Genomic DNA, 543,090 nt, shown 5'->3' with positions numbered 1-543,090 from the left:
TAGAGGATATGATCTGGTTGGAAGCTGGAAGGAAGAGTTGATCATAGGATTGGAAGGGAGGAGGGGGTGCTGGGAAGGGAGTCCAGGAATGGGAATGGAAGTTATTTGAAATTGGAGAACTCAGTATCGAGTCCTCCAGGCTGTAGGCTGTCCAGGCAGAACATGAGATGTTGTTCCACCAATTTGCAGTCTGATTTGCTGTGGCAGTTTAGGAGGTCAAGGATGGTCATGTTGGAAAGGGAGTGGGAAGGGGAATTAAATGGGCGGTGACTAGGAGGTCAAGTAGGCTCCTGTGGGCCCAGCTGAGATGCTCAGCGAAATGTGCCCTGAGTGTACGTTTGGTCTCCCGATGTAGAGAAGACCGCATTGGGAGCACGGACAACTGTTTGGGAGCCCTTTTGCAGTTGCATGGGAAGGTACCAACCCTCTGCCTTCTGCAAGGACCATTCCCTTCACCAATCCTTGATTTGCACCACTCTCCCGACCAACCCCTCCCCCTAATTCCCAAGATACCTTCCTCTGCAACTGTAAAAGATGCAAAACCCGTCGGCACACCACTCACCTCACCTCTGTCCAAGGCCCCAAACGATCCTTCCAGGTGAGACAGAGGTTCACCTCCAACCTAGTTTACTGTATCTGGTGGTCCGGATGTGGTAATTTCACTGAGCATCTCAGCTGGGCTCGTAGGGGGCTGACCTGCCAGTCAACACCATTTTAATTCCTCTTCCCACTCTCTTTCCAACATGACCATCCCTGAAATTAGGCTGGGGTGGAATTGTCTGTGGCTCCTCCTGGTGTTTAGATCATAAGGGTTGTTTCAAAGGTGAATTACATGATGCAGAACAGAAACAGAACATTCAACACAACCGAGCAATATACTCATTGTTTGTATGTTACAATAGCTTCCTGTCACTCCATCTGGTATAACCTTAGTCCTTAAACTGATATGTAGCTATTGTAATCAATCTATTCAGATATGGTTATGACATAAATCCAGGGCAGGTGGATCTGGAACCCTGACCCAAAAATACCATTGCACCACAAGACCCCATTCAAAGCCAGGTCATTGACAGATGAGAGCTCAAAAATATAATTACTAGATGAGCAGAATACACCACCTAAAATGGTACTAGATCTTATGGACTAGGAAGATCCCAGGTTGGGTACTTTAGTCATCTTCTGACTAATAGTAGTGACTCCACATGACAGTAAGGAATAGACCTCAGGATAGGGAGTCATCAGCATTGATTCCCACAGACGATTGCAATCCACTGATACTAGTTGTGAGAACATGATTGGTGTATAGGCTTGGGAGTTGGATGCAATCACCCTATGTTCAATTGGCCCATTGACTCTTATTGTCTAGACTTATGCAGGGCTATTTTGAGGAGGTGATGGATAGAAGGTGATGTCTCCAGTGGCAAATACCAGCAATAAGACTGGAGAGTAAATTGTTTATATAAAGGAGAGAAGATCAGAAAGTAGCCTAGATCATTCTTGGCTTCTTCTAGCAATTTCCATGTTCAATACATCAATTCATTAAGCAAAACAAAAAAAAGAGCTTGCATTTAAATATCATTTCTTGTGATTCAGGATGTCCCAATATGCTTTACTGAAGTATTTTTGAAGTGTAGTCACTGGTATATTGTGATTAGGAACCCAGAACGGGAGTGCACAACCTTACATTTAGATGTAGGCCATTTAGAAGTGAAATTGGAAGTGACCTTATCAACCTGTGAAGAGGAGGGAAGAAAATAAGAAAAACTTAGATAAATGTTTGCAAAGTGATTAAAGTGTACAATGTGGAGCAATCTTTAAATTCAAATCTGACCTCCCAAGGTTGCCAGTGTCTTCCAGCAACTTTCCTCCAATTTCAAAAATTCTCCAGGCTGTCCCAAATGGGATAGAGTTCAGAAAAATTTCCATTTGAGTCTAAAATGCCTGGAAGGCTAAACTGTCCTGACGTATTCTGCAATCATTACTGGCGCTAATAACATTGGCATTACACTTTCTATTGAATATTACGTGTTTCAGTCAAGCATTTTTGATATTAGATTTTATTTCTGTTTACGAGGAATAGGGTTACTAAAGTAAAATTGTTTCAATTTATCTCTCCTGTGCTGAGAAAGAGGATTTTACATTTCTGATATCATGTCTAAGAATTAGGTAAATTGAGATGTTTTTTTTTGTACTTATGTAGCCATTCATTTGTGTTTTCATTTAAAGAAGCAGAAATCCTCTACTCGACTCATTTTTTTGTTTTGAGGAACTGAGATGAAGAATTCAAGAAACTTTGTGGTTAAATACAAGAAGCAGTTGATGTGGTTATAAACTTACATATTGAGGGAGGAGAGAAGAAGGAAGTCAGCACCATGGGATGTCATAGCTATTATAGAAACATGCCTGAGGGAGGGGCAGGACTAGCAGCTCAATGTTCCAGAATTTAAATGCTACAGGAAGGACAGAAACGGAGGCAAGAGAGAGGAGATGTGGCATTTTTGATTTAAAACAAAAATTGCTGTACTTAGTGAGAGGATATTGTTGGGGGATCATCCAGTGAAGCTATATGGTGGCATTGAGAAATAAGAAGGGGATGGTCACCTTGATGGGATTGAACCATTGCCCCTCCCCCCTCCAATAGTCAGCGGGAAATTGAAGAGTAAATAAGTAAAGAGATCTCAGATGTGTGTAAAAATAATAAAGTCGTAATAGTGGGGATTCCAATTTTCCAAACATAGATTGGGACTGCCATATTGTTAAAGGCTTGAATGGGGAGGAACTTGTTAAATGTGTTCAAGAATATTTTCTTTATCAATGTGTAGATATACCTCTTGGAGAAGGAGCAAATCTCGACCTTCTCCTGGATAATAAGGCAGGACAAGTGACTGAAGTGTTAATAAGTGATTCATTTTGGGACCAGTGATCATAATTCTACTAGTTTTAAAATAGTTATGGCAAAGGATAGGCCTTGCTTACAAGTTAAAGTTCTGTAAAGGCCTACCCCGTTAATTACTAAACCAGGCAGTGGCAGGCCCCCCCAGAAAACAGATAATAAAGACAAGGGCAAGAAATGAGAATCTGTGAATAAACATTGCCTGCCATAAATCCAGGGTTAAAATAGGTGCTGGCAGGTGGGACTAGATTGGGTTGGGATATCTGGTCGGCATGGACGAGTTGGACCGAAGGGTCTGTTTCCATGCTGTACATCTCTATGACTCTATGACTCTAAAATAGGAAGACGATCATTCATATTGGCCACCATGTATTAATGTTGCCTGTTTGGTTTGGGAAGTGCCTAGTTTCAGAATGTTACTAGGAAAGATCTAGGATGTGGCCTGTAAGCCTTTCTTCTCCCAAGCTTTTGATTATTAAACAAGTTATAAATTACATGAAAGAATTGAACTCCCAAAATAAAAAATAATTAGTTGCTTTCATTGAATAAAAATCCATTACTCTATAATCAAAACTAGATGGCTGTGTTTCAGTCTAACAACACTGCCATTCAATTTGGAAATTTGAAGCAACAACTTGTCTTTATACAGCACCTTTGATGTTAAAAAAATCCAAAAGTACTGCACATTACTTTTAATTGAACCAACATCATTATATATAAGGAGATATTAGACTAGAAGATCAATGGTTTGGTTCAGAGGTACGTTTTAAGGAGCATCTTTGAATTAGAAAAGAGATGAAGATGTGAAGTAAAGTGTTTAGGGCTCAAGCAATTGGAACAATTAAAATCAGAATAGCTCATAGAAGGGCAGATTTGGAGGAGTGAAGATATCTCAGAAGGTTGAGAGGTTTTTTAAAAATTCATTCATGGGTCGTGGGCGTTGCTGGCTGGCTGGCCAGTATTTATTACGTGTCCCCATTCCATATACTGTATGTTGATCCACAATTTCCTTAGGGAGGGAATTCCAGGATTTTGACCCAGTGACAGTGAAGGAATGATGATATATTTCCAAGTCAGGATGATGAGAGACTTGGAGGGGAACTTGAAGGTGATGGTGTTCCCATGTGTCTGCTGTATTTGACCTTCTAGAGAGAAGTGGTCCTGGGTTTGGAGGGTTCTATTTGAGGTGTTTTGGTAAATTTCTGCAGTGCATCTTGAAGATAGTACACACTGCTGCTACTAAGTGTCAGTGGCGGAGGTAATGGATGCTTATGCATATGGTTCCAAACATGTGGATTGATTTGTCCTGAATGGTGTCAAGCTTCTTGAGTATTGTTGGAGCTGTACCCATCCAGACAAGTGGGAAGTGTTCCATCATACTCCTCATTTGTGGCTTATAGGTAGTGGACAGGCTCTGGGGAGTCAAGAGGTGAGTTACTTGCTGCAGTATTCCTAGCCTCTAACCTGCTCTTGTAGCCACTGAATTTCTGTGGCAAGTCCAGTTGAGCTTCTGGTCAATGGTAACCTCCAGGATGTTGGTTGTGGGGGATTCAGTGATGGTAACACCATTGAATGTCAAGGGGCACTGGTTAGATTGTCTCTTATTGGAGTTGGCCATTGCTTGGCATTTGTGTGGCACAAACACTATTTGCCACTTGTCAGACCCAGCTGGAGCAGGTTACAGAGGTTCAGGCTCTGATGTGGATGTTGGTCAAGTCGTTAGACAACTTCAAGGGGTCAAGAGAAGTGACAGTGAAGTAAAGCTGGGTGTCAAAAGTGTGGATGCGAAAATTTACACTATTTTTTAATGTTGTCACCAGGGGGCAGCATGTCAATAAGAAATGGAAGGTAGCCAAGGTAAATTTTTAGATAACACTGAGATAACAAACTGGGTGCAAAAAAATACTGGAGATCAGAACGGGTCAGGCAGCATCCATGGAGAGAAAGCAAGCTGACATTTTGAGTCTAGATGAATTTGCTCCCACATTGGGGTAACAATGTGGGAGTGGAGAGAGCAGCATTTCTGGCAATTATCTGGCTGGTAGCTAAGAATGGAATCAAGAAGGAACATTTCCAACTGTTTGAAAATGCAAGTCGTTGGTGTGGTGTCAAATGCTATAGCTAAGTTTAAGAAGCTTAGGAAAGATAATTTGTCATGACATTTGTGACTTTAGTAAGAGCTCTTTGAATACTGTGTTGGGGCCAAACCACCGAAAATTATTCAAAAGTAGAAATTGCCAGAGAAACCCAGCAGATCTGGCAGTATTTGTGGAGAGAACCAGAGTCGAGTTTTAAGATCCTTCTTTAGAACATAATTTTATTAATTAATGGGATGTGGGCTTTCTTGGCTAAGCCATCGTTTATTGCCTACCTTCAATTGCTGTTATGAGTCTGATGGATTGCTGCCTTTTTGATCAACTGCAGTCTTTAGCTGTTGGAAGACAATCCCAGGATTTTGACCAAGTCACAGTGAAAGAACAGTGGTATATTTCCAATTCAGAATGGTGTGTAGCTTGGAATGGAATTTGCAGGTGGTAGTGTTCTCATGCATCTGCTACTATTGTCCTTCTAGAACATAGTGGTCATGCGTTTGGAAGATTCTGCTCAAGAAGACTCAGTGAGTTTCTGCAATACATCTTGTAGATGATACACGCTACTATTGATGTGCATTGTGGGTGGAGGAACTGAATGTTGAAGGCGGCGATGGGGTGAAAATCAAGTTAGCTGCTTTGGCCTGAGTGGCTTGGAGCTTCTTGAGCACAACTGGTGCTACACCACCCAGACAAGTGGAGAGTATTCCATCACACTTTTGACTTGTGTCTTGAAGGTGGTGGACAAACTTTAGGGAGTCAGAAGGGAATTTGCTTGCCTGTGAATTTGCAGCCACAGTGGCTGGTCAGTTCAATTTCCAATCAATGGTAATCCTAAGGATGTTATAGTTGTGATTCAGCAATGATAATGCCATTGAATATCATGGAGTGATGGTTAGATTCTCTCCTTTTGGAGCTGGTCATTGCCTGGCATTTGCAAGGTGCAAATGTAACTTGCCACTTATCATCCCACATTTGACATTAAGGTCCAGACAGCCAGTTCGGCAGCTGTTCAGTAGGTAGCCTATGTATTCAACTTTCCTGAGTAGCTATTTACTTAACTTCATGGGAATGTTTCTAATTCTCCATTCAAATGGAGACGCTCAGAGGGTTCCAGTTGTCGAGTAATTGTCAAGCAGAATGTTCAGTTTCCCAGGCAATTCCATTGCAGGCTACTCCAATGGCGGTTTGACAATTGAATCCAAAATTGGCTCAGTGGCTGGAGGCAAAAGGTACTGGTCGAAGGGTGGATTATTGTGACTGGAAGTCTGCGTCTGGTGGCATACCACAGGGTTTGAAGCTGGATCCTTACAGTCTATTGTGTAATTATTGATCGAGGCATGAATGAAGAAATGATCAGTAGGTCTGCAGGTGGCACAAAACCTGGTGCTATGGTAAATAGATTAGATTAGGATACCTACAATGTAGGAACAGGCCCTTTGGCCCAACAAATCCACACTGACCCTCCGAAGAGCAACCCGCCCAGACCCATTCCCCCTGACTAATGCACCTAACACTATGGGCAATTTACCATGGCCAATTCACCTGACCTGCACATTTTTGGACTGTGGGAGGAAACCCACGCAGACACAGGGAGAATGTGCAAACTCCACACAGACAGTTACCCGAGGCAGGATTTGAACCCGGATCCTTGGCACTGTGAGTCAGCAGTGCTGATCACTGAGTCACCGTGCCACCCTAAATAAAGCCACTACTCATGGAATACATAGACTAATCCCAGCTCAGGAAGAACACATATATATCCCAGCCCTAGGTCTCCATGAAAGGTTTTTATTTATATATTAACCTGCTTTTCCTAATCAACCTGTTCAGAAATATTATTATACACCTCTTGTGGGACTTGAACCAAGGTCTCAGTTCAAGAGCAGGGACACTACCACTTAGTGAGAAGCAAAGTTTTCGACTACTGGATGATAGAATTCTAAAGAAGAATCATATCAAACCGAAACGTTAACACTTTTTCCCTTTCCACAGATGCTGCCAGACCTGCCGGATTTCTCCAGGATTTTCTGTGTTTGTTTGTGATAAATAGTGCATACCGCTGCTACTGATGATCAAAGATGGAGGAAGTCAGTGGGCGTAGTGCCTAACAAGCAGGCAATTTTGTCCCAGAGTGTGTTAAGCTTCTTGAATGTTGTTAGAGCTGCACTTATCCATGTAAGTGAGGAGTATTCTGTCACACTTCTGACTTCTGTTTGGAGCTAGTGGAGAGGTTTGGGGGAGTCAACAGGTGACTTAATCACTGCAAGGCTCTTAGTCTCTGACCTGCTTTTGTAGCTATATTTATGTGGCTAGTCCTTTTCCATTGCTGGTTAATGGTAGCACCAGGATGTTGTTAGTGAAGGATTCAGTAGTGGCACTGCCATTGAATGTCAGAGGGTCATGGTTAGTTTCTATCTTGCCAGAGATAGTCACAGTCTATCACTTGCCATTTGTTTGCACAAATCTAGGTAATGTCCATATTTTGCTGGTTTGGACATTGGCTGCTTCAGTATCCAAAGAGTTGCAAGTGCTACTGATCTTTGTGCAATTGTCAGTGACTTCTGATGTTACGATGGAAGGAAGGTCATTAATCAAACAGCTGAAGCTGATTGGGCCTAGGATATGACCCTGAGGGGCTCCTGCAAATTATCCTGGAGCTGAGATGACTAACCTCCAATAACTACAACCATCAACTTCATTTGAGCCAGGTATGAAGATGATATTAATACCAGTCTGTTGTTGTTGTTGCAGGCTTGTTCCTGGCTTAAAGATTACTCTTTCCATGGTGAATGTGTTGTAAAATGTAAAATCAATGTTAGGAGCTGTGATGGCTTCTAAGTTGGACACTTGCAAGTTGTTTTCACATGTGACCTCAGTTAAGAGAACAAGCTTTGTGTGAAAGAGAGATTTCTGTTCCTATTTCTGTAATTGCAACACTTGCAGATTGCCTTGACTCTTTCAGCAGTCTATGGTTGCTTTCTGAAAGCATTTCTCTTTGGGCCTTCTTTGATTGAGATTTGATTTGATTTGATTTATTGTTGTCACATGCAGCTAAGAACAGTGAAATGTTTTGTTTTGCGAGCGGTACAGGCAGATCATAGCAAACAAGGACATACAAATCATAGGGTGCTTAGATAGAATGAGGCATACAAGGTTATGGCTGCATAGGAGGTGCACAAAGCAAGATCAATATTGTTTGAAATTAGAGAGGTCCATTCAGCAGTCAAATAACAGCAAGAAGGAAGCTGTTCTTGAATCTGTGTGTGTTCAAGCTTCTACATCTTCTGCCTGATGGAAGAGAGCATTACTGGGGTGGGGGAGTCTTTGATGATTAGATTAGATTCCCTACAGTGCGGAGACAGGCCCTTCAGCCTAACAAGTCCACACCGACCCTCCAAAGAGTAAACCACCCAAACCCATTCCCCTACTAATGCACCTATCACCATGGGCAATTTAGCATGGCCAATTCACCTAACCTGCACATCTTTGGACTGTGGGAGGAAACCGGAGAATCCAGAGGAAACACATGCAGACAGGGGAAAATGTGCAAACTCCACACAGACAGTCACCCAAGGCTGGAATTGAACCTGGGTCCCTGATGCTGCAAGGCAGCAGTGCTAACCACTGAGCCACCGTGCCGCCCCAAATGTTGGCAGCTTTTTGTGGAAATGAAAAGTGTAAATGGAATGCATAAATGGGAGATTGGTTTACGTGATGGTTTGGGCTGTGCACACAACTTTCTGCAGTTTCTTACAGTCCTGGGCAGAGCAGTTGGCGAACCAAGCCATTATGTGCTTGGACAGATGGTTTCAATGGTGCATCTGTAAAAGTTGCTGAGGGTTATTATGGACATGCCGAATTTCCTAAGCTGCCTGACGAAGAAGAGGCGTTGTTGTCCCTTCTTGACCATCACATTTATATGGGAGGTTCAGGACAGATGGTTGGTTATTGTCATTCCTAGGAACTTGACACTCTCGACCCTTCCCACCTCAGCTCTGTTGATGTAGTTAGGGGCATGTCCTCTTCCTTTCTTCCAGAAGTCAATGATCAGATTTTTTTTGTTTTGCTAAGTATACTCTCTCTGTTGAATCCCCGGGTTTTAATTGATACCTATAGATACATCAGAGGTCAACTATGTTAACTTTGAATCATTATTCAATGTCAGTAATGCTGATATTCCCTGCGTGAAGCCCTGTTTGATTCAGAAGCTTTAATTTCTCACACTTGTAATAGACCATTGGTTTGTCCAGCAGTTAACTGAATTCTAAATGACTCCCTTTTATAATTGATGTTGAGATGTAATGCCAGTCTGCTTCCTCTTTGGTTAACAGTAAATTATAAAGTACAATCATATGACATACAGGAGGCCTCTATTAAATTGCTGTGTCCATTTTAAAAAGGTCAGATCAACCTTCTTTTAACATATCTAATACTGTAACTACAAGGCAGCACTTGCAGCAGTACAATGCCTCATTATTAGTGGTTTTTTTCAGTATATGCCTCTTGGCATCACTGAATAATGGCAGCAAACGAACTGGAATGTTCTTGGTATTGACTATCTTAACTAAAGCTGAGTTTGGTCATTCTAAATAAGTTAATGGTTAAGTTCAGTGGACTAAGAGTCTCATTGCAAGGTTGGGAACTCGATAAAACACCACCTGTATGGTTGACGTGAAAATTAATCTTTAATTGTGAATGCCATGAGGCACCTTAGAGTACCACATACTGCAAAGAAAAAAATGATTTGTTTTGCATTTCATGTAATTTCAACTTTGAATTGATTATGCTAGGTACTTCCATAGATTTTATGAGTAGAATTTTTTTTGGAAACAAGTACATGTAATTGTCAACGTATGAAGAGATAAAATATGGGAAGAGGCAATTCGGTGCTTCATGTCCATGCCAGCTCATTTAAACAGTAATCCAATTAGGCCCTGTCCCTTGTTCTTTCTGCAGAGCATTTTCCTTTTTGAGTATTTACTCAAAAAAGAAGTACGTATTCTGCTTCCAATGTTCTTTCAGGCTCTGTATTCTAGATCATAACAAGCCCATAGTGTTAGGTAAGGGGTAAATGTAGGGGTATGGGTGGGTTGCGCTTCGGCGGGGCGGTGTGGACTTTGTTGGGCCGAAGGGCCTGTTTCCACACTGTAAGTAATCTAATCTAATCTAATATAACTCACTGCTTGGATAAAACTGTCCTATAACCTTGCATCTGATTCTTTAGCCAATGAGCTGATATGTTTGTTTTCTGACACTTCTGCCAATAGAAATCAAATTCCCTTATTTACTTTATCAAAAGCTTTCATAATTTGTAAGTGTTCCATTAACCTTATGTCTGAGGAGAACAAACCTCATTCTCCTGGGAGAACTCAAAAGCTCCAATGCAATTATCCTACCCTGGACCAAGTCATATGCATGTCCATTACCCTTACTCTTGCCAATCTACTATGTCCTTTCAGTCTTGGAAATCCTCAAATTTAAACAATTCCCCCTTGGGAGTAAATTTCACCTGCCACCAGAGCATTAATATAAGTGGATTGGACACCTATTGGTTAAAATTTTCTTTTTGTTTCTATTTGAGCTTATCTCCACCTAAATCAGTAACCTCCAACAGGGCTACAACCATATCCCTTACCCATCAAAACAAAACCTCTTCATCCGACTAACTCTGGCTTCCTCCACATTTCTCCTCACCCCCAATCCCACTGGTGATTCCCTCCTATCAACTATTAGGAGTGACCCTTTCGGCCCCTTTATATAGAAGCACTGAAATAGCCTCCCCAAATTCTTTTTTCCTCTTCTCCTCCTTTTCCTCTTTTAAAACCCTATGTGAAACCCAGGCTCTTTGATCTTCTGACTGCCTCTCCTCTTCCTTCTTCCTCTCCTCTGCTGTGTTTAAAATTGCACCTCAATGAAGTGTATTACACAAGATAACTGCATCCAAGAAGGTCATCAGAAAGCATGCTCATGTTAGAATAGGAAAAGATGGGCTGTGGTTCAAGGTGGGTGGGGAGTTAAGTGGGTCCTGGAGGCTGAGAAGCAGAATGGTGGAGGTCAGGGAATTATGAACACTAGCTAATGCATGGTCATTTGGATAAGCCAGCCCCAGAGGAGGTTTGCATTCTGTTGTCCTAATTACTACATTTTTCACTGCTAGAGTCTATAACCAAGCACATTAATAATGGGTATGACAGTAATCTGACCAGCGGGGATTGTGTTTTAGCTTTGCATGCTAATGCTAGCCTATGAACTCTGATATTACTGTGGCAGATTATTGATATGTTTTTGGAATGTTGGTTTTATCCCTTCAATATCAAACAGTTTGTTATAATATGGATGATATATAAACTGTCATTAGCTCTATTTCATAAAGTAACAAAATAATAGGAGTAGGCCATTCAGCACAAAATGCCTGTGCCATATTTCTGTTAGAACTAATTGTTTTGTCGTACTATCCTACTCCTCCATCATAACACTGGAATTTTTCCCCTTTCAAGTACATATCTAATTGCCATTTGAAAGTTATTGTTGAACATGTTTTCAGCACATTGACAGGCCATGTGTTTCACATCATTAAAAACCCAGAAGACATAAAATCCTGAATTTACCCCTCTGCTGTTTTGTGGTCTTGAGTATTTTTATTGGTTGAAAATTGTATTTGCCTCAACCTCAATTCCAGTTTTCATCTCATAATTTTACAGTGATTAAAAACCTCTTCATTTTTCCCATTTGGTTCACTGCCTTAGGCTGATCATGGTGTCACAAATGTCAGCTCATGTCTGATATCTCACAAATCTTCCCAGTTGCTGACCAATCCACTGGCCATTTGCTAGATGGAGATAAGCCGTGATTTTTCACCTCTCTCTTACCCCATTATTTCACTCATGGGCCATTAGGAAGAGATGCACATCCTCTGGTTAATAAAGACTCACATTGCTTTCTGGAAATGTCTAAGTGGGAGCTGATTGTATGTGAGGCTGCTCCTTCTAACAGAGATAAGACAAGACTAAGACTGTGGGCGGCATGGTGGCACAGTGGTTAGCACTGCTGCACTCACAGTGCCAGAGACCCGGGTTCAATTCCCGCCTCAGGCGACTGACTGTGTGGAGTTTGCACATTCTCCCTGTGTCTGTGTGGGTTTCCTCCGGGTGCTCCGGTTTCCTCCCACAGTCCAAAGATGTGCAGGTCAGGTGAATTGGCCATTCTAAATTGCCCGTATTGTTAGGTAAGGGGTAGATGTAGGGGTATGGGTGGGTTGCGCTTTGGCGGGGCGGTGTGGACTTGTTGTGGACAGTGTTTCCACACTGTAAGTAATCTAATCCCAAAAGCTAATAAAAACTGAAGATGAATAAAAGCAATTAGCACCTGAAAGTGAAAAGGTAGGTGACCATTTTATCAGTAATGCTTATGTCCTTACTGTCTCTTTCAGATGCTGATCGATCTGTCTATTATTGGCATTTTCTGTTTTTATTTCTGATTTCCAGTATTTGAAGATTTTATATGAACAATTAATTTTAATATTAGTTTCAATCAATAGTCACCATATATAATGGCAAATTGAAATATTGTCTTAAGTGCAACTTTTTAAAAGGTTGGTGATTTATGTGCTGATGGTGATTCAACCTCACTCTTCTACACCCCTATGTTTCTTCTTATCACACCAAAGCACCTCTAGTGGAAATCAGTGTCCTAAACCATTCTGCTGCTCGCATGTTCCAGGTCAGCACAGCTATAATAGGTAATATGCTGAGCACACATCACCAAACAAATCACAATAGCAATGGTCATTGGGAGCCTCAGTTTCCTTCCCACACTCACTGGATAGCAATCACTGTTCGGCATGGTTCATCTGCCCAATTTCATCAGACTTGCGTATTTAGGGAAGAGCAATGGACATTAATGGCTCATCAAATCAATAGATTATTTCTGATCATTGCCATTGACACTTGCTCCTGCCCACTAAGACACTTTATTTCAATTGATGCTACCTGCTAAAGATCAATAACTGAGGCCTCCAGAATGCGTGTCAAAGTGAAGGTGCTTAAATGATTGGAGAGAGGGCCATAAGGTACTGGGTGCTACTCACTCCTTCTGGATCACAGGTTCTATTGACTGGTTGCATGTCAGGTCAACAATGGGACCAAACTATAAACTGGCATTGGAGGCTAGAGTTAACTCCACATGGCAATATTAACTGGATTAGGCTAAAGAAGACAGAGGACTGAGTCAGGTATACAAGGAGACTGCAGATGGCCTAAGATGGCAATGCTAGTGTGAAATGTAGATTGAGAACAAAATGACCAGAGGAAGTGATACCACAAATTCTCAGAGGTAAGAACTTAAAGGATATAAGCAAATTACTGCTTAAAGGATATAATGCTTATAATAAACTAGAGCTAGACAGAAACTTAGGAGTTAGTGGATTCTTAAACGTTAAACTTAAATTCCATCAATACACAAAAAAAGTCTGCCTCAAAAGCATAGCCATGTTCTCTGTCAATTATTTACCAATGAATCATACAATTGTTTTCAGTCATTCTCAGTACCCTAAGGCAGGCTCTTCACTGGACAGTGTTAATGCACTTTGCCAAGTTCACATTCAGTCACCTTCGAGGCATACCTCCTGTCAGGCAGTTATTCTTTTCTGTGTTTCAAGTCATCATTAAACATGCTTTACAGTCTGTTGCACTCCTTTGCATCTGGGACTCTCCATTGATCATGCCAATTTTCTTACTGGTTTTTGTTCTGGAGAGATTCTGAGACAATGAACAGGCTCAGAATGTTTTTTTTTGACTGGTAAATTTCATTGCCATATTTGAGACTGAGCTTTTCCAAGACTGCATTAATTTAAGAATATCAGTTATGAAGTACTATCATAAGCTTGAAAACTATTCTGTTTCTTTCTGGATATCTTTGGGCTGTCATAAATTTTGGATACAACAATCTCGATTAACTCAGCAGAGAATTTGTTTCAGTTACTGACTGAGAGGATGAGGAAGAGAAGTTTGCACATGCTGTTACACAAATTTAAAGAAACTAGATTGTTGATGAATAAGATATTAGCATCACTTAGCAAACTGCTATAATCAGAACAATATATTGTGCTCTTCAGAGAATACCACATGGAGCATTAAAGAGAAGAGTAAGGGTAAAAGATTCAGATTGTGACAGGTGGCCTTCTCCTCTCTGAAAAACACATAAGAGAGACTTTGGGTTAACTCAGTTAACTTTTAAGATTAAGAGGTACAATTGAGAAAAATTATTCATTTTGACAAAACGGATTCATGTACCTGGGTGACACACGGTTCAAAATGGAAGAGTGAGAGTCAAGAAAACAAACATTTTCTTTAAAGGTAATAAAATTGTGAAAACACTCATTGAGAAAATCCAATAAAATGTGAAGCATGGATCAGATTCTGCAAGCATTCCTATACACATCATAAGAAGTGTATTGATTAACTGGAAGAGTGACATGGTGGCTCAGTGGTAAGCACTGCTGTCTCACAGCACCAGGAACCCGGATTCGATTCCAGCCTTGTATAACTGTGTTTGGAGATTTCACATTCTCTCTGTGTCGGCGTAGGTTTCCTCCCATAGTGCATACATGTGCAGGTTAGATGTATTGGGCATGGGAAATGGGTTATAGGGTAGGAGGGTGGGTTGCTCCTTGGAGAGTTGATCCTACACTGTAGGGATACTATGAGAGAAGTAATAAAAAGGTGAAAAAAACATTGGTGCTTGAGAGACCAATTACAGTATATGGCTCAAATAAGAGTTCTATATGGGAATGCACAGAGTGTAGGGAATACATTAAATGAGCTGCAGGTACAAATTCAAATTGGAGATTATGATATAGTAGTCATTACTGAGACATGGCGTCAGGATTAGGAACTAAATATACCAGGTTATAAGGTTTGCAGGATGGACAGGGAAAGTGGCAGATGAGGTGGAATAAACTTACAGATTAGAAACAAAATTGCTTCGATGTTAAGGGAGGATATAATGAGGGGAATACATTCAGTGGAGACCATGTGGATGAACTGAGGAATAATAAAGTGTCTAAAACTGTAATAGATGTTGTGTATGGACCCCCTAGTAGCAGCTCTGAAGTGCTAGATTGTATAAATGCAGAAAATAAGCAAGTGTTCCAAAGGCAGAATTGTATTAATGGAGGATTTTACTTAAATATAGATTGGGATAGGCAGACAAGCATCCAGGGGGTAGTGAATTTCTGCAGAGTATCAGGGATAGTTTCCTGCAGCAATATGTCTTGGATGTAACAAGGGGCCAAGCAATATTGGATTTAGTAATGAGTTATGAGCTGGATTTAATCAGTAACCTAATTGTGCATGAACATTCATCAAATAGTGATTGTAACATAATGGAATTCAATGTAAAATTTGAGAGCGAAAAGCATGAATCAGTTTCTAAAGTTTTAGATTTTGGTAAAGCCAATTTTAATGAGATGAGACAGAGACTGTTCACAGTAAACTGGGAAAATCTGCTAATGGGTAAAACAACTGAAGGACAGTGGAGGATGTTAAAGAAACATTTAACACAATACAAAACCAGTTAAATCCCTGAGAGGGAAAAGCTCCATTTCACAGAGAAAAAAACAACCATGGACAATTAAAGAGATAAGGGAAGGCATAATACTAACACAGGGCTTATTAAAATGCAAAATTCAGCACAAATCCTGCTGAATACCAAAGATACAAAGACCAGCAAAGGGCTCCAAAGTACCTTAGGGATTATGAAAGGAAATTTACCAGGGACATCAAAACTAATAAGAAAAAAAGTTACATAAAGGGGGAAAAGGCGCAATATTGGCCCACTAAAGTCTAGAAAAGGGAATATTGTCAATGACTATAGGGAAATGGCACATATGTTGAATAATTACTTTGCCTCAGTATTTACAGTAGAACAAGATGATAGTTTGCCTGAAGTCCTGAGGAAATTAATAGTAGGAACAGGGACTGAATAAAATTAAGTGAGTAAAACATTGATAATGAGGAAATTAATGGAATTAAAGAGAGACAAATCCCTGGGACCTTGCACTTTTTATCCAAGGATGTTAAAGTAAGAAGGAAAGCACATTATGGATGCCCTAACTATAATCTTTCAAAGTCCTTCATATTCAAGAGTCATCCCTCTGAATTGGAAAATTGCACGTGTCAGTCCACTTTTTAAGAAATGTGAAAGAAGCTCCAGGGAATTACAGATTGTTAGCCTAACATCTGTGGTGGGGAACTTACTGAATCTATAAGCAAGGATGGCGTAATTGAATTCATTGAAAATTTTCAATTAATCAGGGAAAGGCTGCATGGATTCATGATAGGTAGGTCATGCCTGACAAATCTTATTGAAGAGATGGCAAATGTAGTGCTTATAGATGTTGTTTATATGGATTTCCAGAAGGCATCAATCCACATAAGAGACAGTAACTAAGGTAGAATCTCACTGAATTCAGGGCAAATTACTGACATGGCTGGGAAATTGGTTGAGTGATAGGTGACAGAAAGCAGAGATAATGGATAGGTACTCATACTGACAGGACGTGACAAGTGGTATCCCGTAAGGATCTGTGTTAGGGCCTCAATTATTCACATTATTTATTAATGACTTAGGTAAAGGCATTGATAGCCATATATCCAAATTTGCTGATGACATACTGTTTATAGCATTGTATACAGTGTAAATGATAGCATAAAATTACAAAGGAATCTCAATAGATTAAGTGAATGGACAATTGTGGCAGATAGTGTTCAATGTAAGCAATTAGGAGGTTATCCATTTGGACTGAGAAAAGATAGATCAGGGTATTTTCTAGATGGTATGAAGTTAAGTACAGTATATGTCCCAAGAGACTTGGGAGTTCAGTGCATAGATTTTTAAAACGTCACAAACAGGTGCAGGAAATAATCAACAAAGCTATTGGAGTGCCAAACTCTATGTCTATAGGACTGGAGTACAAGGATGTAAAGGTTTTGCTGCACAGTGATACAAAACCCTGGTGAGACCCCATTTAGAGTACTGTCAGCAGGTCATAGCACCACACCTTAGCAAGGATATGTTGACTTTGGAGGGAGTACATGATGCCTGGGCTTCAGGGATTAAGTTATGAGGACAGATTATACAAATTAGTCCTGTTTTCTCTTGAATTGGGAATGTTAAGGGGTGATCTGATCAAGTCTTCATGGTATTACGAGAAAATGACTGGGTAGATAAAGAGAAATTATTTCTGTGGTTGGGGATTCTAGAGCTGAGAATTAGGGCACAGTCACAGTCTGAGAATTAGGGCACAGTCACAGTCTGAGAATTAGGGCACAGTCACAGTCTGAGAATTAGGGCATAACCATTCAGGAAAGATATTAGGATGGACTTCAACACACAAAGGGTGTAGACTTTTGGAACTCTCTTCCACAAATGGCAGTGGATGCAGGTTCAGTTGTTAATTTTAAATCTGAGCCAGCTAAACTTTTGTTAAGTAAAGGTATTAAGGAATATGGGCCAAAGGCAGGGAAATGGAATTAGGCCACTTATCAGCCGCAATCTCATTGAATAGTGGAACAGGCTCCAGGGGCTGAATGGCCTACTCCTGTTCCTATGTTCTATGGAAAAGTTGCTGATGGACATGTTGAGAGGATAGTTGGGTGGAGTAAAGATCTGTTGCCTTGGGTGAGTATGAATTATTAATTGAAATTCCTTGGACTTTAGGTGCCAATCAATGTATTTTGGTGGATGTTTGCTTCTTCTCTCTGGTGTATGCCAGAATGGCAGTAAAGGCACCACAATTGGTAAAACTGCTGCTGAGGTAAGAATGGAGGAAAAAGTAAAGATTGCTTGTGCTGCTGATACCGGTTAAGGATCTCCCAATGCTGATCTGGACTTACATCACCATGCTTTCATTGTCGTTGGTGTATCCTGGATCATCATTACTGAAAACAAAATAGCAAAGGTTCAAGGAGGAAGGCTAACCAGCCTTGGGACAACTGAAGTGTGATAATTCAGGAAGCCTGACTGGAAAGGGACAACATTCATTGTTGATCACCAAAATAGAGCCTCTACTTATGGCTAATATATTGGTTAGTCCCAGTCTCGAATCGACAGTTCTGCAGATCCATCCCTGTGTCTGGTATTTTTTTGCATATATCCAGAAGTGCTCTTACTGAACCATTTTCCCACCACCAAATCATTGTAACTTTTTTTCTGCTTTTAACAGTCAACTGCCATCAGTAAATCACCCCTGTTGCCAATTGGATACTTAGCTTGCAAAGCCCATTATGGGCAATGCAAGCCATCAAAAGTGTGGCAGAGTGGGGAGGAGCTAAGTCAAAATGGAGTTAGAGGGGGAAATAAAGCACTGAATCCCCTACAATGCCCACCTCTCCCTATGCATCTGCTTTATGATATTTTCTAATCAACCTGTTTAGAGATGTTATTACACACCTCTGGAGCAGGAGGGACTTGAATCCATGCCTCCTGGCTCAAATTCTGCCAGAGAGTTTGGAATCCATTTAAATTATTCCTTGTTTAAATTTGGAAAAGAAGAACCTTATTGTACATACCAATGTATGATAAATAATAACAAACTCTCAAAACATGCGATAGATATTAAACTATCAATAACAGTTTATAGAAGGGTACATGAATTCTGCCACAAAAGAAGGAACTTTCATTTATATTGTGTACTATTGAGGCATCCCAAAGCATTCCACATGCAGTGGATTGGCTGGAAATGCAGTTGCTGTTAACATGTAGAAAAATGTGGCAGCCATTCTGTGTAAAGCCCAATCCCACCAAAATGAATGAGAGGAATAATTAGTTAATCTGTCTTTGGTAGTATTGGTTGATGGACATTTGTCGACCACTTCATTTCTGAAAGGGCTAACACCTGAAACATTGACTCTCCTGCTCCCCAGATGCTGCCTGACCTGCTGTGCTTTTTCCAGCACCATGCATTTTGATTCTTGACTGTCCAGCATCTGCAGTCCTCACTTTCTCCCACTTCAGCGGAAAGAACATTCTTGACATGGGATTTTTCACATTCTACTGAACCACTGAAAAAGAAATAGGATCTTGGCTGAGACACACCAGCAAGTGTACAGATAAATCATTCAAATAGAGAGACTGTATTAATATCTGAGAGATGAGAGCAGACTGCAACACTAGCTGAATTGAACATTCATATGTTCTGATTGTAAATCGGTTTGTGACAATGAGCATGAAGTTTGCCAATCAGCTTCAACAAGTTCAATTTTTAATAAGTGACAAAATGACACCTCTGTCAATACTGTTTTTCAGTTGTCAGCACAGCTCAAGACGGTAGAATTGTTGTCTGTAAATTCAAGAACCATTCACCATTCAATTCACTTCAGATGATATTAGGAAATGACCCTGTGCTTGAATAGACAAGGGCCATGGACCCTGACCACACTGCAGCTTCTATGCATTGAATACGTGGGCAATTCCAGTACAACTACAACACTGGTACCAGCCAGCATGATCAAATGGCAAAGCAGATTTGATGGACTGAATGGCCTAATTCTGCTCTTACAGCTTATGGTCTTATGGTACTTAACTGACAATGTGGGAAATTGTCTTGGTTGGCACGCTGCACAGAAGACAGGGTGGTGATTGGTTGGATTGGAATTGCCCTATCCGTCTGCTCTCAATCAGAAGCAAAATGATGGAAGGTCTCACCAAAAGTGCTACCAAGCAGCAGTTAAGTGATCAATTACAGGGTACCTGCTCATTGATGCTTTGTGATCTCCTACAGCCATGTCGTTCCAGACCACAGCAAATTTTTGTTCCAAACATGGATGTAAGTGCTGAATTCAGGAGGCGAGGTGAGCATGACTGACTTAATACCAAGGCAGCAGTCGACTAAGTGGCATCAAGAGAAGCCAGAAAAATCTTAGAAGTTAATGGGAATTGGGGGTGCTGTCCACTTGATTGAATCACATGTAACACTAAAGAAGGTGATTATGGCTGTTGGAAGCAAACTGTGTCAGATTGCCGAAATTCCTCAAGCAAGGATTTTAAACGCAATAATCCTCAACTCCTTTATTGATGAGCTTCCCTCTATCTTTGGTTAAAAGTAGAAACAAGTGGCTGATGATCCCACAATGATTCATGCCTTGTTAACTTCTTAGATATCAAAGTAGTTTAAATCCACAGGGAGCTAGAACTAGAGTCATAACGTCATTTGGCATGGGAACAGATCCTTTGGTCTGATTCGTCCATGCTCACCAGACATCCAATATGACCTAGTCCTATTTGCTGGTTAGTATTTAGGCTTGGACTGATAAAGGGTAAGTAACATCTCAGCAACAGTAAACCCAGATAATGACTGTTTCAATTTAACCATTCTCTTCATATTCAACAGCATTACCATTACTGAATTGCCATCATCGTTAACTTGGGGAGTTACCATTGATCAGAAACATAACTGACTAGCCACAATTAGACAATGGCTACAATAGCATGTCAGAACTCAGGAGTTCTTTTGAGAGTAACTTGTCTCCTCATTCATGTCTACCATCTATAAGACATAGTTGAGAACGTAATGGAATATTTTCCATTTGACTGGATGAGTGCAGCTCTGGGTGGCACTGTGGCTCAGTGGTTAGCACTGCTGCTTCACAGTGCCAGGGACCTGTGTTCAATTCCTGCCTCAGGTGACTGTCTGTGTGGAGTTTGCACATTCTCCCTGTGTCTGCGTGGGTGTCCTATGGGTGCTCTGGTTTCCTCCCATAATCCAAAGATGTGCAGGTTAGGTGCATTGGCCATGCTAAATTGCCCATAGAGTTCAGGGATGTGTAGATTAGGGGCATTAGCCAGGGGAAAACGTAGAGTAATAGGGTGGGGAAATAGGTTTGGGTGGGGTACTCTTCAGACGGTGGGTGTGGCTTTGTTAGGCTGAAGGGCCTGTTTCCACACTGTAGGGATTTTAATACTCAAGAAGCTCAACATATCCAGGATAAGACAGCCTGTCTAACTGGCACCACTTTGACCACCACAAACAGTCACTCCCTCCACCACTGAGGCATAATGTGAGCATACAGAGTTCACTGAAGCAACTTATCAAGACCTCTTTGATAGTACCTTCCAAATCCATAATCTCAACAGCTGGAAACAGAAGGGTCGCTGAAGACATTGGGGAACATTACTGCAGGTAAGCTGCTTCTCCAAGTCACTCACAGTCCTGGCTTGAAACCAATCTCTGTTCCTTCACTGTGCCTGGGACAAATTCTTGGAAACTGCCCCTAATAGCAGTGTGGGTGTACCTTTACAGATGGACTGCAGCAGTTCAAGAAGGTGTCCCTCCACCAGCTTCTGAAAGGCAATTAGGAAAGGCTAACAAATGTTGGCCTAGCAAGTGACGCTCAAATCTCATAAACAAATAAAACAATGTGTACAAGTGTACCCTAAGCCTAGCTGACACTCCAAGGGAATGCTATGTTATTTGAGGTGCTGTCCTTCTGATGTCATTTTAAACAGTGAGTCCCATTTGATTTTCCAGTGGTTTAAAAGCTGTGTTAATTGAAGAAGAATGGGAAATTCTCCTGGTATCCCTCAATCATGATCAATAAAAATTATCTTCTGGTTATTTCTGCTTTCACTGTGGTGTGATTTTTCTGTGCACTTGACTCTGAGATGTAATGAGACAATCTATCACTAAGTGTGTCCCTTTTTCCTTATATTTCATAAGCGCATTTATAAAATAACAATACCGTTTGTATAACCAAGTCAAAGGTGAAATGTGGAGGTGTTTTTATTAATGGATGCACAATCTTAAAGGTTAGTGGAGACAGACTCAATAGTAACTTTCAAAAGGAAATTGAATAAATACCTGAAAAGGAAAGAAGTTTCTGGGTTATCATAAAGGAGTGGGGGATTCCGACTACTAGGATAGTTCTTTGTGCTTTTTTTGTGCAGCAAGGCAAGTTTCTTACTAGACAGCAGTGAGTTGCCGATTAAGGGGGAATATTACTTGTTAAACACTTGTTGATGGCCCAGTTCACCTCATCGACATTCAGCCTCCTAGCTTACCAAATTCACCAAACAAGCTGGAAGATAGGAAAACTTTCCACGGAGACCAAAGAGTATATCTGGCAGATTCAGCACGTTACGGCTCTGAGTGACCTGCTGTGGCCTTCAACGAATCACAGCCCAGGGCACAATCCATGAGCAGCAATTTCTTTCATAGGTACTGGCCTGCAGCTTCTTAAGACCCCTCACAACCATTCTTGTACTGATGCACTATCAGTGCACTCTGGAAACACTGCTTTGTGTTACAGGACACACTGGCAACTAACATTGACAAGCTGCAGGAGGACCACTTTGTGCATAAGGACAGGCACACAGCTCATGGATTAAACTAGGCTGCATCTCAGGACTGCTTGCATTGCTCTTTTAGTGCTTGCTCACTGAGTGCTTACCAGCATGCCCTGCAGCATGCATGCCCTGTCTTGCCTTGAATTACTAGTTCAGTTACACAACTTGCTTTGCTGCTCAGCAGTCCTGAGTCAGGTATGTGCACAACATGCTACATGGCAATGTGTCATGCCAAGCTGCACTATGTGTTAGCAGCTTATGTGGCAAACACCCTACAATGCATCAAATAGGCAGCCTTTTCTCAAGGTTGGTCATTGCTGTGGGAATCAGCCTTAGACTTCAGCACTGAGGTCTCCTTCAACCTTTGGTGGTGGCTGCACAAATAAAGCACAAAAGCTGGAGCAAGATACTCCCAACATTGAGATGGGCTCCGCCAGACTTCTCGTCTGATTCTTTGGTTGAGGGTATAATTGTCATGACAGTGATGGGGCAGCAGGACCCAAAGAGGAGATATGGTAGAGCATGGCTAGAAAGGAATTAATGTGGGGGTCAGTGAGGGGGGAGCAGGAGTGTCATCCAGAGTCAGGAGCAGGAAGTTGTGGGGGAGAGGGGGAAGTGCTGGTGGGAGTGGTGTATCATGCAGCAGACACGGTCACCTAACAGTCTAGGGGCTGGGTGGGAAAGATAGACATGTATAGGGACATGTAGACGTGTTGGATGAAGACTTGGGCAAGTGTGAAGCTTATGGGGACATAGAGGTGACTCGACCTCTGAGGGAGGGGGTTGCAGCAACTACTGATCATAGAGTTTTTAAAGATAAAAAAAATTGGTCACAGGCCAAGCACTGTTTGGAAGACAGCTGCCTACTCCCTGCCCATCCTATAGTATTGGCCCTCCCTGTGTGTTGCATTTCCCTGGCACAGCTACTGCTGATACCCTTGCATACAGAACAGTAAAGTTGTTGAACAAAGAGCACCAATGGTGTTACCATGAGCCATTGTCATGTATACACATTGTTCTCCTTGCTTTCAGATTGCACAGTAAGCTCTCATTGCAGATTTCCATCCATTGAGCTTTGCCTGTGACCATGAATTGATGCTGGATGGTGTGACTATGTGTTTTAGAATGACACAGAAAGACTAACCACCGCAAGTACAATTAATGCATAAACATATTCTGTTAGCATGTACAAGTTATTGTTGCCCACACCACCAAAGTACCCTCACTAGATTTTCTGCTTTCTCTCCCTTGCCACTGTGTCTTTGTGTACCCCCATTCCCACAGTGGGAGTGGAGGTAGCCTGGTCAGCAGTGAAGCCAGTTGGCCCAGGAGGTTTTTTGGGGTGACTGTGAGGGAGCTTTTTTCTGGACGGGCCAGGCATGCCACTGGTATGCTTACAGATGCAGGTTGACCTACCTGCAAGATACGCCTGACGTTGAGATAGGCCCTGCCAGACTTCACGTCTGATCTCATCAGAATCTTGTCTGATTCTGTCACGCATCTCTCCAGAGCCCACATCTCTCAGACACCCCTACAAGATTATGTCCCAGGTCTTTAACATTTTAAAATGTGCCATGGGAAAATTATTAAACAAATTTTCACAGTGAAATGCAAATGGCAGGTATTAGAGAATTAATCAAAACATTGGACAAAGAACCAGAGAGGCTAAAGACTTCCAGAGCATTGGCCCAGGCAGTTGAAGGAATGACTGCCAATGATCAACTGATGTAAATTGGGTGTGCAAAAGTCTGGAATTTGAGATTCCAAGTTAATGTACAAGACTTCATTTTAGCTAGAAATTCAGCAGAAGAATCCCTGTGCTTCCTTAAATAATGCAATGTCTCTTTCCTTACAGTTGATCCTGATATGCTTTAATTTTCAGACATCTAACTTCTTGCCAATAGGGAGATTCTGAAAATGGACTTGAAAGCATCTGGGAAGGGTTCTGTTGTTTGAAAACACCATCTATAATGGATTGCAAAGGCAAGACAATATTGTTTTGTTCTAAAGGTTGCTTCTGGGAGATGGGCAACCCAGAATGATGGTGACATAACCGTTAAAGGAGAAGGAATTGCAATATGACTGATAGTTTGGAGTCAGGCAGAGGCAGCTCTTTAACAGCAGCCATCATTCATTTTGAGATGATTCAGAAAATCATTTTTCTTTTAAACTTTGCAAATGTAGAATTGTAACACAAATGTGGAGAACAATTTAACTAACAAAGGGGAGAAAAAAAATCAAGACCATGAGCAAAATCTTTTCCACTTTGCAGAGGATGTTTTGGAAGTGGATTTAAAATTTTAAAATTTGCAAATTAATCTTCAATATGTTACTACTTCAATGTGTATTTGCCAAAGATTGCCTCTAAATGGTAGCAGCTATCTGTTGAGTAATCATTGAAGGTTAATTATCTCTACTTCGAGCCTAGCTGAAAAATGGAGCCTAGATTTTCCTGCTCTATTGTCCTGGTGAAGGTGGAGATTAGCAGTAACTGGAAGGTGATGTCCTGTGGCAGACTGGGCAGTTTTCAATCTGCCATTTTGTTTGCCCATTATTGAACACTATGAACACAGAGGTCGCAGCCATGGCTATGACCATTCCCTTGAATGTTTTCCCTTCCATACTGATGGCAAAAAAAACATTCTCAGACATCTTTATTGTTGAATCTGCAGCAGATTTCTGAGGATGCCTCCATCTTATACTTAGTTCTGTTCTCCTGCCTGCCCGAGGAGTGGACATCTCACCTGTTATGGCTGCAACTTCTCCAGGGCTTCAGGCTCTCTGTCTGGGTCTCCTGCCTCACGAAACAGCGCATTATCCTTTACTGGATGGCAAACACAAGGCAATCTGTAAGATTCCCCAAGGTTAGTACACCTATGACTGTTTTGGGGTTGCTATTCAGAAATGATAAAGACCCCTGAATTTTTTCAAAAGAGGTAAGGCTTCCCCTCATTTGATCCAAAATCCATTGCATTCAGCAGCAGACAGGGACCCAGCAGAAGGAATATATGTATAAGTAACTAGACTCTAAAGAAAAGGAAAATCTGCATTTATGTAATGCCTTTCAATACCTCAGAATGTTCCAAAGTGTTTTGCAACCAAATAGGTGTGGTCAGTGTTGTAGTGTAGAAAACATGACTGCAACTTTCTCACAGCAATGTGAGAATTATGAGGTAATCTTTGGTATTGACTGAAGAGGAAATAGTGATTAGTATTCCAGGGAGCACTTCTCCGCTTGTCTTAGACAGTCCCAAAACATTATTTATGTGCATCTGAGAGGACTTACATGGCCATGGTATCATCTGAAGGAGGGCACCTCTGACAGTACAGAACTCTGTTGGTCCTGCAGTAAAATGTCCAGCTGCATTGTCTGCTCAGGCCTTCAGACACATGAAATAAATGTCAGTTAGCTAAAGCCCACTAGGATAGAGCTGACAAATATTTTCCTATTCAATCTGTTCAGAGATGTTATGACATATCAATGGAGCAGATGGGACATGGGGTCAACGCTCCTGGTCCACTACCACTGTGCCACAAGAGCTCTACTAATGGAGGCTAATGTTTACACATATTCAACAAAGTCTGGATGTCACACTTGAGATGAGTAATTGAGAAGACCATCTAAACCCTGCGAGCCCAAGCTCAACTGATTGGTTGAGGTCTCCACATCATTTGTCCAAAATCACTGAAATCTGAACACATGGTTGATGGAGCAGTTTAGGATTGGCAGATAAGGGTGGGGTGCAAGGGAGCAATTGTAGTTATGGATTACAACAGCATTTAAAGGGCTGCACTTTGAAGAAGAAATTTGCTTTCTCTATTTCACCATCACAAGCTCAGTGATGGTGGAGGAGCATCTGCAGAAACTGGCACACACTTAAAAAATAAGAAAAATCTTTGATTTATAGTCTCAAGACATTAGAAAACACATGATTTTGTGGAAATTCACAAGTTAAAATGTCTACGCAGCTGACATTTGATTAAAATAAGAATATGAAATCTTGAAATCTGGGATAGTTATCCTCATAAAGCAGTGAAAGTTAGGCAGAGACTTAATAGCATTGCAAAATTGTGGGCTGCATTTCTTTACAGAGTAAATGAGGAGAAACTGTTTCCACTGCCAGTGAGGTAGTTACACAGAGGATCTAGATTGAACAGAATTGGCAAAAGAAGCGGAGGAAGATGATGAGAAGTTCTTGAACAAAATGAATTGTTATGATCTGGAAGGATCAGGCAGATCCAAGCAGAATCTGAAAGGTTGGTGGAGGCAAATTCAACAGCAATGTTAAAATAAAACTGTATAAGCTTGAAAAGGAAAAAGAAGTGGCAGGGCTCTACAGAAAATGAGGGAGTAGAACCAATTAGATAGTTTTCAAATGTATTAAGCTGAATGGCCTATTTTGTTGTGATGCGGTTCTATGGAGTGAGAATACGTGGAATGAAAGCACAAAATGTATGTTCAATGACTGGGGCATTCACCTCACCTCTAAAAATATTTGACTTTTTGGGCTGGTTGTCACAGCAACTGCTCCCACATTGGGAAGAGTTTCAAGGAGAACCCTGGTCCACCTACAGACTTGGCTTTTGCCCCTATTCTACCTGGGGCAGGGAGGCATGTTTAGGATGAGTCAATGAGGGAGTGTGTCATCATTGGTGGTGCAATCTTTTAAACAAGCTGTTACAGTGAGGCCCAGTCTGTCAGCAGAAGTGGACATAAAACACCACATAGCACTATTTTGAAGAAAAGCAGGAAATTTCTGAGTAATATTTATCTCTAAACCAGCATTACTGAAAAAGCAGATAATCCTTCGATTCATGTCATGTACACAAATTTTCTTCTATCCATCCTTGTTGCTTCAGTGACACTGTCTTTTGTTTAAGGGGTGTGATCTTCACTATGCTTCTTGAAAATAATACCACTGGCTCTTTACTAAAGAAACACAGCAATAAATATGTAAACATAAAAGTCTAATTCTAAATGAAAACAACAGTTTGAATATTGAGTCAGCATTCAGCAGTCAGTATGTGTTCAGCATCAGATGAAAGCTAGCAATGAGTCATGAAGTCAGACGAAAATAACAAGAAACTTGCAGAATTGTGCTGGTCTCTCTGTTTGTGAAGATAACACGGGCAAAAGCAGCACTCAGCACTTCTATGTCACATATTTAATAGAGCATCCTGCAGCGAATTGTGGAGATATTTTCTTGCTGATAGTGAAAATTCATTGAGGACCTTAATAAACTAACATCTCCACATCAGGAGACACTGAAGTAAATGGATAGAATATGGTTCTACATTATTTTCTATGTTCTATTACAATTCTAGTGATTTAGGGGGAATTTGTTCACCCTGATGTAAATTTATTCTGAATCCTTACATGCAGTTTGTATATCTGCACTTCATATCTCTTTGCTCATCAATCAATAGAATTTCATATTCATAATTTGACCATGTGATTGTGCACATGGATACACTTGTTCATAAACAGTAAGTAAATATGTAATTTACTTCTAGAGGAAAATAATTACAAATTAGACAATATTTCTTTAACTTGTATATGGGATTGGCTAGATCACACCTGGTTAATTACACACAGTTCTGGTTCCCATATTAGAGAAAGGATTTCAAGGCACTGGAAAAAGTAAAAGTAAGATTTACAAAAACTATACCAAAGACTAAAGGCCGTAAGATACAGGAGCAGAACTTGGCCATTCAACCCATCACTTCTGCTCTGCCATTCAATCATGGCTGATATGTTTCTCAACACCATTCTCCTACCTTCTCCCCATAATCCTTGATTCCTTAAAAGCCGAGAACCTATGTATCTCTGTTTTAAATACACTCAATGACTTGGCCTTCACAGCCATCTGTGGCAATGAGTTCCATTGATTAACCATCCACTGGCTGAGGAAATTCCTCCTCACCTCAGTTCTGAAGTGTTGTCTTTTCACTCTGAGCCTGTGGTTTCAGATCCTAGTCTCTCCTACGAGTGGAAATGTCTTCACCACATTCACTTTATCCAGGCCTCTCAGTATTACGAAAATTTCAATCAGATCCCCCTTCAACCTTCTGAACACCATTGAGAACAAACCCAGAGTTCTCAACCGCACCTCATATGACAAGCTCTTCATCCCCATATCATTCTTGTAAACCTCCTCTGGACCTGCTCCAGTGCCAGCACGTTCTTCCTTAGATACAGGCTCCAAAACAGCTTACAGTATTCCAAATGCAGTCTGAGCAGAGCCTTATACAGCCTCAGCAATATATCTTTGCTCTTGTATTCTAGCCGTCTTGATGAATGCTAACATTGTATTTGCCTTCCAATTTTCAAATGAATCTGCATATTAGCCTTAAAAGAATCCTGAATTAGGACTCCAATGGCCCTTTGTGCTTAAGATTTCCAAAGCTTTTCCCCATTTAGAAAATAGTCTTTGGCTTTTTCCTTCTTATCAAAGTGTATAACCTCACAATTTCCCATATTGTATTCCATCTGCCATTTTTTGACTGCTCTCCTAGCCTGTCCAAAACTTTCTGCAGCCTTCTGCATACTACAATTGAGAAATTGTAGCTATCAGTAAAGATTGAACAAACTTGATGTCTCTCTTTTTCTGAAAAAGTGAAAGCTGAGGGGTGACCTGATAGACGAAGGAATTTAAAAGTGAAGATGTAGTGAAGACCTTTCTATTTACAACAAGTTCAAAACTAAAGCCCTTCAACATAAGATAGGCACTAATAATCCAAAATGAATTTGAGAGAAACTTCAATATAAAAAAGGAAAAATTCATATTTTATGAGCACAAGACATCTGAAAGTGCCTAACAGCCATTGAAATACTTTTGAAATCAGTTATAATGTAGAAAATGCAGCAGCCAGTTTGCACAAAGAATTAAATAATGGCCAGATATTCTACTTGTTTTATATTGATTGAGGAATTAATTTTAGCCAGGACAGCTGAAATGGCTTCCTTCTTTGTTTCTACCTGGGATGGCAGGCCTGACATTTGAAGAACAATTATATCAGTTAGAACTGGGGTTCAGAAAAATGAGATGGGATTTCATAGAAACCTATAAAATTCCAGCAAGACTAAACAGGTAAACTCAGGAAGGATGTTCCCAATGACAAGGAATGCAGAAACAGGGATCACAGTAAAAGGATATGGAGTAGGCCATTTAGATAAGGAGAAATTTCTTCACCTAGAGAGTGGTGAGCCTGTGGAATTCTCCGCTACCAAAAGTGGTTGAGGCCAAAACATTGAATATTTTCAAGAAGGTGAAAGATGTAGTTCTTATGCTAAAGAGATGAAAGGATAAAGGAGAAATACAGGAATAGGGTATTGAGTTGGATGATCAGCAATCGCCATATTGAATGGTTTCAAATGGCCAAATAGCCCACTCCTGCTCTTATTTTCTAAGTATTTATACTTTGATGTTTCAAACTATGGTGTGGGATTTTTAGTATCCACCTGAAAAGGCAGAAGGAGCCATTGTTTAACATTGGATCCAAAGACACCTCTAGCAGTGCAAACTGGAGTAGTGTTAGTTATTGACCTTAATGTTGAAGTTCTGGTGTGGGTTATGAAGCTAGAGAGTGGCTGATTTAAATTCAGGAGTATCATTTATGTAGCAGCAGGTTATTCAGAACATAATCATTGACAGGATTATACAGTTTGAGCAAATGATAGAGACACAATGATCTTTTAGCCGAGTCAGTGCAGATTGTGCAACATGGAAAACAGAGAACAGGAACTGCAGTTTATGTCAATCCATCATTTGCCTTGCCCCCTGTTCTATCTCTGTAACCTCACAAGTTCTGTTTCTTTCCAACATCTTTGCTTTAATCCAATTCTGGACACTTGCTGATCCCTATTTCATTTCTCTATCATTGGTAGACATGTCCTTCAGCTGTCTAGGCCGTAGCCATTGGAATGCTCTCCCTAAAACCTTTATATTTCTCTATCTCTCTCTTCTCCTGCAAGGTCTTGTAGAAATGCAAGTTTTGTTATTGTTCAGTGTCTCCTTTTCTCTCTGGGTAGCTTCTACTATATGGGTTTGGCAGCCCATTTCTGCTGTGGATGAATTAAAAAATGCATTAACTGAATGCACTCCAAAGAAGTCTACTTATATTTAATGGCCAAAGTGTCAGCAATGCAGTTACTACATAATCGACTGCCATCCGCTACCAAGCTAGCCCTTTCCTGCCAAGTAAGTCTTACAGCTTGCATTGCACTTTGCTGAGAATTGTTATTTTAATACGGATCAAGTCTTGCTGATGACTAGAATGCGAGGTCAGTTAGATAATATTAATGAAGGAAGAAAAAGTTTGCATATATCTCACACTAATCATGATTGGTTGATCATTTCTTTTTTAGTGATGTGGGTTTCAGAATTAATATTGGCCAAGACTCCATGAAGAATTTGCCAACCTTCCAAACAAGATCAGTGAATCATTTACATCCACCTTGGAGGTTAAACAGATTTTGTTTTAATGTCTGATCTGTAAGAGGGTTGTAGGGTAGAATAGCAATGTACTAATTGAGAAGTATGAAAACATAAACCGATAGCTACAAAAACAGGTTGTCATAATAGCCATATAAACAATGAAGCATCTGGCATTACAAAGGTGGCCATTGGCATCACAATGAATGCTGAAAAGTAGGTTTTGACTTTGGCTGTGAGGAATACACCATCAAGCATTTTTAACCAATTCAGAAAATGTTTCAGTGTTTGGGAATCTAGCCTGTAAACAAAGCTATATTTTGGAGGCACGTAATTGGGATTTTGCTAGGCTTCACAGAGGGTTCTGACTTGCCAAATTGTAGCTGTCCAGATGACAGCCCTCCAGAGATGCTCAGGGTGTTGTTACCAACTGGTTGCTTATATAAAAAGGGATGTGTAGCCTTTGGAAAATTCAGTGATATGGTGTCAATGTTAAACAGTCTGTAAAGATCCTGCCAACTGAAGCCTGGCGGAAGAGCATTACCCTTGCATTGTTTACGTATGCCTGACACATAGAACCCAATAAATTCCCAGTGGCTCCCTCAGATGGCTTTGTGAACATAATTATGTTGTTTTCAGCCAAGGTCTTAACCTAATTGGATGACAGAAGCAATGACACTTGTATTCCCTTGAGCATAGAAATTGAGAGCAATCTATTTGAGGTGTTTAAGATGATTAAAGGTGTGATAGATAGAGAGATAACATTATCTCTGGCGTTGGAAGTGTAGAACAGCAGGGCCTTATAATTAGAGTTCAGACATTGAGGGGTGATAGCAGGAAGCATTTTGTCATATGAAAAGTATTGGAATTTGGAACTCTTTCCCTCAAAAAGAGTTGGAGGCCAGGGTGACGTCAATTGAACGTTGATATCTGAGATTGATAGGTTTTTATTGAATTACCATGTTAAGTAAGGATCACAGAATCAATACCAGTAGATGGAAATTAGATATGGATCAGGCATAGTCTAATTAGTTGATTGGACGGACCCAAGGTGCTGAAAGAATCCTATCTTCCAAAAAGGAAGCATGTTTCATATTGATTGCAAACTTGTTCTTTTTAGCTTTGTAATGCTGACTCTATGTTCAGGAATGTAATGTGTTGCTATCTTTATTAAGCCATTATGGTTGCGTCTACAGCTATTGAATATTACATGCTACTACAGAAGGATTCACAACACAATAGTACAAGAGGAGGAGTGCAATCGGCCTCTTGGGAAATCCTCTTTTCCTTCATCCCACCATTAGCAGTTGTCCCTTCAGATATTTAATTGGTTAGGTGTGGAATTCCCTCCATAAATCTTTCTTACCCACTTAACACTCTTTATCAAAAATGGTTCTTAAAATTACCTCCTTTACTAAACTGAAACTTGTCATAAGCAGTAACCTGATATCTCCTCACAGAAGCACAGATAATTCTGCCCATCGCATTTGTGGGAGTTAAAAGAAGACTTAAACAGAATGATAGGGGAGTTAATAATGTATTGGTGATGTCTGTGAACCAGCAATCCAAAACCTTAAGTTAATATTCTGGGGACATGGGATTGAATCCCACTATAACAGATGATGAAATTTGAATGCAATCACATTTGGAACAAACAGCTGGCCTACTGATGCTATGTAACCATTGTCAATTGTTGTAAAAACCCAACTGGTTGACTAACCCCCTTTTAAGGATTGAATTCTGCCATCTTTACCTGGTCTGGTCTACATGTGACTCCTGGGCTATCTGGGTAATTCTTGATGGCCATTAAATTCTGCCCTAACCAGCAATACCCAAATCCATGAAAAAATAAAAATAAATCCACTTTTCAAGCCTTATTCCTGGTTTCCATTTTTGCTTGGTAATGTCACAGTAGTAGTAAAATATGGACAATCAATTTTCATCTTCCAATATCTGACGATAATACCTGAGATCTTTCACGGACTAAAATAGTTTTAATGAAGAGAAAAGTATTAAGTGGCCACATTGGTCACCTGACCAGTTTGAACCAAGTTCTTAAATTCAATGTGAAATAAACAAGACAGTTTGAATTTCGACTAATACTTTATCCAAAGGCATTGAAACTCAGTCAGGCATGAAAAAATCTTTGTCTCCTTTTTTTTTTGATTTACACTTCTCAGTAAGTTAGGCATAGTGAAATGAAAATGTCTGCACAGATTATTCAGTTTGAGAATAACAGTGACATGAGACACAGGAATGCACAAGTGAATCATATTTCAGATGAAAACTTCCAGGCAAATGAGAAAATAATCACAGATTGGTAACACTAAGTGTTGATAGATCCTCTTCCTCACCCTGCTTTCTTCTCAGCATCTCAGAAACCAGCAGGGGTGATAGAACAAATCGTGAAAACATCTGAGAATCACTGAGAACTCCAAAATTGTACAAATTCCACAACTGTTAAATATACAAGACATTCACAAACAGGCTTAACAATTACAACTTAAGGACTTCTTAAAAACTTTTTAAATTGCATATTCTTTGTCTTCAATTTCATTAGCCACTGTCCCCTGTCAAAATAATTTCTCTGTGTGTGTGTGAGTCCATGTCTATGTGTCTGTCTCTGTGTGTGGGCAAGTGACACTATGTTTAATTATTTTTCTTAGGATCTGTAATTCATAAATTTCATTTTCTCCCACTGAAAGATATAGCTGGAGAAAGAAATAAAAATATTCTTTGTAACTGATTGAGGGAGTTAATAAGAGGTGACCTAATTCACTCCAGCTTATTTGGTCATAACAATAATACTGTTGTGAAATGCTTTGGGAAGTTTTACTCCATTATAGGTGCTATACTATATAAATGCAAGCAGTTGAGTTGAGGACTCTAACATTTTCTTGTTCATCTGTTTATTACTGTGAGACACAGCAGTCCTGAAGTTTAATATAAAGCTTGGCTCTGAAGTCATCAAAATGCCTACAACAGTATTGACCACCTGTTCAGACCAGTTAGGGTCTTCAATCGGATAACGAATGAGTTCATTACTGGAGTTATTTCGATTTCTGCAAGGGTGCATTTTTTGTTGAAATGAATTGGGATAATGCGAGTGCATAGTTAGAAGCCAAAGGAAATATTTTGCATCTTCTTTCCCAGTTTTGCTTGGCTTGTTTCAGCAACACTGGATTCAACGTGCACAGACGAAAATGTGTTTACCAACTTGGCTTTGCTCTTGCCACAAAAGTGGCTGTGTTTTATCCAAACTGAACTGCATCCTCAAAACATTTAGATAAATTTGGTGCCATGCAAAGCCAGAGTCCATATCATCATCTGTTCAGGAAAGGATGAAGTTAATTATATAAAAATGCTGCCGATGCTAGATTTGAAATCAGCCTCTGTTGCTGATCAAACTCTTCTGCTAAAATATAAATATTCTATAAGTCAAACATGGTTTTGAATCTTCCATTGGAGAAGCTCTCTGGCTTAGTTGAGGTGGTGCCAGAGCCCAATTCTAGTAGTCTACAACCCAAATTCTAGTAGTCTACAACCCCTTTTCTTTGGGGTTGGGATGGTTGGTGTGGGAGTTGGGACAAGTTGTTGTTTGCACAACTGTGGTTAACAGAGATAATAGCAAATTGAAATATACAGCTGCCTTCAAACAGATCCAATTGTTCTTGTGGTATTTACACTTTTTAAAAGAAGGTTTACCGCTGCCAGAGTTATTTGGAGAAGTAGGGTACTCTTTTGGAGAGGTAAAGTACATTTTTTGTTTAGCCCAGGTATCCCTTTCATAAGGTAAGAGACATTGGGAGAGGTAAGATGCCCTTTGGATGAGGTCAAGAGATGTTTAGAAGGGGTGAAGTGCCTTTTGAAATTGCTAAAGTACACATAAATGTGGTCTTTAAATTTTTGACAAAGAAAGTCAACATTGGATTAAAAAAAGGTTGTTACTTCATTGTGTTTGTTGACAAATGGGTTTTAGAATTATGGCATTTATGCTGCATGATTGATTTCACAATCTACCATTAACACAATGGTGTGCCTGTCAGTTCACACTTTGATTGACAGCTTGAAGTGTTCATTGGGTCTTTGAAGTGAGACTATGAATATAAGTACTGTTTTCATAAGGGATTAACAAGTAGAAGGAAATTAAGTATACAGGGTATCCTAATCTATGAATGTCGAACTCATGAATACATGTACTTACAATTATGATTCCATAAAGGGGTGTAATTTAAAATATCTGACATATGAAAATTTCCTGTACATATAAGCAGCTGCTTTATAATGTCCTGTACTGTGTTCTGGCTTGTGTACAAATTGACTTGCAAACATAATCAGGAACATTTGCAACATGGGAACTACCTGTAGAGGATTTTTTTTTAAATGAGATCTTACTAAACTAGTGAACTTATGAACTAGTGTTTATAGCTTTATTTTAATTAATCTTAGTGTTGATCCTGAAGTCTGTCCAGGGTAAATACCGGTGCATTGGCACAGTAGGTGTAAAGGTCACAGGTGGGGAGACATGTGGTAGCATGAGTTAGTATTAAGTTGGAATAGGGCCTGCAAAGCACCACAGTGATTGGGTAATGCAATATAGATTGGTATGGTGGGTGTTAGGGGCCATGGAGTGTTGCTGGGGGCATTAGATGATATTCATTGAGATGATTGGGGTATGGGGAGTGTATTAGATGGCGAGAGATGTGAGGAGTAAGAAGCAGAGGGCTGTTTTTATCTTCAATTTTAAATAGCTGTGATGAAGTCCCAGATTGATGAGGCAAGCCTTTCCCTAAGTTCACCCTCTGCATTCAGCTGACCTTGTGCCTGCCTTGGAAATCTTTCCTGAAGTAGTCAATCCAATTCCAATTAACAGCTCCCTCCACTAGAACCAAAATTAGACTAGACGGAGTATTTTTTCCCAAGATGGGTTTGCACAGCCAGGTACGTTTCTAACTTGGGAGCTCAAATGCAGATTATAATATTTAGATTGAGGCCAGGTTAATCAAGGGGAACCCTTTCTCGCCTATAAAGATGCACAACTGCATTTGCCTTTGTGAGTAAGTGAAAGGGTTTCAGGATGAACATTTGCATGGTTAGTTTTGGAACAGCTTTGCTTGTGGTTAGTCAGACAATTTATTTATCAGGATGGGCATGTCACTATCACATTTTTAAAAATAAGTTGGTTTCAGGATGTGGGCATCACTGGCAATGCTGACATTTATTGTTAACCCTAATTGCCCTGAGAGGTTGAGTGGTTAGTTGCCATCTTGAACCCCTGTAGTGTATGTTTGATATTTTGGATGTAGCAACTTTGGCAGGTGGCAGGTGTATGGCAAAAGTGTTACTGTGGAGACTACAGTCACATAAAAGCCTTGGGTAGGTAGAGATGGAAGGTTTCCCTTACTAAAGTACATCAGTGAACCAGTTAGATTCCACAGTCCCACAGCTTCACAGTCACTTTTACTGACACTGAATTCATATCTTCAAGTTTTTCCTAAACTGAATTCAAATTCTCAGCCATCGCAAATTGGCTGGTGTTTATCCTTGTATTATAAAAGTGATTGTGCTTCACAAAGTACTCCATTGGTTGTGAAGCACTATGGCTTGCCCTAAGATTGTGAAAGCTGCTATGTAAATGCAAGTATTTTATTGCATCAAAGGATTTATTTTCTAGTATCAAATTGTCTTTAGGTGAAGATCACAAAAATGCCAAGATGCAGTGTGTTTGAGCAATGGAAACATGATGAATGGAACTTAGTTTAATGCTTGGATGAACACTGTGTACTTAAGAATAGACTTGCATCAGAAATGAAAGCAATGAATGAAACTTGATTTGATATATTTAAGCATTTCATCCTGAGCTCATCCGTGAGCTGCACTGTCCTGGGAAAGAAAGACATTTGACATATTTTTCAATAAAAGTCAGATGATTTAGTAAACCTGATACTTTCTGCTGCAGCTGTTACATTCCATATCTCTATTGAATTTCTAAATATATGGAAGAATCTTAACCAAGCTGGAAATCTATTTGTTTCATACTTGAACCAGAAGAAATGATGCACTAATTTCCAGTGATATTCAAATTAGCTGTTTCTTTTTTACATTCCAACAGTGAGTACTCTCCTAAAATATCGAACTGTCTGAATTAGTTTAATGGCCTCACTTAACCTAATTGCTCTGTAAAGTTCTGAGATTGTGGAGGTCCTTCCTTCCTTCCTTCCTTCCTTTCTCTCTTTCTCTCTTTCCTTCCTTCCTCTCTTTCTCTCTTTCCTTCTCCCTTTCTTTCTCTCTTTCTGTCTTGAATATTGCTGTACACACATGCATGCAAGAGCGTTCTACCACATTCCTTACCTGGCCATGTGGATGCGAGTTTTAGGGCATCACTCACAAACATTTCCAAAACTCTGACTTATTAATGTAGACACAGTATTTGTGTGTTGGTTCCAATCCTTTTCTAGTCAAGGATGGCTTCCAGGATGTTAATGGTGAAGGGTTCACAATCATAATTCTGACAAATGTTGGGGAGGTGCTAAGAATTTCCTTCTGGGATTGTCATTCATTGCCACTTATTAGCCCAAGCCTGAATGTTGTCCAGGCTCTGCTGTATGTAGGTAACTTCGTTATCTCAGGAGTGACAAATGAGACTAAAAACTATACAATTAGTGAACATTCCAATCTCTGACTTCATGGAGGGAAGGTAATTGACAAAACAGATGAAAATGGTTGAATTTTGTGCACTGTCCTGAGGATCTCCTTCATTGACATCCTGGAGCTGAGATGATTAGCTTCTAACCATCTTTCTTCAGAGATAATCCTTTGATTATCATTGACTTCAATTTCACTTGGGGTCCTTAAGATCAGAAGAACATAAGGCATAGGAGCAGAAGCAGGCCTCGATGTCACATTCAGTCAGTCTTGATGGCAAGGGCAGTCATTTCACCTCACTTCCTGGATTCAGTTCTTTTATCAACATTTGGAAAAAGACTGTAATAATGTTTGAAACAGAGCAACCTCGGGAGAACCTAAACTGAGGAATGGTAAGCACATTATGATATAGCACTGTCAATGACACATTCCATCAGTTTTGGAGTGTGATTCAGAGTAAAGTGATGAGGTAGAATGGTATGTTGCTTCCCTGGTGCCAGGATCAAGGATGTCTCAGAGAGGGTGCAGAATGTTCTCATGGGGGAGAGGGGCCAGCAAGAGGTCATTGTCCACATTGGAACCAACAACATAGGAAGGGAAAAGTTTGAGATTCTGAAGGGAGATTACAGAGAGCTAGGCAGAAATTTAAAAAGGAGGTCCTCGAGAGTAGTAATATCTGGATTACTCCTGGTGCTATGAGCTAGTGAGGGCAGGAATGGGAGAATAGAGCAGATGAATCTATCTGGATTCATACACCAGCTGAGGAGCTGGTGTATGGGGGAAGGATTCAGATTTTTGGATCATTGGAATCTCTTTTGGGGTAGATGTGACCTGTATAAGAAGGACGGATTGCACCTAAAGTGGAAGGGGAATAATATACTGGCAGGGAGATTTGCTAGAGCTGCTTGGGAGGATTTAAACTAGTAAGGGGGGGGGAGTGGGACCCAGGGAGATAGTGAGGAAAGCAATTAATCTGAGACTGGTACAGTTGAGAACAGAAGCGAGTCAAACATTTAGGGCAGGAAGGGACAAGATAGGACTAATAAATTAAACTGCATTTATTTCAATGCAAGGGGCCTAACAGGGAAGGCAGATGAACTCAGGGCATGGTTAGAAACATGGGACTGGGATATCATAGCAATTACAGAAACATGGCTCAGGGATGGGCAGAACTGGCAGCTTAATGTTCCAGGATACAAATGCTACAGGAAGGATAGAAAGGGAGGCAAGAGAGAAGGGGATGGCATTTTTGATAAGGGATAGCATTGCAGCTGTGCTGAGGGAGGATATTCCTGGAAATACATCCAGGGAAGTTATTTGGGGGGAACTGAGAATTAAGAAAGCGATGATACACTTACTGAGATTGTAGATTGTATTATAGACCCCCTAATAGTCAGAGGGAAATTGAGAAACAAACTTGTAAGGAGATCTCAGCGGAGGAATGGGATTGTGGGAGACACAGCAGTTTAGATCAGTAATTGGCTTGCTGAAAGAAAACAGAGGGTTGTAGTTGATAGAACACATTCATCTTAGTGTCCAGTTACTAGCGGCGTACCGCAAGGGTCGGTGTTGGGTCCACTGCTGTTCGTCATTTTTATAAATGACCTGGACGAAGGCTTAGAAGGATGGGTTAGTAAATTTGCGGATGACACTAAGGTTGGTGGAGTTGTGGATAGTGACAAAGGATGTAGTAGGTTGCAGAGAGACATAGATAGGATGCAGAGCTGGGCTGAGAGGTGGCAAATGGAGTTTAATGTGGACAAGTGTGAGGTAATACACTTTGGACGGAGTAATCGGAATGCAAAGTACTGGGCTAATGGTAAGATTCTTGGGAGTGCAGATGAGCAGAGAGATCTTGGTGTCCATGTACACAGATCCCTGAAAGTGCCACCCAGATTGACAGGGTTGTTAAAAAGGCATACAGTGTTTTGGCCTTTATTAATAGAGGGATTGAGTTCCGGAACCTGGAGGTTATGCTGCAGCTGTACAAAGCTCTGGTACACTTGGAGTATTGTGTACAGTTCTGGTCACCGCATTATAAGAAGGATATGGAATCTTTGGAAAGGGTGCAGAGGAGATTTACTAGGATGTTGCCTGGTATGGAAGGAATGTCTTACGAGGAAAGACTGAGGGCCTTGAGGCTGTTCTCGTCAGAGAGAAGAAGGTTGAGAGGTGACTTAATAGAGACATACAAGATAATCAGAGGGTTAGATTGGGTGGACAGGGAGAGCCTTTTTCCAAGTATGGGAATGGCAAACACGAGGGGACACAAGTTTAAAGTGAGGGAGATAGGTATAAGACAGATGTCAGAGGTAGTTTCTTTACTCAGAGAGTAGTAAGGGTATGGAATGCTCTGCCTGCAATAATAGTAGATTCGCCAAGTTTAAGTGCATTTAAGTCGTCATTGGATAGGCATATGGACATACATGGAATAGTGTAGGTGGGATGGGCTTCAGATTAGTATGACAGGGCGGTGCAACATCGAGGGCCGAAGGGCCTGTACTGCGCTGTAATGTTCTATGTTCTATGTTAAACCTGACATTGAAGGAGAGCAGTGAACAATCTGTAAGAAAAATAGGGTGGTTATGGTAGGGGATTTTAACTTTCCAAACATCGACTGCGACTGCCATTTTGTTAAGGGTTTAGATGGGGAGGAATTTGTTAAGTGTGTACAAGACAATTTTCTGATTCAGTGTATGGAAGTACCTACTAGAGAAGGTTTAAAACTTGACTTACTCTTGGGAAATAAGGCAGGGCAGGTGACTGAGGTGTCAGTGGGGGAGCACTTTGGGGCCAGCGACCATAAATCTAATAGATTCAAAATAATGATGGAAAAGGATAGACCAGATCTAAAAGTTGAAGTTCTAAATCGGAGAAAGGCCAATTTTGACAGTATTAGGCAAGAACGTTCAAAAGCTGATTGGGGGCAGATGTTTGCAGGTAAAGGGACGGCTGGAGAATGGGAAGCCTTCAGAAATGAGATAACGAGAATCCAGAGAAAGTATGTTCCTGTTAGGGTGAAAGGAAAGACTGGTAGGTATAGGGAATGCTGGATGACTAAAGAAATTGAGGGTTTGGTTAAGAAAAAGAAGGAAACATATGTAAGATATAGATAGGATAGATTGAGTGAATCCTTAGAAGAGTATAAAGGAAGTGGAAGTATCCTTAAGAGGGAAATCATAAGGGCAAAAAGGGGACATGAGGTAGTTTTGGCAAATAGAATTAAGGAGAATCCAAAGAGTTTTACAAATACATTAAGGACAAAAGGGTAACTAGGGTGAGAATAGGGCCCCTCAAAGATCAGCAAGGCGGCCTTTGTGTGGAGCCGCAGAAAATGGGGGAGATACTAGATGAGTATTTTGCATCAGTATTTACTGTGGAAAAGGATATGGAAGATATAGACTGTGGGGAAATAGATGGTGACATCTTGCAAAATGTCCAGATTACAGAGGAGGAAGTGCTGGATGTCTTGAAACGCATAAAAGTGGATAAATCCCAAGGACCTGATCAGGTGTACCCTAGAACTCTGTGGGAAGCTAAAGAAGTGACTGCTGGGCCTCTTGCTGAGATATTTGTATCATCGATAGTCACAGGTGAGGTACTGAAAGACTGGAGGTTGGCTAACATGGTGCCACTGTTTAAGAAGGGTAGTAAGGACAAGCCAGGGAAGTATAGATCAGTGAGCCTGATGTCAGTGGTGGGCAAGTTGTTGGAGGGAATTCTGAGGGACAGGATGCACATGTATTTGGAAAAGCAAGGGCTGATTAGGGATAGTCAACATGGCTTTGTGCGAGGGAAATCATGTCTCACAAACTTGATTGAGTTTTTTGAGGAAGTAACAAAGAGGATTGATGAGGGCAGAGCAGTAGATGTGATCTATATGGACTTCAGTAAGGCGTTCGACAAGGTTCCCCATGGGAGACTGAATAGCAAGGTTAGATCTCATGGAATATAGGGAGAACTAGCTATTTGGATACAGAACTGGCTCAAAGATAGAAGACAGAGGGTGGTGGTGGAGGGTTGTTTTTCAGACTGGAGGCCTGTGACCAGTGGAGTGCCACAAGGATCGGTGCTGGCTCCTCTACTTTTTGTCATTTACATAAATGATTTGGATGCGAGCATAAGAGGTACAGTTAGTAAGTTTGCAGATGACACCAAAATTGGAGGTGTAGTGGACAGTGAAGAGGATTACCTCAGATTACAACAGAATCTTGACAAGATGGGCCAATTGGCTGAGAAGTGGCAGATGGAGTTTAATTCAGATAAATGCAAGGTGCTACATTTTGGGAAAGCAAATCTTAGCAGGACTTATACACTTAATGGTAAGGTCCTAGGGAGTGTATCTGAACAAAGAGACCTTGGAGTGCAGGTTCATAACTCCTTGAAAGTGGAATCGCAGGTAGATAGATAGTGAAGAAGGCATTTGGTATGCTTTCCTTTATTGGTCAGAGTATTGAGTGCAGGAGTTGGGAGGTCATGTTGCAGCCATACAGGACATTGGTTAGGCCACTGTTGGAATATTGCGTGCAATCCTGGTCTCAAGATGTCGCAAAAGTTGAAAGGGTTCAGAAAAGATTTACAAGGATGTTGCCAGGTTTGGAGGATTTGATCTATAGGGAGAGGCTGAACAGGCTGGAGCTGTTTTTCATGAAGCATCGGAGGATGAGGAGTGACCTTATAGAGGTTTACAAAATTATGAGGGGCATGGATAGGGTATATAGGCAAAGTCTTTTACTTGGGGTCGGTGAGTCCAGAACTAGAGGGGAGTTCAGAACTTTAGGGTGAGAGGGGAAAGATATGAAAGAGACCGAAGGGGCAACTTTATCACACAGAGGGTGGTACGTGTGGAATGAGCTGCCAAAGGAAGTGGTGGAGGCTGATATAATTGCAACATTTAAGAGGCATTTGGATGGGTATATGAATAGCAAGAGTTTGGAGGGATATGGGCTGGGTGCTGGCATGTGGGACTCGGATGGGTTGGGATATCTGGTCAGCATTGACGGGTTGGACCGAAGGGTCTGTTTCCATGCTGTACATCTCTATGATTCTATGACTATGACTCTAGTGATGATGGCTGGAATGGATATGTACTCCTTCATGTGGATCAAACATACTTGAACAATTTTCCACCTTGTTGCATAGATTTCCATGTATTATCTGTACTGAAACAGCTTGGCAAGAGGCAGAATCTGGAACACAAGTCTTTAATACTGCAGTCAGGATATTGTTCAGGTCCATTGGCTTTGATGTATCCAGTGAGATCAGCTATTTTATTGATATCATATGGAATAAATTAAACTGGATGAAGACTGGCTTCTGTGATGATGGACTCATTGGAGGATGGCTGACATTCTAGTACGACCCTCATATTATTCTGTATGATATGTGCCCCTTCATGTTACAATGTGTATTCCTCGTCACCAGTGTAACTCAGATACTTTCAGCAGTATTCATGTGACCTCTACAGCATAGTCTGTGGTCTTTGTATTCTGGGGAAGACATCTATATTCTAGTATGACTCCAATTTTCCTTTGTGTCCTGTTTTCATATGTTATGACATGTATAAATAAACATTAAGTTTAAAATAAATATTGACATTCTTTTTTTCTGAGCTCATTCTGTTTTTGCAGCTGTACTTCACCATTTAGAACTATCAACTTGTATCTTATTGCCACATCTCCGTGGTTTTAATTGTTGAAAAATGAATTTATTACCAATAAATAAATTTTAAGGAATAAATTAACAAGGATGAGCCATTCGCCATTACGACCTCCATCTAACTCTTATTTGTATTCCTGTTAAATACCTCACTTTCTCCAAGGTATTAATTATCCCTCATGAGAAGCTAATCTCATAGAATTATTTACAGTAAACAAGAAGGCCATTCATCTCATCGAGTCTGTGCATACTCTCTGTAGTATAATCCAGTCAGTCCCACTCCCCTGATTTATCACAGTAGCCCTGCAAGTTTATTTCCTTCAAGTTTCTATCTAACTACCTATTGCCCTCTTCAGTAGCCTTTCTTGGTGATTTGTTTCATAACTTGCCTGCCTTAAGTTCTGAATTTGTACTTTGTATTTGACTCCTGGAATTTGAACAGCTTAAACATAGTAAATAATTTACTCTTGTTAATAGTATATTAATAGCTGAAAACTATTTGTGTTTGTGATATAATGTGCTTTATCCCACAAGTGCAGCAGGTTGAATCACCACTCCGCAGATCTGTAGATTGGGGGTTATCTGTCTTAACCCCTTACCTTCCAGAGACTCTGATTCCCTTCAGCTTCTGTGGAGTCCTTAGGAAAAAGAGCTACAGTACGTCTCCATAGTGAGACAATAGTGAATACACACACTGCTGGTTCGACAAGCCCATTTTTTCTGACAGGGGAGAATTTAGCTACAAGACCAGTGTCAATTCTCTTTACAGTACCATTAGCAAATAGTGGAAGGCTGTTCTATCATCAATTCCATTGTATTGAATATCTTTAAGCAACATATTCTTTCTCAAAGCCTCAAGAGGGAAAGCGATAACCTGTACTTAACAAAGCAATTAGGTATATTTGAATCTGATTATCGCTAGACTATTAATTCAGAAATCCAGATAAAATTCTGAGGACCTGTGTTTGAATCCCGCCATGGCAGATATTGGGAGTTGAATTCAATAATAGTCTGGAAATAAGAGTTTAATGATGACCATGAAATCTGGTTCACTAATGACCTTTAGGGAAGGAAGGCTATCATCATTAATGGGTTTGGCCTACTTGTGTCTCGAGACCCACAGCAAGGTGGTTGACTCTTGACTGCCCTCTGGGAAATTAGGGATGGGCAATAAATGCTGGCCCAGCCAGTGAATGCCCTCATCCTGTGAGTGAAACTGCAGGTATGTTGGGACAGAAAGGAAAATTAGGTTAGTTGTATGCCTCTTTTCAAAAATTTATGTAGGCACAAAGATCCAAGTAAATTATTTCTAGGCTTTAAGATTCTGTAGGTCTAAACTTCTAAAATACAAGCTTGACGGCACTTAATAAGCATCCCTTGATTATTTTCATCCTCTATCCTAATAATCCAAATCCTTTGTGATTTCGTGATTTGAAAGAAAGGAGAAACAAGTAAAGGTAACTTACCCTCGAGCAATTTGAGACAATCTGTGCTCAGCTGAGCTCCTTGTATCTATAAATCGGAAAAAAGGAACTCTGCCCAGGAAGCATTGCTAATTAGAATAATTTCACAAACAGTTAGTTTGTTTCTCTTTTCCACCCTTGGCAATTGCAGTCACTTTGCAGCATGAACAGATTTGAGCAATTCTCTCCATTACTAGCTTAATCACAGTTTAAAATGAGATGAAAATGAATGAAAATGATTGTTTGCGTGGCTCTCTCCAATTGCAGTTGGACGTATTGTCTGTAATCCCAGATTCTCTCTCAGTTTTCCTTGTTCAAACTACTGTCCGGGGAATTTAATTCTAAAGTTGTGCATTTTAATGGAGACATAACATTTCATTAATATGTGTACTGCTGTCGAAACATTTTTCACAGTGACAAATAGGGATCCCAATTAAAGGAATGATCTTGCATTTATACAACATCTTTCACAATCTCAGGATATCCTAAAGTCTTTTATAAGCAGTTAAGAATATTTGAATCTGTGTAGCCATGTAGTATAAGTAATGCAGCAGCCAATCTGCAGGAACAAATGCTCATACAACAGCCATGAAATGGGCAACAAGATAATCTGGTGTAGTGATTTTGTTTGGAGGCTAAATATTTGACAGGACACCAGAGGGGATGCACAGACTGTTCAAATAATGCTGTGTGATCTTTGATATCCATGTAAGACAGACAGAGTCTCAGTTCAGAGTGTTTTGCTGGAAAAGCATAGCAGGTCAGACAGCATCCGAGGAGCAGGCTGGAGCCCTTCATCAGGAATGAGACTGGGAGCCTCGGGGGTGGAGAGATAATTGGGAGGGGGGTGGGGCCGGGGAGAAGGTAGCTGAGAGTGTAATAGGTGGATGGAGGTGGGGGTAAAGGTGATAGGTCAGAAAGGAGGGTGGAGCAGATAGGTGGGAAGGAAGATTGGCAGGTCGGACAGGTCATGCGGGCGGTGCTGAGCTGGAAGGTTGGAACTGGGATAAGGTGGGGGGAAGGGAAATGAGGAAACTGGTGAAGTCCACATTGATGCCCTGGAGTTGAAGAGTTCCAAGGCAGAAGATGAGGCATTCTTCCTTCAAGTGCTGGGTGGTGAGGGAGTGGCAATGGACGAGGCCCAAGACCTGCATGTCCTTGGCAGAGTGGGAGGGGGAGCTGAAATGTTTGGCCATGGGGTGGTGGGATTGATTGGTGCAGGTGTCCCGGAGACGTTCTCTAAAGCGCTCTGCGAGAAGGTGTCCAATCTCCCCAATGTAGAGGAGACCGCATCGGGGGCAAAAGATACAATAAATGACATGTGTGGAAGTGCAGGTGAAACTTTGATGGATATGGAAGGCTCTTTTGGGGCCTTGGACGGAACTAAGGGGGGAGGTGTGGCCGCAGGTTTTGCAATTCCTGCAGTGGCAGGGGAAGGTGCGGGAGGGGAGGATGGGTTGTTAGGGGGCGTGGACCTGAGCAGGTAGTTGCAGAGGAAACGGTCTTTGCGGAAAGCAGATAGAGGTGGGGAGGGAAATATATCCTTGGTGCTGAGGACAAGCAGGTCCTTGGCCTCCTCCATCTCCACTCCCTCACCACCCGACTCCTGCAGGATGAAAGCCTTATCTTCCACCTTGGGACCCTTCAACCCCAGGGCATCAATGTGGACTTCACCAGTTCCTCATTTTCCCTCCCCCGACCTTACCCCAGTTCCAACCTGCCAGCTTAGCACTGCCCTCATGACTTGTCAAACCTATCAATCTTCCTTCCCACCTATCTGCCCCACCCTCCCCTCTGACCTATCACCTTTACCCCCACCTCCATCCATCTATTGCACTCCCAGCTACCTTCTCCCTAGCCCCACCCCCCTCCATTTATCTCTCCACCCCCAAGGCTCCCAGCCTCATTCCTGGTGAAGGGCTCCAACCCGAAACATTGATTTTCCTGCTCCTCAGATGCTGCCTGACCTGCTGTGCTTTTACAGCACCACACTCCCAACTCTGATCTCCAGCATCTGCAGACCTCACCATCTCCTAGGAATCTCAGTTCACCCTTTTGTCCAACTGTCTATATTCATTATTCTAACCATAACACAACAATGTATTTTCTACAAATTCCATTTCCGTGCATTTCATGGTATCAAGGAATCATTCAGCACAGAGGATGACATTAGAACTTAGTGTGTGTGAACTTCTTGTTGAAGGAGTTACCCATTTAGAGCATTCTGCTGCTGTGTAATCATAATCCTGCAAATCCTCTTTGCTCAGTTTGGAAAATTGGTCTTAGATGGTATCTCCTAACACAATATCACGGTCATTGATTATTCACTGCTCACTGTCCCTGTCAATGAATATTCAAACTCAATATTCCTCTTCATGGATTTGAGACTCAAAGCTTATCACAGAATCCCTACAGTGCAGATAGAGGTTGTTTGGCCCACTGAGTCTACTGCAATTTCCAAACAGCATCCCCCAGACCCATTCCTCACTCCCACTCCCTATCCCATATCCCCATATTTATTATGGCTAATCCACCTAGCCTACACATCCCTGGACATTACAGTACAGTTTAGTATTGCTAATCCACCTAACCTGCACATCTTTGGACCCTCTCCAATTCACCAGTGGAAGTGAAGTCACCAATTTAAATGTGTCTAAGTGAATCTCGGTTGTCAATCTGTTGGATGGGAGTTGCAATGCTGATTTATGGAGGTAAGTGCTGCCAACTTTCAAACCACACTAAGTCAAAGAACTCAGGAGAGGTCAGGCTAATGGGATCTCATAGGGTGCAGTACAAATCAGAGTCAGTTTTCAAATTGGTTTTGCCACAAAATCTGTTGAATAAATTTACTTCCACATCCGAACGAGGAATATGTGCAACTCCATTTTAGGAAGGCTGGTAACAAGAGGAAGGCGATTAGTTCAATATGTCAGATACAATTGCAATGTAGACTGTAGGTGAAAATCCATCAGCTTAGTGTGAATTAACTCAAGTGCAAGCACAATATTCATAGCTCTTGAGAAGATTGGCAAAGCCAGCAAGTTTGGCTATCAAATTATTTTGTGTTTGACTTTATCAGCAGTTTTAATAGGATGGTGTTTGTAGGTTAACATTCCAGCAAACAAGCGCATAGTGTTTGAGAAAGATGACACTGAGTTCATGACTAACTGAAATTGATAAGCGAGCACAGGCATGATGAATGAAGTGATTTTTGTCTAAGCTAGGTATTTAGGATGGAAGTTTCTTTTTCATAAAAAGATGCCCAAACCTGAAAACAATACTCCTGTAATTTTATGCTGTGTTCATTAGTGTCAAATGCGCAGACTAAACTGATTTATACAGAAACTATTGTGACATTAACGTTTGGCAGAATCAAACATGTTCAATGAGTTCCTTATCTTATCCCAGTGCCTGTGGGAACTGGTAAGATTAAGAATATGGAGGTGGGGAGAGGAATGAAAGTTAGAGATATTGTCCCTGATGAAAAAAGAACGACTTCTGGGAGATGTGGGGGGAGGATAGATGTTTGCAATGGAATAAACAATCTTTCAGCTAAACGCCATTACATTGGAGTTTGCAGAAATATTTGAGTTGATTATTATTTTAGATTATTAGTTGGACGTACAATGTTTTTTTGGATAGGCGCATGATTGAGAAGATCATGTGACTTGGGACTGATGATTTTCAAAACTCTCACCTGAGGAACTTTCCTTGCCTCATGTTTGGATCTGTTGTAGATTGATTGATATGAGGTTGATTGATAACAATCGGTCAACAATTCCATTACTATTCTGTCATGTACCGTCAGGATGATAGAAGGCCAACTAGGATGAGGTGGACCTTGGTCTTTATTCGTCCAACAATTCTTATTTTCTGACTGATGGCATTTAACACTGGCCTTAAACATCTTTAAACTTAAAGGGCAGATATAAATAAGAAGCAAATGGCAACATACTTTAGAGGAAGAAAGAATAGGTAGAAGGAGTCACTGAGAGATCCTATTTTGGCTCTGTCAGGCTACTTTCTCGGCTGGAAGTATTGTTCAATGTATAACATTTCAGTTTTCAGAACAGCATAGGAGAAATAAAATCCATACCGACAGAGTTTTAATAAAGAAAGTAAGTTGGAAGGTTGGAATGATGTAGGGCATCTATAATTCATAGACGTAGATTTATGCCTTGCACCAAATGAGATTCATGTTGAAATATGTGTGTTGTATGATTATGAATTACGTTCCAAACCTCTCTGGATCAGATTATCATCCCTCTGTCAGGGAGGGGAGGTAAAAAGTTTGCGTGTGATTGATAATCATTTGCTTTGCTATCAGTTTTTGTCTCAGTCCTGTTACATTTGAACAGTGAGAGAAAAACGTTTCAAAGGAATGCTTATAACTAATTCAACACTGTGCATTACAACGAAAGCTTCCTTTCCCATTTATCAATAAAATGATCACGTTCCTACAGTTATGCTATGGATTTATGCCAGTCTATGGAAATATTTGTGTTTCTTATTCCAAATGTGTCATTTTACAATAAATACAAATCTATAAATAACCAACTGCAGCAAAGCTGTTGTCAGAACAAGAGTTTGCAGGGTTTTTGATTTTCACATATCATTTATTACACAGTTACAGACCACTCAGTCCAACTGGTCTATGCTGGCATTTATGCTTTACAATAAAATTCCTCCCTCCTTACATCAATCCCTGCATTATCATCATCTTCTCGTCATGCCTGTCTTGTATACTTACTCAGATTCTCCGTAAATGCATCCAAGCCAATCATTTTAACTACTCCATACGGTAACAATTTCCACAGTCTCACCACCCTATTGGTAAATAACTTCTCCTGAGTCTCCTATTAGATTTTAGTGACTATCATAAATTTATAATCCTTAGTTATGGCATCACCCTTGATTAGAAACATCTTCTCTATGTCTAAAATTTCCATCGTTTTAAAGTTCTTTAATGAACTTATCTTTCTGCCTCTTATTGTGGGGCAGCATGCTGGCTCAGTGGTTAACACTGCTCCCTCACAATGCCAGGGACACAGGATTGATTCCAGCCTTGGGCGACTATCTGTGTAGAGTTTGCACATTCTCCCTGTGTCTGTGTGGGTTTCCTCCTTCTTGTTTCCTTCTGCAGTTCAAAGATGTGTAGGTTAGGTGGATTGGCCATCTAAATTGCCTGCAGTGTCCATGGATGCAGGTTAGATGGATTAACCAGACGGTAGGGGGATGGATCTGGGTGGAATGCATTTCAGAGGAATGGTGTGGATTTGATTGACCAAATGGCCTGTTTCCATACTGTAGGGACTTGATGATTCCCCACCAGAGAACAGAGTCCTAGCCTTTTGCTACTCTATTCTTTTACAGGATGTTAACATCACTGGTAAGACCAACATTTATTGTCCATCCCTAATTGCCCTTGTACTGAATTGCTTGCTAGATCATTGCACAGGGTAGTTAAGAGTTAACCACATAGCTCTTGTCTTGAGTGACATGTAGCCAAATTGGGTAGAAATGGCAGATTTCCTTCTGAAAAAGGTGTTAGCGAACCAGATGAGTTATTTATCGATAGAACTCTAAACTCAACTCACTGCTCTGGTAAAATTGAAGCCCACATCTCAGAAGCATCAACCTAGGTCTTTGAGTTGCCAGGCCAGTGACATTGCTACCACACCACCATTGCACTTTTCTGATTTGCTAGTTCATTAGAATTGGTTCAGGCATCATTCTTGTAAATTTGTTCTGCACCTTCTTTAGTGCTTTTGACTGTTCTCTGCTTTCTACTTTCCATGAACTGTTGGTCATCCAGAATCACTATTCGTGCATTTATCTGCGCTCAAGTAACTGTGGCTTCTTAAGCATCCCTAATTTTAATTCTCCATTATTGGTAACAGGTCTTCAGTTGCTGAGCTCCTAAGCTCTGAGATTTCCTATTTTTGTGAAGTCGGATAGAGTAATTGTAGATTGGAAGGCAGGAAGTTAGAATTTGGTATTTGTAAGATTGTAGAATGGAGGTAAGACATTGCATGTCCCTTTAAAAGATGGAGCTTTCTTCTATGCTTAGAGTTTTAAAACGCAAGTACAAAGAGAGCCTGAACTAAAACATTTGTATCAAAAGGCTGTACACATAGCAGGCCAAGTAGCAGTTTTTACCAAGACAACATATTTTTGAATTTAGCCAGTCAATTTGATCTAGGCATTTAGATACCAAAAGCCTACTAAATTTAAATCTGATGGCTTTGATACCATGGGACCAATCCTATTGTAGGAAATATTTATGTATCATCAAGAAAGGGGCAGTTGGACACAGACCTCAGAGCTAATTGCCATTCACCAGAGCTAATGGCCCCCATCTCTCTCAAGTGAGGTCGGCTCTCATGGTCATCTATGTATAAATGAAAGCACCATCTAAATAATATTGATACCAACAACAGAGGAGGCGCAGAACATTCTGATGGACAAGTAACCAGGCTGTAATTTTGAGAGACTAAATTCTGTTTTTTTTTGTATATGAGAGGTCTGTATACTTATTGGAACAGCATACCATGATAATCTTGTTTTATTTAGGAATAGTTATTAGTTAAAAGAGATTTATTCAGTTTGTTAATAGCTTAGTTAATTTGTCAACTGTTAGAGTTAGATAAATAAATTGTTACTTGTTGATTTTAAAGTAAGTGTCAGGGATTTATTTTATTTAACCACTGGAAGTTGCTGAAAAGCAGGTTACACCACTTTTCACACACTTCTTACAGGTGGCATGGTGTCTCAGTGGTTCACACTGCTCCCTCATAGTGCCAGGGACCTGGATTTGATTCCCGCCTTGGGTGACTGTCTGTGTGGAGTTTGCACATTCTCCCCGTGTCTGTGTGGGTTTCCTTCGGGGGTTCCAGTTTCCCACAATCCAAAGATGTGCAGGTCAGGTGAATTGACCATGCTAAATTGCCCATAGTGTTTGGTGCATTAATCAAGGGTAAATGTAGGTTAGTGGAATGGGTCTGGTTGGGCTATTCTTCAGAGAGGGTTGGTGTAGACTTGTTGGGCTGAAGGGCCTGTTTCCATACTATAAGCAATCTAATCTAAATTATAAGGTGAAGTGCTCCTCTTTGGGTGTTTCAGTTTTAGTTCTCAGAAGGGGGTTAAAACTCCATTTTATAACACTATATAACCCCCTCCACTTCTCTATCTTTCCTTTTCTTGTTAAAATCTATTTCTCTAACCAACCTTTTGGTCACCTGCTCTAATATTTAATCTGGTGACTCTGTTGCATATTTTGCTTTCAAAGGACTCTGTGTGATAAATGGATGCACACCTAGTGATGAATGAGGAACCAGGATACAGAGCTTTTATTTACAGTATTGTTTTCTCATTAATGGTGCCTTACAGATCATCTCACTGTAAATCTCAGGGTCCCAGTTTGTTGCTTTATGTGCTCAAAGATGTTCAATTAAAATGCATTATCTGTTTGTTCCAATCAAGTAACTGACTTCACCATCATATTAGGAAACACTTTGGGACATTTTATAATCTAAAGGATATAGAAATACAAGTTATTGTTATTATTGGAGACAAGGATTTATTTATATAGGTGTTGGTTGCCCTCCAGTGCGTCACTAAAATACCCATTTCCCTTACAAGCACAACTGATCCTAATTCTATTGTTATTCAAAGTCTGTGGCCAAACTTCCCCAGCTGGTATCACTGGATTGTGATCAGCTGCAGGAATATTAACCCTTTCCATTCAACTTTGATATGATCAGCGCACACAAAGCAAGCCAGAAAACTGGTTTGGCTCCTTCATGGGCCTGAATTCTTGAACCAGGTTAAGAGCATAGAGTCAGGCAAATTCCCAATTCAGGAGAAATTGCTCCTGATGTTCTAAATTTGAGTTCTAGGTGGTGAGGATGTGTTGACAGAAACCAGGCCCATGCCCTGGAAACATGGGAGGCAGCGATAGGCTTTGCCAGGCTGTAGAGACAGACTTTCTGAAAGCCCCACCTCAATGCTCTGGGATTTCATCCCAGTATAAAATAAACTGTAAAGCATAGGTAGCCCACCGGTCCTCATCCCTCATATCTCTTTAGCTCCATACTCACACTATGCCTAATACTTGTCAACCTATGCCACCTTTTGCCTTCTATACAAAACATACATTCTTCCACAGGACTGAAAATGTGTTGCTGGAAAAGCGCAGCATGTCAGGCAGCATCCAAGGAACAGGAGAATCGACGTTTCGGGCAACAAGCCCTTCTTCAGGAATGAGGAAAGTGTGTCCAGCAGGCTAAGATAAAAGGTAGGGAGGAGGGACTTGGGGGAGGGGCGTTGGAAATGCGATAGGTGGAGGGAGGTCAAGGTGAGGGTGATAGGCCGGAGTGGGGTGGGGGCGGAGAGGTCAGGAAGAAGATCGCAGGTTAGGAAGGCGGTGCTGAGTTCGAGGGATTTGACTGAGACAAGGTGGGGGGAGGGGAAATGAGGAAACTGGAGAAATCTGAGTTCATCCCTTGTGGTTGGAGGGTTCCCAGGCAGAAGATTAGGCGCTCTTCCTCCAACCGTCGTGTTGCCATGGTCTGGCGATGGAGGAGTCCAAGGACCTGCATGTTTTTGGTGGAGTAGGAGGGGGAGTTGAAGTGTTGGGCTACGGGGTGGTTGGGTTGGTTGGTCCGGGTGTCCCAGAGGTGTTCTCTGAAACGTTCCGCAAGTAGGCGGCCTGTCTCCCCAATATAGAGGACACCACATCGGGTGCAGCGGATGCAATAAATGATGTGTGTGGAGGTGCAGGTGAATTTGTGGCGGATATGGAAGTGTCCTTTGGGGCCTTGGAGGGAAGTAAGGGGGGAGGTGTGGGTGCAAGTTTTGCATTTCTTGCGGTTGCAGGGGAAGGTGCTGGGAGTGGAGGTTGGGTTGGTGGTGGGTGTGGACCTGACGAGGGAGTCACGGAGGGAGTGGTCTTTTCGGAGCACTGATAGGGGAGGGAAGGGAAATATATCCCTGGTGGTGGGGTCCATTTGGAAGTGGCGGAAATGACGGTGGATGATACGCTGGACATGGAGGTTGGTGGGGTGGTAGGTGAGGACCAGTGGGGTTCTGTCCTGGTGGCGGTTGGAGAGGCAGGGCTCAAGGGCGGAGGAGCGGGAAGTGGAAGAAATGCGGTGGAGGGCATCATCGACTATGTCTGGGGGGAAATTGCGGTTCTTGAAGAAGGAGGCCATCTGGGTGGTACAGTTTTGGAACTGGTCCTCCTGGGAGCAGATGCAGCGGAGACAAAGGAATTGGGAATATGGGATGGCATTTTTACAGGGGGCAGGGTGCGAGGAGGTGTGGTCTAGGTAGCTGTGGGAGTCGGTCGGTTTATAGTAAATATCCGTGTCGATTCGGTCACCCAGGATGGAAATGGAAAGGTCTAGGAAGGGGAGGGAGGAGTCTGAGACGGTCCAGGTGAATTTGAGGTCGGGGTGGAAAGTGTTGGTAAAGTGGATTAACTGTTCAACCTCCTCATGGGAGCATGAGGCAGCGCTGATACAGTCATCGATGTAGTGGAGGAAAAGGTGGGGGGTGGTGCCAGTGTAGCTGCGGAAGATGGACTGTTCCACATATCCTACGAAGAGGCAGGCATAGCTGGGGCCCATGCGGGTGCCCATGGCTACAATCATCCATCCCAAAGTCATCTCCCACCCTGCATACCAATCTACACCCCTCCACCAACTCCCATGGCTGTTTCTAGCCCCTAAGCCAACTTACTGCTGACCCATGCCCCTTCACCCAATACCTATTGCCCTTACCCCACTGCGATAATAATAATTTATGTAATCAGTCATGCAGTACAATCCCTATAATGATAGCTCTCAGGCTTGTGTCAACAAAGTAAAAGAGCAATTTGATTTTTCTTACAAACTGAAGACTGTCTTTATTGAATTAGGTGATTTAAATGTCTTGACACTTTGACAGTTCCAATGAGATTTAAACATTTTAACAACTTGACAGCACTGACAAATCTAACCACTTTTCCTGCACATTCATCTCTATTTTTAGCAATTCCGAGAGGGATCTGACCTCTCTCAAAAATACCACTAGAACTGTTCAAAATGGTTCATTCCCTCTCTAAAAGATATCCTACATCTCCAAATAATACTAACAGCTTTAAACTTTCTCCTGAAATGTGTCCAACGAAAATGTTGTATCCCTCTAGTGAAAAGTGCAATGGCCTCAGTTTGCCATGGATGTGCAAATTATAACTCACCAAGCTTCCCTTAGCTTCCAATGCAAATGATGGCTACTGAGTTTGGGGTGGGACTTTTGGAATTGAGCACAACTGACATCTTAGTTAAGCTGGAAAACCTTAGCATCATTGTGAAGACTCGGACATGACCTTTCTTAAACCTATGCGTTGCATTTTTAACTACTTGAAAGCATGCTGTATCCACATACCTTTTGTTAGCAGAGTTAAAAATCACACTACACCAAGTTATAGTCCAACAGATTTAACTGAAAGCACTAGCTTTTCCAGCGCTGCTCCTTCATCAGGTGGTTGTGGAGTACACAATTGTAAGACACAGAATTTATAGCAAACGTTTACAGTGTGATGTAACTGAAATTGTACGTTGAAAAATACCTTGATTGTTTGTTAGGTTTCTCATCTGTTAGAATGACCATGTTAGTTTCACTTCTTTCATATGTAAATCACCAAATGGTTTTTAAAAGTTACATTCTCAAGTGTCAGCCCAGATAATGTATTGAAGGTGTTAGCCCCCAGGTGTGCTACAGTCTGTGCCATAATGTTTAGGCTGATTCTAATCTAAAAAATGAATTAACAGAATCTTGCATGTATTCATGCAGTTTTTGAACAAAATACAACATAATTCTGCAAGTACAAATTAACCCCACAAATGTATATGTGTATGGTGCATGTGGGTTTGTTTGTGTGTGTGTGTGGGGGGGGGGGGGGGGGGGGGGTGGTGGGAGGCGGTGGGAGGCGACAGGGAGTTCTAAGTAGCTGTGAGAGAGAGTGTATATGTGTGTGTATGTGTGTGAGTGTAAAAGGGTCTAAGTCTGTGAGAGGGTGCATGTGGGAGTGGGTGTGTGTGTGTCTGTAGGAGTGTGTGTGTGTGTGTGTGTGTGTGTATAGGAATACGTGTGTGTGTGTGTGTGTGTTTGTATGTAGGAGTGTCTGTGTGTGTATAGTGCAATGGGGTTACCTGTAGTGTGACGTGAACCCAAGGTCACAGTTGAGGCCATCCCTATGGGTTCCGAACTTACCTATCAGAGTCTGCTCAGCCAATTTCACTGCTGCCTTTCCGAAGTCTGCCTTAGGGGATGGCCACCTGAAGATCTGAGGTTGAATGTCCCAGACCGGTAAAGTCTTCTCCAACTGGGAGGGAATACTCCTATCTGTTGATTGTTGTGCGGTGCCCATTCATCCGTTGCCATAGCCTCTGCTCGGTTTCACCAATGTACCATGCCTCAGGGCAACCTTGCCTGCAACTTAAGAGGTAGACAACGTTTGGCTGAGTCTCATGAGTACCTGCCACATACACGAAGGGAAGTGTCCCCACGCATATTGGTGGTAACCATGTCCACACTCTGACACGTCTTGCAGCGCCTACTATGATGGGATTGTATGAAGTGGTCCTGAAAGCTGGGCAGTTTGCTACAAACAATGATCTGTTTAAGGTTGGTGGTTGTTTAAAGGCGAGCAGTGGAGGTGTGGGGAAGTTCTTGGCAAGGTGCTCATCCTCATTGATAATGTGTTGCAGGCTGTGAAGAACATAGCATAGTTTTTCGGCTCTTGGGAGGTACTGGACAACGAAGGGTACCCTGTCGGTTGCAGCATGTGTCTGTCTCCTGAGGAGACCATTTTGGTTCCTTGCTGTGGTACATTGGAACTGGGTTGAGCATCGTACCCTGTTCTTATGAGGGCATCACTGAGTACTTCCAGGTGCCCGTCACATTCCTCCTCATCTGATCAGATCCTGTGTATGCATAGGGCTTGTCCATAGGGGATGACTATTTTAATATGTTTTGGGTGGAAGCTGGAGAAGTGTAGCATTGTGATGTTATCTGTGGGTTTGAGATAGAGTGAGGTGCTGAGGTGCCCATTCAGTTAGCAGAAGCATTCCTCTCTATCTAATCCTATAAATGTCCAGAAATGCTTCTGTTTTCTAGTGATGACTCTTTTTTTTCAGCGTGTGTAATGTCATGATGGATCAGACACTAATATTGAAGCCACACATTATACAAGAATCAGGAATAATTTTATTTGTATATTATTGAACATTAGAGTATTAAAATTCACATGTCTTTTAAGCACTTCCCAAACCTGATCTTCTACCACCAGCAAAAGCAGGATAGCATGCACATGGAAATATCGTAAAATTTCCCTTCCAGTTACACACCATCATGACCCTGAAAGGTAATGAGAGATAGGCAATCAAGCTAGCAGCACACATTCCAATAGAGAATAAAGAAAAATAATTCTGCTTCAGCTATCATTAATTCCTGTCCTGATTTCTTGTTTTACTTTCAGTATTTTCAATCCTAATTTTAATTTTGCTCCCATGTAACCCAATCCATCTTTTCAATGTGTTTTGACACCTTAACATGATGTGCTCTTCCTAGCTGGAATTTGCTGGTAAACATCCAGGAGAAAAAACACTGGCTGGTCTCTTGATGCCATCCGCCCTGCATCTTATTGATGCATTGATGCCATTTGCAAACCCTCCAATCACTGTCCTTCTGATGACAGCTACATGCTTGAGGTTTGGATGTAGACGTCTTTTAGATGTGAAACAAATTGGAATGAGACCACAAATATCTGAGATCCAAACCAAACAAACTTACAGCATAAAACAAACTTTTGGAATTTAGTTAACCTTTAGAGCAGAACAAACCTTTGGACCAACACATTTTATTTTGCAATTTAGAATAGATTAGCTTACATTTGAGGTATAAACCCGTCTGGATAACCTTTCAGAAGATAGGATATATCAGAGCAGACGAAAAAAGGATTAAAAGTCAGTCTCCATGGATGGTTCATAATAATTAATAATATATTGATACGATTATGATTGTATCAATTACACTGCTCTGGCAATGTGGGCAGTGCTGATCGTAGTGCCTATACCATCTGTTCTTTTCCAAGTGAAATTGTCTTTTGTGTTAATGCGAGGTTCCTGCATGCCCTGTAATGTTCTTTGTCTGTTCTGTAACTAATGTAGTTACTCAACTGGTAGTATAAATGGAGGGATAAGTTATTGCTTCATTTGAAAACTAAGTATTTTTGATGCTCCACACACTCTCAAAATTTACATTGTCTATGCTATTATATCAGGTCTATGGATTTTACTCTTCCCACAATATAACAGCTATAACAAGGCAAAATCAGAATATTATCTCAATAAAATTGGGTTGAGGATAAATCATTTTAGAAGAGGGTAAAACAGAAACAATGGAATGCCTTGTAAAAGAATTCACGGTAAGTCAAAGAATGCATTATGTTTTGCAAGAACAGTAACTGGTCACTCAGTTTAAAACAGCATGTCCATTTTACTTATGTGTGCATGTCTTGAGTTTGAATGCATGCTAATTATTGTTATATACACCCTGAGTTCGATGGGTCGAATAGACTCTTAACTTTCCTTCTCTTCTTTTGAACAATGCAATGAAACATTTTAAGGTGAGTTACAGACAGAACAATTTGCTAAATGCTGACATTATTGCATTGCGTGGATGGATAACCAATGGGTATCTGTATGGAATGAATTGAAGGCATTGGAGAGGCAGAATGATCTTGGTGTACAGATTTTAAAAAAACTAGATAAAGAAACAATGTGAGTAGCTAATGTGACTGAAATTCCAATAATTGCTATTGAATTTAGAGGATATAGAATAAAATCACAAGAAGGTATTATGAAACTCGCATAAAAACATCAGTAGAAGGAACTTTTTATTCACTTATTGATTTAATATGGATCTGCTCCACTCATCAATGGTAGAGATTGTAGGGCTATGAGGAAAGAGATTGGGGTTGGACTAATTGGATAGGTTTGTAAAAAAGCCAACAGAGGCATCATGGATAAAATGGCCACCATTTGTGCTGTGAAATTCATCATTCTGAACTTCTCAAAAGGACCTGGATATTTGCTTGAAGAAAAGGAATATTGAAAGGTATCGGGAGCAAACAATGAGAAACTGGAAAAACATCTGTGCAGATTAATTATATTTGTGCCCTGTGGCTATGTCAAAAGATTACACAAATTTATGTGGCAAACTATCCAACCCCATTATGCGCAAGAGAAATCTGATTGATCAAAAAAGTGAGTAAATTGACCAGACTGTCAGAATAACCTTGGTGCGAGTGTCAAGGACTTGGATTTAACAAAACTCGGAGCAGAACAAGAAAAATAGTATGCTTTGTAAAACATTAATCAAGATGCAATGAATTGCCGATATGGAAGAATCATTCATAGTCCCATAGGATAGATGGCCAAGAATCTCAATATACCAGACAATTTGTGATGACCTCCCCTTCAGATCAAAAATCTCTTAGTCTTAGTTTGTTTCTGTATTTTACTGGGATAATTCCTTTTTTCCAATATGTCTCTGATCATATAGTATCACTGTCAGAGATGGATTAAAGTAGTGAATTAGAGGGCTACACTTTCACTGTTAGAAAATCACACAACTTTCCAAATCTATATGCCTCATTATGTGTTAAAGACTATATCTCACTTGGTCTCCTGGTTGCACGATTATTTCCAAAAAATGTCAAAACTGTGACTGCCTTATTTACTGCAAATTTCTTTTTCTGTTAAAATATAAGTAAGCCATTTTTCAGTGGGTGGCATCCTTACTTCTGAGTCAGATGGCCACGGGTTCAAAGCTCAATTCTGAGATTTAAGCACATGAAATTCAAAAACTGCACTCTTGTAGTTTGAGGTGTTGTCTTTTGACTGTCCTCACGAATACCTGTTCAAAGAAGAACAGGAGAGTCCTCTGTCCTGGCTGACATTTATGTCACATCCGGATTATCTGATCACTGCTGCATTGTGCGTTGAGAGGGATTGCTGTGTGCGAATTGGCTGCTGTGATTCTGACATTATGGCAGAGGACACTCTTTGAAAAGGACTTCATTCATTTTAAGGTATGTTGGGATGCCCTGATTTTCTGAAAGGTGTAATTTAAATACAGGTCATTATTTCAGTGTTGGCAATTGAAGCCAGAGGAAAGAAAATTTGTTGGTAATGTTAACTCATATATAACTGCCCTCTTTGATGCCCTTCTTATATATAAGAGAGACAAAATTGCTTTCCAGTGCTGTGCCTTTCTAACAATCACGTCACTGGCACAATATTTGAACCAGAAATACATATACATTAGATAGTGTAAGCCAGGAACTCGCCTTCAGATTGCTGTAGTGTACAGCTTGCTGATAGATAATCTTAGTTTGATGGTAGTGAGGTAAGTTGCCCTCTTTCAGAAGCCAACTAGCATGAACTCCCTACCCCTTTAACTTTTCCTTCTCCTTTAGAAGATGCCTTAAAGGCTACCTCTTTTTATATCTAATATCTCTCTAATAACCTAATATCTCTTCAGTTGTTTTGGTGCTAACTTTTGCTAATACTCCTATGAATTTCCTTGGGACAGTTTGAATGTAAGAACATTGTATGTGCTACCACATAAAGTAATTGTGCCAAATGACACATATTCATTAAAGGGGAAGCTAGATAAACTCATGAAAGGAAGAAATTATTTTCTTTTCTCTTTAGGGTCTGAGAGGTAAGAGGAGATGAGCAGGTATGAAGAAATCTTTCGAGAAGATGTTATACTCTTATGCACCATTTCCTGGCTGTCAATTCATTTACATGTGTAATATTCCATTCATGCCTTTTGATTTGATTTTGGTCAAGTCCATTGCTGTTAATACTTTTTGTCGAATTCCACTGTTTTATTGAATGAATCAGTGTTCAGAGCCATCCATTTACACTTCCTTAAAAGCTGGTATTAAAATTCAATGTTGAAAAGCTTTCAAATTGAAAGAAATGCTTGATTTCCTTTTACTCAGATCCCCCACCACACTCAAACTTATGAAGTAATCTATAACTTAATCATTCGCCGGTTATTATGCCAGTTACTAAAATTTCACTGGGGAGGAATGCTTATCAAGTTGTAGAGTCATGCAACATAGAAACAGTTCCTTTGGCCCACCATATCAATGTGAACCAACAAAACATACACCTCAGAAATAATGGAGAACACAGGGTTTAGTGAGGAGGAACCAAAGCAAATTTGTATGGATAGAGAAATGATATTGGAGAAAGTGATGGGACTGAAGGCTGATAAATCCTCAAGGATTGGTGTTCTACTTCACAGAGTACTTAAGGAAGTGAATGTAGAAATACTGGATGTTTTTGTGGTCATCTTTCAAAATTCTTTAAATTCTGGAACAGTTCCTCCAGATTGAAGGGTGGCTGATGTAACCCCACTATTTAAAAAGGGAGACAGAGAGAGAAAACAGAGAATTATAGACCAGTGAGTCTGACATTGGTAGTGGGTAAGGTGTTAGAGTCCACTATCAAACTTTTATAGCAGAGCAGTTAGAAAACAGTGGTAGACTCAGACACAGTTATCATGGATTTACAAAACGGAAATAATGCTTGACAAATCTTCTGGAATTCTTTGATGAATGTAACTCATAGAGTTAGTGGGAAGGTAGTAGGTGTGGTTTATTTGGACTTTCAGAAGACTTTGGACAAAATCCCAAATAAGAGATTAATGTGTAAAATTAAAGCACCTGGGATTGGGGATAATGTATTGAATTGGAAAGAAAATTGGTTAGCTGACGGGAAACATAGAATAGGAATTTTTATGAATGGCAGGCATTAACTAGTGGGGTACTGCAGGGATCAGTACTAGGACCTCAGCTATTTACAATATGTTGCTGAGTTAAATGAGGGAACTAAATGTAATATCTCAAAATGTGCAGATGACACAAATCTGGGTGTGAGGGTGAGCTGTAAAGCAGGTGCAGAGATGTTACAGTGTGATTTAAACAAGCTGAGTCAGTGGACAAATGAATGACACAGGTTATCCACTTTGGTAGCAAAAATAGGAAGGCAGATTATTGTTTGAATAGCTGTAAATTGAGAGCAGAAATGTTGAACGAGGCCTGTATGTCCTCGTGCACCAGTCACTGAAAGTAAGTGCGCAGGTACAACAGAAGGTAAAGAAGGCAAACATTATATTAGCTTTCATAGCAAGAAGATTTGAGTACAGGAGGAAGGATGTCTTGCTGCAATTTTACTAGGTGTTAGTGAGACCACATCTGGTTGTATTGCGTGCAGTTGGTCCCCTTATCTGAGGAAAGATGTTCTTGCTAGAGAGGGAGTGCAGCGAAGGTTTACCCAATTCATTCCTGGGTTGACAGGACTGATGTACGAAGAGAGTTTGAATGAGTTAGGATTGTATTCACTGGAGTTTAGAAGAATGTGGGGGGGGATCTCATAGAAATTTATAAAATTCTAACAGGACGTGATAGGTTAAATGCAGGTAGAATTTTCCTGATGGTGGGGGAGTCCAGAACCCGAGGTCATAATTTAAGGTTAAGGAATAAATGTTTTATGACCAAGATGAGGAGAAATGTCTTTACCCAGAGAGTGATGAGTATGTGGTATTTATTACTACAGAAAGTGATTGAGGCTAAAACATTAGTTTTTTTCAAGAAGGAGGTAGGTATAGTTCTTGGGGCTGAAGGGATTAAGGGATATTGGGAAGGGAGGAATTAGGGCATTGAGCTCAATGATCAGCCATGATCAGAATGAATGGTGGAGCAGACTTGAGAGGTTGGACAGCCTATTCCTGCTTCTATTTCTATGTAAATTACAAAATCACCATTACCAATATTAAAAATCACATAACACCAAGTTATAGCCCAACAAGTTTACTTGGAGGTACTAGCTTTCGGAGCGCTGCTCCTTCAATAGCTACCTGACGAAGGAGCAGTGCTCTAAAAGCCAGTACTTCCAAATAAACCTGTTGGACTATAACCTGGTGTTGTGTGATTTTTAGCTTTGTCCACCCCAGTCCAACACTGACACCTCCACATCATCATTAGCAATGGCATTCTAACACAATTTTTAATAGTTCTGAGAGGAATCCTCTGTATCTATTCTGTGCTGAAGGGTTTAGTGTTAAAACATTCATTTGGGAAATTTTACTTGATGACTTACTGTTGGGCATTTTCTGACTTACAATATGACAATAGTGATCCATAACCGATATTATCCCAAAGGTTAACCCATTCTATAAAACTGCTTCATTATATTTTCCAGGTGACATATTTCCCAGGTTGAATCTGTTGAGAAAGCTTCAGAAGATTAGTGGACACTGATTCTGCTCTTTAGATTATCACCATGATGATCCATGAACATCCTGACTCATAGGAACATAGAAATAGGAGTAGGCCATTCAGCCCCTTCAGCTTGTTCCACCATTCAATGACATCGTGGCTGATGTGTGGCCAACTCCAAAAAAACATTAATACTCCTTAATACATTTGTTCAACAAAAAATGATCAATTTCAGATTTAAAATAAACAAGTAATCCAGCATCCATTACTGTTTGTAGAAGAGAGTTCCAAACAGTTACCACTTTTTGTAAGTGGAAGTTCCTAGGCTCGAGAAAAAAATTAGAAAAAAGACATTCAAAATAGGAGCTGAAGAAGGCCATTCAGCTCTTCAAGCCTGTTCCGCCATTCATTATAATCATAGCTGATCATAGAAGACACTCAAAACTCCAAATAACTTACGCTAAGTGTCTTGGAACATTAAAGACAACTAATTTGACATTTAATACACAAGCTTCAAGATGATAGGTGTAAAGCTGATTTATTGAATTATTGACATCTTGTTGATACAGCAGACTTGAAGATTGCCTTCAAGATGTAAAAACCTCACAGTAATCCCCGAGAATACCTTTGGTCTTTGATGTCATTCATTTTCACCTCATCAGCACCAGTGAATGATATTTGTTCCTTGCAGGTCAGTAATACACTTGACCCGTTACAGAGGTCATTAAAAAAGAACTGCTTTTTTACAATACTCACACTGCTCAAATTGACCCCAAACAATTGTGAGAAACTTTTAGCACTGTGTCAATTAATTTCTTCAAGAGCTAACCAAATATCTGATTGGGAATTAAGATTGAAGGTTATAAAGGTAATTGGAGACGAGGATGATGGAATATCTGATAGAACCTAATGGTTCCTGAGCTTCTGTGCCATTATAAAACAATCAGTCAAAGCTGAATAATGAAAGAAATAAGCTTGGGTAGACAATCTGAAGTTTCATTTAATTATCTTGGCAAGGAAAGGAATTTAGTGAAACTTAGCGAATGGAGTTGGATCCATTACTAAGTGGTTTCTGCATGTGCCATTGAAGAAACTGATTAAAATGCTAAATAGACATTTTCAACAATCACATCTTAAGTTATCATATTTTTCCATTTCCAAAAATCCACACTAAATACTTCGAGAATCACTGAGAAAATCATCTTCCCCCCCCCTTAAAAATCAGGTGAGAAGATATTGTTGGTGAATGAGACACTGGATTTATTTCTTGGCGAGAAGTTCTTATTTAAATCTGTTCTCGGAACTGGTCACTTGGTGCCAGAAGCTGAGATTATCTAAAATTGTGTCTAAATCATCATCAGAAAGATCCCAGTGAGCTGCAAGCATCTATCAAGCATTCTGAGGCAATGAACCAGTTTCCCCTGGTATTTTGGACTATACTTACCACCAGGTAGGTCCTGAGATGGAAAATGAATCAAAATGTGGAGACGAAGGGCCTAGCAACAATCCTCATTTGTAGGTCCTAGGAGGGGAGATGAATAATGAGGATAGAGATGTGACCTGGGAGTGGATTGCAGTCGAAGCATTTCTCCTTCTCATGGCTCCAAAGTAAGTCCAGTTATGTTAAAGCAAATAGAAAGGTTTCCGATCTGAAGGCAGCCTTCCTCAAAGAAGAGTAGAGCATAAGACCATAAGACATAGGAGCGGAAGTAAGGCCATTCGGCCCATCGAGTCCACTCTACCATTCAATCATGGCTGATGGGCATTTCAACTCCACTTACCCACATTCTCCCCGTAGCCCTTAATTCCTTGTGACATCAAGAATTTATCAATTTCTGCCTTGAAGACATTTCGCTTCCTGGCCTCCACTGCACTCTGCGGCAATGAATTCCACAGGCCCACCACTCTCTGGCTGAAAAAATGTCTCTGCATTTCTGTTCTGAATTTGCCCCCTCTAATTCTAAGGCTGTGTCCACGGGTCCTAGTCTCCTCGCCTAACGGAAGCAATTTCCTAGCGTCCACCCTCTCCAAGCCATGTATTATCTTGTAAGTTTCTATTAGATCTCCCCCTAATCTTCTAAACTCCAATGATTACAATCCCAGGATCCTCATCATCCGTGTGAATCTCCGCTGGACACGCTCCAGTGCCAGTATGTCCTTCCTGAGGGGTTGGGACCAAAACTGGACACAGTACTCCAAATGGGGCCTAACCAGAGCTTTATAAAGTCTCAGTAGCACAATGGTGCTTTTATATTCTAACCCTCTTGAGATAATTGACAACATTGCATTTGCTTTCTTAATCACGGACTCAACCTGCATGTTTACCTTTAGAGAATTCTCAACTAGCACTCCCAGATCCCTCTGTACTTTGGCTTTACGAATTTTCTCACCGTTTAGAAAGTAGTCCATGCTTGTATTCTTTTTTCCAAAGTGCAAGACCTCGCATTTGCTCTCATTGAATTCCATCAGCCATTTCCTGGACCACTCTTCCAAACTGTCTAGATCCTTCTGCAGCCTTCCCACTTCCTCAGTGCTACCTGCCTGTCCAGCTAACTTTGTATCATTGGCAAACTTCACTAGAATGCCCCCAGTCCCTTCATCCAGATCATTAATATATAACGTGAACAGCTGCGGCCCCAACACTGAACCCTGTGGGACACCGCTTGTCACCGGCTGCCATTCCGAAAAGGAACCTTTTATCCCAACTCTCTGCCTTCTGTCAGACAGTCAATCCTCAATCCATACCAGTAGCTCACCTTGAACTCCATGGGCCCTCACCTTGCTCAGCAGCCTCCCGTGTGGCACCTTATCAAAGGCCTTTTGGAAGTCTAGATAGACCACATCCACTGGGTTTCCCCAGTCTAATCTACTTGTCACCTCTTCAAAGAACTCCAACAGGTTTGTCAGGCACGACCTCCCCTTACTAAATCCATGTTGACTTGTTCTAATCCAAACCTGCTCTTGCAAGAATTTAGAAACCTCATCCTTAATGATGGATTCTAGAATTTTACCAACAATCGAGGTTAGGCTAATTGGCCTATAATTTTCCATCTTTTGCCTTGATCCTTTCTTGAACAAGGGGGTTACAACAGCAATCTTCCAATCATCCAGGACTTTCCCTGACTCCAGTGACTTTTGAAAGATCTCAACCAACACTTCTGCTATTTCCTCCCTCAGAACTCTAGGATGTAGCCCATCGGGGCCAGGAGATTTATCAATTTTAAGACCTTTTAGCTTTTCTAGCACTTTCTTTTTTGTAATGGCAACCATACTCAACTCAGCTCCCTGACTCCCTTTAATTGTTGGGATATTATTCATGTCTTCCACTGTGAAGACTGATGCAAAGTACTTATTAAGTTCTCCTGCTATTTCCTTATCTCCCATCACTAGGCTTCCAGCATCAGTTTGAAGTGGCCCAATGTCTACTCTTGCCTGTTGTTTGTTTCTTATGTATTGAAAGAAAAGTTAACTATCATTTCTAATATTACTGGCTAGCCTACCTTCATATTTGATCCTCTCCTTCCTTATTTCTCTGTTTGTTTTTGTAGCCTTCCCAATCTTCTGATTTCCCAGTGCTCTTGGCCACTTTATAGGATTTCTTTGATAGATTTCCTGACTTCCTTTGTCAGCCATGGCTGTCTAATCCCTCCCGGATAATCTTTCTCTTCTTGGGGAATGAACCTCTGTACAGTGTCCTCAATTTTACCCACAAACTCCTGCCATTTTTGCTCTACTGTCTTCCCCACTAGGCTCTGCTTCCAGTCTATTTTCATCAGTTCCTCTCTCATGCCCTTGTAATTACCTTTATTTAACTGTAACACCATTACATCCAATTTTGCCTTCTCGCTTTCAAACTGCAGACTGAACTCTACCATATTATGATCGCTGCTTCCTAAGTGTTCCCTTACTTTAAGATTTTTTATAAAGTCTAGTTCATTACATAGCACTAGGTCTAGAATAGCCTGCTCCCTTGTGGGCTCCATGACAAGCTGTTCCAAAAAGCCATCCTGGAAGCATTCCATGAATTCCCTTTCTTTGGATCCACTGGCAACATTATTTACCCAGTCCACCTGCATATTGAAGTCTCCCATGATCACCGTGACCTTGCCTTTCTGACATGCCTTCTCTATTTCCCGGTACATGTTGCGCCCCTGGTCCTGACCACTGTTAGGAGGTCTGTACATAACTCCCACTATGGTTTTTTTGCCTTTGTGGTTCCTCAATTCCACCCACACAGACTCCACATCATCCAACGCTATGTCATTCAGTGCCATAGATTTAATTTTGTTCTTAACTAACAAGGCAACCCCGCCCCCTCTGCCCACCTCCCTGTCTTTTTGATAAGTTGAAAACCCTTGGATATTTAACTGCCAGTCCTGACCCCCCTGTAACCATGTCTCTGTGATGCCTACCACATCATAATCATTCACGATGATCTGAGGCCAAGAGCACTGGGAAATCAGAAGATTGGGAAGGCTACAAAAACAAACAGAGGATAACAAAGAGAGAAATAAGGAAGGAGAAGATCAAATATGAAGGTAGGCTAGCCAGTAATATTAGAAATGATAGTAAAAGTTTCTTTCAATACATAAGAAACAAACGACAGGCAAGTTCTCCTCAGTGTCCTGGTCAGCAATTAATCATGCAAACCCTTTATAAATCACTGGTAAGCTGTCATCTGATATATTGTAGCAAATGTCAAGGACAAAATCAAGGCCTGCAGAGCGCCAGAGGTACCAGGGTGGTACCAGGATAAGAAATCCCATTTACAGGAAATTTTGGAGAAATGAGACTTGTTCTTTTAGTAACAGAGAAGGCTTAGGGGACACCAAATAGAGTTACTGAAAATTTTAACATGTTATAATAGAGCATGTTAGTAGGAAATGTTTCTTGCAAGGAATCAAGAGCCAAAGAACATATATAAATAACTGACAAAATAGAGGTGGGAGTGAGAGGAAATTTTTTTACACAGAGATTATTAAGGTCTGGTACACCTCTGAAAGGATGTTGCGATCAGATTCTGTATGAACACTCTGAAGTTAATTGGACATGTATTTGAAGAGACCTAATTTTCATGGGTTTAGTGAAATAGCTGGGGTGTTGCACTGATTACCTCTTCGAAACAATGGACTGATTGGCTTCTGACAGCTTGTAAGATTCTATGCGTGTAATCTTATAAAGCCCTGAAAGATCCCATGATTCATCATGATGAAACTGGGAGCATTACATGCAAACTTAATGAGTCCTATATGTCAGGAGCAACTAGTTACATTTTTCAGAAGGGTTCTGGATGTTGAGACAAGATTCACACTAAGGAGAAGTGAGGTGCCTATTACTGGGAATAATTGCTCATTATCACCTCATTAACATTGAACCTCACCTTATTATTATAAAAACATAAGAAATTGGAGGAGTAGGCCTGTCAGTCCCTCAAGCCTGTCCAGCCGTTTTCAAAGACAATGGCTGATTTGCCCGAGGCAACAGCACCTCACTTGTGTCAGCTTTTCATTGTCCTCAACTCTTCAATATTTCTCTTCAAATACTTTCAGTAATCTCCACAATTATCAGGAGTGAAGAACTCCAAATATTCACTGCCCTCTGAGAGAAGAAATTCCTTTGCCTCTCAATTTTAATTGATTGTTCCCTTATTTTGTAACTATGCCCCCTAGTTTGAGACTGCCCAACTGCTGGAAATATCTTCTCAAAATCTAGCCTGTCATGCTCCCTAAAAATCTTGTGTGTTTCATTCAGGTCACCCCTCATTCTCCTAAATGCGAAGGGATAAAGTGGTTAAGTGGTATAGAAGAAGCGCTGGTAAGATGGATGTGGGGAAACAGGGTAAGTTTTGTTGAAGTATTAGAGGAAAGCACCGTGAAAGCGAAAAAGCTGCACAAGAAAGTGCAACCCGATTAAGGGTTGGTTGAGAAGAAAGTTTCAGATCTCTTTAAAGAATTTATTTGCATGGATAAGTTTTACTCACATAGGCTAGGAGAAGTAGGTAAAGAAATTAAGATTATAAGAAACATGGGAGCAAGTCAATCTTTGATGAGGAGATCTGTAATTCAGAATTGGTCACTGGAAAACCTCAAGCAGTGATGAAATTAGCACCATTAAGACTCATTTCTGCATTTGAGGAATCCTTTACAAGAGTCTTAATTGATTGTATAGGACCCCTACCTAAAACAGAAAGTTGGAATTAATATGTGTTGACCATAATGAATGTGTTTACTATATTTCAAGAGGCCATTCTATTACATAGTATCACAACTAAAAGCATTGAGGAAAAGTTACTCAAATGTTTTATTGGACACGGGCTACCCACAGCAATACAATCAGATCAAGTTATTCAAGGGAGTAATGGATGCTCAAAGACAATATAATTGAAGTGAGTTGCAGTGAATGTAGCCCACCGATGTAATGGTGCCAAAACCAGATGTTACCCTACAATTATATGCAGGATATCGTAAATGCAGTTACAAAATCTAATTTATATGCTATTCCACATTTGGAAGACCATATTGAGAAAGTGGAACAAGCAACTTATATATCAAAGTTGGACTTACCCAGATGATATCGGCAGATAATTTTATCTGAAACAGCAAAGGAAATTTCGGCTTTCGTGACACCAAATGGACTGTACTAGTTTGGAGTTATGCCATTTCATACAAAACATGTGCCAGCCACATTTCAAAGACCAATCAAGAAAGTCATTTCAAGATTACCCAATCATATGTGGTACATTGAAGGTCTGGTAATTTTCAGTCACACATGGATGGAACATTTGGAGCATGTATTAGAATTGTTTGATCAACTTCAGGAGGCAGGCTTGGTGGTAAACCTGGCTAAGGACTGAGCTCGCAATAGCCCAAGTCACAATTCTGGGTCATGTTATTGGATATGGCCAAATGGCCCCACGGGATGTGAAAATGAAGGTCACTGGGGAATTTCCCATATCATCGACGAAGAGGGAAGTACTATGATTCCTGGAACGGAGTGTTTTTTATTCAGAAGTTCATACTGAATTTTAGCAGGTGCTCCACTGATTGACTTACTGAAAAAGTTCAGAAACTTTTGCTGACTGGAGGAATATCAGAAGACATTTGACAGTCTGAAGGCTGTGTTGACCACTGTTCCAGTGTTAGTCACACTTAATTATGCAAGGCCATTGGCTATCAATGCAAGTAAGTCCTTTTCTTGTGAAGAAACGTTGAGATAGAGGTGCGGAGCACCTGCTCAAAGCTGATAAAGTAAACAGCTTGTGAAACTTTGTTTTTTCTAAAATTTGGGAACAATAGAAGTAACCTGAATGGGTAGGGTCAAGCTCCCACAGAACCAGGATGTTTACTTTTAGCTTTCTGTGTAGCTGTGCTCTTGAAGCTGGATGTGGAAGCTCTTATTCCTCTCTCTGTAACAACTAAAAGCTGAGGTTCTCTTCCTGCTGCTAGAATTGCATGCAAGACTATCCATTTTACAGAATTTGCCTTTAAAACAGTGTTCCTTGCTCTTGCAATTGTTGCATTTGGTTTCTAGGAATTCAAAAGGAATGATTAGTTAGGTCTTCAGATTTAAGTCTTAATCCAAAGAATTCCGAAAGAACACATAAACATTGTGGAACTGCTGACACTTTTCAGAGTCTGGTTTGCAGTGTTGTTGCATCGTCGCATTGTGGATTCTGTATCCATAGGTACATAACCTCTGTCCTTGAGCAGCACGAAGATCATAGTAGTTGGAAAGATTTTAATCCTGTCATCTCCTGTAGGCAGTTGTTTACAATTCCCCTAGGTAGCTTCTCATAAGGAGCGTGTTTAATTGAATACCTTGTGTAGATTGAATTCTATTTGTTCTCATGAGGCAGGCCCATATGGCACAGAACACTTTTACTCTTTATGAAATGTAATGCTTTGATTAATAACCTACCACTTATAAAACCCTGGTGCTCAGCAATTCACAGACAGACAAATCAGACCCACTGGGTTTCCTTTTTAAAAAGCAAATACATGAAATGAAACTTATTTTAAGTCATGTTGACACCAGAATAAAACAGAGAATGATGTGGAAAAGATAAAATATATTGGAGTCAGCAGGAACATTCTAGAACTAGGCACCAGGAATCATTCGATGACATTTTGCCACTTATTTTTGCAATTGAGAGACAAAACAATTCTCATGTGATCTCTATCAACCTGAGTAACTTGGTTTTAGAAGAAATATATGATGTCCTTGTTGAACAATAGTTGTTGATTCTTCTTTATCCTTCCTTTTCCCTTCTGAACATTACAGTCCCTCAGAAATGGAAGTAATGCTAAATTAAAATACAGTGAATAAAAGAAAGAATCCTGATGTGATATTTAAGCAAAAAGTTAAAAAATGGTGCAGATAATGTTTTTTTAGACAGGGTATTAAGGGTTATGAAGTCAAGGTAAGTAGATTGAGTTACAATACAAATCAGCTTTGACATATTTATGTGGTGGATCAGGGTCCAGGGGTTAATTGGCCTGTTGCAGGTTCCTTTGCTTCTGTAGATGTTATGGAATGTGGAGAAAAGGCAGGCAGCTAGGATTTTAAAAATCTGCTCTAAATTTTTCGGTTTCGAGCTTCATGCTAAGGTTTGGATTATTCCCAAACTGTGCTCCAATCCAGTCCTGAACTGGTCAGAGTTTTAAGGCTCCGTTAGTGGTTACCCCACTCAAATGGGCTGGGATACTACTCTGATTTTAAACACATTAACAAGATTGACCCTGGAAAATGTCGAGCCAATTGGTTGTGAGCCTGTCTGTATAAATGCAAGTCTTTCTTTTGAAACTGCAGAAGAGATTCTGTCAATGTTTATCAAAGGGGGGAGGTTATGAACAGTGGCTCTCTCTGCCTCCTTCATGAAAGAGATGATTGTGCAGGACTGCCTAGCACAATAAATAGCCAGAGGGGAAATTCTTCCCCGCATCATTCAACATGGAATACCACACAGGCATAACTCATGGCTGGCATCAACACAAAGTCAAGGTGGGTCCTCATTTTCTGATTTGACATTGGCTACACCAACGCATTCCTCAAATAAACCCTGTGAGAGAGGGAAGTCTTGGGCCATTGGGTAGGAATGTTCACTACAGTCATTTTGCTTGTTACACCCCTGTCATTGTTCCCATGTGACAGACCTGATGGACAAGCTGATTTTTTTCTTACCTATTACATTTATAGGTGTTGCTGGAAAAGCGCAGCAGGTCAGGCAACATCCAAGGAGCAGGAGAATCGACGTTTCGCGCATGAGCCCTTCTTCAGACTCATGCCCGAAACATCGATTCTCCTGTTCCTTGGATGCTGCCTGACCTGCTGCGCTTTTCTAGCAACACATTTTCAGCTCTGATCTCCAGCATCTGCAGTCCTCACTTCCTCCTATTACACTTATATGTCTGATATTGCATCTTTGAAGTAAATATTAGTCTGGTTTCTTTATCTTTCTTGGCCACAGATGTTCAATAGAAGAAAGAAAAACTACCATTTATGTTCTAAAAACGAAAAGTGCTGCAGAAATTCAGCAGGTCTGGCAGCATCGGGAAAGAGAGAAACAGAGTTAATCTTTCAAGTCCAGTGACCCTTCATCAGAATGGTCAACATTACCTGGACACTTTGGCCACCAAACATTATGGAGCTGAAGTTTACAACCATATTTCTCTCTCCACGGATGCTGCTAGATTTCTGTCTGTTTACAGAATGTACTGATAAAAGGTTACTGAGCTTGAAACAACTCTGTTTCCTGCGAAATGTCTTCAACACTTTCCGTTTTTGTTTCAGATCTCCAGCATCCATGGTTCTTTTTTTTTAGCATTTATATTATATCTTTCACAATTTCAGGATATCCCAAAATATTGTCCAACCAATGAAGAACTCCTTCATTACTCCTTCACACAGCAAGCTCCCAGCATCAGTAATGTGGTAATGACTAAAATGTTTCCATTCTGCTGAAAAAGGACACATTTTATTGAAGCTTTTGTTTTTCACTCATCAGGGTATTCAGAGGAATACTGATGTTAAGGATTAAACACTAAAATGTCATGAGAATTTTTGTGTGATATTAGGTATGTAGGCTCTATGTCTCAAAGAGTTTTGGATTGTATTGAGCACGTCCCTTCAATCATTGCTCAAGCAGCCCATACTTGCAAAACTCAAAACACAGCATCCATCATTAAAAGTGATCCTGTGGTTGGAAGATCTTTACTAAATAATCTTGTTAGGTAACTCGTATTTCCATGCTAACTGATCGAAGGACATCATTTTGTCTCTCTCAAATAAATTGCCCGTACAAGGCACACCCCTCGCTGCCCAATATTTGAATCTATCATCTGCGGTTGAAAACCCGGCACACGCACTAAAGGTATAAAAGAAGATGTTTTGCCAATATTGCTTTCCCTCTGTCAAATTGCCCTCCATGCTTTAACAGTATTGATAACTATTGGGTTATGGAAATATTCCCTAACTGTCCTCATTTTGTCCAAAAACAGCAAGCTTGTAAGGGGCGCCCTGCCTGGGAGGCTTCAATATCTAACCATATTGAAAGAGGGTTCCCTCAAGTCCAATCACTCACGGAGGATAGAAGCGAGATTAGTTGGTAGCTTTTAATGTCTGGAAGGTCCACTCCCCCCAATCTGTGAGGCAGTTGCAGTTTAGCTAATTTAATGAGGGACCGCTCATGATGCCAAATAAAGGAGCTGAACCAGCTGTTCAGTCTCCTAAATATTTGCTTATTGAAAATCAGGGGGAGCATCCATCTAGGGTATAACAAATAGGGGAGAATATTCATCTTGATAAGAGCTATCCGACTCAACCACAAGAACGGAAGCACCTCCCATCTTTGAAGGTCTTATTTGATTTTGTCAAATAATTGATCAAAATTGGCTTTGAACAGCCGATCCAGAAATGGAGTAATGAATATACCCAACTACACAAAACCCCCCTGTGACCACCTAAATGGGAATCAATATTCGCCCTCAAGACCTTTCGTAAGACCACCTTTAGGCATAGCCTCTGATTTAGCAAAATTAATCTTGTACCCCAAAAAGATGCCAAATGAGCAGATGCATCGTATCAGGCGAGACACTAAAACTGCTGGATTTGATTTTAAAAATTAGGACATCATCCACATGCAACAAAATCTTATGTAATTTTGACCCCACTTCTGGAGCTGATATATTGGGAGCCTGACAATAGGTGGATGGAGGTGGGGATGAAGGTGATAGGTCGGAGAGGAGAGTGGAGCGAATAAGTGGGAAGGAAGACTGGCAGGTAGGACACGTCACGAGGATGGTGCTGAGCTTGCAGGTTGGAACTGGTGTACGGTGGGGGAGGGGAAATGAGGAAACTGGAGAAGTCCACATTGATACCCTGAGGTTGATGTGTTCCGAGGCAGAAGATGAGGCGTTCTTCCTCCAGGCGACGGGTGGTGATGGAGTGGCGGTGAAGGAGGCCCAGGACCTCCATGTCCTCAGCAGAGTGGGAGGGGGAGTTGAAATGTTCGGCCACAGGGCACTGGGACTGGTGGGAGGGCTGTTCCAGAGATGTTCCCTAAAGCGTTCTCCGAGAATGGCGTCCAGTCTCCTCAATGTAAAGGAGACCGCATTGGGAGCAATGGGTACATTAAGTGATATTTGTGGAAGTGCAGGTGAAACTTTCATGGATGTGGAAGGCTCCTTAGGGGCATTGGATAGAGGTGAGGGGGAGGTTTGGGTGCAGGTTTTGCAATTCCTACAGTGGCCAGGAGGGGAAGGTAGGATGCCACCTGACCTGTTGTGCTTGTCCAGCACCACTCTAATCTTGACTCTGTATGAAACACAATCCTCCGGGACCTTCCCTTTTTAAGAATAAATGAAATATTGGCCTCTCTCAGAGATAGCGGGAAACAATCACGGCTGTATGAGTCATTGACCATGTTGAACATCGGCCTGACAACATGCTTATAGAATTTGCTGAGAAGTCCATCAGGACCAGGCGCCTTTCCATTCTGAAGCTGCCTCACAGCTTCCTGCACCTCTTGCTCTGATAAGGGTGCATTGAGAAAGGACTCTTGTTCGGGGTTCTTGCCTGGGAGCTCCAGATCCTGAAAAAAAGATTCCATTTTGGCCCTTCCTCCTCTCAACCCTCAGATTGATATAACTTAAAGTAAAATCTTTGGAATGCCACATTAATCTTTTTGGAGTCACATGTTAAGTTTCCAGATCCTTCCCTAATCACCATAATGGCTTGTGGGGCACACCTTTCCCTGGTGAGATATGCTAAGTATTTGCCTGGTCTGTCACCACGCTCATATAACCTATGCTTTGCAAAGGTAAGCTCCTTCTTTGCCATTTGCGTGAGCACAGAATTCAATGCAGACCACAACGCCATGATCCTCTGTAACTTGACCAATGCGGCCTTCTTGGCTGCCTTCAATCGTGCTTCGAGAAGATGTTGCTGCTCACCCTTCTGCCACTTCCTACTGGCAGAGTAGGAAATAACTAACCCCCTGGCATAGGCTTTGGCAGTTTTCCAAATGACAGATAGACTATTACCGAGCTTGAGTTAATGTTTTGGAATGCCTGAACTTCCTTAGAGAAATACTCCACAAGCTTGTTATACTTAAGGATAAAGGGATCCATTCGCCAGTGCCTCGAACCCCTGTAACATCCTTAATCTTAACCAACAGGTACACTGGAGCATGACCAGAGATGGTAATATTACCAATTGCACAAGATACCACCAAATCCAGGGTTGCCACAGGGTCAGTCAAAAATCAGTCCTGGTGTGACATCTGTGCGGATTGGGAAAAAAATGTAAAATCCCTGTCTGTAGGGAGACGCCTCCAGATGTCTAGCAACCCTAACTCCACACACAGATCCACTAGTTGTTTAGTTGGTGCAGGGGGTTTTGAGGGGCCTTTGGGCAACCTGTCTACTATGGGATCCATGAGGCAGTTAAAATCTCTTCCTATAATATATGCCGGGACTTGAGATTGATCAATTTAAAAAATGCATTGACCAAATATTTGAGGGGATGAGCTGGAGGGCAATAAACATTTTAAACACCATACTCTTCCCCAGTTATCAAGGCTTTAAGAATTACAAACATCCCGTGTGTGCCTTTAACACACTCTAGTAACTTAAATAGGAGATTCTTCCTAACCAATTTAACCACTCGCCTACTCCTTTTATTAAATGATGAAAAGTAAGCCCGATCAAAGCAATTCTGCTGTAGTTTTAAATGCTCCCTATCATCCAACTGTGTTTCCTGTAACAAAGCAATATCTACCTTCTTCTTTCTAAGACTCGAAAGTACCTTCTTCCTCTTAATTGGTGAGTGACTTCCCTTGATATTTCAGGTATACCATTTAATCAAATCATTAGCCATGACCTTCTGCAGTGTCATTCAAATTCCAGAGAGGAGGAACTTGAACCACAAATCACTGACCTTTAATGTACATGATCCATCAAACATAAAAACTACATAAACTAAAACCACTACATTTAACAATTCTACAAAACTATCAAAGATTAAAAACAACAAAAAACAAAAAACAAGCCAACATATAAAGCGTCAATGGCACTGAACAGGTGTCCTCACCCCCTGCCCAAAGGGGTAACTACCCACCTCAAACTGGCCGTAAGTAGGCATCTAGCCATCCCAACCATTTTCCCTCTTCCTAGCTAGAGCCACACCACAAGCACAAGCAGGAAAGAAAGTAAATGTACCATAAAATGGCAATATGAGTAAAGAAAAGAAAAAACATTTTTTAAAGGAAATAAGGGGGTAAATACCCACCCATCCTTTACTAGAATTTAACTTAGTAATTGAAAGTACATATCTCAACTACAACAAAACATAGTTTAAACCAAATTATTACCAGTACAAAGAATAGGATAAGAAAGCTCTAACTGGACTTCCTCTGTTTTCTTTAGAAACAACAAACATATACCCAAACAATACTACTATTTGTACATACTATTGTTCAGATGAGGTTAGTTTGTCTACAAAGTCTCTTGCCTTCTCTGACATGTCAAAGAGATGTATGGATCCATCTCAGGTAAACCGAAGCACCTCAGAGAGTACTGAATCCCAAGCTCCTTCAGTCTTCTCTTGACATCTTTATAAGATTTTCTTTTCTGGATCACCACCACTGAGAAGTCCTAGAAGAACATAATCTTAGAGCCCTCATAAGTTAGGGCCTTCCCCTGGATTCTGGAAGGTTGCACAATTCTCTCCTTATCTCTAGAGAGTTGAAACTGCACCAGGAGAGGATGAGGACACTGACCCAAACCTAACCTCTGAGCCATGACCCAATGTGCCCTCTCGATCTTCAAGCCTCTCATGCCAGCCTCCAAGTTAAGGAATTTTGGCAGCCAGTACTCAATAAATTCCACAGGCCGCTCACCTTCCTTCCCTTCAGGCAGACCAATGATCCGAATATTGATTGAACTCAATATTGAGTCTGGAAGGCTGCAGGACCCCAAAGTGGAAAATGAGGTGCTGTTCTTCCAGCTCCTGCTGAGCTTTGCTGGAGCACTGCAGCAAGTTGAGACAGAGATACTGGTCAGGGAATAGGGTGGGGTGTTAGAGTGACAGGCAGCTAGAAGCTCAGAATCTCTTTTGCAGACAGAACACAGATGCTCTGCAAAGTGGTCATCCAGTCTACGCTTTGTTTCCCGAATGTAGAGGAGACAATAATGTGAGCAGCGAATGCAGTCGTCTAAATAGTGTGATTTTGTTTTATTCATTCATGGGATGAAAGTGTCACTTGCTGAGTCAGCATTTATCGCCCATCCCTAAGATAAGAGTCAACTACATTGCTGTGTTTCTGGAGTCACGTGTAGGTCAGACCAGGTAAGGAGGTGCCGGTAAAGTGTTGCTTCACCTGCAAGGTATGTTTGGGCTCTTGGATACTGAGGAGGGAGGAGATAAGTGGTCAGGTGTTAACCTGCAGCAGTTGCTGGGAAGATGCTGTAGGGCTGTGTTGGGAGTGAAGGAAAAGTGGACCAGGGTGTCCAAAAGGGAATGGTCTGCTGGTGGGATGATTGGCAAGGACAATGGAAACTTTATGACTGTTGCGGGTGGGAAGAGAGGGGGTGAGGGCATGAGTGCAGGAGATGGGTTGGACCCAGTTGAGACCCCTTTTGATAATGGTGGTGGGGAATCCTTGGTTGAGGAAGAAGGTGAACATGTCGAAGTCTCTCTTGATGAAGTTGGCCTCATCAGAATGTGTCTGATGGAGACAGAGGAACTGGGAGAATGGAATGGAGTCTTTACAGGAAGCAGGGAGCAAGAATGAATAGTCCAAATTGCTTTGGGAGTCAATAGGTTTATTGTGGATATTATCCCTAGAAATACAAACAGAGATGTCGGGGAAAGGGAAGGAGGAGTCAGAGATAGCCCAGGTGAGAGTGAGAGTGGTGTAAAAATTGGAAGGACAATTGATTAACTTTTCCAATTCTAGATAAGGAAAGAAATCAACACTGGTGATATTGATTTATCGGAGAAAGAGCGATGGGAATCAAGAATATTCCATGGACCCCACAGAGACACAGATATAACTGGAGCCCATGTGCATGGCCATCCCTCTGACCTGAAGGAAATGTGAGGAGTTAAAAAAGAAGTTGTTGAGGGTGAGGATGAGGGTGAGGATGAGGAGGAGCCACGTAGAGGAAGGTGATGGTGGGTGGGGATGTTGTAGGCCTTTTCTCCAGGAAGAAGCAGAAAGCCCTGAGACCATCCTAATGGCGGATAGATGTGTAAAGGGATTGCACGTCCACAGGAAAGAGGAGGTGGCTGGAGCCTGCAAACTGGAAATTCCAAAACTGGAGTAGGGCATCAGAGGATTTGTCGATGGGACTGGACTAAGGGAGAAAACTTCAAATGAAGGTAGGAAGATATGAGTTCTGTGGGCGTAGGAGCAGGCAGAAACAATGGGTCACAGAGTCATAGAGATGTACAGCATGGGGACAGACCCTTCAGTCCAACCCACCCGTGCCGAACAGATATCCCAACCCAACCTAGTCCCACCTGCCAGCACCCAGCCCATATCCCTCCAAACCCTTCTATTCATATACCCATCCAAATGCCTCTTAAATGTTGCAATTGTACCAGCTTCCACCAGTTCCTCCGGCAGCTCATTCCATACTTGTACCAAACTCTGCGTGAAAAAGCTGCCGCTTAGGTCCCTTTTATATCTTTCCCCTCTCATCCTAAACCTATGCCCTCTAGTTCTGGACTCCCCAACCCCAGGGAAAAGACTTTGCCTATTTATCCTATCCATGCCCATCATAATTTTGTAAACCTCTATAAGGTCACCCTCAGCCTCCGATGCTCCAGGGAAAACAGCCCCAGCCTGTTCAGCCTCTCCCTATAGCTCAAATCCTCCAACCCTGGCAACCTCTTGTAAATCTTTTCTGAACCCTTTCAAGTTTCACAACATCTTTCCGATAGGAAGGAGAACAGAATTGCATGCAATATTCCAACAGTGGTCTAACCAATGTCCTGTACAGCTGCAACATGACCTCCCAACTCCTGTTCTCATTACTCTGACCAATAAAGGAAAGCATACCAAATGCCTTCTTCATTATTCTATCTACCTGCGACTCCACTTTCAAGGAGCTATGAACCTGCAGTCCAAGGTCTCTTTGTTCAGCAACACTTCCTAGGACCTTACCATTAAGTGTATAAGTCCTGCTAAGATTTGCTTTCCCAAAATGCAGCACCTCACATTTATCTGAATCAAACTCCATCTGCCACTTCTGAGCCCATTACCCATGTGGTCAAGATCCTGTTGTAATCTGAGGTAATCCTCTTTGCTGTCCACTACAACTCCAATTTTGGTGTCATCTGCAAACTTACTAACTGTACCTCTTATGCTCGCATCCAAATCATTTATGTAAATGACAAAATGTAGAGGACCCAGCACCGATCCTTGTGGCACTCCACTGGTCACAGGCCTCCAGTCTGAAAAACAACCCTCCACCACCACCATTGAGCCAGTTCTGTATCCAAATGGCTAGTTCTCCCAATATTCCATGAGGTCTAACCTTGCTAATCAGTCTCCCATGGGGAACCTTGTCGAACGCCTTACTGAAGTCCATATAAATTACATCTACTGCTCTGCCCTCATCAATCCTCTTTGTTACTTATTCAAAAAACTCAATCAAATTTGTGAGATGTGATTTCCCATGCACAAAGCCATGTTGACTATCCCTAATCGGTCCTTGCCTTTCCAAATATATGTACATCCTGTCCCTCAGGATTCCCACCAACAACTTGCCCACTACCAAGGTCAGGCTCACCAGTTTTTAGTTCCCTGGCTTCTCCTTACCACCCTTCTTAAACAATGGCACAAAGTTTGCTAACCTGTAGTCTTCCGGCGCCTCACCTGTGTCTATCAATGATGCAAATATCTCAGCAAGAGGCCCAGCAATCAATTCTCTAGCTTCCCACAGAGTTCTAGGGTACACTTGATCGGGTCCTGGGGATTTATCCTCCTTTACCCATTTCAAGACTTCCAGCACTTCCTCTCCTGTAATCTGGACATTTTTCAAGATGTCACCATCTATTTCCCTACAGTCTATATCTTCCATATCCTTTTCCACACTAAGTACTAATGCAAAATACTCATTTAGTATCTCCCCCATTTTCTGCGGCTCCACACAAAGGCCGCCTTGCTGATCTTTGAGGGGCCCTATTCTCTCCCTAGTTACCCTTTTGTCCTTAATGTAGTTGTAAAACCCCTTTGGATTCTCCTTAATTCTATTTGTCAAAGCTATCTCATGTCCCCGTTTTACCCTCCTAATTTCCCTCTTAAGTATACTCCCACTTCCTTTACACTCTTCTAAGGATTCACTCGATCTATCCTGTCTATACCTGACATATGCTTCCTTATTTTTCTTAACCAAACCCTCAATTTCTTTAGTCATCCTGCATTCCCTATACCTACCAGCTTTTCCTTTCACCCTGACAGGAATATACTTTTTCTGGATTCTCTTTATTTCATTTCTGAAGGCTTCCCATTTTCCAGCCATCCCTTTACCTGCGAACATCTGCCTCCAATCAGCGTTTGAAATTTCTAAACTAATACCATCAAAATTGGCCATTCTCCAGTTTAGAACTTCAACTTTTAGATCTGGTCTATCCTTTTCCATCAATATTTTAAATCTAATAGAATTATGGTCACTGGCCCCAAAGTGCTCCCCCACTGACACCTCAGTCACCTGCCCTGCCTTATTTCCCAAGAGTAGGTCAAGGTTTGCACCTTCTCTATTCGGTATATCCACATCCTGAATCATAAAATTGTCTTGTATGCACTTACCAAATTCCTCTCCATCTAAATCTTTAACACTATGGCAGTCCAAGTCTATGTTTGGAAAGTTAAAATCCCCTACCATAACCACCCTATTATTCTTACAGATAACTGAGATCCCCTGATAAGTTTGTTTTTCAATTTCCCTCTGACTATTCGGGGGCTCTATAATACAATCCCAATAAGGTGATCATCCCTTTCTTATTTCTCAGTTCCATCCAAATAACTTCCCTGGATGTAGTTCCAGGAATATCGTCCCTCAGCACAGCTGTAATGCTATCCCTTATCAAAAATGCCACTCCCCCTACTCTCTTGCCTCCCTTTCTATCCTTCCTGTAGCATTTGTATCCTGGAACATTAATCTGCCAGTCCTGCCCATCCCTGAGCCATGTTTCTGTAATTGCTATATATCCCAGTCCCATGTTCCTAACCATGCCCTGAGTTCAACTGCCTTCCCTGTTAGGCCACTTGCATTGAAATAAATGCAGTTTAATTTATTAGTCCTACCTTGTCCCTGCCTGCCCTGACTGTTTGACTCGCTTCTGTTCTCAACTGTACCCATCTCAGATTGATCTCTTTCCTCACTATCTCCCTGGGTCTCCTTCCACCACCACCCCCCTCCCCTTGCTAGTTTAAATCCTCCCGAGCAGTTCTTGCAAATTTCCCTGCCAGTACATTAGTCCCCTTCCAATTTAGGTGCAATCTGTCCTTCTTGTCCAGATCACTTCTACCCCAAAAGAGATTCCAATGATCCAAAAAAGTGAATCCTTCTCCCATACACCAGCTCCTCAGCCATGCATTTGTCTACCCTATTCTCCTATTCCTGCCCTCACTAGCTCGTAGAACTGGCAGTAATCCAGATATTATACCTTTGAGGACCTCCTTTCTAAATTTCTGCCTAACTCTCTGTAATCTCCCATCAGAATCTCAACCTTTTCCCTTCCTATATTGTTGGTTCCAATGTGGACAATGACCTCTTGCTGGCCCGACTCCCCCATGAGAACTTTCTTCACCCTCTCTGAGACATCCTTGATCCTGGCACCAGGGAAGCAACATACCATTCTGCTTTTTCTCTGCTGGCCACAGAAACGTCTGTCTGTACCTCGGACTACAGAATCCCCTAACACAATTGATCTCTTGGAAGCCGATGAACCCCATGTTGCAGTAGAGCCAGTCTCAATACCAGAAACTTGGCTGTTCGTGCTACGTTCCCATGAGATTCCATCACCCCCTACATTTTACAAAACAGCATACCTGTTTGAAATGGGTATATCCACAAAAGACTCCTGCCCTAGGTACCTACATCCCTTACCTTTCCTGGAGTTAACCAGGACTATATCTGAGACTTATGTGACTGTATCTGAGACTTTCTCCCCCTTCCTATAACTGCCATCCATCACATACTGTTGTTGTTGCAAATTCCTCATCGCTTCTATCTGTCTCTCCAACCGATCCATTCGATCTGATAAGATTCGCATCCAACAGCATTTATGGCAGATATAATCCGCAGTAATCTTTAAACTCTCTTTAAACTCCCACATCTGACAAGAAGTACATATCACTGTACTAAAGGCCATTTTTGCTCCTTCACAATCTACAGACCCAGAAAATAACACCATCTTATTCTTCTATAAAACACTGCCCCAAGTTAAATTAATAGTTATGGCTTATATTTTAAGTTTAATCAAGAGACATATCTCCAAAAACATATAATCAAGAAAGAACCCACTCTACTCACTACTGCAGCCTTTCTATTGGACACACTTCAAACAACAATTAACTTATCTGATTCTGTGTTGTGAACTTTATCCAAACAGGTTCCTCCAAGATTAGTTGTGAAATTCACTGTTTGTTAATTTTCCCAGATGCACACTGATATCCAGTGATACATGAATTCAAAACAGCAAAGGCAGTAACTGTGCAAGTTCTCTCTCTCTCTCTCTCTCTCTATCTCCTGCACTGTCCTCACATGTGTTTCCTTTGTCTGTTCTTTTCCCTACCAAGGGAATCCTGTTTGTGAATTTTCGGGAGGCGGTAGAAGTGAACTGCGTGTGGCTGGGGAAGGGGGAGATCACCAGATGAAATAGCATCAGTGACCATAGCTGATACAATGACCTAAAGTTCCATGGATGAGCTCATGGTCCACGGGGAGATAGGAGGAGGTATCTGAGAGCTGGCGCTCAGCCTCTACAATGTAGAGGTAAGTACGCCATACTACAACATGCTTCCTGTAAATATTCCATTCCATTCTCCCAGTTCCTCCGTCTTCATTGCACTTTGTCCAATGAGGCCAGCTTGGGATAGGATAACTAGACAAAGTCTTTTCCCTGGGGTGGGGAGTCCAGAACTAGAGGGCATAGGTTTAGGGTGAGAGGGGAAAGATATAAAAGAGACCTAAGGGGCAACTTTTTCACACAGAGGGTGGTACGTGTATGGAATGAGCTGCCAGAGGAAGTGATGGAGTCTAGTACAATTGCAACATTTAAAAGGCATCTGGATGGGTTTATGAATAGGAAATGTTTGGAGGGATATGGGCTGGGTGTTGGCTGGTGGAACTAGATTGGGTTGGGATATCTGGTCGGCATGGATGAGTTGGACCGAAGGGTCTGTTTCCATGCTGTACATCTCTATGACTCTTTGACTCTAAGGGAGTCTCTGAAATGTCCACCTTCTTCCTTAAACAAGGATACCCCAACACCATTGTTGACAGAGCTCTCATCCGGGTCCGACCCAACTCCCACACTTCTGCCCTCACCCCCTCTCTTCCCTACTGCAACTGCAATAGGGTTTCATTTGTCCTTACCTACCCCAGCATCCACATCCAGAAGATCATCAGTTCGCATTTCTGCCACCTCCATGAGTTGCCACAATAGACACATATTCCTCTCCCCTCTCTTGCCCACCTTTTGCAGGGACTGTTCCCTCCTGAACTCCCCAGTCCACTCTTCCTTCACTCCCATCACACCCAATACAGCCCCATGGCATCTTCCCCTGCAAACGCCACAAGTGTAGCACTTGCCTATTTACCTCCTCCTTCCTCAGTATCCAAGGGCCCAAACATACCTTCCAGGTGAAACAGCACTTTACCCACACGTCACACAATCAAGTCTACTGCATTCACTGCTTAAAATGTGGTCTCCTCTACATTGGGAAAATGAAGCGCAGACTGGATGACCACTTTGCAGAACACCTATGTTCTGTCTACAAAAAAGACTGAGCTAGCTGCCTGCCACTTTAACACACTATCCTGTTCCCTGGCCAACATCTCTCTCTCAGGCTTGCTGCAGTGCTCCAGCATAGCTCAGTGCAAGCTGGAGGAACAGCACCTCATTTTCTGCTTGAGAACACTGCAGACCTCCAGACTCAATATTGAATTCAATAATTTTTGAACCTGAGTTCTCCCATGCCCACACACCAGGCCTTGTATCACATAGGAGAAAGTGAGGACTGCAGATACTAGAGATCAGAGCTGAAAAATGTGTTGCTGGGAAAGCGCAGCAGGTCAGGCAGCATCCAAGGAGCAGGAGAATCGACGTTTCGGGCATGAACCCTTCTTCAGGAAGACTTATTCCTGAAGAAGGGCTTATGCACGAAACGTCGATTCTCCTGCTCCTTGGATGCTGCCTGACCTGCTGCGCTTTTCCAGCAACACATTTTTCAGCTTGTATCACATAGTCTGTCATCACACACTATGTACTGTTAGCCATTAACAGTCTCCATTTACAGCTATTCATTTTCCTAGCCAGATCATTATCTACTCCTTACTGCTCTTCCCTCTCTTTGGGCTCTATCCCCACCCATTGTTTACTCCTTACTCCTTCCTCAATGACAGCTTACTAGCTACCATCAGTTCTGAGTAAGGGTCACCTTACCTGAAATGTCAACCCTGATTTCTCTTCACAGATGCTGCCAAAACTGAGCTTTTCCAGCAACTTCTATTTTTGTTTCTGATTCACAGCATCCGCTGTTCTTTTGGTTTTTATTAAGGGACGGATTATCTGGTCATTAGTACATTGTGGGCATGAAGACCAGACAATACTTGGAAGGATGATTACTTCAGGGACTGGATTAGTGGTGCTGGAAGAGCACAGCAGTTCAGGCAGCATCCAACGAGCAGCGAAATCAACGTTTCGGGCAAAAGCCCTTCATCAAGAATAAAGGCAGTGAGCCTGAAGCATGGAGAGATAAGCTAGAGGAGGATGGGGGTGGGGAGAGAGTAGCATAGAGTACAATGGGTGAGTGGGGGAGGAGATGAAGGTGATAGGTCAAGGAGGAGAGGGTGGAGTGGATAGGTGGAAAAGAAGGTAGGCAGGTCGGACAAGTCAAGGAGACAGTAACTGAGCTAGAAGTTTGAAACTAGGATGAGGTGGGGGAAGGGGAAATGAGGAAGCTGTTGAAGTCCACATTGATGCCCTGGGGTTGAAGTGTTCCGAGGCGGAAGATGAGGCGTTCTTCCTCCAGGCGTCTGGTGGTGAGGGAGCGGCGGTGAAGGAGGCCCAGGACCTCCATGTCCTCGGCAGAGTGGGAGGGGGAGTTGAAATGTTGGGCCACGGGGCGGTTTGGTTGATTGGTGCGGGTGTCTCGGAGATGTTCCCTAAAGCGCTCTGCTAGGAGGCACCCAGTCTCCCCAATGTAGAGGAGACCACATCGGGAGCAACGGATACAATAAATGATATTAGTGGATGTGCAGGTGAAACTTTGATGGATGTGGAAGGCTCCTTTAGGGCCTTGGATAGAGGTGAGGGAGGAGGTGTGGGCACAGGTTTTACAGTTCCTGCGGTGGCAGGGGAAAGTGCCAGAATGGGAGGGTGGGTCGTAGGGGGGTGTGGACCTGACCAGGTAGTCACGGAGGGAACGGTCTTTGCGGAAGGCGGAAAGGGGTGGGGAGGGAAATATATTCCTGGTGGTGGGGTCTTTTTGGAGGTGGCGGAAATGTCGGTGGATGATTTGGTTGATGCGAAGGTTTGTAGGGTGGAAGGTGAGCACCAGGGGCGTTCTGTCCTTGTTACGGTTGGAGGGGTGGGGTCTGAGGGCAGAGGTGCGGGATGTGGACGAGATGCGTTGGAGGGCATTTTTAACCACGTGGGAAGGGAAATTGCGGTCTCTAAAGAAGGAGGCCATCTGGTGTGTCCTATGGTGGAACTGGTCCTCCTGGGAGCAGATACGACGGAGGCGGAGAAATTGGGAATACGGGATGTCATTTTTGCAAGAGATAGGGTGGGAAGAGGTGTAATCCAGGTAGCTATGGGAGTCAGTGGGTTTGTAAAAAATGTCAGTGTCAAGTCGGTCGTCACTAATGGAGATGGAGAGGTCCAGGAAGGGGAGCGAGGTGTCAGAGATAGTCCAGGTAAATTTAAGGTCAGGGTGGAATGTGTTGGTGAAGTTGATGAATTGCTCAACCTCCTCGCGGGAGCACGAGGTGGCGCCAATGCAGTCATCAATGTAGCGGAGGAAGAGGTGGGGAGTGGTGCCGGTGTAATTACGGAAGATCAACTGTTCTACATAGCCAACAAAGAGACAGGCATAGCTGGGGCCCATACATGTGCCCATGGCTACGCCTTTGGTCTGGAGGAAGTGGGAGGATTCAAAGGAGAAATTGTTAAGGGTGAGGACCAGTTCGGCCAAACGAATGAGAGTGTCAGTGGAATGGTACTGTTTTTACCTTGATTACTTCAGGGACCTATTTTGATTGAAATTTTGAGGCATGGTTTTTAATATTGTCCACAGCTCCCATTCTGCCATGCAGATTCCCAGGATTGATCACAAATATCTAGGTTGATATTCCCAGTGCATTGCCAAGGAAGTGCTGCACTGTTGGAGGTGTTTTCTTTTGGATGAGGAAGTAAAACTGAGGCCTAAATGCTTCCTCAGGTGGATCTATATAATCTTGCAATATTACTTCAAAGAACAACTTCCAACCAATAATATTTCCTCAATCAACAACATTTTAATCAACAAAGCATCTTAATGAATTGTTTGGTTACACAGAACTTAAGTGATTGCTGAAAAAAGACAATATGCTAATGTGGGGACATGGTCTGTGCCAATTTTCCTATCCAAGAAGATTACTCACTCATTGATCAATTGATATTGAGATACCAAGGGATATGGGAATAATGTAGGAAGGTGTAGCCAAGATAGAAGTTCAGCCATGGTCTTCAATAACGATAGATTAAACTCAATGGATTGAATAGCCAACTGCTACTCTTACTTCGTTCTTATGTCCTTCCATCTGCAAACTGGTTGACACATTTCCTATGACACTTCGAAAAAGTTTCATCAGTTGTTTAGAACATCTTAGGACAATGATAGGCACTATTTAAATGCATTTATTATCTCACTATAAATAGTGATAGAAAACATGCCCACACACAGATGTTTTGTCACAAACAGGATCCCAGTTGTTAAATGTTCACAGTGGCTTTGTGGTTGGGAGTTTCTAGCTTCATTTGGTATTAGATGAATCAGACACAGATTTGTGAGATTTTTACTGTAATCACAGAGAGTTTCAACATCTTAAATCCTGCTTTGTTGTGTGGGGAGCAAGGCATTCAGACTGGAGAAAAAGAAAGAGGCTTGTATTTATATATCACCTTTCATAGCCGCTGGACATCTGCAAGCACCTTTCAACGAATGAAGTACTTTTGAAATGTAAACATTGTAGTGTGTAGGGAACATGACTGCAATCTCCCACTTATAGAAATGTGATAAAGATGTGATAATTGGTTTAAGTAATGCTGGTTAAAAGATAAACATTATCCAGAACACCAGGGACAACTCTCCAGCTGATCTTTGAACATGCCATAGTGGTTCAGTGGCTAACACTGCTGTGCCAGGGGCCTTGGTTCAATTCTACTCTTGGGCAACTGTTTGTGTGGAGTTTGCATAATCTCCCTGTGTCTGCTGTGGGTTTCGTCTGGGTGATCCAGATTCCTCTCACAATACAAAGATGTGCAAGTTAGGCTGTGTTAAATTGCTATGGGAAATACAGGGATAAGGTGGGTCTGGGTGGGATGCTCTTTGGTGGGTCAGTGTGAATTTGGGCTGAATGGCCTTGTTTCACACTGTAGGGATTCAATGATCCATCTAACAGGCCCTTGGCATAATGTTTCATTTGAAAGATGAGATCTCTGACAATGTAGCACTTCCTCTGTACTGCACAGTTATTTTGTCCTGCAACCTTGAGTCCACAAATGGCTGATTCAAGGCACGAGTGCCACTAACTGAGCTACAGCTGGCACAGTTTTTCAAAGTGAAATTAGAAGAGCAGACAAAGGGAAAGAGGAAATGAGAGGAGAGGATCGGAAAGAAAGCAAGATAAGATAGATAATGAAGGAAAGTTAGAGCAGATCAGTTTTAAAAAAAAGGCTGTGAAAAGAAAGCAGGAGGAAGGTGACAGATGCGTAAGAAATAGGAGAGACAGAAAGAAGAAATGTAGTGAATTTGTGAAAGAGGCAGCAAGGGAACAAGAAGGCAGAGAGATGGATGGAGAAGGGCACAAACATGCACCAAAGTAAAGGACAGACCTCTTGGGATGGGGGTTGCCTGGAGATGAAGACAGCAAGAGAAGGATGCTGGCTTAAAGCAGGATCCAACTATCTCCTCAATCCCAGATCCCTCCATCAGGCATTGAGTGCCTTCAAATGAGGAATTCCACCTTCCCTAACCTTTCCTGGAACCTGGAAAAAATCTTAACAGTGTTTACTTTACCCTCTTGCCATGTGGATGAGAGTTCTAGCTAAATGCCAGCGCAGGGACAGAGGAGCCCCATAAATGGGCAATCATTGTACAATGAACTGCCTGAATTGGTGTTGGGGCAGCTGAGAAGGTAATGAGGTCCCCACCCACTCCTCTCAAACCCAATTCAATGCTCTTCCTGCCACAAAATTGCTTTGGAGAATGATGCTAAATTCTAGCTAGACAGAGAAAGTGAAGGAAACACAAGAACAAGGTAGTTAAAAATCCAATATCTCCCAGCACAGAAATAGCTTGGCAGCATAGAGAGGCCAATCAAAACCCCAATAAAGCAGCACAATTCAGCTTCTCATAAAACTGTCCCTCTCACTACACAGCTCTTCCATCACAAGGCACTAAGGAAGAGCAGCAGTTCACGAATTCCTATCATGTGATATCAAAACTCAGGTCAGAAGATGTAGCTATGATGGATGTTCAGGTCTCTATAGCAAAAGCACCAGCAAAATAACTCAAAATGAAAAGAATTAGAATCAGGAGATGAAAAAATTGTTAAACGTGTCAAATGAAAGTTAGAAAACATTTTGTTCAAACTTTACAGTGCTCTGGTCAATACAAACCCTGCCCGGGATCGGCATGCAGATCCACCTCTAGAGGCATGAACATAAAATCACAGCTAATGCACCAATACAATACCAAGGGCATGCTGTACTGTCAGAGGTGCCCTCTTTCAAATGAGTTCTTAAACTGACTGCATGTCTGCCTTCTCAGGTCAATGTAATAGATTGCATGACATGTCAAAGAAAAACAGAGGAATTCACTTTGATGTCCTGAATGAGATTACTCCCCACAATCTTAAAACATGTTTTCTGACAGTTATCACATAACTGTTTGTGGAATCTTTCTATTCTCAAATGAACCACCCCATTTTCTCCTTATCAACATTTCACAAAAGTGATCAATTTGCTGCCAAGGTGATCCCTGAGAAGATTAAAGTTGCTCTGTAATTGTGTGTCTTTCCTTTTCTCTTCAGAATTGTTAAGATGTTGCCATTGGTTTACAAATTCCTTTCTATTTTGGTTCTTTCCCTGGGGAGTGCTGTATTGTGGAAATGCAGTTTTTGATCTAAAATTGTGCTTTTGCTCAATGGATATTAGTAATATATCATTGTATAATTCAAAGCCAAGCTACAAGCATTCTTTACTTAACCAAGACTACCAATTATTTGGATGTTTATTTGCTGTTTACTTCATCTTATCATACATAGACACCATAGACAACATACTATATTTGCCTACAAACCAACAAACTCAAGAGGTAAAGCCGCATATGTTAATTGCTCTTTGAAAATCTCTGGGTGTGTGCTTATGGTGCTATGTAAATGTAATTTATTTTATTTCAGTTAAAAATGATGGAGTTAACTTTCCTAAAGCTGCAGAGGTGAACGGATGATGTGTGCAAAACCAACTGCTACCCAGTTGAAGTATAAATATTGACAGTGATGACCCTGCAAGAATAGTAAGAAAGAAGGAAAAATGGGAGAATACTCAAAAAAGAAATGGGAAGAAGGACAAGCAAGATAGAGAGTAAAGGGTCGAAAGTGAGAGAGGCAGACAGACAGAGAGTGGGGAAGGCAGGCAGTGTCAAAGAGAGATAAAAAAAAGGAAACAGAGAAAATGGGAAGTTAGAGGAAGAATAAGAGGATAGAAAGACAAATAGAAAGGATAAGAAATGTGAAGAGAGAGAGAGAAAACTCTTAAAGATGAGACTGAAAGGAAAACAGTGAATGAAGCTGAGAGAAAGTGTGTAAGAGGAGTATATGGTGAAAGTAAGGAACAGGGAGAATGGTGGGATTGAGGAAGAGAGAAGTAGATAAAGTGAGAATGAGAGATGAAATGTGTAAGAGGAAGACATAGATGTTGAGCTAGCAAATGTTAAGCAGATGATTAGGATTAATTGATGAATTATTGACTAGTCAGGTATAGAGGGGGAACAGGTGGGACTGCCATATTGTAGGAACTGCAATATTGAGTAGTTCATAATTTCTATCCACAAAGATAGGTGTCATAATTTTTATCTCTCTGAAATGGTTTGGATCTAAATTGACATTGTTAGAAGTGGACCAATGTCTAAAGGTGAACATTAGAAGCTGAAAACTATTTTAAGACTGAAGATTATAACTGAAACTGCTTTAGAGAACAATGACTGAAGCCAAGAGCAAAGTGTTAGGATATGATTCTTATTGAAGCTAACCTTTACAAACAGTGGAATAATGAAATGGAGATATGGACTTGGGTTTCATTATTACCAAGAAGAAAATTAGGAATGGCCTTCGTATTGTCACTTCCTACAAGGAGCAAGGTCAGATATTGAGTATTCTCAGGGCTAGAGGATCCATAACTGGATACTAAGGAAGTTTAGAAATTCTATTAAAATTCATGGATAAAATGTATATGAAAGATGACCTGTTAGATGCATTTGCAGTATGATCAGACTTTGATACATTTAGAATGTGGAATGGCTATTCCATAGAAGAATGTATAAATGAATTTAACAAATTATATACAAGATTGCAAAAACAAATTCTACTTAATTACACCTAACTCAGTACTTGCCTTTAAACTGTTGGACTGTGCTAATCTGTCAGCTATGGTAGACAGGAGATTTGAGCTAGTGGGAGAGGTTGAATAGGTTGGGGTTGTTTTCCCTGGTGTATTAGAGGTTGAGGGGTGACCTTATAGAGGTTTATAAACTTATGAGGGGCATGGATAGGATAAATAGACAAAGTCTTTTCCCTGAGGTGGGGGAGTCCAGAACTAGAAGCATAAGTTTAGGGTGAGAGGGGGAAAGGGCAACTTTTTCACGCAGAGAGTGGTACGTGTATGGAATGAGCTGCCAGAGGGAGTGGTGGAGGCTGGTACAATTAGAAACCTTAAAAATATTCTGTGAAAATATTCATTCCTAGTAGCCTTGTTGGCTCAAATGGGACATTCAAAAATAAGGTGGATTTAATTGTCATAGTCATGTGAAACATTCCAGTTACAGGCAGAAAGTATCATTACCAAAAGGAAATCATAACTAATAGGAGTGAAGGCAGAGATATGTTTAGCAATTAAAACAAGTGGAATTGAGAACTTAACTGAAGACTGAACCCAGGAATTCCCAGTGTATGATCAACAGGTGTTTTACATGTTTCTTGGAATGAATATTCCTAAATTAAGCAATAATATGAAAGATTTGGAAGGAGAAGTGGTGATACTACTTACAAGAAGCTTCAGTTAATCATGATTTGTCTTAGTCACAGACTAATAGACAGTGAATATGCCTCCACTGAAAGTGGATTGAACTGGTTAAAATGTTAGAGTCCAAAAGTGTGGTGCTGGAAAAGTATAGCCGGTCAGGCAGCATCCAAGGAGCAGGAGAGTTGACATTTTGAGCATAAGCTTTTCATCAGGAACTAAATATCAACTCTTCTGCTCCTTCTCGGATGCTGCCTGACCGGCTGTGCTTTTCCAGCGCCATGTTTTGACTGATTTCCAGCATCTGCAGTCCTCACTTTCTCCTGGTTAAAATGTCAGCTGGATTATTTAAATAATAAAGACTGAAGTAAGGTTAAGAAATTTGAGAGTTCTTTCTGTTTCCAGTTTGTGGTGTCAACTTGCTGAAATAACTACAGAGTGGTAATTTCCTGTAAAATACCTGAGGTAAACTAACTTATCAGCACAGATATAATGTCACAGGTAAGTGAAATACCTTGCTGTTGAGCAGGCTGCCTATGAAAAAGGCTCCAGTGAACCTGCATATAGGACATGGAGGGTAATTGCTTTTGGGAAGTCAATAGATTTACAGTTTATATAAATCAGGAATTATTATTATCCTTTAACAAGACCTGGCTCCTCTAATTAAAATATTTAGCAGGTCTAATTGACATCAAGAGATAGGAGTTTAAAGGCAAAATGGTTAATCAGCTTAAAACTACATCAGCAATTTGCCTAACCATCTGCTCATAGGTTAAACATTCAACTGAAGTCCTCAGAAGTACAATGAATATACTGAGGTTGCAGAAGAGATTGCTGACAAATGTGATGTCAGTACAAGTATGGGAGGATACCTTCAGGAGCCTATAGCCTATTAGAAAGAGACCATAATTAAGTTGTAAAGGTCTGAGACAAGTGAGAAAAGAAACATTTTAGGGGCAAAAAATTACAAATAGATTTAGTCAGTCTACAATAATAGATAGAAAAGGGTAACAGTTGGCAAGATAATGGCTGAATTTAACTGTCATTAACAGCAGGGTGGGGGCAAAATTTACCAATGTAGAAGTTAGGTTTATTTGAAAATATGAACATTGTGGTAATGAACAGGACAGCAAGAGTTCCCTTTATTAATGGAGTATATGAACCTAATGGACCAACTCAGGTGTAAGATGCAATCAGCCCTGGCATGGTTAGTCCCCAAGGTTATTTGACAGTGATTATATACTTACAGTATATGAGCAAGTTATAGAAAGTAATGATGCACCACACATCTTCCATACACATATGTTGGACAGTTGTGAGGACCAGATTATGACAAATGAAAGGCTGATGGAATTTGAATAGTTACACATAGCTGCAGGACAAGACTATTTTCCCCAAGAGGACAATGACTTGAAAGTTGGCACCAAAGTAATGTAAATGCCAAAGGTGCCAGTGAATGGAGAAATGCCACCATCATAAGGAGAGCAGGGAAAGCCACTGGTAAATACAAACATTAGCTAAACATGCAAGAAGAAGTTAAAAAAAGGTAAGATCCATGGATTTACAACATAATGTAAAGATGTGCCAGAAAGCACTGTAAAAGATCTGAAAGCGGACCTGGAAGTCAACATGACCCAAGGAAAACTCACAATCTTGCAAAAGGCATTCTGATGTGAGGGGTAGATCTTGTAATGGTGGTGGTGATAAAAGGTAATGGCAGTGGTGGTAGTTGTAGCAGAATTAGGAGGACTAGTAGAGGTTGTAGATTGACCAAAACAAAGAGTATGGAAATCATTGGGAATAATACTCTGAAGTCCTTATGGTCAACAAGATTCAGTGCTTACAAACAAAGTAGAAGATTAATTGATAAAGGATCTCAAACAAAAAGAGTTGGAGAACTGAAAATAATTTGATGAATATGCTAAGCACCAGATAGAGGAGCATTAGCCTTACCATTCGGGTGGGTAGGTACAGAAAATATGCTCCTTAATAGGTTGTGTAAGGCTAAATCTAGACTAGTTGCTCAGGCTTTTGAAGAGATACTTAATGATCATGATGGAAAAGTGATCTTGAAGACTTTCTTAGTTGTTTCCACAACATGTTCCTCTGCATGTAAGTCAGTTGACAAAAAGAATGCACTTTTCTTGCAAAAAAATATTCAGAGCGGAACATTTTTGAAATCTGCTGAAGTAGCAATTTATATGGAAGAGAAACTATGGAAATGAAACAATTAAAATGATGCAGCAGGTTTGGAATTTCCGTTAGGTCCATCTTGTTGACAATTAGTTGCATTTAGCTTAAGCAGACTCAGCAAAGCTCTTCTGATTTCACAGATAGAAACTGGCAGGTATCTTTATGATGTACGTTAATGAACTTTTACAGAGAGGTTCTATAGAATTTAGAGTGATGTGAAACAGATAATATAGAAAGGGAACTTAAAATCGGAAGTCAAACTTCAGGGCCTTTGAATATATAGAGTTGAACATTAAATAGAATAAATGTGGAGAGACTTCGAAACAACAGTCTAACTTAGAAAGTGTTAATAACATTCCAAAAACTCAGGCCAGGTCTTTGCAGAAAGATGATTTTCTGTGTAAGAAGAAACAGACAAGAGAAGAAGTTTGATGGGACATTAAATTGATTGTGCATTGAGCTAGAACTGATGCCAGTTGTAATGTATTGGAACCAAATAGTATGATGAAAATGGTATGATGAAACATGCTACTATTGATGTCTTGAGATTAAATAAAATGCTAAAGAAATTATATTCAGAGAAACACACACTCAAGTTTTCAGGCTTGGATGATCCAGAAGCTATGAATCTTGTCCTTTCCTTATAGTGATGTTTCATATGCCAATCTTCCAGATGGCTATTTTGAGTACAACAGGATTTATCATATCCTTTGTGAAGAAAGAATAATAACTGTTCTTTGGTTTGGGAGTCAAGAAAATTAAAAAGATAGATAAAAGTATCTTAGCTAATGGAACATCATCACAAGTACAGCCTTTGGATAAAAGGATGTACTTCTACAGTACTTTAAAGGAAATCTTACTCAAGGGGCAACCTGAGAAAAGGATTCCCATGGAATGTTATGTGGGTAACCATTCTCTTTGGGGCAGTATGCACTCAATAAACCATGTCATTGAGAAAAGGTTGAGGATTGACTTTGTTAGCACAAAGAACATGGTGGAAAGAAAAGAGATTTGCAAAATGAAGTGGGTTGATGAAAATCACTGGTTATCTGACTATTTCACAGCAATACTGCTTGCTACAAGAAATTACTGGACATCCTTGAAGAGGTACATCTGGTGGCACATGAAATTTATAAACTAAAATATGAAATATCTATACTTGTTGGGTCACTTTGTGACTAAATCTGATAAGATTTTTCTTTATTCAAAGAAGGGGAAATATGAAAAAAAATGACATTTGTTACTGTTTTGACATTATTATAAGTAAGATATTGAATGTGGAAAATAATCATTTTACTTTCTATTAGTTTTGGTCAAGGATTGTTTGTGTGCCTTTGAAAGTCTTTTATTTGAGTGTGTGCATATACACGCAGGAATTAAGATGATTCTTGTAATGCCGTGGTAGTGTTCCTACCTCTGAACCAGAAGATCTGGGATAAAGTTCACCTGCTCCAGAGTTGTGCTATAAAACATCAAGAACAGATTGGTGAATAATATCTATTAAATAATTAATAAACTTCATCCACAAAGTTTTTGAATGCCTGTCTGACTTGAATCAGAATTAACAACTGGGAGATCAAAAAGGGTTTTTCCTTATGCTGTGTGTTGCTTTACCTAGACTCATTGATAGCTATCAACAGAAACACCTGAATTACTGCTGCAACTTCCTGTCAATGAGTGGTGAGACTTGCTGTGAGTTTTCTGTCGCCCAGGTCTGATGCTATCACAATGAAGATAGAAATAGTACTGGGGTGGCTTATTGCTGTGATACACAAACTGTGGCAGGAGTATTCTCAATGCAGCTAGAAGGAGTGTGTCATGATGATAATATTTGCTGAAACTGAATAAATCAGGTGGAAGCTGAAATGCTTTTGCCATTGGGAGTCACCTGAATTTCACCTGAATTTCCTGGATGTCCATCAAATGGAGGAGTTTTGAAAAGCCTGGAGATTAGCAGAGACTTTAGTACATCTTCAAAAAACGGTGTCACATTTGTTGCACTTTCAATTGTGCAATTTTAAAGATTTGATATTTACATGAAAAAGTCATTTTTCCCTGGAATATTACAATACATATGACTCGTTACTCTGTCCACTTGAGGTTACTAGGGGGATTTTAATGCTTCCATCATGGAAATGAGTTCCCTTACTTAGACAGTGTGTTGACAGTTTGCCCACTTTAGGACTGCACCTGAAAAGATGCAGTGTTCAAAGCATTTACAAGCCATGCTGTGGGTCTTGTGGAGCAGTGGTAGTGTCTCTATCTCTGAACTGGTGGCCTGGATAGAAAATATCTTCATACGACATGCTGTTGCAGCATTAGTTTTTATGTGATTCATTTCCAAAGAAATAACTATGTGAATGCTGTACATCTAATGGACTGCATTGGAAAACAAGTCGAAGATAAAAGAATGAACATTGGGGATTGAGACTATATTATGCTTCAATATCTGTAATGGAAGCTTAAGTAATGTTAACTGAGCCAAGCTGGCAATGTAAGTCAAACTGAAATATTCTTAAAATACCTTAGAACAGAGCAGAGTTTTAACCTGACTATAATTTGTTGCTGAATTGCAAGTTCACTCAGCCCATAATAATGGCAGGATGAAAAAGCATTAGCAACAAACTATAGTTGCTTCTCAGCTTGAATGTAAAATTTATGTTTATAGGAGAACAGGATTTCAAGATTGCAAATTTTTATTCCTGACTGGATCGGTGATTAGCACTGCAGCTTCAGATTGCAGGGACCCAGGTTCAATTCCAGCCTTGGGAGAAGTCTGTGTGGAGTTCGCACGTTCTCCCCGTGTCTGCGTGGGTTTCCTCGAGGTGCTCCGGTTTCCTCCCGCAGTCCAAAGATGGGCAGAATTAGGTAGATTGGCAGAACTAAATTGCCCAAAGTAGCCAGGAATGTGCAAGCTATGTAGATTAGCTAAAAGAAATGCAGGATTACAGGATAGGGTAGGAGGCCTGAGTCTGTGTGGGATACTGTTCAGACAGTCAATGTGAACTTGATTGGCCGAATGGCCTGCTTCCACACTGTGGGAATCCTATGATAGTGGATGCCAAAAATAGTAGAACATTGCGATCTTTGAGAAAATTTGTAGCACAGGTTGTGGTTCAGGATGTAAGTTTGCTTGCTGAGCTGTAAGACTTGTTCTCAGACGTTTTGTCACCATGCTAGGTAACATCATCAATGAGCCTCCGATAAAGCACTGGTGCTCTGTCCTGTTTGCTATTTAAGTGTCTTGGTCTGTTGTGGTGGTCGATTGTTTTTGCTGGGAGGTTGGTAAATTGGGTCCAAATCAATATGTTTATTAATGGAGTTCCGCTTTGAATGCAAGATCTGTAGGAATTCCAGTGCGTGTCTTTGTTTAGCCTGTCCCAGGATGGATGTATTGTCCCAGTCGAACTGGTGTCCCTCATTGTCTATGTGTAAGGATACTAGTGCTAGTTAGTCGTGTCTTTTAGTGGCTAGTTGGTGCTTGTGTATCCTGGTAGCTAGTTTCCTGCCCATCTGTCCAATGTAATGTTTGTTGCAGTTCTTGCAGGGTATTTTGTATATGACATTTGTTCTGATGGTTGTTGGTACGGGGTCCTTTAAATTCATCAGGAGCTGTTTCAGTGTGGTGGTAGGTTTGTGGGCTACCATGATGCCAAGGGGCCGGAGTAGTCTGGTTGTCATCTCCGAGATGACTTAAATGTATGGCAGGGTGGCTAGAGTTTCTGGGCATGTTGTGTCTTCTTGTTTGCTGTGCATATTTTGCTGCCCCAGTTCCTATATAACAACAGTAGCTCCACTTCAAAGGTACGTCACCAGCATTCTTTGTTTGCCTCAAGTTCTTTATTGGTTGTAGCATGTTTGGAATGTCATAAAATGTGCATTATAAACACATCTTAGTCTGAAAGTAATTAAACTATCTTGTACACATAAAGTGACAGTCAGCTCTGTGTTGTATCCCTTATATGCTAAGAAGACCTTTACATTTGACATATACACATTTTAACTTTCATGGAACTCTTGCAAAAATAGATTTTTCTCCAGAATGTTTTAATTATGATTATTAAAATAAGGAATGGCTGAGCTCCTGAACATTCTACCAACATCCTGAGAGATTGCTTTGGAAATACAGCTCCAGTGTCTGGTGTAAACCACTCAAGCATTGATTTAATTGCTTTCAAATGTTTTCCACAACCCAGAGATTGTGTTACAGCCTTGTGACTCCTTCCCAGCTATCTGGTCTTCCATCTAGAAAACATTTATTGGAATGTTGAGTGATCATTTTATGATTTACATACTGTTATCTCCCTGGACTTCATTTCATCTCTACCACTGTATCGATTGGCCAATAGACTTTGTCTCCATCACAAGGTAGAATTACAATGTCACAGTTAAGCAGGTTCAAGCTGTTGGCTGAGTATCTAACGTTTTTTGTTTCACCTTGTTCAAATCTATTCCTCCCTGTGTACTACAACATGCTTTTCCTACAGCCCCCAACTGATTTTCATAACACAGGCCCTGCCCACATCCCATCAACCCTAGCAAACATCTCCACCACCACTCTCTACTCCCTTTCTGATATTGGAAGCTGGATCAAACAGTACAGAATAAGGCCATTTGGTGCATCACACATTTGCCATGTATTCTACTGATGTTTTCACTGAAGATTAAGGACATCTATAAAGTTGTCCCTGATCTTTAATTGGGGCATGAAAATGTTTAGATTCATAGAAATATATAGCGCCCAGATTTGGACCTCTAGCCTATGCTGGCTCTTCAAACGTGTTCTATAATTAATCTTACTGCTTCCATCTGATTAAGCAGATCTTTTCTTTCTTAAATATTTATTCAATCTCCTCTTTAATTGTTACAATTGAATCTGCTCCACCAAATGTTCCAGGCAGTGTTTTCTAGATTATGGTGATTAACATTATCTTCTTTATGCCTTTCTCCGGCTCTTTTGACAAATATCTTTAATACATGACCTCTGGTTATATAGTTCCAAATAATGCCAAGTTACTTGTGCAGCCTGACCCTGATGGATATTCTTTATCTATGAGCAAAGAGAGAGTTGATCACTGGTGTACTGGGGGAAATGCAGAGTTAATCCCTTCTCCCACTTACTATTCGGAGGACATGGAGCCAGGGATGAGTGTTGGAGGAGAGGAGGTGCTGAGTTTCAAGCTCTACATTTCCAACAAGTTAAGCTTGTACAGCATTCTGTTAAATATCAGCAGGGTAAGTAAAACACAATCAATACAAGAGTAAAAGTGTATGGAACTTAAACAGTTTGAGACCTGGAGGTAGGGAAAGAAAAGGAGGTAAAATCAATGCTCAACCTGCCACTAATCAAACATTAACACATGTATTATTAAATACACCACCTCTGGAGAAGTCAATATTGTGTCTAACTTACTCCATAAAAGTCAGAAGCCTGTCTTCAGGGTGCAGTGATGATGATTCCCTTTTTATTTATTCAGCGTGTTTAGCAGTGTTGTTAAATTCATAGCTACCCAATGTTCTCTGTCTCTGTTCAGCTGTGCTGGCAGCTGTGATGTATGGTCTTTATCTCTCCATCTCCTCCTGTGAGGGACCTCTCATATTTCAACTTAGTTCTGGCTGTTTCTAAAAGGATTGAGCAAGTGAATGCAGAACAAGACCAGAAGTCCTAGGGTTTTGTGAAGGGTTAGGACGAACATTAAGAAAGACCATAACTTACATTTATATAACACTTATTTATTTCAGTAAATCTGCATTGTCCTACGCAGGAGAATGAACAAACAAATAATTAACATTGTGTCATATGATTTTATTAGGAGTGGTGAGCAAAAGTTTGGTTAAAGAGTTCAATTTTGAGGAACACCTTTTAAATAAAAAAGTATGGTCAAGAGGCAGTCAAGTTTAGAGAGGGAACTTCAGGGAGTAAGGGTTAGGCAGAAAACCACCCATCCTCTCCACCATAAACATCACTTACATGCACCTTGGTAGTGTCAGTCATCTTGACCACTGCCTCAGTCACCCTGCCATTGAAACACTCTTCCATTTCATTGTCTCCAGACTTGGATGTTCTTCTGAGCACTTTCCCATTGCCTATACACTCTAAACCTCTATCCATCCAAAGTCCTTCCTCATGTATGCCGCATCCTTTTATCTGTTCTCATTAGTGATTGCTGACTAGTGTTAGATTCTACACCCCAAATGCCTCAAATTTGTTTATTCTTTCCATTTTATCATTCCATATACAAGTTGTCCAGTGCCCAATTCCTCAGGATCAGTGAGTACAATAAAATGTCTGCCAAGTATGTCTTATTTTCTTCCAAACCTACATCCCAATTGGCGGTACATCACTATGACTATGACTCTATGACAATAACAATCCTCCAGGTCTTATATTATCAGCAGTTCTTTGGCTCAGTCCAACCTTTTGCCAGGAGCCTGTAAAGGCCTCCCTGTGAAAATGGAAGTGCCACAGGATCTGCTTTTTGTCCAGGGCACATATTTCCTTTCATTCCAGACTTTGTGAATCATTAGAAGTCTCAACCTCATCAAGTAGAAGGAGTCCTTATGCTTCACTTACCAGATCAATGATCAAGGAATGAGAACTCTCAGATAAGAAAGGAACTGGTTGCTTAGAGAGGAAACTCCTGGTCAAGAATACCTGGGAGAGAGGATCAATCCCAAGGTGAGGATTCCTTGACAAAATCAAAAGTGTGGTGCTGGAAAGGCACAGCCAATCAGGCAGCATCCCAGTAGCAGGAGAATGGATGTTTCCGGCATAAGCCCTTCATTCCTGATTTGGGCTGTGTGTTTCCTATGGCCTACTTGGTGAGTGTGACTGGTAAATGGCATAGCTTAAACATTGAGTACATCAAGGTGAGTGACACCGTTAGCACTGTGTTTCCCATTCCACTGTATAGAAGGCATTTGCCCCATTTTATAGCTAAATGTGGAACTCTTGAGATTTCGGAGGAAAACTACTGGAGACATTAACTAGAGACTGAGTAAGTGAAAGTCATTGCAGTTCTCTGCACTGGGAATCAGCCTGGCTATGCTGGGTAAACTCCACTGTGACATTTGAAACCTCTAGTCAGATTAGTAGAATCTATCTGTCAGGGATACAAGTTTAGAATTCATATCTGGACATTGTTGTTAATTCTTGGCCCTTATGAAGCTATCCATGGTATCACATAATATTTAATATTATTGATTTGAAAGGGGCAGTGAATTGAAAGCTCTTGATCTGTTATTTTGGTGAGATTGAAGGGTTGTATGAAAGAGATCTTCATCATTCTGTGACTGCAAACATTTTGCAGCTGAAGCAGAAAGAATCAGGTGTGACATTGAAAAACACAATATAAATGGATGAGTCTGAGTGACAGTTTAATCTGTTTCTCCTTGTTCGCTGGATCCAACAATATGGACCACCATCTGAAAGGAACTTGTTCATGGATAGGTTCTCTAACCCTCTGAGGTTCAAGCTGAGGCACTGTTAAAATGAATAAACCAGAGACTGATATGATGCTGAATGTTAGACCTTGAGAGTTGCAATTCCCAAAAGACAGCCAATGTCAAGGGGCACTATTCTAATTCTGATCGCTGATTTTAAATGTTAACCTCTGACCCGTGTATGCCTTTTTTTGGTATGCCCCTTTAAATGTCCTTTGGTTGAGAATCCCTGAACTGTCAGGCAAAAAAACTTCTCTGGGTTAATTTTTGTTTTGCTGAATTTCAAAGTGAGGAGCAGGGGCATGTTAAAATCTAACAGGCACTATACCTACAGCCTACTCATCTGCCATTGCACCAGCTGCAATTTTGCTAGTAGCAGCGGCAGGGTGGATGGGTTGCGACTTCACACAGCCTGCTTGCGCTCAGGAAAATTGAAGCCCTTAAGTGGGGAATTAATATACACTTGAACACCTCAGCAGGCTGGGATTAACCAATGATGGGAGAAGCTCTTTGCCAAAGTATCAAGCTCAGCAGCTTTCCCTGCATTCTAATACCAGCAATGACCATCACTCCTGGTAGCATTACCAATACTGGAAAGCTGTCAATCTTAATTGGTCAGCAGCTGTCTGAGTTGGGACCTTCCTATTGTTCGAGGTGAAAGTTCCACCTCAAATCAATTAGCAGCCTACTGTCAGGAAAGTTCAGCAGGACTGCTGTGCACTGTTGAAATCAGCTAGTGGCAAGGAAGATTGATGAAGGCAGAGCAGTGGACAATGCCTATATGGACTTTAGGAGGGTGTTCAACAGGTTTCCACATGGTAAAGTGGTTAGAGAGTAAAGTAGTCTTTTCTACCATATACAACTGATACAGTAAAAATAAGACAGCGTTCCTCCAGTACTGAGGGTGCTACCTGGAAAGCACAAACTACACAGTCGTACATAGCATAAAGCGCATAAAAGTGCAAAACACATACATTACAGTGTAAAAGAAGAATGATGGATAATTGACATTTTTCTAGCAGCAATACGAAAGAATTTCTGATTGGAAAGTGTCTGATTATAGTGTGTTAAGGAGCCTGATGGCTTAGGGGAAGAAACTGTTGCACAAGGTTAACAAGGTTATATCAATGGAATCCAGGGACAGTGAGCTATTTGGATACAAAATTGGCTTGAAGGGAGGAGACAGAGTGGTGCTGGAGGGTTCTTTGCTAGACTGGAGGCCTGTAACCAGTCGTGTGCTACAAGGTTCAGTGCTGAGTCCACTGCTTTTTCATTTATATAAAGACGTTGGATGTGAATACAAGAGGAATGGTTCGTAAGTTTGCAGATCACACCAAAATTACAGGTGTAGTGGACAGTGAAGAAAGTTACTTCAGAGTACAATGGGACCTTGATCAAATTGGCCGAGGAGTGGCAGATATAGTTTAATTTAGATAAATGTGAGGTGTTGCATTTTGGTAAGGCAAATCAGGGCAGGACCTATACAGTTAAAAGATCCTGTCCTGGGGCATGTTGCCAAATAAAGAGACCTTGGTTTATAGGTTCATTGGTCGTTGAAGGTGGAGTCACAGGTAGCCAGGGTAGTAAAGAAAGCTTGCCTTTATTGGTCAAGGCATTGATTACAAGAGTTGGGAGGTCATGTTGCAGCTGTACAGGAGATTGGTTAGGTTCTGGAATAATGCATTCAATTCTGCTATAGGAAAGATATTGTTAAACTTAAAAGGGTTCAGAAAAGATTGACAAGGAAGTTGCCGGGATTGAAGGATTTGAGCTATAATGGAAGGCTAAATAAACTGGGGCTATTTTCCTTGGAGCGTTGGAGGTTGAGGGGTGACCTTATAGAGGTTTATAACATCGTGAGGAGCATGACTATCACAGAGTGAATAATCAAAGTCTTTCTCCCAGGGTTGGCGGGGTCCAGAATTAGAGGGCATAGGTTTAAGGCGACAGGGCAAAGATTTAAAAAGGATCGAAGGGATAGCTTTTTCATGCCGAGGGTAGTGCATGTAATGAATGGGCTGCCAGAGGAAGTGGTGGAGGCTGGTACAATTACAACATTTAAAAGGCATTGGGATAAGTACATGAATAGGAAGGGTTTAAAGGGATATCAACCAAATGCTGGCAAATGAGACTGGATTAATTTAGAGTATTTAGTAGGCATAGATGAGTTGGACTGAAGGGTCTGTTTCCATGCTGTACAACTCTATGACTCAAGTAAAGTGTACCATATCGGAATTATCATTATTTAAATAGTTGGGGGTTTCCTGAGGTGACTAAGCATTTTGTGGTAGTAACTCATTTTTTTTCTTCTATTGTTACTGAATGTCGTATCTCTTAATTCAATAGTGTATCAAAAATGACACAGTGGATTGCATGCTTGTCTCTGATTCAAAATTATGGATTAATTCCTACTTGAAGAAGTAAGGATCATGGACCTTGGTACTTCAGTAGAATACTGAGAGAGAGCTGCTTTATTGTGTGTGCTGATTTTCTGATGTTATGTCAAACCAAACTTATCGTCTCATGAATGTGGAAGATCCCATCGCACTGTTTTAAAGAAGAGCAGGGAAGTTCTCCCTGGTGTCATGGTCTGCATTTGTTCATCTGCTGGCATCACCTTAACAAATATCTTTCTGTCAAGAAGCTTGGATATCCTTATATTTACATGTTGTTAGTCAAATATTGGTCAGTATATGTAATAGTTCCACATCATTGGTCTGCCTTATTAGGGTTACACTTTGCAACAAGCCAATTTTCCAGCTGTTACAAGATTCACCGTTATCGTCTCACTGTTGCAAGTGACTACAATTGACTCTAATCATACAACTTATATGTAACTTTCTTCCAATTCCTGCATTTTCCTGGAGAAATTGCCCTAACTTCATCAGGAGAAGTTACTGCAGTTTCAGTCATGGGTTTGGCTTGTTGTAGTTTGACTATATGCTTTGTAAATATATTCTATACACTGTGTTTGCTGTTTAAACAGATTCTAATGAGCAAATGGATTTTACATATTACCCTACCATAAGTCAATGATTGTCTAACTCATTTGTTGACATAATGATATCAATAGACACGCTGATACTGTTGATACTGAATGTATCTTATTGATAGAATCTTTCAGATGCTGGAATAAAAGCAGTTGCATATATTCCTACATGGACTTGTTTATTTTGATATTGTATCATACCCTTCCCCAGGACTCCAATTCTCTCAGATTATATTTTTGATCACCTGCTGGAGTTAAAGAGGAATTTTCCAGAGGTTCTTCTCTTTTATTGGCTGTGGGTTTTCTTTTGTCACTCCCTTCTTTGCTTCTCTTGGAAGATTACATGCTGTGAGGCTGGAGGAGTGGGAATAGAAACTGTCTAGTAATGGTTCTCTAGATATCCTGAAGATAGTTCAGGTTTGGTGATAGAGCTACTCATTTGTGTCCATTACTTTCATAAGTTCACATATTATTTGAGATGCAGTAAATTTAACATTTATTCAGCAAAGTTTAAATTATAGGATCATAGGACTTTGGAGCAATATTGGGCCATTTAGCCATTTGAAACTACTGTGCTTTCAATAAAAATCACCTGGTGTCCCTTGCTTGTCAATAATCTATCTCACTCAACACTGAACAAATTTAATGGCACAGCCTTTACTACTTTCTGGGGAAAATGCTTCCATGGCCTAGCAATCTTCTAAGAAAAGTAATTGTCCTCACTCTGTCTTCAAATGGAAACCTTTTATTTTTAAACCGTCCCTTTGTTCTAGTGCCGTTCACAAAAGAAAATATCCTCTCAATATCTCATTCTTTAAGCCCAGCCTGGTTAATTTTTCCTTTATAGAGTAGGCTTCTCATCACAAGAATGGGCATCCTTTTAAAAACAATACATGTCTGTAGTGCCTTTCGTAACATCAAGATACCCCAAACACTTTAGACCTAATTAAATGCTTAGTAGCGTGGGCACTATTGTCATGTAGAAAACAGGTCAGCCAAACTGTGGACAGCAAACTCCCTGAAACAGCATCAATGTAATAAACAGCCAGAAGGATGTCACCTGAATGATATATTGTCCCCGAGCTTCGGGCCGATCATCCCCGTTCTGTTTGGAAGTAGTGACAATAAGATATGTTTTGTCCATCTGAGAGGGCACATAGATTAAGATCCTCTGATTTAGGAAGCTGAGTGGATTGTTCTCAACACTCAGCACTATTGTCGCTGTCATCAAATCAGGATTATAAGAGGTAGGGACACATTCTGTGGCAGTGAGCAGTAATAGAATCTTCAGTAATTAATTAAACAAATTGTAAATCAGTAAGCTAATGGAAAAAGAGCCACTTTCCCAGGATATGTGTATGCAGTCACTTGTAAGCATGTAATAGTAAACAGATAATAGGAACTCTCCTTTCAATAGGATTCCGGTGGGAATTAAATAAATTCAACTAATGAGTTTGAAAAAAATGTTTGCTTTGATGTACAGATCTGCATCTGCTCAAATCTCAACCTTTGACTGCACAGATTGCTGTTGGTGTGCAGTTAGAGCACAATTTAAAAGTGCATTTTTAAAATTTCTCATACTGACCATTTCATTTGATTAAAAGTACGGATACATTTCCAGATTCTTTCAATCGGTATTTCTTAATTTATTTGGCCTGGTCTCCTCTGTTTTCCAACTTTGCCTGTGGCCTGCACAATGAGTCTCAATCATTTAGCCTCCATGCCTGCTAAGTAGTAAATGGAAAGCCAAAACCTTGTGTTGATTGGTCTCCTTGTATTCTATTTATTTTTGGCTCTTCTATTTCCCCATTTCATCTCTACAACACCGCAAATCCCAGTGGTGCAGACCATAGCCCTGCAATGGGAGCACTTTGCCATTTAATATCAAAAGAAGTACACAGACAAAATATGTGACAGCACCTCTCACCCAAGAAAGGACGAGGGCACCTGAAAGGACAAGGGCAGCAGGCAACTCCTCCAAAAACAGCAACACCCCCAGTTTCCCACCAGGTTACACACTCCATCCTGACTTCGATACATATTTCCATTCCTTTATTGTCTCTCAGATAAAGTCCTGGAATTCCTTACCCAACAAAGACTGTGGGACTTCCTCTCCACACGTTACTGTAGCCGTTCAAAAAGGAAGCCCAGCACCACTTTCTCAAGAGACTGAGGGGATATCAGCACTATCCACTACCAAGGAAGGACTTTTATTTTTAAAATATTAATGCTTAACTTAGAAAAGCAATGGGCAAGATGTGCCCATTTTTCGTTATGTTCAAACAAAACTTACATATTCTTTGGGCTGAGAATATTTTAGCGAGTTCATAGCAACACTCTGTGCATTTATTAGGGTTATTAGTCCATTTAAAATTATGTAAATTAATGCAAAGTGGTGACATTCTGATATATTAATTCAGTGTGTGCTTACATAAAGCAGCTGGTGTGAGTCCTCCAAGCACAACTTCAACACTTGAAAAATGCTTGGCCCCTATCAGTTGTGACTCTGCGGATAGCAATCCAGTAGGGTGCTGAGGTGCTTTATTTTTGAAGGAAAAGATAAACTGAGGTCTTAACCTGCTTTCTCAGGTGAATGTGAAAGATCCTGTGGCATTGTTTTTAAGAACAAGGGCATTGTCCTGGCCGGTTGTTGCCTCTAACTCAACACACTGAAACAAATTATCTGATTAGTTATTTTATTACTGTTTGTGGGAGTTTGCTGTATGTAATTTAACTGGTACATTCCCTATAATAATATGGTGACTAATGTAATGTAACAAACTTGACAGTCAAGTTGCTTGTAACAATATCCCACATAAAAACTTACTGTCTTAAGGTTATATGCGAAATACTGCAGATACTACAAATCTGAAATAAAAACATTAACATTCTGGACACATACAGCTCGTTGAGAAATATTTATGGGGAAAGAACCAGAGTGAATGTTTCAGGTCTTCAGCTTTCAAATTGCAAGTTCCTTGTATTTCTCAGCAGTCACCAACATTTTAAGCTTTTATTTCATCTGTTTCAATTGCAAAGGAGTTTTTTTTTACTTTAGATATGGATCAAGTTCAATCGAGTTTCTCTTGAAGTTGTTCTCTCTGACAGTCCATAATTGCATTGAAGTCCATTTCTAGCTGTCAAGAGCAGTTAGCACAATTGACCAGATAGCTATACAGACTGACCATAGGTTCAATTTCTGCACTGCCTGTGGTAGTTCTGGAAACGTATCTCCTTGCCTTCCCTCATGCTTGATGTAGAATGATATATTCCGAGCTATGTAACTAATTGTCTCTATGGCCCTTCATGGTTTGTGGGTAATTACAAAGACTGTTGTATCATACTGATCTAAATCTAAGCAGTACTGTGGACAGTAAGATGATGACTGAGAACAGAATTTTTTGTAAATGTCTGTAATTTTTAATGTTCTGTCTACAAATATCCCAGTAAATCTTGCTTCATTGTTCAAATATGACTGCTGCAGAACAGAATACTGATTAAGACGACTTAAAACATAGGTGTTAAGTTGTGAGGATAGATTACTTAAACATGTCACGATCCTCATTAACATGGAAGAGTGAGGGATGATCTCATCTAAGGTATTTAAGATGCTAAACAAATTGACTAGAATTAGATGAAAAAGAAAGGAAGTAGAGCAGGCCGTTCAGCCCATCGAGCTTGTTCTGCCATTCAATAAGATCATGGCTGAGATGATTATGGCTTCAATATTTTTGAATACATTTTCTATTGTGAGACCAAAAACATATAGGAACATACTTTCAAAATTAGAGCTAACATGTTCTGGAATGAAAACAGTAAGAGATAGTAGAAGTGTTAAATTCAATTCCCAAAAGATGAAAGAAATATGGACAAGCTGGTCTTGTTTTCACTAGAGTTTAGAGCTGTGGAAATATGACAGTGAAGTGCTCATGACTCTAATCCAGCCAAAGTACACTTTGAGGTGTTAGTGTCTGTGCTGGTGGAGGCTCTAGGCAGCAGCCTTGATGGTGCATGCTCCGAGACACCAGTGCTCTTCCTCAGGAATGAGTGATTTTTGCTGTCCTCTCGACCAGAGAGACCATGGTAATGCCACTGATGCCTGCACAGAGACAAACTGTCACTCAGAAGGAATAGCTTTAGTGGTATATTGATAATATATTCACAGTGGGGCTAATAGGAGGGAGCGCAGCAATGGACAATGCTTCCTACTTGATTGCTGAGACATGGATGTTTCTATATCTCCTGGTTTTCACTGTTGAGTGCCAAGATCCTCTCCTTACAGGGAGCAAGGGACACAGTGTTAGGCACTCCACTATCCATTTTGACTCTTTGGAACCTACTGTGAGCCAGTTTTTTTCTGTAATGAAATAAGGGAGGGATTGAGTGAGATGAAAGTGGATGGCACAAATGTTCATGCTGTTACAGGTGAGGTGTCCCAAGTGAGTGAGCAACTAGTACAGAGACTGAGCGGTGTTAGTAATTTGGGGAAGGTTGAGGTTGGTAAAAAATGAGTAAGGGAAGATGCCGCATGTGATAATGAAAAAGGTAGAGCATGAAGCATGGTAGTTGAGAGTGTGTTGCTGGAAAAACACAGGAGGTCAGGCAGCATTTGAGGAGTAGGAAAATCGATGTTTCGGGCCGGAAATGCTCAGGCCCAAAACATCAATTTTCCTGCTCCTCAAATGCTGCCTGATCTCCTGTGCTTTTCTAGCAACACAGTCTCAACTCTGATCTCCAGCATCTGCAGACCTCACTGTCTCCTATGAGCCATGGTAGGATTTGTGTGTAGCAGCAGAGATAGTGAAGGTGATGGAGCAGAAAGCAGGTAGCACTTACCCTGGCAGAGGGGAGAAGGTGATTAACCTTCTTGGAGCACTGCTAGCTACGTGTCTGGATGGATGGTACTACACTGATCTACCTGGCAACATCCGATTAGGCTGACATGGTTTGGTATCATGACCTTCTCTTCCAACCCTAAAGGAAGATGGTCCTCCTCTGCACCATTCTGTCTACTAAGACCACCAGGTCCCTGCCCATAAAGCAGGGTTCCAATTTCTCCTTGTCTGCCATGCCCAGGACAAATGTCTCAAACCATGCTGGGCAGCTCCAGACTTCAGTGCTTCACTGCATTCATGACAACCTTTTTCGAATATGACAACAAACACTGCTGCAGCCATCATATCAAATCTCCAAAGCCAATGGTCTTCACCATGAGGTAAGCTCTCACCAGCACTGAGATCTAGTGAGAAAGAAACAATGAAGGCAACTCTCTGAGGGCACAGAAGTGGCAGAGGGGACATGTCACATTCTTGCACTTGAAAATCTATGTTCACTTTTCTTTAGCAGCCACGTGAGCAAATATCTGTCTAGCCATAACTATAACATTGAAGTTACAGAGGAGCAGCCATCCTTAGCATTACACTATGTTTTATGGTCCGAGGTGCGAAATGTGCAGCTCCTATGTGCAGCCAAGGGGTAAATGCCAAGTGGTTGTTACTTTGCCAACTAGGGTCAACTTTTCCAGGTGGCAAATATTGCTAGTGCATTAGTAGGAATAATTTAGAATGCTGCATAATACTGGTCAAGAGTATGTGGGACAAGGAATTAAACTCCACACGATTGGTTAATGCCTAAGGTTCACATTGCATATAATGCCCCCAGGAGTGTTTCCAGTTTCAGTGTATGGGTGTCTATGTAATGTTGCTTGCCTTTCGAAGGGCGTCACATCACTCGAAATTGAAGCCCCATCCCTCACAGAAAGAAACACTTACCCCACCCATTCTGGATGTGGTCATACACAATTTCAACTCCATTGAGCACTACTTTTTTGAGCACAATGGAGAGAAACCAATGGTCACTCCACTGCCTGAGAGTCTGAGGCTTAGACTGTTAACATTAGTGAGCTTCAAATGTAAACGTTACTTTCTGGTAGCCCTCCCTGTTTAATCCCCTATTAATTTTAAAGATTTCCAAATGGTCTATCTAAATCTTCACCAGACGACTTCAGTCGTCTTGTCCAGACATATCCATTAAACAGGCTAAAGCTAGTGTTCCTCCTCTTCCTCACCACCCCACCCTCATCACTGTCTCCTCCAAAGACCCACCTTGCCCCAACCCCCACCACACATTGAAGCCTGCATGCCACTGCCGACTGTCAACCACCCCATTCCCTCACATGCTGTATTATCTCCTGCTCCCCCCTTATATATTGAGTTGCCTCTTTCACAATTGTAATCTCATCTGCATTTCAACATCTGCCTCCTATCCCCACACTTGAGTTCCCCAGTGGTGGGCTGTAATAACTCCCATACCCTGATTTTGGTAGACAGACCCAGTACTGACTTTGCCCAGTCCCTTGAGCAACTTAGACAGACAGCTATGAATGGTGAGTGACTGACTCTTAACTGGTATCTGTACAGCTCCTTGACCATCTTTTTACAACTCTCCAAACTGGACCTATACGGCTGACTGTGTCTCACTCCATAGATAATAGAGATACCCCTGATCCTCACTGCCTGAGCGGTTGACTGTGTCCATGGCCCTGGACTTACTGTGACAGGATCTCCTAACTAAAGGGTGTCTCCTTGGACTTGACTGAGGACCACTCCCATGAAACTTTAAGACGCAATAAGTCCACACTGACCATCTGAAGAGAATCCCACCCCGACCCCATTCCCCTACTACTGTACATTTACTCCAGACTAATGCACCTAACCTACACATTCCTGAACACTATGAGCAATTTAGTGTGGCCAATTCACCTACCAGCACATTTTTGGATTGAGGGAGACAGCTGGAGCACCCAGAGGAAATCCACGTAGACATGAGGAGAATGTGCAAACTTCAAACAGACAGTCGCTCGAGGCTAGAATCAAACCCAGGTCCCGAGAAGCATGAGGCAACAATGCTAACCACTGAGCCAGTTTACAAGAAGCACATGCAATATGTTTGGCGTGTATATAGCTGGCATGTGGTACAGATGTAACATTAATATACCGCACTACCATGCAGCATCACACCCACTTCGGTGATGGATGATTGCTGGCATGACAATCTGCCTGGCTTTGTGTCTGTACTAAAAGCCAAGTCAGGATAGGATGACAATCAATTTTTAATCTCTGGCAGAGGGGACAAAGCACCATAAGGCAAGGTAGGACCTGGCTGGGAAACGAGAATGCAAGGAATGGGGGTACTGTGAGTCTCAAAATAGGCATAAAGTGAGTAAGTGCTAAGAGAATGAGTGTCATGGTTTGGTCCAGGGTGCATTTCACAAGCTAGCTGCCTGTCCTTCCAACTAAACTGTGCTGGAAGCAGCATGGTAATGAGAGATGCCAGTGAGCTCTAAATTGTAGTGTTGACTGAAATGCAAAACTGTGCTTTTTAGTGGATGAGATGCACTATGCTGATGGGGTGAGACTGGGATGTGTTGGATTCCATTGTGTTTGGAGTTTGTATGGGTGCTCCCCATGAAGTGAGAAGTCAGTGTCTGGTGTCCATGTGAGGTTTCGAAGAGCAAATGGTGAACTGGAATTGAAAGGTATCTGCTCTGATTTCTTGGTGTCTAGTTTCTATTCTATGTGTGGGAGAATGAGAATCTGCTTATTAATGGGATGAGATTAGGTAGTAATGATAGGATAGGGTAGGGTGATAATGAATGACAATCCATATAGATAGGCTTCATTAGTGAAAATCTCATCTCATCATCTAACATTTGGTTGGAAAATTGGACTTGTTGATCTTGAAGTTGGAAAGGTCTTCATGGGATATTTTACCTGATTTCCCCAAATTTCTCACTGTGTTTCACTTTGTTCAGAAGGTGCAAGAGTGTGCCCATCATTTTAAAATTTGAGTTCACCCTATTGGACGGAGAAGAGGGGAATTATTTTCAGAGAATTGTGATAATTGAAATTCTATGCCTCAGAAGATGGAAGAGGCAGGGTCATTGATTATTTGTAAGGCAAGGTAGGTTGATTCTTATTTGCCAAGATAATTAAAAATTATTGGAGTAGATGGGAAGGTGGAATTTGAAACAGAAACGATTGGCTGTGATCTTATTGGATAGTGGAGGAGGCTTGATGGCCCAAATGACCTACCTCCACTGCTGATTCGTATGTCCAAACATTGAATAGTGGTCTGAGGCCTAAAATAAAAAAAAAACAAATAACCAACTTTATTTCTACACATTTAAGACCATGAAGATTTTAATGGATCCAGGTTACACTGACTATTAAGGTTTGTGGCTGACATGTTAAGGAAATATTGGTGGAAAGAAGAATGTTGCATGTTATTTCCACCCCCCCACCCCCACCCCACCCCCAAACCCACTCCCAAACCCACTCCCCCCCTCATCCCGAAATTGAGATAAAATAGTTTTGGAAGTGAAAGCGATAATTAAAATGGAGAGCATATGGCTAAACATCACAAATTATTCCTGTCTGTTGTACAATTAACTGCAGTATACATCTGGCCAAGGGGCCATGAGGAATGGGTGAACAGATGGAGGAGCAGGAGCAATCTGCTGACTCCCACTGTGATTAATCAGGCACTGTAATACAGAGTTATTGTTGATAAGCATCTCCACAAGTGAGGGAAACCGGATAATGCGCCAGTTACAATCGCATGATAGAAGTTGAGAATTGAATAATTCCTTTTTGTGTTTCCCTTGGATTTGTTCTTCTGAAACTCAGAAACCTTTGGGAAGATGGTAATGTTTTGGTACTAGAGTAATTCAGAAACTCAGGCTATTGCTCTGGGGGCATGGATTCAAATCCTACCATGGCACCTGGTGGAATTTAAATTCAATTAATATAACGGGAACATAAATCTAGTTGAGTATAACAACTTATATTGTAAAAACTTATCTGGTTTACTATTCTCTTTTTAGAGAAAAACGACCATCCTTACCTGATTTATGTGACTCCTGCAAGGTTGTTGACTTTGAATGACTGTCTGCAATGGTGAAGCAAGCCACTTGTTTCAAGCCTAATACAGGGTGGGTTATAAATGATGGCCTTATCAATGGTGCCCATACTACATGAGGAATAAAGAGGAAACAATACAGTCCTACTTGCTCTTGTTTTGCCAATTGCTTCTTTACATTGTCGATATTCAGACTTCATACTCCAATCCAGAGTCCAGCACTGTGGAATTCCTCATCCCACCCACTGTCCTCACCTTTCATTTACCTCCTTTCTACAACCCACAGGGTTTTGAGGCAAAAACTTATTCTCACTATTTCTCCCATTCCATTCCTTTTTACTTACAGAAAAGTGTTTAGATAGAGATTACCGCACCAATTCAGGCAATGCAATCTACCTGATCTATGCCAATGATTAGTCTCCATGCAACTATCTCTCACCCAATTTCATCAAGAAATCTTACTATTCCTTTCTTCCACGTGCACTCACTAATTACCCCCTAAATGTAGCAATGCTATACACATCAATGACTCCGTGTGCTTCCGTGTTATCACTATTTTGCGAGAAAAAGATGTTTTTCCCTTCTTAATGCCTATTGTATTTGTTTGGAGTTGTCTTATTTATGACATCTACAGGAAACATCTTCTCAAAATTTTCAGAATTTTGATGTCCTTTATCAAGTCATCCCTCAGCCTTATGCTTTCTGGATAAAGAAGGGTTCAGCCTTTCATAATTTCCTGCTATTTGTAACCTCTCAGTTCTGGCATAGACTGATGCTCACAGTGCAAAACTGTGAGGGAATGGTGCACTGCCAACTTTCAACTGAGACATGAAACCAAAGCCCTTTCTCAGTTATCCCATGGCAAGATTCAAAAGAAAACCAGGGAGGTTCACCTCAGTGCTTTGATCACTATCACACAATCAATAAAACAGATGATTTGGTTGTTATTGTGATTTCTTTTCCAGATGAGCACTGTAGGCATCTTGTGGCTTCTGCTACTTCTACCAGTGTGTGACATTGGGTAAGGGTTTTCTTTTAGGTAGCTCACTGTCACCAATCTTCCTTTGACTTTGGCTTGTCTTGAATCTAGCTTGTGATTGGTAATAGAATGTACACCACTGCAGAGTTTCTACAGAAGAGGCTCTGTTCTTACATACCAAGAAAGTTTAATGCATGATGGAAGTATAACTCCATTTGGTTAGACATAATTACAGGGCTGGTTTGAGAACTGGCAGAGATACATCTGCTCCTGAAAAAACAAAGCTAGACAAGAACTCCTTGTCTCCAATACAGAATGTGAGTTACATTGGTAATATGGGTCAACTAATGTAACATGAGCATTAAGCCCTTTTGGAATGATTATATTGTATTACAATGACCACAATGCAGTCTCTGGGAGTTTGCTGTGTTTGAACTGGTTGCTGTACCTCCTACATTTATAGCAGTGAGTAGACTAACACTTTTGGCTATCCTGAAATCATGCAAGATGATATTTGAATAAAAGCTTTTACTTTCTCTTGGATGAAAACATAATGTGTAGCTGACATGAGATATTTGACTTATCAAGATTTAGCCGATTGAAATCTCTGAATGAATCAGTCTTGGCAACAAGCTTTATCACATGAAATCTAGTGTTGCCAAGAACATCAACATTGTTAAACATATTTTGCCCTACAAACCTGTTTTTAAATAAAAATTATGATACTCCATATAACTTCAATATGTTTTGGCAGGAATATAATACCATCTTACCCAATAGGTCTTTGATGTCTGAATATAAGAAACGCAATGCAATTACCATGTTAAATGAAAGGCAGAATCTTAACGTCTTGTGAGTACAAGCCTCAGCTGTCTGCTACCACTTTCTAACATCTGGTGTTCTCGTGTCCCATTTGGTTTTTAGGTTCTGATTTCAAAGAGCTGTATATTAAATGTCAACCAGAGTTCAGTGGGTACCATTTTCATCTCTGATTCAAAAAAGTTGTGAGTTCAAAGGTCTTGCCTTCAAAAGCTTGAACACACGATCTGGGCTGAGACTCCAGTGTAATACTGGGGGATTCAAATGAACCATCTTTAGGATGAGACATTAAACCAGGTGGCCATCTGCCAAGCAATCCCATGGCAACATTTAAAACCAGCAAGGGGGCATTTACCCCAATGTCCTGTCCTGCATTTGCTCTTCAACCAACATCCCTTTGTAACAAACTGCCTGATTATTATCACATTGCCATTTGTTGTATCTTGCTATGTGATAAGTGACTGCCTTTTTTCATAGAAACACAAAATATAGGAGCAGGATTAGGCCATTCTGACCTTTGAACCTGTTCAACCCATCATCTAACTCAGTATTCATTTCCCGTTTTCTTTCCATATCCTTGCGTTCCTTTAGTCCTAAGAACTATATCTGCATCTTGCTTAGAAATATTTTATGTTTTGCCTCAACAGTTTTCTGTGGCAGAGGATTCCACAGGTTCACCACTCTCAAGGGTGAAGAAATTTCTTGTCATCTTTTCCTTAATTAGATTTGAAATGGGTTGGGCAGGAGGCTCTTCCCACTCATGATGTCTTTACACATTTTCACAAAATTTTGTCATTTCCTTCTTTGCAAATTTACCTGCTTTCAATTGTATCAATACTCTTTGCTTCAATAGCTCCATGTGACTGTGAACTCCACTTTCTGTATAAAGAAATTCCTCTAAAAATCATAATTTTACTTGTTAATGCCATCTTACATGTCTGCTCCCTTGTTTTGGATTCAGAAGTAAGTGGAAGTTCTTCCTGTGTATTCACCCTTTTGAAACCCTTTAGAAATTTACAGTTTTGTGTCAGATATGCTCTCTCTTCCAGTAAAATAGCCCAATTGATTTGAAATGCTTAAAAGTGCAACATACATCATTGAGAAAAGTTGTATTTTAATTACATCTTTCCTAACGTCCAATTTGAAATGGACTTCGATAATTTATGAGTTCTGGCTTTCTGTTCGAGCAAACACTATAAGTTGGTCTCATTATGTTTTGTAATAATTTAGAGATTCTGGGATCAGATTTTTCAATCAGTTGGATCCATGATTCACAATGATACAGTACTTAATGTGTGTAAGTGTAGCTGATATTAAAGTACAATTCTTGAACAGGGGAACATTGTGTAATAATATATAAATAAAGATACATTGGCAAGTGGCATAAATATATATTTTATTTTCATTAATAATACGATGGGGATGATTAGTTCGTTGCCTGACTGTCACCATCTTACCAATGAGTTAAACAGGAGGATTGAGAAACAAGTTCCTCTAATCCAAAGATTACAATCTACAAAATGGTGCCTCTAAATTAACAAACAAAATTCATCGCAGAATGGAGAGGACTGGGATTGTATCTAAAAATAGAGTAAACTTCACACATGAAAAGATATGTATTATTCATATAAATGGAAGTGAGATTATATTCTAAGTTTTTGATTTTGACCTTGTCAGACACTTTCTCGGAATGTCTTTGTCACAGGGATATAGGGCATTACGCAAACAAATGAAAATTACACACAGAATGGACCATCTAAGCATTTTCCATCTAGTTGTGATGTCTGGTGCATAAGTAACGTTAGGCATTGTTCAAGGGTAATTTACATTCAAGATGTTTCTGAATCAGAAATCAAAGACAGTTGCATAAAGTCACAAGAGGAGTGACAGGAGGTGTGATGTTAGAGAATTCCAGGTGACATGAGAAGCATAAATGAGTTATTTGAAGTACGCAGGGATGCAAAAGCTGAAGCATATGGAGATCTCAAAAAGTTTGATACAGAAGAGGCTATTGGCCTGTTGTGCCCACACCAGTCAACAAACCCTTACCCAGTCAAATCCCAAATTCCTACACCTGCCCCATAGTCTATGGTTCTTCATGTAAATATTCCAGTACTTTCTAAGTGTAGTGAAAATTTCTGCCCCTATTACTCTTTACAGGTCCATAACACCTTTAGGGTGCATAAGTACTTCCTCATGTACCTTTCCAATCTTTCTGTTAATTATTTTAAATACCTCCTAGATTTTTTAAAAACTCTATCTATTTATTTTATCCAGGCCTTCTAATTTGTAACTTAACAATCTGCCTCTGCAACCCCTCCAATGCAATCACATTTTTCCTGTCATGTGACCAGAACTGTGCATGGTGTTCTAGCTGTGGTCAGGCTAATATCATATCCAGTTCCAGAGAATTCTGAGATGTGAGACAGTGATGGAGAAGAGAGGTCTGAATTGACAGGCCTGGGCTGAATCTTTGGCAGCAACTGAGAGATGACAACAGGGAGGCAAAAAGTGTTTTGACAGACAACCTGGGGAATGGTCAAAAATGTTTTTACGGAGTCCAAATGTCAAGCAAGCAATCACAATACTAAGTTCACCTCCCTGAGGAGAAGCAGTGGATATTCAGAACTCAATGCTGATTTGAATCTTAATCTAACCAAGTTTGAAGGACATTAAAAGTAGGAATTAGTCATTCAGGCTCCTGAGCTTGATCTGCCAATCAATTAGCTGATTGCTGAACTTTTACCTCAACTTCACTTCAATGAAACATCATTTAATTTCATCTTAATGAAATTATTCCTTCATGTCAAATTCTTTTAATGTTGTAAGCACCTTGTTTACTTTATCCTGAAACATTCAATTATTATTGTGCTTTTCTGCAATAACACTAAACCATTTACATGTATTGCTATCTATCCTGTTAGTCATAATGGAACATAATTGAGTGCCTTCAGGATAATATGCAGGAATACCAAAATACTAATGGCAGCATTTATGTGTGGTGTTTTTACTTCTTATTTTACATCTTTTTTTTTTCTGGTTACAGTTCTGTATGTGGTATGCAATGGAGCATGGTAGCAGAGTGATGATTTTCCTGGATTATGACATCCATTGATTGGTATATGGGAAACCATGGAAAATCCAAAAGAAAAGAAATAAATAAGCTCTTTAAAACATTAGATTCAGGTTTTCAGTTCTGTGGTTATTTGACTACAGTAAATCCAGCATAATTGTTTCAGGGACAATTCAGCCTCATGGATCCCTCACTTTTATGATCCACCATTGGCAGCTATGTCTTCATCAAGGCTCTAACCCAGAACTTCCCAAACTCTGGCTCCCATTCCCTAGTTGTGTAAAGTCAAACGATTTTGGAATTGCAAATTCCAATGCAGCAGTGGTTGCTGTGAATTTCAAACTGCTTTCTAACTGCTGTCAGTCCCTTTTAAATCCTCAAGAAATTTTGTGGTCGATTTGACCTAGTAGACTTGTTTTGAGACCACATTACTGCTCCTGCCAAAACAAAAAGCCTATGAAAAGGTAGGTGCTCACTTTATTTTGTAAAGAAAGTGTGTTTTTCAATCACTCGTCCAGTCTCTATCACCCTTGTGCAGGAGAGGAAGAAGGATGGGGGAGTGAAGGAGGGAATGGTGAGGTACACTTTTGACCCCTGTTGAACAATTGTTGACTGGTGTGGGCACAACAGGCCAATAGCCTCTTCTGTATCAAACTTTTTGAGATCTCCATATGCTTCAGCTTTTGCATCCCTGCGTACTTCAAATAACTCATTTATGCTTCTCATGTCACCTTCCCCACTCCTGCTCAACAATTCTTCACCTTCCAAATTTGCACCCTCAGATCTCACAGTCTGAGGCACAAAAATGGGGTCACACAGGGATTCAGTTTTTGAAGAATTACTCTACCTCTGAATCTCCACTTATCCTCTCTGCTCTTTGAACCTGGTGTGTCCTTTATGTGTCCATTTTGAAATTGTTACCAAGACATATTTCTGGAAACTTAGATGGTAAATTATGCCATTTCAGTCACTGAGCCCCACACTCCCACACTGGTTGTCCAACCTGTCTATCCTCAAAATGCACCTCAAATCCAACCAGAAATCAAATAGAATACCAGTGTCGAATTGAAAGGGTGGCATAGTGGCTCAGTGGTTAGCACTGCTGCCTCACAGCGCTAGGGCCTCTAGTTCAATTCCATTCTTGGAGGTTTGCACATTCTGCATGGGTTTCCTCTTGGTGCTCTGGTTTCCTTCCACAGTCCAAAGATATGCAGGTTTGTGGACTGCCGTACTAAACTGTCGATGGTATCCAGAGATATGTAGGCTAGGTGGATTAGCCATGGGAAATGCAGGGTTATATTGTTGTTTCAGGGACAATTCAGCCTCATGGATCCCTGACTTTCATGATCCACCATTGGCAGCTATGTCTTCATTTAGGCTCTAATCCAGAACTTCCCAAACTATGGCTCCCATTCCCCAGTTGTGTTAAGTCAAAAGATTTTGGAATTGCAAATTCCAATGTGGCAGTGGTTGCTATGAATAGGATAGGATGGGGAGTGGGTCTGAGTGGGATGCTCTTTGGAGGGTGGGTGTGGACACAATGAGCCAAATGTCCTGCTTCCACACTGGGGATTCTATAAATAATCTCTCTCACTCCCATTCAACAAACATTTTACCACACCAAATAATTTTCACTCCAATACAGTATACACAGTTATCTTGAGTAATTTTTAATTAACCCTTGGAATTTTCTTTAGTGCTTTTTTCTTGCAGCAGTATCCTAGAGACTAATTTTTAATTCTAGGAGACTTCAGGGCAATCCTGGAGTGTAAATTGGCAACCTTAAAACATTGGCTGAGGAACCGATCACAAATAGCCACTCTGATGTGCACCATGTGATAAGGTTGAAATCTAAAGGAGATGAAGGAGTGAAAAAAATAAATAAAATTGCATATTAAAAAAAGATGTAATGCTGTTCACATAAAGCTGGTCATGAATTTTTTACGACACAGTACATTTTGTTTCCCAGGTAACACAGCCCCAAAGTCAGAAAGGTCAAGGCTAATCCAGCAATGGATTCACTCTATTGTATCTTGCTGAAACCCATCCAAGTTCTGTGTTCGTAAATCCTCAATTGTTTATCAGGGGGCATCCTTAAAAATGATTATTTTGTGTAATTTATACTAATGAAGATATCACAGGACTCGGGGCATTGAAGAATGTATTACTGATCACAGGCTGGGACTGTCAAAGGAAGCTGAATAGTCCTTCTGAATCCAACATTCTTCTATTAGAGAGCAGCCACTGAGTGACAGGCTGTAATTTAATCGAGCCTATGACGACATAAATTCTGCAAATACCAGTAGAACTCTCTGCTGAATTCTAGCTTTTATCTTGACTGACTAACTCTTGGTTGCCCAGCATATATCCCTGGTAAACAGTTTAAGTTTTCTTCATAACTTACTCACAGTCTCAAAGCTCGCAAAAGCATTGAAGGTGAAGAGGACAATTTAGCCCATTTTAATTTATCTAATTAGTGAAATAATAACAGGTCCTCTCATCAGAGCAGACCATTGTTTTCTTCAGTTTTTCTGGGATTTTTTTTGCCTCCACTGCTGTATCTGGAAGTTTATTCAACATGTTCATCACTCTGGGTGAAGGCGTATTTACTAATAGTCCTAGTCCAGCTTTCTCTTAAAGTAAACTTGAAGGTTGAGTCAATAGTTAGGAAGGCAAATACAATGTTGTCATTCCCCGCGAAAGGACTAGAATATAAAAGCTGGGATGTACTTCTGAGGATTTATTAGGTTCTAGTCAGACCACATTTAGAGTATTGTGAGCAATTTTGGGCCCCATACCTCAGAAAAGATGTATTGGCCCTACAGCAGATCAGAGAAGTTCATGAGAATTATCCCAGGAATGAAAAGCTTAATATATGAGGACTCTGGGACTGTATTCAATGGAGTTTAGAAGGATGAGGGAGTATCTGATTCAAACCTTCAGAATACTGGACAGCCTGTACAGAGTGAATGTTGGGAAGATGTTTCCAAAGGCTGGAAAGACGAGGACCCGAGGGCACAGCCTTAGATTAAAGGGAAGATCTTTTAGAATGGAGATAAGGAGAAACTTCTTTAGCCAGAGAGTGGTGAAGTTTTGGAATTCATTGTGGAGGTCAGGTTATTGGGTATATTTAAAGCAGAGATAGATAAGTTCTTGATTGCCAAGGGGATCAAAGCTTATGGAGAGAAAGCATAAAAAACCTATTTGCCACGATTGAATGGCGGAGAAAACTCGATTGGCCAAATGGCCCAATTTCTGTTCCTATGTCTTATGGTCTTATATCAGTGCCAAAATTACTGAGAACTATTTGAACCTCTTCATGTTCCTATCCCCCTCCTCCAGCCTCACTCACACCCAGAATCTCTGCATTCCTCCAAATTTTGTGTTTTGCTCATCCCCAATTATAATTGCACACTGTTGTCAGCTGTGACTTCAGCTGTCTGGGTCCCTCATTTCCTTTAAAAAGGTCCTTTAAAATGTTCCAATTTAACTGAACCCTGTATTTTGTGCAAAGCTGGTGACTGTACCCACTAGTTGGAAATTCAGGGGTGAATCTGCCCCCATCAGGCTAGGAATACATGATTTGATTTGAAAGTCATGAGGAATGTAACTGTTAGTATTCATGGCCTCTTCTGGGAAGATGTCCCACTTCCAAGAGCTACCAATGAATCATAAGAGTGGAACTCCCATCATGGCAGCACTATTGGGAGTGGTTGCCACTGTTGGGATTACAGACAATTCCCAAGAATTGGGAGTGACTGCAGTAATGGGGGGTGGGGGGTGACCGCAATAGGGGTGGGGGTGACTGCAATTTGGAGGTGACAGCAGGGTCAAGTAGAGGCTGCTCTATCTGATGGTGGAACCTTCATCCCTGAACCTGTAGCAACAAGGGTCGACCAATAGTAAGCTACTAGAGGGTCCTGGTTGTCTCAAGGACTGGCAAGTCCACTGACACATCCCCCATCAACGATAACATTCCACCAGGGACAGTGTTCAGCACCATTCACCACTCTAAGTCTAAGTCCAAATACAGTGACACCTGGAAAATATCCAAATGAAGGCAAAATACTGCAGATACTGGAAATCTGAAATATGTTATGAACAAGGCCAGAGCGCTCAAAAGATTCTTAAGCAGGCAGTCCTAGGCCTAACTTTACAATTCACTTCGGTAAGTGTACAGTGAAAATTACCTGGAGTAAGATAGCTAGGTTAACTACTAGATTTTAGAACAGATAAAAAAATTATACACAAATTACACAATGAGAAACAAAAAACAGAATAAAGAACCCCTACACAACTCAACCTATTCAGCTAGACTTAATTAGGTTGTTCCAGATACACACAACTGTCCCAATTAGCAAACTCCCTTTAAAACTCAGTATAAATGGAACACATGCTTATAGGTTGAAGTTGAAGGGCAGAAAAGACAGAGAGATTCCACACAGCTTCCTATTGAACTTCCCAGTTCAAGACTGAGCTAAAACTGCTCAGCTCAGCTAGCTAGAGAGCTGACCACTCCCCTTTCATTTTACAAGTCACTTCTAAAGCATGACCACTTTGGCCTGAGATCTTCTCTATTTACATATAAACAAAAGGCCTCTCAAAATCCTTTTCACTTCTGCCCCAAACCAGACTGAGCAGAGTCTGGCCTGGTTTATTGCCCCTCTGAAAACAATCAAGGACAGAGTCTCTTTGAGCCAAGGAACAGCTTTTAGAAAAAAAGGGAATAGCTTTGTGACACCTCCTCCCTTAAAAAAACCATCAATACCAAAAGATGGCTTCATTTTTAACCCTTCAAAACCCAGTTAGTAGTCTAAACACACATATACACTGTTCAAACTGTAAATATGCAAATATGCAGAACCCCATGCAAATTCAGGCCATGGCACACCCACCACCGAACGCCTCCGTATCTCATTCGAGTCTTGATAATGCATCAGCAATCACGTTTTCACGACCTGCCACATGCACAATTGTCACATTGAACGGCTGCAACAACAAGCTCCATTTAAACAGTCTGGCATTTTTGTCCTTAAATTTTTCCACAAATGTTAATGGGTTGTGATCAGAGTATAAGATTGTCTCAGATGCATTGCTGGTAATATAAACACTGAAATGTTGCCAACACCAAGCTTAAAGTTTCTTTCTCCACTGTTCAATATTTCTGTTGATGAATGTTCAACTTCCTGGAAAAATACCCTATGGGTCTTTCTATTCCTTTGATATCCTCCTGCAGGAGCACTGCACCAACAGCCACATCACTGGCATCAATAGCCACCTTGAAAGGTTTTGTGTAATCCGGTGTGGCGAACACTGGGGCAGTGGTTAACACAGTTTCTGGGCTGTCAAATGCCTTTTGACAGTCCACTGTCTACTGAAACTTCTTGTCCTTTTTTAACAATTTGGTGAGTTGGAGCAGCCACACTGTTAAAGTTCGGCACAAACTTTCGGTAAAATCCACTCAATCCCAGGAACTGTGGTACTGCTTATTTTGTCGATGGTGTGGGAAATTCCCAAGTTACTTTCATTTTCGCATCTCATGGAGCCATTTGTTCATGTCCAATATCATGACCCAGGAAAGTGACTTGTGCTTTGGCAAATTCACTTTTAGTTACATTTATCACCAAGCCTGCCTTCCGATGTCGATTGAACAAATCTGATAAATACTGTAAATGTTCCTTCTACGAGTGACTAAAAATCACTAGGTCATCAATATATACCACACAGTTGGGTAATCCGTCAATGACCTTGTTAGTCAGTCTCTGAAATGTGGCTGGAGTGTTTTTCATACCAAATAACGTGACTTTGAACTGATGTAGTCCATTTGGAGTTACGAAAGCCGAAATCACCTTTGCTCTCTCTGATGGAGGTACTTACCAGTAGCCTCTGAGCAAGTCCAACTTCGAAATGTAAGTTGCGTATCCCACTTTTTCAACACAGTCCTCCAAACGTGGAATTGGATATGCATCAGTCTTTGTAATGGCATTGACTTTGTGATAGTCCAAACATAACCATTGGGTACCATCTGGCTTTGGCACCTTGACTATGGGTGAGCTCCAGGTACTATGACTCACTTTGATTATGTCATCTTGGAGCATGCGCTCTATCTCCTTCTGAACCTGTGCCAATTTTAGGGGGTTATGCCTATAAGGACATTGCTTAATCAGAACAGCATCTCTTATATCTACATCATGCACAATTAGGTTAGTAAGTCCCAGTTTATTTCCGCATATCTTCTCATGTGATAGTTATAACTCTTACAGGTCATTTCGATATTCTTTTGGAAAGTAACTCAATAATTTATCCCAATGTTTGACAACTTCCTCATTGTCCAATTTGATTTGAGGAATGTATAATTCAGAATCCTCTGAACTTGGACCTTCCTTCTGTGCTGTAATCATTAACTTCTCCTCTTGTTTTCCTTCCCTATCAAAATACCTTTCGAGCATATTCACATCTGTGAGATTTCCTCCTGTCTGGAGTCCTTATCAAATAGTTCACCTCACTCAATTTCTTCTCAATTTGATACAGTCCACTAAACCTTGCTTTTAAAGGGTTACTTGTTACTGGAAGTAAACCAATACCTTATCCCCGATTACAAAGTTGCAAATTTGTGATTTCTTATCCACTTCTTGTTTCGTTGCATGCTGTGATACCTTTAAATGCTGTCTAACCAACTCTTCAGCTCTATTTAATCGTTCTCTAAAATTTGACACATAGTCCAACTGTGTGGTCTCTGAATTCTGACTTATTAATTTCTCCTTAATCGATTTTAATGGTGCTCTTACTTCATGCTGAAAAATTACTTCAAATGGACTGAATTTAGTCAATTCATTTGGTGCATCTTTGATCGCAAAAAGTACAAATGGAATTTCCTTATCCCAATCATCTAGATAATCCTGACATTAAGCCCTCAACATGATCTTTAGTGTTTGATGCCATTTCTCTAGCGCTCCCCACAAATCCAGATGGTACATAGTAGATCTGCATTGCTTTATTCCCAAGTTATCCATAACCTCCTTGAATAATTTGGATTTGAAGTTTGATATTTGATCTGACTGGATCTCTATTGGTAGTCCATATCTCGTAAAAAAATAAGTAATTCTTCTACAACTCTTTTAGCTGTGATGTTGCATAATGGGATTGCCTCTAGAAATCTCGTTGACACATCCATTATTGTTAATAAATGCTTATTCCCACTTTTTGTTTGAGGTTGGCGATGTACACAATCAGTCAAAACTCTTGTGAAAGGTTCCTCAAATGCTGGAATAGATACTAAAGGTGCAGGTTTTATTACTGCCTGTGGTTTTCCGATTAGCTGGTATGTATGACATATCTGGCAAAATTCAACTACAGCCAGTAAAAATGTCTTTGTAGTTTAGCCTGTGTTTTCCTCACCCCTAAATGACCTTCAAGTGTTAGTTCATGCGCCACTCACAGCACCTCCTTTCTATATCCTGCTGGAAAAACAATTTGATGAATCTCTGCCCATTTTTCATCTACTTGAATATGTGATGGTCTCCATTTCCTCATTACGACATCATTTGTTAAGTAATAACACACAGGAATGCATTAACTTTCTTTCTTTGTAAATGCTTTTTGAAATAACAGTTTTAACTCCTCATCTTCCTGCTGTAATTCAATCAGCTTAGGAGAGCTAACATTACTTGCATGTTTACCTATTTTGCTTCTTTTCTGTTCCACTTATCTGATCAAAGAAAGTTTTGGATAACACTACGTCAGCTTCCTTATCTGAGCATTTTGATCTCTTCTGCTTCAGCCTGTTTCCCTGTGATCTTGTGATCACACAATCAGGGAAAATTCCTGGATAAACATTCCCCAAGTCTTCAGTTGCCTGTGTCTCCACGAGCTTTTCAAATAGAGTAGGCAGCACACCTACCGGTGAATCAGCTATATCATTTGAAAGTACACAATTTATTCCTGGAGCTGAGAGTTTGTCTAGTAGTCCTACCACAAATTCTCCACTCTTCTCTGGACTGTCTAGCCTCACTTTACATAATTGAGCTCTTTTTATCTCACCATGAATTCCTGTTATCAGTACTTTCTCTGGCAACAGTCCTTCAGGAGCGCACATCTCCTCGTCTTTCAGCATTACAGACTGAGAAGATCCTGTGTCCCTTAATATTGTTACCTCCTTACCACCTGGCCTATGTGAATAAATTTTACCATTGCATGTATATTTTTTAAGCAGATCTGGCACTTCCTCCTTAGCCAACCTCTGATCATCTTGTACACTCTGAGGCAGTTGTCTATCTTCCCTTGTACTTTTTGTTATTAGTCCAACAATACACCCAGGCTTGTCTTGTATTCCTACATCTGGCTTTCTCCTAGCCCACCAACACTGTGATTTCTTGTGGCCTACTTTATTACAATGAAAACATCAAAGCTTTTTGACTTCTTTGTCCCTCTCAAGGGTTTCTTTTTTACCCTGTGCTAAATTATCCTTATGATCTTCACTGAGATCTACCTTTCCCTTTCCACATCAGGATTTTTCTTAGTCCCAATTTCTATCCCTCATGGAGTGAAATTGATTCTGGAAGCCAAACTGAGTGTTATGGACCAGCTTATAAACATAGCCACTTCAGCTGCTAACCTCGCTGTTTTAACTCTCTGCTCTTCCACATGAGTTTGCACTATTTCAGGCAGTGATTATTTTGAATTCCTCTGAAATAATTACCTTTCTAAGGTCCTCAAAGATCTGCTGAATTTTTAAAGCTCTTATCCATCTATCGAAATTACTCTGTTTGATCCTTTCAAACTCAATATAGGTTTGACCAGGGTCCCTCCTTAGATTCCTGAAATGTTGACTATAGGCTTCTGGTACAAGCTTATATACATTCAAAATGGCTTCTTTCATCTCCTCAGACTCTCCAGAGACCTCCTCTGATAGTGATGCGAAAACCTCATGAGCCCTACCTACAAGCTTCATTTGGATCAACAAAACCCACATTGTCACTGGCCACTGCATTTGTTTAGCCACCTTTTCAAATGATGAAAAAGGCTTTCACATCCTTCTCATCAAATTTGGGCAAAGCTTAAACAGTTTCTTATTAAACTTCTGACTACCAGGGGCTTGCTCATCTTCACTCTCTTCCACACTAAGCCTACCCTCAGCCTTTATGTCCAGATTTTTATGCTGACTTTCCTTTTTAAGTGTCCGTTTTTGAAGTTCAAAAGCTCTCTTTTTTTCTGTCTCTCCTGCTTCTAGTCGTAACTCAAACTATTTGATCTCTGCTGCCCTTTCCCTATCTCTCTCTTCTAACCCAAGTCACTTCATTTGCAATTGAATTCTTGACATCTCTATTGATACTGATGGTTTCTCCAGCAAGTTTAAATGCTGAGCTACTTCTGTAATTATCTCTACTTTCCTCACAGAAGCAGACAGTCCCAATTCCAGCTTCTGTGCTAATTCTTGCAACTTGGTCTTATTTGCTTTTTACAACAATTCCAAAGTCACTGCATCCACATCCAGAAGATGTTTGGCAACTGAAAGGGCCGTTACTATCCCAAGCTTTGTCTACCCAACCAAACCAGCACCCGAAATAAAGACACTAGCACCTACTATTCACAGTTTAAAATTCCGGATGAGCCCTCAGTCTGTTATGGACTAAGCCAGGCCACTCAAAACATTCTAAAGCAGGCAGCCCTAGACGTAGCTTTGCAATTTGTTTCAATAAGTGTACAGTGAAAATTACCTGGAGTAAGATAGCTAGGTTGACTACTAAGATTTCAGCACAGACAAAAAATTTATTTACAAGATTACACAATGAAACGCAAAGAACAGAATAAAGAACCCCTACAGAACTCAACTTATCCAGCTAGACTTAATTTTGCTGTTCTGAATATACACAACTGTCCCAGTGAGCAAACTCCCTTTAAAACTCAGTTTTAATGGAACACATACTTACAGGTTGAAGATGAAGGGCAGAAAAGAGAGAGAATTTCCACACAGCTCCCTGTTGAACTTAGCAGTTTAAGACTGAGCTAAAACTGCTCAGCTCAGCTGGCTAGAGAGCTGACAACTCCCCTTTCATTATACAGGTCACTTCTAAAGCATGACCACTTTGGCCTGAAGTCTCATCTGTTTACATATAAACAAAAGGCCTCTCAAAATCATTTTCATCTCTGTCCCAAACCAGACTGAGTGGAGTCCGGCCCAGTTTATTGCCTCTCTGAAAACAATCAAGGACAGAATCTCCTTGAACCAAGGAACAGCTTTTAGAAAAAAAGGAACTAGCTTTGCGATAATTAAAAAGACAAAATAACTTAGAAACTCCATGATCTGGAAGTATTTGTGCAGAGGAAAATAGTTCATATTTAGAGGTAAAAACAATGACTGCAGATGCTGGAAATCAGATTCTGGATTAGTGGTGCTGGAAGAGCACAGCAGTTCAGGCAGCATCCAAGGAGCTTCGAAATCGACGTTTCGGGCAAAACTCTTCATCACGAATAAAGGCAGTGAGCCTGAAGCGTGGAGAGATAAGCTAGAGGAGGGTGGGGGTGGGGAGAAAGTAGCATAGAGTACAATGGGTGAGTGGGGGAGGAGATGAAGGTGATAGGTCAAGGAGGAGAGGGTGGAGTGGATAGGTAGAAAAGGAGATAGGCAGGTAGGACAAGTCTGGACAAGTCATGGGGACAGTTACTGAGCTGGAAGTTTAGAACTAGGGTGAGGTGGGGGAAGGGGAAATGAGGAAACTGTTGAAGTCCACATTGATGCCCTGGGGTTGAAGTGTTCCAAGGCAGAAGATGAGGCGTTCTTCCTCCAGGCGTCTGGGGGTGAGGGAGTGGCGGTGAAGGAGGCCCAGGACCTCCATGTCCTCGGCAGAGTGGGAGGGGGAGTTGAAATGTTGGGCCACGGGGCGGTGTGGTTGATTGGTGCGGGTGTCCCGGAGATGTTCCCTAAAGCGCTCTGCTAGGAGGCGCCCAGTCTCCCCAATGTAGAGGAGACCGCATCGGGAGCAACGGATACAATAAATGATATTAGTGGATATGCAAGTAAAACTTTGATGGATGTGGAAGGCTCCTTTAGGGCCTTGGATAGAGGTGAGGGAGGAGGTGTGGGTGCAGGTTTTACAGTTCCTGTGGTGGCAGGGGAAAGTGCCAGGATGGGAGGGTGGGTTGTAGGTGGGCGTGGACCTGACCAGGTAGTCACGGAGTGAACGGTCTTTGCGGAAGGCGGAAAGGGGTGGGGAGGGAAATATATCCCTGGTAGTGGGGTCTGTTTGGAGGTGGCGGAAATGTCGGCGGATGATTTGGTTTATGCGAAGGTTGGTAGGGTGGAAGGTGAGCACCAGGGGCGTTCTGTCCTTGTTACGGTTGGAGGGGTGGGGGTCTGAGGGCGGAGTTGCGGGATGTAGACGAGATGCGTTGGAGGGCATCTTTAACCACGTGGGAAGGGAAATTGCGGTCTCTAAAGAAGGAGGCCATCTGGTGTGTTCTGTGGTGGAACTGGTCCTCCTGGGAGCAGATCCGGCGGAGGCGGAGGAATTGGGAATACGGGATGGCATTTTTGCAAGAGGTAGGGTGGGAAGAGGTGTAATCCAAGTAGCTGTGGGAGTCGGTGGGTTTGTAAAAAATGTCAATGTCAAGTCGGTCGTCATTAATGGAGATGGAGAGGTCCAGGAAGGGGAGGGAGGTGTCAGAGATGGTCCAGGCAAATGTAAGGTCAGGGTGGAATGTCTTGATGGAGTTGATGAATTGCTCAACCTCCTCGCGGGAGCACGAGGTGGTGCCAATGCAGTCATCAATGTAGTGGAGGAAGAAGTGGGGAGTGGTGCCGGTGTAATTACAGAAGATCAACTGCTCTACGTAGCCAACAAAGAGACAGGCATAGCTGGGGCCCATACATGTGCCCATGGCCACCCCTTTGGTCTGGAGGAAGTGGGAGGATTCAAAGGAGAAGAGTCTGGCATAACTCAATATTGAAAACATCCAGGACAACAGCTTTGGCTGATAAATGGCAAGTATCAATTGGGCCACACAATTTGCCAGACAACAGCCATCTCCAATGAGAAAAGTCTTGACACCCCTGATATTCAATGACATTACCTTTGCTGAATCCACAACAATCAGCGCCCTTGGGGTTACCATCAATGCTTCCTCTAAGCTCTGGGGCCCCATAGCGACACAGCAGGTCTGCACATGCCAATCAGCATGCGAGATGCATTGACTTCTGGTTGTTGTAGTCTCTGATGCACACAAACTTCAATGGTCCATGCAGCAAGGGACAATTTGGAGGGAATGTAGCTTACCAGTGACTAGAAACTTAATTGGATCAATTGTATAAATAGTGTGGCTATATATTGTGGCACCTTCACTGTTGTTATATCAAAACCAGAATTCCCTTTCTGACAGCACTGTGGGTGTCCATATACCCCAGGGCTTGCAGTAGTTTCAGAAGGTATGCTGCCACTACCTTCTATTGGGCAATTAGGGAAGGACAATGAATGTTGGCTATGACCAAACAAAACAAAAGTAAATCATCTTCTTTGCTTTAACTTTATATGGGTTAAAATTCACAGGTTCTTAGATCATAATTGTCTATCTATTAAAGTTAATAGGCAAGCAATTATAGAATAGGAATGTACAATTTTGTAAATTGCACGTGCAGTGCACACTAGTAGTGGCCATAATGGAATATTTTAGCTCTTTTATGGTTTTCTGAAATGCTAGTCAAACATGCTACAGTGTGCAAGCTTTAAATTTCAACTTGTTTCTTGAATTGCACATAGCTTTGTTGGTGTGGTACACTTTGCAGCTCTTTCATAATGGAGAAAAATTTCATTTAGCAGTCACATTTGGATATTTTGTGTAGGGAATGATAATCCCAAAACTGCACAGTAACTGGCTCTCCCTATCATGGGACAGAGAAATATTTACCCTCTTTTGGAAAAAAATAGCTAAAAAATTGAAGTAGACAAAAAGCAAGCTAGAGGAACACAGCAAGCCAGGCAGCATCAGGAAGTTGAGAAATCAATGTTTCGGGTATAACCCTTCCTGGTGCTGCCTGACTTGCTGTGTTCTTCCAGCCTCCTGTTTGCCTACTTTGGATTCCAGCATCTGCAGATTTTTTGTCTCTAAAAAAAATTAAAGTGGCCAATGGGTTTGTGAACTGTTATGCGACAAAATGTCCTCACTGGTAAAACGGTGGATGTTATTCTACTCTCTCAGAAGTACAGTCCTCAGATAATGAGACAATTAAAACTGCTGTACTCCCAGAGGAAGTGGTGGAGGCTGGTACAATTACAGCATTTAAAAGACATCTGGATAGGTATCTGCATAGGAAGGATTTAGAGGGATATGGGCCAAATGCTGGCAAATAGGACTAGATTCGGTTAAGATATCTCGTTGACATGGACGAGTTGGACTGAAAGGTCTGTTTCTATGCTGTATATCTCTATGACTCTATGACTCTACTTAATGCTTATTAACTTGTTTCTGAAGCTTACAAATTAAAGTTTAAGCCAGTAAGGAAGAAAGCCAGATCTTAATATAATTTGGTGACCTGATCTAAGTTCATTACAAAGCTCTTTTTAACTAATCTTTTATCCACAAACTTCATGTCAAAATCTTTTTGGTCTGGATTTTATTTTATTGTACTATTTTGCTCTGCTTTTGTTTTTACTGAACTTGGACCTTTACAAGATTTTCCTCAACTTTGCAACATTTCTGTTATTATAAACTGCATTTATTTCAATGCAAAAGATCTTACAAGTAAGGATGATCAACTCAGAGCATGTTTGGGAACATGGGACTGCAACATCATAGCTATTACAGAACTTGGCTGAGTGATAGACAAGATTGGCAGCTCAATGTTCCAAATTTCTGATGCGACAAGAAGGATAGAAAGGGAGGCAAAAGAGGAGGGGGAGTTTTTGATCTTATGAGGAAAGGCTGAGAGACTTGGGTCTGTTCTCATTGCAAAGAAGAAGGCTACGAGGGGATTTGATAGAGACATACAAGATGATCAGAGGATTAGATAGGGTAGACAGTGAAAGTCTGTTTCCTAGGATGATGACATCAGCTTGTATGAGGGGGCATAACTACAAATTGGGGAGTGATAGATTTAAGACAGATGTCAGAGGCAGGTTCTTTATTCAGAGAGTGATAAGGGCTTGGAATGCCCTACCTGCCAATGTAGTTAATTCAGCCACATTAGGGAGACTTTAACAATCCTTGAATAAGCTCATGGTTGATGATGGGATAGTGTAGGGGAACGAGTTGAGAATAGTTAATGGGCTGAAGCAACATCAAGGCCTGAAGGCCTGTTCTGCGCTGTATTGTTCTATGTTCTATGATTAAGGAAAACCTTACTGCTGTAACAAGAGAAGATATTTCTGAAAAATCATCCAGTGAAAATATATGGGTTGAAATTAGAAATAAGAAAGGAATGATCATCTTGATGGGATTGTATTATAGGCCCCCAAAACGTCAGAGGGAAACTGAGGAAACAATGTGTAAAGCGATCTCAGATATATGGAAGAAAAATAAGGTTTTAATAGTAGGAGATTTTAATTTTCCAAACATTGACTGGGAATACCATAATATTAAAAGTTTAAATGGTAAAGAATTTGTTAAATGTGTTCAAGAAATTTTTTTTTATCAACATGTAAATGTTCATACTTGAGAAGGAGCAAAACTTGACCTTCTCTTGAGTAATAAGGCAGGACAAGGGACTGAATTGCTGGTAGGGGAGCACTTTGAGTCCAGTGACCATAATTCTACTAATTTTGAAAAGTTGTGGAAAAGACTAAATCTTCTGAAAAAATTATCGTTTTTAAGTGGTGTAACACAAATTTTAATGGTGTGAGACAAGAACTTTCAAAAGTCAATTGGAGTAGATTGTTCACAGGTAAAGGGAGGTCTGATAAATGGGAGGCTTTCAAACGAGAGTTCAGAGTCATTACATTCCTGTTAGTGTAAGGCTGATAGGATTAGAGAACAATGGATGATTAAAGATGTTGAGGTTTTGGTTAAAAATAACAAAAAATCATAGATATAGACAACTGGATTCAATTGAATCTCTTGAACAGTATAAAGTGTGTAGGGGCATTAAGAGGCAGATCAAGAAAGCAAAGTGAAATAGCCTTGACAAATAAGGTTAAAGAAAGTTCAAAGAGATTCTGTAAGCATGTTAAGAGCAAGAGAGCAACTAGATAGAGAGAGGAGGACCCCTTAAAGATAAACGAGGTCATCTTTGTGTTGAACCTCAGGAGATGGGAGAAATATTAAATGAAAATTTCAATTCAGTTTTTACTGTGGAGAAAGAAATAAAGGCTAGAGAACTCAGGCAAATAAATATTGATGTTTGAAAACAGTTCACATTACAGAAGGGGAAATGCTGAAGGTTTTGGAAAATATAAAGGTGGTAAATCTCCAGGACCTGATCTACTGTATCTCAGGACATTGTGGGAAGATAGGGAGGAAGTTGTGGGGCTCCTTCCAGAAATATTTGTATCATCTCTTACTACAGGTGAGGTACCAGATGATTGGAGAGTGGCTAATGTGCCTTTGTTTAAGAAGGGATGTAAGGAGAAGTCTGGGAACTATAGACCTGTCAGTCTGACGTTAGTGGTGGGTAAGTTGTTGGAAATGATTCTGAAAGATGAGTTTTATATGCATTTGGAAAGGCAAGGATTGATTAGGAATAGTCAGCATGGTATTGAATGAGGGAAATCATGTCTCACAAGCTTGATTGAGTTTTTTTTGAGCAAGTAACCAAAGAGTGATAAGAGCAGAATGGTAGACGTTATTTATCTGGACTTTAGTAAAACCTTTGGTCAGGTTCTGCATGGTATATGAATTAGTAAAGTTAGATAACGTGGGATTCAGGGTGAGCTTGCCAATTGGATACAAAATTGGCTAACTGCAAGAAACAGAGAGTGGTGGTGGAAGGAAAGTTTTTTGGACTGGATATTCCACAGGGTTCGATGCTGGGTCCTCTTTTTATTTATCATTTATATAAATCATTTGGACGAAAATATAGAAATCATGGTTAGAAAGTTTATAGATTACACCAAAAGTGGTGGTATAGAGGACCATGAAGAAAGTTATCTAAGATTACAAAACGATTTTGATCAATGCGCTGAGGAGTAGCAGATGAGTTTAATTTGGATTAATGTGAGATATTGCATTTCATTAAAATAAAGAAATGTAGGACTTACACAATTAAAAGTAGGGCCTTTGAGAGTATGTAGGACAGAGTGACCAGGTGGTTCAGGTACATAATTGTTTGAAGTTTGTGTCACACATAGACAGGATGGTTAAGAGGGCATGCTTGCCTGCATTGATCAGAAATTTTGAGTAGAGGAGTTGGGATGTCGTGTTGAGGTTCTACAGGAGACATTGGTGAAGCCTCTTCTGGAGTACTTTGTCCAGTTCTGATTGCCCTGTTATTGGAAACATGTTATTATGCTGGGGAGTATTCAGAAGAGATTTACCAAGATGTTGCTGGCAATGGAGTTATAATTATAAATTGAGCTATAGGGAGAGGCTGGATAGGCTGGAACATTTTTCACTGGAGCGTAGGAGGTTGAGGGGTAACCTTATGGAAGTTTAAAAATCATGAGCAGCTTAGATAAGGTGAATAGGAGGTGTCTTTTCCCTAGGGTGAGGGATTTCAAGACTAGAGAGCATAGGTGAGAGGAGAAAGATTTTAAAAAGACATGAGTGGCAACCTTTTTACACAGAGGGTAGTTCATGTGTGGAATGAAGTTCCAGGGAAAGTGTGGATGTGGGTGTGGATACAATGTTTAAAAGACATTTGGTTAAGTACATGAACAAGAAATGTTTGGAGGATATGGGCCAAGCATAGGCTGGTGAGGCTAATTTAGTTTAGGATTATGGTTGGTATGGACTGGTTGGACTGAAGGGTCTGTTTCCTTGCTGTGTGACTCTATAACTCCATAATGCTATGGGCTCTCATTCATCAAAGGTTAAAGTAACAATCTTACATCCTCAGTAGACTGCACAGCTAATCAAGCCAAGGTGAAAATTACTGTAATTCATAATAAGTGTATTAGTCTCCACCGGTGACAGATTGCTTGCTCACCTTATCTGTCCCAGGACATAGTTTAAAAAGATATTACAGCAAGCAGAAATACATTGATGTGCATTGCTTCTATTAGGCTGACAGTTCTATCCTTAATGGTCTGTATCTTAAGCTTGTAGAGCTTGTAATGTAATACTGCATGAACAAGAGAATCAATTCTTGAAAGTAATTTTAATTACTCCTAAAACAAGATACTGCATGTTCTTCAGATTTTAGAGCTTTAACTTAAAATGGGTTTCACGAATGCCTTGTTGACATTGTTGATCCAATAACCATGACAAGTTAACACCTTAAGCCCAATTTTAACTCTTGTCCCTCCCACAGGAAGAGGTCAGGTCTTTTAAAATTCCAGGTTTACATTTATTAATTCATAAAATGAAAGTGCTACTGTCAAGGTCAGCAATGGTTTCTGCCATGCTCCACATCTATCAATTTGGCGACATTTTGTGAATGGTGCCTTGTGTAGCCAGGTAGAATCTCATTGATATAGAATGGGTCAGGTTCTATAAAGAAAGAAAGAACTTGTAATTATATAATAATGTTTTCACTAGCTGAGGATGTTTCAAAGACATTATGGCCAATTAAGTACTTTTAAACTGTAACCACTGTGTGATGTAGGAAATACAGTAATCAATTTGCTCACTACAAGCTCCATAAACAACATTGTACCAGCATTGTTTTTAAAAGTGATGTTAGTAGAAGGATGAATATTGAGCAGTACAGTAGGGAGAACTCACCTACTCTTCTTCAAAATAGTGTCCTAGAAATTCTTTATGTATCTATATTTATGTTACTATTTCATTGGATTTAAACGACATTGGGCAATGCTGGGATGGGTTGCCCATTCCTAATTGCCCCTTATGTGGTTGTTGGACCATTTCAAAGAAATATTGAGACAAAACCACATGTAGACCTGATAAGGATGGCATATTTCTTTTCATAAAGTCTCTCATCCGTAAACTGGATGGATCTTTGTGACAATACATAACAGTTTAATGGTCACTATTCCTGAGACTAGTCTGGGTTTCTTGATTAGTCCAGTAACTATTACCAGTACACCATCATCCCCCTGATCTGAGAGGTCACTTTTCAATGTTCCATTTCAACCAAAAGACAGTATGTCCAAGACAGTGGCACACCTTCTCTCAGCATTTCAATCCAAATTGCATGCTCAAAATTTCAATTCTCAATCGCATGTTCATGTGTGGCATTTGTATTTATAACCTGACTAATTTGGAGGTGAGTGTGTTACCTACTGAATCATTGTTGACTTGATTAATGCAGTTTATTTATGAACTGTCTGTAGTGTCAGCAAATTAAAGAGGAATTAACTAACAAGCTGAATGTGACAGTGACAGAATTGTCACTGAGCTGTCTTGATACCAAAAAGGTCTTTGGTTAGGAATACTGTCATATAAAATATCCCATGGGAATAACAATTGTCCACATCATTTTCTTAGCATGTCTGAAATTTGATTGTCAATTTGATTTTCATGTAGACACTGCATTTCCTAAGCTTCATTACCTTTTGATGCAGTTCAAAAAATCTGATAACAATATAAGTTTTGAAATTTAAGCTTGCTTGGTAAGCTTGCATTAATGTACAATATTAGGTTTAAAGTTAGCTTTGATTTTAATGACAAGTGTGATAAAATAGTCTCCTTGTTGTCATTTGGTATTCTGAATAATTGATATGTAAGCTTGGCAACTTCAGTTGATGATAGATACTCATCTACCGCAGGAGATTAAGGATATCAGCACATTTCAGTCAGTTCAGAATAAGAACGAACACCCATCCTCTGCCTAAGCATTCAGTTTAATTACACAGAGATCAGCTGGTACAGACTCTGCTTAAAATGCTGAACCAGCTGTCATCACAGCCTCTTGCCAACTACACACTAAGTCTGAGCTTCCCACGGGCAATTTGAATTTTTAAAGTATCTCTGGCTAAACGAGTATCTGCTTCATGTGACTGTGTTAATTTACTAGCTATATTATACTTTCCACATAATCCCAACTATCTTCAGCTTTGGTTCCACACTAGCTGCCTACAGTTTAATAATATTTTGTAGGTTAATAATTTTTGAATGGCACATATTGCCTTTTGACTTATAACGCAGCACAGCAAGACTTTGTCAAGGAAACAAATTGACTCAAAATAGGGTTCCCATTATAATAGAAGGCCAACAATGACACATCCCTGGCTGAATTCAATGACTATAAAGCAAAGCATCACTTGTTACAAAACAACAAACTGGGCATAAGAAATATTTGAGAAGAACATTGAATAGTAACTAGGAAATATGATGACGTTCTTTGATTCATGTGTCTTAATTATTCATAGTGTCTCCTTCTGGTCCATCTAAATCACCAATAATATTATAATTTCTTCACTGTTGTGGGACCTCATTCAATCTTAGATTAGATTATCAATTGTGTGGAAACAAGTCCACACCAACCCCCCGAAGAGTAACCCACCCAGACCCATTCCCCTGACTAATGTACCCAACACTATGTGGTGTAGGTCAGGCACCATCGGAAGCGCAAGAGAGTCAACATTTCAGGCTGGAACCTTCTTCAGGACTGGGGACAGGGAAGGGAACTGAGAGATAAATACGGGTAGGGGGCTTGGGGTTAGTGGAAAGGTAGGTTGTATGGCAATAGGTGAGTGCAGGTAGGAGGTGATGGTGATAGGTCGGTGGGAAGTGAGGAGCGGATAGGTAGGAAGGAAGATGGACGGGTAGGTCAGGTCAAGATGGGGGATCTGAGTCAGAGGGTTGGATCTGGAATGGGGTGGGGGGGAGAGGAAATATGGAAACTGGTAAATTCAATGTTTATATCATGTGGTTGTATGCTCCTGAGGCGGAAGATGAGGTGTTCCTCCTCCAGTTTGTGGGTCGCCTTGTGTAGGTGATGGAGAAGGCCCAGAATGCATATGTCCTTAGGAGAGTGAGAGCGGGAGCCAATTTAGGGCCTTGGACTGAGATGTGGGGGAGGTGTGTGCACAGGTTTTATATCTCTTACAGCAGCAGGGGAAGGTGCCAGGTGTGGATTGGAGGGTGGGTGAAGAGAGTGGACCTAACAAGGGAGTCACAGATGGAACAGTCCCTGTGAAATGCAGATATGACTGGATAGGGAAATATATTTTTGGTGGCAGGGTCTGAGTGTGGGTAGTGGAAGTGGTGCAGGATGATGTGCTGGATATGGAGATTGGTGGGGTGGAATGTGAGGACCAGGTGGATTCTATCCTTGTTGGGATTGGGGTATGGAGTTCAAGGGCGGAGGTGCGGGAAATGGAGGAGATGTGGTTGAGGGCACTGTTGATCACAGGGGAAGGAAAATTATGGTCCTTGAAGTAGGACGACATCTGGGATATCCTGGAGTGGAAAAGCTAAGCAAGTCAAATGTTGCACACATGACGGAGCTCTGTGGAGTATCCTTTATTCAATGTCTACAAACTGTGTAAGGATTACTCATTGTGTAACTACAGTCACACAGCAAGGCAAGGGTTACTCACTGTGCAGCTATACAGAGCTGTTGTTTAATCAACACAGTAAGGGTTATTCATTGTGGAACTGTGCAGAGTTGTTTATTCAGCAGGAATAAATTTAAGCAACCTTTCCTTAAGCACAACCCTTACTAATTCAGTCAGGCTAAGGATATGAAATATCAATGTTCCATAGCCAGTCTCCACAGTGACCACTTTATCACATCCTTACATTAACAAATTGAAATGGCAGCTGTTAAATTCAAATTGAAGTAACTCTTCAGAGATTTAAACACATTAAAGAGCTTACATTTAAGAAAATTCAAGAAAAATAACGAGTTTGAAAAGCAAGGGTAAGTTTTTCTTTTGCTCTGAGAACTGTAATTATCTAGTTTTGTGAAGGGTTGATGAATTTCACTTTATCTTATCCCATTGGAAATGCATCATTAATATCTTGATTGATAATGTAACTTCAAGGGCAGTGCCAGAAAATGATCACACAAAAGATTTAAACTCCTCACCTTCCATTGTCTGGAGAAGCTAAATATCCTGGAATTCGCAGGTGACTCTTGAAGTCGGAAGAAACAGGAATTCTTCCAATTTGATTTGCAGTGGGATGAAATGGGAACATTAACAATGGCGGTTAATTTGAGTAGACTAGATCAACTTTGCTTGCTCCAGGGAGAAAGTTAAGATCAAGGGAAAATTTAATACAGGTGTTTGAGTGGATGAATGGTTTAAAGGGAGTAAATAAGGATAAACTGCTGGTGGGTAATAACGAGCGAGGATCCGATTTTGATTCATGTCATTGGCAAGAGAATGAGGAAAGGATGAGTTTTTTTAAAGAGTCAGTTGCTACAATTTAAAATAATTTGAAAAGAGTGAGGTAAAGAGGTTCAATAATAATATTTAAAAATACTTTCTCAAAAAGCAGGTACAGGCATGATGGGTCATTTGGCTTTTACTGTGCCAGATTGGATCATTCTTCTGTGCTAGAACCCTTTTCAAACTCTGTTTTCACTCTAACTTGGAGTAAACCCCACTCATCCGTCATCCCTGTGCTCACTGACCTAAAATAGTTACACTCAAGGAAATGGAACAAAGGGCAAAGAGGGGCCTCAGGAAATTACCATCACCATGGAAATGGTATTAAGCAAACTGATGTTGCAAAACTACAGAAACATATCGGATTCATGTGGACTTTATCCCAGGTTCTTAAAAATTGTGGTTAGTGAGAGAGTTGATCTGTTGTTCTAACTTTTTTGAAATTCCCCAAATTTGTCAAATATTCCATTTGTTTGGAAGATAGTGAATGGAATTCCTTGTTTCAAAAAGGGCGCTAGGCAGAAAGCAGAAAACACAGGAAAATCGACGTTTCGGGCAAAAGCCCTCTGATGAAGGGTTTTTTTCTGAAACGTCGATTCTCCTGCTCCTCGGATGCTGCCTGACCTGCTGTGCTTTTCCACCACCACACTCTCGACTCTGATCTCCAGCATCTGCAGTCCTCACTATTGCCTAGAAACAGGAAATCACAGGCCAATTAGCTTAACATCCATGCTGGGGGAGATGCTAAAAGCTATTACTAAAAACTTTATAGCCAGGTAATCGGAAAAATTCAAAGATTCATGCAGAGTCAACATGGTTTTATGAAAGAGAAATCATGTTTGACCACAGTGCTGAGTTCTTTAAAGGGAGATGGAGTTCTTTGAGGAGGCTACATTAGTCATAGATGAAGGGAAGGTGGTGAATGTACTGTCGTCCATGACTCTATGACTCTATATAGATTTCCAGAAGTCATTTGATAAGATGCCTCATCAGACAACATTGCAGAAAACAAAGACTCATTGTGCAGGGATAACAATTGCATGATGGAAGCTTGGCTAGCTAACAAGAAACAAACAGTATGTGTCTTTCTCTGGACAGCAATATATAATGAATGGTGGGTCACAGGATCAGTGCTGAGGCCTCTATCTTCTATAATTTTATATAAATGATGACTGAAGAGGTCAAAGGTTTGGTTGCTAACTTTGCTGATAACACAAAAATTGGTAAATAAGTTGTGAGAGTTTATAAGGAGGCTACAAAAGGTGTATAAATAGGTTTAATTGAGTCAACAACTATCTGACAAATGGGGTATGATATGAGAAAAGTGAAATTCTCCATTTCAGCAGGAAGAGTAAAAACTAAGCTTATCTAAAGATGAGAGGTGAGGGATTTGAGTTTCCAAGTGCATGAATTCCAAAATGTTAACATACAGGTGCAGCAAATATTCAAATATTTTACTGCAAGGGGATTTAAATACAAAATAATGTGGTTATGTAGGGCACTAGTGAGACCACATCTGGAGTACAGTACACTGTTGGTCTCTTGCTATTTAGGAATGCAACTTTATTAGAAGCAGTTCAAAAAAGGTTTACTAGGAACTAATAAGTCATTCATAGATTAATGCTTGGAATGGCCAAGTTACCTTATGAGAAAAGGTTAGATAAACTAGGTTTGTACCTACTGGTATTTACAACAGGTAGGGATAACTTGATTGAAACATATAAAATCATGAGGGGTCTTGACACGGTGAGTATGGAAAAGATGTCTCTTATTGTGGGTGAATATAGAACTAGAGGTCACCATTTAAAAATAAGTGGTCACCCATTTCAGACAGAGGAGATAAAATTATTCCCTTAAAACTTCATAAGCTTCTGGAATGGTCTTCCTTAATAGGTGGTAAAAGCAGAGCTTTTCATTGTGTTTAAGACAGAGGTGGATAGATTCTTGATTAGCAAAGGACTGGAATGTTATTGGGGTAAGCAGAAATGAGGATTTCAGATTACAATCAGATCGATCATGATCTATTAAATAGCAGTGCAGGCTTGTGAGTCCAAATAGTTTATTCTCCTATTCCAAACTCTCTTATAGTATATGATCTACATTAGTTTTTGGTTCAGCAACTCCTTGAATTTAAAGTTCTCAATCCTGTTCTCAAATCTTCCCAAGACTTTGTCCAGCTCCATCTCTGGAACCTCCCTCAGCCTTCTAGTTGACAGTGTTCTCTGTGCATTCTCCAATAGTGGTCACTTGTATGTTCCTTCTTTATCGTTCCCCTCTTGGTGGCCATTCTTACAGTTGCCCATGTCCAAGCTTTATGAATTCCAAAACCTCCCCATGTATTTATCTCTCACTCTCCTCCTTAAATATAGTTTTTAAATATCTCTTTTACCCAGCTTTTGGCCACCTGTCCTGCTACCTCTTCATGTAACCAATTCTTTGTCTGACAACTCTTCTATGAGAATACTTGCAAACATTTTGTTACATCAAAGGAGTTATATAAATGCTAGAAGTTGTTGAGACTGGTGTTTGGATTTAATCACTTAACACTCCAGTCTCTGATATTTTACCATCAATGTAAAATGGATTTATGCAGGAGCATAGACACGTACAGATCCATAAATATTTCAAATATCCATCATTGCTTAATTATTAGCCGAGTCTGTTGTTTTAAATATTTAACACCTCTCATTACATTCATAACTCTGAGCTATTATTAAGTTTCTTATTGTGTTTATTCTAAAGCCTTTGGTTGGCCAGGTGACTGAGAATGAATTTTGAAATGCAATACATTCTCATTGATTTTTTTGTTCTTCCCCATTCGCTCCCATCAACTTTCTACATCAATCCAAATATTTCATATGCCATTATTCACTGTTTCTTTGTCTGGCCATTCACAAATCAAAGTTGAGTTCATTCATGACCATATCAGGCTCGTTTTGTGCCAGAATCTGGTGTTAGAGAAAGGAATTGTTTGTTTGCGAACATTGTGTTTTATGTGCAGTCCTATCCATATGGTCGTACTGCATCAATATCAAACCCAGCTCATGGTTATATTCCATGGTGACTCCAGTTCAACCTGAAAAAGATGTTCCTTTCTTTGAGGCCAAATCTTGCATTGTTTTTGCTAAGTTTGAATTGCATCATATTTTTTGGAGGGACTTCCATTGAGGCCAAGTGAGATTTCTTGTCATGACATATCAAAATCGTCTTACTACCTACCTAACCTGCCCCCTTGCATCCCTCACATCTTGGCACACACTTTTCCCAAAACAACACATAACACAGTGAATATTGTGGAATTCACTGACGTCTGTGCCCATTGTGCACCAAGATGAACACTGTCAGTCTGGAGCTGAACTCCATTGTTCCTGACATTTGCCCCAGACATGGCAGGTAATGGGGATATCATTGCCTTGCTTTGCGGCAGGGATCTGGAGAACATGCTGGATGTGGTTGTGAGTCTTTTCTCTCATGACCAGCAGTGAGGACCGTGACACTAAACCATGCCAGCCTGATCAGAACTTGCCACCTGGATCAGTGCTGTCTCAAACATCTGGAGAAATGCCCAGCACTGTAGGAAGAAGGTCAATGTACTTTTTTGTTCTGCTGGCATAAGTGCCACCCATCTTCTCTCTGATACCTCAAACTCACTCTATTGCTGCTGCTGTGTCCACCACCCGCCAAGGCTCATGATCCACCACTTTCACTATTGATTGGAACATCTTCCCTACTTGCACTCACCCACACAACCTCCAGACACCACTAACCCTGTATGCCCTCTGCTCTGCCTATTCACTCACTCATGACATCCCTCCACCTGAAAGACAAATGTTAGTTGTGCCACTAACAACCCGAGTACCTGTCTTTCTCTCATTCCAGGAAGAAAACAGCCTCTAATAGGGCAGAAAGACTCAACATGTGTAGTGTGCTGCCCACATTTGACTTCCCACCCTTCTATGTGGAAAGCAACCTGAGTGACTGACTGATCATTTCCAAGCCCCTAGAATGGTAAGGAGTGGGTACTCTTGATTGATTGCACCAGGACCCCCTGAGCAAGGGTTATCTCCATGACCTGCCGGAGGTTTGACAACCATGACAAGCTTACATCCTCTGTGTCTGCACGAATGGAAGGCAAGACAGAAGTAACATGAGCTTGGTATTTCTGACTGAAGAGGGCAAAGTACAAAATGTCAGGCAAGGCAACGTATTGTTGAGATACTGTGAGCATTCAGGTAGGCTCAGGGTGAGTAAGCATGATGAAAGCAAGCAAACAAGCCAGAAATATAGCCTGATCCAATCCAAGAGCTGAGGGTGTACTAGGGGACCCACAATATCCTTGTAACAGCATTACAATGATAGTTGTTAATGCAACCCAAGGTGCATTATTCAAGTGCAGAACTGTCCTGTAATAGATCAAAGACGCGCCTTGAGAATTCTTACAGCTGGCACATGTCAGATGGCAATGCCCATGGATCATACCCTGAGATGTTGTATCCTTCGGAACATGGGGCAAACTGAATACCGCAGGTTCCTGCTCTTGTTTCCATGTTTTCTCAAAGTCTATCTTGTTTGACACTTTGGTAAGATAGAAAAATGAATATTAGTGAGGCCATCAACAAGGCCATCATGTGCTATCCCTCTTAATTGGCAAGTTGCTGCTGTTTAGTCAGAAACTTGCCATGCTGCTTGTCAAAAATATAAGATGCTGCAAGATATTCCTGATGTTGAGGATGGCCTCGCTAGACTTCTCATCTGCTTCTGCCACAAATCACAACAGACTACCTGGTTACACATTGTTGTTTGTGAAGACTTACTCTGTGCAAATTGGCTGCCATATTTCTGACCTTACAACTGATGCTCCTTCTAAATTATCACAGTATCTGCACACACCAACTGATATGCAGACAATTAACTTCCAGTTTCGTAGGTTACTGCTGCCTGTGGGTCTTAGAGGTCTCCACAGCAGCAAGAAAAAAAAACAGAACACAACACAGTTTAGGAGAAAGTGAGGACTGCAGATGCTGGAGATCAGAGCTGAAAAATGTGTTGCTGGAAAAGCGCAGCAGGTCAGGCAGCATCCAAGGGCCAGGAGAATCGACGTTTCGGGCATGAGCCCTTCCTGAAGAAGGGCTTATGCCTGAAACGTCGATTCTCCTGCTCCTTGGATGCTGCCTGACCTGCTGCGCTTTTCCAGCAACACATTTTATAACACAGTTTAGGACAATGACGAGACATCAAAAACAAATTAGTTTTGCTTTCAAGTGTTTTCGGATTAATGAGGTCACAAAGAGCACAGTATAAGCAGAGGTCGTTCTATTTCTTTTCAAATACAAGCTACATAAGATGATATTAAATGGAAATTAAGTGACAGATATATGATTACAGAGCGATTACTTAATTGATGTAAACAATTACTTGCTTTAGAGCGGTGAGTGGAATCTGGAAGTAATGAGTTAAAATAATTCAGCTCTGTCCCAAAATCCATGGTAATCGCTTTCTCAGGTTGCCTGACACGTTGGATTAAATCAATTTAAATTCACAAATTGGAAAATATCCAAAATACACTGCAACTGATGGACATCGGATTTAAAGAAAGATTTGCATTTATATAACATATTAGTGCCTTGTTGAAATGTCTCAAACTACATTGCTTATGGAGTGCAATGATCGTTGGTATGTATATAAACACAGCAATCATTTTCCTCCAAAAACACCCACAAACAATAAAAGTAAAATACCAGTTCATCTTTTTATTTGTTTTGATAGGCATGGAATTGGTAAAGTATAAAAGAATCCTGTGATTGATTTCAGATCATCTATGGAACCTGTAATATCCAGCTTATTAGGAGCTCATTAAAGGTAATACTCCAAGGCTGCAGCAGAAGGTGATGGCACTGGGCTGGTAACTCAATGTTGTAAGTTCAAATAACAGGGGTTAATTGGCCTAGGGTTGACTGCAGTCCCTAATCATTATCTGTAAGATGGGATGTAGGGACAGGATGTCTCATTGCTTAATAATTATGTGTGAGGGAATCCCCTTTTAGGTAAAAGGATAAGTACATGGAGGATAAACTTCCAAACTGGTGCTGGGTTGGGAGAGGAAAATAGTGTCAATGATGGGTGTGAGAAGAAAACTAACTTGTGGTTGAACAATTTCATGGTAAGATAGACCTCCTCACTCAAGGTAGTTAGGCATCTGGCTGACTTCTTTGTTGGACAGTTGCATTTGAGAGAATAATTCTAGTGACATTTTATTAGGGAGTAAAATTCTATGTTGATTGTTGGTTGATGAAGAGTATGCACCGATGGAAGCTATCTTTTCTCTTGGAATCATAGAATGAAAGAAGGAGGCCCTGCAATCCACCTTTTTGGGTGTTGTCTCTTCAGCAGACCTATTGAATTTGGCCCCTTTCTTCTAACTAAAGAGAACTTTCTAATTGTTAGACCTTTTTACTGACCTGTAATTGGATGAGCTTTGTCAGGGAAATGGGGAAGTCTGTTACTGGTTTTAAAGCACATTATTTGCTTACTCAGAGCACCATCATTTACTTCAAATACTAATTGTAACCAGATTCTGATCTTTTCAACTTAACTGGTCAATATTAATTTCATATTCTATACTGCAGTGTATCCTAGATTTACACCATTAATGATTTCAGAAAACCAATGCTAATCATTAGCTATTACTAGGTATTATTACCAATAAGGAATCGCTGCTAAATCATTCTCTCTACAGGGAACAACTCAATTGAATACCTTCATTGTATTGCCTTAAAAAAATCTAAAACTCACTGAACAAAATGGTGAGCAGTATTGCTGTATAATCTGTCTGGCCAATTATCTTTTCATTGCTTTGGGGTTTAATTTTTCCTTAACTGACTGAATATGCCATTAACAAAAATAGGTCAGTACTTGCCACAAATACACGTCACCAACTGGTGACTCAGTACACTGCATTACCTAGATCTCAGTGGATTAACAAAGCTTTTCCTCATCATCTAGGGAAAATTGTTTGCATAACCTTAGTATCTGTAAAATGTCTTTTTAAATAAAATCAAAATTATTACTTGTTTGTTTTTCTTAAATCTTTTGCTGCAAATTTGTTTGTGCTTATCAGTAGAGAAACATTGATCTTTGGGTAAGGAATGTCTTCTATTTTTCCCCACTAAGTGCCTTTCCTTTCTCCTAGCACACTGATTATGCATCAAATGGGAGCTTGTTTTGCTGATTATTAAGTGTTTTGGAGCATGGATTTACAAAGCATTTACGGCACAAAAGCAGACTATTCATCACAACATGTCTCTGCTGGTTTTTATACTCACTATAAACCTCTTCCCGCCCTCGTTCAACTAAACCTCCCTCTGTTTCTGTCCCTCTTATTTCTCTTTTCTCTCTCTCTCTCTTTATTCTCTATGTGTCTCTTTTTTTTACGGTCTCCTCTCTGTCAGAAATGTATAAGTAATCATCCTATATTTAGTGGACCTAATTCTGATCTTGCCCCTAAGTGGAAAACATCTACATCCTATCAAATCCTTTCAGCACTTAAAGACCTCCTAACAGGCCACCAATCAATCTTCCTCTTACAGAAACAGTCCCCAACTTTTCCTGATAGAATTGTAGCAAGAATTGAAATGTTCCTTATAATGTTCTTTGTTCTTTTCTGATAATATGGAACTTAACTTTTGTTGCTTTCATTGTGTTCAATACTTTCTGGTAAAAGAGACATTGGACTCTATGAACCAGGTCATGTCTTTATACACCTAATGTCTGAGTCATGGTCACATTTCTGAGGGTTGAAATGTAGCCTTTCTATTTAGCTTGTTGTTACAGCCATCTCTGATCTGGATCATGAAATGTGAAACGTGAGGCATGACTCCTTCGCCATGAGAAAACACTGGTTCATCTTTTTGTGTAACATTACTGGCTGTGGCTGCAACTGCCTGGGCCCTAAGGTCCAAAATATTCTCTCTCCACCTCTCCAACTCTTGACCTTTCCCTTTTTCCATTAACATTAAATTCCTGCCTTCTGTGATTTTCATAAAATGTTGAATAGAAACATGCAATTTTCATAGAAATATTTAAAAGTAAAAAGCGATCATTCCCCTGCCCTAACATCATTACCATCTTAACAAACACAAAGAGAAATTAGACTAAGAACTAGATTGAGGCAAAATAAGAGAGGTTGGAAGATATATTTATATATTGCCTCATCATATCTTTGAGTGTCTCAAATTGGTCCTCTGGTGCAGTTACTTTAAATCTTTCTTCCTTATTTACATATCCTCGTGGTCTCTCTTCATCTCTCTCCCCCACCTTTAAGACACTTCCTAAAAACATAATGCTTTGACCAAGCTTTGGTTATCTGTTCTTATATCTCTATGTATCAAATTTTGTTTGATCATTACCTTTCAAAATAACTTTCGATTTCTTTATTATGTTAAAGGTATTAAATCAATGCAAGATAGTATTGTGCTCATGTTAAAACTTTTGCAGAAGATGAGCAATAACTGGGGTAGATTGTTGGAAAGGATAGTTAAGGCCAGAGCTCTATGTACTAAACAGACAACTGACCTCACTGTGAAGGCAAGATGGAAGAGTCAGAATTTCTGAATGAAAAAGAAAAACTTGCACTTAAATAATACCATTCACGAACTCGGGAAGATGGCTGAAAATAGGAAACTTGGCTCTTTTTCCAACAACATTGTGGGATCTTGACAACGAACTGGAACAACAAATCGAGCCGATGGATTCTTGGTGTAATGCTTCATCTGAAGATTGTAACACTTCTCAGTGCTCAAATAGGCCATTCACCCAGCAAATCTTGAACCCATAATCTTGTCAACATGAAGGCATGCACATGTTTGGCAATCCCACATTTCTCATGACGGGAAGTTATTGACATTTTGTTGTTAAAATTTTCTTGTATTCCAGGGTCTCATTGGTAAAACTTTCTTATTGTAGATAAAAAAGACTGCCATTTTGATGGCCCCTTTCACAAGCTCAGGTTTTCTGGAGCTCTTTATTGTCAATGATGTTTTTTTAAAATTTTGTGCTGTAGAAAATGCAATAGGCGATTTGTGCATCACATGGTTCCATAAAAGATATGTAATGATCAGGAGATTCATTTCAGTTACATTTATTGAGGGATAACCATGTTCTGGGATCAAGTCAAGACAGGACCCATTGGCAGATAACATTTCTTTATTGGATATAAATCCTTCTCCATTAACAATTCCTTTAAAAATAGATCAAAGTAGAATGTGAATAAATACTCAGACTTGTGAATTTTTTTCAAACCCTCTGTTTTCCCTTACAACTATTTCAAATTTTATTTCAATTATTTGCCCTCTGTTTTACTGTGAACTTTCAAAATTCATTTATTTCTTGATCATAATGCATTTTTCAATCTTTTTAAAATAAGTCACTTCGATTTTCCTTCCCTTGCCTGGTCAGTCCCCTTTATCTCCTTGCTTTGAAACTTGTTTTCCCCTCCATCCCTCCCTCCCCTTTCTCTCTCTTTCTTCCCCCTCCAATTGTTTCTCACTCCCTGACTCTTACCTCTGCATTCTTATCTCATCTGAGTCCAACAGTCCAATCCCCACCCTCAAAGTGCTTTTGATTCTGTTAATGGATTCAAAACTGTCTTATGTGCAGTGATCAAAAATATTTAGTCAGGTTGGTATGACAGAAGACACAGCTTGGAGGTAGGTGTGCTGAGGTAATGCCAGAGTCTTTCGCCTGGTCATCAATTTTGACCAAAGACTGAAGAGACAAAGCAATACACTGTTTGATTTTCATGACTAACCGTGTACTTTAGAAGAGATTAACATAAACCAGCAGGATTGTTGATTAGCGAAGATTTGTCTGCATAATTCTGCACACTTTGATGTGAAGATTACTCAAGGATTTTACTGAAAGTTCATCCATCAATAGTGTTGTTGAGCCTGAGCCCCACAATCCAAATCAATTTCCCATGATTATGTTAACATTGATCAATACTGTATTAATTTCATGCTATTGTTATATTGATGACCTGTCAACATTTTTGACAATGTTGAACTGCTTACATTCAGAAACTGGCCAGTAATCTTTGACACTTACCTGCAGTTTCACCAGAATGACACTAGGTCTGAGTGGGTTACATCATGAGAACAGGTTGCATGAGTTTGATTCATATTCCTTACCGTTTAGGAGGTTAAGAGGTTGGTCAGGGACTTTCAAATGGCAGGATTTCCTGAAGAATTGGCAATGAATGCACCTTAACTGATCACAATAGTGACACAACCATTTAATGATCCAAAGAGCCGAGGAGATTAACCAGCTAGAGTCAGGACCTCTGCCTCTCACTTGGGAGAGGAGCTGGCAGCTCTGTAGTTTAGATTAGAGTGGTGCTGGAAAACCACAGCAGGTCAGGCAGCATCTGAGGAGCAGGAAAGTTGACGTTTCAGGCAAAAGCCCTTCATCAGGAATAGACGCAGGGTGCCTGCAGAGTCAGGCACTCTGCCTCTATTTCTGATGAAGGGCTTTTGCCCGAAACATCAATTTTCCTGCTCCTCGGATGCTGCCTGACCTGCTGTGGTTTTCCAGCACCACTCTAATCTAGACTCTGGTTTCCAGCATCTGCAGTCCTTGTTTTTACCTGGCTCTGTAGTTTAAATAATACCAGTGCCAGCAGTTGCCCTGAGTGGAACTATAAGTAGTCCGCAGATTCCAAGATCTGGAGTACAGAACCAGCTAAATGTGGAAGAGTCTCACATTGGGAGGTGAGGCCTAGGGTATTGATGGAGACTGGGAGCTAGAAGTGAATGCTTATGAGATGCAGATATTTTAGGGGGTTGAGGGTGCTGCATATAGAAACAGGAAAAGGATCCTAGAAGGGAACATGATCTCCTCACTTAAGGTCTGACCTGTTTGGACATCTTCCCTACCCCTGAAATCCTCCCAGCATCCTCAAAATTGAGGCTGAGCCTGAAGCAGTTATTGTAAGAGTCTCAGTTTGGGCAAATGTGGAAGGGTGCAATCCAACTCACTCACCCCATGTAGCATTGCAAATATGTTGGAGGTGGGCAGCTGGAAGATCATTGGTGGAAATTTACTGTCTGACTCACTAATAATCCTACTGAAATAACTGTACAGAAGCTGGAGACCTGTCACTAAATCTCCCTTTATTTACTAGTGCACAGTTCAGTGGCTGTGGCCAGCCAGTTCAGAATCAGTCCTCAACTGAGAAGATTCTAATCTCCTGGTTATATTGGTCAGCCAAGGCTTTCCTGATTTGTCCCAGATTAACAACCCCAATGAAAAACCTTGTAGTTAACAAGGTCCACCTGGTCCCAAACACAACACTGACCAATGCAAGACCAAGGAATTCTAGAATGACTTAATCAAGGTCTTTAAAGCGATAAATGGATTTGATGGGGTAGATACAGGCAACCAATTTTCATTCATGGACCAAGCCTGAACAAGGGAGAATAATCTTGAGTTGTGCTAAGCCATTTAAGAAGTGAAATCAGAAAGCACATATTAGACATGTGCTGAAAATGTGTTGCTGGAAAAGCACAGCAGGTCAGGCAGCATCCAAGGAGCAGAAGAATCGACATTTCGGGCATGAGCCCTTGCTGATGCCCGAAATGTCGATTCTCCTGTTCCTTGGATGCTGCCTGACCTGCTGCGCTTTTTCAGCAACACGTTTTCCGCTCTGATCTCCAGCATCTGCAGTCCTCACTTTCTCCCATATTAGACATGTGGTCAGGGCCAGGTACATGGTGTACGTCAGGGGAGGAGGTGTCAAGGGCAAGCTGACTGCACTTGTGTTGTGGTCAGATCTAGGATCTCAGGCGAGCGGCAGTACTGGAGCTGCATTCTCTCTCTGTGCCAACATAGGATAGTTGGAATTAAGAACTGCCTCATTCAAATGCTGCGAATTTCCCCAAATTTTTACAATGAACACTACTTGATTTTGTAAGGGTACCAAAAACTGGGAAGCAAAAGAAGGTCAAAGGATTTGGTCAAGGGATTTGAAACCTAGATGAGCTGTGACCTAACTGAATGATAGAAAAGGCATAAGGGGCCTGTTCCTATATTGTGGAGGTGCTAGTGTTGGATTGAGTTGGACAAAAATCAAAAATCACATGACAACAGGTTATAGTCCAATGGGTGATTTTTGACCTTGTTCCCCTGTATTACCAGATACTACAATTCACCATTTGGCCTGCTACATGTCAGAGATGCATTGAACCTTAAAAATAGCTCCTTGAAAGTGAAGTTGCAGATAGATAGTGAAGAAGGCGTTTGGTATGCTTTCCTTTATTGGTCAGAGTATTGTGTACAGGAGTTGGGAGGTCATGTTGAGGCTGTACAGGACATTGGTTAGGCCACTGTTGGAATATTACATGCAATTCTGGTCTCCTTCCTATCGGAAAGATGTTGTGAAACTTGAAAGGGTTCAGAAAAGATTTACAAGGATGTTTCCAGGGTTGGAGGATTTGAGCAATAGGGAGAGGTTGAATAGGCTAGGGCTGTTTCCCTGGAGCATCAGAGGCTGAGGGGTGACCTTATAGAGGTTTATAAAATCATGAGGGGCATGGATAGAATAGACAAAGTCTTTTCCCTGGGTTGGGGGAGTCCAGAATAGAAGGGATAGATTTAGGGTGAGAGGTGAAATATATAAAAGAGACCGAAGGGGCAACTTTTTCACACAGAGGGTGGTATGTGTATGGAATGAGCTACCAGATGAAGTGGTGGAGGCTAGTACAATTGCAACATTTAAAAGGCATCTGGATAGGTATATTAATAGGAAGGGTTTGGAAGGCTATGGGCTGGGTATTGGCAGGTGGGACTAGACTTGGTTGGGATATCTGGTCAGAATGGACGAGTTGGACCGAAGGGTCTGTTTCCATGCTGTAAATCTCTATGACTCTATGACAATGTTGAGGGACCTCCAAACCCAATCACAAAGTAATTAATATCAAATTTCTGTTTGTCCTTTTATTACATGTACATTCATTCACTTGAAGGGGGCATTTCATTTAGCTGTGCATTTATCAATTCGTCAATAAGTACTGGCCTTGTCAGGAATGTCCACCTCCCATGAGTGAATAAAGAAAGCACCCTGAGCAATGACTAAAACATTACCTGCCAGATGATTGTCCTTGAGAGACATTTATTTTCATTCAATAGTTTCCTTCTCACGTTGGTTTTTCATGTAAAAATTGGCATTGATTTTCCAATCACTTGTGTAACAGTAGGTTATGATAACACAGCCGAAGAACTGCTAATGATTTCTTTTCGCTGATTTCATAGAATAGTTGATTTTCTTTTAGTTTTTCATAAGAAGGACATTTCTTGCCCTTTTTATTTGTGTAATATATGGCCCTGGAATATAACAATAGGATGCTGTGCCGATTGCTCGAAGCCTTTTTACCTTCCCATTTCCTTCATTTTCTTTTCTTACTGAACATATGTACCTCTTACCTTAGGGCAGATGGTCAATGGCTTTTGACTGTTACATTTTTGTCTTTTCTAATTTTGTTTTGCCTGATGTTTTGTCGACTTTCATATCATAGATCACACATTTGGTGATTCCTGACTCTAGAAACATTCAAATATAGCTGTCCTACAGGAAACATATAGAAAACTCTTATAATTGTTTTGAAGTGCTACTGGACTTATGCCTTGAAAGTGGATATCTACTGAAGAAGTTAGGTTGTCAATTATGAATGCATATTGTAACTAATTATATTTTATTTATATTAATGTGTCTTCTTGTGTAAGAGTTTTAGGACCTGGGAGCAACCTTGTGGTGATTGAGCTTCTCTTCTTAGGGCAAAAATATCAGGGTATGAGTAGAGTTAGAGCAAGAGAGAGAAAGAGAGGAAGAGTGAATTATAGGCAGAGAAGTATATGGAGTAGACTGATTGATTAGCATTTGGTGATAGAGTTTATGGAATAGTTTTGCAATAATGTGACACTAATACTAAAGCCTGTTGTGTCCTTGATTACCAGGTATTATAGTATTTAACCTTAAGATGTAATAAACAGTGTTATCAAGAAGCTCTAGCCTGAAGACTTTGCCTTTATCTTGTTCAGTCTGTCTTGAAACTAAACTCTTGCACTTGGACATAAAATCACATGACAAAACATTTCTGTGCTTGATCAGTTTTTGTAAAATAAATCCTTTCAATACTTTAAACCTGAGCTTGTCAGTGTGTAATTGGTTAGGAGATGGAAGAAAGTAAAGATAATGGGTTTGTATTTGAATTGGAAGCAAATGACTAGTGATGTCCAACAAAAATTTGTGCTAGGACCTCAGATATTCACTGTTTTATATTAATTACTTAAATAACACAACATATATCCAAGTATTCTGATGACAAAGTGGTTAGTGATATAATATATAGTGTAGATGGGTGCATGACATTACAAGACTGATGTTGATAGATTAGGTTAGTAGGAGAAACTTAAGGAATGGATTTCAACACAGATAAATGTGATGTCGACTATTTTGGATCAATACAGAATAGACTGCATATTATTCAATTGATTAAAGGCTAAAACAGAGGAGATCCAAAGAGATTACAGGTACAGAGATCACTGTAATATAGTCATCAGGTACAAGATTAATCAAAGCCAAATGGAATTATGGCTTTTATAATTAAAGAGCAAGATTATAAAGGAGAAGGGATTTTTCTACAGGAAAACAAAATGGTGCTTAGAAAATACCTAGAGCTCTGTGAACAATTCTATTGGCTCTTAGGCTATATCAACCTTGGAAGGAATGCAATATAGATCCTCCAGAATGTTGCTAAGGCACCAAGGGTTAAATTACAAAAGCTGGTGTTGCATATCCCAGAACATAAAAGATGAAGGGATGAATTGATTGGGATTTGTTTTCAAATTTGAAAGCAGATAGAAAGAAACCTTACCCACTGGTAAGAGACTCTGGGACAAGTAAAACATAACCTTTTAAAATTGAATCCACACAAGTCAGCAGAGTGTTCAGGAAACATTTCAACACACAAAAGATGATAGAAATTTTGAGTTCTTTCCCAGAAAAGCTGGAAATGCTAGCTTAATTAATTGGTTTAAATCTGAGATGGAAAGATTTTAGCTTAAAGTGCATATAGAAGGATATTAAGTTTGGGCAAATATATGCAGTTATCAGCAATAATCTCATTGAATGACAGACAGACTTAAGAGGCTGAATAGTCCACTCCTGTTCCTAAATTCCTAATCATACAATCATACATCATGGAAGAAGGTCACAAAATCTTTCAAATCTCTTCCAAAGAGCAATCCAGCCAATCCCACTCTGCCACTCTTTCTCTAATTTCCTGTGTTTTCTTTAACTTCCATAAATATTTATCCCATTCTATTTAGAAGGTTACTGCTGAATCTGTCATACTTTTCAGTAATGTGTTCCAAATTTTAATTTTACTTATTGTATAGAAAGACTTCCCCTCATGTTACCTCCATTCCTTTCATCAATCACTTTAAATATGTGTCCTTAATAGCACTTCAGTCCTAGGCAATAGTTTTTTTGACGTTTACCCTCTCTATTCCTTCATACTATTAATATCGCTATCATATTTCCTTTTCAGCTCTAAGGAGAACAAATCTAGTATCTCTGATTTATCTACGTGACTATTAAGCCCTTATTACTGGAACCATGTTACCAAATGTTGCAGCTGTACAGGACATTGGTTAGACCATAGACCATAAGATATAGGAGTGGAAGTAAGGCCATTCGGCCCATCGGGTCCACTCTGCCATTTAATCATGGCTGATGGGCATTTCAACTCCACTTACCCGCACTCTCCCCGTAGTCCTCAACTCCTCTGTGGGCGGCACAGTGGTTAGCACTGTTGCCTCACAGCGCCAGAGACCCGGGTTCAACTCCCGCCTCAGGCGACTGACTGTGTGAAGTTTGCACATTCTCCCTGTGTCTGCCTGGGTTTCCTCCGGGTGCTCTGGTTTCCTCCCACAGTCCAAAAATGTGCAGGTTAGGTGAATTGGCCACGCTAAATTGCCCGTAGTGTTAGATGAAGGGATAAATGTAGGGGAATGGGTCTGGGTGGGTTGCGCTTCAGACTTGTTGGGCCGAAGGGCCTGTTTCCACAATGTAAGTAATCTAATCTAATCCTTGCAAGATCAAGAATTTATCAACCTCTGTCTTGAAGACATTTAACATCCCGGCCAATTCCACAGGCTCACCACTCTTTGGCTGAAGAAATGTCTCCTCATTTCTGTTGTAAATTGAGCCCCTCTAATTCTAAGGCTGTGCCCATCGGTCCTAGTCTCCCTGCCTTATAAAACAACTTCCCAGCATCCACCCTTTCTAAGCCATGCATTATCTTGTAAGTTTCTATTAGATCTCTCCTCAACCTTCTAAACTCTAATGAATGCAATCCCAGGATCCTCAGATGTTCATCGTTTGTTAGGCCTACCATTCCAGATTCTGGATTAGTGGTGCTGGAAGAGCACAGCAGTTCAGGCAGCATCCAAGTAGCTTCAAAATCGCGTTTCGGGCAAAAGCCCTTCATCAGGAATAAAGGCAGTGAGCCTGAAGCATGGAGAGATAAGCTATTCCAGGGATCATCCATGTGAATCTCCCCTGGACATGCTCCAGTGCCAGTATGTCCTTCCTGAGGTGTGGGGCCCAAAATTGAACACAGTATTCTAAATGGGGCCTAACTAGAGCTTTATAAAGTCTCAGAAGCACATCACTGCTTTTATATTCCAACCCTCTTGAGATAAATGACAACATTACATTGGCTTTCTTAATCACGGACACAACCTGCAAGTCAACCTTTAGAGAATCCTGGACTAGCACTTCCAGATCCCTTTGTACTTCAGCTTTATGAATTTTCTCACCGTTTAGAAAATAGTCCATGCCTGTATTCTTTTTTCCAAAGAGCAAGCAAGACCTCTCATTTGCTCAAGTTGAATTTCATCAGTCATTTCCTGGACCACTCTCCCAAACTGTCTAAATCTTTCTGCAGCCTCCCCACCTCAGTACTACCTGCCTGTCCACCTAACTTCGTATCATCGGCAAACTTCGCCAGAATGCCCCCAGTCCCTTCACCTAAATCATTAATATATAAAGTGAGTAGCTGCAGCCCCAACACTGAAACCTGCAGGACACCACTTGTCACCAGCTACCATTTGAAAAATAACCTTTTATCCCAACTCTCCAGCTTCTGTCAGACAACCAATCCTCGATCTATGCCAGTAGCTCACCTTGAGCACCATGTGCCCTCACCTTACTCAGCAGCCTCCCATGAGGCATCTTATTAAAGGCCTTTTGGAAGTCTAGGTAGATAACATCCACTGAGTTTCCCTGGTTTAACCTACTTGTTACCTCTTCAAAGAATTCTAACAGGTTTATCAGGCATGATCTCCCCTTACTAAATCCATGCTCACTCATTTTAATCTGACCCTGCACTTCCAAGAATTTAGAAATCTCATCCTGAATGATGGATTCTAGAATTTTACCTACAACCGAGGTTAGGCTAATTGGCCTATCATTTTCCATCTTTTATCTTGATCATTTCTTGAACAAGGGGGTTACAACAGTGATTTTCCAATCATCTGGGACTTTCCCTGACTCCACTGACTTTTGAAAGATCACAAGCAATGCCTCTGCTATTTCTCAACCACCTCCCTCAGAACTTTACGATGTAGCCCATCGGGGCCAGGAGATTTATCCATTTTTAGACCTTTTAACTTTTCTAACACTTTCTCTTTTGTAACGGCTACCATACTCAATTTTGCCCCCAACTCTCCTTAATTGTTGGGATATTACTCATGTCTTCCACTGTGAAGACTGACGCAAAGTACATATTATGTTCTTCAGTTATTTCCTTATCTCCCATCACTAGCCTACCAGCATTAATTTGAAGTGGCCCAATGTCTAATTTTGTCTCTCATTTGTTTGTTACGTATTGAAAGAAACTTCTAATATTACTGGCTAGTCTGCCTTCATATTCGATCCTCTCCTTCCTCATTTCTCTCTTTATTATCCTTTGTTTGTTTTTGTAGCCTTCCCAAACTTCTAATTTCCCAGTGCTTTTAGCCATTTTAGAGGCTCTTTCTTTTTCTTTGATATATTTCCTGACTTCCTTTGTCAGCCATAGTTATCCTACTGCTTATCTTTCCATTTAACTCCATACTCCCTGTCACTTTTGCTTTCCCTTCCCCACAACTCAGGAGCTTAAAGTCCTACTGATCACCCTATTTATTCTTTTCACTAGAACACTGGTTCCAGATCGGTTCAGGTGGAGACCATCCCAAAGGTACAGATCTCCCCGGTTCCAAAACTGATGCCAATGTCCCATGAAATGGAATCCTTCTTTCCCACACCAATCCCTTAGCCATTTGTTTACTTCCCTAACTTGCTTATCACTATGCCAATTGGCACGTGGTTCAGGCAGTAACCCAGAGATTATGACCCTTGAGGACCTCGACTTCAATTTCCTTCCTCGTGCTTCCTCGTGATTAGGTCACTATTGGAACACTGTGTGCCGTTCTGATCTCCCTGCTATGGGGAGGATATTGTGAAATGTGTAAATCTTTTCTGTACCCTTTCAAGGATGTTGCCAGGGTTGGAGGGGTTGAACCATAGGGAGAGGCTGAATAGACTGGGGCTATTTTTTCTGGAGTGTCAGAGGCTGAAGGATGACCTATAAAGAAGCTTATAAAATCACGAGGGTCATGAATAGGGTAAATAGACAAGGTTTTTTTCCCTGGGGTGTCAGAGTCCAAAACTAGAGGGAATAGGTTTAAGGTGCGAAGGGAAAGATTTAAAAGGGACCTAAGGGTCAACATTTTCATGCAAAGGTTGGTGCATGTATGGAATGAGCTGTCAGTAGAATTGAATTGAATTGAATGAATTGAATTGAATTTATTGTCAAGTATACCGAGGCACAGTGAAAAGCTTTGTCTTGCAAACAATACAGGCAGATCACAGAGTTAAATAGCATAGATAAGCAAATAACAGATAGATAGCAGCAAAAACAAAAACATAGGTACAGGCGAATGTTAAGAGTTTGTGAGTCCATTCACAATTCTAACACCAGTAGGATAGAAATTATTTTGAAACCAGCTGGTGCATGTGTTCAAGCCTCTGTACCTTCTCCCCAATGGTAGAGGTTGTAGAAAAACAGTGCCATGGTGGGATAGATCTTTGAGAATGCTGGTGGTTTTTCCTTGACAGTGGGCCTGGTAGATGGATTGTATGGGTATGAGGTTGGCCTTTGTGATTGTACGGGCTGAGTTCACCACTCTCTGAAATCGTCTCTGATCTTGAATGATACAGTTGCCATACCAGGCAGTGATACATCCAGACAGAATGTTCTCAATGGCACACCTATAAAAGTTGGCAAGCGTATTCACCATCATGCCAAATTTCCTCAGCTGCCTGAGGAAGAAGAGACATTGTTGGGACTTTGTAACCAGTGCGTCCACATGAAGAGTCCAAGAAAGCTTGTTACTGATGACCACTCCCAGGAGCTTGACACTCTTCATTCATTCCACCACTGTGCTGTTAATGTGTGTGTGGGGGACGGGGGGGGGGGGGGGGGCGCATGAGTAACATCCTGCCAAAAGTCAATAATGAGTTCTTTGGTTTTGCCAGCATTGGGATCTAGTTTGTTCTCAGTGCACCATTTTTCCAGGTCTTCTACCTCCCACCTGTGGTCTGTTTCATCACCATTTGAAATTCGACCAACTATGGTGGTGTAAATGGCATTGGTCTGGTATTAGTCTGGTGTACCCATTAGTCATTGGTATACAGTGAGTCCAGTAGGGGACTGATTATGCACCCTTGGGAGAGCTCCAGTATTGAGTGTTAGTGATGATGAAACATTGTCCCCAGCCTTCACTGATTGTGGCCTGTGGGTCAGGAAACTGAGGATCCAGTTGCAAAGAGTGGGGCTTAGTCCAAGATCACTAAGGTTAGTAATCAGTCTCGAGGGGATAATAATGTTGAAGGCTGAACTGTAGTCAATGAGTAGGATTCTTATGTAGCTGTTCTTGGTGTCAAGATGTTCTAGGGAGGAATGAAGGGCAAGTGATATGGTATCTGACGTGGATCGGTTGGTCCAATAGACAAATTGGAGTGGGTCAAGAGTAGTGGGGAGGCTAGAGTTGATTAATGTCATGACCAGTCTTTCAAAACACTTCATGACCACCGAAGTTAGAGCCACTGGGTGGTAGTCACTGAGACATGCTGCATGAGCCTTCTCCAACTCAGGGATGATATTGGCCCTCTTGAAACAGGCAGGGACAGTGGCCTGCTGCAAGGAGAGGTTGAAGATATCCAAGAAGGCTTCTGCCAGTTGATCTGCGCATGCCCTGAATGCACGGCCTGGTATTCCGTCTAGTCCCATCGCTTTCCTTGGATTCACATGAAGGAAAACTGATCTGACTTCTGATCTAGTGACTGTTGGGAGAGGTTCGTCAGGCTTGTCAGAATTGATGTTACCTCTCTGCCGAAATTCTGCTCAAAGCGAGCGTAGAAGGTGTTGAGATGATCTGGGAGGGATGTGTCATCGTCTGCTAGCTTGCACTGTCTCTTTTTAGAAACTGTTATGTCATTCAGTCCTTGTCATCATCGCTGGGTGTCAGTCTGGGTCCCTAATTTGGATCGGTATTGGTCCTTGGCTGACTTAATGACTCTGTGAAGGTCATACTTGGATTCCTTATATTTGAGTGGGTCTGCTGATCTGAAGGCCTCACACCTGGTTTTTAGCAGGTTCTGTATATCCTGATTCATCCAGCGTGTCCTTTTGGGAAACATTCAGATTGACTTCCTCAGTATGCAGTCCTCCACACACTTGCTGATAAAGTCTGTGATGGTGGTGGCGTACTCGTCCAAGGTAACTGTGGACTGTTTGAACATGGTCCAATCAGCCGATTCCAGACTGCACTGGAGTTGATATTCTGCCTCCTCTGACCAGCACTGGATCTGTATCTGCGAAGGGGTTTCCTGCTTGAGCTTTTGCCTGTAAGCCGGGAGAAGAAACATGGCATTGAGGTTGGAGTTGCCGAAATGAGGGCAGGGGATGGAGCGGTACGCGTCTTTCACAGTGGCGTAGCAGTAGTCTAAAATGTTTGGGTCCCTGGTGGGGCAGGTAATGTTCTGGTGGTACTTGGGTAACACCTTCCTTAGACTGGCTTGATTGAAGTCGCCAGTTACAATAAACAGGACCTCGGGGTGTTCCGTCTCCAGGATGGAAGTTAATGGTGAAGCACATTCAGAGCTTCCTCAACATTTGCTTGTGACAACATGTACACAGCAGTTAGTATAGCAGCAGAAGTGGTAGAGGCTGGTCCAATTACAGCATTTAAAAGGTACATGAATAGGAAGGGTTTTGAAGAATATGGGCTAAATACTGGCAAATGGGGCAAGATTTATTTAGAATATCTGGTCAGCATAGCCGAGTTGGACCGAAGGGTCTGTTTCCTCTATTCTGTCACAAAAACCTTACCCGACATGAACACAGTACTCCAGCTGGGGCCAAATGACTAATGTTTCATACAGGCTGAGCATCACAGTCTGGCTTTTGTGCTCTTTGCTTGCACTTAAAATGATCAAAATCTCTCACGCTTTATTCATTGCTTTGTTAACGTTTCCAATGTTTCAAATATTTATCCACAAAAAGCCTCCAGGTCTCTCTTTCTTGAAATTCCTTTAAAATTGTATCACTTATTTTGCATTATCTCTCCCAATTTTTCCGACCAAAAATATATCACCTCACACAATTCCATATTTTCCAAAATTCCCATGTAAATTAAAGAGCATTACTGTGCAAACTCACTATGAACTGGTCTGAAAAACATGAGCTTCATTCCATTCGGGTCCTCAGTCCCCAGGGAGAGGAGATTATGATGCCTTTGATGCACTTTACCTTTATTTGTAAATGTCTTGCACCAAAGAATTTAATAAAAGTGACAAATCCATCAGTTATCAGACATTAGGAGGGAGGTATTTAATTTGTGTTAGCATTATTTCAAAGCCTTGATGGAATTGCCTCTGTGTGTCAAGAAATGAAAGTTTTACAATTTGAAAGTGCTGATGTTGTCAAAATCAAATGTGACACTCAGTACACCATTTCTCAAATCCTTGACATTTAATTCATTTACTTGCCAGCACAATCTTTTGAGATATTCACAAGGAGAGGTTGGATAAACTCAGATTATTTTCACTGGAAAGACAGAGGCGGAGGGGGCGACCTAATAGAGGTCTGCAAAATTTATGAGAGGAATAGATAAGCTGGATAGACAAAGGCTTTTTCCCTGAGCTCAAAGGTCAACTCCAAGAGGGTGCAGGTTCAAAGGTGAAAGGGAGAAAGTTCAGGGATAAGTGTGGGGAAAATTTTTCATACAGAGGGTGGTAGGTGCCTAGAACGCACTGCCGGAGGAGGTGGTGGAAGCAGGCACGTGAGCACCATTTATGGCATATCTTGATTGACACATGAATGGAAGGCGATGAGAGAGACAGGCAATAAGTAACGGGTCTACTTAAGGATTAGAAATCAGCCCAGACTTGGTAGGCTGATGGGCCTGTTCCTGTGCTTTATTATTATATTGCATTATAGTATTTTTTAAAATGTCTTAATATGTTTCTCTGATGCCCAAGGTTAGTGATGTTACCTTGTCGAACCTGAAAACAAGTTGAAAGAACAAGAGCATCCCGAATTTAACCCCAATCCTGTGCTGAGGTAGCAAAGCCCATTCAAAACAACACACCTGTTGTACAATCGATGTAATTGCCTCGTCTTCTGAGAATGGAAGATAAAAGAATCTGCCAGTCCTGATGCCTATTCAATAAATCCTGTCAAAATTGCAGCAATCCCATCTACAATCTACTCATATACCGATATTAACTTGTTGAAAAACAGAAGCTGGTTTGGGGGTAGGCAGAGAGCTGGGAAGACAAGAAAAAGGAACAGAGAGAAAGAAAAGAGGTTTCTGTAACATAGTTATCATAGAAGTCTGGATTAATGATTCAGAGACATCTGTTAAAATCCCCCCACTGCAGCTAGGAAATTTAAATTTAATGCATTGAATACATCTGGAAAAAAAAAGTAGTATCAAGAATGGAATTACAGATACAGAACTGGCTCAAAGGTAGGAGACAGAGTGTGGTGGTCGAGGGTTGCTTTTCAGACTGGAGGCCTGTGACCAGTGGCGTGCCACAAGGGTCATTGCTGGATCCACTGCTTGTCATCATTTATAACAATGGTTTAGATGTGAACATAGGAGATAATGGTTGGTAAGTTTGCAGAAGCGAAGAAGGCTATGTCAGAGTTCAACAGGACCTTGATCAGATGGGCCAGTGGGCCAGGGAGTGGAAGATGAAGTTTAATTTAGATAGATGTGAGGTGCTACATTTTGCAATGGCAAATCATAACAGGACTTTTACACTTAATGATAAGGTCCTGGGGAGTGTTGCTAAACAGAAAGATCATAGAGTAGAGGTTCAAAATTTCTTGAAAGTGAAGTGTCAGGTAGATATGTTAGTGAAGAAGGCATTTGGTATGCTTGCCTTTAATGGTCAGTGCATTTAGTATAGGAGTTAGGAGGTCATGTTTCTGCTGTACAGGACATTTGTTAGGCCAGGTTTGGAATACTGTGTTCAATTCTGGTCTCTCTGCTATAGCAAGCATGTTGTGAAATTTGAAAGGGCACAGAAAAGATTTCTAAGGATGTTGCCAAGGTTGGAGGGTTTGAGCTATAGGAAAGGCTGAATAGGCTGGGGCTACTTTCTCTGGAGTGTCAGAGGCTGAAGGGTGACCTTATAGAGGTTTATAAAATCATGAGGGGCATAGATAGGGTGACTAGACAAGGTTTTTTTTTTCTGGGATGTCAGAGTCCAAAGCTAGAAGGCATAGGTTTAAGGAGAGAGGGGAAAGATTTAAAAAGGACCGAAGGGGCAACTTTGTCACGCAGAGGGCAGTGCGTTTAGGGAATGAGCTGCCAGAGGAAATGGTAGATGCTGATAAAATTACAACACTTGAAAGGCATCTGGCTGGGTATATGAATAGGAAGGGTTTAGAGGTATACGGGCCAAATTTTGGCAAATGGGACTAGATTAATTTAGGATATCTAAGTTGGCATAGATGAGTTGGACTAAAGGGTCTGTTTCCATTCTGTATAGCTCTATGATCCTATGACTCTAACAGGAAAAGTTTGGAGGGATATGGGCTAAATGCAGGCAAATGGGACTAGTTTAATTTGGAAACATAGTCAGTGTGGACATCTTGGACCGAAGGGTCTGTTTCCATGCTATATGATTCTATGACTCTATGTAAACACTAGACTGTCATAAAAAATAATCTGGTTCATTAATGCTTTGGGAAGGAAACTTGCTGTCCTCTCTGGTCTGCCTTGTAAGAGTGCAGACGCAAAGCAATACGATTGCCGCAATATTGCTTTCCGAAATGACTGAGCTTGCTATGAAGTGGTTTTTAAGAGATGGTAGCTTATCACCAAGGGCAATTAGTGATGGGCAATAAATCCCGGATGAGACAATAATGTCCACATGCCATGAATAAATTTTAAACAAAAGCAGAAGCAACCAACTGCAGAATGCCTTGAAGAGTTTTATAACCAACTGACTTGTATTGTCATGTTAGTAAAGTAAAGAAATAATCTGGCTATTGAAAAACTGTATTGCAATAGGAGTCAATAGCTTCTCGAGAGAAATGAACAAACCTTTTGAAACAAAGATATCTACACAATATGAAAACAAGTTTTAAATGTAAGTACACTTCCTAGAAATGCCACATTTATTTTCACTGATGCTTCATGCATGCCCCTGCTCCTCTTATGACAGCCCTTCAGGATTGAAGATGACTTGTTACATTCTGGTGCAATAAATGCTGAGATGATTGAAGTTTAATGTGTGAGCTATTGACTCCGTCAGATGTAGGGCAGGCGCATGAAGGGTCAGGGAGATGTGTTGTCCATACAAACCTTTGTGCACTTCACCTTGTCTATGATAAAACTTTACTTCTGCATTCCCAACAAACGTATTCAGTGCTTTCCGAAATAAACCTCCTCCATTTTGGTCAGTCACAAGACAAGGTCTCCCATGAATCGGTGACAATGCTTGACTCTCAGACTTTCAACCCCTGTGAAGGATCACTCTTTTCTTCATGAAACATTTCTTATGAACTGACCAAGGTTGCAATTATTATCCTTTGGTGACTTTCGACACGTTCTCCAGATGTGATTCTCCATGTTACTGCCACTCCCTGAAATACAGAGATGACCTAACTCACTGATTTTTCGAAGGTATTAACTAAGTTGAGGCTGTTAAAACAGCTAACTCTTCTTGCCAGTTCTAATTTCCTGAGGGCTTTCACAAACTAAAACTGCCCTTTTGCAGGAATGGATCTTTTCTTCTGAACTCCATCTGCTTGTGGCTCCTGACCACCTGCCCTTTTCTGTCAGTGATGAAAATTCAGATGAATAATAAGCAGCAATTATCTCACTAGTAGGCTAATTGAAACACTTAGCTTGAGTCCCATCAGTTCTTGGAAGGGTTATCTTTAGCTCATTATTCCAAATAACTTTCTGACCCTTGGTGGGGAAACAAAAAAGACTTCAGAAATCTAAAACTGTATTTATCTCCACTTTAGAACTAAACTCCTAAGAAAAGTATATAACATTTTATCACAAGTGTAATGTAAAACATGTGTGATTTACATATCCCAAGCTTGTAGTGGATTGTCCAGTCTGTAGAACCAAGATGTGGGTAGGTTCTCAAACTAAAGAATCGCAAATAGAGAGAGGAATGGAACACATTGCTTGACAAGTGATTGAAACTAATTTAACAATATCATTCAACAGGGGTTTGGATAAATATTTGAAAAGCAAAGGTCTACAGGACAATAAAGAAATCACAAAGAACATTAGAATTAAGAGCAGGAATATAACATTCAGCCCTCAAACCTACCCTGCCATTCAACCAAACTGAACCTAATCTGGTCCAGGTCACAACTCCTCTTTCATGCCAGCTCCTCATAGATTTTTTTCAAAACTTGGGAAGCTGAGGCTATCTACCTCCACTTTAAATCCTTTCACTAATCTAGCCTCCACATCTCAATTGGGTAGAGAATTCTAGACCTCCATTACTTTCTGAAAGAAGAGATTACTTTACATCTCAGTTTTAAATGTGTGTCCCCTTATTCTGTAACTATGTTCCACAGCTCATGATAATCCCCAACCCACCCCACCAATCGTGAAAACACCCTCTGAACATCAACCTGCCAAGCCACCTCAAAATCTTCTATATTTCCATAAGACCATCCATCATTCCTTTAAACTTGAATAGAGTCATAGAGTCATAGAGATGTATAGCATGGAAACAGACCCTTTGGTCCAACCTGTCCATGCTGACCAGATATCCTAACCCAATCTAATCCCACCTGCCAGCACCCAGCCCATATCCCTCCAAACCCTTCCTATTCATATACCCATCCAAATGCTTCTTAAATGTTGCAATTGTACCAGCCTCCACCACATCCTCTGGCAGTTTATTCCATGCACGTACCACTCTCTGCGCGAAAAGGTTGCCCCTTAGGTCTCTTTTATATATTTCCCCTCTCACCCTAAACCTATGCCCTCTAGTTCTGGATTCCCCAACCCCAGGGAAAAGACTTTGTTTATTTATCCTATCCATACCCCTCATAATTTTCTAAACCTCTATAAGGTCACCCCTCAGCCTCCGACGCTCCCGGGAAAACAGCCCCAGCCTGTTCAGCCTCTCCCTCTAGCTCAGATCCTCCAACCCTGGCAACATCCTTGTAAATCTTTTTTGAACCCTTTCAAGTTTCACAACATCTTTCCAATAGGAAGGAGACCAGAATTGCATGCAATATTCCAACAGTGGCCTAACCAATGTCCTGTACAGCCACAACATGACTCCCAACTCCTGTACTCAATACTCTGACCAATAAAGGAAAGCATACCAAATGCCTCCTTCGTCATCCTATCTACCTGCGACTCCACTTTCAAGGAGCTATGAAATGAATGAAGACTTAACATGTTTAGCCATTCTTAATAAGTCAAAATGTCCACCTGAACTCATCCTTAGAATCAATCAAGTGAATTTCTTTTGAACTGTCTCAAATGCCAGTACATCATTTCTTAAATACAAGGACCAAAACTGTAGACCATACTGCAGCACATAAATGAGTGTGAAAGACAAGGACCTAGAGACAGTTACTAGTCCCTATGAGTGGAAGAGAGGAGAACTTGGAGACTGTCATTTGTGCCTATTAGACTGAGAGAAGAGGAGCTGAAATCGTATGAGATCAAGCAGAGACAACAGCTTATAAAAAGCTGGAAAGAGAACAGAGGTAGCAGTTTTTCAAACAATGTGTGAGATCACTAGGACAGAGAGCAAACAGTGGGAATGCGTAAGAAGCACAGTGCTGAAGGGAGATAAAGACTGGCAGCAGAGAGCACATTTTAAGCTATTTTCACTTGTCAGTGCTGAAATATGAGATCACAAGAAACTAGGTAAAGGACAGATTAGTATTTCTTCAGTGTCTTTTTTCATTAAATAGAATGGAGATGGCTGGGTAGGCAATGTGTTGCTGTTGTATTGTGTGGGAGCTGGTGGATGCCAACATAATCCACATTGATCACATTTACAGTAAGTATTGGACACTTGAGGAACTTCAGTTCAGAACTGATGAGTTGGCGTTTGAGCAGTGGACAGTGCAACATATCAGGGAGGAGGTGAGGTACTTGGAATACTTTCAGGAGGCATCCCTTAAGCTAATTATATTAAATTCGGTCCATGGCCAAGTGGGTGTCACTGCAAGTGAGGCAGAAATGAGGATTTGCTTTTGAAGAAGGGGTAGCATATTTAAGATAACAGATATTGTTCTCTGCCACAAACTGAGTCTTGAAGGTTGTGTTGCTTACCCAGTCAAGGTTCAGGATATCTTTTCTGGGCTGGAGAGGAACTTGGAGCAGGAGGGAAAGAATCCAGTTTTTCATGGGGCAATGTAGGTACCGATGATATTGTTAGGATTAGGAAAATGCTCTTCTGAGGGATTCTAGGCAGGTCCAGGTTAAATCAAAATGCAGATCAACAAAGGTGTTTACCAACGGAGCCAGATGAACATTGGCATAGCATTAATAAGATTGGAGAGGTAAATGTGTAGCTCAAAGATTGGAGTGGGAGGAATGGGTTCTGATTCATGGCAATTTGTCACAGATACAGGGGAAAGTGAGAGCCATTCCATTGGGATGGGCTTCACTTGAACCGTGTTGGGACCAATGGCTGGTGAATCACATAAATTGATCTATAGATAGGGCTATAAACTACTTAGTGGGAACAGGATTCAATTGAAGGGAAGTATAAAGCATTAAGAAGAAATGACAGAGACAGATATGCAGGGCAGTGAAGAGGGGAATGATAAAGTATGACAGGACGAGTGGAATAGACATAGAAAAGTGCAGCAGAATTTAGGAACAGTATAAAGAGTAAAAAGTCAAGGTGTAAGTGTCTTTAACTGAAAGGACATGAAGGGAATGGGATGAGTTGGATGGATTTTTAAGATAGACAGCTCAGATGTGATGAGCGGAAAACCTCCTGCTTTCCTGTTAAATTCCATTGACCATATTGTTTCTGTTCAATTGCCAGTTTTACAAAGTTGAAAGCCTTGTTTCCATATTTACAGACATAAGCATAATCTCCTAACCCTCCTTTCATGAAGTTCAATGAACTAAAATTATCTTTCTTACTCTGCTCTAGATACTTTCTCCTGTGTGTATGACTTCTTGCAAGATAATTTATAAATTATGAAAAGCAAAGATTCCAGGTTCCTAGGGTTGTTATCTGGTCACAGTTGTCCAATTAAAACTCCTATGATTGATCATAGCCTTTTGCTTTCAACAACAAAGTTGAATTGTTATACATTTTCCAACTTTTTCCTTCATCCCAAAAGTATTCTATTCGCCAGAGGCCACTTATGAGGTTTCTTATCAAACACCACCTGTTATTGATTTAAAAACACTTCCACAACATTATCATTGACCTGTTCAATCTTCAAAAATTCCATTGTTAGGCATAACCTGACTTTCTCAAAATACTGTCAACTTGGAATCAATAACTTTTACTCTTTTCACATGATTTGAGCTTATTTCTTCTGAAATATTATTCCAATGCTTTATTGTTTGTCAATCTGAAAACTTTAACCCTAGGATCAGATTCTGACCTCTTAACATAAATCTTGCGCAACAGTACAAAATTGCATTTATATAGTGCCTTTTCATAACAATAAAAACTTGGAGAACACAGCACCTTTCACAAGCTCATCAGAAACAGGAGAAGGAGTAGGCCAATGGAATCCTCAAGACTGCTGCGCCACTCAATGAAGTTAAGGCATTCGTGAAATGTTCCAACAACCTTTTCCTGCCATACCCCATAACCCTTGTAGATCAAAAATCTCCAACTCCGCCCAAACATAATCAGTGAACTAACATCCACTGCTTTCTAAGGGGTTGCCCAGTGGTTAATATTGCTGCCTCACAGTGCCAGTGATGCGGTTTTGATTCCACTCTCGAGCAACAGTCCGTGTGAAGTTTGGGCTCAACCTCCCCACGTCTTTGTGGGTTTCCTCCTGGTACTCCAGTTTTCTCCCACAGTCCAAAGCTGATACAGGTAGGTGGATTGGCCATGCTAAATTGCTCATAGTGTTGAGAGTACGGTGCTGGAAAAGCACAGCAGCTCAGACAGCATCCGAGGAGCAGGAGAATTGACATTTATGGCAAAAACCCTTCATCGGGAAGCCCTTCATCATCCTGATGAAGGGTTTTTGCCATAAATGTCAATTCTCCTGCTTCTCGGATGCTGCCTGAGCTGCTGTGCTTTTCCATCACCACGCTCTCAACACTAATCTCCAGCAACTGCAATCCTCACTTTTGACTAAATTGCTCATAGTGTTCAGGGATGTGCAGGCTAGCTGAATTAACCATGGGAAATGCAGGATTAAGGGTTTAGGGTTGGAGGCATGTCTAGGTGGATGCTCTTCAGAGGACCAGTTTGCACTCAATTGGCCAAATGGCAAATGTGACATTGAGCCACATACGTATAGATAATTTCAAACTTGGTCTAAGAAGTAAGGTTAAATGAATGGCTTATAGGAAAAGAGAAAAGTGTGAGAAAGATGTTGAATTTGCCTATTAATGTTGAGTTGGTGAAAACTGAAGATGCATAGGTGGCCAGTATTGATAGAATGCAGAGTTGTCTAGGAGTGGCAAGATTTCGGAAGGTGATAGAATCAGGGAGAGGTGAACACATGGAGAAACTTGAAAACAAGAATAATCATTTTAAAGTTGTCACAAGTCATGTTAGACAGCAAGCACAGGAATGATAGATGATAAAGATAGTGTGAGTCTGGGTACGTACAACAGAAGTTTGGTTGAGCTCAACATTATGGAGGCTGTGCAAGGTAGGAGACTGGCTAGATGAGCCTGGAACAAAATGAACAATCTTACAGTATTTGTGTACTAACAACATCCTACAGAAACATTCCATCTTCAGTTCCCAACTTCTGTCCTTATTTCTTTAATTATTTTTGGAAGCGTTCCATCTGACCCAGTCAACTTGTGAATATTCAAGTCAGATTCATTTCCTACTCTCATGACCTTTCAGAAAGACTGAAGGACAATTTTGTATTGCAGAAAAATTTCCACAGCAGTGCTTCCCTCCACAGCCAATCCTGTGGCTTTATTGATCCTAGGGTTACCAATTCGCTTACAGGATTTTGTGGACTATCCAACCTCTGACAAAAGTATCCCTGCTCCCTTTATTGCTTACCCATCCTGAAGATGCTCTACTGTCCCAATCCAACTGGAAAGTGAAAATATTCTCCATTCCCAATTGGATAATGTCAGTCAATCAACCTTTGATCTCGATTCCAATAATTTTTCAGCAGCACAGTCAGCCTATTGCATCATTATTAATTCTACAGAAAAGCAACTCACCTAATACTACTCCCCTGTCCTTTCCCCATATCCCCACAAATTTTTCTGCTTCAGGTAATTATCCAATTCTCTGAAGATGTCAGTTGAATTTGCCTCCTCAACAGTCTCGGACAGAGTATTCCTGACCTTCATCACATACTCTATAAAAGATTTCTCCTAATGTTTAAACTAACTCTGCAGGGGCATGGGAACCTAGACTGTAGCTTTAGGGTGCAGGACCTGGAGTGTAGGGAGGTTAGGAACATGGCATCAATCTCAAAGGAGGGTGCCTGTAAACAGGAAAGTGGCTTGAAGTGTGTATACTTCAATGCAAGAAGTATACGAAATAAGGTAGGTGAACTTGCAGCGTGGGTTGGTACCTGGGATTTCGATGTTGTGGCTATTACGGAGATATGGGTAGAACAGGGACAGGATTGGCTGTTGCAGGTTCCAGGGTTTAAATGATTTAGTAGGATCAGAGGTGGGGGTAAAAGAGGGGGAGGTGTGGCATTGCTTGTCAAAGATAGTATTACAGCGGTGGAAAGGACGATGGATGAAGACTCGCCATCTGAGGTAGTTTGGGCTCAGGTTAGAAATAGGAAAGGTGAGGTCACCCTGTTGGGAGTTTTCTACAGGCCTCCTAATAGTCCTAGAGACGTAGAAGAAAGGATTGTGAGGATGATTCAGGAGAAGAGTGAAAGTAATAGGGTGGTTGTTATGGGGGCCTTTAACTTTCCAGATTTGACTGGGAAAGCTATAGCTCGAGTCCATTAGATGGGCCGGTGTTTGTCCAATGTGTGCAGGATGGTTTCCTGACACAATATGTAGACAGGCCAACAAGAGGTGAGGCCATACTGGATTTGGTTCTGGGTAACGAACCAGGCCAGGTGTTAGAATTGGAGGTACGTGAGCACTTTGGGGACAGTGACCACAATTCGGTGACTTTTACTCTAGTGATGGAGAGGGATAAGTGTGCACTGCAGGGCAAGAGTTATAGCTGGGGGCAGGGAAATTATGATGCGGTGAGGCATGACTTAGGATGCGTGGCTTGGAAAAGTAGGCTTCAAGGGAAGGGTGCAATCGATATGTGGAGCTTGTTCAAGGAGCAACTATTGAGTGTCCTTGATAAGTATGTACCTGTCAGGCAGGGAGGAAAGGGTCGTGTGAGGGAGCCATGGTTTAATAAGGAATTGGAATCCCTTGTTAAAGGGAAGAGGGCGGCCTATGTAAAGATGAGGCGTGAAGGTACAATTGGGGTGATTGAGAGTTATAAGGTAGCCAGGAAAGATCTGAAGAGAGAGCTAAGAGCAGCAAGGAGGGGACATGAAAAGTCCTTAGTTGGTAGGATTAGGGAAAACCCAAAGGCTTTCTACAGGTATGTCAGGAATAAAAAAAATGACTCGAGTAGGAATAGGTCCAGTCAAGGATAGTAGTGGGAAGTTGTGTGTGGAGGCTGAAGAGATTGGGGAGACTCTGAATGAATACTTTTCGTCAGTATTCACTCAGGAACAGGACATTGTTGCCGATGTGAATATTGAGTCACAATTAAATAGAATGGATGGCTTTGAGGTATGTAGGGAAGAGGTGTTGGAAATTCTGGAAAGGGTGAAAATAGATAAATCCCCTGGGCCTGACAGCATTTATCCTAGGATTCTCTGGGAAGCAAGGGAGGAGATTACAGAGCCATTGGCCTTGATTTTTATGTCCTCGTTGTCTACAGGAATAGTGCCAGAAGACTGGAGCATAGCGAATGTGGTTCCCTTGTTCAAGAAGGGGAGTAGGGATAACCCTAGTAACTATAGGCCGGTGAGTCTCACTTCTGTTGTGGGCAAAGTCTTAGAGAGAATTGTAAGGGATAGGATTTATGAACATTTGGATAGGAATAATGTGATCAAGGATAGTCAGCATGGTTTTGTGAAGGGCAGGTCGTGCCTCACAAACCTTATTGAATTCTTTGAGAAGGTGACTAAGGAGGTGGACGAGGATAAAGCGGTAGATGTGGTGTATATGGATTTTAGTAAGGCGTTTGATAAGGTTCCCCATGGTAGGCTACTGCAGAAAATATGGAGGTATAGCATTGAGGGTGAGTTGGAGATTTGGATTAGGAATTGGCTGGCTGGAAGAAGACAGAGGGTAGTAGTTGATGGTAAAGTTTCATCTTGGAGTGCACTTACTAGCGGTGTTCCGCAAGGATCTGTTTTGGGACCATTGCTGTTTGTCATTTTTATAAATGACCGGAAGGAGGGGCTAGAAGGTTGGGTGAGCAAGTTTGCGGATGATACAAAAGTCAGTGGAGTTGTTGACAGTGAGGAAGGATGTGGCAGGTTACAGTGGGATATAGATAAGCTGCAGAGCTGGGCAGAAAGGTGGCAAATGGAGTTCAATGTGGGTAAGTGTGAGGTGATTCACTTTGGTAAGAGTAACAAGAAGATGGGGTACTGGGCTAATGGTCAGATACTTGGTAGTGTCGATGAGCAGAGGGATCTTGGTGTCCATGTACACAGATCTCTGAAAGTTGCCACCCAGGTAAATAGTGCGGTGAAGAAGGCATATGGCGTATTGGCTTTTATTGGTAGAGGAATTGAGTTCCGGAGTCCTGAGGTCATGTTGCAGTTGTATAAGACTCTGTGCAGCCGCATCTGGAGTATTGTGTGCAGTTTTGGTCGCCATACTATAGGAAGGATGTGGAGGCACTGGAACGGGTGCAGAGGAGGTTTACCAGGATGTTGCCTGGTATGGTAGGAAGATCGTATGAGGAAAGGCTGAGGCACTTGGGGCTGTTTTCATTGGAGAAAAGAAGGTTTAGGGGTGAACTTGATAGAGGTGTACAAGATGATTAGGGGTTTAGATAGGGTTGACCATGAGAACCTTTTTCCATGGACGGAGTCAGCTATTACGAGGGGGCATAGCTTTAAATTAAGGGGTGGTAGGTATAGTTCAGATGTTAGGGGGAGATTCTTTACTCAGCGAGTCGTGAGTTCATGGAATGCCCTGCCAGTAGCAGTGGTGGACTCTCCCTCTTTATGGGCATTTAAACGGGCATTGGAGAGGCATATGGAGGATAGTGGGCTATTGTAGGTTAGGTGGGCTTGGATCGGCGCAACATTGAGGGCCAAAGGGCCTGTACTGCGCTGTATTTTTCTATGTTCTATGTCAATCCCCTCAGAATAATGTACTCCGGATCTCTAAAACAAAAGAAATTGAAGAATCAGCAGAGTTGAAATGTTAATTCTGCTTTCTCCTCACGGATGCTGCTAGTCCTGCTGAGTTTTGCTAGCAATTTATTTTTTGTTCATTTGGTTCTCTATCCTTTTGCCTACAGGAACATCTTCTTTCTATTCACTCTGCCTAGACCCTTTATGATTTTGAAAAACCTTATCAAATTTCTTCATCTCTTCATCAAAGAGATTAGCTGCTGTTTCCCTATTCTATACAGAGCTGAAGTTCCATATCCCTGGAACCAGTCTCATTATTTTTTTTTTGCAACCTCTCTAATACCTTCAAATCCTTCTTAAAGATTGTGCCCACACTGGACACAATACTCCAGCTGAGCTTGAATCGTGATTTCAGAAAGATTCATCATAATCTCCTTGTTTTATGCTGTATTACACTATTTGTAAAGCTTGGCTCCTCATGCTTACTTTATTGACAAATTTCTCGACCTGGCCTCTCACTTTAAATGATTTGTGCACATATACCCCTGATCCTGTAACCCTGTTAGAATTGTACCCCTTATTTTATCTTCCCTCTCATTCGTCCCAGCAAGATAAATCGTGTCACACTCCTCTCGGCATTGAATTTAATCTGCCACTTGCCCAACATTCCACCAGCATGTGTATGTCTTCTTGAAAGTTATCATCCCTCTATTCAAGATAAAAAAGGAGGAAAACAGGAAACTATAGGCTAGTTAGCTTGGCATCTGTCGCTGGGAAACACAAATTGCTGTGTACTTCGAAAAGCTCAAGGTAATTTTGAAGCATCAACATGATTTCATTGAAGGGAAATCATGTTCAACCAATTTATTGAAGTTCTTTGACAGACTGGATAAAGGGGAATCTGTAGGCATACTATACTTAAACCCTTAGAAGACATTTGATAAGATGCCGGCAAGTTTCAAATCCATGGAAGTAAAAGGGATAACAAAGGTTATTGTAGAAAATAAAAGCTAATGGTGTAGAGGGTAACATATTAGCATGGATACAAGATTGGTTGGCTAAATAAAACAGAAATTATGCATCATTGGGTTTTTGATTGTTTCACAGACTGCCACAAGGATTTGTCCTGGACCCTCAAAATTTTACAATTTACATCAATGATTTTGGTGAGAGGAGTGAACTCATGGTAGCTAAGACATAAGAAATTTGCAGACAGATAGAGTGAGAGGAAAACAATCTGATAAGTGTGGGAAACAGCGAAGCTGTTCATTTTGGTGGGATGAATGGAAAAACAGTATTACTTAAATAGAGAACTATTGCGGCCAGATTTAGGTATTCTAGTGTGTGAGTTTCAAAATGTTAGTATGCAGATACAACAGTTAATGAAGAAGGCTAATGGGATGCTATCCTTTATTATGAGAGGAATTGAAAATTAAATTAAGGAGTTATGCTTCAGTAATACAGGGCATTGGTGTGTCCATATCTCGAATACTAATTTCACTTTGGGTCCTGTTATTTAAGGAAAGATGTAAATGCATTGGAGGTAGTTCAGAGGAGGTTCACTTGATGAATGTCTGGAATGATGTGTTGTCTTATGAGGATAGGTTGGACAGGCTGCGTTTCCATCTACTGGAGTTTATAAGAATGATGTGACTGAAGTTTATAAGATCCTGAAATGCCTTGACAAGGTTAAAATGATGTGCAGAGCTAAGGGAACTGTTTTAAAGTTTAGGGGTTGCCCATTCAATACAGAAATACGAAGAATTTTCCTCTGATGTTGTGCAATTTTGGAATCTCTGCCTCAGTAAGCAGTGAAGAAAGGATAATTGAATACTTTTGTGACATGTCATTAAAGATTTTTTTTAAAACAGAAGTGGATAGATTGTTGTTTCACAATCAAAGGTTATGGGTGGTAGATGGGAATGTGAAATTCAAAACACAAGCAGATCAACTAAGACCTTATTGAATGGGTGAGTAGGCTTGTGAGGTCAAATGGTCTACTTCTGCTCCTATGTTATATGTTTGTACATTTGTAGAAAGTGAGGACCAGTTGGACAGCAGAGAGGGAAGAAAAAGGTGAAAATATCCCAGAAGACTGGGGGTTCCTCTGTACTGTTAACTCTCCTCACAATTGAATAAAATCATTCCATGTTGATAATTCAAGTAGGTGGAAAGAAATGAGCTGTAGGTGCAATATGCTGATAAGTTAGCACCTCTATCCCTCCAGCTTGGAAGCTGGAAGTGAATGACACCTCCTGCCCATAAAGCATCACATTTACATTTTCTGCACAAATTGATGGTGGCTTTTAATTAAATTTTTAGATAACTTCAGGGAACGCAGCTGTGTCCTCAGACCATCCTTTGCCTGCCCAGAAAAAGATAGACTTACAATTACATAGTGCACTTCACTACCTCAGGCTGGCCCAACGTCATTAGAGGTAATGAAGTACTTTTGAATGATAGTCACTGGTGTGATATAAGCAACACATCTGTGAAGTTGTACTCGATAAGGTTCCATAAATAGCAATGTGACAGTGGCCAGATGATCTATTACAGTGATGATGTTGAGTCTACAACCTGGGTTAATTCTCTACATTTCTTCTAATAGTGCAATGGGAGCTTATTTTTCCATCTGAGAAAGAACTTTTGATTGCACAAACATCTTGACTGAAAGACAGCAGCTCCCACAATACTTCAATGGAGTCAGTTAAAAACAGAAGGGGCTACTTGGCCCATTCAGTCTTTGCCAACTCTCTATAGATGCATCCAGTAAATCCCACATTCCAACTTGATCCTCATAGCTCTGGAAGTTTAATTCCAATGTTCTGAAATCAATGATTGTTTCCAAATACATTCACTCAAGGGCAGACCATTGCCACTCACTGTGTAAAATAGCTCTCCCTTATTTCTCCCTGTGATTCACGTTCAAAATCTTAAATCTGTGATGCCTGTAGTTTTTATCCTATCAATGGGAATATGGCTCATCAGAACAGATCTTCCCTTATCTATTTTATATAATAACCTTGTGTACCTCCATCAAATCTTCCCTTCAAGGAAAACAATCTCAACCTTTTCAATATTTCTGAAACCAGTTTGGTAAATCTCCTCTGCAAATTACTAACGTGTGGTGAATAGAGTTGTACACAAGATTTTAAGTTGGAGCCTAATAAGAACTTTATAAATGCACAGCCTAACTTCTGTTCTTTGTATCAATGACTCTGCTTAGAAAGCCTAAGTTTCCCTATACATTTTGTGAACCACTCTGTCAATATGCTCTGCCACATTCAACTGTCAATATACATCAGCTGTACATTTTCTTTCTCCCCTCCTCCAGTTTTCCTAGAATGAGATTTGAACTTACAACCTTCTGGTTCAGATATAGGAGTGTTATCAACTGAACCATAGACAACCTAGACAAGCCATTAATGACTCAGGTCCAGTTTGTACAGCTTCTCATAATCCAGCAATTAACCTGAATAGTAATAGTACGTGTTTTTTTTTCAAATTGTATATACAGAAGTGCTCTAGCCACACAATTTCTGGTACAACTATAATAGAGCTGTGACTAATTAGACCAATTGGGAGAAAGTGAGGACTGCAGATGCTGAAGATCAAAGTCGAGAATGTGGTGCTGGAAAAGCACAGCCAATCAGGCAGCATCCGAGGAGCAGGTGCATGAACATTTCAAGCATAAGCCCTTCATCAGGGCATTCCTCAGATGCCTGCTCCTCAGATTCTGCCTGATCGGCTGTGCTTTTCCAGCACCACACTCTCAGCTAATTAGATCAATCAATTCCATCAGTTAGTCAATTAGATTACTTAACCGGAATAGGTATTTAGTCTGCAACAAAGAAAACCAAATGTTCACGAAGTAATTCACATATCCATTTCCATCTTTGGACCAGTTATATCATTCTCTAACAGCTTTGAGTTCCAATGCCACCTTGATCAGTCTCGTTCTATTAAAGGAAAAACACTTTAACAAATATTATTGTGGTATGCATCAGTTATTCATTTGCTGATGGTTTAACGCATCTTGGCCTAACATTCTCTGTTGCTGTATCATAATAAATACTCTACCCCTGAGTCTGTTTTCTCTCATTAAGGGTTTCTTTTTCTGATGTTTCCCCTTGAACTCCTCATCAACTCCTCTTCCCCAATGCAGTTCATATCGGAATTTATATAGAAATGTAAACTCATGCAGTTCATCTGTATCGATAAAATCTACAGAGCTTGAACTCTGATCGCAATCCAAGGCAGTAACGTGAAAGGCTGTTACTTATCTTGGCATGTATCCCACTGTCCTGAGGAACTCTGCTACATCAAAGAGATCATGGATTAGAATATCAACTGCAAGTATCTGTGCACTGATTGGTAGTGAACCTGAACATTAGGCACTTGGCTGGGCAAAAAGTCAACACTATTCAAAGGAAAACATGAGAGTTCTTTTTACTGTCCTGTCCAACACTTAACTATTATTCAGTTATTTAAAAGCATGATCTCATCACTATTACTCATACATTCATAGGATATAAGTACCACTGACTATTTCAGCATTTGTTGCACATCCCTAATAATTTATTGGAGCTTGCTATACATACATTGGCTCCCTCATTTCTACATTACAGCAGTCATTATACTTCAAAAATACTTCGATGAATTTAAAATACTTTAGAATGCCTTTGATATTGTGAAAGTTGCCATATTAAGGTAATTTTTTCCTTTAATATTTATCTTTTAACCAACATCACTAAAATAAATTAGCTGGTCATTCATTGCATTGCAGAATATGCCTTTTTCTGCAGAATTTGACTTTTATATTTACAGAACAAATTAGTTCAAGTGTATTTTATTGTAATTAAGAGATTTAAAAGATTATATTTTGGACTGTGTCTTTACGTTTAGGCTAAAGTGAAGCTGCTCGTTTGATTATTCCAAACTATGCCTGGCTTAGTCAAGGTGCAAGCTGAATAAGGTTCAAATTACCGGTAAATATTTTTCATCAACCTGCTCAGACATGTTATAACACACCTCTGGAATAGGTGGAACATGAATCCAGGCCTTTTGACCCTGTGCCACAAGAGCTTTGCAATGTTCTCAGTTAAATACTTACATTTCATTATGTTAAAGGCACTACACAAATGCAAAGTGTTGTTGTGTGATTTTGATCTTTCCAGGCACACACTCTTCTGCACCTAAATATACATTCTCCCTCTACATAGTTTCTAATCAACTTTGGAACACATAAAGCTTGAACTTGGGACTCCTGATCCATAGGTAGCAGCACTACCACTGCATCACAAGAGACCTACAAAGGTCTAATACAAAACATAGGTAACATAGGGGAACTGCACTGCTAATAAATAGATTTGCCAGCTCCAAGATTTTCAGCAGAAGGAATACCAAGAAGGGAAATCATAGGAGTTGGTACTATATAGGCAATTGAGAACAGGGTTTGCGGATTTTTTTTTGCAAGAAATCCATGGAGTATACTCCATTGGGGAGCTAAGTCAGAATGGGACAGGGTTGGAGAAAGACAGGTCACTAGCTGGCATATGCTAAGTGTAACAGTCCAATTTGAAAGTTTGTGAATATATACCTGAGTGAATAGGGAGTCAGTGAGTGAGATGGATAAATGGGTGATGTGGGTAGTTAGGTAAGTGGGAGGATGGATGAGGTTGTTGAGGCAGGAAAGTTGGAGGTTGGGTGCAGTGGGTAGGAGGGTAAGAAGGTAGGGCAGTATGTAGGTGAAGTGAAAAAAATGGGTGAGGTTGAGAAGTGGGTAGGTGGGTGAGGGTGAGTAGGTTGGTAAATGTGCAACTGTAGAATGTAGGTTCAGTCAGGAGAGTAGTTGGGTTTTGGGAGTAGGTAGGTCAGCGCTCATTGAGGGAAGTTGAGTGGCTGGGAGAGTAATTGGGTAGGTTCAGAAGTCCATCTGGGGAGGTAGTCACATGCCTGGATTGGAGTAGCTGGATTGGCTTTGGATTGCTGTCAGATGGTGGGGGTGGTTGGTGAGTAGTCAGGTTGGGTTGGGGAGTTAAGTCATTGTAGGTTTAGGTTTGGGTGGGGTAGGGAGGGTGATGAGGCCAGTTGTAGAGTTACCCAGCTGTTAAAGTGGGTTTTAATCTATCTAAAATTTTCTCCTGTTCCTCTAGTGGAACTGTCTGAGTCTCTGTCTCTAACTTTGATTCCAGTTCATTCAGGGAAGCTCGTAGGACCAGGGAAACAGCTCGTTGAAAGTTGAGGGTCAGGAAATTTCCACATAGACCTATGTATCAGGACTTTCACTTCTCCTGCTGCACATCTTTGGATTATCAGAATCTGGATGTACAGCCCGAGTCCAGAAAATTAAGCTCATTAAGGCAGGTGACCAAAAACTTAGTCAAAGATATACGTATTATGGAGCATCTTAAAAGTTTTGTGTGGCATAAAGACTTAGAGAAGTCTTAATCTGAGGCAGTTAAAGACATCACCACTGACTGGAGGGGTAAAGCAGACCAGTTATTGTGGTGCAGTCTTAATGACACTGCCTCTTGGCCAGGTGACCCAGATTCAAGAGATGCCTGCTCCCAGAGGCTCCCAATAATGTCTCTGAACAGGTTGGTTAGCAAATACTGTACCTACAAAAGAGGCCAGAATTATAAGAACACAGACCCCTTGAAGGATTCTACGATTGATGCAAGCGATAGAGGAGATATGGTAAGCCCGTGAACACAGCGATAAGGATTTTTTAAACTTCCAACCATTGATTGGCAAGATGTCAAAGGGTATTGAGTGAATGGTACAGGGTAGTTTGTAGATCAAAATATCCATGATAATCATACACCTTTTATTTAATAGATATGCATTTTAGAGAACAAATCTGGTTGCCTATGTGATGAGAGAAATAGACTTAATGTTGAATGAGGTTGACTTTGTCCGTCTCTCCATTGTCACTACCTGACGTGCTGAGTATTTTCAGCACGTTCTGCTTGATTCTCGGATCTCCGATATCTGCAATATTTTGTTCTGGTAGCTTTCACTTACCCTCTGGATCCATGGTTAACCTTTAAAACCATGCTTCAGGCTGTGTCAGCCGCGTAAATGTATTGCCTTTGGATATCATTTCTGGCACAGGACAAAAACATAAATATACCGCAGGCCATCTACAGCTGAAAGGTTGGAGGCAAAGAAACCCACATTGATCAGCCTGCTGTGCATTTGATTTTGTAAAAATATGCGTGCATATTTAAAAATGCATCTGTTCCAAGTTAACGGTATAGCAGCGGACATGTCAGTCTTGAAGGCCAGACATGCAAGGTGCAGCCAAAAAGACCCACGATCTTGATCCAACAACATGTATGTCGTGTTGTTGCCCCTGGAACCTATCGGTTTGCTGTAGCCTGCAAACGCGCCCCGGGCTGCATCGCCCTCTCCTCCCGGGACTGGGCTTTAAATACAATTCCTGCCCAATTCTTTTTTTAACACCTGACGCTCAGCACGTTCGGGACCCGGCGAAAGGTTCAGCCAATTGATGGTGGAGGGCGGGGACTAGGGAAGATGGTTGGCTGCATTGACCAATCATAGCCTGGGACGGCGGGAGGCAGCCCAATCAGAGTGCGTGGAGTGCCGTGCGTTTTGGCCAATGGGAGAGGCGTGGGCGGGGTCATACTGGGGGCGTGGCCTGGCTGGAATGTTGGTGGAGCCAAGGTTCGGAAATGGAATGTTTGGACACGGTTCCACCTGAGTCTCGGCGAGATGGATACAGTCGGCGATTGAGTCCGTCCCGGAGCCGCTCCCAGCCCCGGAGAGACACTGCACCTCCCAGCCAGGGCACGCAGCGCCCGAGCCACAGCGTCCGGAAAGCCTCGATCGGCTCTTACAGCCACATCCCCTTCCCTTGAAGCAGCTCCAGCCGAAACGGGCAGCCAGTTGCAGTACATGCCCCCGGCTGCCCCATGCCAGACTGGGCTGCCCCTGCTCCGCGCCCGCCTTTGCTTCGGAACCGGGAGGATGCCTCTTCAGTCAGCGCCGGCGTCTGGAAGTGCTTGAGATCCGAGCTGTCAGGCTCCTCTCTGCTCCGCCAGCACCGTCCGCTCCAGGTGCCACCTCCTGCAGCCTTGTCCCCTTCAGCGTCTTGTTCCCGAGGAGGGCGAATGGTCCCGGACACATGCAGGCCAGGAAGAAATACATCTCGATCGCATTCTGCGCTTGCTGGCTTTTGCTTTTCTACTTCGGGGGATCGCAGATCCGGCAGCTGAAGTTCCTGGCACGGAGGCAGAGCGAGGAGACGGCGATGGCGAGGAGGTGGCCGGCGTGGGACGACCAGGCGTCACTGAAAAGTTTCGCGGAGCAGCCGGGAGGGGACGTGGACGCTCGCCTGCGGGAGTCCCCAAGACTGAAGAAGGAGAACAGGGAGATGGTATACAAGGACAGCAGGTGTCGGATGGAGACCTGTTTTGACCTGTCTCTGTGCGAGAAGCGAGGCTTCCGGGTTTACATCTATCCCCAGGCTAAAGGAGATAAAGTTTCTGAAAGTTACCAAAAAATTCTCGCTTCCATCCAGGGCTCCCGGTATTACACTCCCGATCCACAGCAGGCCTGCTTGTTTGTCATGAGTATAGACACCTTAGACAGGGATCAGCTATCCTTACAATACATTCACGACGTGGACAACAAAATCCAGAGTTTCCCCTTGTGGAATAACGGAAGGAACCACCTGATATTTAACCTCTACTCGGGAACGTGGCCTGACTACACCGAGGATCTGGGCTTTGACGTTGGCCAGGCCATGGTGGCCAAAGCGAGTTTTTACATGGAGAGTTACAGGCCACATTTTGACGTCTCCATCCCTTTGTTTTCCAGAGAACATCCTCAGAAGGGTGGGGGAAAAGGCTGGCTACTAAATAACAATGTCCCACCCAGGAGAAAGTACCTGTTGGTCTTCAAAGGCAAGAGGTACTTGACGGGAATTGGGTCAGATACCCGAAACGCCTTACACCATATTCACAATGGCAAGGATATTATCTCACTCACCACTTGTAAGCATGGGAAAGACTGGGAGAAGCACAAAGACAGTCGCTGTGACAGAGACAACCTGGAGTACGAGAAGTAAGTGCAAAACCCTTCAGATAAATTGTCTAACTCTGTCATTTATGATTGAGTAAACTCCGAATAAGCGTTTGATATTTTGAAGGAAAGGGTTTATGGTCGCTGTGTTGTTACAGGTACGGGAAGTTGTTTATTTCGGATGCTCAGACTTCGTAAATTGAGCACTTTTAATCTTGGGGAGACCGTTTCTTAAAGTCTTGACTTCTTTAATACTTGGATACTCATGGATCAGTGCAGCTGTGGCTTAAAAATTCACTAAAAATGTTCTGGATGGTACACATGTGAGCGGATAATGATGGGAGATAGGGAGGGTATGTGGAAGATCGTTACTAACATTTTAAAGCTAGTATTTCTAACTGGGCACTGTTCGTTTGGTGGAAAGTTATAACTTCGAAATATAAGAACATAGGAAGTCTGTGCTTTGAGCTGTAAACTGGTCTGGATGGAAGACCACAACTTTGTGCCCCACTTTGGGACTGACAGTCAAAAGATTGTTAATACTCTGAATGACTTCGGTTTTTCCCTTGGGGAATTACAGTAACTCCTGTTGGAGCCAGTCTGAACATCGTATACACTTTCTTGTCAACTCCTGCACAGTTCTATTTTGTGTGTCGTCAGTGCTGGGAAATCTCAATGGCAAATTGCTATAATACCCCCCAGTCGCGTTGATTTAAGACCAGAGTCCAGATATAGAGGTGATTTTAATATCGGGGACATGTTTGTGTGATAACTACAAAGACGGGTGATTTAAAATTAGTTAACACCAAGCGGGAGAGTGAAGGGCAATTCCAACGTAATCTTGGAAGAGGTCAGCAATAATTTACAGGATTATCCTAGTGGATTGGAGAGAATAATAAAATTGTGAATTCTGACCAACATCAAGGTAAGAGTGTTGATGGCTATGGTCTGCTCGCTAAACCTTCATTTGATGTGAATTTTTGTGTTTTAAATTCTGTAGGATGGAATTTCATGAGAAGGGCTTGTCTTATGCATGAACCTTGCTTATCTGTGATAGACACTAATGTCAAAAGCAAAATTTCTGTTTAAAAGATCAAATACCTCAAATGCTTTGACACTCTCAGCCACAGTTACCTTTAGATGTTGAGTTCTATGGAAGTGATATTTAATCAAAATTGATCTATTCTCCTGAGCTTTTTGTCACAAAACTATTGGTTAGCATTTCTTCCAGCATTGCTGTCATTGAAGATCTGGTGTTGACTCTACAATTAGTCTCTCTGGTCTTTGGGTTTGTGAAGGATCAGTATTGCATAGAGTATGTGGAGTTGTGGATAGGAGGTACTTTGTTAATCAACTCACTGACTTTCAGTATCTTTCAATACGTCACTTGTCACGGTGGTCAGCATCACCTACAACTTATCTTTCCTTTCATAAACCAGTCTTAATAAGTGTTAATTATGGATATTTATTCTTGGCCACTGAATGTATTGCCTCAATGTTTAAGCAATACTTACTCAAACAGAACTTTACTGCTGCTGTGACAATAGTGTTACATGGCAGGTATCTGAAATGACTGTTTCAGGAGGACATTTCCACAACAGTCATGTTTTAAACAAACAATTAGGTCTGTGTTTGGCCGGTGAGCAATCTACATCTGACTGAGCATATCTAGTACAATTTCGGGAAAAAGCTTGAAATCAAGAGTCATCAGCTGTTAATCAGTCTTTAATGCAGCCACATTCTGCTGCTGATTAAGGTCAGACGTTGTTCAGAGTTTGAGGTATTTTAACTGTAACTATTAGTCATGACGTACTTGCTTCATTTGAGATATTTTTCCCCTTGAACTTGTTCCCTGGCATTGAGTTTCAGTTGCAAAGGATCTCTTTCTTTGTTCATGCTGGGTCAGCGTTTATTGCCCATCCTTATTTGCCCTCTTGCTGTCGATCTGAAGTGCTGTGTAGGCCAGGCTAGGTAGGGCTGGCAGATTACCTTCCCCAAAGGGTATTAGTGAACCAGATGGGTTTTTATAACAATCGACAACAGTAACATAGTCATCATCGGTCTAGGATTTTATCCTGGATATTTTAAATTGAATTCAAATCTCAACACGTGCAAGATGGGATTTGAACACCAGTCCCTCTAGTATTAGCCTTTGATTCTGGATATCTTTCTTAGTGGCATTATCGCTATGCTACTGCTTCTCTGTCAATTGATCTGTTATGTACGAATTAAGAACTCAAGTAGGCCAGCTGACCCTTAGAGCCAGCTCTGCCATTCTATGATCATGGCTAGTCTATTTGTAAAGTACTCTGATTCCCTTCATTATCTAACTAAAATGGCAATGCTTTAGTTTGAGCTCACATAATGATCAGACATTCAACTAAGGCAGGCAGTGCACTTGAACTTGAGTCTCAGGAGGAACCTCTGCCTATGTTCTTTGCCTAGCATGTCCCCTTAGGAGCTTGACTGTGCATCTACCATCACTGAGACTGAAGATGGACAGATCACATCAGGAATGGACTTTCCAGCATTTATATCCATAAGATTGAAATTGATGATTAAAGGGTTAAGTTGTGAGGGCACAGGATGAAGGATTAAGCTTTTACTCCTCTGAGTGTAGAAGGTTAAGTGATGATTTTGTTAAAGTGTTTAAGGTAAGTGAAGGAGCTGGGTGGGAAGGAAGAGAGAATATGTTTCATTTGATGGGAGTGGGATGGGTCCAAAGCAAGGAGTATAAACTTAATAGTTGAATGAGGCCGAAAGGCCCAAGAAGCAATTCTTCATGTAAAGGAAATCGGAAACTCTGTCTCTGAAAAGGTCTTGGATGATAGCTCTGAGATCAATAAGTTTTGCTCTGCTGAGGGCATAGGAATGAGCAGCAAAGGTTGCTGACAAATTTGAGATACAGATCAGCCATGAATCAAGCTTGAGGGTTGAATGGTCCAATTTCTGTGCATGAGATTATGTTGTACATTTATCCTGTCTCCTTTTTGGAGAAACTTTGTCTGTTCACTTTGCTGCTGAAACTGGAGTAATCTGTCATATATGGTCATTTTTAGTGTGTTGATGCACACCACTCAAGAATTCTTGATATCACTGATATTACTGTCAATTACTGTGCAATAGTAAATTTTCATATTGTAGCAAGGGACAACTGTTGTCAATTACATTTACTTGTCTTTTTCTGCGCCATAAATTTGCCTTTAATTTTTCTTTGATTTCCAGGAATTTCAGAGCAAAACTGTCGACCCACACTTTAGATTGCGACTATAATTATTCATCATTTGTTAATTACAGGAACTTGTTTACAGATTAGTATTCAATGTTTCAACAGCTCGGTGTGGCTCCATAGAAATTCTATGAAGTAATCTAAATTAATCTCTTAATTATTGTTTCACTGCATGTAAATTATGCAGGATTACTATCTGAGTTGGAATGGTAAATCATATTCCCATTGTCGAATTTAAACACATGCTTTTAGGGAAAGTGAAGGAACCTTGTTGTGTAGAGGAACAGTTTACTAAAGGTAACAATCTATGTTGATAAGGTCAACAACATAGAATACAAAGCAGAATTTTGAAACCCCAAGTTAGAATGTGAGGCTTATGAATGCAATAGTGTACTGATGTATCAAGTATTCAATATGCTGGAAGGGATGTGCATTGCCTTCCATAGGAGTGCAGGGGGAGAAAGAGATACAGATCCCACGCATCAAATAGGCATGTAGTTCATATAGGGTTCCTGGTGTCAGAGACTCAAAAACCAGACTTGAGTAGAGACAGCTGAGCATTTAAATAGCTGTGTGTGGCTAAAGTGCAAACTGCAAAATGTAATCAGTTATGTAGTACTTTGCATTTGTACTGAGGGGCTGCTGTATTGTTGAAGGCACTGTGTATTTTGAGATATTTATGATAGAAAAGGGCGTGATCATTTATCAGCTAACTAAACTTTGAGAGGACAAAATCTATGGCTGAATTGGAGTATATCAAAAAAAAGTAGGGAAGAGATACCAGACATTAATACATAATCATTAGAGGACTAACGTGACAGCTAATGTGATCTGTATGTAGAACAAGGACAATAGAACAAATCAAGGGAAATTATACCACTAAACTTAAAATCAGTGACAAGAAAGGCAATGAGATCCTTAAACAAAGGTATAATAGAAAATCATCTGGAAGCTGAAAAACTAAGGAGTAGTTGGTGTAGATTCCAAAAAGGTTGGTCATGCTGAACAGTAACAGTGTATTTAGATTTTCAAAAAAAAACACTGATAAGATATTGTATAAAGTTATGAGTAAGGCTAGATCATTTGGAATTGGGGACAAATAGCGGAATGGATACAACAAAATGGTAAATAGATTTTAAAGCTGGATTTTTAGATTAGCAAATGGCAAAATGTGATACTACTCTTGATCTTCATTTGCATGTACTTCTGATTCTAGTTCCAAAATTACTTAATTTAAAAATATGGAAGTGATGTCAAGTTGGGGATGATGCCATTAAGCATGGCTGATAAGGACACTCCTTTTACCCCATGCCATAGATCTATTATCAGATTTGATAATTAATCCTCGACCATCAGGTTCTGGAGTGAGACTCCGGCTTGGAGCTTGTGGCTCAGAGGAAGGACCACTACATAGCACCACAAGCCCAAAAAAGGGATGCAGGTTAATGAAGTCAATTTATTGATCAAGTGAGAAAGACAGAAAGGTTCATTTCCAGAGAATAGAAATGAGAAACAGAGGTTCTGTTCAGGCATGTGGACTATAGTGAACACTTGTGGTCCCTGTAGTATTATAAAGAAAAGTGGACTAGGGGACACTCCAGAATAGGTGAAAAGGATTTTCTAGTTTGATATTAGTATTGAGAGGCAGTATCTATCAGAAAAAACTGAATAGTTCAGTGCTTTTTTTTCCTCTACAATTGAGCAAACTGAGAGATGACATGATGGAGCTCTTCAGGAACAAAATGGTTTTATAAGGAAGACTTAACGATATTTCCATTTGCAAACACATCCTGAAAATCTAGAAAATCACTAATTAATCCATGATGAAGTTCATGACAAACTTTCCTTACAAAGAGAATGGTTAAAATGTAGAACTCACTACTAAGAGAAATTGAAGCAAATGCCCTAAGTACATGCAGGCAGATGTTAGAATAGGAGATGAAGGAGAAAGGAATATAACGATGCATGAAGATTTAGGTGAAGAGCAGCCTGAGGAAGCTCATTTGAAACATGACCATGGCCTTTATGAACCTAGTCTTAATTTATTGATTTTTGCTGGGGGAGGATGAGCCAATCTTATTTTTTTCAAGAAGATGTGGAGTTGTCATCTTAATGGTCTGGCCTGTATTCATCTTTCTTAAAGAAAAAATATCATAATCATTATTGTTTGTGGGATCTTTCTGTTTGTAAATTGGTTGCCATGTGACATGTCAAAAAATGTTAATTGACTATGGTGCAATTCCAGATATACCAAATTCGTTACTTTTAATTTTTTATTTTTAGTTTGCCTTTCAATACTGCTAGCAGAGGCAAACATCAATAGGGTCATGTGTGTCACAGAACCTATTGGGATCAAGTTGAATCTTTTTACTTATGTGATGTTGTCATTGCCTCCCTTAATGTATGGAATGGCCCAGTGGTATTGTTACTAAACTGTTAATCCAGAAAACCAGGCAATACCCTGGGGACCTGGGTTCAAATCCCTCCATGGCAGATGGTGGAATTTGAATTTAATAAATATCTGGAATTAAAGAGTCTGATGATGACCATGAATTGATTGTCAGCGGAAAAACACATATGGTTTACTAATGTCCTTAAGGAAGGAAATGTGCCAACCTCACCTGGTCTGGCCAACATGTGACTCCACACCCAGAGTGATGTGAATGACTCTTAACTGCCTTCTGCGATTAGGGGTGGGCAATAAATACTGGCCTAGCTAGAGATACCCACATGCCATGAATGAATAAAAAAAATTTACTTGTCACCCAAAAGGTATTCAATGGTAAGTCTCAGTCCAAAGATATAATGTCACTCTAGTTTGCTTATATTATAGCTTGTGTCTGTCATTCCTGTACTCTATTACTTGCATTGCTCCTGGCCCAGCACCAACTCCATTTTAAAATTCTAATCCTTGTTTTCAAATTGCTCCTGGCTTTATTCCTCTTTATCTCTGTTAGCTTTCAAACCTACAATCTCCAAATCTCATCATCCCTTTGTTTCTGGGCTTTTGGTTCAGCTTGATTTTAATTAACCTTTGGTAGCCATGCCCCTTGCTGCTTCAACTGCAAAGTCAGGAAATCCATCTTGACCTTTCTCTTCTCTTTAAAGATGCTCCTTACTGCCTACATCTTAAAGCAATCTTTTGGTTACCTCTTTTAAGATCTCTTGATGTGGCTTGTCAAATTTTGAAAATATACCACATTGGGGTGTTTTACTGTAATAAAGACATTATCAAAATGTGCATTGTTGCTTGGTTATATATTTTCTTGAGGGTTAAGCCTGCAACCTTCTGATTCAGAAACAAGTTGCAGTTCCAAGCTGACACGTACAATACCCCTCACAATACTTCTTTCACTTCTGAAGGATGTGCTAAGATGGATGCTTTTAACACCATTTAAGGAGTTAAATAAGCTCTTTACTCAATGTATGTTACTTGCAGCAATTTGCAAGATGGAAAATATGTACAAATTTCCTGAGATAATATGACCTCAGCAAAAAGGGTATTTGTAAGCATCATGGCAATTTTTGCTTTGAGCTGAAGCAGAAGAAGCTGTATACCTGAAAATTGTATCTCTTTTCTCTTCAATAAGGCAATTTGCACCTTCAGCAAGAGTTGCTTTTAGCTTCGTGGATTATGAGAGAGCCTTGGATCAGAGATACATTTTGGAGAGATGAAAGTGCTGAGTGAATTAAAAATATTTTCAAATCAATGTGGTCACACACCTCTGGTGTAGATGGGACTTGAACCCCAGCCTCCTGGCCCCGAGGTAGGAATACTGGTGAACAGTAATATTTTTATTGCTGTTCTAAACCATGTTGAAAGGCCATGTTAAAAGCATTGTTTGAAGAAAGGCGAGGAATGAGTTAAACCTAGATGTCATGGGGAAATTGTCAGTGAAGGGATCTCCCTCGATGGAAGTGACAACACGATGCCCTTGATAGGAGGATGAAGACCAACTGAATGGCGTTCTTCACACACTATGCATTTGTGACTGGTTATAAATGTGGATAGTAGAGGGATTTGTCTCAGAGGTGTCAGATTCAAGTTCTATACGAACACTTGAACACAAAATCTTGTCATCCTCTCCACTGTAGAAATAAGGGAAGTGTTGCACTGCTGGGCAATGTCTTTCAGATGAGGCATTAAGACAAAGTTTAACAACTCGGGTCAATATAAAATATGTCACAACACTGTTTAAAGAACACCAGTGAAGCTTTTTCCTCTTTTCTGATCAATACTTATTCCTTAACCTTCATCATGAAAAAAGCAATTTTTGAGGTCATTATCTCATTACTCTCTGTAGGAGCTTTCTGTGTATAAATGGGTTGCCATTTTTTCTTGCATTACAATAATAATGACACCTCATAAGTATCTAATTGTTTGTAAAGTACTGTTGGATGAGGCTTTAATAAGTACAATCTCAATTTTTGATTGTGATCTGGAGGAAAGATTACTGTGGATGTTAACAATTTTGCTAGCCCACATATCCACCACAATGGAGATCCTCTCTGTTCTTGCACGAATGGCAGGAGAAGTGGGTAATTTGCAGGTCTGCTCTGAACCCAGCATTTCCCATTTTCTTGGGGGATGAGCCATAGTATTTGCACAGGGATTTCCCAGAGGGACCTGGTTATTTAAGCAATCAGCTCTTCTCCTCAAATCTGGATTTGAAGTCTCTGGTGTCAGGGTACCTCTTGAGAGAGTTGAGTTTCACCTGTGGAAATGGTCCCAGGACACTTTTTTGAAGATGTGGGTCAGGGATCCCATGGAGGGTGGAAGTGTGTGTGTATTTATGTAAGTGTAAACCCTTTGGAACTGTCTGACATGTCAGGGCCTGTCAAAATATTTTGCCATGAATTGGAGCGTTTTTTTCTGAATAGTGTAAACTGCCATGCCGCTGTGCTTGCTATATGGGGTCAGATAGTTCAGTTGGCCAGACGGCTGGTTTTCAGTACAGACTGATGCCAATAGTGTGGATTCAATTCCCGCGTCGACTCAGGTTGCCAAGAATGATTCTCCATCTCAACATCTCTTGTCACCTGAGGCATGATGACCTTTGGTGTAAACCACCATCAGTTGTCTTTCTCCAAGCCTACGGTCCTCTGGAACTATGACAGTTTACCTGTGTTTGTTACATCTAACTAAATGCCCCAAAAAGAGAGGCGATTTTACTCCAAGTTGAAACAAAGTCTATCTTGCCCCTCTCCTACCTTCTATTCAGTATTGAAGGAGGAAAAAACAAAGCAGTTCAAACGACAAACTAATCTCTCTATATATGTTTGTGTGACAAGAGATAGAGACCACCAGATGGTTGGCCAGAAGACATTGCTGACTAGCCGCAGGTAAGGATGCCACTTCAAATGTATCATAGACATTTGTAGAAAGTGTCTTGAACTTCACGTGTCTATACTTCTTTAAAAAGTCCATTAACAAAGGAAATAAGGCAGTTGCAACAATCAAAAAATACTCTCTTTTCTGCATTGCAAAATGCCCTAAGATTAAAGTTCACATATGCTGAGCAAATGAATCTTAGGATCACAGGTCTGCCGTTAGTGTCTGTTTCCCATTTTTATTTACGGTCATACATGCAATCAGCCGCATGTGGTAGGTATATAATGTATTATACAACATTGGTACAGAAGCAATCTCTGTGCTTAATGACAGGGAATGCTGGTAACACTCAGCAGGCCAGGCAGCATCTGTGGTGAGAGAGAGAGACAGAGAGAGTTGATGCTTCAGTTCAGTGGCCTCTTGTCAGAACTTGATCATACTATTAATCATGTTCAATGTCCTGTGAGGAGGTCACCTTAGACTTGGTAGGGGAAAAATGCAGGCTATTACAAAGTCAAGTTTGAAGTGTTATCACAAGATTTGTTAGAGCTACCTGAGAATTTGGAAATGTTAATAACAGATGTTTGAGATGTACACTGAGTAGATTGCCTGTTTTTGAGGTCCTAACAATAAGGCAACATAGAATCCCTCCAGACTGGAAAGAGGCCATTCAACCCATCAAGTCTGAACTGACCCAACAAAATCATCCCACCCATACCCAGCCCTTCCACCCTGCATTTACCATGACTAGTCCACCTAGACTGCACTTCCTTGGACAATACAGGCAATTCAGCATGGCCAGTCCATCTAATCTGCACATCTGTGGACTGTGGGAGGAAACCCACGCAGGTACTGGGAGAATGTGCAAACTCCACACAGTCACCCAAGGCTAGAATTAAACTCGGGTCCCTGGTGCTGTTAGGCAGCAGTGCTAACCACTGAGCTACCACACTGATTCAGAGCAAGCTATCCAGAGAGTGGTGATATGTGCCGCAGCATCTGAATTAGTTGGTATGAATAGCATGGATGCATTGAGAGCAAGTGCGTTCAGGATATGAGGACAAAGGAATTGAATTATATGCTGACAGGATCAGACGACAGAAAGTGGGAGGTGGGATAGCTTCATGTGGAGAATAAAGAACTAAGAAGCAAGGGATTTGGAGGATTGTACTAAAGTAAGATTTGAACACGATTTATAAATAGGCCACTCAGCCCCTTGAGCCTGCTCTACCATTCACTAAAACCATTCCTGTCTACACGCACTCCCTTTCCAGTTACATCTCAGCCCTTATTCATCAAGAATCTATCTAGCTCCATTTTAAAAATATTCAAAGTCTATTCTTCCGTTGCCACTTGAGGGAGAGAGTAACAAAGACTCAAAACCCTCCCAGAAGGAAAAAACAAACAGTAAATGTACTGGACCATCAATTTGAAATATACTACATGAGTCAGAGCACTGGATCTCATTTGTCAGTTTTACCATCTTTCCCTATTGAGCTGCATGAAAAAATAATTCTCCCCACCCTGATGTGAATGGGTGAGCCTTTGACTAATAGTAACTTCCTAGTTATAGATTCTTCAACAAGAAGAAATGTCCTTTTTCAAATGCACTCTTTCAAAGCCCCTCAGAATCTTCAAAGTGTCAACCAAGTACCTTCTCTTGCTCATTTAAACTGCCAATGGATGCAAGCCTAGCCTAACCAACCTGCTCCCACACATAGCCTGCTCATTTCAGCTGCCAGCTGAGTAAATCTTCTCTGAAGTGCTTCCAGTGCAAGCACATCCTTCCTGTAATAAGGTGACCAATGTTGGGCACCGTACGTCAGACATAGTTTCAAGTGTATAACTGAAGCTTAACCTTTTTATATTTAATTTCCTTCATGATAAACAATAACATCCTGTTTGATTAGATTAGATTCCCTACAGTATGGAAACATGCCCTTCGGCTCAACAAGTCCACACTGACCCTCCGAAGAATACTCTATATTTACCCTTGATTAATTCACCTAACATTATTGGCAATTTAGCCTTCCTAATTACTTGCTGTACCTACATACTAAGTTTTTGCAAGTTATGCCATAGGACACCCAGAATCTCTCTGCATCTCCGAGATCTGGCCACTTATGCTTTTTTTTATTGCTCTGACAAAAATTAACAATTTCACAATTTCTCACATTATACTCTATTTTCTAGATCTTTGCTCACTCCCTTAACTCATCTATACCCATTTGTAACCTCCTTTATGTTTCTTCGAAACCTATTTCCTATTTACCTTTTTGTCATCAGCAGTTCCGTTTTGGGAGCTACTTGCATTTAAAGAGCCTTTCGTTTTGTTCTTTATTATATTTGTAACCTCAAGTCTTATCTGTTGATTTACTGTTAGATTTGTACTTTCTGTCATTGTATGTTTATCATTTCCTCATCACCGTTCTTTCTAATCTTGTCTTTTGCTGCAATTTTAGATTGGGCTTTGGAGAGATCATATCTGCAATACTGTGTACAGGTTTGGATTTCATACCTAAGGAAGAATATAAGAAGTTTGGAGTGGGTGCAACAAAACATTCACGAGACTGGTTCTGGGGGAGAGGATTGTCTGATAAAGGAGACATTGAATAACTTTGGCCCATATGAAGTTTAGAGGAATGAGTGATGATCTTATTGAAATTTATCTTTGAGACCATTTGACTTTGTAGTTATTGAGAAACTGTTTGCCTTGGCTGAAAAGTCTAGAATTCTGGCTCATAGACTTGGGATTAGTTTTTCTAAAACAAGGAGAAATCTCTTCACTTAGAAACTGTGGATCTTTGGTAAACCGCAATCCAGAGAACTGGTAATGCCAGTCAGAGAGTTTATTCAAAACTAAGCTCAATAGAATTTGGAATGTTGCAGGAATGTAGAGTTGGTGTCAAAATTATTGAGTGACAAAAAGGCTTGAGCAACTGAAAGGCCTATTCCTGCTCAAACACGTTTCTGATGTTGGCTCAGCTGGCTTGTTTCTGTGGTTCAAGTTCTGTTATGCACACTCTATCCTAGTGTTAAAATGGAACCAACATTTGTTATAAAGTCATGCAACACAGAAACAGACCCTTGGGTCCAACTCAACCATGCCGATCAAGTTTTGCTAACTAAGCTGAAATAACTCCACAAAGACGAGTATCCCATCGCCCTTTATTTACTGATCCAACTCCCTCAGAGTCAGCTATCAGAGTGAACAGGATGTCTGACACCCCTGTTCATTTTTAAAATTTTATTCAATGTTATACAAATTAACAACACATGACACATAACAATTAGCAGTCAAAAAACTACAAAAACTGGGGTCCTGAAAACAAGCATCTCCAGTCCCTCATAACCAACAGAAAAAGCAATACACAGAAACAGCAAAGCAAACTGCATCGTAATCCTCCAAAAACACATGGCAAACAATTGAAAACAGTGCATAAAAGAAAATCCACATGCCAGCGCCCCCAGTGAAATTAACCCTCCCCAGAGGTACACAAAACACAGTGCACATATGAAAACACAATTCAATCACAACTTACACGATCAGATACATGCAAACACAATATACACATAAGAATACAGTGCAACCCATGAGGGACAGAGTCCACTCCTGTTCTTATCTGTCAGTCAGGGCCCCCTGATTGGACCAGATTAGCAGCCTCAATCAGGGAACTCATATTCTATGAGGTTCACCTAGCTGACCTTGTTACAATCATAAAACTAGTCCCACGTATCTGAGTTTGACCCATATCTCTCTCAACCTTTCTTATTCATGTACCTATCCAAATGTCTTTCAAATGTTGGAACTGTATGTGCATCTATCACTTCCTCTACATTTCATTCCACACACGACCCACCCTTTGTGTGAAAAAGTTGTCCCTCGGGTGCCTTTTAAATCTTTCTCCTCTCACCTTAAAAATTTGCCCCATAGTTTTGAATTCACCCATCCTAGGGTTGATCTTTGCTATTCACCTTATCTATGTGCTTCATGATTATATAAACTTCTACAAGGTCACCTGTCAACTTCCTATGCTCCAGTGAACAAAGTCCCAGCCTCTGCTTATAACTCAAACCCTCCAGTCCCGGCAATACCCTTTTCTGAACCCATTCCAATTTAATAATATCCTTTCTATAGAATTGTTCACAGTACTCCAAAACGTGGCCTCACCAATGTTATATACAGCCTGAACATGACGTTCCAACTACTGTACTCAGCGGTCTGAGCAATGAAGGCAAGCGTGCTACCTTAACCACCAAGTCTACCTATAATGCAACTTTCAATGAACTATGTACCTGAACCACTAGGTCTTTGTTCGACAATACTACCCAGGGCCTTACCATTAATTGCAAGTCCTGCCCTTGTTTGTTTTACCAAAATGGAATACCTCGCATTTATCCAAATTAAACTCTATATGCCATTCCTCAGCCCATTGGTCAAATGATAAAAATCCCTTTGTAATCTTAGATAATCTTCTTCACTGTTCAGTATACCACCATTTTTGGTGTCATCTTGCTAACCATGTCTCCTAAATTTTCATCAAAATCATTTATATAAATTACAATCCAAAGTAAACTCCGCACTGATCCTGTGGAACACCAATGGTCACAGGCCTCCAGTCTGAAAAACAACCCTCCATCAGCACCATCTGTCTCCAACTGACAAGCCAATTTTGTATCCAGTTGGCAAACGCTCCCTGAATCCCATGTGATCCAATTTACTAATTAGTCTACCATGTGGAACCTTGTCAAAGGCTTTACTAAAGTCCATGTAGACAATATCTACCACTCAGCCCTCATCAAACCTTTTGGTTATGTTCTAAAAAAAAACTCAGTCAAGTTTGTGAGACATGATTTCCCATGCACCAAACCATACTGACTATTCCTATTCAGCTCTTGCCTCTCTAATTGCATGTAAATCCTAACTCTCAGAATCCCTTCCAACAATTTACTCACCACTGATGTCAAACTCACAGGTCTATAGTTTGCAGCCTCTCCTTACAGCCTTTTTAAAATAAAGGCACAACATTAGCCACCTTCCACTCCTTTGGCACCTCATCTGTGGCTGTAGATGGTACAAATATCTCTGCTAGGAGTCTCACATTTTCTTCACTAACTCTCCACAATGTCCTGGGGATATACTTGATCAGGCTCTGGAAATGTATTCATCTTTTTATTTAAGACCTCTAGCGCTCCCTCTTCTGCAATGTGGACTGCTTTCAAGATATCAATATTTATTTCCCTGAGTTCCCTAGCCTTCATTTCTTTCTTCACAGTAAAAACTGACACAAAGCGTTGTTTAGTATCTTCCCCACCTCCTGTGGTTCCACATACAGACGAACTTGTTGATCATTTAAGGGGCTCCACTCTCTCCCTCATTGCTCTGTACTTGTAGAATCTTTTTGGATTATCCTGAACCTTATATGCCAAGGCTATCTCATCCCCTTTTTGCCCTCCTGTTATTGGTGGAGTAGAAAGGAAATATATTTTGTAATGTGCTACCCACTCACAATATAAAAACTTGAGGCTGTTCCTTGAAGGGAAGGTTAATGCTGGAATAATGAATGGAATGGAGTTAATCTGAAAATTAAAACTGAAGTCAACACTCCATGAAAGATCTCACTTGGCGAAGAATACGTCTCAGGTTGATGTAACAATGGCCTTCTTATGAATTCTTAATCCAACCAAAGTTAAACACATCAAACCAAAATCAACTTCATCAACAAAGCTGATTGTATAGCAACTCTACACCGACAGGATAGAGGTTGAGATTTTGCTTCATTCTGTAACCTGAAAAGTTTGAATAAAATTTTGAAAATGTTAAGAGTGGTGACTGCAATATTCTTTCCACCTCTATGAAAATATTGCCTTGATGTCAACAAAGGAGTTGTGCCAAATCATTTTTAAAAATTCCAGTACCTCTAACAAACTTCTACTTTGTCACATGTTAAATCAAAATGTGTCTGGTGGTGAAATAATTATCCATGAATTTGGTATGTTAAGATTTATTATTCTTTTTGATATGCTATATCCAAACTCCCACTGTCCCATTGTCAAGTTGATCAACGCTGATTCTCTGATTAGCTATGCCTCAATTACATTATTTGTATCCTTGCTTTCAAACTACCTGATGCTTCTCTGATCTCTGCAACCGTCTCCAGCCTCATTACCCTCTGCTTGATGCTGGCCACTGGCCATCCTCACTTTCAGTTACTCCATCAGTGGGATCGAAACCTTCAGTTTTTTTGGATTCTAAACCCTGGACTTTCCTCCCTGAATCTCTCTGCCTGTCCAATTTTCCCCCTTTCAGTAGATAAAAGAATAATGGATATATTACGTTTAAAATTTCAAGAGACTTTCATTAGGTTCCACATGAAAAGATGTTGTACATCATAAAATGTCATGACTACCATATTAATACAGACAGATGATTTGGTAAAGGATTCAAAAATGAATAAACAGTGTAAGGACTGGGAACAGTACAGTCAAGGTGACAGATTGTGCAGCTATCCTGTTTATCGCTTTAAGGGTTTGTAAGTTCCAATTGGATTGTTCTTTGAAATTCTAGAGAATACAGGTCCAGTTTGCCCAAGCTCTCTTCAGAGGACAGGAATACAATCCTGGGAATATGTCTGTTAAACCTTTGTTGCATTCACTCTAAGGCAATAGTGTCTTTCCAGAGATAAGGAGACAAAGATTGGACACAAACAACTGCTTCTCCCCCAGAAACAAATTGTCCTCCCACCAATTTGCAGTTCAAATCCCAGCACCTCAACTCTGATCCAAAGTTGCTTGAGCTTTTGACATAAAATATTCAAAACCTGTTGTGGTCTGATCCTCTATCAATAATTGAGGAAACTTGTTTTTAATTGTTCTAAGTAGATTCTAAGGAACCCTTTGTCTTACAGCTGTATCTTAAAAACCCATCTTCTTTTCTGAGGATTTCGAAGCCATTCCTATTACTGTCATTGATTTCCCATTTAACCTCCAGCATTTGGCTTTAGTATGTCAAGGCTTATTATAATGGAGGCATGTTATCTTTTTCACATCTCTTCTAGTTGTAGTCTTTCACCCATATTATTTGACATCCTTCTGTTTGCTCCCTAACACTTATACTTCTTCCATCCTTGAATTTTCTATTCCTCCAATTAACTTGTGGATTCCCATATAAACAACTCCCGACATGTAACTGTGTGAGACAGCACAGGTATCCACCAGAACTGCTACTTCTCAGACCTTTGACACTTGGTGCTCATGTAACTAGGTTTTAAGACTTACGGGAATTTGAGTGACATCTAATGCAGAATCCTACAATGTTGCTTACATTTGACAGTCTATCTCATGCTCTGACTGTACAGTATAATTTTCCCTTCAGAGCCTTCGTTGGGGGCGGTGGTGGTGAAGGGGAGGGAGAGTAAATGAAAATCGATACACCTTGGTGTTGTGAGAGGGGGTAAAGTTTCCCTTGGTCAGTTTGGATATTAACACTTCATAAATCTGTGTATATGATGAATCAAGTTCTTGGGGTTCACATCTCCCAATTATAATGTGTAACAAGTTGTGAAGAAACATGGAAAATCTTACTCTGTTTGGTAGCTCCAACAGAATTGTAAAGGTTTTGAGAACATTCACCATTTCTCGAGAAACAGCTCCCAGACATAATCTTCCCCTATTTCATTTTCTACTGCTCATGTTGTGACAGGATCAACTCATTCCCACAAATCTGATCCAGTTACACATTCTATTACATTGACAGAATAAAATCTGTAAAATCATGTGAGCAGCAAATTGCTTCACTGATCTTTTTTTGTTATTACTGTGCATCTCTGTTTCTATATTACGAGTTTTCTCACTGATGAAGCTTCAGAATGGAGACTTGCTTTTATCATTGTTGTTTCATCGAACAGACAACATCAAAATACAGATGTAGTGTCTCAAATCAGGTGGCAAATTTGTCCAAAAACTAGACCATTTTAGAACGTGTCATAAAATCAATGTTAATTGATTGAAATTTTAAAACAAGCTTGCCTGGGCAGCATGACACTGGACTAGGTATCTGCTTTGGAGCTGCGTGCCTGTCTATTCCCATACAGTAGTGACCTTTGACACCACTTGACACATGAACCACTTTTGGCAAAAACCCTCCAATCCACAATTAGACAAGATCTGAAATCCGACTCAGGCTTAGACGATGAGGTAGGAGAAAGTGAGGACTGCAGATGCTGGAGATCAGAATCAAAAAGTGTGATGCTGGAAAAGCACAGCTGGTCAGGCAGCATCCGAGGAGCAGGATAATCGACATTTCGAGCATAAGTCCTTAATCAGAAGTGAGGGTTGTGGCCCAAGGGGGCTGAGAGATAAATGGGAGGAAGGTGGGGCTAGGGGAAGGTAGCTGGGAATACCATAGGTAGATGAAGATGGGGGTGAAGGTGATAGGTCAGAGAAGAGGGTGGAGCGGATAGGTGGGAAGAAAGATGGACAGTTCATAAGGGCAGTGCCAGGTTGGAAGGTTGGCTCTGGGATAGGTGGGGGGAGGGGAATTGAGGAAACTGGTGAAATCTACACAGATCCCATGTAGTTGGAGGGCCCCACGGTGGAAGATGAGGCGTTATTCCTCCAGGCATTGGGCAGTTTGGGTTTGGCGGTGGAGGAGGCCCTGGATTGCATGTCCATGACAGAGTGGGAGAGAAAGTTGAAGGGTTCAGCTACGGGGCAGTGGGGCTGATTAGTGCGGGTGCCCCAGGGATGTTCTCTGAAACATTCAGCAAGCTGGTGTCCTGTCTTGCCAGTGTAGAGAAGATCATACCGGGGGCAATGGACACAGTAGATGACATGTCGAAGTGCAGGTAAATCTCTGTCGAATGTGGAAGGATGCTTTGGGGCCTTGGACGAAGGTAAGGGGGAAAGTGTGGGTGCAGGTTTTGCACTTCTTGCGATAGCAGGGGCAGATGCTGAGAGTGGAGGGTGGGTTGGTGGAGGCATGGACCTAAAAAGGGTGTCGCGGAGGGAATGGTTTCTCTGGAACACAGATAGGGGTGGGGAGGGAAATATATCCCTGGTGGTGGTGTCTGTTTGTAGGTGGCAGAAATGGCGGAGAATGATGTGATGTATCAGGAGGTTGGTGAGGTGGAAGATGAGGACTTTTCCTTGTTGTGATTGGAGGGGTGGGGGTTCAAGGGCGTAATTGCGGGAAGTGGAGGTGATGTGCTGGAGAGCATCGTCGTGTGGGAAATGGAGAACAACCCCAGTCTTCACCTTCCACCCCAACCAACCTCCGGATACATTGCATCATCCTCCGCCATATCCACTACCTACAAACAGACCCCACCCCTATTAACATTCTGCAGAAATGTACCCTCAACAGCCCACACCCCATTCCCGGCACCTTCCCCCACCACTGCAAGAAGTGCAAAACCTGTGCCCACATCTTCCCCCTTCTCTTCTTCCAAGGCCCCAAAGGATCCTTCCACATCCGACAGAGCTTTAACTGCACTTCTACACACGTCATCTACTGTGTCCATTGCTCTCGATGTGATCCCCTCTACACTGGGGAGAAGGATGTAAACTAGTGTTTGCATCTCTGGGACACATGCACTAACAACTCCATCGCCTGGTGGCCGAAGACTTTAACCTCCCCTCCCACTCCTCCATGTAAGTCCAGTGCCTTCTCCACTGCCAAACCCTAACCATCTGATGCCTGAAGGAAGAACGCCTTGGGACCCTCCAACTACATGGGATCAATGTGGATTTCACCAGTTTCCTCATTTCTCCTCCCCTCCACCCTAGCCCAGATCCAACTTTCTAATCCAGCGCTGCCCTCTTGAACTGTCCTACCTGTCCATCTTCCATCCCACTTATCAGCTCCACACTCCCCTCTCACCTATCACCTTCACCCCCCCACCTTCATCTACCTATCGCATTCCCAGCTGCTTTCCCCCTCAGCCCCACCCCTTCCCATTTATCTCCCAGTCCCCTTGGGCCACAATCCTCACTCCTGATGAAGGGCTTGTGCTTGAAACGACACTTCTTCTGCTCCTCGGATGCTGCCTGACCAGCTGTGCTTTTCCAGCACCACACTCTTCGACCCTGAAGTTGCAGGTTTTGAGACATGATACCCATATTATGGATCCTGGAGATCTGAATTAAAACCAGAAAATGCTGGAAATACTCAGCAGATCTGACAGCATCTGTGGAGAGAGGAACCAAGTTACTGTTTCAGTTTGGTCACTTTTTTTAATCAGATGATTTTTACCTTTGTTGCATGTTTTTAGTTAGTGAGGATAACTCATTAATTTTAAATGCTGATAAATTCTTATTGGTTGATTTATTTCACCTGTAACTGTATCCTAGTTAGTACTGCAACTGTAGAAAGAAATGTCTCAAGGTGTTCCATAGAGGGAAGAAAGCCAAATCTCCAGAATTTGGTATAAAATGAAAAAGTGTTGGAGAAACTCTGCAGGTCTGGCATTCCCTGTGGAAAGAGAAGCAGATTTAGCATTTAAAGCCTGCTATGATGACTCTTCACAGAACCGTTCTGATGAGGAGTCATGTTTGTCTTAAAATGTCACCTCTGTTTCTTTCTTCACAAATGCTGAAAAGTCTGCTGTGGTCCTCCCCCATTTTCACCTTTCCATTTCACATTTCTAGCATCTGTGCTATTTTGCCTTTAATTCCAAATTTGGTGTTAAGAATGGTCAATGTTCATTCTACCAGATGAATATGGAACAAATATTTCTAACATTCTCTCCATTGAAACCATACTACAAAACCCTGAGTATAGATTGCATTGAATGTGATATCAGTTGTGGCACAGTGGGTAACAATCTCTCTCCTTCAAGTTAGAAGGCAATGAATTCACACCCCCTGCTGTCAGCATAGTCTAGGTAGTGATAGCACTGCACTGTTGGTAATACATTCTTTCAGATGGGATGTTAAACTGAGGTCCTTTTTGCCTTCTGGAGGGGATATGAGAGTGTATGGCTCTAGTCCAAAGAAGGGTAGGAGTGTTCTCTCAGCATCATTTGAGCCAATATTTATAAATATTATAACAAGCTTCTGGATTTCTCTAGCTTATTATCATTCGTGATACGTGTGTGGATGTATACTTTGTCTATATATACATATGCATATAATCTGTTCCATATGCTGTTTGAAAGCTGAGCATTTGCTGTTTTGCTCATTATTAATACATCTATGTGAATTTATTTATAATTTTTTAGAGTGCAGTTATTATCAGAGGCCCTGGGAGTTGGGGAGCAATTCAATACTAAAGGAACGGCCAGCTGAAGTGCTGCTATTGGTATTGGCCAGGCTTGGAGTTAGGCTGAATGGTCAGAACAGTGACTTCTTCTGGAATTTCCAGAAACTGAAGATTAATTCCAGATCACTGCTCAGAGCAATCACCCGATGCATTTAAAAGAAATAAAGGTTTTTTTTTCACCCTTCTGATTATTACTTCAAAAAGTATTGGAGATGGAAAAGAAAAGCTTCTGGGATAACCTGTCAAGGGTCATCCAATCAGCAGCAGGGTATGTTCATTGTCGAATTAACTGGGAAGATAGGGCAATGTAAGGATAAACATGTTTTGTGGCCAGTGATTACATTGTGGGATTACACTGTGTTGTGTGTGTCACATGACTAATAGCTGGAGTATGGGATTGAGACTACTGGGAGGAGGTCATGTGCTTAAACCTCCAGTATTTAGATTAGATTAGATTCCCTACAGTGTGGAAACAGGCCCTTCGGCTCAACAAGTCCACACTGACCCTCCGAAGAGCAACCCACCCAGATCAATTGCCCTACATTCACTCCTGCTTAATCCACCTAACACTACGGGCAGTTTAGCATGGCCAGTTCACCTAACGTACACATCTTTGGACTGTGGGAGGAAACCGGAGCACCCGGAGGAAACCCACACAGACACAGGGAGAATATGCAAACTCCACACACAATTGCCTGAGGTGGGAATTGAACCTGGGCCCCTGGCACTGTGAAGCAGCAGTGCTAACCCTCACCCAGAATTGGAAATACCTTCACCCAGAGTTGGAAATTGCAGTATACAGCAGTGATTCTCCTTATTCAATTTAATCCTCCATCTTCAGAAATTCCTCTTTCAGTTTCACCCTCCTCCGAGTGGCATATTCCCTGGTATAATGATGGCCTCTGCTTTTCACTGCACTTTGAATGATGTGGGCCACCAAAAGAGGATTTGTGTAGAAAATTGTGTAGAGTGTACAGCTCAGAAGCAGTATCTATGCTCCATCCCAGCTCCCTTTCACCTTACTTCACATAACCCTATTAGAACATTGAAAGGGAGATTGAGGGCAGACTCCCTAGCAAGGATTGCTGAACCTCGAGCATTCCTTTGAAGTCTCTAGGCATTAAAACTGTATCTGAAGGACTCTGCTGCGGAGAAAAAAACCCGTGAAGTTATTTTTAAAAAATGGTGCTTCATTCTCTTTGAAGTTAATGATCAATTATTAAAAGTACCATGTCGAGGAAATAAAGGTTGTTTGACCTGACAGGATGGTTGAAGGTGGGAGGTCATACGATGAAATTTTTCAGATCACATTCCAACAAGAGCTGGTGACCCCCTTTTCTAGCAGGCACATTCCTTTATCCAGCCAGCCATTTTGATTCTACTCCAATCATCGAGCTGCATTGTTTGCTTGAATGCACTGGTATGTGGAACACGCAGAAAATTGAAGTTCCTCTAGAAACCAATCTTCAAAGGCCACCCATGGGGAAAGTTAAAAGTCGGATTCCATTACCCTGGTCAGCCATCATTCTCCAGTTGTTGCTGGTTGCCAAGCAACAACACACCTGACTATGTGGTAGAAGTTAGACTTTCCATAATCAGCAGAGAAGAGTTGAGGCTGCTTTATCCTTGACTTAAAGTAAGGAGGGGATAAAAGGCAACTGAACAATTTTACATATTCTTGATAAATAAAAATCAGAATCTCTAGTGAAAGCTGGAACTGAAATAAGGCCAAGATTTAAGTTAATGTGGGAGACAAAAATCAAGATTAAAATTCAGGTGATGACTTCTATTAAATAACTTCTTTTAGATGGATTTTTAAAAGCTGTCAGAGATGGCCAAAGTCTCTCTCATTCAAACATAAGTTTATTAATCTGGAGCATTTCTGGTTTCTCTGAATTTTATGTGAAACTATCCAGCTTGTTATTGCAATTTGTTTTTTGGCAAAGGGCAAGAATTCTGAAGTGATTGCAATAAAAATTATGAAAGGTGAACTTAAAGTTTTGTCTCCTGTTTCTCCAAATTTGAATTCCTAATCCAATTAAATAGGTCACATAAAAGGGCAGTGCACAACTTTGTGAATAATATTGAAACAGAGCCAGGCCTGAGGACAAAGCAACTAGACTCAAATGTTTGCAGAATTACTTGCAAAGGCCATAAATGACATATAATTGAAATGCAAGCTTCGAGAGATGAGCAAAAAAGAAGGGCTTGCTTCGTTGTAATGTTTTACAGTATCACTGAATGTTGCAAAGCACTTTACGATGAATGAATTTTTGATTTCCAGATGTACGTTTATTGACGTTGACAGGATACTTTGCTCTTTCTGATGCTGGTCAGGATTGAGGCATTACCTCATTTTCTACCTCAACGACCTTGAACCAATTATATTGCCTCAAATAACTTTTCAGTTAATTGAGTATAGACTAATGATGGAAACTGGGGACTTTTCTGTTCATGTGGCTGAGCTGTTTAAACATGACTGAAGTGTGCAGTTTGATTCTCGTGATTATTTGGAGGTATTGTGACCATGTGTGAAAATGGAAGGAGGCTGTGTATGTACTAGCACGGACTCCTTTCTGCCAAGAATTTGTTTCGTTGATCACGCCAGGTGGTTTCCATCTTCTGTCCTGCGAATCAATAAGCCCTGGTGTTATATTGGCATTGATGCTAACTAGGAAATTCTCTCCTTTAAAACCAATGCACAAACATTGTGGAACACTTGTTCTCCATTTTTCCCAGCATCAGTGTTTGCAACTCAAAGCATTCTTTCAAGATACCAGAGTTCTGAAGAACTTTAGACTGAAAATGTTAACTCTGATAGATCCGCTGAGCTTCATCTGCACATTGTGTTCTTATTCCCTCAAGATTCAGCACAGTCTACAATTTTACTGGTTGATCCTGTTGATAAATGTGTCTCCCCATTGTGCACATATACAGTTATCAAGAGCTAATATAGGTTGAGGCAGTGGATTATGCATCATGTTCAGAGAGCTGAATTGTTTCCTGTGTACTTGGGTATGGTTGGGTTGGCATTTTTGCCCTTGTGCCTTGCCAGCATGACACTTGCTAGCAAGGCAGAGAGAGAGTTGGTCTCTCAGTTGATTGGAAGCAGCATGTGAAAGCAATCCAATAACTGTCTCAGTAGAGCTTGCTGTGATAGTTGATGCACCTGCCTGTCTGTACGTTCAGGGTTTCAGTTCAAAGATCTTGTGTTATTAAGAAGCTGTAAAGTAATGTTTAGAAAAAAAAGTTAATTTCTTTTGTGGGAAGAATTTTATTGAATGATAAAAATGTGAAAACATGATGTTTTTTTAATATTAATTGGAAAATACAATAAAGATTGAAAACAGTAGAGAGGAAATCACGATAAAGTAGATGGAATGTGAACTGTTGCTCAGTGGGGAGCAGTAACACTGTTTGAGTCCCATTCCAGAGACTTGATCATAAGATCCAAGCTCACAGCCTCAGTCCCAGTACCAATGGACTGTTGAAGGGCAGGTTTTTTTTGGATCAGGTCTAACCAAAGCTCCTCCTTACCTCTTGGTTGAATGGAAATTATCCCACTGCATTATTTTGAAGAAGAACAGGAGAAGTACTGCCTCAGGTTCCTGGCCAATATGTGTCCCGCGACCAGTCCTATCCGGTTTATCTGGACATTGTCATTTGGTTGTTTATAGGAACTTGCTGTGTACAATGTGACTGCTTTATTGCAACAGTAGCTCAATTTGAAAGGCTCTTTAGAGAGAAAAGGTGTGAAATTCAGTTCCAGAGCATGTGGCAAAGACGTTCAAATGGGAATTTGGCTGTTATCTGGAAAGAAACCAAGTGCAAGATTACAGGGGGTAAGGTTGGAGAATGGTCCAAAGTAGAATGCTTTTTTGGAGAGCTAGTGCAAACACAATGGACTGAGTGGCATTCTTCTCTACTGTAGCTATTCTGTGCTTCTCATCACCCCACCCCTCATATGCGGCTCCTAAACTCTTACTGGCTTTCTTATGACAAACAAGGTGGTGAAAGGGATTAGGAGCAAGATGGAATGATAATGGTGGTCAGGGATTTGAGAGAGGGACAATGAATGAGTCATTGAGGAGTTGAAGGGGGAACAGTTCGTGAGGTGGTTGGGAGGGGAATGGCGAGTGAGATCACAACCATTTGGGAGCAAATCAATAGTAGCAATGGGCAACAGGCAGAAAACAATAACTTCAGTGGTGCAAGGTGTTCTGGTTCAGTGTTGCAAGTTGGTGTTTAAATGAACAGCTAAGCTGGAGAATAAACTTTGAGCTTTATACCTGTATTTGCACAAAAAATTGAATGACAAAGTAGAAATTTTCAACCATGAGCTGACTGCAACTATATGCAAATGTCTTGGAACATTTTACTGAATGAAAGGCACTATATAAATGCAAGTTGGTAATATTCATGATTTATGTCATAAATGGAGTGGGGTCAGGGCTCTGCAACTAAATAAGATAAGCATATGTCACCTCTGCAATAAAAAAAAAGTTAATAGTGTGGTCACAATTATAATCACATGGATGTCTGTGTATCTTAATATTGTTTAAGAATAAACTTGCCAGTTTCCATGATGTGAAATTCTGTCTGTTGGGAACCACTCCAGCGTTGGGAGACTAGTAATAATGAACTTGTTGATTGTGAAGCAGGAAGGCATTAATATACAAATATGCATATCAATGACACCCTTGTTTACTTGCTTGTTTTGTTCTATAAAATGTCCATCAAGTCCAAATATTTCTTACAATGGATAACAAATGTGTCAGTATCTAGAAACTATGAAGTGGACTATGGACCACTTATTGTATTTAAGTGATAACTTTTGAGTTCAGGTCTTATTAGCTGTAAATAAATATCATAAATGGGATGATTACAGGAATGTCTGCTCCATCATTTTCTTAGATTCTGGGTTTTAACTTTTTGTTTGTTCCAGAAATATGGGCACCCTGGGCAAGACAATAGTTATAGCCTGATTGTACATGTAAGCAAAGGCTGCTTCCATGGTGATCCAACAAATGTGACTAGCCAGGGTTAAACATAAAGCAAAGCTCCCTCTGCAATATCTCTCTACCAGCAAGAAGGAAAGCTTTGCATTTATTTAGTGCCTTTCATGACCTCTGGATATCCAATTGGCTTACAGCCATTGTGGTGGTATTCGCTGTGGTCAATGTTATGATGTTGGAATTATGGTAGCCAATTTTGCCATGACGCACTCTCTCAAATAGTACAGTGATGACCATATAATCTTTTAACATAATCATGATTAAGGCACAAAGATTGACCAAATAGCATCATTTAGATGCACCTGAAGAGCAGAAGGGGCCTTAGTTTTATGCCCCAGTCAAAAAGTGGCACTTACAACAGACTGGACTCTGTAGTAGGGCACTGGACTTGGTTAGTGAGCTCAAATCTCTGGAGTAAAAAGTGACACAAAAGGAGATGGTATCAATTTTAATTAATGTTGTTATCACAATGATATCTTCCATTTGTTAGCTCCTTTTGATGTGTTATGCTCCAAAGGAGCATTTATCAAACTTCATTTGTCATAAGTTAAAAATCACACAACACCAGGTTATAGTCCAACAGGTTTAATTGGAAGTACACTAGCTTTCGGAGCAACGCTCCTTCATCAGGTGATTGTTTCTCAAGTGATATTAGACAAGTGGCCAAATGCTTGGTCAAAGCTTATTTTTAAGGAGTACTTCACACCAGTAGAGAGATTTAACAAGAGAGTTTTATCAGATGGGACCTCAATAGATTTTTAAAAATTCATTCACAGGATGAGGGTGTTGCTGACTAGGCAGCATTTATTGTCCATCCCTAATTGCCCATAGGGCTATTAAGAGTCAACCACATTGCTATGGGTCTGGAGTCACATGTAGGCCAGACCAGGTAAGGATGGCAGATTCCTTCCATGAAGGACATTAGTGAACCAGATGGGTTTTTCCGACAATCGACATTGGATTTATGGTCATCATTCCTAATTTCAGATATTTATTGAATTCAAATTCCACCATCTGTCATGGTGGGATTTGAACCCAGATCCCCAAAATGTTATCTGAGTCACTGGATTAACAGTCCAGCAATAATACCACTAGGCCATCGCCTCTCCATTAAAGTTAAGGCAAAGCCATCAATAGTAAAGTGATGAAAATTGGGGGATGCACAAGAGGCAAGAATTGGAGGAGCACTTAGATCTTAAAATTTTGGGATTGAAAGAGGTTACAGAGATTAAGAGTGAAAAGGCTGTGGAGGGATCTGAAAACAGTGATATGGTTTTTTCCTGGATGGATGCAGGGATGCAGTGTAGGTCAGTGGGTGTAGTGGCACTGAGGCAAACCAGGAGGTATATATATTGAGGTTTAAATTGAAGAGTAAAGCCTCTCATGCCTCAGCCTAATCCATTCAGAATAGCCCCTAATATCTAAAGTACTACACATTTTTATTTGTCAGAATAGCCTATCCCAGCCAAATTAGTATAAGTTTAATACTGAATTCAGGCTGGGAAACTGTTCAAATCCACCTTATACTGGATACTCAGAGTCCAGTCTCGGATTTAAACTGGAACCCCAGAATTAAAGACTTTTTTGACATTCCTTTGGGATCAAGGATGACTTTCTTCCATTCTGGTTTGGTGGGTTTTGAGGTGGATGATGGATCCAATGAGCAGTCTGTGAACTCTGCCACATGGGAAGTAGGTGCAAAAATATCTTCATTTTGGTTGGTCATAAACCAAGGATTGGTATGAGTGGGTGGGAATTTTTGACTTCCAGACATGCTTAGCAGATGTCTCTAAAGTATTTCTGCTGTCCTTCTGGGAGTCTCCTGTTGCAACGTAATTCCCAGGAGAACAGCTGCTTTGAGAATATGATGCTGCCCCTATGAGTGACATGTGCCATTCAGCAGAATTGGTTTCGAGTGTTTTCCTGGCTTGATGCTGGGCATATTAGTATAGGAAGACATGCTACTGTTGAACTGCCTTTCGTGTTACTAGATTTGGAGGATCTTGCAAGGTCACTGTCATTGGTGACAGTGCTTCCCAGTGCTTTGAGGTGGCTGCTGTAGGTTGTCAAAGTCTCCATTGTGTTCAGGAACATAGAAATCACTGCTATATGGTAGACAATGTATTTTGCCTTTCGTGAGAAATTGGATCTCAAACACCGTCTTCTCCAGTTGACCAAAGAAATGAATTGGCATTGTGGATATGATGGGCAATAAAGACTGGCTCAGGTATTAATGCCAATATTCCATGAATGAATAAAAAAGGATGAATTTTAACACCTGTGTTTGCCTTTATTGAGAGGAAGTTCCGAAGGTAAGGAAAATAGCCCATATTTTCCATTCTGTTGATTTTTATCGATGGGCAGATGTGTTATGCTGTAGGAATAGGTTGAGAAAGGACCTTAGTTTCCTATGTGATTGTGACTATATTAAAGAGAGGAGGTAAGTGTGATTTGCTATGACTGCTGTAAGTTTTCTCTGCTGTCTCCCACCGGGAAGATCATTCAAGGTTCTTCTATAATCTCCTCTTCCGAGTGGCTGAAGAATGCTTTCCAGAGTTGAAGTGCTGTTTTTTGTCCATCAATAAGCACCAAGATCTTCGCTGCAAGGCACATTAGTACTCTACCTTGCATTTCTGTTCAATCCTTATACATAACCTTTTCTGACCTCACAAAGTTCTTTGACTCTTATGTAGCGTTCTCCCCAAATTTACTCTGAGAGATTTGTCACCAACCTCACCCATACCAGCAGGTGAGCAAATTATTAATTACCATAGACCCTACCTTGGTGAAGCCTTATGTCATACAAGGTTATGCTATTGCACCAACTGTCTTTATTTTCTTTACTATAATACATACACTTCACCTCTGGAAAAGTGTTCTGCAATTGTGGAGAATTTGGCGTAATTTAAAACTGTAAATAAACTCTGCACAGGAAAGATTATGTTCCACAAAGTGAACTTTTGGAAGATCAAAATACTGGTACCTGTAATATGGAGCAACACTAGCTCAGCATTTTGAAGGATCCTCGTCAATAGAGGGTTAAGTATGTGTCAGCCCCCATCATCGCAGCTGAAACCACAGCCATGTTCAACTTGCGATCAATAAAAGATTAAATGACTTCTTCTGATTGCTGGCATTCCATTAGGTTTTGAAGGTGTGACTCATTTTTCTTCCTCAAAGTTAGCAGAGTTCGATAGACTGCACACAACATCCCTGCTGCATAAAGATTTGGAGAAGCCCAAGGTATCATTGGTCTACTGGAGAGTTACTGAGAAATTTTAAAACTAGTGTTTTGTAAATAGATTCGTGTTCTGAACCATTAGTTTATAAAGATGACTAGATAGAGGACACAGATAGTCGGGTAGCTGTTGGCTACAGCTCATTGACTAACAATCACGACTCCAAATCTTAAAGATCTGGACATGTCTCCCACTCCAGAGATTTACACACAAAAACCTAGCCTGCCACTCCCATTCCAGTTGTTTGGGAGTACCATGTTATCTGAGATGCCATATTTCTGGTGAGCGATTACACTCAGACTCTGTCTTCCTCTTCTGGTGGATGTTAAAGATGCCATAGCACTATTTTGAAAAAGAGCTAGAGATTTCTGTCTGGTGTCCTGATCAATATTTATCCTTCAACCAGCATTCAAAAACATCGTGTCTGCTTGTTATTACAATGCTGCTGGTGGCACTATGCTATGTGTAAATAGGCTGTTCCATTTTGATTAGATTAGATTACTTATAGTGTGGAAACAAGCCCTTCGGCCCAACAAGTCCACACCGACCCGCCGAAGTGCAACCCACCCAGCCCATTCTCCTACATCTGCCCCTTCACCGAACACTACGGGCAATTTAGCATGGTTAATTCACCTAACGTGCACATTTTTGGTCTGTGGGAGGAAACTGGAGCACCCGGAGGAAACCCACGCAGACACGGGGAGAATGTGCAAACTCCACACAGTCAATCACCCCTGAGGCGGGAATTGAACCTGGGTCTCTGGTGCTGTGAGCTACCTGACCACAGTGATTGCACATCAGAAAGTAATTCATTGCCAGTATGGTGCTTTGAGGTGCCCTGAAGTCATTTAAATACAAATTCCTTCTTGAAGATTTGGGGTAGAGAGAGGAAGAAAACAGCCAGTGTCGATACTCTGCTAGATTATCCAATGCCTGAAAGAACATGCACAATAATAGTAGGTAAAGATTTGACTGAAAACCAAGGCAACCTCCCTCCAGAGTTAAAAGGCCTCGAAGTGCTTGTTCTTAGGAGAGAGAAAATAATTATTTAAGTTTCAGTTCTTAGCATAACAGGAATCCTACTGAGGAATACAAAAATGCAGAATTATGAATTACAAAAGGTTAAAATTGGAATGAAAATAGAATACTCTGAAAAACTCAACAGTTCTGGTAGCTTCTGCAGAGAGAGAAACAGAGCTAACATCTCAAGTCCTTCATGACTCTTCTTGGAACGGAATTCTGAAGATGGGTCATACTGATCTCAAAACTTTCTTTCTCTGTCCACAGATGAACAGATCTGCTGAGTTTTCTGCTTTCTTTTAGTTCATATTTCCAACATCTGGATTTTTTTCATTTTTATTAGAGGTTTATATTCTGTTGTGCTGGCTACTTGATAAAAAGACAATGACCACCACTTTTCATTATTTGACAAGAGATTATAGACCTGAAACATTAGCTCTCTTTGTTTCTCTTCTCAAAGCTGTTGCCTCACCTGCTGACTGCTTCCTGGTTTTACTATTTTTTTATTTTCAACTTCCAGCATCCTTAATATTTTAGCTTTGACCATCCATTTCCTAGTATCTATCTATCAGCCCAGCCTTATTTTTATTCATTCATGGGGATGCAGGCAACAATGGCTGGGCCAGCATTTATTGCCCATCCTGAGACACTCCTGTGAAGGTGGTGATGAACTGTCATCTTGAACTGCTGAAGTCCATTCAGTATAGTTTACCCCCCATACCCCTCACTCCCACTGTGGCAATGCTGTTAGGGAGGGAGGTCCAGGAGTTTGACCCAATCACATTGAAGGAAAGGCAGTGTATTTCCAAGTCAGAATAGTGAGTGGCTTGGAGGGAAAATTGCAAGTGATGGTGTTTCAAAGTATCTGGTGCCCATGTCCTTCTAAATGGTAGAGTTGCTGTCTAGGGAGCCTTGGTACATTTCTGCAGTGCATCTTATAGATGATATGCATTGTTCCTATACTATTTTGGTGGCCAAGGGAGTGAATGTTTGAGAATGTGATGCCAACTAAGTGGGCAGCCTTGGCCTGGATGGTGTCAAGCTTCTTGACTGCTCTTAGAATTGCGCTCATCCAGGCATGTAGGGAGTATTCTATTACACTCCTGACTTATGTCCTATGGATGGTGAATAGACTTTTGGTTACTCAGGAGGGGAGTTACTTGCTGCAGGATCTGAAGCATTTGACCTGCTCTTATAACCATGATATTTGTTTGGCTGATCCAGTTAATTTTGTAGTCAGTGGTAATAGTCGAGAGTATGGTGCTGGAAAAGCACAGCAGGTCAGGCAGCATCCAAGGAACAGGAGAATCAACATTTCAGGCATAAACTCTTCATCAGTCAGTGGTAAAATCCAAGATATTGTTGGACATCAACAATCTCCTCTCCAGTTTGAATCTTTTCTCAATGATCCTCTTGGGACCTGTTTTAACTAGACAACCCTGTTGCCAATTGCTTTGCAGATGGAGGATTAGCATGAATTTGCATTTTATTTGATCTTATCTTATTATCTCGGTTGATATGCAAATTTCATGCATCTCTCCTGGAAGTAGCAAACTTCAGAAGAAAAACTGTCGTCTTTCCCCTCTTTTAATCTCGCAGTTTCTGGAACTGTGCTAAGATTAGAAGGCTTTTAAGGAGCTCCTCCCTCATTTCCTGACTACACTGGATTGGCCTATTGGTCTTTCTCTCCAACCTCTCCAGAATGGAGTCAACAGAATAATGATGAAACCTCAAAGAACCTACAACAATGAAGTACCTGTGTTGTCCTCAGGATGTTCCACAGTGAACTACTTTTAAAGTGAAGTCAATATAGCACTGTGCACAGTGAGCACTCATATTAATATTTACATTTCATTATCCACATTTTCAACAATATGTTAGCTGGTGTCTTGTCAACTCTTTAGCATAAAGACAGACTTGGATTTGTCCAGCATTTCTCAAAATCTTAGGACATCCGAACATCCTTTGGAACTGCAAAGGACTTTCTGGAGTGTTCTCCCTAATGTGCATAAAACAAACTGTGGTGAGTTGGTAAGCTAAGTAAACATCTTTGTGGTAATGACAAGTTCATCTGTTTTAGGAATAATGGTTGACAAATAGAAACTGGCTTCTGAAAGCTAGGGAGACCTCTCCTACCCTCGTCCAAATAGTACAAAGAGATCTTCTGTGTTGACCTGAGATGGCAGAAGGGGCCTTAGTTCATACAAGAGGTAAAGTCAGAAGTCATCTGATGAATGAGCAGTGTTCCAAAAGCTTGCAATTTCAAACCTGTTGGACTAGAACCTGGCATTGTGTGGCTTTTGACTTTGTCCACCCCAGGCCAACACCAGCACCTCCACATCATCCAAAAGGTGTCACTGCCAACACATACTTTTTCATACTGCCCCAGGGGTGCCACCAGGATTTTGTGACAAACGTCTCTGTGGAATTGGTTGTAAGCCCATAGCCTTCCGATTTGTAGACAAAAGTGATACACCGTGAACTACTGCTGAGTAAATTTAATATCTGTGTCATTTAATCTGAATCTAGATATTTTCTAGATTGTGATGTTAGCACATACTTAAAGAGCCTATGAGACTGGAATCCTGGTCTCCTGGTACAACAGTGGGGACACTAGCATTGTACCACATCACTGGACAATGAACTGCCCATGTTCCAATTACTTATGTATATTGCACTGGCCAGAGAGCAGTTTGGAGTTAGCAATATACTTTAGTCAGGGGGTAAAGTTGTGTTGGGGTTATGTTACTGGACTGATCCTGAGGCTGACACGAAATCATCCAGATGGTTTGAGAATTTGAATTCAGTTTTTTTTATTTTGTAAGAGAATGACTGTGAAGCTTTTGTATTCACTCAAAAATTCAATAGTTCATTACTGTTCACTTTGGGTAAGAAATTGGCCAACTTGACTCTGTTTGGGCTTATTTGTGACACTGGTCACATACCAATGTGGTTAATTCAAGGGCAATTACAGATGGGCAATAAATGCCAATAACATCCTCCTCTCATAAATGAATGAGAAAATTTTTGGTCTGTATTTAATACAGATGCAATCAATGTGCACAACATGAGCTACATCATTATATCAAATTTGCTGTATATGTGGAAACAGTTTCTACACTGTGCGGGAATGTGTCAAGTCTTAGTGCAGGTCTTGTTATACGACTAAAGCAATAAAGATCACAAGCTATGTTCTGACAAAGCAGTCTGTTAATCTAATTAGTCTCTAATATCTCAACACCATATCAGTGAATGAAACTAGGCAACTTTCACTTTTTGGTGACATCACCCAGTGAAATTAACAACATTTCTGACAAGAGGGATCTCAAGTTTATTTCTCCAGTGTAATGGAATGCAGTCAAACACAAGACACAAGGTCTTTCATGACAGGTCAGTGGTATATCAACCAAAACCCTGGCACTTACCATTGCTTTCAGAAGCAATGGTGAAATACCTCTTTATCTGCAGAATGAACTAAGTTTGATTATGCTATCGGGAATAATATGAGTAATTTGATGGAGCTTAAATTCTCAAAAATCTTTTTTATGACTGTACAGAACTCAATAATGTAGAATTGTTATAACACAGCACAGGCTAATGTAAAGTGAAAACTCAAGACAGTCTACAGAGTCAAACCATGTGAGGCATCCAAAAGGCAATGTTGTCAACATTCTTGTTGTTTTTAAAATCATTGGTTAGTGCTTATACGTTATACAGACACCATGCTTGCATGATGGAGCTTAATGTGTGACTATCAGGCCAGCTAGTGTGAAATTTAAACTAGTTGTTAGTCAGACAAAGCAGGACCGAAAGCAATGTACATATCCAACTGCTTTTAAGCTGCGCTGTGCCCCTGAGTTTCCAGTAGGTGTATTAGTTAAATTTATCTCTTCAGTTTTTGTACTACAGTTAGGCATTCAGCAAGGTTCCTCATAGGAGACTGGACCTAGCCATTCTACCCATGAGGGTAGAAGACAGAGGGTGGTGGTGGAGGGTTGCTTTTCAGACTGGAGGCCTGTGACCAGTGGAGAGCTGGTTGGTGCTGGGTCCATTATGTTTCTTTATTTATATAAGTAATTTGGAGTGAACATATGCGGTATAGTTAGTAAATTTGCAGATGACATCAAAATTGGAGGTGTAGTGAAGAAGGTTACCTCAGAGTACAATGGGATCTTGATCAGATGGGCCAATGGGCTGAGAAGTGGCAGATGGAGTTTAATTTACATAAATGTGAGGTGCTGCAATTTGGAAAAGCAAATCTTCGTAGGACTTACACACTTAATGGTAAGGTCCTAGGAAATGTTGCTGAACAAAGAGACCTTGGAGTACAGGTTCATAGTTCCTTGAAAGTAGAGTGTAGGTAGATAGGGTAGTGAAGAAGACATTTGGTATGCTTTCCTTTACAGGTCAGAGCATTGAATATAACAGTTGGGAGGAAGGATGTAGTAAAACTTGAAAGGATTCAGAAAAGATTTACAAGGATGTTGCCAGGGTTGGAAGGTTTGAGCTATAGGGAGAGGCTGAATAGACTGGGGCTGTTTACCCTGGACCATTGGAGGCTGAGGGGGGACTTTAAGGAGGTTTATAAAACCATGAGGGGCATGGATAGGATAAATAGACAAGGTCTTTTTCCTGGGGTGGAGGAGTCCAGAACTAGAGTGCATAGGTTTAGGGTGAGAGGGGAAATATAAAAGGGACCTAAAGGGCAATGTTTTCACACAGAGGGTGGTGTGTGTGTATAGAATGAGTTGCCAAAGGAAATGGTGGAGAATGGCACAATTACAACATTTAAAAGGCATCTGGATGGATATATGAATAGGAAGCGTTTAGTGGAATATGGGCCAAGTGCTGGCAAATGGGACTAGATTAGGTTGGGATATCTGGTGAGCATGGACAAATTGTACCAAAAGATCTGTTTACATGCTGTACCTCTCTCTGACTCTATGTTTCTGATTGTATTCTTATCTCATGTTCTCCACAACCTCACCCCACCACCACTTTATGTTGAGATGTTTTGTCCAAATGCATTAATGCCTTTGTGTATAAATTTGTGCTGAAATGCTATTATAAGGTCTTCTGAGGTTAATGTATAATCTGTAGTGCTTTCATGTAAGAGATTATAGGAGCTATAAATGCACTAATGTATCCTGATTATTATTGAGTTTAGTTTGATTTTGGGAACTCTTGAAGAGGTTAGTGACAACTTGTGACTGATACTGTTTTGAAGCTGTTGGAAAACAAACTTGTCACAGTTAACTTTGTTTTGCCACAAATGAAAAAGGTTGACTGAGGACACATAAGAACTTTGCATCGCTGGGTAAAGTAGCTTGCCATGTAGCCTTCTGCTATCTTTTGTCAATCCCTCTCAACAATCTTGAGCTCTGCAACCCTCCCATCTCCATGCCCCTCTGAATTCTGTCCTGTTTCACATTCCTTGATTTTCATTGCCCCAGGGTTGATGGCCCTGCCTTCAGCTGTCATGATACTAACCTTTAGAATTACCTGCCTCTCCATTTCTCAACCTTTCTTTGCTTCTTAAAGACTCTCTTTAAAATCCATCTCTTTGACCCAGTTTTTGATTGCCTGTATGAAATTCCATTGTGGTTCATTGTCAAATTTTGTTCTTAACTATGTTGAAGACCTCATGTAGCACTTGTTGTGAACCCCAGGGCCAAAGTGATGTAGGGTTGGGAAGTTGAAAGTAGATAATATTACACAAAACAGCTTGCCAGCCCAACCCAAACTGTTTTTGATAACTAAGCTGAGTGTTTAGTGTCATTGATATCAATTTGTTTTCCAAAAGAAACAATTTCATTTGGGAATGCAAAAAGAGCTGCTAACAGAGTTTTGTTAACTCTGAGTTGCAGAATTGCTGATACTGGAGCTTGATCTCCATTTGAGGTTTTCAAAATCATTATGAGTCTTCACATATCTGAAGCCTTTATAAAGAAATTGAGTGGGGAGGTAGACATAAATTATTGCCTCTGGTGAAGGCATCAAGAATGAGGTGACACAACCTTAACACTGGAGTTCAACCATTCAGGGTTGATGTTGGTGAATACTTAGACCTTAAGCCTTAGGCACAGGAGTAAGCCTTTCAACCTATCAAGACTGCTCTGCCATTCAATGAGCTGATGGTTGATCTGATAATCCTCAGCTCCACTTTCCTGCTTTTTCCGTGTTACCCTTGATTCCTTTATTGATTAAAAATTTGTCTATCACAGCCTTGAATAAACCTAATACACTAGCGTCAATAACCCTTTGTGATATAGAGTTCCACAGGTTCACTATCCCTAAGTGAAGAAGTTCCTCCTCATCTCTATCTTATCTGGGCAGCTACTTAATGAAATTATGCCCTCTGATCCTAGACTCACCTACAGGGGAATCTTCACTGGGTCATGGAAACCTGATACTTTATCCTCCCGAAAATCTTTGGAAACTGGGGGTCAATTCAAAATTTTAAAAATTACATAGATTTTAGTTAGGCTAGGGTACCAAGCATACCATAAGCAAGATAGGTAAATGAATCTTGAATACAAATTACCCATGATTTAACTAAGCATATATGATCATGAATGGCTTGCTCCTGGTGCTATGTTCATGTGCAGTTCCCTAATCTGCTGTCCCAGTACAGGTAGCTTTCTATCTCAATAGAACATGACAGGCCTGTCAAATGTTTTGCATTATTTAGAGGATGTAATAGCTGGAGTAATGATGTTCGTCACAAACACATGAAGATCAGTTAGCCAGCTCTAATGAGTCCTCCCAATCACTGACCAACCACACCATTTCATTCTGGATTAGCAGCAGCTGATGGTGACACCTGAGGGAGAAAAGCGGGGAAGTCTCTTATCCTTCTGTCAAAACTCCCAAAACCTTTTGCACCACTGATTTTAGACTCTTTTGCAAAGCCCCTGCATCATTTTGCCAGATGATCGGGAAGGGAATTAATCTGCCTTTTTCCCATTTTCTAGAATTCATTCATTTGTTGTGCCCCCTCCCTGGATTTTTCGTTGGGTGGCTTGCCCGCCTTGCTGGAAAGGTGGCACGACATCCGATCTAATTCTTCAGAGTAAGGCCTATCATAGTTTTCGCATTATTTAGTGGGCACCTACTTGCTGAAATCATATCTCAAAGGGCAGAGGTCCTGTTGATCAGAACCCAATAACTCTCACACTCAACAGAATCACTGAGAATGTTGTGGCTGCTGCTGGGAGGATAACCAAAATCATGAGGATAAAGGCATCATGTAAATTTGTTTTGTGAGGGCTGTTTCTGGGGTTGCGGGCAGTGGGAGGCCAAGGGGTTGTAAGCAAGGACTTGAGGTGTATCTGTCAATGCCCACCTTGCTGTTCTGTGTGGGGGGCACTTGACTGTGGATAAATTGATGTGTTGGTCTGCCACTCTGTTTGACACGTCTCTGGAGCAAGTGGAACTTGAGTCTGAGCTCCCTGAGCCAGGGAGTAGAGACATGACCACTATGTCATGAGCCTTTGTTGTATCTCTCATTTCTCTGGAGCTGAGATAATTGCAGCCTTGCTAGGAATAGACCTTTAAGTGTCCTCAAGTGATCATTAATTGATCATTTAAAGGCTTTAATTGGTGGTGGAGCTGGAAGGTGAAGCAGGGAGTTTCACTCCTGGAATTTAATTGTGATGCATGCAGGATTCTGTGATGTCATCACTCCTAATAAGGTTGCTCTCTCATCTCCAGTCCAGAAAATTCCATCCTATACATTTCAAAATCATGAAAAAAATGAGCTTGTTTTTCTGTGGTGCCTTAATGCATCTCCAGGAAGACCTGAATTGAGTGATAGTTGATGGATTATTTTTGAAATCCAGTTACTATTGGGCTGAATGGCCTGTTTCTATGCTGCGTATCCTGTGTAATCCTCTGTTAGTCAGAAAGGCATGACCAACTATCTCAAATGGTGAGTTAGATGGATGAGCAATGTTTCTTTTGGGATTTACTTTTGAATGGTGAATGTTGGCCCTGATTGTTGGAACAGATATCTGCCCCTCAAGCCTTTGTGTTATCTTTTCGGTTCACCAAATCTGTTTGGGCTCTTGAGGTTCGAGCTGATGTGGCATCTAAAATCTGACCATGTGCTGTCCTCAGTACTGCATTGAGGTACCATTCATCATCGCATCTTGACCCATCATTTTGTAATTTGGAGAGTGAGAATATTGTCACTTTGCATTAGAAAACCGAGGCCTGCAGTTGAAATGAATTTCTGTTGAAAATACTGAAAAGCAAAATATAAATCTGTTGTGCCTGTGCTGATTTGATAAAGCTATGGCGGACTTTCTCATGCCTCTCCAGTTCCCTTTTGAAACTTCCACCTAAATCTGTTGTGTCACCATTTCAAACATATTGTATTAGCTCGCTGTGTTTAAAGCATATTTCTCCTCCTATATCTTCACTGCCACTTTTGCCAATTTCCTTATATCTGTATTCTCTGATTTACCAATCCTCCTGTCAGTCATAAAATATTCTCCCTACCGTCCTCATTAAAACCTTTCATGATTATTTAATTGATTTGGTTAAATAATTTCTGCATTTACTTAACATTATTCTGTTGATTAATTCATCATGGTTAGATAATTGACATCGCTTCCATATCTGCAGACTGGTTTGTTTAATCGACACTGATATGAAAAATAATCGGACTGTATTTTTACATTCAACGCATCAGGGAATAGGGCCTGTTGACCTCGTCGATTTAACTTTTCATCACTTCTTTGCTTGAAAGGCTTGTAGTGAACTGTGAATATCTGAAATTAGGGCCCAACAAAGCAAAAACAACTGTCCTAGAGTCTATTGTAGTAAGATATCCCAAGATATCTCCAGAATGTTATGAGAGTTCCAGAGGGATGGGGAACCTCGTTCTGGGTCAGGTGAAACTTGAACCCAGGATCTTCTGCTTCTGAGAGCTAACCCCACTGATCCATGGTCAGTACAGTGCAGTGTGATCCAAAGATGGCACTATATTCATTGGGCAGGATGTACCACTGGAGCTTGCTGGGGTGAGAGAGTAAGCACAACATCTGGAGTTCTTTCAGTTTGAGCTTTTGTTTAAATGTAGCTGTTTCTAGTATTTGTAAAGTAAGCTACACCAGCCCACCCCCACCTGCCCTCCCATAGTGGGGTGTGTAAAACAATAATGACCAAAGCAATGTATGGAAGCATGGAATTGATGATCATTTGATGAATTGAAGGACTAGATACCCAGCCTTTTAGCTTATGAATTTTCCATGAAATATTCAATAAAACTTTCATTGGATGTCAGCTATAGTTTGATGTATTACACCTGTGGCAGAAGCAGAAATGATGAATAAACAAGTGTTGTGATTTGAAGCACTCATTCTCTCAGTCAGATTTCTCTGTTGCCCTCACTCGCCTCACCACCCCTCCAGACTCCACCCTGCTCCAAATGGCACACTCCACTATAATCTGTGAAATGCAGATCTGTTTATTGAACACATCTTGAAGAGCTTCACATTCAGTAGTCCATAAAGTTCATTGGCTGTTGCATAAGCATATTTGGCAGATGTTGGCACAGAGCTCAAACTTGCAATCAGAATTAGATAAACATCTAATGAACTACATTTGCTATGGTTGCTTGCACAATGAGTGTTACAATTTTGACTCCGTCATTATTTCCCGCTCCCTGTCCCTGATTTACTCTGCCTCGGATCTTCTTTCTCTGCCTTGCACCCTTTCTGTGTGTGACCGAGTCTCTATTCCATTTTTGGATTCAGTGACAACTGGCTTCAACCTTTAACTGAACATTTAAATATTATAAACAGATATCACATGCAATGTAACAAATTAAAGGTTTTGCAGGTAAATGATTTATTTATGGAAATTGAAGGCAGAAATTTTCACCCCTTAGAGGCCTGGGAAGTGTTAAAAATGGGTGTTAAAAATAGGGGGCACATAGGCTCACTGACACTGTCTCCACACCCAGCCTCCTGGCTCCAATACCTGTGGGCAACACAGTCAGCTTCACATTCAAAACACAGCGAAAATGATCTCTCTTAGTTTAACTCAAATATTTAGATATTTAGAGGCAGTTGTGCATTTATAGAATAGAATAGAATCCTGTAAGTGTGGAAACAGGCCATGTGGCCCAGTAACTCCGTACTGACCCTCTAAAGAGTAACCCACCCAGATCTCTACCAGTATTACCTTACATTACCCCTGATGAAGGCACCTAACCCACGCATCCCTGAAAACGATGGGCAATTTAGCATAGCCAATTCACCTAATCTGCACATTTTTAGACTGTGGGAGGAAACTGGAGCACCCGGAGGAAACCCATGCAGACATGGAGAGAATGTGCAAACTCCATAAGACAGTTGCTAGAGGTTGAATTGAACTTAAGCCCCTGGCACTGTGAGGTAGCAGTACTAACCACTGAGCCACCGTGCCACCTTATTTAGCTGTTTAAGCACTTAAATTCTCTCCCTAAATGTCCCCCAGTCTCCAATTGACTTTTAAACTCTCACCTTGTGATAAACCATGGTCCATCTGTCCTTTCTAAATGATCTAAATGATCCCATGGCACTCTTTGAAGAGAGGTAGCATTGTCCCTGTTGTTCTTATCAATATTTATTCCTGACGAGTATCAGTTTTTAATGGGGAATTGATTATCCATTCATTATTAATTGTTTTTGTTTTGGAACTCTGTTGCATTTACAATATGCGAGAAATACTTCTTCAATGGCTGTAGAAGTGCTTTGGGATGTTTGTGGTCAGGGAAGTACTTAGAGGCAGAGTTCTCTATTTTGTACCTTTTTTGAAAGGAACATTTCTATTAATTTTACTCTTTTTTTTATTTTACTCTTCTAATTTATCTTTTTACCGTATTAATATTTCAATTTTAAAATAAATGATTTGATATTTTCTCCTCCTAGTCATCTGTTCCTTGTTTCCCTGATCCCTTTCTTCCTTGTTATCTTGTATTTTGCCTTTACGCTTGGTGCTTTTACCATCGCTCCAGAACCTATATACTCTCTTAAATTTTTCTCCATAGCTAGGTTTGCTTTTATTTCTTTGTTGCATTCAGAAACTTGAAATCACACCCTTTATTAATAGCAGAGATTTATTCCACAAAGTCCTAATTTTATTTTGAGAAGAATGAAACGTTGTCAATCAATTTATTTCCCAGAAATAAGCACAATGTCGGAGAGACTCAGCAGGTCTGCCAGGATCTGTGGAGAGAGAAACAGCGTGAACAATTTGAGTCCAGAATGAATCTTGTTCAGAACTGGAGATGAATTTTGAAGAAGAGTCATACTGGACTCGAAACATTCTTCTCTCCCCGCTGATGCTACCAGGCTTGCTGAGTTTCTCCACATTCTCTGTTGATTTCAGATTTCTAGTATCCACAGTGTTTTGCTTTCATTCAAGAATTTATTCTCCAGTCTCAGCTTGATTAATTCACTCCTGTTTGAAACCTGCCAGTTCCAACCTAGTGCTCCTGTTTTTTGTACTGATGTTTTCTCTTTCCATTGGATCCCTGCCCAATTGTAGTCATCTCTCCAAGGCATCCACCTGTCTTTAATGTACTATGACTCATCATTGGATTGAGCAAGGCTCCTTTCCTATTCAAACATATTGCTTGTGGAAGAAGTCTGCATTTGTTTTAAGAATTCAATTTTCCTTTCTTTGTTCATTCCCTCTCAGCCCTGAGTAATGTGAGCAACTGAAATTTCTTCAAAGTGATTTTCTTTATAAACTCTCACAACAATTTGCATTTATATAGTGCCTTTAACATGCTAAAATGCCCCCAGGAGCTTCACAGGAATGCAATCAAATAAAATTTGCAATCCATTATTTGCCTACAGATTCTCATTGTAGTTTCCCTCCCAAAGTTTTCCAATCTGTGTTGCAAACCATGTGGATAACAATTCTGTTTTGATCTCTGCTGTCTAGCCATATTGACTTATATCAATGTGTCTCTACTGTGCCTCAGCCCCCTCTATGTCATATTCTCTGTCCTTTGCAACTCTTCCTCCTTACGAATGTTTCTGTTAGCATGGGAGGCATGGTGGCTCAGTCGTTAGCACTGCTGCCTCACAGTGCCAGGGACGCGGTTTTGATTCCACCCTTGAGCGACTGTCTACGGGGAGTTTCCACATTCTCCCCATGTCTGCTGGATTTCCTCTGGTTGCTCCAATTTCCTTCCACTGTCCAAAAATGTACATGTTAGGTGGATTAGTCGTGTTAAATTGCCCATACTGTTCAGGGATGTGCAGGCTAAGTGGATTGGCCATAGGAAATGTAGGGTTACAGGGATAGGGTAAGGTGGTGGATCTGGGTGAGATGCTCTTGGGAGGGACAGTGTCAACTTGATGGGCCAACATGGACTCAATGGGCTGAATGGCCTGCTTCCACACTGAAGAGGTTTTGTGCTTCTAACTCTATATATCTGTGACATGTAATTACTTCTAATTTCCCTAGTTTATTTCACTGACCCTCAATTGCAATACTTGTCACAAATATAGCTTCCTTACTTGTAATAATTTTATGTCCAATGTAACACCGTTTTTGTGTCTGGATTCTTACTGCATTTTGCTAGTCAAATCATTCTCTCCACTTGTATTCCTTTTGTGTGCTGTTGCCTTTCAGTTTTATTTTTGCTGTTTATTTATGTCATTTGTTTACTTTGATTCAAATTACAGGTAATGTCTGTTGTCCATTTGTCATTCCATTCATTCCTTCCCTATTCTGATACCACCCTTTTTTCTTTACATGAGTAACTTTACATTATGCAATTGGTGAAGGGTTTATGCCTGAAATGTCAGGCAGACTCCTGATGAAGGGCTTATGCCCAAACCATCGATTCTTCTGCTCCTCGGATGCTGCCTGACCAGCTCTGCTTTTCCAGCACCACACTTGCGGTTATGCAACTGGTACCCAGTGCCCTATAAAATGAAAAGCTTCTTCCCGATACAAACCTTGTGTCATTTGTTGATCCCCTAATCTACCCACAAAAATAGGAGCATGTGGAATAGGAAACAACCTTTTAACATGAGTAAGAAATTTGCCTGAGAAGTAGGAGACTATGGATTTTTTAAAAATTCATTTGCGCGATGTGAATATCACTGGCTAACCAGCATTTACTGGTCTGTCCCTAGTTGCCCTTGTGAAGATGTTAGTGATCTGCCTTCTTGAACCACTGCAGTTGGCCTGCTATGGGTTGACCCACAATGCCATTTTGGAGGATTATGCATAATGGATAATGCATAAGTACTCTAATTAGCAGTTTGTGACTAAGGTGACTTCACCAGGAATCTGTTCTGGGACCTCTGATGTTTGTTATTTTTAATCAAAACTTCATTTAAGGAATGGAGATTTGTATATCAGAGTTTACTGGTGACAACAAGTTAGTTAGCATGGTAAATCATATGAGTGTGGAAAATTTCAAACATCGCCAGCCAATGTGTGGGTTTCCTCTGGGTGCTCCGGTTTCCTCCCATAATCCAAAAATGTGCAAGTCAGGTGAATTGGCCATGCTAAGTTACCCATAATGTTCAGGGATGTGTAGGTTAGATGCATTACTCAGGGATAAATGTAAAGTAGTGGGGTAGGGGAATGGGTCTGGGTGGGTTACTCTTTGGAGGGTCGGTGTGGACTTGTCAGGCTGAAGGGCCAGTTTCCATACTGCTGTGGTTAGAATGCACCTGGAACGCTGCAATCAGTTCCGAGCACTGCAACTAACTGTTAACTGTATAAACAGCAGGCACAAATTGACCACCATTAGACTGAGGCCAAATTGATTAAATTGTGAAACAACATAGAGAACAGTGGATAAACTCAGCAGGTCTGGCAGCATCTGTGGAGAGAGAAACCATTATTGATTCAAATCTGGTATAGCTCTTTTCTAGAACTGACAGATTTCAGATTTTCAGCTTCCACAGTGATTTACCTTTATTCAAGTGATTAACATATGAAGGCAGGTTGCATAGACAAACCTGATATTTGCTTGGACTAGATCAGTCAAGGGATAACTATTTAGGTGTTTAACATAAGTAACTTGCTTGATAGAGTAGCTGGAGACCAGCTGCCTTCTCCAGTGAGGGAGTCCAGACAGAGTCATATGTTAAAATTGGAACTGGACCTTCCAGAATGATAAGAATCACCTTTCCACACATAGGTGGTAGAAATCTTGAACTCTCCTCCAAAAAGATTGTGGATGCTGAGGGTTCAGAGCAAAATGAAAGGAGTACACTGCCTTGCTCTCATCCTACTGCTCCATGAATTTAGAAATATTTTCCTTAAGTTCCACAAGAGAAATCATCTGCTTTCTCCATATTAGATTTAGAATGAAACCATCCCTCAACCTGATTTGTTGTATAATAGATGGATAATTGTTTTTATAAAACGTAACTCATCCAATGAAAATGCTCTGAAACTTGTTGATCTGGTGTTCTTGCACATGTGGTCAAGATAGTACTCATTCTACTTAAATAGTACCCATTACTTGAACACTTGAAGGGCTCCAGTTGCTGCTGCATTGAGTGTTGTTTCATAACTCTGTCATCCCTTCCAACCGGAGCCATCTCATGATTTTTGCAATCCACATCTGAGTCCACCCTCAATAAACCCATTTTTAGAATTTGTTAGGGAGGATAATAGTCCTGCTTAGGCCTGTCACTTCTCACTTTATCAGCCGATATACAGTCATCATTCTTTGACCCACAGTGCCTTGTCCCTATCTCTCAACAAGATGATGACATACTGAAACTTTCTCCAAAAATCTCTCTTCCCTGATTTTGACGACTCAACTTGTTTTCAACTCTTAAGTACTTGAACTCCTGTATTCTTGGTTGGAGGAACGTTCTAAAGGTTCGCTGGTCCACTTAATAACATCTGGGAGACAGTGAGAACTACAGATGCTGGAGATCAGGATGGATAAAGAGTGGAACTGGAAAAAGCACAGCAGGTCAAGCAGAATCATCAGTCAGTTTGTAATTCTCATTTCTTTGGAGGACTTGTACATCTCAGTACTTTCCTGTCTGTGATTCTTACTGTAAATGTTAAGTTATAGTTATATTTACATTTTTATTTAAATTTCAATTGATCTACTCTGTTTTTATCCAATTTTGTATGAATTCCCAAAACATTCATTATGTAAATTTGTATTTCCACTCTCTCTCCCTATTGTGTTACACATTCACTTTGTGTTTCATCTCTATTCAAGTTGGAAATAACCTCTTTCTTCAACGTAAACAAGGGATTAGAGAAGGTACTGACAAATTGTTTTGAGAATTCCAAAACTACAGCTGAAAAACAGTTCTGGGATCTGAGGAAACAAATGAACAATAGTGATTTATCATTGAATATGGTTGTTTTTCAGAGTAATGCCTCTCTTGAGATCTCCATTTTTATTCAACAATCATTTCCTCACCTCCATCTCCAGCAATCATGTACCACTCCTTGAGTACTACCCTAGTGTTTAACGCAATTGACTTTTTAAGCTAGTGGTTCAGATATTGAAATTCACCCTTGATTCTTATTCAAAGAGTGTACATGTAGTAATTCCGGAATCCCAGTCAATGTTGTTCAACTGTCACTACCAAAAGTCGATTAAATTGGAACATTGCAATGGAGCAGGTGAAGAACATTCATTAAGATCATGGCTGAGCTGTATCTTAACTCCAACTATATTCCTTGCTTTCATTACCTTCAATACCCTTGTCTAACAAAAATCTATCTTAACTTCAACAGCGTTTTTATTTTAGAGAAGGGAGTTCCAGATTTCCACTGTCCTTTTCAGAGAAGAAACGCTTCTTGACAATTTCCCCCAGTGGTCTAGCACTAATTGGAAGACAATGTTTCTTATTCTGAACTCTCCACAACAGGGAATAGTTTAACTCTATCAACTGGATCATTGATCTTATTATTTGTAGAATCTTGCAATATGCAAAATAGGTGTCGGATTAGTTAAGTAAAATGCAGCGTACTGTACCATAATTCATTGTATGTTTGGCATTTTGAGGTGATTCTGAGAGGTAGATAAAGGTGAGATATCATTGTGCTTTTATTTCCAACAGTGGTTTTGTCCAAATTTTGTATGTACAGTACAATCAGTGAATTTGAGGCAAATCAAACTGTGAACAGGTTGTATTTAGCTTGAATACATCTCCATGGTTCCTGCTCAGCATGAATGGTTTATGCTTTACTGTCTCTTTCTGCCAAATAAAGTAGCATTGTATAAATAGTGAAGTACTGCCCAAGAGGAAATGGCATGTTGTGTCTCAGAGAAACACAGCTTGGAGTTCTGATGTACAGGCAAATGTCACGATGTGAGTCTTGCCACTGATGCTTTTGAGTAACAAGAAAGAAGGTCCTTATGTCAATGGCGACATTTCTGTAACATTTCTCCTGCTGTGACCTTTTTCAAAATATCTGTCCATAGCAACACCACATTGTTGTGTATTGACTTACAAGCCACAGCCCCAGCATGGGTGCATTTTCAAAGGTTGGGGCTAGAGACATGTAATACAGCCTCTGCAACTTCACAGATTGATGGGAGAGTTTTAGACCAGGACTGGGATACTCAGTAAGTGACATACACAAGGCCCCCACAGTATAAAGTACTTCTGATAGGAAATGCCTCTCACTCCCGCCTTCTCCCTTTCAATCTCCTACAAATTCCCCAATACTTCCTTTCTTGCATCTGTAACCTCCTCTAAATCTGCTACCTCGGAGATTTAGGTAAAAACAATGACTGCAGATGCTGGAAACCAGATTCTGGAGTAGAGTGGTGCTGGAGAAGCCCAGCAGTTCAGGCAGCATCCGAGGAGCAGAAGATTTCTCTGGTCCTTTGATTCTAGTCTTTGTTGTATCCCTGATTGCCTTTTTTCACCATTGGTTGCCATGTCTTGAATTGCCTGATACCCGTTTTTTTAGAACACATTCTGGCAAGGTGACTTGGATCTTTTGCTGCATTAATTGTGCTGTATAAATGCAAGTTGTTAATCAATGTAGTATGTTGTTATAGCAAGATGAAACAAGGTGAGAAAACAGTTGAATATAGCACAGTGACTGGCACAGAGCTTTTGGGTCAACTGGTCTCTTTCTGTGCAGCAAAGTTCTGTGTTATTCACTAGTTTCTAGCAGCGAATTGAGAATCTGATGCGGCTAATTGTTTTTGGATCAAAAAATTGAAATAATTACTGGATACTGTTGCCTCCTCTCTCAAGTGGATATAAAAGATCCGATAACACTATTTTGCAAAGGAAACAGGGGTTGTTCTTGGCTGCCTGGACAACATTTATCTTTCAATCAATTTCACTTTTGAGGCAAAGCAAATGATTTAGTGGTTGAGTTTTGATGGAGCCACTTGACTTGAAACTTCTCACAAATGCTGCCAGACCTGCGGAGTTTCTCCAGCAATTTGTTTTTGTTTTCGATCTCCAGCATCTACAGTTTTTTGTTTGATATTAAACTGCTTATTATGCTGTTTGTAGGAGCTTGCTGTGTATAAATTGTCTGCCGCATTTCCTACATTATAACAATAACTACACTTCAAAAGTACATTGACTGTAAAGCACTTTTGGCAATTCTGATTTCTTAATTGATGCTAAAAATTTAATTTTAGTTTGCTTAGTGTGGTTTTAGTATCGTGTTAATGTGTGTTTGTTCCAAGTACAAGACATAAAGCAAAATATGTGATTGTCCTTTTGGCTGTTTTTCTGAATGCTGAATGTTTAATTCAATATGTATTTGTGAATTGCCATTATCTGTATTGTGTGAAAGTTATTTTCTATTTAAGTTTTGCTGGTGTTGGAGCCTACCAGGGAGAAGGCAATTCTGGATCTGGTGTTGTGCAACGAACCGGATTTGATCAGGGACCTCGAAGTGAAGGAGCCATTAGGAGGTAGTGACCATAATACAATAAGCTTTAATCTGCAATTTGAAAGGGAGAGGGTACAATCAGAAGTGACAATATTTCAGTTGAATAAAGGGAACTGTGGAGCTATGAGGGAGGAACTGGTCAAAGTTCAATGGTGCAATACCCTGGCAGGGATGGCAGTGGAGCAACAATGGCAGGCATTTCTGGGTATAATGCAGAAGATGCAGGATCAGTTCATTCTGAAAAGGAAGAAAGTTCCTAAGAGGAGGCAGGGATGACCGTGGCTGATGAGGGAAGTTAAGAAACATATAAAGTCAAAAGAGAAAAAGTATAACGTAGCAAAGATGAGTGGGAAAACAGAGGACTGGGAAGCCTTTAAAGAACAACAGAGGATAATTAAGAAGGAAATACACAGAGAAAAAATGAGGTACGAAGGTAAACTGGCCAAAAATATAAAGGAGGATAGTAAAAGCTTTTTTAGGAATGTGAAAGGAAAAAAAATGGTTAAGTCTAAAATTGGGCCCTTGAAGACAGAAAGAGGTGAATATATTACGGGGAACAAAGAAATGGCAGAAGAGTTGAATTGGTACTTCAGATCTGTGTTTACTGGGGAAGACACAAGCAATCTCCCTGAGGTAATAGTGGCTGAAGGACCTGAACTGAAGGGAATTTATATTTGCCAGAAAATGGTGTTGGAGAGACTGTTAGGACTGAAGGCTGATAAGTCCCGGGACCTGATGGTCTCCATCCCAGGGGACTGAAGGAGGTGACTCTAGAAATCGTGGATGTATTGGTGATCATTTTCCAATGTTCTATAGATTCAGGATCAGTTCCTGAGGATTGGAGGGTGGCTAATGTTGTACCACTTTTTAAGAAAGGAGGGAGAGAGAAAGCAGGGAATTAAAGACCAGTTAGTCTGACCTCAGTGGTGGGAAAGATGCTGGAGTCAATTATAAAGGATGAAATTACGACACATCTGGATAGCAGTAACAGGATAGGTCAAAGTCAGCATGGATTTATGAAGGGGAAATCATGCTTGACTAATCTCCTTGAATTTTTTGAGGATGTAACTCTGAAGATGGACAAGGGAGATCCAGTGGATGTAGTGTACCTGGACTTTCAGAAAGCCTTTGATAAATTCCACATAGGAGGTTAGTGAGCAAAATTAGGGCGCATGGTATTGGGGGCAAAATACTGACTTGGATTGAAAATTGGTTGGCAGACAGGAAACAAAGAGTAGTGATAAACGGCTCCCTTTCGGAATGGCAGGCAGTGACCAGTGGGGTACTGCAGGGATCAGTGTTGAGACTGCAGCTTTTTACAATATACATTAATGATATAGATGATGGTATTAAAAGTAATATTAGCAAATTTGCTGATGACACAAAGCTGGGTGGCAGGGTGAAATGTGAGGAGGCTGTTAGGAGATTACAGGGTGACCTGGACAGGCTGGGTGAGTGGACAGATACATGGCAGATGCAGTTTAATGTGGATAAATGTGTGGTTATCCACTTTGGTGGCAAGAACAGGAAGGCAGATTACTACCTAAATGGAGTCAAGTTAGGTAAAGGGGCAGTACAACGAGATCTTGGTGTTCTTGTACATCAGTCAATGAAAGCAAGCATGCAGGTACAGCAGGCAGTGAAGAAAGCTAATAGCATGCTGGCCTTCATAACAAGACGAATTAGGTATAGAAGCAAAGAGGTTCTTCTGCAGCTGTACAGGGCCCTGGTGAGACCGCACCTGGAATATTGTGTGCAGTTTTGGTCTCCAAATTTGAGGAAAGACATTCTGGCTATTGAGGGAGTGTAGTGTAGGTTCACGAGGTCAATTCCCAGAATGGCAGGACTATCTTACGTTGACAGATTGGAGTGACTGGGATTGTACACCCTTGAGTTTAGAAGGCTGAAAGGGAATCTGATTGAGACATATAAGATTATTAAAGGATTGGACACTCTGGAGGCAGGAAGCATGTTTCCGCTGATGGGTGAGTCCCGAACCAGAGGACACAGTTTAAAAATAAGGGGTAGGCCATTTAGAACAGAGTTGAGGAGAAACTTCTTTACCCAGAGAGTGTGGGTGTGTGGAATGCTTCGCCCCACAAAGCAGTGGAGGCCAAGTCTCTGGATACTTTCAAAAAAAGTTGGATAGAGCTGTTAAGGATAGTGGAATCAAGGGTTATGGGAATAAGGCAGGAACAGGATACTGATTGAGGATGATTAGCCATGATCATAATGAATGGTGGTGCTGACTCGAAGGGCAGAATGGCCTACTCCTGCACCTATTGTCTATTGTCTATTGTCTATTGTGTATTGTAGCTAAAGGAGAGTCATTGTTGACATACCTAAAGTAACTCTGCAGTTTCGATTTTATGAGTTTGACTTTCTTGTAGTTCCTGTTGACTGTCAGCCCTTACATCACAGAGTGCAAAACATCTCCAAATTTGATGACTTTGACGTTTTAGGCGAAAGATTTTGACCGTTTCTAGTGTCCTCTCCAACTCACATTGGTATTTGAATAAAAGCAAAATACTACAGATACTGGAAATCTGAAGTAAAAATAAAAAATGCTGATGAAACTCAGCAGGTCTGGCACAATCTATGGAGAGACCAGTACAACCCTTGTTGGCATTCGCCATCGTGGGAAGGGTTCACTTAGTTCATACGGTAGTGTTTGTTGCTAATAGTGTTAAGTTGTGGATTCAATGCTTCCAGTGTTTGAGATAATTTTATATTTTGTACAAAATCTCGGTCCAAATCACACAAAAGAGGTTGTGCGCTTCAATTTTTGTTGCAAAGAAACTGAATATTATTGCCCATACACTTTCATGATTGGCTTAAGTGAGTTACACAGCTCTAAGTGGTACTTTTGTTACATCGTAAGTTATTTTTTAAGAAGTTATATAAATGAACAGAGAAGGCAATCTAGAAATATTGGCTCTGGAGTCTAACCATAGAGTATGGGCAATTTCCCTTCTTGTATTAGTCATTTCTTTTATTTTAATACAGGGCAAGTGGTCTCCCACATTGTTATTTGCAGTATTCCATGCTGTTTGATGGGTGCCTTGCATAGTTTTTGGAAGATTTGCCTATTTTTATTCTCCATTCCCTTTGAAATAACGACCACAATTTAATTTGCCTTCCCTGTTACCCACAGAACATGGATACTACTCTTTAGTGATTAATGAAGAAGGGCCCTCAGATACCTCTGTGCTTCAGCTCTCTATTGTATATCTCCATTAAATGATACTTGGCTCTTCTGTTCTTGTTAACATGCATGACTTCATATTTTCTCACATTACATTCCTTCTACCAAGTTTTGTCCGCTCACTTAACCTGTCTAAATCCCTCTGTTGACTCTGTTTAATCCTTACCACTTGCCCTCCTACCTACATCAGTTATCTGCAAACCTGACGACTCGCTTCTGCCATCCAAATATACATTGCAAGTGTTTGCAGCCCAGCACTGATCCTTGTGGCAATTCACAAGTTACAGATTGCCACCTGAAAATGCTCCTTTTGTCCCAACTCAGTCATCTATTATTTAACCAATCCTTTATTCATGTTAAGATGCTACCTCTAACACTATGGGCTCTTGGTTTATTAAATAGTATAACATGCATTATTGAAGGCCTTTTGGAAATCCAAATGCATCACCTCTACTTGTTCCTCTTTATCTGTCCCACTTCTAACTTCTTCAATGAATTCTAATCAAGTTGTCATTCATTGTTCCCCTTCATGAAGTTGACACTGCTTGACATATATAATTTCGAAGTCCTTTGTTATTTCATGCTTTAGAATAGAATCTAACATTTTATTAATGACTGGTGCTACGTTAACTCACTTTTGGTTACCTACTTTATGTGCCCCTCTCCCCTACCTTTTTGAATAAAAGCATTATATTGGCAGTTTTCTGATCATTTGGAACTCTTCATAAATGTAAGAATCCTTGGAAGATTCCAACCAGTGCATTCACTGTCTCAGTACCAACTTCCATTAAAATCCTAGGATGCAACCTAACAGGACTGATTCATTTCCCTAGTATCTTTTTTCTATTGGTAGTCATTATGTTTAATTCCCTCCTTCCTTTGTCCCTTAATTATTTAGTATTTGTTTTATTGTTATACGTTTCCTTTACTGTGAAGACTGATGAAAAATATTTAGTGAATGCCCCTTCAGTTTCCTGTTTCCCCATTATTATTTCCCCAGCTTTCAACTTTCAGGGGCCTATATTCACTTTGGCCTTTCTCTCTTCCTTTTTGTATATTTGAAGAAGTTCTTACTGTTCATTTTTTATGACTTGCTAGTTTACCCTTGTACTTTATTTTCTCCTTTTATTAACATTTTTGTCATCTTTTGTTGGCTTTAAAAAGCTTTCCCAATCCTCTGACTTACCACACATCTTTGTTACATTTTATGTTTTCCATCTTTCGATTTGATGTTTCCTTAACTTGTAACCAAAATTGGTTTATCCCCTTCGTACAATCTTCCTTTCTTACAAGGATATGTCTTTTCTGTGAGTATTGAATTATTTTCTTAAATGTCTACCATTGTTATTCAACTGTTTTTTCCTCCTAAGCTCCTTTTCCAGTTTACTTCATCGAACTCCGCCCAATGGACATGGACAGCTATTCATGATATTAGGTGATCATTGTCCCTTTGCCCACTTCATCTAATGGTTAATTTACCATTCTTTCGAAGAATAAATACTGCTTATTTTAGGAAATAACACACTGATAATAGGGTGCATCTGGTGCCATATAAATTGTTGATACTAATTCAATGGGCATTGAAATCTCCGTGTTACTTGTAATTTTTCATATGCTTAAATTTTAGAAAGTTAAGTACTGCTGGAGTCTCTGTTAAATGAAATCTCATGCTACACAGTAAATGCGAGGAAAATTCAATTTTCAAAGGACTCCAATAAGCAACAAGGTCTATAACCTATTCCAGCCTGTTTCTGTTTCCCCTTATTATTTCTTACCCCCGTCCATTTGGATTTGTATTATCCAACCATGATCATTTCTTGCTATTTCTATAATTATTCCAAACAAAGCTACCCCACTACCTTTCCTTTTGCTACCTGTCCTTTCAAAAAGTCAAAATCTCCTGAATAGTGTCCTTCCAGCAGGGGATCTGCCATCCTTTACATGGCCTGGCCCACTCCTGCTCTGTGGCAATATGTTTGAATTTTAGCTGCCCTCTGAAATGGCTGAGCAAGCCACTTTGTTAAAGGGCAGTTAGTGATGGACAACAAATGCTGACCTTGCTAGTCATACATCCCATGCGTAAAACAATAAAAGAATTAAAATAAATTCTACATATTGGAATATGATAAGATCCCGGGCGTTTAGATCCAGGGACACATTGGCCAATAGTCCCAATAGTTTCTCTGGTGCATTTCTTCCTTTCTTTCTTCTACCATTCCGTTACCCTTTGGGTGAGAATATTCTGACTTCCCAATTAACTCAGTAGTTTTGGATATCTCTGGGTTTGACTGTGCCACCAGCCTGTCAGTTGATCCCTTTGTGTTTTTGAGGCTTGTTTTATTGAGTGAAAAGAAAGTGATTGGGAGTTCGTATGAAAAAAAAATCATCTGTAGGGGAGATGATGTTCAGAACCATTCAAACATGCAGGTACACAATAACATATTTTGAAATGTTTTGCAAATTAGGGAATTTCAGCCTGCTGTGACAGTTGCACACAGTTAGTGTTATTTTTAGTTATTCTGTGTGTAACAAGGGTTGAGAAAGGTTTTTTGATTCTTTAAATCGCTCTCACTCTACTTCATCATAATCTCTGGAGGTGCATAGCAATCACCACAACAGATGTTTCATGACAGAAGATCAGTTATGTTTTTTCCCTCTGTCTTTTGGTAGCGGTGAGTTGAAAGTTTCTGCCACTCACTGCTGAATTTTGCTTCGTAAACACAAGAATTGTTTAGGAGAAAAGTTTTATGAACAGATAAATTTAGTCTCTGCCAACGAGCTTTCTGATCTTCCCAAATCCCTGCTGATAAGATTGTCGTCTTTTTCTGTATCTATGTTGATATCTCGCCTCGAAGAATATTTGATCACACCATCCATGTGATTCAGACCTCTCCTCTCCTAACCAAACATCCATTCCATGTGTCAATCTGACATTCTTTAAAGAAAAACTCCATCCATTACAATAATCGTTTACTACATTGAATAGACTCTATTGACAAGACTTCCTGTCATAATACCAGTTCAACTTAGTTGCATGTATATTACTCAATATTTCCTTCTGTCGAGGGTACTAAGCACAGAGTTTACCTTAATTCATTTTTTCTCAATGCAAGAAATTGTGACTTTCTTCTTTGAGGAAGAAGAGTTTTGGTAGAGGTATCTAAAATTATGAAGGGTTTGGTCGGAGTAGATGGTGAGAGGCAACTCCCGCTGTGAAATATTTGAACATGAGAGGGCAAAGAATTAAATTAATTGGCAAAAGATGCAAAAGTGATGTGAGGAGGAATTATTTTCATGCTGTTGGTGGTCTGTAATGCACTGCCTGAGAGTATATTGAAGGCAGGAGATGTTCAAAGGGAGTAAACCTGTTATCTGTAAAGGAAGAAAGTGTATTACAGACAATGGTTGCACAGTCTCTTGGAAGGTCAAATGTGGATATATTGACTTCCAGTTCCAGAAGCTATGTACAGACATTGGAGGTCAGCACAGTGGCAGGAAATATTAGAGGGAACATAGGTTACAAGGAGAAGATGGGTAATTATACTTGGGAATTGCTTGTTTGAAGAGCTGTGCAGACATGATTGGTTGAATGACCGCCTTCTGTAACAATTCTGTGATTCTGCAATCATCTCATGAATTGGTCTTTTCAGTTTAAATGCCTTGCTGTCAGTTGAAAATTTTACATTTGAAAGAAATTCATAGAGTGGATTGTTGTGGATCAGGCCAGACCCCCTCAAAATATTTTAAGAAGGTAGCCGAGACCCTAACCTTTTCTTCTTGTAAAGGTGGACGTGAAGTAGATATTCCAGGTGTGATGCAACTGATCAAACCACTCAGCTTTAAACAAAACAGAATTTATTTAAACACTACTATGCTGTCTTGGAAAATGTAGAGGGCGATGGATTCTCAGGGGAATGTACCACGAGCAGCCAAGTTTCTAGTATTGAGACTGGCTCTAATACAATGAGGGGTTTGTCGGGTTCCAAGATTGTGTTAGGAGGCTGTCTAGTCCAAGATGCAGACAGACATTTCTGTGGCCAGCAGTGAAAAATCAAACTGGCGTGTTGCTTTCCTGGTGCCAGGATCAAGGATGTCTCCGAGAGGGTGCAGAATGTTCTCAAGGGGGAGAGGGACCAACAAGAGGTCATTGTACACATTGGAACCAACAACGTAGGAAGGGAAAATGTTGAAATTCTGAAGAGAGATTACAGAGAGTTAGGCAGGAACTTAAAGAGGAAGTCCTTGAGAGTAGTACTATCTGGATTACTCCCGTTGCTATGAGCTAGTGAGGATAGGAATAGAAGGATAGAGCAGATGAATGCATGGCTGAGGAGCTGGTGTGTGGGAGAAGGATTCACATTTTTGGATAAATGGAATCACTTCTGGGGTAGAATTGACCTGTACAAGAAGGACGGATTGCACCTAAATTGGAAGGAGACTAATATACTGGCAGGGAGATTTGCTAGAGCTGCTCAGGAGGATTAAAACTAGTAAGGTGGGAAGGGGGGGGACCCAGGGAGGTAGTGAGGAAAGAGATCAGTCTGAGACTGGTACAGTTGAGAAAAGAAGAGAGCCAAACAGTCAGGGACAAAGCAGAGAACAAGGTAGGACTGTTGAATTAAACTGCATTTATTTCAATCCAAGGGGCCTAACAGGGAAGGCAGATGAACTCAGGGCGTGGATAGGAACATGGGACTGAGATATCACAGCAATTACAGAAACATGGCTCAGGGATGGACAGGACTGGCAGCTTAATGTTCCAGGATACAAATGCAACAGGAAGGACAGAAAGGGAGGCAAGAGAGGAGGGGGAGTTGTGTTTTTGATAAGGGATAGCATTATAGCTGTACTGAGGGAGGATGTTCCTGGAAATACATCCAGGCAAGTTATTTTGGTGGAACTGAGAAATAAGAAAGGGATGATCACCTTTATTGGGATTGTATTATAGACTCACTAATAGTCAGAGGGAAATTGAGAAACAAGTTTGTAAGGAAATCTCAATTATCTGTAAGAATAATAGGATGGTTGTGGTAGGGGATTTTAACTTTTCAAACATAGACTGGGACTGTCATAGTGTTAAGGATTTAGATGAAGAGGAATTTGTTAAGCATTTTCTGATTCAGTATGTGGATGTACCTACAAGAGAAGGTGCAAAACCTGGCTTACTCTTGGGAAATAAGGCAGGACAGGTGACTGAGATGTCAGTCGGGGAGCACTTTGGGGCCAGCGACCATAATTCTATCAGTTTTAAAATAATGATGGAAAAGGATAGACCAGATCTAAAAATTGAAGTTCTAAATTGGAGGAAAGCTAATTTTGACGGTATTAGGCAAGAACTTTCAAAAGCTAATTGGGGCAAATGTTCTCAGGCAAAGGGATGGCTGGAAAGTGGGAAGCCTTCAGAAATGAGATAACAAGAATCCAGAGACAGAATATTCCTGTTAGGGTGAAAGGAAAGGCTGGTTGGTCTAGAGAATGCAGGATGACTAAACAAATTGAGGGTTTGTTAAAGAAAAAGAAGGAAGCGTATGTGAGGTATAGACAGGATAGATCGAGTGAATCTTTAGAATCTAAAAACAGCAGGAGTATACTTAAGAGGGAAATCAGGAGAGCAAAAAAGGGGACATAAGATAGCTTTGGCAAATAGAGTTAAGGAGAATCCAAAGGGTTTTTACAAATACATTAATGACAAAATGGTAACTAGGGAGAGAATAGGGCCCCTCAAAAATCAGCAAGGCAGCCTTTGTGTGGAGCTGCAGGAGATAGGTGAGATACTAAATGAGTATTTTGCATCAGTGTTTATTGTGGAAAAGAACATGAAAAATATAGAATGTAGGGAAATAGATGGTGACAGCTTGAAAAATGTCCATATTACAGAGGAGGAAGTGCTAGATGTCTTGAAACGCATAAAAGTGGATAAATACCCAGGACTTGATCAGATGTACCCTTGAACTCTGTGGGAAGCTAGAGAAGTGATTGCTGGGTTCTTGCTGAGATATTTCTATAAGTTGACAGTCACAGGTGAGGTACTGGAAGTCTGGAGGTTGGCTAACATGGTGCCACTATTTATGAAAGATGGTCAAGCCAAGGAACCATAGACCAGTTGACCTGACGTCAGTGGTGGGCAGGTTGTTGGAGGGAATCCTGAGGGGCAGGACTTCTCCGTATTTGGAAAGGCAAGGGTTAATTAGGGATAGTCAACATGGCTTTGTGCATGGGAAATCATGCCTCATGAATTTGATCGAGTCTTTTGAGAAGTAACGAAAAGGATTGATGAGGGCAGAGTGGTAAATGTGATCTATATGGGAATCAGTAAGGCTTTCGATAAGATTCCCTGTGGGAGACTGATTAGCAAGGTTAGATCTCATAGAATACAGGGAGAACTAGCCATTTGGACACAGAATTGGCTCAAAGGTAGAACACAGAGGGTGGTAGTGGAGGGTTGCTTTTCAGACTGGAGACCTGTGACCACTGGAGTGCCACAAGGATTGATGCTGGGTCCACTATTTTTCATCATTTATATAAATGATTTGGATGTGAGCTTAAGAGGGATAGTTAGTAAGTTTGCAGATGACACCAAAATTGGAGGGGTAGTGGACAGCAAAGAAGGTTACCTCAGATTTCAGCGGGATCTTGATCAGATGAGCCAATGGGTTGAGGAGTGGTAGATGGAGTTTAATTGAAATAACTGCGAGGTGCTGCATTTTGGGAAAGCAAATCTTAGCAGGACTTATACACTTAATGGTAAGGTCCTATGGAATGTTGCTGAACAAAGAGACATTGGAGTGCAGGTTCATAGCTCCTTGAAAGTGGAATCGCAGGTAGATAGAATAGTGGAGAAGGCGTTTGGTATGCTTTCCTTTATTGGTCAGAGTATTGAGTACAGGAGTCAGGAGGTCATGTTGCGGCTGTACATAACATTGGTCAATCCACTTTTGCATGCAATTCTGGTCTCCTTCCTATCAGACGGATGTTGTGAAACTTGAAAGGGTTCAGAAAAGATTTATAAGGATTTTGCAGGGTTTGAGGATTTGAGCTGCAGGGAGAGATTGAATAGGCTAGGGCTGTTTTCCCTGGAGCGTTGAAGGCTGAGGGGTGACCTTAGAGGTTTACAAAATCATGAGGGGCATGGATAGGGTAAATAGATAAGGTCGTTTTCCTGGGGTAGGAGAATCCAGAACTAGAGGGGATAGGTTTAGGGTGAGAGGTGAAAGATATAAAAGAGACCTAAGGGGCAACTTTTTCACACAGAGGGTGGTGTGTGCGTGGAATGAGCTGCCAGAGGAAGTGGTGGAGGCTCGTACAATTGCAACATTCAAAAGACATCTGGATGGGTATATGAATAGGAAGGGTTTGCAGGTTCATGGGCCCCATGCTGGCAGATGGGACTAGGTTTGGTTGGGATATCTGGTCGACATGGATGATTTGGACCGAAGGATGATTTGTTTCCGTGCTGTACATCTCTATAAATCTATGACTCCACAACTACAGTTGAAACACCGAACAAAAGAAAGTAGAATTTGGAATGACTTAACTATTGCAAAACCTTACCGACCTGGTAAAGCAACTTAACTTATAAACTTAATATAGTAAGATCCCATACACGCACCCCTTGGCAAAAGGTAAATTCAAACACAGATTCTTACAGGCAGGAGGAAACAACATCCAGAGAGATTTCAGAGAAAATCAGTTAGGAATCATTTGCTGAAGCTTGCAACCTTTCTGGACACCTTGTGACTGCTACAGCTTAAAAAAAGTGGAAAACCCTGAATTGAGAGAACTGGCCACTTCCCTTCCATTGTACAACTGTTTTAAATAAAGTGCTCATCTGATTGTTGACTTAGGCAGTCATTTAGCCATTTTGGTACCTCTGCCTTTACAACCTCTTTCAAAAAAAAAAGATCCAGGACAAAATAACCTTTTTGAAGTGACAGTATCATCATAAGAAAGAGAGAAATATTTTCTGCTATTGAGAAGATCTATGAAAAGGGAGTAAACCTTAAGATCTAAGCTAGCCCTTTCAGGACAGAAATTCCTTTCCTGATGCCAACAATGGGAGAACAATAGAATTTCCCACAGAAAAATTAACGATGTTGAATCTGAATTTGATCATGTTTTGCTCGCTAAAGATTTTGAGCAAGGACACTTCAGTAAAACCATAATAGCAGCACACACTCAAGGGGCTGATTGGCCTATTCCTGTTCCAATAGCTCTGTCTGCCATAATGCCTTAATCCTGTAGCCCTGCAAGAATCCACTTAATTGCTTCTCAATTAATTTATGATGCTTGCTTTAGTGGATTCTTTTATTTTGCTTCACTTTCTTAATGAAAGCTGCTTTTGATTTACATTTCTTTGTGCTGCATTTACACTACAACTGTGGAGCTAGCATGAAAGATTTTCATTTTTTTGTCATATAAATCAAGACTCAAAGTCTGGAGTAGCCTCTGGAGTGAAATTCCAATATAAAAACAGGATGCCTCCATTATTCAGGCAGTTTCTTACTTGTCTTTAAATTGCAACTCGTATTGCTGGAGGAGAGTCAGTCACCACTGAGGTATTCATTGTTTATTTGGCCCGTTTTGACTGGGTGGGGTGGATAGTGTTTTAAAACATACCTTTTTGAAGTCATCGACTGGAGCTGCTGCTTGTTAGCAAAATATTGTGTTACATGAACCTTGGCCAGCCTACTGAGTCCCATTAACTCCAAGGAGCTCCCTTCTTGCTGCTCTGCATCCTGACAGAAGCCACGTCAGGCTGAATGTCTTCTCATTAGCTCTCCCCAGTCAGAGCTGCAAATTAATTTCCTCAGCTTCTTGCTGTGTCAAGTTAATGATGCCACAGACACAGACACACACGAAAATAACATTTGCATTTTTTTAGTTTTAATGAACAGCATGTTACTGCCCAGGATCTTTCTGACCTTTATTAGAAAATAGCACTCCACTGGAAAATAAGAATGTGGAAGAGGAAACGTTGTGGAACGAAAGACAAATACAAATTCATATATTTTACTTGGCTTCTTTTAACAAGAAACTTGATTTTTTTTTTATTAATGTTGGTGTTGAGAAGTAAAAGAATAAAACTGTTCTGAGAAGTGTGTAGAACAGTCTGGAATTTTTTCTGCCCACTCCTTCAATTAAACTTATTTCCTTTTATTTGTTGGAGCTCAGCTCTAGAGAGTTCAGATACAGGAATAAAGGCCCACCTCATACCTTTCGTTGAGGCAATTTTGCCAATCTGTTGCCACTTTTCAGAATTGTCCCCAAGTCCACAGGAACTGTGGACTCATCTTCAGGACACCACTGTAAGATATACAAGAAAGAAATGCAACGGGTACTTCAAAAAACTTCTGCCTTTGTCATTGAATCTATTTATTACAAGTCAGATATTAGATATGAGCAAAAAGGACTGACAAAAAAAAATCATCCAGTCAAATTTATCTGCTTCTTAATTGGCCATGGGACAATGGGGCTGGTGAGGATTGACATGTTCAGTGTCTAATGGTGAGTGTGTCTTGGGGGAATGGTGGGCTGCAGGGTAGGGGGATGGCATGTGATAAAACCTCTCAGAATGTGTCCAACCAAAGTTAACAAGTTTGTTGAATGCTTGATTGGACTGGGAATGTGTGCAGCTAAATATTCATGCCAAGCTTTACCATCTGTTCAATCCTCACCTGCTGCAATCCTGAATGGTACGTTTTTTTCAGGTTGCTGAGATGCTTCTGTGATTTACCTGGGCAGAAGAAGAGGAGGAGGGGTCTCTATAAGAAGGGAAGTTCAGGAAGAGTACTCTGGCCCTGTGAACAAAGGCATGAGTTCATCTGGCCCACTATGCCTTCCAGCATCTCCATTCTCTCACTCAGCAAATGCCCTTCCACAATGCCTCACGGTCACAATTTCAAGATTGTCAGCAAGAGAGCTAGGAGTAAGGTGAGGAGAAGCTTCTTTACTCAGAGTTATTAGGATTTGGAATGCACTGCCTGGGAGAGTAGTGGAGGTGGCTTCTATATGAGATTTCAAAAGATAGCTGGATATATATTTGAAAGTAGTGAAGTAGGGAATGGAACTTTCAAGAGCTAGTACAGTCATGATAGGCCTCCTCCTGTACTGGAAAATTCAATGATTCTGGAACTTCATCCTTTCAATTCCAGCTGCTTGTCAGTGGCATTTTGACCTGCCTCACATCTTGGGTGGTCAAATCTGGGAGTATACATTTCAGAGGATTCAGCATGTGACCTGCTTCCATTGAGCATCTTGAATGATCAAACAGCCAACTTTCCCTTCTCCATCTCCAATATTTCGATAACCAGTATCGACAACATGCAAAAAAAATATAAAAGTGAAATTGCTTTTAATGATGCCCCATTACCTCACTGGATGATAATCTCAGCCCTACCGAAGATTAATCTTCAACCTCTGGTAACTATGCAATAACCCTGGAGCATTGCAGACCATATCAAGGCCAGGAGACTGCCACTTTTCGTCTATTTGGGATGAACAGCTAGGTGAACGAATGTGAGCACGATACCTTTCTCCTGGGAGTAAGAAGAAAAAGTTATTTTTCTGTCTATGTGCTTGGATGTTGAACAAGATGATTTCAATTCCGAAGGGTGAGGAGAACTGACATTACTCCAAAACCTGATCCTAATCATTGTTCCTGCCGAATAATTTTCCAACAAGACAACTAATAGGGACAAATGTCTTCTAATTTGAGAAGACTGACAGTTGCAGTGGGAATATATGTCGAAGTTTTATTGACTCCCGTCCTATTACTGTCCTGGAATTATACTCCTCTGATGGTGTTTGCTGAGCAGACTGTACAGATCAAAAGGCAGACTAAGTAAATCACAACTTGAAGGATTGAAGATTTTAAGCTTCTGGGGAACAAAAACATGCTCCTTTCCTTTCTGTAAAAGAAAGTTGAAATAAATTAGTCTTTACCAATTTTCGTTCTGTACTCCAACCTTTAAATTTGCATAAGACTTCGGCCAGGCTGAGAACCTATACCAGGGAACCCTTACAGATTAAGGGTATAACTTCAATTCTTCTGTTTTTTTATGAGCTAGGAGGCACGGTGGCTTAGTGGTTAGCACTCCTGCCTCACAGCAGCAAGGTCTGCGGGTTTGATCCCAACCTCAGGTGACTGTGTGGAATCTGCACATTCTCCCTAAGTCTGTGCGGGTTTCCTCCCACAGTCTGAAGATGAGCAGGTTAGGTGGATTGGCCAAGCTAAGTTGCCCATAGTGACCAGAGATGTTCAGGCTGGGTGGATTAGCCATGCAAAATGTAGGATGGGTCTGGTTGGGACTTGATAAACTGAATAGTCTGCTTCTACACGGAGGGTTCTATGATTCTATAAACTGAAGGAAACAACTACTTTTGTAAGTTGATTAAGAATGGAATTGTAATTGGCAGGTAGTGCTGATCTGCTGTTATCCTTATACATAATATGATTATACAGGGCATCCATGTGGATAATGACTTCATCATTAGGTTTCAATCTTTCTTCTCAAATATGGTAAAGAATGATGGTTTTTGTCCTATCCAGACTTTTCCCCTTTCCAGTCCTGGTGAATTTTCATGGACATCACATACTCTAGGGTAATTAATCAAGTAGGCACTTTACTGTGTTATCCTGAGACAGTGACTATAAGTAACCAACATAATCTGGGACCATACATTTTGGCATGAACCTGTTTTCACTTGATGTCGAGGACCTGACTTGCATTTGTTTATTCTGGCTGTTCCTTCTCTTCATTATTCTTTTCCTTTTCTGTGTTAGCTGTGGCTCAGTCACTAACACACTCATCTTTGGATCATCAGGTTTAGGGGTTCAGGTTCTATATGAAGGCTTGCTCATAAACGTCAAGGCTGGCAGTACTTAAGGTTGCACTGTCTGGTGCAGGTGTCACTTAGGGGTGGAGGATGGGGAGGAGATGGAGGGAGCAGGGGGAAGTGGCGAGGAGCCATTAAACCAGGCCCCACAGCTGCTTATGTGGATGTGGCACAATTTTGAAAAAGAGCGGGGCAATTACCTCCGGTGTCCTGGCCAACTTTCCTGTATTGCAACAGTGCGCATACCTCCATGTCAGGAGTTGGAAAACACTTTGAGGTGCCCAATGTTTGAGAAAAGTGCTGTGAAAATGCAAATAATTTTTTCTCACTTTTTCTTCATTCTCTTTTATTTTTGGTCTTCCACATTCCTACTTTTGAAAATCTCATTTGCTTTCTCTTTCTCTCTTGTTTTCCAATTTTTTTTTTCCCTTGGCCATGCCCATTTTTACCTTTTGTAACCTCCTCCCTGTGCAGAGCCCTCCCAAATCTCAGCACACTCCCAGTTCTGGTCTCTTGCATATTCTGTTTTTTGTCACTCCACACTTTGGTAGCCGTTTTTTTGGGTGTCTAGGACTCGAGCTCTAGAAATCCCTCTATAAACATCTCTGCCTCTCTCTCCTCCTTGATGGTGCTTCTTAATACTGGAACTTATTAACTACATAAGAGTCATAGAATCATAAAGATGTACAGCATGAAAACACACCCTTCAGTCCAACCTGTCCATGCCGACCAGATATCCCAACACAATCTAGTCCCACCTGCCAGCACTCGGCCCTATCCCTTCAAACCCCTCCTATTCGTATACCCATCCAAATGCCCCTTAAATGTTGCAATTGTACCAGCCTCCACCACATCCCCTGGCAGCTCATTCCATACATGTACCACCCTCTCCATGAAAACGTTTCCCTTTAGGTCTCTTTTATATCTTTCCCCTCTCACTCTAAACCTATGCCCTCAGGGAATAGACTTAGTCTATTTATCCTATCCATGTCCCTCAAAATTTTGTAAACCTCTATAAGGTCACCCCTCAGCCTCCGATGCTCCAGGGAAAACAGCCGCAGCCTGTTCAGCCTCTCCCTGTAGCTCAAATCCTCCAACCCTGGCAACATCCTTGTAAATCTTTTCTGAACCCTTTCAAGTTTCACATCTTTCCGATAGGAAGGAGGCCATTATTGCATGCAATACTCCAACAGTGGCCTAATCAATGTCCTGTACAGCCGCAACATGACCTCCCAACTCCTGTACTCAATACTCTGACCAATAAAGGAAAGCATACCAAACGCCTTCTTCACTATCCTATCTACCTGCGACTCCACTTTCAAGGAGCTATGAACCTGCACTCCAAGGTCTCTTTGTTAAGCAACACTCCCTAAGACCTTACCATTAAGTGTATAAGTCCTGCTAAGATTTGCTTTCCCAAAATGCAGCATCTTGCATTTATCTGAATTAAACTCCATCTGCCACTTGTCAGCCCATTGGCCCATCTGGTCCAGATCCTGTGGTAATCTGAGGTAACCCTCTTCACTGTCCACTACACCTCCAAATTTGGTGTCATCTGCAATCTTAATAACTGTACCTCTTATGCTCGCATCCAAATCATTTATGTAAATGACAAAAAGTAGAGGACCCAGCACCGATCCCTGTGGCACTCCACTGGTCACAGGCCTCCAGTCTGAAAAACAACCCTCCACCACCACCCTCTGTCCAAATGGCTAGTTCTCTCTGTATTCCATGAGATCTAACTTTGCTAATCAGTCTCCCATATGGAACCTTGTCGAATGCCTTACTGAAGTCCATATAAATCACATCTACTGCTCTGCCCTCATCAATCTTCTTTGTTACTTCTTCAAAAAACTTAATCAAGTTTGTGAGACATGATTTCCCATGCACAAAGCCATGTTGACTATCCCTAATCAGTCCTTGCCTTTCCAAATACATGTACATCCTGTCCCTCAGGATTCCCTCCAACAACTTGCCCACCACTGAGGTCAGGCTCACTGGTCTATAGTTCCCTGGCTTGTCTTTACCGCCCTTCTTAAACAGTGGTACCACGTTTGCTAACCTCAAGTCTTCCAGCATCTCATCTGTGACTATCAATGATACAAATATCTCGGCAAGAGGCCCAGCAATCACTTCTCCAGCTTCCCACAGAGTTCTCGGGTACACCTAATCAGGTCCTGGGGATTTATCCACCTTTAACCGTTTCAAGACAGCCAACACTTCCTCCTCTGTATTCTGGACATTTTGCAAGATGTCACTATCTATTTCCCTGCAGTCTATATCTTCCATATCCTTTTCCACAGTAAATACTGATGCAAAATATTCATTTAGTATCTCCCCCATTTTCTGTGGCTCCAAACAAAGGCCGCCTTGCTGATCTTTGAGGGGCCCTATTCTCTCCCTAGTTACCCTTTTGTCCTTAATATATTTGTAAAAACCCTTTGGATTCTCCTTAATTCTATTTGTCAAAGCTATCTCATGTCCCTGTTTTGCCCTCCTGATTTCCCTCTTAAGTATACTCCTACTTCCTTTATATTCTTCTAAGGATTCACTCGATCTATCTTGTCTATACCTGACATATGCTTCCTTCTTCTTTTTCTTAACCAAACTCTCAATTTTTAGTCATCCAGCATTCCCTGTACCTACCAGCCTTCCCTTTCACCCTGACAGGAATATACTTTCTCTGGATTCTTGTTATCTCATTTCTGAAGGCTTCCCATTTTCCAGCCGTCCCTTTTACCTGCGAACATCTGCCTCCAATCAACTTTCAAAAGTTCTTGCCTAACACCGTCAAAATTGGCCATTCTCCAATTTAGAACTTCAACTTTTAGATCTGGTCTATCCTTTTCCATCACTATTTTAAAACGAATAGAATTATGGTCACTGGCCCCAAAGTGCTCCCCCACTGACACCTCAGTCACCTGCCCTGCCTTATTTCCCAAGAGTAGGTCAAGTTTTGCACCTTCTCTAGTAGGTACATCCACATACTGAATCAGAAAATTGTCTTGTACACACTTAACAAATTCCTCTCCATCTAAACTTTTAACACGATGGCAGTCCCAGTCGACGTTTGGAAAGTTAAAATCCCCTACCATAACCATCCTATTATTCTTATAGATAGCTGAGATCTTACAAGTTTGTTTCTCAATTTCCCTCTGACTGTTGGGGGGTCCATAATACAATCCCAATAAGGTGATCATCCCTTTCTTATTTCTCAGTTCCACCCAAATAACTTCCCTGGACGTATTTCTGGGAATATCCTCCCTCAGCACAGCTGTAATGCTATCCCTTATCAAACACACCACTCCCCCTCCTCTCTTGCCTCCCTTTCTATCCTTCCTGTAGCATTTGTATCCTGGAACATTAAGCTGCCAGTCCTGTCCATTGTTGAGTCATGTTTCTGTAATTGCTATGATATCCCAGTCCCATGTTCCTAACCATGCCCTGAGTTCATCTGTCTTCCCTGTTAGGCCCCTTGCATTGAAATAAATGCAGTTTAATTTATTAGCCCCTGCCTGCCCTGGCTGTTTGACTCGCTTCTGTTCTCAACTGTAGCAGTCTCAGATTGATCTCTTTCCTCACTACCTCCCTGGGTTTCCCCCCCACCTTACTAGTTTAAATTCTCCCAAGCAGTTCTAGCAAATTTCCCTGCCAGTATATTAGTCCCCTTCCAATTTAGGTGTAATTCGTCCTTCTTGCACATGTCACTGCTACCCTAAAAGAGATTCCAATGATCCAAAATTGTGAATCCTTCTCCCATACACCAGCTCCTCAGCCATGCATTCATCTGCTCTATCCTCCTATTCCTGCCCTCACTAGCTCGTAGCACTGGGAGTAATCCAGATATTACTACCCTTGAGGGCCTCTTTTTTTACATTTCTGCCTAACTCTCTGTAATCTCCCTTCAGAATCTCAACTTTTTCCCTTCCTATGTCGTTGGTTCCAATGTGGACAATGACCTCCTGCTGGCCCCTCTCCCCTGTGAGAACATTCTGCACCCTCTCTGAGACATCCTTGATCCTGGCACCAGGGAAACAACACACCATTCTGCTTTTTCTCTGCTGGCCACAGAAACATCTGTCTGTACCTCGGACTACAGAATCCCCGAGCACATTTAATCTCTTGGAAGCCAACGTACCCCTCGTTGCATTAGAGCCAGAAGTTGAAATGTTTTGGCTTTCAGGATGTTTATTTATGTTTTCTGATCATATTCTGTCATCCAGTTTATTTTTTCCCCAAAAAACTGAATCCCAGTGATTATTTTATGGGAATTAATAATAGTTATGGAAGGGCATGAGCATATTGGCCTAAACTGCAGCTTATTCTTCACATTCTCATCATTTTACTTCGATTGCAAACACAACAGGAAAGTACAATCCAAAATGCAATTGAGAAATGCATCACTTTTCCATTTCTCTTTATATTTCCATACAAGAATCATATTGGTCTTGAAAGATTAACTCTGTTTCTCCCTCCATAGATGTGCCAGACCAGTTTCCCCATGTCTTCTGTTCTTATTCTTAAACAAGGAGCACAGTTGTGCATTACCTGCCTTTTAAGCACTCCACCTGCTTTCCTTTCTGATTCATAGTTTCCAAGTGAAGTAGAATAAAATAGTTTCAGTACTTCAGTCAAATTCTTAAAGCAGATATGAGGATCAGCGTTAAAGTGGAGCAGGACAGTGGAAATACCTGCTCTAAGCTGTACAGATTAGATAGTCTCCGCTCTGTCCTGCACTGTTCTGTCTTCCCAAGCATTAGTAAGCTCAGTATTCATTCCCTTTGATGACTCCTTTGTCATATGAGCCATAGGGATCAGTGCTGGGACCTCTGCAGTTTGTAATATACGTAAATGATTTGGAAGAGAATGTAGGTGGTCCAGTTAGGAGGTTTGTGGATGACACAAAGATTGGGGGAGCTGAATAGTGAGGAGGATTGCCAGAGGTAACAGCAGGGTATAGATAGGCTGGAGAACTGGGCAGAGAAATAACAGATTGAATTTAATCTGGACAAAGGTCTAATGCAGATAGGAAGGATACAGTAAGTGGCAAAACCCTTAGAGGAATCCAGGTGTACAAGTCCATAGTTCCGTGAGAGTAACAAGATATGTGGATAAGGTCGATAAGAAGGTGTATGGCATTCTTGCCATCATTGGTTGGGCATAGAGTATAAAAATTGACAAGTCACATTGCAGCTGTATCGAACTTTAGTTTAGCTATATTTGGAACATTGCGTACAGCTTGGGTCACCATAGTACTGGAAGTATGTGGAAGCTTTGGAGAAGGTACAGAAAAGGTTTACCAGGATGTTGCCTGGTTTGGAGGATATTTGGTGGACAGATTTGGTTTCTGTTCACCTGAACATTGGAGGCTGAGGGCAACCTGACAGAGTCATAGAATCCTTACAGTGTGGTAGCAGGCCATTTGACTCATCAAGTCCACAGCAACCCTCTGAAAAGCATCCCAACGAAAACTGCTCACCCACTCCCCCCTCCAAACTTATACCTGTAACCCTGCATTTTCCATGGCCAGTCCATCTAACCTTTTGGACTGTGGGAGGAAACCAGGGCACCTTGAGGGAGCCCATGCAGGCATGAGGAGAATGTGCAAAGTCCACACACAGTCGCCCAAGGGTGGATTCATACCTAGGTGCCTCACACTGTAAGGCAGCACTGCTAACCACTGAACCACTGTGCTGTCCCACGGCATGTGATAGAAGTTCGAAGCACCAGAGCATTGGCCAGAATGTGAAAAGGTAGAGACAACCAGTTGCCCTACATTGTGGACATTTACATTCAATCAACAGAGAATGAGTTAGAAGAGAGTGTGCAGCAGAGGCAAGGGACCTTGGAGGAAAACAAAAACAAATTTATGAGAGATATGGGTAGAAAGGATAGTTGGAGTGTTTTTTTCCCAGGGTAGAAATGTCAATTACGAAGTTTAAGGTGGTAAGTGTGTGGAATGTGCTGTCAGAGGAAGTGGTAGAAGCAGATACAACACCACTTAAGAGACATCTTGACAGATACACAAATAGGCAGGGAATCACAGGATAGAGATCATATGGAAGCAACAAGCCTTTCGAAAGGCATCAAATGTTGGGGCAGATTCAATGGGCTGAAGGGCCTATTCCTATGCTGTACTATTCTTTGTTCTTTGTTCTTTAATGTGGATGATGGATTTTCCTCTTTTGAGGTCCTAAGCTGTTTTCCCACCAGTTCTGTATGACATTGTCATCATGGGTAGTATTTAAAGCACTCTTGGCGATTAATGCTTTCAGAATTTTGCACCCTTGTGCAACACCCATCACTTGATTCATTTGAGCCTTTCCCAGACGTTCTGATACTACCTTTTCTTCCAAGGCCCCTTGCCTCTGCTGCACACTGTTTTCTAACTTGATCAATGTCCACAATGTAGGCCAACTGGTTGTCTCTACCTTTTCACATTCTGGCCATTGCTCTGGTGTTTTTAAAGGGCGAGCAATGTTGCCTTTCTTCCACAGATCTTCCACATGCCAAGGACAGCTCAACTGATGAGAGTTAACTAGCGTCTCCTACGCAAGGATGTAAGTATGTTGGTGTAGCCATATGTTCCTAGTATCCCAATGACAGTATTCATGCCCCTGACTTGTAAAGTTCTGGAATTAATGCTCCTCTCCAGAAATTTGAGCACAAAATCCAGCCTGCTTCAGCACAGAGGGAGTGCTGGATTGCCCTTTGTACCACTTTCCAGCTGAGAGATTAAACAGATCTAACATGTATACTTAGATGTTTGTAAAAAATCTCAAGGCACTCTTTGAGGAAGCACAGGGCTATTTTCCTGGTGTCATAACCAATACTTTTCCCATAATCAAGATCATTAGAACAGAGACCTTAGCATTTATCCTTTCGTCATGTGTGAGAGCTTGCTCTATGCAAATAGGCTTCTGCTTGTTCTCTATTACTACAGTGATTACACTACAATATAGTGATTGACTGTAAGGGGCTTTGTCACATCCTAAGATTGTGAAAGATACATCAATGAGTCTTTTTTTACCGTCATACTTGCTTTTCCTCAACTCAACATTCAACGCAGCAGTGAACAGGGATAGGATTTGACACCCTCGATTCACTTACAGCCCTGTAATCCTCCCGGCTTCCACTCATCCACAGTATAATGAACAGGTCATTGCATCCAGAAAGTTAATAAGACTGTCACATCAGATCTATTCTCAAACATCATCACCTCCTTATGCAACCACCATTTCTTTTGTTAGCTCTGAAAGTGGCAATTTTTTAAAAGAAATGTTAGTGAAGCAAAAGCCCAAGTCACGAAGGACATCTTGCTGTCACCTGATGTCGGTATTAAGTATAAAATGCCTGACAGTTCTGTTGTGTCTCAAAACTCCCTCAGTGATCAAAGCAAAAGATTTGTCAGTCCTGATGTTTGATAGAAGGTGCCAGGGTAATGCTAACCTTGGTTGGATTTTATTTTATATATAAGTAAAGCTTTGTCTTTTGGTGGCCCCTGGGGAAGGTCATTCAGTGACAGGAGAAAGGAAATAATTCTGCCTGAGAGATGAGGAATTGTTGCTTCTTAGGCCCTGACCAGCACCTTCCTCATGGCCAGACGTTTCCAGTCACTTCTGAAAGCACACCATCTGACTCTTGTTTTATCTAGGCTGGGTGAGTGTCGAAACGGAACAGGACTCCTTGGCCAATGGACATCCCCTACAGCACTGAAATTAACCACAGAATCTTAACTTCATTCCATTTTATTCCATGTAATTTCTTACCCACCCAACTACTCTCTCAGTCTTATCACTGCAATCCCTCCAACTCCCAGCTATCATAAAAGGCTTGTGGGAAGCTTGCCAAGAGGAACACTTCATTGACTAAGTTGCTCCTTCAAACACTTCAGCAAATGAGCATTAAAACATGCCTGACCTATGTCTGTCTCTCTGTGTGTGTGTGTCTCTCTCTGTCTCTCTGTGTCTCTCTCTCTCTCTTTCTCTCTCTCTCTCTCTGTCTCTCTGTGTCTCTCCCTCTCTTTCTGTGTGTCTCTCTCTTTCTCTTTGTCTCTCTCTCTCTCTCTCATCTGTGTCACTTGCACTCACTTGTAAAGCTTTTTATCTCTGATCCAGCTTCTTTCCCTTGCTTTATTGCTCTTTCTCTCTCCCTATCCACATCATGTTTGTCCATTTGAATCCCTGAAGGTTCTTTGTTTGCCATCTTATGGGGGATGTGGTGGGGCAATGTCACTGGACTAGGAAATCCAAAGCACCAGGCTAATTTTCTAGGAACATAGGTTCAAATCTCACCATTGGTAGACTTCAATTAAAAAAAATTGAACAAAAAGCCACCCCAATTGCAACCACGTATCTACCATCGATAGTATTGCAGTTCATTATTGTCCTTTCGGCAAGGAAATCTGCCATCCTTCTCTGTTTTGACTGACATTTGACTCCAGATCCAGAGCAATGTGGTTGACTGTTAACTTCCCTCTGGGTAATTGTTTTTTAATTCACTCTGGTGACGTGGGTTTTCACTGACTGGCCAGCATTTATTGCCAGTCCTTGGTTGCTCTTGAGAAGGTGGAGGTGTGCTGTCTTGAACTGCTGCAATCCACCTGCTGTGGGTTGACCCTCAATGCCATTAGAGAGGGAATTCCAAGATTTTGACCCAACGACAGTGAAGAAATGGTGATATATTTCCAATTCTGAATGATGAATGGCTGATTGGGGAACTTACAGGGTCGTGGTGTTCCGGTGCATCTGCTGCCCTTGAAAAGAAACAGGAACATGAAAGTTCTCTAGGATATAGGCATCATTGAAGCTTCCAGTGTTCCTTGCACAGACTTCCAAGATGCAATACCGATGATCACAGATGACTGGTACATTGATAGAATTGAATCCTCTTCTGTTGATGAAGTCAACTGCATTACAATACTGTGTTCTCAAAGTAATGTGTGCAATTGATAATGCTCTGCATTGGGGGAAGCCAGCTATTTGGCAAATACCTAGCACTAACTCTCACACAGGGAAATGAGATGAAGGTCTGGTACAAATTGCATGAGGATTGACCAATCCACACAGGGCCCCAGTGGATGCTTGGAAACAGTCAGTTTCATAAAGATTTAACACAGTTGTCATCTTTATGGGCCCAGGGATAGGATGGCTAGCCATCCCTTTAGGTCACAGGTCCCATCTCAGCAGTTGCATTGTTCTGTGACAGCATTGCACCTTGCTTATCTGAATAAAATAGCATCAAAGCTGATAGACTCTGGGCCTCTTGTACCACCTGCATATCCTGAGGGGACCCCAGTCAGCAGTCTTTTCCTATGAAGGCTGTTCATCAACCCTACAAGTTTGTCGCTGGTCTTGGGCTTGCTGGTACACTTGCTCCTCCTCCTCCATTTCTGTGCACCTTCATACCATCACAACCATGACAACCACAGTGACAATAGGTCCTGCTGTGGTCAGATGCATTGGTCACGGTTGCAATAAACCTGTGTGGAGAATATCAGAAACGAACTAGTCCTTAGTAACATGAGTTGTCAACATTCATATCACACACATGATATTTTGGCATAGTCCCTGATATATGGGACATGAAGGACCATGGAATGCCTATAAATAAACCTGTACATAGGGAACCTCCTTCTGATCTGTGCAGCATAAGCCATATTGAACAAATACAGTAGGAGATTGTAAGTGCTATATATCATTATTAATACTTTGTCTCCTCAGCTCCACTGCCACATCACCCAAGAGAAGCAGCCATGAGCAGAAGAGAATTGTTACAGTTCAGTCTGAGGCAAAGTCCGCTACCTGCCCTTGTGCACGTAGCCTGTGAGATCTTGGGTTGTCTTTGTAAATTATAGTTCAAAGGTGAGACTTTTAAGGCCTTCTTAGAGATTCCCATTATCAATCTGCAGTGATCATTGATAAACACAAGATTGTTTGTGACTAAGATTTGCATCCCCCAGTTAGACTGGGCAGACGGGTCCTCTGTGGAATACTCCCTCAACACTCCTACTGGAGTATCAGTCCGTATTCTGCCTTTATCACTAGAGATCGACTCAAATTCACAATCTTCTAACTCTGGAATAAGAGTGTTACATGCTAACACATGGCTCGAACATGAGATTACGCACTCACAATAACCCAATATGTTTTGCATTCTTGAAATCTGATCCGAAGCCTGGTCATTGTTTTAATTCCCAACAAACTCCCACAGGTGTGTATTACTTCTTCTTCTTTAAAAAAAACCTGCACAAACACATTCAACTGTTGCCATAGAAACTCTTACAAAGAACTGTCTGTCCTGTCAGGTGAATGTAAAATATCCTATTGTGTTATCTGAAGATGAACAATGGAGCTCTCTCCAGTTTCCTGGACTAATAGTTCCAATTTTTTTTTTAGAAAGATTATTTTTTAAATGCAACTTATTTGGTCATTATCGTTAATGAATTCTACGTGCTACCTATCAGGTCAAGCCTGAAAGTTGTGAATGTCTTGCAGAATTTGGATAAGGATTGCTTCAGTATCTAAGGTGTCATGAATGTTGCTGAACTTTGTACAGTTATCTGCAAGCATCACTCTCACTTCTGATCTTTTCAATAGAGGCAACTTTATTGCTAAAGCAGCTGAAGGTGGTTGAGCCTAGGACACCACCATGTGGAATTGAGGCTCTTGTGGTGCAGTGGTAAGTGTCCGTACCTCTGAACCAGGAGGTCCAGATTTGTGCCACTTGCTTTAGAGGTGTGTAATAACATCTTTGAGTCGGTTGATTTGAAAATATCTACACTGAGGAATTCCTGCAGAGATAACCTAGCACTTAATGATTTGGCTACAAACCACCACATCTTTGTGCTAAATAGACTTCACCCAGTAAAGGATTCTTCTCACCCCACCACCCATGGTTCACACTCTTTGTAGTTTCGCTGGAGTTTGACTTTGTCATCTTTGCCATGATTTTGTACACTTCAATCAAATCTCCCATAAAATGTTTTGAAAATAATGCCAGCCTCTTCAGCCAACTTTGTCAGAAAAACTGCTCCTCTCTGAAACCGTTCCTGTAAACCTCTTCTGCACTCTTTCTCAAACATCATCACATTCTTCTTGAACTATGGTAACCAGAACTGGATGCATTACTCAAGCTGTGACCTATCCAAAGTTTAATACATTATTTGGCATAGCTTCTCTGCTTTTGTACTCTCCTTCCATTTATGAATGACAAAATCTCATTTGATTTGCTAATTGCTCTCTTAGCCTGTCCAACCCCTAAGAAGGACCTGTGCACATGGAGCCCTGGGTATCTCTGGCTCACCCACTGCTTACAACTGTCATTGAGGTGATGACAACTTCCATTACCTTGCTAATAAATGAGAGTAGATTTTTGGATTCATTCCTGAATTAGATTTGTTTAGCTTTTTATATGCAGGACAGAAATGGGCAATTTTCCATGTTGTCTAGTTAATGCCAGTATTGTAGCTGAATAACTATGATAGAGATGGAGCCAGTTCTGGAGCACAAGTCTTGGCTCTAGAATGGGAATGTTGTCAGCACCTTAGTCTTTTCAATAACGAGTGCCTTTGAAAGTTTCTTGACATCATAGAAAGCATAGAATCCCTACAGTATGGAAACTGGCCATTTGGCCCAACAAGTCCACACTGACCCACCGATGAATATCCTACCCTGACTCATTCCCCTACCCTTTAACTCTACATTTATCCCTCACTAATGTACCTAACCTACACATCCCTGTACACAATGGGCAATTTGGCATGGCCAATTCATCTAACCTGCACACCTTTGGATTGTGGGAGGAAACCGGAAAACCTGGAAGAAACCCATGCAAATCAAGTTGTTTGGAAATTGGGATCAGTGAGATATTTCTGGAAAAGACTGAGGTTAATCATCTAGTTAGCATTTCTCAGTGAAAATGGGAGTTAATAGGCCAAGGAAGGTTGGGGGAGGCTGGAGATAGTGATTAATTGAGTTTTCAGCCTAGTCTTTTTCACTGAGCTGCTGGGCTTCTGAATCATTGAGGATGAGGGATGTTTATTAGATCTCTCCTCCGGTTAGTTGTGTCATTGTCCACTGCCATTAATAACTTGATGTGGCAGATTTGCAGCTTAAGACCTGGTGCACCCACTGTGGGATTGGTTAGCTCTGTCTATAGACTGCAGCTTCTGCTATTTAGCATACAATGTCTTGTTGTTATGAGACTGTCAGGTTGGGCCCTTATGCAGACACTGGAAATAACTTGTGTGTGTTTTTTGTTCCCACTTCCTCACGCCTTTAAACAGCCTTTTAGAGGAGAGTGAATCTGAGTTTCATTACAGTGTCCAGTGAATGATGAACAGTAGCTTGGATCAAATCTCAAAATCCTAAATTTCTGCATTCTAAGTAATGGCGTTTGATTTTATGTCTCATTAATTTGGGTAATAAGCACAGTTTCTCTAAATAAAATGAATTATGGCACTATTAGAAAGATGCCCACTTAGACTGCCATATGCACAAAATACAGTGATTCTGATCCATAATTAGTCAGCACCCTGATTTTGGTCATTAATTCTAATTATGCTTGATACTATTGTAACTCCCCAACAAGCTTTATTGGAGATGAGGAGAAAGGGAAGTGACATTAACAGAAGGTGCAGGAGAGGCTCAAAGCAGGCAAGCATCTGGCAAGGCAAAGACTATGGAGACTCTGCCATTCATAGCAACAGGAAACCATTGAACTCAATCACAGTGACAGTAGGCTTGGTGAATGGAATGAATAACAGGTGAGCTTTTGCAGTCAGTGAACTAGGTGTATACTAATTCTGAAGGGAGCAGGGTTGGAGAGGTATCAAAAATCAGGACCACACTTGGTAGATTAGATTCCACAACATGGAAACAGGCCCTTCCACCCAACCAGTCCACACTGACCCTGCGAAGAGTCACCCATCCAGACCCATTTCCCTCTGATTAATGCACCTAACACTGTGGGCAATTTAGGATGGCCAATTCACATAACCTGCACGTCTTTGGACTGTGTGAGGAAACCGGAGCACCCGGAGGAAACCCACGCAGACACTGGGAGAATGTGCAAACTCCATATAGACAGTCGCCCTAGGCTGGAATTGAACCTGAGTCCCTGGCACTGTGAGGTAGCAGTGCTAACCACTGTGCCGCCATGCCACCTGTAGGGTTGGAGGGAAGCATACATTTAACGAACTGTGATTGTTGGAGAGATATTTGTACTGATCAGCAATAATCTCAGAAATCAGCAGAGAGACAAGCATAAAGGGTTGCAACTGCAGAGTTTGAGGATGGGCCCTGTATATGAGAGATGTGTGGGACATCAGAATGGAACAAGGAGCAAGGAGGACTGGTGCTACAATTGATCAGATGAAATGGTGATTGGAAGAACAGGATGTATGAAGAGATTACACTGAATCTATGAGGGGAGGGACAGTATGTGAGAGATTAGTGTGTCAGTGGACCATGAGAGATTGTTATAGAGGTAGAGTGTAATGAGTGAGACAGATTGGACACATAAAGATAGAGATCCACACATGAAGAGGAGCTGCAATTGAGCTGACAGGGACACTGCAGAATTGGGACTGCAATTGAGGCCAAAAACCCCTCTGAGGACTAGTGTAGCAAGGACTCCTGTTTCTTCATCATGTGGAGCTCAATAGTTGACAACATTGTCAAATTTATCAGATACTTTTCTGGCCAATTGGCTTCACCAGATGTGTTACTATCACCAAGTAGCTGGCAACATATGAGACTCCTGAAGAACAGTCCAAATTATGCTTTATGTTGTTGTGACTTCCCAACAAGCTTTGTTGGAGATGAGGAGAAGGGAAGTGCTGGCCCTGACATTAACAGTGGGTGCAGGAGAGGCTCAAAGCAGGCAAGCATCTGGCAAAGCTTAAATGATATCATAAGCACCCTGATTTATTTTTACACTCCCACTCATTCACTGAAAATATCTTCTCTGAATATGGTCAATGCTGTCAAAACTTTGTTTATTGTCAATCCTAGTGCTCAGGTTCCAGACCCATTCCAGGACTTGATCACGCTTGACTCTACTGGAGTTTTCAATGAGGTAGCCAGTAGGATAAGGAGGAGCTAGTGGATATGGTTTCTTTAGACTTACAGAAGGCTTTCAATAAGGTCCCACGTAAGAGGTTAACACGTAGAATTAAAGCACAAGGGATTGATGTAGTGTGCTGACAAAAAAAAGCTGACATACATTGAGAACTGGTTGATAGACAGGAAACAGAGTAGGAATAAATGGGTCATTTTCTGAGTGGCAGGCAGTGACTAGTGCACACTGCAGGGATCAGTACTTAGAGTTCTTCAATTCACAATATATATTAATGGTTTAGATGAGGGACTTTAGTGTAGCACCTCCAAGATTGCGGGCACACAAAGCTGGATGAGAGGATGTGATTTAGACAAATTTGGGTGAGTAGACAAGTAATGGTAGGTGCAGTATAATGTAGATAAATTTAAGGTTATCTACTTTGGTAGCAAAGAGTGGGAGGTAGATTATTATCTGAATGGAGATAGATTGGGAAAGGGGGAGGTGCACTGAGATCTGGGTGTCCTTGTACACCACTCACTGAAAGTAGGCATGCAGGTACAGTAGGCGGTGAAGATGGCAAATTGTGTGCTGGCTTTCATAGTGAGAGGATTCAAGTACAGGAGCAGGATGGTCTTCTTGTCTGAGGAAGGATACTCTGGCTACAAAGGGACTGCCACAATGGTTTACCAGACTGATTCCTGGGATGATAAGGAGGATGTATAAAGAGTCTGAATCTGTTAGTACTGCATTTGCAGAAGTCTAGAGGTATGGGGATGGAAGGGAGCTTCATAGAAACTTATAAAATTCTAACAGGATTTGACAGGTAAATGCAGGAAATATGTTCCTGATGACCAGAGCATCAAAAACTAAGAGGCCACAGTCTAAGGTCACAGAGTAGGATATTTACAACTGAGAGAAGGTGGAATTTCTTCACCTAGAGGGTGATGACCCTGTGGAATTCTCAGTCACAGAAAGCAGTTGAGGCCAAAACATTGAATGTTTTCAAGAAGGAGTTAGATTTAATTCTTCGGGCTAAAGGAACCAAAGGGTCCAGGGAGGAAGCAAGAAAAGGGTAAGGAGAAGGATGATCATCTCGTATGGCAGAACAGTCCCAAAGAGATGAATAGCCTACTCCTGCTCTGATGTTATGTTTCGAAGACATGTACTAAGACTGATATTCCAGTGCAGTGCTGAGGGAGTGCTGCACGTTCGAAGGTGCTCCCTTTTGAATGAGACAGAAAATTGAATCCCCATCTGCCTATTTCAATGTAAAGAATCCCAGGACACTATTTGGAAAAGAGCAGGGGCCTTGTCCTTATTGTCTTAGCCAATATTTATTGCTCAATTAGCCTTATTAAAATAGATATTCTGATTATTATTATTATTATCTTGTTTGTGGGATCTTGCTGTACATAAATTGGCTGCCATGTTTTCTACACTAGCACAATGACTATGCTTAATAGCACTTAAGATTCATTACAAACAAAAATGTTGGGTGGTCGTGAAAGGCACTACATAAATGCAAATCTTTCCTTGCTTTTGCCCCCAAAATTGATGGTGACACTCTCCTTGGACTGCTGCAGAGTTTGTAGTGATGGTAGTCCTTGAGCTGACCAAGACTCTCTTGGACACCCTGCTTGGTTCATCGACAAGTAATTACTCAACTTTCTTCTAATTTCTCATCCCTAGCAGCATTGTGAGTCTACCTAAAACACATAAACTACAGCAGTCCAAGAAGACAACTCACCACCATCTTGTCAAGAGCAAGTAAGGACAGGCAATAAATGTTGACCCAGCCAGTGATACCCACATCCCACGAGTGAATGTTTAGAAACTATCTCCTTGCTAATTCCCTGCCACATCCCATGTAAATATGATATACTCATCCACAGTATATCACCAGCCTCATGTAGAATATGTTCTATCTTTTAAAGCTTCTCTCACATCTGCAACTAACCTCTACTCCACACAACTTTTGCTTAAATGTCTACAAGTTTGTCCTGAATTTCCATTCTGGAGTAGTGCTTGTTCCTGTATTACAACATGTCTGTGTTTCCATGTATTTATTTTTAGACAGTGCTATCCCTTGCACATCCATTTTCATTATATTCTAAGCTTTCTTCAACTTCGTTCGCAATTGTTGACTTGTGTCACCATGTCTTCTATTTAAACAAGCTCATTAGATACATCATTACATTAGCTTCCTTCGTTTCTCAACAATGCTTCAGAAAACAGACAGTCCTGAACATTTTGACTGGAGAGCTGATTCAAACCTAGTTACTCCTCCCACCCCCACCAAAAGAAATCCTCGAGCTTCACCCCTGTATTCTTCAAGATGTTCCTAAAAAGCTAGCTTTTGACCAAGCGTCTATTTATCTGTCCAAATATTTCCTTGTGTAATTTGATGTCAATTTTTATAGGATAATGCAACCTTTTTAATTATAATAAAAGCACTATACAAATGCAAGTTGTTGTTGACCATGGATGAGATCAGACTTTGGTGAAGCATCTTGCATAACCTGCTGCTGGCCATTAGATGGGGTCAATTGGTCAGGGGACGACATGGCATCTGGCACCATGTTAGATAGTATAGAGTTGATGAGAAAAAGTAATTCTTTGGACATTTGTGCCAAGAAAGGTTAATGAAGGCAAAGCTAAAAAGCCGAATATTGTCTTGTTTTAACAAGCAATTCATGTTCTACAATGGACCCACGGGTCTAAGCAGCCAAACTTTCAGTAGGGGAGGCATTAATTTAAATTGTTCACAGAATTTTGCAATCAGCAGTCCAACAATTAATTAGACTGTAAAAGAGTCATTTGAAAGATTTTAATCACTCACACCCTGGATGCTATCAACTCATGTGTAATTATGTTTTCTCACGTTGTGACTATGTCTAACTTTGTCAATATCTGCAAAGTCGTAGAATTAAAGGGAGTCGTATATCAGATTAATAGCCTGGAAGGCTGCCAGCAATTTCCTGATATCTAATTTTCCCTTCTCATTTTTAAACATCAGTCATTACAAGACGTTTGACATTAATTAAAAGGTAGTCAGGACTGTGTGTGATCGTCAGCTGTGAGAGTATAAAGTTGTCAGTCCTGACAATTGTCCCTGTTTGACGACCTTTATCTGCAGTGTTTATGAATTAGTAGCAGTGACACCTAATCGCAGTGAATTTCAGAATAACAAGACGATGCATTTCATCAGTAGACTCCTGTGGGAATGACACACTGAAAAGGGAGAAGAGGGGAGGCCAGCCATCTGCTCGTCAGGCTGATGAAGCTGCTTTGCCAATAGTGACGTGTGTTGCTTTCCTCGTGTAATTGTGTTCTTGTGCTGGAGAGACATTGGTGTCATAAAGAATTACAAATTTGTCAGTTTATCATGTACGTTAACAGCTGTGCTATTGATTGTTGTGTGTAGCAAACACTTGTGCTTCATATCCTCTCCTCCCTGTCATCTTTACTCTATAGAGGAAGCAGAGTGCCAGATCTTGTCCTCAGATGAACCTTATGCCCTACATTCTTCAGCTCCCAAATATTTCTATCCCGAACTTCCTATGAGTACGAGTTGATAACACAAAGGCAATTGGGCATCAGGGCCAACATTGAAGTATGGAACCAACCACCCAGCTCCTTGGAGAAGGAGATGTAAGGATTGAGAAGCAATTAGGGGAATTGCAGCAAGAGGGAATGGAAGAGAAATAAAGAGGAAAAGAAGGAGCTTGAGGCAAAGGAGATAAGGATAAGCAAATTAATTTTTAATAAAAAGTTCTAATACAATTGATTGCATGTAGGAAGGAACCTGAACAATTGAATTGCTCCCTTTCTGGACCAGAGAGGAAGTTTGGGCTTCCATGAATAATTGTCACATTGTTAACATGCTGTTTATTTCATGTCCTCTCTTTTTATCAAGAAAATTTAACGGGCAATTGATGTGCCACTGCAATGCAACTGGGAGGGTAAGGGTGAGATGTTGATTGTGTGAAGCAAATGGTAGGAAGTACCACAAAGTGACATACAAGTTGTGGAGTTCCATGCTGTACTGTTTTAACCCATTAACCTGTTGGACAATTTTCACATTAAGAGTGACAAATGCTGTGAACTTTTCCCAGAAAACTTCAGCCCATTGAAATCAGGGCTTTGCCGGTACCACTGCTTTTAAATTGGTTGTGATGTCCCAGGGAAGAGAGGCACCAAGATTCCTGATATCCTGGCAAAATCTCTATCCTCTTGCAATATCACCAAATAGATTCAATAACCTTTATCTTGTTGCTGTGTGTAGCTGCCCTGCTGAATTGTCCACAACAGTGACTGCACCTCACTGGATGAAAGAGAGATTGCATTTGTACAGCATCTTTTGAATGCAGTAAATGACCCAAAGCATTTCATAGGAATATAATCAGATCAAAATTGACATTGAGCCAGTGGAGGAGATATTAGGATATGTGACTTTCGTTAAAGAGGTAGGTTTAAAGAGGGTATTAAATTTTGGGGAGAGAGAGAGAGAAAGAGGTTCCAAAAATTTTAAGCAAACATTTAAGCAGGACCTGAGCACCTATCCAACTGAAGACAATGCTGCCACTGGGGTAGGATGAATGAAAAGGAGAATGTATAAGAGGCCAGAACTGGAGAGATACAAAGATCTGGGAGGAGTGTAAGGCTGGATATGATGAATTGAATATTAAACTTACACCATTGTTAGATCAATCTTAGACATTTGATGGGAGATAATCACACACAGGGTCATAAAGTTATACAGCATGGAAACAGACCAACCAGTCCACACTGACCATGTTCCCAAATTAAACTATTCTCATCTGCCTGCACTTGGCCCATATCCTTCCAAACAGTGCCTATTTATGAACTTATCTAATGTCTTCTAAACATTATAATTGTACCTGCAACCACAACTTTCTCTGTCAGTTCATTCCACACAAGAACCACATTCTGTGTAAAAATAAAAAGTTGTCCTTTGTGTCCTCTTTAAATCTTTCTCCTCTAACCTTAAAAATATGTCCTGTCGTTTTGAACTCTCCCACCCTAGGGAAAAACCTCTTGTCATTCAGCTTATGTGCTTCACGATTTTATAAACCTCAATAGAGTCACCCCTCAATCTCCTATGCTCCAGTGCAAATTCCCAGACTTTCCAGCCTATTTTAAAATCTCAAACCCTCCATTCCCTGCAACATCCTGGTAAATCTTTTCTGAACCCTGTCAGTTTAATAATATTCTTCCTGTAACAGGGCAACCAGAGTTGCACAACATACTCCAGAAGAGGCCTCATCAACATCCTGTACAACCTCAACAGGATGTCCCAAATCCTACATTCAAAGGTCTGAGCAGTGAAGGCAAGTATGCCAAAATCTGCCTTAACCACCCTATCTACCTGCGACGCAAATGTCAAAGAATTGTGTACCTCATTCCCGAGGTCTCTCTGCTCTACAACACTATCCAGTCACGTGGAAGAAAGGCAGCAGGATTCACTTTCGTTGGGACAGCGGCAGATTGGGTGCAGATATGTCATTATGGTGCTTCTCGTTATCTCCCTGGAGAAGTAAGAATCTGAAGGCGCACTCGATCCCATTCTAGGTGAAGACCTGGTTTGCTAGAGATTGTATTTGAATTTGTTCCTGGCACTTCGAATGCTCCACACCAAAGCCTGATGTACATTGAGTAGTGTTGCAGGTTTGGAGAACCTGTACAGCTCCTTACACTGTTCTTTCAGCATGTCAATATAGCCGAGGCTGTCTCCGTCCCAACAGCCTTCCTCCCACTAGAATAGGTTCTTTGAAATTGTGACTGAAACTGTCCCATATGGATCAGGCTTTCCTGTGTTCTGGCATCCTGCTCATTAACTACCAAGTTTTAACTTTTCCAATTCATCGATAGTGATTTCTAATCACTCCCACAGCAATCAAATCTCAGCTAGTTGGCTGCGACAATCTTTCTAGGCTGTATGCTATGGCTATTGGTGTGGCTATCTCGATGGCTGCCTTTCCTAATTTGTTATGTGTTTCTTGCCTTCGGTGTGTCACCTCTCCAGGGAGATAATGAGAAGCCCCACATTGACACATCTGCACCCAATCTATCACTGTCCCACCGGAGGGGAATCCTGCTGCCTTTACTGGATAGCTTCATAGAGCAGAGTGACCTAGGGAATGAGGTACACAATTCTTTGAAATTTGCATCGCAGATAGATAGGGTGGTTAAGGCAGCATTTTGCACACTTGCCTTCACTGCTCAGACTTGAATGTAGGATTTGGGACATCATGTTGAGGTTGTATGGGATGTTGATAAGGCTTCTTCTGGAGCACTTTGTCCAAGGCCAGATCCGGGCTCACAAATCTTCATTTTCCTCTCCTGTCTTGTCCCACCCTTGTACTTGGTCTATTTTTGTTTTGCCTTTGTTCAGATGATGAAGATATTAATGCTCAGGACGAGCAAGTTCTAGCCTCTTTTTTTTTAGCTCGGTTTGGTTCTATCTTTTGGAGCAATTCTTTTGTGCAATTAATGTGTGACATTGTTATTCCCTTTGATATTTCCTGAAAAATCCCCATAATCATTTCTGCTATTTATTGTTCTTTGTGATTTACTTCCCAAAATCAGCTAATTCTTCTCTCATCTCTTCCACTATCCCATGGGTAATGTCATTGAATCTATTATTGCCTAGTGTCATTGCCTGTTGTCATTATGCCCTTGTTATCTCTCTTCAATCTACATATTTGTGCTGTTATTCCCTGTACTTCTCTGTGCACTTTTGAGCTGAACAAGTATTGGATGACAAGAAAGCCTTGGTTAAAGTTTATCTATTTGTGAAATGAAAGTAAAAGCTGATGACATTGTTTGAGACAGCGGGTTGATTTAAGGATTTTTTTTTCTAATTCCTGTTTTCTTCCCCCCATTTCTGGGTATGCACTTCCTTTTTTTTAATGGGTTAGGGTAGTACAGGAATTTTGAGTCTTTAAACCTGAGAGAGTAATTAGACATGTCAGTGCGAATGTAACTGATTCAGAATACTGTATGAAGCTTCGGGCTATTGATTGTTAATAGATATTTAGTGGAGTGAGGAAGACAAAGACAAGCTCACGGTGTTGTTAATTGCCTTAGGTTTGAGAACACTGTAAATACAGACATCAGGGTGAGTAGAAAATCTATTTAACTGTCTTTGTTTGTTCTTCGCCTGCTCTCATAGACTCCTGCCTACAGTTTGTTACTCAATGCTGAAGGTGGAATCTTTCAGGAGAAGTACTTGCAATTTTTCTCTCTTTGCTAAAATTATCTCCTTTGATTAATCTGGTGTCTCTCTATACCATGGTTGCACTGATTGATTTCCTGCGCTAACATGTCTGAGTAAATATCAGCCTGCTTGTACTTGAATCAGTAGGTCGTAGAGACATAGGATGTAGGAGCAGGAATAGGACATTTGGCCCTTCAGGGCTACCATTGAATAAGAGGTTGCTGTTGTGACTGTGGTCTCAACTCTACTTTTCCTGTCTGGAACCAACCAACTCAACCATAATATTCGTGACTGCCTTGCCTACCAAAGGTTTACCCATCTCCGCCTTGAATCATTTCAGTGACCCAGCCATCGGTGCTTTCTGGAGAAAATAAGAGGTTGTGGGATTAATCCTGAATTGTAAATTTGAGCAGGTAATCTAAATTAATGCACAGACTCAGTGCACTACTGAGGGAATGCTGTCCGATTCGAGCTCCATGTGTCAGATTAGATGTAGCTACAGCTGTCTCTTCAGATGCATGTAAAAATTTCCATGACACTATATCATAGAAGATCACGGGAGTGCTCCCTGGTGTCTTCGCCCATTATTTATGCCTCATCCAATATCTTCAGGATGTGCAGGATGCAGTATAAATGGAAGCATGTTTGTTGTCCCCTCTAAATAGCAATTCTTCAAGTGGGCAGTGAATGTCAGCAAAACATGTTGATGCAGAGGCTTCACAACCCAGCCTTCCTCTGATTACAGCAAAGTCTTGAACTAGATGCAAATGAGCACTTTCTATGCAGTGAACTTATACAGTGATCATTTGAGAAAGGCGAGTGTGTTTTTAATTATTATTATTATGGGATTCTCATTCCCAATTCGGTCTACAACATAGCAAGTATTTTGCTGTGACATATTGCAGTGCTGGAAGTGCTGAAGTCAATACTGTTCCTCTTCCCCCGCAGTGCAGAATCCACAGTAATGAGTGAAGGCAGCCGCTGTTCAGATGAATTTTATCGAAGCAGAGTTGAGCCTGGTTTCAGCATGCTGCCATATGTCTGAAGATTGAATTGGCACGGCTATCAGTTTCTCCTCTGTTAGCTGGCTGTTGCCATGCTGAGTGAGTGTCAGATCAAAAGACAAAAATCCCATCTGTTTAAATCTTCCAATGTCCTCATGGTGCGCCAGTCCTGTCCCCTCATCTACATTCTTGCTAGGGTCAGGGGTCCACTGCTTGAAGGCTGGTGTGGCTCACAAAAATTCAAAGTCGAGGAGGGCAAGCAGCAAGGGGCAAAGAGGTGATGATATCTTAAGCAAATCCCAACTGCTCATATCTCCATTCACCTCTTACTTATATAATATCATTAAGTAGCAAAATTCCCCAAGGTGCTTCTTAGGAGGTGAATTGGAAAGAAATTAATATTGTGTCAAAGGAGATCTACGTCAGGGTTCTTAATCGCTGAGAGGTGGGGAGCTGCCTCCAAATATAATTGAAGTTCAGAATGTTGACTTACGTACTCTGTACTTTCCAATCTATGTTTTACTGTTTGAAATGCTTTACAACATTGAATTTGCCCACCTGCTTCCACACTTCCTTCAATGTGTAAAACTTTGTAAAGGCACATCATAAGAGCATTTCATTTCACACACAAGTTTGCTGAATTTAAATTGAAAGAAAATTTCATACATTTCCTGGGGGAATTCACTGAGAGAAATCCGCTTTATTAGAGAAAAGCAACAGACTTGTGAGTTGCAATACATTCTGTGCAATGCCACGGAATGCAATGAGGTTGTAGAGATTCGAATGAACTGAGTGTGTGAACAGGTAGGGCAGGCTGGTGCCCTTGCTGGATATCCACCAACTCTTAGGCTGCACGACTGAAATGAACAACTGAGGCCCCAAATGCCTCTCACTTCTCTGTATGTTTTTGATGCTTGCTTCAGCTTCCTTCTTACCTGAGTGCTGGTTGTGTCACAATAGGTCATCTCTTCTCCCCACGTCCTAAAATAGTGTGACTTCTTACATCCATGCCTCTCCCAGCCTGAGTTACTGCCTCGCTATTCCATCCCTTGGGATCAAGAATGATTCACCCCCACTCCAGTTGAGATGGCTTCTGAGATGCCTGATAAGATCAATGAATGATCTGCCACACCTGGGACAGCTGATGCTTGAAGACTTGGGAGATGTGTTGTTTTGAGATTTGTATGCTCCCTCCAATGTCTTGGCCTCACCTCTACATGTTCTCAACACAATCTCCTTAACATGCTCAGTGCCTTCATGAATGACCCTTCTCTGTTTTCATATGCCAGGGTCTCCCATTAGTCAGAGGGCATATTTGGCCTCCTGAATGATACTTCAAAGGTTCCTAAAATGTTTCAACCATCCTACCAGGGAGTCTTGACCTCCAAGCAGAGAAGTTGTTTCAGGAGTCAGGCCTCAGGCAAAAGAATGACATGTCCCAGGGAGCTGGATTTGAGTGATTAGCACCTCAATGTTGAGCAATTCTTGCCACCAGTTTTGCAAGATCTTGCCAAGGCACTGCTGGTGGCACCTCTCCGATGCTTTGAAGTGGCTGATACAGGTCATTCAAGTCTCAGAAGTTTTATAGAATTGTGGGAGTGGCTGTTGCCCAGCAAACAGTTACTTTCATCTGCAATGTAAGAACTTGGTCCTCAAAACTCTTCTCTTCAGTTGGCCTAAGGCAGAATTGGCAAATTGATGGTTAAGATCAGTTTTGATGATTATTTGAATAAAGTTATGTCTACTTTTGTTAAGAGAATGTTCCAAATGTATGGAAAATTAACCATATTTTCCAGAATCTCACCACTGATCTTACTGTGTGGATGAGAGGTGTTTTATTGTTGGAGCTGCTTGGAAAAGAACCTCTGCCTTCTAGGTATTTCTAGAAAAACCCATTTCCTCATACATTTTGGAGAAGGAGTCGATGTTGACTTGGTGCTCAGTTTTTGAGCAGAGACACACACCAGTGCCATCTGTACATTAAAGCTCAATGACAGAGTAGATTTGGTTTTGGATTGAATGCAGCATAGACTAAAGAGTTTCACATTTGGATTACTTCTTTGTCTTTAGGCAATTTGCTAAAGGTGTGGTGCAGTATTGCAACAGAGAAAATAAAGAAGAGTTTCTGCAATGACTCAGCCTTGCCTGACATCAGTTTTCACCTGAGAGAGAGTTTGTTGTGGTTCCATAGGTGTGTCCTTGTGGACTCGGTGGAGGATAGTGAAAGTTTTGAGGGCAGCTGATAAGTTTGCTGTTTGCACAATGTTTACCTTGATATGGCAATGCTTATGCAATCCCTTGTAACTATCACAAGTGCCTCTGGGTATTATGGTGTTGAAGGACCTAACAGACATTTATTACAAATAATTATTATTTACAAACATTAAATTTCTTGGATGTTTAATATCTGGGCTAATATTACATATATAGGTTACAACAGACTGTATTGAACAACATGCTTCCAATAGTGTGTAAGCTTCAAATGATACGAGGGCATATTGATGTATGAGACCTTTAAACCCTCCGCAGATTATGATATCCTGAACATGTCTCCTACAGTAATGTGTTGCTGGAAAAGCGCAGCAGGTCAGGCAGCATCAAAGGAGCAGGAGAATCGACGTTTCGGGCATAAGCCCTTCTTCACTTTCTCCTACAGTAATGGCCATGAGACATAATCTAATACCCTCATTTTACAAAGTTAATATTTATCCTGAGCAGATAGCTATACATGTCTTGAATGTATATCATTAAATTGACAATTATCAGGTAGAACAATGTTTATATGGTTAACATTTCAAATTTCAGTGCCACCCTTTGGAAGGTTGACATTTCATCTTGATCTGAACAGGTGCATGTTTTTCTTGTTGCTCGTCTGCCAACTTGGTTGTATTACTGCTGGTTGCGAGCAATCAGGAACACAACACAACCATCATTATTCAATTGCGTCATGTATGGTCTGTTCTGCTGATGCCTCATAGTCATTTTGAATTCAATAAAAATCTGAAATTAAAACTAATCTGAAGGTTTTCATTAGCTCACATAACAGAAGAAACTAGGCATGGAGGTTTAAGAATCCAACAGAATAAAGCTAATTATTACAAACAAGCACAATATTTCTCATTCCCTACATTTTTCAGCTAAAAGTATGTTAACAGGTTACAAAAGAACTGCATTGAACACCATGTTTCCAGTAATGTGGCATGCTTCAAGTGATCTCATCATGATCCAAGATGGAGCATGAATCCTTTATACCCTCAGGACTCTATACAATGATGCTATCATGAACATATCTCTTATTGGCAGACTGGCATACTGACCATGAGACATTACACAACAGCAGCCAAATTTGAGGAAACTAGTCCAGAAGTCTTCAAGTTTGGCAAAGTCACAGGTTCTTGTGAGATCAAAAAATGTGTCTGCTCCCCGTATTTGAAAATGATTTAGTACACCCACTCTATTACATGATAATTGGAAAGGCTCTTTAAGTTTATCCATAACAAAATAATTATTAAAACTGAGGAGTGGAGTGTTGTATTTGTTGTTTCATATAGAATGAGGAACCATTTCTTTCTTGATTTTAGCCTGACAGATTACTTTCTTACTTTCTTATACTCTGAGAAGGGAATTTTGCGTCGTTAGAGGCACAATGTTATCATTATTTAAGCATTTGCAGACTACTATTCAAATCGTTCAAAATTACTGCCTATAATATATCCCGCACTGAATGCCAATAATCCATCTCCTCCCCAAAGCTTTCTGATTAACATTGCCTCCTGATCGCCTAACATCTCACTTAAAATTCTCATCATCAACCGTCTCTGTAAATGATGGGATGTACATGAGGGCATTGTTGGGGAGGTAGGTTAGGTAGCTGAAGAGCATTGTAAAAACAATGACTGCAGATGCTGAAAATCAAATACTGGATTAGTGGTGCTGGAAGAGCACAGCAGTTCAGACAGCATCCAACGGGCAGCGAAATCAACGTTTCGGGCAAAAGCCCTTCATCAGGAATAAAGGCAGTGAGCCTGAAGCATGGAGAGATAAGCTAGAGGAGGGTGGGGGTGGGGAGAAAGTAGCATAGAGTACAATGGGTGAGTGGGGGAGGAGATGAAGGTGATAGGTCAAGGAGGAGAGGGTGGAGTGGATAGGTGGAAAAGAAGATAGACAGGTCGGACAAGTCAAGGAGACAGTAACTGAGCTGGAAGTTTGAAACTAGGATGAGGTGGGGGAAGGGGAAATGAGGAAGCTGTTGAAGTCCACATTGAGCATTACAGAGACAGGGAAGCCATAAAACTAACTTAATCACAAGGATAAGATCTCTAAATTTGCATAGAATGTATGTGAGGGAGCACAGGGTGATGAGTGAGTGGTTACCCGGGGTCCCCAAAGAAGTTTTAATAGATCTGCCTAAAATAGCTGCAGCTCACCACCACTTTCAAAGGGCAGCTTGGGACGGGCAATAAAATGCTGGTCAGCCAACAATGTCCATGTCCCATGAGTGAATAAGAAAAAAATAAGTAGGCCCAGCAGAATCCACCTACACCTACCTCTTTTTCTCATAGAATTCTTAAACCTGTGCTTTCAGTGACAGTAATGAAGCTGTGAAAGCAGGCACAAGAAGGTTTGTAACACTGCACCCTTCACTGATCCTTGATTCATTGTCCAACAAAAGCAGTTAAGTTTTGACTTAATGCAAGTGGAACAAGATTAACTATAAGACCACCTTTAATTTTGTACTTCAGTTTTTTATGCATCATAAATATCCCTGTTATGGGAATCCATGGAACTTTTTTTTTAACATGGGAGGAGGCCTCAATGTTACGAACCCCTGATAAAAATGACCACTTCAGTCCAGTACGCTCTCTGAGTATAACTGCTCCAATCCACTACACCTCAAGTATGAAGCCTGTCCAGTCCATTAGCCTGCACTATTTTCCATCTTCTGATTGTCAGACTACATTTGACACGTATGTATTGTTGGGAAAACTGAATACAAAAGCAATTGGTAACATTTCGCTCTAATTTTATTATAGCCACATATCAGGATAACCCGAGGTATTTTATTTCTGCCTTATAAAGTATTGTTGAAGTATTTGAAAACAAGGAAACTTGTTAAAAAATCATCTTTGAAACCTCTGAAGTTTGCCAATGTGGAAATTCAGCCACATGATTTATAGCAAACTGAAGATTTGTAGCATAAAGGACAAGCTGGTAATTCATAGAATGTGAAAAAATGCAAAAATCAATAACTCTTTGTACTATAGAATTGGTAACTCAGAGCTAGAGCATATTTCCTACTCTGTTTAATCATTGTACATCCTGTGCTATTTAACTTTGGGAGGTGAAAAGTGTGGCAGCATCCAAAGAGCAGGAGAGTCGATATTTTGGGTGTAAGCCCTTCATCAAGAATGGATAAATGGATTGTCTCTGATGAATTAGTAGCATGTGAACCCACAACTTTCTTCTGGCATTCTGACCATGAGACATTACATGAGCATCTAATTGAGGCTGGCATTCCCAGAGGGGTATCAAGGCAATGTTGCACTGTCAGAACCTTGGGTCAAATCAATGTTAAATGGAATTTGTTCCCTCAGATGGATGTAAATAATCCCATGACACTTTTCAAACAAGAATGGGTGAGTTAATTCTGTGCCTTGGCCAGTACTTTAATCTTTCAACCAACTTCACAAAGGAATAGATGGAGTAGTCATTATCTCATTTCTGTTATGGGTTCTTAATTTGTACAAGTGGGCTGTGGAGTTTCATCAATTACAACAGACACTACATTTCAAAACAGCACTTTAGGATACTGAGATATTCAGAGGTTATAGTAATGTAAGTTTATATCTCTTCAAGGTTACTAATTGTGTAAAATCCACAGAGCTGATGCTTGTGGAGCAGATTATGGGTTATTCACTTTCACAGCAAGTTCTGTCTATTCAGTAGATGATGTTATTGAGATTTAAGGAGAACATAAGTGAAATCTGACTTGGCAGTTCCATTTATTTCTTTCGGTAATGAGAGAGTTTGCTTTCCTTTTTTCTTTTAGTCTTTCTCTTTTACCATTGACTCTTGCCATGTGTTTTATTCATTTCTTTCACTTTTATTGTTTTGTTTATTCTTTGTTTGCCATTTGCTGTCATTTCTGTTTTTGTATCCTAATGTTTTACATTTCTCTGTGGCATATTTAAAAGTGATTTTCTGTCTGTTTCCTGTTGCTTGCCTGTTGTTCTTTTTAGCTCTTCTTATTTTCAGCGACATAATTTCTGTGATATTCTGTTTCTCGTGCTCCCTATTCCTGATCTATAATTGCAATCTGCTCGAGATTTTCTAGCCACCCCTTTCTGTTTTTGCCAGGCAACCTTGCAGTTCAGTGTCTCATAAGTTGACACCATGGCCTCTTTCTGGATTCAGTTTCCACCATGGTTCAACCCAGAACTTCAACCCAGAACCATGCAACCCAGAACTGGAGTTCAAAGTGCTATCAGCTGAGCAATGGCTAATATGGCAACCAGTTTTAAGTAAGCCGAGACCAATTTCAGGAAAAGAAAGTCTAGGAAATCAGAACCTCACTCTGGCCCAGATAGCTATCTTGCCGCTTATGAGAAGTACTTATGTCCCTCTCTAGAAATAAGCCCATTTCTCTTTTGAAGGAATTCAGCATACCACTTGCCCTCTGATCCAGCAATCCCAAATATTGTCTGGGGGTGGGGGAGGAAAACCAGCTCCTAATATTTAACCAACATTTGATCTTGTGCAACTTCTTAAGTTAGTCTTAATATCTGGTTGACGTTGATCTATTTAATTGGAACAGGCAGTGCATTCAAAGACACTATTCAGAATAATTCATTATTGCATTTAATCAGCCATGCCTCAGTGGATAGCATTTATGCCACTAATTTAGAAGGTTGTGGGTTCAAGTCTCACTGCAGAGACCTAAAATCCAGGCATCCTGGCATGTTATTCAATGTGCTGACTGATGTTAACCTCTCAATCACTATCTCTATATCAGATTTTCTTGTCATTAATTCGTGGCAGTTTGTAGAATATACTGTGTATAAACTGGCTGTTGTGCTTCCAGTGTTAGGACACTTCAAAAGTACTTAATTGGCAGCAAAATGTTTTAGGCTGCACAGTAAAATCTGTGTCATCCAGCAACGTACAAGCTGGAATTCTCCCTGAAGCAGATCTCTGCTATCCCCCTGATGAGCATTTTTTTTTACTGACCAGAAGCTGTACCAATGGTAACAGGCCCCTTCAACTGACTATTGTGAGGCTTAAGTTATTTTTAATCAACCTGTTCAGACATGTTATGACACACCTCTATGGCTGGTGGGACTTGAAGCTGCACAGCTCAAAACAACTAAAGCTCATCATGTATGATCACTTGTTATTGGCAGTGCTAATTTGGCTCTGCTTTTGACTTGAAGGACCATGTAAAGCTCCCTAGACCCATTAAATATTGATAGAATTCAAATGATTGAATGAAATGTAGTCACTATCAAAGACAGTATTCGTTCTGTTAGACAATATTTCTATTCCTGATTCATAGCAGATTTTCAAAATTCATTCACTGTCTGTTTGAGGCATTGGTCGTTTCTAATTGCCCTGGACTAGATGTTGGGGAGTTGCCTTCTTGAACTGCTGTAGTCTATTCAATGTGTGTTAGGAAGGCAGATCCAGGATTTTGACCCAGCATTAAGGACAAGGGTGGCAGATGCATAGGAATACCACCACTTGCAAGGGCCCCTCCAAACCACTCACCTTCTTGACTTGGAAATGCATCACTGTTTCTTCAGTGTCAAAATCCCTGGAACTCTCTAGTCTACTTAATAATATTATTGAGTTATCTTCACTAATTAATTATACTGCAGCAGTTCAAGAAGGCAGCTCACCACCTCTTTGAAGGCTATCCAGCGACACCCACATGCCATGAATGATTAAATTTAAACTGTTAAACCAAAATGAGTGGAACATAGAACATAGAATGTTACAGTGCAGTACAGGTCCTTTGGCCCTTGATGTTGTGCCGAACTCTGGAACCAATCTGAAGCCCATCTAACTAATGTTATTCCATTCTTGTCTATATGACTATCTAGTGACCATTTAGATCCCCTTAAAGTTGAGGAGTCTTTTACTGTTGCAGACAGTGTGTTCAACACCCCTACTATTGTGAGTTAAGAAACTACCTCTGACATCTGTCTTATATCTATCATCCCTCAATTTAAAGCTATGTCCTCTCATGTTAACCATCACCATCTGAGGAAAAAGGCTCTCACCGTCCAACCTATCCATCTCTGATTATCTTATGCATCCCAATTAAATCACCTCTCAACCTTCTTTTCTCTAACGAAACAGCCTCAAGTCCCTCAGCCTTTCCTCATAAGACCTTCCCTCCATACCAGTCAGCATCCTAGTAAATCTCCTCTGAGCCCTTTCCAAAGCTTCTGTAACCTTCCTATAATGCGGTGGCCAGAACTGTATACAATACAACAAATGTGGCTGTACCAGAGTTTTGTACAACTGCAGCATGACCTCATGTTCCGAAACTCAGTCCCTCTACAAATAAAAGCTACCACACCGTATGCCTTCTTAGCAACCCTATCAACATGGGTGGCAACTTTCACGGATCTATGCACCTGGACACCAAATCTCTCTGCTCATATACACTACCAAGAATCTTACCATTAGCCCAGTACTCTGCATTCTTGTTTCTCCTTTCAAAGTGAATTACTTCACACTTTTCCATATTAAACTCCAGTTGCTACCACTCAGCCCAGCTCTGCAGCTTTTCTATGTCTCTCTGTAACCTTCAACATCCTTCATCACTGTCCACAACTCTACCGACCTTTGTGTCATCCACAAATTTACTAACCCATCCATCTATGCCCTCATATAGGTCATTTATAAAAATGATAAACAACAGTGGACCCAAAACAGATCCTTGTGATAAACCACTAATAAATGAACTTAATAAATATTTCCCTTCAACCATCACCCTCTCTTTTCTTTCAGCTAGCCAATTTCTGATCCAAACTGCTGAATCAGTTTGATCAGTTGTATTTTGTGCAATAGCCTACCATGGGGAACCTTACCAAATGCCTTACTGAAATCCATATACACCATATCAATTGCTTTACCCTCATCCACCTGTTTGGTCACCTTCTCAAAGAACTCAATACGGTTTGTGAAGCACGATCTACCCTTCACAAAACCATGTTGACTATCTCTAATCAACGTATTCCTTTCTAGATTGTTATAAATCCTATCTCTTATAACCCTTTCCAACACTTTACCCACAACCAAAGTAAGGCTCACAGGTGTATAATTTCCAGGGTTGTCTCTACTCTCCTCCTTGAGCAAGGAAACAACACTTGCTATCCTCCAGTCTTTTGGCACTATTCCTGTAGACAATGACAACATAAAGATCAAGGCCAAAGTCTTGGCAATCTCCTCCCTGGCTTCCCAGAAAATCCTAGGATAAATCCCATCTGGCCCAGGGGATTTATCTATTTTTACAATTTACAGAATTGCTAACACCTCCTCCTTATGCACCTCAATCCCATCTGGTCTAGTAGCCTGTATCTCAGTATTCTCTTTGACCACATTGTCTTTTTCTAGTGTGAATTCTGATGAAAAGTATTACTGATCTTAATCTAGTCATTCATTTATTTCTGATCTACCTATAGAAAGCCTTAGGGTTTTCCTTGATCCTATCCACCATCAACTTCTCATGTCTCCTCCTGACTCTTCTTAGCTGTCTCTTTTGGCCTTTCCTGGTTAACTTGTAACTCTCAAGTGTCCTATCTGAGCCATCACATCTCATCCTAACGTTAGCCTTCTTCTTCCTCTTGACAAGAGATTCAACTTCCTTCCTGCCTGACTGGTACATACTTATCAAGGACCTGCAGTAGCTGGTCCATGAATAACCTCCACATTTCAACTGTGCCCATCCCCTGCAGTTTGCTTCCCCATCCTATGCCTAATCGCATCGTAATTGCCTTTTCCCCAGCTATAACTTTTGCACTGCGGTATGTACCTATTCCTTTCTATCCCTAAAGTAAACATAACTGAATTGTGGTCACTGTCACCAAAGTCACCTACCTCCAAATCTAACACCTGGCCAGGTTCATTACCCAGTACCAAATCTAATGTGGCCTCGCCCCTTGTTGGCCTGTCTACATACTGTGTCAGGAAACCCTCCTGCACACATTAGACAAAAACTGACCCTCTAAAGTACTTGAATTATTTTATTCTCAGTCAATATTTGGAAAGTTAAAGTCCCCCATAACAACTATCCTATCACTCTCGATCCTATCGATTACATCTCTGGAACTATTTGGAGGCCTATATTTCTTCCTTAAATTTCTTCCTTAAATCCCCTTCTCTCTTCCTACCTGCGTCATTGGTGCCTATGTGGACCATGACTTAGGGCTGCTCCTCCTCCTCCGCAAGGATCCTGAAAACACAATCAGAGACATCATGAGCCTTGGTACCTGGGAGGCAATACACCAACCGTGAGTCTCTCTTGTTCCCACAGAACTTCCTATCTGTCCCCCTAACTATGGAGTCCCCAATAACTAATGCTCTGCTCCTCTTCCCTCTTCCCTTCTGAGCAACAGGGCCAGACTCTGCACCAGAGACCTGTGCCTCATTGCTTACCCTGCTAAGTCATACCCCCAACAGTATCCAAAACAGTATACTTATTGTTGAGGGGAGTGACCACAGGAGATCCCAGCACTGCCTATCAGTTCCCTTTCTGTCCCCTGACAGTAACCCATCTACCTTCTTCTTTCACCTGGGGGTTATTTTAACCTGTTAGAGGAAACATTGCTGCAGTTTCTTTAAGTCTCATGTCTCTGAGCACCTAGAAAGTCTCTGATCAGACTGCGTACACGTCTGCTCTTAGTACATTACTGCACAAAAACATTTAATGAGCGAGGGTACATCCACTCATTTGGAGAATAGAGAGGGTCGAGAATTTTCAGGAAATATTACCCAGGAATGCAGTCAACTGGGAACTTCAAGCATTTTGTCACAAAAGGGAAATATGTTTAAGATCAAATCCTGCAGTAGCTCTACTAAAGTAAAACCAATCTACTTTTGGTTGTTGACTCCTTCCTCATCAATCACTGCATTTGTATTAGCAAAGGAATGGTCAGGTTAGCACTGACCAGCTGATTAATACTACCTATCAATATGCTCCCCATCACTCATTACTGATGGTCATGGAGGACCTCTGTAGAGTTCTAGGTTACCTGATTGGCAATCTAAGGCCCTCATTGCTCATTATAGAGACAGGAAATCTTTATTATCTCGTCAGGCGAATATAACTCATTAGAAACCAGGAGCTCAGAGCATGAGTTTAATATAATGAGCACAAGTAATAAACTACTTAAGGATTTAAGTGACTAATGACTTTCTCTTTTGAAAACATCAGTGATAAGATACTCGAGCTTAAATAAAAATAGAAAATGCTGGAAATACTCAACAGGTCAGATAGAATCTGTGGACAGAAACTGGGTTTATTATTTTGGGTCAATGACCTTTGTCAGAACTGGGGAAAGGCTGAAATGTAATAGGTTTTGAGCAAGTTAAAGTGGGAAGGGAAGGAAAAACAAAAGGGAAGATTAGTGATGGAGTGGAGGGCAGGAGGGATTAAGTTACATTGATCGAGTAGCTAAACATTGGTAATGGGCAAAATAAAGACACAAACTGTGTCCAGCTGAGCTGAGCATTTTTGGAGAACAACTGCCCTGAATGCAAAGTGAAAGAAATTTTTAAAAGAGCGAACAGAAAGCAATGTAAAGAAACAAAATGAGGGCAGAGCTTTATGGTCAAAAATTGTTAAACTCCCTGTTGAGACCAGGAGGCTGGAAACTGTCTGTTGCAAAGATAAATCCTCGGCACAGTCCAACATGATCCACGTGCTAGATTTGCTGCCACCATCCTCTTTCACGTTAGGAATCTGCAGGGTGGGGACTTGCCCTGAAAGAAAAAAAACTTGGTTGGCTAATAAGAAGAGGTTCTTGTGATAAACAAGATGTAGGTTATTGCAAGATGGTAGTTGCGTATAAGTAGCAAGTGAGTAGATACACATTGTTGTTGAGATAATGATTGAAATCTTGATGTAAGGTCTGAGTCCTCAGAGATCCAAAGCTGTTTTTTCTTAACCTGTCTGAATCCATGTGACATCATCATATTTGATATGGCTGAGTACAGTCCTCAACATCAATCATTACAGACACTTGTACTCTTATACAACAGTGTCCATTTAGCAATAGATCCTGAATGAATGAATGACAACCAGAAGTGCTTCCTTTATAAGATTCTGATTCTTGTTTTGAATTCCCTCCAAGGCTTCAACTTTCCCCATCACCCCCAAATTACAAATCTGTTGAGATAATAGGACACTTCCAATTTTGGCCTGTTGTGCAACTCTGATTTTCATTGCCCCACTATTGGTGGCCATTGTTTCAGCTACCTGGGCAATGAATTCTGGAATTCCATCCTCAAACCTCTGCCTGTCTCCATCGTGCTCCTTAAAACCTGCAATCTTTTAACCTAATATCATCTTATGTGGCATGGGGTTTTACTTTGTCTGATGAAACCCCTGTAATGTGCCTTGAAACATTTTACTGCTGTCATTAAGCTAAACAGCATTGTCTCATTGCTATCTGTAAAATCTTTGAAAGTTGGCTGCCACATTTATGGTAGCATTTATTTGAGGTAAGATGTAATGACATTGGAAGCAGTTCAGAGGAAGTTCACTCGATTGATTCCAGAGATGAGGGGTTTGTCATATGAAGAGAGACTGAACAGTCTAGGCCTTGACACTCTGGAATTTAGAAGAATGAGGGGAGATCAAATTTAGGTATTCAAGATGAGTCCAAAAGTGTGTTGCTGGAACAGCACAGCCGGTCAGGCAGCATTCAAGGAGCAGGAGAATCGACATTTCAAACTCTTACTAGAAACGTTGATTCTCCTGCTCCGCGGATGCTACCTGACCTATTGCGCTTTTCCAGCACCACACATTTTGATTCTGATCTCCAGCATCTGCAATCCTCACTTTCTCCTAGTATTCAAGATGATGAAAGGAGTGGATAAAATAGAGGATGCTTCCTCTTGTTGGTCATTCTAGGAGAAAAGGTCAGAGTCTTAGGATAAGGGGCAGAAAATTTAAAACAAGGAGAAACCACTTCGCCCAAAAGCTTGTGAATCTGGGGAATTTGCTACCCCAAAATGCAGTGGATGCTGGGGGCAGTGAGTTTGACAGATTGTTAATTGATAATGGTTGAAGGGATATCAAGAGAAGGCAGGAAAATGGGGTAAGGAGCATATCAGCAATGATCAAAGGGCGGAGCAGACTTGGTAGGTCAAATGGCCTAATTCTGCTCCTGTATCTTATGAACTTATGAACATTTCCTAGACTACAATGGTGACTAAGGTTCATAAATACTTTATTGGCTCTAATGCATTTTGCGATATCATGAGATTGCAAATGGTGTTATATAATTGCAAGCCTTTCTCTGAGGTACAAGAGGATCTTTTCTTGAAGATTTAGTCATATATGTCTGCTGCTTCAAGTTATTCAATAACAGAGAAAGGAGAAGGGTTCTTTCACTTCAGATTAGCAAATGTGTAGATGCTACTGAGTTAATTTTTAATTAGTGACAAATCAATGGCTACTGATTGAGCGATCAGACAGCGTGCTTTTCATCCAAGCTCAGGAAACCGTTACTGATTTTAAATTGCAGTTGCCTTTCTAAAAAAAGTTCTTGCGTTTTGGGTGGTTTCAGGTTGCAATGTTTTGAGAATTCCTTGGACCATATTAATATTGATCTCGGCCTGGAGGTAACACACCTCATCCATTCAGGTTGCACCTCGATTGGTTGCATTCTGGTCTCCGTCTGTTTCTGAGGTGAAGGTGCTGCTCACGGAATCAAAGACAATTGTCAAAGTCCTGTCCAGCATGTGCCATCTCAAGTGAGATCAGCTGATTTAACATGAATTGTGGAACAAAACTGGGACTTTGTTGATAGGTTGAGCTTGGCACCACAGAGCTGTGTCCATTGGGGAGTCAGTCACATTGAATTCTAAAAGCAAAGTTGCATCCTAAGGTCTTAAACAAGACCATGGAGATCAAGTTTGTGTTGCTTACCTCTCCCCTACTCCTTGGTGGTGTGAAAACACATTGAGATGTTTTGAAACTTTGCCAACGTATTTAATTCTTCCAATTTTCCGGAGTGTGAGCATCTAATGACCCTTTAATTTAGGAAAATAAATCTGTGGAGTTCAGTGCTTTAGCTATGAAACATGATGCCTTAGCAGATGCGCAAGTTGCCAGGAGGATGACTAGCATTTTTGTAACTGCTGTGAATTAATTCTACTTCCAGGATTGTTGTTGGTTCTGTTTCAAGTGAACATTTCTTTCCCTTCAATTATTTCTACATTATTGTGGCTTTCAATAAATTGTAGGGTGTTCACACTGGAAGAGGGAACACTTTCCATTGTATGTACACAGTTTCACCATCAAGCAGTCTTAGCGTGTGTACAGCACAGGTTAGACATCGAGTAAAGTTCCCTCTTAACTGCCCATCAAACACACTGCACTGGTTAGATAGTGTAAAACTGCTCCAGGTGTGGCCTGTCAAATACTCCCCGAGGCTATAATAGGGATGAACAATTTTGTCTCTGAGGAATTCTTCATGCAGTGAGCTGTTGAGACTGGTTGATGAAGACTGAGAGATGGAGTTTTAACCAGGAAGAGAATCAAGATTTATGGGGGGAAAGGCAAGAAAATTGAGTTGAGGGGTTGTCAGATCAGTCATGATCTTTTTGAACAATGGAGCAAACTTGATGGGCTGAATGGCCTACTTCTGCTCCTCTGTGTTTTGTTCTTATGGAGGGTGCAGCAGAGGTTAAGTAGAGTATAAGCGCATCTGTATTTCCCCACTAAACATTCCTGGGTGGCGGTGTTCAAATTCCCATTAAGGTGATTTGACAAATTTAAGTTAATTTACAAATCTTGTAAATAAAAACCTGCCATCACGCGACATAACCCTGAATCTACTGAAATGTCACAAAAACTCAGCTGGTTGATGAGATCATTTCAAGAAAGGAAACTGCTGTTCTTAGCCATCACAATGCCAGTACTGCACCAGCGTGGATCATGTTTAACCTCTTACTGAAGTAACAGTGAGCTAGCATGACATTCAGTCGTATGTTCACTGCTACCTTTCAGGGCATCTGGGAGATGGACAATGGATGCTACTTTCATCAGTGACATTCATTTATTGCAAATAAATTCTTAATGATTTTTGCAATAATAATTATATTAATGCTATCACTTTATTTCTTCTTACCCCTTTTCTTGTCTATTTTTCAAACATGTGTAGTCTTGATTTTTGTTCCGACTTGGATGCACAGAAGTGGGAGAATTTCTGGCTCTGTGAAACTGGCCTTTAAAAGCAGTTATCTGTGCTCTCTATTTTCAGTCCAGCATCAGGCCAGGTGACCTGGGAAGATCTGAGGAGGCGGGCTGGACAAGAAGCCTGCTTTGGTATTCTAGCACTGTCCAACAAAATAAATGGCGTGAAGGTGTTGGACTGGGGTGGACAAGGTTAAGGGCTCACAACACCAGGTTGTAGTCCACTAGGTTTATTTGAAATCGCAAGCTTTCGGAGTGCTGCTCATTCGTCACTGAATTTTGGAATGATTTCAGCTGAAATAAGTTATCCAGCGTGGAACTGAGCCTGAGAATTGCAGGATCCCAGCTTTAGGAACTGGTCTGTACTGAATTACCTGATTGGAGTAGTGAAAGAGTCACAGTGACTCAACACCTTTTGAGGTAGAGGCTAGGGAGGGAGAAAAACATGCCCACTTTCCTGCTGCTGATCCTGATCCAATGAAGCTTGTGCGAGATTTACTCTGCTTTCATCCCAATGACAATAACTACATCCTCTTTACTTTTTTTGGAAAAAGGGTTTTTATCACCACATGTTGAAGGTGTAATCCTGACCACAGATTTCAGACCATTAACTAATAAAGTTGAGCATTTAGTAAATCCTGTCTGTGTTTAAAGACTGAACTTCAAGTGCACATTAAGTGATGGCACAAGGTTAAAATGTCGTGTAAATAATTTGTGCTGAACATAATTTTTCTAAAGTAATATTTCATGCATGAAATTTCCATGTACTGTCAAGGAACATCAAAGAACTGGAGCACTGCCTGTATCCAGTAGGCAATAGTGTGCTGGGAGAGTTGAGTGAGTGGCCATCTCTTCTCGAATGGATCCAGTAAACAATGACCTGCAGTAGGAGATGGTGGAGCAGGGCAGTCACCTTCAGTTTGAGGGGTCAGTGGATTATATTCTTTAAACATGAGGTCAGTGACTTGTAGACTGTGCTAGGCATGGACATAGACAAAATGTCGGTATTAGGTAGTGGTGCATATAAATGCCAGTTGTTAGTGTTCATTCATAAAGTACATTAAGAAAGAACAGGGTTAGCTGTGATGTTGCTCACAGTTGTCTGGCCTGCTCCCATTAGATGAAGAATGGCAGCAGGCACTTGTGGATCCCGTTGCATTTGACTTGTATGACCAAGTTCAGGATTGCTTCTGGAGTGAAAAATGTTGCATGTGTCTGCATTTGCATCCTTGATCTCAATCAGTCTGTGACCACATCTTTTTAATTTCTCTGACATCGAAGTGTTTTAAATAACTTACGTTTTCAGTGCTGCTGTGTGTGTTTGTGGGAGCGAAGTTGACTAATCACAGACGGCGAATATTAGCAACAGGTAATAATTACTGCCAGTAATCATGTGTTTATTCCCAGTTGCTTACTAATTGAGTGTTAATAGGGCTAAGTGGCCAGAGTGAGGTTATTAAGATATAATTAACGTCTTTATCTAATTGGCAGCAGCCAGTGCAAGATGTCAATTGTTGGTCTTGGTTCAGTACCTTGGAGTGATGGTGAGCAAGTCTTCAGTTTAGTTAGGTGGTGTACTAGATGCCGCAGCTTGGCCTTACATTTATCCAAATCCACCTGACACTTTGGCCAATCATTTCCAATAATGTGAAGCAAATGTGGCAGGGTTGGAATTGGGACTGAAACACCAGAATATCTGTATGTAGTACTGGGCATTTGATTTTTTCAAGTATTATGGTTTATGAATGAATATGAGCCTTTTAATTAAATATCGTTCAGTGTTTAGAAAAGAAATATCCTCCTTTTTTGTGTTGATTATGATTGCAATTGAATAGCTGGACACATGGCCATTCACTGTGGACTCATCAACAGTGAACATTGGCAGCCAATTTGATAGCATGGACCTGACGGGGCTGAATGCGTTCCTTTTATGCTGTAGGATTCTATGCTTGTACTGACAGCAATCCTTTTAGAACATAGAGTAAGATTAACAATGCCCAGAATTCTCATAAGGAGAGAAATACACCCATATCTCACACTCCCTCTTGCTCATCTCATCTCTACTGAAACATTTAGTCCTATGTGCACACATGTATAACTCATATATGTGTATGATCATATGCTTTATTCACTTTCATATTCACAGACATTTCCACTCTCCCTCACTAGTTAGACAAACAGTCCCCTGCAATCATATAGTCTCCTATTCACATACTCTCTCACGAGCTCCAGCTGACCTTTGCATTTGAGACAAAACAAATATCAGAACCCATACATTCCTTTTAGAAATCTGGGATCTAAGTGCTGATGAGATCCACAAAAAATGTTATCTTCTTAAAATTTATAAGGAGGCATTACATGACAGTTCTATTTGATCATTACATAAAGTGCCTTCTAAACCATCTTTGCAAAGGACATTCCAGTCTCTTCCCACTTCAACTGCCACTTATGTTGATGTTGGGAATTTGTATGTCAATCTCAAACATCTTTTAGGTATTTCTAAATAAATTGAAATCATCCCAATTTGAACAGTTTTGTTATTTTAATTTATTGGTAGGACGGAACAGGAGGTATACTCGATTCATTCTCATATCGACCAACAGTTTTTTTAAAAAGTCAATAGAACTGATTACATATTCCGAGCGTACCGTGTGTATTTTGGACTTAGATTAGCTACCAATCACCACTCATAAGTGAGAGTTCAGTTTGGCAGTTTCATCTATAATCTTGTTCTTTTTAATCTGAGCATCTTCCATATGTAAATCTGATCCTTAAAGCCAGTTTTCTTTTCATCAGTTATCTCTCAACTACCCACTCCTCTGATGGCCTGAAAACATAACCCAGAGATGTCTTACAGCTGACCTGGAGTGCAAGAGTCTAAGGATATTCCTTGAGAGATGGAGACTGTGAACATTGATCCCTGAAGCCACTATTATTTAACTGATTTAAATAATTTCCTTTATGTTTGAACCAAAATCATTTTTGTTATTCTTGAGATGTGCATATAAATGACATTTATTGCTCAACCCAGGTTCATGATGACGCAACTGAGTGGCTGTGTAGTCCACTTCACATTGATGTGGGATGGAGTTACAAATAGGTCAGACAGGGTAAGAAAGGAAAGTCCTTCCACAAAGGATATTTAGTAGGACAGTACTTGAGTGTTGCTGGAAAAAAGGATACACTGTTAAAGATTTTGTCTTACATTTCTTAGGACTGAATTGCAAGAATACCAAATCTCAAAGGGAATAACAATTTATATTGCATGACAAAAGAGTTCGGTTGGTTGATAAATGAACTCTAATAAGTAAAAGCATTGCCACATGGAATACACCAGAGAACACTTAACTGTAAAACTTTTGTTTAAATTCAAACCAGGCTAGCCAACTCACTGATCACAGCATCACTTTGAATGCTGAACCAGGGAAAGGCTATTCCCCAAATGTTTATTCATTTTTTTTTAAAAAGTGCATTGTATAACCTGAACTTTCTGTTAGCAAAGGACAGGCATGCGTGTGTGAATATCTTTGAATTTCAGCACACAAGTGAGCCATACCCTGAATCTGACTAAATCTTTATTGATTCAGTGTAATTATTACCATAATCAACATTATTTACCAAATGTTGTCCCATTTTGAAATCACATCTAATGTTGGACATTGTTCTGAGTTTCGCAAACATGGGCTGGTTGGTACAATCAGTAATCTGCTTGTTATTAACAAGCTTGGAATGTTCTGTTAGATGTGATCCACCAGCTGCAGAACATATGGCCTACAAACTTGAATTGACCCAAAAGATTGGGCAAGTTGCTATGATGCCTCCTCCAATCAAAGTACACTTAGCAACCAATCAGCACCCTCATTCCTTTTTCCTTTTTAGTTTAAGATTTGATTTTCTTGCAAACCTGTCCTGATTAATGCCAGGCAAATGGCTTTGACATCATTTTTTAAAGCAGTATTAAAGGACATTAGCTGAGTACTCACTTAGTCATAATAACATTGTATCCAGTAAACCATATTCCTCTCCATATTTCAATATCTCACACACAGTCTGTCTATCTGTGCTCCTGTATTCCATATCTGATCTCTCTTGAATATGACATCCAAGAAGGACTCTGCCTCTCTCTGTCTTGTTCTTTGATCTTGCCCCCCAGATATTCCAACCCCTTCTCTCCCCAATTCTCTTCCCCCTTTTCTCCCCACCTCTTCTTCCCCACCTTTCACATTTCCTCACCTCCTCCTCTTACCTCCCCATCTCACCCTCTTCCTCCCACCCCTCCTCCTCTCACCCCTCCTCCTCTCACCCCTCCTCCTCTCACCCCACTTCTCTAATCACCTCCTCTCGCTCTCCTCCTCTCACTCCACTCCTCTAACCCCATCCTCTCACCCCCACTTCCCTCCTCTCATCCCACCCCACTCCCCTCACCTCCCCCACTGTTCTCAATCTCCACTCCTCTCCCACCCCCACCCATTCCTCTCACCCCACCTCTGCTGTCATCACTGTTTAGTCAACCCCCTCCTCTCACCCCCCCTTTCTCTCCCCCAACCCTCTTTTCTGTCCCCTGCCCCTCTTTTCTCTGACCCACCCTTTCTCTCCTTACCATTATTCTGACTATATTGCATGCAGAACATATCTCTGTTTTGGGCATATTTGCTAAGACTGGTAACATTCAGTAAATGTGATGCCTGTGAGCAATTGTCTATTCTTGGTATTAAAATGGCCTTTGTTGTGTTTTGTTGTATAAATGTTTCTGAACCAGGGTCGTGTCTATGCAGATTAAAACTCCAATGAACCCAAAGCAGTTCTCGTTAACCTGTCCCACTAACCCCTGCCATTTGCTGATAGCTCAAAAAATGTTAACAGCAATAGCTCAGAGTCCACAGAGCAGATGGAGGTGCAAACTGCACTGTGATGTAACCTACACTTTTGAACTACTATGGTATTGCTGTCGTTGTGATGCAGACTACACTGTTATACTTTCTTGTACATTTATGGTGCTTGGTGAGGTGTGTCTTCCTTGTGATTCATGTACTCTGAGATATAGCCCACCACATGATATGATTTATACCAAGAATAGTTTACAGCTAAATGTTTTGCAAGAAGGCTGTAAAGTTAGCAATAGACCTGTTTGTTTTATCTCTACATATAGAATATGAAAACCAAGAAGTAACAATGAGCCTGTAAAAGCAGTCTTGCTAATAGCTTGGTTGGAGTTCTATGTTGCAGTGGTGGATTGCACAAATTAAGGACTGTGAAGACTCAGAGTGTCATGACAATGGTCACATTAAGACTGTCAGTTTCTAACTTTCTTCATCTGACTTTATACCTGACATCTTTCATGCAGTAAAAAGCTTTTTATGAGAAAGGGTGAAAACACTGATTTGAGTTGGGCCAAAGTGACTAGGTTTAGCCAAGCTGATGCAACCAATGTAAGATATCCAAAGTCGGAACCAAATTTAACATTTTATCAAAAGCACTGAAACTCAGTCGGATTTGAAAAATCCCTAGTCTCCTATTTTTGTTTTCTAGGTTTTGGAAGTTGCACATGTTAAGATGCAGATTATGCAGTTTCAAAAATCAATAGAGCTAGATACGAGATTATGTAAGTGAACTGTATTTCAGGGAAACTACTTTTTGGCAGAGCACAGAAATAATAGATTATTAACAGCAAAGACCAAAAGGCGCTTCCTGTTCTCATCATCTCGACAGCCAACATCAGTGATAAAGCAACATCTATTCTCCAATAACCCAAGAATATTTGCTGATGTCACCATTATTGACGATACAAAACATTGATTAAATAACCGTGGTCTCAGGTTTGACTTTAGCAGCTCATGGTCTCTGAGGACATTTTGTTAACTGCACATTCTTGACCTTCTCTTTGTACTACACACTGTCCCTATTTTAAATTGTCTGGTTCACTGTTAGACCTGTGTTTAATATCAGGTTATTATTTGTTTCAGGGTAGGCAGTAACATTTTCCTTTCTTTTACTCAAGAAAACCTTGGAAATGCCTCGATAATTTTGGTCCATAATAGTAAGCTGCATTTTTAGATAAAATGTAATGCTACTACATAGGAAAAATATTTTTAAAATCTTTGGGGTAAATAGGCAGGAGCTAATTCACACCTACTCCCTCACCTGGTTGTAACAAGTAGATACTACACAGATTCGCTTTGATGTTGCCTGGTTTGAGGAAATAAAAATATGAAGAGTCCTTTTCAATTTTGTTAGCCTTAAAAAAACAGATTTCAGGTAAGATTGATGTACTTAAATTTATAAAAGACTGAGTCTGGATATATGGAACCAGACTGTTTACAATATTTGGGGTTAAGAACGAGGCGAGTTTAGTCACAAGATTAAGAGATTTGGAACAGATTACACAAGAAACTGTTTTGTGCAGAAAGTTGGGAGATTTAGAGATTCATTCCTGTGGTTAATGATTGAGGCATAAACTATGTTCATGTTCACGATCAGTTAAACATATGGTTGGAGGAAAAAGGCCAAGAAATGTGATGTGATCAGTCTCTTGTTTGCAGTGTGAATATTTTTTAATTGAACCAGTTTGGATGTGTTATGACTAGTGTCTGTAGCTATAACTTCCTGAAGTGGGAATTGAAGGTGGACCTTCTGGTCCAGGGGTACTACTATGTGCACAAGGCATGGATTAGGACTGATCAGTTACTATAATGTCTGTGCTGTGTCTAGACTGTTTATCTGGTAAACGTTCATTTGGCAAAGGAGAAAACAGGAGTTGGGCTGTCTTCTGTACAAGTTCATTCACAACACTCAGTGCGGCATAAGTCCGGATTAATTTTCCCTTCCACAGACCAGGCCTGCACAGGTGGAAACTGGCCCTTCCACATGGGCCAATATTTCTTGCCTGTTCCTGCTCCTGTTTTCCATATTTCTATTTATGATTAACCTGATTAGGGATGTTATAGCACTCCTCTGGAGCAGGAGGGACTTGTGCCCAAATTGTCTGGCTCACTGGTAGAGACACGCTACTGTGCCATAAGAGCTTCTCTTCTACTTGGCACTAAATTATTTTTGATCAATCTATTAGGATGCATTATAATTCTCCTCTGAAGCAGGTGAGATGTGAACTTAGACGTCCTCGCCCAGAAGTATGAATATTACCTGTGCACCACAAGAGCCCTTAAATAACACATTGTAGATATTTTAATCAGCCTGTCCAGGTATGTTACATGTCTGGAGTAGTAAAGACTTGAACCCAAGCCTCCTGACCAACAAGTAGGGATACTACCCCTGTCACAAGAGCCCCTAAAGATTCCAGGGCACTCAGTAATTGTTTAGATATTTTTAAATCAACACAGTCAGACATGTGGCCTGATGAAGGGCTTTTGCCCAAAACGTCGATTTCGCTGCTCGTTGGATGCTGCCTGAACTGCTGTGCTCTTCCAGCACCACTAATCCAGTATTTGGTTTTCAGCATCTGCAGTCATTGTTTTTACCACAGTCAGACATGTTACAACACACCACTAGGACATGGGATTTGAACGCAGGCCTCCTTGCTCAGTGATAAGGACGTTGCTATTGCACCACACAAAAGCCATGAAGCATATGGCTCCTAACTTAATGACACCACACTGTCAGTTTCTGTATAGTTTTTTTTCAGATCAATCTGTTCAGTGACACATGATATGGCATATGTAACCTGGCCCAGAGACAGGGACACTATCACTGCGTCACACTGTCCCTTCTATATGATTGGATTAGATTTCCTTTAGCCCAACAAGTCCACATTGACCTCTGAAGAGTAACCCACCCAGGCCCATTTCCCTCTGGCTAATGCACCTAACACTATGGGCAATTTAGTGTGGCACATCTTTGGACTGTGGGAAGAAACCAGCGCACCCAGAGGAAACCCATGCAGACACTAGGAGAATATGCAAACTCCAGACAGACAGTTGCCCGAGGCTAGAATCGAACCTGGGACCCTGGTGCTGTGAGGCAGCAGTACTAACCACTGAGCCACCGTGCTAACCCTGCATAGGTAGGTATTTTCTAATCAACCACTTCAGGGACATTTTTTTTCTTCTCTAGAACTGGTAGAACTTGACCCCAAGTTTCTGGTTCAGAGGTGGGTACGCTACAATGTATCACGTGGGCAGATGTTGTCTACTCAATGTGTTCAAAGCTGTTATGACACACCTCAGCAGTAGGTAGGAGTTGAACCCAGCCTTCTCACACAATGGTATGGGAAAGTATTTTAAACCAACTTGTTCAAGGAAGTTATAACACACCTCTGGAGCAAGTGGGAATTGAACCTGGGTCTCATGGCTCAGAGGTAGGGACACTATCATTGCCACACAATCCCTTCACTACAGGTCTACATGGACATTAACATTTCCTCAATTCACATCAGCTGCTGGTAACCAAAACTGGAGCAAGTACATATCAATTGACATAGTGTCTGTCCTTTAGCACATTATGTTCAACCCAGTAGTATGGTATCTATGATTTTATAAGCTATAATGTGTTGCACAAATCATTCTACAGCACAGGTAATAATTCAGGGTTTCTGATTTGTGATGAATGCTGAGATAATACCATTTAGTTGACTTTGATTCCACCTATGGAACAGGTTATTGTCTTCTGTGGCTTTCTATCTTGAAAATCTTTTGAAATATAATTGAGGGTTTTTTTGTCAAGATGCATATTTTATACCATAAATATCTTTATTTCTTGAAAAATGTGCATTATTCATACTGCACAGTTGTGACACATGTTTTTCAGGGCAAACATTGACTACAGTGTTAAGGAATCAATTTGAGTTTGCAAGCCTGCTGAAACAGGCTTGCGAACTCAAATTGATTCCTTATGTCTGAGAGGATGGAGAAGTAGGGATTTTTTTTTTCTATTTTAATGGGGCTGATTTTTTAGAGCAGTGAGTTTAAGGATTTTGACTCAATTCCTATGAAAAAGCTGAGAAAAAAGCTTAGACCTTATTAAGGTAAAAACAATGACTGCAGATGCTGGAAACCAGATTCTGGATTAGTGGTGCTGGAAGAGCACAGCAGTTCAGGCAGCATCTGAGGAGCAGTAAAATTGACGTTTCGGGCAAAAGCCCTTCATCAGGAGTAAAGGCAGAGAGCTCTCTGCCTTTATTCCTGATGAAGGGCTTTTGCCCGAAACGTCGATTTTACTGCTCCTTGGATGCTGCCTGAACTGCTGTGCTCTTCCAGCACCACTAATCCAGAATTAGACCTTATTAAGTCTAACTTCTGGATGATGGGGGTGAGTTGTTAAAGTTGGCATATTCATATCTGGTTTTCTGAGGTAATGTGTGCTGGCAGGTGATGCGGAATGACTGACTGGTAGAAAGGTATATTCCCAAATGAGATCAATACCATCAAGACAATTCTTAGCAAAGTGCAGAAAACCCACAAGTGTGTAACATGGGGGTAAAATAGGGGGAGGAAGAATTTCTATCATGAAAACAAGATTTAAAGCAGTGACGACCATCTATAATACACATCACAGCAATGTGCCATGAGTTCTTCAATGCCACCTTCAAAACCTGCAATCTCTGCCATTTGAAGGGCAAGGATGATTGACATGTGGCACATGCAAGTTCCCCTCTCAGGTTTTGCCACCCTGACTTGGAAATATTTTGGTATTCTTTCATTGTTGCTGCATCAAAGTCCTGGAACTCCTAATATAAAAGTACAATGAGATTACCATCATCTCTCAAACTGCAGTGATTCAAGAAAGCAGCTCACGATCAAGTCTTCAAGAGGAAAATAGTGATTGATGACACATACTGCCATTGGTAGTAATGTGACATTCTATTAATAAATCCTAAAACAAACAGTAATTTGGGAATAATTCCAAGCCGCCACTTCATAATTATATAACTACAGAATAGGGAACACAAGGTCTAAAGTAAGGTAAAATACATTTAGAACTAAAGTCAAGACTGTTTTTCACTCTCAAATTTTTGATTAAATGGACACTAGATAGGAGATGAAAGGTAAAAGTCCCTAGTGTGAATTATGACAGAGTGAATACTGTGACAGGAAGCTGTTTAAACTGGGTGGGTAGAATGACTTTCCTCATCTGTATCTTCCTTGTGATTTACAGCACAATTTGGAATTGTGAAAATGGTAGGCAACATTGTCAAAGATAACCTGGGAGATTCTACATTTTAAAATCCATCGTTTTCACTGTTGTGCTGAGCGTCAAGGTCAGATGGCATTGACCAAGTCGGGGGCAGAAAAAAGGTGTGTGAGAGAGAGTCAAAGAAGAAAATGAGGACAAGAAAAAATAAGGAAGGGGGGAGGGAAGAATGAAAAAGCAAAGGGAAGAGGAGGAAGTGAGAAACTGTGAGCAGAGGTGAGGAGGAGCTAGCAGAACTGTAAGGAAGAGAGGGAAATGGTAATGAAATGAGGAGAGAATGAATTAATACTAGTTTATTAAGGAATGAACAAAAAGCAGAAAGAGCCATAATGGAAAACACAAATAGAAAGTAGAGGGACAGTAACCAGAAACAGGGGAAAAATCGTGAGAAGAAATTAGTTTTGCAATGTATTATGTGTATCACACCTCTATGTTCTTTTGGCAATTTGGCTGAGTGGACTGGTAAATATAGAACTAGGTAATTAATTGGCAATATGCGAGTCTGTGCTGAATCATCTAGTCTTATTGAAGTTAGCAGACCATTGTTATCAGTAACCTCAATGTTGTTTGAAAATGTGTGAAAGAAGTTTGTGCCTGCATGTTGTATTGGTCAGAATTTGGCTGGGGCTATTCTATAAACATTCACTGTCTGAGGAAAAGTGGAGGACAGTGAGGACACCCCAAGGCCTGGGCCCGAACCTCAGTAAAAGCGAGGACCGAAGATAGTTAGGAGGAGTTCATTCAAACCTCGGTAATGGGTCAGTTCACTCATCAGATATTCATGAAAGTGGAATCAATAGCAATTATAAATATGTCTCAGTGAACCTACCTGCTGAGAAGCTATGAAGTATCGTGGGTAGCGTAACCATGGAAACCTATCCTTCTGTTAATCACAAACCATGATCTACAATTAGACTTTCCGTGGAGATGGGCAAGTTTGATTTTTTTGGATGTGCAAACACCAGGAGATTTTTATTTCTGTATTAGAATGACCATGTGATGCAGACCACCTGTGGACTGCTCTTTGGAGTCATTCCACTGATGAAGATTTTCAATCTGGTGGGTTCAACATTGTAGGGGGTCCGTTAAGAAACCTACTCAACTGGCAGTTAACCAAATTGCCTGTTTAATATCTCAGGAAGAGAAAAGGTTAGGTGGTGGATGAACCAGTAGGTAGCACTCTGTGTCACCCCATGAGTCAGAAGGTTGTAGGGTCAAATCCCTTCTAGAGATTTGAGTATGTAATCCAGACTAACGTGCCACTACTGAGGGAGTGCAGCATTGTTGCAGATGTTGTCTTTCAGATAAAATGTGAAACAGAGTTTCTGTCTGTCCATTCAAGTGGCTGTAAAAGATCCCAAGACTCTTCTGTGAGAACAGCTTTGGTATTCTCCCTGGTCGAGAGTGTCGTGCTGGAAAAGCACAGCAGGTCAGGCAGCATCCACGGAGCAGGAAAATCAATATTTCGGGCATAAGCCCCTCATTCCTGATGAAGGGATTATGTCCGAAATGTCGAATCTCCTGCTCCTCGGATGTTGCCTGACCTGCTGTGCTTTTCCAGCACCACACTCTTGACTCTGATCTCCAGCATCTGCAGTCCTCACTTTCTCCTATTCTCTCTGGTATCTAACCCAAAACTTTGCAGGATATCTGAACTCCTCCAAACCTTGCCTTTTGAACGTCTCTGGTTTTAAATGCCCCACCATCTGTCACTGTTGCCAAAACACTAAATATCTGGTGTTCTGTCTCTAAATTTTCCATCTGTCTCTTTTCCTTTTCTGCTGTTAAAAAAAACCACCTCAAATCCTAACACTTTGACCAAGCTTTTGGACATCTACCCTGTTATTTCCTTATGTGACTCTTTGCTGAATTGTTAATCTTTGCTGAATTTTTATTATGAAGGACCTGAGCATTAAAGATTTTGTATAAGGACTGGTTTGTTGTTCAACCTGCATTACTAAACGTAAGATCTGGCCATCCCATTTATCTGTTTGTGAGGTTGCTATGTGCAAATTGGTTGCTGTACTTCTTAAGTTATACATCGAGTACACTTCAGGAGTGTCTGCTTGGTTGCAAAGAAATTTAGAACGCCCTGACAGCATCAAAGGCTCTGTAGAATGCAAGTTCTTTCTTTTTATAAATAATTCTCTTTAAATTGGAAAACATTGCCTTATAAAACAAGTGAGAGGAACCTGCACACTGCAAGCTGCTATTCACAGCAGAGACCCTATGATGTACCTTCGTGAGTTAGTGAGTTAGGGAGTTGATGGAGTAGAGGTTTGCAGTCGGATAAAGAGTTGCTAATAGGCCTTGACAGGCAGATGGAAGCTATATATTCTGCCTCACGTAACCCAGCAGTGGAACTTATTCACAACCTCTGAAGTAAGTACATGGAGAGAGTCAATAGCCAGGTGTATTAGCTGGAGAAAAGCATGTGGGTGGGTTAACAGCTGAAGGGAGGTTCATCATTCTTTGTTGTGTTGTAGAATTTTATAACGAGAAAGTGCTTCTTGGGTTTCTATGTTTTCGTCTTAATCTTGTGCGCATTGCTAATAAGCCAATAATTATTGCTCAGCCACAGTTATGTTGAAATTCTGATGATGGAACACTTTGTTTAACCGCTGGGATCAGCTTTGTACATCACAGATGACAGTTAGGAATCGGCCACTGTGGTGTGGGCTGGAGTCACATATGAGAGATCAGACTGGGAAGAATGACGGTTTCTTTCCCCAGAGGACACCCAGTTGCAGTTTCTGCATGTTGTCTTGTGCGTCTCAGTGTCACATTTTCATCACTAATGCTCCAACAATGCACTTGTTATGTCAGGTTTAAGATGCTACATAAGTACTAGTTGTTGTTCAACGAGCTTTATTATAAAAGAATTATTTTCAGGCAATTAATTGCATTGTTCTTCATGGGAGCTTGCTGCGTGCAAATTGGCTGCCACATAATCTACATTACAACAGCTATGACACTTCAAATGCACTTAATTATTCACTTTAATTTCAAGTTCATTCATTTCCATTGTGGGATTTGAACTCTCATTCTCCCTGTTTTGTTTAGAATTAATCCAGTTATGTAAACACTTAATCCAGTAATGTGCATATTTCCCCTAAAGAGGGAATCTGGAGCCTCTGTCTTTAAAGGAATCTAACTGTGTCTCTGCTAATGGCGGTTCTCCCTCTTATAAAAGTCTCCCTCTGAGGCCAAGGTTTAGGGACAGAGTTTGATGTCAAGTTGTTGACCCAGACATGGACAGACAGCGAAACCAAATCTGATCCTGTCCTTGGGTAACACTTACACTGCAGGAACCCTGTCTAGTTTCAATTGCACTCAGACAAGGGCGATTGATAATATATCTCAAGGCTTGGCTGCAAATCATCGAACAAGAGATAAAACTGCAGAGTCCTTTAGTCTGTATCACATGAGAATTGTATAATCAATCCACACAAAAAACTCATTGTACTTTTTGAAAGAGCATAATTAGTACCAGTCTTCTGCTCCTTCTCCAACAGCCCTGCAATATTTTCCATTGCTAATGGGGGGAGACAGTGGCATGGTGGTCTTATCTCTGAACTAGTGAGCCAGAGACCCTAGCTAATGTTCTGGGGACATTAGGTAGGATACCATGATTGCAAATGGTGAAATTTTAATTCAATTAATAAGCCTTGAATTAAAAACACTAAGGGTGACAGCAAATTGTCAATTGTAGTTAAAATTGTAGTGAATCACTAATGTCTTTTAGGGAAGGATATCTTCCTGCCCCTTCCAGGTTGGGTCTGTGTGTGACTCCAAACCCACAAAAACATGATTGACCAATTCTTAAATGCCATCTGAAATGTGAACAAGAAGCCATTCCCATGAAAGAGATGTTATTTACTTCTGAAAGTTACTATGGAGTCCTTTCATACCGTGCTTTCCTGTTTGCAGATGACAATAAAGTGCTCATGATTTCTTTCTTTCTGTCTCTGTATCTCTCTTTCTTTTGCTCTTTCTTTCTCTTTCTCTTTCTTTCTCTCCTCTCTTTTGTTTCTTTCTCTCTCTTTTCTCTCTTTCTTCCCCCCCACCCACCTATCTGGTCTTCTGCCAATCATTTTAAATCTTTATCCTAAATTTACTGACTCAATGCCCCAAATATATCAAGAATGGTATAAATTTGAACATGCATAATAGATCTCCCCTTGACCTTCTTAGCTTAAAGAGGAATGATTCCAGCTTCTGCTGTCTCTCATTCATCCCTGGTATTTGCAGTGAATCTTCTCTGCTCCCTCTCTAAAACTATGATGTCTTTGCAAAATTGTGGCATCCAGAACTGAAGCCAAAGCCTAACCAATGTCTTAGAGCGTATAACAATGTATACAAGCTACACCATCTTTCATATCTTTGTTGTTTGGCGCCATGGCAGCTTGTATTTCTGCATTTTCTTTTCCACGGAGAGACAGTTGGGCCAGGCCCCACACAGCCCCAGATCCATGGCTGGCTCTGGCTCTGTTGCTGAGGTCACAGAGGTTTCTGCGTTGGCAGTGGAGGAGTCTGGAGCCAGGACCCCTGTGACTAATGACTGGCAGCCGTGTATGCAAGAGTATCGGAGGGCTTCAGGAGGCAACAGACCAGGCCCATTGCTCCAGCTCAGACCTGGTAATTACAGTAGCCGAGGTGGGCCTTTAACTGAGACCCCAGAACTCGTTACAGAGGCTGCAGCCAATGTCAGACATCAAACGGAGGAGTAGCGGAGGGTAACAAGAAGAGGGAAAGATGATCTCTATTGCAGTAATATTTTCGATAATATTCAATGTTTTAAGATAGCCCTGGAGCATGGCGATACTTTGCAATTACATGTGAAAAAAACACTTTTATTTTTATATTCATGTGACAATAAATCTAATTCTAAACTTAAACTTCTTTGCTTTTCCTTACTATGCCTCTATTTAAAGGCCTTTGGCTTAAGTAGACTTCTCAACTTATTTTGTCACCATCAAAGATTCATCATTGAATTAATATTGTACAAAAAAATGACAATTAGCCACTGTCTCTCACTTGCACCTGAAGAACAAGAGTCTGGAATACCCTTGGAGTCAAGTCCCAGGGTAGACCCATGTCTTTGGAAGTACCTGAATGCTGTCAACAGAGGCACAACTGGTTGTTAAAAAAAAGACTCTGTGCATTTCATTCACACTTTTGAGGTAGAGACATGAAAATTATTCCCTGAGTGGGTGGAAGCAGAAGGAGAGAGGCATGCTGACAGGATACCACTGTTTCTGATCATAGATTCCAGAGGTAGGATCATATTTCTTTTTGTTTCTCAAGGGTACCTGGGTGGGGGAGGGAAGTGATGAGTGGATTTTCTCTATTGCCCTGTGATAAATTGTGGGACTTCAATACATCAGCCTCTGCCATTTCCCCTGTGATTGGAAGCTTGATGCTTGGGAGAATTTTAGCCAAGAGAACTTGTATTCCCAGCAGTGTGACAATCCCATTCAGCAATGAGTCACACTGTGAAATTACTCATTATGATTTTGGGACTCTCACAACGACCTGATCTATGTGATTATTTTTAGAGTAAGTAACTGTCCCTCGAAACCAGTTTGTGATTTGTTTTTTTTATTCCCCAATCACTCTTTCAACCATTTGCTGTTGTTAAACCATTGGGGAGCAGGTGAGATTCTCTAGCAGCAACAAGCTCTCTCTTTTCTTCTCCATGTCCTTGGGGACAAACATCTGCTCATTCATCATTCCTGCTACATTGTAGCAAATGGAAAACAAACCAGTGTCCTCCAGGAGCTCATTTTTTTTCCATGCTGGTAAATAACAGAGACTTCCCAACTATTGCTATATTCATTTTTCAGTTTGGAAGAACAAGGAATATAATCAACAGGCCAACATCCAAGGCACAAAACGTAGCAAAGGCTACAAGACAAATTTAAGGAGTTAGTAGGATCAGCAATAGGTCAGTCGACTGTTCAAATCTATTCCTGCATTGAGTTAGTACCTCAGTTCCATATTTGCTCATGCCCCTTAATGCCCATATTACACAAAAATCTATCAATCTCGTTTTGAATTTCAATTGACCTGCAGTCTCTCAATGCTTTGCGAAGACACTTTCAGGTGTCCACTAGCCTTTGTGAAGAAGTGCTTCCTAACATCACCACTGAATGACAAGCTGCTATTTTAAGGATGTTAAAATCCAAAGACCCCCTTGTATCCGGATTCCACTATAATACTGAGGGCTGTAAATCTACAGTAGTCACCAAAGTAGTGGTTAAAGAAACGAGCTCACCGTCGCCACCACCACCTTCTTAAAGTCAATGAGGAATGAACAACGAGTGCTGAATTTTCCAATGATGTTCACACACCATAAAAGAATTAAAATAATACAGATCCACTAGGCTGTTCTGGAGGTTTTAATAAATAGTTAGAATTCAAACTTAATTTCTACTTGATGTCGTTGAGGCAAGTACTTTTGATGCATTTAAGAGGCAGCTAAATAAACACATGAGGGGAAAAAGGAACATGAGTTTGTGTTAGTAAGTTTACAGTAAAAGGAGTGGGAGAAGACTTGTGTGGAGCCCATCCCAACTGAACCGAATGGCCTATTTCTGTGGAGCAGTTTCAGTGTAATTGTGTGGGGCCTCCACAATTAAGCCCCAAGTCCTTACTTTCTAGCAGAGGTCACTAACTGATAAGCAAGAGAGAGAGAAAACCTATTTTGATCTTTCCCTACACCACTGAACAACAAAGAGGCCACACAATTTGGGTTACTTTCCACGTTGAGCGAGGCCAGAAACTCTAAGCAGCCTTAAATTTACTGGAAGCTCAGCAGCAAGTGCAGGCTGTCCACTTCCCATTGCCACAAAAAAAGCAATGAAATAAAGTGGCTATGCCATCTGCTTTAAATGTTGTATGGTGGTTAAGTATGGATCCAGGACAGAGAAAAGAACTCCACTTTAGTTAGTGCCATAGGATTTCTGTGTCTGCCTCAGACAGAATGAGATGCCTTAGTTCAGTGTTTCGCCTGAAGGAAGACAGAATCTTTGACAGTGCAACACTTGCAACCCAGATCTTATGCTCCCCTTTAGATGGGCATTTAAAACCACAACCCTGAGACTCCAAGGTGAGAACGGATTTAAGCCATGGCCAACAACCATTGCATACAACCCAGTAGCACCCAAGGGTATGTATTTGCCAGTTGAGGCTATAGGCAGCCACCATTGTGGTTTAGTCTTGAACTAGGAAATGTGTACTTCTCCACAATGTGTACTTCTCCAGGATTGTCTTCTCCAAGTTTGAATTTAAAATGCAAAAAGTATTCAGAGAGATATTTCAATTGTTCTCATAAGTCAGTGGACCTTAAATATTATGACAGAACGTGCATTAATTAATTGATTTATGGCTGCCATATAACTTGGTTATTCTTCAATGTTGCTGTTCAGTATGTATGACTTGTAGCACCAAATGCTTTATCTCAAACTCCGCATATCCTTTCGTCAAGTTAAGGTCCCCCAATCTGCTGCTGCCAGGGGGAAGCTGCATTTGAGTCAAGTGCAGATCAACAGCAACAACTTGCATTTAAATGTTGCCTTTTAATATAGTAAAGCATGCCAGGAGCAAAACCAAACACAATTTGACACCAAGCCACATTAGGAACAGTGACCAAAATCTCTGGAAAGATAAGGTTTTAAAGAGGTGCCTTAAGATGGAGAGGTTTGAGGAAGGAGTTTGGTGCCTAGAACAGCTGAAGGTATGGCACTTCAGGTGAAACAAAGAAAACCAGGATGTGCAAGAATCCAGTAATGGGTCAGAGATGGGATTCCAACACAGCAGCATTAATGTTTCCTCTTACAAATCCACTCTTCAGTTACAGCGCTCTGCAAAAATCATGGATCCGATATTATAGTGACTGGAATTGATTAAAAGTTTGTGAAGAATAATAGAAAAATTTAAATAAAAATAATTATTTCAAAAAGGCTTGTTTCATTCTTTCCTATACCTCCTTTCCTGGGGAAAAAATAATATTTATTTAGTGGTTTTCATTTTCTCAACATCCGAAAGTGTGGTATTGTTAATGAAGTACTTTTCATATGTAGGTAGTGTTGTAATGTAAGAAAAGCAGCAGCTAGCATGTCCACAGCAAGCTCCCTGAAACAGCAAGCTGATAATGTTCACATATTCTATTTTTGTCATATTGAAAGGAGCAGATAACTTGCCTGCCCCTCCTCAAAAAAGTGCAACAGGATCCTTTACGTTCACCTGAATTGCTGAGTTGAACCTGAGTAGAATTCACTGACTGGACTACGGTGCTTTGCCCAAATGGCATTACTCAAGGCAGCTTGAGGTCAATAGAATTCCCAAACTGCATAAAATATAAGGGAGTGTTCTGAACAAATTTGCTCTCAAAATTCCTAAAATATCTGGGGAATTGAGATATGGAGTGGCGATCAATCAGGAAAAGGTCGCTCTTTAAGTAGAATGACCAGAATCTCTTGGTGACCTGCTCCTCCAGTCACAATTTGTTTGTTTCCCATGCTTAGTGCTGCTAAGCTCCCAGAGCCCATCAGTAACAAACCTTTCTTCCTCATTTACCCTGCTTATTGCTCCTCCAATCACAGGCTGTAGAGTGAGAAAGTGGTGGGGTGTGGAGAAGAGGAGGCTACGGAGGAGGGAGGATGAAAAGAAAGCTGCAGGGGCAGGAGGAAGCTGCAAGGGGAAAGAGAGAACATTATTAAACCCCTCAAATAAGCTAACTAGGAGACAGGAAAATCTGAAATCGCTGAGGTAATGAATTCCTTACCAATGAGTGTGGAATCTCAAGCTTTAAGGGTGCATATAGTCTATCATAAGGGGAAAATATAATTGATGTTATTACAATGAGCACTGTCGCTGGTTAAGTTCAAATCTGAGATACAGTAAAAAATATACCAACTACATGGTTAAAATCTTGCAGTGTTATGTATGTGCAATGGTGGCTTTTAATCCATGGAAGGTGAATTCAGGATGGTGGCTTTTTGTGTATAGGAATGTGTGTCAGCAATTTTAGAAAATAAAATTACTAATTTAAACATATCATCTTGTGCCAATTTAAACACTTGTTTAAGAAATGAATGTTATTCTTATATGTTGCACCTTTGCTTTTAATTGTTGGGGGAGTGGGTGTTTGATAATTGAGGATATTTATGAATTCTACTTTTGTGTGCTTTCAAATGCCACATATGCCAACACAAATACCAAAGGTACTGTTAACACATGATGGCATCAACTAAGAGAATTAAGAAGCAAGCCCTGAAAAATCAACAAGTGCCCTCTCGAAAATCTTTGAGAAAAAGTTATATTTTGTACCTTCGTTCCAAATCCTCAAGGATTGTCCCAGAAGCTCTAGAAATTAAAAATGAATGCCTCCAACATTGTGGTGAGTAAACCCAGGAGGACAAATTGAGGGTGTTTAAAAAAATTGTTTTTTTCATTTTCAATTTTCTTGCGACACATTTGTTTAGTGATAAAAGGTATTGGTATCCACAAGCGATGGGACAGAGGCCAGTTCAAACTCTTTGGGTGATTCTAGTCTGTAAGTCAATCAGGTGACAAATGGCTATTTCACAGAGTCGCAGAAATGTTCAGCACAGAAAGCAATCATTCAGCCCAGTTCTGACCTTCAAATAAGTGTCATTATCTACTGCCAATTTCCTGTTTGCATTCCCCCCATAATTTGATTTGTTGAGCACGGGTTGGATGTGCTGAGTGACCATTGGTGGGACTGTTGAGGGCTGTGGGAAATGAGATGCAGGTAGAAGTGAGTTGTGGGTCATGTGATGAAGTCTTGAGGAATATGTCCAATTAGAGTTGGGTGTGCACGTGTAGCTTTGTGTCTTTCCTGCCAAACTTGTCATCAACCAATTCTAGTGTCCTTGATTTGTTAATTTTGACCATTTTCATTGGGCTTCAAAGTCAAAAAGATTACATTTCTTTCAAGTGAACTCCTGAGCTTTAGTGGACTCTGTTTGACCTTGTAGCCTTCTATACCTAGACTGTGCATATGGCATCTAATCTAATGATTGCTCCATTAGGCAGGCAGTCTGGAGCAAGCAGATGCGATAAGAAAATTAAAGCTTTCAGATAGCCTCTCTGGTGAAAACAAAAACTAATTTTTTGGCTGCAGGGTAATGATGACTGTTTTTGTCTATTTGACTGGGAAATGCACTCTCATTAATATTTTCTCCCAGCTGGAGCAAGATGGAAACTTGTACTGAGAGCTTAAAAGCTAAAAATAAATGCACAGATTGGAACTTGCTGTTCTGCACAAGCAAGACCACCTGTGTAGATGGCCCTGGGCTTAGCTTTTTCCTCAAGTTTGGTGTAACCTGGGAATCCTAAGGTTTCCAACTCAGGCTTGACATATTCCTGCTTCCAAATGTTTCTTCCCCTACATCTAACTTTGCCACACCATCTTCCCATGCCCAGTTGGAAAGTGAATAGATCTTTTGTTACCCAATTAGATGATTCTACACTAATCAAACAGCCATTGTTTTTTCATCTCCAATATCTTTGAAAACTTTTGAATATTAGCTACAAAGAGTTTCTTTTTGAAAAAAAATTCTTTTTTTTTCTTCCCTAAAGCCCACAAGGTTTTGGTCCAGGTTTTTTTACTTGGAGTAATGACCTGGAAATTAATCTTCAACTTGGAGAGATCCCAGTGCAATTCTGGAGGCCAGGTAGTCGCAGGAAAACCTGGAATCTCGAGTTAACTGTAGAGTAACATTGGTGGCACCAAACTTGAAGTTGGAAAGTACCAGTTGGTGTTGAAGCTTGTGCAGGATTGCCCGGGAAGGCAATGTTAGATTTCAGGTGACCACAGGTGAGAGTGTTGGCGTGGGACAGTTGGAGTTGTTGTACAATGCAGCAAAACCTCCAGGAATGTGTGCAGTCAGGGTTGACCTCCTTGGTGTATACATCTGCTTGTTCAGTTAGACATGAACAGTACAATAGCATCCTACTGACAGTTGGCATGAACACCTTAACTTGGCTCAAATAAGCAATTTCTCTTCAGAGTATCTGTGAGCTTCTCCCAGTTGGTGAACTTAAATTTTGCAAAAGATTAGAATGCCAGACATGATGGAGTTTTCCATCATCCTCCACTGGAGTTAAGACAATGGATTAATTTTTAAAAACCCAAAAAACCTTTTTGGAGATGATGTTGGAGGCCAGTTTGACTTGTTCCTTTGAATGCAATCAATCTTACATAGAATCTTGCAGCATAGGAGGCAATTTTTATACATAATTTCTGTGCAACTCTAAAAGAGGTACCTCACTTATCCAATTTTGTTTGCTGTCTCCCCATAGCCCAGCAAATCTTTCCTTTCAAATGTCTAAATGTCTTCTGGAAGTCAAATTTGCCTCCAACACCCTTTTAGGAATGCATTCCAGATTACAGCTGTTTTGCAAAGTTTGAAGAAAATTCCTCCTCTTATCCCTGGTTGTTTTGCCACTTGTGGTAATTCAGTAATATTGGTTAATGGCATATGAAAAAGAGCAGGAATGGGCCATTCAGTCCATCAAGCATACTTTGCTATTTGATAAGTTCAAAGCTGATCTGATTAGAATCTCAAATCCATAGACCCGCCCACCCTCGATAATCTTTCAGCTCCTTGCTAAATGAGAATCTATCTACCTCTGCCTTCAAAATATGAAAGCACTCCTTCCACCACGTTTTCAGGAAGAGAGTGCTGAAGACCTATGATCCTCTGAGAGAATTTTACCTCATCTATTTTAAGTGGGTGAACTTTGACTTCTGACCTCTAGTTCTCGATTCTTCATAAGAGGAAATATCCTTTTCTCATCTATCCTTTCAAGCACCCTCAGGCTCCTGTGTTTCAATTAAATTGCCTCTTTCTCTACCAAGCTCCAGCAAATACAAACTTAGACTGCGCAACCTGAAAACAATTTAGCTTTTTACATCCTATCCAAACCCCTCTCTGATTTGAATACCTGCTATTATTAAGTCTCCCCACCCGCTCCTCTGTACTTAACAGAAAATTCCCAGTTTCTCCACGTAACTGAATTCCCTCATCCTGGTTATAATTTTGGAAAAACTTATTTCTCATCCTTTTCAAGGCCAGGATGTAATTTCAAAAATATGGCTTCTGGAATTCTACACCTTTTTCTAGCTGTGCTTTAAAAAGAGATAGCATAACATTCTTACTTTTATAAACTATTCCTCAATGTAATAAGCCCAGATCCCATACAGACATTTTCAAAACAGCCTTAACAATTTATCTTGTCACCTTTTGAGTTCTCATGTGTGATGGAGAATTAGGAAAGATACCATAATGGGTGAACCCAGCCATGCAGCAGTAGATACTTTCACTCTTTGTGCATCTCAGTGAGGAAGAGGAGGGGAAAAGAATCTCAATTCCATGGTTACTGATCATTATCCAATGAGCCACTTGCTGCAGAGTACCTGGGAGTGTACATCAGATGAAGGCAGGATCATTTATCATAGTTCATTTAAAGTCAACTCCAGTTGTGGCTAGAGGCCAAATTATGGTAATTCTTACAATCAATGCAAGCCAAATATAAGAATAATAAAAAAAGAGAAAGGCACAAAAAGAGTTAGGACACAAAAAAAACAGAAAGTTAAAGATAAAAAGAAATTAAGATGAATATTCACTAACAACAGCATTACCGTCAATTTGCCTAGCAGCCATAACAGGCCTAGCAATGATGCTCCATGCAGTTGAATGACCTGCTGGATTCCACTGTGCAAAAAAGCTGGCACAATATCGGAGATATTTCACAGACTCCCTGTTATGCACCCCTCCAGATGTCTACTTCCATTGAAGTGAGGAAGACACGACTTTCTACATTGCTGGAACTGGGAGCAGCCCTTGACCACCCGGAGATTATTTGATTCACAGTAGAACATCAGTTTCCAGAATATTTGGGATAGGGCACAACATCATCCACCACCTACATTTATACCTTTAACACATTACTATTAAATAAGATTTGACACCAGTTAGCATTATAAAATGTTAAGGATGGTGATTGAAAGCTTATGGTCAAAGAGATGAGGAGTGTCATGAGGAGGAAAGGGAATGAGAGAGACTTAAGGATGAAAGTCTGGAGTTTAGGGTTGCAGACCAGTGGGAGTGTGATTAAAGCAAGTTACAAAAGTAGGAAAACAGAGGCGTAGGAGGATTGTAGGGTTGGAGAAAGCCACATATTTGAGACATATTCCCAGAGGAAAATTACAGAGGAAGTGGCTAGAGGAAGCATTAATAAAAAAAGAGCAGCAAAGCTTAAAAATAAGTCCTTCAGTAAGGACAGGATTGTTTGAACTGGCACACCTTCCTAACATTGATGGTATGGAATGCTCACGCCTGCACAAACTCGAGAATGTGAACGTTACATTGAAGTACACTTAAACTCTTTGATTGTTCGAATCATTCAGCAGGAAAGGAAGCTTTTTGGCCCATTGTGTCTGTGCAGACTTTGTGAATGGGTTGCTGAGTTAATCCTTGTTCTTATCCACACTGCTGTACAGCACTTTAAAAAATGAATGGGAGAGCAGACCAGTCCAAAAGAGATCTTTCTTGCAATTTGATCATATCTTCCCTGACTTCAGCAAATACCAAAGCACTTTACAGGTGATAAAGTTCTTTGGAATGAGATATCCATTTTCTGTAGGACACACCATCTGCAACCTGCATTTATACTTGTACGATACCTTTAACTTGTGTTTTCCCACAAATGGGTTTTAAAACAAGGCCACATTGAATACGATGAGGCAACTACTCGTTCCTGCCCTGCAATCTTACTAGTAGCAGGTGTTGTATTGGGTGATCTATCTGACAGTAAGACTTTAAGGCTGTTAAGTGCCACTTATGGGACTCGAAGCACCACCTCTAGCATTTAGCTGGCAGTGAGAGAGGCTCATGACCATGTGCCAAACCGGCAGGTTTACCTGCACATGTAGTTGAGGGACGCCTTTTTTAAAGGAGATATCCTGCCTCAGGTTTAGTTAGCTCCAGAGCTGCTGGTGTACTTCTTGACCCCCAAGCTTTTAACCAGGGCAGAGGAAGCAGGGCATCCAACACCTCATATAATTCAATGTGTAAGTTTAGTCGAAATGTTTTTTCCACTTAAACTTCTGTCCAAAGTTCTCTGACTTGCTGCATTCATCTTGGAAGCAATGTTCAAACTAATTCAAACCATTGGCATTACTCCAAGTATTTTAGATTAATTTGTGTCCTGCACCAATCCATTGGAGTCTGTGTTGAGCCTGTGTCAATTTCTATGTATTGAAATCACTTGACTGGGACCAGCATTTGGAATCACTTAATCTAATGTACTACCTGTAATGTACCCAAAGCTATCTGACTAATCTAGTCTCTGCATTTTTCATCAGGGTCATTGTGCAAATGCAATAACAGCTTTGTAGTTGATCAGTTTCAGTATATCAAGCGATCTGCCCTTTCTTCCAAAGGTGATTAAACAGGCCTCTAATTTATTTCTAGAAGTAACCATACTTTCCTTAGGTAACTATGGGTTAATCCTGTATAAAGGAAGATCAAAAAATTGAATGTTGAGCATAATTGGGAGAAAATGAGGATTGCAGGTGCTGGGGAGCCAGAGTCGAAAAGGGTGGCACTGGAAAAGCACAGCAGGTCAGGCAACATCCAAGGAACAGGAGTCAATGTTTCAGGCATAAGCCCTTCATCAGGCATTCCTGATGAAGGGCTTTTGCCTGAAACGTTGACTCTCCTCCTCAGATGCTTCCTGACCTGCTGTGCTTTTCCAGCACCACCCTTTTCAACTGTTGAGCATGATTCATGACTAAATACTTCTGATGTGTTCATGTATTAAAATTTTCAGCAGTTGCTTTCATTGTGAGTTGTCATAAATTTTGATTTTTGCCAGCCATAATGGTCAGTGTGAAACTATGGATGAGAATTGTCTCAGTGTAACTCTCTAGCTGATGCTGAACTCCATCAAAGTTATTGTATTCCACTTAATAAGCATTTTCTTTGTGCACCTTCATTCCCTGATGGTGTAGTTGTGTTCATTGGAAAGCTTCTGCTTCTGAGTCAGAAGGTTGTAACTTCCAGTCCAATTCCCAATTTTGAGCACATAATATGCATTGTATCGAGGGGTAGGGATATGTCAGTTATGAAGCCCCAGTACTCCACAGGTCATTACACATGTCTAAATGACCAAATGAATCACCAAGTTGGTTAATCTGCCTGACTTTGCTATCTAGGACAAAAGAAACACCCACTAGGTTTATTCAAGAATTTAAAAAAACTTCTCTTTTAATGATTGGAAAAATGGATCATTAACCAGTACTCAGCAAACGTAAACTGGCTCATCTTTAAACTGTTAATTCACAGATAGGGCAGACATGATAGACTTGTAGAAATGTGGAAGAAAACAAAAAGTAACAAATTCTATGCATCAAGAACCCAAACTAATGGGAACAAAGTTATGTTCTCAGATGCCTTTTGCATTCTGGTGAATATATCACATTGCTATTAACTGCAGATCAATAGAAAGCCCTCAATTTAATAGCTGGTCAGTTGGACCTAGGTCTTTTTGAGTCAGAGGTTCACACCCCCAATGATCCTGCATAGTCCCATCTATTCTCCATACCAACTCTTGTTTCCCACCCACTGTTCAGTGCTCCATGTCAATGCAATGTCAACTGTAAAGACAGAACTGAGGAGATGATAAAGTAAATTAAATGTGTAAAAATCTAATAAAGTGCTCCCTCTACTTAATGAAAGAAAAACTTGTTTTAGAAGATCTGAAGATTTTCAAATCTGAAGCCATTACCCTTTTATAAAATCAAACAACCCTCTGTCCATACTACACTTCAATAGCAGCTAAATCTTTAATTGTCTCTTTAAGCCGTCAATCAAATTAAACTTATGAGTTGAGACTGAGCTAATTGGAACCTTTGAAGCTCAGCCAAACATTGATAATGACATAACAATTGTCCTCAGAGAAATGTTAACAACAATTGCAAGAAGAGATGCTGTACCAGCTGGTCTGTTAATTGAAGCAGTCCAGTATAATGTTTTGTTTAAAATAATCCCTGACACTTGCATCTTATTTTCTTCTCATGTTTAAAATTCTGGGGATTTAAAAAACCGAGTGGTATAACAATTAAACAGACATTATCTGCTCTTCAGGAGTATTTATGTCTCCTCCATTGATTTGTGCCTTCTGCCCTTGGGTTAAGGCCCTTGCAAGAGTCTGAATGGGGTCTGTATGAACTTGACCCTTTTTCAAATGGCTCTAATGAATTCAGTTTTCCCTCGTGGGAATCACGGTCCACTGCCATTCCCCACCTGACATAAATGGGATCATTTGGAAATGGGGTGAGACTTCTGCATCCAGTTCCCTATAAATGTACCAAATTCTGTAAAAGAAAAAAGAGCTAGGCCAATGCTGGGTGTTGCACAAGACCTCTGAACCATGTAGGTGTCTTTTATTTTTCTTTCCTGTTTCAAATGGTAGTACTCTCTGCCCTCCTAGATGGAAATAAAAGATCCCAAGGCCACCATTCAAAGAGTAGTAATCTCTGTAGAGTTGTCTCTGCTAGTCAAGAACATGCCGAGAATTTGGAAAAATTCCAGCTCTTTAGATTTCCTCTTGGACACCACCAGCCACTTCAGTTTCTGGTGAACTGGGTAGAGTCAACTTTGATGTGAAATGTCCTTTATTGAGAGTTCAAATTACCCAGCTCTCCCTGTGAATACAGACAATACATTAGCTTTCTTTTATGCACCGAACTGATTGATGTCTCAATGTATGTTTCAAGAACAGGTCACCTATGAATAATACTAACTGAGGACACCCCTCTCATGTTCAGGCTGCAGGATTCCTTACTCTCAATAATATCAGTTACATAAAATACCTTACCAGATTGTAGCCCTAACCTGTCAAAGCAATAGGAGCAGGAGTAGGCAATTCAGTAAGCCAGTCAATAGGACCTTCAGTGATCTGATTGTGTCTTAGTTACATCTTCCCGTCTATTCCCTATAACATACAGCCCCCTTATAGATCAAAAATCTGTTTGACTGAGCCTTGAATGTATTCAATAATTCAGCTTCCCCAGCACGGAAAGTGAGAATGCTAAAAACTAGCGACCTACTGAGAGAAGAAATTCCTCCTCATCTCCATCTTAAATGGATAACCCCTTTTCTTTAAACTGCCAGTGCCCAAACTTGGCACTGCTCAGAATACAGAGCTGCCAGCTGACCCATTCAGCTGGCAACATTCTATGGCAGGACTTAATTCCCCTCAGGATGGGTGCAGTAGTCTCACCCAGAGCCAATTGATGCTCTGCTGAGCATAAAATGGCTGCAGAGAAACTGGTTCCTGATTGTAAAGGCTCCTGGTTTCAGTCAATGACGCTGGGAACTTGCCCTTCTGTTAGATCCAGCCTTGTATATGCTGTGCAGGTACTTTCTATTCATAACTTCTTGGAAATCCTTTCTACAAACTTGTTGATGGGCAGAACTCAGCTTTATGACACTGGAATTGCACCGTGCTTGACCTGAGAATGGAACATTCCCTATCTTGGAAACTCAGCTTGTGCTCATCTGTGACGTTGGCTATTTTCACCATACTGAAGCTCTCATGTGTGCTACTGTTGAATCTAGACTCAGCTATTTCAATGCTAACCAGGTCAGCATCCTTTCTCACCTTTCTCCACCCCCACCACCCCCACCACCACCACCACCCCCACCACGCCCACTGTAAACCTGAGCTCATTCAAAATCTTGTTGCCTGAATCTTAACTTTCACCAAACCCCTGCATTTGCTGAAATATATTGGCTCCTCAAACAGCAACACTTTTATTTTAAAATGCTTATTCTCATGTTAAAATGCTTCTGTGGCCTCAACCTCCTCTGTGTTGCTGTAATTCCCTCCAGTTGGTTGTGGCTAAGAGAAAATAGCAAGGGAGCAGGACTATTTGGACAATTCATTCAGAGAACCAGCACTAGCATGATGAGCTGAATGGCCTACTTCTGTTCAGCAAGCCTCTGATATGTGACATTCTGACTTTCTAAGCAGATTAGTTAAGTCTGCACCCCATCCTCTCTGCCTCACCATTGGTATGCAGGTTTAAATCAGAATGTCAACAATTACTATAGACAAGGCTTATCTGAAAATTGCATGCATTATGTGGTCTAGCTTGTGTGCACATACTCATTTCCAAAGATCTGCAGTATCACGTGACATTGTGCAGTCAGCTTTTCTCCTTTAATGAAAGGCAAGGAGCAGTCTGCAACTGAAAGTTTAACTTGAAGCTGCGGTGCACCACTGTTCCATCACGACTCAAATATTTGCATTACTGAATGTAACAATTCCAACCTATGGACACCTTTGTTGAGAAAGACTCTACTTCAAGATAAACTTCAAGGCTTTCCATTTTGATATTTTAGCAATTTTTCAAACATTTTAAGAGGTTTAATTTTAAAAAGGGGGACAAAAGAATCAGATAAAATAAGACCCATGGGGTGTTTAACCATCGTAATGTAGCTCGGGTAAAGGAATTTCTCAAGTAGAACTTGGCATTCTGATTTGAAGGAAATAATGTTTTAAAACTTTATCAAGGGTTCAATGCAATACCCAAAAACAGGGGTGTGAAAACCAGTGAAGAACAAATGAGTTAATAACTTTGCAGTAGATTTATGCAAACATTCAGTTTTAAATACACATTGAACATGGAGAATCTAGTCTTGGCTATCTTGACCAAGGATATCTTTGAGTTGTCTAAAAGAATACAATTAGTTTGGTGAACTGGCAGGCAATCTAGAACAAGGGGGCAAATCTTAACATTAGAGTAAGGCTGATTGAGAGTGAGATCAGAAAGTATTTTTAGACTCAAAACATTTAGGAAATTTCAAATCAAAAGTTCTGACCAAAAGGCTGCAGATGATGGGTGTCAACTGAAATGTTCAAGACTAAAATCGCCAGATTTTTATTAGTTAACGATGTTAGGAATCTAAAGCACAGTGAAGGTGAATTAAGTTGAAATATAGACAAACTGTGATTTCATAGGGTGACAGATCAGATTTGTAGGGGTGAATAGTTGATGCCTGTTAATGTATTTCAGGCAGCAAAACTTTTGAGTGAAGCTTCTTGAGACATCTTGATGTCCAGGTCACCATATAAATGGCAGTATGGATTCCCAGAACTGTTTCCAGTCGTCTTAGGGTTAATAACCAGAGAACACTGATTTAAGGTATTTGAGAAAAAAGCCTCTGTTTGCACAGTGAGTTGTTGTTGCATGCACTGTCTGAAAGTCTAAGAGGACAAAATTCAATAATAATATTGATAAAGGAATGGGGGGAACACTTGAAATAGGAGAATGAGCAATTGAGAGGGATTGACTGGAGAACCCTGTGGTCATCTAATCTGTACTGTTTGCTGCTCAGAGAAGTTGTGCTTTGCAAATACTCAGCTAAAGCTATTTAAAACAAGGAAAAACAAGTGTATAGGCTTTCAAAGGAAGCAAATTGCAGATTTCTGGGAATTGGTAAATGGGACTAATTGGATATATCTTTCAGCACACATCTCTTTAATGCTGTATCATCATCCTCCATAAAGTGGTCGGTACATTCACATTGCCCTAACCATTCTGCTGGTCTTCTGAAAATACCATGGTGAGGAGGGAACAATATACATAGTAATGGTATGCTTAAGGGGAATTGCCAAAGCTGTGTGATAGGTAGACTATGTCTAGTAAATAAGGCTAATTGAAACTGGAACCTGGAGCCCATCAGGATTATCATGGAGTTTTCAAGCGTTACAATTAATCTCCCGATGCTGGGATTGCAGTCAGTCCCTGGATTTGGCACATCAAGAGCTCCTTGACAATGGTATATCTGGGAATCTTGTGCAGGGCAGGTGGGAGAGAGAGAGAGAGAGAGAGAGGGTGGAATTTATGTTGGAATGATCAGATGAGAGGAAAGGACACCTGGTTTGGTGGGTTGGTTCTGGGTTGAAAATAGATGCTAGCTAGTTCATAAACTTTTGAATTCCTGTCTTAAATCTCTCTGCTTCTGCGTTTTCTTTTAAGATGTTCCTGAACTCTTACTTCATTGATCACCTGCCCTGCACTTTTCTGGGCTCACTGTTTCATAATGCTTCTGTGAAGCACTTTGGGATTATTTTACATTACAGGCATGATGCAAATATGGACTGATTTGGTCATCATATCAATATCATTGAGCACTGGTCCATCCACCTCATTGTTGCAAGGTCTGGACTGAGACTGTGCAGGCCTAATTTGCACTGCAGAGGGACAAGGTCATTGGCCAGTGTTGGATTTAAACTATTATTGCTGTAGCAGAACATTGCCCTTTTAATACAGGTGAATAAAAAAGTGCCCCCTGAGGATTTGAAGATGTATTTCCTCCACAATGATGTAACTGTGTCTCCTCATCGGTAATCTGGAGTTTCTCTGTACACACACAATCTGGATGTAATCCAGTGCAGAGACAGGGCTAGGAAGATTGGGCAGGATTTAAGACCATGCAGAATATGTCACAGGTTTTGTCAATCCCTATACCCATCCATTAAACCCTCCATCTGAACATATGTCTTCCCACAGCACTGTTCTCCTCCCTGCACCCCCACCTCCCACTCTAACTCTCAAACCTGAATAACTCCATTTGACCTTGCTTGTCAGTGGGAGGGGTTGGGGCTCTCTGTTTTCAGATTTGGCATGCAATGAATCAATTTTTATGCCCTTTTAATTGTAACTTGTTGAACAATATTTTTTCTCAAAATCTTGCTCTCACTGAGATCTCCTCTAAATGAACTGTTCCTTTGAATGGATTTTAATGCCATTGTGTAAATTCAGTGGAGGTTCTTGAACGTATTAAGGTGATGTGCAGGAGCGGCAGTTCAATAAAGATTAAACTTTAAATTTAAAGATTCCAACAAAGGAAGTGAAGGTTTGCGATGATTGCTTATGTTCATTTATACCCACTTTAAGGTTGGACATATTGTAATGAGATTGGGAATTGTGTTGGCAGAAATAACATTTGCAAAATGGGCACAATATTGGATGCAATTTCTGTTATGTACTAGGTAGAAACTATAGGGCACAAGATCTATCAATTTAATGAACTTCTATTTAACAGCAGTCTAACTTTACTGTTAAAAGCACCCACAATAACATGATATTTCTCTGCACTGAAACAATTCCAAACTAGAATACAATTACAGAATTATGGGATAGACAAGTAAAGTAGGAAATTTCAGACATCTGCAGTGGGAAGTACTTGTCTGGCATCAAATTGTGGCTAAATGACAAGTGGTAAGACTGGTGTCAGCTCAATTCTGTCACCTGTCACTCACCAGCTCAAACACAAAATATCACCAAATCTATTTTAAAGGGGCGCAGGCCTGAATCTACAGATACAAGCTCCGGTAAAGGGGCCCATATGCAACACTTCAAAACTTTTTCAAGGTTGAACATGTTATTTCCTCCTATCTTTAGCAATTTACTTGTAAACGGTGACATCCCTTTAAAATTGGGCTGTCGGTCATAGTTTGCACGTCTCACTAAGCTGGCTACTAGTCAAGGTCAAAGCTGTGCAGCGCTGAAGTAAATTATTCACAATACCATGGGACAAACAGACATCCATTCTCAGCACCAAGCTGGATGATCTCGAGTAATCAGAACTTCAGAGTGTTGCCTCTTGGATATCAGTAAAGCTTTTAACAGTGGGTGTGTGAAATAGCCACACTGAGTCCATTTAATCTGTTAGATATCCAGTACAATCATAGAGTTTAATCTTTTAGTTTGGTCTTTGGAGAAAAATGTAACAGTGGGAAAATACCAACTGCTGTGATTCTGTCACTTGTAATGGTGGGAGTGATTTGTGATGATGAATTGCAAGTATCAGACAACATGAAAGTGAATTGGCAGCAATTCTTGATCGACAGCTTGGTGACGTTGAATGCAATATTAACAGCTAACTTTAAAAAATGCCTAGAGGGCCAAGTTGAAAAAAGATGGAAGGGTATGTATCAAACAGGTTGTTGCTGCCTGAATATTCAAACTCCTGTTTCAACACTGAATAGAGAGCCATGAAACAGAGAGGCGCTGAAGTCTCAGAGCCGTGTCTATCAAAGGACTGAGATGTTGAGTGAGAATATTGTAATTGGAAAGTGAGAAATGCTGATAGATCGACACACAATATCCAGTTTAATAGTAGCCCTCGTGTGTATTAAGGTATGTAATTGAAGTACATCCAGCAAACGCAGTAAACTTGAAGTGAAAAGGCAAATGTGCAGAACTCTGTTATGATATATCACAGACTTGATAGTTGCTTGTGCTTTTACACATGTAATCATTAGCAATGTAATGAAATTTACCTGCAGAAATCACCAAGGAACTGATCCTGCAGAGTGATGGTGGATTATGCTAACAGTTTTTATCATTAATGTAAAAGTAGCATTTTTTATTTCCTTAATTGGAGATGAGATGAGAAGAATTGTTTTGCATAACCACTTTTTTGTGAAGATCCAAGATTCATAGATAGTTATAATTGGAATACCGAATATGTGGCAGATTTAACAAAACCCCCATTAGAATTGGAGTTGGCTAAATTAATAAATCATTTGTGCAAGACAGTTGGGCTGTGAAAGCAGGAAGCACTTCTTCAATACATCTGGAACTCTGTCCTAAAAATGATGTGGGTGTTGGAAGTCAGTTAAAACTTGTAAAATAGTGCTTGATGTTTGTTTTGAAAGGGTATCAAGGCAAGTAAGTAGAATTGAATCAATGATCAGCTATAACCTAACTGAATGGTGGCTTGAGTTAGCTCAGGTGGCTAAATGGTCTACTTCTTTCATTCTTTTCGTAATTATCACTTTATTTTTGCTTATTCCAGGGCTTCTGTTTCAGGAGTTCAAATACCATATTTTGACAGCAAATTGTATATCTGCACAACCCTTGGTTCATTGTTTGTGCATTAGCTTTCACTAAATCACATCTGTACTATAGTCTGACTTTGGTCACCTCTGATCCCTACAGTGCAGTTCCACATACTTCTGTCTAACCCAAAATAGACTTTAAATACCAGGTCTGATCCAATAACAAGGCCATATTGTTCGATCTTCCTGATGCTGCCCATCTCTACCTGCATTTCACCATCCAATGTCACTAAAAGCTTCATTCAAACTACATCACTTCCAGGCTTAATTTCTTCAATTGTATCATGAATTGAGGCAACATAATATTCAATTTTAATGTTATGTTATCTAGTTTAAAGCCATGTATGCCCATTTCATCAGTTCTCACCAACGTCTTGATGTCTCAGTACATTGAATTCTGAAAGCCCACTATCATTTCACCTGCTTACGGGTTCTCTCTTTAACCTTTCTGTCTTACCACCTCACTGCCTCCCTTCCTTCAAAAGCCCCTGAAAATCTATCTGTTGGCCATGACAAGTCAACCTGTTCTGATCCAACCTGACATCCAATTAGATCATTGTAAAGTTCCAGGGAAGTTTATTGTGTTATCATTCCATATCTAAACAAGGAGAAATCATTGATTAAATCCAAATTTGCAGCTCACCAACTCTGTTTGCAGCATATATAATGGTACACTCCTGCCCTTCAAAACCTTCAGTTATATTCCAGTTTAAAACTCATTCCCATTTATCTGTTATTCAAAATGTAGAACTTTTTAAAAAAATGTACTTTTAATCTCATATAAAATGATGTCATTTATGACCTCAGTAGGATTTGTGCAGGAATTCCTGACTGTTATGAGGAAATACATTGTTGAAGTGTGACTGGGTACTTCTCCAGTTTTTAGATTATCTGCCGAAAATTGCCTTTGATCTGAATGTGACATGTTGATCCAGCGAACTGCCCACTTAGTGCTAACCCCTTGAGAACCCAAGTCATTGCACTGATTGCCTTGTGCTTGATATATTTGAGGTCATAATTAATCTCCCATTTATTTATGCTGCTAAATGAAATGTAATGAGAATTAAATTTTCAGGTATTTTTGTAGTTTGCAAAATCCCTGGATATCCAAGACTCAGTTTATTTTGGCTATAAATTCTCTGAATGCGAGGTGGTGATATTTTATTTTTGAGTTTAAGACTTGGTGGCAAGATATTATTTTTGTCAGGTACTAATCTAATAATTTTCCTACTATTTGTCCAGATAGCAGACAGCAGACTTCTGTCTATATTTTGCTTCTACTGGAATGAACCTGAATGTAAATAGTCTCTTCTGTGACCTTGGGACATGTCAAAGTGCTTTTATAGTCAATTCAATACTTCTGAGGTGTGGCTCAGATTGTCATGTAGGAAAAATAGCACTATTCCAGTCTCCATCCAGTACAGTTTCAGTCCCCCTACCTAAGGAGCAATATATTTGTTTTAGGGGATGTGCAATGAAGATTCAATTGGCTGATTCTGCGAGTGACAGACCATCATTTGAGGAGAAATTGCTTCAATTGAGTCTGTATTCACGAGTGTCTAGAAGAATCAGGGTGGATCTGATTGAAACGTATAAAATTCTAACTCGGCCAGATGCATGGAGAAGGTTTATTCTGTTTGGAAAGCCTCGAAACAGGGGTCACTGTCTCCAGTTGTAGGACAGGCCATCTAGAACTGAGATGTGAAAACTGTTCTTCACTCAGGGTGGGTGACCTGTAGAATTCGCTACCACAGAAGGCAGTGGAGGCCAGTTCACTGAGTATATTGAAGAAAGACATTGATTTTTTTTTTAGATAGTAAAGACACCAAGAGAAATTGAGAGAAAATGGGAATATGGCATTAAGGTAGAGGATCAGCCATGATCATATTGAATGTGAAACAGGTTCAAAGGGCTGATTAGCCTACTTTGCTTCTGGTTTCTATGTTTTAATTCAACCCAACCCAAGCTGTACCTGCCTTGGGAGTAATTGATGATTACACTGGAGACCTGAAATGGAAACGTTCACTTCAGCATTGCATTTGCTCCCTTCAATAATTCATGCATTAAACATTGGGAACGTTTTATCACCACCTGGTAGATTTCAATCTTTCTTGATCAGTAATGTGCTACATTGTGCGATATAGGAATATTGAAGAATTGCACATTGAAATTCAAAAGCTACTTACATTTATATAATGCCTTTGACCGAGTAAAATTTCTCAATGTGTTCCTGGGAACACATCTATGAATCCATCTTTACCAGTACAAGCAATCCAAATCTAAACATGAGTGTGGGTTGTCAGAAGCTTGCAAACATGCACTCACATACCTACTAAGTTTGGGCGGTTTTGAGGAAACAAGTTAGTACTGAGGAAAACTGTGACTAAACACAAGAACCACATTATTATTAAACATACAGCGTGGGCATATAAGTTTGAATATGTTTTTGTGTGAGGTGGTGCATTTAAGGCGACCATGAAAGTTACATATAAAGGACCCAGTGTATTTTGGGCTGCCTGTGCTCTAAATGTTGGGAAGCTAGGAATTTTGGCAGGGAAGAAAGATTTAGGGTCCATATACAAAAATCACCAGCTACCTACAGCTACAAGTAATTGAAAATGGTAATGGTTGTTGCTCTTTATCTCAAGTCAGAGCTAGAATATAAAGAGTAAACTCGTGTTAGTTAACAAGATAGGATTAGATGCCACTTGTAGTACCACAACTGACCATCATGATTCAGAAAAGCCTTTAAGGGCATGAGATTGGAGCCAAGGATGATTTGGAGATACCGGTGTTGGACTGGGGTGTACAAAGTTAAAAATCACACAACAGGTTATAGTCCAACAGGTTTAATTGGAAGCACTAGCTTTCGGAGTGCAGCTCCTTCATCAACCACCTGATGAAGGAGCAGTGCTCCGAAAGTTAGTGCTTCCAATTAAACCTGTTGGACTATAGGCTGGTGCTGTGTGATTTTTAACCTTGGAGACAAGATTGTGAGATTATGAGGACAGGGAGCACAGGTTGTAGACAGGAGGTTGATATTCCCTAAAGTACAGAAGATTTAAGGGGTGATCTAACTGAAATGTATTAGATGGTTAAAGACATTGGCAGCATAATGGCAAGAATCATGTTGTATCTGATGGGGAAACCTCAAAAATGGAGGCCATAACCTTAAAATTAGTGGCAGACCAATCGGGGTACTGTTAGCAAGCACTTCTTCACAGAGAGGAGCCAAATCCATTGCTCCCCACTCCCTAACCCCAACCACATCCTTAAATGGCTGGATGTCAATTGAAAATTAGAAGACTCAGCCAAAAGATTTCTTTTGGAAGCAAAGAGATTGGGGTTTATGGAATCAAGGTGAGTTAGTGTATTTAAAGTACTGATCAGCTATGATCAAATTGAATGGTGGAGCATGCTCAAAGAGCTAATGAGCCTCTTTGAGTTCCTGTGTCCCTGCTATCATTCACTCCAATCTATAAGCTCAGATGCTGAGCAGGTTTGCTGGGGATTGAGCCAGGTTTGTGGAGGGAAGCACATGGGAGGGAAAACCTGCATTCACAGGTGCACACGTACAGTGCCTGGAATCATCACCCTGGGGGTAGGAGTGGAGACTGATGAGAGGGAAAGGTTTTGCAAACCAGGCACACCGGTTTGCAACATTGATTAAACTCACTGCCCCATGCAAGTCTGAACAAATAGCTGAGTACATGGAACGTTATAAACTCCAACATCAATAAACTACGGCCTAACTGACATAAATGCAGCTGCTGTTTGCAACGTTTGACACTGATGAATGATCTGCCAAGGTTCACAATGTGTCGATGAAATAACAACTTTCTCAAGCATGGCCTATATCTTTGCTCTGCTCTTTGCCAAAGTTTTACACTTAACTCATTCTCTTTTTTTTTGAAGAGATATTAGATTTTTGCATAATTTTCAACTTATTCATCTTCAAGTAAGGAACCAGAATTATTTGCATAGAGTTCTGTTGAATTTATGATATTGAAACAAGCCATTCAGCTCAAGCAGCCCATAACAGTATTTATGTTCCACCCAACTTCATCTCATCCTATCAGTATGATGTTCCATTTCTTTCTCCTCTCTGTTTGATACCATCTTCAACCCTAAAATTCTCCAAGATCTTGGCACCTTTCCAATTCTGGCTGTCACTGCCTGCGTACTGAACACTGGAATTTCCCTTCTAAAACTGACTGGCTTCTTTCTTCTCTCTCTTCCTTCAAAATGCTTCTTAAATTCTACCTCTTTGACCAAACCTTTGATTGTTTTTCCTTAGACTGCCTAAACATCTCAAATTAGTTTATCTAATTAGGCTTCTATGAGCTTATAAAATCATGAGGGGCATAGACAGGATGCATAGACAAAGTCTTTTCCCTGGGGTTGGGGAGGCCAGAACTAGAGGTCATTAAGTTTAGGGTGAGAGGGGAAAGATATAAAAGGGACCTAAGGGGCAATTTTTTCACGCAGAGGGTGGAATGTGTATGGAATGAGCTGCCAGATGATTTGGTGGAGGTTGGTACAATTGCAACATTTAAAAGACATTTGGATGGGTATATGAATAAGAAGGGTTTGGAAGGATATGGGCCAAGTGCTGGCAGGTGGGACTAGATTGGGTTGGGATATCTGCCCGGCATGGATGGGTTGGACTGAAGGGTCTGTTTCCCTGCTGTACATCTCTATGACTCTGCGACTCTATAAGTGACTTGGGGCTTTTTACTACATTAAAGCTTGTGTACAAATAGAAGTTTTTGTTTTGGAAATTGGTAAGCACATTCCTAAGACACAGCTACCTTTTTCAATGTGTAGACCTTCCTTTGACCACTTAACTGTCTTCGGGAGTTCAGAGTTTTCAAATGCAAGGAGCTATGCTGGTTTGAAGTGCCCTATCTGAAGGTGCAGTGGAAGCAGATTCAGATGTGACTTTGAAAAAGGAATTGGATACCTTGAATCAAGTAATCTTCTCACACATAGACCAGCCATTTGGCTCATTGTACCAGTCTGGATCTTGGACTGAGCGGTTAGAACAAAGAAAGTTTACAGCCCAGGAAATTTTCTTTTTAGATTAGATGCCCTATAGTGTGGAAACAGGTCCTTCGGCCCCACAAGTCCGCACCAACCCTCTGAGGAGTAACCCACTGAGACCTATTTCCCTCTGACTAATGCACCTAACACTGTGGGCAATTTAGCATGGCCAATTCACCTGACCTGCACGTCTTTGGATTGTGGGAGGAAACCGAGCACCCGGAGGAAACCCGTACAGACCCAGGGAGAACGTGCAAACTCCACACAGACACTCCCCCGAGGTTGGAATCAATCGTGGGTCCTTGGTGCTGTGAGGTAGCAGTACTAACCATTGAGCCATTATGCTGCCCCAGTTGTTTTTGATCCCTCATCGCCAATTTTTGTCCATATCTGAATTCTTCATCCTCTAGTGGCTGTTTAGCTCACTTTCTAAATTATTTGTGCAATCAGTTTCCAAAACCCTTTCAGAAATTATAATACACATTACAACAGAGATGAGCTTTCTTTAAATCCTCTGACATTGTTTTTAAATCTATGATGTCCACTTAATAGCACACTCACCTGAGGATATACCCCAGGCTTGATTTTAACTTCATGCGAGTGTCCGTTTGGAGTTAGCATGTTCTCCCTGTAAGTGTGTGGATTTCCTCTGGGTGCTCCGTTTTCCTCCCACTGTCCAAAGATGTGCAGGTTAGGTGGATTGGCCATGTTAAATTTCCCATAGTGTCCAGGGATGTATAGGTTAGTTGTATCACTCTTAGTTGGGTTACGAGGATGGCAACGTAGGCCTGAGCGGGATATTCTTTGGAGGATCTTTGCAGATTTGATGGGCTGAATGGTATCCAGCAACATCGAAAGGATTCTATGATCTTATGATTGTGTCGTGATTGGAACCAGGTTGATGGTGTTGATTGTGAGGTCATTGATTGGGGTTGTTAACCTGACCCAATCAGAAAAGCCCTGGCTGACGAAGATACCCAGGAGATGAGAATCTCCTCAGTTCAGGTGACTGACTCTGAGCTGGCTGGCTACAGCCAGTGCACTGTGCACAAGTAAATATAGGGTGACTTGGTGACGGGATACCAGCCTCTGCACAGTTATTTCAGTAACAAATATGACTGCCATCATTCAGAATTGCCTCATAGAGTCATAAAGATGTACAGCATGGAAACAGACCCTTCAGTCCAACCTATCCATGCCAACCAGATATCCCAACCCAATCTAGTCCCACCTGCCATCACCCGGCCCATATCCCTCCAAACCCTTCCTATTCATATACCCATCCAAATGCCTCTTAAAGGTTGCAATTGTACCAGCCTCCACCACATCCTCTGGCAGTTCATTCCATACACGTACCACCCTCTGCGTGAAAACGTTGCCCCTTAGGTCTCTTTTATATCTTTCCCCTCTCACCCTAAACCTATGCCCTCTAGTTCTGGACTCCCCGACCCCAGGGAAAAGACTTTGTTTATTTATCCTATCCATGCCCCTCATAATTTTGTAAACCTCTATAAGGTCACTCCTCAGCATCCACCGCTGCAGGGAAAACAGCCCAAGCCTGTTCAGCCTCTCCCTGTAGCTCAAATCCTCCAACCCTGGCAACATCCTGGTAAATCTTTTCTGAACCCTTTCAAATTTCACAACATCTTTCTGATAGGAAGGAGACCAGAATTGCACGCAATATTCCAAAAGTGGCCTAACCAATGTCCTGTACAGCCACAACATGACCTCCCAACTCCTGTACTCAATACACTGACCAAGAAAGGAAAGCATACCAAACGCCTTCTTCATTATCCTATGTACCTGTGACTCCACTTTCAAGGAACTATGAACCTGCACTCCAAGGTCTCTTTGTTCAGCAACACTCCCTAGAACCTTACCATTAAGTGTATAAGTCCTGCGAAGATTTGCTTTCCCAAAATGCAGCACCTCGCATTTATCTGAGCTAAACTCCATCTGCCACTTCTCAGCCCATTGGTCCAGATCCTGTTGTAATCTGAGGTAACCTTCTTTGCTGTCCACTACACCTCCAATTTTGGTGTCATCTGCAAACTTACTAACTGTACCTCTTATGCTCGCATCCAAATCATTTATATAAATGACAAAAAGTAGAGGACCCAGCACCAATCCTTGTGGCACTCCACTGGTCATAGGCCTCCAGTCTGAAAAACAACCCTCTACCACCACCCTCTGTCTTCTACCATTGAGCCAGTTCTGTATCCAAATGGCTAGTTCTCCCTGTATTCCATGAGATCTAACCGTGCTAATCAGTCTCCCATGGGGAACCTTGTTGAACGCCTTACTGAAGTCGATATAGATCACATCTATATGGGCGGCACAGTGGCACAGTGGTTAGCACTGCTGCCTCACAGCGCCAGAGACCCGAGTTCAATTCCCGCCTCAGGCAACTGTCTGTGTAGAGTTTGCACATTCTTCCCATGTCTGCGTGGGTTTCCTCCGGGTGCTCCGGTTTCCTCCAAAAATGTGCAGGTTAGGTGAATTGGCCATGCTAAATTGCCCATAGAGTTAGGTGAAGGGGTAAATGTAGGGGAATGGGTCCGGGTGGGTAGCTCTTTGGAGGGTCGGTGTGAACTTGTTGGACTGAAGGGCCTGTTTCCACACTGTAAGTAATCTAATCTACTGCTCTGCCCTCATCAATCTTCTTTGTTCCTTCTTCAAAAAACTCAATCAAGTTTGTGAGACATGATTTTCCACGCACAAAGCCAAGTTGACTATCCCTAATCAGTCCTTGCCTTTCCGAATGCATGTACATCCTGTCCCTCAAGATTCCTTCCAACAACTTGCCCACCACTGAGGTCAGGCTCACCGGTCTATAGTTCCCTTGTCTTCACCGCCCTTCTTAAGCAGTGGCACCACGTTTGCCAACCTCCAGTCTTCAGGCACCTCACCTGTGACTGTCGATGATACAAATATCTCAGCAAGAGGCCCAGCAATCACTTCTCTAGCTTCCCACAGAGTTCTCGGGGATACCTGATCAGGTCCTGGGGATTTATCCACCTTTAACCGTTTCAAGACATCCAGCACTTCCTCCTCTGTATTCTGGACATTTTGCAAGATGACACCATCTATTTCCCTACAGTCTATATCTTCCATATTGTTTTCCACACTAAATACTGTTGCAAAATATTCATTTAGTATCTCCCCCATTTTCTGTGGCTCCACACAAAGGCCGCCTTGCTGATCTTTGAGGGACCCTATTCTCTCCCTAGTTACCCTTTTGTCCTTAATATATTTGTAAAACCCCTTTGGATTCTCCTTAATTCTATTTGTCAAAGCTATCTCATGTCCCTGTTTTGCCCTCCTGATTTCCCTCTTAAAGTATACTCCTACTTATTTTATACTCTTCTAAGGATTCACTCGATCTATCCTGTCTATACCTGACATATGCTTCCTTCTTTTTCTTAACCAAACCCTCAATTTGTTTAGTCATCCAGCATTCCCTATACCTACCAGCCTTTCCTTTCACCCTGACAGGAATATACTTTCTCTGGATTCTTGTTATCTCATTTCTGAAGGCTTCCCATTTTCCAGCCATCCCTTTACCTGTGAACATCTGCCTCCAATCAGCTTTCAAAAGTTCTTGCCTAATACCGTCAAAATTGGCCATTCTCCAGTTTAGAACTTCAACTTTTAGATCTGGTCTATCCTTTTCCATCACTATTTTAAAACAAATAGAATTATGGTCGCTGGCCCCAAAGTGCTCCCTCACTGACACCTCAGTCACCTGCCCTATTTCCCAAGAGTAGGTCAAGATTTGCACCTTCTCTAGTCAGTACATCCACATACTGAATCAGAAAATTGTCTTGTACACACTTACTTAAGAAATTCCTCTCCATCTAAACCTTTAATACTATGGCAGTCCCAGTTGATGTTTGGAAAGTTAAAATCCCTTACCATAACTACCCTATTATTCTTACAGATAGCAGAGATCTCCTTACAAGTTTGTTTCTCAATTTCCCTCTGACTGTTGGGGGGTCTATAATACAATCCCAATAAGGTGATCATCCCTTTCTTATTTCTCAGTTCCACCCAAATAACTTCCCTGGATGTATTTCTGGGAATATCCTCCTTCAGCACAGCTGTAATGCTATCCCTTATCAAACACACCACTCCCCCTCCTCTCTTGCCTCCCTTTCTATCCTTCCTGTTGCATTTGTATCCTGGAACATTAAGCTGCCAGTCCTGTCCATTGTTGAGTCATGTTTCTGTAATTGCTATGATATCCCAGTCCCATGTTCCTAACCATGCCCTGAGTTGATCTGTCTTCCCTGTTAGGCCCCTTGCATTGAAATAAATGCAGTTTAATTTATTAGTCCTACCTTGTTCCTGCCTGCCCTGACTGTTTGACTCGCTTCTGTTCTCAATTGTACCTGCCTCAGATCAATCTCTTTCTCACTATCTCCTTGGGTCCCACCCCCCCACCTTACTAGTTTAAATCCTCCCAAGCAGTTCCAGCAAATTTCCCTGCCAGTATATTAGTCCCCTTTCAATTTAGATGTAATTCGTCCTTCTTGCACATGTCACTGCTACCCTAAAAGAGATTCCAATGATCCAAAAATGTGAATCCTTCTCCCATACACCAGCTCCTCAGCCATGCATTCATCTGCTCTATTCCTGCCCTCCCTAGCTCGTAGCACCGGGAGTAATCCAGATATTACTACCCTTGAGGACCTCCTTTTTAAATTTCTGCCTAACTCTCTGTAATCTCCCTTCAGAATCTCAACCTTTTCCCCTCGTATGTTGTTGGTTCCAATGTGGACAATGACCTCCTGATGGCCCCACCCACCCCCCCCCCCCCCCACCGAGAACATTCTGCACCCTCTCTGAGACTTCCTTGATCCTGGCACCAGGGAAACAACACACCATTCTGCTTTTTCTCTGCTGGCCACAGAAACGTCTGTCTGTACCTTGGACTACAGAATCCCCTAACACAATTGATCTCTTGGAAGCCGATGTACCCCTCATTGTATTAGAGCCAGTCTCAATACCAGAAACTTGGCTGTTTGTGCTACATTCCCCTGAGAATCCATCACCCCTTACATTTTCCAAAACAGCATACCTGTTTGAAATGGGTATATCCACAAAAGACTCCTGCCCTAGGTGCCTACCTCTCTTACCCTTCCTGGAGTTAACCCATCTATGTGACTGTATCTGAGACTTTCCCCCCTTCCTATAACTGCCATCCATCACATACTGTTGCTGTTGCAAATTCATCATCGCTTCTATCTGTCTCTCCAACCGATCCACTCGATCCGATAAGATTCACATCCAACAACATTTATGGCAGATATAATCCGCAGTAACCCTTAAACTCTGTTTAAACTCCCACATCTGACAAGAAGTACATATCACTGCAAAGGCCATTTTTGCTCCTTCACAATCTACAGACTCAGAAAATAACACCGTCTTATTCCTCTATAAACACTGCCCCAGGTTAAAGTAATAGCTATGGCTTATATTTTAAGTTTAATCAAGAGACGTATCTCCAAAAACACATAATCAAGAAAGAACCCACTCTACTCACTAATACAGCCTTTCTCTTGGACAGACTTAAAACAACAATTAACTTATCTGATTCTGTGCTGTGAACTTCGCCCAACAGTTCCTCCAAGATTAGTTGTGAATTTCACTGTTTGTTAATTTTCCCAGATGCACTCCGATGTCCAGCGATACGCGAATTCAAACAGCAAAGGCAGTAACTGTGCAGGTTCTCTCTCTCTCTCTCCTGCACTGTCCTCACCATGTGCTTCCTTTGTCGGCTCTTAAGAACATAGAACATAGAACAATACAGCACAGAACAGGCCTTTCGGCCCACGATATTGTGCCGAACATTTGTCCTAACTTAAGCACCTATCCATGTACCTATCCAATTGCCGCTTAAAGGTCACCAATGATTCTGACTCTGCCACCCCACAGGCAGCGCATTCCATACCCCACCACTCTCTGGGCAAAGAACCTACCCCTGACATCCCCCCTATACCTTCAACCCTTCTCCTTAAATTTATGTCCCCTTGTAACACTCTGTTGTACCCGAGGAAAAAGTCTCTGACTGTCTACTCTATCTATTCCCCGATCATCTTATAAGCCTTTATCAAATCACTCCTCATCCTTCGCCGTTCCAATGAGAAAAGGCATGGCACTCTCAACCTATCCTCGTATGACCTATTCTCCATTCCAGGCAACATCCTGGTAAATCTCCTCTGCACCCTCTCCAAAGCTTCCACATCTTTCCTGAAGTGAGGCAACCAGAACTGCACACAGTACTCCAAATGTGGCCTTACCAAGGTCCTGTACACCTGCAACATCACCTCACAACTCTTGAATTCAACCCCTCTGCTAATGAACGCTAATACACCATAGGCCTTCTTACAAGCTCTATCCACCTGAGTGGCAACTTTCAAAGAGCTATGAACGTAGACCCCAAGATCCCTCTACTCCTCCACCTTACTAAGATCCCTACCGTTAACCCTGTATTCCGCATTCTTATTGGTCCTTCCAAAATGGACAACCTCACACTTGACAGGGTTGAACTCCATCTGCCTCCCCTCAGCCCAGCTCTACATCATATCTAAGTCCCTTTGCAGCCGACAATAGCCCTCCTCACTATCCACAATTCCACCAATCTTCGTATCATCTGCAAATTTACTGACCCACCCTTCGATTCCCTCTTCCAAGTCATTAATAAAAATTACAAACAGCAGAGGACCCAGAACTGATCCCTGCGGAACTCCACTTGTAACTGCGCTCCAGGCCGAATATTTACCATCTACCACCACTCTCTGACTTCGACCGGTTAGCCAGTTCTCAATCCAACTGGCCAAATTTCCCACTATCCCATGCCTCCTGACTTTCCGCATAAGCCTACCATAGGGAACCTTATCAAATGCCTTACTAAAATCCATATACACTACATCCACTGCTCTACCCTCATCCACATGCTTGGTCACCTCCTCAAAGAATTCAATAAAACTTGTAAGGCAAGACCTACCCCTCACAAATCCATGCTGGCTGTCCCTAATCAAGCAATGTCTTTCCAGATACTCATAAATCCTATCCCTCAGTACCCTTTCCATTACTTTGCCTACCACCGAAGTAAGACTAACTGGCCTGTGATTCCCGGGGTTATCCCTATTCCCTTTTTTGAACAGGGGCACAACATTCGCCAATCTCCAGTCCCCTGGTACCACCCCCGTTGACAGTGAAGACGAAAAGATCATTGCCAATGGCTCTGCAATTTCCCACGTAATCCTAGGATATACCCCATCGGGCCCAGGGGACTTGTCTATTCTTAAGTTTTTCAAAATGCCCAACACATCTTCCTTCCTAACAAGTATCTCCTCTAGCTTACCAGTCCGTTTCATACTCTCCTCTTCAACAATACGGTTCCTCTCATTTGTAAATACTGAAGAAAAGTGCTCATTCAAGACTTCTCTGATCTCTTCCAACTCAATACACAGTCTCCCACTACTGTCCTTGATCGGACCTACCCTCGTTCTCGTCATTCTCATGTTTCTTACATTCACATAAAAGGCCTTGGGGTTATCCTTGATCCTACCCGCCAAAGATTTTTCATGCCCTCTCTTAGCTCTCCTAATCCCTTTCTTCAGCTCCCTCCTGGCTATCCTGTATCCCTCCAACGCTCTGTCTGAACCTTGTTTCCTCAACCTTATGTAAGCCTCCTTCCTCTTTACAAGACATTCAACCTCCCTCGTCAACCAAGGTTCCCTCACGCGACCATCTATTTCCTGCCTGACAGGTACATACATATCTCTTCCCCCTTTTTAAAACTGCTGTTGTTTTGACTTTTTTTTCCAAAATTCCAAAACAATGCAACAGCATATAAAACAGTAATTGCTGCTTCTGGAATTCGAGGAAATCACCTCCGACGCCTAAAATACCTCAGAAAAAAAGGAGCAGCTCTTACAGCCAGAAAGTTTTCCCGTCCTCCATCTTGGATTTCGTATTTCATTGTTAAGTCATTCATTGTCCAAAAGTGCAGATTAAACATTATAGCCTCAAGCAATCATGACCTTTGCTGTGTGCACTAATTGCATCCTTGTCAAGTTAGCTGAATAAAAGAAAAAGAAATATACTCAGGAGATTAGAATCTCCTCAGTTCACACGACTGACTGTGAGCTGGCTGGCCACAGCCAGTGTACTGTGCACAAATAAATAAAGGGTGACTTGGTGATGGGATACCAGCCTCTGTGCAGTTCTTTCAGATTCTGTAATCCTTTTCCTCTCAACTCGCTGCAAAGGTGAACTTTTAGGGCACAGGAGAACTAATTGAATATCTCTTTCCCGATGGGCCTGACTGACTGAATGCCTGTGGTGTTTGTGAAAGGCAAATTTGTTGCATTAAGAAACAGGCGGCAGATTCTTCGTGAATCTGTTTTGTAATTGTTGGTGAAGGCAACCTCATCGAAACAAGTGAATTTAGGGCTGTCTCACACAAAGAGGATAATTGGCCAGATTCCCGCTGCTACTGCTATTAATCGTGATGATTAGTAAGTGGCAATCAATCCCTCTCTCTTTTTTATTCATTCATGGGATGTGGGCCTCACTGGCTGAGCCAACATTTATTACCCATCCCTAACTTCCCAGAGAGCAGTTAAGAGTTCTGGAATCACATGTAGGTCAAACCAGGTAAGGGTGGCAGTATTCTTCCCTAAAGGCTCTAGTTCCAGATTTTTAATTGAACTTAAATTCCACCAGCTGTCATGGCAAGATTCGAACCTGGGTCCCCACATCATTACTGGATTGATACTTTAATGATAATACTACAAGGCCGTTGCCTCCCCAAAGGAGAGTATGTCTGGGAGCATGCAAGTGCTGAAACTGACATCTTTAAGTTTTATAGAAAGACAACCAGAGAGACTGCAGCTTTGAATTAATGGATAATCCATCCCAACTGTGAGCCTGCAAGTGTACAGCAGATAACTGTGAGGGTTCACAAGCACTTGTCTGAAGGTCAAGCTAACGGAGGAGCTTTGTGACCCAGTCATTTAAAGTTATTTGATTTTATAACACAATGCAGAATTTCCGGAATAGGCTGCCAGAGGTAGTACTGGAGGCAAGTACAAGTTTGTCATTTAAACAACATTTGGAAAGGTACATGGATGGGATAGGAATGGAGGGATATGGACCAAATGCAGGCAAATGAGACCAGATTAATTGTGAAAACTGAACAGTATGGACAAGTTGGGCTGAAAGACCTGTCTCCATGCTGTAAACCTCGATGACTTTATGACTCTAAAACACCTTTAGAAAGAAAGGCATATGCATTGTTATAGTGGGAGAAAGGTCATCGTAATGCACTGTGTTGTAATGTCAGAATTGTGACAACAAATTTACATCTTAAGAACTTACATGAACAAATGGGAAATAATGACCTGATAATATGTTTTAACAATATTCATTGAATGATAATCAATCAAGAGAATCCCTTGCTCCTCTTCGGAATAATGACATAGGATCTTCGACATCCAGTTGCAAGGTACGCAGGGTCTCAATTTAATGTCTCACTCTAAAGGTCGCATTTCCAACTGAGTCAGGTTCTCTCAGCACTGCAGTGGGAGTGTCAGTCCAGATCTTTGTGTACATGTATCTGGAGTTGAATATCTGGAACGTGATGAGCAGCAGTAAGTGATAGTGATTCACCCTGACTGTGGTTTGGATGAATTCAAAGCTATTTTATCCACAGCAATTATCTGCCAATGGATTAAAGACCAAATAGGTAGCTGCAGGTGTTAAGACTTGTGTAGGACAGGATTCCCCGGGCTTGACCTCAAGTTATATAAACCATTGCTCAGAGAACAAGGGGAATTCAGTATCTTGACATGCTCAATTTTTGTGAAGCATGCAATATCAAGTTTCGTGTGCCTGTCAATGACGGGTAACTTCTTTCAGCCTCAGGGCAATGATGTGCCTTTCTCAGTGTATGATGTGTTTGACACTCGTGAACCACAACAGTGCTGGAGGTTTGATATTTAGGAAAGCAGACAAGCATTTCAGTTGCATTAGATATGACTCCAGTATGTTGCCTGCCTAGTGCTTGAGGATGTTGTAGAGTGGTTGCAGACATTATTTTGGGGAGGGGAAAAGCCAGAGGTTTGGTTTACTTTGGCACCAACTACATAGCTGCAAAGATGGGCAAGGTCCTGAAAGTAGAATTTGGGGAGCCACTCCAAGTAAGTGAGCAAAAAGCAGAACAACCAAAGTAGTAATCTTTCAAATGCATTTAATTGTGCCAATGAGTACGGAAACAGAAAGACTAGGAGTTTGAACATGTGCTGGAAAAATTGCTGCAGGAGGGAATGCTTTATGAGATTTCAATGGCCATGGGACTGGTTATGCAGCAGGTGGGATCTGGACAAGGGCGGATATGTTACTCCTTAACAGGACTGAGACTAATATCCTAGTGGGGAGGTTTGCTTGAGCTTTTTGGGTAGTTTGAATCTAAATTGTCAGGGGATGGGAACGCAAGAGGGAATTCAGAAAAAAATAAAAATAAAGCTAGTTATGGAAATGGAAAGTGGCAGAAATAATCCTAGAATCCGCCAGAGTTAAATTGCGAATGGTGTTAAAAAGGCACTCAGCAATCACAAGCTAGCTGAATTAATGGTGCTAGTAGAAGTAAAATCATATGAACTAATGGCCATTACGGTGATGTGGATACAAGATGACTGAAAATGGGTGTTGAATATGAAAAAAAAATCAATATTTAGAGAAGGGCAATAAGGAAAATAAAGTGGGATAGGACTAATAATAAGAAAAAGGAAGAGCGTATTAGTGAGAAACAATTGATCAGAAGAACAGGGCATTGAATGTGTTTAGGTGGAACTAAGAAACAACAAGGACAGCAAACTTTAGTATGAGTAAGTTCACTGTAGATTTGGTAGTAATGTTGCACATTAGAATTTGGAGGTGCAGCATCAAGGGGAATCGAGTAACCATGGGTGATTTCAGTCTACATATTGACTGAGTAAATCTAACAAGCACCAAATGCTGTGGAGAAAGAATCCCTAGCACCTGGTTGAGATTGTTCTTCAACTTATTGTTCAAGAAAGAGATCTTGATCAATTGGCTCAATGCACTGAGGGGTGGCTGATGGAATTTAATTTGAATATGTGCAAGATATTGCATTTTGGTAAAACAAACAAGGGCAGAATTTACAAATTAAAAGTAGGGCCTTGGATAGTGTTGTAGAACGGAGAGACCTAGGGGTTCAGGTACATAATTCTTTTGAAGTTTGCGTCACATGTAGACAGATTTGTTAAGAAGGCATTTAGCACACTTGCCTTGATTGCTCAGACCTTTTGAGTATAGGAGTTGTGATGTCATGTTGAGGTTGTACAGGACATTGGTGAGGCTTCTCCTGGAGTACTGTGTCCAGTTCTGGTTGCTCTGTTAGTAGGAAGGATGTTATTAAAGCTGGAGAGAGTTCAGAAAAGATTTACCAGGATGCTTCTGGGAATGGAGGGCTTGAATTAGAAGCAGAGGACTAGGTGAGGACTTTTTTCACTGGAGCACAGGAGGTTGATGGGTGATGTTTATAGAGGTTAATAAAATCATGATGGAATAAAGTGAATGGCAGGAGTCTTTTCCCTAGGGTGGGGTAATTTCAAGTCTAGGGAGCATATTTTTCAGGTAAGAGGATGAAGATTTTAAAAAGACACAACAAGCAACTTTTTTACACAGTGAGTAGTTCATATATGGAATGAACTTCCAGAGGAAGCAGTGGATTGGGGTAGAGTCACAATGTTTAAAAGTAATTTGGATAAGCACATGAATAAGAAATATTTGGAGAGATATGGGCCAAATACAGGCAGATGGCACTAGTTTAGTTTGGGATTATGGTTGGCATGGACTAGCAAGATGGAGGGTCTGCTTTTGTGCTGTATGATTTTGACTCTGTGACTCTATAACACTAATTTGGGCACAGGCTGTTTTTGATCGCAAATTATGCAATGAGAAAAGGCTAATTCTTTATCCTGTTGTGAAAGAACCTTTTGGGAATAGTAATTATAGAATGAACTTAATGTTATGTTTGAAAAAAAAACATCATTCAATCTGAAACTAGGGACTTACATCATGACCTAAATGAGCAATAAAAAAATGAAGTTGGCTGTGGTGGATTGGCAAAATGCATTGCCAGATTTGATGGTAGATAGGCAATGGCTAGTATAAAAGGAATTAATGCTTGATTTTTAAAACATATATTCTTTTAAGGCAAAAGCATGCAAAAGGAAAAACAAGAGCGCTATGCATAAAAAGGGAAGTTTAAGGTATTTGTAGCTTTATATCAAAAGCACTTGAAGTTGCCAAAACTTACTTAAGCTTCAGGATTGGGAAATATTTTAGAATTCAGCAAAGGAGGAGTGAGAAATCTATAAAGAGAGACTAGAATATGAATGTAGACTGATAAAAAAAACATGAAAACTATAATAAAAGCTTCTGTATGTATGTAAAAAGAAGATTGCCAAAGATGAATGTAGGTCCATTACAGGCAGAGACAGAAGAACCTATGATACAAAATAGAGAAAAGGCAGAAGAACCAAATAAATACTTGCTATCTGCCTTCATGGAAAAAGACATAGGTCTTTCTGAATTCCTGAAGGAATTGAGAATCTGTTGAGAGTGTGGAACTGAAAGAAATTGATATTAATAAAAAAAAAGTCACATTGGAGAAATGAATGAGACTGAAAATTGGCAAATCTCCAGGTCTGGATAACCTTCATCCTAGAGCATTGAAAAAGATGGCTACCAATGGATGTGGTGGGAGTTATCTTTTTTAGCAATTTTTTTTAACTTTACAAACATAAAATTATTGTAAAATACAATCAATAACAAATATCAGGATAATAAAAAGAAAGCAAACACAAAAACAATACAACTACTGTCTCCTAACTATTAACCTACCCTCTAATAAAAAACAAGCCCTAACACTGTGCAAAGCAACACCAAAAAAGAAAGAAAAGCAAAAAAAAAACAGGATAGCTATGCTCAGTGCAAAACTCCCAAACAGAGGAATGGGAGCATTGTATATATACCCGTATTAACTCAGGAGACTTCCTCCAGGGCCCAGGACTTGACAAATCTACCCATCCTGGTTAAACAAACACCCCAGTTAAGACAACTGGCAAATCTGTTTCCAAATAACTCAAGTAGGGCTGCCATGTCTTATAAAAGTGGTCTGTTGTGTGGTGCACCATGTTTGTGAAAAAGTCCAAGGGAATGTGCTCCATAATTAATTTCTGCCATCCCAGCAAGCCCGGCGGGTTCTCAGACACCCAATTCATCAGAATATTCTTCCGTGCACAGTGTGCAAGAATATTAAATAGTTTCTTCCCATGCCCGTCTAAAGATGGTAAACTCGCTAAACCTAAGAGGAGAGATATTGGGTCTACTTTGACTTCAGTCCTCAATACCCTCCCTATCTCTCCCGCCACAACACTCCAGTAAACATGGAGCCTGTGGCATGTCCAGAAGCAATGGGTAAGAGTACCTACACTTATTTTACATTTGGGGCACACTGAAGATGCCCCTTTTTTTAAACTTCGCCAGATGGTCTGGTGCCAGATGAGCCCTGTGCAGAACTTTTAACTGCGTAGCGCATGTCCTATTACAGATTGAGATCTTTCGAGTATTCTCCCATATGTTCGCCCATGTTTCAGAAGAGGTCTCCACTCCTAGCTCTTGCTCCCAGACCTCTCATAACCGGTTAATATCCTGCCAGGCCCTGCCACCCAGTAGGCGATAGAGTGCACTAACCGAAAGGGTGCTTGTGGAACGTAGCAACAACCTCTCTGTATCGGGCTTATGGGACTTAGTGAGAAGCATTGTCTTCTTCTGGATGAAATCCCTAACCTGAAAAAAAAACAGAAAAGGTCTCTGCTGGGTAACCTGTATTTGCAGTTCAGTTACTCAAAAGACATCATAACCTCCCCCTCAAACAAAGTCTTCCAAACTAGAAACTCCTCTCGCTGCCCATAGTTTGAACGCAGAGTCCATCATCTCTGGTCGGAACCCTGGCATGCCAACTATAGGTATCAGTGGCGAAGTCTTGGATAAACAACCCTCACTCTGACGCATTGCCCTCCAAGCCTTGACTAATGACAGTGGGGTTCCGGCAGTGGTCCATAACTGTCCTCATCTTATCCATGAACAACAGGTTAATAAGAGGGCACTTTGCTTGGGCGGCCTCAATATCCAGCCATATTGAGTTTGGATCCTTACCTACCCAATCACAGACAAAGGACAGCAGGGAACTCAATTGATACCTTTTGATGTCTGGGAAATCAACTCCTCCCCCTCCTTGAGGCAACTGCAATTTAGTAAATTTGATGAGGGGTCGCCCAAGATGCCAGACAAAGGAACCAAACCACCCCATAAGCTTCCGCAGCGTTGACCTGGGAAACATTATAGGGAGCATACGCATGGGATAAAGCAAACGAAGAAGAACATTCATCTTAATGAGAGAAATTCGGCCCAGCCATGAAATTGGAACAGCCTCCCATCTCTGGAGATCTCACCTAATATTGTTGAGCAAGTGAGCAAAGTTAGTCCGAAATAACAGATCAAACTTGGGGGTAATAAAAATGCCTAGGTACCGGAACTCTGCCTGTGACCACTTAAAAGGGAACTTAGAACCACCTTCAACTTTTGGCACATCCTTAAGTTTCCCCAAAGGCATAGCCTCCGATTTTGCAAAGTTAATCTTATATCCTGAATAGCCCCAAATGAATTGATACATAGTATCAGGTGGGGTACAGAGGTCATCAGGTTCGATTAAAAACAGAAGGACATCATCCACCTACAATGTAATCTTGTGTGCCCTCGATCCCACTTCCGGAGCGGTTATGTGGATGTTCTGATGAATAGCCTCTGCCAGCGGCTCTATCACCAACGTAAACAATAACGGTGAGAGGGGGCAGCCTTGCTGACTACCCCTACCAATTGTAAAATTCCCAGACTTCACCCCGTTGGTGATGACCGCCCGCCAGAGGGTTGCGATATAAAACCTCCACCCACATAGCAAAGACTCCACCCAACCCAAACTGTTCTAAGACATAAAAAAGATACGGCCATTCCACCCAGTCAAAGGCTGTCTCTGCATCTAAGGAAATCACCAACCCCCGACTCGATCATTGCTGACAAACTTGGACCACATTCAGCAACCTTCTAATATCATTAGAGGACCTATGGCACCTGATAAAGCCTGTCTGGTCCTCTTTAACAATATGGGGCAACACCCTTTCCAATCTCAGCGCCAGGATCTTGGACAGAATCTTTAAATCTGAATTTAATAGCGAGGTGGGCCTGTATGAAGCACAATCCTCAGGAACCTTCCCCTTATTAAGAATTAAGGAAATATTAGCTTCTCTCAAAGATGGTGGTAGGCGTTCATGCATATAGGAGTGATTGTACATCTCCAACATCGGCCCTGACAGAATCCCTATAAACTCCTTATAAAACTCACCCAGAAAATCATCAGGGCCAGACGCTTTCCCACTCTGAAGTTGCCTAGATGCTTCCTGTATTTCCTGAACTGTCAAGAGGACATTAAGGAGAGAGGACTGTTCCAAGGTCACCCCTGGGAGGTCCAGGTTCTTAAAAAAGGCCTCCATTTTAGCCCTCCTGTCTTCGCAACCTTCAGACCGATACAATTCAGAGTAAAAGCTCCAAAATGCCTCATTAATCTTTTTAGTATCATATGTAAGGATCCCAGCGTTGTCTATGATTGCAGTAATGGATTGGGGAGCACGCTTTTTCCTAGTCAGGTACGCTAAATACTTCCCTGGCCTATTCCCACATTTGAACAGCCTCTGTCTAGCAAAAGCAAGTTCTTTCTTTGCGCTTTGTGTCAGTATTGAATTCAAGGCAGCCCAAAGGGCCGTGATCCGCTGTAGCTTAGTCACCGAAGGCCGCGCAAAATGTGCTGCCTCTGCGGCTTTCAACCGCGTCTCAAGTAGACGCTGCTGTTCCTCCTTCTGTCATTTCCAGCTAGCCGAATAGGAAATAGCTAATCCCCTAGCGAAGGCCTTCGCAGTCTCCCATAGCATGGACAGACTACTAGCTGTGTCTGAGTTGAGAGTCAAGAATTCCTGAAACTCCTTCAAAACGTATTCCACAAATTTGGAATCCTTAAGGAGAAAAGGGTCCAAACTCCATTGCCGCAAATCTAGCCCTTCACTCTTAGCCTTAACCTCCAAATATACTGCCACGTGATCAGAGATAGCTATATTCCCAATTTTACAACCCATAATCGAATCCAGAAGGGCCAAGGGAGCCAGAAAGAGGTCAATTCTCATGTGACATTTATGTGGGTTTGAAAAAAATGGTGAAGTCCCTGCCAGTAGGGTGAAGACATCTCCAAATATCCACCAACCCCAACTCCTCGCATAAGTCAACCACCTGCTTGGCCTGCGAAGAAATAGTTGGAGGTCCACAAGGCATCCTGTCCACTGTCGGATCCAAAAGACAATTAAAATCCCCCCCCATAATAATGTGCTGTGTTCCAAAAGCACTCAACTTAGAGAAACCGCTAATCAAAAATTTGAGGGGATGCGCCGGAGGACAGTAGATGTTTAAAATGCCATATTCCTCCCCATGTATCTGGGCTTTAAGTATTACAAACCATCCCTGCTCATCTTTCACCTGCTCTAATAATGTGAATGGAAGATTTTTCTGGATAAGTACCTCCACTCCCCTACTTTCAGTAGTAAAGGGTGAAAAGAATACCTGGTCATAACCCCCCTGTTGTAATTTCAGGTGTTCCCCATCATCAAGATAGGTTTCCTGCAACGAAGCGATATCAACTCTTTTGCTCTTAAGGCTCAAAAGCATGTTTTCCCTTTTAACAGGTGAATGATTTCCCTTAATGTTCCAGGTGCACCATTTAATAAGACACTTAGCCATATACCTTTTCAGACTCCCTTGAACCCCTCGGAGGGAGAACCCTGCTTACAAAGCACCAAGCATAAGTAAATAAAGACTCATAGAATCAAACAACTATATATACAAAAACTACTCTATCATAACTATAAACAACTGTTACTACCAAAAAAACTACAAAAAAAAACTATAGAACCTAGAATGGAAGACTCTTGCCCCTGCCCATATGGGGCACTCACTCTACCCATCACCTCCTTCACAGTTCCTTCATACCCGGACTGTGCCCCAGCCTTAGGCCAGAAAAAAAAAAGATGATCCTTAAATCAACAGATAAAAAGACAAAGTCAGGATGAGCACTCCACCCATCCCTGGCTTCATGTCACCCTACTTGTGACTAAAAAAGAAACAGAATAAGCAAACAAAAGAGGGGAGAGACAACAAAGAACATCCACAAAATTTCCCATCAGAAAATCCAGTTATTAAAAAAAAAGGAACAACTTATTCCAAAGTCTTTACCCCCTTCCCAAAAGGAAATTATTAGGGAGAAAGAAATGAATAAAAACATGGGGAAAGATAGAAAAGAGAATAAACATTAACCATATTCTTCAGGCCAATCCGTCTATTTTAAAGTGGGGAGTTATCTTTCAAAGTTCCATTAATTCCCTATTGGTGCCTGCAGATTGGAAAGTTGCAAATGTAACCCCATTATTTAGCAAAGGAGGGATAGCACAAATAAAACCAAAATAACTGCAAATGCTGTAAACCAAAAACAAAAACAGAAATTGCTGGAAAAGCTCATAGGAATGGCAACATCTGTGAAGAGAAATCGAAGTTAACGTTTCAGGTCCGGTGACCTTTCCTCAGAACTGGGGAGAACAAATGTTAGCCTGCCATCAGTAGTAGGGAAAATTACTAGAATCTATTATAAACAGAAATTTATATAAATACTGAATATTTAGAAAATTGTCTGATTGGAAAGAGTAAGCATGGATGTATGGAAGGGAAATGATAAACCTGATAGGATGTTACTAGCAAAGTTGATAAAGGAGAATCAGTGGATGTACTTGGAATTTTAGATGGCTTTTGGTGAAGTCCCACACAGGAACTTAGTAAACATGATTTAAGTGTATGGTTTTGCAGTAATATACTAGCATGGATTGAGGATTGGATAACAGACAAAAAGCAGAAAATAAGAATAAACGTGCCATTCTAAGGTTGGCATGCTGTAAATAATGAGGCTGTACGAGGATCAATGATCTGTAAGGTCCAAGTTGTTCACAATCTATTTCAGTGATTTGGAAATGGGAGTCCATGATACTATTTCCACGCTGCAGATTGTACAAAATGGCGGAAGAGCTTTTGTATCTCAGAAGTAGTGTACCAGAGCTGGGATCGGGTCCTTCCTGTGCTGGAGATATGCCATATTATTTGTGACCAGGTTAATTAAGTTAAGTACACAATCTGGTGAAAATAAGATTTGTGAGGAGGATGCAAAGAGGCTTCAATGGGTTTTATACAAGAAGAGTAGGTGGGCAAGAGTAAAGCAGATGGAATAGAATGTGGACAATTATGAGGTTATCCACAGTGGTAGGTAGAACAAAGATGTAGAGTATTTAGTAAGTAGTAAGAAACTGTAAAGTGTTGATGTCCAAAAGGTTCGAGGTATTTGTGTTCATTAGTCACTGAAAGCAAACGTGTAAGTGCAGCAAACATCTCAGGAGTTATGTTAGCATTTATTGCTAGAATGTTTGAGACAGGAGCAAGGAAATCATGTTTCTCTCTCTACAAATGCTACTAGATCTGCTGAGTTTCTTCAGCATTTTTGTGTTTTTATTTCAGATTTCCAGCAACTACAATAATTTGCTTTTCTTTAGGTGGTCTTGGTGCTGGATTGGATTTGCAAATTGAAATAGATTAGAGTCAAATAGAGTAATAAGATTATTCATCCATGATATCGTATTAATCTGGAAGTGATCACTGAGTTGAATGTATTGGTCATGAAATGAAAGAAGAGTTGGGTGTCAGCAATATACGGATGGAAACTGACACTGGGCATGGAGTGATGATGCTGAGAGACTATGTATGGATAAGAGATGGGATAAAGCTGATCATTAAACCTTCAGGAATGAAAGTGGATATGAGAGATGGATCAGGCTCCCAATAAGCTGTGTAGGTTCACGATTGTGTTACAGCCAAGAATGTGTTTTGCAGGCATTGCTCCATGATAAACAGCATGTATTCACAACCACGCAAAAAATAAGCTCTACACACTGAAGCAACCAGCCTTGCACAAGAACTGAATTTGTAAAAGGAACATTAATCAAGTGAAAATCTGAAACAAAAACGGAAATAGCTGCAGAAACTCAGCAGGTCTAGTAGCATCTGCAGAGAGACAATACACCCAACATGTTGGATCCAGTGACCCTTCTTCAGAACAGTCAGTTCCGTTGGCAGGACACAACAGTGGTAATGACAGTTTAATTCCCACATCGGCTAAGAAGGACTCCTCTTCTCAACCGCTCCCCTGGCCTGAGCTGTACTGACTCTCTGGTTAAACCACCTCCAGTCATCTCTCTCTAATGAGAACACAGTCTGGTAGAACTATGACAAATTTATATTTTATACCCATTCGAGTTTAGAAGAATGAAAGGTAATGTTAGTTAAACACACAAGATTCTAAGGGGTCTTGATAGGGTGTGTGCTGAGAGGATGCTTCCCCTTGTCAAGGTGTTTAGAACCAGGGTACAGGTCATTCTGCTATAACACAAGAGTTGTGTTCCTCTGCAACCTTGCACGATAGAAAATCACACTCTGGAAAACCACTATAGAAAATTATGCTGTAGATGATCACTAATAGAAAAATAGCTATACCCATTCAGTAGAAAGTTTGCATTATCTAAACAATGCCCACAGTTCGTCAATCGCGTTATGGCCAACTTGCGCTAACAAAATGTGCGTTATTGCAGAACAACCTGTATGGTTGTTAAAATTAGGGGTCTCCAACTTGAGACTGAGCTAAAGAGAAACAATTTCTCTGGTGGTCATTAGTCTATTGGATGACCTTCCCCAGAGACTGGTGGAGACTGGTTTTTGAATGTGTTCAAGGCTGAATTAAATTTTTAATCAGCCAGGGAGTTGAAGGTTATAGGACACAGACAGATAAGTTGAAGGCTACAATTAGATCTGTTCTGATCTTATTGAATGGTGGAGCAGCAAGGGGCTGAATGGTCTACTCCTGTCCTTGTTTCATGTGTTAATATGAGACGTCCTCAAACTTCTCAAAAAAATCAAATTATTATTAAATTATTATCATGATCATGTTATTTGTTTGTGGGAGCTTCTTACGCAAATTGGCTGTCCTCTTTCTTACATTAAAGCAGTGACTGTGCTTCAGAAAAAAAACTGCATCGGGCTGTAAAGCACTTTAGTACATCCTGAGGTTGTGAAAGGTCCAGTCTAAAATACAATTTCTTTATTTCTTTTCTAAAATGCCAAATACAGTGATGTTGAAGTGATAGCCGCGATGCCTCCAGGCTGAATATTTATTACAGAATTTTCTCTTCCATAATGAATGTGTGCAGACTGAAAAGTCTTGAGTCAGCATTTCAATTGAAATTAAAATCATCCATCATCGTTATTGGTTTGCAACAAAAAAGGACGTCAGGTACTGTAATCACAAAACGTCAAAAGATCCACGTCAGAATCTTCCCTCTGCAGCTGTCAAGTACCCAGAAGGCACACACTGCTTTTATTTTCTAATGTATTCCTTTTTATGTGACATTGGTGCTATGTAACCTATTGTACTGCAGCCTTCAAAAAAGAAAGACTTGCATTTTTATAGCACTTTTGATAACCACTGGACATCGTCAAGTTCCTTAGAACCAATGAAGTATTTTGAAATATAGTCACTGTTTCAATGTTGGAAATGTGCATTTGGTTAAATGATCCAGCTGTGTGTCAATACTTCTGCAAATAAATGAACTGTCCAGTCCGGTGTGCTTTGATTTCCAATCAAAAGCAGCAACTACATTTTATACAGAATCTTTAACATGGTAAAACATCCCAAAGCAATTCTAGGAGTGTTTTCAACAAAACTTGATGAGAGGCATTAGAACTTTCAGTGGGTGACCAAAGAGCATGTTCAAAGTGGTAGGTTTTCAGGTGTTTGTTAAAGGAAGGAACAGACAGCTTTAAGAGGGGAGTTTATACAGCCTATGGCAGCTGGTGTTACATCTGCCAGTGAGGCAGCAAATATATTCAGGGATGTGCACAGGGCCACAATTGCTGAGTTAGCTGATCCCAGTCATTGTAGCTTTCTGTACCTCCTACCCTTAATTGGCGATGACATTAAGTTCTACTGTATTTTCCTTAAAAAGGCTTCAAAAGAATGGCAGAAGGGAAGTACTGAATTACACTACCCTGAAGGCTGGAAAAATGTAATAAGGAATATCTGGTCCTAGAGAGGAGACATTTGTCATTCTGACAATTAAACTGTAGCAAAACTCCCCATTGAGTCTCCTACATTGGGAAGAGCATCTGGAATGAAATTCCAATTGGGATCATTTCAGGTCAGCCACATTTGATTAATGTTCCTCTCGTCCTTGGTCCCAAATCCCATTGATTTATTGAACATCGATTAGAGTCCAAATCATAAAACTTAAATTCAAAATGTCATCGAAGAGAAGAAAATGAAAAGCATATTCAAGTTAATCACAATTCATAGGAACTGTTTTATTTTCATAAGCGCTGTGTTGAATTTTTAAATACAGATATATTAGACTGAGAGAAATGTTAGCAGCAATTCAATCAGGCAATCCAAAGAATTGTAAGAAATTATAGCATTAAAAGAGGCCATTTGGTCCTTTGTGCCTGTACTGCACTTTTGTAGACTTACCCAATTAGTCCTATTCTTCTGCTCCATTCATTTAATTCCTTTGCCTCATAATAGCATTTTGCGGCAAATAAAAATTAAAGAATCATAAATTTATATGTGGGAATTGCTAAATGAAAAAAGCCCAAGTTAATGTAGTTCACTGTGTACTGTCCTTTTAATCACATGATACAACCGTTATGTCATAAATGTCAAAATTATTGTTTTGTCCTGTTTCTCCCTGCTCTTTTTTCCTTTCTTCACTGAAGTACTAATCTGTGAACATCTGGACTCCTCTAGTGTATACTGGAGATTTGGTTATAATACAGGGAATCCACACAACTGGGTCAATATTCATAAAGTTTGAGGTCAAATCCTGTAAGAATGCGGGTTTGGCTTTATGCATTTATGAAGAAGCAATGTAAATACATGAAAGAAAATGAAAAGAGAATTATATGGACTGGGTTATGAAGAGAGATGGCAAGAGGCTGATGTGGAGCATAAGCACTGGCATGGGCCAGATGGTCGGAATGGCCTGTTTCAGTACCATATGCTCTGTGCAAGCACTATTGTTTTCACTAAGAAAGGTACCACTGTCTCAATTTTTGTGAAGAATGGCACTGTGAAGGGAAAATTACATCCCCAATTGTTTGCTTTTCTGGAACTCAATTGCTTCTGGGTCATTGGACAATGGTCAGGAGCAGGTATGTGGGCCAATTGCCCTTCCTTCCTTCCCTTGTCAATCAGGACTGAACCTAGATGTTACACTCTTGGGATCAAATAGCTCAACAAGAATTAAACTTGTAACTACCTGCTCTGTGTGGCCCAGTATCAAAATGGTTCGCTTTGTGCATATCTGATTGATGTAGAAGTAGTGAGAAGAAACAAAAGTGAAAAGAACATCAGCGTAACCTTTGACCTGGATCACCCAATCCTGCAGGTTCTGGTGCAATTAACCCAGGATCATTTTACCTCTGCCTCCCTGAGCATCCCATTTCATACATTTGCCTGCCTTTGAATTAATTAACTAAATCTGCACTTTCCCACTCAGCACCAACCTAAGGTGGACGTTTCAATATGGAGTGCAGGCAGGGATTTAAAACCCTATGGAGCTTGCTTGTAGACTGTTGAAGGTGGGTAGGCGAAGCTGGCAGCCATTATTCATGGAACCCCAATCTCAAAGTGGTATAAAAATTGTTATGGGTTTTTGTGAGAGAGCCAATCAAGAGGATGCAATACCTTTCACCATCAGCTAAGAGAAGCAGGTTTGCACATATGGAAGATTGGCATTCAATGAATAAATGCATCTGGCAACTGCAAGCCCATATGGAGGTGATTGATTCTTGGGACAAGGGAGATAAAGGATGACTGTGCCTCATATATACATTGTGACTGGGTACCTTCAAGATAGAGGGAAAAAGAAAATTGTTTTCTTGAAACATTTAATTTAAATGATAAAAGTCCCTTTTAAGTACTTTGTTTTTTTTTAAGAAAAGACTGCTTACTTAAAGGTTGTCCTACAGTTGGCTAGGGCATTCATGAATGCTATAGTAAATACCATTGTTTCCTCAAATTCACTCTCTCAAATCATTTTAATGAAAGCAACATCTGACCAAATGTTTTTCCTCACATTTTATGTTTATACTTTTCAACTATCAGATGTACAATCTATTTGATTCCTTACTATTCCATAGCATATATCTGTGTGAAGACTGGGATTAACAATGTGTAAAGAGGTTAATTAAACCCAAATGATACAGTTTGTGAAAATTCTTTCCTTTCTGCTCATTGAATGTTAATGTCTTAGGATTGATTTACTTCTGAAAATTGTATCATTGGCAATTTTAATGATGTATGGAACCAGCCTGTCCCATCATTCAAACTCCTTCCTCACTTCTAGGTCTCATCAAAACAGATTTCCAGTATCCACAGTTCTTTGCTTTTATTTTAGCATTAAGTTTGGACTGGTGACAAAGTAAGGTTTTAGATCTTGGCGAATTTCAGTTCAGAATGATTGTGTTTTAATCCATGAGATCCAACCATGCTTCTGGTCTAGCCTGATTTCCTCATTCTTTACATTGCCAATGTAACCTTTCAGAGAGTTAGAGTGACATAGATCGGTTAAGTGACTGGGCAAAAACTTGGCGGATAGAATATAATGTGGATATATATGAAGTTATACATTTTGGCAGGAGAAATAGAAGTGTTGAATATTGTTTTAATGGGAGATACTGCAGAAGACTTCAACACAGAGGAATTTGCAAGTTCTCATGCATGAATCATTTTTTAAAAATTGTACATGGGGTGTTGAAGGCTGTTGAACCAGCTACCGAAAACCATCTAATCCAATAAGATACAGTAAACTTGCTTTTGGCGAAGGTGTGGAAAATAGGGATCCCCCCAATAAAAGAAATATTGGTACGCAGTTATTCGAGAGAGGTGGTCATATGATGAAACATCCAACTAACTGTTTAACCAGAGTCGACAACACAAGGCACAATAGCGGGGCCCTGTTGGGTTTGACATTCAGAGACAGGGCTTGCTCTCCATTGTCAGTTCAGTCAACGTGTGAAGAAATTCCACCAAATATTGGTACAGAGTTTCCCTTTCCCTTGTTTGAACCTTTGTTCCTCAGTAGTGATTTATCCCAAATACTTCAAGGTTATCTTTTACAAGATACCTTACTCATCAATTCCCCCTATGGTAGTGCTTCCATTTAAGAAGACTATGTTATCATGATAAGAGTGTTAACATCAATGTATTACAGACACATTGCTGAGGAAGCATGACTTGATATGTTACACCTCCATAAGGTTCTCTGCTCTTTCAAGCCCTAAAGCCTATTCTTGTACATCACTTGGATGTTAATAGATTAATTGAATTGACTTTGGCCTTGCTTTGTTGCGCAATTCATATATTTGTGGGAAGGAAATGCCCTGATCAATATTCTAACCTTAACCTAAACTAGGTAATTGACTTTCCATCTCTTTTCATATTTGTCGATCTTGCTCAGTTCAAATTGGCTGCTGTGTTACCAGTTTATCGGTTATGTGTTTCGTGTTTCTACAAGAGTTAATCGCCCTATTTGCCACTTTTAATGTATTTATTCTCAATGCCTCAAAACTCTTCAGGCCTCTCTTGCAGCACAGTGGTAGTGCCCCTACCTTTGGATTGGGAGGTCCAGGTTCAAGTCTCACCTGCTCCAAAATAACATTGTGTACAGGTTTATGACAAAAACAGGTCAAAATCCAGTCCTCTTTTCACCAGTAAAGCCTAAATTTATATCACCTAATTGTTGTTTCATGTTTTTCTCAACATTGTCTCTTCCTATTTGTAATCATGAAGGGATCCTGCACAAACCGGTGGGAAGGGGTTGGGGGGGTGCGGTGGAATTGACCTACTCATTTGTTTTAACAAAGAGTAACCACTTATGCTGGGATATTCTGTGCCACATGTCAATTACTTTCTTTTGCTAAGGCTGAGTCTCACTCAAAACTCATTAATTTTACTCTACTATCCTCTAATTATGTGTCTATAAAATGCTTGCAGTGACATTAAATCAGTGTGGCATGTAACTTATTTTGTAATGCCAGAGACACCTTGGAGAAGGCCTTGGATTGTACAGACATGAGGCTTCTTGTCAAGTTAAGTTATTTCAAAAGCTGCTCATTGATCACCTGTTTTGCTCAGACCTGCTTGTAACAATCAGATCTCAAACCCTCAGCAGTATAAAATTATTCCATGTCTTATCTTCCAGCATTTAGAAATGATTCATCTTATCAAAGGTTGCATAATTTCTCTTAACTTGTGACTAAATTGTAAATGATTGTTTCCCCTTTCTCATGCCAATGGTGTTTCACAGACCTTGCATTCTCTCAGCTATCACGTGCAGGTGACCAATCACTTGTCGTGATTCAGTGTTTGGTGCTCACATCTCTGAATTCTAAATTTGTGGCTTCACACACACAGTCCAGATTGACCTTTCAGTACTGCAATGAGGGAGTGCTGAACTGTCAGAGGTGCCTTCTTTTGGACAACTCGTTAAATCAAGCCCTAGTCTTGCTGTCTCTGGTGGACTTAAAAGACTCCATGGCACTATTTTAAAGGAAAGCAAGGGAGTCATCCCTGGAGTCCTGCTCAATATTCATCCCCCAAATTGCATCACTAAAAACAGGTTATCTGGCATGATCTATTTCACGATCAGACAGATCTTATTGAATGGCAGAGTATGCTTGGTGAGCTGAATGGCCTACTATAAATTGGCTGCTATATTTGTGACATTGAAACAATGACTGTATTTTAAGTGTACCTCATTGGCTCCAAAGTGATTTTAAGAGATCTTGAATGTGTGAAAGATGCTATACAAATGGAAGTATTTGTTTCGTTTTGCTGTCATGTGATAACTCACACCAAATCCTGTTTCCCTATCACCCCGTGCTCTGGCTGCACTGGCTCCTGTTTAAATAATTCCTTCATTTTAAGTTTCACATCCTTATTTTCTTTATCCTTTGTGGATTCAACCCTTCCCATGTTTGTAAACTTTTCAAGCTAACAAGTTTGAGAAAGCAGCCCTCCTCCAATTCTGGCCACTTGCAGTATGACTGACAGTGCATACCTCAGCTGTCCAAACCTCTAAGCTCTCTAATTTCATCTCTGTAAATCTCACTTCCTCTTTTCCTTTTATTTTCCTTCTTTAAAACATTCCTCAAATCTCATCAGTTTGACCAAGCTTTTGGACACCTGTCCTGTGTGGTTTATTGTCATATTGTTTCTGTTAAATTCCCTGTGAAATGTTTTAGTATATCAATTGAATTAGCTTTATTGTCACATGTGCTCAAATCAGCATAGTGAAAAGTTCATAAGTCGCCACTTACAGCACCTTCTTAGGTACTAAGGTATCTAGGTACAGCTTCTTCACTTACAGAATGGATGCAGTGTAACAATGTCACTGACACATGGTATCATCTTAGGTAGAGAGTGCCTAGGTACAATCCTTAGTTACAGAATAGAGAAAGGAAATAAAGAAGTTACATTACAGTTATACACATATAATGATAGGTCAGAAAAGCAAGAAGTTAAAAAGATAAACATCAAAGTCTCTCTCCAAAGGGTCTCTTCAGCAGGCCACATTGGGCCATTGCCCCTACTTTGCACCATGTATTTTACTATGGTGATATCACTATATTGCCAAATTGTTGCCATCCATCTATGGAACAGTTTCTATCTCTCCTCCATCTTCATCCTCACTTTCATCTCAAGTCCATTTATTTGAGGCCCCTCTCTCTTCTGATATGAAACCAATGAGCCATTGAGTGGAATACCGATAAAAGAGACATGCTATTGAAGATTTTCATCTTGTACTCATCAGAACAGATGAGTCTCCTTCACTTAAACTTAGTTCAAAAAGTGCAATGCCTGATGATTTTGTTTTAGCAAGGACTTGCCTTGAGAGCAAAATTCTTTCTATAAATAAATTGAATTACTTTGTGCTACATTCATAAGCCTTGTTGCAATAAGAAATAAAAAAGTTTATAACACCATAATCCTTTGTGCTGACAGTATCTGGCTGCCATTGTGTGCACTTTGAGGGTTTTATAATCTGAACAAATACTCATGGATATCAATTGAAAATTCAAACAGTGTTTTTATCCAATCAATTAGCAAAGCCTTTGACTAACTTGTTCTGTGGTTACTGTGCTCTGCAATTGCCAATTTAGCTGGCAGATGGGTTGGTGTGACCACATTGACAAGTTTAAGAACTAAGCTTTGCTTTCAGTGAATGGGTAGGCTGCACATTATTGAGCCATGGTGTTGTCAGATTGAGAAAAACTGAGCTCCCTTCACAGGCATTTGAATACCAGTTAAATTGTAACATTAGCCAAAAAACCAACAGAACCAAATACAGACATTACAGAAGATAATAATAAACAATGTAAAATTATTGGTTAAAGTAAAAGAATGTTAGTTTATGGGATGAATGGCCTCATTCTGCTTCTGTATCTTATCTCATTAGTGAGTGATTGGGATTTCCTATGAGCAGTTTCTCAAAGTATTTGATTACTGACAGATATTTACTATTATGGACTGTGGTCATTTGAGTTGTTCTGTTCAGCGCTTTAACCCAAAGCCACAAGCTTCTTAGAAAACTGTTGAAGAGACATGGTAGTAACTTAGTTATATCAATATTAGCTCAGGAATTGAAAATCAGAAAGAACGCCTCAATTAAAAGACAGTCAACCAAACACAGAAGTGACCATAGAAAACTGATGGATTGAGGCAACGGCAGGCTACTTAGTCACTTGAGCCTATGCATTTGGAGAATTAGATTCTGTTTGAATGAAACCCCTGTTCTGCTCACCCATCTTTATGACTGTATCCAACAAAATCTTTCAATTTCAGTCTTGAAAGTCATTTTTTGACCCCTAGTATTGACAGTCCTTTGTGGACAGTGTGTTTCAAATTTCTCCGACCATTTCTTTGCTTTTTATTTAACTCCTAACTGGCCTAGCCCTAGTCTGAATATTGTGCCCATTATCTATACGTATGCATGCTCTGTCAGCCTTTCAGACCTTAAAAAGAAATTGATGTTCTTTGTATTTGAGGCTAGACTATGATTGTAGAGATTGGTAAAGACAGGTCTAGCACTCCGGAAGGGAGGAATGGAAGAGTCATCACTGTTCAGCCAGACTCTCTCCAATCCAAGTGTCCATCCTCAAACACCTGTCAACAGAGACAACAGGATACAGACCAGTGATGCCTTTCGTATGAACATTTTACAATTTTATTTTCTTAAAAACTTACTTGAGTATACTTTGCTTTGAAAATATGTTTACAAGGAGAATGGTGTTGAAAAAAATATTGGCCATGAGCAGATGGCAAAGCAGAGAAATTTAAGAGTAATTCTTTTCCAAATGCTTTTCTGTAGAAAAGTGAATTTTAAAAAAAGATGGTCTGTGAAAACCATTAATTGTATGGTGAATCTTTATGGAGAACAAGCTGAAGTGATTAGAGATCCCCATTCACAGTCTAATAATCCAATGACATTCACTTTCTGGAGTGCCAGGTCAGGACTGATCACTTGTGTCTGGTGCCTGATGGCTATAGAAATGTATCCAACTGCAAGTCCTCACCTGTACCACCTACCCAAAGAAAGTGAGAGGAGAATGTTTGGAACAAGCAAGGATAATTAACGCATGTTCATTGTGTAGACCTGATCTGATTCCTCACAATTATGATGGTTGGTGCATGTATAATGTAACTGAGAGAATGAACGTGATTGCACAAGCAGATGAGGGATTAAGGTGAATGGTGCAGGCATAAAATTATATTCAGACTTCAGGTGCCACTACCGTCAAGCATTACAATGACTCCTGAAACAGCTTCTGAGAGGAGATAACAATCTCTCCACATTCAGTTGCTGCTGTAATGCTGATCGTAAATCATTATGTCAGCTCTGACCATTGAGATGTACCTCAATATGTCATAGAGACATGGAGAAGTACAGCAAGGAAATAGACCCTTCGGTCCAACTCATCCATATTGATCAGATATCCCAGCCTAATCTAGTACCATATGCCAGCACTTGGCTCTTATCCCTCTAAACTCTTCCTGTTCATATACCCATCCAGTTGCCTTTTAAATGCTGCAATTGCACCTGTCTCCACCACTTCCTCCAGCAGGACATTCTATACATGCACCACCCTCTGCATGAGACAGTTGCCCCTTAGCTCTCTATTTTTATCTTTCCCCTCTCATCCTAAACCTATGTCCTCAAGTTATGTACTCCCCTACCCCAGGGAAAAGACTTTGTCTATTTACCCTATCCATGCCCCTCATGATTTTATAAACCTCTATAAGGTCATCCCTCAGCCTCCAACACTCCAAGGAAAACAGCCCCAGCCTATTCAGCATCTCCCCATAGCTCAAATCCTCCAACCCTGGTGACATCCTTGCAAGTTTTTTCTGAACCCTTTCAAGTTTCACAATATCCTTCTGATAGGAAGGAGACCAAAATTGCACACAATATTCCAAAAGTGGCCTAACCAATGACTTGTACAGCCGTAACATGACCTCCCAACTCTGTACTCAATTCTGACCACCCAACTCTGATCAATTAAGGAAAGCATACCAAATGCCTTTTTCACTATCCTATCTACCTGGTACTCTACTTTCAAGAAACTATGAACCTGCACTTCAGGGTCTCTTTGTTCAGCAACACTCCCCGGGACCTTTCCTTTAAGTGTATAAGTCCTGCTTTGATTTGCTTTTCCAAAATGCAGCACCTCGCATTTATCTAAATTAAAATTCATCTGCCACTCCTCACCCCAGTGGCCCATCTGATCAAGATCCCATGTTTGCATCACAGAAAAGGAAAAAGAACAGGCCACATACCGGGTAGTGGGATTATTTTAGTTTGGAAACATAGAAGACATGAACTAGTTGAACTAACAGTTAGGCCAAAGAGTCTGTTCCCATGCTGTCTGACTGGCCAGGGCCATAATACTTTTTGATCCTGGTGTGTAAGATTTGTTCAAAGCCAAACTTTACATCTGGAGTCACGAGAATCTTCCATTAGTCCTGCTCTTGAACATTAATGCTCACCCAAATATCTCCATTTCTCAGGTCTGGAGAGAATTCTTACTTTTTACAAATGATCTGAGTGGCCTCTAAAGTGGTCCCATTATAACATGCTTCCATGACTGAGCTCAATTGCAGTGTCCATAAGAATCTTTAGAAATAGGAAATTGCAATTAGCTCTAATTAGTAAGCCACCTCTTCTTGTTGGAGCGTAATTCAACTATCTACCTTCTTGCCATGTTTCTCAAGCCCTTTTCTCTCCAGGAATAGTTTCAAATGCCTCTTGAATTTGCTCTTGTGTTTACTTCAATGGCCTGCCTGCTCATTCATTTCCAAATTTATATCAATTTGCAAAAGAAAAACATACTTGCATTTATTCAGCACTTTTCATCAAAAGCACTTTCCAGTTAATTGCAGACTTTGAGTTATTATTGTTGTAATATCAGAAATACTACAGTCAGTTTACGTACAGCAAGGTCCTTCAAACAGTACTGAGATAATGACTAGATAATCTTTTTATGTCATGTTGGTTGAGTGTTAAACATTGGTCATAACACCTGGGAGAACTCCCCTTGCTCTTTTTTAAAATAACACCATAGGATTTTTAAAATTGCCTGACAAGGTGCTAAGAGAAAGTGAGGACTGGAGATCAGAGCTAATTCCTGAAGAAGGGCTCATGCCCGAAACGTCGATTCTCCTGCTCCTTGGATGCTGCCTGACCTGCTGCGCTTTTCCAGCAACACATTTTCAGCTCTGACAAGGTGCTAACCCTACCTGTCTCTCTCTCTACATGCCCAGTTCTCTCTCTCTGACTCACTTTCTCATGTCATTCTGTTACTTTCTGTCCCTTGTTGAATCAGGCAGTTAGAGCAACCTGAAAGGGTTAACTGACATTGTGTGTAAGTTCCACCTAATAGACCATAAAGGACTGTTGCAATCTTGAGCTCCTGATGAAGAGCCCATTCTCGAAACATTGACTCTCCTGCTCCTCAGATGCTGCCTGACTGGCTGTGCTTTTCCAGCACCATACCTTTTGACTCTGATCTTCAACATCTGCAGTCCTCACTCTCTGCTGTTGGACTCTTGTGGCATTGTGGTGGTGTCTCCACCTCTGGACCAGAAAGCCCCTGGATTCAAGTCCCCCCTGTTCTATCACTGTGTCTTAACAGGTTTGATTAAAATATCTATAAAGGAATATTTTGAGAGAAATTATGTACTTGTTCTTCTTATACCAGTTGCTATACTTAGAAGAGGGACCTAATTGTGTCTCAAAATTAATCATGTATCTTTGATGTAATGTAACTAGCTATTAAGTAATATGTAATCAATCTTTACTGTTTAATTAAGACGGTGCAAATTTCTGCCAAAGGCATTGTGTGACCATCATTCCCTACATGGTGTCAGTAGCTCCACTGATACCAGCAAGAATTGGTGGCAGCAAATCTACTCCAGTATTCCAGCAGATGCTGGCAGCACAGGCATACAATATTATAAGATGGTAACAACAATGAGCATCTGAAGATTACATGATTTGTAGATGCCGGTGTTGGTTACAGGTTACAGTCCAACAGGTTTATTTGGAAGCACTAGCTTTTGGAGCACTGCTCCTTCATCAGATGGTTGTGGAGGATAAGATCGTAAGACACAGAATTTATAGCAAAAGTTTATTGTGTGATGTAACTGAAATTATATATTGAAAAAGACCTGGATTATTTAAGTCTCTCAGCTTTTAGAATGGGCATGTTGGTTTCAGTTCTTTCATATATAAATCCCAGAACTTCCTTAAAGAACTTCCTTAACCTCCCTCCTCACACAGACAGACACACACATACTTAGACATATACATATACAGACACACACACACACACACACACACACGTAGCCTCTCGCAGACTTATACCCCTTTACACTCACACGCACATACACATACTCTCCCACCCCCCCCCCCCCCCCCCCCCCCCCTCATATCGACATGCACACACACCCACACAAGCTTATGGGGTGAATTTGTATTTGCAGAATTACATTTTAGTTTGCTCAAAAACTGCATGAATCCATGTAAGATTCTGGAAATGACTGTAAATGACCTGTTGTGCTTTTCCAGCACTACACTCTCGACTCTGATCTCCAGCATCTGCAGTCCTTACTTTCTCCTACAAGATTCTGTAAATCCCTATTTTAAGTTAGAATCAATCTGAACATAGTGGCACAGATAGCGTCACACAGGGCACCTCGCCTAAAACAAACATAGAAGATCGTATAAGGAAAGGTTGAGGCACTTGGGGCTTTTCTCATTGGAGAAAAGAAGGTTTAGGGGAGATTTGATAGAGGTGTACAAGATGATTAGGGGTTTAGATAGGGTTGACAGTGAGAACCTTTTTCCGCTAATGAAGTCAGCTGTTACCAGGGGACACAGCTTTAAATTAAGGGGTGGTAGGTATAGGACAGATGTTAGGGGTAGATTTTTTACTCAGTGGGTTGTGAGTTCATGGAATGCCCTGCCAGTAGCAGTGGTGGACTCTCCCTCTTTATGGTCATTTAAGCGGGCATTGGACAAGCATATGGAGGTTATTGGGCTAGTGTAGGTTAGGTAGGCTTCGGTCGGCGCAACATCGAGGGCCGAAGGGCCTGTACTGCGCTGTATTTTTCTATGTATTCTATGTTCTATGCCCATTTTAAACAATGAGAGACTTAAATAATCCAGGTCTTTTTCAATATATAATTTCAGTTACATCACACTGTAGACTTTTGCTATAATTCTGTGTCCTACGATCTTATACTCCACAACCACCCGACAAAGGAGCAGTGCTCTGAAAGCTAGTGCTTCCAAATAAACCTGTTGGACTATAACCTGCTGTTGTGTGATCTTTAACTCGAAGATTGTATTTAGCCATAAATTACAATATTCCTCTGTCTGTCCTGTGCCCTTCCTTTGAGTGATGCTCATAAAGATGCCTGCGTAAGACAATAATACCACAATACAATATGTTGGGTAATGTGGTGAACAAGATTAATGTCAAGGCGGTAGTTTAATCGAAATTTCTGATTTCATGGAGTACACCACAAATTGCACATGGCTTACTGCCATCAGCTGAGTGTTTCGAATTATTTATCAATTACTAGCTGATGTCTTATGGCATTGCTGACAAGCAAACTGGAACACAGTTATGATATCCCTTAATATTGTTCATTTTGACAACATTGTTGATTCTGGTAAGATTGGCATTTAATATACCCTAGGTGCCCCTTGAGAACTGCAGTTGTCCATGTGATGAAGCTGATCTCTTACTGTTATGTAGGAAGCTCCAGAAACTTGATTCAGCAACATGAAGGAACAGCTAAAATGCATCCAAATCAATTATGCTGTATGACTTGGAAGAGAACCTGAAACTGGTGCAGTCCATTAGTAGACCAGAGTTTATCTAACTTAGTTGGTTGATAAGTTAGATAATCCCTTTTCAAATGGAATAATAATCATGAAAAAACCTCCCCATCCAAATTGTAGTATTATATAATACACATAATATGAAAATACTACATGTAAAGAGTGTTTTAATACTGCTTTAAAAAGTTTAATTGCTTAAGGACTATTTTACTGATGTTGAAAATGATGAGACTAGAAAAGCTAGAGATAAAGGATAAACGTGACTGCACTAATATTCCAGTGCATGCCACTGAACCGCTTTTAATATGATGAAAGATTGCCTGTTAATGGCATACCTACACAATCAGTTCACAGATCACATCCAATACAAGTAGCTATTGGTCAAATTAGTATTAACAGCAGTGTCATGCTATTGAGCTGTTTAACAGGCTCAGCTCACAGCAGGTTACGCTTTTAATTTAAAAGAATAACTTCACATAAAAATACAAGTTTCCCTGCCATCCAATTCTATTGCAGAATATTCGCTTAACTGTGATATTCTAGGCATATTTTACAGCATTAAACAGACCCAGCTGCTTTTTAAATCATTCATAGAATTTGTTTCATTGCATCATTGAAAAGTCAAGTAAGTCAAACTGACAGTTTTACAATGATTGTTTAGAATCAAATCAAGAAGAGACTAACGTAAACAGAGTTTGGAAATACTCAGCAAACCAGGCATCATTATAAAAGTAGAACCCAATTATCAGAGCAGCTGTTGGACTCTCACCTTCCCCTCTCTCTATCACTCAAAGTACACCTGAGCTTCATTGCTAAAAACCATGTCAGATGAGATGTCCATCATCACAAAGAAGGTTGATTGTCCAAGACATCTTGCTAGCAACCTTGGAGATTGATGTCAACTGTTGTTAATTTATACCAAATAGGTGGTTTGACTCTTTTTCTTTCCATCTCTCCCTCACCCACTGGAGAAATCGCTCCACAGATCCCATGGAATGACTCCAGACAATTTATTTCACTGATTCCAATTTGATAACCATTTTGGAGACTGTACATATGAACCCATGATACACTAGTAGTGGAAAGGGTCAGTGTTTCAATGGGAACCAAAGCTTGGGTTTGATTACAAATAAAGGTGGCAAAGTAAGCAGACGTAATTCACAGATTTAGATAAGGCTGTCCCCGTTGGCTGATGTTACAAGGTCTAAGGCACAGTCGCTCAGTGGTTAGCACTGCTGCCTCACAGTGCCAGTGGATCTGGGCTCGATTCCAGCCTTGGACAACTGTCTGTGGGAGTTTGCACATTCTCCCTGTGTCAGCATGGGTTTGCTCTGGTTTCCTCCCACAATCCAAAGATGTGCAGGATAGGTGAATTGGCCATGCTAGGTTGCCCATAATTTTCAGGGATGTGTAGGCTGGGTGTGTTGATTAGCGGAAATGTAGAGTAATAGGGTAGGGGAATAGGTCTGGGTGGGATACTCTTTGGAGGGGCATTGTGGACTTGTTGGGCCAAATGGCCTATTTCCACACTGTAGGGATTCAATGATTCTATGATGATGTAAACTTAAGGCTTGGGGCAAGATATGAAAGATTTATTTTACACATTGAGTGCTTGAGGGTGGTAAAAGCAATGATGATCAATTATTTTGAAAAGAATCACATGGGCAATTGAAGGAAAAATTTACAGAGCTATGGAGATTGAGTAGGAGAATGGAACTAAGTGAGAAACAGAGGATGAGGGGTGAGCTTATAGATGTTTATAACATCATGAGGGACATAGATAGGTTGAATAGCCAAGGTCCTTTTCCTACAGTGGGGGAATCTAAAAATAGAGGGCATAGGTTTAACATGAGAGGGGAAAGACTTAAAAAGGACCTAAGGGATAATGTTTACACACAGAGGGTGGTGCGTGTATGGAACGAGCTGCCAGAGAACGTGGTGGAAGCTGGTACAATTACAACATTTAAAAGACATTTGTATGGCCATTTGAATAGGAAGGGTTTAGAGGGATCCGGGTCAAATGCTGGCAAATGGAATTAGATCGGACTGCGATGTCTGGTCAGCATGGAAGAGTTTGATCGAAGGGTCTGTTTCCGTGCTGTGTGACTCTTGACTCCATTACTGGATTACTTAACTAGAAGCTGACACAGCCTTAATAGGCTGAATGGCCTCATTCTATGCTGTAATGACTATGATTTTGTGGTAGTTTTGTAGTTTTCTCAAAGAAAGAAAAGGTAATCATTTTATCAACTAATTCACATAGTAAACAAATTAATCAAAGGGCATAATTAGTTCTGCTAATCTGTGAGCAATGACCAGAGGTGTTCAGCATTATATAGAGCTGCTTCAGGTGCTTAAGGGGATTGGGAAATGAAACGTTGAAAAATACCTTCAGATAACCCAGGATAAGAGGCTCAATGACAAAATTAGGACAGGAAATATTTCCATCATGTGCTTGCTGAGTAATGGGCTGCACAAACTGCTGAGAAGTGATTGAGACCAAGACTGATGTAAGAAGTCATGAGATGCTTATCACTTTGGTATTCAGAAAAGATGAGATTAACTATGTCAAAGAACTCTTTCATCCAAATCCATCTTCTGAAGTTAGCTTATCAAACTTTATACAGCATTGGGTTGATGAAAATGTAGGCTCACATTAAAAAATTGTCAAAAAGATTGCTACTTCTGACTAACTTCAGTGAATATATTCTGACCCTCGCCCACTTCTTGAAGGCTGTGACAATAAGAAATGTATTTTGGTTTGTGGAATTTTCTTAGCATTTGTCATGATTTGGATTACTTTTCCCATCGAAAGCTTGTTCAGCTGTTATACATGAAGACCCATGTGAGGTCTGAACTGAGTGGTCTCAAAGTTCTTCTAAATGAAAATACGAAGGTGGCAAAAGAATCAAATGGGAGATGTAGAGAGTTTTTTTTTAAATGTTGTTAAGATCTTGAATGCACTGCCTGAGAGGATTATGGGATCAGATTTAATGGTACATTTCAAAAAAGGTTGGATTAATATTTAGAAGCAGAAATTGGTCAGAAAAATATCGGGAAAGAGTAGGGAAAATGAAACTAATAGGATAGCTCTTTCAAACAGCTCTTTCAAATGGACCACAAAATTCTATGACTAAATGGTAATCCAAACAGAATTGTGTTTGTTAAATCATAACCAAAACAATGGTCTAAATTAATCAAGTGAAAAAAGGTTCCTTTTCCTCCTTCTCTCTTCTCCCATCTATTGTTTCTTCTGCAGACGTATGGTAATTTTCCCTTGCTTACCTAAGTTTCCGCTCCAGCTTCCTCGAATTTAGGAGCCAGAACTCCAAATTGCCACAACCCAGTCCCATTGGAGCATCCCAGGTATTGCCACTGAGATTGTGCCAGCTCCATTGCTAATCAAACTGGAACAGTCCCAACATGCTTTCCATTTCAATACATGGAGAAACCTGGATAACCAATTCAGAATTTAAAAATTGAACAGTCCTGAGTTTGACTTTCCAATGGTGTTTCACAGCCATTGAAGACTTTCAAAATTGATGATTACTGTTGTAATATAGGAAACCCAGCAGTCAATTTGTGCACAGCCAGCTCCCACAGGCAGAAGCTTGATAATGACAAGATGGTCTGTTTTCCTGACATAGGATGAACAACAAATATTGGCCAGGGCACTGGGGAAGAATTCTTCTTTGAAAATAGTAGCCATGATGTAGAGGTGCCAGTGGGTTGGACAAGATCAAAAGTCACACAACACTAGATTATAGTCCAATGGGTTTACTTGAAAACACTAGCTTTCAGAGTGCTCCTCCTTCATCATACCCGATAAAGGAACAGCATTCCGAAAGCTTGTGATTTTTTTGACTCTGGAAAGAGTGCCATAGCATCTTTAGTTTCTGCCCTCTTAATTAAGATAAAATTATCATATTCACAGCGAACAAAAAGGTTGCTCTCTCAGAGATGATGGTAGTGAGTTTATACTCAGACATAGGTTGAGGCTGAGAAGTTGTGACCTTCACGGTGACCTCAGCCAGTATTGGAATTGAACCTGCTCTGCTGATGTCACTCTGCCATTGCTAACCAGCTGTCCAACCAGCTGAGCTTACTGATCGTCCCCCTCAGTACTGCACTGGAACACCAACCTAGTATATTTGTGTCCAAATTTCTGGACTGAGACTTGAACACAAGCACTTCTAACTCAGGAGGCTTGAGTCACGGCTAAGACCTAAAAGAATTACATGCTCACGTTGTTCAATTTTTGCTGTCAGTATCTTTCAAGAATATCTTATTGCTTGCTGTGAACATGGCAACAATGAAGAGTGACAGCAACACTGTCTGAGAATTAATGTAACAAGGGTGATACTGCAGCCTCATTGTTCCTGCTCAAGCATGAAGGACTTGTGACTAACAGACACCATGAAAGCGTGAAGGATTCTGAAGGTCTTCCTTGAGTGATGAACCAGTTGGAATCTGTTGCTGTCTGATGTAACCGTTTCTTCCTTTTCTATTTTTCTTCACTCAAAGGGATTATACCCTGATGATGTGTTGCCACAGGGACCAATTGCCTTCTGCATCCTTGCTGAAGTAAATGTTTGTTATATTTGAGCCAGTTATTGAAGATGCTAGAGAATTTCCCTAAGTCACCAGGAATTGAAGATTAATTCACAGGACATTTCTACAGACAGCAATCAGGTGAAACTGTCAGTGACATTAAAAAAAATTATTTTTTTTGACACATGACTTTTGTTCATGGACTCCTACTTTATGTGAACATTTTATTGCAAAGCCTGTTACTAAAACTAAATTCACATTCTCAGACTTCCATGATGAACTTTGAGGTATTAGTTCACCTTTTCTGTATTACTCTCCAGTAACATAGAGCCTGGAATCAGTGCAGAAATTACTTTGAAGGTTCTTATTTAGAAGGAAAAATGCAGCATGTGGAAAAGGACTTGTTTAACGGGTATTGTGTGTGCATCTGATTATAATTTGTTATAAATTCATTTGCCCTAAAGCTTACTACATATTTGTAAAAGATCAATCTTGTGTCACTTAATAAAATCAAACTATAAACTCCTTGATGGAGTCTGTAGGCTATGCACACTTCAGCATAATTTGTTTTCTATCCATGCAAGATTACCAGTAGAGTTTGCATATATTATCAATTCTATGTATACAAAAATCAAAGTACTAGATACATATTCCTGCATCAATCCTTAATTTGCTCTTCAAAATCTAATAGATTTCTCTAACTCATTATGATGCTCAGCCATAGATCAACAAATGTTTGGGCACTAAAGGGATCAGGTGATATGGGGATATGGCAGAAAAGTGGAGTTGATGCAAATTAACTACAATCTTACTGAATGCTATCACACAACAGCAGGCTATAGTCCAACTTCACCCGATGAAGGAGCGGCACTCCAAAAGCTTATGATTTCAAATGAACCTGTTGAACCATAACCTGCTGTCGTGTGGCTTCTGACTTTGTCCACCCCAATCCAACACCAGCACCTCCATTTCTTTCCCGAATGTCATAGCAATTTCTATGGATCATTCGCTCTTCTCCTGTTTCTATGCCTTTATACTCAGGTGACATTCATCTTTATTTCAAAGACTTGTGTATTACATTGAGACTTACAATTCAGTGCAGTAATGAGGAAATGCTGCAGTGCCACAGGTACCATTATTCAGATTAGACACTGAACATGAATGTGAATGATGTCCAGGGCAAGCAAGATCTACTCAAAATCCTAGGCTAATATTAGAGTCATAGGGTCATACGGTCCTTCGGTCCAAGCAGTCCATGCCGACCATAATTCGAAACTAAACTAGTGCCACCTGCCTGTGCTTGGCCCATATCCCCCCAAATATTTCCTATTCATGTACTTATCCAAATATCTTTTGAACATTGTAATTATACCCGCATCCACCATTTCCTCTGGAAGTTCATTCCACATATGAACCATTCTCTGCATAAAAAAGTTGTCCCTCATGTCATTTTTAAGTCTTTCTCCTCTCACCTTAAAAAATGCCCCCTAGGTTTGAAATCCCCAACCCTAGGGGAAAGACATCTGCCATTCACCTTATCTATAGCCCTGATGGTTTTATAAACCTTTATAAGATCACCCCTCAACTTCCTACACTCCAGTGAGAAAAGTCCCAGTCTATCCAACCTATTTTTATAACTCAAACCTTCCATTCCCAGCAACATCCGGTAAATCTTTTCTGAATCTTCTCTAGTTTAATGCTATCCTACCTAATGCAGGGTGACCAGAACTGGACACAGTACTCTAAAAGAGGCCTCACTAACATCCTGTACAACCTCAACATGACGTTCCAACTCCTTTACTCAAAGGTCTGAGCAATGAAGGCAAGTGTGCTAACTACCTTCTTAACCACTCTATCTACATGTGATGTAAACTTCAAAACAATTATATACATGAACCCCTAGGTTTCTCTTTTCTACAACACCATTCAAGGCACTACTAGTAATTGAATAAGTCCTTTACCAAAATATAATACCTCACATTTCTACAAATTAAACTCTATCTGCTTGCTAGCTCAATCAAAACAGTTCACTATTTGGTGTCAATTACTCAATTTATATTTACTAATCAGAAACGCATTTAGGCATATCTGGATTCTAATTAGCCACATAACATATCAGACAGCAGAAAAGTGCAGAAAGGACGTTTGCACAATAATTCAAATCTTTGCATGTCAATCAAACCTTCCTCCCAAATGTCTTTCAGTTTCAGAAATACTAATAATCTCCATTTGATCTACTTCAGTGTCTGTGGTTTATCACCCCAGTTAGACATTAACAAAGGTGGTTGGAATATGGACTGGGATCATAGACTGGTATCCAATGAGTGCATTATCACCAAAGAAAATTCTTTAAAATGCATTCAATAACTAAAATCTGGTGAACGACACAGGACACGATCAAATCGAGAAAATAACTTTGACTAGTTTGCGTCCAACTTCAACCTCAGCATCCTTAGTTAAGCTGCTGGGATTGGGTGTGACACTGTTTTCCACTGACTTCAACAGAAAGTGACATTGGTGTGAAATACAATGTTATAAAACATGTGTAAACCTAGTGTTTCAGACAATCCCAAAGGATTCAAAGGCGGTTAGGTTAAAATCGCTCACTTTGTGTCCAATCTATAGATCTTCTAAGAATTGCCAAAGGAATAGAACTGTCCAGCCAATCTACGTCTGGTCCCTGTGCTCTCCGGAGTGGTACAGATAAGAACAACTGATGTCTCGCCCTGGCTTAGTAGGAGTCAGAATAATGAGAGCTTTGTTGTTCTCTTGCTGTCACATGAGAGAGTCGGTCTGTATAGCGCTGGAGCTAATCTCTGATTGAAATCTGCTGGGATTCAAAACATTGCTGCAGACATGGTGAGATGTTTATTGAGCAGTGGAAAAAGAATGAGTTGATCTCAGTCCTTGTGTATCAGCATTTCCTGTCATTAGCTTGTACTTTAACTAGTCCTGACAATCTAAAAATACTTTTCTCATTTTTGGTTTTAAAAAAAGACAAACAAAGCACTAATGTTCACTGCAGGATAAACAGCAGGGAGGTTGTGTTAAAATTGTACAGAACCTTAGTTCAACTACACCTGGGACGATATTTATTGGAGTCGATGGGCCTTGCTGCCATCATTGAATAAGCAAGATCCCATCGCATCTGCTCTTGGGAAGGTCTGCCAGAATTAAATGCCTCAGCCCGGTCACCTAGCTGGGCAGCAGTGAACCTTGCCCTGAGGTCACCAACACTGGGATCAGGGCTAAGAACGGCCAGTGCATCAGAGGGCAGCAGCAGTTATTATAAGCAACACTGAGAGACATTGGCTGCTGCCAGCAAGATACCCACCCAAGACCGAGTGTTGCCAAGGATGAGGATGGGTTGAGGGTGGGGGGGGTTTAGGAGGGGGGTGTCAGTTGCAATGGCAAGGGGATGGCTCTCATTGGGCCCCTACCCTTCCCACTGCCAGTTTCAAGCAAACACTGAGTATTTTTAAATGAAGTACTTCACCTTATGGAACCCCACAAGGAACCCCAAGAAAGTCTGCTTTCCAGGTTTCCCACGTGGACAAGTGCCGCTAGCAGCAGTGGGATGAAGCCCTTACTTGACTATTCATTGCCCATTTAAAGGTGAAAAAAAATCACACAACACCAGGTTATGGTCCATCAGGTTTATTTGAAAGTACAAGCTTTTGGAGCACTGTTCCTTTGTCAGGTAGCTAGTAGAGCAGGATCATAGGACATAGAATTTACAGTAAAAGATCAAAGTGTCATATCACTGGTACAATGTATTGAACAAACTTAGGTTGCTGTTTAGTCTTTAGTCACTTAGAATGGGGCTGCAGATTTTGATTGATTAACATGTAAATCCCAGAACTTCTTTCAAGTCACAGTCCTGAGGTTTTATCAGTATAAAAAAAAAGTGACATCTCAGCTCAGACAATACATTAAAGGTGTTGTCTTTTGCTATAAATTCTGTGTCTTATGATCTTGCCTCGCTAGGTACCTGATGAAGGAGCTGTGCTCTGAAAGCTTGTACTTCTGAATAAACCTGTTGGAGTATAATTTGGTATTGTATCACTTTTTAACTTTGTGCACCCTAGTCCAACACCAGCACCTCCACATTATTTAAAAGTCAAAATTGATGGCCATCCACATTGAATCTTGGCAAATGTAATGGTTGTACTCTCCCAGCTGAATAAATCATCCCCGCTCCAAAATACCCCTCAGATGAGGGCATTAAGTTCCACCTATGGAATGTTATGTACAGTTTTAATCTTATATAATAAAATGATATAAAAACAATTAAAACAGTTTTTAAAAAGAGAGGCGGAGGCTGTTGCCTGTTGAAAAAAGTCAATGAAACTGACACCAGAATTATTTAAGACTTCAGTGAGAAGCTTGATGAACTCCATTGAGGTCTTAAATAAATTTGAAAAGATTCAATAATGTAGATGTAGAGAAAGCATTTTCACTTTGGTGACACACAGAGTGAGGAGCTATATAAAAAAAAACTCTCCTATAAATTTATTAGAAAATTCTGTTTTTTTTTACCCTGGGTGAGAATAAAACATGAAATATGCCACCATGTGGGGTAGTTCAAGCGAATGGCACAAATTTATTAATAAATGAGGTTAGGTAAGCACAAGAGTGTGAAGAAGGTGGGAGGAAGTTTATTTGGAGTATAAATTCAGGTGTGAATCTATTGGGCTGAATGGCCTGCTTCTGTGATTCAAGCACAATTCCTCATGCGGTTGATGAGCTTTTCTCAGATTCTAGGCTGTGCAAGATGAGTAAGGCACCAGAGTTCCCCAACTGCTGTTTGACTCCTGAGAACGATTGTTGAAAGTTCTTCATCACCACGCTGCTTTTTAGTCACAAACATGTCATTCTTTAGTGAAAACAGTAGGTCTGCAGTGCTACTGCAGTCACTTGTCTACCAGCATTGCAAGGACTCTCGTAACAACTATATTTTGGATGAGATACAGGTTGTAAAAATGAACCTTTCCTGATCCTATAACTCTCTAATTTTAAAGTGTCCACTGTGACTCGAATAATAGCATGCTCATATTTAAAGCAGAGATCATGGGTTCCAAGTTCTACTATGGAGAGTTTGACAGCCCTAGCATAGTTCTGAGGGAATGTTACACTTTCAGAGGTAGAGCTGTTGGTTGAGATGTCAAGTGAGCATCCTGTCTAGCCTTCTCTGGTATTTTCATGGCACTAGTAGGAGAGCAGAGACCAATATTTATCCTTCAACCAACATCGCTAAACAAATTATCTGGTCATTCCCCTTCAGATGTATTTTGTTCACTTCAAAGGCTTTTAGAACACCAAGGATTCTTAGACAGTACTTTCTAAACCTGCCACTTCCATCCAGAAGGGCAACAGATATATTGGAACACCACCACCTGCAAGTTCTCCTCCAAGTCACTCACCATCCTGACTTGAAAGGATATTGCCAATCCTTCACTGTTGCTGGGTCAGAATCCTAACTCTCCCTCCCTAATGACTTTGTGGGTCTACCTACTGCGCATGATTGCAGCAGTACAAATAGGCAGCTCACCATCGCCTTCTTGACAACAATAAAGGATGGATAACAAATGCTGGCTAAGCCAGCAAAACCCATATCCCCTAAATTAATTTTTTTTTAAAGTTCTGAGGTTGTGAAAAGTCTTATGTAAATGGAAGCTCTGCTTCAAAAGTTAAGAAGCTGATTCTAGATTGCTTGCCCTTATGTAAATGGAAGCTCTGCTTCAAAAGTTAAGAAGCTGATTCTAGATTGCTTGCCCTCCCCAAACAGTGTAATTCAATAATAAATGACACTGCATGACACAGCAATTACTACAATCTTGTTTAAGCCTTCCAACAGCCGAACAAATGTCTGACAGCTGGTATATACATGTCACTGTGGTGGAGTCATAGCTCTTTTGTACTAATCATTTGCTGCATAAAGAATCAGTTTGGAGACATGCTAAAATTATGGAGTGAATTTCCTTGCAGTTTGAGCCATATTGGTGCTAGAACAGCAGAAGGATTATTTTGAGCATTGAGTCTCAGAATTGATTGATATCCTTTGTTATGAAGGTGTAGGTGTATACTGTATCTTTAAGAGAGAGAGGAAAGTGGCAAGGACTGAAAACACAGAGTGCACTGAACAATTTAAAAATGTAACATTTGGTTGACACAAAGAGCTGGTGCTGTGTGCCATGGTACCAAAAACAAATTCAAATTCGACCAATCAGTTTGAATTATGTCCCAGAGACCAAATTCCAATCAAATTTGAATTTAATGTTTTGATGACATCAAACCAATGAAATGATCTGATGTTTCGTGGTATAAAACCAGACATTTGGAACAGTTAAGGGAAGAACTGCCAAGAACACCAACAAATATAGACGACTAGCCGAATAGCTCTCTGAAAAGTACCTGTCCTAAGAAATGTTGTGCAGCAAAAGACCAAAGAAAAGCCGTCCTAGAAAAATCTACAGAGAAAAGTCTACAAAGGTGAATCGACCAAGCTGACTGGTTTTGAAATGTGTTTTTTTTTGTAAATCTTAATTGTTTTTTTTTATCAGGCCAGTATTGTAGAGTGGGAGGTGAAAGATAGGTTTAAGAGAAAGGAGTTGTAAAATAGTTGTCTAATGTTCTCTTTTCGACTTAAAGAATAAAATTGTTAAATTTTACTTTAAATAGTGACCTCTGGGATGGTTCTTTGTCTCTCGAAATTTAACAGATTATGGCATGAGGTGAGCTTCTCTTTGTGTCGGGTTTAAATTAGCAGAGGGTTTTACCCTGTAAATGTACCCACAGTCCAATCCAAGTGAGCTCATCCAGTTTTAGCTAATGTTATAATCGCAATACTCCTGGATTGGTTCTTCGTTAAAATCTGGGTAAGTTACTAACAGATGTGTAGAGGAAAGTCAACTGTCATGTTCAAATCAAAACTCTTTGTGAAAATAAAGTGTATTGCGGGACATTGCGAAGAAGAATCATCTTGAGCTCAAAGCATTAACTCTGTTCCTCTGGACCACAGATGCTGCCAGATCTGCTGGGTTTCTCTAGTATATGCTGTTTTTATTTCAGACTTCCAGCATCTTCAGTACTTTGCTTTAATTTTAGTGTTCTTGCTATTTTTTTTAACCTATCTTATTTACATGGGGACGTTTTTTTTCCAACTAAGACTGCCTGCCTGCTACTTGGTTAGGCACCGTTACCTTCCCCACCCCCGTTTCCAAAATCGGATTTGCTGCATCTGAGTAGACACATTTCTGGAAGTGTCAGCACATCACACCCTGCCTCCAGATACCCTGTCCTCACACTCTCACCATCAGTCACTCAACATTTCCATCAGCATAAATCTCCCCCTTCCTACAACTGGTTGGAAAGCAAGCAAACTCTTTGTTTCATACTTTGACTCACAGTAAACAACCTTCAAACAGCCTTTTTGTTTCTTTCCAACTCCTGTATTTATGTAACTTTGGGAGCAAATGGAAGTTTCAATGATGCATCATTGCCAATATTTAACACTCCTTGGGTATAAGAGCCTAGGCTGTGAATCATTGTGTTTAAACCAGCCATGTACAGTATGCTTCATTGAGCCTTTGAACAAGAGTACTGTGCTTGGAGGCCTCTTAGCATGTGATAAATCATTGAGTGTTTGGCCAGTCCGAATGTTTCAAGCAGTTAGATCCATGTTGCAGCAGTAAAACTGGTTGCCCAGCATCTGTGTTTCCTCCTGTCCAAAAGTCTGGGTCAAAATTCTTTAAAAATACGAAAAGTTTCATTTATAATGAGTTTTGTTTTAAAATTACCAGGTAGTGTAATGTACTGTGTTTTATTTATCTTTCTTTATCTCTCTGTTACAATAAGTTGGAATGAATAGTATTAATCTAAATTATATGGGCTGTACATGTGGTGTTTTGCCATTTACTACAAATATAATGGCTGCATTCTCATCAGAACCATGACAGGAATAGCAATATCATACTTTCCCATTGATGCCATTTTGGTTAGGTGTCTTTGGTGGCATAGATAGTTTCCACCTATTTTCTGGAAATTTTGAATTACATGAAATTAATGGGGTCCTGTTCTCTAACTAAGGCCAGAGTATGATAGGTTTTTCAGTCTGGTCATTGGTGAGGTAAGGGGAAAACAATGGATGATCAATGGCATATTATTATGAAAATCTAATGGTTCCCCCATCCATTGAAAATTGGTGTGGACCTAACCTTGCAGTCTCTTCTGGGATAGCTACCGGCAACTGCAGGGAGTTGAAAATGAGCGTTCTAAATTATTTTTCTGATGCCAAGAACAACATGAATTCTCTTGCATTCTCCAAAAAATCTCCTTGATCACAACCATATCTGATCCTATGCTCTTGTCTATGAAGATTGCCTTCCCTTTTTCGATCCCATCCACTGTACTTGACTTGGCTAGATGAGAGAGTCTCTCTCATCCTCAGGTTAGTACAATCATTGAGCAGCTCCAACTTTTACACTGAGAGTTGTAGATCACCCAACAACAACATGTAGTTATCTAGAGCTTTAAACATTGTAAATTGTCCAAAGATGTTCACAAAACAAAGTTTGGATCAGAGCCACTAACGGATACTCAGGAGAGATAGCAAAAGTGTTGTGAAGAGAGAAGTCATCAGAAGCATCTTAAAGAAAGAGTAAAAGACAGATTTGGAGAGGGAATTCCAGAGCTTAGGGCCAAATCAATTGAAGGTGAGCTACCAATGATTAAAATTTGGGATGGAAGAGACCAAAATTGGAGGTATGTGGAAAATTGGAGGATTACAGATCTGAGGCTACGTAGCTACATAGCGAGGGGAAAACCCATCAACTTAACTACTCTGTTAAAATCAAGGAAACTTATGGATAACCATTAAACATAACTAATTAATGAATGTATTTTGCCTTCCCTTCTCAGGTATGATTATCAGGAATTGTTGCACAACTCCACCTTCTGCCTTGTTCCAAGGGGAAGAAGACTGGGGTCTTTCCGATTTCTGGAATCTCTTCAGGTAACACAACGTCTGTGATGTGAAAAGTTGAACTGTATGAGATTGTGAAACAAATACAGAAAATGCTGGATGTGTCTCATGAGTTTACCAACATTGAGAATAAAAGTTTGGGGTAGAAGGTCTAGAGGAATGTTAGTTTTTATATATAAAATCAAACATACAGTATTATGAGTTCGGAATATCAGCCAATTATTGCTTGGTGTTTAGCTCCTCATTTTTTAACCTTCAATTGTTTTAAGTTTAATTTTTGCCAGAAGGCTGAGGCCAGCTTGGTCAACTCTAGCTGTATCCATGCCACCCCACACGCTGTAGTTCAGTGATGCTGAACATTTTGAAACACTCCACTCATTATTTCTCTCTCACATGGCCTATTGACATACTTCTGCCCTGACCTATTTCTGCTGGAACTTTACCAAGTGGGTCTGCACATTGCTGTACAGTGGCTTCTGAACTTGTCCTTGTGGGACATGAACTTTTGGTCCTTTGCATTATTAATCCAGGCTTCTTGGTTGTTCATCTAGTAACATAACCAATACCTTGCTGCTGCCTTTCCTATTTCTCTTTGGTCATCTTCTCTTTCATGCCTACCACAATCTGTTTCTGGTTTGCAGTAATAACACAGGAACTGGCGTAGGTGATTCCTGCTCTGGCATTATTTGAGATCATGGCTGATCTGTGTCTCAGTACCATTTATCCACCTAACTTTGGAGCCTTTGATACTGTTGTCCTTTTTAAAAAAATCTATCAACTTCAGAATTGAAAGCTACAATTGAGCTCAAGGATCCATAGCCTTTGAAGAGAAAGTTCTACATTTCTATGAGAACTGTATTTTCTTACTTCTGTCCCAAGTGACCAAATATAAAAGCTTGCCTCCAGATTTGGGTTGGAACTGCTTGGGATCATTAAAATGAAGTGCACTTGTGAGTGAGGAGAACATAGCTGTGCACCAACAGGTCAAGTCCAAAACTGCAAAGCAAGTAATAGTCTTGGATGTAATTGTTCCCTTAACCCCTGCATGTCATGAAATCTAAGAGGTCTTAACTTTAAAACTTCAAATATAATTTTATAAAAGGGAAATTGTGCAAGACAACTTTTTAAAAACATTTTTGAGGAAAATCTGTGACGGTTGTTTTTTTTTGTGTCTCCATTCCCTTTGGGCAATAGAGTAAATGTCATCTACCTGGGTTTACATAAGTCTTTAAAATAAAGTTAACACAAAAGGGTAACATTTGATTTTGATTTTGATTTTGATTTTATTTGTTGTCACGTGTACCAAAGTATAGTGAAAAGCTTTGTTTCTGAGCAGTACAGGCAGCTCAAAATAAGCAAGGACATATAAATCAAAAGGACTTAGACAGTGGCTGACAGGATACATTGCCCAGGGTGTGCACTAGGCGAGATCAGCATTAGCAAAATCAGCATTATTTGAGGCTGGAGAGTCCATTCATCAGTCTAATAACAGCCAGGAAGAAGCTGTTTCTGAACCTACTAATGCGTGTGTTCAAGCTTCTGTATCTTCTGCCTGACAGAAGAGGTTGTAGGAGATCATTTTCTGGGTGCAATGGGTTGTTGATGATGTTGGCAGCCTTTCCATGGCAGTGAGCTGTGTAAGCGGAGTCCATGGATGGAAGGTTGGCTTCTGTAATGGCCTAGGCTATGCACACCACCTTCTATAGTTTCTTACAGTACTGGGCAGAGCAGTTGCCATACCTGGCCGTAATGCACCTGGACAGAATGCTTTCAATGGTACATCTGTAGAAGTGGGTGAGGGTCCTTATGGACATGCCAAATTTCCTGAGCTGCCTGAGGAAGAAGTAGTGTTGTTGGACCTTCTTGATCGTCACATCTATGTGGGAAGTCCAGGACAGGCTGTCCGTTATCGTCACTCCGAGGAACGTGATGCTCTTCAACCTTAGCTCTGTTGTTGTAAATGGGAGTGTGTTTTCTTCCTTTCTTTCTGAAGTTAATGGTCAGTTCTTTAGTTTTGCCGACGTTGAGAGAGAGGTTGTTCTCATTGCACCACATCACCAAGCCCTCTATCTCCATTCTGTGTTTTGACTCATCATTGTTAGATATCTGTTCTATTACAGTGATGTCTTCAGTGAACTTGTAGGTGGCATCATTTGCAATTTGACAACACAGTCATGGGTCTACAGGGAGTACAGTAGGGGGCTGAGGACACATCCTTGGGGGACTCCAATGTTGAGTGTTATGCACGATCAGATTTCATGGAGTTTGGGACCATGAATCAGCATTGTTAGAGATTGGTTAATGAACAGGAAGCAAGACCATTTCAAAGCCACTGGGCTGTCATGATTAAAATGCGGAAAGGATCAGTTTCTGATTGTTATTGATGTGGCCTCGATAGTTCTCAATCTCGAAGAACAAGGGCAGCAGATAGGAGTCAAAATCCTCAAATTCAGTTGCTAACCAAACATCGTGGGCTGCAAGGTTCAAGAAAACAGCTCGCCACTAACTTCCCAAGGCGTTAAGGATGAGTAATAAATGTTGGCTAGGCCAACAACTCCCACATCCCATGAATGAAAATGGATAACTTACACAAAGAGACTCAAAGTACTCTATCTAAATTTGCTGATAATACAAAACTAGGTAGTAATCTGAGAAAGGTGCACTGGTTACAAGGAGGTATAGACAAATTAACTGAGTAGACAATATGGTGATAGGTGAAGAACAATGAGGGAAACTGTGGGGTTATTCATTTTGGTAGCAAGAAGAGAAAAGCAGAACATCTTTTCAAAGGTGTGAAGTCTGTAAATGTTAATATTTAACAAATCTTTGGTGGAATTGTACAAGGAACACCAGTTTAGTATACAGGTACAAAAAGCAATACGGAAGATAGATGACATGTTAGTCTTTATTACAACGGCATTGGAGTACATGAATAAAGAAGTCTTCCTGCATGTATGTGTTGTCGTTCTGTTCGCCGACCTGGGAATTTGTGTTGCAGACGTTTTGTCCCCTGTCTAGGTGACATCCTCAGTGCTTGGGAGCCTCCTGTGAAGCGCTTCTGTGATGTTTCCTCCAGCATTTACGGTGGTTTGAATCTGCCGCTTCCTATTGTCAGTTCCAGCTGTCCGTTGCAGTGGCCGGTATATTGGGTCCAGGTCGATGTGCTTATTAATTGAATCTGTGGATGAGTGCCATGCCTCTAGGAATTCCCTGGCTGTTCTCTGTTTGGCTTGTCCTATAATAGTAGTGTTGTCCCAGTCGAATTCATGTTGCTTGTCCTCTGCGTGTGTGGATACTAAGGAAAGCTGGTCGTATCATTTTGTGGCTAGTTGGTGTTCATGGATGCGGATTGTTAGCTGTCTTCCTGTTTGTCCTATGTAGTGTTTTGTGCAGTCCTTGCATGGGATTTTGTACACTACACTGGTTTTGCTCATGCTGGATATCGGGTCCTTCGTTCTGGTGAGTTGTTGTCTGAGTGTGGCTGTTGGTTTGTGTGCTGTTATGAGTCCTAGTGGTTGCAGTAGTCTGGCTGTCAGTTCGGAAATGCTCTTGATGTATGGTAGTATGGCTAGTCCTTTGGGTTGTGGTATGTCCTCGTTCCATTGTCTTTCCCTTAGGTACCTGTTGATGAAATTGCGCGGGTATCCGCTTTTGGCGAATCAACAGGTGCCTAAGGGAAAGACAACGGAACGAGGACATGCCGCAACCCAAAGGACTAGCCACACTACCATACATCAAGAGCATTTCCGAACTGACAGCCAGACTACTGCAACCACTAGGACTCATAACAGCACACAAACCAACAGCCACGCTCAGACAACAACTCACCAGAACGAAGGACCCGATACCCAACATGAGCAAAACCAATGTAGTGTACAAAATCCCATGCAAGGACTGCACAAAACACTACATAGGACAAACAGGAAGACAGTTAACGATCCGTATACACGAACACCAACTAGCCACGAAACGACACGACCAGCTATCCTTAGTAGCCACACACACAGACGACAAGCAACATGAATTCGACTGGGACAACACTACTATTATAGGACAAGCCAAACAGAGAACAGCCAGGGAATTCCTAGAGGCATGGCACTCATCCACAGATTCAATCAATAAGCACATCAACCTGGACCCAATATACCGACCACTGCAACGGACAGCTGGAACTGACAACCGGAAGCGGCAGAGACAGGCCACTTGTGGCCACTTGTGGGCGGCACGGTGGCACAGTGGTTAGCACTGCTGCCTCACAGCGCCTGACACCCGGGTTCAATTCCCACCTCAGGCGACTGACTGTGTGGAGTTTGCACGTTCTCCCCGTGTCTGCGTGGGTTTCCTCCGGGTGTTCCGGTTTCCTCCCACAGTCCAAAGATATGCAGGCCAGGTGAATTGGCCATACTAAATTGCCCATCGTGTTAGGTAAGGGGTAGATATAGATGTAGGGGTATGGGTGGGTTACGCTTCGGCGGGGCGGTGTGGACTTGTTGGGCCGAAGGGCCTGTTTCCACACTGTAAGTAATCTAAATGCCAGAGGAAAGATCACAGAAGCGCTTCACAGGAGGTTCCCAAGCTCTGAGGATGTCACCTAGACAGGGGACGAAATGTCTGCAACACAAATTCCCAGCTCGGCGAACAGAACCACAACAACGAGCACCCAAGCTACAAATCTTCTCACAAACTTTGAGCATGTATGTGGTTTTCATGACATCATACTTGGAACACTGTGCAGTTTTCAATCCCATATTTAAGTATTGATATACTTCTTTTAGAAACAGTATAGTGAAGGTCCACCAAATTGCTCACTGGAATGAGAGGATTGTGTCGAGATGAGGTTTATTGAATATGTAAATGAGCCTCTGAAGTGACTGTAATGTAACTGTGACCTCACTATTTATGTGCTAGTACTCTGCTGGAAGGCTGGAACCTGTGTAACACTGAGCATTGCTGCTCTGTAGCCTTCCTTTCATGGAGAATTGGTGAGTAAACATTGTTTAGAAACAACTTAGAAATCTGGCCAAACTTTGTTGAGGTGAAAATAGGAAGATAGATTACAATGATTCAGAATCAGCGAAGAGCAAGTTAATTAGAAAAGACAGACAAGAGCAACTCAGAGAATGAGGTAACTCTGAAAAATTAAACTGCATTTATTTCAGTGCAAAGGATCTTTCAAGTAAAGGCTGTTTAACTCAGGGCATGCATCAGAACATAGGCCTGGGACGTCATAGCTATTGCAGAAACTTAGCTGAGGAAAGGACAGAGCTGGCAGCTCAATTTTCCCAGTTTTAAAAGAAGGATAAAAGAAAGGATAGAAAGGGAGGCAAAAGAGGAGGGTAAAGATATCTTTGGTTAAGGAGAACATTACCGTTGTAACGTTTTGGAGGTTCAGCTGTTGAACTAGAATGAACAAAATTAAAAATCACACAACACCAGATTATAGTCCAACAGGTTTATTTGGAAGTACTAGCTTTGGAGGTGCTGCCTCTTCTTCAGGTGGTTGTGGAACCACCAATAATCACTATTGTAGTGAGAGAGGATATTTCTGAGGGATCATCCAGTGAAGATATATGGGTTGAAATTAGAAATAAGAAAGGGATGATTACCTTTATAAGATTGTACTAGAGGCCCTCCAAAGTCAGAGGGAAATTGAGGAGCAAATATGAATAGTGATAAATAGAGAATATGAATTGGGCGGCACGGTGACTCAGTGGTTAGCACTGCAGCATCACAGCACCAGGGACCCAGGTTCAATTCCAGCCTCGGGCGACTGTGTGGAGTTTTCACATTCTCCCTGTGTCTGTGTGGGTTTCCTCCGGGTGCTCCGGTTTCCTCCCACAGTCCAAAGATGTGCAGGTCAGTTGAATTGGCCATGCTAAATTGCCCATAGTGTTAGGTGCATTAGTCAGAGGGACATGGGTCTGGGTGGGTTACTCTTCGGAGGGTCGGTGTGGACTTGTTAAGCTGAAGGGCCTGTTTCCACACTGTAGGGAATCTAATCATCTCAGATATATCTAAGAACTATAGGGTTGTGATAGTAGGGGATTTTAGTTTCTCAAACATTGACTGGGGGTGCTGTGTTATTAAGGGTTTGAACAGTGAGGAATTTGTTAAATGTGTTCAAGAAAATTTTCTTTATCAACATGTGTGTGTACCTACTAGAGAAGGAACAGAACTCGACCTTTTCTTGGGAATTAAGACCGGGCAAGTGACTGAAGTCTTAGTAGGGAAATATTTTGGGACTAGTGAATGTAATTCTGTTAATTTTAAAATAGTTAAGGAAAAGGATAAACTTTCCTTTGTCAAAGCTCTCAATTGGAGTAAGGCAGACTTTAATGGTATAAAGACTAGAACTTTCAAAAGTTAGTTGGAATAGACTATTTGCAGGGAAAAGAATGACTGACAATAGGGAGGTTTTCAAATGTTTGATAACGAGAGTTCAGAGGCATTATGTTCCTGTTAGACTGAAAGGTAGGCTGGTAAGAATAGGGAACGATGGTAAGATTAGGGAACACATTTAATCAAAAATATAAAAAAGAATCAGATATAAACAACTGGGATCAAATAAATCCCTTCAATGGTATAAAGACTGTAGGGGCATTCTTAAAAGAGAGATCAGGAAAACAAAGAGGGGATATGAGACAACTTTGACAGGTAAGGTTAAGGATAATCGAAAAAAGATGCTACAAGTACATTTAGAGGAAAAGAGCAACTAGAGAGTGAGGAGGACCCCTTAAAGATTGATGAAGTCATCTTTGTGTTAAACCTCAGGAGATGGGAGAGATATTAAATGAATATTTCACATCATCTGTTACTGTGGGGAAGGCAATGGAGGCTAGAGAACTCAGGAAAATAACTAGTGATGTTCTGAGAACAGTCCACATTAAAGAAGAGGATGTGTTGGAGTTCTGAGAAAACAAAGGTGGATAAATTACCAAGACCTGATCTAGAGTTAAAGAGGAAATTGCGGGGTCACGAGCAGAAATATTTGTATCATCTCTAACCAGGTGAGGTGCCAGAGGACTGGAGAGTGGCTGATGTTGTGCCTTTATTTAGGAAAGGTTGGAAGGAGAAGCCTAGAAACTATAGACCTGTGAGTCTGATGTCGGTGGTGGGTACGTTGGTGGAGGTTATTCTAATAGGTAAGATTTACGTGGATTTGGAGTGATTAGGGATAGTCAGCATGTGTGAGAAAAATCATGTCTCATAAACTTGATTGAGTTTACTTTTGAGGAAGTAACCACAGAGTGATGAGGGGAAAATGGTTAACGTTTTATGTGGATTTTAGTAAAGCCTTTGATAAGGTTCCACATGGGATATGAATTAGTAAAGTTAGATCACATGGGATTGAGGGTGAACCTTACAATTGTATACTAAATTGGCTTTACGGTAGGAGACAGGGTGGTGGTGAAAGGTTGTTTTTCGGATTGGAAGTTGGTTACCAGCAGTGTTCAACAAGGATCAGTACCAGATCCTCTTTTGTCTGTCATTTCTATAAATGATTTGGATGAGAATTAGGAAGCATGGTTCGTAAGTTTGCAGAAGGCACCAAAATTGTGGACAGTTAAGAAAGTTATCTAAGATTACAAAGAGATCTTGTTCAATTGAGTCAATGGCAGTTGGAGTTTAATTTGTTCCATAAGACCATAAGACATAGGAGTGGAAGTAAGGCCATTCGGCCTATCGAGTCCACTCCGCCATTCAATCATGGCTGATGGGCATTTCAACTCCACTTACCCGCATTCTCCCCGTAGCCCTTAATTCCTTGTGACATCAAGAATTTATCAATCTCTGCCTTGAAGACATTTCGCTTCCCGGCCTCCATTGCACTCTGCGGCAATGAATTCCACAGGCTCACCACTCTCTAGGTGAAGAAATGTCTCCGCATTTCTGTTCTGAATTTACCCCCTCTAATTCTAAGGCTGTGTCCACGGGTCCTAGTCTCCTCACCAGCAGAAACAATTTCCTAGCGTCCACCCTCTCCAAGCCATGTATTATCTTGTAAGTTTCTATTAGATCTCCCCTTAATCTTCTAAACTCCAGTGAATACAATCCCAGGATCCTCAGCCGTTCCTCGTATGTTAGACCTACCATTCCAGGGATCATCCGTGTGAAACTCTGCTGGACACGCTCCAGTGCCAGTATATCCTTCCTGAGGTGTGGGGACCAAAACTGGACACAGTACTCCAAATTGGGCCCAATCAGAGCTTTATAAAGTCTCAGTAGCACAGTGCTTTTATATTCCAACCCTCTTGAGATAAATGGCAGCATTGCATTCGCTTTCTTAATCACGGACTCAACCTGCATGTTTACCTTTAGAGAATCCTCGACTAGCGCTCCCAGATCCTTTTGTACTTTGGCTTTATGAATTTTCTCACCATTTAGAAAGTAGTCCATGCTTGTATTCTTTTTTCCAAAGTGCATGACCTCACATTTGCTCACATGAAATGGCTGATGGAATTTACTGGACCACTCTCCCAAACTGTCTAGATCCTCAAAGTTTGGGAGAAGATTTGTAGCTCGGGTGCTTGTTGTTGTAGCTCTGTTCGCCGAGCTGGGAGTTTGTCTTGCAAATGTTTCGTCCCCTGTCTAGGTGACATCCTCAGTGCTTGGGAGCCTCCTGTGAAGCGCTTCTGTGCTGTTTCCTCCGGCATTTATAGTGGCCTGTCTCTGCCGCTTCTGGTTGTCAGTTCGAGCTGTCCGCTGTAGTGGCCGGTATATTGGGTCCAGGTCGATGTGCTTATTGATTGAATCTGTGGATGAGTGCCATGCCTCTAGGAATTCCCTGGCTGTTCTCTGTTTGGCTTGCCCTATAATGGTCGTGTTGTCCCAGTCAAATTCACGTTGCTTGTTGTCTGTGTGTGTCGCTACTAAGGATAGCTGGTCGTGTCGTTTCGTGGCTAGTTGGTGTTCGTGTATACGGATCGTTAACTGTCTTCCTGTTTGTCCGATGTAGTGTTTTGTGCAGTCCTTGCATGGAATTTTGTACACTACATTAGTTTTGCTCATGTTGGGTATCAGGTCCTTCGTTCTGGTGAGTTGTTGTCTGAGAGTGGCTGTTGGTTTGTGTGCTGTTATGACTCCTAGTGGTCGCAGTAGTCTGGCTGTCAGTTCAGAAATGCTCCTGATGTATGGTAGTGTGGCTAGTCCTTTGGGTTGCGGCATGTCCTCGTTCCATTGTCCCTCCCTTAGGCATCTGTTGATGAAATTGCGAGGGTATCCGTTTTTGGCGAATACCTTGTATAGGTGTTCCTCTTCCTCCTTTTTGTAGTTCTGGTGTGCTGCAGTGTGTTGTGGCCCTTTTGAATAGTGTCCTGATGCAACTTCATTTGTGTGTGTTGGGGTGGTTGCTTTCATAGTTTAGGACTTGGTCTGTGTGTGTGGCTTTCCTGTAAACCTTTGTGGTGAATTCTAGATCCTTCTGCAGCCTCCCCACTTCCTCAGTGCCTGCAGCCTCCCCACTGCCTGCCTGTCCACCTAACTTCATATCATCGGTAAACTTCACTAGAATGCCCTCAGTCCCTTCATCCAGATCATTAATATATAATATGAACAGCTGCGGCCCCAACACCGAACCCTGCGGGACACCGCTTGTCACCGGCTATCATTCCGAAAAAGAACCTTTTATCCCAACTCTCTGCCTTCTGTCAGACAGCCAATCCTCAATCCATACCAGTAGCTCACCTCGAACACCATGGGCCCTCACCTTGCTCAGCAGCCTCCCGTGTGGCACCTTATCAAAGGCCTTTTGGAAGTCTAGATAGACCACATCTACTGGGTTTCCCTGGTCTAACCTACTTGTCACCTCTTCAAAGAATTCCAACAGGTTTGTCAGACACAACCTCCCCTTACTAAATCTATGTTCAAGTACATGTTTCTTTGAAATTTGTGTCACAGGTAAACAGGGTGGTTAAGAAGGAATGGAGGTTTTGAGTTGTAAAAACAGGCTGGATAGGCTTGCCTGCATTGCTGGGACCTTTCACTGCAAGAGTTGAGACATCATGTTGAGTTTGTGCAAGACATTGGTTCTGCATGTTCTGAAGTACTGTTTCCAGTTCTGGTCGCCCTGTTATTTAGAAGGGTTCATTAAATCTGGAGCGGGTTCAGAAATGACTTACCAGGATGTTGCCAGGAATGGAGGGTTTGAGCTGTAAAACCGGGCTGGATAGGCTGGGTGTTTTTTTTCACTGGAGCGTAGGAGGTTGAGGGGTGACCTTATAGAGGTTTAAAAGATCATGAGGGACGTAATTAAAAATCACACAACACCAGGTTATAGTCCAACAGGTTTAATTGGAAGCACTAGCTTTTGGAGCTCCTTCATCAGGTGGTTGTGGAGGACACAATTGTAAGACAGAATTTATAGCAAAAATTTACAGTGTGATGTAACTGAAATTATACATTGAAAAAAATCTTGTTTGTTGTCTTTCATCTGTTTGAATACCATGATAGTTTCACTTCTTTCATATATAAATCACAAAACTTTTTTAAAAAAGTTACATTCTCAGTTGAACTTCAACAGTCGGTGTCAGCGCAGATAATATGTTGAAAGTGTTAGCCCCCTGTGTTCCCTGTCTATACCATAATGTTTAGACTGATTCTAATCTAAAAAGTGAGTTAACAGAGTCTTACAAGGATTCATGTAGTTTTTGAGCAAAGTACAGTGCAACTGTGCAAATACAAATTGACCCCACAAACGTATATGTATATGTGTGTGTGTGTGTATAGAGTGTCTAAGCCTGTGAGAGGGTTCATGTGTGAGTGTGTGGGGTGGGGGGTTGTGAGTGTTTGTGTGTGTGTGTGTGTGTGTGTGTATATAGTGCAATGGTGGTCACCTGTAGTGTTACATGAACCCAAGGTCCTCGTTGAGGCCCTCCCTATGGGTATGGAACTTAACTATCAGCCTCTGCTCGGCCACTTTTCGCTGCTGCCTGTCCCGAAGTCCGCCTTGGAGGATGATCACCCGAAGGTACGAGGTTGAATGTCCTGGACCGCCGAAGTGTTCCCCAACTGGGAGGGAACACTCCTGTCTGTTGATTGTTGTGCGGTGCCCATTCATCCGTTGTCGTAGCCTTTGCTCGGTTTCCCCAATGTACCATGCCTCCGGGCATTCTTGCCTGCAACGTATAAGATAGACCACATTGGCTGAGGTGTGGGGAAGGTCTTGGCGAGGTGCTCATCCTCATTGATAATGTGTTGCAGGTCATGAAGAACATGGCATAATCTTTCAGCTCCTGGGAAGTACTGGGCAACGAAGGGTACCCTGTCGATTGCAGCCCGTGTCTGTCTCCTGAGGCGGTCATTACGGTTTCTTGCTGTGGCATGTTGGAACTGGTGGTTGATGAGTTGAGCATCATACCCCGTTCTAATGAGAGCATCATTGAGTACTTCCAGGTGTCTATCACGTTCCTCCTCATCTGAACAGATCCGGTAAACGCATAGGGCTTGTCCATAGGGGATGGCTGTTTTAATATGTTTTGGTTGGAAGCTGAGAAGTGGAGCATTGTGAGGTTGTCTGTGGGTTTGCGGTAGAGTGTGGTGCTGAGGTGTTCATCCATCAAAGTCCTGATCAATGTGTTTAATTCACGGATGTGTTCTTTGGTCAGATCAGCTGACTGTAGTGTTCCTGGTTGTTAAGTTGTCGGTACCCGTGAATTAAACACATTGATCAGGACTTTGGATCCAGTCCTTCAGAGTTCCTTATGCACCCTCATCCCACGTATTTCTTGTGTTGGCGACTTCTACTGCCTTCCAAAGATACACAAAGCCAATACACCAGGACATCCCATCGTATCAGACAATGGGACCCTGTGTGAGATTCTCTCCAGCTATGTTGAAGCCATCTTGAAACCTATTGTACTGGGGATTCCCAGATTCTGTCACAACACTATGGATTTCTTACAGAAACTCAGCACCCATGGACCAGTCGATCCGGGAATATTCCTCGTTACAATGGACATTTCAGCACTCTATACCAGCATCTCTCACAATGATGGCATCACGGCAACAGCCTCAGTACTCAACACCAACAACTGCCAGTCTCCAAACACCATTCTTCAACTCGTCCGCTTTATCCTCGATCATAAAGTCTTCACCTTTGACAACCAGTTCTTCATCCAGACACGTGGAACAGCCATGGGGACCAAATTTTCACCCCAATATGCCAACATCTTCATGCACAGGTTCGAACAAGACTTCTTCTCTACGCAGGACCTCCAACCAGCATTATACACCAGGTACATTGATGACATTTTCTTCCTCTGGACCCATGGCGAGGAGTCACTGAAAAAACTACGCAGTGATATCAACAAGCTTCATCCCACCATCAAACTCATCATGGACTACTCTTGACTATCTGTCTCATTCTTGGACACATGCATCTCCATCAAGGATGGACACCTCAGCACCACACTCTACCGCAAACCCACAGACAACCTCACAATGCTACACTTCTCCAGCTTCCACACAAAACATATTAAAACAGCCATCCCCTATGGACAAGCCCTACGCGTACACAGGATCTGTTCAGATGAGGAGGAACGTGACGGACACCTGGAAGAACTCAGGGATGCTGTCATAAGGATGGGGTACGGTGCTCAACTCATCAACTGCCAGCACCGACGTGCCACAGCAAGGAGCCATAATGACCTCCTCAGGAGATGGACACGTGCTGCAATCGACAGGGTACCCTTCGTTATCCAGTACTTCCCAGGAGCTGAAAAACTATGCCATGTTCTTCGTGATCTGCAACACATTATCAATGAGGATGAGCACCTTGCCAATACCTTCCCCACACCTCCACTGCTCGCCTTTAAACAACCACCAAACCTCAAACAGATCATTGTTCGTAGCAAACTGCCCGGCTTTCAGGACAACTCCATACAACCCTGTCACGGTAGGCGCTGCAAGGCGTGTCAGAGTGTGGACATGGATACCACCATTTCAATTGGGGACATCTCCCACTATGTACGTGGCAGTTACTCATGTGACTCAGCAAACGTTGTCTATCTTATACATTGCAGGCAAGAATGCTCTGAGGTATGGTACATTGGGGAAACCGAGCAAAGGCTGCGGCAATGGGTGAATGGGCACCGCACAACAATCAACAGACAGGAGTGTTCCCCCCCAGTTGGGGAACACTTCAGCGGTCCAGGACATTAGACCTCGGACCTTCAGGTGACCATCCTCCAAGGCAGACTTCGAGACAGACAGCAGCGAAAAGTGGCCGAGCAGAGGCTGATAGCTAAGTTCCATACCCATAGGGAGGGCCTTAACTGGGACCTTGGGTTCACGTAACACTACAGGTGACCACCATTGCACTATACACACACACACAACACACACGCGCTCCTATACACACACATACACACAGATACATGTATACAGAGACACTCACACAGACACACACACTCCCATTCTCTCACATACATCCTCTCACAGACTTAGACCCTTTACACTCACACACACATATACACTCTCTCTCACAGACACTCACAACCCCTCACCCCACACATATACACACATACACTCACACTCACACATGCACCCTCTCAGACTTAGACATTCTACACTCACATACACATACATATACACTCTCTCTCACACTGACAACACCCCACCCCAGATAGACAGACACACACACACATACACACAAAAGCCCACATGCACACATATACATATACGTTTGTGGGGTGAATTTGTATTTGCAGAGTTGCATTGTACTTTGCTCAAAAACTGCATGAATCCATGTTAGACCTGTTAACTCACTTTTTAGATTAGAATCAGTCTAAATGTTATGGCATAGACAGGGAACACAGGGGGCTAACACCTTCAACATATTATCTGGCTGACACCAATTATTACAGTTAACCTGAGAATGTAACCTTTTTTTAAAAAGGTTTTGTGATTTTCACATGAAAGAAGTGAAACTATCATGGTATTTGAACAGATGAAAGACTCAGAAACAATCAAGGGATTTTTCAATGTATAATTTCAGTTACATCACACTGTAAAGTTTTGCTATAAATTCTGTGTCTTACAATTGTCCACAACCACCCGATGAAGGAGCGATGCTCTGAAAGCTTGTGCTTTCAATTAAACCTGTTGGACTATAACCTGGTGTTGTGTGATTTTTTTTTAACTTGGTACACCCCAGTCCAACACCAGCATCTCCAAATCATGAGGGACGTAGATATGGTGAATAGCAAAGGTCTTTTCTCTATGTTCAAAACTAAGGACCATATTTTTAAGGTGAGAGAAGGAAGATTTAAGGAGGCCAGTACTTTCTTACAGACAGTAGGCCCTATCACCAATGGGACCCTCAACAGAAAACTTGTTGATAAAAATATGCAAAGTTTTTTTTCAGGCCTAGCATCCTTCAATGCTTATTTTAGTCTCGAGAACCTTGTTATTGACTGCATCTGATGCAACAGCCAATGGTCTCGATGCACTCCATTGAGGATTCATTTACAGTGGCCATTTCCTGTGATAATGAGGCATTAAGAAATGAGATCAATGAAATTTTTGACAGCATTCTCCATGATTCATTGCAGTGCACGGAAGGCCCAAGATTGGAACAAGCAACTCAGTATATGAGGCAAGCCCAGGCTCAAAGTGTGCTACGTCGGTACCATTTGTCACAAATCTGAGATTCCATCCAAGCCCATAAGTTTTTCGCCTCTGCCAACAAAAAGCCGATCAAAAGCAAGGAAAAAGTGTCCATCAATATTTTAAAATGTTGGCATTAAGGTGTAAGGAAGCATTCCAAGCCGTAAGATTTCACAAGTTGCTATCCAATGCTCTGGTCACCTTCAGTAGTTTTGCAATACAAGATCACTACTTTAAAGGTAAATCAAACAGATCACCTCAAAAATATAAAATTCCTTATCTTTGCCAAGTATTCCAGTTGTGTAGTCAATGCTGAGCTTCCTTGCATCTGGCATTTTTCCAGAAAGTTTCTCAGTGTCTACAAATGCGATCTGGATTGTCCAGACTGCAACTCCTCCAGAATAGTCAGTAATCTCAGGAGATTTTTGTTGATCATTCACGATTCTTGCACAAGTTTTTTGAAGAATGAAATTCTGCAATCTTCTTGATGATTCTCTACTCTCTTTGTCCTAAACTTGAGAATACTGAGTGAGAACTTCAAGACATCACTATATAGGTACTGTAGCTACATGGTTATATCTCCCAGTTTTTCTTCAACCGTGAAACTTCACCATCCTGAGGATTTTCATTGTCAATTGATCTCTTTGAAAGAATCTATTGTGAAAGACCTGAGATTAATTGTCATCTTGTCAAGGGAAATTGGACCCTCCAAAGAGCATCCACTTGTCTTCCACTACAATGGAGACTTTACCTGTATCGAGGTAATCTAGAAACTCATGTCAATATTATGAGGACATAGGTTCCAATCCTAACATGGCAGATGGAGAAATTTGAATAAAATCTGCAATTAAAATCCAGCCTGATAGTGACTGTGTAACCACAGTTTTTTAAAATCTCCATGTTGTTCTCTAACGTCGTTTAGAGAAGGAAAACTGCCAACCTTACCTGGCCTGTTTGACTCATGATTCCAGACTTTCAGAAATCCATAGTCAATTGTCAGTAAAACCCATCTGGTTCACTAATGCCCTTTAGGGGAGGAAACTGCTGTCCTTACCTGATCTGGCCTACATGTGACTCCAAATCCACAGCAATACGGTTGACTTTTAACAGCCCGTTGGTTAAATAACGATGGGCAATAAATGCTCACCTAGCCAGCGACGCCCTCATCCCATGAATGAATAAGAAAAAAAAATGTGGTTGATTCTTGACTGCCCTCTCGACAAGCAGGACTGGACAAGAAATGCTGGCCCAGCCAGTGACACCCTCATCCCTTGAGTAAATCAAAAAAAAATTAATTTCCATCTGAAATGGCTTATGAAACCACTCTATTCACCGGCAACTTGGGATGGGTAACAAATGCCAGCTTTACTGTTAATACCCACATCATGTACAAGAATAAAATAAGTACTAGTTATTCTCAAATGAGAGGTTCCGTACTTTGGGTCTCTGAAATTTAGAAGAACAAAACATGATGTCATTGAAGCGTACAAGATTTTGTAGGAACTTGACATGTCAGACACTGAAAGGTTTTGTTTTCTCGTGCTGGAAAGTCGAGAACATGGGAGGCACTATGCAGGATGAGTGGCTGATCACTTAGGACACAGAAGAATAGACATTCATGCACTCAATAGGTTGTGAATCTTTGGAGTTCTTTACACCAGAGGATGATGGATGCCCCCATTGTTGAATATATTTAATGCTGGAACAGACAAAACTCTGGACTCCAGGGACATCAAGGTATATGGGAAGTGGGCAGGAAAATGCAGCTGATGCCAAAGATCAGTCATGACCATTTGAACAATGGGGTAAGCTTAATGGGACATCTGGTCCACTCCTGCTCCTTATTTCTTATATTTCTTGTTTTGAAATGAAGAAGAAAAGAAGAGGGGAGAGAAATGCAAATTTTTGTATGGTCTTCTTGGGATGTTGCTAAGCAACCTCAAGCTTAATGCAAAGGGTTGCACTGCATTTTCATTCCTTCAGAACCTTTTTTCCCATGATTCCTAGGAGACCCAAAGTGAAACAAATCTCATTATTTTGAAACTTGTCATTCATCGATTGCTTTATAAAGCTTGTGAGCAAGGAAATAGAAATTGTCACTCACTGGGATTTTTTTTCTTATGTTGATGCAAAGAAATTGAGTTCAAAAGGTTGTGTAGAAGAAAGGAACATCAATATTCCCAGCATATCAATTGCTTAAAGATGAACAGTGAGTTATGATCTGGAGTCCTGGCCAACATTTCTCCCTCACCCAACAATATCAAAAAAAGTTTACTTGTTAATTTGTCTTATTGTTGTTTTGAAACCTATCTCTCTCAAAGTGATCCTGGGGTTTAACCACCTGATGATACTGACTGGAGACTGCATTTTACTGCATGCTAGGCACTTTGAGATGTTTCTGAGGGATAGGATGATACACTTTTTAAAAGTACATTGTTGTTTCTTTGCTTCATTCTTTACATCAAAAACTTGGAAATGCTCTCCCTTCCTCATTCTTCCCTGCCTCCTAATTTCCACAGCATATTAAAACTCCAGCTTGTCCTTGAGGAGCCACCCCAATGATTTGCCTTAACTTCACTCTTTACTATTTTCAGCCTCGGAGGTAGTCAGTACCTTAACCTTTCTGTTAAGTTTCTCACCAAATATATATATTATCTTGGATTTGCTTGCTCAGGTGGATGCTCTTGACAAAGCTGGAAGTAGTCACTGCCATTGTCATAATCATGCTCTCGGATGTCCTCCTGAAGTCCTATGGGTCAAGTATCACTCATTTAAAATTCCTTCTTCAATCCAATGAAAGATATGTGTTTGGGCAACCTTCAGGGTTTGCCAAAGACTTCCAAACTAATTTGACTAAATTCCCAAAATAGAAGTATTTCTTTGGACAACGCTTACTGCAAGGATTGCAGGTGCTGTCTCCAGTTCTTTAACTGGTAAAGCCACCTGGTCTTGGGTGGTATTCCCTTTCTAGATCTTAACCTTCTGAATCAACATAGCTCTAATCTTTTAAATGTGATAGGCTCCAAGCTGATTTCATTACATTTTATTTCTGGGCTGCTTATATCGGTTTCTCAAACATACATGCATTCTGTCGAGATAAATCTTCTCTTCATAAAACGTGAAGTTAAATTCTAAGGCACATGAACCGTGAACGAGATCTCTGGAACACCATGAGTTGGCAGGTGTCTGACTGCAGCTCAGTTTGAGTTGACAATCATCCAGTTTGGCATGAAGATTTAATCTTTTGGATGCTGCTGCAAACATACCCAGGCCAAGTACTCATAGGAACATCAAACAATTTGTTTTCCTTTTTAATTTTCTTTGAATATTTCTGTTTACTAGTTGTACAAATATTGGAGCATAGGTTGAAAGGCTGTTAAAATGACTATCAAGAATCAGCCAATCCAACACTGAAGGGGCTCTTCGCATCCAGTTGTCTGGGACAATGTGAGGGTGTGTGTCAAGTGACCATTGGCAGTGAATGTGAGGATGGTGTGTTTAGAGGCTAGGGCTCATGGAAGACATGCCAGAAGTGTTGTCAACCATGAGCTTAGTGGATGACAGCTTTTCTCTCTTCCTTGTCACTTTTGTGCTACAATGATTCCACAATTTCCATTCCATTTCTTTAAAATCAGGCTGGAATCTTCAGGCATTTTACTGAAGGGGCAGTCACTATGGTGGGTGATTGGCCAACTATTTTCCTGCATTCCCCCCCAAAATGACATCGTCACCCATTAAATGTTAGGTGGGTAGTTGCCAAAATCAGCAACACACCCACTATTTAAAAAAATATGAGTAACTGGCCAGATGTGCTTTTTAACAAGCCGGTTAGCCTGAATGCCACACACACACACACACACACACACACACACCATTGAAATAAAAACATATCAAAGATCAAAGACAATTGGGTATCCAATTTGGAAACAAGAGTCCATTGCTAAAGCCCTGCTTTTAAAAAGGTTTGGAGAAAGTAGCATAGATTTTACAGATAATCTATGATGGTCCCATAATAGCATCAATTGATAAATACACTGCCAAGTGTAAGAGACCAGATTCTAGTCCCCGCTGAGTTGATTGATCTTAGCAACAATTGGTCCCAGCACCTATTTAAGCAGGGAAGGAAGGCTGAAATAAATAGACAGAATTTCCATTTCCAATCTCTCTACCATAACCTACTACTAGAAATTGAATGTGTGTGGAGGTTTAATGAGAAGGAGATTGTTTGCAGTGTCACTTTGATGGTATGTTACATTGATATCACTGTCTAGGGTGACAGCTGAAATACCAGAGGGCAATTGTACTTGTGTAAATTTATCACAACACAAGTAACAATTCCAGAGAATGAAATGAAATGCTTAAAATTCTTTATTACTGATGACAAACAACATTAAGTTGTCGAATTAAGTGGTGTTTTATTTTGCTTCATCCTAGGCTGCTTGTATTCCAGTACTGCTCAGTAATGGCTGGGAGCTACCGTTCTCCGAGGTCATTGATTGGAGCAAAGCTGTGGTGGTGGGTGACGAGAGGCTCCTACTCCAGGTAAGGGGCAATTACAAAATGGACTCAGCAATAAAATTCACGTAGCCACAGCTTCTAACTCAATACTTGTACCAAACCCCATCTCAGGAATAATGTTGAATGAATTAATTCCGTTGTTTCAGTTTTGAATCACTTAAGTCACCTGCATCCCTTTTTCCATAACGTGTGTAAGAAGAGCACTTGAGTTCTGATGGGTGATTTTAATCTGCAGATCAACTGGACCAATCACATGGGCAAAGATAACTTGGAAGATTAATTTACAGATTGCATCTGATTTGTTTTTTTAGAGCAGTACATTTCACAAACTATCAGAGGACAGGCAATTTTACATCTAGCAATGTGTAATGAGGTAAAATTAATAAGAGATCTCATAGTTTAGGATCCTCTAAGACGTAGCTGTCACAAATGATAGAGTTCCAAATTCAGTTTGAGGGACAGCAACTTTGGCTGTCAAACCTCAACTTGAATAAGGGCATTTACAGAGATATGAGGAAAGAGTTGTCTAAAATGGGCTTGGAAAATAGACTAAGGGAAAGGTCAATCGATGAGCAGTGATAGCCATTTAAGCGAATATTTCATAACCCTCAGCAAAGATTATTACAGTCAGAAACAGTTTAATGAGAAGGCTGAACCACTCACGGTTAACAAAGGCAGTCACGGAGCATATCCAGTCAAAAACTAAGGCACACAAAGTAGCTGAAGCTAGTGATAGGACAGAGGATTAGGAGTCTTTAGGAACCAGAACAGATTACTAAAAGGCTAATAAAGAGGGAGAAAATTGATTGTGAAAATAAATTGACAAGAAATATAAGAACAAACAACATGAGTTTCAATCGGTATGAGAAAAGGAAGTGTGTAGCTGAAGAGAATGTGGGACCCTTAGAAGATGTGACTAGGGAATTCATAACTGAGAAATGGCAGGTTATTTAAACCAGTATACTACATGAGTGTTCATGGTGGAGGACATGATGAACATCTCACAGATAACAGATAAGCAAGGTGCTAATGGAAGGAAAGAGTTGCATGAACAAAGTATTTGACAAACTAAGGCAGAGAAGTCACCAGCTCCTGATGCATCCAAGGATTTTAAAGGAAGTGGTTGCAGAGGTAATGGTGGAATTTGTTGATACATTCCTGAATTCACTGGATTCCAACATATTCTAGCAGACTGGAAAACTGCTGTGGGGCCACCCTATTCAATGAAAGGAGACAGAAAGCAGGAGACTGTAGGCTAGTTGTACATATCGACTACAGTAGTTCAAGTTATCAACTCACCACCACTTTCTCAAGTCCAATGAGGAAGAGGCAATAAATGCTGGCCAGCTTGCGATGCCTAACATTCTACGAGTGACTAAAAGAAAGTTGTGCTGACATCTGTTGTTGGGAAAATGCTGGAGTCCATTATTTAAAAATAAATCGCAGGACAATTAGAAAAGCATAATGCAGTCAAACAGACTCAACATGTTTTGTTTAAAGGGAATCGTGTTTGCCAAATTTGCTATAGTTCTTTAAGGATAATAGAAGCAGAGAAGATAAAAGCGAAAAACTGGTAGGTTTGGTGAACTTGGATTTCTAGAATGCATTTGGTAAGGTGCCAGTTAAAAGGTTATTACACAAGATAAGAGTTCACAGTATTTGGGGTAATGTATTAGCATTGACTGAGGATTGGTTAAGGTAGAAGACACAGTCAAGATTTTGAATCTTCTTCAGATGTAACAAGTGGAGTGTCACAAGGATCAGTCCCCTGGCTTCAATGATTTACAAGCCATATTAATGGCTTGGAGGAGGTGAAGAGTATAATGTGTCCAAGCTTACTGATGATATAAAAATAGGTGGGAGGAACATGTTTGATTAGATTCCCTACAATGTGGAAACAGGCCCTTCGGCCCAACTAGTTCACACCAACCCTCTGAAGAGTAAACCACCCAGACCCATTCTTCCTAAGAAATGCATCTAATGCTATGGGAAATTTAGCATGACCAATTCACCTAATCTGCACATCTTTGGACTGTGGGAGGAAACCAGACCACCTGGAGGAAACTCACGCAGACAAGGGGAGAATGTGCAAACTCCACACATTTGCCCGAGGCTGGAGTCGAACGCGGGTTCCTGGCACTGTGAGGTAGCAGTGCTAACCACTGAGCCACCGTGCTGCCCCACGGTGACGAGGACATAAACATTTGTAAGCAGATCTTGGTAATCCAAGTGAGTGGGCAAAAACCTGGAAGTTGGAGTTTGTTGTAGGTATGTGTGAGGTCATGTACTTCAATAGGAAGATTGAAAGACAGACTATTATTTAAGTGGAGAAAGACACCATAAAAGTGCACGACAGAGGGATCCGAGTGTTCTTGTGCATGAAACAAAATGTTAGCATGCAAATGCATCAAAGAATTAAAAAGGCAGATGAAAATTTGGCCTTTATTGCTAGGGAGTTCGAGTTTAAACTTAGGGAAATTCTGTTACAACTCTGCAGGATGCTGGTGAGGCCGCAACCAGAGTACACTGTTCAGTTTGGGCTCCTGTATTTAAGAAAGGATGTAGAAACATTGGAAGCAGTTCAAATGGGATTAATTGCGCTGATTTTTGAAATATTAGGGAGTGGAGGGTTATGAGTAACTGGCACAAAAGAGGGGCTGAGGCCTGGAGAAGACTAGCCATATTCTTACTAAATGGCAGGGCAGACTTGAAGGGCTGAATGGCCTACTCCTGCTCCTCTTTGCTACATTGTTATGTTCTATTTTTTGCATCTCACTTCCACATTCTTCACCATGTCCCCAGTTGTTCAGTTTTTCGCCAAGTAAAGTATGTTTGAAATAGTGTGTGTTTGGCTCCTACATTTTGTTCTAGTCAGCACCTCTTCATTAGTGAAAGGACACCTTTCCCGTACCAAAGAACTGAAGATAGACGAGTTAATAGAAGGAGGGCTATTGGGCTGAATCTTTGAGTCAGCCTGACTATCCTCAATTTCACAGAACAGTACACACATTCTTTATTCAATCACACACTCTGACAGTTTGAACATTACCATACTTGTTTATTGTTATTGATTTCATCTGGTCATTATCAGTTTAAAGATCTGTTCTTTGTTGCTTCCCTTTTGCTCACAGATTTCTCCCCCACCTTTCTAACAATTTGATTCTCTCCCAATTATCCATCCTTCATATTTTCAGTGCAAACAGACCGTCTGCTATTTGAACTTGAGCCCCATCCTGTTCTCTCGTCCAGCATTCACAAATCTTCCAGCAGGGGGCAGTGAAGAGCAATCAGGAGGAGAAACCCTGTTGATTTTCCCTTCTCTTGAATGATGACAATAAAGACAGTTGTAGTATCTCCATCAGTACTTGATCTAACATTAGTTAACGTAACACAAAATAGGGAGCCATCCTGGAATCTTCTTTGTACTTCAGTTCCATGTTATGTACATGCTTCACCTTTCAATGGTGTTAGCTGTGGCTCACTAGTTAACACATTTGCTACAGGAGTAGAAGACTGTAGCATCAAGTCCCACTGCAGAGACTTGAGCACAGAAATTGTTAACCCCACTCCCAACTCAGGAGTCTTTAACCAAACTTCGTTTAATTGGCACTTGCCAGAATTGCTCCTTTTTGTTGTATATGAGAAAGCTGCATTGTTGTTTACTTAAGGGGGCTAGACTGATTTTTGGTCCCTTAGAATCAAGGCACAATGTGGCAAATAGCTGGCTTCAGCCTGTCATATGGTAAATAGTGATGGTTTTTAGAATCCCTACAGCGTAGAAAGAGGCCATTTGGCCCATCGAGTCTGCAACAATTTCTGAAGAGCATCCTACCCATACCCAGCCCCCCACCCTATCCCTGTAACCCCACATTTACCATGGCTTACCCACCTAGCCTGCACATCCCTGGACACTGTGGGGCAATTTAGTCTGGCCAATCCACCTTACCAGCACATGTATATACTGTGGACAGAAACAGACAGAAGGTGCAATGCAAGCTCCACTATGACATCATCTGAGGCTGGAATTGAACCAGATCCCTTGTGCTGTGAGGCAGCAGTGCTGACTATTGCATCACCATGCCACCCTACGTGGGGGTCTACCTGTAAGCAAATAGTAAGAGGTGAATGGTTGTTGAAACAGTTTCTGAGCAGTGCTTGATTTCAGAAGATGAATTAAAATCTCTCCAATTCTATTTTATAGGTTCCCTCAACAGTCAGATCCATTGATAATGACAAAATCCTGGCATTCCGACAACACACCCAATTTTTGTGGGATGCATATTTTTCTTCTGTAGAAAAGATTGTATCGACCACATTGGAGGTGAGTGAGACAACCTTAGTTACTGATTTTTCTTTTAAAAATTCTTCTTTGTCCTTGGGAAATGTTTTTTGCTTAATATTATTTTTGTCAGCCTTGGCTCAATTGGCAGATTAGGAATGAGGTGTTAGTGCATCAGTGTCAAGTCTATGCTAGTGAGCATAGCCCGACTCACACCATTATTGCCTCACCCCACTTTTGTTGTATACCCAAATTACCTGCCATTGCTGGTGATGGACACTTACTGCTTCATCCATATCTCTAACCTCTTAATGTCTTGATGAATGTTACAGTGTGACATTGACTAAAGACCGAAACTTACATTAATTAGCTTTCTGGCCCTGGTTCCAGTATTAAATGTGCTGAGGCTTTCATTACAAGCATAACAGTGATTTCCTGTATTTGTCAAACTGAGAAGAGGTTGGAGGTTTGACAACAGAGCAAAGGTTGAAGATTGGCAGCCTGACCTTTGTTAAGAGCACTTGGTTCATTCATCCTGGTTACTCTACCATAGACAGAAGATCCATTTATCAGATATAAATAAGAGAATCAAATTTCCAAGGCTGGTTTCCAGCAAATACAGAATTTTGGAGAGAGCAATGAATCTGTAACTTAAGAAATGGATTTGCACCGTATGGTTACAGGCATTCACTCAACTTTTATTTGATAAAAGTCATTATATTGAACAGCATACTTCTGAGACATACAATATGACTACAGTCAGACTATTAGAACTAGGAGTAGGCTAACTGGACCCTCAAGCTACTCCAAGCGTGCACTAAGATCTACCAGAGTATTATACCATGCAATACACAATGTATAATCCTATTGCTAAAACAGCTGTACATAATCCAGTATTACCTGTTTGAGTCACAGTGTAATTTATAGGCAAAGCAAAGTAACTATAGCAAGTGGACAAACTCAGTTCAGTTAGAAACTAAGTGTTTCTCTTGTTTCAATTTGCTTCTTCAAATCTACCTTGTTTACCGCCTAACCAATGTTACATGTGTGTCTTAAAGTCCAATTTTACTTAATCACTCTCCTTTGAAATGCCTTGGGATACTTTACCACATAAATGTGTGTTGCCTTGGGTGGGAAATCTGACCAATCAGGCAGTGGAGGCCAGAAAAGTGCCTTCACCCAGCATCAAGACCCTGACTTCCCACCCATCAGGAGCTGCTGGCCAATCAGAGGCCAGCAACACTCTTGTTCAACAGCACCACAGGAAAGCTAAGGCTGTTGCAGGAAAACAAAAACCTACTGGGCATCAGGAATCACGGAGTAACCCAAATCAGTGATGGCATAAAATCATGTTCTTGTTGAGGTGGTGAGGGTAGTCACAGTATAGGGCCTTGCCTGAGGAGCATAGAGTCAGCAGCAAGGTAAAGGAGGTGGCTCTCAGTCTGCTTTCCCTTTCTCAATGCTGGCTTGCTAAATTAGGCAGAGTGTGCAACTTTGACAGATTCCTTCCCAGGAGAAGACAAACAGTCCATCGTTGATTTACTTGTCATGTGACCCACATGGCAAAGTGCGTCCCTACAGCTGGTTTAATACAACAGTGTTGGGGACATGGCCTCTGGTGGTCATCTGTTGTCCACTCAATAATCTCAGTTGGTGCCAGGGCACACATTGGCCAGGTGCTTTCTCAATCTGAACCTGAAATAGTCATCACTGCTCCCCCCCCCTCCACCCCTGCCACCACTCAATTAAATGCCGCCCTTGCCTTAGTTGGTTGCAACAATTATGTTTATTTCTTTTCAACACACAGCTATCACACATCAGTTGAAATGAATTAATTACATCAATATGAAGGAAATAATTGCAGGGTTTTCCTGGGTGAAAGAAAGGTATTCCATTACCTACTCATCCCAAGAGAAAACCCTAAAACATGTCAAACACAGATAGTAAGTGTTTCAAAAAAAAGTGGAGGATGGGGGAGGGTTTCTAGTAAAAACAGGAAGAATAAAAAGCAGACACAGTTCTTAAAAATTTGAGTTGTGAGTGAAACGAGAATCCATGGCTTTTCAGTGGTTGTCTTGTTTCCTCAACAGTGGTGAAATTTGTAGAATCATGGAGTTTTCTGTGATTATTTTTCTCCCACATTGCCTTTTTATTAGGCTTTTCATGTGAGAGAGAAACTGAGGCACAGAGAACAGGGAGAGAGGAAGCCTTCCAACCTCTGTTAATATGAATCCACTTTTCCTGCCTCTCTGTTTTGCCAAGCAAGCTGCTAAATTATCACTTGTTTGTATATTCTTGAGTCTAGCTTATTGCCTTTGCATTCCGAGTATTCTGCAGGCAACCTTTAACTTCCCAATACGGGAACCTGTCAGGCAAGTGTGAATTAAACAGGAGAAAGTGAGGACTGCAGATGCTGAAGATCAGAACTGAAAATGTGTTGCTGGAAAAGCGCAGCAAGTCAGGCAGCATCCAAAGTGCAGGAGAATCGACGTTTCGGCCCTTCCTGAAGAAGGGCTCATGCCCGAAACGTCGATCCTGCTGCTCCTTGGATGCTGCCTGACCTGCTGTGCTTTTCCAGCAACACATTTTCAACTCTGAATTAAACAGGAGGCAGACATCCTGATGCTGACTTAGTTGTTTAGTTTCACTTTCTTTGAATGAGATGATAATTTCAATGCAGCTGTCTTCTTATATTCTGTATGGGTTCCTTGGACTTGCCTTAGTTCAGAATCAAAAGATGTGAAGCTTGAAGGGCACAGCTGATCAGACAGCATCTGTGGAGCAGGAAAGTCAACATTCATTCTGAAACGTTTCAGCTTCACACCTATTGACTCTGACTTCCAGCATCTGTAGTCATTGCTGCCTCAGATTGTATTCAGGTGATCACAGCAATTATGTTAAGTAATTATTTGCCCTCTTTCACTTTACTGCATTAAGGTCATGGGAATTAAGAAGAGATGTGAGAGTTGATTATCGACAGTTAATGTTTACTGTTTATCACAACAACATCCTCAACAGCACCAAGACCATTGACTTCCAGATCCATTACCCCACCCATTTCTGCCCCTGCCACAGCACACCTACTGCATAAACCCTCATCCACTGCTTTGTAATTTCTCAGCTCAGGTATTCCAATGTTCTCCTGGTTGGCCGCCACCTTGCGGCCTATGTAAGGTTCACGTCATCCAAAACACTACTGCTCATATCCTAATGTGCACTGAGTCCCATCTCATTATCATTGATCTACATTACCATGAGGTCTGGTGATTTATTGGTATTAAAGTTCCAAACCTTGTTTTGTGATTCCTCCACGGCTTCAACTCCTGTTTTGTAACCTCTCCAAGCTATAGAACTCTTCGGAACCCCTTTACCTCTTCAATTTTGGTCTTGCAAATCTCAATTTTCAACATTCCACCTCTCGGCCGTTGTCAGCTGTGTCCTCAGCTACCTTAGTTCAAAGCTTTAGATTCCCTTCTGAAACCACTTGTCCTATACCATGCTGTCTTCCTCTGTGATGTTCTTTGTAACCTACCTTTTTACCGAAGCAATTGTTTGTCTACTTTAATATGATGTTGTGTGTGGCTTTGTGTCAAATTTTGTTTGTTAATTCTCTTGCAAAGCATCTTGGAATGATTTACTATGTTCACCTTGCTGTGTAAGTTGTTGTTGATTAGTCATCATTGGGAAGAATGCAGTAGAAAGGGAACATGATTCAGTGATGCAACATGTTGATAACTATTCATAATTGGGAGGTGTAACCTTTCTTTTAACACAAAACAATCAGTGTTAAGTCTCAAATGGCTGGTTTAGAAATTTTCTAATCAAACTGTTCAGAGATGTTGTTATAAACTTTTGGATCAGGTAAGACTCATACCTGGGTATCCTAGTTCAAAGGTGGGGACACTACCATTGTTCCTCGGAGGCTGGTCTAAGACGGTCAAATACCTGGTAAGTTAAGATGAGATTCATGGATAGTTATGGGCTGGGAGATTAATCAAAAGGTAGCACACGTCCCAGTGTTGTGCCTATTAGCTAAGCAGCTTGGCAGATATTTAACTTAATGATAGAAAGATGCATTTGATAAGGTACAAATCTAAGGTTGATTGAGATCACCTACTTACTCTGAAGCAATAGAAAAAGCTGAACTATAGGGGCTTGAGGAAAGGTAAATATAGAGTTTCGCTTGGTTATCTTTCAAAAGTAGAAGAATTTAATCAAATTTTCCCTTTAAGAAGTTAAGTAAATGGGATAGAGTCTGCCATATTGTTGATTGTTTCTGGGCTGTGGAAGGAAAGTAAGTGGGCAGAGTTAGGTAGATCGTATTTACCCTTTGGATGGGTCCATATGGAATAGAATGTACATGTTGTGGAACTGGGAGGTTTGGTTGTCAAAATGGAACAATGCCAGCTAATCAGACAGAAGCAAGGACTCTTCATGAATAGAGTTTATTAACTATTCTGTCTTACTTTTTTTTTAATGAAGATACCATTGTGAATAGAGTTTTTTTTTGCCTTTTCTCTTTTTCTGTCCATCATCAGGAAAACACTCATGTGGCCACTTGAATATTGACAAGCAAAGCCTGTTAATGGCTTTGCTAACTTGTAAAGCTGAGGGGTGGGAGAACAGGGAGAGAGGATGGACTAATTTGAAATGGAGTTGGAAGGGGAAATAAAACACTGCATTCCCTGTGGTACCCAACTCTCTTGAAAGGAATCAAGAGCATTGAAAGGTATTGCATGTTCCCTCTTCAAGGACAGTCAAGGTACTACTCAGTCTCACATCTCCCTTCTCAAACCAGTCCCACCTGTTCCTTTTTTTTTATTATTAAACTTATTTTTCTAATGAAACTAGTCAGAGATGTTACTTTGCACCTCTGAAGCAGGTGGGATTTGAACTTGTGCCCCTCGGTCCAGGAATAGGGACACTACCATTGTGCGACAAGAGGTCACTATTCCCCTTTCAATTTTTAAAAAAATTTTTTCTTTTTTATCATTTATCTTTTTTTCCCCTTTTCAGGTTGTGTGTGTGTGTAGGTGTAGGACACAGTGAAGAACAATGAGTGTAAAAATCTTTATTTATATTCCACCACCAGGAAGAAAGGAAACACCCAAGTGGCCAGTGACAAGCAATGGCCTTCTCAATAAAAAGCAAAGCTGAGTGATCAAAAAAGTGAAGGGGAGGGCTGGGATTAAATCAAAATAGAGTAGGAAGGGGAAATAAAACACTCCACACCCCGCTGGGCTCACCACTCCCTGAAAACATCGAGGATATTGGTAGGCACTGTGTGCTCCTTCTCCAGAGACACCCAGGCCCAGATGTAACTGTGGAAGAGCGGCAGGCAATCGGCCATTGTGACCCCCTCCACAGTCCACTGCCTGGACCTGTTTATGACCAGCCTGGCCAGGCCCAGGAGCAGACACACAAGGAGATCTTCTGACCTGCTCTCCCCCCTCCGCACTAGATGCCCAAAGATCAGGAGTGTGGGGCTGAAGTGCAACCGAGAAAGAAAATCAACAAGGGAGTGTAGGTGCCCACACCCAATATATACATGGTCCACGGAGCACCACAGAACAAGCAGTTGGGCTGGGAGTCCGTGAACCACCGCAATCTGCGGTTGCAGGGGACTCCACCCCAGATCGCTGAGCAAAAGGGGGATGACTCCCACGTAGAGAGCCCTACACTTGGGATCCTCACCGCCCGGTGGTAAATGGGCACACCAAGGCATGTCCAGGCAGTGGGTAAGGGAGAAGAGGTGGATGGTGTACAGCAGCAGTCGATACATGGCTCAGCATTTTAGGTCCCTAAAGGGACAAAACTAAAACCCCTGAGGTGACTCAGGTTGTGGGGCACAGGCTCCCACAGGAGGTACGGAACCGTGGGGCCACTATTCCCCTTTTTTTCAAGGAAATAAATAGAAAGAGACCCCAGAAAAAAAACAATCACAACAAACAATAAAGATAACCAAACATCAAAAAAAGTCTACCTGAAACAAGGGGGAGAGACTCCCTTTTTTTTAATTCTTCTTTCACACATTGATCCAGCTCCCTCAGAGCCAGCTTTCAGAGTGAAAAGAATCTCTGATACTCCTGTTTATTTTTTTCTACTCCTGTTAATTTTTTTTTCTTTTTTTTAAACCCACCACAGTACCGCCTAACTGCGGTAGTGCTTATATTTTTCCCCAGCACCCATGTTGTGTGTGTGCAGGTGTGAGATACAAGGTGCATGAATCTTGATTCAAATTTCCACCACCAGGAAGAAAAGAAACACCCGAGTGGCCAGTGACAAGCAGTGCCCTTCACATCAAAGGGCAATACTGTGTGATCAAACGGTGAAGGGGAGGGCAGGGATTAAATCAAAATAGAGTAAGAGACTCCCCTTTTATATCTATCCAGTCAATTGACTAATCAATTAACCCAATCAATTGCTTAACTACTTGCTATATTGGTGATCTAAGTAATTTTTTTTCAGTATCAGTTTTAATAATCTTTTGTGTATTTTAATTTGTTGTTTTTTTTATCAAGGACCGTAAAGTGACAGTCATGGGGGATAATAATTATGTTGGTCACTGCGGAGATAATTCCTCGACGTGAAAGTAATGTGCTGTACAACTAGGGCTTTAGAAAGCGTTTAAATCATTAGTGTTATATAATCCGATCACATGTTTCTGAGGAAGATGCAATAAATTAACCTGGAGCTTGGAGCAAAATAATGGAGACAGTGAGACTGTGTAATAGGTAATGCTTCTGGAGGTGACATCAGAAGATAGAACTTGATACTTTGTCATTAGCTTGCACCTTAGATGCAGTGCAGCACTGTGTGAAGAAGGGTGCCGAATCATTTTCTGTTCAGTATATGGTATCTCAGGAAAGAAAATGGAAAGTAAACTCCTTTCAACAAATAACGCATTTCGAAATAGATGAGTGCATCTCGCATATTGGAAAGGAAAATCATTCCGTAATTTTATGTCATCAGTGTGAAGTGATGGATGTGATCTCAACCAGAACATCACTTGAGATGCCACTATTTGCCTCAAAACCTTAATCTGGGGGATTGTGGGGTTGGTGAGATAAAGAAAATGAGCCACTTATCCTCATTCGAAATGTAGAACAAAGAACAATACAGCAAAGGAACAGGCCCTTCAGCCCTTCCATACTAAAATTATCTTCACTTACAGGCTCCGGATCCCTCTATTCCCTTCCTATTCATATATTCATCAAAGTGTTTCTTGAATATTGCAATTGTGTCTGCTTCCACCACCACCTCTGGTAACATGTTCCAGGCATTCAACACTCTTTGTGTGAAAAACCTGCCTCACACATCTCTTTTAAACTCCTAACCTCCTCCACCCTCCCCCCCAACCTTGAACCTGTGTTCCCTCGTAATTGACCCCCATCCACCAACCCCCCCCCCCAACTCTGAGAAAAAGCCCAATGCCTTCCACTTTATCCATGCCGTTCATAATCTTGTAAACGTATATCCAGTCGCCCCTCAACCTCCTACGTTCCATTAAAAACAAACCCAGTCTATCCAATCTTTCTTCATAGCCAAAATCCCCCATATGAAGCAACATCCTGGTAAACTTTTTCTGTACCCCCTCCAAAGAATCCATATCCTTCTGGTAGTGTGGTGAACAGAACTATATGCAATATTCCAAGTGTGGCCTAACTAAATTTCTATAAAGCTGCAGCATAATCTGCCTATCCTTATACTCAAAGCCCCTTCCAGTGAAGGCAAGCATGTCATAGGCCTTTGTAACTACCTCATCTACCTGCCCTGCCACCTTCAGTGATCTGTGGATCTGAACACCCAGATCCTCCTGCGTACCCAACGGTTCTGCCATTCACTTTATAATTTCCACCTGTACTTCACCTTACAAAATGCATCATCTCACATTTGTCCGGATTAAACTCCATCGGCTATTTCTCTGCCCATGCTTCCAACTGATCTATATCCCACTGTATCCTCTGACAATCCTCTTTACTATCTGCAACTCCAGTGGTCTTTAATCATCCACAAACTTATTAATTTGACTAGCTACATTTTACTCCAAATCATTTATGTAGACCATGAACTGCAGCGGTCCCAGCACGAAGCCTTATGGAACACCACTAGTCACAACCCTGCATTCTGAAAAGCATCCTTTCACTGCTACACTCTATCTCCTATGACTAAGCCAGTTCTGTATGTTACTTGCCAGCTCACCCTGATAACATGTGAGTTCACCTTTTGTACCAGTCTACCATGAGGGACTTTGTCAAAGGCTTTACTGAAGTCCATATAGACAACATCAACTGCTTTTCCTTCATCAATCATCTTCATCACCTCCTCAAAAAACTCAATAAGGTTAGTGAGGCATGACCTTTCCTGCACAAAACCATGCTGTCTATCACTAATAAGACCATTTACTTTAAAATGCATATAGATCTTGTCCTTGACAATCTTTTCCAATAATTTCCCTACCACCAACGTGTGGCTCACAGGCCTGAAATTTTCTGGATTATCTCTGCTGCCCTTTTTAAATAATGGGACAACATTGGCTATTCTCCAGTCCGCTGGAATCTCACCTGTGGCTAAAGAGGATACAAAGATGTCTTTCAACATGGCCAAAAAGGATATAAAGATGTCTGAACATGGTTCAGTTACTGCAGCTCTCCCCGTTACCTTGACTACACATCCTGCTTCCTGTAAGGATTCAATTACATTCTTGCTGTTTCTCTGCCTCTGTCACATCTGTTCCAATGATGGCTTCTTCTACTGGGCTGCTTCCTTTGTGACTGTCCTTTTGCTCCAATGAGAATTCTCCCCCACTGTGATTGACAGGGCCCTCAGCTGTGTCCATTACATCTCCCACAATACATTCTGCCCTCACCCTTTCTCCTCCTTCCCAGAACAACAATAGGATTCTACATGTCTTTTCTATCCACTCCATTAGTCTCAACATTCAAAGGATCATCCTTTGCCATTTGTGCCACCTCTAGCAGGATGCTACCACCTAGTACATCTTCCTCTCCCTTCCACTGCCAGCCTTACACAGAGACCAATCCCTCTGTGACATCCTGGCTGCCACATCCTCACATGGCCTGTCACTGCCCACCACCGCTCCCCCCCCCCCCCCACCCCACTCCCTGACCAAGGCCCCACAAGTAAAGCAGCATTTCACTTCTACTTTTTTCTATCTTGTTTACTGCTCATATTGCTGTCTCTTTTACTTTGGCAAGACCAAATGTAGATTAAGTGACTGTTTTATGAATCATTTTTCTTTGTAGAAATGATCCCAGATTCCCAGTCGCTTGCTATTCCAATAAGTCCAGTTGCTGAGATGCTTTATATTTCTGTCCTGGACCTGCTGCAATGTTCCAACAAAACACAACATAAGCTTGAAGAGCAACTTCACTTTTCTCTTAGGCACTCTACAGCCTTGAGATCTCAACATTGAAATCTATAATTTCAGAAACTGACTATTTTATATGTCATCTCCATCTTTCTCAAATACTCCTCTTCAGCCATCCCATTCTCTACAACTGTGTTGTGTTTATATCTTGTTTACTTTGCACATAGAAGCAAGGATTATTTCTCTCCCTTTCACACCTTAATTTATACAGTCCTGTTTTTACATCTCTTTTTCTTTTTCTCCAGTATTAATAACCCCTTTGTCTTTTGCAGTGGGCCTCTATACCATCCACATTTTTGCCCTCGATACCATCTGCCTCTGTCAACAATAAGTAACCTATTTCCAACACCTTTCAATTCTGAAGAAATCATACAAAACTCAAATGTTAATTCTGTTTTCTATCCACAGATCCTGCCAGACCGGCTGAGTTTCTCCAACATTCTCTGTAATTGTTTATTAATTTTGTTGTGCAGCCTTTGAAGGGAACTGATGAACTGACCTGAGGAGAGGATTGATAGGGAGTCTAATTTCTTGTTTTCTGCAACTTTCTGTATCTACACAGTCAGTTAAACAAGGAAATCAAGATGTTTCTATCTGATTTACATCTCTGCACACCTGTATCTTGCCAAGAGACTTATATTAAATACATGAGGGGCAAGTTGCAGTCAATAACCATCAAATACTCCTGGAAAAAGTGAAGGTTGGTGCATCAAAATAGAAGTGAATTTTTAATGGATTGGCAAATCATCATTACTGACAACCATCTCTCTAACTTGAATGCTTTATTTTATATTTGTGGAGTTTCATTCCCTCAAAATTTAACTACTTTTAGCAATTTAAGATCTTTATTTAAATTTAAAATCTTTATTTTCCTCTCTTTGTTTTATTTTTATTAATGTGATTTTGCCTTGAATTAAATATTCTAAAGTACACCTCACGGTTTAGGCTAAGCCTATTTCATTATGAATTCTTCAATCAGATTGTTTGAAAAACTGTCAGGAATTTGTGGAATCGGTGACTTAGAATATTTTTAAGACAGAGATGGATAGATTCTTGTTGAACAATTAATCAAAGGTTTTTGGGGAAGATTGGGAATGTGGAATTTGAAACACAAATGATTCTTATTGAATGTGAAACAGGCTCAAGGGACCAAATGGTCTACTCCTGCACCTATTTTGTAAGTTCATCAGAGACCTGCTGGTTCTCTTTTTGCTACCACAGTTCGACTGCAGAGGGCGTTGTATGGAAAAAGATTGACAATAACTGCAGGAAGTTGCTTTTTGATAGCCTACAAAATATCTTTGGGCCACTATAAAATGCAGTGATGATACTGTTCCTTTGCTGATGAACTTAAAATCTAACCCATTGATTGAGGGCAGATTTGACTTTACTGTGATGGACCTCACAGTTGAATAAGCTGTTAACATTTGCTGACCAGGCTCTTACTGCCATGACAGCATGAATTCAAACCTCAGTGTAGCAATTTAAGCATCTGAATTCACTGCTTAAAATAAAGTCTGTCAAAGTGATGATGAAAATCAGTGCTCTTTAGTGAAAGAAAACTTGATGTCCTTACCCAGTCAGTGCTAACAAGTTCCTCCAGTCCCTTACCAACATAATTACATCTCAACTGCTCTTGGGACAACCACAAATAGGCAGCAGATACCAGGCGTGGGAGAGAAATCCATAACCTGAGATGAATTAAATGACACACTTGGAGAATGGAATTGGAAATATAGTGCTTACTCCCTTTGCTGCATCTTGTCATCACAGATGTTTCTCTCAGATTGCAAAACCAATTGCACTCAACTTAAGCCTATTAAGGAAACAACTTGCATTCCATAAATACAAGCCCTTTTCTGCCTGCCTTCGTTGGTCCCATGTTGGGATGTAGCTCCACCAAAAATCAAAACAATTGGTAGGCTTGGCTTTATTGGTCAGTGCATTGAGTATAGGAGTTGAGAGGTCAAGTTGTAGTTATACAGAACATTGATTAGGCCGCTTTTGGAATACTGCTTGCAGTTCTGGTCTCCCTGCTATATGAAGGATGTTGTGAAACTTAAAAGGGTTCAGAATAAATTTACAAGGATGTTACCAAGGTTGGAGGATTTGAGCTATAGGGAGAGGTTGAATAGGGTAGGGCTGTTGTCGCTGGAGCATTGGAGGCTGACGGGTGAAATTGTAGAGGTTTATAAAATCATGAGGAATATGTATAGGATGAATAAATAAGATCATTTCCCTGGTCAATCCAAAAATACAGGGGAGAGGTTTAAGGTGAGAGGCAAAGATTTAAAAGGGACCTGAGGGGCAACTTTTTAACGTACAGAGTGGTATGTGTATGGAATGAGCTGCCAGGGGAAGTGGTGGAGGTTGGTACAATAATAACATTTAAAAGGCATCTGGATGGGTATATAAATAGGAAGGGTTTAGAGGGATATGGGCCAAATGCTGACAAATGGGACTAGATTAATTTAGGATATCTTTTCAGCATGGATGAGTTGGACCAAAGGGTCTGTTTCCATTTTGTACAGCTCTATGATTCTATAACCCTATAATTGGGAATTGGAGAGTTGGGCTAACTTATAGAGTCATAGAGATGTACAGCATGGAAACAGACCCTTCGGTGTAACTCATCCATGCTGCCCAGATATCGGGTATGTTTGTGAAATGTGTAACGAGTTGGTTGTTTTATATTTAAATACCAGCCGGATGCTTTCCCTTGTAAACCTCTCAACCTCTCCCAGTCTAGGATTCCGGTTTGGCTTCAATTTCCGCAGTTGGGAATTTCACATGGACCTTGGAATCTGAGATGTTACAGCTCCTGACAGCTCTTTGAAATTATTGGTATAGACATGATCGACTGACTGCTACCTCTCTCTTCTTTCCCCTGCCCCCAACCAGAAAGGAGAAACTAGAGCAGTAGTTGAGATTTGAAATTATTAAAGTTGAAACAGAATCTGAACAGCTGTAAAATGCCTCTGTGAAAGAAGAGAAGCTGTTCCTTTGAATTTCATTGGAATAGGATAGGAGTCTGAGATCAGAGTGGAGTGTAGATTTAAAGAGCTACCAGCTCCAGCCATTCTGCCCAACTTCAGCCAGTTAGTTGTGCTTCATGCATAAATGTTTATAAGCTATTTGACCACTGGATGCAATTTTACTTCTGAACACCCACCCATGCTGAGGAGTGCATGCGTGTACTGAGTCAGGGAAAGCTCACAGCAGAGTGATTTTAATTTGTTTGACTGTTTTTTCTCTTCCTTCCGAAGGGAATAAATGCCCGTTACTGTTACATGTGCACACACACACCCATTCAACCACAAAAAAATATACCTAACCACCCAGCTCCACATAAACTCATTCAACTCCAGTAAACACCCGCATCTCTTACACAGCCATCTAACAATTGCATACCCCCCACACACATCCCTAATATAACCACATATATACCATGACACTTGCACACATAATATACATACCTAATACATGCATATACCTGCATTTACACCCACTTATACAGATCTCTTCAGCACAGTGATGGCAATGAGAGTTTAATGAAGCATACCTAAATTAGGAGGGAGGGAAAATATCACTGACGATAGCGGCCTTTCTGCTAAGAAACCTGACTCCTCGAGTTGATCAACGGTCAATTAATCAATTAGTTGTTGTACTTCCCACAATACATTCACAATCATTATTCTCAATCTGTGAATTGGTGCTGAATAGATTTAATTCTAAACTCAATGTACCATGGAATTGATTGAGCTGCGCTCCCCAATCCATTTATTATGTGCACAGTAAAATTCCTGTTTCTGCCCGGTTGCTCAGCTGATGAAGACACCACTTTGACTAGCTCTAGTCAAAGAGATTAAAAAAGTGTTTGACTAGTGCACTGATTATAGAGCTTTGGAAAAGGTCAACAGGTGACGAGAGTGTTGAACTTCACACATGTCACCCAGTTGCTTTGAGAAACTTGAGATAAAAATAGAAGGTATTTGGTCCCTGTGCAGTTTTTATCAAGTCTCCAATACAGCTACACAGGACTGCACTTGCACTTATTTTAACCGTACATTTTTACCAGATAAAACATTTATATTGCAAGGCAATGACCTCTGAATTTAATTATTTCCTGATCTATGCCATCAACCATTAAACTTTCTGCATCAAAATTTTTATTAAATTTTGTGAGAGACAGGTTGGTGAATTACAATGAGACTGAAGGGACTTGGGCTAGGAAAGTAAAAATAATACAAGTTTGAAGTCATTACAACTGATATCCAAGAGCAAAGGAAATCTGAGACACCGGTGAGGTCAGAACTGGAGAAGTGCAAAGATCTTGGAAGGTTGCAATGAGGATGTTACTCAGAGAGGGCAAGGCCGTACAATGAAGGGACTTGAAAACAAGGGTGCTGGATCAGGTGCCAATGTTGGTCTGCAAGCATGGCTGATGGATGAACAGCAAATGATGTAAGTCAGGCAATGGACAGTAGAGTTATCGAGGAGCTCAAGTTTCCCAATTTGGCATTAAATTGGGGGTAATTTTGTGCCAGTGGGGCCATGACCTCCAGGAAAAAAAAAAGAGTTGTAGAACTTTACAGTTTACTGATGGAGTAAAGACTTTTACCACCTCTACCTGAATTCGATGGAAACTCAGGGCTCGAGAAAGAAGTGCGCATATTAAACCTGAGCACCCAGAACTTATCCCCCACCTTCTCCCCCCATCAGATTCCAACTCAAATCATCCTGCTGTGAGGAAGGACTCTGCCTCCAAATCATGTAGTCTAATGGAAAAGAACAAAGAGAGAAATTCAACCAATGAAGGTCAAGCATTAAACTCACTTTGACAGGATTGTGGGAATCAGAAGTGAATATTAGGAAGTATTTGCAGGGTGCACAAAATACTGGAAGACATGGATAGCACTGAAATAACGAATAGCAAATTAAAAGGTGGAGTAGGAGTAAGGAAGAAAGTAATGAAATGTAAGTCAGGGTTTCATAGCATGTTTGTAAATGCATGGAGTATAGTTAATAAGATTGCGGAGTTACAGGCACAGATTGCTGTGTGGAATTGTGAAGTTATGGCAATAATGAAGACATGGCTTGAGGAAAGGTGGATCTGGGTGTTCAATATTTCTGGGTACAAGTGGTGTTCAGAAAACATTGAAAATGAAAATAAGAAGGGAGTCAACATTTTCAATTAGGAAACCATTGCATTACTGGAGATGGAGGGTATTTCGAAGGTTCATGGACAGAATCGATTTGGCTAAAGCTAAGGAATAAAAAGGATAAATTATATTGTGTAAATTATAGAACTCCAATGAGTGAGAAGCATGTAGAAGGAACTTTGAGATGCAAAAATCAAAGAGTAATAACAAGGGATTTTAGTTACCTTGATTAGAGACTGGCATAGTAGTAGTTTTGGAGTCAGTGGGCGTAGGTGTTCCCAGATCATGGTCAAAAGATTTCCTACTGCAGTCTGTGTCCCGTCCAATAGGAAAAAAGATACTGCTAGACCTCATTCTTGGGGATGAAGTTGGGCAAGTGTCAGTGGGAGAATGTTTAAGGGACAGTGATTGTTTAACAAAATTTAACATGACATAGGTCAATCCAGAAAAAGAATAATCGAATAGTGGAGAGATTACTTCAATGGGGCAAAAAGTGGGTGGTGTAGACTGGAACTAAAGGTTGGCAGGAAAACCAGCTGAGCAATGGCTACCTTCAAAGAAGAGATGATTTGGACACAGACAAGTTATATTCCCTCAAAAGAGTGGTAAAACAAACAAATTCAGAGCTCACTAGATAACAAAGAACATAGGAAGAAGCTAAAGAAGAAAAAGTGAGCTTAGTAATAAATATAATTGAGAACCATGTTGACTACAAAAGGTTTAGAATGAAACTGAAAAAACAAATTGGAGAATCAAAAAGGGGTTATGAAAAATTTACATTTGGAAAATCATAATTTTAATCTAATCAAGAAGAATCAGCATGGCTTCGTGAAAGAGAAATCCAATCTGGCTAATTTATAGGAGTTTTTCGAGATAGTCTCAACCAGAGTGGATTGAGGAGAACCCAATGTGTTGTATTTGGACTTAAGAAGACATGTGAGAATACACCTCAAACATTTGTCATCAGATCCCTTGGTGATGAAGGTAGTACAGTTACATGGATAGAGAATTAGCTAATGGGTAGGAAACAGTGAGTGGGGCAAAGGGGCTCTTTTTTGGGTTGGCAGCCTGTGACCAGTGGAGTTCCACAGAGATCAATGCTGGGATCTCAAATGTTCACAATATATATTAATAAGTTGGAGGAAGGAAGCAAATGCACTGTAACCAAGTTTGCCTACAACACAAATGGGTGGCAAGACAAATTGCAAGAGGGATACAAACTGCTTATAGGAGATGTTGATTGGTTAAGTATTTGGGCAAAATATTGGCAATTGGAGCATAATGTGAAAAAATGTGAAATTGTTGATCTGGAAGGGGAATAAAAGAACGATATTTTTTAAATGGAGAAATACTGTAGAAAGCTGCAACACAAAAGGACTTGGAGCTACTTGTGCATGAAAAGCAGAAAGCTAGCACGCTGATGCTGCAGGTAATCATGAAGGTTAATGGACTGTTGGCCCTTATTTCAAGGGGGTGGGAGTATAAGAGTAGGGAAGTCTTACTGCAACTGTACAAGGTGTTGGTGAGACCATACCTTGAGTACTGTGAGCAGTTTTGGTCCCCATATTTAAGGAAAGATATCATTTCATTGAAGGCTGTTCAGAGAAGGTTCATTAGGATAATTGCTGGAATGGAAAAATTGTCTTTTGAGCAAAGGCTAACGAGGTTATGATTCTACTCACTGAAATTTAGGAAAATGAAAGGTGATCTCATTGAAACATGTAGGATTCTTAATGGACTTGTCAGGATAAATGTTGTGAGGATGTTTCATCTCACAGACAGCATAGTCTCAGAATAAAGAGGCACAAATTTAGGAATGAGATTAGAATGAGTTTCTTCTTTCAAAGAGTTGAGTCTTTGGAACTTGCCACAGACAGCTGTTGGGGGCAGAGTATATTTAAGTCTGAAGTAGATTTTTCATCAGTTAAGGAAATCAAGGGTTACAGGTAAGAAGCAGAAAAGTGGACATGAGGAATGTCGCATCAGCCTGGATCCTGTTGAGTGATGGAGCAGGCGTGAGGGGCCAAATGGCCTACTCCTGTTTCTATTTCTTATGGTTTTAAGACTAGCAACTAACATAAAGGGAAATCTCAAAGTTTTCTACTAGTGCAACACTGGTAAAAAAAAGTAGTAAGGAGGCCAGTTGAGGACTAAAAATAGGATTTACACTGGAGGCAAGAGGCATTGCTGAGGGGTTGAATGAATACTTTGCTTCTGTCTTTAGGGTTTTAGATAATTATTTAAATAGAAATAATGTACAGGGTTATGGGGAAAAGACAGGAGATTGGCATTAAGTTAAATTGCTCAGACAGCCAGCGCACCAAATAGCAGCCTCCTGCACCTTACACTCTGTGAAAGAAGCCAGCCATTCACAAATACTCAATGAATCAAATGTTGGCTGTGATAGCTATTCCGTTGATGATTGACCCAATTCATTGCTTCTTTTCAGATCATTAAAGATAGAATATTCACACATGTTTCACGGAATAAACTCATGTGGAACAAACTGCCTGGAGGATTGTTTGTGCTCCCGCAATATTCGACACATACAGCAGATTTCCCTTTCTACTACTTGGATGAGGGTAATAATGAAACTGGAATATTTCATGAATAGTCCTGCAGGTACTCATTGAATTGTTCATGTTGCTTCACTACTTCTCAATCCTGACATGGTTGTTATATTTTGTTTGCAGGTTTAACTCCCAAGAAGGAATTCACTGGGTTGATTTACGCAGTCTCGCCTCTGGTTTCCCAGTCTCAGCCCATTATCAAGTTGATCTTAGCATTAGCAAAATCCAAGTACTGTGCACAGGTGTGTTCCAACTCTCATTTGCATGCTTTTTTCCTCCTTACTTTTCCTGTGTTTTGTTTTTGTTATTTTGCTACCACTTTTTTGTACCACTGAGTGGACCTGATGCTGATCTGAAGAAAGAAGGACACTTTCTCACAGTCATAATCTGTCTCTGTTCTAGAGCATTATGTTGCCACTGTGAAACTCCATAATAGGCTTACTGTCTGTCGAACAACATGAGAGATACAAAAAAACTGGCATGTATGTAGCACCATTTACAACTCCTAAGTATGTTGCGTCCAACAAAGTATTTTGAAAGTGTGGTTGCTGTTGTAGGAAATATGGCAGCTAACTTATACACAGCAAGTTCCCACAGGCAGCAACATAAGAATTATCAGTTAATGTGCTTCAGTAATTTTAATTGAGAAATACATATTGGTCAGGGCTTTAATTTAATGCCTCTTCCAACTGATGCCAACTCCAGCTGCTTTGTTGCTACACTACAGAGGCAGCCTACATTTTGGGTGGATCAAGGCAAGCGCATGAGCAATAGTGATGGCAAGCAAGATGCCAGAGGGCTGCTTGTCTAACTACCAAGTTGTTCCATAACAATGTCCTTGTTTATAATTCAAGTTTGTAACAGCAGTGTAATTATTCTTTCCTTGAGTTTGAGTTTGTGGCATGTCTATCGAAGTTAAGCTGTGTAAACACTGGACAGTATGGTTTACTATCTTCTGTATCTGTAGAATCAAATTCTTCTATCTCAGCATACACTTTTTCTAAACTAGAAAATCTTTATTTTTAACACAATGAATAGTTTTCAATTAATATATGAATCAAATAATTATCTCTATAATTTTGACAGACTTAGTCAATTTCATTTTTTCATCCCCATCCCTCTAATGCTATGTCTTCCCTCAAATTGCCATCTCATTTCTTCTATCCCATCCATGATATCTCCAATCTTCCCATTACTTCCATCACATCTCTCAAAGAATCATTCTCTCCAGCAATCATTGTCATTGTTGGGCTCCCCTTAGTTTCTGGTACTTTTGTTCTCCTTCAACCTCCCCCATACGCACCATTACCAACCATTGACAGTCACATGTGTCACTTGCTCCAGACTTTGGTTCCCATTGAATAAACACCAATAGATGCTTCCTCTAAACCGACCAATCAAAACAATCCAAGCTGACAAAAAGCTGAAAAGTTACAAGGCTGCTTTTTTGTTAGATGCTGACATTACAATAAGTGGATTTAATGGAAATAAAGTATTTATTCTTCAAATAATATCATGGTCATTTGTATAAACCTGCATTTCCATCTCAGCAGAAAACCATTCTCAATGAGGCTTTCATATAATGTGACCATAAACAATTCCCAATACCAGGTTTTTGACACAATCTGTATTTATATTCCTATGTGTTTTGCTCGTGGATAGCTTTATTGTAGGTTTTCTTTTCCAGAATGAAAATTTTGATTTTGTTTAAAGCCTCTGGTGAAAGTATGATTAGAAGTTCTGTATTGACATATTGTTGTAATAAAGATACTATTTTGACCACAAATGTTTTGCAGCTTCAGTTAGTTCTATATCATTTTTATCTACCTATAAAATAACCTTTGCTATTTTGATCCTAGATAATTATCTTGTGGAATTGTGACAAACCATTACCCCCAAGAGGTAAATGGCCCTCCACTAGACTGCCTCTTATATTCATAAGAGGAGAACGTAAGGTAAGGAGTAACTGTTATTTAAGAATGACTTACTTGCAAAATGTTATTGGTTTAATGAACCTATTGACATCTTAGCACCTAAGGTAATTTGGAACAGCTGCTTTTTCCAAGGACAATACATTCAGGGCTTACTATAATATTGAGGTCTGTTGAAGTGTAGATATGAAGCTTGGTAACAGGGCTGGAGTTAAGAATAACTGTGATGGTGAGGTGAATGAACAGGATTTAGTACAGATGAAGCAAGAGGGATGGAAAACAAGAACAGGGTAATTGGACTGCCGCTGTGTAGGGTGTTACATATGAGTGTGTAAAATCAGGAGTAGAAGTAGGCCATTTCAACCATCAAGCTTACTCCACCATTAAATAAGATCTAAAAGTAATCTCATTTCTACCACATTCCTGCCTATTGCTAACCTTGCAAGTCTGACTTAACAAGAGTCTCCATTCTTCTGGCTTAAGAATGTTCAAGAACTCTGCTTGCACCATCTTTTCAGGGAGAGAGTTCCAAACACTCATAACTCTCTGGGAGAAAATGGTCTAATCTCTGTTTTCAATGAGCAAGCCCTGATTTTTAAACTGTGATCCTTTTTTCTGGGTTAACCTTTCAGAGGAAACATCCTTTCCACATATACCCTGTCAGTCCTCTTCAGGATTTGATATGGTTTAATCAAGTGACCCTTTACTCTTCTAAGCTCCAGCAGATACAAGCTAGCCTGTCCAACATTTTCTTGATGTGGAGGTGCTGGTGTTCGACTGGCATGGACAAAGTCAAAAATCACACAGCACCAGGTTATAGTCCATTTTATTTGATTTATTTGAAACCACAAGCTTCTCTGAACTATTTCCAACACATTTACATCAGACCTTAAATAAAGTGACCAGTACTATGCACAATACTCTACATGTGGTCTCGTCGGTGCCCAATATCAACTACCTACTTTTGAGTTTAATCCCCTTGCAATAAATGATTATATTCTATTAGCTTTTTTAATTATTTGTTATACCTGCATACTAACCTTTTGTGATTCGTGCATCTCAAAACACTACAATCACTAATAATTTAAATGAAATGCTTCTACTTTATTCTTCCTGCCAAAATGGAACATTCCTCATTTTCCCACAATATACTCCATTTACTACATTTTTGTCCATTCATTTACCCTGTCAATATCCTGTGTAACTATCTTGTGTCTTCTTCACAACTTACTTACCTACCTGTCTTTGTACCATCAGAAAATTTGACAACCAGAATCTTTTATCCCTTCATTGAAGTAATTTATATGAATTATAAATAATTGAGATCTCAAAACTGATTCCTGTGGCACACTACCCTTTACAACTTGCCAATTAGAAAAATTTATGCTTATTCGCTGCTTCCTGTAAACTAGCCAATCTTCAATCCATGACAATATGTTACCCCTATATCATGGGAATTTATTTTATGTAATAACCTTTAATGTAGCACCTTAACAAATATGTTCTGGAAATCTAAGTACGTACATCCATCAGAATCCTTAATCCCATGGTACATGTTACCTCAACAAAGATTTCCAGTAGTTTGTTTAAACATGATTTCAATTCTACAAAATCATGTTGATCCTACCTGGTTGCCTTGAAATTGTCCAAGTGCCCTGTTATAACTTCTTTAATAATGGATTCAAACATTTTCTCTATGACAGATGCTAAGCTAACTGTCCTGCATTTTCCTGCTTTCTGTCTCTCCCACTTTTGAAAAAGGAGTTATATTTGCTAACTTTCAATCTAATGACATTGTCCCTAAATCAAGGAGGAAAGTGGAAAATTATCTCAACTATCTCACTGGCCACTTCTTTTAAGACCCTACGGTGAAGTCCGTTAGGAACTTGTCAGCTCACAACTCCAACAATTTGCTTGTTACCACTTCTCTAGTGATTGTGAATTTCTTGAGTCCCTCTACCCTTTCCATTTCCTCATTAATTACTGCTTCTGGGGTAGTATTTCTATCCTCTAAGTGAAGACAGATGCAAAGTATTCAAATCATCTGTCAATTCCTTATTTTCCATTATTCATTCCCCAGTCACACTTTCTGAAGGAGCAGTGTTCACTTTGTTAACTCTTCTTGAACTATTTATAGATACTCTTCCTACCTGTTTACATATTTCTGGCTCGCTTTCTCTTGCACTGTAATTTTTCTCTTAAGTTTTTGGATTTTTTTATATTTTATCCAGTCTTCTGACATCATGAGATGCAATTCTGCTATTGGGCAGCACTTTTTGAACACTAACAACAAATTTAAGAAGTCTCACTCGAGGTCACAAAGTAGCTTATTTATATTTGTTAGAAGCTACATATATTCATAGATCCTTGTTTATTGAAGGAGAAATGAAGTTGTCCAGACATGTGTCTTTTTAATTCAATAAGAGCTTGGTGATTCTGTTCTTGCTTGTATTCCCCACAGTCAACCTATTGGAGTTGACTCGGCTTTTCTGAATTTAAATGAAAATTTTCATAGGATCATACATAACAGAAGAGGCTTTTTGGCCCATTGAATCTGGACTGTTTTAGGGCATTCTCCAAGGCATTGCCTCAATCTCAGAGTCCACGTACCGACTAGTCAACCCCCTGTTTCTTATGCAATGCAGTTTGTTGTTTCCATTAAAATTTGGTATTTTTGCAAAAGTCCTGATGAGTACACATCTAAACATGCAATGGCATGTCTTTTTCTCTAGCAATACTCAAGTTATGTACTGTTTAGTAACTATATGTCAAAATATTTAGAATTGAATGACACTGAAGGGCAGACATTGATGTCCCCTCATACCCAGATGAACTGGTCTCATAGCTTGAATGGTGGTTAGGATCTGAACAGTATAAGACCGGACACTTGGATGAAATATAATAGGGAAAATAATGCTCATTCAACCAATGCCCATAACCATAACACAGATCATTCTAGGAAGGGCAAAAGCTGACTGTCAAATGCAATGTGTCAGTCAATGACCCCATTAAGGTTTAAGGCATACTCCAGTATCAATACAAAGGTGCCCATTGTTACACATTAAGCACATTGGTTGTTTCAGGCATTCTTCTCACCTCATTAACACTCCGATAAAACATTTTGTTCATGGCTGAGTGATGTTCATTCTTTACCCTGATGAAGACTCCGGAAAGGCATTCCTTTACTTGTCATTACCAGGTGATGATTGTTTATACCATCCACTGATTTTTGGCAGCAAAAACACCAGTGCCACCACTACATGCGATGGGAACCATCCTATTTAATGCTGGATTCTTTTGACTGACAGTGAGGTTTTCAATCTGCACGATAATAAAGCACCAAGAACCTCCAGAATCAATTCCCGGAATATAAGTTCTTGTGCTTTCAGTCAAACTCGACCATTTCTTTGTTTACTGCTGAAGAATCTCAATAACTATCAAAAGCAGAACAATATATAAACAGTTTGGGATAGGTTTCAACACAATATTTATTGATACTACTGTGTCAGCCAATTAGTGAAAGAAACATGCATTTATATAGCACCTTCTAAGACCACAGGATATCCTAAAGTGCACTGCAGTCAATTGTAGACTTTTGAAGTTTAGTAAATGTGGTAATATAGGAAATTCAGCAGCCAATTAAAGCACATCAAGCTCCCACAGACATCAATGTAATGATTGAATAATCTGCTTTCATGATGTTGAACACGGGATGAATGAAGGCCATTGCACCAAAGAATAACTCTCCTGCTCCTCTTTGGAAAAGTGCCAGGAGTTCTTCCACATCATCCTGAAGGTACAGATGGTGCCTCAGTTTCTCATCTCATTCAGGAAACAGCACATCTGTCAGTGCAACACTCAAAGCACACTACACTGAGGTGTCAGCCTTGATTTTAATGCTTGAGTCTTGGAGGGAGACTCAAATTCTCAACCACCTGACTTAGAAGTAAGAGTGCTCCTTGCCAACCAAGAGGTGCTACATCATGAGATGAGGCAGAACCTGTGGTGGAATCACAGCAAATAACTATTTTCCAACAAACCAATGCCTGCACAACAGCAACTCCAATTTGCAAAGACTCTGCACCTACAACAATCAACTGAGCTTTTGACTAAATCACTAGCAACAGGAACACAAGAGCAGAATGATTTCTCCAATAAAATGCAGAAGGTGAAGGATAATTAGGTACTACAAATGATTTTCCTTAAAATCAATCCCAGTCACCTACAGAAAGTGTGGTTTCCAGGAGAATTACACAAGCGTCTCAATTCTGACTAGGACTAATAATATCACTCTGTACAGTCAGATCTTTAAACTTTGACAGACGTGTTGTTTAAAAGACAAATAGATGATTATTTTTAAGGTTGGACCTTTCAGATTGAATTGAAAAAATCAACAGGAGAAGTCATAAACAGCCTGAAAGGTTAACTGCATCAATCACAATGAACAAGCATCAAACAAGGCTTGAGATCACAGTGAGCTTTCTTGCAATAAAGTGGTGTTTCTATGGAATGCATTTCCCACGAAAGCTTATTGTCCCAATTAACACCTTTTAAATTGAGCTGGCTGAATATCTGATTAGGAACAGATGGTGATGATTAAATCTGTGTGAAACTGCATGTTTCTTGAATAATTCCATGGAAACTTGTCACCTAGAAAAGTAAATGCTCGAAGATGAACACAATAGAAATTTTGGAATTAAGGCATGGAAAGACGTTCCACAGAACCTTACCTCGGAAAAATGGGCTTGTGCTGTGGTAGTCTGTGACCAGAACATTTTCAGCATGGAAGCAGACTGTGCTGATACAGGAGCTGCTCATCCCTCCATGCCCTTTAATATTTAACATGGTGCAAATTGACTCTCATGCCACAGTCCAAGCATATTGTCCAGTTCATTCCACATACCTTTCAATATTCAACCCATTTGACCTCAATCTCCATATCCTTTCATATCTCCCACTCTGGCCCTTCAATATCCCTCTATTCCGTTTATACATTAATCTGATTGGCTAGTCAGGCGTCCACTTCCACTTTGGAAGAATGTGATAAATGATTTGGATGCAAGCATGAGAGGTACAGTTAGTAAGTTTGCTGATGACACCAAAATTGGATGTGTAGTGGACAGCGAAGAAGGTTACTTCAGAAGGGATCTTGACCAGATGGGCCAATGGGCTGAGAAGTGGCAGATGGAGTTTAATTCAGATAAATGTGAGATGCTGCATTTTGGGAAAGCAAATCTTAGCAGGACTTATACACTTAATGGTCAGGTCTTAGGAAGTGTTGCTGAACAAAGAGACCTTGGAGTGCAGGTTCTTAGCACCTTGAAAGTAAAGTCACAGGATTGTGATGAAGGTATTTGGTATGCTTTCCTTTATTGGTCAGAGTATTGAGTACAGGAGTTGGGAGGTCATGTTGCGGCTGTACAGGACATTGGTTAGGCCACTGTTGAAATATTGCATGCAATTCTGATCGCCTTCCTATCGGAAAGATGTTGTGAAACTTGAAAGGGTTCAGAAAAGATTTACAAGGATGTTGCTAGGGCTGGAGGATTTGAGCTACAGGGAGAGGTTAAATAGGCTAGGGCTGTTTTCCCTGGAGTGTCAGAGGCTGAGGGGTGACCTCATAGAGGTTTATGAAATCATGAGGGGCATGGACAGGATAAATAGACAAAGTCTTTTCCCTGGGGTGGGGGAGTCCAGAACTAGAGGGCATAGGTTTATGGTGAAAGGGGAAAGATATAAAAAAGACTAAGGGACAACTTTTTCACTCAGAGGGTGGTACGTGTCTGAAATAAGCTGCCAGAGGAAGTGGTGGAGGCTGGTACAATTGCAACATTTAAAAGGCATCTGGATGGGTATATGAATAGGAAGGGTTTGGAGGGATATGGTCCACGTGCTGGCGGGTGGGACTAGATTGGGTTGGAATATCTGGTCAGCATGGACGAGTTGGACCGAAGGGACTGTTTCCATGCTGTACATCTCTATGACTCTAATTTATGGAAGCAGTAACAAATGGTTTGTAGGAGAGATTTCTACATTCCACCTTTGATGGAAAGATTTTATTCACTCGCATTTTATCATTGTGCTGATTGGTGCAAACAATCTATTGCTATTTTGCTTACCTCAGCCGTTTGTTGCCTTGTGATGAGGAGAGGAACATGATGAATGTTGAGATTAGAGATAAAAGTTTGATTAGTCTGGATCACGTTGACATAAGTAGGGAAGATGTGTTGGGTAGGCTAGAGGTTATTAAGGTGGGCAAATAGACCGGATGGGATCTATCCCAGGTTGCTAAGGGAGGTGAGAGGTGAGAGAGGAAATAGCTGGGGCCCTGACAGATATTTTTGTGGCATCCTTAAATACAGGTGAGGTGCCAGAGGGCTGGAGGGTTGCTCATGTTGTCCCTCTGTACAAGCAGGGTAGTAGGGATATTCCAGGTAATTACAGACCAGTGAGCCTGACGTCAGTGATGGGAAAGTTGCTGAAGAAGGTACTGAGGGATAGGATCTATTTATATTTAGAAAAGAATGGGCTTATCAGTGATAGGCAACATGTTTTTGTGTGGGGGAGATTGTGCCTTACCAACTTAATAGAGTTCTTCGAGGAAGTGACCAAGTTGATAGATGAAGGAAGGCTCATAATACATGGACTTTAGTAAGACGTTTGATAAAGTTCCCCAGGTAGACTAATTGAGAAAGTGAAGTCACATGGTGTGCAGGGTGTTCTAGCTAGGTGGATAAAGAACTGGTTGAGCAACAGGAGTCAGAGAGTAGTAATTGAAGGGAGTTTCTTGAAATAGAGAAATGTTACCAGTGGTGTTCCACAGGGGTCAGTGTTGGGGCTATTGTTTGCAATGTACACAAGTGATCTGGAAGAGGGCACTGTTGGCATGATCAGCAAGTTTGCAGATGACACGAAGATTGGTGGAGTAGCAGAAAGCATAAGGGACTGTCAGAGAATACAGGAGGATATAGATAGACTGGAGAGTTGGGCGGAAAAGTGGCAGATGATTTTCAATCCAGACAGATGTGAGGTGATGCATTTAGGCAAGACTAATTCTAAACCGAATTATACATTGAATGAAAGAGCCATGGGAAAAGTTGATGAGCAGAGAGATCTGGAGTGCAGGTCCATTGTACCCTGAAGTTTGCTGCACAGGTGGATAGAGTGGTCAAGAAGACGTATAGTATGCTTGCCTTCATTGGACAGGGTATTGAGTATAAAAGCTGGCAAAACATTTAAAATTGTACAAGACATTGGTTCGGCTGCATTTAGAATGCTGTGTACAGTTCTGGTTGCCATATTAGGATGTGGACACTTTGGAGAGGGTGCAGAGAAGGTTTACGAGGATGTTACCTGGTATGGAAGGTGCTAGCTATGAAGAAAGGTTGAGTAGGTTAGGTTTATTTTCATTAGAAAAAAGGAGATTGAGGGGGGACCTGATTGAGGTTTACAAAATCATGAAGAGTATAGACAGGGTGTAGAGACAAGCTTTTTCCCAGGGTGAAGGATTCAATAACGAGACGTCATTCTTTCAAGGTGAGAGGTGGAAAGTTTAAGGGGGATACACGTGACAAGTACTTCACACAGAAGGTGGTGGGCGTTTGGAACGCGTTGCCAACAGAGGTGGTAGAGGCAGGCATGGTAGATTCATTTAAGATGCATCTGGACAGATACATGAGTAGGTGTGGAGCAGAGGGATACAGATGCTTAGGAATTGGGCGATAGGTTTAGACAATGGATTTGGATCAGCTCAGGCTTGGAAGGCCAAAAGGCCTGTTCCTGGGCTGTAAATTTTCTTTGTTCTCTTTGTTCTCTTTGTTCTTTGATATTCATTTGAAGGGAGATGATTTGCAGTGATCTGATAAAAGAGCAAAGGAAGTAGTTTTAATTGGATAGATCTTCCAAAATGATCTAATAGACCACCTCCTCCTGTGCTGCATCATTTGATGATTCCATGATCTCATTATAATCACCTTTATAGTGTCAGTGAGAAAAGCACAACATTTACATAATCCCTTTGTGTCTGTTACCCCCATGAACCCTGGTGACACTCTCCTAACTCTATACTTCACCTTTTTCACTCCATTCAGCTATGATGGAACTAAAATTGCTTCTCATAGAGTCATAGAGATGTACAGCATGGAAACAGACCCCTTCGGTCCAACCCATCCATGCCAACCAGATATCCCAACCCAATCTAGTCCCACCTGCCAGCACCCTGCCCAGATCTCTCCAAACCCTTCCTATTCATATAACCATCTAAATGCCTCTTAAATGTTGCAATTGTACCAGCCTCTACCACCTCTTCTAGCAACTCATTCCATACAGTATCACCCTCTCCGTGAAAAAGTTGTCCCTTAGGTCTCTTTTATATCTTTCCCCTCTCACCCTAAACCTATGCCCTCTAGTTCTGGACTCCCCAACCCCAGGGAAAAGACTTTGTCTATTTATCCTATCCATGCCACTCATAATTTTGTAAACTGGCCTGAGAAATGAACCAGCTTTTTCAGCTGAAAGAATTTCTTATTCTCTGCTCGTCATATTATTCAGATTTGTGTGCAGTTTGGTAATTCATGGTTGATTGGATTCTGACAATTATCATAATCATGTTGTAACACTCAAAATATACATCAACTACACACATTAATTTATTCATTGCAAAATATTACTAATGAACATTCCTGCTAACCTGGTGATTAATATCATTTTATAGGCAGAACTGTTTAGTACTTGATCAATTTCTTCACGTTGCCCTAGTATCTGTCCTTTCCATTGACTTTTGGCAGCAGCCATTGACTTGATTAATATGCTTCCAGAGCTCCACTCAACTTCATTTTGCCAAATGCTTGGTTCTTCATTTTTAATTACTTTAATTTTAAAGTTAATTTGTGAGATGTGGGCATCACTGGCTGGCCAGCATTTATTGGCCATCTCTAGTTGCCCTTGAGAAGGTGGCGGTGAACTGTCTTCTTGAACAGCTGCAGTTCATCTACTCTGAGTTGACCCATGATGCCATTAGAGAATTCCAGGATTTCAACCCAATGACAGTGAGGGAATGGTGATATTTTTCCAAGTCAGGATGGTTAGTGGCTTAGATGGAAACTTGAAGGTAGTGGTGATCCCTTGTATTTGTTGCTCTTGTCCTTCTAGATGGAACTGGCCATGGGTTTGGAAGGTGCTGTCTGAGGGTCTTTGGTGAATTTCTGCAGAGCATCTTGTGGATAGTACACAATGCTGCTACTGAGCAATAGTGGTGGACGGAGTGGATGCTAGTAGATGTCATGCCAGTGAAGCAGGCTGCTTTATGCTGGATGGTGTCAAGCTTTTTATGTTGTTCGAGCTGCACTCATTCAAGCAATGGGGAGTATTCCATCACACTCCTGACTTGTGCTTTGTAGATGGTGGATGTTTGTCCAAGATATTGCTTCTTTTCTGATGCTTTACCATATTCCTTCACAGTATCAAGTGTTTTGTTGAGTTACCTTGTTTGTCCAAGTTTTTTTTTCTGATCTTTTGGCATATTCTTTCACAGTGCCAAGTGCCTTGTTGAATTACCCAGCCTTTGATAAGTTTTCATTGTTTCTCCTTTGAGAGACTAACATCTCAACTGAAACCATGTTCATTTTGGCTGTTGGCCTTGACACTTTTCTCCAACTGTGTGATTTGTCAAAGGATCTTAACTGATAAGTTTAAATTATCAGCTTTAGCTCACTTGGTACCATTCTTGCTTCTGAGTTAGAAGGTGAGGGTTCAGGTCCCACTGCAGGACTTGAGCACAAAGAGATTCTATATAGCACAGGAGAAGTGCTGCTGTTTTGAATGTGTTTGGGTGAGACTTGAAACCAAAGGTCTGTCTATCCTCTTGGCAGAATGTAAAGGCTCCAATGGCACTATTTTGAAGAAGATCAGGGAGTTACTATTCTTCACAAAAACACCACAAAACCAGATTATCTGGTCATATGCGGTTTGTAGGATGTTTTGTGCACAAATGGAATGCCATGTTTTCTATATTGTAATTGTGACTTCAAAAGTACTTGACTGACTGCAAAACACTATGAGGCGTTCTGTTATTATAAGAGACACCGTATAAAAAGCAAGTCTTCTTTTAAATCTCAATATGAACATGTAGCCTCTATTTGCTTGCTGACTAGCTCATGTAAATGCATTTAGGTCACACATATGCATTTAAGCAACCGCTAGATAAGTACATGAGGGAGGAAAGTGTAGCAGGATATGTTGGAATGAAATGAAGTAAATAAACTGAGAGGATACTTATTATTTTCTACACTGATTGTGGAAGGAATTTTCTAAATATGTACATTTGTAGTCTGTATTTAACTTCTCTGATAACTACAACCTGTGTATGGTTTGTATGTGTGTTGTCTTCTGTATACCTCATAAATATTGCCAGTACTTATAACCCTGTAAAAAGCGTATACAGCAGCTAAATGCAGCCTGCTTAGGATATATGTACAGGGGTGTTTGCAGTCTACAAGTTATTCATTTGTGGCTTGTCACCAGCCTAAAGGTATTCTATTGATAGTTGTACCCACTTTATATAAGGTATGTATGTAAACTTGGCACAGCCTCTATATAATCTGTATGTGAATTTTACATAACCTGCATTAATAGAATACTACAAAGACATGAAATAGTTCTAGCTAAACGTAAAATGAAGGTTCTTGTGAAAAAGAAAGCTAAATTAATGCTGACCAAAAGGCTTTTGAATTTGACTGACCAATTGTCTTGTAGGAAACTTTTCTTTAAACTTTTTTTTTGTCTGTTGGATGTGATTAGTAATTTTACCAATGATGCGACCTTCCAATTATATGCTAATAGAACTTTTACCAGGCAATGGAGAAAAATGACTTTGGTTATTCATACAGGTGCCATCTCTACTTACAGATATTTCTGGAGGTGTCATCACGTGACCTCTGACCCTAATCACCTGCCCAAATTGCACCCAAAATAGGTAGCCTGATGTTGTTAGTATTCTTCTTTATACGACTAATCAAAAAAACAAACGAATGATTCTTTACTGTTAGTCAAACAAGCTCTTATTCTTGTATTTGTATTAGAACTAATAAACAAAACTACTCAAAGAATTTAAAAATAAGTTTTTTTTTGTCTGTTGGCATGATTTTCTCCAGTGCTGCTGAGTTCACTTGTTTCATTCCTGGAAACTCGAATCAATCAGAATGCTGTGAGCAGTGATCCAGGCCCCTTCTCCCTCCTGGTGGTTGGCAAATCTTTCAGCTCTGTCAGGCACACTGTAGCTTTAACCAGGCTGAAAAGGCCAGCCCTGTACTCAGTATTCTGGGCTGTGCTGAGATAGCACACCAGCACCAAGACAGAATAAAAATATCAGCCAAGTTTCTTACTATCAATCACTGCCATGCAGCTCCTGCATCTGTGGTCATTAGGTAATGACTTGAGACTATGTACGGACAGCTCCAATAGGCATTACAAAGTGAACAAATGATAGCTGTTGAGCCAAATCCTGCAGCAAATCAACTTACCCAGAGAGAGTGACAAACAAGGAGAAAGTTAAAGGTAATGTCACCATAGTCTTACCACAGTAGGACTGCTCTCTCATTAGAGGGTGATGACTGGTGGTGATATTACCTGAGGTCACCACATGTAAGGCAAGGGGAGATATTGAGAAGAAGAGTACTTTGTGGTAACCTCAACCATTTGTGTCACTCTGCATCACCAGCCATCTGGCCAACTGAGCTTTACCTAAGGAGAAGGTTACTCACTACTGTGTTAAAGCCTTATTTTCTCCCCCTCTCTCCTAAGGGAGCTGCATATTCATCAAGTATCTCGCCTCATGTGTTAGTCTTCACCTGTGTGATGTTAACTTTATAAGAACATAGTACTTCAGTTGGGAAGATCTCATATTAATTCCAATACTTCTTCCTTTCAAGGCCATGAGTAGTCGCTTCTTTCCCTATGATGCCATAACAACAGATGCTGTGCTAAGCCTGGATGAGGACACCGTACTCTCCACCAATGAGGTACCTCAATTCCCTAAGCTGTTGTACACTCTGTGAAAAGAATGTATACTTATTATTACTTATTATTTAAATGTCTATGTAAAATTTATGATTTCATAAAGAATTTAAAAATAGACAGTGCAAGTAATGAAGGATGATGCAATCCAATTCTGAAGCGAATATCGACCAGTAAGTGGCAGATGCAGTTTAAAGTAATTAATGTCAGGAAAGACTCAAGAATGGGTACATGTGTTATCTAGAATAGAAATATGACCAGTAAAAATATGTAAGGATTTTTAAGGAAAAAATTGGAAGGATGTAGGCATCATTGGCGAGGCTAGGATTTGTTGCCCATGTCTAACTGTCCAAGAGAAAATGATGGTGAGCTCCTTTCTTGAATTGCTGTTGCGTGTGTGATGAAGGTGCTCCTACAATATTATTTGTTACTGAGTTCTAGAATATTGACCCTGGGTGAATGAACAACAGTATATTTCTAAGTCAGGATGATGTATGTCTTGGAGGGAATCTTGGAGATGGCAGTGTTCCCATGAAGCTGCTGCCCTTTCCTTCCAGGTGGTAGATGTTTCAGGTTTGTGAGACATTGTTGAAGTAGCCTTTGCGAGTTGCTGAATGCACATTGGATAATAAATCATTCTGTCTTAGTTCAATGTTCCGCTACAGTAGAAAAGGACAAATAAGAAAGTAGGTTACAGGAGCAAAGAAATGAATGCTAATCAAAGATGCTATTCTGAAGCTGAATCATGTATTAGTCAGACCACTTTTGAAATCAAACTGCATAGACAGTATCAGGACTTTAAATAATAAAGGAAGGTTAAAAATTCAAAAGGTCACCATGCTTTCTTTTGTAAAGAGACTTTGATGTTTATAAAATCAATTGACAGAGCTAGACAAGGCGACTTGTCAACTATTTGTCAAACATTGTAGTGCTAGGGGATATCATTTTACATTGAAGAAGTAGAACACAAGAAGCGAAGACAGAAGGAAGTTTTGGATGTAAAGACTAATGAAAATATGGAGTGATATTGAAGAAGTATATTGATAGGAACAGCATTACAAAGAATAGCATGGATAAAGGTTTTTCAGCCGGATCAGACATTAGTCTTCCACTCAAACCGGGAACTGGTTTCTAGATACAGTTTGGTGTACTTCTGAAGAGGGACAAGACAAAGATATTTTGGGGAAACAATGCCCAGATATTCCAGTAGCCAGAGAGTCTTTGAAACAGTTTAGACTTGGAGTTACATGTCACAATACTGACTGTCTTTGATCAAAGGATCACCAGCGCCACCCCTCCCAACCCCACAAGTGACAAGGAGCTTGTCTGGTTGTGTCGCTCCTTCATCACTACCACCTGATGAAGGAGCAATGCTCTGAAAGTTAGTGCTTCCAATTAAACCTGTTGGACTATAAGCTGGTGTTGTGTGATTTTTAACTTTGTACACCCCTGTCCAACACCAGCATCTCCAAATCATGTCTGGTTGCAACTTTCATGAATGCCTCATACTGACCAGCCCAGTTGGAGCCAGGTTAATCACAACAGCAGCAGGTTGAGACTCTCAACTGGTTGTTCATTGGCCTCAATTCACAAAGGAGCAAGAAGGTTGACTCTGAACCTTCCTCCTCAGGACTTAGTTCTGCAGAGGCAGACAGTGATGGACCAGACCAAAAGCAATGCTGCCTTTTAAATGGCCATCCCACATCAAGCTCACCACCTTTGAGAGCACAAAATTCTTGCCACAATGTCTTTCACTCTCTATCTTTCACTTTTTAAGTCTATTTTTGCTCTTTCCAAACTGTTTTTATTCTTTCCATGTTTGCCACCTCTTTATTACAACTCTCTTTCTATTCCTTCACTTTCATTATTTACATCTTTTACACCTTCACCCTCAACAACTAGGTTCCATTATTAAGCTAAGCACTCGTTTCTTCTCTTTAATTGGTATTTTATTTCCTAGACTGTAAACACGCTAAATATCAAACATCCCTCCAGTTCAGTTCCTGGAATGAGAGGTATTTTTCTTTATTAATTGAGGGGATCTGGGTCTCACTGGCTGGGCCAACATTTATCATTCAACTCTGAAAATCCTTAAGAAGCTGGTGGTGATGAGCTGTTCATGAATCATTGCAGTCCTTGAGATGTAAGTGTACTGAATGGATCTAACCGATCAGCCAGGGGCCAATTCTGTGCCTTCTCACTTCTGATTAATTTATCCTAAATCTGTTAGTATCCACGGTTTGATATACAAATTACTGGCTGTGTGGAATTAAGCTTTATAAGTAACCCCAAAACTCTTGGTGTTCACTCAACTGTGCCACATAAATGGGAAACTTTGGACACTTAGGTGCAAAAGTGCAGTGCAAAGCTGATCCTAAATGTGACCATAAATATCAATGGTTGTATTCACCTTTTCAGGAGGGTGGGTGGAGATGGAGTTAAAAACAGAAATTACAGATTCACATCACTCGTATTGTGATGTTCTTGAGCATTATCTCTGAGTGGGCTACTACTGGGATTTTGATCCTTGTTACATAGCAATAGATGCACTGCATTCGACTGACTTCAGAGGCTGGAAAGTTCAACATTTCAATTGAATGTCCACCCTCTGGCAAAGAACAGACAGTATCATCCATTGTTAGTTGTTTTTCACAAGTGCTGATGCAATACCCCAAAGACATAAATGATTGAGTGGTTGGCCAACCAGTTAAGTGAAAAAAAAATTAGCAACTTCGCTCTGCAATGAGTAGATGTGATTTCACATGCCTCATTCAACTGTGGATGAGATGGTCAGCTCTATTAATATTAATCCTCTTTATATCAAAGTACATGCCATCAGTGCTTGTCATCTCTGAACTAAGGGAAATAAACAACCCTTGCAAACAAACTTGGAGTTTGCAGCACAGGCAGATGCTTTCTGATTTCCCTCTGCATAATAAAGGAGAGAAAGAACTTGTATTTCTGTAGGCTTTACAACACCCGAAGCCCCAAATCTCTTCACAGTGATATTCTTTTGAAGTAACTGTTTTGATGGAGGAAAGATGAACTGCCAATTGTAAACAGCAGCCTCTCCTAACCAGCTTCAAGATTATCGCCAAGTAATCTTTATTAGGGAGGTTGATTCTGGAACAATATTGGGCAGGACACCAGTGAGAACGCCTCTGCTTTTCTTCAAAATAGTCCTTTGAAGTCGTTTACATTTACCTAACAAAGCAGATGGAGCCTCCATTAAGCATTTGATTTAAAACAGAGACTCAATTCAGAGATGATGCCCATAAAAATTTATATAATGGTAATTCATTTTGAGCTATTGAATTTTTGATTGACCAATTCAGTAAATAAATAATTTCTCCCAAAATACTCAACAGACTTTTAGATGTTCTGTTCAGCAGCCACCTTGAGTTTGATTGTAGGTAAATGAGTAACCTTTTGGAACCTTGACCAACGCTTCCAAAGTACCAATCTTCCCCTTTTTTGTATCAAGCCATTCCAGTTCGTCCAATATCCCTCTGCTTGCTGATGTGCATTGGCTCCCAGCTAGGAAATGCCTAGATTTTAAAATTGTCATCCTTGTTTTAAAATCCTTCAAATCCCTCTTATTTCATTAACCTCCTTCACTCCACTCCTAAATTTGCCTTCTTTTGCATTGGTGATTTTCACTGTTCTATTGTGGCAGCTCAAGTTCTTTTTCTTCCACTACTCTTTATTTCTTTAGGATACCCTATAAAACCTATCTCTTTGACCAAGCTTTTGTCCACATGAATCTACTATCTCCTTTCTGGGATAATATCAAATTTTGTTTAAAATTTGATTCTGTTTGATAGGGAATGCCAGCTCTGGTTCCCACTCCTAGGTATTAAGCAGTAACTTGTGCTAGAATGTACTTGTGTTTGCGTGATACCTCCTTGATTAAACAATCAGGGTTGAAATCTTTATATGAACAACGGACCTCTGGATCAACCACTAGCAACCAATAGAGTGACATATTTCACAGAGAAGGACAGAGCATAAAACAATGCAAGCTTACTGACATCACAACAACCAAGTTAACACTGGTCACATGTTTCAAAGGCACAGCCTGATAAGCCATTGTCTTTTCTCTTTCTCTAGATTGACTTTGCATTCATTGTGTGGTGCAGCTTCCCTGACCGGATTGTAGGTTACCCAGCTCGCAGTCATTTCTGGGACAGCAGTAAAGGATTATGGGGTTACACATCAAAATGGACCAACGAATATTCCATGGTTTTAACTGGAGCAGCATTTTACCACAGGTACCAAAACTCAAAAGAAAAGGTGACTCCTGCTCCTGTGAGATGCTTAGAGACCTCAAAAGACCTGGGATAAGACGCTTTACTAGCACTCCCCCCAAATCAATACGCCAAGTCCTACCATGCCCAGTAGATGTTGGCTCCTTCTAAATCAGGAAGTCAAAAAATTATTTTTGGTATTTTGTATATTTCATGTTGAAACTGGGTTCCATATTTATTCGACATCCATCTCTGGAGTAAAACTGCCCAATATTTGCACGGTCCATAAGTTTCTAATGAATATAAACCAGACACAGAAAGTTTCCTTTTTGCTTTGGTTACAAATCAGTTTTTCCCACTTCATTTCTATGGTTTCACCAGCTGCCGTTACTGATATCATGGCTTTGGATATCTTTTTATCAGCATAACGTTCAATCCCATCCTTTGACTGATTCATGTTACAGCAGTTGACATTCAGCCCTTCTGCTATTTAGTTAGAACTCCGACAATGCAGTTTTCTTTTCGCACATACCAATTCAAGAACAAGTGTTTTACCACTGTGATCTAACCTTGCCACTAACTTTGCCTGCATCAAAAATTTAATGCAGGACCTTTGTGTTTAATATGACTTAGTACCTCAAAGTGACTGATGCATTTCTGGCTTAATCACCAGGAACGCTGCACAGAACAAGCAACTTTGGCTGCTATCTGTATTTCTGAGCTCTCTTTTTCTTGTGTGCCTTTGTAGATACTACCATCACCTGTTCACACATTACCTGCCAATCAGTTTACATGCACTCTTGGACCAGACAGCTAACTGCGAAGACATCCTGATGAATTTCCTGGTGTCAGCAGTCACTAAGCTTCCCTCAATCAAAGTCACACAGAAGAAACAATATAAAGAGACGTTGATGCAACAGGTAGGTCAAGTTATTTTTCTTGATGAAGGAACTCTGTGGACAGGGGATTTATTTGCTTGTGGGCTTTTCAGAATCATAGCTGAAAAATGGTTTTAATCAGTGGAAACTATTTCCATGAAGAGATGAATCAGTAATCAGCCAGAGCATTGTATCTCATTCTTGATGGCATACACTTCAGGAAGGATATCATGGACGGGGAGAGGGTGCTGAAGCATTTTTTTTTTGAGGAAGGAATAATTTTGAGCCTTCCTCATTAGGAATATGAAACTAGCCCTTTACTCCTCTGTTAGTTTAATTATTAAAGGACGAGGTCTGCCTGGACTCAGAGACAGCAGAAAAGATGAGAATGAGACATGAGGCCATTCATCCCCTCAAGCCAGGCCTGTCAATCAGTGAGATAAAAGCTGATCTGTATCTTAACTCAATCCACCATATCCCTGCCTAGTAAAAATCTATCAATCTTACGGTTAAAATAATTGCCTCTACAACAACAGCTTATATTTTTATTGCACCTTTAACAGAACAAAATTTTCCCAGAGACTTCAAAGAAGTGTTGTGAAGCAATATGTGATCATGAGCCATGTAAGGAGCTATTAGGGCAAGTAAAGATGTTGTTTTAAATCATAGAGTCATACAGCATGGCAACAAGCACTTCAGTGCAATTTGTCCATGCCAACCAGGTTTCCCAAACTAAACTAATCCCAATCCCTCGAAACTTTTCCCAATCATATACCTGTTTAAAGGTTAATCTCAAACAAGGAAAGCACATTAGAGAAGCTAAGAGAGAGAATTCCGATTCTTTAGGCTCAGCAGCTGATTGCACGGCCACCAATAGTGGAACAAGTAAAATTAGAATGTTCAGAGACCTCAAAAGAGTATGGATATCTAAGTGTGTTTGGAGAAGTCAGCAGAGGTACTGAGGGGTAAGGCAAAGGAGGGTTTTGACAACAGTGAAAATTTTTTAAATCCACAGTTTTTTTTAAATCTTTTTTTTCTGGAAGACAATTCCACACTTCTATCACTCCTGGCATGAAACAGAGTTTCTTGATTTCTCTCGTGAATGATCTTGCTCTGATTTTAAGGTCATCCTTTGTCTAAGACTCTCCTCAACAGCAGAGAAGTTTCGCTTTACCAACCCTAGCAACAGGAGGAATTTAAAAAATCAGTTAAAGGCACCCTTGGGTGGAGCCAAACTATTTAGTTACTGATTATCAACATGAAACTTGAGCTGTATGAAAGGGTCGGGTGAGATCCTGGACCGGGAATAAATAATTAATTATTTATTCAGACATATCAGACATATGTTACATAAAACCCATCATTAGAAATAAATACGAACAGTTAGCTTTGGTTCCATGATTCCATTGCTGACTAATGTTCATGTCATGATAAAATTCCAGTGATTATTCTGCCAGCTGCCTCTCTTTGCCACAATCAATAATCACTCCTGATTAAACCGGTGAATTCCTAATGACACGAGCTGGAACAGGAACATTCTGCTAGCATCAGCAGTCCTGTACGCTAGTTGTGAAAAATTATCCATTTGTAATATTTATGTCTGGCTCAATTTAATTATGGGTACTGCATGCAATTTTTAATTAAAGCCCTTTAAATAATAGATATGATCCTTTCAAATTCAGTGGTTAGCAGTGTTGCCATTAGTGTATCATTTCAAGTAATTGATTTTAGCTTTGTCCTTTGCTCCAACTGCCGGTTTATATTTAATAAAAATACTCACATTAACATTAATTTCCCCCGACCCTCACCACCGTCATGACTATCTCTCCAAGACTAGGTTGATAGAAGTAGCAGGAAACCTTGCTTTTAATCTCTGGAGTGTAATTTCAAAGATTTCCTATCTTTAACATTCTTTCAGCTTCAACTCATCTAACACTCTGCTAGCCGCATCCCAATCCAGCTTTAGTCATGTTCATCCATCGGTCCTGGAAATTTCCTGGTTGCTCCCAATCTGCAACAACAATGTTACTGAAATGCAGCAGAAATGGGTTTCAAAAGGGCTCCCAGCAAAGTTATGGTACCTCACCTCACCACCTAGAGCTTGGGCCACTTTAACAGTTGTCTGAAGTCTCAGCAATTAGTGGAAATCACTCTCACCACTGAGTCAGAAGAATGACAGTACAAGTCCCACTCCGAGACTTGAGAACATAATCCAGGGAGTGCAGCGAAGGCTAACCAAATTGGTTCTCAGGATGACAGGACTGACATATGAGAAGAGATTGTATTCACTGATGTTTAGAAAAATGAGGTGGGGAAACCCTTAGTAACCTATAAAATTCTAACATGAAGTTCAGTAAGGCATTTGACAAGGTCCCACATGGAAGGCTAGTCCAAAAGATAAGAACCCATGGAATCCAAGGCAAGTTGGCAAACTGGATCAAAAATGCGCTTACAAATAGGAAGCAAAGAGTGATGTTGAAGGTTGTTTTCTGTCTGTGACCAACAGTATACCACAGAATTGTTGCTGGAATTCTTGCTTTTTGTTATGTAAGTTAATCAGTAAGGTAATGATGGGTTATGGGGAAAAGGCAGGAAACTGTTATCATATCAGAAATAATCTCACTGAACGTTGGAGCAGACTCGATGGGCTGAATAGCCTGCTTTTAGACACTCCGTTGCAGTACTGAGGGCATACTGATTGCACTGACAGAGATTTCATTATTAGGATGAGACTTTAAACCAAGGTCCTTTAAAAGGTGGACTTAAAAGATTCCATGGCACCATTTTGGCAAAAGATCAGGCAGTCCTCCCTGGTATCCTATCCAATTTTTATCTTTCAGTAAATCAGATTATCTGATCATTATCACATTGGTATTTTGTGTGAAACTGCTTTGCATAAATCGATTGCTGCATTTCCTACATAAAAGTACATCAGTTTCTGTATGGCACCTTTGCCATGTCTTGAAGTTGGAAGAGACACCATGCACATAATAGTTCTTTTTACAATGGTGAAAGCTGAATTCAATAAACTTCTGGAATTTAAAAAGAAACTGGTCTTATGATAATCATGTAACCACTGCCGCTGGTCATAAAGATCCATCTGTTTTACTGAAATCCCTTTTAGGTAAGGAAACCTGCCAACCTTACCCTCCAGGTGACTCATAACCCACTGAAATGTGTTTGACTCTTAGATACCCTCTGGGCAATTAGAGATGGGCAATAAATATTGGCCTAGCCATATGCCCCAAACAAGTAAATGAAAGCTTGCATTTATGTAGCATCTTTAATATGGCAAAAAGATCCCAGTGCATTTCACAGAAAAATCAAGCAAAATATTGCAGTAAGCCACATAATATTTTGACTGGTGGTGAGGCAAATTTTAGAGAGTGACTTAAAGGAGGAGAGTAAAGTAGAGAAATTAGGAGCTTTAGGGGGAAAATGCCTGAGCCAAGCAAGTGAAGGCAGGTCTGTTAACAGGAGACTCATAACAAAAACTGGGATACTCAAAAGGCCAGAATTGACGGCCATGGATTTCAGAGGGTTGTAGATTTTAGAGGGTTGTAGAGCTTGAAGGCATTACAGAGGTTGGAAGAGGTGAGCTTGAACTGTTGTGGTTAGAAAGCCGGCCCATAACCATCTTGGGCCAAGTAACTAACTGTGACTCTTCCAAGTGACCTCAACATCCTGAGAAATAATTATAAAAGAAACACTACTACAGGATTTCTCAGTGGGAGCCAGGGGATCCCAGAGGTTGGTGACAGGGTAGCTTCCAATGTGGGGGAGTGATTGGCAGTGGAAGAGGGGTTGCTGATGGGTCTTTTGTTCACTGTGGGGAAGAACCTGATGATGCGATTTGAATGAAGTTGGGAATGACTTGTTGTCCTCCTGTCCACTCTAGATACCTCGATCACAGAGCCAAGCCCTAGAAATCAGCTAAATTCAGTCAGAGGTCTGCAATGGTCCAAGGGGATTCTAAGGAGTTACAAATAGACTCTAAATATTTGAAATGTCCTCCTCAATTGGGAGTGCCTGCGTGTCAATTGTCTGATAATCCTGGTGTTAGGTTCAACTCACTGGCTAGCGCTTTCCCCTTGAAATCAGAAATCCTGGGTTCAAATTCTCACTGTAATGAGTTTATAATCTCAGCTGACACTCCCAGTACAGTACCCCAAGGAGTACTGCGCCCTGAAGTGCCATCTTTCAGGCACGACAGTAGATGGCGACTATCTCAAGTAAAAGTTCCCTATGCACAAGTTCAATAAGTACATTGAAATAGTAAGAGAGAGAGAGACAGAGACCATCGTTCAAAGGCGAGAGAGGATTTTATTCCCAGGTAAGCATTCTCTTGTATTCAGTATGGTAATACCAAGGATTGCTAAACATTGCCACTTTAAGATTTCAGCATTTCACCACTAACCTTCTCTGTTTGGTGAGTTCAAGTGGATGGAATCAGTTTTCAAGACTGTACTTGCTCGTTCGTTCTATTCCCTTCGCAGCTGGAAACTGGATTGATTTTTGGTTCGATTGGGTAGGCAGACCTGTGAGATTTAGACACCATCATTCATGGGTTGAACTAACACTGACATGAAGCAATCAATGATGTGCCCAGTGTGGACGGAAGGTTTAGTAATCATACTACCGTCCCTTGTTGTTGATATATTATTGATTAACTCTTGCTGAATAATTTAGGGGCTGTAATTCTAGTAATGACTAAAGTAAATGAATTCCAAAAACCTGTGCCCTTAGCATTTAACTGCCTGGACCCGCACAGCAGAATGTACTCAGTATGACAAATATTCGCTGTGGTTTAGCTACCTATTGTAGAATTTTATTTAACACTACCTATTTTCAGCTGTTTGCAATTTCTTCAGGGCTATTAGTGCTCAACACTGGCACTTAGATGTGCTGTGCAGGAATAGTCACATGTTTATTTTGATGCTGCTGGTCATTAGGAAACTCTCGAAGAGTTTCTGGGCTTTCTTCAGTTTCTGGGTTGTACTCACTGGGCCAAATTGTACTGGAGCACCATATGGAACGAGACCTTTCTGCAGCACCCTTGTGCTCAATTAGAATTGCACCATTACCTTGTTAAAAGCTCAAACTGAGAACCGTGCAGTGGGGGCAACAGGACCTCATTGAACAACAGAGCAAACAGTCCAATAACCATTGAGATCTAAGAACTGAGAGAGAAACTGTGCAACAAAAGGGAAGGAAATAACTGAATGAGAGTCAAATCAGATTAACAAAGGATAGGTAAGTGAAAAGCTAAGAATTGGAAATGTGATCTTGTTTTTTTCAATCTCTGAGTGTACTTTACCATATTAAGGGAAAATAATTCACAGCTTTAAGTACCCTGTCAGGGTGGAAATATTCTAAGAGATATTGCTGCTCAAAGGTACTTAATACTGTTAATTATGAGTCCTCACATTCTGAACTGAGTCCAGCATGTTTATAAAATTAATAGAGAGCTAAGGACAAGATGTCACTTATGTGAATCATACAGAGGAGTGGTGAGCAAGTCCTGGAGATTCTCAACTTGCATCATATTTCTCAGTCTCTCAAATGTTCTGGGTAATACCATCCATACGATGTATGAAACAGGAGTAGACCATTCAGTCCCCCAATGGTCCACCATTCAATAAAATCATGGCTGATTTGATTATGGTCTTAACTTTACTTTTCTTCCTGCTCTTCATAATCCTTGTCTCCCTTTTTCAGCGAGAATCTAATAATCTTTGTATTAAACATTTTCAATAACCCTACTTCCACTGGCCTCTGTGAAAGAGGGAGTTCCACAGACTCCCAACCCTCTGAGTGTAAAACGTCCTCCTCTGTCTATATTAAATGGGAGACCCTTAATTTTTAAACTGTATCCCCTAATTCTAGTCTTTCCCAAACTGTTCTTTCATTCATCTTGTCCCCTCAGGATCTCATTTGTTTCAGTAAGATCGCAGACCCAAACTGTCCAGCCTTTCTTTATAAGAAATGCACTGAATCCAGAAATCAGTGGTTTTGACCTTCCCTGAACTGTTTTAATGCAATTATGGCCTTTCCTTTTAATAAGGAGACCAAACAATGCACAATACAGTAACAAAACATTCCTACTTTTATATTTCATTCCCCTTGTGATATACAGCAACATTTCATTTGACTTCTCATCAATTGATATTCCTGCATATGATCTTTATTAAATTCATGTATCAGGTTACTGAGCTCTCTCTGTACCTCAGAGTTCCGCACACTCTCTCTACTTAAATAGTATATTGCTGTTTTTATCCTTCTTGACAAAGTGGACAAGTTAAAATTTTTCACATTATATTTCTTCTGCAAACTGTTTGTCCATTTATTAACCCATCTTTATCTCTTTGCAGATTTTTTGTCTTCTTTACAGCTTGATTTCCTACAATATCATAAGCAAATTTAGGAATCACACATTTGGTTGCTTCTTCCAAGTCACTGATATTGGTTATGTCTACACTTATATATTTCCCTTACACCATGAGTTCTTATTTTGTATAGAAAGCTTTTTTTTTAATCTGGCACTTTATCAAATGCCTTCAGGTAGTATTAAGTGCACAAAAACCACAAGCCGTCTTGTATCCACACGGTTTGTTAGTTTCTCAAATAACTTGAAAAACCTATTCACCATGATCTTCCTTTCATAAAACCATGTTGACTCTGCCCAATTGTACTGAGGTTTTCTCAATGTCTCGTTATAACCACCTTAATAATAGATTCCAAGCATTTTTTCTAAATTACAGGTATTAAGATGGCAGTAGTTTCCTGCTTTGTGTCTTCTTCATCTCTTGAATAGAGGAATTTTATTCTCTGGTTTCCAACCAAACTGGATGTTGGCAAAATCAGGGGAATATTGGAAAATTAAAATCTACTATCTCAGCAACAACTTATTTTAAGAACCTAAGGGTAAATCCTTTGGGATCTAGGGATTTCTCAGCCTTTAGTTCTCATATTTTATCAATATCTAGTGATTGTAATTTCCAGCTTTCCTTTCACCACTTAATTCACAATTACTTCTGGGACGTTATTTGTGTCCTCTATTGTGAAGACACATGTAAAATATCTGTTTGATTCATCCTTATTTTCCTATATTAATTGCCAAGACACACTCTCTAAAGGACTCTCGCTCACTTTACTTACACGTTATTTATAAATACTGATAGAAGCTTTTACTATCTATTTTTATATTTCCAGCTGGCTTTTGTTCACACTCTGATTTCTCCCTCCTCACTATTCCTTGCTGTGTTTAATATTCCATCAAATCTTCTGACTTGCTACAAATTGTATACTTTCTGTTTCAATTTAATACAATTGTTAACTTCATTCATTAGCCACAGATGATTTTTCGTAGATTTTTTCTTTTTCACCACCACGTATCTTTGTTGGGTGTTGAAGTCACATAACACAAGGTTATAGTCCAACAGGTTTATTTGAAATCACAAGCTTTGAGTGCTGCTCCTTTGTCAGCTGAAGTGTTTTGATTTTCAGCTTTCCTTTCCTCACTTGATTCCCAATTATTTCTGGGATGTTATTTGCTTCCTCAGCAGTGAAGACTCGTGTAAAATATTTATTCAATTCATCCATAATTGCCTCATTTTCTGTTATTAATTGCCAAGACTCTATCTAGATGAAGGAGCAGCACTCTGAAAGCTTGTGATTTCAAATAGACCTGTTGGACTATAATCTGGTGCCATTTGACTTCTGTTTTTGTTGGGTGTTCTGAAATGTTTGCTCAAATGTCTACCATAACATCTTTACTGAACTATCCTTTAACCTAATTTCAATGCATTGCCTATCAGCATCAGAAATGAGTGACTTTACTAACAAACACACATTCTAGCATCTGTTCTCTTTGCCAGTGCTGACTGACCTGCTGAGTGTTTCCAGTATTTTCAACATTTAGGTTCTGGTTTCCAGTATTTTGGCCAGAAATTATAGTGTTACTAATGGACAAAGATGTTTATAGAAAGGAGCACAAAAGATTGATATATGTTTTAATGTCTGTTTCTTTGCTTGTGCTTTCTCAGTGCCATGAATTGAATATTAACCTATCAGTCATCACAACTCAAGGCCAATTTTGGATAGCTAGCAACCTTACCGACACTCTAAACTCAGAAGATGTGCTCAATTCAAAATCGAAGCATCACTGGGTATATAAATGTAGGTTGTTGTTACACAGCACCAAGATAAAGCAGAAGTTTGTTTTTGACACATAATGCATTATGAACTAAAAAAATCTTTTGCCTCTACTCGGTTTGTATCCCTCTATTTCCTGCCTGTTCATACATCTATATCTCTTTTTGACTGATTAACTAAGTTGTTTTCTTTGTTCCTGATCACACAGGGGTCAAAGACTACTCTCTGGGCTAATCCAGATCATTTCACACAGAGACAGAACTGCATTAACACATTTGCCAGCTGGTTTGGCTCCATGCCTCTTGTACAATCACAGCTACGCCTTGACCCCGTACTTTTCAAGGACCAAGTCTCCATCCTTCGGAAAAAGTACCGTGATATTGAAAGACCTTGAAGAACAAAGCTCTGAAGAGTCACTTTCTGTTGGCCTGGCTAAGGCACATCACCAGGTCAAAGGTCGTCTCAAAGGAGCACAAGACAAGTCAGAACAGATCAAGGCTCTGCGGGATCTCCTTACATCTTTTAGACAATTTTCCCCAAAGCCTAAGGGAGCAGGCCAGTGACTTTATTTTTTAACTTGCTGTTATTTACTACAACACAATCCATGTGGAACTAATAGAAACATGATCTATCTCCCTTAAGTGAAGCAGTTTGGAAGAAGTTCAGAGAAGTAGCAGGACGGGTTATACAGTAAGTTCACATCACAAGACTGTGCTTGAGCTAATTCTCATGAAGAGTGAACCAGTTCTCCCCAGTTGCTTATATTATAACCTACTTTTTATGAAAGACTGTGTGCAGATTATTTGTAAGCCTGTACTATATAAGGACCATAATCTAATCAAGCTATGGACTGAGAGTTCAAGGTAAATTATGAAACTTGGCAAACATATAATATTAATGATTTCATTCTTTTCATCATCAACCTAAGAAGCCTGTAACAATCAACTGATATAAAATATGGGTGTCAACAGGTGAGTGTTAGGGCCCTGTTAGCACTCTGATTTGCAGAATTCTTGCTTCTGGATCTGTCATTCAATACAGAATGGTGTAAAAGAAACTGTGAAGAGGTCCCCCTGCTATGATCTGTCTAGCACATCAGTTTCCATGAAGATTCAGTGAGTTGGTTTTAACAGCAAATTGTTCATGGTTTTAAAAAAATGCAGTTCAAAATGAAAGATGCATGTTGCTACCCACAGGATTATGTTGTATTAAATTACATTTTGCCCAATGGTGTCTCATTGCATTGAATAATTTAGCAGAAACCGTTTCAGTCTGTCTCAGGAACACACCAGTCTTAGACACTACAGCAAAGGAGGAGGCCATTTAGTCCATCATCTCAATGGCCGTTCTTTGAAAGCGCTATGCAGCAGCCTATTTCTGCATAGGTCAGCAATTACTTTCTCACACATGTTATAAAGCAGAGGTTGACTGCTTCCCTCCTTCGAGAACAAAAACTGAAACATCTAAAGAGGAATGACTCATCCTATAATTTGTAAAAAGTGTGTGAAAAGTGGTGTAACCTGCTTCTCAGCAACTTCTAGTGGTTAAATAAAATAAATCCCTGACACTCATTTTAAAATCAACAAATAGCAATTTATTTTTCTAACTCTAACAGTGACCAAATTAACTAAACTATTAACAAACCGAATAAAACCCTTCTAGCTACTAACTATTCCCAAATAAGACAAGATTCTAATAGTATACTGTTCCAATAAATACAAGTCTACCCCGCATAACAAAATATAATTTAGTCTTTCAAAATGACAGCCAAGTTACATATCTTCTGGAATGTTGTTCACCTTCTCCCATCGATCTTCTGTCACAAATTCCTTTTCCTCTTATTCTTTGTAGTTGGTACCATTATTATTTAGATGATGCTTTTCGTAATACATAGATGACTGTGAAGTCCAATTTCTCTCAAGAGAGAGCTGTTAGCTCTGGCAGATGGCATTAGCTCTGGGTTCTCTGTCCAACTGCCCCCTTTTTTTATACCTGTGATGATGTAACAATATTTCTTACAATAGAATTGTTCCTATGTTATTAAAACCATCAGATTTAAACTTCGTAGATTTTTGGTATCTACGTGCCAATTTGATTGGCTAAATTCAAACCTGTTTTCTTCATAAAAACAGCTGCTTAGCCTGCTAACTGTGTGACCTTTCAATTCAAGTGTTTCAGTTCAGGCTCTCTGTATGCTAGCAAGTTGTTCACAGGCATCTATTTTAACTCAAAGCACCAAAAAAACCCACCATCTTTTGAAGGGACTACTTAATGCTTTCCCCATTTCACAATTTTACACACAACAAATTCTAACTTCCTACCTCCCAATCTAATTAATCTATCCAACTTCACAACACTCAAGCAGATCTCAAACATCATTTTCAAAGTTAATATTGAAACTGCTTCTACCACCTTTTGAAGCAGTGCATCTAGATCATTAAAACACACTGGGTAATAAATGAAAGCTCATCTCTTCTCTGGTGCTTTTGCCAATTGGCCTTATAAGAGAAAAAGATGACAGCTTTGGAGTTCCATTATGTGAATTAAGCATATTGAATACTTAATATACATGTGTGGAATTACATTATCCACTGTTTCAGCTGAATTTGTTTAATTAAAAATAAACAAGATAATGCTGCTCAAATTCACAAAGGTATACAGTAACGTTTGGGCAAATTAGGTTAAGACCAGTGGCTGAGTTATATTTCTCAGGCATTGTTTGGGATTGCTCCATTCATTTGAGGACGTTTACTGCCTGCTTCTTATCTTTCGGATGTGGAATGTTAACTGAGCAGGTGGACAGGTGAATTTTACAGCTTCAATGCCTGAGGCTGCAGTTATCACAATTGAAATCTCACGGCTGAACTGCTTTGGGTGACACAGAAGAACTGCTTAGTGTTTTTTATTCCTTTGTAGGATATGGGCATCCCTGAAGAGCATTGCTAATGTTTTGAGAAAGTGGTGGGGTGTCACCTTTTCAATACAATGGAGTGGTACGCTCAGCCATTTTCAAAAGGCACTTAAAATTCCAATCCTTCATTAATAATTATGCTCAAGGCACCATAGACAAATCCCTCACAGTTTTGTTTAAACATCCATCTCTTGTAGTATTTTCAGGCATAGAGTCATAGAGCTGTACAGCATGGAAACAGACCCTTTGGTTCAACTCATCCATGCTGATCAGATATCCTAAATTAATCTAGTTCTATTTGCCAGCATTTGGCCCATATCCCTCCAAACCTTTCCTATTCATATACTCATCCAGATTTAGGCATATTTAGGGAAATCACATTTGGAGTCCTGCTCCCTTTCTCTCTCACTATGAACAGACATCAACATACTGTATTAGCTCAGATTTCTTTACTCACACTATTAATCCTCCATGGACATGCTCACACATCGCCTTTCACATGTACACTCCTAATATACACAATTCTCTACAAGCACAAAGATATGAGTCTTCATACATTCAGACAAAATGCCTAACATAAGCTCTCAGTGCTACATGCAAATATACCTCCAAACAATATCAGTCTTCCACACTCAGTTCTACTTGCATATCCACACATACACATATACCCTACCCCACCCCACACACACACAAAAGACATGCAGAGCCTCATTTACATGAATCAATCACATACAATTCCACTGTGCATTCACAAGCATTAAAACACATTCAGAAATGCACACAATACTTCAATAATATTCACACACCTATCTCGTATACGTGAAGATGATGGGACAGAGAGATAGCCGACAGATAATCACCTTGCACAGTTCAGCGAGTTCCCGATCCAAACAAATAGAACTGTAATTTGGTGAGTTAAGCTGAACTGATGAGCATGGAAGTAAATTTCACGGGATGCTCTTGCAGTGAAGATTGAAATGCTGCTGCAGAGCTTACAGAATAGTTTTACCTAAAATACTGAAGATAACCAACGTGCTGAATTTACAATAGCTATTAAACTCAATCACAATGAAATGAGATACAATAGTTTCACACACAGGGCTGTGACTTCGAAGTGATGGCCAAATGCGAAGAACGTAACACACCATTCCAATCAACGGCTTCTCAGGCAACAACAGTAACAGATTACAGTCTCTAACATATGCCTTTTTATCTGATGTGTCTCAAACACAGGAATGTGTGGGAGAAAAGCCCAGGCAGAAATGTTACTGGATTGTACTATAAACTGCATACAACTAAAACAATGACAGTAGAAAGTCACTCAGTCCACCCTGCCTGTTCTAGAAGCTCCTCTTCAATCATTGGTGAACCCATGGACTGGACTTCTGGCTAGTGTAGAAATTTTCTAAGCAATCTGTTCAGGTGTTGTTAGATACCTTTGGAGCAGGTGAGATTTGAACGTGGGCTTCCTGGCTCAGAAGTAGGGTCACTACTACTGCAAGTGTCCTCCCAGCTGGTGTAATGGATGCAAAACCCTGGAATCATTTAACAATCGAATGACAAGCTGAATGGATTTACTCCAAGATATTTCTGGATGGACAAGTTATGATAACTGAATGACTTCCTTCCTCTTAATCATTTTGGAAAATTATTTGTGGGAAAAAAAGTATCTTCCTTAATCAGTGTCAATCTTGGCTCATTGGGTAGCACATTTCCCTGTGGCTCAGAAGGTTGTAAAGGAACACTGCTGCACTGCCAGAGGTTTCTCCTTCCAGTTGGGACATGAAACCAGGGGCTTGTCCACTCTTTAAAATCCCAGTGCACTATCTTGAAGAAGAGCAGAGACATCCTGGCCAAGATTTATCCCTCAATCCCTCTCACAAACCAGATTGCCTGGTCATTATCACTCTTGTGTTTGTATGACCTTGCAATGTGAAAATTGGCTGTTGCATTTCCTACATTACAACAATGATTACACTTCTGAAAAATGTACATAATCATTGCGATATACAGTCAGGAGGGTGTTGCACTGGAAGTCTACAACATTGCCTCCAGACCCCATGAAGTCTTGTGGCTTTGGGTTAAATATGGGCAAGGAAACCTCCTTCTGGTTACGACGTACCATCCTCCCTCAGCTGATGAATCAGTATGTTAAACAAAGATTGGAAGAAACACCAAGGGCACAATATATACTCTGGGTGGGGGATTTCAATGTCCTTTAGCAAGTGCATCGTGGCAGCAGCATTACCAATCAAGCTGTTAGGGTCCGAAAGGGCATAGCTACCTGACTGGGTCTGCGACAGGTGGTGAGGGAACCAATAAGAGGGGAAAACACACCTGATGTCACCCTCACCAATCTGCCTGCTACAGATGTATCTGTCCATGACAGCATCTGTAAGAGCGACCATCACACTGTCCTTGTGGAAATGAAATCTTGCCTTCACTGTATGATTCTATGACTATAATACCCTGCATCATGTTGTGTGGCATCATCAGTGTGCTAAATGGGACAGTTTTTGAACAAATATAGCAATTCAAGACTGGGCATCCATGAGGTGCTATGAGCTATCAACAGCAACAGAATTGTACTCCAGCACAATTTGCAACCTCATGGTCTGGCATATCCCCCCCTCACCAGTTACAATCAAGCCAGGGGATCAACTCTGGTTCAATGAAGAGTCCAGAAACGTATGCCAGGAGCAGCAACAGGTACGCCTGAACATGAGATGTCAACCTGGTGAAGCCACCAAACAGGACTACTTGTGTACCAAACAGCATAAACAGCAAGTGATAGACAGAGCTAAGTGATCCCACAATCAACGGATCAGACCTAAGCTCTGCAGTCCTGCCACATCCAGTTGAGAATGGTGGTGAATGATTAAACAACTCACTGGAGGAGGTGGCTTCACAAACATTCTCATTCTAAATGAGCCCAACACATCAGCCTAAAAGATAAGGCAGATGCATTCGCAGCAAACGTCAACCAGAATTGCCGAGTGGATTATTTCTCGTGTCTTCCTCCAGAGGTCCCCAGCAGTGCAAATACCAGTCTTCAGCCATTTTGATTCACTCTGCGCAATATCAAGAAATAGTTGAAGGCATTGGATACTCCAAAGGCTATAGGCCCTGACAACATTCTGACAATAGTACTGAAGACTTGTGCCCTGCCCTTAGCCAAACTGTTCTAGTACAGTTACAACACTGGCAATTACTTGAAAATTGCCCAGGTATGTCCTGTACACAAAAAGTAGGACAAATCCAATCTGGCCAATTACACCCATCAGTCTACTCTCAATCATCAGTAAAGTAACAGAAGGTGTCATCAACACTAATATCAAGCAGCACATGCTCAGCAATAACCTAATCTCTAACACCCAGTTTGGGTTCCAGCAGGGCCACACAGCTCCTGACCTCATTACAGCCTTTGTTCAATCTTGGACAAATGAACTGAATTCCAGAGGTGAGGTGAAGAGAGAGTGACAGCCCTTGATAACAAGGTTGCATTCACCTGAGTATGGCATCAAGGAACTCTAGCAAAACTGGAGTCAGTGGGAATCAGGGAGCAAACTGTTTGATGCTTGGAGTCATGGGAAGATGGTTGTGGTTGTTGGAAGTTAGTCACTCAGCTCCAGGAAATCTCTGCAGGAGTTCCTCTGGGTTGTGTCCCAGGCCTAACCATCTTCAGCAACTTCATCAATGACCTCCCTTTCATCATAAGTTCAGAATTGGGGATGTTCACCAATAGTTGCATATGTTTAGCACCCATTTGAGACTCCTCAGATACTGAAGCAGTCCATGTTCAAATGCAGCAGGTTCTGGACAGTATCAAGGCTTGAGCTGACAAGTAACAAGTAACATTCACACTATACAAATGCCAGGCACTGACCATTTCCAAAAGGACACAATCTTAACCACTGTCCGTTGAAATTCAATGATGTTACCATTACAGATTTCCTGACTATCATCATCCTGGGGATTACCATTGACCAGAAACTGGACTCATCACATAAATACAGTGACTACAAGAGCAGGTCAGAGGCTAGGAATACTGATGTGTCACTCAACTCCTGACTCCCAAAGCCTGTACACTATCTATAAGGCACTAGTCAGGAGTGTGATGGAATTCTCCCCACTTGCCTGGATGAGTGCAGCTCCAACAAGATGCAGGAAGCTTGATGCCATCCAGGACAAAGCTGCCAGCTTGATAGGACTACATCTCTAACCATCCACTCCCTCCATGGCTGATGCTCAGTAGCAATATTATGTATTATCTACAAGATGCACTGCATAGATCCTTAGCACTTTCCAAAGCCTTAAACACTTCACAAGGGCAGCAAATGCATGGGAACACCACCACCTACAAGTCCCCCTCCAAACTGCTTGCCATTCTGACTTGGAAATTTAACACTGTTCCTTCACTATCATTGCGTCAAAATCCTGAATACTTTCCTGAAGGACATTGTCAGCGGTTTGAGAAGTTAACACAACACCACCGTCTGAGGAAACAACTAGAGACAGGCAATAAATGCTGGCTATCCAGCAACACTCATATCTAATGAGTGAATACAAAAGAATTGTTTGTAAAAGTTTACAAAGTCATGCAAAATTAATGTCAGTGCAAGTTCATTTTTATGATCTTTCTCCTGCTTTCATTTCCAAACAAAAAATTTGGATCAAAATATTTGTAAGAACTTAGTTTTTTTATTCCATCGTGTAGGCACTGGCAGCATTAACTTTTCACTTCATTCTGTATGCTGTGAAAGGGGATACAGTACTGTGAATGTTTAACCAATGCCGTGGTAAGTTAACAGTCATGCGTCAGCTCAGCTCCACCTAGTGGTTGGATATATTATACTCAAAACGACCCATTAATTACTGAGTGATTCCCATTTAATTAAAAAGATCCCACAAATGGATTCTGAGATGATTGACCAGTTAATTCACTTTTGTGATGTTGGTTGATGGCAACGTCTCTTCTTCTGCCTCAATTGTATGAGCATCAGAATAGTACTCAGTTATACAGCATGGAAATAGACCTTTGGCCAACTCGCCCACACCAACCATGTTCCCAAATTAAACTAGTCCCATCTGCCTATATGTGGTCCATATCAGTTCAAACTTCTTCTATTCATGTACTTATCCAATTGTCTTTTAAATGTAACTGTACCTGCATCTACCACTTTCCCTGGCAGTTCATTCCACACACTAACCCATATTAAAAAAAAGTTGCCTCTCATGTCCTTTTAAATCTTGCTTCTCTCACTTTAAAAATGTGCCCCCTAGTTTTGTACTCCCACACCTTAGGGAAAATACCTTTGCTATTCACCTTAGCTGTGCCCCTCATGATTTTATAAACCTCTATATGGTCATCCCTCAACGTCTTACGCTCCAGTGAAAGAAGTCCCAGCCTATGCAGACTAGTTTTATAACTCAAGCCCTCCATTCCTGGAAACATCCTGGTAAATCTTTTATGTTGATAGCATTAGCATGAGCTGCTAAAATGGGAATAGTGATGATGAAAACTGTTCAATGGAAAGAATCCAAAGATGGGCCCTTGGGATTTCCACTGATGGAGCTGTGACTGTTTCCTTTGGCAGTTTGTTCAATTAGCGTTATTGAGTCATAGAGATGTACAGCACAGAAACACCCCTTTGGTCCAACTTGTCCATGCCAACCACATATCCCAACCCAATCTACTCCCACCTGCCAGCACCTGGATCATATCCATCAAAACCCTTCCTATTCATATACCCATCCAGATGCCTTTTAAATGTTGCAATTTAGCCTCCATCACTAGCCTCTGGTAGCCCATTCCACACACACACACACCAGCCTCTGCATGAAAAAATTGTCCCTCTCACCCTAAACCTAAGCCCTCTAGTATGGACTCCCCCACCCCAGGGAAAAGGCCTTGTCTATTTACCCTATACGTGCCCCTCATGATTTTATAAACCTCTATAAGATCATCCCTCAGCCTCTGACGATCCAGGGAAAACAGCCCCAGCCTATTCCACCTCTCCCTATAGTTCAAATCCTCCAACCTGGCAACATCCTTGTAAATCTTTTCTGAACCCTTTCAAGTTTCACAACATTCTTCCGATAGGAATGAGGCCAGAATTGTACGCAATATTCCAAAAGTGGCCTAACTAATGTCCTGCACAGCCTCAATGTGACCTCCCAACTCCTGTATTCAATATTCTGACCAATACCAAATGCCTTCTTCACTATCCTATGTACTTGCAACTCTACTTTCAAGGAGCTATGAGCCTGCACTCCAAGGCTCTTTGTTCAGCACCATTCCCTAGGACCTTACCATTAGGTGTAAAAGCTCTGCTAAGATTTGCTTTCCCAAAATGCAACACCTCGCATTTATCTAAATTAAATTCCATTTGCCACTCGTCAGCACATTGGGATCTTGATCAGATGGGCCATTGTAATTTGTGGTAACCTTCTTCACTGCCCACTACACCTCCAATTTTGGTGTCATCTGCAAACTTACTAACTATACCTCTTATGCTCACATCCAAATCATTTATAGAAATGACGAAAAGTAGTGAACCCAGCACCGATCCTTGTGGCACTCCATGGGTCACACAACTCCACCACCACCGTCTGTCTTCTACCTTTGAGCCAGTTCTGTATCCAAATGGCTAGTTCTCTCTGTATTCCATGAGATCTAACCTTGCTAACCAGTCTCCCATGGGTAACCTTGTCCAACGTCTTACTAAAGTCCATATACATCACGTCTTCTGCTCTGCCCTCATTAATCCTCTTTGTTACTTATTCAAGAAACTCGGTGCAGTTCATGAGACATGATTTCCTGCACACAAAGCCTTGTTGACTATCCCTAATCAGTCCTTGCCTTTCCAAATACATGTACATCCTGTCCCTCAGGATTCCCTCTGACAACCTGCCCACCACAAAAGTCAGGCTCACCGGTCTATAATTTTCTGGCTTGTCCTTACCACCTTTCTTAAATAATAACAACATGTTAGCCAACCTCTAAGTCTTCCAGCACTTCACCTGTGACTATCAATAATACAAATATCTCAGCAAGTGACCCAGCAATCACTTCCCTAGCTTCCCATGGAGTTCAATCATACACCTGATCAGGTCCTGGGGATTTATCTACTTTTATGCGTTTTAAAACATCCAGCACTTCCTCCTCTGTAATATGGACATTTTCCAAGATGTTGTTATCTATTTCCCTACAGTCTATATCTTCCATGTCTTCTTCCACAGTAAACACGGATGCAAAATATTCGTTTAGTATCTCCCCCGTCTCCTGCGGATCCACACAAAGGCTGCCTTGCTGATCTTTGAGGGGCCCAATTCTCTCCCTGGTTACCCTTTTATCCTTAATGTATTTGTAAACACCCTTTGGATTCTCCTTAACTTTATTTGCGAAAGTTATCTCATGTCCTCTTTTGCCCTCCTGATTTCCCTCTCAAGTAAACTCCTATTGCCTTTATACTCTTCTAAGGATTCACTTGATCTATCTTGTTTATACTTGACATATGTTTCCTTTTTTTTTCTTCACCACCCCTCAATTCCTTTAGTTATCCAGTATTCCCTACACCTACCAGCCTTTCCTTTCATCCTAACAGGAATGTACTGTCTCATTTCTGAAGGCTTCCCATTTTCCAGCCATCCCTTTACATGCGAACATCTGACCCCCCATATAGTTCTTGAAAGTTCTTGCTTAATACCATTAAAATTGGCCTTCCTTCAATTTAGAACTTCAACTTTTAGATCTGGTCTATCCTTTTCCATCACTATTTTAAAACTAATAGAATTATGGTTGCTAACACAAAGTGCTCCCCCACAGATACCTCAGTCACCTGCCCTGCCTTATTTCCCAAGAATAGTTCAAGTTTTGCACCTTCTCTCGTAGGTACATCCACATACTGAATCAGAAAACTTTCTTGTACATGCTTAAGAAATTCCTCTCCATCTAGACCCTTAACACTATGGCAGTCCCAGTCTATGTTTGGCAAGTTAAAATTCCCTACCATAATCATTACAGATAACTGAGATCTCCTTACAAATCTGTTTCTCAATTTCCCGCTGACTATTAGCACGTCTATAATACAATCCCAATAACATGATTATCCCTTTCACATTTCTCAGTCCCACCCAAATAACTTCCCTGGATGTGTTTCTGGGAATATCCTCCCTCAGAACAGCTGTAATGCTATCCCTTTTCAAAAATGCCACTAGCCCTCCTCTCTTGCCTGCATTTCTGTCCTTCCTGTAGCAGTTGTATCCTGGAACATTAAGCTGCCAGTCGTGTGCATCCCTGAGCCATGTTTCAGTAACTGCCATGATATCTCAGTCCCATGTTCCTAACCATGCCATGAGTTCATCTGCCTTCTCTGTTATGCCTCTTATATTGAAATAAATGCAACTTAATTTATCTGTCCTACCTTGTTCTCTGCTTTGTCCCTACCTGCCCTGATTGAGTCACTTCTTTTCTCAACTGTACTGGTCTCTGATTTATCTCTTTCCTCACTATCGCCTTGGGTCCAACCCCCAACCCACACACTCCCACTTTACTAGTTTAAATCCTTCCGAGCAACTCCAACAAATCTCCCTGCCAGTATATTAGTCTCCTTCCAATTCAGGTGTAATCTGTCCTTCTTGTTACAGGTCACTTCTACCCCAAAAGAGCTTGCAATGATCCAAAAATGTGAACCCTTCTCCCATACACCAGCTCCTCAGCCATGCATTCATCTACTCTATCCTCCTATTCCTGCCCTCAGTAGCTCATAGCACTGGGAGTAATCCAGATATTACTACTCTCGAGGACCGCCTTTTTTAAATTCCTGCCTAACTCTCTATATTCTTCCTTAAGAATCTCATCCTTTTCCCTTCATATGTCATTGGTTCCAATGTGTGCAATGACCTCCTGCTGGGACTTCTCCCCCTTGAGAACATTCTACACCTTCTCTGAGACATCCTTGATCCTGGCATCAGGGAGGCAACACACCATTCTGATTTTTCACTGCTGGCCACAAAAACGTCTGTCTGTGCCTCGGACTAGAGAGTCCCCTAACACAATCCATCTCTTAGATCCCGACGTACCCATCATTGCATCAGAGCCAGTCTCAATACCAGAAACTTGGCTGTTTCTGGTACATTCATTCATGCTACATTCCCCTGAGAATCCATCACCCCCTACATTTTCCAAAACAGCATACCTGTTTGAAATGGGGTTAGCCACAGAAGACTCCTTCACTATCTGCCTACCTCTCTTACCTTTCCTGGAGTTAACCCAATCTATGTGACTATATCTGCAACTTTTCTCCCTTCCTATAACTGCCATCCATAACATCTCCTTGCTCTTGTAAATTCTTCATTGCCTCTGACTGTCACTCGAACAGATCCGATCGATCGGATAGAATCCGCAAGCAATGGCACTTATTGCCGATATAATCCTCAGTAACACATAAACTCTCCCTAAACTCCCACATCTGACAAGAAGAGCATACCATTCTACTAAGGGCCATTTTTGCTTCTTCCAATCTGCAGTCCCAGAAAATAGCACCATCTTATTCCTCTACAAAATACTGCTCCAGTCTGACATAATACTTATGGCTTATATTTTTAAGTTTAATCAAGAGTCATATCTCAATAAAACATATAATCAAGAAAGAACCAGTCTCCTCACCAATGCAGACTTATAGGAAGGCCACACTTTAAATTATTCAACGTTTCTGTGCTGTGACCTCTCCCAAACAGGTTCCTGCAGGATCAGTTGTGAATTTCACTTTGTTAATTTTCCTAGACTCACTCCAATATGCAGTGATATATGAATTCAACAGCACTGACAGTAATTGTGCAGGTTCACTGCTGTGTCAGGGAGCAGTGTGGGTTTCTTCCTCTCTCTCTCTCTCTTTCTCTCCTGCCTTTGTCTGTTCCTCTCCCTTTTAAAAGTGCCACTGTTTTGACTTTTTTTTTTCTCTGAAGTTCCACAACAATACAACAGCATATAAAACAGAAATTGCCGCTCCTGGAAATAGAGAAAATCATTTACACCTGAAATATCTCAAAAGTTGGAGCAGTCTGATACAGCCAGAAATGGTTCCCATCCTCCATCTTGGATTACCCAGACTAATTGTTGGATTATCCTGTGAAAAACTGTTGATACAGTTAATGGGCCAAGTGGTCATTGTGTGCACAATAGGAATTCTGTAATGCATTGTGTTGAAAAACAAATGTTGAATCTGTGAGCAGCTAAGAAGGATGTAGAAAAGAGCATGAGAACACAAGGGAATCGAAAAGATGAGTTTAAAATGGAAAGATTGAGGAGAGAGGGAAAAGCTTAGAAGCTGTGTCAAGTAGACATTAAAAGAAGAATAAGAACCCTAGGGGGAATCAGGGTTCAGTGCATTTGATGATTCAACTTGGCAATGTACTTAAAATGGTGAGAGCTACTAGAAAGATTTGGGTAATTCATATTTTTGATTTGTATCTGCTGCATATGTCACACATAGGATTATTTATTTAGCAAAGGTGTGAATTATTCAACTGAGGAGAGTTTGGTGTAGTTTTCAAGGAACAACAAAGACAAAGGTAAATATGAGATGTTGAGTTGCCTCAGGTTGTATTTGTAATGTAAAGCCAATATTTGGAGAATTTCATTAAAGGTTGCAAATCTATAGGGGATTTTTCTGGCTAGGAAAAGGGAATACTGCAACAAATTCTTTTCCAGGAATGAAATGGAGAAGAAAACAATCCCAAATGTAGTTTGTGTACATCATCCAGAAGATGTCTGGCAAGAACGTGCCAGGATTCCTTTAACTGGACCTCTAAGCCTTATATGCAGTGACTGTAATGTGTACCATCTACAGGATGCACTGCAGCAACTTATCTCGGCATCTTCAAAATGTGAGATTACCAACCAGGAAGTCATGGACAGTGGGTGCATGGCAATTCTAGCAGCTGTGCCATATCTTAAGCATGGAACAAAAATCTTAGACCAAAACCCTGAAACTCTGCACCTGAAAGCAACATGGGAGTACAGGCATATATCAGATTGCTGTAGTTTAAGGAACAGTTCACCTGTCAAGGGCAACCACCAATAAACAACACATACCACCAGCAACATCCTTATCCCATGGATTTCAATGGAGTGCTTGATCTCCATTTTTCTTTCTACTCTGATCCGTGCCTCCACCATCTTCAAAGCTGGATTCATTAACAAAGGTGTGTCACAAAATAGAAAGATCTCCAATATGATTTCAATTCTTCTCTTCTCTTAACCTTAGAATGTAGTGTGTCAAACAAAAAAAAATTACATTTTCCAAGAAATTGAACAAATTGGCCTTGGAGAATTCCTCACTGGGACCCACGCAAAATATGCCAGATGGATGTGCAAGATGGTGTGCACATTCTGTTGTTGTTAATAATAGCATATTACATAAGCTCAAACTGAGACATTTCAAGAGCCATACATTTGTGAAGGATGAGTATAAACTGGTATCTGATTTGTACTTTAATATTTTGTAACTGATGGAATATCTAAAACAGAGAATCTTCTACTTTAATCAAAAGAAAGCCTCCTTGCCAAGTGAATTGGTGATTTAATCATAAGCAGGAGATCAAGAGGGTATTACCTGATTGAAACAAGCATTATTGGAAACATTCTTTGGAAAACAGTTGAAGGTTTTTCATGTAATGGAGTTGGAGGCAGTTGAGGTAATTGTGAAGGAACCACTTTATTCAAAAATTTTCCTTAAAACTGCAACTCAAATTCTAAAATATTAGGACTTGTTCCTGGGATTATTTGACTGTTTTGTGTATTTATACACTGCTGAAATGTGAAGTGGAGGATATAGGTCTTAATTGAACAGCCACCTGAATAAAAAAAATGTTTCTCATCATTGATGGTGCACAGTTACCGCAGTAAACATTGAAGCTTCATTTGAGGCTAAATTTTCAATCTCTGGAAAGGGGATATAAATTTGTGAGTTTCTGATGACATCTCAACAGGAAGTCAAGGACAGCGATTGAAGGTTAATAACTGGGTGGATCATAAGTGTGTGGTTGGATAGTGTTTTGGAATTTGATTTGATTGGAAATGTAGGAACAAGGTGGAAATTTCACTGAGTTTTATCTCCTTAGGGGTTTGTCCATTATTAGTGTCGCTATGGGATAACTAATAAACCCTGCAATCAGTTTAATTGAAAACCAAAGAACTGCAGATGCTGGAAATCACAAACAAAACCACAATTTGCTGGAAAAATGCAGTAAGTCTGCCAGCATATGTGGAGTGAAAAAAGGGTTAACATTTCAGGTCCAATTATCAAGTTCTGAAGAAGGGTTACTGGACCCGAAATGTTAACTCTGCTTTTTCTCCACGAATGCTTCCAGATCCACTGAGATTTTCCAGCAATTTCTGATTTTGTATCTATTTAATTGAACTTGCTCTCTGAAGTGAATAAGCTAAACCAAGAAGCCTTTCTCTTTTCTTAAGCAAGAGTCCAGGATGCATGTAATGAAAAGTTTCCAGGGAGATATGAGTCAAACTTTCAAATTGTGTAGTAAGTATGTAATTTAGCTCACTGAGCTTGAAGGTTTGTTTCTTCAGCATGACTAGGTAACATCATCAGTGAGAGTCTCTGGTGAAGCGCTGGTGGTATGTCCCACCTCTCTATTTATAGGTCTTGGTTTCTTAAGATGGGTGATGTCCTTTCCGGTTTTTTTTCCCCCCAAGGGGAGGTAGATAGGATCTAAATCGATGTGTTTATTGATGGAGTTCTGGTTAGAATGCCATGCCTCTAAAAATTCTCATGTGTGTCTTTGTTTCGCCTGTCCTAGGATGTGTGTGTTGTCCTAGTCAAAGTGGTTTCCTTCTTTGTATGTATAGAAACTAGTGATAGAACATAGAAGAATACAGCGCAGTACAGGCCCTTCAGCCCTCGATGTTGCGCCGATCAAAGCCCACCTAACCTACACTAACCCACTATCCTCCATATACCTATCCAATGCCCGCTTAAATACCCATAAAGAGGGAGAGTCCACTACTGCTACTGGCAGGGCATTCCATGAACTTACGACTCGCTGAGTGAAGAACCTACCCCTAACATCAGTCCTATATCTACCCCCCCTTAATTTAAAGCTATGCCCCCTTGTAATAGCTGACTCCATACGTGGAAAAAGGTTCTCACTGTCAACCCTATCTAACCCCCTAATCATCTTGTAAACCCCCTAATCATGTTGTGTCTTTTGGTGGCCAGTTAGTGTTCATGTACATCATGTACAACGTGAACATCAACTGGCCATCAAAAGACACGACCCACAATCACTAGCTTCTACACATACAGACAAAGAAGATTAGATTAGATTAGATTACTTACAGTGTGGAAACAGGCCCTTCGGCCCAACAAGTCCACACCGCCCCGCCGAAGCGCAACCCACCCATACCCCTACATTTACCCCTTACCTAACATTACGGGCAATTTAGCATGGCCAATTCACCTGACCTGCACATCTTTGGACTGTGGGAGGAAACCGGAGCACCCGGAGAAAACCCACGCAGACACGGGGAGAACGTGCAAACTCCACACAGTCAGTCGCCTGAGGCGGGAATTGAACCCGGGTCTCTGGCGCTGTGAGGCAGCTGTGCTAACCACTGTGCCACCGTGCCGCCCACAAAGAAGGATGCCACTTTGACTGGGACAACACACACATCCTAGGACAGGCGAAATAAAGACACATACGAGAATTCTTAGAGGCATGGCATTCTAACCAGAACTCCATCAATAAACACATCGAATTATATTCCATCTACCTCCCCTTGAAAAAAAGATTTGGAAATGACATTACCCACCTTAAGAAACCAAGACCTATAAATAGGGAGGCAGGGCATACAACCAGTGCTTCACTAGAGATTCTCACTGATGATGTTATCTAGTCATGGTGATGAAACATCTCAAAACAAACCTTCAAGCTCAGCGAGCTAACTTCCATTCTTATCCACCTGAGCTACAAATCTTCTCAAAAATCATTGCATAGGAAGTGTTTTGTTTGTGCAGACATAATTTGTGGAAAGACAAAAAACATATCGATAAAATAAAGGAGATATGAACTAAATCTGACTGTCACAGAATCCCGTGCACCCATCATCCTTTTGCTCACTACATTGGTACCCAATGACTTCATCATAAAATTCTCTTCCTGTTTTCAAATCTCTCCATAACCTTGTCATCGTCCCTTTTCTGAGTACTCTCCTGCCACCGTACAACCATCTCAGATCTCTGTATTGCTCGGATTCTGGTCTCTAGTGCAACCCCAACTTTAATCACTATCACAAGTGGAAATTCCTTCACCATCATGGACTGCAGACTTAGAATTGTTTCCCTAAATCGCTCCACCCCTCTAAGATTTTTCTTAAGATCTACCTCTTTGTCCAACCTTTGGTTATCTGTCCTCATGTTTATGTGGCTGTTTCAAATTTTTAATGATCAAACTGCTTTTCGTTTGCTGAGTTATAAATATGCGAGTTGTTGATATTGTCCTAAATTGTGGACGTCACCAAATTACAACTGAACAGCCAAGCCTCTACTAATTAGCTGTTTAGTTGAAGCATTTAAAAAGGATTAGTATTACAATGCAGCAGGGAGTTGAGCAACATGAATTCTGAGCAGGGTCATAGACAGATTCGATCTTAAATCAAAAGACGGGTGGATTGTAATTGTTTAACTGGGCAAAAGAAAAAATATTGCCATTTAAATTAAATCCTGGTCCATTCCTGAATTATAAATTGCAGTTTAAGGGACTCGCAGCAGTCAGTCCAAAAGTAATATCCTGATTTGCAATACCAACACATCTCTGTGCAACAAACAGTAGTGTAGGTGACTGAATACACACATGACAGGAATTATAAGGGGAGTCTTAGGTGGAGGATGACAGAGAATAATGTCTGGAGTTAAGATCCACAATTCCGCAGACAGCAGTATCTTAAGTGACTGACATCTTCCCTTTGCCAATCTATCAGTTTCTGCACAGTCAGCCCCCTCCCTGTATCATGATCATCTTGTTTCCTGATAGTTCTGTCAAGAAACCTTTGACAAAAGGCATGAATTCTGGATGTGCTGAAATGGTCTATTGATTGTTTATTTGTATGTTATTGCGTCTTCCTTTTCCCAGGACTGCCAACCAGAATGAAATTGGCCTGGGTTCCATTTGTTATGCAGTCGCAACCTGTAATTAAACACCTGCCAGAATGAAATTGTCCTCCTCCATTGCCACAGCGAATCAGACCGCAAATTGGAGGAACAACAACTCATCTTCTGTCCGGGCAGCATATAGCCCAGAGGGCTCAACATTGACTTCTCCAAATTCGTATAACCTCCTTTCCCTTCCCTTGACTCCCTTCCCAGCTCACCCCCCCCTTACATTCCTCTGATTGTCCCTTCCTTCCAGCTACCAACTGGATCCATTCCTCCCATCGATCCCTCAACCAGTGTTCACCTATCCCAACCTCATCAACCCACACGCCCCCACCCCCCACTTTATCGGTGTCTCCCCTTAAACCCACCCCAGGTTACACTCAAAACATTGACCTCGCTACCTCCCAATGGTGCCTGGCTTGCTGCGTTCTCCCAGTGTCCTGCTTGTCTACTCTGGGTTCCATTTGTTTGCTATGCAGTTGCAATCTATAATTAACTGCAATATATTTCCTAGTAGATGTATAATTTTAAAACCATATACTTGCTCACATATGTCCCAAATTACTTAATATGCAAATATAAAATTAGGCAATACGGTTGAATCTGTAGAATTCACTACCCCAGAGTGCACTGGATGTACACTGAATAAAGTTAAGCAGAGGATAGACAGATTTTTTTTATTAGTAAGAGGTTAAAAGGTTGTGGGGAACAGGCAGGAAAGTGGAGTTGAGGCCAAGATGAAGTTAATCATGATCGTAAATGGCAGAGCAGGCTCAAGGGGCTGAATAGTCTACACCTGATCCTAATTCCTATATAACACAAAAGGCAACTACTCAATCCACTCTCTCTGTGCTGATTCTTAGACAGAGCTATCTTATCCACTCTACTCTGCCTGCTTTTACCCCATCGTTCTGCAATTTTATCTCCAAGCATTGTCCAATTTCATTAGTATTGGATCTGCTTCTAACATACATGTATTCTAAATCATTGTAACACCCACTATATGATGATTTCTCCTATCTTCCTTGTTTTTGTTTACTAATTATCCTCAATTTATACCTTTTGGTTATCACAGTTATAAATTACATGTTTTTTTTGCACCAAACTAGACAATATTCTATAAACCAATGGTCTAACCACCACCACCCCATGTTTAGGTTCTATCCTGAGTATCTCTCATTTGATTACATAAACTACCAAATCATGTTATTATGTCTGTTAATACTAATCCAAACATAGGTCTAAATTTTGAGGTTATTGCATAGACAGTGTATTCTGTAAATACAGAAAATTAAGGGATGAACTAATTGTGGTGTTCAAAATAACAAAGAATTTGATAATGTAGGTAGAAACTCTGATAGGTGACTCCAGAATAGGAAGGTTTAGCTTTTATATTGGAGTCAGACCTTTCAGGGCCGAGGTCAGGAAGCATTTCTTTGGGGAACAGGACAGTGAATCCCTGGACTGTCTTTGTCAAAAAGCTGTTGGAGATGGGGGAATGAATTGAAAAATTAAGAACAGAGATGACCTGACTTCCCTTCAACATGTATGAAAGGAATGGAACCAAGCTAGGGTGGATGGAGAAATGGCCAATTATCTAATTAAATGCTGTTTGAAGTTAAATGGTCAACTTCTACATTTCTAAAAGCAGTCTTTGTTTTTATACAAAGGGAAAATCGGCATAGTCTTATCAGACTATAGGCTTTTACCACCTTTAGAGAGAGAGACAAGGTTTGCCACATCTCAGGCAAGGGGATAGGTTGAGAAGATGAGTACTTCCTAGTAACCTAAGCTGGTGGAGGAATTGAACCTATGCTGTTGCCATCATCTGTTCTGCAAACTAGCTGTCCAGCTAACTAACTGATGTGTGCAATACAGTAACTAAGGCACCCCAAAAAATAATGAGGTGAATTGATTGAGTGAAGGATTTTGGTTTGGACATATGAACTAGCTACACATCAAAAAGTAGCAAGTGGGCATTGAGCTCCAATTTAACATCTCAGCATTGTACTCCCTGTATACCACACTAATGTCAGTAAGAAACATTTCTTGCAAAAACTTGAGATTATATAGTGCCTTTAATGCAGTAAAGCATCTCAAATCACTTTATAGGACTATTATCAAACAAAATTTAACTTAAACGGTGCTAATTTTGTACCTATACCAGGATCAACTGCAGGTCAGTGAGCACAGGGTTAATGAGTGAACATGACTCAGTATGCATTGGGCTGGAGAAAGTATAGCATATCCAACAGAATAACTAAAATATGATTTAAAAGGTATGCATCGCCAAAGGCTGCATTCCAACCAAGAGTTTCAGATATTCATCAACAGGAGTGAGATACACAATATACAGTACCAATCAACTTCAGGATTCCAATGGATGTTGCACTGAAGGTCAATTAGAAATGAAGAAGGAAATTCTGGTCTTACCAGCAAAACTCTCATCTCATAAATGAATCAAATAAAGCTCACAGGCACTAGACCATCCATTGTGTTATGCATAAAGAGAAGTACTTTGCATCAATCTCTCTAGATTGTGATTATTATTAACACTGGTTTGCAGTTGATTTACTTAAAACTGAGTCCAGTATTTGAGAGATTCAGAAATCTAAATGATTGTCCCTAGTGGAAGTGATGGTATAAGGTGTAGTACGAACTTGTGAGCCTCAATGGAAAGATGTTAGTTCAAAAAAGAAAGCAAATTAGGTCTCTCACAAGATATTGCCCGAAACATCGATTTTCCTGCTCCTCAGATGCTGCCTGACCTGCTGTGCTTTTCCAGTACCACTCTGATCTTGACTCTCAAAAGATAAACCATGTGTAAACAAAATATTAGCAACTTGAACATCAATCTATGAATCACCTAATCACACAATTTCATGGTAGCAATCAATTGAGTTTATGTTAATTAACTGGACAATTTGAGTACAGTTCTTCCTGACTTCTATCTAGCTCATTCAGAGAAAGGGACCAGGCTGCAGATGCATCTGTCCATGAGAGTACCAGTAAGAGTGATCGTTGTGCTGTCCTTGTGGAGGTGAAGTCCTGCCTTCACATTGAGAATACCTTCCATCATGCTGGATGGCATTACTACCATGCTAAACGGGACAGACTTTGAAAGATCTAGCGGCTCAAGACTGGGCATCCATGAGGTGCTGTGGGCCAGCAAGAACAGCAAAATCATACCCCAACACAACATGTAAACTAATGACCCAGCATATTCCCTCACTCAACCATTAGCATCAAGCCAGGGGATCAACACTGGTTCAATAAAAGAGCCAGAAGCAACAACAGGCTGACCTCTTTGTTGGCTACATAGAGCAGTTGATCTTCCGTAATTACACCGGCACCACTCCCCACCTCTTCCTCCGCTACATTGATGACTGCATTGGCGCCACCTTGTGCTCCCGTGAGGAGGTTGAGCAATTCATCAACTTCACCAACACATTCCACCCTGACTTTAAATTTACCTGGACCATCTCTGACACCTCCCTCCCCTTCCTGGACCTCTCCATCTCCATTAATGACGACCGACTTGACACTGACATTTTTTACAAACCCACCGACTCCCACAGCTACCTGGATTACACCTCTTCCCACCCTACCTCTTGCAAAAATGCCATCCCGTATTCCCAATTCCTCCGCCTCCGTCGGATCTGTTCCCAGGAGGACCAGTTCCACCACAGAACACACCAGATGGCCTCCTTCTTTAGAGACCGAAAATTCCCTTCCCACGTGGTTAAAGATGCCCTCCAACGCATCTCGTCCACATCCCGCACCTCCGCCCTCAGACCCCACCCCTCCAACCGTAACAAGGACAGAACGCCCCTGGTGCTCACCTTCCACCCTACAAACCTTCGCATAAACCAAATCATCTGCCGACATTTCCGCCACCTCCAAATAAACCCCACTACCAGGGATATATTTCCCTCCCCACCCCTTTCCGCCTTCCGCAAAGACCGTTCCCTCCGTGACTACCTGGTCAGGTCCACGCCCCCAAACAACCCACCCTCCAATCCTGGCACTTTCCCCTGCCACCACAGGAACTGTAAAACCTGCGCCCACACCTCCTCCCTCACCTCTATCCAAGGCCCTAAAAGAGCCTTCCACATCCATCAAAGTTTTACTTGCATATCCACTAATATCATTTATTGTATCCGTTGCTCCCGATGTGGTCTCCTCTACATTGGGGAGACTGGGCGCCTCTTAGCAGAGCGCTTTAGGGAACATCTCCGGGACACCCGCACCAATCAACCACACCGCCCCGTGGCCCAACATTTCAACTCCCCCTCCCACTCTGCCGAGGACATGGAGGTCATGGGCCTCCTTCACCGCCGCTCCCTCACCACCAGACGCCTGGAGGAAGAACGCCTCATCTTCCGCCTTGGAACATTTCAACCCCAGGGCATCAATGTAGACTTCAACAGTTTCCTCATTTCCCCTGCTCCCACCTCACCCTAGATCTAAATTTCCAGCTCAGTAACTGTCCCCTTGACTTGCCCGGACTTGTCCTGCCTGCCTATCTTCTTTTCCACCTATCCGCTCCACCCTCTCCTCCTTGACCTATCACCTTCATCCCCTCCCCCACTCACCCATTGTACTCTATGCTGCTTTCTCCCCACCCCCACCCACCCTCTAGTTTATCTCTCCACTCTTCAGGCTCACTGCCTTTATTCCTGATGAAGGGCTTTTGCCCGAAACGTCGATTTCAAAGCTATTTGGATGCTGCCTGAACTGCTGTGCTCTTCCAGCACCACTAATCCTGAAAATGAGGTGTCAACCTGGTGAAGCTACAAAGCAAGATTATTTGCATGGCAAACAGCAATAAACAGCAAGTGATAGAACTAAGTGATTCCACAACCAAGAGATCAGATTTCAGCTCAGTAGTACTGCCACATGCAGTTGTGAATGGTGGTGGACAATTAAACTCACTGGAGGAAGCTGCACTATAAATATTCTCATCCTCAGTGATGGAAGAGCCCAGCACATCAGTGCAAAAGACAAGGCTGAAGTATTTACAGCAATCTTCCTAGGCGCAACCATCTTCAGTTGCTTCATCAATGACCTTCCCTCCATCATTATGTCAGAAGTGGGGATGTTCACTGATGAGTGCCATTGTGACTCCTCAGATACTAAAACAGTCCATGTTCAAATGCAACAAGACCTGGACAATAACCAGGCTTGGGCTGACATGTGGCAAGTTGCATTCATGCCCCACAAATACCTGGCAATGATTATCTGCAATAAGAGATAAGTTATCCACTATTCCTTACCATCAATGCATCCCTCAGGGTTCCCATTGACCAGAAACTCAACCAGTCTTGTCATATAATGTTTGGAATACTGCAGCAACTCACTTTGTGGCCTTAGCATCATCATAAGGCAGTCAGGAGTGTAATTGAATAGTCACACTTGCCTGGATAAGTGCAACTCCAACAACACTCCAGAAGCTTGACAACATTCAGGACAAAATAGCCCCCTTGATTGGCATTACATCCACAAGCATCCCACTCCCTCCACCACCAACACTCAAGTCACAACTTACACCAAGCAAAACATTCGCATGTACTTCATTGGATCAGAGTCAAAGAACATTTGGCATGGAGCTACATGGGAGATATTAGACAGGGTGACCTAACCCTTGCTGAGAGAGATTTTAAGGAGTACTTTGAGACACGGAGATGAAGATACTCCAAACGAGCAGCTGAAGATATGGCTGCCCATGATGGAGCAATAATTGTCAAAATGCTCAAGTTGGAGCAAAGCAGATAGGCAGGAATTTGAACAACTAGTATTTTAAAACCAAAAGGCCATTATCCATCACATATCTCCTCCAAGCCTGCAAGCTGGCTGCTGACTACTTGGTCTTTGTGTTAGAACAGGGTTTTTATATGAACTCACATTTATGGAGGGTGGTTTATCAGAAGTTGGGCGGGAGACATTGGAATGGTTGGGTCTGCAGATAAAAAGGCATTAATGCATATCAGCAAAAGCTTCTGCTGATAAGGGATAGTGAACAAGTCTTTTTTTAAAATCATTTTAGGTTATTCATTCACAAATGAAACAAGGCAACAAAGGTATGCCCTTTGTCAAGAATAGTTCTCTTTAGTAGCACTTCTTGCCCCATCATTGGCTCATCGTGGTGGGCTGCTTCACTAATGTTTTACAGGGTATCTTACTTCATGTTTCATCCAATTGGCCATTCTTTCAGTGCCAGTTCAGGAAAGAGTGCTGTCTGGCTATTTGCCTACCTATGGCAACAGAAGCAAGCCTGATGCCATCTTTGACTAATATCCATATGTACATTTGGGAGCTTGTGGAGTTAGATAGGCAAGAAACGTGATCCTGTCCCTGATGTGGAGGTGTTGATACAAAACATAGCAATACTCCCTGGGCCTGATGGAACAATGGATTGTGAGGCAAGTCTTCAGGAGAGTCATCACCTTCCTGAATGCAGAGTAGACCCTAACTACCATGATAAAATTGACTAACCTGTGACAAGCATTAGATTGTGCTCTGTAATTCAGTTAACAAAAGGATCAATGTAATAAATGCTTTTCATTGATTGATGAAATCCAAACAGAAACAACCTGAGAACTTGAATATTTCTACATAAGGTCTTAGTGTACAGGATGATATTACTGGGTGACACAGTGGCACATTGGTCAGCACTGTTGCCCACCTTGACAGGGATTCAGGTTTGATTGCAGCCTAGTGACTGTTTGTGTGGAGTTTGCACATTCTCCCTTTGTCTCCATGAGTTTCCTCCCACAGACCAAAGATGCGCAGGTTAGGTGGTTTACCTATGCTGAAATTGCCCTGTAGCATCCAGGGATGTGTATTTAGGTGGGGTTACAGGGGTTGGATGGTATGCTTCTCTTCGGAAGCTCAGCGCAGACTTGACAGGCTGAATAGACTGTTTCCATACTGTAGGGATTTTGAGGCAAGCTAGACAAGTTGGATAAATGGAATTTGAGCATGAGAGGTGATGCACTTAGGAAGTAATAACAAGAAAAAGGAGTACCCAAATGAAATGATAGGATAGGATACTAGGTGAGAGGGATCTGGGGACGCTTGTCTATAGATCCCTGACAGGTCAGGTTAATAGGATGGTTAACGCAGCATATGCCTTTATTAATCAAAGTTGTAGATAGTAAGAGTAGAGAGATTATGCTAGAGTTGTTCAAAACTTTGGTTAGGCCACAGCTGGAGTCCTATGTGCAGTTCTGGTCACCAAATGATAGAAATGGGATTGCACTGGAAGGGATGCAGAGGAGATGCACCAGGATGTTGCCTGGAATGGGGATTTCAGTGATGAAGAGAGGCTTGGGTCATTTTCTTTGGAGCAGAGTTGGTTGGGGGGGGGGGGGGGGGGGGGGAGGAAAGCAGGGAGACCTAATAGCGGTGTACAACATCATGAGGGGTATGGACAGCATAGATAGAAAATAGCTGTTCCCTTAGTGAAAGGGTCACTAACAAATCCACAATTTTAAAGGTGAACAGAAGGTTTGAGGAAAAAAAGTGTTTTCAACGCAGAGGATGCATACTGCCTGGGAGGGTAGTAGTGGTGGGAAACCTCAACCTTTATAAAAGTAAATAGATGAGCACTTGAAATGTCATAACATTCAAGGTATTAAACTAAAAGTTAGAAAGTGGGATTAGTTTAGATAGGTTGAGCTAAAGGATCTCTGTGCTGTATGACTCTACCTAAAGCCATTGCCAGCTCTCTGTAGCTGGCTAATATGTGCAGTCCTTTACTTTGAGTTGTTAGACTTTCCTGAATTTATTTCTGTCTGTAAGTAATATGCACATACAAAGCAAATCCACTGATCATTCACCTAGTCACTTGATAGTACAAAAAGTAAGTATTGCTTGAAAAAAAAAAGACATAATTGCAAGATAAATAGCATCAAGTCAGATGCAAGAATATCAGATTTCAAAAAGAGAACCAACGAGTGATAGGACATGAGGAAAGGATGTTAATAGTTGGGGGCATTTCCATGCATCAGGGAACAGACAGGCCTTTGCTTAAATCCAAAAAAGACAAGTTGACTGATTGATGCACTTCCCATAGCAACACCATGACCAGGGGACAGTTCTTACCCCCAAGCACTTAATGTGGTGGACTTTCACAAAAGAAGCAAAGCAGTATTGTCCCTGACCAGCCAAAACAGCAGCAAAAACAGCAGCCAAAACCCTTTCACCCCCATTAATTTCAACACAAATAAAATGGATCAGCTCACAGCTGACACACTCAAATAATGTACAATCTCACCAAGACTCATAACATCAGGATAAGTTTACTGGGTAATGTAGTCATTGATCTGTCTAATTAATTTTCCCCTTCCCTGTATTTTTTTTCCTGTTTTTCTTTTTCTATAAATGTAAAATTAAAAAAATTATATACACAGTGCAGAAACAACTTAAAAAAAAAACTGCTTGAAAAGTTTTTGTTTACAATGATGCAAACGGAGAGGTCAGTTTCTGAAACAAAAGGGGATGTGTGCTGGGACTTTAGTTCCTCATTGCCAGCATTGAATTGATGTCCCAAATGAGATTTCGTAGCTGGTCCATAATATGCTTCAGTTCATGGTTCTTCTGATGTAGCTTCTAGGAGGGAAAAAAAAAGCACACAGAATATTTAAGAAAAAGAGAAATATAGGAAGTGGAAGCAACAGTAGACTATTCAGCCCCTTGAGTCTGTTCTGCCATTCGAGATGATCATAGTTGATCATTCACCTTAGTACCCTGTTACCACTTTGTCACCATCGTCATTGTCCTTTGATCCCTTTAGTGTTAAAGAACTATACCTACATCTTTGTTCAAGGTCTCCAACGTTTTAGTAGCAACAGTTTGCTATGAGAGAATTGCACGGACTCACTAGTCTTCAAGGGGAAATCCCTTTACCCAGGATAGATAAGGCCACCATTTCCCTCCTCCTTTTGATAACTTTTAACCACTTTTTCTGACACAATCATGATCCACTTTACCCTCTCTGGTAGGTGCTAGAGATTTCACAGCTTTTTCGACCAAGAATGGGAATTCTACCTTGGTGTCCTTGACAAAGTATTCACTGAATCTGCTTGCACTGCCCTTTCAGTCGGTGCTTTCCAAATGGAGTGGATTTTTTTAAAAATCTCATCAGCTCTTTGGTTCTTCACCTTAATTTGATTTACTACTTACCAATCTTTCTGGTCCTGGTCACAGTTTCCCCTTATTTCCTAAAGTGTTGAAATCCTTCATGATTTAGAACACCTCAATCAAATCTGACTTTAATATGCTCTGTATGGATGATAGCACTCCTAACGTCTACAGTCTTTTCACACAACTGAAGTCCCTTCTGAAAAACAATATGCTCTTTTGCATTTACAATAGATCAGATTATCTTAAGAGCCCCAGATCCGACTCCAAGATGTACTATTTCAGGGTAATGAACTTACCCAGATGTATCAACACTAGGACCTAGCAGCACTTGGCATTATTTTTCCACAATGATGATTACACTGACCTTTTTACTAATTATTTGCAATTTGCTTTCAGACATGAATTAGCCAGTAATTGGGGAGTTATCTGGCTCAGGCCTATACTGCACAAGAGTCCTTGGCATTTAAAAGGAAGCTAACTTAATGAGCAATATTTTACATAAATTACACATGGTCCGATGTGAGTGGGTATCACACACAGACACAATCTGACATTTACAAAAGACCAAGTATATGGCATGACCTACTGTAGTTTAATACTTATAGTACAGCAAGCATATGAATAAGTCAGTAGTTCTCTGCTGCTATTAATTCAGTCTTCAATTATTCTTGACTTACTTGTTGATCAGAAGATAGAATTCTGATGGACATGAGAAGAGGAGGTAGGAGGAGAGCAGGAAATACAACAAATGAGCAGTTTCTGAAACAAAGAGAAATTGCTGGAGAAGCTTAGCAGGTTTGGCACCACCTGGAGAGAAAGCACCTTCAGTGTTTCAATTCCAATTGGGAAAAGGTGGTATATACTATTAAACACAAGTGATTGGGGGGGAGGGAGGGGGGGTTTGGGAAGAAGAATAAATTCTCCCCGCAAGGTCTTCAACATGTATACCACCTTTTCCTAGTCATGATTTGTAGGTGCCAGTATTGGAATGGAGTGGACCAAATTTTCTTTTTAAAAAAAAAATCACACAAGTCCAGGTTATAACCCAACAAGTTTATTTGGGAGCACTAGCTTTCGAAGTACTGCTTCTTCATCAGGTAGTTGTGGAGCAGAATCATAAGACACAGAATTTATAACAACACAGGATTACAATGTCATGACATGTGATATTAAACAAATTTAGCTTACATCTTTCATCTTTTGGAATGATCATGTTAGTTTTGGTTCCTTCATGTGAATCCCAGAACTTTTTTTAAAGTTACATTCTCAATATAGTTTTAAAATAGGTGCCATCTCAGCTCAGATAATACATTGAAGATGTGAATTTAAAGTCTGTCTGTGTCCCAATGTTAGGTCAGACTGATTCTATTTCTAAAGTGGAAGTTACAGAATCTTATGTGGATTTACGCAGTTGTTTTGGACAAAATAAAATGTAATTCTGCAAGTACAAATTCATCTCACAAACTTGTGCACACGGGAGACAGAGTGTGTGTGTGCATGCGTGGAGGTGTGTGTCTGTGAGAGGGTGTGTGTATGTGTGAGTGTGTATTGAGGAATACGTCTGTGAGAGAGTGAGTGTGCGAATGTGATCGTGAGGGGTATATGTGTGAGCATATGAAAGAGGGTCTGCAAGCATGCACGTGCAGCACATCTGACAGTGTATAGTGCAGTGGGGTCACCTGTTGTATGACATGAACCCAAGGTCCCAGTTGAGACCATCCTCATGGGTATTGAACTTGGCTATCAGCCTCTGCTCGGCCTTTTTGCATTGTCGCCTGTCCCGAAGTCTGCCTTGGAGGATGGTCACCCGAAGGGTCCGAGGTGAAATGTCCCAGACTGCTGAAGTGTTCCCTGGCTGGTGATTGTTGTGCGGTGTCCATTCATCCATTGCCATAAGTTCTGCTCTGTCTCACCAATGTACCATGCCTCAGGGCATCCTTGCCTGCAGCATATGAGATAGACCATATTGGCTGAGGCACACGAGTGTACCTGCCGCGTACATGGTGGATGGTGTCCCCACATGTGCTGGTGGTATCCGTGTCGACACTCTGACACATCTTGCAGCATCTGCTGTAACAGAGTTGTATGATGTTGGCTTGAAGGCTGGGCAGTTTGCTTGATGCAGCAATTGTTCACAGCAAACTGCCCAGCTTCAGGACAACATTGACCACAACACCACACAGCCCCGTCATGGCAACCACTGCAAGACATGTCAGTGTTGACACAGATACCAACATTACACGTGGGAACACCATCCACCATGTATACAGCAGGTACACATGTGACTTAGCCAATATGGTCTATCTCATATGCTGCAGGCAAGGATGCCCTGAGGCATGGTACATTGGCGAGACAGAGCAGAGGCTACGGCAATGGATGAATGGACACTGCGCAACAATCACCAGGCAGGACTGCTCCCTCCCAGTCGGGGAATACTTCAGCAGTCAGGGACATTCGACCTCAGACCTTCAGGTGACCATCCTTCAAGGTGGACTTCAGGACAGGCAACAACACAAAATGGCCAAGCAGAGGCTGATAGCCAAGTTCAGTCCCCAAGAGGATGGCCTCAATTGGGACCTTGGGTTCATGTCACACTATATGTGACCCCACTGCACTATACACTCTTACAATGCGCGCACGCGCACACACACACACACACACACAGAAGCACCCACTCACGCAGACCCTGTCTCATACACCACCACCCCCACTCTCACCTTCTCACAGACTTATATCCCATTACACTTTCACACACACTCACACCCACACCCACACCCTCTCCCCTGCACGCACACACACGTTTGTGGGGTGAATTTGTTCTTACAAAATCACATTTTATTTTGCTCAAAAACTGCATAAATCCATGTAAGATTCTGTAACTCCCACTTTAGAAATAGAATCAGTCTGACCTAACATTGGGACACAGACAAACTTTAATCTCACACCTTCAATACATTATCTGAGCTGAAATGGCATCTATTGAGAATGTAACTTTAAAAAAAGTTCTGGGATTTACGTATGAAGGAACCAAAACTAACATGATCATTTTAAAACATGAAAGACTTAAGCCAAATTTGTTTAATATTACATTCCATGACACTGCAATCCTTTTGCTATAAATTCTGTATCTTATGATTCTGCTCCACAACCACCTGAAGAAGCATCGCTTAGAAAGCTAGTGATTCCAAATAAACCTGTTGGACTATAACCTGGTGCTGTGATTTTTAACCTTTTCCAAGCTACTAATAGTTCAGAAGAAGGGTCACTGGACCTAAAATGTTGACTCTGTTTTCTCTGCATAGATGCTGCCAGACCTGAAGGTTTTAGAGTCATAGATTCATAGAGATGTACAGCATGGAAACAGACCCTTCAGTCCAAACCATCCATGCCAACCAGATATCCCAACCCAATCTAGTTCCACCTGCCAGCACCCGGCCCACATCCCTCCAAACCCTTCCTATTCATGTACCCATCCAAATGCCTCTTAAATGTTACAATTGTACTAGTCTCCACCACTTCCTCTGGCAGCTCATTCCATACACGTACCACCCTCTGCGTGAAAAAGTTCCCCCATAGATCTCTTTTATCTCTTTCCCCTCCCAACCTAAACCTATGCCGTCTAGTTCTGGACTCCCTGAGCCCAGGGAAAAGGCTTTGCCTATTTACCCTATCCATGCCCCTCATAATTTTGTAAACCACTATAACGTCACCCCTCAGTCTCTGACACTTCACAGAAAACAGCCCCAGCCTGTTCAGCCTCTCCCTATAGCTCAAATCCTCCAACCTTGGCAACATCCTTGAATATCTTTTCTGAACCCTTTCAAGTTTCACATCTTTCCTATAGGAAGGAGACCAGAATTGCACGCAATATTCCAACAGTAGTCGAACCAATGTCCTGTACAGCCGCAACATGACCTCCCAACTCCTGTACTCAATACTATGACCAATAAAAGAAATCATACCAAATGCCTTCTTCACTATCCTATCTACCTGCGACTCCACTTTCAAGGAGCTATGAACCTGCACTCCAAGGTCTCTTTGTTCAGCAACACTCCCTAGGACCTTACCATTAAGGTGTATAAGTCCTGCTAAGATTTGCTTTCCCAAAATGGAGCACCTCGCATTTATCTGAATTAAACTCCATCTGCCACTTCTCATCCCATTGGCCCATCTGGTCCAGATCCTGTTGTAATCTGAGGTAATCCTCTTCGCTGTCCACTACAACTCCAATTTTGGTGTCACCTGCAAACTTACTAACTGTACCTCTTATGCTCGCATCCAAACCATTTATGTAAATGACAAAACGTAGAGGACCCAGCACCGATCCTTATTGCACTCCACTGGTCACAGGCCTCCAGTCTGAAAAACAACCCTCCACCACCTTCTGTCTTCTACCTTTGAGCCAGTTCTGTATCCAAATGGCTAGTTCTCCCTGCATTCCATGAGATCTAACCTTGCTAATCAGTCTCCCGTGGGGAACCTTGTCGAACATCTTACTGAAGTCCATATAGATCACATCTATCGCTCTCCCCTCAATCCTCTTTGTTACTTTCTCAAAAAACTCAATCATGTTTGTGAGACATGATTTCACATTTCTCCAGCAATTTCTTGTTTCAGATTTCCAACATCCACAGTTCTTGTTTGTATTTTAATGATCAACTCCTACTCAGAGAGAGATAGGATAGAGGAACTCAATTTTTATGAAAATCTGAGTACTCTCTAACTGAAATAACTGTAGCTACAGTCACACAAGGAGGGGGATATTCGATGGGTTAAATACTATCTTCTCATCCAGCTTGAACAGTAACACAGATAGACCCTGTAATAGACTCACCAACTGGCTCAACTCTGGAATACACCTCAAAGCACAATGAATTACCATCTCCCTGAAATGACAGAGTGAGACAAAGTAGCTGAAAACACAGCACAGATCAGATTGAGAATGGAACAAGAGGAAGAACAATTGGAGGACCATCCAGTTGCATGACAGTTTGGAACTCAGAAGACCTGGGTGATAGCTCATTTCCCCACCTATTGAATAAGCTTATCTTGTGTTTGTTGTTATTTTTACTCAATTCTTTTTCCAATGTTCACCCTTTCAGACATTCCATTGCATTCCAGATCACAGCAACTTGCTAATTTTAAACAAAGTCCTCATGGCACCTAAGGTTGTCTGGACAATGTCTCGGGTTAGCTGCTATTATTTCAAAAACCTGGAGGGAGAGAGTCTGGGGGTTTCTGAGACAGAGATCGGTCGGTGGCGATTTTATCCAAAGCCCTCCTGTTGTATCTCATGTTCATGAAAGTAATGATTTGAATCACTTTACCTTGAGGATCTCCTGACACTCCTTGTTTGCCAAACCACCAACATTCGGAAGATCTGAAGGTCTGAAGGGCTCCTCACCCACGAAAGGAATTAACTGCGGAAAGTATAGAAAGCAGACTTTGTAAAGGAACACAAGAACAGAGGCCATTCAGCTCAAATCTGCTACCCCATCTATTTAGAACACTGATCTGTAACTCCACATTCCTAAATTCCCTAACCTAACAAAATAAAATTCAACATAGTCTTGCAAGTTTCATCTGACCCCAACCTTCCAGAGCATTTTGCAAGAGATTTGCAAATTCCATTACATTCATTGTATCAAACCATGCTCCTGATATCACCTAACATTAAGGCTACATCCTCTTATTCTATATTCCCTCAGCAGAGAAAATAGTTTGCACATATTACTCAGTTAAATTCCTATCATTTTAATCTCCTCAATTAGATCCTCAACTACTAAACCATAGAAATACAGATCAGGTTTATGGATATAGCATCCCTTTAAGCCCTGCTACTGTTCTGCAATATCTGATCGATCCCCTCCCATTTGGCTGACCAACACCTGCCCTACCTTCAGCATTGTTAACATGTGGTTGATCGCACCACTCAGTTTAAGATGTTTAAGGTTACGAGGAGACAGGTGGCGAGTGCTATTAAATCTGAGCACTAAAGAGCTCCTGTGGTGCATTGTTAGTGTCCCCTACCTCTAATCTGGGAGGCCCAGGTTCAAGTCACACATGCTCCAGATGCATGCCATAACATCTCTGAACAGATTGAAATCCATAAGGGAGCAACTATAACCCTGGGTGGTGGGAGGAACTGTGAGACTGAGTAGTTAAACTTCACCCGGTTTTGGAATTTTAGTCTTACCGACTGGTCCAGATTGACAAGTGATCGTTCATTTTAAAAATTAACTCCAGACTTCATTTCAATTTCCTTGGCCTATTGTTTGCACTGAAAAGTGAGCCTTTTCGAAAGAAAGCAGTGTGTTTGTTGCTAGCTACCTCTGTAACAGAGACATCAGAGACTCCACACATCTCTCCACACTTATCATACAACAACCGCAGTTTCTTGAAGAGCAGGGTGAGCTGACGTAGGTGCTCCTGCAGTTTGTTGTATCGCTCCTGATATACCACATGATTCTGTGTGACTCCATTTGGAAGCTGCATTAAAAAATAAGTAGTAAGTTACAGATTCGGTACAGGGAGAACTTAAATGTTCCCAACATGTAAACATGCCCTTCCAATCACTGTGACCCAATGCCACCTTTAACCCTTCTCTCAAATACTGTCCTCTTGCGTCTTTCTTTTAACAGCTAGAAACATTAATTAGAGCTCACAATCATGATAGCACTTCACACAGTAAGCAGAGAAATTGGTTCCTCCGATTGAGTCAGCGATCAGCGTAGAACAATTTTAGGTAAGTAGCAAAAGATGCAGAAATGAGATTATAAAAAGCAGTGGATTACTGCAATCGGTCATATTCCTGCAGCAGGGCTGAATGCATATCAAATTGCACATTTCAAATATTTATCTAATTCCCTATTAAAAAGGAAAAAAATTAGAGGCACCAGCACCTCCATATTCCTTTAATGACACCTTGGGGCATCGTCCTGCATTGAGGTTTTTCTTGGAAGTATACAAGAGACATTTCACATAACCTCTCAATTAACCCAGCTTAATGTATGCTGGAGGGGATGGGTTTATTTTGATTCCTTTAATTAGTGACCAAGTCCATTCACAGCAGAGTATCGACAGCATCCCTGCTGTAGAGTTAATTAAGTCGCACATGCTCCAAATGCGTGTCATAACATCTCTGAACAGGTTGAAGTACATAGGGAGGAACAATAACCCTGAGTGGTGAGAGGAACTATACGACTGAGTAGTTAAACACCACCCTGTATTGGAATAACAAATCTGCCAAGCTCAAAAGCAGATGTGGAGATCTCAGGGATTTCATTACAGCACGTCAGGAAACCTCAGCTAGTATGCACTGGTCCAGGAGCAAACGCAGTGCAGATTCACAGCAATGATACCAATGCTAAAAGAGTTAAGTGCTGACGATTGTATTCCCTCAAGTGTAGAAGAATAGGGAATTGTCTAAGGATGGCCATTTAAGAAAATTGACATGAGAGAGCGAGAGCGAAAGCGAAACTATTTTCTCTAGTGGGATAATCCTGAAAAAAAAGTTTCATCTTAAAAATTCAAGCTAAACCATTTGGGATGATGTCAGGAAACATTTCTTCAAACAAAGGGTAGTTGAAATCTGGAATACTGAAAGCCAATGAGGTGGAGGTTGGTTCAAAACTTCATACCCAAAAAAAAAATCAATAGGTTTTTGTTCATTAATGCTATGGAAGATAGAGTGGCAATGCAGAACAGTCACAATCTAGGTGCGTGACAGTGCAGGCTCAAATAATTGAATTGCATAATCCTGTCCCTATATTGTGAAAACATTGGTCAGCACAACGGTGTAGGTGAGGCAATTCATTCACAGCGTGTTAGACGTCCAGTAATTTTGTTTCTTCTAAAACTTCTGAAATGCAAAATCTGTTATTACATCAGAAAACACAAGGTCTACATGTAAGTGATGGCTCCTTCAGGTAAAACTGCTGGCTCAGACCTTTCCCGGGGGAGGGGTGGTGGGGGATGTGGTGGGCAGGTCACCTGCCGTATTTTACAGGATCTCATGCACCATTCAATTCAACAGGTTTTGGCTCATCTTTTGGTGGTGTGAGCTGAAAAACAGATGGTTAGAGCAAAGCAATATTGAGAACTTTGATTGATGGAATCAATCATATCTCTCATTAAACAGTGGAATTAAAGAGAGGAACAACAGAGGGAATGTGTGGCACAGTGGTAGTGTGGGTTCAAATCCCACCTGTTCCAGAAGTGTGTAGTAACATCTCTAAACAGGTCGATTAGAAAATATCTAGAGGAATAACAGAGAAGGAAATATAATGAATGAGAATCAAATCAAATAGAAAGGGAGAGAAAGAAAGTTGTCAAGAGGGAGGTACGAGATTGTTAAATTTGAACATTAAATTACAATTGACCAGCTGCAGTAGAGTTTGTGGTTTTAGTTGTGCCTTTTCTCAACTGGAGAGCTTGAGGGACATCACTTTTTCTGATTTTGAGAATCTTTACAATGTTATGTACCAGCTGTAACTCTTTGAGAGGTGTTCAGTGACTAATTAATGTGAAAATGCAGCTCATAACTTGAGAATCACTAGGGGGCGGTAGTGCTGAGGGAAAGATACTTTGCTCTTGAAGCTAAAGGCAGAAGGGGCAAAACATCTAGCAACTTGTGGTGATTAGCAGCTCAAGGGATATCTCATCTTCTAAGTAAGTGATCAACTAACAAGTGAACTAGAGAGAGTGCCTTTAAGCTAACTTATTTTCCCAAAATTCTGTGCTCTTATTTCAGCTCCAAGTGGCTGTGCTTTTAATACTTGATACTTCTAGTCAGTGTATCATTGTAAGTTGCAATTAATTGTTGTGCTGGGAATGGAACCAAGCAAGATGTGCACAAAAGGAGATAGCGGAAGAGGATTCAGTTGTAATGAGAAAACCTGGTTGTATTGAAGGAAAACAGCTAGCAAGTGACTTGATCGAGGCAAGGAAGAACAAATGGGATGGAAATTCTATGCCTCAAACATTGCTTCGGATTTAAGATCAGTGGGTTACAAATTAAAACTCATTGAAGGCAATTTTAAAACTGAATTACGAATTGCCTCTCATTCTCAAGGTCAACATGCAAAAAAAAATTGCTGGACGGGATTTTGGAATCAAAAAACTAAGCAATTAAATGCTTGGAGGGAGAGGGTGTAGGGAGAGCAGTGTGCAAGTTCTAGCCAATTGGCTGAACTGGATTCATAAATCTTAAAACACTCAATATTTGAAAAGCCTGTCTCTGTGCTGCACACTAACAGGAAATCTGCCTATTCCCCAGAGTACTAAATCCCAAAGAGTCACATTTGACTCAAAACAGGAAGTCTTTCCTTCTCCATGGATATTACCAGACCTGCTGCGTTTCTCCAACGTTTAGCTTTTATTTCAAGTCTCCAGAATCCACGGAATTTTATTTATTGTTTTCAAAATCTTTATCCTACTCCCATTAAAAGTAATTCGCAGGATGTGCTCTGTAAGTTGTTCCCGTTTCCACTAACTCAAAGTGGCTCAGTATATAGCAACTGCGACATCTACTGGTCAAAATCTCAGACTGCAACTCGAAAGGAAACAGTCGGATGTTTTATGAAAACCGAAAGAACGGCAGATGCTGTACATCAGAAACAAAAGCAGAAATTACAGGGAGAGCGCAGCAGGTCTGGCAGCATCTGAGCAGAGAAATCAAAGTTAACATTTTAAGTCCAGCGGCGTTTCCTCAGAACTGATGGTAGCTAGGAAAATATCGGTTTATATGCGGGGCGGGGGGAAAGAGGGCAAGGAGTAAACAATAGGTGGGGAGAGAGCCCAAACACAGAGAGGGACAGTTAGACAGACAAAGGAGTAGATAATGATCTGGCAAGGAGGGTGAATAGCTGTTAATGGAGACTGGTAATGGCTAACAGTGGGTACTGTGTGATAATAAGGCCTGATGTGTGGAGAGAGGGGCTAGGACATGGGAGGGTTCAAGCCCTAAAAAGTTATTTAATGCAATATTGAGTCCAGAGGGCTGCAGGGTCCCCAAGGGGAAAATAAGGTGTTGTTCTTCCAACTTAGGCTGAGCTTCGCTGGAGCACTGCAGCAAGCCTGAGACAGAGATGTCGGCCAGGGAACAGGGTGGGGTGTTGAAGCAGCAGGCAACTGGTAGTTCAGCCTCATTTTAGAGGGCAAAGAGGAGGTGTTCTGTGAAGCACTTACCTTGTCTGTGCTTCATTTCCCCAATGTAGAGGAGACCACGTTGTGAGCAGCGAATACAGTAGACTAGATTGTGTGAAATGCGGATAAAGTGTTTGAGCCCTTGGAAAGTGAGGGAGGGAAATGGGCAGGTGTTACACCTTCAGCAATTGCAGAGCAGGGTGCCACGAGGGGTGGTGAGAGGTGGTGCAGTATTGGGAGTGAAGGAAGAGTGTACCAGGGTATCACAGAGGGAACAGTCCCTGCGCAAGGCAGACTAGGTCAGCAAGGTGTGTCTGGTGGTGGCATCTCGCTGGAGATGGCAGAAGTAGCATCTGAATGTGAATGGTGGTGGGATTGTAGTTAAAGACAAGGGAACCCTACATTTTGTTTGACTGGAAGAGCAGAAGCCCTGATTAAGGTCCGGAGACCAGGCACAAGGTGGGGGGTCTAGCTGTAAAAGCATAGCCCCTTTTTGTAATATTTGTCTTCTAATGAAGGTTGCATTTTACCTTTTCTCAGTAGCTCTCATGCCTCTCACTGTGATTTTCTCTCATATTACGTGACCATGATTATCAATTCAACATGTTTGTGGCTCCACCCTACACCAAGACTGGTACAATGGTGTATTAGGGTTTAAGATTAGGGTGGTGCTGGAAAAGCACAGCAGGTCAGGCAGCATCAGAGGAGCAGTAAAATCAACATTTCAGGCAAAAGCCCTTCATTAGGGTTGGCAACTCTCTAAGATTTTCCTAGAGTCAGCAACAATTAAAGATTAACCTCCTGGGTAACGGAGTGAGCAGCCAAGGGGAAAATTCATAGTTACACTAAAAAAACTCATTTTCTTTCAATACATTTTTTTGACTAATAAAGCATAATAAAAATGGAATATTGGCTATTTGACAGGGCAGGACTACTGAAGGCAGGAAGTCATGTGATTAAACCTCTAGGAATATATCCAGAATTAGCAATCAGACCATGTAATGGATATTTTGCATTATACATCAACAATGCAGGGAATTCAAGTTAAAAGTTCATCATAAATTTAAATCCGTTTTAAAATCTACAAATAATCAACTGGAATCAGTAGAGGCAACCCTGGCGCTGTCCGGTTATTGGACGAACCTAACTAGTCCACATGTTAAGACATCCTTTTCCAATCTGATGTGAACCCCAGACCTACAATTTGACTTTTAATTATCTTCTGGAGTGAACTAGAACAGAAATGTTTGCTATCTAGGGTAATCAGCTATGCTCATATCCTGGTAGTGAGCATGGGAAAGCATGGCAACTAGCAGAAGCCAGACAAACCACAGTAATCCTAATATTGTAAACCATGATGAGCTGTTTACCCACTGGTCAGACAGTCAAACCAAAGGACATGGCCTGTGCTTGAAGCAGTGATGTTTGAAACCATTTTAAAAACACAGTTGGTACTTGTGGACAATTTGTGAAATAAATTGAATAGGAAATGGCAGAGGCTATTAATATTGGTTCGTTTTAGATTATTTTTTGAAAGTTACATGTTTGAGAGTCAGGATGTAAGCAATTTCAGACCTATTAAAAGTAGTGTGCTTGAAAGGCAAAGAGACTTTGGGTCTATAGTTCCCAAACCAGCTTCGCTGGGGATCCCCTCCTTATGTCTGGGTCTATTTAAATCTGAGAATAAGAATGAAAAATTAAAGATACTAAAGTCCCCAGAGTCATTGCAGTCTCTCATAAATTGTCTGAAGATTATTTGTATTTTTCTGAAAAACGTTAACTGTTTTTCTCTCCACAGATGCTACAAGACCTGCTGAGTTTTTAACAGTGATTTGTTTTTTTATTTATTATTACACTTGATCATTTTGGAATTTTCCTGGGTCACCCAGGTCATTTGCAATGCTAGATAACAGTATCAGCTTGCCAAAGTACTGGAAACACATCAGCAAAGACCATGAGGGTGACTGAATTCACTTGAAAGGAAAATTAGGGTTTGGCTATAAGTATCAGCCTTGCTCAACACTCATATCTCATTAAATAATGAAAGAAGCCTCACTACAACGTTTTCATCACAAAGACGGTCAGCTTCCACCTTCATAATATCACTCATCTCCAGCCCCTGCCTTAGCTCACCTGTTGTGGAAACTTACACCCTTGATAAAAGGTCAGCCCATCCACAGCTCTGCTGCCCGACTTCCTTCTTCCTGAACTGCAATGGCTCAGATAACTTTAGCATTTTTAATTTTTCATTCTTATTCCAAGATTTAAATAGACCCAGACAAAAGGAGGAGAACCCCAATGAAGCTGGTTTGGGAACTATAGACCCAAAGTCTCTTTGCCATCCAAACACACTACTTTTAATAGGTCTGAAATTGCTTACATCCTGTTTCTCAAACATGTTACTTTCACAAAGAAATCTAAGCGAACCAATATTAACAGCTTCTGCCATTTCCTAGTCAATCTTTTTCACAAGTTGTCTACAAACTTCACCTGCCTCAAGCACAGGCCATGTCCTTTGGCTCGACTCTCCGACCAATGGGTAAACAGCTCTTCATAGTTTACAATATTTGGATCCCTGTGGTTTGTATGGCTCAGTCACTGTACCATTATGAGAACTTATTTCATGTCAGATATAAACAGGCTGGCTACATGTTTCCTTTTTTTTAAAACTTACAGGCAGACAAACAGAACTGGCATTTCTGGCTTTCAATAGGAAACACTAACAGAGCTCAAATCTCATACAGTCAATAAAGCCTAAAGCCCTCTTGTGGCAAAGTGGTAGTGTCCCTACCCCAGACCAGGAGGCACAGGTTCAAGTCCCACAAACTCAAGTGATATGTACTAATATCTCGGGCAGTGAAGGAATGGCAATGTATTTCGAAGCCAGGATGATGTGCACCTTGAAGGGGAACTTGCAAGTGGTGGTGTCCTTGTCCTAGTTAACTGAGGTCAAAGGTGCTGTTGAAGATGCCTTGGTGAGTTGCTGCGCTGCAGTAAAGTATCTGTGTGGAGTTTACACATTCTCAGTGTCTGTGTGGGTTTCCTCGAGGTGCTCCAGTTTCCTCCTACAGTCCAAACACGTGCAAGTTAGGTGGATTATCCATGCTAAATTGCCCTGTAGTGTCCGGAGATGTTCAGAATAGTTGGATCAGCCATGGTAAATGGGAGGTGACAGGGATAGAATAGGGGGTTGGGTCTGTCTGCAGTGCTCTTCATGAAGTCAGTGCAGATTCGATGGGCTGAATGGCTTCTTTCTGCACAGTAAGGATTCTATGATATTGTAGATGATCTGAGAGCTGGGGAAAAGCATTATGTGAATGCAAGTCTTTTTTTCCTGAAATGAGTAGACAAGCCTGCTGTGACAATGTCTTTCATGCACTCTCTGCCTAACTTATGCTGTAATTTAACTGAAAGTCATTGGTGCAGATGTTTTGTACCTGAATTCAAAGGTGTCCTATCGCTCAATACAACAACGAGCAGTACATTAAGGAAGGAGGGAGAAGGCAGTCACCTGCGTTGCCCGGAGCAAGTGGAAGATGTCCATTGTACGTGCCACAATGTCCTGAACAGTCTCCTGGCCGACTTTGCAGAGGGTGACACATGTGATCTCACGCAGGGCACTCGGTGGTTGCTGTGGGGGGACTGGCGCTGCAGTCTGAGAGTGTAGGCCAGGGATCCTTGGCCCAGCACCTGGTAGCGCTGTCATGACCTAAGGCAACCCTGCAGAGAAACAAACAAGGAGAGACAAGTATGTAAATGATTCCCTGAAGGGGTTTGGAGTTTAGAAAGTGGAAGGTTGATCAGATCAAGGTGTTTTAAATGATTCAATGACTTGATACACAACATGTTCCAGCAGTTCTAGCTGGAACCCTAGAAACAAGGGGCGAGCCTGTTCAAAAGCAACTTACATTTATATGAAACATCTTCAACACCATAAAATTTCCCAAAGCAATTCAAAAGAATGTGATCAAACAAAAAATTGATACCAAGCCACAGGAGAATTTGGGTCAGGTGACCAAAAGCTCAGTAAAATATTGGAATATATGGAGCATTCCAAAAGCAAAAAAGGTAGAGACAGGAAGGTTCAAGGAACTCTTGGACTTGGAACCAAGCACCTGAGGCACAGCTGCCGATGGTAAAGTATCATAACTGGAGAAGCAGAGAGATCCCGGTGGAGGAAGACACAGTGAAATCAATACTTTTTCTCTCCCCCAACAAAGAGGTAGAAAGAATTGTGGAACTCTGATTCCTAAAGTCTGTGAATTCCGTGAGTCATTGGAACTTGCACAAAATCCATACATATCTTTTGGGTAAGGATAGCGAGAAATTTCAAACAAAGAATGGTCCATCATTTAAAAGGAATAGATTAACTTTAATCTACTGATGACGGAACTTCTATGCAATATCTTGTTACAGTAGCTTATGTGAAGATTACCCATCCTTCCAGCTAGACAAATACATTTCAATCATGAATAGAAATTAATATAGACAAAGAAAATAAACAGTATAAGAATAACCTCCTGTAAGGAAAAGCACCTATTTTATGGACAGCCACTGTTCAGTTAGTTGCACCCACCTCAGTCAGGAGGTCCAACACTCATTCCAGAAACTGGTGCAGAGAAATCTAGGCTGGCATTTCACTGCAGGACTGATGGAATGTTGCATTGTCAGAGGTGTTGATTTTTGTGTAAGACATGAAACCAAGGATCTGTCAACCTCCTTAGCTGGATGTAAAAGCTCCCATGACACTACTTTGAAGACAAGTGGGGAGGTCTGCCTGGTATCCCAGCTGATATTTATTCTTCCACCAACACCAACACTATTAATAGTAAATTATCTGGACGTTATCTCAATCTGCTAAGAACAAAGTGGTTGCTGTTTCCCTCATCACACAGAGACCAAACTTCAAAAGCACTTGGGTGACAACAGATCATAGATGTGCTATTCGATGCAACTCTTTCTTCTTTTGATTCACAATTAGCTTTAGATTTAACTCAGCAAAAGGCTGCACATAGCAATAAAATGAAATCTTTCTCTTTGTACAAGGATGCATATCCATAGATGCTTCCATAGTAAAGATGTTATGGAGCTACAGCTACACAAACCTAGCTCTTTAAACAGGCCATGGTGCTCACAGTCACCACTTCAAAACATTTATCTCATTCAAAACTCTGCTGCTCATATCCTATTTTGTGCTAAGTCTCATTCACCCATCATACCAGTGTTAACAAACCTACACCAGCTTCCAATGTGACAACAAGTTGATTTAAAATAAAAATGTTCATCCTGTGTTTAGATTCCACCATGACTTCAACTCTATTTCTGATGTTCAGTCCTGCACACCTCAGAACTCTACACTCCTGTAATTTTCCTAGTTTCTGTATCCTGCCTGCCTGCCCAACCCCAATTTCCTTCAACTCACCATTAGTAGCTGCATGGTCAGATACTTGGACCACAAGTTTTGTAAGCTTCTTCTTAGCTTCTCTATTCTCCTTAAAACCTGTCAAAGTCCCTTTGACCAAGTTTTTCACCAACCTTTCTATCTCCATCTTTGGTTCTGTCTAGTTCTCTGATTAATTGCCCTGTGTTGCTTTGGATGTTTTGTTGTGCCAAAGATACAGTTTTTAAACTTAACGTCATGGCATCATGGATGGTAAAGATGCTGCTTATAGTGGCACAGAGCCAGCAAATATCTTAAACTGATAAAATGGACTACAGATTATTGTCACGTGCTTTTTTCCCCTCCCTTACACAGAATCCCAAATCTTCCTATCAGGACTGTGATCAGACCTGTTACCATTCACAGAGCCATTCTGCAAGTTATTAATGTCTTTTGTACTCGAACAGAGACAAAGAAAAAAAAAGCTGCAGATGCTGGAATCCAAAGTAGACAGGCAGGAGGCTGGAAGAACACAACACACCAGGCAGCATCAGGAGGTGGAGAAGTCCATATTTCAGGTGCCACCGTTCTTGAGGACTGGGGGGTGGGTGTAGGGGAGGCTACACTGCCCTCCACACACTACCAGTCTTGAAAGGTGACACCAAAAACATAAACTTTTACACCTCCTGATGCTGCCTGGCTTGTTGTGTTCTTCCAGCCTCCTGCCTGTTCTACTATTTGTACTCTGTAGCAGTCCTCCCTGTATTAACCACAGTTTTGTGCCATTGACCACCTCAAACTTTGCCAATGAAAGTCTGTCCATCTCAATCTTCCAAACATTCAAGTGACCCTGAAACATGGACAAATGTCACTGGCTTGTTTGTATAGGCATACCCTGATGTTCACTGTCTCAGCCTGGCTGGCTTGAGTGTCAAAGTTCGTTGGATTTTTTCTTAAATTTCTAAAAAGGTGAAGCTAACAAAAGTCAGGTTTATGCAATCTATCGATTTTTTTCAAAATAAAAAACTTGGTTCATGGGATGTGGCTCTCTCTGGCTAGGCCAGTACTGTATTTAGAGTCATAGAATCATAGAGATGTACAGCATAGAAACAGACCCTTCGGTCCAACCTGTCCATGCCGACCAGATATCCCAACCCAATCTAGTTCCACCTGCCAGCGACCGGTCCATATCCCTCCAAACCCTTCCTATTCTTTTACCCATCCAAATGCCTCTTAAATGTTGCAATTGCACCAGCCTCCACCCCATTCTCTGGCAGCTCATTCAATACACGTACCACCCTGTGTGAAAAAGTTGCCCCTTAGGTCTCTTTTATATCTTTCCCCTCTCACCTTAAACCTACGCCCTCTAGTTCTGGACTCCTTGACCCCAGGGAAATGACTTTGCCTATTTATCCTATCCATGCCCCTCAATTTTGTAAACCTCTTTCAGGTCACCCCTCAGCCTCTGATGCTCTAAGGAAAACAGCCCCAGCCTGTTCAGCCTCTCCCTGTAGCTCAGATCCTTCAACCCTGGCAACATTCTTGTAAATCTTTTCTGAACCCTTTCAAGTTTCACAACATCCTTCCAATAGGAAGGAGACCAGAATTACACACAATATTCCAACAGTGACCTAACCAATGTCCTGTAGAGCCACAACATGACCTCCCAACTCCTGTACTCAATACTCTGGCCAATAAAGGAAAGCATACCAAATGCCTTCTTCACTATCCTATCTACCTGCGACTCCACTTTCAAGGAACTATGAACCATCTGGACCATCCTTAATTGCTAGGAATTAACTGGCTTGCTAGCTCCATTTCAGAGGGCAGTTACTGGCTGTGGAGTCACATGCAGGCCAGATCAGGTAAGAATGACAGGTTTCCAACAACGGTCTCCATCATGCTAGTTTTGTTTTAATTCTAGAACATTAGCCTGACTGCTGAATTACCACGCAGATCACCTTCGAAGTTAGAATTAAAGTGTTTAGAATTGCTACCTCACGGCGTCATTCCAGCCTCCGACAACTGTGTGTGGATTTTACACATTCTCCCCATGTCTGTGCGGGTTTCCTCCCACAATCCCAAAATGTGCAAGTTAGGTGCATTAGCATAATGTTAGGCGTATTAGTCAGGGATAAATATAGGATAGGTGAACGGGTCTGGTTAGGTTACCCTCCGGAGGGCGGGTGTGGACTGGTTAGGCCGAAGGGCCTACTTTCATACTGCAGGAAATCTAATCTAAAATATCTTCTTACAGACAGGAGAAAATATTTAGTATTCAAAAGCGTCAATAAAAGAATTCGATGCTTCGACCTGCTTTCCCTGGTTTCGCTCAAATCAACCGCAAGGTTTCTTGCTGGGATAAGCCGACTATCAAAATAACTATTAACCCGCGTGCTGAGGAAAGTGGAGATCTGTTTTTGACAAAGCTATCTTACACTCTTTCCATGTAGGCGTCCTTTTCAAATTCCAAACGCCCAGAAACAGATTGAGAGAGGAAGTGGCCCCAGCTGTTGCAAACTCCTGCCCCAGGGGGAGAAGACAATTCGATTTAAAATGAAACACACGGGCGCGACAGCGAGAGAAACCAACCCCCGCCGTTAAGTGTTTTAACTGGATTAATTTGTAGAAAAGCGTCATGGATAACTATGTGGAAGAAAGAGGGCGGAATTTTCTGAAGATATTACAAATAGGAAACGGCAGTAAACTCCCTCTTGTAACAGGAGGGAGACCATGCGCTGATCGTCAATTAGAGAAAAAGAGGGAGGGAGAAGCCAAGTCAATCTCATAGGGGGAGGGTCACAGGGGAAGAACACTTGTCAGTTTCAGGAGACCCTAGAGACACTGTATCAAACAATTCGAGCGCTGGTGAAGTCAACATTCCGAGACAATGTTGCAACGTTCTAAACATGTTGCTACAATGTATCGCAACATATCAGACATTCCACAGCCGTCCCACAACCTACTGCAAAAAAAACTCACTAAATACTTTCTACTTGTTTTAATTCAGAAACAAAATTGAACTCAAGAAACAATGGACTGCACGGCATTGACTCAATTGTGTCATTGCTAGAAACAGAGCGGCGCCGAATCTTTTGTCCTCAAAAAGTTAGCATGTTTATGTTCTTATGAGACTCACACACAGATGAGGAAAGAACTGGCCGCTCCTCCTCCCCCAATTCCGATATTTACCTTACACCTCTCTAAGCTTAAAATCCAAAACCGCCAAGTTTCCACTCCTAGTTTGCTCTCCAGCCTTTCGTATGTAAAATAGAAACTTTCAATATTGTAACAGGAAGAGGTCTTGTTGTTCGTGAACAAATCAGTGATCGAAGGTAATGACTTCACTTCCGCACTGCTAAGTATCGCTCCGTGATTGAGTGAGTTCTTAGATTACGGGAGTTGGCGAATGGGTTTGAAAGATTTGTTGGCCGCCCCTTCTAGTACAACGAAAAGGAGACATTGCTACATCAAACATATAACGTCTCCTTTATAGAGGGGCAAAGCTTATCGAATCCTATACGGTGAATAAAGGAAACAAGTAAATTATATAAATAATATTGTCATTAATGTAGTCTCTACGGGCCTGCCGGTGCCTACCGATCGTGATAAAAGTGTACTACTAGAATCAGCATGGACTATCTCCACCAGGTAGAGAGGAGTGTCAAAGAGAGGATAACAGACTGTCCATTCCTCCACCCAAAAGTTACATCCAACCTTTGAATGGGCCTGAAAACAAAAACATGCTGCAGATCACAGCTGGTCAGGTCTTGCTCTTCAAAACCAGTTTCTCTAAACTTTTGGTCAACTATCACAACAACCAAAAGAGCTCGGTTTTATTTATTAAATCACTCCTCCTAACATAAACACATTATTTTCTGGTGCATTATCTCGCCTTCAGACTATATTGTACACTAAAATAAGAGGCATGGTGTCAACTCAATGTACACGCTCAACTCCTATAGCAAGATTCATGCTTGTCAGGAGACAATTGTCACCAATTAGATTCATAGAGTGATGAAAAAGGAGACCAGCCCAAGATGTTGGTACTGGGACTTTGAAAGAACTGTCACTAGGCTCATTCTAATGTTCTTTTCAGATCATTCTATCAAATTCTCCCCCATATTTATCCATTTCATTTTTAAAAGCTTCTTGAATCTACTTCTATCACACTCTTCAGGCAGTGCACCTTCACTTGTAGTGAAGAGTAAAACATTATTTCTTCAAGCAGTCTCTAGATCTGTTTAGGGATACTGGCAAAAGACTCAATCTGGCATACAATTTTGAAATACAAAGTTTCAACAAATGTTTATTTTTGTTTAGCAAAATTTTTATTAAAGTATTGTTTCATAAATATGAAGAACATGGATATAGACAATTCCAGAAACATTAAACAATAAACTTATTTTAACAAAATTGTCAATATTGGTTTCCCAGCACCAGGAATAAAGGTCAGACCAATCTTTTAAAAATTACATTCAAGAAAATGGATTATCTCAATTCAAAGATGAAGTTCTCTCTCCCAACCATTCTCCTAAAGACATTGATACATCCAGCAAACAATATTGCTGGTTGGAGATGAATATCCAATTGATACATTTATGGTCAAGTTTCATTTTGGAACTACACAAAAATGTCTTAAAAGCCTTAATCTTACATTTTACTAAAGGACACCACAAACCACTGTCAACACAATGGCTGGGCTCTGGTTGAGACAGCAATAAGGTAACTTCACACATTATCTTTCCTCTTGTACACAACTCATTCCAGATGTGATTCCCAAGAAATGAACTCAAATCATGCCTCTCTCAGACATAGAGATTAGAGAAACTCCTCGCACTGATGGGAACTAATCTCTGGGCTCCTGGCATTCCTTACAATTGACCATATCATCAGAATAATTTTCTATTTGGATCGTGATGGAATGGAAGTCAAACTTGCTGTGGAGCATGTGATTAGCTTCAGCCAATATTTCCCGAGCATTTGCATCCTCATCTACAAGAAACAAAGTTCACAAATCACAAAAACGAGCAAAAAAAAGGGAAGAAATTAAAAAAGGCTAATGGAATCTTGATCTTTATCTGAAGTGTATACACGATGATGCTAAAATCTTAGTTAAAAAAAGTCATTTCTGCTTTAAATTGCAGGCCTGGCATTCTAGAAATGACAGCTGGAGGGAGTATTGTGGGCCTGCCTTGTATTCTCAGTTTAAGATTGATTGTGAAACACAGCTGTGTGCTGAAAAATCTTAACATGTGTCTACCAATTTTGGTGATAACTAGAATTATGTTTTAGTGAGATTGTCAGTAGGATAAATATTGGACAGGACACTAAAGAGGACTCCCTTCCTCTTCTCATAATGCCAAGAAATCTTTTACATTCACCCAAGAGCTCCAATGGGACCCAGATGTCATCTTTCGTTTGGGATGTTAAACTGACAGTACAGCACATCCTGTGCTGACACTTTTAGTTTGAATTGTAAGTACCAGAATTGAACCCAAAACCATCCCACTCAAGGGGAAAGAGAGGGAGCTTTAAAATACTTGCAGCAATCCATGTCAAAAGCAAAATACATTAACACTTACTGATGGCAATGTGGACTGACAACAGTGGTTGGTTGACGGTCAGTGCCCAGATGTGGAGGCTGTGCATCGCTTTCACCCCATCAATTAATAGGAGAGACTCTTTAACCTGATTAAAATCCATTCCTTTTGGAATTCCTGTCAAAAATGCAGTGCTGAGCTTCAGTGTGAATGATGAGCGTCAATGAACACATTATGCTCTTATTTTCAACCTTACTGTTTCCCCAACAGCTAATGAATATCTCTATGTGCCTTGCTTTCGTGTCTTAGTTCCTATTGTGACAAGACTACATCTTAACTGATTTTAACTCCCTGCATATCTCAAATTCTGCCAAGACTCAAACCCACTCAAAGAGGCTCAAAAACATCTCCCATGCATTGGCAGAATGCAAAGGAAGACAAATGTCATCCCCACTGGGACCTTGAGTTCCAGCATTTCTCTCACTTCCTCCTCCTCCTCCCCCCCTCCCCACCCCCCAGTCAACACCTTCCTAAAACTCTTCAAAATCAATGCTACCATCTCACCTACTTTTTTCTATACACAACAGGCTTGTTTTATTGTGCAATCCCTTTCAGATTTCAAGTGACAGCACAGCTGTGCATCTTAAAGAGAACTTTGCTTGGTATAAATTTTTGTTCTGTGCACACCGTATTTCTAATTGCTGCATAAACACAGATCTTAGAAAACATTTATATGGCCTCCCACTGCTTTAAATATTTCTTCATAGTTCTTATTCTACCTCTTTCCATTGAACTCAAACTGACAATATATAATTTCCTACAGAAACTGATTCTTTCCTCCACCATCACTGATTTGTCAACTCACTTACTCTTCACACCTTTCCAAATTCAAAGGCTTCAGAAAGCTAAGCAAGACCATTCTTCTTTTGCTTCATATGTTCCCATGCTTTCTTCACTGTGGCATTCTGCACCTTCATTTAAGTTTTCTCAGCAGATGAAAATGTTAAATCACTGAACTTCGCCAAGGCAATTTAGCCCATCATGTCTGCAGCCACTATCAAATGATCATTATAACTTAATGCCATTCGCCATACCCTCGCATGTTGTTTCTATTCATTTAAGCATCTAATGTCCTTTTGAATGTCTCAATTGACTCTGCCCTCACCACACCTCCAAGCAGTGAATTCCAGACATAAACCACTCACCGAAAGAGAGAATATTTTTCACATGACAATTTCTACAATTTGCAAATCACTTTAAATCTATGCCACCTTTGTCTCAATCCTCTTACACAGTTTCCCATTACACTGTCTATCCAGATTCCTTCATGATTTTAAAATCATCTATTAGATCTCATTGCCTTCTTCTCTCGAACCCCAAATTCACCAATTTTATCCCTTACTGAAGTTTCTCATTCCTAGAAACATTTATGTAAATCTTTTCTGCAATGCCCTGATATTCTTCCTATAGTATAGCACTCAAAATGTACACAATGCACAATGCCTAACAACTGTCTTGCATAAATTCAGCATGACCACCTTGGTCTTGTACTGTAAGATGCATTTGTAAAGCTGAGGATGCTGAGTATTTTCCTAACTGCTCATTACCAGACTTCCAAATGTTTTCTCAAAAATCACACTTCACTTCTCTAATATGCTTTTCACTTATCCACTGAATACCTGTTTTTTTTTGATTCTCAATTGCATTTTCAACTGGATACTTGTCATAAGCATATTTTTACTTCTTTATTTTAATTTTTACCTTTTTATTCCATCTAGAGAGCTCTAGATTTGTTTGCCCTCTCTTTCAAGGAGAACATACATTGAATTGTACCCAAACCCTTTCCTCTTTGAAGGTAGAGCAGTGTTCTGCTTCAAGTTTATCTTATCAACATTTTGTTCTAGTCTAAGTGGCCCAGGTCCATTTTTGCACCTTAAAGTCAGCTCTCCCCACAGTTAATTACTTGCCTTCCATTAGTATGCAGAGAACGTCCCTCAGAATGGAGATGGTGGCCCCCAGAACAAGAATGGAAAAGAGGAAAGTGCAGATTGGATCCACTATTTTATATTCAGGCTAAATACAAATGAAACAAAAAAAAACTTATTCCAATGCAATGAGCAAATGTTTAAATATCCCTTCACACTCAGAGATTATTAACAGAAAATCAGTTGTGTTCTTTTCAGGGATCTCTGATTCCTTGGTTCCTGTATGAACAGGAATATTATCAATCCAAGTACATTGCTTAAGCATGAAGTAAATCTCAATATTTTAAGAGCTAATTGCAGTAAAATGCAACAAAGAATACAGTGTGACACATGCTCAAATTCCTTCACCATACAATTGGCAGTTGCATATTCAGCTGTCTAAGCACTAAGGTCTGGAATTCTTTCCCTAAACCTCATCTTTCTTCTGCTTTTTTAAATTCCATGTCCTTGACCATCCCTTCAAATACAACTCAGTGCCAAATTTTGTTGAAAGTCACTCCTAAAGCACCTTGGGACACTTTACTAGGACTCTCTCTCCCACCCCTAACAATCCTCCAATGATTGTCCATAGTTTTCCAGGAATTAAAGGTTAGTCATCTCAAGACTACTAATAGCCACCTGGAGGAAAAAAAACACAGGAGTGTAAAACTTGTCTACTACTCCATGTTTTTTGAACATTTTCAGTTATCATTCCTAAAGTATTGAACATGGGTTAAAAAGCTATTTGAGTAGGGGGAACAATCGGGGCAGGAACAAAACCTAAAGAAATGCATTCATATTTGGTAACATGTAGAAATAGGATTTAATGACCTTATAGATGAGCCTCAGAAGTAAGCTGTGATGGAACTGTAACCTCAGTATCATACACTCATACTCTGCTAGGCTGGAACCTATTGAGTGCAGGATATGTCACTCTGTATCCTTACCCTCCTTACAGCCCATGAATAAATGATGTTCAAAAGTAGCTTAGAAGTATAGCCTGTGCCAAGATGAAGATCCAAAAAAAACTCATTCTACAACATGCCCTCCCCAAAATGCCCATTTACAAAATTAGATGTATTCCCTTTAAAAGCCATGTTACTGAAAGACTGTTCCTGTACCTTGAAGTAGATGATATAGGCAGCAATTAGGACACTGATGCTTTGTAACAGGTCTCCTACAACATGGATGAAAGCAGCTCGTACACTGGGGTTCATGTGGCTATTGGCATTGGATTCGATATCATGTGATCTGACCTCTCCTGTGCTGCCGTGGCTGTGGTTGTGACCAGACTGATGAAGAATGATGCCCATTCTGTGGGGGAGGTAGTGTTAGGAACAGGCAAAAAAAGAGAATTTGTAATTGGGTGTGTAGCGGAGACTTAAGTTTCAGTATATACACAAAATTTCATGTGATAAGGTTGATGATAGCCAAGTACTGTAATGAGTTCCACATACAGACAGCACCAAAAGTTTGTTCACATTGTGATTTTGTTGACATCTGAGCTGGGAGAATACATTTACTACAGTTGTTTTCAATACAACTGGAATAAGATGGGAGGGCATTTTATAAAAGATCAGGCAGGGTTTCCAATCTTGATTGTTACAAGTGATCCCTCCTGATGTTTACTCCAGAATAGATGTATAGCTTTTTAAAATATTCATTCATAAAATGTGAGCATTGATTAACCATCCCTAACTGCCTAAGATGATGGTGGTGAGTCACCTTCTTGAAACGTTACAGTTTATCAAATGAAGGTACACATCCAAAGCACTGTTAGGAAGGAAACTCCAGAAATTTGACTAGCTACAATGAAAGAACAGCAAAATAGTTCCAAGTCACAATGAAGTGTGGCTTGGAGGGGCTCTGACAGGTCGTGGTGTTCCTATGTCTGCTACCCTTGCCCTTCTTCATGGTAGATGTAGGAGTCTGTGACCTGCCGCTGATCAAGGCAAGAGTTTTGCATGAACACACCCCCCTCCCACCCCCACTTCCCCAGCCCCAAACATACACACATACTCATCCCCAACCCAAGGATTTTCTGTAATGATGAAGTCAAATCCAGAGATCTGTTGAAACTCACGTTGACCAGAGCAGACACCAAGAAGCACGTTGACAACCTCCTATAGAATAGTGCAACAGGTATCACTAATACAGCAGAGGGTGGGAGAAGGCAAAGTTCAACCTGAAATCAAATGGTTCCCCAATATTATCCAACCATTCCATTCAGCAATTCAACAGTGATTGGCTGATGAAGTAGGATGTTGAAGAACTTCACAGAATAACTCATCTCTTTGGGTCTGCTGTGGACTCACTGAGATTAATTGTTATGATTTATCAACAACTCTGTATCTGTAGAAACTCTTGAAACTGTAGAAGAAAAGCTCAATCAGAGTCTTTCTCGTCCAACATTTCTCACGTTCCCAAGGCGATTCTGTCAAACTGTTACATGATAGTGACTAATAGGATAGTGCCAAGTATTGGAATCTGCCAATAGCTCTTAACTTCTGTGACAACGGAAATGATGGAATTGTTCTCAAGATCCCTGGCTTCAGCAAGATTGGCAAATTATCTGTTGTATTATTGTTCCTAATCTCTACCCAGTAACACCTAGTAAAAATCACAAATCCAGCTTCAAATTTTCCCGGCATGCATTGCCCATTCCTCATTGACTCAAATGCAGTGGTTTGCGAGGCCATTTCAGAGGGTAGGTTAGAAACAATTACATTGTAGTGGGTCTGGATTCACATGCAGATCAAACCAGGTACAAATGGAAGTCTTCTTATCCTCAGCAATAGTTATTATGATCAACATTCTCACGACAGGATTCATATTCCAGATTTGTTAATTAAACAAATTTAATTTGAACCCATACCTCCCAGAGCACTGGCCAGCACATTTGGATTACTAGTCCAATAATGTTACCACTGCATCAACATCTATTACCCAGTCATGTCTTCATCCTGATGGTAATCAGTGGTGCCTGAAGTAACAGGCAGAAAGAAATGCATTTAGACAATGACAAAAAAAAAGTGGACAATTAAACAAGTTACTGAATGGTGGCTAGTGTTCAACGAGACGAGATCCTGCCAAGAGTCAGGGCTTTCCTGACAGGAGCAGAGAAAGGTAAGATAAAAAGTAACAAAATGCTACTTACATAAGAGGATACTCACAAAATATTTACTGCGACGGCACCTCCTGAGGTGATCACCATGGCACCACCTTTAATGTCGTATTGCCCAGAAATGAGTCGCTCAATCGCCAGATAGACAAGTACACCTGTCACCACCCAGATGGAAAACACAGAGACCAGAGCTCCGAGAATCTCTTCAGGACACCAGGAAGAAGAGAGTTCATTTGTATAAAGTAATTGGGCAGAACGTGCACAGGTAAATCATAATTTACTATACTAGCAGATAGCTATTCTGGTCTCAACTAAATAGAATGTAAGCAAGTACAAAAATCTCAGATTTAACAAAAGCCTTCCAGTAACTAGACTGAAATAACTCGCCAGCTTGTCTTGGAAAGTTGAGGGTCAGGTTGCCACAATAACTTATGTGTGGAATTGCTGTGGTTTCATGGTATTCATAGAAACATATGAGCAAGAGCAAACCATTCAGCACCTCAAACTTGCTGTGCCATTCCACACAATCGCTGCACATCTACCTCAACGCAACTTCTCACTTATTCATGGGATGGTGGGTATCACTGGCTCGGGCATATTGTATTGTCCACCCCTAAGTTGCTAGAGGGTAGTTTTAAGTAAACCACATTGCTGTGGGCCTGAAGTCATACATAGGCCAGACCATGTAAGAGTGGCTGTTTCCTTCCACAAAGGACATTAGTGAACCAGATGGGTTTTTCTGAAACAATCAATAATGGTTTCATGGTCACCATATTACTCTTAATTCCAGATTTGCTTTTATTGAATTCAGATTGCATCATCTGTCATGGTGGGATTTGAACCCAGAACATTACCTGGATTTCTAGATTAACAGTCTAGTGAGAATGCCACTACACCCTTGCCTTTATATATCCCTTGATGTCATTACTGTTTGAAATCAATTCTTGAACAAACTCAATGACTGAGCTTCTGCTGTCCTCTGGGGATACAGCATTTCCAAAGATTCACTATTCTCTGGGTAAGGAAGTTCCTCATCTCAATCCTAAACAGCTAGTCCCTTATTCTGAGAGCTGTTCCCCTCTGGCTGTACATCAGCCCACCCTCACCCCCAGCCAAGAGAAAGATCCTTTGCGCATCCACCCTGTCTAATTTAAATATTGTTATCAGACCTAGACTTCAGCTGCATAAACATCTGTCATTGTCTGCAGCAAGCTAGAAAATCAAGCTGATTGCAAATGGATAATGATATCAAGATTAGAAAGCCACAAGGCTACAGTTGGGACACATATTTTAGATAAAGGAGAAATTCTGCAAAACAAACCTTTAGGATGTTGCATAATGAGGAACCTCTGCAATGCTGCAGATATGACATTGAGGTCTACTGGCTACAGAAAAGGAAAAAAAATTCCAGTGACAGATAATCATTCCCATAGTCTCAGACACATACGTATTGGCGGTTTGGCTCAGTTTTCATTAATAAACCCACAATGCTGTCCCTCACCCTCACAAATACCACGTAAAACTTCCCCAAGCAAAGCTAGTCTTCATAATTAACTTCGGCAGGAAGAATAAAAACAACAAAGATATTTCAAATCAAATGGGATTTGACACAGAAAATGGCAGATAATTCATCGCACTCAAAATGAACCTCAGTTACCTCAGGATTCACCATTAATAGCTTCTCTATAATCAATCAATCTCCTATTTCTTTACCTATGCCTTGATTAATCCCCTTTTGCTCTACACCACCATCTCTTTTTGTCGTTTAATTTCCGCTATGACAGAACTTTCTATTTATCCTTTTCTACCTTTGTCCTCGACACCTTACCCTTTCTTTGCACTTACATAAAAATTGTGACATTTCTAACAACTTCCAGTTCTGACAAATGACCGTCAACCTGAATGTTTGTTTCTTTCTTCACAAATGCTATATGGGACTAGGTTGAGTTGGGATATCTGGTCGGCATGGATGGGTTGGACCAAAGGGTCTGTTTCCATGCTGTACATCTCTATGACTATATGACCCTTTCAGACAAAGGGTTTCCCATATTTCCAGGATTCACAACATGTCACTTTGCAATTTCTAAAGCAATTCGCCCCCCAGGGATCATGGGTATCTTTGAAAAGGAAAAGCACAGAGTGGATTGTATTAAAAGCTGATTTGCTCAAATAAATGTAAACAAAAGAAATATACAATCACTCACACTGATGAGCGATCTCTCACCACATCTACGTATAAATACCCAGTCTGGTCTCACCTGAGCGATGCCAGCCAAAGTTCATGGTTTTAGTTGCAGGCCGAGAAGAAATCCACAGTGAAAACAAGCTGACAAGCATGGTGGCAAAGTCCGTCAAGAGATGAGCAGCATCGGTCATGATAGCCAGACTCTGCGCCAAGTATCCCCCTGAATAAGAAAGATAAATGGTTGGCAAGGATCAGAACAAAGGATTTCAATATCATCCCTATTTATTCCAACATCCTGAGTAGCCACCACAATACCATTGCACAATACCCCTACTCCATTTTAATTTTCTCCCCATCTCTTCTGAAGAAGGTTCCCGTTTCTGGACACAATTCTGACACCAATGTACCATAAGTAACCATGCTTTAAGGATTAAGAAGTTTTAATGGGCTAGTTGATCTGTACATATGCACTTTGCCATTAGAAATGGTGAAGAGTGAAAACTGTGGATGATTTCAATTATCCTTCCCAAATATACCAAGGCTGATTGCAATGACCGTTCAACCATGGGCATGGTTGACTCAGCAACGTCAATGCCAGAAATTTCCGATTCAAACGGTTCTTTACTAATTTGAATTGGTTAAAGGAATTTATTTTCAAAAATTTATTGGTTTAAGTATTCTCCTTCACAGAACCCAATTAACACTAGTTTCAAATCAAACATGGAATTGAAATGCTTGGATGGTACAGCGACAAAAATATCTTTCCATTCTTTTGTAGAAGAGTAGCCACAGCTCAGAGGATAATACCCTCACCCAAGTTAGAAGGTCCTGGATTAATTTCACATTCCAGGCACAAGGACACTGATCTAGGCTAATATTCTTAATGCAATACTGAGTGTGCTACACTAACATAAGTGCTGTTTTTCAGATACAACATTAAACTGATGTATATTACATCAGTGAAAGTAAAAAAAGATTACACAGTGTAGTGATTGTAATGAAGTTAGCCAGGTAGGTCTCATAGAACATAAGTTCCCTGAATGGACTCGGCTAACTGCCCCAATCAAGAAGCCCTGGCTGACAGATATAAACAGGAGAATCAGACATCCTGTTCACTCAGAGCTGGCTCTGAGGAAGCCAGACAAGTGTCAAGTGCTATGTACATGTAAACAAGGGATGACTTGGTGGTGGGATACCAGCCTCTGTGAAGTTATTTCATGCAGTACTTTTGAAAGAGCAAGGGTTAATTATGGCTACTGTTCTGGTCAATATTCATATCTCAACCAATGCCATCTGGCATTATCAAATAGCTGTTTGTGTGAGCTTGCTGTCAGCTGCATTTCCCACATTACCACAGTGGTCCCACTTCAAAAATTATCAATAAAGTATGCTGAGGATGTTAAATATCCAAGATAATAATAAGTTGTTGTTTCCTTCTTTACCTATTACTTCACTAATTATAAAGACCAAGCAAACAGCAGAAGCTAGATATAGCCTCCTACGGGCATTCTCTTTATCCACTTCCTTATGATCTCCAGAGGATTGGCTGGAATGGCAATGCCCAGGCTCCAGATGTTCCAGGACAGGGTCCATACGTTTCAGACTGCCATGTAATTTGGTTGAAAAGGTTTCACAGTGCTCCAGGGAAGTGCTATAAACCAAAGAGGAAAACAAAACCTATAAATATAATGAAGGGAAATGGCAATATAGTAGTAACATCACTGTACTAGTAATCCAAAGAGCCAGACTAATGCTCCGAGTTCAAATCACCCCACATGGTAGCTGATGGAAACTAAATTTAATCAATGGTGTCATCATTTTATAAAGTACAGTCTATTGATCATCAATTGGGCGGCACGATGGCACAGTGGTTAGCGCTGCTGCCTCACAACAGCAGAGACCCGGGTTCAATTCCCATCTCAGGCAACTTTCTGTGTGGAGTTTGCACATTCTCCCAGTGTCTGCGTGGGTTTCCTCCCACAGTCCAAAAATGTGCAGGTTAGGTGAATTGGCCATGTTAAACTGCCTGTAGTGTTGGGTGAAGGGGTAAATGTCAGGGAATGGGTGTGGTTGGCTTACTTTTCGGAGGGTCAGTGTGGACTAGTTGGGCCGAAGTACCTATTTCCACACTGTAAGTAATCTAATCTAAATTTCCATTGATCTGACACCTGGAACTTACGTGGAAGGAAACATCTTCTAAAAGAAGGAACTCAAAGCACTAACACAAAATGGCCACAGGGATCACCTGACCCACACAGGTTAGTTTCATTAAATCAGTATGAATTAGACCATCTATAATATGAGTTGAAATTAACATTCTCCCTTTTGTCCTTAAAATATTTGTAAAAACCCTTTGAATCTCTTAAATTCTATTTGCCAAAGCTGTCTCATGTCCCCTTTTTGCCCTCCTGATTTCTCTCTTAAGTATACTCTCTCAGTTCTAACTTTTTAATCCAATATCTTGTTTCCCTGCATTACTCCAAGCCTGATTCCAATACTGATAAATTTTGCAAATATGGCCTGCTGAGGCAATCTACTGTTCCTGATTTCATTCTTCATTTTGAAAGGGTTCTATTACCCAGTTTATCACTCTCAAAGTACTGCTTGCCTCAAACTTCTGGCATTTTCAATATTATGCCCCAAGACGTAAATCAGATCCCCATTGCCAGTTTAGGTTGGAGTTGGTTGCATTAAATAAAACTCAAAACAAATGTCTAACTAATTTTCTTGAGACAGCCTACCTTGCTGCTTTCATTCCCCATGGCACTGGGGATGCCCTGCAATTTGCCAGACAGACTTAAGTCTAACATCAGGCTACCTGTATTGCCAAACAAACAGCACATTCTGCCAGTTGATCACCCAAAGGTGAATGATCAACCCTGTTCTTTACCTGCCTGGTGTTGAGATTTTCACTGATTCATTCTGTTGATCTCAACATTCTTGAAACTTTAATTTCTAAATCTTGGCTCAGGGGCCACTATCAGTGGGGTTAAAGCCTAACTCAAAATTTGGGAACAAAATCTTGACTAACACTCCAGTGCATTGTCAGAGGTGTTGTTCTGCATGAGACATTACACCAAGGCTCAGCCTGGACATTTGGATGAACACAATAGATCTCATTGCACTAATTCAAAGCAGAGAAGAGTTCTTCCTGCTGCCAGAAGCAATATTTCAATAAAAAATTACTTTAACATAGCACTGTCATGACCACTCAATATCTTCAACTGCTTTACCACCAATATAATATATTACTGAAATGCCAATGTCTAGATTCTTTTAATGTGAGGTGATTGCCATTCATTATCGCACAGTCTTGGCAGAGCAAGGTGTTTGTCCAATAACAGGGAAAGCTGAGATCACAGACACCAAGTTCCACTGCCTGGATGGAGACAAACATTATTAACCCCTATCCGAGAAAGCTGTTGTCCTGCTTGCTTGTGGGTCAGCATCAGAGCAGAGGGTGCTCTGTACCAACAAGCCCCTGTAAATTCAGCAAAGACACATTGCTGGAACGACATCAGGCTGCTGTTCAAATCCAGGAATATCACAAAAATAGATCGTTCAATCATTACCACATTTGTTGCTAGTGGGATCTTGCTTATCTGCATTGCTGTGATGTAAGAAACATGGCAGTCAGTTCAACAGGACCTCGTGCTATCATGCAAGGCACTATATAAATGTAAGTCTTTTCCCTCCCTTCTCCAATTACTAGCTTTTAAAAGTACAGCTTGGTATTGTCCTAGCTTTACTTCCTTTCACCTGTATTTCCCTGTACTCCCCCCCCCATGCTATTTGCCAATTTTCTTTCTTCCCCTCATCCGTTACTGGTTTGTTCAATTTCCTTGATGTGGCCCATCCAAGCGACCCGTTCTTCAATGTCTCGGGGCAGGAAGCTATCGAACTGCAATGGGCATCACAAATTTGATCCTTACCTAATAACCATTTCCAAATAACACGCGCCATCCCAATGGGGAATAAAGTGCTGGAGAAATTCAGCAGGTATGGCAGTTCTGCAGAGTCACGGGACTCGAACCGTGAATTCTGTCGGCCCCTCCAGTACTCGCTGGGTTTTTAAAATTTCAAATCTCCAGCATGCGCGGTATTTTACTTCTATTCAGGAGGTTCGCTAGCGCCTCGCTTACTGGGCGACACTGAGAATGCAATTTTCGCCCAGTTAGTGACCAGACCCAGGAACACTGAATTCTAGCACACACCCAAACACCAGATATCGGAGGAGTTTTTGAATTCCACGGCAACCCGGGACGAAAGGTAAAGAGAGGATGTTGAAGGCGGGCGAATGTTTGACTGCCACTTACCCGGCGGATCGGCTACTCCCCGGGGCCAGCGAGTTCTTCAGAAGCGGAGACGTTTCAGGTATTTCATCCATCGTTTTTCCAACTTGAAAAGTAAAGACGAGATCTCGTAGTTTGGGGCAAGTTCCAAATCCCACTTGGGACTGTTCCCAGAGCTTGAAAACTTGAGTACAAAGTTGCAAAGTTCCCCTGCGGGAGATCAGGAGACCTGGGACGTGTGCTCTGACATCTTTTTTATCAAGTGTTTCGGACCGTGTGGAACTGCTGAACCCGGCTCTCCCCGTGTGCAAATGGGAACTCGGGGGCAAACTTGGAAACACTTGTCAAGCAAAGATAGGGGCGAGCTGTGCAAATATCACAAACTCTCCTGAAAATTGAAATCTTACCGATAAGCGTGTTCCAAAGTAGCATTTTTATTTCACCAACGTGGGTTGTTAATGTGAAATTTAAACCCACACTCATAGCATTAGATAATGATTTGGAGAAACTGGGGTGGACGAAGTTAATAAAATCACACAACACCAGGTTATAGTCCAACAGGTTTATTTGGAAGCACGAGCTATCGGAACTCCGACAGCTCGTGCTTCCAAATAAACCTGTTGGACTATAACCTGGTGTTGTGTGATTTTTAGTATTAGATAAATTAGTTTTACCGTGCTGTTGCTCATTCGACTTGTGTTTGTACAGTCTGCCCAAGCAAGGAAAACTTCTCAAAATTTCAACATTTCTCACATTTCAACAACAAATTGCATTTCTCCCAGAGGGACTGTAACCAGAGTGCTTAGGGTCAGGTGAGGAAGTTGGCTGAGGAGTGTACGTTTGTGTAACTGTAGGGGGCGCACTCACTGTCCAGGCATGCTGCAGGCAGACATCAGAATTCAAGTCAGAGCTGTCCTAACAACTGCAGAATCAATAACGTGTTCCTTTTTCAAACGGTTATCCGATGTGCAGTACCGTAGATCCTGGGTGATTTCACTCAGCCAACCTAATATGCTCAGGATTGTAAGTTTTAGTTCAATTGACTGGATGGTCAGTTGGCAATGCAGGGTGATGTCAACACCATGGGCTCAATTCCCACATTAGCTGAGGTTATAATGAATGCTGAGATTACTCCATCTCAGCATGGTGGCTCAGTGGTTAGCACTGCTGCCTCACAGTGCCAGGGACTCAGGTTTGATTTGACCCCTCTGGTGACTGCATGGAATTTGCACATTCTCCCTGGGTCTCAATGGGTTTCCTCCCACAGTCCAAAGATGTGCATGTTAGGTGGATTGGACATGCAAAATTGCTCATTGTGACCAGTGATATGCAGATGATTAGCCGTGGAAAGTGCAGAGTTACAGGGATAGGGTAGAGGATGTCAGTCTGGATAGGTTGCTGTTCGGAGGTCAGTGTGGACTCAATGGACCAAATGACCTTCCACAGTGTAGGGATTCTGTGATTCTCAATCTCTCCCGTCACCTGAGGTGTGGTGACCCTCGAGCAAAACTCACCACAACCCATCTGTTTGTGGTGAGAGAGTAGTCCTATGGTCCTCTGGGACAATGGTGACTTTTGATTACTTTCACATAGCCAAGGAAAGGCAGGGAGCCAAGCATTGGTTCGGGGGGGCTGGGGCTTGCACCAAGTCTTGGGAGGAGTGTATTAACAAAGTGAGGCAGAAACTGGGCAGATGGAAGCTACGGTCGCTCTCCATCATGGGGGAAAAAACCTGGTCATCAGGTGTGAGGCACTGTCATTGCTATTATACGTGGCACAGGTTTGGCCTATTCCCAGAACCTGTGCCACTGCAGTCACCCGGGCCACCTTCCAGTTTATATGGAGGTCAAAGATGGACCGGGTCCGAAGGGTCTCGCTGTACAAAGATCTGTGCAACAGGGAAAAAATACACCCAATGCCACCCTCACCCTGATGGCCTGTGGCTGCATAAAGCTGTGCGTGGATCCCTGGTAAGCAAACACCAAGTGTCACTACGTACTGAGGTTCTACCTGTCCCCAGTGTTGCGAAGGATGGGCCTGGCCTCACTGCCGCGGAACGCTCCGAGTAGTTGGATCGTTCCGTATCACCTGTCCTTCGTGGAGAAGTTTATGAAGAAAAACACATTTGACCACAAGTCCATCAGGAAGTGGTCATCATGTAGTGTCCTTGAGACCCTTTGGGAAAAGGAGAGGGCGGATCCTATCAAGCAGTTCCCTGAGCAGACTGTCAAAGCCATTTGGTAGAATGCCTCATCGCCAGAACTTTCCAACAAGCACCAAGACATGGCTTGGCTGGTGGTGAGAAGGGCTCTGCCTGTGAGATCCTTTATGCACACCCGGACTCTCAGCCGCACTGTACATTGCCCTTGAAGTGGCTGCGGGGGGGACGAGACTGTCATACACCTTTTGGAATGTGCCTACGCAGAAGAAGTTTGGAGAGGAATGCAGTGGTGTTTGTCAAGGTTCGTCCCGAGCAGCACCGTGACGCGGGACTCCGTGCTCTACGGCCTGTTCCCCAGGACACACACCGAGGCGAACATCAACTGCCTGGAGGATCATCAACTCGTGAACGACGCTCTCTGGGCAGTCCGAAACCTGTTGATCGTCCAGCTGAAGGAGTTGACCCCGACTGAGTGTTGCAGACTGGCACATTCTAAGGTCCAGGACTACATGTTGAGGGATGTGCTGAAGCTTGGGGCAGCTGCCGCCAAGGCGCGATGGAGAATGACCACCGTGTAACGTCTGCCTGCCTAAAGAAGAACAGGGGGCCCGCGCAGTCATTTAGGCTCTGCTGACACCTCAGCTAAAAATGTAATCGTACAGACCTGGAAATAGGAATGATTACTCTGTTTCGGTATGCAAACAAATGGAATGTTTACATATGTATGGCATGTCCAACTGTACAGACCATCAGATTATTTTATGAATAAAGTATCTTTTTGAAATAAAAAAAAATCAGAGTGGGGCAGTGAGATGAGCTCACGGTGGGGCAGCAAATAGGGATCTGGGGTGGTTCAACAGTTTTTTTTCAGTGGGACACTGAAGTAGTAAGACACTCACATTGAACTGGATGGTGACAAAGCTCAATAGCAGAATAGCAAGGCAAATGGTGCAGTGAGCTGGGTGTGGTAATGAGAGGGAGGAATCCATCATTAACCAAAGAAGTTCAAGAAAAAATATTTAATTAAAAAGTGGTAGCAGGTCAGATGGTTGGACAGAATGTTAAAAAAAGCAAAAAAATGACTAAAAGGCACATAAGGATGGAAAAAGATCAGTCTGAGAAAATGTCAGCTCGAAATATAAAAACAGATGGTAAGAGTTTCTATAGCTATTTAAAAAGGAAGGACATTAACAATCTGAGAATTGTTCCTGTAGAAAGTGAGTCTGGGGAATTAATGCTTGAAAATATGGATATGGTGGTGAAGTGAATTTGTTTTTTTGCATTTTCGCTATAAAGGATGCAAGTAACATCCCAGAACTGGCTGCAAATCAGGAAGTGGGAGGGAGAGAGGAACTCACAATTACAATCACTAGTACTGAGGCGAATTGTTGAAATTGTGAAATGACAAGTCCTCAGTTCCTACTAGACTACATCTTAGAGACTTTCAACAAAAGGGTTACTGAGAAATGGATAGATTGGTTTTAATTCTTCAACATTCACTAGATTCTGAAAAGATTGGAAGATAGCAAATGTAGCTCCTTTATTCACAAAAGCAGGGAGACTGAAAATAAGGAAATTACATGCCAGTCAACTTAACACCTGTCATTGGCAAAGTTTTACAAGCTATTATTAAGTAAGCTATAAGAGGGAACTTTGATAGCATCAAGATAAATAAACTGTGTCACCATTGTTTTATGATAGGGAAATTATGTTTAACCAATTGGCAACATCTGTGGATAAGGGGCAACTGGTGGATATACTATACTTAGAGTTCCAGAAGGTCACATTAGGTTATTGCGGAAAGCAAATGATGTAGTGGATGGGGCAATGTATTGGTATGGAATAAAGATAGGCTATTATACAGGAAACAGAGGCATAACTTGGTCATTTTTGGTTGACAAGTTGTCATGAGTGTGTGTCACAGAAATCAATGCTGGGCCCTCAATGTTTCACAATTTATATAAGTGACTTGGATGAACAAACCAAAGTCATATTTGCTAAATTTGCTGATTACACATACAAAGGTAGAAAAGTAAGGTACAAAGAGGACACAAGGAGCCTACAAGTGAGGATAGATAGGTAAAGTGAATGAAAAAGATCTAGCAAATGGAATATCGTGAGGGAAAGTGTGAAGTTTTTCATTTGGCGGGAAGAATAAAAAAGATGCATATTACGTGAGTGAAGAGGCGACCCTTTAGAACTGAGATGATGAGGAATTTCTTCAGTCAAAGGGTAGTTCATCTGTGGAACTCATTGCTGTGGAGGCCAGTTCATTAAGTATCTTTAAGACAGAGATAGATAGGTTTTTGATTAGCAAGGGGAGCAAATGTCATGGGGAGTTTGAGGTTGAGAAATATATTAGCGCATGGTCAAATGGTGGAGCTAACCCATTGGGCCAAATGGCCTAATTCTGCTCCTATATCTAATGGTCTTATTATTATCTAAATGGAGAGAGATTTGAGAACTCTGAGATATAGTCTGTTCCTGAAGTCCTAGTGTATCAATTAGAAAAGTTTAGTGAGCAGGTGCAGCAAATAATTTTGGAAAATAAAAAAGATATAATTTATTGTGAGGGGAATTAAATGTGAAGTAGGGGTGTTATTACTTCAGATATCCAAGTGAGACCAAACCTGCAGTACCATGCACAACATTAGTCCATCTTTTTTAAGGAAGGTTATGAATGCATTGGAAGCAGTTCAAAGAAATTTCTTTAGACTTAGACCTAGAATTTGCAGGTTGAAAAAAAAGGAAAGGTTAGACAAGCTTTTATCAACTGGAGTTTAGCCAAATAAGAAATGATTTGATTGAAACGAGAAAGGTTCTGAGGGGTCTTGACAAATGATGTAAAGATTATGTTTCCTCTTGCAGAAGGATCTGGAATCGGGGTCACTGTTTCTAAGCTGAAAATGTGTTGCTGGAAAAGCGCAACAGGTCAGGCAGCATCCAAGGAGCAGGTGAATCGACGTTTCGGTCACGAGCCCTTCTTCAGGAATGAGGAAAGTGTGTCCAGCAGGCAAAGATAAAAGGTAGGGAGGAGGGACTTGGGGGAGGGATGTTGGAAATGCGATAGGTAGAAGGAGGTTAAGGTGAGGGTGATAGGCCAGAGTGGGGTGGGAGCGGAGAGGTCAGGAAGAAGATTGCAGGTTAGGAAAGTGGTGCTGAGTTCGAGGGTTGGGACTGAGACAAGGTGGGGGGAGGGGAAATGAGGAAACTGGAGAAATCTGAGTTCATCCCTTGTGGTTGGAGGGTTCCGAGGCGGAAGATGAGGCGCTCTTCCTCCAGCCGTCGTGTTGCTATGGTCTGGCGATGGAGGAGTCCAAGGACCTACATGTCCTTGGTGGAGTGGGAGGGGAAGTTGAAGTGTTGAGCCACGGGGTGGTTGGATTGGTTGGTCCGGGTGTCCCAGAGGTGTTCTCTGAAACATTCCGCAAGTAGGCGGCCTGTCTCCCCAATATAGAGGAGGCCACATCGGGTGCAGCGGATGCAGTAAATGATGTGTGTGGAGGTGCAGGTGAATTTGTGACGGATATGGAAGGATCCCTTGGGGCCTTGGAGGGAAGTGAGGGGGGAGATGTGGGCGCAAGTTTTGCATTTCTTGCGGTTGCAGGGGAAGGTACCGGGAATGGAGGTTGGGTTGGTGGTGTGTGTGGAGGGAGTCACATAGGGAGTGGTCTTTACGGAACGCTGATAGGGGAGGGAAATATATCCCTGGTGGTGGGGCCTGTTTGGAGGTGGCGGAAATGATGACGGATGAAACGATGTATATGGAGGTTGGTGGGGTGGTAGGTGAGGACCAGTGGGGTTCTGTCCTGGTGGTGATTGGAGGGGCGGGGCTCAAGGGCGGAGGAGCAGGAAGTGGAGGAGATGCGGTGGAGAGCATTGTCGATCATGTCTGGGGGGAAATTGCGGTCTTGTTCCTAAATCAGGAATCCAACCAACCTAAGGCAGAGGGAAGAAGAAATTATTTCTCGTAGAGGGTCACGAGACTTGGAACTCTATTCTCCAAAAGTTGTTTGAACTGGAATTCTTGAATGTTTTTAAAAATGTTTTCTTGAATATTTTACAGGCAGATAGTTTTTCAGTAAGCAAAGGGGTGAAAGGTTATCAGTGTAAGTGGAAATGCAGACTAAACAGATCCATCATGGTCTTACTGAATTTGGAGCAGGTTTGAGATGCAGAATGGCCTACTACTATGCTTCATTTTGGCATTTGTCTTTATAAAGGTACCAACTACAGTTCAGAATTGGAGGAGGATCGACAGAGACCTCAAAAATTACATTTGTATAGTGCCTTTCATGACCTTTAACAATCTCAATGTACTATATAGACAATGAGCAGAAAGTGAGGACTGCAGATCCTGGAGATCAGGGTCAAAAAGTGCGGGATTGGAAAAAGCACAGCCAATCAAGTAGCACCTGAGAGCAGGAGAGTCAACATTTTGAGCCTATGCTCTTCATCAGGAACAGGTTATGCTTGAAACGTCGACTCTTCTGCTCCTTGGATGCTGTCTGACTAGCTGTGTTTTGCTAGCACCACACTTTTTGACTCTTTATAGACAATGAGTATATTTTGAAGTCTCATTACTAGTGTAATATAAATCTCATGAGAGTTGCAGTGCTGCAGGGAGTTACAATGATAGGAATGTAGAAAGTAAGAGCAAGAGTATGTAATTAAGCCCTTAAGCCTATTCTGACATTCAACTAGATGATGATTGATCATCTACCTCAATGCCACTTTCCTGCGTTAATCCATATCCCTTGATTTTTTTAATATCTGAAAATCTTCCAATGTCTACCTTAATCTCAATGATTCAGCTTCCACAACATTCTAGAATACAGAATTCCAAAGGTTCAAAGGTAGGGATGGATGAAGCCCCTGAAGGAATTCGAAAACAAGATGAAAGTCTTAAATCAAGGACAACCAGATCAGTAATAACTGAACTCTACTTGGAGCAAGTTGGGACATGGAAACAGTTTAGGACAAATTTAAATCACTAACAGTGAGAGGTGGAAGACTGGCTAAGAAAACATTTGATTATTGAATCTAGAGGTAACAAAGGTATGGATGAGAGTTTCAATAGTGAATGAAAGAATGTTTTGAATTGGCAGCACAAACAAGCCATATAGCTTAAGTGGTCAACAACAGTATTTATGTTCCACACTAGCCTTCTTCCACTCTAGATCATCTCACCCTATCAGCATATCATTCTGCTGTTCATTTTCTCCCTCATGCTTATCTAACTTCCCCTTTTAATTTAGCTATGTTGATCATTTCAACCATGCAGAGTTCCATGAACTGAGAATTCCACAGAGTTGTTTAAACCTTTTCCCTTGTTAACTCAGGCCACATTATCCACAAAGCTCTAAGTTCAAAGAATTCTTCATTATCAAATATAGTATAAAGCCTTGTAAATATTAAGTGCTTAACAGTCAGGGTTTGCAAATGCACCCCCGAATTTTAATTTTTCTTTACTCTTTAGATTAGATTACTTACAGTGTGGAAACAGGCCCTTCAGCCCAACAAGTCCACACTGACCCTCCGAAGAGCAACACACCCAGACACATTCCCCTACATCTAACACTATGGGCAATTTAGCATGGCCAACTCACCTAACCTGCACATTTTTGGACTGTGGGAGGAAACCGGAGCACCCAGAGGAAACCCACACTGACACAGGGAGAATGTACAAACTCCACACAGTCAGTCACCTGAGGCGGGAATTGAACCCGGGTCTCTGGCGCTGTGAGGCAGCAGTGCTAACCACTGTGTCCACCGTGCTGCCCCCGTGTGAAAGAACGTGCCCGAAGTCAGTGGGAGAAAGATAAAGACAGCAACTATTCTACCAGATCTGCTCCATTATACAATTAATCCGATGTAAAGCTGTCTTGTGATTTTATATGTTTGCTGAGATATTGCATCAAATTCAACTGCTAATGATCTGAGATTTTCTCTCTGAAATGTGCGCTGATACATTCCTTTAAGAAGACTCTGAAAACAAACTTCTTTTTCTTTGTCACGAGCTCTAATATCTCTTACCCAGATAGATGCAAAAGTTTGTATGATAATTCTCCTGTGAGATTTGGTGTGTTTTACTTTGCTAAGGCACCATATAAATGCATGTTGTTGAATAGCAGTGAAGTTACTGACAGACTAGCGACTCATAACCAACACTTAAGCTTAATGCTTTAGAACTTAAATTGTTTATTGTTCTCTTCATACTATGGTTGCTGAAGATCTGAAACACAACCATAAATTGCTGGCAAAGCTCAGCAGGTCTGGCAGCATCTCTGGGAAGAATGTTTTGAGTCTGTTGATGTTTGCATCAGAACTGATAGCAGCTCGGACAAAGTGGTATTTATGCTGAAGATGAGATTGGGAGGGGAAGGAGTGGGGAAGAAAGGTGAGTGGATAGGTGGAGACAAAGCCCAGAGAGAAAGAGAGAGTGATATATGAACGGGGTGGCAAACGAGAAAAAATGAGATAAGGTTCTTCGAGCTTCAACTGCAACTGAAATGTTTGGGTGGGAACACTGTGGTACAACATTTCTGCCACAGGCCTGCTGCAGTGTTTCAGCAAGCCTGAGCACAAGCCCAATGAACAACAGCTCATTTTCTGCTTGGGGGATCTGCAGCCTCAACATTGAGTTCAATAAATCTAGAGCCTGATTTTATCTTCTACATTTTTTTACCCATGCCCACACTCAGTTCTGTCACAACATGGGTTGCTTTTAGTGCAGCATTTCCATTCTCAACTACACTGAGCTCTTATTTTCTATGTATTCAGCTTCTTTTCAGTGCTGGCTTATTATCAATAATACCCTCAATTGCCCACCCCTTTCTATCGAGCTCTCTCTCTGGGTTTCATCTCCACCTATCGACTCACCTGACTCCACTTTGCCCCCAATTCCATCTTGAGTATAAACACCACATTCTCCTAGTTGCTATTAGCTCTGATGGATAGCCACTGGACTGGAAATGTTAACTTTGCTTTCTCCCCATAGATGCTGTCAGCCCTGCTGAGTTTCAGTAGCAAGTTCTGATTTATTTCTTCCCCTGTGCTTCATTTGAGTTGACGAGTTAATAGAATAGTTCTTAACGAATTTCTGTGTGCCAAATAGATCTCAAAGTAGTTTTGCTCCCTTGCCAATTATAATGTAATACTAATGGTGAAATCTCATTGGAACTTGAATGACATGGGCTATGGCAAGAAGTGCGGCAGGATCATGTGACAACTCAGTCAATGCTCTTTTCAATAGATTATCTGTCATTATCAGATTGCCGTTTGTGGTAGTTTGTTCCGTGTGAATTGGGTGTAGCATGTCTACTGTTCAACAGTGACTACATTTCAAAAGTATTTCATTGGTAATAAAGTGTTTTGCGATGTCTTGTGATCATGAAAAGTGCTATATTAATGCAAGTTTTCCAGAGGCCTTTTCTCAGCTCTAGCATATTGTGAGTTCTCTGTGTCACACCATGCTTTCTTATTTTCTTTGCTGGCCTTCCAACTCTGTGCTGTACTGATTAAGATCTCTCTGAACCTTTTTTTTTGCTATTCGCTGGACAACCATTCTGGTGGCTGGCAAAATGATTAAATTAGTCTCTCAAATCTGCACCGCCAGGAATATGGAACGTCGAAACAAGATTAGGCATTCAGCCAGTCAACTTTATTCTAGCATTAGGCAAAAGTGAGGACTGCAGACGCTGGAAATCAGAGTCTGGATTCGAGTGGTGCTGGAAAATCACAGCAGGTCAAGCAGCATCCAAGGAGCAGGAAAATCGATGTTTCGGACAAAAGCTCTTCATCAGGACTGAAGGCCTTTATTCTTGCATTGATCATTTACCCCAACTGCATTCTCCATCTTATCCCCATAGGTTCCCTGTGTATTCAAAATATATTGATTGCTTTACTGAAAATAGTCAATGACTAAATTGACCAGTGATTGATACACACCCCTCTGTGATGGGGACTCCAAAGATTCTCTGAATGAAGACATTCCCCTCCTCTCCGTCAACCTTTTTTCCTGAGACATTTGTTTTAGACTCTCCAGGCAGTGGAAGTAGCTTCTTACCATCTACATAATGTACCTTCATAAGTTACCTCCTTAAGGCACTTTTGGTGTTGGTTCTGAAGAAGGGTCACTGAATTCAAAACATTAACTCTTCTTTCTCTTCACAGATACTGCCAGACCTGCTGAATTTTTCCAGTAATTTCTGATTTTTCTTTTTATCATTCTGGTGGTTCGTGTTTAAGGCCATTCCTATGGTGATACATCTAGTATTGAACATGATAACAAGGAAGACCAATAAATTGGTCAAAGGAGATTGCAAGGATTGTCTAGGGATTTCTACCTCATCACAAATCAGCTTGATCAGAAGAGAAAGGAGCACCAAAAGAAAACAACCAAAAAATCCCAAGAAATTGAGGTAAACCAGAGAAGGTCATGAAGAGATAAGTTTATTTACGTGGATTAATTTCAAACAACATACAGGCATGAAAATGAAGTGACCATCATAACAGAGCTTTTAAACTGACATCTCAGGAATCTGCTTCAACTAAAAATCTGTTCTTAAGTATAATGATTGACTTGCTGCTTACTTGCACCATTTCCTATTTCTCATTTCAAGTCTCCAGTGATAATTCATTTTTTTTAATATAATGATCTTCTGATAATTGAATATTTCCTTATTTCTTTGCTCTACATATGCCATCTACAATGCATTCAGTTTTCATTTAGTGATACTGAGGGCTGTGGTTCTCAACCTGGGGTCCCAGGGATTTAATAAAGACTTTTTCAGGACTGTGGGAAAGAAGGTAAGTGGGATCCATTGCTGCGGTGATGTAAGTCAGGCGTACAGTATTGGTTATTATTTTGGTTTCCTTGGATCTGCTGGAGGGACACATCTGAGAGCCCACCAACTGTAATAGGATTAACAGGGCAGGTAAGAGATACCAGAGAGACCAGGAATGGATTCTTGGATCTGAGACTCAGGGGAGGATATGAAGGAGCTGCTGTGTCAACCTTGCCCAGAGGACCTAGAAGCACAATCAAGTTCAATCAGTGACGCAACTGGGCTCTAGATCAGAACTAGAGAAAAGTCACATAATCCTTTAATGGGGATATAATGAATTTTACTTTCAGAAATCTAAAATGAAAAGTTTATATTGTTAGAATTTAGATAGGATGAAGGGATCTGTGATGACTGAAACCATTTGAAAAGTGGACTTACAATCCTAGAAGTCCATGAACCAATGACTTAGGGAAGCTTTCGGTTCTAGCCCTTTGCCCATCACAAACTGGAGATTGTTACAATGTAGGGCTTCAACTAAAAATCTAATGGAATAGCGCACATATTGCAGATGGTGGACTTAAGCTATGCTAAATGCTAAATCTCAATGTTTTAAAAAAATACAATGAATTATCACTCCATTGTATTGTATACAAAAATAAGATATAAAATGTACAAAACCATTAATTTTGCACCATATAAAAACATTTTTTGATATTTTTTCAAAACATTTTTATGAACAAAAAGAAAATTGTTGAACAAGTTTGACTTCTTCCTCAGCTGTCTGTGATTCTGCAGGGCATGATAATCCCAAGAATTCACAAGAGACGTTCCACGTCACCATAACAACAGCAACATCACTGCTGGTCTGTAGAAGGGAACATGAAACAAACACTATCACTATGCTATTTCCCTTGCTTGGAATCTCTCAAACCCTTCCAGCATCCCCCATCTCTGTATACTGAATGTTCCAACCAATGCTGAGTTTCAGATTGCCAGGTGAGATGCACACCCAGTGGCTACCAATGTTAGAATATCCTAAACAGTGACCCCTTCAATCCCTCAAAGCCTACGATGGGCAGTGGTAGATGTGGTTTTGGGAAAGCACATAAGTGTGTGCCCCCATGCAGATTTTCTAGCTCCTAGTTTGTGTTGTAGCCAGCTAAACTGATGTCAAAACCGAAGTCCCACTTGCAAGTGACTGCAATGTCTCACATCTCATTACCAATGTCATAGAGCTGGACAGCTTTTGCTATTTTTATACAAGAGAGCTGCAAAATCCCTTGACAGGGCCATTTTTCAACAATGACACAAAACATATCTGCACTTTCTAGAAGTGAAACCATAGCAAATAATGGATGTCTATAAAACCTGGGGTGGGATAAAGTGTGACCAGTCACTAAGTTTAACTAAACAATTGACAATATAATGGAATTTTGACAGTGATTGGTGAAGTAAGCGGTGACCAACTTGTATGATGACCAAATAAGAACTCTCCTGTTAACCCAATGTTGTTCAATGTGCGATTAACTTACGTATACTGGTCGAGCCTGTATGAGTTGATATCTGGCTAAGCCACAACGGGAAGCACTCCATTGGACTGACCAGCCCTGTATTAAGGAAGGAATGGGTGTTGCCATCAACATTCACCCTTATGGAAAATAGCCACCGCCTCCACCACTCTCTCTGGTCACTGCCTCAGACTGAACCAGTGATGGGTGAACAGGACTTAGGGTGCAGCTTACCCTCCTGTAAGTGGTGAGACAGGTGGGTAGAAGGGGTATCAGTAGGTGAGCTGGCTGTTACACAAGGTACTCTATGCCTTCTTACCTCCTCGCTAATTAGATTCCAGGCATGAAAATCTATGAGCCATCTTCTTTACCTGCCACTAATTAAGGACATTTAAGTTGTCAATAATTGAATGTTAAAAGGCCTCAACTCACCACGTTGAATATCTGTCTTCATCACAGTGGGGAATGTTAGCTCGTTTCCCATTTAGGAAACCAGAGTAACCTGACTGCCAGGTCGTGGAGGAAGGGAGAGTGCGGGTAGTCCGTTTGCTCAAATCTAGGGGGAATGAATGGGATTCAAGGCAGTGGGCTCTGATGGACACTTCCCTGCTCTTATATAAAGAGGATAAAAATTATTTATTTCATGTTGCTGGGCCCCTGAGGAATAGACTGTGACCAGTCGTCCTTAAGATCCAGAAGCTGCTGGGCCTCTGATTGTCCAGTGTATCAAGGCTTGCAATAGACTGAGAAAGCTAGTCACCTCTTAGCATGTTTGCCTCCACACCTCTCTTTTTTGAACAAGGGAAAATTGCACCCCTGGAGTGAGAGTTAGGACTCAGGCACCAGAGGTTTGGATGCTGTCTAGTTTATAGGAATACAAAGTGAGAGGTTGGTCAGGAGTGATCGCCCACTAAGTAACCATTTTTTACATTTAGTTGTACTGAAGATGATCCTATTAACCCCACTCTACTCAATATCTGTGGTGACCTCTTTCTAAGATGCCTGCTAGATGTGCTCGAGCAATTCACTGAGAGGCAACTATGTCTGATCTGAGTAGAAAGCTCTGATTTCCTCACCATCAGCTTGATCTTCCACTACGTCCTCTTCCTCAGTCTCCACCTCTTCCTCTTCCTCTACCTCTTCATCTGGATAAAGAGAACATTGATATCCGTCACTCCTCTTTCTGACTGCAGTACTTGCAGATTGGTATTTTGTACTATTTAGACATATTTGTGTAGATTCTGAGCAAGTTTTGAATTGAAGTTTTTTGCAATAACCCTACAGCATTTGTAGCTTATGTTCTGATTGAAAAGCAGGTCAGTTCGACACCAAAAGAAAATGTTGGCGAGTACAGGGTGACCCCCGTATCTGCAGAATCGTTTTCTGTGGTTTCAGTTACCCGTGGTTTACCACGGCCCAAACATATTATAGGGAACCTTCAGGAATCAGGATCACAGGGCTGTCGGGAAGGTAGATTTCCCATTGAAATGAATGGGTTTGCTCCTATCCGCAGTTTTGGGCTTCCGTGGTAGGTCCTGGAACATATCCACTGCAGGACTACTATATCCTGATCTCCGTTGGTAATTTTACTGGGAAAGTGGGAATGATTCTAACTGAGCATCAGTTTCAAAGAGCCAGCACAAGCTCAATGAGTCAACAGGCCTCCTGTGCTGTATCATTCTATAATTCTATGAGGAAAATGTTTCATCTATCTATCAACGCATTACATCTCTCAGAAATACCTTTATCAATGGGAGATGGTGACAAAGTGATAATGTTTAACAATGGTAATCAATAGCCCCAGGCTAATGTGCTGTGGCGTGGATTGAAAACTCACCAGAGCAGCTGGTAGAATTGAAAATCAATTTAAAAATCTGAAATTGAAAGCTAGTCTCAGTAATAGTGACCATGACACATCATTGATTGTCATCATGACTTCTGTTTCACTAGCCTTAAAGAAGGAAAATGGCTCAATCTTAAGTCTGTACTGAGTTGGCTGAGCACAACTAAGGGCAATCATAAAAAGAGTAACCATTGCTCACAGTAAACCCCTGCGTAAATCAGACTGAATTCCTGCCCATTGGTTGCTATTGAGACCAAGAGATGGAATTATTGGGCTGAGCTATCTGGGCCTGTCCATATTTCAATAATCTGCCAAAATTCACTGCCTAGTTGTATTAAAGCTTATGGACCCAAGACATTTTTTTAGATACTCTTCACTCCCAGTATCTGGGCGTCACTGGTTAGGCCAGTATTTATTACCCATCCTAATTGCTTAGACGGCAATTTAAAGTCAATGATGTTGTTGTGAATCTGGAGTCATGTGTAGGACAGACCAGATAAGAATGACAGTTTCCTTCCCTAAAGGACATTACTAAAGCAGGTGGATCTTTCTGACAATCGGCTTTGGTTTCACAGTCATCATTAGACTCCTCATTCCAGAACATTATCAGGATCGCTGGATTAGCAGTCTCGTGATAATACCACCAGGTCACCACCTCTCCTTGTTAGTTAGATGTAATTAGCTAGATAGTTTTATGGGAGTTAGGATATATATTAGCCACGATCAAATTGAATAGTGGAACAGGCCAAAGTATCCAAATGGCCTCCACCAACTTCTATGTTCCTTCAGATGGAATTTAATTGTTATCTATTCCTGTGTCCATTCTGAATAGCATTGAGTTATAGTGCATTTAAAGGTCCCCAGGGATGAATGCTCACTGCACTGAGCCACTGTCCTCAACTACAATATATATATTTTTTGCCAAACATCAGTATCTACAATGGTAGTACCTATTCCAAATCTTATATTTTTCAGGGTTTCCTCTGCCATTTCCAGATCCACTGAAAATTGGTCCATATTCTCAAATCCATCTTCATATTCTGGTATATGGGAGGTTCTGGAGGCACCAATGATCCTGAAAGTTGAATTAAAGAAAATAATTTAGATGTATTTAGATGCTAAGGTAATCAGAAATATATGATAAAGCAAGAATGTGAAGCTGAGGTGGGAGATCAACCGTGGCTTTAATGAATATCAGAGCAAACCGAAAGAGCTGTATAGCTTCCTCCAGTGCCTCTTTCCATTTACATTTGTAAATGTTAAACCAAACCTGCACAATTCCTTTTATCATTAGTGCATTTCAATTCGAAGAAAGAACTAAAGAAATTGAGGAGATATTTCTCTTTGCAGTCTGTTGTTACAATCTGGTGTACACAGCCTGTAAGGATAGTAGAAGTTGATTCAATAGTGACTTACAAAGAAATGGATGAATTCTTTGAAAAGGAGAGAAAAAAAAACTACAGCATTCTGAAGAAAAAGTAAGCTGCAGGCATGATGGGCTGAATGGCCTCATCATGCCCTACATCATTCTATAAATGTGTAGTTACGTATAGCCTTATCTCATGCAAAGAGTCTCCAAAGATAAACAGCCAGTATGTCCTGCTTCTGTGCTTATCATTTTGTCAGTCTGCATTTATGTACAGCTTTATCATATGTGTAGGATCTAGAGTAGATAAATGATCAGAATCTGGTTTTGGTGGTATTGGTTAAAAAGACAGACCTATATTAACAAGGTATTGATCATGAGTACCAGATATCTCAAAGTGCTTAATGCGGTCACAATCAGAATGTCGGAAATGCAGCAAACCCCAACAAAGAGCAACATGATGACGACTGGAGAATTTGTTTCTGTGATGTTAATTGAGTGATAAATATAGATAATGAAAACAGGGAGACCTTCGCTGCTCTTCTTCAAAATACTACCATGAGATCTTCTATGTCTTCATGTGAGCATAGGCAGGGTCTCAGTCACTGTCTAATTCAAAAGATGCCCCTCTTAACAGTGTAGCTTTTCCACAGTGCTGCACTGGAAGGTGCTTAAGTTTCTGGAGTTGAGCTTAAATGATGATACTTCGAGGTGAAAACATTATCAGTTGAGTGACAACTGACACTCATGAAAGAGGAATGTTGGCCAGGACTCCAGGGATATCAAACTGTACTTGGTAGCTTGGGTTATTCATGAATATTAATGTTTGTATCACATGTATCGCATGAGGTTAAAAGTTAACCATTGACATTCAACCTTTTAAAGTAGTGTGTATCTTTATCTATATAATTCCAGCTGTGAAGAACCCTTCCCTCCCCTCTCTCCAACTCCCCCTACAATTTACAGAAGTGGTATTTTCATTTCGTCCATCTCTGTCTGAATAGCTATGCTGAGTGAAAGTAAAAAAATAAGGAATAACTACGAAAATTTGGACTCACACAGATGAATAGTTCCAATTTATGAACTGACCTCCACCAGTTCTGTGAATACAGCAAAATGTAATGTTCAGGCCCAGAGAGGGAGAGAAGAGGCAGTACTCCCCCAGTTCTAAACTGTTGACTGCGTGGACCAATTGTAACACTCTAGCACCTCCTGGTGACCCAAACCCAGAAAGTTATGAGTTCAAATCCCATTCCGGGATTTGTGTGTGTATTCTAGGAAGAGACATTGTCCACGGTATTAATGTTGATTTGTTAGGCCGTTTATTTGGTCAGTAAGTCATAAAAGATTTCAGGCACTAACCGCAGAAGAAATATTCCAGTCCATGTCCATACCAGCAACAGTAGATGGCCTGTCAATTGCCATAATTCTTTGTGCAATTTCGCTGTGCATGCCTCAGCTGATATGTTTCCTTACATAATATAAAAGATTTCAAAACAACAAAACATAAAAAAGTTCACTGCCTGCAATGCACTTTAGGACCTACCAAATGTGTAAACAATGATATATCAATGCAATCCTGTGATTTGAAGCTCTTTCTTTTCTGTATCAATACAAGGTGTATTACGTTTCATTGGAAGACAAATGCTGGTGTGGACTGGATAAGGTTCAGTCATGATGTCCTCCTTGGTCAATCAGCTGTCTGACATTCGCTGTTTTGTTTTACTGATCATAGTATCAGAGAGCAAACAGCCCTCAGAAACTATGACCCAGAAAAGGTCAAGTGAATCTTGGCAATGTCCAGTTGATCCAATTAATCATTAGATTCAATAATTACATTTCCAAAATGGAAGGGATAATTGAATTATATATGCTGGATCGTAAACAATTTATCTTTTATAAAATAATGAGGTGCATGTTCATTTAAACTCAAACAACACTTACTTTTCCAGGAGTTTCTTTGCATTCTGTGGAAAGGAATAGAAGATTGATTAAATATTTGAAGATTTTATCCTGAAATGTAAAGGGAATTTTACATTGTAAGCAATAAATCCAATAATGCACTGAGAACAAAATATCAGCTTGTTTTCTGACTTGCATCCGATCTCTGTCTCCAGTTTTGTGAAAGACATTTTATATGTTTAACAGATTTCTTGCAGAGGTAGTTAGCAATGTCAGGAGTGGGAATATGGAAATATAAATATTAAACACAATCAGCTTCCTGAAAAGCTTCAGTTGGTTGACTCTGTTTGATACTAAATCATATCAGGATGAGGGGAGATTCTAACTGAAAACTGTATGGAATTATTTGCTCTGGGTTTGGGCAATATTGTGGGTTAGAATTACATTTCACATTCCAGGGTCAGAGAGCTGGATTGTTTTACTCATACCTGTGTAATGGGACTCGGGTGAAAATGCTACTCCCTAAGTCACCTGTAATATTTGTGTGATGAACTACCTGGATGTCAGCAATGGGCTCTGGTATAGAATCCATATTCAACTCGTAACTATGTCCTAAATGGAACTGTGCCTCAGTGAGCAGAACATCATGGCAGTGGGTCTATTTGGGGAAGTGTCTCTTACCACAAGAAAGGTAGCAATTCCAGGTTCCTCCATGAATTGAATTGCATTTTCTATTAGTTTAGAAGATGTCTCTAGATGTTCTTTGTGTTGCCTGATCAGATCCTTGATGAATGTTACTCTGTCCTCTTGTTCTTTTGTAATTGATTGAAGCATATCATCTTTCCTTTGCTCCAGAATAGTGTATAACTTGTCAAACTGTTCCATGAGCTTGTGTTTCTGGTGTCTGCTGTTCTCCTGAGGAAAGAAAAACCTTCAGCATATGGTACAAAGTAGATGCAGTCCAACAGATGTCACCAGTTTCACTGAAATGTTAATACAGACCTTCACTTGTACCGAGAGACAGCCAGCCCTGGTTAGATTGTACACAGTGTGGGAATACTTCATTGAATCTACTAATTAATCAGTTATCTATGATGGAGCATAGACACAGGATTTTCTCCTTAAGCATACAGACAATTGTCACAGTTTAAGGACACGGAGTGGGCCATTTAAGATGAGGGGAAATTTCTTCAACCAGACGCTGGTGAGCTTATGGAATCCTTGGCCACTGAAGATGGTCAAGGCCAAAATATTGAATGTTTTCAATGAGGAATTAGACATAATTCTTCAGGCTAAGGGAGCAAAGGGTATGGGTAAAAAAAGGGAAAAGGATTCGAAGTTGGATGATCAGCCATGATAATATTGAATGGTGGAGCAGGCTCAATGGACTGAATGGCCTGTCCCACTTATATTTTCTATATTTAGATGTTTCCATTTCTTCACGACAATGTTGCTCATAATGGTGAAGGCAAAAAGCCAATTGATGACCAGTCTGTAACCATTACCTTCCAAATTGAGAGAGACATGGAAATAACTGCAGACTGTATCCTGTCACCAGTGCATAGTACACTGGCTGCAGCCAGCAAGCTTAGAACCAGTCTCCCAAGCTGAGGAAATTCTAATCTCCTGGTTATTTTGTTTTCTCCTGGTTATATTTCTTTTTCTGAGGAGATTGTAATATTGGTCAGCCAGGACTTTCCTGATTGGCCCAGATTAACAATCCCAATCAAATGACCACATAGTCAACGAGATTAACCTGGTTCCAATCACTACAGCTACTAGTGGAATGCTTCTCTGTTATTCAGTTTCAAACAAATTATCATTGTCGGTTCATTTTAACTTTCAGTTCGGTGCCTAACCTAATCTTATTCAGTTTTACTTTCCTTTTGAATGAATAAATTGTCTCAGCATTGCTTGCTGTGACTGGAATTCAGTTCCTTACAATTTCCTTTTCTACTCCCTGTTACCACTACCATTTATTTAGCACCTTTTAAAATAGTAAAACATCACAAAGTGCTTTACCAATTGCTGGCAAAGCACAACATTTGAGATGGTATTTAAACATGTGGTCAAAAGCATAGTAAAAGCAGTATGTTTTGAGCAGTCTTTTAAAGCTAGAGTGATAAATGGAGGGATTTTCAGTTTTTAATCTTTCCCGAGTGAAGAATCATATCAACTTTGTTTCATTGACTCAGCCCTCTAAAATAGCCTTGAAAGAATACACACTGAATACTCAAGCAAAATATTCCTGCGACATTTTTTAAACTGGTTCGTTTTACACGAGCTATTTTAGAAGCAATGTAAGGAACACCACTCACTGTCATTAGGATTGATGAGATTAGCCATCCCCACAAATGTGAAGGAAGAATGCAGGCAATCTATTTAAGAGACCCACTGCTCAGAATTCTCTGTCAGTTATACCGTACCTCAATGCTTTTGCAGGTCTCTTCCAACTGGTCGACAATAACCTGCACCCTGTCATTGCCAGCCATAAGCATGGCGATCCGATCAGTCAGTTCTGTCTATGGAAGCACAGAAGAACAGACACATAAGAACTGACAGCTTAAAAAAAGTTGCAGAAAGATTAGATTTTTTTTAGATTATATTCCCTACACTGTGGAAACAGGCCCTTCGGTCCAACAAGTCCACACCAACCCACTGAAGCGTAACCCACCCAGACCCATTCTCCTACATTTACCCCTTTACCTAACACTACGGGCAATTTAGTGTGGCCAATTCACCTAACCTGCACATTTTTGGACTGTGGGAGGAAACCGGAGGAAACCCATGCAGACACAGGGAGAATGTGCAAACTCCACACAGACGGTTGCCTGAGGTAGGAATTGAACCCGGGTCTCTGGCGCTGTGAGGCAGCAGTGCTAACCACTATGCCACCATGCTGCCCGAAAGACTGGGACATGTAGAGCAATTACTGCCATAACTCGGATTCGAACCGAGGTTGCTGCAGCCACAATGCAGAGTACTAACCACTATACGATCATGGCACCCCACCAACGGACACCAAATTAAACCCACAGTAGCCCGGAGGCTGGAATCGAACCCATATCCCTGGCGTTGTAAAGCACTGCTGCTAACCACTGAAAGCATCAGGTACTTTTTTAGAAGGTGTGAATATAGCCACTTAGAGTCATGGAGGTGTGCAGCACAGAAAGAGACCCTTTGGTCCAACACGTCCATGCCAACCAGATATCCTAACCTTTTTAGCTTTGACAAAGGGTCAGTTAAAATCAAAACATCAGCTCTTTTCTCTCCTTACAGATGATGCCAGACCTGCTGAGATTTTCCAGCATTTTCTCTTTTGGTTTCAGATTCCAGCATCCGCAGTAATTTGCTTTTATCCTAACCTAATCTAGTCTCATTTGCCAGCACTTGGCCCATAAACCCTTTCTATTCATATACCCATCCAGATGCCATTTAAATGCTGTATTTGTACCAGCCTCCACCACTTCCTCTGGCAGCTCATTCCTTCTAACTCAAGAAAAGGTAACAATAACTATCGATGATATACTAACTCACAATGGCCATGATTCAGTGAGTAGCAGACTGATTCCCTGAGTTATAGGTTCCAACTCTGCTCTAGGCAACTGAGCAAATAAAATCTATTCTGACATTCCAGTGCAGTACTAACGGAGTACTGCATAGTCAGAGGTGCTGTCCCCCAGATGTGACTGAAGTCCTGCCATTGTCTCAAGCAGTCCAATGATAAAGAACAGCAGAGTAGTTGGCCTCAATGTCTTGGTTACTATTGGTCAATCTACATGAACAAAAACATTACCTGGTCTTTATCACATTTTTGTTTCTGAGAACTTACTATGAGTATGTTGTTATATTTCCTCTGATACAACAGTGACTGCACTTGATAATTATGGAATTTTTGGAACACACATTGGGATATTCTGAGGTTAGGAAAGCTGCCATAGAAATGCAAGTGACTGTATAAGTCCTTCCTGACCCAGGGATTCAGAGCAATTAAAAGACAGACAAGTTGGAGCAAAAATAATACCAATCCTGTTCATAATAAAATTTAACAAGAAACCTTTTTCTCTTTATTTCAGACAGTAAAATGCCTCTTGCTTATAGAAGTAATGTACAGTCTGAATAACTAAATGATAAGTTAGCATTTTGAAAATTTTATGGCATAGGATTTTGACAATTGTGCTACAGTCCTGAACTGAGCCCAGAAGTGAAATCAACAGACAATTCCTCTTTGTAGGACAGATGAAGTTTATCCCCCAGAAGAAAAAACCAGTAACTGTGGTGATGGAGACATACTGGTCTAACCCATTCCTCTATACTTCAATGTAGAGGACTGGTGCAGCCAGTACATTCATTTCCAAGCATGGCTGGCTTTTTACTGACATTTCCACTCGCGCCCCCCCCCTCCCCCTCCCCCCCCCACCCCAACATATATTGCTACTTTCCATTCTAAATCTGTCAGTGAATTAGCTGTTGTGCTCCCCAGCGTGGGATAGTAGGAATACAGTTTGATCACAGGCCAGGCCTGACCTAGCTGAACTCAGCCACATGGTGGCAATACCATTTGGTTTGTCTGCCCTACAGCTCAGGAGAGGGAAAATCAGACAAGTGTTACTTCTCCTGAATATGATCATTGAGTCCAGCTGGAAATTGGGTGTGTTTGGAAAAGGTTGGATGCTTCTACAGCGACCCTCAAACAAAAATAACTCTACCAGCATTTTGTCAGTCTTACAGAGGAAGCATAGGGTCAAGATAGCTGATCACATCTGCTACCCACAATGTAGAGAGTGTGGTGCTGGAAAAGCACAGCAGGTCAGGCAGCATCGGAGGAGCAGGAGAATTGACATTTCAGGCATAAGCTCTTCATCAGGAATGAGGCTTGTGGGCTGGGGGGCTGAGAGATCAATGGGAGGGGGGTGGGGTTGGGGGGGAAGGTACCTGAGAATGCGATAGGTAGATGTAGGTGGGAGAAGGTGATAGGTCAGAGAGGAGGATGGAGAAGATAGATGGGAAAGGTGATGGACAGGTCAGGAGGGCGGTGCCGAGTTGGAGGCTTGGGACTGGGATAAGGTGGGGGAGGGGAAATGACAAAACTGGTGAAATCCACATTGATGTTGTGTGGTTGCAGGGTCCCAAGGTGGAAAATAAGGAGTTCTTCCTCCAGGCATCAGGTGGTTAGGGTTTTGCAATGGAGGAGGCCTAGTAGCTGCATGTCCTTGGCAGTGTTGGAGGGGGAGTTGAAGTGTTCAGCCACGGGGTGGTGGGGTTGGTTGATGCGGATGTCCCAGAGATGTTCTCTGTAACGATCTGCAAGTTGGTGTCCTGTCTCCCTGACATTGAGTCCACATAGGGTGCAACAGATACATAGGTGACATTGGTGAACATACAGGTAAATTTCTATCGGATGCGGAAGGGTCCTTTGGCGCCTTGGATGGAGGTGAGGGGGGAGGTGTGCGTGCAGGTTTTGCACTTCCTGCAGTGGCAGGGAAAGGTGCCGGAAGTGGGGTGAGGGCGGGTGAGAGGCGTGGATCTGACGAGGGAGTCGCTGGGGGAATGGTCTCTCCAGAAAGCTGATAGGGATGGGGAGAGAAATATATCCTTGGTGATAGGGTCTGTTTGTGGGTGAAGGAAGTGGTGGAGGATGATGCGATGTGTATGGAGGTTAGTGGGGTGGAAGATGAGGACCAGGGGAGTTCTGTCCTTGTTGTGGTTGGAGGGGTGGGGTTCAAGGGCGGAGGTGCAGGAAGTGGGGGAGATGCGCTGGAGGGTATCATTGACCATGTGGGAAGGGAAATTGTGATCTTGGAAGAAGGAGGACATCTGGGATTTCCTAAGGTGGAATTTTCGTTTCAGAGAACATTTCTCTCATTTTGGAGAACATCTCTGGGAGACCCGCACCAACCAAATACACTGCCCTGTTGCTGAACATTTCAACTCCCCCTCCCACTTCGACAAAGACATGCAGGTCCTGGGCCTCCTCCATCACCAAATCCTTACCATCCGACGCCTGGAGGAAGAATGCCTCATATTCCTCCTTGGGACTCTACAACCACACAGGATCAATGTCATTTTCACCACTTTCCTCATTTTAACCACCACCCCCCACATTATCCCAGTCCCAAACCTCCAACTCAGCACCACCCTTTTGACCTGTTCATCGCCTTTCCCATCTATCTCCCACTTTCATCTACCTACTGCATTCTCAGCTACCTTACCCTCAACCCCACCCCCCTCCCATTTTTCTCTCAGCCTCCCGACCCACAAGCCTCATCTCTGATGGAAGGGCTTATCTCCGAAACGTCGATTCTCCTGCTCTTCGGATGCTGCCTGACCTGCTGTGCTTTTCTAGCACCACACTCACGACTCTGATCTCCACAATCTGCAGTCCTTACTCTCTCCTACTCACAATGCAGCTATGAATAACACTTTCATACAATTCAAGGAGACCAACGCATGGTTTGAAAAGCACAATGCAGCTTAAATTTCTCCAAGTAAGCAGACAGACTAGCTGAAATGTGGGAAGCCATAGCTCAGAAGAATTCCCTCCTCCTTCCCTCCACCCAAGGCCAGCTGTCGCACTGCGACACTCTTGTGCTAAAATTAGCCAGAGCGTCAAGAGAGTTTATGCACAAGGTTATGTTAACCCCTCATCGCCCAGGCATTGTTAATTGCTGCTTTATTCTTGTCGATCACAACAGGTTTATAGGATATTTGCATGCCATTTGAGCCAAAAGCTCCAGACAGATTTCCTGTCATGTTGTATTACATTCCTCAGTCACTTTTCCTCAATTCCCTTCTCTTTGCTGTCATGTTACAGATTCATAATGACATAGAATGAGGTCACTTGGTTCCTCAGGTGTATGCTTTTACATCATTTTATTCCAGTAGTTGGTGGTCAGAGTCATATGTCTGGTCTAACGAAAGCTCTATGCATGAGTTAAGATTATATCTCTGCATTGGACACCATAAAAATGAATCCCAGTGCTTTGATTGTACTTTTTAAAGGAATAGTTAATGTGCCATGTCAGTTTTAATAATTTTCAATGATTTGACGCACATCTGCCCCTCCTTTCTCTTCCTAAACTATTCCTCACCTTTTGCTGTTGAAATACATTCTGTAGAGGGGCCACCTCACAGTCCTTGTGAGCTCCAAAGACCTTGCACATTGAGCAGGTGGGAACTTGGCAAGAGATGCAGTAAATGTTGATCTTTTCATCTTCATGCTCTTCACACATGGGCTGGTTACCTTTCTTCAAGGGTTTGCTGTATGTCAACAGAATAGATATATGTTCATCAGTATGTTGTTAATCATAAGGAAGTATTACAGGAGTGATGTGAATTACACAGAGTTTGCAGCACAGAAACAGGCTCTTTGCCCTTTCTAGCTGATGGTGGTGTTTATTTTCCGCATGACCCTTTTCCCACCCCTATTAATTTCAACCTATCACGGTAACCTAATACTTCCTCTCTCTTGTCCTTATCTATCGTTTCTTTAAATGTATCAAAACAGAAATTGCTGGTGACACACAGCGGATCTGTGGGCAGTAAAAAGACAAGTATCTGCACCAAAAAATGTTCTATTTCTAACAGATGTTGATGAATTTATTGTGCTTTTCCAGAATTTGCTGTTTGCATTTCAGATTTCCAATACTCAGGACTATTTGTCTTCAGTCCCCCAGAGTGATTGTGCCTTTTTTTTGGTCATATAAACTGACACTATTTTGGTACCTGTGCACACTGCAGCCAGCAAATGCATGATGCGTTTGACATAATTAATACAAGATAGAGGAACAGACATTGGTACCACGATTGAAAAGCATATGTTTTTGAGGAGTTATTGATAAATATGGGTGGACATGTTCAGGAGCTCTGGGGGAGAAAGGAAGCTTGAAGACAGCAGGATTAAGAAGTAAGCATCTGCACCAAGTGAGATATATGTAATGTGATATAGAGGGCGGGTGGGGATGTGGTGGGGAAAGCACAATAACCAGCAGACCCAGGTTGGAGAGCAGTACGAGGTTTGGATACAAGACTGGGAGAAGGTGCAGAGTTTTAAAAACTCATTCCCAGACAGTTGGCATTGCTGGAAAGATTGTCCTTTGTTATCCATCCTCTATTTGGTCTTAAAAAGGTGATGGTATCTCATCATCTTTAACAGCTGTAGTCTGTGATGAAAGTCCTCTCACAGAACTGTTCCATGACTTTGATTCACTGATGAGTAAGGAATTGTGATATTTGTCCAAGTCACAATAAAGTGGACTCAGAAGGGCTCTTGCAGGTGATGGTATTTCCATGTGGCTGCTGACTTTGTCCTTCTGGTGATGGGGTTACTGAAATGAAAGTTCTATCTTGATCATGCCAACTCGTCCCTAACACTGGTGACGAAGGCCAATCATTGGATGGTATTTAAAAAACGGTCATAATTCTTTAAAATTATTTATTCTGGCTGCAGCTACATTTCAGAGATGCTCATTGTTCATCAAGTTAAATCACTTATCATTAGATTTTTAAAAATGCTATTTGTTTTATGTCATAACATTCTGATGTTTTTATGTAGCTCATTTCATTAATGGCCAGGCATTTTTTTAAAGGCACAGCTCAGCAAAGTTGGGTAGTTACTGACCAACTATTTTTAAACATTGAGAAACAGCTGGGCTAAATAAAATTTGTGTCATCGTTACCACTTGAAACCTTGCCCAGATGACCTTGAGAATATGAATACAGTGGGAGAGTGAAAAGAAAATTCTTTAGATATTGTATGATCTGATTTTCATCTGAATTATAACCCTCTGGTTAATGACCTGGTTCTTTTCCACCAGTAGAATGTGAAATTGAAAAATAACTTTCCTTTATTCCACATCTTATCCCACCCTCAGGCATTTCCCCAGTGATTGAGATACAATTCATTGCTTTTGAACACAGGTCACTGTTAGTCCACAGACTAATTAATTTAGTGCAATCTTTACAGATTCAAAAAATATTTCAATTTGCAGATGACATTTTCTAATATCTGCAAATTTACTTTATCCTAATCTACACTCAAAAAATTGAGAAAAGCTTGAAGATCTTAATCTATGAAATCAGCATCTATCACACATCAAAAATCTTACTTCTGCTCCACATATTGTGAACGTTTTATATTCCTACAGTCAAGTTTATAATGCTTATTAAAATTTGAGCAAGCTTGTATTAAAACTTGTCACATTGTAATTACACCCTCCTACCAGTGAAGGCACTGTAATATTACCCCAAATTGAAGTATGTTGTGACAAAGAATTTTACAGTTCAGAAGATCCATGCTGGCATTTACACTCCATGCAGGCTTTCTCACACCTAGTTTATTCTCACCATGCCAAAGCTCTTTTTATTAATTTCTTCCTCTTGTGTTTATCTAGCTTCCTCTTAGAACCATCTATAATAATCGTCTTCAGCCACTCTATATGGTAGCAAGTTTCGCTGAATAAAGAAACTGTTCCTGAATTCTTTATCAGTTTGATTAATTATGCCTTATTTTTATAACCCTCTTAGTTTTGGATTCCTTTACAGATGGAAATATTTGTAACCTGCTCCATCTAGCGCCTTTGTAATCTTCAATGTGAGTTGTTCACATGGGTAAGTTCCATTTTAAAGGAAACGTATGACTTTGTAACAGAACTGCAAAAATAAACACAATATATAACAAACTGGGCTGGCATTACATCTTTGGACCCAGTCCAATTGTCCCTGAACATTATCCCCTCTTCAACTGAAGATTACAAGGTTTGGATTCTTGACATGTTCACATGACAGAGTGTAGTAAATTCCAGCAAACACCTCCAGGAGGCATCTTTGCGACCACTGCATGAGATGTGTTATAATAATCATCTTCCCAGCCCAGCAATGGGTTTCCGTCTTTCCCCCTCTCACTCAGCTGTAATTCTGACCCCTGCCCCTAACAACAAACTTGATGCAGAAGGAGAAATGGTTCCCCAGGCTAACCTGATGCCCTCCTCCTTGTAGATATCAATGATGTTCTCCACCAGCAGGTTCCTCTGCAGTCCATATACCCCATGACGGTCCAGGATAACTTCATGTCGACAGGTTGGGCACCTGAACCTACCTCCAGAAATCATGGTACCTCGACCCTGCCAATATGGATTAGCAGCCTAAAAAAAGCACACACATACGTGAATCTACAAAATCACAAGCTCACACATTAGCACCATAGAAAACTGACTGTAATATTATACCTACTCATCACTTTTAAAAATAATGTCAAATGATATCTTCTTAAAGTTTCTGCTTTAAAAACGTTTATTCAGTTGAAAGTTTATTAAATTTTATATTAAAGAGGTCACCCTCAGCCTGAACGATCATTCCAAATGATATCAGTAACTTTATTTGAAATATATACTTAATTAATTATAAGATTCTTTGGGAAAACCTGAGGTTGTGAACAGTGTTAAAGAATTGAAATTCTGCTTTGCTTCACATCTTTCTGTTTTGAGCACCAATTGTGCAGAGGGCACTTGGTTCAGGTTCATTTTCATGTTTGCGTTAGTCTAGCTGATCTCAAGCTTCAGTTCAGTTGTTGCAACTGGTTTCAGTGGCCCTGGGCTGAGGAAAGGGGAAGAAATTAAACTGGGGCTCCCACTGGAATTTGCACATGTATAGGTATCAGTACATGGCAGACCGAAGCTTGGTAAGTGCACTTTCGAGTGTCAAACAGCCAGTTGACCTTCATTGTCAAGATTGAGGTGTGGGGAAGCGGGATCGACAAGCTAAACTCCGACTTTTATTTGTATAGCACACATATCAAAGTACAAACATTCCATGGCATTTCATGGGGACCACACCAAACCATACTTGACACCAAGCCACTGATGGAGATATTACACCAGAGGACTGAAGTCAAGTTACTGTAACCCAGCAAAGGGGTCAGAGTTTTCCAAAGAAAGTTTGAGAGGAGTTAGGCTTTTCCAAATATTACAGTCTCTGAAAGTTTGGAAGACTGAAAAGAAACCCCAGTTTGAATGGACCCAGCTTAATAACACTAACCTGGAATACATCATTGGCACATTTTCTGCACAGATTGTGTTGGCAAGGCAGGATCACAACTGGCTTTTCAAACATTTCGAGACAAATTGGGCAGATCAGTTGCTTCTCCAGCGTCTCCATCGTACTGGATTCTCGAATAATGTTCGGCTGGAAATCCATCTCCAAATATAGTGCACACCACTTAAAAACCTGCTGAGTTGTGTTGCCTTTTTCCTCTCCCTGTCGCTGTCGTTGCTTTCAGTCAAATTCCTTGTTAGTATCCTCTTCTGAAGAGATTCACTGGAGCTCAGGCGTTGTGATAAGATTACTCCTTGTTCCTTTTCTGTCTGTGCACGACAGCTCATGTCCTTTTTATAAAGGTTTCCAGTGTCACATGATACCTGGGGTCGGGGAGGTGGGGGATGGGGGAACACAGTCCTCAACATAACTTCTCCCATATTAGAAACTTGCAACGTGAAACTGAGAACAAGCAGGACCTGGAGGTGCAGTCACATGTGACACTCAGCAAAACAACTTACACAGAAATAATAAATAAAAATAAAGTTGCTAAACATTTTACATAACTGCCAATAGATCAAGGTGAGTAGAAAACATCTTGTCCAAAATGTCCAACAAAAACAATTTTGTTTTCATAGTGCTTCAAGGGAATTTTGAAAGAACTTTAACAGGACAATCATGTAGATAATCATGGACACTGAGAGTGAGGGAGAAAGGCATCAGAAAGTTTGTGTAGGTGTTGGTTATCTGGAGACTGTTGAAAGCAGGAAGGGTGGTTGTGAAGAAATGCAGTCTTTTGGGGATGGGGATACTCTCAGAGCAGGGGGATGTGATAGTGAAAGAGTAGAATGTAGTGACCAGCAGCCAGGAGTGAAATGGAGAATTGGTCTAGGTGGGTTTGCCTTGTTTTAAAGTTTCTAGTTGGTGCATCCAGAGTTATTGTTGATGTGGCTGATATTGAAGAAAACACAAATCCTTTCCACTTCTCAATTGCAAAGATTCTGCAGCTGTTGAATGTAAGATACGTAGTAAATTCTGGTCTTGTCAACAATACTGACAACCCAAGAATTAATTTTGTAAAGATTAGTAGATCTAAGCCCTGGGGTTTCCTCTGAATATTTGCCCAACTACCTGAAATGTGTTCACGACAATTTTGTGGCTTAAACATTGGACATAAGTGGGTCATGAGCACAACTAGAATAATGTTCAAATTCTCATCAATCTTAGTAAACATTGAAACTGTCCAAACAGATGTCCACCCACAACATGTGCAACACCCCACATGCTCCAACTCTCAATCACAAGTAACTCAAATGTGTTTGTTCATAAGTCTCAGTAGGAAGTCTTGTGGCACAATCACAATCCTAGTCACTGAACCAGAATCACCAGGTTTCAGCCCTACTACACATTTTAATAGCCAAGAAAAATATATTCATAATGTGGCAAGCATGCTGAGTATCAATCAATAAATCCTTCTAATTGGTGCTAGTGGCTGGGTTTAAGTTGAGGAGATGTTCCTAATCAGCCATGTGACAGAAAGAACATTGGACACCATACTGTCACAATTTACCATTTCTGACTACAACATGCATTTAATTTTTTTTTTGTTTCCTTGTGAGACATGGACATTGCTGGCTCACCAGCATTTATGGTGGTGAACAATGAAACAACTTACAGGAGGAGGAGGCTCCACAAAATCGCACCATGGTCAATGATGGAAGAGCCCATCACATCATTACAAAATATAAGGCTGAAGCATTCGCAGCAATCTTCAGACGGAAGTGATGAATGGATGATGCACAGTGGTCTCCTCCACTGATACCCAGCATCACAGATACCAGTCTTCAGCCAATTCGATTCACTCCACATGATATGAAGAAAGGTTTGGAGACACTGGATACTACAAATGCTATGGGACTGACAACATTCTGGCAGTAATATTGTGCTCAAGAACTTGCTATTCTCCTAGGCATGCTGTTCCAGTACAGTTACAGTACTGGTATCTACCCGACAATGTGGAAAATTGCCCAGCTATGTCCTGTACACAAAACACAAGTAAACACAATCCAGCCAATTACCGCCCCCATCAGTCTACTCTCGATCATCAATAAAGTAATGGAAGGTGTAATCAACAGTGCTATCAAGCAACACCTGCACAGCAATAACCTGCTCAGTCCAGCCAAGTTTGGGTTCTGCCAGAGCCACTCAGCTCCTGCCCTCAATACAGCCTTAGTTCAAACATGGATAATAGAGCTGAATTCCAGAGGTGAGGTGAGAGTGACAGCCCTTGACGTCAAAGCTGCATTCAACTGAGTGTGGCATCAAGGAGCCCTGGCAAAATTGGAATCAATGGGTATTGGGAGCAAAGTCTCCACTGGCTGGATTCATCCCTGACAGATAGGAAGATGGTCGTGATTGTTGGAGATCAGTCATCGCAGCTGTAGGACAACTCTGCAGAGTAGTGTTCTAGGCCGAACAATCTTCAGTTATTACATTAATGACCTTCCCTCCATCATAAGGTCAGAAGTGGGGATGTTCACTGATGATTGCACAATGTTCAGCACCATTTGCGACTTCTCACATACTGCAGCAGTCCACGTTCAAATGCAACAAGATCTAAATATCCAGACTTGGACTCTCAAGAAGTCAAGTAGCATTCATGTCACACAAATGTCAGGCAATGACCATCACAATAAAAGACAATCTATCTACTGCCTCTTGACATTCAATGGTGTTACCATCACTGAATACCCCACTGTCAATTTTCTGGGGATTATCATTGACCAGAAACTCAACTGAACTCACCACTTAAACACAGTGGTCACAATCGCAGGTTAGAAGCAAGGAATACTGTGGTGAGTAATTCACTTCCTCACTACCCAACACAACCATACACCCTGAACATCACCACATGCAAGTTCTCCTCCAAACCACTCACCAAACTGACTTGGAAATATATCTCCAATTCTTCACTGTCACTGGGTCAAAATCCTGGAATCCCTTTCCTAAGGGCATTATGGGTACTACCTTAAGCACAAAGACTATAGTGGTTCAAGAAGACAGGCCATCACCACCTTCTCAAAGGCAACAAGGGATGGACATCTTTTTTTAAAAAAAATCATTTGTGGGATGTAGGCATCGCTGGCTGGCCAGCATTTATTGCCTATCCCTAGTTGCCCTTGAGAAGTTGGAGGTGAGCTGCTTTCTTGAACCACTGTCCACCTGTTCTGGGTTGACTAGTTAGGGAGGGAATTCCAGGATTTTGACCCAGTGGCAGTGAAGGAACAGCAATATATTTCCAAGTCATGATCATGAGTGGCTTCAATGGGAACACCTAGATAGTGATGTTCCCATGTATCTGCTGCTCTTGTCCTTCTAGATGAAAGTGGTCATGGGTGTGGAAGATGCTATCTACGGATCTTTGGTGAATTTCTGTAATGCATCCTGTAGACAGTACACACTGCTGCTACAGAGTATCCGTGGTGGGGTGAGTCGATAATTGTGGGTGTGGTGCAAATTAAGTGGGTTAACTTTGTCCTGGATGGTGTCAAGCTTCTTGAGTGCTGTTGGAACCACACCCATCCAGGCAGGTGGGGAGTATTCCATCACACTCCTGCCTTCATACAATCCCTACAGTGTGGAAGTAGGCTATTCAACCCATCAAATTCATACAAACCTTCCAAAGAACATTCCACCCTGACCCACCACCTTCTCTATCCCCTGTAACATTGCAATTTCCATGGCTAATCCATGCTAATCCAATAGCCTACACATGCTTGGACACTATGGGCAACTTATCATGTTGCCAATCCACCTTACTGGCACATCTTTCAACAGTGAGAGGACATTGGAGTGCCTGGAGGAAACCCACACAGATACGGGGAGAATGTGCTAAGTCCACACAGCCAATCACCTGAGGCTGGAATCGAACCCTGGTCCCTGGCACTGTGAGGCAGCAGTGCTCACCACTGAGCCATTGTGTCACAAGGATATGTGCCTTGTAGATGATGGAATGGCTTTAGGGAGTCAGGAGATGAGATACTTACCATAGTATTCCCAGCCTCTGACCTGCTGTTATAGCCATTATGGTAATGTGGTGAGTCCAGTTGAGTTTCTGGTCAATGGTAACTCCCAGGATGTTGATAATGGGGGAGTCAGTAAAGGTAGCGCCTCAAATATAAGAGACAGTGGTTGGACGTCTCTTATTGGAGATTGTCATTGCCTGGCATCAATGTTACTTGACACTTGTTGTCCAGACCTTTTTGGATTTGAATATGGACTTCTTCAGTGTCTAAGGATTCGCAATGTTGCTGAACATTGTGCACTCATCAGTGAACATCCCCACTTCTGACACTATGGAGGTGGTAGGTCATTGATGAAGTTTAAAAATGTGTTGCTGGAAAAGCACAGCAGGCCAGGCAGCATCAAAGGAACAGGAGAATCGACGTTTCGGTCATAAGCCCTTCTTCAGGAAACTTCATTGATGAAGTTGCTGAAGATGGTTGGGCTGAAGACTTTATCCTGAGGAACTCCTGTCCTGGAGCTGAAATGGCTGACTTCTAATAAAAGCTTAACCATGCGCCAGAAATCAACCAGTGGAGAGTTTGCCCGCCTGACTCCCATTGATACTAGTTTTGCATGTAAAAGTGCAAATTGCCACAGTGACTCATTCGTTGAGTAAACTGTAACACACTCCAATGTTGCATGACATTCCAACCAGACGTTTGGGTACTGTAGGAAAGAAAGAAATTTTCTTCTGCTGTTTTAATGTTTAAAAATGCATTCATTCACAGGATGAGAATGTTGCTGGCAAGGGCAGCATTTATTGCCTATCCTTAATTGTTGAGAGTGTGTTGCTGGAAAAGCACAGCAACTCAGGCAGCATCCGCGGAGTAGTAGAATCAACGTTTCAGGCATAAGCCCTTCATCAGGAATGATGAAGGGCTTATGCTGAAACATTGATTGTCCTGCTCCTCGGATGCTGCCTGACCTGCTGTGCTTTTCTAGCAACACACTCTCGACTCTAATCTCCAGCTTCTGCAGTCCTCACTTTCTCCTATCCCTAATTGTCCTTGAGGAGATGTTGTGAGTTGCCTTGAACAATTGCAATCCTGCAAAGACATTCCAAGATTTTGAACCAGTGACAGTGAAGGAACAGTGATATCATTCCAAATCAGGATAGTGAATGGCTTGGAGAGGAACTTGTAGGTATTGTTGTTCCCTCCCTTTGCAGGGAAAGGTGTCTGCTGCCTTTGGCCTTCGAGTTGGAAGAGGTTCCAGGTTTGGAAGATGGCGTTGAAGGAAAATTGCAATTATGTAAGCATTTTTTAAAAATTTATTCTCACTGAGACTTAGTCTGAATGAACTAATCTTTGAATGGATTTTTCAGGAAAAGTATAAGTACATTAAATTTTTTTTTAAGTTTCACCAATAACCATCCAGAAGGGCAGAGCAGTCTCAAGGGACTGAATGATCAACTCCTCCTCATTTATTTTTAGTTATACATCACGTGTTAATTGAGATTAAACTTTTAATTTTGAACTCAGAGAATAATGCAAAGTGTAAGTGCGGTATTTTTCTTGAGCCGTGACTATTTACACTCATTTTCACACATTTAAATGCTAGAGTATTCTAATGAGATTGGGATGACTTTTAGGAATGACTTGGCATTTCCAAAATAGCCATAATGTAGAATGCAACTTACCTATTACATCCAAGAAAAGTACCTCTGGCTGTAATAATGTGAACTGATGAAAGTCAAAGTTTCTCAAAAAAAGCAATCCACTATCCAATCCATTGGGCATAGTAAAATGTAAAATATGCTGTTTTATAATGACAGGTGTACTCTGCTGGGAAATGTGCAGTTTATTACTTTTTTCTGAATGTGGATTAGTATGTCATCTGTTTCTTTAAGACCACATAGTTCAATGATCAAATTTGATATTCAATCTGTTTAGCGTGTGCTGGGTAAATTGAAGAATAATGACTGTTGCTTGGCAATGAATGAATCAGTTTCCATCTTAGATTTATTCTCATTTTTAAGATTATTCAGTGTTATTTGTTTAGTTATTATTTCACAGGCTGTGGACATTGCTAGCTAGGTTAGCTATAATGACCCATCCCTAATTATCCTTCAGAAAGTTAGGATGAGCTGCCTACTTGAACCATTGCAGTCCATAAAGTGTAGCCACACCCACAGTGTTTTGATGAAGGAATTGTAGGGCCTTGACCCAATGATAATGAATGAATGAATGGTGATATAGTTCCAAGTGGCAATGGAGTGTGGTTTGGAGGGAGATTTGCAACTGATGGCATTTCCGTGCATCTGCTGCACTTTTCAAGTCTGCTAGTTTTTCTCAACTAAGTGTATCATTTAAAATGCAACTTCTGATGCTTGAAGTACAACAGATTCAAGACTGATAGATGTCTATGTATTAGAAAAGACAGCAATAACTCAGTGCATTGCATTCTTGCCTTTGAGTTAGTAAGTAATGGAATCATAGTCCCACACCAAGACACCAGAAGCTTTAGAACGTGATCTCAGCTGACAGTTCAGCACATCACTTTTTTTGGGGGGTGGGTGGGTCCGGAACAGGCATATGGTGCAGCAAAATTAATGGTGCTGAAATAGAGCATTAGTCAGAACTGGAGCGTGGGCTCTTCAATAGAGTTAAACGATCTCATGACAATAGAGTTAAACGATCTCTGAAAAAGAATGTTTCCCCAATGTCCTGCCGAATACTCATCCTCAACGGACAGACCTCAGACCAGGTTTTCTGCTTTATTTTTATCTCATTGCTGATCACAATAGCCTGGATGTTCCAAAACGAAGCATTAAACCAAAGGGGAGAAGGGAGACAGAGACAGAGACCTAATATCAGACAGTGGAAAGAACTATTGTGAACTGGTCTCTCTTGGCAGAGAATCTGACTCTACAAATTTTGGCCATGTTGACAGAGGTGTGATACCTCAGAAAACTAACAATTATTATTTTTGTCTCTGCGCTAAATGCCTCTTCCCAGATGACACTAATCCAGGGTTGACGTTATATGGAGAGGAGCAGTGGCTGGAGTGGGACTTGTAATAATTGGCACCACTTCCTCTGTTCCTCTGCCTGTAGCTGGAATGATGGTAAGTTGTAGTATTAACAATGTTGCTGAACTTGGGAAGCCTTGCTGCATTGAAAGGTGCTGAAGCCTAGTACCAATGGTGCTGGATACAGCAAAGAAAGGTCCTGACTTCAAATCTCCACCATGGCAAGTTGTGAAATTTAATTCAATAAATACTGTCATTTGTAGGTTAACATTTTTTTTAAACAGTTGGTTAACTGAAGTTCTTTAGGGAAAAGAGCCCATATATTCCTGGTCCCATACTATATAGATGTCTCTCAGTGGCCTTTAGGCAAACTTCCCAATTTTAGTCACTTCCTGAGGATTGATTAAAAATAAAATAATTGACATTTGGGAAGCATAGGGAATCTTTGCCCAATGTTAAATAATTTTGGTGACAAAAGGAAAGCAGATAACAGTCCCTCATCAGTAACATATGTGACAGAATCAAAACTTCAAAATGGACGCCATGGGCTTTGACCTCAGTCAGGACAGTCACAGATGTAGGCTGGAGCAGATCCACTGTCCTGCGTGGGGTTTCTGGAAGAGCATTAGAGGGAGCCACCCACAAATGATGGATAGTTGTTTTGACCAATGGAGATGTCAGGGGACAAGTCAGCTGCTTGGAGGAGGTTCCTTAGCTGCTGCCTCAAGGACTAACCTGGTTTCAGCTGCAGAATGTTATGTAGTGGGGCTTCCCCAAAACCCATCCTCACTGATTCTACTTTTTATTTAATTTTTTGTAAAGTTACATCCACTTTCAGCCTGACCTGCTGCTGCTTCAGAGCTCAGGAACCTTTTCTAGTGACCACCATGCCACCCCCTGACTTTATGGACTTCAGTAAGGTGTTCGACAATGTTCCCCATGAGAGACTGATTAGCAAGGTTAGATCTCATGAAATACAGGGAGAACTAGCCATTTGGATACAGAGTTGGCTCAAAGGTAGAAGACAGAGGGTGGTGGTGGAGGGTTGTTTTTCAGACTGGAGGCCTGTGACCAGTGGAGAGCCACAAGGATTGGTGCTGGGTCCTCGACTTTTTGTCATTTACATAAATGATTTGGATGCAAGCATAAGAGGTACAGTTAGTAAGTTTGCAGATGACACCAAAATTGGAGGTGTAGTGGACTGTGAAGAGGGATACCTCAGATTTCAAAAGGATCTGGACCAGGTGTGTTAATGGGAGGAAAAGTGGCAGATGGAGTTTAATTCAGATAAATGCGAGGTACTGCACTTTGGGAAAGCAAATCTTAGCAGGACTTATACACTTAATGGTAAGGCCCTAGTGAGTGTTGCTGAACAAAGAGACCTTGGAGTGAAGGTTCATAGCTCCTTGAAAGTGGAGTCGCAGGTAGATAGGATAGTGAAGAAGACATTTGGTATGCTTTCTTTTATTGGTCAGAGTATTGAGTTCAGGAGTTGGGAGGTCATGTTGCAGCTGTACAGGACATTGGTTAGGCCACAGTTGGAATATTGCATGCAATTCTACTCTTCTTCCTATTGGAAAGAGGTTGTGAAACTTGAAAGGGTTCAGAAAAGATTTACAAGTAAGTTGCCAGGGTTGGAGGATTTGAGCTATAGGGATAGGCTGAACAGGCTAGGGCTGTTGTCCCTGGAGCATCGGAGGCTGAGGGGTGACCTTATAGAGGTTTACAAAATTATGAAGGGCATGGATAGGGTAAATAGGCAAAGTCTTTTCCCTGGGATCAGTGAGTCCAGAACTAGAGGGCATAGGTTTAGGGTGAGAGGGAAAAGATACAAAAGAGACCTAAGGGGCAACTTTTTCACACAGAGAGTGGTACGTGTATGGAATAAGCTGCCAGAGGAAGTGGTGGAAGCTGGTACAATTACAACATTTAAGAGGCATTTGAATGGGTATATGAATAGGAAGGATTTGGAGGGATATGGGCCGGGTACTGGCAGGTGGGACTAGATTGGGTTGGAATATCTGGTCGGCATGGACGGGTTGGACCGAAGGGTCTGTTTCCATGCTGTACATCTCTATGACTCTATGACTCTATAATTGGAGGAAGTGCCTTTTTGCTGGTCATAAGGGTGGGTGGCACGGTGGCACAGTGGCACAGTGGCACAGTGGTTAGCACTGCTGCCTCACAGCACCAGAGACCTGGGTTCAATTCCTGCCTCAGGCGACTGACTGTGTGGAGTTTGCACGTTCTCCCCGTGTCTGCGTGGGTTTCCTCCGGGTGCTCCGGTTTCCTCCCACAGTCCAAAGATGTGCAGGTCAGGTGGATTGGCCATGCTAAATTGCCCGTAGTGTTAGGCAAGGGGTAGATGTAGGGGTATGGGTGGGTTGCGCTTCGGCGGGGCGGTGTGGACTTGTTGGGCCGAAGGGCCTGTTTCCACACTGTAAGTAATCTAATCTAATCTAATCTAATCTAATAAATTGATCAAATCGGGGAAAATCTCGGTGACCCCCATTTGACCATGGAGTTCATGAGCCCATGGGCAAAGTCTTGCCCAACAAAAATTCCTCAAGCCTCAGGTTACTGTGTTGAAACAGTAGTGCATCTTGCCACAAGTTGGCAAAGCATGTTGATCCTCTTAGTTGCCCTGCTGAGTTCTGACAACTGGCCTGTTTGCTCTTGTTACATCAGCATATCTACCATATATTGTAATTATTTTCAAATCTCTCAGTGACATTACCTCTTTTCTTTCTATCCATGTAACTCCTCTACTCCTATGACCCTGCAACCTTTTGCAATCTCCAATTCTCTGCACTCAGACATCCTCAATTGCCAACAGTCCACCATTGTCTTTATCTGCCTCACACCACAAGATCTGGCATTGCCTTCCTAAAACACCTATCTCTCCACTTGCATCTTTAAGATGTTCCTTAAAACCTAATACATCATCTGTCCCAAAACTACCTTGTTGGATTCAGTGTCAATTTTTTCTGATAAAGCTCCTGAGAATTACTTTGGGATATTCTGATATTCTAGTGGAGCTAGACAAATGTTGATGTTGTTATGAAATGTGTTTTTGGCATTTATATTCTAAAGCCGTGGATCTCTGGCTTCTAAAATCAACGCAGTTATATGTGGACATGTGATATACCCAATAAATACTTACAGTATGACAAGAGTTTCTGTCTAACCCAGGCCCCTTATATTATTGCAAATACTGGCTGTTTAAAGGAAAACTCAGGATCATAGGATGTTCCTCAGTACTATGTTCATAAGATTTTTGCAACTTTATGTACAACAATACGGGTGGCACGGTGGCACAGTGGTTAGTACTGCTGCCTCACAGCGCCAGTTCAATTGCTGCCTCAGGCGACTGACTGTGTGGAGTTTGCACATTCTCCCCCGTGTCTGCGTGGGTTTCCTCCCACAGTCCAAAAATGTGCAGGTTAGGTGAATTGGCCATGCTAAATTGCCCATAGTGTTAGGTGCAGGGGTAAATGTAGGGTCTGGGTGGACTTGTTGGGTCGAAGGGCCTGATTCCACACTGTAATTAAGTAATCTAATATCCAGGTACATTGCAAATGAGTGAATTTCAGAGATCTTCCGATGCTGACTTTAAAATTATAAAAGATTGAGAAGGTCATGTCTGACACAATGGTGTTGATCTGTAGCCATTTATTACTTGACCGCCTGGAATACATTCTTGGTACATTTGTGATTCTCTATTTAGCCTGTTACAAAAATTGCATTCATACACATCTGCAGTACAACTGAGATCTTCTCGTCAACACAATTCAGTGTTCCCCACAGGGCATACCTCAATATCAGTTGGTCCAAATGGGAATTTTACAGAATATCACAGTCTCCAAGACTTTTCTGGCATTTGGTCTTTTTTTTTCGAGCTCTGAGGTTGTGCAGGTCCAGCTGTGACTTTGTTATTGCAATATTTCTGAGAAAGAATAATGAGGACAATGTAAGGTTATGGGATTTGTGTGTGTGTTGGGGGGGGGGGTGGGTAGCGGGAGTGGTCACTGAAAGAAACTGAACATTACAAAAAACAAAATGCCTTTGATTTTCTACTGATGCAAGTTTCTGGGAGCATTGCAAATGGCATTGGCATGACGAAAACATGCAGTTGTTAGCATGAGAAAAGAGCAAAAGGGGTTCAGAGTTTTCTCAGCTTAATCTCAAAGCTCTCCCATTTGAAGGAATACACATTAATTGCAGCATTGCAATGCAATCATATGGCAATCATTTTTGTTAGTTTTCAGAGTTAAACCCTCCTACAGTTGGAATACTTGTTCATGTCAAAATCCTGTCAACATAGAAGCAGAAACAAAGAACACAAATATTTGTGTTAAAGGTGAAAAACAGATGAAGGAGACCGAACATCTGTAGCTGGATTCTGAACTTGCAAATTGCTGAACTTTTAGCTTGGACGAACTGTGACTTTAATCTTGTAATATTTCCAGGAAGGAATAACGATGGCAATCAACAAGTGATCACATGACTTTGCATGTGCAACAATGGCCACTTGAGCATCTGTTGATGAAAGACGATACCTTCAGAGTGCCTGCGGAACATATCAGATGACATTCATATGATGAAAAGGAGTTGCTAAGGGCTGTACTGTCAATTACAATCTGTCGCAAGGTCAGTGCTTACAAATGTTTGATTCACAGAATGTTCCACCTCACCAAACGCAGCAGCCCAGAGTTGCTGGGGTGGGGTTTTTCCCTTGCCTAACAGCATCCAATTTTTTATGTTGTAATCAAACAGTGAGTTCAATGAGTCATCTGTAAACTCAGTTAAATATTATTTAAATATATCTCCTTATATCTATCTTCTTAATGAGATTCAAGAACTGAGAAATAAACAGGGAGAAAGGAATCAAATGAATTGGAGCCAAAGCAGGTATAAAAAGAGACCTAAAGAAAAGGAAAGGAAAATTAGATAGAGAGAAATTAAACAGGAAAAGGAAAAAAAAAGTTTTAAAAATCCTTTTTATATCTCCAATAGTAACTTTGTGCTCATCAGTTTAAATTGTTCCCTTCAACACAGAAAAAAAGTGTCTTTGATGCCTTAAAAGGGGCTGCTTAGCAAAGTAAAATTTCTGTTCTTTTACCTCTTCCAAGGGATTACATGACTGCTGGATGTTAGGGGAATGTGGACTTGTCACCAGAACAGGAGTTGGGAGCAGACAATGGGAATTTTTTTTCATAAGGTTAAAGGTATCATTAATGTGTATGAGGCTTATTAGACCTGCTCAACTTTTCCAACCCAATAATTTTGAAATGTTTCTAAATGTATCAGGTATACAACTGACAACAGACCATTTGCTCAATCAGTCCATGTTGTCTTTTGTACAAGCAAATAATTGTCATGTTGTTCCCATTATCACTTCCAATCCCATTTCATTCATTCCTTTGTCAACATATACTATCACCCAGGTCACCATAAATATGGTGAAACTTCAGTGGACCTGAACCTCAGACTTTCAATCATTCAGGTGCTCACTGATCCTTATATTAGAGACAGAGTCCTGTGGTATAAGCCACACATCTTTGAATGTGGCAGAACAAATGGCATGAACAATACTGAGATTAGTAACAGATTGAATTGTAATTTTTAAAGAAAGTTGAAAGAATAGTTTAAAAGGAACTTTTCGGAGTTGCATAGAAAGAAAAGGATAGACCAGATCTAAAAGTTGAAGTTCTAAACTGGAGAATGGCCAATTTTGATGGTATTAGGCAAGAACTTTCAAAAGCTGGTTGGAGGCAGATGTTCGCAGGTAAAGGGACAGCTGGAAAATGGGAAGCCTTCAAAAATGAGATAACAAGAATCCAGAGAAAGTATATTCCTGTCAGGGTGAAAGGGCAGGCTGGTAGGTATAGGGAATGCTGGATGACTAAACAAATTGAGGGTTTGGTTAAGAAAAAGAAGGAAGCATATGTCAGGTACAGACAGGATAGATCGATTATGGGCGGCATGGTGGCACAGTGGTTAGCACTGCTGCCTCACAGCGCCAGAGACCCGAGTTCAATTCCCGCCTCAGGCGACTAACTGTGTGGAGTTTGCACGTCCTCCCCGTATCTGCGTGGGTTTCCTCCGGGTGCTCCGGTTTGCTCCCACAGTCCAAAGATGTGCAGGTCAGGTGAATTGGCCATGCTAAATTGCCCGTAGTGTTAGGTAAGGGGTAAATGTAGGGGTATGGGTGGGTTGCGCTTCGGCGGGGCGGTGTGGACTTGTTGGGCCGAAGGCCCTGTTTCTACACTGTAAGTTTATCTAATCGAGTGAATCCTTAGAAGAGTATAAAGAAAGTAGGAGTATACTTAAGAGGGAAATCAGGAGGGCAAAACGGGGACATGAGATAGCTTTGGCAAATAGAATTAAGGAGAATCTAAAGGGGTTTTACAAATATATTAAGGACAAAAGGGTAACGAGGGAGAGAATAGGGCCCCTCAAAGATCAGCAAGGCGGCCTTTGTGTGGAGCCACAGAAAATGGAGGAGATACTAAATGAATATTTTGCATCAGTATTTACTGTGGAAAAGGATATGGAAGGTATAGACTGTAGGGAAATAGATGGTGACATCTTGAAAAATGTCCAGATTACAGAGGAGGAAGTGCTGGATGTCTTGAAACAGTTAAAAGTGGATAAATCCCTCGGACCTGATCAGGTGTACCCGAGAACTCTGTGGGAAGCTAGAGAAGTGATTGCTGGGCCATTTGTATCATCGATAGTCACAGGTGAGGTGCCAGAAGACTGGAGGTTGGCAAACGTAGTGCCACTGTTTAAGAAGGGCAGTAAAGACAAGCCAGGGAACTATAGACCAATGAGCCTGACCTCGGTGGTGGGCAAGTTGTTGGAGGGAATCCTGAGGGACAGGATGTACATGTATTTGGAAAGGCAAGGACTGATTCGGGAAAGTCAACATGGCTTTATGCATGGGAAATCATGTCTCACAAACTTGATTGAGTTTTATGAAAAAGTAACAAAGAAGATTGATGAGGGCAGAGCAGCAGATGTGATCGATATGGACTTCAGTCAGGCGATCGACAAGGTTCCCCATGGGAGACTAATTAGCAAGGTTAGATCTCATGGAATACAGGGAGAACTAGCCATTTGGATACAGAACTGGCTCAAAGATAGAAGACAGAGGGCGGTGGTGGAGGGTTGTTTTTCAGACTGGAGGCCTGTGACCAGTGGAGTGCCACAAGGATCGGTGCTGGACCCCCTACTTTTTGTCATTTACATAAATGATTTGGATGCAAGCATAAGAGGTACAGTTAGTAAGTTTGCAGATGACACCAAAATTGGAGGTGTAGTGGAGAGCGAAGAGGGTTATCTCAGATTACAACAGGAACTGGACCAGATGGGCCAATGGACTGAGAAATGGCAGATGGAGTTTAATTCAGATCAATGCGAGGTGTTGCATTTTGGGAAAGCAAATCTTAGCAGGACTTATACACTTAATGGTAAGGTCCTAGGGAGTGTTGCTGAACAAAGAGACCTTGGAGTGAAGGTTCATAGCTCCTTGAAAGTGGAGTCGCAAGTAGATAGGATAGTGAAGAAGGCATTTGGTGTGATTTCCTTTCTTGGTCAGAGTATTGAGTACAGGAGTTGGGAGGTCATGTTGCGGCTGTACAGGACATTGGTTAGGCCACTGTTGGAATATTGCGTGCAATTCTGGTCTCCTTCCAACGGAATGATGTTGTGAAACTTGAAAGGGTTCAGAAAAGATTTACAAGGATGTTGCCAGAGTTGGAGGATCTGAGTTACAGGGAGAGGCTGAACAGGCTGAGGCTGTTTTCCCTGGAGCATCGGAGGCTGAGGGGTGACCTTATAGAGGTTTACAAAATTATGAAGGGCATGGATAGGATAAATAGGCAAAGTCTTTTCCCTGGGCTCGGAAAGTCCAGAACTAGAGGGCATAGGTTTAGGGTGAGAGGGGAAAGATATAAAAGAGACCTACGGGGCAACGTTTTCATGCAGAGGGTGGTACGTGTATGGAATGAGCTGCCAGAGGATGTGGTGGAGGCTGGTACAATTGCAACATTTAAGAGGCATTTGGATGGGTATATGAATAGGAAGGGTTTGGAGGGATATGGGCTGGGTGCTTGCAGGTGGGACTAGATTGGGGTGAGATATCTGGTCGGCATGGACGGGTTGTACCGAGGGGCCTGTTTCCATGCTGTACATCTCTATGACTCTATGACATCGGGCCAAATAGCTAGCAAGGCTTGATGGGCAGAATGTCCTCTTTCTGCACTGTATTTTTCAATGCTTCTCCTGCCTAGAACAATCATTCTGACCCTGCTGAATTGGCAGGGACATGTCTTTGGATATAAACATTCCTGCAATTGCCTGCTTTACTAAAGGATTCCCTTAGGATCTGATGCATAGGTTAACATGAATGAAGGTGGGGGCAATTTCAACCTCTGGTTCTCATAAATTTTACATTTAGTCAAGCTGGTGATGCAGTGGATATTCAGGTCTCAGAATCTGCTAGGTTCTTTAGTCAACAGCAAACTTATTCATTTTCAAAACCAAACTTACTCAATCAAAGATGTAAGGATCATTGGCAAACAGTGTCAAATGTGAAAATTTAGAAACCTACCTTTTTGAGTAAAAAATGCATGGACAAATTCTGAAGAAAAGCAAATAGAAATGCAATATTTTGAGTGCTCACTACTTAGTTGAGAAGAATTTAAACTCATGAAAAGAAGGTCAGTTTTTGATTACCCCTAATGTATTATTCTGGAGTGATTCTGCACATACTTATACTGGCATCTTTCTGGACCAATTGTACTTGACTGATTTCTTTTCTTTCATTTATATTTTTATTCTTTTAGATTTCAAGAAATTCCCCTCCAGGAATCCTCCACAAGTGGCAAAGATGACTTCTGGTGGCACTTCAGCTCACTCAATTTGATGAGAGCAGTTATAAAGAAAGAGAGGGAGAGTAATAGGCACTGGTTGATCAGACAACTCACACTTTCTCTCTCAGCAGCAATGGCAGGAGTTTCTGGGGGTAATTCAGGAGGCACAATAGGAATTCATCCCAAGGAAGAAGAAATGTATTAAGGGGAAGATGAGGCAACATGGCTGACAAGGGAAGTCTGAGACAATAAAAAAGCAAAAGTAAAACTCTACAGTGTGGTGAAGACCAGTGGGAAGCCTTTAAAAACCAGGAGAGGATAGAGGGAGAAGCTGAAATAGGAGAGTAAGCTAGCTAGTAATATTAAAGAAAATTGCACGAGTTTGTTTTTAGATATCTAAATGGTAAGAGAGAAACAAGAGTGAACATTCTCCTTGTGTCTGTGTGGGTTTTCTCCAGGCGCTCCAGTTTCCTCCCAGAGTCCAAGATGTGCAGGTTGGGTGGATTGGCCATGTTAAGTTACCCGTAGCGTGTAGGGATGTGCAAGCTGGGTGGATTAGTTCATGGGAAATGCAGGGTTACAGGGATAGGGTAAGGGGTGGGTCTAGATGGAATGCTGCTGAAGGGTTGGTATAGACTCGATGGGCCGAATGGCCTGCTTCTACGTTGTAGTGATTCTATAATATGATGAAGTGACTCAGAACTAATTTTAACAAAAAAGTAAAGATGCTGGAAATCTACAATAGAAACAATAAATACTGGAGAAACTCAGCAGGTTTGGCAGCATCTATGGAGAGAAAGCAGAGTCAATGTTTTGGATCCAGTGACCCTTCCTCAGAATCTAATTTTGTTTGATATCATTCTGATGAAGTGCCTTTGGATGTTTTACAACATTAAATTTTTCATATAAATCCAACATGTTACTGCTAATGTTGTTAACCCTTTAGGAAAGGAAAGAACATGAACAACATGACCAGAAATGCTCAAATCACTCCCAAACTTTCCCCAAATCCACAAAAAGTAAAATATTTAGGCATGGGTTAAACAATATGTCCTTGCCTTCCATCTCGTTATGTTTGATTGTCAGTGATCTAATTTTAATCCCATTACCTCACAGTGTTCTGGAAACAAAATTTAAACCTGTGTTATGACCTACTGTGAATCACTGAGCAAAGGCACATTGCTCATTGAGTGCAATGTCAGCTGGCTAAAGAGCAGTGATAGCAGGACTGAGGTTATTATTAGACATTCTTAAAGGTACTCAGCATGATTCAGAGTCTGAAGCAGTGGTTAATTTTACAGCAACTTCAGAAGAACACCCCAATCTGGTTATTCAGGACTTTGGGCAGAATGAACTATGGGGTGGGGCAGGGTGTTGGAACCATTGACAGTTTACCACCCTTTAACCCCTTGCTTTGTGACACCATTAATTTCCTGAGGACTTTGATTATTTTTCTCTCGATTCCTCTCCTTTCACTCGGAGGCTCCCTCATTCATCAAGATACCATCTTGTCGATTACCAGCCTTCTGAGGATGTCTCACCCCTTCATTGGTCATCCTAGAGAGAGAGTGCTGACTATAGAAGGGGGCAATTCAGGTTAGCTTAGTCACTTGGCCAACTTATTTCCAATGTAGGGTGAAGCCAGCAGTGCAGGTTCAATGTCTATACCAGCTGAGGTTGCCACGATGGTCCTATCTTCCTAACCTCACTCCTTGGCTGAGATGTGGTGACCCTCAGGTTAAACTCACCACTGGTTGTCTCTCTAATAAAAAAGCAGCCTTATGGTCCTCTGGGACTATGATGGCATTATATGTATATCTCTATGATACACCTTTTCTGCGTTTCCATTCACTTCAATGAGATTTATAATAGATGGTCAATTCAATATCACCAATTTCCAATTACTGCCAAGTTCTTTCAGATGGGAACTGAATTACTTCCATGCCTCTCAATGAAATTATTTCCACACCATCTTCCCTCAGCTCATGTGCCAAGATTTTATTGGGTGGTGATGGCCCCCTCTACTGACCAGAAAGTGAGAAACAAACCTCATCCAACTGTTACCTGATTTCAATCTCCCTCCCATCTTGAAGAGTCACATCTGTATGTTCCAAACTGAAGGCACAGTCCCTGAAACTTGGGATCTTTTGAAAATATTATACCTAATATATTTGAAAGCTTTCCTCAGTGTTGGACCCAAGCTCGGTGTGTTTGATTGGACAGTGTAGCCAATTTTTACTATGTAGGTAATGTGTGTTGTGCTAGCCCTGGGAGTGGTTGATGTGATAGCACCATTGACCCCATCCTGTGTCTGCCCTGGTAATGTTCAGTGGGTTTATGTAAAGAGAGTTTTATCTGAGTCTATTCTGTACTGTTCCAATACTCAACATTGAGTTTTGACGTAAAGAAATGCAGAAAGTTAAAGTAAAACAATACAGAAAAATGCTAATGACTAAAAAGCATTTTATATACTAAATACGGAAAGTCTCTTAATGGTTATAATGACCCTCAGTAACAAGAGAAACATTTAACTAATGTTCCTGATGCTCAGCAGTGATCCTGTTTGGAAAATACCTACAGTCAGGATCTGGCCGTATGCTGTTTCAGCTTAAAAACTAAGAAAGGTAAAATCAATTGGATATCCATAAGATCGTCACTGTCCAGGCTCTGTTTCCCAGCAATTCAGTATCTCCAGAAGAAGGG

General features: G+C 41.0%; 4 protein-coding genes and 1 non-coding gene across 8 annotated transcripts; 1 reads left to right on the top strand and 4 right to left on the bottom strand.

Annotated features, from left to right (window-relative positions):
* Nucleotides 1–181,708: 181,708 nt before the first annotated feature.
* Nucleotides 181,709–437,233, top strand: LOC140453512 (exostosin-1-like). The gene is made up of 11 exons (XM_072548249.1): nucleotides 181,709–183,138; nucleotides 368,196–368,289; nucleotides 387,298–387,405; nucleotides 391,583–391,702; nucleotides 408,663–408,795; nucleotides 408,907–409,025; nucleotides 410,643–410,738; nucleotides 422,642–422,731; nucleotides 426,837–426,997; nucleotides 427,722–427,893; nucleotides 436,214–437,233. The coding sequence occupies exons 1-11, from the start codon at nucleotides 182,198–182,200 to the stop codon at nucleotides 436,397–436,399; spliced, it is 2,220 nt and encodes a 739-aa protein (XP_072404350.1). The 5' UTR covers nucleotides 181,709–182,197; the 3' UTR covers nucleotides 436,400–437,233.
* Nucleotides 437,234–456,151: 18,918 nt separating this feature from the next.
* LOC140453511 (mediator of RNA polymerase II transcription subunit 30-like) lies at nucleotides 456,152–482,133 on the bottom strand. 2 transcript variants are annotated; one of them, XM_072548247.1, is made up of 5 exons: nucleotides 481,958–482,133; nucleotides 476,897–477,105; nucleotides 469,570–469,728; nucleotides 468,567–468,659; nucleotides 456,152–462,705 (listed from the first exon to the last, which is right to left on the bottom strand). In XM_072548247.1, the coding sequence occupies exons 2-5, from the start codon at nucleotides 477,089–477,091 to the stop codon at nucleotides 462,610–462,612; spliced, it is 543 nt and encodes a 180-aa protein (XP_072404348.1). In that variant the 5' UTR covers nucleotides 477,092–477,105; nucleotides 481,958–482,133; the 3' UTR covers nucleotides 456,152–462,609. The 2 variants fall into 2 exon arrangements, with proteins under 2 accessions (XP_072404348.1, XP_072404349.1); XM_072548248.1 differs by lacking the exon at nucleotides 481,958–482,133 and adding an exon at nucleotides 481,204–481,372.
* Nucleotides 482,134–483,211: 1,078 nt separating this feature from the next.
* LOC140453509 (proton-coupled zinc antiporter SLC30A2-like) lies at nucleotides 483,212–496,126 on the bottom strand. The gene is made up of 8 exons (XM_072548246.1): nucleotides 495,898–496,126; nucleotides 493,024–493,232; nucleotides 491,655–491,801; nucleotides 489,446–489,599; nucleotides 487,394–487,586; nucleotides 486,276–486,381; nucleotides 484,351–484,485; nucleotides 483,212–483,760 (listed from the first exon to the last, which is right to left on the bottom strand). The coding sequence occupies exons 1-8, from the start codon at nucleotides 495,966–495,968 to the stop codon at nucleotides 483,615–483,617; spliced, it is 1,161 nt and encodes a 386-aa protein (XP_072404347.1). The 5' UTR covers nucleotides 495,969–496,126; the 3' UTR covers nucleotides 483,212–483,614.
* A 10,346-nt stretch (nucleotides 496,127–506,472) lies between these two features.
* LOC140453508 (E3 ubiquitin-protein ligase TRIM63-like) lies at nucleotides 506,473–524,819 on the bottom strand. 3 transcript variants are annotated; one of them, XM_072548244.1, is made up of 10 exons: nucleotides 524,477–524,819; nucleotides 523,418–523,584; nucleotides 520,534–520,702; nucleotides 515,869–515,964; nucleotides 514,124–514,357; nucleotides 513,485–513,507; nucleotides 511,125–511,249; nucleotides 509,408–509,476; nucleotides 508,356–508,430; nucleotides 506,473–507,688 (listed from the first exon to the last, which is right to left on the bottom strand). In XM_072548244.1, the coding sequence occupies exons 1-10, from the start codon at nucleotides 524,633–524,635 to the stop codon at nucleotides 507,678–507,680; spliced, it is 1,128 nt and encodes a 375-aa protein (XP_072404345.1). In that variant the 5' UTR covers nucleotides 524,636–524,819; the 3' UTR covers nucleotides 506,473–507,677. The 3 variants fall into 3 exon arrangements, with proteins under 3 accessions (XP_072404345.1, XP_072404346.1, XP_072404344.1); XM_072548245.1 differs by lacking the exon at nucleotides 508,356–508,430; XM_072548243.1 differs by lacking the exon at nucleotides 506,473–507,688 and having other exon boundaries at nucleotides 507,696–508,430.
* Nucleotides 516,376–516,447, bottom strand: trnah-gug (transfer RNA histidin (anticodon GUG)). Its single transcript has one exon. It is a non-coding gene; the product is annotated as a tRNA-His (tRNA).
* Nucleotides 524,820–543,090: the final 18,271 nt, after the last annotated feature.

Source organism: Chiloscyllium punctatum, chromosome 27 (assembly GCF_047496795.1).
Source record: "Chiloscyllium punctatum isolate Juve2018m chromosome 27, sChiPun1.3, whole genome shotgun sequence".
NCBI lineage: Eukaryota > Metazoa > Chordata > Chondrichthyes > Orectolobiformes > Hemiscylliidae > Chiloscyllium > Chiloscyllium punctatum.
Note: the sequence above shows the minus strand (reverse complement) of the source record. Positions and strands in the feature narration are given on the sequence as shown.

Bases quoted from the DNA above. Each gene is read 5' to 3' on its own strand.
- LOC140453512 (XM_072548249.1), top strand. From the start codon at position 182,198: ATGCAGGCCAGGAAGAAATACATCTCGATCGCATTCTGCGCTTGCTGG. The intron at 426,998-427,721 runs GTACCAAAACTC...GTGCCTTTGTAG, and splicing joins GGAGCAGCATTTTACCACAG to ATACTACCATCACCTGTTCA. The intron at 427,894-436,213 runs GTAGGTCAAGTT...CTGATCACACAG, and splicing joins AAGAGACGTTGATGCAACAG to GGGTCAAAGACTACTCTCTG.
- LOC140453511 (XM_072548247.1), bottom strand. From the start codon at position 477,091: ATGACAGCGCTACCAGGTGCTGGGCCAAGGATCCCTGGCCTACACTCT. The intron at 468,660-469,569 runs GTAGCTAGCAAC...TACTTTCCGCAG, and splicing joins CTGATGTCTCTGTTACAGAG to TTAATTCCTTTCGTGGGTGA. The intron at 462,706-468,566 runs GTAAAGTGATTC...TTTCCCTCCTAG, and splicing joins AGTGTCAGGAGATCCTCAAG to AAGCTACATCAGAAGAACCA.
- LOC140453509 (XM_072548246.1), bottom strand. From the start codon at position 495,968: ATGGATGAAATACCTGAAACGTCTCCGCTTCTGAAGAACTCGCTGGCC. The intron at 493,233-495,897 runs GTAAGTGGCAGT...TTTGGTTTATAG, and splicing joins GGGAGTAGCCGATCCGCCGG to CACTTCCCTGGAGCACTGTG. The intron at 489,600-491,654 runs GTGAGACCAGAC...GGTGTCCTGAAG, and splicing joins CTTTGGCTGGCATCGCTCAG to AGATTCTCGGAGCTCTGGTC.
- LOC140453508 (XM_072548243.1), bottom strand. From the start codon at position 524,635: ATGGATTTCCAGCCGAACATTATTCGAGAATCCAGTACGATGGAGACG. The intron at 520,703-523,417 runs GTTAGCCTGGGG...GTTGACATACAG, and splicing joins TACAAGGAGGAGGGCATCAG to CAAACCCTTGAAGAAAGGTA. The intron at 509,477-511,124 runs GTACTACCATTG...CTCTTTATCCAG, and splicing joins AAATATAAGATTTGGAATAG to ATGAAGAGGTAGAGGAAGAG.